This window comes from Lutra lutra, chromosome 3 (genome assembly GCF_902655055.1).
Source record: "Lutra lutra chromosome 3, mLutLut1.2, whole genome shotgun sequence".
Taxonomy (NCBI): Eukaryota; Metazoa; Chordata; class Mammalia; order Carnivora; family Mustelidae; genus Lutra; species Lutra lutra.
Window position 1 is genome coordinate 20,423,359 of NC_062280.1, and position 576,716 is coordinate 21,000,074.

Consider the following 576,716-nt stretch of genomic DNA (forward strand, 5'->3'; position numbering starts at 1 on the left):
AATTTCATTGTGATACCACATTGTCTTAATTACTCAATTTTCTTTTTCTTTCAAAATTGATCAACCATCTAAAGTCCTCTGAATTTCCATATAAATATGAATCATATTTTCATTGGGATCTGAAATGGTCCTTTTAAGATGTATTTATTTACTTTTTAGAGAGAGAGAGAGAGACAAGAGAGAGCACAAGCAGGGAAAGGAGCAGAAGAGGGAGAGGGGTGCCTGGGTGGCTCAGTGGGTTAAGCCTCTGCCTTAGGCTCAGGTCATGATCTCAGGGTCCTGGGATTGAGTCCTGCATCGGGCTCTCTGCTCAGCTGGGAGCCTGCTTCCCCCCTCTCTCTACCTGCCTTTCACCCTACTTGTGATCTCTCTCTCTCTGTCAAATAAAGAAGGAAAGAAAGAAAGAAAGAAAGAAAGAAAGAAAGAAAGAAAGAAAGAAAGAAAGAAAGAAAGAAGAAGATGGAGAGAGAGACCCTCAAGCAGACTCTGCACTGAGTGCAGAGCCCGATCCCAAGACCCTGAGATCATGACTTGAGCTGAAAGCAAGAGTTGGGCGCTTAACCGACTGAGCCACCCAGGCACCCCATGGGAACTTACTTTTGAATGTCTGGCTTTAGGAAACCATTTCCACTTCTTTGTGAACAGGAAATCAAACAGTAATGTGGGTGCTTCTACCTAACTCTATCAGCATCACCTATGGAAAGCCTGAAACTGCATTTCCTGCATAGAAACCCAAGAGCAGTGTGCTTCTGGTTAGAATACACAGTCCAGGGTACCTGGGTGGCTCAGTCAGGTAAGCACCTACCTTTGGCTCATGTCTTGGGTTAGATCCCAGCATGGGCTCCCTTTTCAGCAGTTAGTCTGCTTCCCCCTCTCCCTCTGCCACTGCCTCCCCCAATCATGCTCTCTCTAATACATGCGCTCTCTCTCAATAACAAATGTTAAAAAAAAAGAAATAAAATTTCCCCTATAAAAAAATAAAATGAAATGTATAGCCCATCACACTGAGTCGTTCCTCCCAGTAATTGAAGTCCATTCTATTGTCTCACAGTCCCCAGCTACTCACAGTCACTACTGTGACTCAGTGTACTCATAGTCCCCAACTACTTCATTACTAGTAAAAGTCCTTCCTTTTTCCTTCTCACTTTCCACTACACTCCTCAAACCCTAACCACACTCCCAGAAACACCATCACCACTGGATGTGTTTCATGTGTTCCCAAGAGAAACTAAGGAGGTAAAATAATTCATTTTGATGAAGGAATAAAATTAAATACATTAAAATGGCTTAATAAATGTCTGTAATGAGGACAGAATAGAACAAAAGAACTTCTCAAGAATTTGTTATGACTTTAAGATAAACTATTTTAGATTAATATTTTTATTTATCTATATTGATTTTTATTCACTTCAGGCAAAATATATGAGTCTAAAACTATCAACATATAGAAAAGTTTTTCAAAATGGCTCCCTGTAATTGATCATGTAAAAAATATGTTTTTTATCTTTTAAGGGGCAATTAGGTGAGAAAATTGATTAGCAGAATCTATGAGTGGGAAGAAAGTAGATATGGCTCCTGGAACATGTCCTTTTAAATATGAATGATCTAATGGGTCCTTATAAATCTATATGCCAATACTAAAGATTTTCTACTAATTAGAAATTGAATAAAGTTAACCCAATAAAATGTATAAAACTTGGAAATAACTTTTCAGAATTGCTGTGAAAATGTAAATTAGTAGAGGAATTGTGTGGGAAGACATGTCAAAGAAATGACTGTTTTATTGTCTTATAAAAAAGACTGCAAAATTATCTTGACTCTTTGGAGATAGTCCAGATAACTTAGTAAAGATAGGAGTTCTTGGGGTGCCTGGGTGGCTCAGTGGGTTAAAGCCTCTGCCTTCAGCTCAGGTCATGATCCCAGGGTCCTGGGATCGAGCCCCACATCCCGCTCTCTGCTCAGCAGGGAGCCTGCTTCCCACTCTCTCTCTGCCTGCCTCTCTGCCTACTTGTGATCTCTGTCTGTCAAATAAATAAAATCTTTTTAAAAAAAAGATAAGAGTTCTTATTGGGAGAGAAGTCTCCCAATAAGACTATATTTGTGGAATATAAACTCCACAAAAGCAGATTGGAGGTTCGTAATAATGGGATAGCACATGTGGGTGGAAGAGTGGCAAGGGAGTCCTCATCAAATTAGTACAATTTCAAAAATTATCTTTTCCATTTGGTGTCAGCCTTCAATGTGTCTCCATTATCAAAACAAAAGCCAAAAAAACTTGTAGGGCTTGCACACTGACACACAGGCAGAATTTAATTTGGTTTATTTTCCTGTTCAAACAATCCAGTCATCACATCTTTGACACAGATGGGGATAAACAAGCTCCAGGCTTTCCTACAATCTTTCTACTGTGGTTAAAAAAGACTTAGTGACTTTGAAGTTTTATTTTTTTTTTCTCCCCATCTCAACTGGAATGGAAGGATAATAAATTGACCTCAGTCAAAATACTCCACCCTATCAAGTTTTTAGATTAAGGTTAAGTTTATAAAAGGCAACAGAATGACAACCTTGGAAGAGCAAGGTTTTGGCTCAGGAAATAAATGTGGGCAATCGTGTTTTCATTACTTGGTAGTTTAGGTTTCTATTTTTCTTTTTTTTTTAAGATTTTTATTTTATTTATTTGACAGACAGAAATCACAAGTAGGCAGAGAGGCAGGCAGGGGGGTGGGGAAGCAGGCTCCCCGCTGAGCAGGCTCCCCGCTGAGCAGAGAACCCCATACGGGGTCCATCCCAGGACCCTGGATCAGGACCTGAGCCGAAGGCAGAGGCTTTAACCCATGAGCCACCCAGGCGCCCCTAGGTTTCTATTTTTCTTATTTAGCATGTCTTTTGAAGCTATCACCTCATTGGAAAGCCCAGGAAATTGCGCTAATAGGAACACTGCTTTAGTCATATAAATTGTCCTTGGCTCCTAGCAAGTGACTTGAGTTCATTTACTGCTATCCATCCTTTGACCACAGGGTCAATATTGACCTTAAAATTCCAGGTTCACATTCACAGAATTTGATGAACAAAATGGTCATTCAGAACAGTCTCTGAATACCTCATTCAAATTATTCTGATCCTCAGTTTGGTTTAAATGGTAATGCCCAGCATTTTTTTTTTAAAGGAAGAAGAAAACAACGAAGACCTGGACAAGGGTTCTATAGACAAGGAAATCATACAAGTGGCGCTAGGGGCCATTCTCCCCTGTTTTCACCCCCCGAAGAAAGCACTGGCTTGGCTCTGGCATCTCTTTCAGGGTGAATATGGCTGCTATGTTTGTGATATTTCTGACCCCTCCTGGATTATGGCATGGCTGCTTCAGATGGATATAGGGTCCTTGCTAAGCTTCACATTCTAATCTTCATAAGCAGCCCCCGCTCCTCAGTAATGGTTTCATCCTCACTCTGCTCTCTTGGGCTTCCCATTGCGATCCAGCCCACTAGAAACAGGCCTTTGAACCCCTCTGCTCTCCCTGGTTGCTACATCACAAGTGGGAGTTTGCCTTTTAAACCTTTTTTTCTCTTACTGGTACTCAGAAGAGGACTAATGACTTGTCACTTTACATCATGTGGGAAATCACATTCCTTTATGTTGGTCTCCTTATTGAAAACATAACACAGTCAGGGGCACCTGGGTGGCCTTCTTCTGCTCAGGTCATGATCCCAGGTTCCCAGGATGGAGGCCAGGTTTGGACTCCCTGCTCAACGGGAGTCTGCTTCTCCCATTCTCTCTGCACCTGCCCCCAACCCCCACCACTGCCTGCTCTCTCTCAAATATACATTAAAAAAAAAAAAAGACTCCACCCCCAAATTACTAGAATTCATACAGCAATTCAGCAATGTGGCAGGATACAAAAATCAATGCACAGAAATCAGTTACTTTCCTATACATTAACAATGTAATTGTAGAAAGAAAAATTAGGAAATTGATTCCATTTACAATAGCACCAAAAACCATAAGATACCTCCAAATAAACCTAACTTAGAGGGAAAGGATCTATACTCTAGAAACTACAGAACACTCAAGAAAGAAACTGAAGAAGACAAAAAGATGGAAAAACATTCCATGTTCATGGATCAATAGAATAAACATTGTTAAAATATCTATGCTGCCCAAAGCAATCTGTACTTCCAACGCCTTCCCAATCAAAATACCAATGGCATTTTTCAAAGTGCTGGAACAAACAATATTAAAATTTGTATGGAACCAGAAAAGACCCTGAATCACCAAGGAAATGTTGAAAAAGAGAAACAAAGCTGGGGGCATCATGTTGTCTGATTTCAAGCTATATTACAAAGCTGTGATCACTAAGACAGCATGCTACTGGGATAAAAACAGACACCTAGATCTATGGAACAGTATAGAGAGCCCAGATATGGACCCTCAACTCTATGGTCAGCTAATCTTCAACAAAGCAGGACAAAATATCCAACAGAAAAAAGACAGTCTCTTCAATATATGGTGTTGGGAAAATTGGACAGCTATATACAGAAGAATGAAACTCAATCACTCTCATACACCATTTTAAGGAGTGCACGTATTGCATGGAGCACTCGGTGTTATACACAAACAATGAATCATGGCACATTACATCAAAAACTAATGATGGACTGTATAGTGACTAATGTAATATAATAAAAAAATCTTTTTTTTCTTTTTTAAGATTTTGTTTATTTATTTGACAGCTAGAGATCACAAGTAGGCAAAGAGGCAGGCAGAAAGAGAGGAGGAGGAAGCAGGCTCCCCACTGAGGAGAGAGCCTGACATGGGGCTCAATCCCAGGACCCTGGGATCAGGACCCGAGCTGAAGGCAGAGGCTTTAATCCACTGAGCCACCCAGGTGCCCCCTTAAAAAAAAAATAATCTTTAACAACAACAACAACAAAACCCACAGAACATATTCAGTATCTAACTTTGAACATATTCAGTACTGGCCTTTAACTTCTTTTCCAAAGTTATATAATCATAGAAATGTTCTGCAGAGAACACTGCATCTTTAGGCTACCACGGTTTCCCTTTTCTTCCTTCTACCAAAGAAGGTCATCAAAGGCAGCACTTTAGTAGATGCTGTGTGAAATACAACTTCACAACTAATGAATTTGGATACACTTCAGACTCAGGATTAAATAGATTTCCTACAGTCTGCAAAATATTCTCTGAAAATTCCCATCAGTCTCTTTTTATGAGAAGGAAAAGAATTAATTTTGTGAGTTTTTTTAAATTAAATAATTTTTTAAAATGGTGAATAGCTAATAGACACCATAAAGTATACAGATAATTCTTGGACATTTCCTCTGTGAACACTGAGTTCTCATCTCTAAAGCCAGCACTTCCCTTTTAATTATTAATTTAAATTAAACTAAGGTCACTTTTAAAACTTTAGCTCGAGTGAAAATAAGAAACCTGTTTACCACTCTAGCAGAGTTGGCTAACCTCAGCATCTGTTGGTCACAACAGGAAATAAATTGCCTTCTTTACCTAAATGGGGTCACTCTTTCTACAGCATGTCCATGAGGTAGACATCATTATACTGTCACCTTCCATGGAGGAGAAAAATTTTATGTTAATTAAGCTGTCCTCATTCTCTAAGAACTGAGCCAGGATTCAAATAAAATCTTTCTGACTCCGAAATGATGCTTAAGAGATATACTTACTATGACTGTTCTAATGGGGATTTCTCAGAGTGTCAAGGCTGATCTTACAGAGCAGCCACCTGGGTAGAATGTCCCAAGACCCCTATCCAAAAGTATGTCCATCAAGGGTCTGTAATCTAAAATTCTGAAATCTAAAATTCATCTTTCAAATAGTATTATTTGGTTTAAAAGATTAGCCCTTATTTTAGATACCTTTTGAGGACAATATATTAAATCTTAACTGCTAATCTGCTCTTCATACTCATACACATCTCTTCCTTTCCCTTGTCTCAAGAAAAATATCTTTTCTCCTTGCCAAGGACTATTGCATTTCTTTTCTTCTTCCACCAGGACCATGGATCTTGAATAATGTCTCATGGCTGAACTCTGGCTTCTAAGTCTCTCTTCACCCAAAGAAACTTGGTCTTCACCTACTTCTTATATTGTGTCTATTACAGTTACAATTCTCAAGGCTAAAAAATTCTATAAAAACACTTCTCTCTTGTATCTCACGTCTCCTTCTTTTTACTACCTCCCTCCTACACACTTGGTGATCTACCTTGCTCTAAAATTGGGGTGGTAAACAAAATCACTGAACATTTTTACTTTTTGCCTGAAACTATGAGTAATTTAATCTGTTTATTTTATTTTAAATTTTTTATTTTTTCAGCATAACAGTATTCATTATTTTTGCACCACACCCAGTGCTCCATGCAATCTGTGCCCTCCACAATACCCACCACCTGGTGCCCCAACCTCCCACCCCCCACCCCTTCAAAATTCCCAGATCGTTTTTCAGAGTCCATAGTCTCTCATGGTTCACCTCCCCTTCCAATTTCCCTCAACTCCCCTCTCCATCTCCCCTTGTCCTCCATGCTATTTGTTATGCTCCACAAATAAGTGAAACCATATGATAATTGACTCTCTCTGCTTGACTTATTTCACTCAGCATAATCTCTTCCAGTCCCGTCCATGTTGTTACAAAACTTGGGTATTCATCCTTTCTTTCTTTCTCTTTTTTTTTTTTTTTTTTACAGCTTTATAAACATATATTTTTATCCCCAGGGGTACAGGTATGCGAATCGCCAGGTTTACACACTTCACAACCATAGCACATACCCTCCCCAATATCCATAACCCCACGCCCTCTCCCAACCCCCTCCCCCCATCAACCCTCAGTTTGTTTTGTGAGATTAAGAGTCACTTATGGTTTCTCTCCCTCCCAATCCCATCTTGTTTCATTTACTCTTCTCCTACCCCCTCAACCCCCCATGTTGCATCTCCTCTCCCTCATATCAGGGAGATCATATGATAGTTGTCTTTCTCCGATTGACTTATTTCGCTAAGCATGATACCCTCTAGTTCCATCCACGTCGTCGCAAATGGCAAGATTTCATTTCTTTTGATGGCTGCATAGTATTCCATTGTGTATATATACCACATCTTCTTTATCCATTCGTCTGTAGATGGACATCTAGGTTCTTTCCATAGTTTGGCTATTGTAGACATTGCTGCTATAAACATTCGGGTGCATGTGCCCCTTCGGATCACTATGTTTGTATCTTTAGGGTAAATACCCAGCAGTGCAATTGCAGGGTCATAGGGTAGTTCTATTTTCAACATTTTGAGGAACCTCCATGCTGTTTTCCAGAGTGGTTGCACCAGCTTGCATTCCCACCAACAGTGTAGGAGGGTTCCCCTTTCTCCGCATCCTCGCCAGCATCTGTCATTTCCTGACTTGTTCATTTTAGCCATTCTGACTGGTGTGAGGTGATATCTCATGGTGGTTTTGATTTGTATTTCCCTGATGCCGAGTGATATGGAGCACTTTTTCATGTGTCTGTTGGCCATCTGGATGTCTTCTTTGCAGAAATGTCTGTTCATGTCCTCTGCCCATTTCTTGATTGGATTATTTGTTCTTTGGGTGTTGAGTTTGCTAAGTTCTTTATAGATTTTGGACACTAGCCCTTTATCTGATATGTCATTTGCAAATATCTTCTCCCATTCTGTCAGTTGTCTTTTGGTTTTTTTAACTGTTTCCTTTGCTGTGCAAAAGCTTTTGATCTTGATAAAATCCCAAAAGTTCATTTTTGCCCTTGCTTCCCTTGCCTTTGGTGATGTTCCTAGGAAGATGTTGCTGCGGCTGACGTCGAAGAGGTTGCTGCCTGTGTTCTCCTCGAGGATTTTGATGGATTCCTTTCTCACATTGAGATCCTTCATCCATTTTGAGTCTATTTTCGTGTGTGGTGTAAGGAAATGATCCAATTTCATTTTTCTGCATGTGGCTGTCCAATTTTCCCAACACCATTTATTGAAGAGGCTGTCTTTGTTCCATTGGACATTCTTTCCTGCTTTGTCGAAGATGAGTTGACCATAGAGTTGAGGGTCCATTTCTGGGCTCTCTATTCTGTTCCATTGATCTATGTGTCTGTTTTTGTGCCAGTACCATGCTGTCTTGATGATGACAGCTTTGTAATAGAGCTTGAAGTCCGGAATTGTGATGCCACCAACTTTGGCTTTCTTTTTCAATATTCCTTTGGCTATTCGAGGTCTTTTCTGGTTCCATATAAATTTTAGGATTATTTGTTCCATTTCTTTGAAAAAAATGGATGTTACTTTGATAGGAATTGCATTAAATGTGTAGATTGCTTTAGGTAGCATAGACATTTTCACAATATTTATTCTTCCAATCCAGGAGCATGGAACATTTTTCCATTTCTTTGTGTCTTCCTCAATTTCTTTCATGAGTACTTTATAGTTTTCTGAGTATAGATTCTTAGTCTCTTTGGTTAGGTTTATTCCTAGGTATCTTATAGTTTTGGGTGCAATTGTAAATGGGATGGACTCCTTAATTTCTCTTTCTTCTGTCTTGTTGTTGGTGTAGAGAAATGCAACTGATTTCTGTGCATTGATTTTATATCCTGACACTTTACTGAATTCCTGTACAAGTTCTAGCAGTTTTGGAGTGGAGTCTTTTGGGTTTTCCACATAGAGTATCATATCATCTGCGAAGAGTGATAGTTTGACTTCTTCTTTGCCGATTTGGATGCCTTTAATTTCCTTTTGTTGTCTGATTGCTGAGGCTAGGACTTCTAGTACTATGTTGAATAGCAGTGGTGATAACGGACATCCCTGCCGTGTTCCTGACCTTAGCGGAAAAGCTTTCAGTTTTTCTCCATTGAGAATGATATTTGCGGTGGGTTTTTCATAGATGGCTTTGATAATATTGAGGTATGTGCCGTCTATCCCTACACTTTGAAGAGTTTTGATCAGGAAGGGATGCTGTACTTTGTCAAATGCTTTTTCAGCATCTATGGAGAGTATCATATGGTTCTTGTTCTTTCTTTTATTAATGTGTTGTATCACATTGATTGATTTGCGGATGTTGAACCAACCTTGCAGCCCTGGAATAAATCCCACTTGGTCGTGGTGAATAATCCTTTTAATGTACTGTTGAATCCTATTGGCTAGTATTTTGGCGAGAATTTTTGCATCTGTGTTCATCAAGGATATTGGTCTGTAGTTCTCTTTTTTGTTGGGATCCTTGTCTGGTTTTGGGATCAAGGTGATGCTGGCCTCATAAAATGAGTTTGGAAGTTTTCCTTCTATTTCTATTTTGTGGAACAGTTTCAGGAGAATAGGAATTAGTTCTTCTTTAAATGTTTGGTAGAATTCCCCCGGGAAGCCGTCTGGCCCTGGGCTTTTGTTTGTTTGGAGATTTTTGATGACTGTTTCAATCTCCTTACTGCTTATGGGTCTGTTCAGGCTTTCTATTTCTTCCTGGTTCAGTTGTGGTAGTTTATATGTCTCTAGGAATGCATCCATTTCTTCCAGATTGTCAAATTTGTTGGCGTAGAGTTGCTCATAGTATGTTCTTATTATCGTCTGTATTTCTTTGGTGTTCGTTGTGATCTCTCCTCTTTCATTCATGATTTTATTTATTTGGGTCCTTTCTCTTTTCTTTTTGATAAGTCTGGCCAGGGGTTTATCAATCTTATTAATTCTTTCAAAGAACCAGCTCCTCGTTTCGTTGATTTGTTCTATTGTTTTTTTGGTTTCTATTTCATTGATTTCTGCTCTGATCTTTATGATTTCTCTTCTCCTGCTGGGTTTAGGGTTTCTTTCTTGTTCTTTCTCCAACTCCTTTAGGTGTAGGGTTAGGTTGTGTACCTGAGATCTTTCTTGTTTCTTGAGAAAGGCTTGTACCGCTATATATTTTCCTCTCAGGACTGCCTTTGTTGTGTCCCACAGATTTTGAACCGTTGTGTTTTCATTATCATTTGTTTCCATAAATTTTTTCAATTCTTCTTTAATTTCCTGGTTGACCCATTCATTCTTTAGAAGGATGCTGTTTAGTCTCCATGTATTTGGGTTCTTTCCAAATTTCCTCTTGTGATTGAGTTCTAGCTTTAGAGCATTGTGGTCTGAAAATATGCAGGGAATGATCCCAATCTTTTGATACCGGTTGAGACTTGATTTAGGACCAAGAATGTGATCTATTCTGGAGAATGTTCCATGTGCACTAGAGAAGAATGTGTATTCTGTTGCTTTGGGATGAAATGTTCTGAATATATCTGTGATGTCCATCTGGTCCAGTGTGTCATTTAAGGCCTTGATTTCCTTGTTGATCTTTTGCTTGGATGATCTGTCCATTTCAGTGAGGGGAGTGTTAAAATCCCCTACTATTATTGTATTCTTGTCGATGTGTTTCTTTGATTTTGTTATTAATTGGTTTATATAGTTGGCTGCTCCCACGTTAGGGGCATAGATATTTAAAATTGTTAGATCTTCTTGTTGGACAGTTCCTTTGAGTATGATATAGTGTCCTTCCTCATCTCTTATTATAGTCTTTGGCTTAAAATCTAATTGATCTGCTATAAGGATTGCCACTCCTGCTTTCTTCTGATGTCCATTAGCATGGTAAATTCTTTTCCACCCCCTCACTTTAAACCTGGAGGTGTCTTCGGGTTTAAGATGAGTTTCTTGTAGGCAACATATAGATGGTTTTTGTTTTTTTATCCATTCTGATACCCTGTGTCTTTTGATTGGGGCATTTAGCCCATTAACATTCAGGGTAAGTATTGAGAGATATGAATTTAGTGCCATTGTATTGCCTGTAAGGTGACTGTTATTGTATATTGTCTCTGTTTCTTTCTGATCTACTACTTTGAGGGTCTCTCTTTGCTTAGAGGACCCCTTTCAATATTTCCTGTAGAGCTGGTTTGGTATTCGCAAATTCTTTCAGTTTTTGTTTGTCCTGGAAGCTTTTAATCTCTCCTTCTATTTTCAATGATAGCCTAGCTGGATATAGTATTCTTGGCTGCATGTTTTTCTCATTTAGTACTCTGAATATATCATGCCAGCTCTTTCTGGCCTGCCAGGTCTCTGTAGATAAGTCTGCTGCCAATCTAATATTTTTACCATTGTACGTTACAGACTTCTTTTCCCGGGCTGCTTTCAGGATCTTTTCTTTGTCACTAAGACTTGTCAATTTTACTATTAGGTGACGGGGTGTGGACCTATTCGTATTGATTTTGAGGGGGGTTCTCTGAACCTCCTGAATTTGGATGCTTGTTCCCTTTGCCATATTGGGGAAATTCTCTCTAATAATTCTCTCCAATATACCTTCTGCTCCCCTCTCTGTTTCCTCTTCTTCTGGAATCCCAATTATTCTAATGTTGTTTCGTCTTATGGTGTCACTTATCTCTCGAATTCTCCCCTCGTGGTCCAGTAGCTGTTTGTCCCTCTTTTGCTCAGCTTCTTTATTCTCTGTCATTTGGTCTTCTATATCGCTAATTCTTTCTTCTGCCTCATTTATCCTAGCAGTGAGAGCCTCCATTTTTGATTGCACCTCATTAATAGCTTTTTTGATTTCAACTTGGTTAGATTTTAGTTCTTTTATTTCTCCAGAAAGGGCTTTTATATCTCCTGAGAGGGTTGCTTTAATATCTTCCATGCCTTTTTCAAGCCCGGCTAGAACCTTGAGAATCGTCATTCTGAACTCTATATCTGACATATTACCAATGTCTGTATTGATTAGGTCCCTAGCCTTTGGTACTGCCTCTTGTTCTTTTTTTTGTTGTGAATTTTTCCGCCTTGTCATTTTGTCCAGATAAGAGTTTATGAAGGAGCAAGTAAAATACTAAAAGGGTGGCAACAACCCCAGGAAAATATGCTTTAGCGAAATCAGAAGAGATCCCGAATTGTGAGGGGGGAGAAAGGGGAAAAAAGGGGTTCAGAAAGAAAGAAAGAAAAAAAAAACTATTAAAAAAAAGAAAGCCGATAAAGAAAAAATATAAAAAGAGGAAAAAAATATATATATTAGATAAATTATTTAAAAAACGTTAAAAAAAGAAAACGGTAAAAGTTAAAAAAAATTCAGCAGAAGAAGAGAAAAAGAAAAAAAAATTGAAAAAGAAAAAAAAATTAAATTAACTGCAAGGCTAAAAAATCATGGGGAGAAAGCCATGAGTTCCGTGCTTTGCTTTCTTCTCCTCTGGAATTCCGCCGCTCTCCTTGGTAGGTGAACTTGGTCCTGGCTGGGTTTCCCGTTGATCTTCTGGGGGAGGGGCCCGTTGTAGTGATTCTCAAGCGTCTTTGCCCCAGGCGGAGTTTCACCGCCCTTACCCGGGGCCGTGCTGAGTAATCCGCTGGGGTTCGCTTTCGGGAGCTTTTGTTCCCTGAGCGCTTTCTGTAGAGTCCGGTGGACGGGAATAAAGATGGCGGCCTCCCGGTCTCCGGCCCGGAGGAGCCGAGAGCCCGGGGCCCCACTCCTCAGTGCGCCCTCAGAGAACAGCGCCCAAAGACTCCCGCCACCCTGGCCTCCGGCCACGCTCCGAGCTGACCGAGCCTGAGACCGGTTCAAGGCAACCCCGAGCTGAGAGTCACTCCTCGGCTCTGTCTCTGCAGCCGGCTTCCCCGTTCTAATACCGGTAAGCTCTGCGACACTCAGACACCCCCGATCCTTCTGCGACCCTGCGGGACCTGAGGCCGCGCTGACCCTGCCTGGGCTTCCAGTTAAGCCTCTGGAGCGATGTCCCTCAGTGGAACAGACTTTTAAAAGTCCTGATTTTGCTCCGTTGCTCTGCCGCTCGCCGGGAGCCGGCCCCTCCCCCCGCGGTCTATCTTCCCGTCGCTTTGGATTCACTTCTCCGCCAGTCCTACCTTGCAGAAAGTGGTTGATTTTCTGTTTCTGGAATTGCTGTTCTTCTTCTCTTCAATTTCCCGTTGGATTTGTAGGTGTTTACAATCTTTAGATAAGCTATTTAGCTGATCTCCCGCTACCCGAAGTAGTCTCAGCCTGCTACTTCTCCGCCATCTTGACTCCTCCTCCTTAATCTGTTTATTTTAATTTAACTTGTGATCATTGCCAAAACAAAGTACTACAGACCAAGTTTGTAGATGGTTTATGGGTGGCTGTATGTTTAACCATGCACTATATTTGAAGGTAGGATTTTTAAAGACATAATTTAGTTAAAATGAGATCATTGGATAATGATCTAATCCAATATAACTGGAGTCCTTGTAAGAAGAGGAAATTTGGACACAAACATACACCTAGTGGGGACATATGAAGATAGAGAAGATGGCCAACTTCTAACTAAGAAGAGAGGCTTCAGAAGAAATTCAAATCCAGAAAAAAAGATAGCTAGTCTCTTGTTGGTCTTTAGCAACTTTCCTGGGAGGATAAATGACAGCTGGCTGGTGATGATGCCTCCAAGACTACAACAGCCTTCTAAATGTTCATATGATGACAAGAAAAAGCTAGGAAGCTGGGATTAACTAGGTAGGTGTGCAAAGAGTAATATCCAAAGATATCATCCTCCAGAAGCCAACTTCATGTACTTCATAAACACAGGACAATGACAGAAAAATTAAAATATAAATTCTATATAAATTTCCAGCTTCTATCTGCAAAATTTAAAGACAAAAAGAGAAGAATAATTGAAAGATAATGGGAGATATAATTTTGTTAGAGAAATGTCTCATTGTTGCTGAGTCGTAATTCAGCTTCATAAGTATGATAATGATGGATGGCCAATACCTCCAAATTTATAAAGAAATAAGTGAGTGGGTATATGATAGTGCTTATTGTGGTTTGTGAAATTATTTTAAAGACAAGATAATTTTAGTGTATTCAAAGATAGTATTTTGATCCAATTCTATAACTCAGTAAATGGAAAAAAAAAAAAAAAAAAACCAAAAAAAAAAAACAAAAACCATACAGAAAGTCCTCAGGTAGTTCTGAAATTGTTAAGTATACGTGAGATACTCATGTGCCCAAACCAAAAAGTCAAATTTTTATTTCATGTCAACTTAATAGCAAATAAACTAGAAGTAAGAATATTTAATTCTTACAACAATCATCTATGTGATTGAAAAAAAAAAGATTTTCAATTAAGATGTGTGGCTCATTTTACCAATATTAAAAGAAGGGGAAAACTCAATCCCTATTCTTAGTTCTGTGTCTCAGATTTTTCCTTTAATTCTAAGATACATTTTGGGTATCAAGGAGATTCCTAACATTATATTAGCATGAATCAGACTCTCTGCTCTCATAGAGTTTACCATCTAATGGAAAGCAAAACTAGAGGTAGTTAACAAACAGTAGAGTAGCTAACAGTAAGCGGAACAGAGTGGCAAAATATTTATGTCTAGGTGGGTCACTTAGAGAAGGTTTCAGAAAAATAGTTATGTTCCTTCTCATGCAGGCAGAGCCATCTCATGCAGGCATGGTGGTGTGGCTCAAGGTCTGCTCCCACAGAGAAGCACCTATGCCTACGTGTTAATTGTGGGAAAATGAAGTATTCATGAGCCTTCTCAGTGTTTTCAGTTTAGAATGACCCAATTTAGAGTGGTTTTTATCTTTTTCTCTCATTCATTCCCACTTAGTGTTAGTTGCTGTCTTACCCCTAGAAGGGAACCATGGTTTGCTGTAAAACAACCAATGAATTACCAAAGTCAGACTGATCTGTAAAGACTGGAGAACATTGAGAGGCCCTAAAAATCTGAGATCATAATACGATATCATTACGATGAGCTTACAAATGGGAATGTGTTATATTTTGCAAAAGAGTTAAGTCTCAAATTTCGTGAGTCCAAAAATTACCTTGCAAACACAATTGCAGTGTCATGGTCTTGCTTGTATTATTATTTAGAATTTGATTATTTCTGTGTGTGTGTGTGTGTGTGTGTGTGTGTGTGTGTTGAAACCACCCCGTGAAAGCAAGTTTGATATGTGCTCATGATTCTTGAAGTTATTAGGATACTATTTATCAGCAGATAATGCACTGAAGTGTTCATTTTCGGGTTACATACTTAAGGTACAAGAGTGTGGACCATGCATTTCAGACAGTTATATTATCATTAAAGTAAATTCTAAGAATATAACTGCTTGGAGAATTCTAATTAGTGATTATTATGGAACTGGAAATAATTTATTTTTAAAAACATTTTGGAAAATAATCAGTTACAATAAGAAATTGCCCCATGAGTCATTCAAAAAGAGAAAATACCTTTCCCTTGAATTCTAAATATATTATTTGTTAGATTTAAGGGCAGTACTTTGAAAATTACTTGGCAGAGTTTTTCTAAGAAAAACATGATATGGATAAAGCCAACTCAACAGAAAAGGAAAGAGAAAAAAAAAGAAATAAAGACAACTTAACCAATTCAGAACCCATAAGAACTGATTTGGAATTTACTCAGAATTCAAATTAGCCCTACATTTTAGTCCGGGACTTGTGAATAGTAATAAAGAATGAAGAAAAAGTTATTTTGTTTTCAGTTATTTTTAAACAAATTACTAACAAATTATTTATAAACTTGTGTATCAGTAAGTTCTTTCCACAAAAATGTGTGTATCAAACAACCCCAAACTCATTGTTGCACTAAGTCACCTGAGTTAAGATCTGCTGGAGCTCAGGGACACCTGGGTGGTTAGATCCGTGAAGCATCTGACTCTTGATTTCAGCTCAGGTCATGATCTCAGAGTCGTGAGATAGAGCACCATGTCTGGCTCAGTGCTGGGTGTGAGGGCTGCTTAAGATTCTCTCTCTCTCTCTTTCCATTTGCCCCTTCCCCCTCCCACCCACACCCACTTGGGTTCACTCTCGAAAGAAAGAAAGAAAGAAAGAAAGAAAGAAAGAAAGAAAGAAAGAAAGAAAGGAAGGAAGGAAGGAAGGAAGGAAGGAAGGAAGGAAGGAAGGAAGGAAGAAAAGATCTGCTGGAGCTCAGCTGATTTTAGACAAAACCAAGAGGGCTTGTATTCAGACTTGAAGATAGTTTGGGTGTTTCATGTGCCTCTCATTCTTATGAGACTAACAGGCTATCCAAAACATGTTCTTCTCCTGGCATTGACAGGAGAGTAAGAGACCAAACCAAACCACAAAGCACTTTTCACTCTTCTGCTGGGTTGTCCCCACTAATATCCCATTGGCCAAGACAAGTCATGTGGCTAAATTCTACATTGATGGGATGGAAAAATTCAACAAAAGTCAAGATTAAAAAAAAGAAAAAGACAACCAAAACAGAGCCACATATATAATATATGATATATGATATTATATATAATTAATCTTCTTGAGCCCACTCTTCTTGGTTTGACATACATCTCCATAGTGTATGTTTATGCATTTATATATGTGTCTAAATAATTATATTTATATATAGTTATAAATTTTTACTATATAAGTTTTATTAATATAAAATTTTAATTGTAAGATAAGCAAATACTCTAATTTATTGTGTCTATCTTGAGTTTTTCATACAAAGACTATGTCATCTAAACCAAACATTTATTATTCTCAGAAATAATCAAGAGACAGTGTATATGCACATGTGTGGGGGGCAGTTTGTATCTGAAATCTAGACGCACTGACTCCATCTCTAAGACAATATTGAACATGAAGAATGACACTTTCTGCAATTCTATGGCCCAACTGTCTCTGTAGTATTAATTTGTGTTATTTTAGGACATTAGAAGCCACACTCTCATAGAAAATGCATTCTGGATAGTTGTAACAGTTTTAGAGCTGATAGAAGGTTAATTTGAGGGTAAACTCTCGCTGATTTATTGTAATACTCATTATTTTGCATAAATATCATTACTTGTGAGGTAAACTGAATCAATTGACTTATATATAATGCAAATTCTGAAACTGATTGTTTTTTGTTCATCTATATCCCTTGAAGCAATCCAGTTTAGTGATTCGACATGAATAGATGCTAATGCTTTTGAAAAAAATCTCTATATTCCAGTTATTCAATTTATGTGCGTTCATCTTTCACAGATACTGACAGTGATATATCAAATCACATTGCCTATGCAGACAATCCCACTAATCTTCACAACTAACTTCTGTCTATGATCAGAGAAAAATAGAAGATAGAAGAGGAAAAAATATATTTATATATATGCATATATATATACACACATGTACATATGCAACATATATAGTTGATTTTTGCTAGTTAATTTAGTCAATGAGAGACAAGGTGTCAGATGCTATTATTACCCACAATTTGATGAAAAAGTACCATTTCATCATCTGCCACTTTTCCCTTACATAGAAGCTTATTATAATGCTATTTTCTGAGGAAAAGAAAGTTTGTCAGTATAGAAAGCTTGGGTCATTGTTGCCACAATGTGAGAAAAGTCATTCCTTTGCAATGATCCATTATCATCCACTCTGTCACATGCAGCTGTAAAGAGCCTACCAGCTTCACAGAGTGGGGCATATATCTTACCTCTTAAATGTTTTTGTCTAGAATTTAACTTTTTCTAAAATATCGACCTTTTACTCTACAGTATCTACTTTAAGTTTGTGAAAGAAGAAAATGAGAACTAAAAGCAAAAAGCAAAAAACAAAACTCCCAAAATGAAAAATAAACTTTAAAATATATTCACAGAACACAGGTACAATATTCATAATAGCATTAGTTAGATGAATAAGTATTATCTTTAAATGGATGACATTGGCCTCAAACCCTGAATTCCTAGTATAAATCTTTCATATACCCTACAAAATCCAAATAAAACACATTTCTCATTGACTTCCTGTGAGTAATAGCAGCTTAGAGACGAAAATCAGAATACGAATGAAACCCATAAGCATGGAAGAGGCTCTTATCATAACGCATCAGAGTAATATTTGCTATAGAGATTACACCACTATTTTTTACTTATAACCTTGAAAGAATTATGGTTACTCAAATACGGATAAAGATATATGATGGAGTTTTGAAAACCCTAAGGAACCAGTGTAGACACTTTTAAAGACAAAGAATTTTCTTTGAAATTCTTCAAGAAAAAAGCATCTACATTGTTTTTGCTGGATAGGACATTACAATACAAACTAGAAAACATTCTCAAATTATGATGCCAAAAATGTGAGAAAATTTTTTGCAACAGTTCAATATTTCCCCTCCCTTAATTTAACATTGTTTTGTTTTGTTTTTCCCAGTGATGGCTCCTAAAAATGAAAACCTCTCAGCCAATAAGCATCTAATAAGCAATAAGCCAATCTAATAAGCCAATAAGCATGTCCTCGATGCATCTCTTCTTGGTCATCTTCACTTCAGTTTACCCAATAATAAATTCAAAGTGAAGTGGGAAAGATCTATCTTCTCACTTCTCCATTACAGCAATTTCATGGAAGCCACTTAGGAGATACTCTTTTCAACAAAGCTCTGTGTGTGTGTGTATGTGTGTGTGTGTGTGTAAGAGAGAAAGAGAGAGATGCAGAGAGAAACAGAGAGAGAAATAGACACTCAGAAAGAGATGCAGAAAAGGGAAAGGACAAAGGCAGAATGAAGAAATTGGTTTGTGAATAATTCAAATGCAGTGCAGGTGAGAGGATCCATTCTGTTCTTACTCTCTGTGTGGAGGGCTGGGGTTAGTCTCCATTACATTAAACAGCAGCTGTGGCCTCAGAGCGCCATGAAATACTCTCATATCTTACAGAAAACATTAGGGTAGAGATATGATAGTGTGGGGATATGTGAAAAAGAAGAGAACCAGTGCATCAAGTGGGGAGAAGAGTCAATCTGATAGCTTTTCTCTTCCCCTAACTCAGTCAATAGTAAATTCATGAATGGCCAGTCTTCCCTCAATTACTTGACTCCCCTTTGCCTATTTCCTTTTTTGGGAAGTTCTTGTATTTGCTGGTTTTATATGACACTGTGCTCTAAATCCTTCTGCTCTCTTATTTTGCTATTTCCAGTCACTCTATGCCCAGTTTGTTCAACAAGCATTAGTACTCTTGAAATTCTATTAAAAATCAAACTCATGTGACAGACTAGGTTCCACTCAGCATCAATTTTATTTACCTTTAGAAATGGTTACTGAATGGACATCAACGCCTACATGATAACAGCACAGCAGAAGGTTCATGACTCCAACACATGGCCTTCAGATCCCAGAAAATGATGCTCTGCACTTTGTGTGGTCATGCAAGATGAGGCCAGATGGGTGTTGCTGGTCTCAGGGAAGTATATCTGCATTGGGATCCCTTCAGTTCTCACACCTTCTCTTGTTTTCTACTTTCCTTACACTCAGTATTTTGATTAAGGAACAAGATCCCTCACCTTAGGATTTATCTGGTCATCTACATTCCCATTACTTTCGCTTTGATATTTTACTAACATTCTTTCTTTCCTTCCTTCCTTCCCTTTTTCTTTTGTGTTTGTTGTTTTTGTTTTTCTTTTTTCTCCAGGTCACAGGATGTAAACTCAAAGACCTTCAGACACATAGCAACCATGTAAAGATGTCAGGTGGACAGCATTCAAATTCTTTGAGAACATATCACCAAAGCAAAACAATAGAAGCCAGATTTGGGTTATGAACTACCGATTTTCGACCTTTTTTTTTTTTTTTTTGCCATGAGTCTTTCCTGTTCTTTATAATCCAGTTTTTGAAATTCCTATCTTCTCTGGTTTTGTTCTTTTGTCTTGTAACATCTTTAAAACAATGCAAAAGCCACAGTCAAACCAAATGAATTTCAGAGGTAGAGATGTAAATAAATATTTAAATATAAATATAATACATACAAATAAATATAGTTCAATATAGACGCATATGCAAAACTATGGTATGTTAGTTTCCTATTGCTGCATAACAAACAGAAGTTTAAAACAACACACATTATTTATTTCACAGTTTTGTGGGTCAGGAGTCCAGACGCAGCCTAAATGAGTCCTCTGCAAGACTGTGATTAAAGTGACAGCCAAAACCAGGTTCTCATCTAGAGGTTCATTTGGGAAACGGTCCAATTTCAAGTTCACTCAAGTTGTTGGCAGAATACATTACCTTATGGCTATAGGACTGAGGGCTCCAGTTTCTTAGTGACTGACTGATGGAGGTGACTGACCATCAGCTTCTTTCTACGTGGACTCCTCCAACATAGCCACTCATTTATCACATCAGCAAGGACAGTCTCCAAGAGCAAGTCTGCTAGCAAGATGGAATCTTATATAACAAACCATAATTACAAGCATGACATCCCAACACCTTTGTATCATTCTGTAGGTTAACAGGAAATCTCAGGTCCTGCCCACACTCAAGGGGAACAAATCACAGAAAGGCACGAATCATACCAGGAGGCAAGGATCATGGAGGAGCAGGTCATGGAGGAGCCACCCTGACGTCTGCTTCTCTTACAGAAGTACTAAAATTGGTGCAGTAAGCATGTTCACTAATAAATTGTTGTGGGAAGTCATCAAGAGGCCATGACCTCTGATGGACTAACACCTGAATCCGGTCATTAGAAGATCCTCACTCTCTCTCCTGTCTTTGAAATGCATATTTCACCTACCATTTCCATAGTGGGAACTGCCGAGGATAGAGCCTTGAGTGGTGTTCTTTAGCTGTCTGGACTGAATATGTGACACAGCTCAGTTAAGGCCTCTATATAAGCTATATAAGCTTTTAAGATTCTGGCAGACGTGTGCAGAGATCTACTCATCTTGTAGCTACCCAAGCAAGCCTCATAGGTAAGTTCCAGTGCTTATAAAAGCTTGCAACCTGCCGATCTGGAGTGGTCTTCCTCCTCCTTCTGTCTTTGGTTGCCCTCTGCGCATGGAGACCAGTTTGCAAACTGATGTGTAAATCGTGGCTCAATTTCATCTGTGATGTATATCCGGGATCAACAAACTACAGCCCATGAGCCTGCCATCTGTTTTTGCAAAAAAAAATCTTACTGGCACACAGCCGCATTCATAAATTGTCTTTGGGTGTTTTTCTGACACAGTGACATTTGAAGTAGCAGTGACAGAGACTACAATATGGCCCACAAATTCTAATGTATTTACTGTCTGGTCCTTTAAGGAAATTTGCCAACCTCTGACTTATCGTAAGTTAATTCCTTTGTTAGTTACAATGATTAACTCTATTTTTTCTCCAACAGTTTTTGAAAAAAAAATAGATGCAAACTAACAGATAGGGATAATCAATGCCCACCTTTATGAATCTGTGAGGATCTGAACATTTTCTTGTAGTAACATAGCACCATCTCATGGAGTATTACAGAAACTGTCGGTAAAGTTTGTTAAGTACTGCTATATTACTGAGAATTTGGAATGCTCTGGCATAGCTTCTAAATTGGACTGAAAATAATGAACTTAAAAAGTGCTGCTTTTTTAATTTAAAAATTTTATAAAATGTAGAGGACGTCTAATCCTAATATATCATTTCTTTGACGTGAAAACTGGTCTAACTGAAATCAAATGACTTACTAAACTTGCATATTAAGTTTAATAGTGCAATTTTAGGATTTTTTTCTTTAAAAAATGAAAGTATTCATGTATACGAATGTGTGACTCTTTAATATGTTGAATTAAATATTTCAATAGTAGTATTTTTATTTAAAATCAATTCAGCAACTTTTTGGAGCTCCTGGGTGGCTTAGTTGGTTAAGTGTCTGCCTTCAACTCAGGTCATGATCTCAGGGTCCTGGGATTAAGCCCCATGTGGGACTCCCGGTTCAGCGGGGAGTTGCTTCTCTCTCTCCTTCTGCTCCTCCCTCTTGCCCTATCTCTCTCCTGATGAGTTTTCTGTCATAAGATATATCCAATCAGAAGCTTGAACTCTCCTTGCGAGTTTGATAGAGCGGGAATGCTGGTCAATAGTTGGATGAGAGATGAAAGGTGGTCCTAAAATGCTTATTGGATATTTAAATTTTTATATCTGAGGTGTAGAAATGTGGGTGGAATGTAGGTTATTCCCAAACCATGAACAGCTAACGGTGCTCATTGAAAGGTTAGGTTAAGTGCATCCAGATGTATGACATTAGGTAGACAAATGCCAATTGTGCCTACTCACAAGATGCGAAAACAGGGGGAAGCCTGAGGGATGTTCCAGAACTTTTAAACATGCTCAGACCTGATGAGGAAGTCTTAGACTCTACTTGTGGAAAATGCTGGTCAGGGTTTCTCTAAGAAACCAAGGAGACCGGGCTAGCTATTCCAAGAACATCCCTTGCTTTCTTTTTGTTTGTTTGTTTGTTTTCTTTAGATTTTATTTACTTATCTAAGAGTGAAGGAGAGAGGGAGAGAGATTGAAGCAGACCCCCTGCTGAGCAGAGAGCCCAATGTGGGACTCTATCCCAGGACCTAGAGATCATGACTGAGCTGAAGGCAGACGCTTAACTGACTGAGCCACCCAGGTGCCCCATCCCTTGCTTTCTCACTGACACCTCCTGATTTAAGAAAACTATAAAATGTGAAAGTCATAAAATCCAATGACTGAAAACAGTTATTAATATTACAACTAGGATGACTTTGTGTCATAACCATAAAGAACAAGCATTTCCTCCTAGGATGCAGATTTTTTTTTTTTTTTTTAGTATAGTCAGTCTATAGTTTTAAATCAAATTGTGCTAAGACCCACTTGGATGTCCACTGTCCCTCAGAGAGCTGCCTCAGCGGCTCAGAAATATGTTTCTCAGGCTGTGACTCAGCACATCCTGCCATCTCTTAGCACCCTGTGTATGTTGTCCTTACCTGCTCTGGCTCTGGTGCTCAAGGTCATGGTAACCCACTGCAGGGATGCCATTCACCACAGTACACTGGCTCAGACACTCCAACTGTATGGGCCCCCTCAGCCTACTCAGATTTCCATGCTTGTGCCTATTCCCCACCACATGTGTCCCCTCCTTTCCCTGCATGGTTTCTGACTCATCTCAGATCTGCTGCCTGAAAGAATGCCTTCCTCTCCCCACTGCTCAGACACTACATGCCTGCCCCATGAGCTTCCTTCTCTTCTCACTCAGGCTCTGCACCAGGCAACCTTTCAGGTTCCTCTCTCTCCCTCTCTCTGTCTCTCTCTCTCATTCTCTCTCTCTCCCTTTTCCTTCTTCCCCTCTCCCTCCATATATTTTTCTGTTCTTCTCCTTAGGACTTTAGGACAAAATTGTTCTGGAGAGATGTTTAGGAATGAAAAGAAAGAGAAGGAAAGGGAAGAAGAAGAAAAAAGAAGAGAAAGCACGAAATTGAAAAGGGTTTGGTTCTTTTGTTTCTGAAAACAAACATACTTTGCTCTCTCACTGAAAAATGTTAATGTTAAAATTAGGATATATTTTTAAATATATTGCATAACCTTAAACATCTGACCTCTAGTTTTATTCTGTTTCTCTCATTTAAAAATCTGAAAGCTCAGATTTTGAAGTTGACAGTGACAAATCTGACAAATCTTTTAAAAGATTTTATTTTATTTTATTTTAAGTAATCTCTATACCAAACATGGGATTCAAACTCAACCCCAAGTCAAGAGTCTCATGGTCTACCAACTAAGACAGCCAGGGGCCCCCATACTGTACTAATTATCAAAGTACCTGACAGCACAGGGATTCCTGGATGGCTTACTCAGTAGAACATGCCAACTTCTAATCTCAGGGTTGTGAGTTTGAACCCCATGTTGGAGGTAGAGTTTACTTAAAAATTTTGTTTTTTAAAGTCCATGATAGTACAATAATTTTTAGGTCTGTCAGAAGTACATGTCAGGCTTTCTGAAAAGTGTGTTTCTTTGTCTACTATTCTATCATTTTGTTAATTTTATATTAATTGACATTAGAAAAATTATAGAAACTTGAAATGAATTTAGTATTCCCCAACATTGTTATAACAAAACAACAATAGGATGAGAGCATACAGCAGAAAATAAAGGAAGACATGAACTAGTCCAGAGATATGAGAAGATGAAGTGATCCTTTTGGGGAACAACAAATGAATTTCATTTTTTAAAAAGCCTTCAAAACTTAAAAGAGAACTTATAAAAGTAATTAAGGTTTTAAAAATCAACATTGTGTTATAAGGAAGCCACTTAGTAAGTCATTTTCTTTAAATAATGATGGCTTGATATTTGGGATGTAGAACATATACACATATATGCCTATGACTCTCAATATTTAAATTAGTTATCACTCAAAAACATTAATTTGTAAGTCACCTGTTTAGAATTCAGAAATTTCCTTATACTAACCCTATTGTAAATGGTTATTGGTTTCCACTCATTGCATTTTTTTTTAAAATACATGAAGACCAAAAAAAAAAAAAAAAGAGAGGGGGAGATTGTGTATATCTGTATGTAAACATGGCAAATGTGATTAAGATTTAATGTGATTGTGTTATTATATTATTTTTTAGGGTTCCCCCCTTGCTTTTTGGTAGAGAATGGGCCATACAGAAAAATACATGGTTCTATGGATTCAGAAAAGAGGGGGAACGTGTTATAGAATACAGTGACCATTCAAAGGCCTTGTTTTGGGGGCAAATTCCCACTTTCTACACTTAGGAGTCATTTTTTAGTGTCCCACATAATTCTGTTGATGCAGGTCACACCAAGAAAAACAGCCACAGAGACTTGAGTGGAAGTGAAGTGTTGTAGAGGTACATGTTTCTATGTAAAGGCTATTTACATACAAATTGTGCATTTGTAACCTGGAGGAAAAACAACAAAATATATTCCACTGACAATCTTCCCAAAATAACGGTGACAAAATCTTCAGAAAGAGTACTGCACAGAATTGTTCTGAAGTCACTAGGTTTATGCAAAACCTTATAAGTCGAATCTTGAACTCTGCTTTTAGGATATCAATGGTATATACTCCCCAAAGCAAAGTGATCTGTATTTTTTGCGTGAAATGGAAAAATTGTATTCAATATTTATCATTGACATTTTCATGGAAGTAAGATCAAAATATAACATTAGTTTCAGGTGTACATGATAATAATTGAATATTTGCATACAGTACAAAGTGATCAAAATAAGTCTAGTTATCACCTGTCACACCATACAAAGGGCTCCCTGCCCCCCTAAACTTACCCCCAACACCCATTCCCTCTGCTAACCACCACTCTACTGTACCGATGAGTTTTGCTTTGTTCATTTGTTTTGTTTTTTTAGGTTCCTCATATAAGTGAAATCATATGGCTGAAGTTTTTTAAGCTGGTAAAATTTGAATATGACTTACTCTTCTATCCTTTCTTATTTCCATGTGATCATAAAACATTCCCATCTCTGGTGTGTGTCCAGCTCTCATTCCTAGCACAATCCATTAACTACTTACCTCTTGTCAAAACTCTAGGGAACACTGTCTTTGATTTCTACAATCTGATTGCATTGATGGTGTTAAAACTAACATTTTTTGATCAGGTAAATAAATTGGGGAAAGCTGTCTTCGATATTCTACTCCACCGTGCCATCCACTTCCAATTTGGAAAAATGAATGCTTATACCTCAAGTCACTAATAAATCAATCCAACAAAGGTATAGGAGTGACTTTAGTATTTTCCATCAATTTTAGTTTATTTTTAATACAAACTGAGGTACTTACAATTAAGAACTAACTTACCAGACAGTTGTCAGAATGTGTACTGCTCCGAAAACTTCACTGTTTGCATTTTTTCCTGTTTGTATTTTTTAGTGTTCAGTGAATGTGCCCAGTTGCCAAATATGATTTAAATTTTAAGTACTTTAAGTACTTTTATAAATTACTTAAATATAAGTTGCATTCTATACCTTTTTAAAGGTAGGTAGCAGTTATATAAAGGGGAATCAAAACATTGTTAGGCTCTCTGGAAAAAATTAAAATATAAGGCATATAGCACCATTTATTGATAAATCCATTTATTTCTGACAACTTAATTTTATTGTATTACTAATTAAAGATGAAAATTACAGGAAATGTCATGATTCTACTTATTTTGTGGCTATTCCAAAGATTTAATTTCTAGTCTCATTGTTGGTGATGATTGTCATTGATAAAAGACAATACAGAAGATATATTTTCATAAAGGTTAGCAAGAATTGTGTAAATAATACTATCTAAGATGTACCAGTTACATCATTTTATTGCCTCTCAGCTCCAAATCCACTCTTCATTGTCTTATTTGTGATAATGGAGCGGCATCCTATGAACATTTCTCCCTTTCTGGCTGGCAAGATGGTAAGCTTTGCCAGTAGAGGGAGCCTGAAGGATGCAGCAGGAGGAGGAAGGGGCTTCCCTTAATCAGAGGTGCTTTTTTTCCTTTCTGGCTCCTACAGTGTTCCACCAGCAAGTGGGATGCCCAACTGAGCTTGCTTTCAGCTAAGTTTCCGTGGGACACCCACGGACAGCTTTCCAGAAAGTTCTGCAGGCAGCATTAGCAGCTTCCCAGCAAATTCAGGAACATTCTCAGTGGGTGACTTCCAACAAATAAAAAAAGAAAAGAAAGGAAATGTGTTCTTTTGAAGTTTACAAAAAGCTCTTATTAAAAGAGATGATTTTCTGTATCATAAATAAAGTCTCAATGTACTGGAAAGAAACAAAATCATGCAAAGAATATTCTCCAACCACAATGGAATTAAATCACAAATCAACAAGGAAAAAAATATCTACAAAATCCCCCAAATGTTTAGAAATTAAACATTTCTAAGTAACCAGGTATCAAAGAGTTTATAAGAAAAAATTTAAAAATATGTTGAGCTGAATGAAAATGGAACCACAAAGTATCAAAGATTGGTTAGCTATCACCAAGGTTACCAGTAGTTAGTTGGGGACCCATTTGAGGAAGTCATTTAAACTCTCAATGGCTCTACTTACTTGATTATCAAGTTAGTTGGTTGAATTTGATTGTCTTCCTGCTCTTAGTGTTTATGAATTTATAAAGGAAGAGCATTAACCCTGAAAATAAAATCTCAACAAGACTTTAAGTTTAGGTAACACTTTTGGAGAAAAATTATGATGGAAATGGAATTAAAATGGAATTTCAATTTTCTTATGAAATATCAGTTAAGAGAAGTGTTGGTCTAGATGTGTGTGTGTGTGTGTGTGTGTGTGTGTGTGTGTGTGTGTGTGTGTGTTAAGATTTATTTATTTATTTGACAGAGAGAGACCCGGCGAGAGAGGGAACACAAGCAGGGAGGAGTTGGGAGAGAGAGCAGCAGGCTTCTTGCGGAGCAGGGAGCCCTACACACCACACCGCTCGATTCCAGGACCCTGGGATCATGACCTGAGCTGAAGGCAGATGCTTAATGACTGAGTCACCCAGGTGCCCCTAGGTTTGTAGTTTTTACTTCACTCTTCAAAATCTAAACTCCATAGTGTTGGCAGGAATAACAAAATACTTGTGTCCTATAGCCTCAGGGGCATTAGGGAAACAATCTATTGTCCTTTGCAATTCTACAGCTGGCAAACAGGGTCCAAACACACAAAAATGTTAAACTGTGCTCCTTGTCACTTATTGGCATCAATAAAAAATTATAATTTAAAACACTAAGATTATTTTATGTTCACTGGGGTAAATCGGCTTGACTTACATTTTAAGCTTTGGAAAATAAACATGATAACTAGAGTCATCATTATCTCTGGTTAAAATTTAACTGTAATATGATTACATAAAATATTGCAAAATAAACCATTCATTGAAAGGGAGTTTAAAAAATACCTTTTTTCTTCCCCCAAGGAAACTTTGAAGAGAAACTACATTAGCTGAAGGCTTGCTCTGCTGTTTTGAGATTTGCTTAGTAAAAAGCCTCTAGCTTCTCCTTGCTCTGTGAGGAGTTCACAAAGGATAGGCCAAGAGTTAGGCCAACTAAAAATAAAATACCTTATTAAGTCGTTATTGATTTATCTAAAGGTGCCAGGTGCACCAAGTTCTAATTCTTTAAGCCCAAATAGTCATTAGGTACCCTTAAAAGCAGCAAAGAAGTGATCAGGTAAGAAGTAAAGAATTCCCTCAGATAAAATCACTATTCATTCTAGACTGATACTAACTAGTTGTGTAATTTTAGAAAATTAACTAACTCGGCCTTGTTTCCCTGATTTGTAAAATAAAGGAGAGACTTCTAGCCCTAAGTTCCCTGGTCCTGTGGTGATAGACAATACTCTTTTTTTAAAAAATTTCTCTTAACATCATCTCTTGCTTAAGCATTACATGACTTATACAACTATTTAATAATAAAATTTTATTTGTTTATCCCTCTTCCCATCTGAGATTCCATTAGAAAGAGGGTTCATTTTTAAAGGTCTAAATTAACATAAAAATGACAACATACCGAGAACATCAGCAGAACACCCATCAACCCCATTAAAAAATCATGAAGATAGGATCAAACAATTGTTTTAGCATAAAACAGTACCTAATGCACTTAATGCTAAGGAGGTTTCTACCTAGTGGCACAGATTTGTGACATCGCGCCGACTCTAGAAAAGGGAATGTAACCATGGGGCACTACTTGGCTTTGAAATGAACAATATTTTTCTGGTCATAGTTATGTAAATACAGGCACTGTTACTCAGGGAAAAACCTATAGGTACATCATGCAGTACTTCACTATTGTCATAAAACAGAATATAAATGTTCTCAGCTTCCACAAAACCAACAAACCACCCTGCCATGGGTGGTTTAATGGGGACATTAAAATGCTCTTATATCAAATGGAAATTGAAGAATTGGAGGTTTCGTGCATGGTTAAACCTCGTAGAGCTGATGAATCAAGGAATTGAGAATGGTGATAAACTGGACAGAAAAGATAGGGAGGCTGAAATTAAGAAAAATTTAAAGTTGATACATTGGAGGTACCTGGGTGGCTCAATTGGTTAAGGATCAACTCTTGGTGTGGGCTCAGGTCATGATCTTTGGGTCCAGATCAAGCTCTGCCTTGATTCCACACTCAGCAGGAGTCTCCTGGAGAATCTCTCTCCCTCTGTCTCTGCCTCTCTCCTGCTCATGCTTGCTCGCTCTCTCTCTCTCAAATAAGTAAATCTTTTCAAAAAAATGTTGACATATTGTTATAGGCTCACTGTTTAGTGCTATCAGAAGAATAAAAGTAGTTTTCATTTTGTTGGTTTTATTTTATTTTTTTAAGTTATGAGTCTAGGTGGGAAAAGGTTAGGGAGGATACAGTTGCTTTCATATATATAGTTAATGCTACACAGTGAATGTTTGGGTCGACTCCGTTCCCTATCCCCTTCCTCTCTCCCCAAAATCATATGCTGAAATTGAATACCCTATGTGATGGTATTAGGAGGTGGGGACTTTGGGAAGTGATTAGGTCATAAGAGTGGAGCCCTCACCAAGAGATTAGTGCCATTATGAAAGAGATCCCAGAGAACTCTCTGTCCCCTTCCTCCATGTAAGGACACAGTGTGTGTTGAGGGGTTGCGGAGGATGGGGGGAAGTTGGGCCACCTATGAGCCAGGAAGTGGGCCAGTACTGCTGGCATCTTGATCTTAGACTTCCCAGTGTCTAGAACAATGAACAGCAAGTTTCTGTTGTTTATAATGGTATTTTGTGATAGCAGCCCAAAAAGACTAGGATGATTAAGTTATTTTTAACACTTTCAAATACTTACACAGATCATGTTTGTTTGTTTCTTAAGACTGTATCTTACATGGTAGCTTAATCATAGTTTAACTTCAAGAAATCACTTTAGTTGAATCTCATCTCCTGACCTAAATGTCATACTTCAAGTTACCACTCTTACTAGGAGGTGCATTAGTGGCATAAAATTGCAGAAAAACCTAAGCAATCAAAGAAAATCCAATCATTTAAGTGAAGAGAAACATCAGGTCCTGGTCTAGTTTCACAGTATCTAGAACTCTAAGAAGAATCCTTAATTTTGATCATCCTAAATGGTTCCCATGCTGGTCACTTTAACTTCGTTACCCAAGTGTGAAAAGTAAGACCTGATTAATGTTAATCCTAATAGCAATGTCTTAAATAGCATATTTAAAAAATTCTTCAAACTTTAATATACAGTTAAACATATAGACACTGAAGCATGCCCGGGTGACTCAGTTGATTAAGTGTCTGTCTTCAGCTTGGGTCAAGATCTCTGGTTCCTAAGATCCAACCTCGCACTGGGCTCCCTGCTCAGTGGGGAGTCTGCCTCTCCCTCCCTCTGCTCTTGCACTCACTCATCTGCACTATCTCTCTCCCCCTCTCAAATAAATAAATAAAATCTTTAAAAAGAAAAAAAAAAACAAAACCATAGACTCTAAAACCAGATTGCCCAAGATGGATTTGGGTCCAACACTTATAAACAATGTCATCTTTGACAATTTAAAATTCTATGTCAGTTTCACTCTTTTGAAAAATAATAGCACGTAGGTTGAAGGATTGGTATGAGAGTCAAATAAATTAGTATATGTAAGGAATGTAGAACCAGGCCCAGGATAATAAATGTTAGGCATTTTATATGAATTTCTTATTTAGCCTAAAAACCAAAACCAAAAACCCTAGTGAAGTTATATAATGGATGAAAAAAAAACAAAACAAAACTAGAGCCTGTCTCTTTACCGAAAGGAGGACTTGCAAACTAGTCTTTGTTAGACTTTGTTAGGAAATCATCAAAAAGCTTAACCAATATTAAAGTATGACTCTGAACTGAGACCACAGGTTTAGGTTTCTAGTTTAGAAAAAAATGAACATCGACCTGAAATGGCTTTCCTTTTATTATGCTTGAAACATGTGTTTACATTTTGTGTTCTTTTTTCTTTTTTTTTTTTTTAATACACAATGTATTTACTGAGATATGTTTTACATGAAGACTACATACAGGCTTCTTCTGTGTGGCCTGCTTTCTTCTGTGACCAGCAACCCTTCCATCATTACTCTAGCTTGCTCTGTTCTCACATAAAATTTAAAAACTCAATTAATCAAGAGATAATAATTGCTTTCAGAGGTCCTGTTACCATGTGCTTTACATGGTTCATTTTATCTAACTCTTATAATAAGCCAGTAAAGAAGATATTAACTTCATTTCACAGGTAAGACCACTGAGACTCACAAAGGTTCATCCACATGTTCAAAGTCCTCAGCTAGTGAATGAGAAAGCCAGATGTAAGCATTGTGTTATCATTTCAGAGAATATTCTTTGCAATATGCCACACAGTCTCTCAAATTCTTTAATTTCCATTTTAAAGGAAAATTTACTTCTGTCATCTCCAGCTGTGGGTCTCAGTCTCCTTTCCCCCCTCCCAAAGAATCACTGAGTTATTTAAACACCTTAAAAAGTTGCAATATGAATGTTGCACTATAGTTACATAACACCTATATAAAAAAAATTTTCTAAAAATGCAGTTGAGGAGTAAAGGGAAAGCATACTCTGAAATTTTCAATTCTCCCTGTGACCACTATCATGTTAACATCCAGACTACCCTCCTGAAAGAGGAGAGACATATCATCACGATTACCCCAGCTAATACCTAGTTAACTGCCAGGCATAGGAGTGACACTGTAAGAGGCAATTTAACTCTATGTTTCCATTACGGAGACCTTTTTCACAGTAGAAACCTAGGACTGTAAAGCACGCATCTGACCTGCAGAGGGCACCAGAGGCCCGGACAGTGGAATTCAGTGTCTCAGGCTGAGCGCGGACAGGAAAACTCCTGGCCCTGCGCACCCGCCCGGGATTTTGGGAGCCCACAAAAGCCGGCGCTACCACTTCTTCCCCTGGAGATGTGACTATGTCTTCTAAGGCTTTAGTCGTTGACCTTCAGACTGAGCTTCAAAATATATGCTAGCATAATGTCATTATGGTGAAAACTTTGCAAATTGGTCAGATCATTTTTTTTTTAGATTTTATTTATTTATTTGATAGAGATCACAAGTAGGCAGAGGCAGGCAGAGAGGGAAGTGGGGGAAGCAGACTCCCTGCTGAGCAGAGAGCCTGATGTGGGACTCCATCCAGGACCCTGAGATCATGACCTGAGCTGAAGGCAGAGGCTTAACCCACTGAGCCACCCAGGAGCCCCCAGATCATTGTATTTTATCCTTAAAGTAGATAAATGTGTTTTAAAGACCCAGAAACAATTCAGGTTCTGAAATCATTCATTCAATGTTAATGTCATAATACAAAAGTAGTAATAGTGAAACCTTATTAATTCACCCCAGCTAAAAGACCTGTCTACCTGACCTTGCAAAAAAAAAAAAAAAAAATCAACTCTTAACGCTTACAGTTATGTTGTTTTCTGTAAATATAGTTCCTCCTTACGAAGCTAACAGCTCTTTATTCACTCAAGTTGTTTCACTCAAATTGTTTCCTAGAAAGGGTATATTAAATGTAGGAGCAAAGCTGCTAAAGTGCATGGCCTTCGGCATCAAACTGATGAGAGTCGCTTCTCTGGACTTCATTCTCTTATCTGTAAATAAAAAGTAAACATTTGCTCCACATAGCATTATGAGAATTAACTTAGATAATTGTGTAACAGTGCTTAGTACAATGTAAATACATGAATAAGGGCTTACCAAACAGTGAACAAATATTATTGATTTGTAACTAGCATATGAATAGTGTTTCTGTGGTGCTTGTCATAAGGTGGACAAAAATCTCTGGTATGTGTCACAATTCTGATATTTGAATTATCTTAGATGGTTTCAAGCAAAGTGTTTGGCCACATTTATTTCTGTCTTTAAGATTTATTTTCAGTCAAAGGAAAAACATTCTTGGAGCAAGGGAAGAGTGTAGCTGTTTAAACATCTATTTGCAAATATAACCTTTAAGATATTAGAAAGAAATTTATCCTTGAAATTTTGGAAGATTAATCTATACAATTTTATGAATATTTAAGTAGTCTGTAAATACATATGTCTTTAAATATGAATTTAGCTTAGCTTTTTTTCTGAATTATGGAAAACTATATATTACCAAATTTCCACCAAGTTTGGAGAAATCTGTTATTAAAATAAGAATGTAGGGGTGCCTGGGTGGCTCAGTGGGTTAAAGCCTCTGCCTTCGGCTCAGGTCATGATCACAGGGTCCTGGGATGGAGCCCCACATCGGGCTCTCTGCTTGGCGGGGAGCCTGCTTCCCCCTCTTTCTCTGCCTACTGCTCTGCCTACTTGTGATCTCTCTCTGTCTGTCAAATAAATAAATAAATAAATAAATAAAATCTTTAAAATAAGAATGTAGGGTTATGAACATTGGGGAGAGTATGTGCTATGGTGAATGCTGTGAAATGTGTAAGCCTGATGATTCTCTGGAAACAGAGCAGGCTGGCGTGCTTATGACAGACATGTCATCACCATCACCTTAGTTCATGTCTTACCAGCCCTGCAAAAGAATGAAGCTCTCCTTGGCAATTCAGCCCAGCCATGCTGCCAGCTGCTCACAGAACAATCATAGAGCTGGCCCATGAAAATAATAAACATGCGCTGAACTTTTGGTTGGTTTTTTACACCACAAAGTCTAACTTATAGGTTAGAACCAAAACAGGCTCACGCTTGTTTTCTTCTGACATGGCCCCTATCAGACATGGGAGAGCCATACAGCACTCCCTTGAACTTGAGAGTGTAGGATGATTCTCAAGCAACAGCAACCTCTTTCCGAGCACCACCAGAAAGCCAGCCCAGGACTTGTGTTTTGAGTGTCTCAGGCATGAGTCAGACATGATGGTAGAGAAGGGCATCAAGTAAGCTCTCCAAGCTGTTTTAAAAAAAAAAAAAAAAAAAAAAAAAAAACTCTTGCTCTTGTGTAAAAGGAAGGGAAAGCACCTCGCCTTCTGTGGTTAGGAAGAATCACAGAACACCAACACTCAGCCCAAAAATTCTCTTTGAATTTCCAATCATCTTTTTTCTTAGCCTCTTCAAGATTCATTAGAGGTAAGCGGAGCCTCTTCAAGATTCATTAGAGGTAAGCGGTTGCCCAAGGATGGAAATCAGTATTCTACAACCTTGATTTCAGTATCACATCTTGTTGTGGATTGTGCATCTATCAATGTAGCGCCTTTGACAAAATCGAGTCTGGCATCATCTATTTATAGACTCTTTGCATAAGAAAGCCCTTTTGCAGTTTGATTTGAAATGCAGTTGCTTTAAAGAGAAATAACGACATGTTATTTCTTTTTCCCACTTTAATTGGGCTGTTGTCCCTAGTGCTTCTGTTTTCAAGGTCCCAGTAACCTCCATATTGCTAAATCCACGGGTCCACTTTCAGGCCTCATGGTACTCAACCTCTCAGGAACATTGGACACAGAAGAAACATTTTCCACACTTGGCTTCCAGGACACAATATGGCCCTGGTTCTTCTCCTACTCTTCAGCTGATTTTGCTCATCTTTCTTTGCTGAACTTAACCTCTTCTTCCTGATTTCTAAAAGATGGGAGTTCCCCAGGTGTTTCTCATCTCCTTACTATCATTAAACCCTAAGTAATCTCTTCTAGCCACATTACTTTATATACCATCCATACAAATATGATTCTCACATTTATATTCTCCCCTTAATTTCCATATTCAATTGCCTACTTAACATCTCTACTTGGCTATCTCATACTCATTTCAGATACAATAGGTCAAACTCAGCTTGATCTCTACCCATAAATTTATTCCTTTTTATTACTATTATTACTGAAGTATGGTTGACCCACAATGTTCCATTAGTTTCAGGTGTACAGCACAGTAATTCAACTTCTTTATATGTTATGCTCTGCTCATTACAGGTGTAGCTCCCATCTGTCATCATACAACACTATTACAATACCATTGACTATATTCCCTACACTGTGCCTTTCATACCCATGACTTATTCATTACATAACTGGAAGTCTGTACCGTCAACTCCTCCTCACTTATAAATTTATTCTTCACTTTTCTTTTCTTTTTTTTTTTAACTATGCCCTACTAAATAATAATGCCATTATCCAATTGGTCAAGGCAAAACTTTTGATATCACCTCTGAGTTTTCCTTCCTTTCTACCCCATTTTCTTGGTAAATTATAACAAATTTCTACTTTCAACATAACCAAATATAACTATTTTTTACTAATTTCCTACATACTACCCTAGTCTAGGTCACTGAATCTCACACTCACATGATTGCAGTAGCTTCCCATCTGGTCTTCCTACTACTGCTATTAAGACCAGCCCATGTCAATTCCCTGTTAAAATCTTCTAGTAACTTCCCTTAATGTACAGAACACACACACACACACACACATACACACACATCTTTCTACAGTCTTTATGAATATACACAATCTAATCAATGGTTACCTGTTCAATTTCACTTGCTGCTTCTTCTCCCTTTGCTCACTGTGTTCAAACCACCGTAGCCCTTTCTGGTTCCAGAACATGCCAAACCTGTGTCTGACTCAGGAACTTTGAATTTGCTACTCTTACTGCCTAGGACTCTATTAACATAGGCATTTCCACATATCCATGGCACATTGTCTCACTTGGTTGTGATCTTCATTCAAATATCACCATTTTATTTTGTTTTATTTTTTATTAAAGATTTTATTTATTTATTTGAGAAATAGAGAGAGAGCACAAGAAGGGGGAGCAGCAGGCAGAGGGAAAGGGAAAGGCAGGTTCTCTGCTGAGCAGGGAGCCCAATGCAGGGCTCCATCCCAGGACCCTGGGATCATGACCTGAGCTGAAGACAGACGCTTACCAACTGAGCCACCCAGGCAACCCTCAAATATCACCATTTTAGAGCAGCTTCCACATCTCTTCTCTTACATCTTTACCCTACTTTGTCCTTAAAGTACTTGGCATTTTCTAGATACTTAGCTGACATGATATAGTATGTCTATTTGTGAATTTCCCATCTACTTCACAAGAATATGTGTTTTATAAGGTCAGCAATGTTTTATATAAATATGCTAAACATACATGTCTTAAATGAAATAATACATTTGCCCATAGGCAAAAAATTCAAATGTCATCAACAAAGTCAATGGATAATAAATAAGCTATGAACACATGTTTGCAAAAACCTGACGGACATAAGACTAATCAATGATATAAAAGTGTAGGTCAATAAGAAAAATAAAGAGAAAAATGAAATCAGGACATAAATGGACAATTTATAGCAAAAGAAGTACAAATGTCCAATAATCACTTGAAGAAGCGGAAGGCTTAATTGAATTTCATAGCAGTATTTCACCCAGTCCTCACAATAATTCAGTGTGGCATGTTTCATTACTATTGTCATTATACAGGTAAAAAACAAATCTAAGGCAAAGAAAAATTAAGTAACTTGCCCCATAGCAGAATACTGGGTAGGATGTATATGTTACAATATTTTAAAAAATCAAATTTTATCTCTTTGTGGGAAAAGCAGAGTTTTGCAGACTCCATTCATGAAAATGAGCACATATATACAAACAAAAACAAAGCTATTTTGCCAATAGATGCACAAATGTACTTAAATGTACAGGAAAAGTGTCTGAAGGGGAAAGGTAAAACTTACTACCATGGTTTCCTCTGGGGATAGAATCTGTGGGGGCTGGAAAGGTCACCAAGTTGTAACTTAACTTTATGTATCACTGATTTTTTTAAACAATGAAAATGTATTTATGTATTGGTTTTACAATTCAACAATGCCTAGTTAGCGCCTGGGTGGCTCAGTAGGTTAAGCCGCTGCCTTCAGATCAGGTCATGATCTCAGGGTCCTGGGATCGAGTTCTGCATCGGGCTGTCTGCTCAGCAGGGAGTCTGCTTCCCTCTCTTTCTCTCTGCCTGCCTCTCTTCCTACTTGTGATCTCTGTTAAATAAATTTTTAAAAAATCTTTAAAAATTTTAAAATAAAAAAAATAAAAATTAGTTTTGAGAGAGAGTATAGGATTATTTGCCTTCTTTAAAAATTAATGTTTAGTTCTCTATTCTATGTAGGCTTCAAAGATAAAGGCTAAAGGGCTATGCATGAGCGACTTTCCATGTTTCCTCATTGTATTCATTTGTGTCTTTCCATCTGGTTTAGAAAAAAAAGAATTTGGCCAATGAACAGAGTACAATCAATCAAGTCTTAATAAATGATACCACAGAATACACAGTGAAAACAGTGATGTGGAATGAACAGGTAAGTGTCATATCTCAGGAAATGAATACTGGACACGCTCATTCATAGAACCCATTCTCATTCATTGCCATCAAAGTTAAATGGGAAGCTAATATTCAGGATTCATTCTTTAGAAAATTCAAAACATGCTCACACAACTACATCCTTATAGCTAATAATGGTTATCTGTGGGAATGGGGGTGGGGACCAGGCCAATTATAACAGAAATGTGAGACTGTTTTGAGTCACATAACTATACCCATTCAAAAATATTTTAAAAACAGGGCGCCTGGGTGGCTCAGTGGGTTCAGCTGCTGCCTTCGGCTCAGGTCATGATCTCAGGGTCCTGGGATCGAGTCCCACATCGGGCTCTCTGCTCAGCGGGGAGCCTGCTTCCCTCTCTCTCTCTGCCTGCCTCTCTGTCTACTTGTGATCTCTGTCTGTCAAATAAATAAATAAAATCTTAAAAAATATATTTTAAAAACAAACAATTAATTGGGAAAACTAAATTGGGTCCAGTGAAAGTCAGTAAAAGCTTCAGAGGTCAACAAGAAAGCAGATTTGGAAATCATTGTGTCTCTGGTAAAGTTTAGGTGAGAAACCATATGACTGCTAGGTCAGTTCCAAGAGATCATGTTTTTATGAGAATTTGTCTGCAGTTTACAGATTTAACTGTTTTTCTTAGGTGTAATCTAGGATCAGCCTCTGCTTTAAAACACTCCATTAATTATGTAAAGTTCTTAATGTTCTAAGAGAAAGTCTCTCTCACTGCAGAATTGCTGATGTATATCCGTTTCTCCCAATTATCTCTTTGCTTCTTGGTCATATTTCTCCTGGCATGAATTTTAAAAAGAACCTATCCCATCTTCAGAATTTTATTTATTTATTTTTTTAATTACAAATGAAGGCCACCTGGGTGACTCAGATGGTTGGGTGTCTGCCTTCGGCTCAGGTCATGGTCCCGGGATCGTGGGATGGAGCCCTGCTTTGGGCTCCCCTGCAGGGAGCCTGTTTCTCCCTCTCCCTTTACTGCTCCCCCTGCTTGTGCTCTCTCACTCTCTCTGTCAATAAATAAAATCTTTTTTAAAAAATTACAAATGAGTTTGCAATATTCTTTAAAATTCCTTAGAATTTCTAAACATGCTTTCTTTTTGACATTGGGGGGGCGGGGCTAGGTTCCTCCACTCTGCAAAACAGATAGAGCTGAGGTAGAGCTAAACTTCATTGTCTTGTTCCAGCTCTAAGATTGGAGGCTCATGAGTCTTGCTGGTGTCCACCAATTATTGTGCTAGGTTGGGCTCAGTAGTTTAACATACAGAGAGGATCTGTGTACAAGTAATTTTTTTAGGAGGTGTTTCCCAGGAGTATGAGTCATACTAGAGACCAAGGTGTGGTCTCTGGCAAAAAGATAGCTCCAGTTTGATCTCTCAATGGAACTCCAGAGCATGACGTGCATTGCAGGGTTGTCTTCAGCAGACGAGAGGGAACCGAAATTTAGTACTCCCATGTGGGGAATGGAGGGCCAATTAAAGTAGGCCTAGGGCAGTTGGCTGAAAGAGCCCCAGATTTAGCCACTGAAGGCACACTGAAAGCCAAGGAGTGGAGGGAATTTGGGGGAAAGGAGCAGGGGAAAAAGCTATGGAAATGTACAGGGATTAGGGGCTGGGGGTGGAATGCCAGTGTGATGTGATGCAATTGTACATCAGATCTTAACCACAGACTCGGAATGCATTTATGTTCAATGTGTGTTTAGACCTGAGGCTGTTATGTTTTTTTCTAATTGTTGCTGTACCTAACATTATGGCCAGAATTCAGTGAGTAATTTGACAGATCAAATTCCAATTCTAAATAGCATAAAAGAAGCTGTCTTAGCACTTCTGTTTTTCATATAGCTAAATAACTTGGTAAATGCATTAAATTAATAAGTTCCATAGAATAGAAAGATAAACATTCTTCTCTCTGGTGATGTCCTTATTTAGTAGTCACAAATTAGGAAGACTTAAGAAACATAATTTGTTGATTAAATGTTTCTAAAAATGTTCAACTTGGATAAACTATTATAAAGTTAAAATTTCTCTGTCTAGGGGTCATTTTTCAATGCTTATGTAGAATATTTCAACACTGAATTTATGGAACAAATATTGTGCCAGGCATGTTCTGGGCATTGAAAGTAAAGTGGAGATCCAAACTCACAAAGTCCTTTCTCATGGAGCTTATGTTCCAGACGGGGAAGAGAGACCAAAAATAAAGAAAGGAATGTGTGACATTATTTCTGATGTTGACATGTCCTATAAATAAAAATAAAATAAAATAGTTGACAGAAATTGATAAGTTTAAAAACATACATGAAAATAAAATTAAAATGCTAACAGAAGAAAACATAGACTCTTATCTGTGGAACTTTGAGCTAAAGAATAATGTCTTATGACCAAAAAGCACAAATCATGAGATAAAATTAACTGGATTTTAACACATTTCTATAAAGAATGCCTGATCAGTGAATTTAATCTTAGACAAAATTAACTAACATACAAAATCAACTAATATACAAAATCAACTAATATACAAAAAAAAAAAAAAAAGACCAAAATATGAGACATGAAACCATAAAATCTCTAAAAGAAAACAGAGGCAGTAATGTCTTGGACATCAACCTTAGCAACATATTTAGAGATATGTCTACTCAGGCAAGAGAAACAAAAGCAACAATAAACTATTGGGGCCACACCAAAATGAAAAGCTTTTGCACAGCAAAGGAAACCCATCAACAAAACAAAAAGGCAGCTACTGAATAGGAGAAGACATTTGCAAATGATATATCTGATAAGGATTTAATACCCAAAATATAAAAAGATATTATATAAATTCAATACCAAAAAAAAAATCTGATTTAAAAGTGGGTAGAGGACCTAAATATACATTTTTCCAAAGAAGATACACAGATGGCCAACAGACATGTGAAAAGATGCTCAATATCACTAATCATCAGGGAAATGCAAATCAAAATTACAATGAGATATCCTCTCACACCAGTCAGAATGGCTAGTATCAAAAAGCCAAGAAATAACAAGTGTTAACAAGGATGTGGAGAAAAAAGGAATCCTCATGCACTGTTGGTAGAAACGTACACTGGTGCAACCACTGTGGAAAACAGTATAGATTTTCCTCAAAAAATAAAAAATAGAAATAGCACACGATCCAGTAATTCCACTATTGTGTATTTTCCCAAAATGAAAACACTAATTCAAAAGATATATGTATCCCTATGTTTATTGCAGCATTTTTATTTATAACAGCCAAGATACGGAAGCAACCCCAGTGCCCAACCTTAGATGAATGGATAAAAGATGTGATACACACACACACACACAAACACACACACACACACGCACAGGAATATTATTCAGCTTTAAAAAAGATAATAATATCTTGCCATTTGTGAAAATGTGAATGGACCTAGAGAATACTATGCTCAGTGAAAGAAGTCAAACAAAAAAAGACAATTAACATGATTTAACTTAGCTGTGAAATCTAAAAAACAATACAAATGAACCAACAAAACCAACAAAAAATGCAAACAGACTTTAAATACAGAGAAACAAACTGGTGGTGTCAGAGGGGACGTGAGTGAAGGGAAGAATGAAAGGTGAAGGGGATTAAGAGGAATAAACTTTCAGTTATGAGATAAATAAGTCACAGAGATGAAAAGTATAGCTTTTGTGGTGACAGTAGTGACAGTAGTCACTACTACTTGTATTGTGGTAAGCGTTAAACAGAGATTAGAATTGTCGAATCACTATGTTGCATACCTGAAAATAATTTATTAATTAGTTAATCAATTAATTAATTATATGCCAGCCACACTTGCATAATAAATAAAAATAAGTAACATATTTAAAAATATCTGATAATGGACAGACTGGGAAAAGATATTTATAATATCTAAAACTGATGGAGGATTTATACTATACATGAAATTTCTAAAAACCAGAAAGAAATGAATTGCTAGAAAAAATGATCAAAGGATTTAACAAATAGAATAGGAAATTTGTTTGCTAACAAGTAAGTGAAGTAATACTCAGTTTCATCAGCAATTAGAGAAATGTATATTATAACAAGACAATACTCTTAACACATCAAATGAGCAGAAGTTTAAAATCAGAACATTATCAAATGTTGGGAAGTATGTAGAGAAGTGGAAACCATCTTGCCCAGCAGGAAAAATGTAATATTTACTAATGGGTTATTTGACATACTGATGATGCCAAACCCAGATAGGCTATGATTTACCAATCTAGCTTTGTGAATATACCCCAGAGAAAAAAAACATTCAGGTCAACACAGGTTTGTTTGTTTTTTTTTTTTTAAAGATTTTATTTATTTATTTGACAGAGAGAGATCACAAGCAGGCAGAGAGGCAGGCAGAGAGAGAGAGAGGAGGAAGCAGGCTCCCCGCAGAGCAGAGAGCCCGATGCCCAGGAGCCTGAGATCATGACCTGAGCCGAAGGCAGCGGCTTAACCCACTGAGCCACCCAGGCGCCCCCAGGTTTGTTTTTTTGTTTTTGTTTTTGTTTTTGTTTTTAACAGAAAAGCTTTTGTCTTCCATTAGCCACAGTAGTCAACAATCCCGGAACTTCGGTGGTTCAACATAACAAGTGTATGTCCCACAACACAGGTTTGTTTTTGAGGGTATGGAGGGTCAGAGGCAATTGTGGTCTCCGTTAAGGACATGTATAAGTAACATATGATGATTAAGAATTGTGAAATACCCTCCAATTAAAAATTAACATACATACAGCCATGTGCCTATTGTCAAGTGAACAAAACTGAGGATAATAAGGTCCATAGCAACATACTGTTTATATATTGACAATATACAAATGCAAAATAACACTGCGTATTTTATAAGGGTATGTATACATCCAAGGTAAATCAACAGATACCATGACAGGGCTGGGGAAGGGAACAAAGTTGAAAACAAAGTTAAACAAAGAATAGCCTTGTACAGAAAATTTTCTATAACTTTGCTCCAGCTTTGTATTTAGAATCTCTTGCAAAACTTGAACTACATTCTTATTTTGTTTCATATCTACAATGACACAGGGATCCATGCGAAGAACTGGTTCATTTTTAGACTCTTGCAGGGGTCTAGTAAGAATCGGGCTTTGTGCCAGGGGTTAGGGTTACAAAGGTAAATGCCGCGGGAGTACACAGTCTCCTGGATGCATGTTTAGTATTGTTTTCTGTCAAAAAGTGAATCTGGACCCTTTACTTTTTTCACATGATGAATGTGATAACCATTTCATTCAATGTGAACACTTTCTGCTCTTCGATTCTGGGACTCAGACTTAAATTCTGAATTCAGTAAGACTACCTAACTAATCCTAAATTTCTGATTCAGCATTTATTTTCTCTTGGCATGGATCTTGGTCTGAATTTTAAAATTTGTATTCCAAATGTTTATTTTGGATGTGTATCAATACCATTAGTTACCCTGAATCCTTTAGGAAACAGATGAATGATGAAACACAAAATTAGATCTAAACACTTAGAAAACCATATTTAAATGCTTCCATTTCATGCTTTTTAGCTTGCATTTCCCATTGTTATCGAATATTAGATGTTGGATAGCAACTCTGCAAAGTAACTCTAAACGATACATATATTCAAAATATTCCTAGGAAATATGAAAAGTCAGAATACAAGAGCAGCTTTAAGGAAATCTAAGTGTGAAGGTTTGTGTAGGAGCAGTAGACTCCACCAGGATCCGACTCAGTAAAGTGAAAACAAAACTGGAGTAAGCAGCTGCTGGAGAAAATAAACGTTTCAGCTGTTTTCTATGCAATACGTCCCAGAAATGTAGCAAATGGCATTTTACTGTGCCCTAGGGCTCCTTTCAACTAACAGCTCATTTCCTCTGAGCCATGGACGATCTGCAACTTAACCCAACTTGGCAGTCCTCAGGTAGAAAGCCTGAGTCAGCAACCAACCAGCTACAGCTTCCTTCAGCCTCTTTCTGAAACCTTTCTGGGGAACCAGTCACTCTCCAAATTTGAGTGTGCTCTAGCCTCATCATAGCGACTCTCAGAGACATTTGGCTAGAACAACATAAAACACGGTGGAAGAAAAAATAATACCTCAACTGCCTTACTATGAACTGTGAATGTATTACTGATAGAAATATCTCTAGTTTCAGACTTGTCTTTTTTGCTTGACATTCGCATTTAATTAACTGAGCATCTTCTAAGCGTCTGAACGTATTTAATTCTTGAAGTGACCCCGGATGACAAATATAATTTTCTCCATTTTATATTAATAGATAATTGAAGCTGTGTCATATTAATGGCTTGTGCAAGACGACGTAGATTTAAAATGAAGCTACTTGTGAAGAGTGTGTATTAGACCTATTGTTTAGGTTACCCAGAGACTCCAGAAAGACAAATCCCGTTTGTCTGTAATGATGAATATTTACTGCAAGAATGAAGGTGCATGAGGTCAGAACAGAAACCAGCTTCTGCACAACACATCAACTCCGGCTCAATGATCCAAATTCCATAATGTAGAAGAGTCTTCATACATATACAGAAAATTTGCCTGACAGGTTTTAAGACAGAAATTCTGGCCACAGGGACCACCCATTTCCCGAAGAGAAGAGTTTGCTTGGGGCAGCTTGGTGTGCGAGAGTTTGTAGCGAGCAGTTTTAGCCAATTGTCTCTGTGCAAGCAGCTGAAGATATCTTTTTGCCCAAAAACCCACGCTAGAGGAGCTTCTATATCACGCCCTCCATGAAGTCTCCTCTTATCAGGCACGTGCAAAGTTCTAAGAAGTGGATGAAAGAGCACAAAGATTTTTTTGTCACTTGGCACAGATGACCCATAACCTGCACATGCTCTCTTTTGAGGAACACTCTTCAAGCTCCGGAGAATAGCTTCCCCTCATCTTTTGCTCTACACCCTCAAAAGCAAAGCACATGAGGATGAACGTCCTGAAGGTCTAAGGGCTTCCCATGCTGCCCACGTGACAAAAATTGGCTGCTTCAGAGAGTGGGGGAAAGCTGAGTAGTTAAAACCTTCAAGTAACTGAAAAGACTAAGTAACTTGTTGTAACCTTCTTCTCAGATAATGTGTTTCTGATTCTTGCATAATTAAGTATTGTTTCCCAGGGACAAAGACAGTTCATTTCATTGCTTCCCTTTATATCTCAATTTGTAGAAACTCATGAACTAGTGGGGTATTTGTAACAGTTGCAAAAGGTTACTGTGATATTAAATAAACATATATGTAAGTATATATATATGTATATATATACACAGATTAACTTTTAGAGAAGAGAAACATGGACATGAAGTGTAATACTAATTTTCTTCATGGACAACTAAGGGATTTTGAATACTAGAATTGTAGATAATTATATTATTTCTGTATTATATTATTTATAAAAGTAATTTAATAATGTAATTAAATTTGAAAAATTAACCTAAAAATTCCCAACTTAAAAAAAAATCCCGACTTCTTTAAATAATGCTGACTTTCACAGGGATAAAAGGCACAGCACAGGGAATATAGTCAACAGTACTATAATACTGTGGTATGGTGACAGATGGGAGCTACATTTGTCGTGAACAGAGCATAATGTACAGACTTGTTGAATCACTATGCTGTACACCTGAAGCTAATGTAACATTGTGTGTCAACTGTACATCCAAAAAAATGGATAAATAATAAAATTTTTAAACAGAGGACTAAATAAATATATAACAAATGAATAATGCTGCCTTCAAGTTTCAATTTATAACTTTAAATGATTTAGAGATAGGGTACGTGGTGGGCATTTGTTTCTTGATGCAAGATGCCAAATGTTAGGAACTTGCCTGCTTTGGGGTCAGGCAACAGTCCAGGTAAAATTTGCTATGACCTGGGCAGTGGCTGAGTACCTCTCCCTGACAGAGTAAATTGTACCAGCGCTGGCTGCCAAGATGTGGAGGGAGAGAGACACTGTGGGGTCAATTTCTTCCCAAATGGCTGTGTATATGCGTGCACTAAGGATGTTCGGACTCCTTTTTTAGCTCACCCAGCATAGAATAGTATCTAATGGTTGATATTTTTCAAAACTTAAATCGGAGGCCAGTCATCCTTTTGAGATGAGAAACTTCTTACTTTCTTATGACTATTAAAGGAAGTGGGTCTAGGGCCTGCCATAGTGACAAGCATTTGATGTTAGGAGCAAATCATCACTGTTCTCTGGAATTGTAGTGTGGATGGCAGGGCCCAATGGATCTTATCCTCATCCAGTCATAGTCCAGAGACACTGACAAGATGGGTGAGCTCACAGCCATTTTGACTATGTCCTTCCAGGAACAATACCCTCTTAGAATCTACACTTACCCCTTAACCAACAGAAATTAAGGAGGGAAATTCAAGGTTGTAAAAATGATAGGAATAGTAGCAATAATTACAGCTACCAGTTATTAAGCCTCGATGAGTCAGAGGCTTGACCTACATTAACACAGAAACCATGCAAGAACCCATTAACATGCAATACCGAAGATCAGAAAACTGTGGTTAAGTAAAGTGAAGTCAGTTACCGAGAGTAAGGAAGTAACTAACTGCTAGAGCCAGGATTCCAACCCAAATTTGTCTGTCTCCCAAACTCAGGAAAAAAATGACCTTACTCCTGAGCCTGTTGCCTCTCTTGCAGAAAGGAGAACTTGTAGAGAAGGAGGAGAGCCTCAAAAAAAAGTACAACTTTGAGTAACAGAGAGACCATCTAGACCAGTGCTTTCCAAGCTTGAGGTACATAGGAATCATCCATAAGTCTTGTTAACTACTAATTCTGCTTCAGGAGGTCGGGTTGGGACCCAATGTTCTGTATTTTTAAAACTTTCAGTAACAAGCATATGGTCCAACCCCATTATCTGCAGATGAGTAAAATGAGGTCCAGAAAAGTGAAGTGATTGGCTCAAGGCCAAGCAATTTGTTCAATGTGCACAGATTGATATGGTACTCTTTCCGGTTTACTACACAACTTTGCGGTTTACGACACAGATTGGAATGCAAGAACCAGATGACACCAATGTGCTTGAAAAGAACATTCCCAAACTGCTAGGGTTATTGTGATCTGACACAAAGATGTTGAAAATGGGTCAGTCCCATTGCTAGAGCATTTCAGTCTATCCACATATCTAGTCAGGATAAATTCTGCTCCCACATCTCTGCAACCTCATGCTATTTAATACATGGATAAAGATTCCCATGTTCTCTCTTAGTATCTGTTACCATGTTAAGAGATTGCTTTACTTAATGCAATAGACAGATACCTGGAAAAGTAGGGGGAAATTGACTTTTTAGATACTCTGGAAGATCTTGTTCTTTTTCTTTTCCTTTATTTCTTTCTCTCTCTCTCTCTCTTTTTTTTTTTGTTTTTTTTTTCATTTTGTTTTATTTTTTGTTTTTTTTTGTTTTGTTTTGTTTTGTTTTTTGGTAGAGGGTAGTAAGTTCTATTAAATATGCAGACTTTTGGAAAGTCTTTAAAGTTGAGATCTTGTTTATCATAATCTCTTATATTGGAGAAATACTAGGTAATTAATGGAGCTTACAAAAAACATAACATCCCAGACTTCCAGTATGGTGACATAGCACAGATCCATAATTATTAATACATGAGATTATGTTATCTCTACTCAGAGATATTTATTATTTTACACAAAGGAGAGCAATTCAAATTTATTTGACATTATTTCTCAGAGTTTATCATTTCAATTTGGAGAAACATTTCTACTGATCAAAGTATATTAAGTGGATTTCTCTAGAACCTACTGCAATGTAGCTTGTTTGGGCAAACAGAAAGGTAATTCATTTTCTATTTCAGAAATCCTATTAAAAATAGTGCCAAAAATAAATAAAAAATGAGAGCGATGTTTTAAAAACTGAAGTTCTTACTAGAGATGGACATCTCATGGAATAAACACATATGATGATGGAATAAATTCCTCAGGCAAACTGATTTTCATTTCTCTAAGAGTTATTTTAATTAAAATCAAAGTACTAGCCTTGAAAATAATATTACATATTATCACAATCAGATATGGCATTTATATCTACTATTCTTAGGCAAATCCCGTATTATAGTTGCTTGAGTACATTAAGTAATTTCTTGGGAGCTTTTTGAGCTGACTGTGTTTTAAAATCATGTCTATCTCCTTTTTGCCTTCCTTTGTGTGGCTGCCAATTCCTAAGTAGCTTTTTAATGCCAAGCTTAATCCAATAGAAGGATCACAATAACCCCAGCAGTTGGGGAATGTTCTTTTCAAGCACATTGGTGCCATCTGGTTTGTTCATTCCATTCTGCTTGTCTCTCTTTTCCTACTTCCCTATTGCTGGAGGATTTTAATTTCTTGTCCTTTCAGTAAAGAATTAACCTGAGACTATAAGATTGAATGTTAGAGCTTACTACCATCAATGGAAAATAATGTCAACTCTGTTCCCCTCTCTTTTTTATCGCTGCCCCCAAATTATTTACTAAAAATTTTTAGACTGCAAACAATTCACTTAGAGAATTGTCACATCATCACAGTGTGGTTAACCTGGATCAGTTGTTTCCTAACATACAAATTGAACGTCTCGCTATCTGAACTTAGATCCATGCTGTCCACACTAATGAGAATGGGTTCAATCCACTTAGATGTCTGTGAAAATGCTACTCCTCCTTCAAGGCCCAGCCAAATGCCACCTCCTTGCATCTATTTCTCCTTTGTAACTGGTCCACTTGGATTTATTCCCCTAAAACACTTAAGCTCCTTGAGGTCAGTGCCAATGTCTGTTTATCTTGTCTCTCCACAGGGACTGTATTAGTGTGTTGTTAGCATTGGAATTCACTACTAGATTGATGGAGGCATGGGATAGCCAATGCCAATGATCCCGTAAAGAATCAGTACTACAGAAACACACAACTCCCTTGGAGTGCCATCATGAATGGTAACCAGCCAGTCTCCTGGTCATCCATTTTATTGCAGGTTTTGAAAGAATACTTGGATGAATTGACTTATGCATGTTGCCTATCACTTTATAATAGTGTTCCTCAAAAGATGGCATGCAGATCTCTGACAATGGGAGCAACAGGTGTTCTGGTTTAAAATGGAGGTTGCTGGAACCCACCTAAGATCTTCTGAGTCAGAATCTTCAGAGATAACATCTAGAAATAGAATTTTTTTTCACAACCACCTTATAAGGACCTTAAGCATATAAATCTTTGAAAACTGCTAATAGAGAGTAATGAAATTTCACCTTTTTTATAGCCAAGGACATTTCAAGCCTTGAAGAAAAAAAGTGGCTAGTAAAGATAGAGAGAAATATACAAAGCATGACTTTAAACTCTTCTGAATTGGCCTGTTCTAAGGTGGAATTTCTCAAAGAGAGAAGTATAAAATGGAATTTAATATCCTTTCCAGCTAGATGGTCCCCTAATTTTTGTCATAGCAGAAGGAGAGTCACAGTTTTCATTTACAAGGCTGATAACCATTTAATTTTAAAAAAAACTGATTTCCATGTCTACAGAAAAGATGGACAAGTAGTTTAGGCAAAATTGTTCAAAATTAATCTCTTGCTGTTCTGTTTTAAATAATATTCTTCCATTTCCCACACATTTTTCTCTTTCCCAACATATTTTCCTTATTTTTTTTAACTTAAGTAGACTGTGATCTTTGAAGAGTCTGTCGAAATGATGTGTAGGAGGTTTATCTTTTCTTCCAAGGGGAAGCTCTCAAAAGGGCAAAAATTGTTTGGCTATATGCTGTGTGGGGTCATAAACCCCATTATGTGATGAATGCTTATATAATAAATGTTTCCCTTTCTTAGGGAGTTATTAATATCATCTCATCTAGTGAGTAAATGAAGGCAGACATATTGGACAAGAGGAATTTTTAATACTTTCTGGGTTAGCAGTTGATATTTTTGCCTGACATTGGTTAGTTTGGGGATCGTATAACTTTTTTTCCCCCTGTGGAGACATTTATGCATTGATAAATTAAAACTTCCAGTGAACTGCTTTCGGGTTCCTTGTCCAGGTCGTAGGCATGACTGCTTGTGCGTGCATGTGCAAACACTTCTGTACAGGAGAACTGTGCCACCTGTCCTCCTGAAGTCAGGTATAGCTGTTGACTGACTTTTGCAAATAGAGTGTGTGTGAAAGCAATTCGTCTTTTCTGGGAGGCAGCATTTAGTTGCTAGTGGCTGATGCTCTGGGCAACCATGGGAGCACCTGTCAGTGTAGACATAAATGTACTTCTCCTGAGAGATACAAGCTGAGAACTGATTTTAAGGTTGAGGGCTTCATATTCAGTGTTTTTTATTAGTTGCTGGTTTCTCCTCAGACAGTTGTTCTTAATGATCAGTTCTGATTCCCCTAGAAAACTGAGGAAGATATTCCAAATAGCTTCTTCCTGCTTCACAGAAATCTCCAGGATGAAACTCTATCTGATGTTATCTCATGCCATTCATCTGTTCTTGGAGTTCAGCCTCTGGGATGTTTCAAGGGGCCGTGTGTCTAATCTCTGAGGAATTTCTCAGGGTCAAGGTACCTTATTAGCATGGTGTAATTGGCCACAAGTAGCATTTTTCACCAACAAAATAGTTTCTCTTCCTAAAATTACAGAAACATGGGAAATGGCAGCAAACTTGGTTTCTTGGGCCAGTACTGGCTCCTTCTCTCAAGCCTATTGCTTTGTTATGTCTGAGCTCCAGTGAACTGTAGTTCCTAAACATATTCCAAATAATGCATTTCAAAAATTAAAACCAATCTCAGAATCAGACTAAATAGCTCAAGAGTTTAAAGTTATTATTTTAGATTTAAATATTGATGATATACAAAATTAGATATAAATATTGAGATTATATAATTATATACAAAATACGATTTTATGTAAGGCATAAAGAATAATGAGACAAAAACCTCTGTATGACTACCATCAAGTTTAAGTAGTAAATTATTAAGACTGTTTTTGAAGTCCTCTGAGTATGCCTCTCCAATTCTACCTGTTTGCCTCCTTTCAGAGATAACAGTAGCCTGAATTCGTGGGATATCATCCTCCTACTTTCATTTACAGTCTTACCACCTATATTTGTAATGTTATATGTTTTTATTTTGTTTGAATTTGTGTGCTTTTGGACATTATATAAATGGAATGATACTATGGCTAGTCACATATGATTCGTTTTCCATGTTATGATCATGAGATTTTTGTGGTTTGCTGCATATAGCTCTCAATCATTGACTCTTTATTGCTATCTTGTATCCCACTGCATATTCCAATGAAAAACATATATTCATTCCATTATTGATTGGCATTTGATTTTACTCCAAGATTTTTTTTTTTTTTTGCAATTTTAGATGATGGATATCTGAATAGTCCTCTGCATATACTTTCAAATGAGAAATGACTGAAATGAGCCCTACAAGCTGGTACTATTGAACTTAGTTTGAAAAATCTAGTTTGGTTATGGTAAGTCATTGCAGGAGCAGTTCAGTGCAGCATATTTTAGGGAACCACACTGCATCTAAGAGCTTTGACTGTCTCCATAAATTATCATAGTAAATGGAGATAATTTGGGATGAGAAAGAGAAGAAGCATTCCCCACAGAACAACACAGAATCGTCTCTTTAGGACTGGAAGCAATTGGGGAACTAAAGTTCATCCAAGTATGACTCAGCCCAGATGCAGATGCCCTTCCTGAACGAGGTAGACTAGAGTTTGGTGTGCTTAATGGGAACCTTCAAGAAGTTGAGAGCTACTTCCTATGTTAGACAGAAAGTACCGACAAGAAAATTCCAAGTACAAGAAAAGGCAGTGAGCCCTGAATCAGACAAGTATTAAGAATTACAAATATTTGTTTTGTCTTTCAAGGGAGGAAGGCATAACATGACTGATAATACTAATTGATTCCTATAACAATAGCTTCTTTCCAAAATCATTGCTGTTTTCTACAGAGGCACCTTGAAATGTTAATGACCGAAAATTGGCAGGAAGAGCTAAATAACTAAGGCAAATAGAAATTGAAAATTGGGGAGGGAGGGAGAAAGAGAACCCAAGAAGTTTTGGAGCTATGTGCAAGGAGAGAGGGGAGAGGAAATGCATCTTTGCAAATCGGAACGATAAATAAGTATTTTAGATTGTGTAGTATTGAATCCTCCCTCACTTTCCATGTAAGATCTTCATAGAAGTCTGCATTGTCCCCATAGCTTTCATATGAATGGATCTGTAAAGAGACCCAAGGGTTGTCAAGCTACATGTCTTAACCCATCTACTATAACACAGAGCATCTAAAGATAGATGGAAAAGCACAAAAGACCATGAAGAGTAAATTCTTGAAATCTGGAGACTAGCAATTCTGCAGGCCAAAGAGCTAGAGTTTTATGGCAATGCTAGATTTCATTAAGCAGGAAGGACCCAGCTGATATCTTTATTATATTACTCTATATCCTTATAGAAATGTTAATTAACATCTTACCTACATAAGGATTCCGTGCATCCTTCTTTGTTGTTTAAAAAAAAAAATCCTAAAAGAAACTAAATAAATAAAAAATGCAAGTCTTTCTTTAAACTTTCTCCTTCTTTCCCTCATCTCAATATCATCCCCAGAAGTATTCACTGCTACTTACTTGATAATTTCCTTCTGTAGCATTTTCTTTTTATTTGCATACATACATGCTGTAGACTTTTTCACATCTATGAAAAGCTCTTTTTTCTGATGCTATCCTTTCACTAAGAAATTACAAATGTGAAATTCTGTACTTTTTTTTTTTGTATTTATGTGTTAGGAGGTCTTCTTCGTCAAAGAAGGCAGCCCTCTTTAGAATAATGATCCTAGGGGTGCCTAGCTGTCTCAGTCAGTAGATCATGTTGGAGGTACAGTTTATTTAAAATGGGATAATTATAAATTAAAAATTCTAAGTGAAAGAATTACACCAGAGTTTAATGGTTGGCATTTTCTTTTCATTAGTGGTACATAAAATAATCATATATTCTATAATTGATAGCATCTTTGATTCAATAAAATCTGGTATTTCTAGCCTCTGCTATAGCCAAGGACAGGCATGTGAATTAGCTTCCTGTAATATAATGCAGTTATGTGAAACTTAGAGTCAGCCCAACCCATGTGGATCAACAGGACTCCATTTTTTATGGCATGAGTAGTGGTTGTTGATGCGTCATTGCCCTGCGGTTGTGTGTGCTTGTTGTCTGGGCTAGTGAGGCACAATGGTTCCTGGAAGTTTAATTCTAATCTCTTTTTCTAGCAACTTGATGACCCTGTGAGCTATATAACATCCTGAAATAAATTCCTTTTATTCAGAGATTAGGCCAAGTAGATTTTGCCATTTGCATCTGAGAACTTTAACCAACACATGCATTACATTTGAGAATACAGTTCCTCATAAAATTGCTAGGAAAAGGATAAGCAATGCATTAATGTTTGAGTTCCACTTCACACTATACATGAAATAAATTCCAGGTGATGAAATATCTAAATGTACTAAATAAAATGAGAATAAATATAATGATAATAACTGGCATATGTGAAATGTAGAAAATAGACACTGGTATGGATGTCAAAAAGCACAATCTTGGACACTAGCCCTTTATCTGATATGTCATTTGCAAATATCTTCTCCCATTCTGTCACTTGTCTTTTGGTTTTGTTAACTGTTTCCTTTGCTGTGCAAAAGCTTTTGATCTTGATAAAATCCCAAAAGTTCATTTTTGCCCTTGCTTCCCTTGCCTTTGGTGATGTTCCTAGGAAGATGTTGCTGCGGCTGACGTCGAAGAGGTTGCTGCCTGTGTTCTCCTCGAGGATTTTGATGGATTCCTTTCTCACATTGAGATCCTTCATCCATTTTGAGTCTATTTTCGTGTGTGGTGTAAGGAAATGATCCAATTTCATTTTTCTGCATGTGGCTGTCCAATTTTCCCAACACCATTTATTGAAGAGGCTGTCTTTGTTCCAGTGGACATTCTTTCCTGCTTTGTCGAAGATGAGTTGACCATAGAGTTGAGGGTCCATTTCTGGGCTCTCTATTCTGTTCCATTGATCTATGTGTCTGTTTTTGTGCCAGTACCATGCTGTCTTGATGATGACAGCTTTGTAATAGAGCTTGAAGTCCGGAATTGTGATGCCACCAACTTTGGCTTTCTTTTTCAATGTTGCTTTGGCTATTCGAGGTCTTTTCTGGTTCCATATACATTTTAGGATTATTTGTTCCATTTCTTTGAAAAAAATGGATGGTACTCTGATAGGAATTGCATTAAATGTGTAGATTGCTTTAGGTAGCAGAGACATTTTCAAAATATTTATTCTTCCAATCCAGGAGCATGGAACATTTTTCCATTTCTTTGTGTCTTCCTCAATTTCTTTCATGAGTACTTTATAGTTTTCTGTGTATAGATTCTTAGTCTCTTTGGTTAGGTTTATTCCTAGGTATCTTATAGTTTTGGGTGCAGTTGTAAATGGGATGGACTCCTTAATTTCTCTTTCTTCTGTCTTGTTGTTGGTGTAGAGAAATGCAACTGATTTCTGTGCATTGATTTTATATCCTGACACTTTACTGAATTCCTGTACAAGTTCTAGCAGTTTTTGAGTGGAGTCTTTTGGGTTTTCCACATATAGTATCATATCATCTGCAAAGAGTGATAGTTTGACTTCTTCTTTGCCGATTTGGATGCCTTTAATTTTAATCTCACAAAACAAACTGAGGGTTGATGGGGGGAGGGGGTTGGGAGAGGGGGGTGGGGTTATGGATATTGGGGAGGGTATGTGCTATGGTGAGTGCTGTGAAGTGTGTAAACCTGGCGATTCGCAGACCTGTACCCCTGGGGATAAAAATATATGTTTATAAAGCTGTAAAAAAAAAAGAAAAAGAAAAAAGAAAGGATGAATACCCAAGTTTTGTAGCAACATGGACGGGACTGGAAGAGATTATGCTGAGTGAAATAAGTCAAGCAGAGAGAGTCAATTATCATATGGTTTCACTTATTTGTGGAGCATAACAAATAGCATGGAGGACAAGGGGAGATGGAGAGGAGAAGGGAGTTGAGGGAAATTGGAAGGGGAGGTGAACCATGAGAGACTATGGACTCTGAAAAACGATCTGAGAATTTTGAAGGGGTGGGGGGTGGGAGGTTGGGGGCACCAGGTGGTGGGTATTGTAGAGGGCATGGATTGCATGGAGCACTGGGTGTGGTGCAAAAATAATGAATACTGTTATGCTGAAAAAATAAAAAATTAATTAAAAAAAAAGCACAATCTTGTTCTTATAAACAATTTGGTACTATCAATTCAAATATTAAATACACAAGTCTTTGTGACAATAACTTTACTTCCAAGAATCCTATAAGAATATGGTAAATATTTGCAAAGATTTCTATACGGAAGTATTTATAACAGCATGTTTATTACAGAAAAATAGGAAATGAGTCAACCTATACAACCTATAATAGGAAATTATTGAGGAAAGAATAGCATGTCCACATAATAAAATATTCTGCAGCAGTTTTGAAGAATGTGGTAGATAGGGATGCCTGGGTGGTGAAGCATCTGCCTTTGACTTGGGTCATAATCCCAAGGTCCTGGGATCGAGTCCAGCATTAGGCTCCTTGCTCAGCAGGGAGCCTGCTTCTCCCTCTGCCTGCTGCTCCTCCTGCTTGCTTGCTCTCTCTCTCTCTTTCTCTCTCTGACAAATAAATATATATATGTATATATATTTTTTTTAAAATATTTATTTATTTATTTATTTTTAAAGATTTTATTTATTTATTTGACAGAGAGATCACAAGCAGGCAGAGAGGCAGGCAGAGAGAGAGGAGGAAGCAGGCTCCCTGCTGAGCAGAGAGGCGGATGTGGGGCTCGATCCCAGGACTCTGAGATCACGACCCGAGCCGAAGGCAGCGGCTTAACCCACTGAGCCACCCAGGCGCCCCTATTTATTTATTTTTTAAAGATTTTATTTATTTATTTGACAGTGAGAGAGACAGAAAGAGAGGGAATACAAGCAGGGGGAGTGGGAGAGGGAGAAGCAGGCTTCCCACTAAGCAGGAAGCCCAATGTGGGGCTCGATCCCAGGACTCTGGGATGGTGACCTGAGCCAAAGGCAGACGACTAACTACTGAGCCACCCAGGGGCCCCTAAAATCTCCTTTTTAAAAAAAGATTGTAATAGATCTCTATGAGATAAGCTTAATGATTATATAGGATGTAGTTCCGTTCAATGTATATGGAAATGTTCACACAGTGAGAATGGATACACTAAAATCTCAAAATACACCCAACAATAATCATCCTTGGGGAGGGAGACAGTATGGGGAAAGGCTTGAAGTTTTATAATATTTTATTCTGTATATTTGGGATTTATTACAATGAACACTATTGCGTTCATAATTCAAAAAAACAATAAAGTTTGAAAAATAGAAACAGACACTTGCAAAGCAACCTGAATATTTTTTTCTGCTTCTAGTAAAGCAGAACAATTCTTTCTCCTGAGGCTCTTAGCTATAGAGTCACTGAAAGTGATTTAGATTCTATGGGACTTTTTTCTGGGAGAATGACCACACCATCCAGGGCAGGTAGCTGTTGTTCAGAGCACTACTGTCAAATCTGCTCAAATAATTGAGGGTTCCCATCTGGACTCACACATCCATTTGGCTGAAACAATAAATTAACCTGTGTTTGTGTAAGACAAGCCACATTCCTTAAAAATATGTGTGCATGTAATGAACTTTGTACAAACAGTGGGAAGCAATACGTTTTTCTCCTTCTTGTTTTATTTTTCTGATATCCATTAACCACATCTAGCATCTTTGAAACAAAAGAACTTTGTATAAGCAGGATAGATGGACCTAGACCTATGAAGTACATACTATAAATGAAGAATTACAGCATTTAGTTACCTTCTTGTAAAGCAATGGCCTTTTGCACCACAGAACCAACCCAAAAAGAATAAACCTACGAGTAAACAAGATTGAATTTTATTTTGACATTGGGAAATCTAAAGCCGTTAAAACTGACAACTATCCCAGAACAGATCAGAGGATTTTGAAACAAGGAGGCTGATTTGACCGATCATTTTAAGTCATTCAAATGTATCTGTCAAAAGCTTCTGGCTCACTCTCAAGGAAAGTTGTTTAACTTCCAGCAATGCTGAAGTCAGTTAAAAGAAAAACAAATCTATGTATTCAGCTAAATGAAAAATGCAAACAATACCGCAGTGTTCTTTGCTGTGCTTTGAAATTCTATTAACAACCTGAATGGTGCCAAATGATTAACATCGTGTTATGAAAAAGCACTATGTATTTGCAATGTCAGATACACATATTCACCAAGACCCAAAAGCGCCTTAAAAGAATCTTTATACTAAGAACACTTTAAGTGTGAAGGAAACTTAAACTCTGCGATGCTAAACAATGAAACAATATATGATTTGTTTATTTTTAAGATTTTTGTTTACTCATTAGAGAGAGAGAGAGAGAGTGCATGAGCAGGGGGTGGTGGGGAGAGGGACAGAGGGACAAGCAGAGCCCCCAGTGAGCATGATCTGAGCCTAAGTCAGATGCTTACTGACTGAGGCACCCAGGCACCCCAGGAAACAGTATATGATTTAAAAAATAATGTAATTAGTTAGAAAATAAAATGTTTATGTGTGTTTACCATCATATTTTCTAGCTGTCTCCCCCCTAAAATATGCTAATATTAAAATGATTATGATTTGATGCCACAAAGTCATTGTAGATAAAGGGCAAGTCCTTTTCTAAGCAGGTCATGAAGCTTTTCTTTGTGGTTTATTTCATTGTAACCTAACATAATTTTAATATTACCTTTCATTTGCATAATTCTAAATATATTAATCAGGCCCCTTTTCAATTCCAAACTTGTATTGTAATTCTGTGTGTACAGAAACAGGATTTTTTTTAATCTTTGTATTTCCCAAATGTATAGTCCAGTGCATTGACCGATTGCCTAATCAATAAATGGTTTATGAGTAAAAATTGATAAGTAGTGTGTACCTTCACTGCAGATATTTTATTATCTTAACTACAACACAATAACAGTTTTTATTTTTCAATATATAGCAATTGAGTTTTCCTGCTTCCGTAGAAACCAAAGCTTATGGTTAGTGTGCCATGATGGTGAAAATATAAAGAATGTGTCTCTTTCTCTAAGGCAGTAAATTTTGTCTCAATTCAGAGAAATAATGCCCAGTACCTGGTAAAAATTTGTAATATTTGACAGTTTACTAAGTTGTACTAATGCATATGAATCTGACCTATGAGGTGTTTTTGAAAATTTGAGGAAATCAGTTTATTATTTAATAATCTTGTCTTCTTTCCTGACATTACATTATGAAAATTCTCCAGAAACCAGAAATTACATTAATCATTTTGGTTAAATAGTATTTTTTTAAGCAAAGTAAATTCCTTTTTTTGTTAGCTATTTAAACATTGTCAAATGTTATTGCTAAAGTACAAATGTTAACAGTTCTAAAAGTATTGTACTTACTTTATATTAATTTTGTTCTATAATTCCAAATTATTATATTCAGGGTAATACAGATTACTTCCTGACTCCCTAGAACATGATTTCTCTACATTCCTTGGAGGTTTAATAAAATAATATGAAACTTATGTAGCTGTCATTTTATTCATATACATATATCTCTAGGGTAAAGTAGCTCCTAATTATAGGTTCAAAAAATAAAGACAGATAAAAATATCTCATACCTCTCTAATGTTTTAACATGCAAAATACTCACAGAAATTAAAGGGCCCACAACAACCAGATTATTGCAATAAGAATAAAATCTGTTATTATGAAAGATGTTCTCTCTTCCCCTAAAAGGAAATCATAATTTAATATTTTCATCTTAATCCTTGCTAAATAGTTGTCCTTGATGCAGAGTAATTGCAATCTCGGTATTCTTACCTTCCCATCTCCTGATTTCCTCCTCCTTTTGTGCCATCTTGGCCAAGACTTTTTTTTTTTTTGAGATAGAAAGATAAAAGAGATTTGATTAGCTCTTATGACACATCATGTTGGATTTTGCCTTCAAAGGAGTTTGAAAAAAACTGTTAATCCGAAGGGAGAGATCAAATAGATGGAGTTTTAGACATCATTCTGTAAGTTTCTAGAAGAAAGATATATGCTTATGTGAATATGTACTTTCTCAAGATGAATTATACCAAAACATAAACTTATGACTAGGAAAAATTAACATTAGACCATTATCATTTATTAGTACATTAATATACATTTACTGTTTTATATTGTTTGGCTTTGTTAATATTTAGCATGTACCTACTACTCAATGACATCAGCAAATATCTTTTGAGAACTTACCATGCAAGACACTTGCGTAGAGAAAAAAATAAAGACTTAATACCTACTCTAAAAAGTTCACAACCTAAAGAGGACGAAAATGAAAATGAATTACAATGCAAAATTATATGTGTAATAATTGCAAGTCAATTTACTGTCTTGTTAATGATTAAAGGGTGACAGTAGCAGCAAGCATTTATCTAGTGTTTATTATGTACCAGATATCTACTATTTAAAATCGAGAAGGTCTTTATTATTATACCCTCCATCTGATGGATCATAAAACTAAAGCAAAGAGGGCAGGTAATTTTTCCAGTGCCACAGAGCTGATTAGCAGTAGAGCTGTGATTACTGGTCATGTTGGGGGAAGAAATAGTGTTTTGACTTGGTACTCTAAGGATAAAGACAAAAAAAAAAAAAAGAAAGAAATGTATAAAGCACTATAACACTAGGAAGTCTGCTTCTTACAGGGGTACATGCTAGCAATTCTGAGACTATTTAATAGGTGTATTAGCATTGATCAAATAAGTAAATATATTGTAAGTGATGAGAGCCAGGTTTTCTCACTGTGAGAACACAACTCAGTAATGTAAAGTTACAGATATGCAAAAGAGACATGGAAGGAATTCTCCGGTAGTAAATTGGAAATAAGAATACAAGTAGAATGTATTTTATTATATGTATATTTTAATAATAAATATATTTAACATATATGAATAGATAAATAGATACATAAATAACATAGAGAACAGAAAGGGGAAAACAGTGACTTTATTGGCACCATTGTAACCAAATGACCAAGAGTCACATCACTAGTTATAGGACATATAGATATCACTATGTTACAATTTATTATACACTAAAAAAAAAAAAATCCCTGTGACGTTCTCCTCAAAATTCATATTCTCAGCCTAATCATTAGAAAACATCAAATGAACTCAACTGAGGGATATTCTACAAAGTACCTGACCACTGCTCTCCAGAAGTGCCAAGGTCATAGAGGAAAGGAAAGGCTGAGATACCGCCATAGGTTGGAGGAGACCAAGGAGAAATGATAACTAAACGTAAAGTGGTGTCCTGGACTGAGTCCCAGAATACAGGGGACAGTAGTGGAAAACAGGGGAGCTTCAGACAAAGTCTATAGTGTAGCTAGCAGGGTTGCACCAATATTACATTCTTAATTTTGAGCTTAACCCTAGTTATGCAAGATGCTAACATTAAAGGGACTACGGTGAAGAGTAAGTGGGAACTCTGTACTATTGCAATGTTTCTTTAAGCCTAAAATTATTTTTAAGTTAAAGTGAAGTCTAAAAGCAAGTACAAAATATGCTCATGCAAAAGTACTTAAATCTCAATACAAATTCTGAAAAGGGCTTATAAGTAAATATCTATAGCAGCATTGCTCTAAATACTTTTTTAAGCTAGAAACCAGCATAATGTCCATTAACAGTTGAATGAATAAATACATTGTGGCATTTATACAATGGAATGCTACTTCCTGATTTAAAAAAACTACAGCAAGGATCATTGTCATAAACTTTATGCTGGATGAATGAGACAGATATCAAAAAGCAGTAATTGCACAATTCTGTTAATATGAAATTTCAGAATAAATAAAAGTAATCTATAATGATAAAAAGCACAGAAGTGGTTGGTTGCCTGGGGCTTGTAGCGATGGTGGGGGTGAGATACTGAATGCCAAGAGGGACAAAGTAACTTGTTGGGATGATGGAAATTGTTATAACTTGATCGGGGATGAGTTCCATGGATGATCGTTTGTTAAAATTTATTAACTGTAAACTTAAAATGCATTCATTTCATTATACTTAAATGATCTCTCACTAAAGTTGATTTAACACTAAGAAAATGACCATCAAGGATTAATTTACATGTTTACCAATTTATTATGATGACATAACTCGGCCATGATTTCTGGTGTAAAAATGGACTCTGGTACCCATTTTGTTATATTTGACATGGTCCCAGAAGTATTTTCAGAGGGAAAAAATCCTCTGCTACTCCTGGATTGAGGTGGAGTGGCCGTCTCTCCAGACAATTGTTCTGATTGACTTCTCTAGTTTCACTGAAAATTCTATCCCTCTGCTCAACCTGGCACGTGATCAAAGCCTGTGGATCTTTCCTTGGTTAGAAACACAAAATAAGGTGTGCCTGGGTGGCTCAGTGGGTTAAACCTCTGCCTTTAGCTCAGGTCATGATCCCAGGGTCCTGGGATTGAGACCCGCATTGGGCTCTCTGCTCAGCAGGGACCCTGCTTCCCCCTCGCTCTCTCTGTGCTGCTCTGCCTACTTGTGATCTCTCTCTCTGTGTCAAAGAAATAAAATCTTTAAAAAAAAAAAAAGAAATACAAAATAACTTCAAGCCTCACCAAAAATTAAAGACTGAGCATGCTGTTGTTAATTCTTATTAAAATTTTGACTATGATAATTTTATTTGGAGCATTGCCAGCATAAGCAGTTATTCTGTTCATCCAGAAATATACATTATAGACTCTTCCTAGCTTTTCTCTTAATAAATTGCACTTTGGTATTAGACCATCAACTTGGGTTAAAGAAACGAATAGAGAGAACATAAAAACTCAATACTATTATCTATTCATTTATTCAGCTTTTTAAAAATTTGATTTATGATGTGTTAACTTTGAAGTATCTGTGAGAAATCCATGTAGCTATGTAACATCTAAGTCCCAAGAGGTATACTGTTTTAATTCGGAGATGATAATGTATTTAATGACCAGTGAAGCATGGGCACTGACCCATCAGGAGGACTACTTCCAGGGTGTTGGAGCAGATCTGGAGGCACCCTCCTCCTGTGCTAGATTTCATCCCTGGCTCATGGATATTGAGAATAAGCAGAGAATTATGAAGGAAGGTCCACAGCAGAAAGAGTAGAAAAAGACATTCAGGATGGCTATACCAATACATACCCGCTAAATACCAATCCTGATGGTATTGTTGGAAAGATTTATTAGTATATAAACCAATAGCTTATTTATAAAGACCCTTGGGAAAAATTTCATTCTGAATGATGGAAAGTCAAATAGTTCTTAAGCACCTAGTCTTTAAAAAAATGTATTGCAAGGATATTCTGAATTTCAAAGTATCTTTCTCTATCTGGCTATCAAGAGCTTAGAACCATATTTGCAGCCAACTTTAGCTCCTGTATCAAAATTTAAAAAAAAAATATCTTGTATTCCTGTATTTGGCTAGATTTTATTTTTATTCTAATTTTTATGTGTCTTTTTTTTAATTAAATTTAATTTTTTTTCAGTGTTCCAAAATTCATTGTTTATATGTGTCCTTTAATATGTTTTTCCCATTGGTTTATTTGTATCATGTTGTATACATTTCTTAAAGAAATCTCAAAAGTTTTAAAAATGTAATATATTTTCAATTAAATACACACACACACACACACACACACACACACATATATGCCAACATGTACACACACAAAGGATAGGTTGTGTTTTTCTGAGTTGGAGCCACAGGCTTATATCTGAAGTGGGCAGTTGAAAGAAAAAAGTGTTTACTTGGTAGACATGGGGAAAAGGACATTTCAGAAGGAAGTCACAGCATGTTCAAAGGCATAAATTTGTGAAAAGAGAATTGTTTGTTGCTGATCTACAAGTAGTTCATTTTATATTAGAAAAGGACAGGGAAGGGAAAGGTCTGAAGAGAAAAACACAGGCCAGCTTACAAAACCAAAACAATGAACTTGGACTATTTCCTGTACCCAACAGAAATTTAATGAATAATTCTAAGCGTGAGAGCAATGAGAATTGAATTATAATTTAGAAAAAGTATGTTAGGGGCGCCTGGGTGGCTCAGTTGGTTAAGCGACTGCCTTCAGCTCAGGTCATGATCCTGGAGTCCCGGGATCGAGTCCCGCATCGGGGAGTCTGCTTCTCCCTCTGACCTTCTCTTCGCTCATGCTCTCTCTCACTGTCTCTCTCTTCTCTCAAATAAATAAATAAATAAAATGTAAAAAAAAAAAAAAAAGAAAAGAAAAAGTATGTTAAAAGCAATATAGAAAATCACCTCAAGGGTGGGAGAGTTTAGAATCTGGGATACAAATTAAAATCATAAAGAAGAAAAGTATGTACCAGCCACAGTGCTAAGAGCTTTTCCATATATTCCTCTGTTTAGCAGTCTGTTCTAAACACACTGCTCTTCGTAGACCCATGAAAAGATTCCTACAGTTACCCCAGTGTCTCTCACCTCTCCTGGAACAGTTGACCTGACTTTCTGATTACCTTTTTGGTCACTTTCCCACTCTCTGCTACTGAACTCAAGTGCCCCCCTGCCCATCTACAGGAATCCCTCCCCAACTCTTTCAGCCATTATGAGTTGTTTTCTTAATTTCGAGATTATACCAAATTTACAAAAACACTATTAAACCTGTCAATATTGCTTCATGTGTTTATCTACACAGCAAGAACATATACTCTTCGAGTAGCTGACTCATGCATAATACTCCTTTTGAGTTCTCCCCACCACCATCTTCAAGGTGGTTAGCATGAAGAGTATACTGAAAAAAATCTGTTTCTATTGAGTTACAATTTCTAAAAATGGACTGAATTCTTAATCAATTCCCAATGTCAACTGATGGTAAGAGACTAGCCATAAGTAGGTATAATAATGTAGAGATTCATTTTTCTGCCTTCAGAAAGACATTGTCAAAGTAAAGCAACTCTGGTGGGAGTGGCAGCTCTATTTATTTTCTATTATTTTCTATTTATTTTCAAGGACATCAGTCACTCAATGCAATGAGCACTGGGTGTTACATGCAACTGATGAATCATGAAATTCTATCTCTGAAACTAATAATACAGTATAGATTATTTAAATTGAATTTACATTAAAAAGAAAAGAGAACCTCAGTCCGTTTCTGGTTTCCCAGCCTCTGCCGATGGCTTACAAACTCAAGACTTCTTTGTAGGGCAAAGTATCAACTGGCCTTCCAGCCATCATAGCCAGGAAGGAAGAGAAAAAGCAGGTTGTGATGGGCAAAAGAGACATGTGCCAGCTGTCTACCCTCTCCTCCAAGAGGTGTTCCAGGACTTACCACCTAACAATTTCTGCTCTTGTTTCTTTTTGGCTAGGAAATGGAGTCTTTTAACCAGGCACTGTAAAATCCCCAAATGAATTTAGCAGTCACACTAAGGAAGAAAAGTTGAGTGACTATTAGGTAGGCATTTCATAGCATCTACCACAAGGGATTATAGTACTCTCAACATTTTAATGTTTTCTTTCATTTAACCCAAAGAGCATCGTGCTGAGAGTCACGGCTCTAGAGTAAGGCTGGCTGAATCCATGTCCCAGGTCTAGCTACAACTAGCTGTGTGAACTCAGGCAAGTGACTTACCCACTCTATGTCTCAGTTTCCCTATCTGTAAAATAGAGATAATGGTTGTCCCTACATTATGGGTGGTTTTAAGGATTAAACGAGTTAGCACATAAAATCACTTGGAGCAGTATTTGAGTAGCTAAGGGTTTACTAATTTGGTAACATAAGTTCTGTGAGGGTAGGCTTCATTGTTATTTTAAGTGGCAAGATGCAAACTTGACTCCTAACTCCAAGCTCAGTGATCATTCCATACCACCACCAATTTACTAGGCACCAAGAGAGGGGTGCAAGGGAAGGACTGGTTAAAGAAGAGGTGGTAAAGCCCAACATGGGCTTCATTCCTCATAACTTTGCTGAGGTCTGATGTTTTCCATGCTCATGTTGGTCTATGGCTTTAAATAATTAACAGAGCTTCATGCAGACTCTGAATCTTGCACACTTACAAGAAAAGACTAGCTTAATCTCTCACAGAAAACCTCATTTGTCAAGATGCGACCTGCTATGTTTTTGAAACTGCAATGCAAGAATTTAGTAATAAAATGTTTGTTCTTCTTGATGCCTAGAGTAAACTGCAAAGCTTCCAGTGATTTTACAGGTTAGTCATCATAAAGTGCTTTTAATTCTTGACAACAGCAACATCCTCTGTCCCCTCTCAGGATGACCGGGTATCACTGACTCATTAGATTTCTCCTCATCTGAGTGGAGCTTTGTCAGGAATTTTCACCTCTGACACCTGCCTGCTAAGACAAGGCCACCTTAGCTCATCGATCCATGGTGCTGGAATGAAACCAACAGTGACACCAAAAATAGAAGTCTTGCCGACAGCAATGGCATCATAGACTTGTAATCCAGAACTATGGCTTCATGTTGATCACCAGTGGAGGCTAGAACATTTTCCTTACATTTAAATTCTGAGACATTTCTGTCTTGAATCAGAGCAATGAGCCATATTTAAAACACGTATTTCTACAATATCTCTAGTTCACCTATAAGTATAGCACTATTTAAAAACACAATAGCTGAGTATTTCAGAAAACTTGTTGCAACCACTATATAGACTGTGGGTGGTTTTTTTTTTTTAAGATTTTATTTATTTATTTGTAAGAACAAGAGTGAGCATGAGGAGGGTAGGGGCAGAGGGTGAGAGAGAATTCGCAAGCAGACTATCTGCTGAGCGGGGAGCCCAAAACAGGACTCAATCCCAGGACCCTGAGATCATGACCTGAGCCAAAGTCAGACACTCAGCTAACAGAGCCACCCAGGTGCCTCAAATGTGTGTGCTTGTGTGTGTTTTGTTTTGTTTTAAGTGAAATATCAGTTATCTTAGTCTGCTGTGAGATGAAGCTACTAAAGAGTAAAACAAAATCTCTGGACCATCCAACTTTTGCCCTTAAGAAGGAAAGGTGTCAGGGCCCCTGGGTGGCTCAGTCATTAAGCATCTGCCTTCAGCTCAGGACATGATCCCAGGGTCCTGGGATCGAGCCCCATATCTGGCTCCCTGCTCAGAGGGAAGCCTGCTTCCCCCTCACCCACTCCAGCTGCTTCTGTTCCCTTTCTCAATGTGTCTCTGTTCAATAAATAAATAAAATCTTAAAAATAAAAAAAAAAAGAAAGAAAGGTGTCACACTGCAAAGAAATACAAGCATTTGACTGCTGACTCTTCCTTTGTCTCAAGCATAGTCATCTCACAAGCACAGTCATGAACAATCTGACGAATCCAACAACATCCTTTTTCTTTGTTTGTTCATTTGTTTGAAAGTCTAAAAGACACATCCCTACTTTGTATTGCTTTTTCCTTTACTACATCACAATGGTGATTTGAAATGAATTAATTTTTAATTGATCTCACTGGCAATAACACACTATGTAATAATGACAAAAGCAATATGAATTATGGACAAAAAGCAGTCATCTGCCAGATTGTATTGCTATAGGACAGTTTATGGTCCTTTACAGATTTTTTAGAGTAGCGTTAGCCAAGCTGGGAGGTGCCTAAGGGTGGAATGGGTGCTGACTCCTTTCAGCAAGAAGTGAGAGCCAAGTATGTCCAGGCAGTAGGTCAGCAGTCAAAGTATTTTCACAGGTGTTCATTCATTTGGACCTCTGTGTCCCATTTTGCACACGTATGAACTAGCATTGTTACATTTCGTAGCTACATATTCAATGCTCCTCAGCTGACGTTGTTTCATCTGCTCCATTGCATGCTTGTTAGATCATAAATCCATAAACCACAAAATGGGAGACTCTTGTTCTCCATGCCCTAGGTCCTGACAGCCATGGGAACACCAATACTGAATTAATTTTTATGGCAAATATCACATGCAAAATGAGAAGCACATATTGTTACAGAAACATAAAGAGTGCATAGTGTCTGGAACCAGTAAGGATTTAAAAAATGTATGTATTCAGTGAATGAAAAGTTTCAGAAAAGACTTCATGGAATATGGACTTAGATGCCCATGGTTTCGGTAACAACATATTTAAATCAATCATTAGCTATATTAATGAACGTATGCATGTTAAAAAGAGAACCATTTCTATGAAAATTAGGTTGAATGTTTTGGAAAGACTATAAATATAAAACTACCAAAATTCTATATCAATTCAGGTGTATCCAGAAAACTAAAAAATTGAGAGGAAAATCATAAAATAAATCAGAGAAATTTATACTCTACTGGCTTCTCAAATCTCTTTAAATGCTTGTTCCTCTTTAAGGAAACTAAATCTCAAAATTGTATTGGGTGAATTTTAGATGTGGATTGAGCAAGAAGATGAAAATTCAAAGCAGGGAATCCAGAATAAAGGGAAAGATCTTGGCACGATATCAAAATATTGACAACTTGTTGTGATTTTTATAAACCACTTAAAGTCAGACATGTGTTATTTGTAAGCTTCCTCAATAAAATCATTTTTGTTTTAAAACTAACAAACCAACTATTGGACCTGATAATGTCAGAAAACCGCTTTACCTCAAATATATTCAAAGAATTTTATGGCTCTTTAAGCCTTATAAAAATTTAAGTTATGTGGACCCATGTCTGTTTTACCAATAACTCACAAAGTTGGTAAATGAAGAATTCACTGAGAACCAGTAAAAGAACTGATATGAAGTTGGTTCTAAAACCAACTGTGGTTTGAAAGGAGATATCACAAAATTTCAGTGCTCATAAGTTGGAAGTGTGACTCAGATAGCCTTCCTTAACCTTAGTGTTTTACCAGGAGTAACTAGTTAACTAATTTATGTGAGTGAGTGAGTGTGTGTGTGTGTGTAGAAAATAAATAGATATATGATTTTGTACAGGTTTATCATATATACTTATCTACACAGGATACATATTCTTTATATAACATATACATGCCTATAAATACACAGTGACATGTCTGTCTACAGAACACTGAACACTCCACTTCCCCCTTAATCCTATTCTTATAAACTCAATTTCCAGCCAACAACATGAAGTTTCAGAAACAAAATTACCTAAAAGGAAACTTCACACTTAGCTTGCACCTTCTTATAGATTTTCTGTGGCAGCAGGTTCTCAAACTTTACTCCTGACATTTAGAAAGACTTACTGCTGAACTTAGGTAATAGAACTTAATACCTAAACTATATGTCCTACATTTTCTGAACACTCTGAGGGTACTAATTAATCTACATATCCTTGTGAAGTGAATAATTATAATTTTCACAGGTTTTTTTTTTTTCAGACAACACAACTGAGATGCAGTTAAATAAAGTATCTAATAACACAGGGCACTAATAAAAATTATTTTAACACTATTATTTACAGAGAGAGAACAGAAAAGATGAAATGACAGTTCAACAAACAGCTATTGGGCCCTTATTATGTGCTTTGCAAGCAAAGAAGAAAAAGAATTCATCTGTCCTTAATGTGATTACAGTACAATGTGATATGTGTGAAGAGAGATGTGTTTCAGGTACAAAAGAAGCACAGAGGAAGGAACAACGAACTTGTTTGCGGGGGGAGTGGTGGGAAATGTGTTCCTAAAATGACTTTGATGGAGCCTCTTGAACAGTAAGATTTCCTTTAACAGACAAAAAGGAGAAGGACATTCTAATGAGAGCATCATGACATATCAAGGTACAGGATGCCTTTTTCAGCCAAATAAAATCATAGCAGTACAGCTGGTCTAAATGAACCCTGAGCTTTCAGTGGGAAATTGCAGAATAAATAAAAGCCACATGATGAATGCTCTATATTCCACCTATGGAGATTGAAATATATTTAGGGCTCCCTGGAACTATAGAAGATTACATAGGGGAGTGAAGGACACCACCCATTGCATTTTGGAAGATTCTTCTACGAATAAGTAGTGGTTCCATTTATTAATTTGGACAAGAAGGAGACTAAATTAAAGTAAGGCAAGTCTGGGATTAAGCAGGTGCACTGACAGTGAAGAGATTGTGGCAGTTTGGGTTCTTATTTTAGAAGTAGAATAACACTCAGTGCCTTTAAATAGAACTGATGACTTTCCTTCACTTGTTGCTTCCCTCATTGCTTCCTTCACTCATCATGATTTTCCTCCTCAGGTCATTCCTAGATTTATTTTGGGGACAAGATCATCTAGGGTGGTATATAATTCAGCTGACTGGGTTGCCGTATGACGACTTGGACTAGATGTAGATTCAGAAATCATGCAAGTCAATATTTTATCTGAAGATATTCTTATCTAAAGTGACAATAGTATCTACCTCTTCACTTGGAATCTAGGGTTAGGTCAGATTTACACAATCAATGTCTCCCTTTCTCCCAAATGAAATCCAGACCAGGAGAGTTTGACCAGCGGATTGGCAGAGGGAACTAGTCAGGTGCAGCACGCCGGTTCTCATTTCTGCTTTACTTCAGAGAGAGAAGTGTGCCAAGAATCATGAAAGGCATTTAATTGCTCCTAACTTTGTGTCTCCATAAAAGCAACTAGAAGGGCCAGTTTCCATTTTTATTTGAAATATGCAAGTCTTGCTTTTGGGGCAAAACTTTGGGGAAGACTCATAATTTTGACTTTATTTCTTCATATAAAATGCCAGGAGGTCAAAAATAAGTTACAAAGTAATAAAATAGGATGTTTTAAAGAAATTATATCCCTTATAATTAAGAAAATATTCAAGTATGTGCACACACAAAATGGCAATTCCCTAAATTTTATCAATAAACGTTAGCCTAAAAATTAGGCTTGGCCAAAGTGATATCCATTGTTATTAATGGGTTCATGCCCCAACCTTAAGTATTATATGGGAAGCTATTAAATTGGTATTTAAAAGCCAAATAATTTTGAAATATTCTATTTTTAATACTATTTGTATTAAAATCCATATGGTTTAAGGTTTGATATAAAAATGTTTAACAGTAACTTTCTTCTCCTTAGTTCTAGATTAGAATCCAAAGTAGAAACCTTGGGAAGGAACAATATCTGCTAAGTCATTAGGCACAATGATGATAACAGGGAGAGGGGTGGTTGACTAGCATTATGTGAACTTTCAATACATTTCACCTGTCTTATAGGACAACTTCCTTTTTCCCCAAGAGTTCTCGATGGGCAAAACTCATGCTCATTTGGTAGTTTGACTCCTCGGAAAATTTCTCTCCTTATATGATTCCACTCAAGGTCTTCATTATAGGAATCAAACTGAAATTTTTTAGCCATCCAGGAGACTCCTGTGTGTAATGCTATAAGCAAGGTGGCAGACAGACTGCTCACTGATGTCAGGCGTAGAGAATCTATTTTGTAACTCAAGTCTTGGTGCATTTTTTTATATTATTTTGCATGAATTTAAGCATATGACTTAACCCAGATGTGTCTTGGTCTCTCCTGTGTAAAAAGTGTGAGAATTATAATTACTTACCTCTTAGGGATGTTATGACACTAATTAATGCCTCAGAACTCTGTGAATAAGAATTATTCTGCACAGATGTTAATTACTATTATTCGAAGAACAGCCATAAGCCAGATGCAGAAGAAGGTGATGGGCAGGTTTTCAATCTCCTTAATGAAGGCTAGATAGAAGTTAGTAGGAAGAATCATGGAGAAAAATAAAACCATTAACAAAGGACTTAAAATGAAGGCATTCTATTAACAGAGCTTAAGCAACTGAGCATCTACTGAAAATGAATGTGGAGTGCATATCCCATAACTGAAAATCAACAGAAAATTTAATAGCCTATGGCAATATTTCATGAAGAGGAAATGCTTTAAACAGTACTTGAATCCTAGTGATATGAGAAAATTTTAGGGTAATAGCTATACTCTGTATACTCAAAATAAGACTAATTCACTTAAAAGACATCCTGTGAATCCACCTGACACTGTCCTTTCATTACGTTTAATAGCCTAAGGTGTGAAAACTAATAAATTCTTAGGGATTGCAAAAGAAATAATTGTCAAATCGAGAATTCCAGAATCTCCCTCACCTCCTTTTTTATAATTGAGGAGGATAAGGTGTTGTGTCTTAATGAGGCTTCAAAGGTTTTATTTTCCTATAATTTCTACACTTGCATCCTCCTGGCTTCTGCCCATGGTTCACTCTCTGGCTACACCTGAGGAAGCATGAGGAAAACAGGTCCTCTGTTTCCCTGCCCATTCTTGCATATTCTGACCTGGTAAATCTCATGGAGTGATTTCTGAAAGTTTTCTGGATCAAGAAAAGATAGTCTCAGCTCAAGTTTAGGGGATTCTAGAGTCTTTTCACCCTAAGATTATGGAATTCTTAGCACCACTATATTTCAGATTATTTACTCACAATTTGCCCTTTCTCCTAAGGCTTCTGCAAGATGACCTACACATTCTTACTGTTACGAGCTGCCACAATGGTCTAAGGGCAGGCGTACTGATAGTGCGCTGGAGTGGTGGGCGTGTGGGCGGTGAGCTAAACAATAAGGGTCCAGCTGGGAGGATGGAGAACTTGCTCCTGTGGTCAGATTTGGAAAGAACCACTTGTTATCTGATGCATCTAAACCATATCTGACAACTGCTTATTTTTGTGGAGATCAGGTTCAACGTAAATTGAATTTGCACTCTATGTCAGGCATAGCCATGGCTGCTTTCCCATTTCAGATTAAAAAACAAAACAAAACAAAACAAAACAAAAAACAAGGATAACAGGCATTTTATTTCATTTCTTTGCGAGGAAGAAACTAAAGTTTAGAGAAATTAAAGACCATTATAAGGCAATTCAGCAACATAGAATGTCGCTGACATATGGTCTACTGATCTTCCATCTATACCCCATGGCTCCCACAGATGTCCTAATTATTTAAGTATCTAAAGAGGCTCTATGAAGCATGAAAGTGCTAGCTCCTGGTGGACCTTACTGTAGATCACAAGAATACACCCCGAAACCAGTCAATCCCACTTGGAGAGAAGTAAGAGTAGTAGCCAACCCAAACGGTACTAAAGCCGCAATAGCAGAAAGATAGGAAAGAAGTTAAAATATTAACTGTCACCAAATTACCATGGTTATGAAAACCATGGGCTCATTCATTTTTACAACCACAATTTATGGAGAATCTATGATGTATAATCCTTACTAACTATAGGGATGATATGACAGTCAAAAGACACTAGATCTTTTCCCTCAAGACTTTAACCATCTATGGGGGAGATAGGAGGAAACAAATAAATTCCTAAGCAAGCATTTAATTACAATACGAGTAGTGCTAAAGTGAATTTAAACAGTTACCATAATATTCAGTATGATAAAATAAGCCGTTAATTTTTTTCAGGGTAGTTGTATTATTTTTGATGCAAAAAAAATCCAACTTCAATTCATATTCTATAACCCCACACCCAGCTGGGATTGCCTGTTGCCTTTGCCCTGGGTTTTCACAGTTCCCAGGGCTTCCAATGCATTTTAAGACTCTGCATTGAGGGGCACCTGCGTGGCTCAGTGGGTTAAAGCCTCTGACTTCGGCTCGGGTCATGGTCCCAGGGTCCTGGGATCAAGCCCTGCGTGGGCTCTCTGCTCAGCGGGAAGCCTGCTTCTCTTCCTCTCTCTCTCCGCTTGCCTCTCTGGCTACTTGTGATCTCTGTCTGTCAAATAAATAAATAAAATCTTAAAAAAAAAAAAAAAGACTCTGCATTGAAGGAAGAGAGAGTCGAGAGTATAGTTACCAAGAGGGAATAGTGAACCAGATGCCAGGAAAGTAGCCTGAGAAGTTGAGTCAGAATAAGAAGGCTATGGACACTACTGTGTGGCCTGCTGAATCCCCCAGGGACTTAGAGATCAGGTGCCAGGTCCTTGACAACCCTGACTAAAAACGAAGGGACCTCTCTCCGGAGCTTATGGGTGAAATAAAACCCCCAGGTTCATTCTGTGATGACTGTTCGTCAAATGCTCACTGTAACCATGAGAGCCTCCCTACCTACCACTTTCTCAGCGCTTGCACTTGAATACTGGGAGTGCGCCTTAGCATCTGGAGAGAGCGAGTTTCAGCATGAGGCATACTCATTTGTTTGCATGCGTGCCTCGACTTCTCGACTCTTCTTCTTGTGTGTTGTTGAAGGTCTCTGAATTATGCTCCGGTTTCTTGCACCGCAGAGCAGCATTATAACCCTAGGCCAGTTCAGATAATGGGGCAGAACAGCAACATCATGGGATATGACAGCAATCCCTAACCCATTCCACACTTGACTAACCCCAGTAATGAGTCAATAAGGCCGTAGCTCTGTGATGGGAGCTTAGGCAGGGGAACATTGAGTCAGGACGCGGCGAAGGAAAACCCGGGAGCTGGTACTGGAGCAGTGACTGTGGTTCCTAATATATATCATAGGCCAATTCAGCCTATAATCTGATCTCTGTGTGATACCCAGAGCCTTCCTTTCTTCTTTTTCTGAATCCCCACTCCTTTTCAAGTTCCTTATATCAAAGTAATTGAGACCTTCTTACTAAAATGAGACATACAGGATTTACAACTTTGCGTTTTCAAACGGATGAAGTAGAATGAATGAAAATAAGGCTCATTGTATACAGTTTAGTCTCCTACGTTCTCATTCTAAACTCAGATTTCGGGGTACCTGGGTGGCTCAGTTGGTTAAGTGACTGCCTTCACCTCAGGTCATGATCTCAGAGTCCTGGTTTCAAGCCCCATGTCAGGCTGCCTGCTCAGTGTGGAGTCTGCTTCTCCTTCCCCCATGTTGCTTCCCTTCCTTGTGCTTTCTCTCTCAAATGAATAAATAAAATCTTTTTTTAAAAATACATAAACTCAGATTTCTATGAAATGTACCTAGTAGGGGGAGAATAGTCAGGATTATTTGTTAGTCAGGATTATCGTATTCTCCCTTTAGGTCTATGGATACTTTCAATTATTTTAATTCTTCAAGAGTTTCTGATACTATTAAGCTCTTTTAACCCTGATAAACACATGAGAAATCTTAAAGTTAGAGGCTTTGAACTCCTGCCCCATGACCCTAAATTTACTTAAAAGTTGAGCATGAGGGGGGCCTGGGTGGCTCAGTGGGTTAAGCCTCTGCCTTCAGCTCAGGTCATGATCCCAGGGTCCTGGGATTGAGCCCCACATCGGGCTCCCTGCTCAGCAGTGAGCCTGCTTCCCCCTCTCACTCTCTGGCTGCCTCTCTGCCTACTTGTGATCTCTGTCTGTCAAATAAATAAATAAAATCTTAAAAAAAAAAAAAGTTCAGCATGAGCCTCTTAAGACCTAAATGGTATTGCAATTAAATAGAGAGTAGTATGGCTGTGAACTGGGTTATGTATTTGTCCTGCCCAAATTCATATGTTGAAGCCCATACTACCAATGTGAATATGTCTGGAGGTAATTAAGGTTAAATGAGGTCATAAGGGTGAAGACCTAATTTGATAGGACTGGTGGCTTTATGAAAAGAGGAAGAGAGATACCTTTCTTGCAGCACAAACATACCAAGGAAAGGCCACGTGAGCTGTGGGTGGTCATCTGCAAACCAGGAAGGGGTTCTCACTGAACCTTGACCATACTGGACCTGATTTAGGACTTAGTCTCCAGAACTGTGAAAAATACATGTATGTTGTTTAAGCCACCTGGTCTATCATATTTTGTCCAAGCTGACTAATATAAGTGCATTCAATGATGTACTGAACACTGTTTTCTATAATGATCCTACATGGTATTCTAGCAGAAAAGATGGATGGATTGTGTTACTCTCACTAGCAGGTTGGGCATGGAGAGAAGTCTCATAGATATTGACAATATGATTACTAAAAAGTAGGAAGCCCCTGTGCCTCGACTGTGCTTCCAAAGAAATCTATTAACTCAGGAGCTAGCAAGATATAGACACAATTGACCATCCCTTCTATGACTCAGATCTTTAGCAAAGTTTCTAAATTCCTGACTTTTTCTTTTTTTACCACTGACTTAAAGTAAAACTGAGAGCAGAAAGGCAACTGAACTAGAAGAAAAAACATGAACATGTAAACAGGAATTTGCAAAAAGTGTGGAGAGGACTTTGAATGGCCTCAGGCCATGGAAATGGTGTTAGGCAAAGTTCCATCAGTTCTCCAGAAGGCAAGGAGTTTCACTTAAAATTAGAGCAACAGGAAAAAAATAGTATGAGAATTACATCATAGTTGGACTATACTAGTAGGAACTAGGCATTTTTTCCCACTGGCCAATGTAAGAGAAAAAGCACTTCTGCACTTCCTTAGGGAGTGAATAGAGGAAAGAAAGAATCCTTAAGATGTAGAGGACGTAGAAGGTAGAGACACATTACTGGGAACTCTACTTACAACTTAATGAGTTTTTTCCCTCAGAAATATCAAATGTACACATCATTATCCTTCGGTATTAATAAGGATAATTAATTTCACTTAATTTGCTCCCCAACACTTTCTCCAAAGATTTGTTACTGTGTATTCTTTTAAATAACACATTACAAATTTAGTTATATAGAACAAGGAAACAAAATAAGGCAAAGAGCAGTTAAAAGGCAGATAAAGATAAAGGAGAGAAAGACCAGGAAAGAAATATGAAAAAGAAAAAGGCAAACAACCTGATTAACAAATGGGTCCAACATACAAATGGCTAATAGACACATGAAAAAATGCTCATCATCATTAGCCATCAGGGAGATTCAAATCAAAACCACATTGAGATACCACCTTACACCAATTAGAATGGCCAAAATCAACAAGACAGGAAACAAGTGTTGGAAAGGATGTGGAGAAAGGGAAACCTTCTTATACTGTTGGTGGGAATGCAAGTTGGTGCAGCCACTTTGGAAAATAGTGTGGAGATTCCTTAAGAAATTAAAAATAGAGCAACCCTATGACCCTGCAATTGCACTACTGGGCATTTACCCCAAAGATACTGATGTAGTGAAAAGAAGGGCCATCTGTACCCCAATGTTCATAGCAGCAAAAGCCACAGTCACCAAACTGTGGAAAGAACCAAGATGCCCTTCAACGGACGAATGGATAAGGAAGATGTGGTCCATATACACTATGGAGTATTATGCCTCCATCAGAAAGGATGAATACCCAACTTTTGTAGCAACATGGATGGGACTGGAAGAGATTATGCTGAGTGAAATAAGTCAAGCAGAGAGAGTCAATTATCATATGGTTTCACTTACTTGTGAAGCATAAGGAATAACTGGAGGACATTGGGAGATGGAGAGAAGTGAGTTGAGAGAAATCGGAGGGGATAGTAAACCATGAGAGACTGTGGGCTCTGAGAAACAAACTGAGGGTTTTGGATGGAAGGGGGGTGAGGGGTTGGGTGAGCCTGGTGGTGGGTATTATGGAGGGCATATATTGCATGGAGCACTTAGTGTGGTACATAAACAATGAATTTTGGAACACTGAAAAAAATTAAATTAAATTTTTAAAAAATGGGTCCAAGACCTTATTAGACATGTACCATAAAAGAAAAATGGCAAATAAGCATATAAAAAGCATATAAAAAGATGCTCCCCATCTTACATCATTATGGAAATGCAAATTAGAACAATGAGATACCACTATACATGGATTAGAATGGTCCAAATCTGGAACACCTGAAAATACCAAATGCTGGCAAGGATGTGGAGCAACAGGAAATCTCCTTCACTGCTGGTGGGAATACAAAATACTACAGCCACTTTGGAAGACAGTCTGGAAGTTTCTTACAAAGCTAAACATACTCTGAAACATATGATCCAGCCATTGTGCCCTTTAGTATTTACCCAAAGGAGTTGAAACTTATTTCCACACAAAACTCGCACATGGATGTTTACAGCAGCTTTAGTTATAACTGCCAAAACGTGGTAGCAACCAAGATGTCCTTCAGTAGGTGAGAGAATGAATAGACTGGGGTACATCCAGGCACTGGATACTATTATTCAGTGCTAAAATGACATGAGCTATCAAGCCATAAAAAAAATGGAGGAATCTTCAACGCATATTACTAAGTGAAAGAAGCCAATCTGAAAAGGCTACATTCTGTGTGAGTCCAACTACATGATATTCTGGAAAAAGCAAATCTATGGATACACTTTAAAAAGTCAGGAACTTGGTAGAGCATACAGCCCTTGATCTCAGGGTAGTGAGTTTGAGCCCCACATTCTGTGTAGAGATTACTTCAAAATAAAATCTTTTAAAAAGTCAGTTATTGAAGAGGTTGGAGAGGGATGAATGGGTGGAGAACAAAGAATTTTTAGGGCAGTGACACTACCTTGTATCATACTATAATGATGGAAACGTGTCATTATACATTTATATGAACCCATAGAATTTACAACACCAAGTTGAACCATAATGTGAACTATGGTCTTTGGGTGATAATAACATGTCAATGTAGGTTCATAGATTATAAAAAATATGCCACTCTGGTGGGGAGTGTTGACAAAGGGAGAGGCTATGCATGACAGGGGACAGAAAATATATGGAAATCTCTGTACCTTCTTTCAGTTGTTATGAACCTAAAATTGCTCTTGAAAATAAAATCTTAATATTAAAAACAACAATAAATGAGAATGAGAAAGTATAGATGCAAAAGAATAATGAGCAATTTTAAGATAGAGAAGAAAAAAACAGTGTAGCTTAGACTTTGGAAACTCACAAAATATCCATTTCCCAGAATCCCTTAGGTTTCAGCTACATGACTAATTCTGGGCAATGAAACAGGAAAGAAAATGACATGTGTCATTTATAGGCCAGGCAGTCAAGAGCAGGTGGCCACATGTTCCTAGATCGGTGCTGTGTAATAAATATGATGCAACCTGTACATGAACCATGAAATTTTCTAGCAGCTCCATTAAAATAAATATATGAAATTAATTCAATAATATATTTTATTTATCCATTACATCCACGATATTATCCTTTTAACATGTAAGCAATATACAAATAATTATTGAGATATTTTGCATTGTTTTCTTACTAAGGCTAAATCCAGTACATATGTTATACTTAGAAAATCTTTTTTTTTTTTCAGATTAGCCTACAGCAAGTTTTACTTTTTTGTTGTGCAGTTCTATGCATCTAAACAAATTTTTAATTAGTTTCAAAGATAGAATTTAGTGACTCATCAGTTGCATACAACAACAAGTGCTCATTATTTCAAGTGCCCTCCCTAATGCCTATCACCCAGGGACTCCATTTGCCCCACCCCCCACCTCCATTAAAGTTTTTTCCTAGAGTTGAGAGTTTTTTATGGTTTGCTTACAGAATCTTTTAATTCAGACTAGACACATCTCAAGTGTTTGATAACTTCATGTGGCTAGTAGCTACTCTATCAAATAGCAGAGTTGTAGAAGGCCTTGCTACTTGATGTGGAAGACAATCCCATCTCTATCATACTGAGCAATAAATAATCTTTCGTTGCATTAAGCCAGCAACTAAGATTTTAGGGCTTATATGTTACCATAGTATTGTATACTGTCACCATATTATAAAAATAGTTATAAATTCAGGATCAACCAACAGAGTTCCCCTCTACCTCTTCTTCTTAATTTTAGAGAAATTAGACAAAATCCTTGCCCAGGAAATTAGGTAAAAGGTTGATGTGCTAGAGTTCTTCACTGGTGGGAGCAAACTTACTGAAGAATTGGAAACTGATGTCTCACCGCTAGAAGTAACACTGATTGTCTAACCAGTCATTCTTAGCTGTGTGCATAAAACTGAGTTCTATTCACAAATTTAAAAAAAACATATATATATATATATATATATATATAGCAGTCTCCTTCCTTGCTTTATTGTTAAAAACCTAAATTTTGGCGGAGGAAATCCTTCAGCCAAACACAAAATTCATCATTTAGTACATCTTTCCAAGCTTTCTTTTTTCTCATTGATTGGCTATTCTCCTTTCTTTAGGTCTGACTATTAATCGGTTCGGGTTGTGAGGACTGGGCTGGCTTCTCTCAGCCCTGCCTGCCTCTCAGCCAGGTGTTCTGGATGATGAGTTGTTGACAGCTGCAAAGACCCAGGAGAGTTTGAAGTTCTTATTTGTGGACCACTTACAATCATTTATGTCGCAAACTGTTGAAAGGACATTCCTACGTTATTGAGCAATGTCTTGGAAAACTGGTAATCTGTCTTGTGATTCAAATTAATTTCTCTGGCCTGCCCTCAGCCTCTGTGAGAAACTGAGAAAAGACTGGCACTCCCAAACAGGGCACAGGGCTGGAGGAACCTCTTCCCTCTCTCCCTTAGAAATGCCATTCCAGCCACTTCAGCTCTCTCCTCTCTAGGTCTCCAAATTCTGCTGCTCTACAAACTCCAGTTAAAAAGTAGTCACCCGGGCACCTGGGTGGCTCAGTCGGTTAAGCCTCTGCCTTCGGCTCAGGTCATGATCTTAGGGTCCTGGGATCAAGGCCTGCATTGGGCTCTCTGCTCGGCGGGGAGCCTGCTTTCCCCTCTCTCTCTGCCTGCCTCTCTGCCTACTTGTGATCTCTGTCTGTCAAATAAATAAATAAGATCTAAAAAAAAAGAAGAAGAAGAAGAAAAAAGTAGTCACCCATCCCCTAATTAAAGACTCACCCCAAATTTCATGGGCATATCCCATAGGGACACCTAACCTCACAGGAAGATGAGTCAAGTATCACCAACCCACACTGGGAAGAGGGTGGACTGAAGAGGGGCAACACACCTCTCATACACCTTCTCCAAATCTCTTCCCCTGATGCTTCTCTCCATCCCACACCCTCTTGCTTCACTCAGCAGTGGAGACAAACCAGTTCTTCTAGTCCTTATAATCTCTTCCCCAAAGGCTTTATTCTGACACCTAGCCAGGTCTCCACTGAAATAGCAATCTTCTATCTTTCCTCCCTTCCTACTTTGCTGCCGTGTGTGTGTCTGTCTGTCTGTCTGTGTCTGTGTAAGAGTATGCACACACACATGTGCATGTTTTGTGATTTTTCTTTGTATGTTCCTGTGTTGAGAGTGGGAGAATGAGAAAGGAAATAAAACTCCTTGTTCCCTTTTTCATTTTATTGAGGCAAGTAAACATTTCATAGCTCACCATGTAATTTCTGTAGCCTCACCGCAGATAAAGGGCCTTCCATAGATACCTAAGACAGGTGCACAACTGAGTTCCTGATGAAACTCTTTCTGCTTGGCTTTGCAAATAGATTTGACAACAGCTTCCAGGAAATTACATCTGATGTTTCAAGGCTAGACCTGGCTGTCAAGCATGCTGAGTCATAGCCATTGAGTCAGAGAGTGCTAGGCTATAAGGGAATTTTTCTAACATTAGACAACCTTCCTGCTATGGGATAAGGAAAGCAGCAGAGTTCCCTGGCTAATGATCCTGAAGAGGTAGGAAAACGCCCCCTTTTAAGGGATTGTACTGTTTGTTTGTTCTTCAAGGTTTTGTCACTATTGTCCCAAGTTTCAAACACAACTCTGAGCTCACCTACCTAGAAACTAAAAGCTTATAACTCATGTTATTCTTTTTCTAATAAATATAATTATAAAACAAAGTGAAAGATGGGTCATGAATAGTTTAAGCTCCTATAGGCTCAAAATAAATATATAGTTAAATGCCATGTGAATAAAATTGGAGACCTCAATATTGCAAAAGTAAAATATCCACAATGGAGCCATAGTCTTCTTCACCTTTAATGCTTGGATATTCACAAATGACGAAGGGTTTATTGATTTGTGACCTAAGTATGACGAATTAAAACATTATTAGAACCCATAAGCTCCAAATTAATTGGAATCTACAAAAGAAGATGAGCTGGCTTTCATCTTTGAAAGAGGACATCTATTAAGAGTTGAGTATAATACTTCCATGAAGTTTACAGTTCACAATCAGAATAAGAATACATACTAAACAGAAACATTAGTTACACTTTTTTTTAAAGATTTATTTATTTATTTTAGAGAGAGACAGAGCGTGGTGGGGGGTGGGGCATTGGCAAAGGAAAAGAAAAGCAGACTCCATGCCTAGGGCAGAGCCCAATGTGGGGCTTGATTTAACGATCCTGAAATCACAAACTGAGCCAAATTCAAGAGTTGTTGCTTAACCGACTGTGCCATCCAAGCCCCTAGTTATCCTTTCTTAACCGGCAAATATCCCAAGCTAAAGTCACTAGACTAATGCCCACATTTTAGAAACTCAGGGATCTCCTAAAAGTCTGTGAGCTCTGTAACCTGATCTCATTGGGAAAAGGACCAAATAAATTCTAGGTATGTTTAAAACCATAATGGTCACTACAAATCAAATAATCAAAACACCTAGGCCCACACTCACAATGCATTCATACATTTCTCTATATGTGATTCCAAGGTAAGGTTTTTAAATCTAATCTTTTTTTTTTTTTTTTTTTGCTTTTCTATTAATTGTTAAACAGAAATAAATAAAATTCACTCTACATTTCAATAATGTGACATTACTCTAAGGAAACAATCTACAGATCTGTCATTTCTTCTCCAATAATATAAAAACTTTTCCTAACAAAAGCATGACTGAAAGGGGGATGAATGTAGGGTAAAATTATTTCCACTATCTTTACCTTCAATTCTTTCCTCAAAATTCCATAATTAAACCACTTTTCAATTCTATAAACAGTATGGTATTCATATAAAAGATACTAAAATGTTTTATGAGTAGTATAAGATGATTTTTTTATATTTATTCTGGTTTCTAAAGGAAGCATAAAACATTTTCTTTGCCCAAATAAGATGATTTGGGGGCAGAAACTAAAAATAGACTACATTTTTTAAAAATATGCATTATTTATTCCTTTTCCCCCAGTTCCTTTCTACCCATTTGAATAAAAATGGATGTATAGAAGGGTAGAAAATTCTTTACTACTAAGGAGTAAATGACATTCATAATTAGTGATAAAATAACAGTTGTTCTGAGAGACAGGTAAAGGAATATTGGCGGTTCAGCTCAACTATCCTTAAAGCATGTCCCTGGGGCTTGAGGAATTTAAGGATTCAATTCAAGACAAGGCCATTGGATCTTCTCAAGTTTTCCCCATCACCTCTCCAAGTCTATTAAAATCCATTATCCTGGGTCTTGAGATATTTTGATGATTTAAGTCATCTAAAAAAATGCAGATAGCTGAGCAAGAAGACATATTTTGGTAGTTGTGAGGGGAGATAAAAAAGGTGCAGACAGAGAGAGGTTGGAGAAAAGACAGAGTAAGAGAGGAAGCTCTTTAATGGGGGAAGAAGCCCATAAAGGGAAAGTAAAGGAGCAACAAAGCCATACATTGACCTCAAGAAGCCCTCCTGTGTATGCCATGCATTGACTATGATGTCTTGAATTATTCGTCCTGATTTTTCACCTCTCCTAATATCCACCATCTTTGCCAATTGCCTTTGAAGTTCTTTCCACTGAAGTCAGCATGTTCTTTTCTACCATTGACTTTGGGCTTGGTTATATGACTATCCCAAAGAATGCTAGCCAACATAACACAGGTAGCAGTTTAAAATGTTTTTGTACATTCTATTGTCTTTCTGCAATAGCTGTGAGTAGGGCATAACTGAGCACAGGTCCAGGGAAGATGTGAGAGACATGTAGAGCAGAGGTGGATTTAATCTTCATCTTGGAACCAAGTGCAGATTACCCAAATCCCTGCAGACCTGCAAATGCACAAGGAAGAATAAATGATGGTTACTTTAAGCCACTAAGCTTTGTGATCCTTTGTTTTGTAATCTTATTGTGGCAATTGCAAAAAGATAGATTGATTGTGGTGCTGGGGATAAGGCAGTCAACAAAACACAACTCTTGCTTTCAAGGGATTTGCAACTTAGTAGATGATACAATCAGTAGCCAGAAGGATGTCAAGGATGCTACAAGACATCTCACCTAATGTTGAGGATTCAGGTTCCCTAGATCAAGTGGCATCTAAGCTCAGACCTGAAAGATGAGGATGAATGAACAAACTAAAAGAGCTGGAAGGGAGTTGTGATTTGAGAGAGCACTGTCCACTGAGCAAATGTGCAAAGATAGGCAAAGACCAGGACACATGAGACAGCATGAGATTTTCAAGAAGTTATGAGCAACGGGAGTGTGGTGTTCAAGATGAGCGATGCTGAGAGAGTAGATGGGGAAGAGTAACAGCCAAATGATTCTAACCTAAGAGTGTACCATGTAAGGAGGATACAAGGCATAAGCAAAATTAAGTGAGAGCTTCTGGGCTAGTCCAGGAGAAAGATTATCAGGTTATTGAGTTGCCAGTCTAGAGTTTCAGTTTGTCATCTTGTATGTCTATTTCCTTGTATATATCACATCTGAGCCTCTTTTATTTGGTTGCCAATTTAGAAATAATCAAATCCATCTTGAAGTGTTGTGAACATTCTTCACTAATTATAGAATTTTATGCAAATGTTATTATTATGTTTGATAATAACAATATCCATCTATATAATGTTCTTTGCTGAAAAAGATGAAAAACAATGAGGGCAGATGAATTTCTATTTTTTAACTTTTTATTATTTAACATTGATTTTAAGATTGCCTATAAAGATATGCATAGTTTATAATTTCTTTAAAAATTAAAAGAACATTATAGTACCCATGTTATTCTCCCATCCAAAATCGTTCTTTCTCTTCTCCAAACATAAACACAACACTGAATTTTATGTTGATGATTCTTTTATTCTTTTATAACTATCATTTGGATATGTTTCCTATTTAATGAGATGTTTAGTTTTGAATAATTTACTTTCTTACTGCATTTATTGTATTTATGGCTTGCTTCTTCATTCAACATTAGGTTGTGAGATCATCTATGCTGATGTGTGTAAAGTCTCTAGCATTTTTTCTATTAAACTCAGAGAGGCCAGGAACATTCTTGACCATGTGTTTGTTCTCTTGCACATATGTAAGGATGTCTTGAGACTGTTTCAAGGAGTGTAGTTGCTGGGTCATAGATTATGTGCATTTTCAAATCCACTGGGAATATTAAATTGTTTTCCAAAAATGTGACCACCAGCAGTGCTTAAGAATTCACACTGGTTCCTTCCTTTCTCACATTTGATACTGTGCATTTCAATTTTGCAAGTCATCCTGGACCCATCTCTCCTGTCTCTCCTCCCTTCTTTCCCTTTCTCTTTTCCTTTTACCTCTTGTGTACTTTCTTCTTAACACTCCCATCACTGACATGGAAGCAGAGATATCCACGGCTAAATTTTCTAGGGTAGAGAGTTGGGGTGGGGGGGGGGTGGGAGTGGTGCGGCAGGGAGAATTAGAAATGCTTTGCAGACTTTTTAACACAGGCATCGCTACTTCAAGCTCTATGGTGAGACTATTGCCAGCTTGGCAATCTTTACTGCATTTTTTTTTTCCAGGCTGCTATAGCATCATTGATTGCAGACATTTAAAAGGTGACCTCTTGAATCAGAGTCCATGGTCAATGTCAAATGCTTTATGGGCAAAGCTGCTGTTTTGAGAATCTGCACCAGCCATGTTTTGGAAGGTACACAAATAGATGAAATCTTTTACTAACTGACTGCAACCGCTGACTCCACGGTTTCCATGGCAACCCATCCCGGACAAGGTATTCCAAAGACTCTTTATTTAAGAAATATCAAATAGCCCCAGGGAGTCACTAGTCATGTCAGACCGCCATATCCACAATAGCAAAGATTATCCCCTGCCTGTCACAAGGGGATAATCCTTCCCCAGATTTCACGACTTTCTGACACCCCTTGAGAGGAATAAAATTCCATCCTAAACCCTTTCTCTTCATGTTGCTTTCTTGGAGCTAATAGAGTATGCAGAGTACAAAACAGGGAAAAATGGGGGTTGCGGGATGGATCCATTCTGCCTCCAGTGGTTCTATTTATGTAAGCTATCTGGAAATATTCAACACAAAGATTCAGAAGGCCCAGGTTTTAATCTCTCCTGCTTACTGCTTGATATTAATACTTGAGTCTTGGGGTCTTCCTCTTTAAAATGAAAGGGTAGAACCAGATTACCTCAAAGGATCTTCAAGTTACCAACTGAGAAATATAATGCCATGTGCTATCTGTCATTTAAGACCTCCATGTAAACAGACTTTCTTCTTCAGAAAAAATGGCCAATAATAAGAGCAAATTTGAAGTCCCAAAAATGTGGTCAGCACTGCACCACTTTTTTTTTTTTTTTTTTTGCATTGCATAATATTTTCATTTTGAAACACTGGAAAGGAGGATATGTTTTTATCCTGAACTGACCACTCTGTCGGGATTTTGGAGGTTTGGCTCTTGTAATTCATCATGTGACAAAATGTAGCTCTTTCCAGTACTAATCACTGCATGTTCATAACCTTCTTTGGCAGATGAAAGAAAGTGAGAGTTGTCCTAGCGCATCTTCTGACTTTGCATAGCAGGAACGACCTTGTATCTAAACTTCTCTGCTCATTTGCTTCCCATCACATCACTGACTATTTGAGAAGGCGTCACCCAGTGGGTAAGAGGAAGGACCTACTGGGTTTCTGTTCCCAGATCTGTCCCTTCCAGGCTCTTGGACTTCAGGAGACTTCCACACCCTCTCTGAGCTCAGTTTCCACATATGTAAAATAGGAACGATGGTACTTCCATTATGGAGTTGTGAGAAATAAATAAGCCATTACTTGTAAAGCACTCAACAGTGCTTTGCATATCATAAGCACTCAATAAAATATTAGCTATTATTATGTTATCACTTCAAAAGCAGTCCTTGGGGTACCATTGAGTGCACTAAAGTGCTCATTTACTTGATAATAGTCGTTGCCCAAATGTTTATTTGCCTCCAAAGTAAGCAGTTCATTGCTTACTTAATTGCCTAATGCACTCTGGCATATTTTAATCTGCTTGAATAATAACAAAAGTCTATTATGAAGCATTATTCTTATCATTTTAGAAATTATTAGAAGACATTAATGCATATAATGAAGTTTATTAAATTTAATTCTTTGAAAATATTGGCAAACTACTGTTAACAGTTATGTTGCTCAATATTTAAAAAGCAGTTAAAAAAATAAAAAGCTTTATGCTTTCTTTAAACAAACCTGGTTTTTAGCCTATCCAGAGTCAGTTTCTCTGTTATGTCTCAGTATAATTCAGGCCCAGGATTTTCCCACTTTTCAGTTTGCAAGTGAATTTCAATTTTCTAAGACCTTCTGGTCCTCTCCTTCTCTCCCTTCTTCCTCTCCCTCAGGCCTTCCTTGAGGTTCCCCCTTTTACCTTCTCTAGTTAATGAGGTTAATTAAAAATGTTCAAAAGTGACTTCAGCAATCTAGACCTTTGATAACTACGAGTGTTAGGAACTCAAAGGAAAACTGTCTTCCAGAAAACCACTAGCCACAACAATATTTGTATTTTTACTTAATCATTTAGATTATCTGTTTAATTTTGATACTGATTATTTTATAAATAGATCAAAGACAGTATTTTACTCAACAATGCATTTTCTATATCAATTTTTTTAAGTTTTGCAAATTGAATCACCATCAGCAGCATTTTTTTTTAACACATATAATAGATTTCTTTTAAGTGAGTCTCATCTGTATTTTTCCATCTCCAAGAAGGGCACAGTCAGGCCAACTGCAGCAGGAATGCAGTGAGATATCTGGAAGGGTTTCTACGTTGTTGTGGCTGGCAAACCCTGGGGTGCTTTACTAAGGCAGAAAGCTCTTTCTCTGAAGTTTTTAGGAACAGGATGAGTAACTTGTCTGGGAACAATGCCATCCTGACTGAAGGACAGACTGGAGTTTCCAGACCATTTAATACAGCTCCATTTTATCACATGCTTATCAAACTTTCAACGCATTCATTGATGGACAATGTCCTACAAAATACTGTTGTAATCAAAATGTGCCTTCCTTGCCTTTTTCTATAGTGTGGTGTTAGTCACAATGTTACCTGAATCCTGACTGGTGGTCTCACCTGCCAAAGCCCATGAACCATCCACAGTGAGAAAAAGTGAGTGAATATAGTATTGCCCTATGCAGCATTCTCTCCTACATAAATATTTACATGATTACACTTATTTTCACAGAACAACTCTTTGAGAAAGATGTTCTCATTTTGCAATAGGAGAACCAGAGAGCTGAGTAATTTGTTCAAGGCAAACCAGTTTTAACCGGTTTTAAATGTGACATTTTTTCCCCAACAAACTGTGTTTTTCTATGGTGCCCAACAATTCCTGTAAATTAACCACAGAGGGTGGTTAATTGGAATTCTTCAGAGACCGTGACAAAGCAGGTAAAGAAATTGTTTCAGAGCTGAGGGATAAGGATGGACTTTTCCCAGAATTCCTCACTGTGGTAAATGACCAGGTTCATAGAATGACTGCCTGAGTCCAGAATTTCAGATTTCCCTGAAATAATGGCATTTGTACTTCATTGCATGGCAGTCTGAATCTTGTAGAAAACAGCAGCTGTTTTCACCTGAGTCACTTGCTCCCTAAGGTCCTTAGTTCATCGCCAAAGAGACTATCCCTTCAGTCTTACCACTCATTCCCTCCACAAAGATTAAGAAACATCAGGAGAGGAAGAGTGATGCTCTTCTACTTAGACTTAATAATTATTTTGAAATCTTTGCTTCAGCGTCTTTGTTAGCACTTGCAAAGAAATGGAAACACTTTAAATTAATGATACAAAAATAAATGAGTGGAGGAAATTTTCATCAATTGTTTAGTCATACCTTTATATATTAGCTTGACAATTCAAAAACTTCATTATTCTGGAATGACTCAAAAAACATTCGGGCAGGGGCACCTGTGTGCCTCCATGGGTTAAGCCTCCGACCTTCATGTGGCCTGAGGTCATTCATGATCTCAGGGTTATAAGATCAAGCTCCATGAGCAACCCCTTGGGCTCTGTGCTGGGCATGGAGGCTGCTTGATTCTCCCTCTCCCTCGGCCCCTCCCCCGTCCTCTTTCTCTCTAAAATAAATCAGACAAAAAAACTCCACAAACATTTGGACAAATTTAATGGTAAAAATTTAGCATATGTTAAAGTAAACATTTTTGCCTAGAATTTAAACTACCTATTTAAAATAGTTCAAATTATCAATCAATGTTTATTAAATGGTGTGTTATTTATTTATTAGATATCATTATTAAGTGATGTAATGTACGAGAAGTGCTTTGCCTAGGATCCCACATAGTAATCGTGAAATAAATGTTATCATTATTTTTGCAAATCTAAAGAGTATGATTCTGTGTCCTTTTTTAGTCTGTTAAATTTTGTATCTCCCTTCACGATAAATTCATTAGTATTTTTGACAAAGACACTTTGTAATAGTGAAACAACTGAAGTTAAAATATATAAATAAATATCAAGTATATGGCAGTATTGTTTAAGACATGCTTATCCAGTATGACTATCACTCTTGGATCTTATGAATATGTATTGTAATTCCTTTGTAGAATTTTCATATTAACCTTGATTTCCTTTAGCATTAAAAAATAAAAAGGATTTGTTCATCTCTTCACAGGAACACAGGAATTAATGGATTGGGTAAACCCCTTTGTTATATAGTCCAATATGCACACAATGAAAATGATATTATAAAACGATTCTGATTATAATTGTTTGTATCTATGTAACTCCATAATTAGATTATGTGTTACCCAAGGGCAAAGATCTGATGTTAGTAATTTTTACATTTATTACCAATTTATTTATCAAGGAATTATTTATTGCAAATTTACGTGCTACCCCCCAGCCACACCAAAATGTATGCATTTATCTCCTTTTTTCACCACTACCACAAGAGTTGCATTCACCAATATCTCCTGCATGGGCCTTCCCAACAGCCTCCTAAGTGTTCTTCCTACCAACAAGAAAGTTTTGGATTAGTTAATGACTGTCTTTAGCAGGAGATATGCTAATAGGATGTTGATTCATTAACTTCTCATCTTCCTTACTGGATATCATTTGTTTATTTCCTTGGAACACAGTCGTGGTGATACACATAAATCTACTGGAATACATGTATGGATACAGACGTGGAGAAAGTGAGGTATTAAGTGGCCAAAATGAAGGAAAGGGAAGAATACTGAAGTTGACTGAAAAAAAGTATTTAACAATATTGAAGGAAGAAAGATAATAAAGTTCTAGGTTATTTCTATTCAGTTTTATAAAAAAGGTCTCAATTAAACAAATACATACAGGAATCTTTTGTAAAAATTTCACCAGCTTTTAAAAATTGGTTAGAGTGAATCTATAAAATGTACCTGAAGTATAATTACAGGGAATTTTCAAAAGAAAGAGTGGTCATCAAGTCCAGTTATGGTCAAGAGAAAATAACACTGGATGAAGCATTTTACTTTGTTTGCTTTAAAGTAAAAAGTGTACTTGATGTACGTCCAAAGAGGTGTCTAATTGGTTATTATAAAATGGTTGACATAGTCAATAAGAATGATAAATATTTTACAGCATTGACAGAATGGAGTGGAAAACTACATTCATGGCCCCGAACCATAGACCAAATTACAAAGAATATCTATTTCAAAAATAATTTTAAAATACCATGACTATAAAGAAAAATAGGGAAGTACATTATATTTATATGTAAATTTGTTTTAAACAATATCTTTTTTATGCTTTTATTTCAGCATGTATTATTTTATTATACAATAATTTATATAATATGTGGGGCATAAAAACAGAATTAAAATCAAATAAGTGAAAGACCCATTGTATTGCTTTTTATTGCATGTAATAAATCTTATAAATAATATCATGAATATTATTTCCTCTATTATAAATTCAAGCCAGACTACTGGTTGAGACTTTAGGCTCTGAAGTTAGAAATTCAAGGATTAGGGCGCCTGGGTGGCTCAGTGGGTTAAGCCGCTGCCTTCGGCTCAGGTCATGATCTCGGAGTCCTGGGATCGCGTCCCGCATCGGGCTCTCTGCTCAGCAAGGAGCCTGGTTCCTCCTGTCTCTCTGCCTGCCTCTCTGCCTGCTTGTGATCTCTCTCTGTCAAATAAATAAATAAAATCTTTAAAAAAAAAAAAAAATTCAAGGATTAAATTTTGATAACAACTTGTGTGCTTTTGCTTACTAAACTTCTGTAAGATTTAATTGGCTTATCAATATGATAGGAATAACAAAAGTACCCACCTCATAGCACTGATACACAAGCTAAATGGAATTATGCATAAAGTAGCATAGTACCTAGCACACATTAAGTGCCCATTAAATCACTTTCATCTTTCTAATGTCTGCATTGTATCTCATTATAATGTCATCCTTAAATTTATTTAACCGACCATCATCAAGTTCGTTTAGGTTGCTTCCAAATTTTGTTATTATTACTAAAGCTATAATGAACATTCCTATCACAAAATCTTTATCCTTTTCCTTTTTTTAATGTACTCCCAGGTATAGATGGAATTGCTGGTCAAAGGCATGTCTATTGGTAGATTTTTAGTCACTTGTATTTGTCTCAGTAAAGAAAAGGTAAGATTTTTTAAAAAGTTGACTCAATGGCAGAAAAATATATGCCTGATAAAGGCTTAACTTCACACTGAGGATAGAAGTTAGGAAAAGCGGTGAAAGTCATGACATTATGCCCTTACTTGATGCACTTTCAATTAAAACGAACAAGGTAAATTGCATACAGGTGATTGGAATAAGACTTATAAAAGCCATGTAAAATAGGTCAAAGACTAAGCATTCCAGAACATTCCAGCTGTAGGATAGCAGCCAGAAATAATTAACCCTGGCACCAGCTCTTTCAAGAGAACACTGGCAGACATTATCCAATGAAGAAAGAAGAAAGTAAAAATTTGAAAGATGTCAATATCAAAGGAGATGGGTATGCTGAAATCCTCTTAAATCTACACATAGAGCACAATGTTATCTATTCACGTGCAACTAGCAGAAAAAAATAACACAGATCCTGGCATATTCTTTAAAAGGACTGATACTTCAAAAGCAGTGGGTCAATTAGTTTTTGAAGAACTGTACATAAATCCAACATAAATTAAATCTAATAGTGTGCAAGCTGTATTTGACTCAGCAAGGGAGGAGGTAAACTGGAGGCTTAGTTGAAGAAGTGTGGGCAGCCAGCAGCCAGACAAGAGTCAGGGGACTGGGGATATATCCTCTCAATGTACACACACTCCTCCATGTTATGATGTGTTTACCCTATAACTGTAAAGTAATGTTGCCATGGAAAGTTTCAAGACTCAGAGAAGGAAAGAATTACAGCTAGAGCAAACTCATTACTGCAGAAAGCATAGTAGTGCATGAATTATCTGTTCAGAGCTTACCACATAAATGCACGATTCTTGTTCTACATTTGTGTGAAAATTACAACATTTTCAACACAAGAGGAACCGAAAACAAAGATAAGCTAATGAGAAGCCACTACAATGAAAGGTGTATTTCTACATCCTTACTCTCAGGTATTGTATACAGTTTTTTTTCTCTCTCTCTCTTTAGGTATAAGTACTGAAATATTAAGTACTTAGTAAAGCTAGTTTCTAGAGCTACAAAAAAAAAGAGTAATGAAAAACATATACATTTTAGGGTTTATTAAACCAATGAAGGCGGAAAGAATATAGACCAAAGTATTCCCTTGGTTTTTTGTTTTGTTTTGTTTTTAAAGATTTTATTTATTTATTCAACAGAGAGAGATCATAAGTAAGCAGAGAGGCAGGCAGAGAGAGAGAGGAGGAAGCAGGCTCCCACCAAGGAGGGAGCCCGATGTAGGGCTCAATGCAGGGCTCGATCCCAGGACCCTGGGATCATGACCTGAGCCGAAGGCAGAGACTTTAACCCTCTGAGCCACCCAGGCGCCCCATTCCCTTGGTTTTCTTATAAGGTGCTCTAAGATGGAATTAGGCAATCGATTCCAAGTGGATGCGGGCTAAATTTACTCAAAATAGAGGTCTCAAATTAAAAGCTACTATCAACTAAGCTTCTATCTATTTATTATGTATTACATTATTTCAACTGATCCTTCCAACTACTAAATAAGGAGAATACTATTTACCTACTTTAGGTAAGAGTTTTTGTATGTTGTCCAACATCATCTAGCTAGTAAGAGGCAGAACTGGGACTCAAAACTTAGGAATTCTATACAATTTCAATAATAATATATAATTTCTATATAATTCAATTCCAGCAGCTCAATTATAAAATAGGGCATGCTCATAAAACCTGGTTGCTTATCTAAATTTCAGGTTTGTATCTGGGATCAAAATAGGTTATATAACCTTGATGCAGGACCATCAGGCATCACCCTCACTTACCAGACTTCTAGTTCAATTGAAAATTGTACAGCCTAATAACACAGCAAGAGGAATTGCAAAAGAGATTTACCTATCTTAAATAGATCTGATCCCTGACCTATAAAAAAGTCAATTAATGCCATTTAAAGACTGGAGTGTAGAATATGTATGAGAATGTGAACAACTATCATGGAGGATACAAAAACAAGGACAAGGAATAGGTGAAGCTATTTCAAGGATTAATGATTACAAAGAAGTGAAATATGATGAGTGGGAGTAAGAAAGGATACTGAGAAATGGTAAGACCACGTGGTTGCCAAGGAGACACCAAATCATGCTGCGGATGACCTAGCTAGGAGAAATATTCATAACAGAAAAAATGGTTTTGTGAGAGTTATAAGGGCAATCACATTCTATGGCAGCATGTGGGGAAAGAAAACATACTAGAACATTTGGTTTTCGAGTGCCTGGTAACAAAGAAATGTTGGGGGAAAGTAGCAATAGATTTAAGAATGCCAACGCAAAAGAACTGTCTGTATAAAGGAAGAAGCACTGAAGGACAATAAATGCATTTGCACTAAAGGGCACTGGAGGATAATTATCTAGCAGAGAATACAAAGTGACTTTGCTGGTGTCACTGAGCATCGGTGGCCATAAAAACAACTTTTGTGCTAACTTGCTCACAACAAAGTTATTTTTAAGCCCCAAGTAATTTATTTTCTGATTTGCAAGACCAGATATGCAGAATCAATTTATTTCTACCTATCACTGAATACATTCTGCATTGCCAGTCACCAGGTAACTGCTAATGTTGCATTTCTAGAGCTGGACCCAATCACTAGGGTTAGTATCACTATAGTTAAGGAAAGGTATGAGCAAAAGCACACAGTATAAAGAAATGCACTGTTCTCTAAAAACCAACTCTTCATTCGGTTTATCTTTGCATATTAGATGGCACCCAGACAATGGCTTGTCTATAATTCTTGCTTTGTGGATTCCATTGAACAAAGCATTAACACTTACTATTCATTAATTGTTTTGAATGGTGAAGGGGGGATACTTTTAGAGCAAGATTTAAAGAAATAAGAATTGTGAGGAACAACTGGGTTTTTTCTTTTTATATATGATTCATGAGTCATTGTTTATATTTTCTCCATTTTGTAATATTTAATTAGATGATAAAACTCAATCTTTATTGGAGCAAATTTTAAAATTTCTCTTTTTTTATTCAAATAACAGGAAGCTGTAACCTCTATACAGCTCCCTAATTCCTTGAAAAAAGGATGAAACTTTACTTAGTAAAATTTAACTGAGATATTTTATGACATCACCTTCTACAGACAATTAATACCTCACCAACTTGTGTCAGAATAAGAAAGGATTGCTTTTTGTTCAATTTGACTGTATTACTTGTAAATGTTAGAACTCATATAGGCTCATATTCACAAGAAAGTGAACCCTCCAATGGAGCAGGCTGTGCTTCTCACAAAGAATCATAAAGAAAAAAAAAAAAAGACTGAATGAATGATGAATAAATACATAAATAAAAAATGAGAAAAATTTTTAAAAAATAGAACCATAAGAAAGGAACCAACTTTTAAGGGAATAAGTGGATATTCAATTGATCAAAAAAAAAAAAGAGAGAGAGAGAGAGAGAATTGTATTAACATATCAATATGTTTCAAGAGAAAAATTTATTGAGAATGATATCCAATTCACATTTTTACAAGCGCAAACTTCACATTTCTTCCCCAAATACCATTATATTCTCACACTGAAAGTAGTACTATAGCTTGTTTATTTCCATCTTTAGGAACTGCCATGGTATTCTTCGTTAAACTTAGTACTTAAAATGCCTCGTGAAAAGTTCAAGTGCTTCTCTCTTTAAGATCTTCACAAACAGGAACATTCCTTGCAGAAATAGCCACATATAATTCATCATAAAAATAATTATGTTCTGGGGCACCTGGGTGGCACAGTCGGTTAAGTGGCCGACTCTTGGCTTTGGCTCAGGTTGTGATCTCAGGGTCATGAGATCCAGCAATGTCTTGGGCTCGAGCTCAGCACAGAGTGTGCTTGAGCTTCTCTCTCCCTCTCTGCCCCTTCTCCCCTCAAATAAGTAAGTACATCTGTAAAAAGAAAGAATAATGATGTTCCCTTTTTTCCTTCAACATTTATCCCTAAATAGCAGACACAATATTCACTTCATTGCTTAGTATGACAAATTTGAATTAAATTACATGTTAGTCAAGATAGACTTTAGTAACTGATTTTCATCGGATCAACCTATTAACAGAAGAAGTTGCTGTTGGATATAATGGAGATTAATTTTGGAGATTAATTTTCAAACTCTTCCTCACTCATGGACTCAACCAGCTTCATCTTTTAAAAAGCGTATTTCCATGAAACTGGTCATTAAAAGATATCATCCACCTATTTCATTAACTCCGTTTGGAACAGCATCAGGAATATTATTTTAACTTTCTGTGAATACCTCTCTTTAAGAATAAAGTTTGAAGAACTGTGTAATAAATAATGGCATAAGGCATATCATATAAAAATTTAAGGCAGGTTGGTCCAGGTTTCATATGTTAGCATGTGCTTTAGTTTAATCTAAATAATAAAAATACCCCACGGTAAAAAAAAAAAAAAAATTAGTACATTCAATTATTTTTATTTTTTATTTTTTTTTAAAGATTTTATTTATTTATTTATTTATTTGTCAGAGAGAGAGAGAGGGAGAGAGAGCAAGCACAGGCAGACAGAATGGCAGGCAGAGGCAGAGGGAGAAGCAGGCTCCCTGATGAGCAAGGAGCCCGATGTGGGACTCGATCCCAGGATGCTGGGATCATGACCTGAGCCGAAGGCAGCTGCTTAACCAACTGAGCCACCCAGGCGTCCCAGTACATTCAATTATTTTTAAAATAAAAACAGACGCCTTGAACTTTCAAGCTGGTAGATTTTATGAATTCTTCACGTGAAAAGAACTAAGTTAAAAACAAATGATATGTACGTATTTTGACTCACCATTCAGGGGACTCATGTGTTATATCTTACCGCTTTGAGGAGTAATATATCTTTAAATGTACAATACACTTTAGGACATAGCATAGTTACCCATTTGTCTTTTCTCTTCCTCCAGGAATTTCACAAGAAGATGGCAACGAGCTGGTGGGGTAGCATGTGTGACTGGGAGGCTTCTGGTATTCTTCACAGTCAGGCTACAGTTATCTCTGTCTTTCTCAATCTTGTTAGTTAAAACACAGAGACTTATTCAGAGTGTTACAATTACTGAAGAATTATTGGCCTCTAGATATTTGAAGACCTTGTCTTCTGACCTTGTCAAGTATTACAAATTTTGAAAAATGACACTCAAACTGGAAATGCTTTTCTTAATTATATTGGCTCCTTTGAGCATGAGGTCATCATTTAACTGTGCTCTGGTATTGTGAGTGGGGAGGGTGTGTGTATAGATAGGTGGGCTTGAAAGACATGAGAGTCCCAGAAGTTAGGAAGCGAGTAAAAATGATCTGTAATGTGTTAGATAAAACCTATTTGTCATTTCTTTTACTTTCAAGTATTACTGATGTTACTTTTGTGCAGGGAACAATGCATAGGCAGCTGTTACAGTGCTTGAGTCTTTTTTCTGCAGAATTGGAGGTGGGTTGAAACTTCACAAACATTGTCCAAAGTGTGAGCATGCTCAGTAGGAAGCCCCATAACTCTGGACTAGTGAAATGCAGTACAAAAGTACTGTTGTTGGTTGATGGGAAAATACAAAACCTCTGAATTATCCCTATTGGCCTTGAGGCAAACTGGCTTCTGTGTCAGGAGCCGTTTAACCCTGTGGCTTTTCCAGCACAATTGTGCACAGGATTCTGACTCCTTTTCCATGGCAAGAGCAGTAACATGGTGCTGCTGATTGTTGTTATTACAGTTGGCTTCTAAGCACCTGGCAAGACATGAGAAACCCTGTGTCTCTTAGCAGCTAGAGTTTATGGTATCCTGTGCTATAATATTCATCCTACACATTTTCATTGCATTGTCACTCCACAAGAATAACTGCTCTCATTTTGTGTTGACTAGCACGTTGCCCTGCAAAGTTGAAGATGCAGCCAAAATATCTTGATACATGAGAGAGTAGCATTCAGATAGAAAAAGGGAAAAGTGCTATTTTGTGCGAGGGAAGGTTTATTAACTCTATAGCAATGTCTCATGATTAAATGGCTTCTCTTGGAACACTGAGTTGTACAGAGTGTTGAAAGAACTAAATCATAATGACTCATATTTGGAGAACGACTTGCTTACACATTGCAATTTAATCAATTAGGATATAATAAATTGGCACACAGCATTTATTCCAACCTCATCGTTCCATTGTACATTGCAAAGGCAGGAAAACCAAAACATACACATATCCCATGCTCTTGCAGATAGGGTTCTGGAAATTATGTTCACTACTTCCTGCCATTTAGAAAGAAGTAAGGAGAGTGATTCAGCAGCTGCTGCTAAATAATGTAGTCAAGGAGACACTGTATTTTTCTTCATTTTTCACCAGCTGCATGACTGTCGAGAGGTAGTTGTGATGTGAGCAGGACTGATTTCCAGATAGTTAGATCTCATTTAGGACATCATTCTTAAAATCATTACTTATGATAGCAGCTTCAAGATTTACAGCTTCATGATCTGCAGCTCTCTGGTTGTGGGAGAAGTAAGAGCTCTTCTGACTGACCAATCTGAAGGGGATTTTCTTATTCTCATTTGAAGGCCAGGCCTCAGCCCCATATTCCATCTGTTCTAACACATCTTATAAATGTGTTAGCATTTTATTTACTGCATTGAATCCTTTTCTGCCTAAAGTATTTTGAGTGGTTTTTGTTTAGTGCAAGGTAATCCAGAGAGAAGTGCTCATTTCCCATAGGAAAGCTGCAGATTAGATAATGAAAAGAGGATGTTAGAGATTTCAGATACAAAAATTGTAGAATAGTTTATTGTAGACTGGTTCTCCCTCCAAGAAGAATGTGAAGATCTGGACAAAATATAAACATATATCTGTGTGAAAGTTGCTCCAAATGAATATTGATGATATAAATCAACAACAATAATAAGGTTTTTTGGCATTTAAGATATCCAAAGAAATAAAATATATGAAAATTGCCCGTGAGTCAGGAAGGGATAGAAGCAGAATTAAAGTGCTCTAAGTTTCTTTCATTTCCAGGAAGTGGTTAAGAGGATACATGCTGGTTGTAATCACTAACATAACCACAAAAAGGTCAGTAAAAGAATGTACAGGCAACAATCTAATAGAGGTGATATGAAATAAAAACAGCTGATTAATCCTGGTAAAAGGAAGAAAGAAAACAAAAAAGAACATAAAACAGTGTGCACAAATATAAAACAAATGGTAAGATGGTAGATTTAAGCCTTAAAGTAAATGAATTACAGTACATGAAAAAAAGACCAAACAGACCAAAATTGTCAGACTGGAAAAAGAACAAAACTCAACTCAATGTTATATACAAATTATTCATGACTTAACATAAAAGACTAAGATGAAAGAGAATGGAAAAAGATATTCCATGTGAACGGTAGCCAAAAGAAAGTTGATGGAAATGTATGAGTATGAAACAAAGTAGGCTCTAAGACAATACTACAAAAAAAAAAAACAAAAAAAAAAAACAGGAATATTCCATACTATAAAACAACCAATGAACTAAGAATATATAATCATTTTGAATGTCTTTGGCATAGCTTTCAATATGTCAAGCAAAAATTGGTAGAATTAAAAGAAGAATAGATCATCACAGTGGGAAATTTCAACATACAGCCCTCAGGAACTAATAGAATAAGCCAACAAAAAATCAGTATGAAACACGAGATTTAAAAACACAAATTAAAAATTGATCTAGTAGATACATAGGTAAAATAGTAATTTGAACAACTGCAGATTACATGTTATTTTTAAGTGCAAATGGGTTATTTAACAAAAATAACCAGGTACTAGGTCATAAAAGAATGTGGTTTCTGACCACAGCAGAGAAATTTTTTTTAAGCTACAAATAAATAACAAAAAGCCAGTGTAAAAAATTCTAAAGTGTTTGGAAATGAAACAATATTCTACAAAATAACTATGAGTTAAGAAGGAAATCACAGTGGAAAATAGAAAATAATTTGACTGAATGATAATTAAAATATGACATATCATACTTAGGAGATGCAGCTAAAATCATGTTTAGAGAGAAAGTTATTGCTTAAATGCACATGTTAGAAAAGAATTTCACCTTCTATATGAAGAAAACAGAAAAAGAACACCATATGAATCTCAAAGAATGTAGCACAAAATAAAGAAGAAAGATAGTAAAAAAAAAAACTGATCTGATAGAAAACAATTATTTTCTATTTCAACAAAGACAAAAGTTGCCTTCTCAAAATGATATAAGAAATTAGAAATTCTTGGCAAAGCTGATGGAAAAGAAATATAAAAGGTACAAATTGCCAATATTATGAATAAAATTATGAATGTAAATTAATAAGGATATCATAAACAACTTCATACCAATAAATTTGGAAATTTAAAAGAGCAAGATGATAAACTGGAAAAACATAACATATTAAAACACACCTAAATAGAAATAAAAATCTAAATATACTTATAAAATAAATTTAACTTTTTTAAAAAATAAATTTAACTTTTAATTGAACAACTTCCCCCAAAGAAAGCACCAGGTCTGGGTGGCATTATTGACAAATTGTTCCAGTCATTTATGAAAGAAAGAATATCAAACCTATGCCAATTCATCCAGATATAGAAAAAAAGGAAAATTTCTAAATAGATCTCACAGGGCCAAATAAACTTAATACTAACAGTTGGTAAGAATATTGCAATAAAGAAAAGTTCTAGATCAATTCCTTTTTAAACATAGATTTAGAACAAAGAACAGGAAACATGAACATAAAGTATTTGCAAATCATGTCCAGCAAGAAAGGTGTTACATGTCATAAGACAGTTTGAACTTATTCCAGGAATTCAAGACTGGTATCACATTCAAAAGTCAAATCTCCTTACCATGTTAACATAGTAAAGAAAACATCTCATTAGATGTTATGGCATGGAAAATAACATTTTCTTCCCATAAGAAGATCCACATCTAGTCTCCAAAACGTGTGAATATGTTATCTTACATGATAAAATCGCTTTTCAGATGTGATTAAGGTTGTGGACCTTGAAATGGAGAGATTAATCTGGAATACCCAAATGGAGCCATTCTAATAAGAGGAGTCCTTAAAAGTGAGGAACCTCTCCTGCAGTGATCAGAGACATGCAATGTGAGAAAGATTGATAAAACCATACTGGCTTTAAAGATTGAGGAAGGAGGCCAAAACATGCAGGAGCATCTAGAAGCTGCAAAGAGACCTCACTTTACAACTATCAAGAAAATGGGGATCTTAGTTCTATAACCACAAGGAACTGAAATGAGCAAGAATACAGATTCTCCCCTACAACCTTCAGTAATGAAGGCAGGCCTACTGACACTTTGATTTTAACCCTGTCAAACTCATGCCAGACTTTAACCTACAAAATTGTAAGATAATAAATCTGTTGTTTTAAGCTATTAAATTTGTGGCAATTTGTTATGGCATCATTAAAAAACTAATACAAATACGTAAAAAGCATTTGATGAATTTCAATACCCATTGTATGCCATAATATTAAAAAATGGAAAATACTAATACAAGGGGTCATCTTTAATCTGATGAAGGGCGAGTACAGACAAAAAATATATATGCATCATACTTAATGGCAAAATATTGAAAGCATTCTATCTGGGATAAGGAATGAGGCAAAGGTATGCAATATCAAGATTCATATTCAACAGCTTTCCATAGTTAGTAGCCAGTAAAAAAGCCAGGCAAAAGAAGTAAAATTTTAAGTGTTGGGAAGAAAAAAAATAGACAAAATGATAGTGAATGTAAAATTCTAAAAAAAATTGTTAGAATTAATACTTGCAGTTTTGTATATTATCCATTTCACTGGATGCAAGATCAGTATAAAAATTAATTATATTTTTATATACAACAATAAATAATTAGGAAAATGTTTTTTAAATGATACCATTTATGAGAGGAAAACATCCATACCTACGAGTTTTCTCATGCAAAATATACAATACTGGTTCACATGAAAATGATAAAAAGTTATTGAAATGTATTAAATAACATCTAATTGAAGTATCAATTTTTCCTAAAATAACTATTATTTTTTATTTTTTTTAAAGATTTTATTTATTTATTTGACAGAAAGAGACACAGCGAGAGAGGGAAGATAACCAGGGGGAATGGAAGAGGGAGAAGCAGGCTTTCCACCGAGCAGGGAGCCCAGTGTGAGGTTTGATCCCAGGACCCTGGGATCATGACTGAGCTGAAGGCAGATGTTTAATGACTGAGCCACCCAGTCGTCCCTAAAACAACCTTTAGATTCAATGTAATGTATAATTTAGTATACTAATTCCAAGTTTTAGGTGAATATGTGTACGTTTCAAAGTAGAAAAATATAATCCTAAAGAAGAAACCCAACTGTTTTGAGTATGTACGCTTAACAGTTATCACAACTTACAACAAAGCTATAGTAATTAAGAAAGAGTGCTATTGTCACAAGAATAGACAAATAGACCAAGAGCACAAAATAGAAATTACAGATACAGAATCACACATATTAGATACTTGAATTATGATGAAAGTGACAGATCATTGGAAAGGAGAGTGTTTTCAATGATGGTGCTGGGTGAATAGGAAATTTATGGTTAAAAAAAAGAAATGAGAAGCCTAAGTGGCCCAGTTGGCTGAGTGTCCAGCTCTTGGTTTTGGCTCAGATCAGGAGCTTGGGGTTGTGAGTTTGAACCCCCTGTCCAGCTCAGGGCTGGAGTCTGCTTGAGACTCTCTTTCCTTCTCTCCTCCACTCCCTCACCACTCCATCTCTTTCTCTCCCTAAAAATAAATAAATACATCTTTTTAAAAAAACAACTTTTTTATCATACCATTAAACATTAATTTCAGGTATATTGTACATCTAAATGTAAAATCCTAATCAAAAAGCTTTTGGAGGGGAACCAGCCTGGCTCAGTTGGGAGAGCATGTGAATCTTGATCTTGGGGTTATGAGTTTGGGCCCCACCTTCAGTGTCAAGATTAGTTAAAAACAAATAAAAACTTAAGAAAAAAAAAGTTTCTGAAAATTAACATGGAAGAATGCCTTATGACCTTATGCAGAAGATGACCAGTCTAAAGCATGTTATTCAGAGTATGTTGTCTGGCCACATTGGAAATAAATTAGAAGTCAATAAAAACAAGATATCTAGGATATTAAATAACATAATATTTTGAATTTCTATATTATTACAATCATAGGAGAAATTAGAAATATTTTAAATTTAAAGATAATAAAAATGCAACATAAGGGACACCTGGGTGGCTAAGTTGATTAAGCACCTGACTCTTGGTTTGGGCTCAGGTCATGATCTCGGGGTCCTGAGATCAAACTCCCCATCGGTCTCCTCACTTGGCATGGAGTCTGCTTGGGGTTCTCTCTCTCCTTCTCTCTCAGCCCCTCCCCTTCTCACTCTCTCTCTCTCTCTTTCTCTCTAAAAATGAATAAATAGAATCTTTCTAAAAATACAACATAAAATTGGTAGAGTGCAACTAAAGCAATATTTAAAGAGGATTTCAATTTAACTCCTTATATTGGACATAAATGTCCAGTGTCCAGCTGAAATTTACTAGATAAGCTAGAGAGCAAGAAAATATGAAGTTAACCAAGAGAAATATCACTCAAAAGTACAAAAAGCAGAAATAACACAGATGGCAGAAACAAGAATGAAAGGATTTTACAAAGGTACAAATAAATGTTAATGCTGATGTATTTAAAGAAAAACAGTAGCACAGGGAAGAGAAAAACAGAAGAGTCAAAAACAATGAAACTTCTAGATATATCTAGATATATCTGAGATGCACTGTAGATTAAATGACATAGAGACAAAATTAATGAATCTAGGGCGCCTGGGTGGCTCAGTGGGTTAAAGCCTCTGCCTTCGGCTCAGGTCATAATCCCAGGGTCCTGGGATCGAGGCCCGCATCGGGCTCTCTGCTCAGCAGGGAGCCTGCTTCCTCCTCTCTCTCTGCCTGCCTCTCTGCCTACTTGTGATCTCTCTCTGTGTCAAATAAAAAAAAAATTAATGAATCTAAAGATACAGAAGTAGATTATTTCTAGACAGAAACACAGAGAAAATTAACAGTCTCAGTGACATATGAAACAAGATTAAGCACTTAAATATCCATGTATATTAAAATTTATGTATCATGTAAACACTAATAAAATACTAAAGAAATACTGGCTAAGAATTTTTGAGATTTAATGAAAATTATAAACCCAAGGATCTAGGAAGCTCATTACCCACTAAGAAGGATAAATATCACACAACACACAAACACACAAATGAATTGCTAAGGAACAGAACAATTAAACAAATGATAGAGAAAATTTATAAAAGCAACCATAAAAATTACACATTACATATAGGGTGAAAAATGACTTCGATCTTCTCATCAAAAAATATGCAAGCCAGAGGACAATGGAAATATATCACTAAAGTGATGAAGTAATGAAAATTATCAACTAAAAATTGCATTACCTGTGAATATACTGTTTAAAAATAAAAGCAAATTAAAACATTTCAAGACAATAAAAATCTGAGAAAATTTGTAACCTATTAGTCCTATAATACAGTAAATTAGTAATACAGAACTAAACTACAAGAATATTAGAACACAACTTTTCTGTCCTCTTTTTTTATTTAAAAGAACTTCAAAAGCAATACTTATAAATCTATGTTGATGAGCACACAATGTATAAAGGTATAATTTTAATTATTATACCTTTAGTTGTCAATTACAATTAGTTGTATGGCACTAATAGGACTAACAACAGCGGAGGAAATGGTGCTATGTAGAAACACAGTTTTTATTTACTTATTTTTAAGGATTTTATTTATTTATTCATCAGAGAGAGAGAGAGAGAGAGAGAGATAAGCAGAAGGAGCAGCAGGCAGAGGGAGAAGCAAACTTCTCGCTGAACAAGGCACCCAATGCCAGACTCAATCCCAGGGCTCTAGGATCATGACCTGAGCCAAACACAGACAATTAACTGACTGAACCATCCTAGAAACACAGTTTTCATACTGTTGAAATTAATTTGGAATTAATCTGAACTATATATCTATAAGGTAAGATGCTGATTATAATCCCTTGAGCAAATAGTAGAAAATAACAGAAAAAGATAATAAAAGAAATGAGAGTGAAAAATGTACAATATAAAACCTAATTACCAAAGTCAGTAATGGAACAATAGTGGAATAAAAAAGACTTAAGATATATACAAACAAATGACATCATGGCAGATGTAAATCCTACCTTACCCATAATTATATTAAATGTAAATGGATTAGAAAAAATGCAGATATTGACAAAATGGACTTTAAAGATAGTTTCAAATATATAATATATACACAATCCATAAGAGAGACACTTTATATTCAAAGACACAAAAAGGCTTTAAATATAAATATACAAATAAAATCCTCAACAAACTAATAATTCAAATCCAATAACATATAAGAAGGATTATACACCATGATCAAGTGCGATTAATCTCCTGAATGCAAGACTGGTTCAACATGTAATCACTATGATAAATTATTTTAATAAAATAAAAGACAAAAACAATATAAACATCCCAACTGATACAGAGAAAGCATTTGATAAAATTCAACATCCTTTTATGGTAAAAGCACTCAACAAACTAATAGACTGGAATTTCCTCAACCTGATAAAGAATATCCATGAAAAGCCCACGGCTAACATCATATTTACTAAAGAAAGATTGAAATATTTACTCTTAAAATCAAGAACAAGAAGACGTACACTCTTACTGCTTCTATTCAAAATTGTCCTGAGGATTCTAACCAGGGAAACTGGGCTAATATAATATTAACAACAACAACAACAACACCCAGATTAAAAAGGAAGATGTAAATATATACCTATTTGCAGATGACTTTTTTTGAAATAGGAAATCCTAAGGAGTCAAAAAAAGAGAGAATAAAATTATTAGAGCTAATAAATGAGCTCAGGAAGTTGCAGAAAACAAGATCAATTATATTTCTATAAACTACCAACAAACCACCCAAAAGTATAATTAAGAAAATTGTTCTAGGGTACCTGGGTGGCTCAGTTGGTTAAGCGTCTGCCTTCAGCTCAGGTCATGATCTCAGGGTCCTGGAATCGAGCCCCAGGTATGGTTCCCTGGGAACCTGGTTCTCCTTCTCCCCCGCCAATTCCTGTACTTGATCTCTCTCTTTTTCTCTCTCTCAAGCAAATAAATAAAATATTTTTTTAAAAAAGAAAATAGCTCTGGGTTGCCTGGGTGGCTCAGTGGGTTAAGCCTCTGCCTTCGGCTCAGGTCATGATCTCAGGGTCCTGGGATTGAGCCCCACATCGGGCTCTCTGCTCAGTGGGGAGCCTGCTTCCCTCTCTCTGCCTCTCTGCCTGCCTCTCTGCCTACTTGTGATCTCTCTCTGTCAAATAAATAAATAAAATCTTAAAAAAGAAAAAGAAGGGGCACCTGGGTGGCTCAGTGGGTTAAGCCGCTGCCTTTGGCTCAGGTCGTGATCTCAGGGTCCTGGGATCAGGCCCCGCATGGGGCTCTCTGCTCAGTGGGGAGCCTACTTCTTCCTCTCTCTCTCTCTGCCTGCCTCTCTGCCTACTTGTGATCTCTCTCTGTCAAATAAATAAATAAAATCTTAAAAAAAAGAAAAAGAAAAAGAAAAAGAAAACAGCTCTATTCATAATAACATCAGGAAGTATAAAATACTTAGACATAAATTTAATGAAAGAAGTGCAAGGCTTGTACACTAAAAATAACATTGAAAGAAATTAATAAAAAATTAAATTAATTAAAAATTAATTAATTAATTAATTAATTAAAAATTAAATTAATAAAAAATTAAATATCATGTATCATGTGTTCAAGGATTAGAAGACTTAATATTATTACAATAGTGATACTCCCAAACTGATCTACAGATTCAATGCAAGTTGTATTGCTATGGTGCATATTTCCCAATTTCAAAAGTCACTACAAAGCTACAGTAATCAGGACAGTGTAGCATTAGCATAGGATGGATAGACAGATTAACAGGATAGAGATTAGATTCCAGAAATAAACCCTCACATTTTTGGTGAATTCAATTTTAAAGAATACGATAAGACAATTTGATGAGGAAAGAATGGTTTTTAGAACTGGTTCTGGGACAACTGGTTGTCAATATGCAAAAGAATAAAGTTGGGCCTGTACCTCACACCATATAAAAAATTAACTTAAAATGAATCAACTAAATGTAGACATGCTAATGTGCATCAGCTGTGTCTATCAGTGTATGAACAAAATGTGGCGTAACCTACAATGGAATATTATTAAGCCACAAAAAGGAAAGAAGAACTAATATATGATACTACATGGATTAAGCTAAGAGAAAGAAGTTAGGCACAAAAAGCTACATAGTATACGGTTGCATTTATATTAGATTATATTATTATATATGTTATATATGTTTATATATATTATATTATATATATGTTATATTATATATATATTATATATGTTTAAAGTAGGCAAATCCATAGGTACAGAAAGTAAGTTAAATGGTTCCGAGGGTTACAGAAGGTGAGAGTGGGAAGTACACTGCTATAAGTACGGTGGTTTCTTTTTATGGTGATGACAATGTTCTGAAATTAGTTAGTGATGATGGTTGCACAACTTTGTGAAATGCTAAAACCCACAGAATTGTGCTTTTCAGAAGGGTGAATTTTCCTTAGGACCTGAATTATATCTCAATTTTAAAATACAGCCAAGAAAAGATAAGCTATGTAAATCTTAATCAGAAGAAGTCTGGCATGGTTATATTAATTTCAGACAAATTGGGTGTTGCAAAAACAATATTACCAGGAAAGGAGGAACATTAATTATGATACATGGAATAATTCATCAAGAAAACCTAATAATCCCTGTATGTGCATGTACACTATTTGAAAGCTTCAAAATAAGGATGGAAACTGAAAGGAGGAATAGACAAATTTACGATTATAACTGGATATTCCAATACTCTTGTCTCCACTTAGAGATCAAATAAAAAGAAAATCTGCAGGGATATTGATACAAACAGCAATATTGGGCAAATTGGCATAAATGACACTTATAAAACACTCCACAACAGCACTGTGCACATTTTTTTCCTAACAGATTTATGGAGATATAATTTACATACTATAAAATTCATTCATTTTAAGTGTACAGTGTGATGAATTTTAGTAGCTTTACACAGTTGTGCACCCATAACAATCCAGTTTGGGAACACTAAGAACACCACAAACAATTCCCTCCTGCTGGTTTGTAGTCAATTGTTGTTCCCATTGTTCACCCCCAGGCAACCAGCCATCTACTTTCTGTTTCTATTGTTCTGACTTTTCTAAAATTTCACACGAATGAAATCATACAATAAGTAGTTTTTTGTGTCTGACTTCTTTAATTTAGAAAAACGTCTTTGAGGTTTATCTTGCCTGTTCCACATGTCAGTATTTGGTTCCATTATTGTGTGTCGGTATAATATCTGCTCACAAGTTCATGGACATATGGGTGGCTTCCGGGTTTCAGCTCTAATGAATTATGATGCCCTGAACATGAAGATAAACATCTTTGTGTGGACATATGCTTCATTTTTCTTGGGCAGAGGACAGAGAGTGGAAAACCTAGGTATTTGTAAGTGCACCTTTCAATTTTTAAGAAACTGACAAACTGCTCCAAAGTGAATATAGAGCTTTATATTATGACCATGCGTGTATGAGAATTCCAATGTCTTCACATCCACACTGACACTCGGTATTGCCAGTCTTTGTAATTATATTTTTTCCTAGGGTATATGGAGCATCTTTCCATGTCCTTAGTAGCCATTACTGTATGTTCTGTGGTAAAGGTAACTTTTCACATATTTAGTCTTTTGATGGAGGGCTGAGATGGGTTGTTTATCTTCATATTATTGAATTCTTTATAATTGCTGCATACAAAGCCATTATAGAAAATAGGATTGCTGGTTCACTTGGGAAGTTTGGGCGCTCCCTGGGGAGGGAACCTGAAAATAGCTCCCTGTACACAGAGGGCAAGTAGAGACTGAAGAAAGAAGTGAACTCTTCAGATTGGTAAGTGGCAGGATTAATAAGCAAGGGAACTTATATTTGAGGCTTGTTGTGGGTGGCCCCAGGATGAATAGATCTCTGTGCTTGCCCGCCAAGAAAAACCTAAGAAGCCTTACTGGGTTCAGACGTTCTCAGCAACATATTGCTCTCTCACAATCTTGTATCCTTGAAAACCACTCCCACTTTGGAAATGGTGGGGAGAACATACTTTCGAAGGACAGGGGAGGGGGTGGGATGCCTCTGACAGCCCCAATCCAGCTCACGGGTCAACCGATGGTCACATCTTCTTGACGACCTCTTCCAACATCTCTGGTGACCAGCTCTTGCAATCTTAAATGCCCCCTTGTCTGTAGTAGGCCCTGAGCCGTAAGCAAGGGGTTTCACTAGCAAGGGTGTGACTCATTTGGCGCTATCTGGCATTGGAAGCAGATGCCACAGGGATGGTATAGGCACAGGCAGGAAAAACAAAACAAACAAACCAACCAAAAAACCACACAGATTAAGATAATGACCTTTAAATTAATAACAATTTTTTTTTCTACTGAAAGCCCAAACCATTCATTTATTAAGTCCCTTAGGCTGGGGGGAGGATCACTCAGAGTGTTTACTTGTCCTCATGTAATTTCATAAAGATGATACATTAGTAGACTCAATCAGGTATGAATGTACAACATTGTTTGGATAATGGCACAGGTGTCCTCTTGCAAAGCAGTAATCATGTCCAAGGCCATTCTATTTTGGAGGACAGCTTTTCTTATCAGAGTCACTTAGGTGTTCAGTAAAGATAACATTTTCAGGCTGTCATTTAAGGTTGTTGGCTGAATATAATAGGGACTTTTTCTCTGTGTGGTATAACATCCTCCAGGCCAGAGGAGGGGAAGAAAGTGGCCAAATGATCATACCAGTAGAAGATGGAATGGGTCCACCTAGCCTTGAGGAGAGGGAAGTTGGCAAGTTTTGTTATCATGGGGCATGCTCTCCCCTATGTGCATGGAAAACTCGGGATACAGCAGCCCAGCCACACAGGTGGCAGCCACAGACAAAGATTTATGTCTCACAGCCATGGGGATTCTTTCGGGATTCCCCAGTACACACCTGGGTGGCATGACTAGTCAGTGCCAAACTAATTGCTATCCTTAATATGACAGAATGGCTACACAGTTCCAGTAATATCCATCCCGTATTCCTGGTATAACTGGGTTGGTTCCGTTTGGCATCTTTCTGTCCCCAACTTGGAATAAGAGTGCCTTTGTATTCAACTCTGCATAATCTGAATTGAGCCACAGGAACTCACACCAAATCTGAGCATTATGACTCATGGCCTTGATGGTGATATTTTTATGACACTTCCAGTCAGCAGTTCAAGGGGTTGCCTCTGTAATTTGACAGAAAAGGAACCCCCTCGCCCAGGGTTATTGATAATATGTGTCACAGGCCAGGTTTCTGGGTCAGCATTGAGCAGGTGAATTGAGAATACTCGTCATAGTTTGTTCTTCATTAATGTACTGCTTTAGTGCCTTCCAATGCCCTCCCTGGAGTAGTGATGCCCACCATGACAATCATGACAAGCTAGAGAGGGGCGTGCCCACATATCCAATAGTTGGGTTGATTTCTTAGATTTCCTATGAGTGGGCCCATTGTAGAAAGGTATTTCCATCAGGTGCCCATCCCATGACTGGACACCACAGGAAGAGCAGAAGTCTAAGGTTGAAAAGCTGGATATTTAGTAGGAACTTGTATGGGAGGGTCTTCTCCTACAAAATTACACCTGTGGCCTGATCCTTACATGTTAATGTGCTGAAGCTTTAGGAATTTGACCTGGAAGTATATACAGTACCTCCTGGCCGGGGAAAGCAGCCCTATCTGGTGTAAGGAGGTGTACTGGAGATGGTATAAGCCAGACACGGACCCCACCTTCTTCCCTCTTTCAATGGTGCATTTTCCTTTCCAGGGATAGTGTGTTTCAGCAGGTCTGACTACCAGCAGGACAATGGGATCCCAGTGGAGATTGAGTAGTTTCCCCTCACCCAGTGGAGCAAAGTAACTCCCAATCCAGGTGAGATGTCCCATTGCAAATTCCAGTCGATGATGCCTTTCCCAGGTGTGATGGGGCATGGTATTCTCAGCAGTATTACCCCAGTGAGAATCGGAATAATGGTTATTTCCCAAAACTTCCATACCTTTCACAGTATTGGGCATTTTGACAGGTACCCCAGTCTGGCATACAGAGCAGCAAGGCTTACTGGTTGATCATTCAAATGTATCAAATTCTGAGAATGTACTCCCTGGCCAAGGTGGTTTTACCTGTTAGTAATTCAGTCTGCTGCTTTAACATTCCATTCTTCCTTTTGATCAACACTGCTGCTCACATGTTATAGGGAAGATGGAACCTCCATTCAAAGTTTTGTTCTTTTACCCAATCTTGCACATCATAACCTTTGAAATGTGACCTCTAATCACTGTCTGTTCATTGAGGGTTATCTGTACATAGTACTTAGCTCCGCTAATCCTCTAATGGTGGCACCCTGGTTTGTATAGCAACAGGGGAAACTTGGGCTAGGCCAGACCAAGTTTTTCCACACAAACCAAGGGATACTTTCAATCCTCTCTCAGAGGAGAGGGGACAGTATAATTAATTTGCCAATTCCTTACTGGTTTGGAACTCCAGTAGATGGTTCCAGATTCCTTTGGCAGTCGCCTTGGTGATGTCTAGAACACATAGAACATGCTGTTCCTGTATTAACCAAGTCAGTGTATTTCAATCCTGCATTCTTGGCAATGCAGCACCTCTCCTGGGTGCTATGGTGGTTGCTCTTTTTAGCACCCCATCTGCTGCATCTACTGAAGAGTGGGTTGTAGGGCTTGTACCCAAGCTAAGGCATCAGTTTCCTGATGGAGAAGGGGTGTCAGCACCTTTATGTGTTGTGACATGGAAGACAGTGAGGACTGCCTCAAGGCTCTTGCAAGGGAACCTAAATGTCTTTCCACATATCCTGACCTCAGAAGGGCTTATTCATGATCAGCCACCCCTTGGATTCCCATTGGTCAAGCCAAGAGCCCAGCTGTCAGGGCAAAGGGCTAATGGCCAGGGCTCATGAATGAATACCAGCCAAACAAACTGCTGAGTTCAGCCCAATAGCTGCCCTGGTTTGTTCCTGTTTCCACCCAGATGGTGTCAGTATTGGGCTGCAGTCTATGTGGATGACTTGCACTGGCTAGACCCATCTCTTTACCATACATCAGAGGAAATATCCTCCACTGCCTCTCTAGGCCAAAGAGGCCACCGAGGGATTGCGGCAGAGGCTTTTAGAAATCCTACGTACTCTACAGGGTCTAACAGTACTGTATTCCTACAGACAGTGGACTGCTGGATAGGGTGCTCCTGTCCTGCAAATAGGCCTTGGTTAAAGTAGGAGTTTGAGCCACAGCAGAAGTGGGTAGATGGAACACATTACTAACCTACCCCCTGAAGAGAAGGGAAGTTCCTACCCTAGCATGCTGTTCCTTCATGAGAGGGTCTACCTGGAGGACTTGCTGTGTCCATTGCTGGGAGTGGTTGCTCTATGGACGAATATCGGGTTTCTGTTCCTTTCCACAGTTGGGACCAAAACCCTAGGGATATTTCCTTCTTCTGTGGTCCCTGCCACAGTGCCCAGCCTATACCTTCCGGAGCCACAGACACATCTAACTCAGATAGAAGTCCAGAGTTTCAATCGGCTCCACCAGTATTTTTGCTTTCTCAAAGGCAGCTTGCTACACTGAGAATCATTCTCACATGCGTCCATTCTTTGTCAGGTGGTATAAGAGATGGAGGCACTGTGATAGTGCCTTCAAAATGAGAAAAGTCGTCCCAAATCCTCAAATCCTCATAAACTCCTGTATCTATCTCATGTCCTTAGGGGTTAGATAGGCTTGCACTTTATCAGTCATGGTGTCTGGGACAACATGTGTCTCTGCCCAACCAAAGTACTCCCCAGATCTTTATGGCAGTGCCTGGGTCTTAAAATTCTGTGGGTTCACTGTCCATCCTCTCTGCCACAAATGTTCCAGAAATGTCTACAGAGTGTCCTTCAGGAGAGGCAAATTTTACATGAAAACATTGTATCGTCAATGTAATAGACCCATTTTAGTGATGTGCAAAGGAGAACAGGGTCAGATCTTTGGCTAGCCTCTCATGAGATATGGTAGGGCAGCACAGGTAGCCTTATGGAAACACTTGGAAGGCTCATTGTTGCCCCTCTCTCATGAAGGCAAAATGTATCTTCTGACTTAGCAGCCAAGATTTTACTGAAAAAATCATTTGCTAAGTCCAGCACAGTATGATACACTTCTAGGACTTTGACCGAGGTATCCAAGATGATGGCAATATAGGGAACAGTTGCATAGCTGGTGGGGTAGGGAAACTCCCCTTATTATTGAACACTTGATAGTCCATGGTCATCCACCATGAACCATGTGGCTTTTTTACTGGTCATACCAGGCTATTAGAAGCACTATGGGCAGGGCATACAATATCTACTTGATGTAGTTCTTAGCTAGTTTCTCCTCTTTCTTTATGCCCCCCACCTCAGGCAATTTATCTTATTTGACAGTTACCACTCTTTGTGGGGGTGGTAGATTTAGTCGTTTCCAGTTGCTGTTTTCCCTCAGAAAAAAACCTCAGAGTTTACAGTTTGATTACTCTAACTAGGAGGCAGGGTTCACTGATAGAGGGAATTGCAAATGAACGTAGCAATAAGGGAGAACACCTATCAGAAAGTCTAAAATCTAAAATACTGTCAACACCAATGGGGTGCCTGGGTGGCTCTGTGGGTTAAAATACTGCCAACACCAAATACTGTCGAGGATGTGGAGAAAGGAATTTTTATTTATTATTGATGGAAAAGTACAACCACTTTGGAAGACAGTTTGGCAGTCTCTTACAAAGCTAAACAGTCTACTATACAATCCGGCAATTGTGCTCCTAGGTATTTACTTAAATGAGTTGAAAACATATGTCAGCACAAAAACCTGAACTTGAATGTTTATAGCAGCTTTATTCATAATTGTCACAGAATCAAAGCAATCAAGATGCCTTCAATAGGTGAAAAGATAAACTGGTACATTCATACAATGAAATATTACTGTGATAAAAAGAAATGAACTATTGAGCCATAAAAAAAATCTTAAATGCTTACTGCTAAATGAAAGAAGCCAGTCTGAAAGGACAATGTATTGTATAATTCCAACTATATGACATCTGAGTAGAGAGGAGAAAGAGAAAGGGGCATATGTAGAGGACAGGGGATTTTTTTAGGGCAGTGAACTACTCTGTATCATACTGTAAATGGTAGATAAAAGACAGTATACATTTAGCAAAACCTGTAAAACTACAATGCCAAGAGCAGACTTTAATGTAAACTATGGTTTTTATTAATAAGAATGTTTCAACCTTGATTCATCAATTGTAACAAAGGTAACATATCCATGCAAGATGTTACTAATTGGAGAAAGTCTGGGCAGAAGGAAAGGGAGTACATTAGGAAGTCTCTATACTTTCTGTTCAATTTTTCTGTAAATGTAAAACCACTCTGGGAAATGAAGCTTATTAATAATATATTAAAAAAAAACAATAAGCCTAATGAAGACCTAAACAAATAGAGACCTATACCATGTTCATGGATTGGAAGACTCAATATTGTTTAGGTGTCAATTCTTAAAAAATTGACCTATAAATTGAACACAATTTCAACTAAAAACAGCATTATTTTTATAGAAATTGACAAACTGGCTGAAAATTTATACAGAAATGCAAAAAAGTAGATGATTCAAAATAATTCTGAAGGAGAATAATAACACTGGAAGAATTGTAATACTTGATTTCAAGACCAATTGCAAAGCTAGAACAATATTTTGTTTGCAGATGATTAGGATGGGCAGGATTGTGTTCCAGGCCTGAAGTTGTATCTGTCTACTTTAAGCTCAGAGTTGATGCAGACTCAGGGGAATTCTGCCTGAAGTGAAGGAAAGCAGAAGGAGCACCTTCTTTTTGGAATGTGGTTCTTATATCAAATAGCATGTAATTAACAGGAACGCAGAAACTCTCAAAAATTGGACTATGTAGTTCTGGAGGTACTCTCAGTGTAGGATCATGAGTGTCAGCTGCTAATACCCTGGCAGGATTCTTAATCTTCCTTCCATCCCTCATATCCTTTCATAAGTCTCCTAAGATTTTCTTCTCAAGTAGGCCCTGTTCTGAGGAAGAGACCTAACTCCTCCAACTTCCCTGCTACTGGGGTGTGCCCCATTACTTCCAACTTCACTAGAAGTGTCACAGAGACATGGAGTAAAGCTGGGTGGAGGGAAGAAATACATAAGGCACAGGGTGTGACTTCAGAGGCCAAGGTTTCAGCTTTTGCTCTGTTATGGTTTTTAATCTTCACAGCCTCTCATCATTAGATTTCTTTTTTTTTTTTTTCCATCTGGAGATTGAGGGAATTGGACCAGATGACTAGGAAATCAACTCTAATGTTCTAGGGTTCTATGATTCTATGGATAATTGAAGTGACAAAGCCAAATTATAAGTGCAGTTTCATCAGCACTGTTGAAATTGTACAAGCCACACCTCACTATCTTGGCTGACCTTAAAAACACCTTGTTACAACTTGATAGAGATGCTTGAAGCAATTCTGAGCTGCATCTTACCTCTTACTGACTATAAAGTGCTATTCTCTGATTATGAAGTTTCCGTGGTAAAGAATCATCAGTTTTCTCTGTGGTCATATCACTTTCAGAAGTATCTAAGGTGACATTTTTAATGGCCACATTTCAAGGTCAACATTTTCTGTGCTTTCTAATTCATTATTTTTATATCATTCTTTATATTCTTCACAGACTTTTCTTATTCATGATCTAATTATATCCTCATATTAAAAATGGCAGAGAGGTAGGGCTAATATTTTTAATCCGCACTCTTACACTGAAATTTAGATTAAGTGAAGGGACTTTGGGCCTTACATCTAGCTATCTAGCACGTAAATAACGTCCATGAAGGCAGTAATTTGGGGTACAGGGAGGAAGGCAGGGGGGGCTGGTTTTACTCACTGATGTTTCTACGGTGCCTAGAACAGTGCCTGACAGAGTAGGTTTTAATAAACATTTATTGAATGAATAAATGAATGGATGAATCTGATTAGTGACAGAGCTGGGTCTAGAATTCTCTGAACCCTCAGCCATTGCTCCCTTACAACTGACAAGAGTTCTTCTCTGTCCTCATGCCCCTCCCTCCCACCTCATTTTCCTGTCTTTTCTGAATGCAACTGTTGTCAGGTTTGTGGAAGCAAGGCCAGTGAGCCTTCCCCACGAAGGGGTAACGGGAGCCCTTTCCTCACAGTGACAGAGGAAGGAAAGGAGGGCATTTATGGGGACACCCTCCAATTCCCCCAGGAGCCAGAGAAGAGGGTCCGCTGGATGCCCATGTCCAGTGGGCTCTGGGCTCACTCTGACGGCGGCGGAGGGGGAATTCCCTGGAGCCCCGTGTGGCCAGGGCTTGGCAGGCTCCGCCAGCGGCCACCCTCGCTGTCCCCGCGGGACGACGGACTGGTTGCGGCAGGAGGCTGGGCGGCCGCGTTCTCCCTTTGCGGACACTGCAGCTGGGGGCACAGCCGAGCGGCCGGCTGGCGGCCGCCCCGGGAGGTGGGGCGGGGGTGGGTCGGCGGGCGCGGGGAGGCGGGGCCGGCGCGGGGAGGCGGGGCCGGGCCCGGGGCGGGGCGGTGGCTTGGAGAGCCCAGGCCAGGGCGGCGCTCAGACTGGGCCGGGCGCTCGGGCTGCGCGGGCTCTCGGCGGCCGCGGGGCAGCATCCTCCTCCTTCTCCTCCTCCTCGCTTCCTTTTCTTTTCTTCCGCTTCTTTCTGTTATCCTTCTCCTTTTCCTCCTTCCCCTGCCCCGTCTCCCTTTCTTCTCCGGAGGGCACCGTCCTCAGGTCCGTGAGCGCAGGCAGCCGCCACCGTGGGTGCATCCAGACCAGGTAAGAGAGCCGTCCCCGCCCCTGGTTCTGTATAGGACGCCTTTCCTTTCTCCGCTTAGCTCTCTGCTTGGAGGGAGCCTCAGCCAGGAAAGGGGTGGGAATGGGGAGGGCGCGGTCTCGTTCTCTCTGCCTTGGAAGCAGGCACAGGTTGGCCGGCTATCCCGCCTCCCACCTGGCGGCAGCTGCAGGCCCGGCCTCTCCAGGTGTCACCACGGAGCAGGGGAATTGGTGCTGCTGCTACCTAGGCTCTAGATTTGTAGAAGGGTGTATGACCTTGTTAGGTATCCCGGGAACTTAGGATATCCATATTGAGAGCTAATAGTACCTGAGCTGTAGAAAGACGAGGAGTGGGTTATACAAAGATAATGGGGGGAAACAGAATTCGAGGTGGAGGGTTTTCTGTGTGTGTGTGTGTCCATCTAGCTGCAGAGAACTACACACTGACGAATGAGTGAGTTAAGAAAGCCTTGTCAATTTGAAAGCATTTTCCTTGTAATTCTTTCAGAAACAGCTGGAAGAAGAAGATTGATAAATATAATTTTAGGAAAATGAAAAGTCAGTGTCTGCTCGTGTTGGAGGGTGGGACACGAAAAAATGTCTGGATGAGCTTGAAGCTCCACACGGTCTTTTCAAGCGATGGGGGTGAGAAACCTGCACCTACACAGACCATCTATTCTTTTTCTTTTTAAAGGCTTTTGGGGGCCTTCATTGCCGAGTTTCATCCTTCCCCAACCTAGTCTTTTGTTTAAGGATGGAAATTTCAAGGAGGTGGGTATGAAAGGAGCCAGGAGTGGGGTGGTGTTGTGTTTGTGTATGTATAGGGGGGGGGGAGGGGGTAGTAAAGCAGATGGGGTCAGAATAAAAAGCATCTTTGAAAACTGGAATTGATGTTACACTGCCTGGTGTCAGGGCTTCAGGATTTTTGTCAGGAAATAAAAAGCTTTCATTAGTAACAAGCCCGTTTATAACAATCGCTGTGTGCCATCTGCTGTAAGCCCTTAGCATAATGCTTCCAGGGTATAGACATTTAAAACTGACACAATGCATGCACATACAAACTCACGCACATGGGTGCACTTGGGCACATCGCACACACGCATGCACATATATAATAAACTATATATGTAATATTACAAAAGGGAGTAACTACTTAAAAGACAAATTCTTTTAAATTTATCCTTAAAGGTTTGGGGATTACGGTGTGAATAAAATCTGTAGTGCAAAACAAGAAAAATATATTGTTGGGTGATACATAATTTTGAATGTGAGATTGAAGGATTAATGGATGTTGGCAAGGCACTAACTCAAATGTTAAAGGTATAATTTATTTAAAAATGGTTGATCCAGGAGAGGAAATGACTGCAAACTGAAATTGAGGCTTGCAGCCGCAGTGAGGCGATGGAGAACAAAGCCTTTTATGTGAGCCACATTATGCAAAATGTCCCATGCTTGAGCTTCAGGTACCAGCCCAGTATAAAGCATAGCTCTGTCACCCTGTCATTTTACTGTGGGTGATTATATTTTTTTTGGCAATGAAAATAGATTAAATAAATAAAAGCCCTTTAGATTGTCCAAGAGGAAGATTACAGCCTTTCACTTGAATGTGACACAAAACACCCATTTAACTGGGCAATAGGTGTATTTTGGTAGAAATCTTTATGGATTTGTAAATCCCGGGTGTTTCAATCAGTCCTCTCCCCTTTATGCACAAAAATCATCCTCCCTCCAAGAAAAGGTAAAGGGCATTTTTTTTTTCTTTCAATAAAGAATATTAATTTGTGTGAATATTTGAACATTGACTTTCTGGTAATGTTATTACCAGAAATGATAACCTATGTATTCATAGGTTTACATCTGTATCATGATTTGCTTGTTATCAGAGCTATTGTGCCTTTAAGATCATCGGTACATGCTGCTTATCTCTTCATGATTTATTTAACTTTAATTTGTAACATTTCACAGTTTTCTGCAATACTATTTAATTTTCAAAAGTTTTTAAAAATTTTACATGTAAGTAGAAAATTGTCTAAAATATGTACATCTAGAGATCTAAGCAATTTAAAAACTGAGCTTCCTTTAAAAAATTTTCTGATTACTTTAGTTTTCATTTTCTTTGTTTCTCTCCTCTCTTATTCCCTCACACCCCTTGTCAAATAATCTGTTTCTTTCTGGCTGTCTGTGCTGCTTTAAGCTTCTAGTTGTGTCTAGACTCCCAACAGCAGAGATAGTTGTCTCAGGAATTTTGAATGTAGGACTTGTTCATTCTCTGCAGCAGCTCTCTCTCAGGATGACTTGTTTACAGCACCTTCTCAGGGAGGAGAAAGAGAAAGAATGTGCTGAGAGAGCATGACCCAGTGAAACTGGCACAGCCATTACCTCATCATAGTAGCTACTTCAGATTCATTGAGAGAGCAGACATCCTCTCAGTGGAAACCAAACACCGGGAGCACACCCATCTCTAGGCAGAAGCCCTTTTCTTCCCATAGCAGGCTCTACTAATTTTGCTTTGCTGAGGTTAAAGGGATATTTTCTCTTTTAAGTATTTCTTTTCAGGGATCTTGAACTTGGACAAAAATATGCAGCCAGAAATGAAACTTGGCACAGAATCTAAGCCTGAAGGAACTATTTCATTCCTTTACCACTTTTGGCTTAAGTTGATTTGCAAATTTTCTAAACATCAGAAGGGAGAAGGAAGAAAAATATTTGTTACTGTATTTTTGCATGTTTTCTTATGACACACATATTTTGTGTTGAATTTTATTAGCAACTGGATAATAGGCTGGACTGCTGTGCTTTTGAGAACTATAGTTGTACTGTTGGGTTTGAGGATTAAATAGTTATTATGTTTGTTTAGATGTATACATAAGAGTGCATGCATCCCTAAATTATTCACCAACATCCTTAGGAGACAGACCATATGAAACCAATGTGGGGATTTTAGTATTCAGGTTGATTATTCTGATTAATGAAGTCTTTTCAATTCTTAATTTCCTTATGACAGATTAAGATAAAGAATCTGAAATAACAGTTAAAGTAGATGAGAACACTACCCTTAGGTCAGTACTGTACTCCTTAATGCTAACAGTAGTCATTAGGTAAGTCATTACTAGATGCGTGAACCAGAAGATAACATTCTGAAACTGTCATAAGCTCTTTTGTCTCTGATTCATGAGTTAAAGATGCTATTAAGCTCTTTGAATCCTGTCTGATATATCTTTTAGATATATCAGTTCTTTTTGTTACTTTAATTCTCTCTATGCCTTTATTGTCATTGTCTTAATCTACTCATTCTACATCTCTTATATGGGCAGTATTTTGAACATTTCACCAATATTCCCCTCCCTTTACACCATGTATCTCACATTTGAGTGTTAGATTTCTCTATTACTATTACTAGTATTCTTTAATAGTATTACTCTCAGTACAAATGAGCTTTTAGGAGAACATTTATTCCTACTTATTACTCACATATATGTCACCTATTCGAAATATCATACTGGAGGCTATGTAATGAGATACCAAAAAAATAGAAGACATGGTCTTTGGCTTTAAGAAATTTACAAATAAAGTTAGAAGGATTTATTTCCTCTGTAAGAGGTGACATTCAATTGAGTATTAGTTGTATTACAGATATGACACATAGAGCAAGGGACTGTATTTGGACAGAGGCAATGTCCCAACATCTTAAAGACAAGCTGTTATGCATCAGTTATATAAATGCTCTAATGTATACCTACCATCTTTATTCCATATATATTTATATATTTTTAATTAGGGAATGATAAGATATAATTCTTCGTGTGTGTGTGTGTGTGTATATACACATACATAATGCAAATACTAACAGCCCTCAATACTTCCATCAGTCAGCTGTAGAAAGTCATGTCTTTAAATGCTCTACAGCACATGAAAATTCAAATTCATAGTTTTCTGAGAAGCAAGTTTGGGTATTTTCAAGGAATTATCAGACTCAGGAATTTATTCCAGGCCTCGAAAGCAGTTAAAGAACTATGCAGTCCGAGGTGGTAGACAAAGAAGCAAAATCAAGGGGAAGGGTCTGTGGGAAGGTTTAGATGTGTGGATTGCAGTAGAAGAGTTGAAGGAACAAAGGCAAGTTCTCAGTTGTTAATAGTTGTGGATTCAGGATGGAGAGGAGCCTGCGTCTACACGGCTGGAGAAGTAAGAAATCTGTTTTGTTTTTCTACCTCCTCATAATTTGTTCATATCCCTCCCTGTCATTACTTTGAACGAAGTCCATAGGTGTTTCCTTGTAAAATTTGTAAAGGATGCTTATTGGAAGCAATTCTGGAATGAATCAAAAATTTTAAAACAATGTGAACACAACTAATTGACTTTTTATGGAAAACACTTTGAATCTAATCTTTGAACTTAATGTTTCCTGTTCAAGAGAAATAAGCTTTCCTTTGAGTGATAGTATTTTAACTGTGATACTTTTTACTTACATATTTTAATGAAATTCTGTGAGAATTTAGACAAAGAAGTCAGGATTTCCTTTTTCACTTGGTTAATTTATATTGTGGCCTTTGGGAAGAGTTTTAAACAGTTTGTTTTCCATTAAAACACAAGAGGTGGAAACGTCTTTCTTTTTTTTTTTTTTGGTTTTGTTATGTTAATAAGTCTATTAGAGAAAATAATTTTACTTATAGATTCACACAGCTTGACTTCTCCTTTATTTTATTTCATTGTATTTATTTATTTGACAGAGAGAGATCACAAGTAGGCAGAGAGGCAGCCAGAGAGAGAGGGGGAAGCAGGCTCCCTGCTGAGCAGAGAGCCCGATGCGATGCAGGGCTATGCAGGGCTCCGGCTAGATCCCAGGACCCTGGGATCATGATCTGAGCCAAAGGCAGAGGATTAACCCACGGAGCACCCAGGTGCCCCATTGACTTCCCCTTTTTTCTTTTCCTTTTTCCTTCCTTCTTCCCCCTAATGCTTTCCCCTTTCTTTTGTTCTTTCCTTTCTTTGCTCCCTCTTTTCAATTTGTGTTGGCAAAAATCATTGATCATTAGAAAATGCAAATACTATATATATATATCTTGCTGTTTTTATTGAAATTTATTTCCCATTACATCTATATTTCTCATTTAACATGCGGTAGTCTTATGCTACCTTCTCACCCTCCTCAGCACTCCATCCCTATCTTGGCTCTTTCTTTGATCTTGCCTTTTATATCCTTGAGCCTTGAATAATCTTTTCTTTGTATACCAGTCTTTGGTCATGTTTCCTTCCTTTAGGAGGCCTTTCTGAATCAGGAAGAAAAGTTACTACCTTGTTTCTTCCCATGATTTGAACCAAGTTTACTCAGGTTCCCTTATCTTAAACGTACATGCTCATCCCAACTGTGTCCTCACCAGCCTTCTTTAAATTGATTTCTTTAAAAATCTGCAGGTAAAAATGGTACATCTATATGATTAACTATTTCCAAAATGAAAAATTTAGTTAACCAATTGCTTCTTTCTTTTTAAGATTTTATTTATTTGACAGACAGAGATCACAAGTAGACAGAGAGGCAGGCAGAGAGAGAGGGGAGGAAGCAGGCTCCCTGCGGAGCAGAGAGCCCAATGTGTGGCTCCATCCCGGGACCCTGAGATCATGACCCGAGCCGAAGGCAGAGGCTTTAACCCACTGAGCCACCCAGGTGCCCCTAACCAACTGCTTTTTTGTCAGTTTTCTCACCTGACACCAAGTGAAATGGTTCAGCTTTTTTTATAAATTAAATTGACTAGTAAAGTCATTATGTGTCAGTCAATCCATTGTCTTCATTTTATGCTAGTTAACTAACTCTGCAGATGTACACCTAATATTTTGAGTACCAACGAGTCAATGACCAATCAGAAAATATTGAACTAAATTGTTTCATATAAAATATTTCTAATTACATTGCTCTGAACAACATCATTATTAGCCATCTTGAATCCATTTCAAAATGATTTTAAAATACAGTACTTGAATATCCATGAACACATTTCATCATTTTACTGTCTAGGTTTATTATATTTAAAGCAAACTCATAAGTAAATACACAAATCCTATTAATTTGAAGTCAACCAATCATGCCAGTATCAACCTTTTACATTATTTTATCTAAGTGTTTATGGCTTTATAGTTGGCTGCATTTTACTGTTGTAACAGTTTTAACAGTACTGTGTTGTATTGTTAATGGACAACAGTGTAATTCTATAATGAATTGATATGAAAAAAAGTTCTCAATTTTATGGTCTAGAAAGAATGATGCAGCATCACTTTCACTGACATTAAGGCAAATAATGCTCAGCTTTGAGGTTTTATTATTTTATTTGAGCATCATGCCTCTCAAAATTGTAATTTAGTCTTTCCATAAGTGATGCATGTTTTTGGTAGAACAATATTTTAAACAATATGCTGCTTACTTTTTGTTGGTGTTTATATGAGATACCATATTCCTTTGGCTCATTTTAAAAACAAGCAAGAAAGTTTAAGGATTCATTTATGCATTCTTTTATGTTAATGTTATTGAATATAGCTAAGACAGGATCTCATTCATTAATTTATTGCATATACTTATTTGTTTGAAAAAGTTTGCACTCTGAAGCATACAATTTCTTTCTTCTGTGGACAGTAAGTAATGTGGAGTCCTAGTACATGTAGCAACTTATGATCACACGGAATTTGTTTGCCTTGTGTTTCACGAAGTTAGCTTGGGGGTATTTGTGTGTGTGTGTGTGTGTGTATGATAATCTTCTAAGATAGCCTTTTATAAGTACACCTTTTTCAAAGTTGAAGTAAATTATTTTACAATCATTTGACTTAGAGAAAATTTAAAACTATCCTATGATGTTCCACATAAGAACATTTGGTATTAAATACAATTTTATAAGAAAAAAAAATTGTTATGGGGGCACCTGGGTGGCTCAGTCAGTTAAGTGTCTGCCTTCAGCTCCCGTCATGATCTCAGGATCCTGGGATGGAGCCCTGCATCCAGGCTCCCTGATCAGTGGGGACCCTGCTTCTCCCTCTCCTGCCTTTCAGCTACCCTGCCCCCCTAACCTGCCTCTCTACCCCTCTCTCTCAAATAAATAAATAAAATCTAAAAAAAAAAAAAGAAAGAAATAAAAACAATGTTATGGGTGTTCATTAATAAAATCAGATTGCAGCCTGTTTGTATACTTTTCTGTTGAGAGATATAGTCCAGATTCCATTGTCCATTACTGAAATCAAGTAGTAAAACTAAATATTGGGCTCAAAATAAAAACTTCTGTTTTGATCAAAATGTCCTAAATTGAAATATTGGGTACTTATATTTATCTTTTAAAAGGGAGGGTGGCACTACTTCTGCATGCAGGATGCTGTTTATCTTCATTGAAACAGCAGAAGCTAGAGTTGATAGAACTTCAGAAATTTTACTGCCAAGAAAGTATTAAGAAAGCACTAAGCATCCTACTGAAAGCCCAATCTCTTCTAAAACAATAAAGTCAGTGTGGTCTAGGGTTTATTTAAATGGGCTTTGGCCATTGTGTCTCCAACTAAAGCTTGCCTCATTCATAGATTACGTGATGGAAGTTATTATAGACTACTGAGTGGCCTTTGGTGAAATTGAGGTTTTGTGGTGCTTTTTGTTTTTTGTTTTGTTTTCTTTTTCAAAGTTCTTTCCTATTTCAGATTCAGTCACCAGTTCTGTGATTTTCCTTCCTTTGGTTTTGAATAGGACCTGAGGGTGGTCACTATCAAAATTAGAATTTAAGAAAGCTGCGCAGTCCTGGACAGTCTCACTGCATTATTTCAGCCCCTTCTTAAAGACTATGGGAGGGTATGTGATAAGAATCCAACGTTTCCCATTAAAGCGCTGATATTGTAAATGAGTGAACAGATTTTTGATTTTTAATAAAATCTTTCCTTGTGTTTCTAATATATTTATAGTCTATATAAACAGAGTAGCTCTTTGTAACCCTGTTAGTGCCATAGAAGGATTATGTGCTTGCATAGCTGGAAACATGAAATGTCATTAATTGTATTCTTTACTTTGGTGCCTCTGCCCCATTGCAGAAGGGACATTTGTTACTGCTAATTATCTATGAATTAGATGATGTTTGAAGGGGAAGAGGGACTGTCAAGAGCAAATGGTGTGAACCTTTGATGCCCGTATAAATAAACCAGTATGGGGAGCTGTTAAGTGGCTTACCCAGGGTCCTGAGAAGGGGAGCCAGGCCAAGACTCTGTCGTTCTGAGCTCCAGCTCCTTGCTTGTTGAGGCTGCCAGTGGTGTATTGTTCCACCTGACTCTCCATTTCCAGTTCTGATCATATTATCATGTTCTGAGCTGAGGGGTTAGGTGACGTGGCAACCTTGTGACTCCACTGTGACTTTTCCATGGACACGAAAGAGGGAGGGACCTGGAATTCTAAGGCCGTTCCAACCAGCTACATGCCAGCTACACTTCTGAAAATGGTGAGACTAAACGGATCCAGGAAAATGCTGACAGGGCTCCTGCCCAGGGCCATTCCTGCGGTTTGGATCTCTTAAAACAGAAGTTTAAATTCTCTGGGGATGTGTGCTCAGACTCAAGGTACTTGGAAAGCCAAGGAGATTTTCTCAGAGCTTGAACTCTCCATGCTGATGTCTCCAGATTGCTGGAGATTGTATTTAAACTTGGCTCTATATATGAGGGGAATCCAACAAAAATAGCCCGATTGAAACTTTTTTCTGACCTCTTGCAACATGAAATTTTCTCAAAAATAGCTTTCCCTTTGTGTTTCCCCAGCTTTAATATTTTTAGCTGAGAGGAAGTGAGCTAGAAAGGCTGTGGGCCTCTTATTTCTTTCTTGTATGTCTTCCTGTTTCTCTGTCTCCAGTGCTCCTTCCCTCTTATTTTTTTACTTCTTCCAAGGAGACAGCAAATTACATGAGAATTAGGTGTTGCTATGGTTACCGTGTTCAGTAGAGCTTCACCTGCACCCACGCTGCTTAGGCATTCTAGAGTCTTAAGTTGACAAATATTTGAAAGGCATGAAAAGCATCTTGGAGGAAAGAAATTAAGCAGAAACCATGCTTAAATATTTAAAGAGAAACATATTCCTAGTCGCTGAAAACTGAAACGATATCACTACCTAGGGAGTGAAGGAATTCTAATGTTACCCTCCTGTTAGAGAATGTTAGTATGCCCTATTTCTCTCGTGAACATGTTCAACCACTCGTCAGAATCGAAGCAACTGTTTTACCACTGAGTGGATGTAAGAGGATTCCTTAAAATATTTTCCATGCACATTTGCAAAAGATTGGGTTGTGCATATTGTCTTCCTCTAAAGTATTTTTATTTTGAGCCATAAATACAGAAAAAGTCATCTTAACTGCACACCAGGAATCTATACTTTATGAAGGCAAATTTTTAAAAATAAGATAGTCTATGTTCTTCTTAGTTGTGGTTTATTGAATATGATAATCTGAAATTATACAAGCCCTCTAAGAAATTAAAATAATACCTTTTCTTCCTTGGGAAAGATTCACTCTCTTTCTTCCACTTAAATATCAGGCTGGTGAGCCGTAGGTATTTCTAGTATCATGGCCCATAAATCATTCATTTATTTATTTAACAGATGGTTATTGGATCTCTAATATTGCAGCAAGAATTTTTCTGAATGTGTAGGACATTAGACCTGCCATACAAATTCCCACCCTCATGGAGTCTAATAACAGGAGACAGAAACTAACACGTGAATAAATGAATGAACGCTTGAAACATGAAGAATTGCTATAAGGAAGAAGAAACAAAAAGATACAGTAGAGGTTATTTGGGATGAGGTAGGCTGCCTTTGGAGACTCAAGTAATGAGAAATAGTGAGCCATGGAAATATGGGGGAGAGGAGATGCAGCAAGAATTTTCAAAACATGGAAAGAGCACTAAAAAAGCTTTGAAGCAGGAAGAAGCCTGGCATATTGGAGAAACAATTATAAGGCCAGTCGCACTGGAGTCTAATGACCATGATAAAGGGTTGTAGGAGAGGGACAGCAGCAGACAGCTAGTACAAGGCCACCCAGATCCTCTTGACCAGGATTAGGGGTTTTTGACTTTTATTGGACGTGCAGTGCATTTTAATTTTAAAGGTGGTAGGAGCAGGCTTTTTCAAGAATCTCATAAAAGCTTTCGAAGAGTAATTATATTTTCTAAATCCCTATAGGCATATCTGTATCTTATTCACTAATGTGTTAAATCACAAGAGAAAAATGATTTAGAAAGTCAGAAATCAATGGTGGGGATAAAATTAGACTTATGTTAATCTGATCTCATATAATACTCTAAACAGAGGTACCCCAAACTGGGTCATTATCTTTATATACTGGGAAATTACATGTATAAGTAATTTTAACCTCCTGTAGCATTTTTTGTACCCAAAAGTAACCTTTTTTTTTTTTTTAAAGATTTTATTTATTTATTTGACAGAGATCACAAGTAGACGGAGAGGCAGGCAGAGAGAGAGAGAGAGAGGGAAGCAGGCTCCCTGCTGAGCAGAGAGCCCGATGCGGGACTCGATCCCAGGACCCTGAGATCATGACCTGAGCCGAAGGCAGCGGCTTAACCCACTGAGCCACCCAGGCGCCCCCAAAAGTAACCTTTAAAAAGCAAACCTGGACAAAAAAGTACAGATACGTCTTTGAGAAAAGCAGTCACAAAAATCATTCCAGTTTTAATATGGTTGTGTTCTTTGGCTATTTCCCCAAAGCAGCTTTACTGGTAAATAAGCAATGACCAACAGGGTACCGAAATTTATAAATAAATTAAATAGCAGAGTGACACATATTTTGCTTCATGGAGACAGTGGTTTGAATCTCCTGAGAATTTAGTAAGTGAGATGATCAAATTTCACAACGATCTTGGATCCCCTGTGAGATTAATGATCCTGCCATATTATTTATACTAAAATACTTAATGTCCTTGTCAGGTGTTTGTAGACCCAGTGCAATGATCTATTGAATTTAGCATTAAACACAGTTTGCCAGACATTTGATTGATTTTATTTCTGGCATGCTTTAAGGCTGCTTACTTTTTCCTAGGTATTCCTCAGTAGAAAACAGAACTATTAATTTTTTTTAATTTCTTCCTGTAATGTCATTTATAGTTCAATATGTCGCACAATGTAGGAGAAATTAGTACTTTTTTTTATAGTAAAGAATTGAATTAATGCTGTTTTTTGTTCTTTCCTTGACTCCCTTTTGTTTTGTTTTTAGGATTAATTAAATCATGATGTAAATTACTTTAATCTGGAACCCTATGATAGCGTGGTATACCTATTTCCCGGACTTGCAGGGACTCAGGTTAAATATTACAAGTATGAATAACAGACTGAGACATAATTCCGGTATATATGAAACTAAATAGTGGTCTTGGAATTTTATTCAAATGTGGACTTTTTAATATTGAGATACCACTAACAAATAAAAAGGAAAATGTTATTTTAAAGGGTTGATGATCAGACTTTAAAAAGAAACAGTAATTTTCTTCTAAATGTACAACCATGAATATGCTACCAAGTATAAAATATATAGCATATTGCTCTCCTCTAACTGACATTGACTAGAGATACAAGACATAAAACTAAAAAAGAATATAATGCACAATAAGATAAATGGTAAAGAATAGTATGGCCTATAAATGCTATGCAAATTCAGAAGGGGGAGATAGAGCACCATATGTGGAAGCTAAAGATTTCATGTGGGAAGCAGAATGTGCAGTGGGGCTGCATATGTGGCTGGGTTTGGAAGAGTGCCCAGGTAGGATGGTAGTAAAAGCAAAGGCACTGGGATGACAGTAAGCCAGATTGCTTGCAATGAAGGACTCCTTTTGGAGAAGAGTGGGATTAGAAGGTAGTCTTGGATTTGTAGAGGTCCTTAAACACTGGATTTAGTAGGAGTTTTGGTTTTATCGTAAGACTATTGGAGGAAGGGTGAGGGATTTTGACCTGGGGAGTGGTAGGTGGAATGTGATATCCCAAGATTAACGAGACAGATTTGAGTGAGTACAGTGGCAGGTTTAGAATTTCTACATATGGCATAGCATAGGGATACTGACCTATTTAGAATGCGAGACTAAGGGATTTGTTTGGGAGCTATGGTTTCAGACATTTTCATGAACCATTGAGAAAATATCAATACCAATGGATGGAAGTAGACGACCCTGATAGGGATGGAGTGAGGAATTCTAGCCCTATGACATCTTCCAGAAGACAGATTTGAGGAAGCCAAAAGAGTTTAGAAGCTGTGTAGAACTGTAGTTAGTAATATGAGCTTCTCTTGGGATTATGTCATGTGCATGCAGAATATATATTTTTGAAAGGACAATGGTTTTGGAAAACCGAAGAAATAAGGACAAATTCCAATACAGTTCTTCTGATTTCTAGGCTATATTGGACATGGACTGCATGACTTCACAAATTAACATAGTAAACCATTATTAAAAATCAAGGAAATGTGTATTGAAAATCAAGGAAATATCTAAATAAACACAGATTTTTTCCGAACAGTTTTAAACATCCAGAAACATTTTTTGTTATTTATTTCTGATTTTAAATATTTGCATTCTAAAAATGTTTAATATCTTTACAACTATTATCATATGGTAAGGGTTAGCAAGCTATTCCATAAAACACCAGATAGAAAACGTTTAGGTTTTGTAGGTCACTTATACTCTCCGTTGCAATTACTCAGCTCTGTTGTGGTAGCAAGAAAAGGCGCATTGACAATATGTGACCAAATGGGTATTAAAGTGTTCTAATTAAACTTTATTTGCAAGTAAAGGTGATAGCCCCGTTTGACCTGTGGACTATAGGTTACCAACTCCTAGCATATATTGTCCTGTTTGAACATGAATCTAGAAAATGTCTTTGAAATTAGGCAATCATACTTGTAAGAGGTCACAAATACATGAAAACTATCTAAGGACAATAGTTGCATATTTCCCTTTATGAAGACCCGTGGAAAGAGTTTTTAGTTTTCTCTTAAGTCAGAACTTTCTCTCAAGTAGAACCTGTAGTCCTAAACCACTGGATTAGTTTCACCATAGGGCCACGGGTTGTGCTTACATTGTTTTTGTTGTTGTTGTTGTTGTTGTTTTTTGGCCTCTAGTAAACTCAGAATAAAATTGTGTGCCCTTCCGATAACTCTTAGGAACTAATACATTTCACATACTAACTCTTCTGTGATTTATTTTCTTACTAATAATTTCTTTTTGTCTTTATCTTTTGAATCCTTTTTTAGAACATGATCAGGTGTAAATAAGGCTACTCTTTATATTTTCATGAGAGAGCCACCTTTTTTTTTTTTAAAGATTTTATTTATTTATTTGACAGAGAGAGAGAGATCACAAGTAGGCAGAGAGGCTGGCAGAGAGAGAGGGGGGAAGCAGGTTACCTGCTGAGCAGAGAGCCCGATGTGGGGCTCAATCTTAGGACCCTGAGACAACGACCTGAGCCGAAGGCAGAGGTTCAACCCACTGAGCCACTCAGGTGCCCCCCCCCCCTTTTAAGATTTTATTTATTCATTAGAGAGAGAGAGAGAGAGCACTAGCAGGGGGAAAAGTAGAGGGGGAGAAAGAAACATACATTCCCCTGTTGAGCAAGGAGCCTGACGTGGGACTCGATCCCAGGACTCTGGGATCATGACCTGAGCCAAAGGGCGATGCTCAACCATCTGAGCCACCCAGATGCCCCAAGACAGCCACTTTTAATTAAATATGTGTCCATACTTAGTTTCCAGAAGTGAAGGTTAGTTGCTATTAAATTAAGACAGATGGCATTGCTCTTGTTATTCAGTTTCCATAACTGAAATCATTTTCTCACACGTAAACTAACTTTTGTGTGAATATGATATCAGAGGACATTTATTAAATCGATTACCCTCACAATTAAATTTTAAAAAGTGGGATGGTTTGTTGTTTCTGAATCTTTCACTGTGTCTTTGGTCACAAATGCCTTTCAAAGGATTTTTCAACCCTTAGGACTCAAGTGATCCTGGCAGGCAGCTGCTAAAACCCAAATATTTTCCCTCTTTTATGAGTGCATGACCATGGAAATACTCTGGGGATTAGAATTCAGATATTTAAATATTATTCTCTTTCTCTCCAGAATGTTACATGAGGTTTTCCACTCCAAAGTGTAATCTGGGACTCACTGTATAAGAAACTGCAAGTTTTAGGTTTTTTGTTTTGCATGCTCTTTATGTGAAACGATACCGATGTCTTCTGATTTTAATAATAGATCTTGTTAACACACTGGAATTAAGTAGTTGGACAAATTTTGACTGCCCCATTAAAAGAGATGTTTTTATTTGACTCTTCTAGAAGTGGTAAAATGGATAAGAGAGCTATTCATGTGACCATTTGCCTGAAAAAAAAAGTGTTATCAATTACATGCAACTTGGTAATGATTCTTAGATCTACCAAGGAGAGTGTCATAGGAAATGCCAGTGTGTACATGTACCCACACACAAGATGTATTTAACACTGAAACAGTGTTTCAAATTTGGGATAACTATGTTATGTAATTAGTTATAATATAATCTAATAATAGAGCAAAAACTGACCCCTTGTTGGAAAAATTTATTCCAAATTTAATGAAAAATTCACTTTATGCTTAAAATGCAATTTACTGAGTTTTATTCTATCACTACTTAAATTAATAAAATTTAAAAGTTAAACACTTGAATTATACATGAATATGTACATGTATCATTATGTACATTGACTCATCATAAAAGTTTTTCTCTGTGTCTGAAGAGAGTTTTTCTCCATGTCTGAAGTGAAAGAGTTTTTCTCCGTGACTGAAGCAAGAGAGGATAAAATGAGAACAGAAAGTAGAATCATATGGCAATCACTCCAGTTTTACTTTACATTGTTATTTCTGTGAGCTGCTGTTTCATTTGTTACTGGTAGGACTACATACCTGATTACTTATCCTCAACTCCATGTGATTGCCAAGGTCCACATTTATCAATACCTGTACTCCTTTGAGCAAGATGCCTAATATGTGTGTGTGTGTGTGTGTGTTTAGGATTTACAAAGAGCAATTTGTCTTAGCATAGACTCATAAAGGAAGTGCCCTCCAAAAAAATCTACAAACCCCTTGGCCCTTGTCTCAGTGTATTTAAAATGAGGATGGCTGCCAAAGATCTTTCAAAGTTTTTGTTTGGTTTTGTTTTTACATCTAAGAATCTGGAAGTCAAATTAGAGTGGACTTTAGGACAACGATTTCTTATTTCTCAGGAACTAAAACATGGTGAACAAAATGCCCTACATGCCACAATTACAGTTCCAAAGAAAAAGGCAATGACAGAATTACCGTATATTAGACATGTCTGTCATCCACTGGTTATATAAGCCATTCTTGAACAGTTGGAAATGAAGGAACTATAGCCCTTTTGGACATAAGTCTAAGCAGTTTACATTTAAAGTCAATATTAAGTCATGCCATGAGTTGATACTGGCATATACAACATGAAGAGACATGGGCACTGACTGTACTGAATTTATTTGGAGAAGCATGTAAATGAAAATAATGTTTTACAGGACCCTTACTTATTTTATTGTTTGGTATAGTTGACCCAGTAATCTTTTCACGAAGAATCAAAAACTTTCTATTATGTTGCACTTTGATTTATCTCTCTAGATCATTGTATGTAGGCTGTAAACATTTTCATAGAGTAGTTCACTTTTTAAATATCTTTGAAAAATTCAGTAATCTCATTTTTAAAATATAGAGTGTGGTATTTTAGTCACTACATAATTTTTATTTGCTTTTTTATACCATACCTACAAGGTATCCCTTGTGGATGAAGGGAGTGGTCAACATGTTTGAATGTATGAATTGTTTTAGAGAAAGCAGTTGAGAATCCCAAAAAGCTTAACACAACTAATTTAGTACTATACCAAAAAGGAAATAATGGCTGTCTTTGGGGGAAGTAATATTTTAAGGAATCGACGCTATCCCCATCTCTTAAAAAGAAAAAAAAAAATCCATTTGTCTAAAATCGCAGTCTTTGCCTTTTTTTTTAAGATGCAGAAAGCATTATCACTCTGCACTCCTGTTGAGACCTTGGGAAAGTTATTGAGTTTCTGGGCCTCAGTTTTCTAATCACAAAATGAGGGGATGGATATAATTGCCTCCAAGACCACTTCACATTCTATGGTGAATTGAAAGGACATTGCATTCATTCCCACTTTTCACAAATAGTTTGCCATGTTAGCTAGCTATTTGCCCAGCAAAGATTTCCGTGATTGAAGTGCTGTACAGATAAGTTCTTTTTTTGGGGGGGGGGGGGGGAAGCACAATGTCACTAAGGAAGGTTGGCATTATGAGGTACCTTTCAAACTATCCATTGTGGACACTTTACTTTATATTCAGCAAATGCTTCTTATTAAGAACCAGTTATGAGCCCCCTACTGGGATGAGTCATGTTAGCAGTATGAAGAAGAAAACAAGACTGCATCCTTACTCTCCAGGAACATATAGAGTAGGGGAAGACACAAAGTCCTATCTTTTGGATAACTAAACAAGCTTTAAATGAACACTTATCACATCATTAATTTACCATTTAAAAGTACTTGGAGGAGGAAACATGTATGTGTTAGCTTTAATAGGAACCACGTCATAGTATGGTAATATGTTAAAATGAATGGTACAAGTAATGTGAGCTGTTGGAAATAGGAGACCAAAACAAGGATTTAGGGAAAGATGGATGTAACTCTATGCATTTGGCAGGTATTTGCCCTCCTATAGCTGGTGTGCATTAAACATTGTTTTTAAAAAAGTTATTTTACAGGAGAAAGACAATAGACATGTTTATTCCCATATATATGGTACATGTTTTATTTCTTTGTGTAATAAGTCTTAATCCATCAAACTTATTATGAAAGGAATATTTCTAATAACTCCTTTAAATTTCTTGTTAATTCTAGATCTATAAATATCCATTTAAGTTCTCTGAGAATGGCTTCTGCTTCAGGATAAGCCCTTTGGAAGACAAGATGCTTGGGAAAGGATGGGAAGGAGGAGGAGGTGTGCCCAAAGGATTTATTGTACCATTTTTCAAAGCAGAGGCCAGCTGTTGTGGAATAGAATTAAAATGTAAATTATCAAAGGGAGATAATGAGAGCCATTCCTTTCAGACAATGTCCAGTGCAATCAGAGTAAGAAAAGGGTTTGGGGAAATTTTCTACTAAGCACAAGTCACGGATGATGAACTGAAAGGCTGGGAGGGAAGTGATTTACAAGAAACTAACTGGATACTACCCATGGATTGTCTAGTACTCGGGCAGTTGAATTCATTGAGGAACAGACCTTCAGTTCTGCTGGGACTGAATCCAAATCACAAGATAACTGCACAGAATTGAGGAAGTCACTACATCAGTACCATAGGACTATAAATTGAACTACAGTGCTGACATAAGTTGCATTTCAATTTATGTGGTTTTATGAATCAAAACAGAAGTCTTTGCATACAATGCAACAAGTCAGTGCCACAAGAGAACAAAATAGATTAAGCATGAGCTTGGTCAGGATTTTCTTTGTAAGCCAGAGGCCAAAACCCATGATAGTTTTCAAATCCAAGGATTTTCACTAATAAATTTGTTTTTATTTTATTTTTTGTTCAAATGTAAGTCCTTTAGAAAAGGCTGCTCATAAATCATACAAGTATATGTCCATTCGAACTGACCTTCTAATATTTAATGTCACTGTTACTCAGACATGATTCTGTAATGAAGAAATCAAATGTCAGAGGAAAAAATGGGAAATATATTGGATTATATTTGGGTTTTATACAAACTGTGAAAGTGAGGGAGTAAAAGAAATTTAAACTCTAAGATTTGGGAGTATGGGGGCTTTATACATATTTTTTTATGAAATAGTGATCAATGATTTTGTCTTTTATATGACCATAAAGTTTATATGGGCTAGTGAACAATTTCTATAGTGCCCAAACAGCTAAAGATCAGATCAAAGTTAATACCTGAAATAATAAGGTGTTTGATTAACAGATTAATTACCAGCTTAAATTTTAGCACCTACCCCAACCCCTGCCCCAGTGTTTTGTGTGGATCCATGGCTCTTTTTCTATATGCACTCTTGCTGGTTGATCTGTTTCATTTTCAGAGCTTTAACAACCTCCTGTATTCTCACAGCTCTCTGCTCTGTGTCTCCAGCTTGGGTTTCTTCTCTTGAGAGCCAGATTCATATACCCAACTTAGTGCTCCCTTTGGGTTCTATGGGCACCTGAAACTCAATATGTTCATAATGAAACAAATTTAACATCCATCCTACATTCTTCTTAGACTTCCTGTTATAGATAATGGGATTGTTCCAAGTCAGAAACCATAGGTCATCCTAGACTTCTAAAACTATTTCCGAAACGTCTATTTCTTTCGATTTTTTCTCCTTTTCAACTCTACTCTCACTGAATTGGTTTTCCACCTTTCATCTATAATACAGCAATTAATGTCCCTGCCTTCAATCTTTTCCTATTAAATTCAGTCTTTATATGAAGTAGAATGATCTTTCTAAACTGTGTATCTAACTAGATGTCTCTTTAAAATACTGAATCCACTGTCTTTTCAACATTGCCTCTAAAGCCATGCAAATCTCTAAATTCCATGTCTCTTCAATCTTAGTGTCAGCCTCTCCTTGCCTATATTTTTGGCCATCCTTAGAACTGCCAAACTGTGGTAGTTCTCTGCATATAACTTGCTATGTTCTTTCCATTATAATTTTTTTTTTCCTCCATGACTAACTGCTTTCATCTTTCAAAGCCAGATCAGTTTTTCTATTTCTCTCCCACTGGATATCTATGCTTCTTGAGGGAAGGAATGATCATACTCACCTTTGTAAACCCAGAAACTAGAAGAGTGCGCCACATACTACACACTTAGTAATTATTTGTTGAACTAAACCATGCTGGTTTATGGTGTATTTAGCTTTTGCTACTGATTGCTTAGATTCAGTGGGTGCTTGTCTACTACATTGAGTTTCCATCCAGGGAGCTAACTTCAGTCACTTTGGTTTCCAAAGTCATTTTATTATGCTTCTTGATCTGTGCTTCTAATCTCTTTACCATGTACCCCCAAAGAGCACTTGTTTCATTTTTCCACCCAATCCTGGGTAAACTAAAGGCTCTGAACCTCAGTTTCTTCACCCTAGATAGTTCCTTTTCCAGAAGGTTCTTCTGAGATAGCCTTTGTGAAAATGGCGGCATGGTGTCAAGCACAGCATTGGAGCTCAATAAATATTTAGTGGTTTTATTCAGAAAAAATGAAGGCTCAATGCTTTCTGAATGTTAAACATTGCTATTGGAAAATAAAAATGTTTAAATGCTAATAGGAGAGAGGTGAGCTAAAATTCTCAGCTATTGAAGGAGCATGCTTGGGGTCTGACTGCACATTTGGCATGACTTTGAATTCTTTATGCTCAACAGACCTCCAAGCAAATTGCTTTAAGAATAAACCACTGAGGGGGCACCTCGGGGGCTCAGTCATTAAATGTCAGCCTTGGGCTCCAGTCCTAATCTCAGGGTCCTGGGATCGAGCCCTGTATTGGGGTCCCTGTAGTTAAAAGTCTTGGTTACATCTCTATAGGGCTTTCAGGTCAGATATGAACATACATTCCAATTAAATCCAGCTAGTCAGTATTATGTATGGTGTCAAATCTATTGGTCTAAACTTAGAAGTTGAACAGTATTGATACTTTGAATCAAGATCTTAAGTAAGTTTTTTAAGTTTTTTGTTGCAGCTTCACAAAATTACTTTAAAATTGTTAGGGGAACGTAAAAATTAAAGTATAATTCAAATCTCATTTAGTAATTTCAAGAGGGGTATGTCAGTTATTTATTTAACTTGGAATTTAATTATAATAACTGTTTTTCAAACTGAGTCCTCATTGAGACTTAGCTTACTACTGAAATATCCTTTGAAGAAATGTGAAAAAAAAAACAACACTTGGTTTGTGTATTAATTTTTTTTTAATTGGGAGCAATTTTTTAAAATAGTGTTTATTTAAATTTTAAAACATTTTGTAAAATTCCACACTTTCCAAAAAATGTGTGTTTGTTACATTTAAAAAAGCATAAGTCAGTATTCTATGGTGATGGATAGATATCCAGCTTTACTTTGAAGACATGGTTCATTATTTTAGTTTGAGTATAACATTGTTTTTGCCTGATTCTGTAGTTAGTAAATCTCCTAGGAACTATTTAGTTTCAAAGTCTTTGCATTTAGAAAATAGTGGTTCTGGATCATTCAGATTTGGGTTTGTAATCTAAGAATATTTAGATTATGATACCTAGTCATGTAATATTTAGTTAGCTTACTTAAAAATGGCTCCCATATTTAAGAAATTTTAGAAATTACCAATAAAGCACAGTCCTATTTTAGTACATCTGCTGAGCAATAGGGATACTAACATCATTATTGTCTTTATGCTCTCAGAACTCATATTTATGACCACATTAAAAAAGTGACTATGAGATGCACAATGTAAGTCTGCTTAGGCAATGATGATAGCAAATATCACATGAAAATAAAGACTGTGTCATAGTCATTGTTCAGAATAGATTGACAGAGTGGTTTCACTGTTTGGGTTTCCTTAAAACCCTAAGACTATGTGGCACAGATTTTTCAGCAGAGAAATTGCAACACATTTAAAACATGTAGCCAAAAATGTGGGTGGGGCTAAGACAAAAGCTGGTCTTCGGATTTCTTAAGCCAAAGCAAAAAATCACTCAGAACACAAGATCCTGGTAGGTACATCATCTGCATTAAGAGAGTAAGATGTCATTTTTTATGTAACAACTGTGATGGCTTATTAAATATGATGTAGAAAATCGTGTTCTACTAGTGGGAGTAAACTTGGGAATAATAATCAGAAGCATTGGCAAACCATTCAACCACCCACATTTTCCAAGAAAATTACTCATAATTGCAATTTTGCATTGAGGTATTATTAAGCAGCATGTTTTAATAACATGTGGGTTTGAACTCAACAAGGAAACATAGCAGGCTTTTTTTTTTTTTTGTCTTCCGACCATAAAACATACTGTGAACTAAATGAAATAAAAGCCACATGTTTTTGAAAATCAAAACCTAAGTACCTGTGCTTCCTGCCTATTATAGAAAGCCATAAAAAAAAAAATTAGTGTTCCATAACAAGACTCATCTGCAAGATCCCAAACAACCAAATATTGGAAAATATTTGGATTTGGAGGATAACTTTAAAATCGTTCAGGGGTGCCTGGGTGGCCCAACCAACTGAGCATCCAACTCTTGATTTCGGCTGAGGTCACAATCTCAAGGTCATAAGATGAAGCCTGTGCTCAGCATGGAGTCTGCTTGTGATTCTCTCCCTCTCCCCTTACCGCTCCCCCACCCTACTTGCACAGCGCATGTGCTCTTTCTCTCAAATAAATACATTTTAAAAGTTAAAAAAATAAATTGTTCAATTTAATATCCTAGCATAGTTATAAGCTTGATGTGTTTTTAGAAAAAGTAAAATTATTTAAGAAAAATGTAACTTTTCATATAGTTTCTCACTTTTTATTAACCATAGTTCTTTCCATTGACTAACAAATGTCAAATATGGAAGTAAAGGAAACATTGGTAGGTTGGCGAATGTGGTCCTGGCATTGGATAACTGGTTTCTTTAGACTTACGTAGACCTGTAGTTAACAGTTTGACTGTAGTTGTGTCCAGGGATCTGCCTTGGATTTTTTCTTCCTTTGATTTAGCTTTAATGTTGTATTAGATATATAAATAGCTATATCTATATATGTATGTGTGTGTGTGTGTGTGTGTGTGTGTGTGTATAGTCTTTTCTTGTTGAAAAAGAAAGGCCTTAAGGATAGCTTGGACATATTTACCCTTCTTGGAACCAGCACCCATCTTGGTGCTGCTACATTAAATTATTTTGGAAATGTTGGATATGTAATGAATAGAAATTAAACACATTTTAATTTTACAGTGGTAGAAAGTTCTTGATGTAGAACTACCTAAACATGAATGAACTAAGGGAAACAATTTTATAGTCACAACAAAAGCATCTAAAATCACTTTATGAAAGTGGGTGGTTCCAGCTGTTTTCTCTCTCCACCCCAGTTTGAATAAAGACTTGGTGTTCTCAGATCATGGGAATTGTTTTTTACTCCGTGGAACCAATAATGGAGAGAGCCAAACAGTCTGCCACCTCATACCTTCCTGCTACTCTCTTTGTAAATTATGCAGATATGGAAGCCTGTGGCCTTCTATTGAGATTTAATTAGCCCACATCAAGTTCAAATACAAAGGGCTGAATTCATTTTCCAAGACTTCAAAGGTTTAACAGTGTCACTTGGACAGCTGGTATTTACCCAGATCCTACCTATAGAGATACTCTAGGTATTTTAATATTACTTAGGTCCTCTAAGGCCAGCAGTTCTTTTCTGTGTCAAAATTCCAGCTCACCACTGCTGACATCTGGCTTTCCCTTTGTGGAATGAACGTTTAGGTAAACACCTGGAGGAATGCAGTGGGGCACCAGGGTAGCTGCATGGTTTCTACATGGACCTCAGACTCTGACCTTTCTCAATGCCTAGAAGATGATACCCCTTGTATCCAGCTCCAAGTGATATTAAAATGTGGCGCCTGGGTGGCTCAGTGGGTTAAGCCGCTGCCTTCTGCTCAGGTCATGATCTCGGAGTCCTGGGATCGAGTCCCGCATCGGGCTCTCTGCTCAGTGGGGAGCCTGCTTCCTCCTGTCTCTCTGCCTGCCTCTCTGCCTGCTTGTGATCTCTCTCTGTCAAATAAATAAATAAAATCTTTAAAAAAAAATAAAATGTGGCTTTTGAGTAGCTCACAAGCTTTCAATTTTGATGATAAAGCAAGTGGCCACGTCCGTGGTACTACAAAGTACTAGCCCATCAATATAACTTGAACCACTGATGCTTTGGTAGCTATGTCCCCTTAAACTGTGTCGTGTAGGTCTCTTTGAGCTCAGCATTCCAAATTTTCAGCTTTACCATGGTTGAAATATAGCATGGTACATAGCCTCAAGCTCTAGAAGTCTCCTTTGTAAGCATCTTAGTAACTCTTTTATTTGTATGAAGAAATTCTTGCTAAAAATTCAAGTGGTTAACAAAAGAAGCAATTCCATTTAGTCTAGAGAGTCTCAAGGGACAGTCTCACTTGCTTTTGGAGAGGACAGCCACGTAATTCTTGATACTATCCTTAGTGATTTTGTTAACCCGCAACCATCACTTAATAACCCTTAAGAGAGTTGTTATTGATCCTCTTACGTTTGAGAGACTTGTACTGTCAGTGCTTCCAAATAAGAAACAGAGTACCAGCTATGTCTTGGTCACTCAGAGTATAGTGGACGATATTCCGTACCCTAGCTCAGAGAGTGCAAACCATTCTCATGCATGCCTTCCAAACAAGAATTCTTAATGCTTACTTTCCCTATTTCCCAAGAATTAATAGAACAACATCTCTGGATCATATACTCCAGAATCTTAACTGGCTGTATTAATTTATTGTGGTTGCTGTAACAAATTACTGTAGACTTGGTGCAATAGAAATTTATTTTCTCACCATTCTGTAGTCTAGAATTCTGAAATCAAAGTCTGTAAGCTCTAAGGGAGATTCTGTTTGGTGCCTCTTTCAGCTTCTGTTGGCTGTTGGTGTTCTCTCGAATCTCCCGGGTGTCTCTTAGGATATGGTCTTTGGATGTAGGGTCCATCTGTATCATACATGATGATATCTTTATTTCAAGATCTCTAACTTACATCTTCAGAAATCCTTTTTTTAAAAATGTGGTAACACTTGGTTCCAGGGATTAGGAGTGGATGTATCTTTTGGGGCCACCATTCAGTCCATTACACTGGTCTTTCTGAAAAATGTGGTAGCCACTACATACCATTGGAGCTGATGTCTGTGTTTTTTCAACTACAGAAATGTGGCAGCACCAAAGCCTACTTTCCTGATGTCGTTATTCGAGTCTCACAACTAACCAGGATAAGTCTTAAACGTACTTCCATTAGGTCTATTTTGATTTAGTGTCTGATTTTGTTCTGGGGATTAGATACAAAATTACCCAAGTTCAGCACCTTGGCTTAATTAAAGAGACAACTGGAGCCCCAACCATAGGACTGTAAATTCCATGAGTCTTATTCACTACTGTATCACCTAGTATATTGGCTGGATCATAGTAGGTGCTTAGCATGTAGTTTTGTTTTTTGTTTTTTAATGAAAAAAAAAAAAAAGAAACAGTAGGGTCAGAAAATTATTTCAGACCCAACAAGTACAAACATTTAGGAAGGAACAAATGGTCATGCTCTTAATTCTAGAAGTACAGAAATATTTTTGAGGAGTACTGATAAAGAAAACCAGATGTTCAGAAAATGTCTTTCCCTCTTCTCTCTCTATAACCAACTCCTATGTTTTCATTCCAAGTCCCACCTCTTCTACCAAGCCTTCCCATCTTCACAGTCTGTACCAGTGATCTCAGAATCCTTTGATAGAATGCCCTATTACTAAAACAGTATTGGACCTACTGCCTAATACATATTAATTTGCTTACTATATCTTAAAAAGTTTTATAGGTTAGAACTATGTCATATAATTATAAAAAATTTAAAAAAATATAGAAAATAAAGAGGGTGAGTTAAGCATGGAATAAAATATCATTTTCCCTTGCAAATCAAATGGCTCTATTAAAATCTCAAGGAAATATAATTTAAGTGAGTTTCATCATTAATGATATCAGATATAAATCTGTCTTGTAAATAATCTTTTTTTAAAAGATTTTATTTATTTATTTGACAGAGAGAGAGAGATCACAAGTAGGCAGAGAGGCAGGCAGAGAGAGAGAGAGAGGGAAGCAGGCTCCCCGCTGAGCAGAGAGCCCGATGCTGGACTCGATTCCAGGACTTCGAGATCATGACCTGAGCCAAAGGCAGCAGCTTAACTCACTGAGCCACCCAGGCACCCTGTCTTGTAAATAATCTTGATTTCCAATTTATTTGGCTGTCTTCTTGTTAGATGTGTGTAGACTTCCATTGTCTTTATCTGAAAAGATACATTGCTATACATTGCCATAAGCCAAAAACAATGAACAAGTGGTACCTTCTCTTACTCCCTTTATTAGGGAACATGCAGCCATCTGCTGGACATCTCATTTAGTTGTGGTAACATGTGACATTTGACATAGACAAAGTGAAAGCTCTAGCATCAATTTACATGTTAAACATTCATTAAACATTTTTTTTTAAAGATTTTATTTACTTATTTGAGAGAGAGACAGTGAGAGAGAGCATGAGCGAGGAGAAGGTCAGAGGGAGAAGCAGACTCCCCATGGAGCTGGGAGCCCGATGCGAGACTCGATCCCGGGACCCCGGGATCATGACCTGAGCCGAAGGCAGTCGTCCAACCAACTGAGCCACCCAGGCGTCCCTCATTAAACATTTAATTTCATTTTCCCCCTTGGAAAAAAAAGATTATAAATCGAATTTATAACATTTACTTCCTATGCTACAGTAAAGATTACATATTTTTACTATATCGTTTAGTACTTGAACATCTAAAATTTTTTATTATCTGCCTTTGTTCATGCATATTCATATATTCCTCAGAACATCTGTAATGAAGATGATCATGTCTTACACTGCAGTATCCTACATATCACCCAAAAGCATCTTGTAAATAATGAATGCCCTATTTAATTAAGGGCTACAGCTAATTAGAAAGTCCTATCGGTCTATGATTTTTTGATTCATTAAAATAACTTTATTTTTATTTATTTTTACCTTTATTCTTTTTTAAAATTAAAAAAATTTTATTAGCATATAAGGTATTATTTTCTTCAAGGTTACAGGTCTGTTAATCACCAGTCTTACACAATTCACAGCACTCACCATAGCACATGACCTCCTCAGTGTCCAGAACCCAGTCACCCTATCCCTCCTTCCACACCCACCAGCAGCCCTCAGTTTGTTTCCTGAGATAAAGAGTCCCTTATGGTTTGTCTCCCTCCCGATCCCATTTTGTTTTATTTTTCTCTCCCTCCCCCCATCACCCCTGTCTTGCTTCTCAAATTCCTCATATCAGAAAGATCATATAATTGCCTTTCTCTGATTGACTTATTTCATTTAGCATAATACCCTCTAGTACCATCCGCATCATTGCAAATGGCAAGATTTCATTTTTTTGATGGCTGTAACATTCCATTGTATATATGTACCACATCTTCTTTATCCATTTATCTGTTGATGGACATCTAGTTTCTTTCCATAGTTTGGCTATTGTGGACATTGCTGCTATAAACATTCGGGCGCACGTGCCCCTTCGGATCACTACATTTGTATCTTTAGGGTAAATATCCAGTAGTGCGATTGCTAGGTCGTAGGGTAGCTCTATTTTCAACTTTCTGAGGAACCTCCATTCTGTTTTCCAGGGTGGCTGCACCAGCTTGCATTCCCACCAACAGTGTAGGAGGGTTCCCCTTTCTCTGCATCCTCTCCAACATCTGTCGTTTCCTGACTTGTTAATTTTAGCCATTCTGACTTGTGTGAGGTGGTATTTCACGGTGATTTTGATTTGTATTTCTCTGATGCTGAGTGATGTTAAGTGACTTTAACATTCAGAATCTAATACAGATCACCTCAATGTAGCTTACTGAAGTGGACAGCGTAGTAGAGCATATAGAAATTTTTTTGAATTGTACTGCAAACTATAGGCTATTGTATAATAGCTATAATCATTAGGATTTCAAAGTTCTTTTGTGAAAGTTTTCTTTTTTTCAAAACTATTAGCAAGTTTGAGTTTTACCTTTTATTTCTCCTGCTGAATATGTAATACAGTATCCTTTGGACAGGTAACCTGAGAGATTTAATCCAAATCCACGTAATTTGAATCTAAACAATTGAGTTACTTGTTCATGGATACTGCCGTAATATACCCCTTGAGACTGAAGCTTTTTTAAAATGAAGTTCACCATCTCACAGGCAAAACACCGTTTATAAAAGATTCTACATTTACTCTTCATTTTCACTCTGCCCATCTCAGCCTTGGTGAGGGGAGTTAAGTGTGAATCTCAGGAGCTGCCCCACCCATGTTTTTGTATCTCTGGCTTCCTGTCCGATGCAGCCAATGGGAAGCAAGATAGGCAATCAGCCTGTAGGAGAAGCCTGGGGCTCTCTCCCCCTTCCCAACTGCCACTGCAGTTCCCAAGAGACTTATCTCTCTGGTAGATAGGGCAGGCCCCCTTTGGCGGCTCTTGCTTTTGTGGAGTGTGGTTATGCTCTTCCCTCTGCTCACTCCTCAGAGCCCCACTTTTCTAATCGAACCATGACGGGTACATATGCTAAGCAAGGTTGGAGTGTTTAACACAGATCTTCAGCAAACTTGCTGTCGGGTGTATGTAGGCACAGCTGTAGGAGGCTAAGAATAGCTCTGCCTGCAGCATCTTTTTTTTCCTGAGGATCTTTTGCAATTCTAACTCCATTTCTGGGGGCTCAGTAAGGACTTTATCTTTTGGTACCAGCTTTTTTTCTTGCCATCAAATCCTCTCTCTACTCTCAAAAAGAACCTGATATTAGTCAGCAGTTACTCTTGTTAGTTGACCACCCACTATTTTAAAATAGAATTTAAGAGAAGTGTACCTTTTCAATCTTCAACCTAGCATCTGTCTTTTCAATCTTCTCCCTCTCATTTTATACAGAAAAAACATGTTGATTGTTAATGGAATGCAGCTCTGCGTTCATGTGGAAGTATTTGAGGACCCAAAAGAACATTTTGAAATCAAAATAGGTCTCTAGCCGTGACAGTAAACTTGATCGTTTCTTTGAGCTTAGGGATAGGAAAGAGTATGAAGTGACAGTCTAGGTATCTCTCCCCTCTAGAGGTGGACCTGTGATCTCTGGAAGTGGAATATGGGGAGGGTTGACCTATATGCAAATACTAAAGATCTATTTCTAGGAGGTATTTGGTTTCCCCAGCTTCTTCAAGGAGATAAAACCCACTTTCATCTAATCTCACAGCATATCGTTCTTTTAAGAAAAAAGTGTTCTATCAGGAACTCTCGTCTCCTTTCTTGAGAAAAGAGCAGTTTCCTTCCTTTACTCTGAGGACTTCCTTACATATTTTGAAATTTCTCACATACCTAGAAATATAATCATAGTACTTTAGTAACCCTTTATGATATCCTGAGGCATAATCTTAGCCACCCATTTTCTTTCTGCCTCTGATAAGGACATTTCTGATAAAGTACATCTTTGCAATGAAACTTTGTCAGTTGGATTAGAATAAAACCATATTAAAGAATCGGCCAAATTTTAGTGTTCTTGATAACAATTTGTTTGGTGCCTGTAGTACACAGTCTCCTTTGTTATGACGTTCCTCCTTCCCTTCAGGTAGCCTGCAGACGCGATCTTGGTACCATCTATGAATTTTCATGTAAGTTGAAACGTAGAGGGAGTCAGAAGGGACTATTTTTTTTTCCTATTTTTTCTTTTCTTTCTTTCTTTTCTTTTCTTTTTTTTTAAACATATAATTCATTATTAGCCCCAGGCATACACGTCTGCAAATCACCAGGCCTACACATCTCGTAGCACTCACCAGAGCGCATACCCTCCCCAATGTCCATGACCTAACCACCCTCTCCCTAACCCCCCTGCTCCTGGCAACCCTCGGTTTGTTTCAGAAGGGAATACTTTTAACATCCCACCTAAACCCTTTGCTGCAGCCTTAAACTTTCTTTTGTTTTGTAATCAAAGGGGATACACTTGGTTGGTTACCATCCTCTTCACAAATACTATTGATCTTTTTTCATGTATACAAATAATGATTTACGTCTATCCATTTTTCCCTTTGTCCTAGAAAAGATTTTGGGAATATTTCACCCTAATCTTTATTTTTCCCCTCATATTCTTATTCCCTTTTTCCTTATAATTTTGTTGTTTTCTTTGTTCCTTTCTGTGTTTTCTCCTGCTCATATGTATTTTGAATGTAGAAGAACCAAAAAATGAATTCTGTAGCTTATGTAAAAACATGTTTCAGACAGTGGAAGTGTGCCTTATGGTCTTTGTGTTTTATACTCTGTTATTATGTCTAAGAATGGCAATATAATTATAGAGATGTTGTTGTTTCTTTAGTGAATTATCTGAACCCCCGCAAATTTCTCTGCTTTAATGATGCATAATCAGCCATTATCCATCTTGTATTTATGCTTTTGTTTAAGAAATTAATGACAAGCTGGCCATGATAGTAATAATTCGGCACTTTACTTGGCACATTCAATCCTATATTAGTCAGATTTCATATATTAAAAAACAAACTCTACCCCCCAAAGAAATAAAATATCAGACTGTGATCACTCAATATAAAATATTTTAAGATCAGAATGTACAGTTTTAATAAACAACAATACAATATAATGATTTAAGATGGGCTAGAAGGCGGTTAGAATGACATATAAATACCTCTGACTGTTACTGATTATATTTGTTTTCCAAAAGACTAAACCAAATCATTCCAAACATTTATGTGCCCACCTTACATTGAAAGTTTTCCAGATAAAGATTCCATACATTCTCTTAGTAAACCAAATTTCTTATTTAGATTTCTTTTTCATATCAATAATTTTGTTTTCCAACCAAAGACTCCCTTGTTCTCCCTTGTTCATATTATGGAAAACAGTGTTGTTTATGAGTAATTATCTTGTGGGCTCTAGTAGCAATACACAGACCTATAGACTACATAGAATCACCCTTCTCCTGCCATCAAAAAAAGGAGGGTAAGTTTAATGCCACTAGTTCAGCCAGTAGTGAGTAAAAAAGGTCAATCCTAATTTCAGAAGATAGGAATTCTATATTCATTCTCCTTTATGGTGTGAGGCAGTATTGTATTTATCAAAAAGTAGTATGTTAGAAAATCATTAATATCTTCAATGAGAGCTGAATATCTTAACAATTTCCATTTGTAGTAAAATAAAAGTCCATTTTAAAATATGCAAGATGTAATATATAGTGGCATATAATATATAAATATGTGATCAAAGGTAATATTTATGTATTATACTGAGGGTTAAGTGTGTGCCCTGTACTCTTCCCGGGGGGTGTGTGTGTGTGTGCGTGTGTGTGCGCGCGCGCGCGTGTGTGCAGCAGAACCTTATTAATAGGTACTATTATTAATCTTGTCTTGCAAATGAGGAAACTGAGGTGAAGGAGATATTAAATAATTTGTCAAGGTCACACAGGTAATTAGTAGTAAAGTTACAATTTTAATTCATGATCTTAACAATTACAACCAATTTTCTCCTGTAAAATTATGTCTGTTTTCTTTCATGTGGTTTTGAGTTCAGGATATTTCTGTGTTCATCCTTGATTTCTTGATACAATTTCCTTAATAGCTTTCTATATTTTTGTGATTCAAAGGAATGTTTAGATTAGTTATTTAGGTAATATTTTTACTTTTATGAAATGATTCTACATTATCTCTGGCACTGTGCCCTTACCAACTGTTACATTTTATTTTTATTTTTTTAAAGATTTTATTTATTTATTTGACAGAGAGATCACAAGCAGGCAGAGAGGCAGGCAGAGAGAGAGGAGGAAGCAGGCTCCCTGCTGAGCAGAGAGCCCGATGCGGGGCTCGATCCCAGGACTCCGAGATCATGACCTGAGCCGAAAGCAGCGGCTTAACCCACTGAGCCACCCAGGTGCCCCCAAACTGTTACATTTTAAAGGTACATTAAAATATAATAGATTAACAAGTGGTCTTTGAAAATGACCTGCTATCAATGCAGGTCTGTTCTAATGGTAACCAAAGGAAGGGCAAATTTATTTACTGTTATTCCATATTGACTGTGCCTTATCATGATCCCCAAATGATTGAAATATAGATGCATCTTTAGGAAGATTTTCTGACATAGTACAAAAATTATCAGTGCTTTATACTCTAAGATATAGAGCAAAACAAAAATTGTGGCTTCATATCCCTAATATACTTAGGGATGGAGGACCCTGACATAGAAATAGTTTAAAGAAAACTTCTAGGAGTGTTTAGAAGATCTACTTAGAAATCCAGAGCCTGAAGAATGAATGGCTCAGTTGTGGTGATTTGGAATAACTGGATTATTAGTCTTACTGGTTAATCACTCACTTGGCTCTGAACTTGGCCGATCTACATGATCCTTGTAAGTACTACCAGTCCAGTGCTACTGCCACTACTCCAACTGCTACTACTATTACACCAGTCCTGTGAATAGTTCCTTAGGTTTCCTGAATGCCAGCCATATCATTTAGCACTAAACCTACACCAATTCACTTAATTCTCATGATGATCTAATTAGGTTAGTTTATCCTAGTTTGTTGTCAGCTTCTTAGCATCAAGGTTAAAACTGGTGCATCTTTAATCTAAGGCACCGTCACTCAAGCTCCCAGATATTGGGTCAGTCTCATACCTCTGAGTATTCTTCAGCTGCCCTCTTCTACGTGGTAGGGCTCATCTGAGATGCTCAGTGGTGAATTTTCCCACTTTCACCGAGGGAGTTGAGAGTGTATAAGACCTTCCAGTGTAGCCTAGGAATTATAATCTCATGCTCAAAAAAATTGAAGAATGGGGCGCCTGGGTGGCTCAGTGGGTTAAGCCTCTACCTTCGGCTCAGGTCATGATCCCAGGGTCCTGGGATCGATCCCCACATCTGGGCTCTCTGCTCAGCAGGGAGCCTGCTTCCCCCTCTCTCTCTGTCTGTTGCTCTGCCTACTTGTGGTCTCTCTCTGTCAAATGAATAAATAAAATTAAAAAAAAATTGAAGAACGGCAGGATTGGGAGGGACTTTATTTTACTAAAGGAAATTAGTGTTTGGAATGGAAAAAATGGCCACATTGTAGAAATTTTAGAAGAAAATTGGTAGCCCCATATACACACATTCACACACACCCCACCTGGATCAAAGAAGAAAGCAGATGGATCATTTTAAAAAGAATCCTATCTCTATCAGTAGATGACCATCTTAATCACAATATTTGTTGAGCACTTTGTTGTTTGAAAGTGTGTTTCACACACATTACTTCATTAAGTCATGACAACCTGTTTTGAAGTGGTGGTTATTACTCTATTGGTTTTACAGATGAAGACACTGAGTTTCAAAAAGAGAGTGAATCTAGAAGAGGATGAGTGGTTTATGGCAGCTGGCCAGATTGGCTCTCACGTGGGCACTGCCACATCTATTTTGCACGTCACTGGGTCTTGTGAGATCTTCTGAAATTATCCCCCCCACCGGCCCCCACTAGTGTCAGGAGGCACCTGTTAGCTTGAGTATCTTGGCTAGCAAGCTGTGAAACTATGCAGGTAGGAAATGACTGCATACGTGCACCAGAGAGCCCTATGTCATCACCCAGTTTTGGAAGCAAAAATGATGTAATACAACAAACTAATGAGGCCTTACAAAATTTTTTTCAATTTAGATTTTTTGCATCAGTGGGCTACTAGGGTTTAGTAAAGAGAGTGCTGAATTCAGGGATATGAATGTTTCAACTCCAACTTTCCTACTTATGAATTCTGTGACTCAAGCATTTAACTTATTCTCTCCAAGCATTCAATTTCTCATCCATTAAAAAGGACAGGAGGGGCGCCTGGGTGGCTCAGTGGGTTAAGCCGCTGCCTTCGGCTCAGGTCATGATCTCAGGGTCCTGGGATCGAGCCCCGCATCGGGCTCTCTGCTCAGCAGGGAGCCTGCTTCCTCCTCTCTCTCTGCCTGCTTGTGATCTCTCTCTGTCAAATAAGTAAATAAAATCTTTAAAAAAAAAAAAAAAGGACAGGAATATCTACTCAGTGTACTTTATAGGATTGTTGAGAAGACCAAGCTCAATGCAGCATATGAAAATTCTTTGAAAATGATAAGATGCCTGAGAAGTGTTCTGAGGGTGAAGAACGGATGTAGGGGTAGAGGTTAGACCAGATGTGTCCTATAGAGACCAGAGTTTCGTTACCACCTTTGCCCTTCCTCCTTGAGTTAGGATGGTCCAAAGTAAGGTATGAACTGTATTCCACAGTATGCCAGTGTCCATCTCAACCATTCACATGAATTGCAGCTACAAAAGAAGTCATCTTCCTGGCATGCTTTTTCTTGATTTTGTTGGGACTGGCAAATGTGTCTTGTTGTTAAATTTAAAAAGGTCACACTGTGTAACCACTATTGGTTATCAGTATGTCCTAAGCATTAAGATAATAATACAAATAAACAGGTACAATTTTTCTCTCCGACAGAAGTCCCTGCTGTTAAAATGCCAGCAATCCCATTTAATAAAGTAGAATCATTATAAAGGGCTTGGCTTGACTCCCAGAACAGGAGGTTCCCCAGTGAGAAACCACCTGTTAACAAAGTCTTCATCTCTTTGTTTGGAGTCACGGAAGAATATAAATTATCCAGGGAAAGTAACACAAAGGTTCCAGCAGAAAATTAGGTCCCCCAAACAGCTCAAAGAAATGTATAGTTATACCTCCATAACTTGAAAGGATGCATTCCAACTATAACCTCTGTTGATTGAAACATTTTTTAAGAGGGGGAAAGAGAGAGGTAGGGGAAGGGGAAGAAGGAGAGGAAGAGCGAGAATCTTAAGCAGGCTCCACACCCAGCATGGAGCTTGACACGGGGCTAGATCTCATGACCCTGAGACCATGACCTGAGCTGAAATCAAGAGTCAGTTGCTGAACCAACTAACTGAGCCACCCAGGCCCTCTTGATTGAAAAATTTTAAAAAGAGGTAGAAATCATATTGAAGCAAAGGAAACAGGGAAATAGAGATAAAGAGTAATGTCAACCAAAATATAGTCCTTGTAAAATCATTCGGTAACTAGAACTCATTCACACTCAGGGATCACACTGCCCATTGAGAGAAAAGGTTGAGATTGGCTAAATGGATGGTGACTGAAGGTGACTGAATTTGAATAATGAAGCAAGTGGGAGTTTGGGAATACGGAAAGATATTTTGAATCACGAATTTCCTCCAAGTTCTACCTTGTTTACTTCCAATCAGAATAATAGTCATATGGGTAGAGCTCCAAGGCTCACATGCTATACCTGCATATCAAAAGTCCCATAAAGGCATGTGATGCATTCATTGCTCCCTCCACCTATCTAAAGAGCAGTAGAAGGTACTGGCTAAGAGTATAGCATCTAGAGTAGCTTTGAGTAAGTTATTGAAGCTCTCTATATCTTAGTTTCCTCGCATGTCAAGGAGGGATAATGCTTATACCTATGGCATAGGGCTGTTGGGAAGATTACACGATTTTATATATGTGAAGTTCTTAGAATAGCTAAGGGTAATGTTATCTGACAAATAATTATTGAACAAAGTGGAATGACAAACAAATTTAAATCAAGCTGTTGCTATTTGTGAAATTCATTTTACCTCCATAAGACATTTTTATTTTCTAATATTCTATGTAGTGATTCAGAGAATGAAGAAGTCAAACTGCTTGTGTTTAAATTATGGTTTCATTCTATTAGCTGTAATCTTAGGTAAATTACTTACATCTTACGCTTCTGTCTCCTCGTATGTAAAATGAGGACAATAACAGTGATAGAGGTACTGGGGGTAAGTAATGAGTAAATGAGGTAAGACATGGAAAGCCCTAGATCAGTGTCTGGCACATGCTAAATATTCATCCAATGCAAGCTATCATTATCATCAATTCCTCTGCAATGTCTTCTCTTTATAATTCTCTGAGACTACCAGATACTCCCCTAGTATCTCTCCCTTCCCAAATATTTAAAGCCAAACCTGGTCTAAATTGGAAGACGGAGGAGCGTCTTGAAGTCATCACTCTATGTCATAATATTGCATCATCTTGTCCTCCAGGCAGAGCCTGATCTTGTTGTCTGGCTTATATAACTGGCTTTCTATTCTGATTCTTGTGACTTGGTTTCTACTCTAGTACTCTAATGATACTCGCTGGACTCTCTTGCCTCTGAGATCCCTTATTTCTGCCCTGCAGGACAGTCACATAACTGAAATTCGTTGCCAGATTTCTCTCATGTTCACTGCCTGGGCCTTCTGGACCCTATTCCTCCTGTCTACAAGATTGCACTGGATGTTCTGTAAATCTTGGATTATTACATTTAACCATTCAGTGGAACCTCTGGTTAGTACCTGAAACCCTCCTATCATATCCAGGTCTTAGACCCTCCTTATCTGCTTTACCCAGTAACCATAGCCTCAATGAGCAAATAATACCTATTTCTAGATTGATATCTATGATTTCAACTACACTGATTAAAAAAAAAAAAAAACAACAATAACAAATACTTGTATATATACACAAGTAGACCAGACTTTCTCAACTCAGTATCTAATCCTCCTTTTTGGAAATTATCTCAGGGTTTGTAAAGTGGCCTGTTTTTACTTGTGAGTACAAGTGTGATATTTTAGTGTGTGTGTTTAGTTTGTGCCTAATTTCCTCAATAAATTCTGGAATTATACTTTTAATGAAGTTAGAGATACATAAAATAGATGAGAGAAATTGGCTATCATAATATATGGAAACCACTAATACTTGACTAATGTTCTCAGTGACAGTTTACATCAGGCTATACCTATCCAGAAGAAGACAATGTGGGTGGTTTGAAAAAGAACAAACTGGTTCTTTTGGGTGTGGATACCGGTTTCATAAAGGGAATGTTGTTTTGCCCTAGAAAATCATTGCAGTGCAATAAATTAAGTGACTAAGGTGTCTTAAATTGGGGGAGAAAAAGTTCCCTTAGTAGCTGAGATCTGGGTAAATTGTGAAGGAATAACTTCTTTTTGCCCTTTCTATTTACTGTTTTTCTTTTTTCACTTTTTAACTAATTAATAGCAAATTTCCTTTTACCTGCTTGTGGTAAGTAGAATTGCTTAAATGGGTGATTAAAAAGTAGAAACCTTAAAGATACTAGTTCTACCAGAACAGGAAAAAATTTTAAAAATTCATTTTAATACTCCAGAAAATTTGTTTATTAAATGCATTTAATTATTGTTGCTAGAAAACCATTCATAGTCATTCAAAGTAAAAATAAACCATTTGCCTAAAAATGTACACTGTCCAAAATTAACTTCAAGTGGCTATTAAATTTGAATGTAAATACCATGAGTTAAAATTAAATAAAATTTAAAATTTAACTCCTCAATTGCATTATTTCAGGTGTTCCATAGACACATATGCCCAGTGGTTTACCATATTCGACAGTTTGGAAAGCTCTCTTGGCCATACCGGTGCACGTACTTTCAATACTAGATCTAGCCGGAAGTTCAGCTGTACATCACTGATTTAAATAATTCCCCTCCTTATGATTTTTAGCTTCATAGACTCTTAGTTTAATGTTTTTGTGTTTTATTCTTTGGTGTCTGATCCTCAGGTCTTCCAGCCTCTTTTGCCACTTTGTAGCTAGCTGTATTGAACCTCCTTATGCGATCATTGGTCTTTTTTATTCTGTATCTCAGTCCCCGTACATGTTATTCCCCAGGATTGCCCCTTTTCCTCTGGTTGCTTTCCATCTTAGAATTTAGTCCAGATACCACCCCAGAAACCTCACTTATTTTTCTCTCTCTGGTTAGTGGCCCTTAAAGTCTCAGAGTCTCAAAAGCACTTTGGGTTTATTTTTATTTTATGAGTCATCATGCTTGTCAAAACTGTTGTGTGGTTCCTCTCCCATCTTGAGTTGCGTTATAGAAAATCCTGGTAACATATGAATTTTACTTCTGTTTAATTTTGAGCAAAAATTAAACTTTTTTTTTTTTAAGATTTTGTTTATTTGACAGAGACAGTGAGAGAGGAAACACAAGCAGGGGAGGAGGGAAGGGGAGAAGCAAACTCACCACAAAGCAGGGAGCCCAATGTGGGGCTTGATCCCAGGACCCTGAGATCATGACCTGAGCCGAAGGTAGACGCTTAACGACTGAGCCACCCAGGCGCCCCAACCATTAAACTTTTGATTCTAATTTTCTTTTTAAGAATAAATTAAAAAAAAGAGAAAACTGGTGTTTGGATATAGAAAAGAAAAGTAAAGTCAATGGCAGATGGTTAGATTTTTCAAAAGGACATATTGGACTAGACCAAGAGAAATATAGGAAGGAAAAGCAGGCTTCAAAATTGCACTCTAGTAGTATCCTTGAAGAAAAGGTATAAAACACAGGAACGTTACAATGAACTCAACATGGGAAGAGATAATGCCATGGAATCGAAATAGTGGGCCAGAGGTTTGGAAAAAAAACTTTGTTATTCCTATTAGGTTTTATACAGGTAACCAAAAACCTTTGCAAGCACACATGCTATTTTGTATCTCTAAGAGCTCAATAGACCATAGGATCTGGGATCCAGTAGACCAAAGAAGTTAATTCCTGGCCAAGAAACCAGAGAAGTGAGGCATCTGGGTAGCTCTGCTGATAAAGCGCCCAACTCTTGATTTTGGCTTAGGTCATGGTCTCAGGGTCCTGAGATTGAGCCCACCTTGGGCTCCGTGTTGGTCCTAGAACATGTTTAAGATTCTCTCTCTTTTCCTCTTCCTCTGCAACTCCCCCCTCCCCCACCCCATACACAGGCTCTCACTCTCTCTCTCTCAAAAACAAAAAACCAAAAAGCCAGAGAAGCATTAACCAATTGGAAGACCACACCATACCTCTTACTTTGGATGTTCTCTTCTACAAATATTTTGCCAATTATTGCTAATTATAAATTACTATTAATATGAAATGAAGTCACTGATCTAGTATTTTGCTATGTTTTGTCCTTAGTGCATGGTTTAATAAACATAAATGTATTTTAAATAGATGACTTAGGGGCACCTGGGTGGCTCAGTGGGTTAAAGCCTCTGCCTTCGGCTCAGGTCATGATCCCAGGGTCCTGGGATCAAGCCCCGTATCGGGCTCTCTGCTCAGCTGGGAGCCTGCTTCCTCCTCTCTGCCTACTTGTGATCTCCGTCTGTCAAATAAATAAATAAAATCTTTAAAAAAAAAATAGATGATTTAAATTTTCTGGCACTGTTTTTCTCAACTTAGTTTTAAGACCTTCAGCTGTAAATCACCCTTGCACAGTGGCTCTTGAGAACCCAACTTCTTTCAACTTATGTGTAATTATCTGCTTGCTTGCCTGCTCTTCCATCAACCCCCCCAGACAGACTCACATGTCTGTACACATACACTCGTAAGCAATTTGAAAGCAACAATGTCTTTTATCTCTATATTCTCAACATCCATCTCATAATGGTTATTTGATACATGATAGAAGGAGAAAAAGTAGGGAGAGATGGATGAAAGGATGGAGAAAGTGGTTTTTATACTAAGTCCTTATATAGCTATTCTATAACATAAATGCACTCTTCACTTAGTAATATATTTTAAAATTTGTTCTGATAAGTTGTCCTAGGACCTTATGTTTTATTTCATAGAATATAATGAAAATCAATCTCCTACCACTTCTTAACTTTTATTGTCTCACAAAAGGCATCCTTTTAACAAAGAATCCCTTTAGTGCTTTATTATGCACTTGTAAGTTAAGGTCTGACTTCCCCAGCCACTAGATACCCTGAGAATGTTTTTTCTTTTTCTGGTCTCTCTCTGAGGAGAAAAGAGCTTTAACCTATTCTTTCTTTTTGGATTTTTATGAGATGCATTTATAATACATTTAAAGTGGAAATCTTAAATATGTATGTACCAAAATGCCAATGCCTATGGTTCTTATGGGAAAACTGGCATCCAGAAAGATAATTCAGTTGCACAGAATCAGAGAGTAAAAACAGGAGTATTTCAAAAACACTATAAGTAAAACCAGGATTAGATTTAGACCATCCAGTTACCTCACAGGGCATCATCTACTACAAGACCATTTTTAAAAAACTGTTATTAAAAGAAAGAATTGAGATAATCTGTAATAGTTTAGTCCCTCTTCCTGCTTTATCTTTACATGTGCCTTTTTATTGAAGGTTTGAATGTTTGTAAAATATTATTATTAGTCTGAGTCAAGTTAGAGACTAGATTCAGTGAAATAAATAAAATTATTGATGTAGGAATTGGTTGCTGTTAAATTATTTCTTGGTCCCTAGATTTAGATTTTGATGTTTACAAATATCTCCCTCATTGAGACATCCGGTTCTTGACATGATCAGTGTTACAGGTGCTCAAATCATGCTTTGCCCTATTCATGTCATGTCATAAAATTTCTAATCCAGGCTGAATGCATTTTATCCTAAGAATTGACTATGACCATTCTCCTGCTGTTGGGCACTTCAGTTATTTCCAAAGGTCATGGGCTAATGAAATCATAGAGCTAGAAGGGGGTTAGAGACGATTTAATCCAGTTCCTTTCCTTTAATAATTAGATTTCATAGTTAGAACTAAGGTCTAGGGAGGTTAATTGACTTACGAATTATTTTATTTTCTTTAGAAAAAATTTGAGTTATGTAATTCCAAAAATATTTTTTTCTTTAAAAAAAAAGTAGTGAAAGAAAAATAAATCAGTCAAGGCACTTTCAAAATAGAATAAAAAATGTGGATGAGTAATCTATTATTGGGGTGACTAATATATCACTTGCTATAAACATTTTCTTCACATTTTAAAAGGCAAAATATATTCATATAACATAACTTTTGTAGGCACTATCACTGTAAGAAAGGGACACACAAAACATGGCTCTGAGTAAAAATCAGAAAATGAGCTTCTGCTCTGCTTTCTCCAGACTCAGCTAATTGCGTGACTATAAAGAGAACACATGTTGAAAAATAAACTTGGTTTTAAAAATTCTTTCCATTCTAATAATCTGAGTTATTGCAAGGAACAATAATACTTTTTCTACTCTAGGACATAACTATTTGGCCTTTAGCTTATATTTCATTTCCTTATATAGTGTTATATAGTGTTCACAACACTATAATTTATGGTTTTCATGTCAGTCTAAATGGTAGTTTATTTGGTAGATGCTCTTAGGTCTTAGATATATGTCAGTTCTTGAGAGTTTTGCCTTTTCCTACTCTAATGGTGTCTAGAGTTGTGATTTTATAAGAATAGGTATAGCTGTGGGCTATGCTGCATTTTCTAAGAGCAGTGTGATGGTGAAGCTGAGCCTCTTCAAAGCTCGAGGTCTAGGTCTTTCTCATGTCTAGACCTGGTTAAGACTACTGGACAAGGGATGAAAAAGAATCAGAAATGCTGACACTTAATTTAGGCTATGAAGAACATTTCCTTGCCAAATTACCTAAAGTTAAGATTGAATGTGTGAATTTAACTATCACCAAACTTTAAACAGGCTGATTCCTATAAAAGTCTCATAATACTTCCCAAGAAATGCTATTTAGTCCAAGGACTACTACTACAGATTTTGTCTGAGTTTTTTATATAGTAATATTTGATAATAAAATGAGATTTTATCAACTATCAGTGCCTGCCTTTGCCATCTAATAAAATGGGATTTCCGGTATTAGCTCCTGATTCAGAGATCATCTGCAAATCACTTTCTATGTCCTTCACATTTCTTTTTTTCAAAGTAACTCGAATGCATCTTGACCACTTATTCTAGACTGACATTTCTCCCCCAAAATAATATTTTAGGAAATGTGACGCTGTACTAGTTACTTAACCTATGACTTGGTTTCCTTATCTGTGAAAAGAGACTCAATAAATAATTCCTTTACTATAGGATTGTTGTGAAGATTGCCTAAGAGTTCCTGGCCCATAATAAATGTTCAGTATATAGGTCCATTTTTCAGGGGCCTACTCTGTGCCAGACACTTTATAGATACCATTAGAGTGTATCTCATGGCATTAATACCCATTTTACAGATGAAGAAATATGGACTTCGAAATGGTAATTTAATGAAGGGGTAATGAAGCAAGAGTTCCAATCAGAATCATCTGACTGATTCCATTATCTTAGTGCTACATATTTTTTCCTCCATGAAAACCTTAAAGAAGGGAATTATAGTTGTAGCAGGGTTGAAAAGAACTCATTTCACCCATGACATGACAATAAGCTAAGAAAGCAGTATATCAAATTCCTGCTGTCTTCAAAATGAAAGACTCACCTGGTATGTTGCTAGGTGAGAGGGACTGAAGCCCTGAATAGTATGTGTGTGAGATCCAAGAGAGTGTTGGCCCATGGAGTTAGACCTCCTCTCCCTGCCCCAACCTCCCAAATTCCAGCTACCAGTTGACATGTTTCCATGTTCCGCCGGTACTTCAAGCTCAGTATGTCCCCATGAGAACTCACCACCTCCTCCAAACTCTCCTACTTGTCTTGTTTCTCCCAGTTTTATTGAGGACACTGAACATCCACCCTGTCATCCAGACTGATGGAGCAGAACCTTTCCCCTCACCTCCGTATTTATTTATTCAAGTTGTGTCGTTTCTACTTTTGCTATCTCTTACTTTCCACTTTTATTTCTACCCCACTTGTTCTTCAGGCCTTCTGTCCCTCTTATAAAACTATCACAACTTCTCAGGCCCCTGTGCGGTCATTCGGGTGAGTGTCAGACCCTTGATTTCAGCTCAGGTCTCATTGGTCATGGGATCCAGCCTTGCCTTGGGCTCCACAATCAGTGGGGAGTCTGCTTGAGATTCCCTCCCCTTGCTCCTCCCCCCCATCAAATAAATAAATAACTCTTTAAAAAAAAATGTATCACAACTTCTTTACCGATGTGTGTCTATTTAATTTCTACCACCAGCAATTTGTCTTACGTACTCCTGCCAGAGAAGATTTTCTAAATTCCTTCCTCGACACTGTCCCTCTCCTGTGTCTGTCAGTTCTTAAAAAATAAATTCTAACTTCCAACAACATACCAGTGAAGACCACTTATAATTTTGCAAACGTAAAATTATTTTTAGTTTATCTCTCACTCTTTCTTTTCATGGATCCTCATCTCCAGCCTATCTAGACTTTTCACCCTTCCTTTTCCTTTACATTCTTCTCATCAGACCTTTTCTATTCTTCTCTCTCTCTCTCTCACTATTTTACTCCCCTTCTCCCAGCCAAAATCTCATATGGGTCTTATTACTAAAGCACTTGATGTATTTCCTGCATTTCTTTTGGGGGTAAGAGTCATTCACTCTCCCTTCTCAGGACAGAAGAGGTGGGATAACATGGCTTCTAGAAGCTGATTGCCAGTGCTCATTCTCTGCCCTTTCAGTTACAAGCCACAAGACCTGTGTAATTTCTTTTTTTTTTTTAAGATTTTATTTATTTATTTGATAGACAGAAATCACAAGTAGGCAGAGAGGCAGGTAGAGAGAGAGGAAGGGAAGTAGGCTCCCCGCTGAGCAGAGAGCCCAATGTGGGGCTCAATTCCAGGACCCTGGGATCATGACCTGAGCCGAAGACAGAGGCTTTAATCCACTGAGCAACCCAAGCTCCCCGACCTGTGTAATTTCTTAACACTGGTGTGCCTCAATTATCATGTTTGTAAAATGGGGACAGTAATAGTACCTATCTCCTAGATTGTTTTGAGGATCATATGAAATGAAAAGCACTTAGAATGGTGTCTGGCTCACAGGAAGCACCATAAAATTTGTTAAATGAAAGAATTAAGAATTGACTGCAGCAAATGGCTTATACTTCCTTTATGACATTGATGACATATTATTGGCATGCATGATGCATGTCTTACCTCAGTCTACCCCACCCCCAATTTGAGAATGGGATTTTTGCTTTTATCATTGTATTACTACATAATGGCGTTTGTCTTTGGTCCTTGAAAGAGTGAACTTTTATCTTCATTCTCCTTAGAATTGTTTTAAGATTTGGGCCAGCCCTATCTGGTTATTAGTTGTCATCTCTCTCTGAGCAAGCTAATTGAGTTTTTAAGAAAAGTGAAAAGTTAAAATCCTCCCTGGGACTCTTCAGTTTAGCATTTTTTAAGCACACAAAACCTTAGATTCAGTTAATTGAGAGTTTATCCCTTCAGTCCTCAACCTCACAGGTTTTATGGTTCTTGTGTTTTTACAAACGGCACCAACAGATAATGATATGGTACCTTAGCGAAAGGGTTTTACAGATTGCATCTAATTAAGCCATGGGATGTCTTTGATCTGAGTATGTATTACCCTTACTTAGTAGGTGAGGAAACAGGAAGCAGAGGCATAGGGCAGCCAAGCAATGTGGATGGGACTTAGAGCCATCTGACTCCTCCAGTGCCCGGGGCTGCCAACATGTGGGAACATTTCTCTGCTGCTCTGAACTTCCAGGATATGTTATTTCCGAATGTTCCAGGGTAATATCCAAGAAGATATTCTCAGGACCACACTGTGAGCCACAGGATGCATCAGATCATAGAATTTTTTAAATAAGAATCAGAGAGTTGGAAGAGATCTTGGATATCATCTTGTTCAATTCCTAATGTATGAATCCCCTTTTAAACAAATTCATTACCTGAGCTCATTCAGCCCTTATTCAAATATCTCCAATGTTAAGGAACTCATTATCTCTTAAGACAGCTTATCACATTTTTCTAGAAAGAGCTTCTTAGTATCCAGTCATGGCTCGTCTTGCAGTTTGCTCATTTTGCAAGTTCTTTCCCTTCTGGCCTTAAACTATTCATGATTTGTCTGATACTCTTCCGTAGGAAGGCGTTCCAGGATGAGAAGACAGGTCCTGTGTCCCATCTCTGGGTCTTCTTCTCTAAGCTGAATATCCTTAGTTCTTTCATAGGTTTCTGATGTGACCCAGTTTTTCATATTTTACCTAAAAGCAGAAACCTCCTTTTTTTTTTTGACCATTCTCAAGTAAGTGTATGTACAGTATACTTTTCTTAGTTGGTGATTAATGGGTTCTCCCTTCTTTTCCTCTCCAACTTCTTAGGAAGAGGAAAAGCAGTGATAGGCTCATTCCACTCTTCATCCTTTCTCTGTTCTCCTCTGCACCTGCTGCTTCCTCCCTTCACACTCAACCTCTTTGTCTCTTTCTTTTTGTCTCTATTTCCTTCTCTTACACACACACACACACACACACACACACACAGCCACACACACTTCAGTACCTTGGTTCCTACCCAGGCTAAAAATGCCTAAGCAAATTACCTCATGCTTGCGGACTAGTGTTGTAGAGGTAATTTGCCTTTCTGCTGCACACATTAAGATTTGAATTCCAGCATTGCCACTTATTAGCTATGTTACTGTAACTCACTGCATTTCCATTTCTTCACCTGCAAAACGGAAAATTAAATCCTTCTCTTACTGGCAAGTAGTGTCTTTTAAATGAAATAGTATATGGCTTAGAATAAGTTTTTAAGAACCATGAGTTTCCGTTCCAGTGTGGGACTACAGTCTCAAGAGCCCACCTACCAATTTTATGATTTGCTGCATCAAGCACATATGTTTGCTCTCAGACGTGAGTCATCCATATTTTTTTAATATACCAAATCTTCAGTGTTCAGAATTAGTATGGCATGTTTGAATTTAAACACTTGTAATTGAAAGAAGTGAAAATCCAAACAATGCTTTGGGCAAGGCAAATGATGTGCAGGAGAAGATGATCATTGGAAACAGCTTGTCATGTAGATGAGCAATGCCCCCTTGGCACTGTTTTAAAAGCGAAAAAAAAAAAATTACATATGGCAAAGTGCTCTTGTGTATTTATCCAGTCGGGCATATTATTAAAGTGTCTTCTTTAGCATTTTGAGTTTATGCTATGTTGTAATTATAGATACTTTCCCCCCTTTGTAGACTTCTCTTCTGCCCTATTTATTTATTTTATTTTAATTTTTTTAAAGATTCTATTTATTTATTTGAAAGAGAGAGCACAAGCCAAGGGGAGAGACAGAAGGAGAAGCAGACACCTCACCAAGCAGGGAGCCCGATGTGGGCCTCGATCCCAGGACCCTGGGTTCATGACCTGAGCCGAAGGCAGACACTTAACTGACTGAGACACCCAGGCGCCTTCTTCTGCCCTATTTAGAGAAGAAAGTTGAAACATTTTTTTCTTCAATAATTCCCCTTCCCCTCCAAATGTGTGTATGCACACGCATGTGCGTTTACCCCTTTAAAGCAGATAATGTCATAGAACCACAGCGGGTAATAGAGAAACCTAATCCGGATGAGACCCTGACTTTCTCATCAGCAGCTTCTCAACTTCAGTACATCAACACCCTTGGTTGTTCTGTCTCCATCATGACTCCCACACATGGTATGCTTTCAGCTCCAGGGTTGGCTCGGGGCACCTCATCCTCAGTCTGGTCCATCTTCTTCTGAGATCAGATACCTGGATTCCAAAAGGGAATACGGAAAGGGAACCCCTTCCTAAAAGCCAGAACCACCCACGCAGAGCTTTGGAAGCTCTGGATTTAAAAAGTCCAAAAAGATTTTCTGGCTTTACAAAGTCCAACAGAAGCTCATGCAAATTAGATATTGCGCATTTTCCTTGCTATGTTAAAAAGATGAGGAGCCCAAATGTTATGGTTAGAAGATGTTTCAAAGTCACCTGTGTTCCTGTCCCCCCGCCCCCCGCCCCATCCTCACAATTTTCCATTAGGTTAATATACTAGATATGTTATGAAAAACAGTCAGATACATACTATGTGAACTTAGGTTTTTAATATTCACTTGGAGTCCTTCTGGAATATCATTCCTGATGCCTCAGAGCAAGTGTGTGTCTGGGTCCCAGGGATTTAAATCAGCAACTGGGTGTATTAAGGAGAAAATGGGTACTTTAGGATTGTTGCAGGTATATTAACACCATGCTGAAAAGTACAGTCAAGTTTCTTGACTTCAGTGAGATCAGAGTGCCATGCCAATAGATGGAACCAGTTCTGAGTTACATTGGACTTGAGAAGTAACCCTCCTTAGGCTTAGGGCTACGTGAACCTCAGGAAAAACCAAAGCTTGTAGTCCATGCTTTTTGTTCCCAAAGGATTAAAAGACCTAAGTTACCAAATTACTCACAAAGGCATCAACAATTAAGTGGCTCTTCCTGGTGAAAGAAAAAGAAGTTAAATCTTAATTGCTAATGATTTTTTGCCACTAAAGGCTTGAGGGAGGAAGGGAAAGAAAAAAAGCAGAGGTTTATGTAACAGAGTTATGAATGGTTCAGATGACTCAATTGAAAGTTATTGCTGAGTTATTGCTTTGTCATTGTTTTACCTCTAAGAAAGGAGACTGAATTTGCATAAAATAGTGATACTACTTAATAGAGTCCTCACACTGAATTCGAAGGAAGTTTAGAGATCTTAAAGTCCAGTGTTGTTTCCACAGATAACAAAAATTGATGGATTGGCCACTGTCAAGTAAATGTGTTGCAGGTTATTTTTATGTATATATGTATTTTTATATTCATGGATTCTCCTATCATCAGATGAAGACATTTGCTGGCTAGTGTTGTAATCTGAGCTCCAGAAGCAGGGTGTTTCTCTCTGGCCCAGCTCAAGTCAGACCCTTCTTCAGGTGTCACAGAATATGGTCCCTACCTCTGCTTCCACCTAGGACTGTGATGTGTTTGGTCTGGTCTGTCTCCACCACCCAGTATCATCACTGGGACCATACTTCATTCATCTGTGAACTCCACATGTTTTATAAGTGATTCACAAGCTGTTGGTGTTCAATAATTAGTTTTTGCTGAGAAACAGAAATCTACTTAGCTACATACAGAAGATTTATTTACAAGTAGAAATTTTTTTTCCTTCGTTCCTCTGAGTATTTTAATGTAGATTAATTAATTAATGAAAATCCTTTTGTTACAGAGTTAGGGACTTGAGGAAAGAGGCTACAGCAGGACTTGGGAGGTAAAAGGAGCTATAGTAACATATATTCGAGGATTCTGCATTAATCAAGCAAATTTCATCAAGGGACCTGCATGACTTTATTATGATCTATCACTCCCAAATGTTTGGATCCTAATTTTAAATTTTGTACGTGAGGCTAGAGATAAAACTATAGATACAATAGAGTAGTTGCCTACTTTTATAAGATAGTTTTGGTCTATAAGGAAAAAGGTACAAGAATTCTTAATAGAGCCCTCTGAAGTATGTGATGCTAGTTTATAATGTATTTTTTTTAAGATTTTATTTATTTATTTGACAGCTAGAGATCACAAGTAGGCAGAGAGGCAGGCAGAGAGAGAGAGGAGGAAGCAGGCACCCTGCTGAGCATAGAGCCCAATGTGGGGCTCCATCCCAGGACCCTGGGATCAAGACCCGAGCCAAAGGCAGAGGCTTTAACTCACTGAGCCACCCAGGCGCCCTTAGTTTATAATGTATTTAATAAAGAGTTGAGATGCGAAGCAACTATGATAAATTAGAACATATCAGAGAACAAAACCAAAATTGTGAATTACTCTCTTAAAACTACCTTGTCAAATAACGATTAAATACACATATATATATATATATAGCACAATATTTTACAGCATGTATTTTTTTTAAATAGTAATGCATATTTCCTTTTAAGATTTCACTGGGAGAAAATATTAGTATTTCCAGCTTAGTGCATTTTCTTCCCATACATCACAATTCTCAACACAAGTGCCCTCCTTAATCCCCATCATCTATCTCACCCATCCCCCTGCTGCACTCCCTTTAGTAACTATCAGTTTGTTCTCTATAGTTCAGAGTTTGTTTCTTGGTGTATCTCTCTCTCTCTTTTTTCCCTTTGTTTGTCTTGTTTCTTAAATTTCACATGTGAATGAAATAATATGGTATTTGTCTTTATCTGACTGACTTACTTCACTTAGCATAATACTCTCTAGTTTGTAAATGGCAAGATTTCAATCTTTTTATTGTTGAATAATATTCCTGTGTGTGTGTGTGTGTGTGTGTGTGTGTGTGTACGCGCGCGTGTGTGCGTATGTGTATACCACATCTTCTTGATCCGTTCATCTATCAGTGGACACTTGGGCTGCTTCCATAATTTGGCTATTGTAAATAATGTTAGTGTAAACATAGGGGAACATGTATCTCTTTCAATTAGGTTTTTATTTTGTTTTGTTTGTATTTTGGGGGTAAATTACTCAGTAGTGTTATTGGATCCTAGAGTTTTTCTATTTTTGATGTTTTGAGGAACCTCCATATTCTTTTCCACAGTGGCTGCACCAGTTTGCATTCCCACCAACAGTGCAAGAGGGTTCTTTTAGCTCCACATTTATGCCAATACTTGATGTTTCTTGTGTTTTTGATTTTAGCCATTCTTTTTTTTTTTTTTAAGATTTTATTTATTTGGGAGAGAGAGTGTGCACAAACGGGGGAGGGGCACAGGCAGAGGGAGAAGCAGACTCCCTGCTGAGCAGGAAGCCCAATGCTGGTCTTGATCTCAGGACCCTGGAATTATGACCTGAGCTGAAGGCAGATGCTTAACTGACTGACCCACCCAGGTGCATGATTTTAGCCATTCTGACAGGTGTGAGATGGTATCTCATTGTAGTTTTGATTTGCATTTCCCTGATGAGTGATGTTGAGCATCTTTTCATGTGTCTATTGGCCATCTGGATGTCTTTCTTGGAGAAATATCTGTTCATGTCTTCTGCTCATTTTTAATTGGATTTTTTTGGGGGGTGTTGAGTTTTATAAGTTTTTTATATAGTTTGGATACTAAATCTTTGTCAGATATGTCATTTGCAGATATCTTCTCCCATTCCATAAATTGCCTTTAGTTTTGTTTATTGTTTCCTTTGCTGTGCAGAAGTGTTTTTATTTTGATGTGGTCCTAATAGTTTATTTTTGCTCGTTTCCCTTGCCTCAGGAGATATATGTAGAAAATGTTGCTATGGCTGATGTCAGAGACATTACTGCCTGAGCTCTCTTCTAGAATTTTTATGGTTTTAGGTCTCATATTTAGGTCTTTGATCCATTTTGAGTTTATTTTTGTGTGTAGTGTAAAGAAGTGGTCCAGTTTCATTCTTTTGTGTGTTGCTGTCCAGTTTTCCCAACATCGTTTATTAAAGAGACTATCTTTTTCCTATTGCATATTCTTTCCTGCTTTGTTGAAGATTGACCACATAATTGTGGGTTTATTTCTGAGTTTTCTATTCTGTTCCATTGATCTATTTGTCTATTTTTATACCAATACCGTACTGTATTGATTACTACAGCTTTATAATATAACTTGAAGTCTGGAATTGTGCTATCTCCAGTTTTGCTTTGGTTTTTCAAAATTGCTTTGGCTATTTGTGGTCTTTTGTGGTTCCATATAAATTTTAAGATTGTTTGTTCTAGCTTTGTGAAAAATGTTATTGGTATTATGATAGCGATTGCATTAAATGTGTAGATTGCTTTGGGTAGTATAGACATTTTAATAATATTTGTTCTTCCAATCCATGAACATGGAATGTCTTTCCATTTCCTTGTGTTATCTTCAGTTTCTTTCATCAGTATTTAATAGTTTTCAGAGTTCAGACCTTTCATCTCTTTGGTTAGGTTTATTCTTAGATATCTTATTGGTTTTGGTGCAATTGTAAATGGGATTTTTCTTAATTTTTCTTTCTGCTGCTTCATTTTATTAGTGCATAGAAACTCAATAGATTTCTGCACATTGATTTTGTATCTTGTGACTTTACTGAATTCATTGATCAGTTCTAGCAGTTTTTCCAGCTTACTGAATTTATTCATCCCATGCAATCTTTGCCCTACTATTCTTCTGCAGCTACACCACCCCCTACCTTACTCACATTTCACAAACCTGATTCTTAGTGTTTTATGACATTGAACCAATCTAGGGAGGCAAATTTAGAAATGAGTACTCATTACCTTAGATGCACTCTATAGTGGTTAACCCAAGGGGAGCTTGAGATATTGGCATTCTACCAGGAGACGAACCAAAGCAATTATGGTTGCAACTGTCTTGTATTTTGATCTTTGCAGATGTACTTAACTGTGATCTAGGTTTTAGGAAGTCACTGCAATTCAGTGGAGCCAGTTGTGGTAAGTGCCTGAAGACAATACATTATGTATATGTTTTGTCAGCTGGCTTTTTTTTTTTTTTTCTTGGTCAGAAAGGGAAATTATGAGTCCCTCACATAATTCATATGATACAGGATGGTAGAAAGGCAATCACACAGATTTTAAAATAATTATTATTCGATTATTCCAGTAACCTAGGAAAAAAGCATAATCTCTAGGAAAAGGATTCTCAATATCCGTTTCTGAGAAATGGTTTCCCATTATTTTCAGCATGTTATATTCAGTATTCCTCAATTTGGAGATCAGTATTGTTATGAGAAAGAGAGGGAAGCTGTGTATTTTATATAATCACAAAAGTATTACACATTTTATATGTTACACATATATTACAAATTATGTTATTACAAAAATATACATATATATTGCAAGAATTAAACATCCATATATATAACAATGGCAACTTCAGTAAATCACAAAATACTAGGAAAAATAACAGTGTTTCTTAGAGGCTGAAATGAGTGATTTTCAGACAAAATATTAAGTAATTTTTACTTCACAGGGAGTAAAATGCATGGAAATTTTTATTCCAGCCTTATATAGATACATATAGTTTATTTTTTAAAGGATTTTATTTATTTAGGGGAGGAGCAGAGGGAGAGGGACAAGCAAAGCAGCCTCTGTGCCCAGCACAGAGCCTGACATGGGGCTTGATCCCACAACCATGAGTTCATTACCTGAGTGTAAATCAAGAGTTAGACACTCAACTGATTGATCCACCCAGGTACCCAGATATATATATAGATAGATTAAACCTATAAACAGACATGACGAGAACATAGATCATTTTCTCAATTCAACCAATAGCACTTCTAAGTCCAAGTTGGTCATGATTTATCCTCTTCTTCCTAACAGGGATAATTTCAAATATAATTTCAAATAAACACTTTTTGCAAGTGATAGCATTTTACTGTATTATCCATTTAGTAGAAAGTACGTTTCTCCCTACCTAATAATTTTCCATATGTATAAAGAGGAGTGAGTTTAGCTCTGTTCCTTATCTTGGTCCTGTAGACTGGAAAGTTGATTTATAGTTATATATATCCTTTTTTAAAAAAATATTTTATTTATTTACTTGACAGAAAGAGAGAGAGAGAGAGACAGTGAGAAAGGGAATACAAGCAGGGGAAACAGGTGCTTACAATATATGCACATGTCATAGACAAATCACAAGTCAGGGAGTGTAAAATGACCTTCTAATCAATTCTTAAAAATACATATTTGTAAGATTTTGTGTTTTTTAATGTAAAAAGTATAAATTTTAGAAGGAATTTTATTATCTATTTAATTTAAGCCACTGTATACAACTCAACTATAATTTTTCCCTCTTATTCCCAGTCCAGTGTAGTTGTCTTGAGGGCACAATATTTTATAACACTTGGGAAAAAATATTTATTTAGCAATAAATGCTTATTTTAAAAAATTTTTTAAATTTACTTATGAGAGAGAGCATGGATGGGAGGCAGTGAGGGACAGAGGGAGAGGAAGAAGCAGATTCCCCCACTGAGCAGGGAGCCTGATGCAGGGCTTGATCCCAGAACTCCAGGATCTTGACTCGTGTGGAATACAGATGCTTAGCTGACTGAGGCACTCACGCACACCAGCAAAAATGTTTAATAAGTATATTCTTATTTAAACCAAGGGTATATTTGAAAGGAGAGGGCTCACAAAACTTGTAACCAGAAATTATGGTGAATAGTGAAGTACAACTTAGGGGTGAAATCAATATTGTTATGTTGTAACAGAAATAGCCATCCTTCTCATTTTGTATATATCCATAAAAACAACAAAAACAACAACAACCACACTTTTTTTGAACTACAGTTTTTATCTTCTATTTGTGTATCAATTCTGAATAAGTATCGACCTTTGTACGTATGCATTCCCCTTTTAACACATTTTTTACATTAATGCTATGTAATTATCTCAAAGTACACGGACTGTAAATATTATCTAAGTACAAGAAACATAAAAAGGGTGGATCACAATGTAGCAGTATTCTAGATCCTTCCATGAAGACTATCTGAGAAAATTATAAGCAAGAATTAACATGCAATCAGTCATAACATGCTGGGCTCTTATTAGACAAAACTTTCTCTTCAAAATAGAAGATGTTTTCAATGGTAAAATGATTTTATCCTTTTAGACCGAATATATTTTATTACAGTTAGAACTTTGCATGTCAAGGAACAAATTTTCTTATCTTCCAAGATAAAGGAAAAAGCCTGTGGAAGAAACAAACATTTAGAAAATACTGTTACGAATTTTAATCTGAAGCCTTCTCCAAGAACATAATTGTAGATCCTAATTTTGGGAATAAGTGTCCCGTCCATCTCAAAGTGATAACAGTCAGTTAAGAATAAGATCCATTGGGGTACCCTGGGTAGCTCAGCGGGTTAAAGCCTCTGCCTTCGGCTCGGGTCATGGTCTCAGGGTCCTGGGATCGAGCCCCGCATTGGGCTCTCTGCTCCCAGGGAGCCTGCTTCCCTCTCTCTCTCTCTCTCTCTCTGTCTGCCTCTCTGCCTACTTGTGATTTCTCTCTCTGTCAAATAAATAAAATCGTTAAAAAAAAAAAAAAGGATAAGGTCCATTGACCTCTGACTTAAGACTGTCTCTCTTACTTTGGAATTAAGCATCTCAGTAAACAGATTCTAAAGAAAGAGGCTCATTTACAGAAGAAAGTAAAATAACCAAACTGCAGTAATCTTTCCACAATGGGTTTTTTTTTTTTCTCCATTCTCTTATAATTCAGGCCATAATTTAGGAACTATATTGCTGCTTACCACTAGCTATCTTGAAAGTGAAACATACTATCCTGGTCAGAGCCCCGTTTCCCTAATGGTGATTAGAACTGGGCCGAGAGCCCAGTGTAATAAAAACAGTCTCAGAGCTTTTTCACTAACCTTAGTCTGGGAAAAGCAACATTGGAGGTTTTATTTCTTGAAAAATACACAACGTCCATATGATTAAATGCTCTTCAGTTTCTTTTCTTCCGCAAGCTGCACCCTCAGGCCTTAATGGTGCCAGCTGTTCTCTTAACCCATCACCTCAGTATTGCTCTTGAATGTAATCTGTCTTGATACCAAGCCTTTTAAGTTTTCTGTATTACAATTCATCTTTCTTATACTAAACGAAGTGTCTTCTCTCATTTGAGAAAAGTGAGCTCGTTGGAGGAAAAAAGTAAAAACAAAGATTTTTCATTCTGCATGTATCGGGGCAAATCTTTTTTCCTGTCTTAATTGAATTCAGTTAAGTGTTCAAAAACTTTGCCGCAAAGATCGGCTGGGCTATTTTTCTTTTTAAATGAGGCCAAGTCTTGTTGGCACCCATGACGAAGACCGTACTGTGCAAGGGCAGATTGCCAGCAGGTTTAACATTCAAGTGCAGCCTTTGATGGTGTCTGCTCCAGGCTACTTCAAGACTCGTGCAGGGAAGCCACCTTGCAGGCCAGGGGTGTGCATCCTGCACACGTATTCTTCTCCCTGCTCTTCAGATGGTTGCGTTGGAAATAAAGTGATCACTTGCTTTCTCTCATACAAAAAATTTTTTAAAAAATGAAGGATGGAATCAGGGACAGCTGGGTGAAAGGTACACAATAACCTGTGCCACTTTTACAACTTATGAGGCTTAAACTATTTAAAAATTAAAAAAAAAAAATTCTATTCTACAAGGGACAACCAGAAAAAGTACATATGAAAGAACTGAACTGTTATAAATATAAGTATGGCTCAATCTTAAGAAAATCAGTTTAAAAAGGAGGGAATATGAAGTAAAACACAGGTTTGTTTTTCTTTCTTTCTTTCTGTGGCTTTAGGTATGTGTGTGTGAGGCTTACTCTTCCTAAAACCCTGTACTACTAGTGCACTTAGTGGAAGAGGTAGTAGAAGAGTATTAGGTTATTAGGTTATTCTTTAACCCAAGCAAAGTAGTTTTTTTAATAATAAATGGATATTTAATTCTGCCCCTGTTTCTATGTAGGTTTCCTTCCCTTCTCGGACCTCTCTTTCCTTCCTTCCTCTACTCTGACAGTTCTGACATTAAAAATATTGCTGAATTACTCTAATTCTATTGCATTAGAGAAGTACCAGTCAGGCTAAGGTTTTACAGGGCCTGGTTTGGATCAGTTAGGGTTGGGGAGAAAAAAATTAAAAAAAAATCACAGTAAATGGATCCTTATTACTGCAAACATCAGTTATTGTTGGATTAGGAGCCTGGTTTCGGAAATCAAGTGGCACAGATTCAAAACCAGATCATGCTCCTTATATGTGACCCACATGAACTTTAGTGCCTGATATCCTTACCTTTAAAAGGGGGTAGCCACGATATTATCTACATGTTAAGTGTAGTAAGAGGACTGTGTGAGTTAGTATGTGCATGCGTGTGTATGTGTGTGTGTTTAACATAGAATATCGGTGAGTATTAGCTTATTTATCTAACTACAGGCTAATATTTAGTACTGCCAAGTCTTCAAAAATGTTTCTGGATATTTGAAGTATAATTTATGACACCTCATCTGAGCAGAAAATAAAATACGAACAGTAAAAGACTGTTGTGTTGTGGACAGTTAGCACATCCCAGCTACTTAGACTCTCCTACTGAACAATCCACTTTCCAAATGTATGTTAGGTAGGCTCATGTAAATAATTTAGTTTCTGCTGGTGTTTTTCATACATTATTAAAATACCAACGTGCAGTGGCTGCTACCTTCCTTTATAAAGTTCTGCATTGTTACTTTGCTCATATGTTTCCCATTTCTCCTCCAGGTATAATATGTAAATGTAGATTTTTAAAATTGATATTCTGGAATATGTCTTCAATTTAAAGGAGCTGCCCCTATTTCAACTGGACAGCCTTACTGTAGCTAAATGGGATGAAATTCGAGAGGCTGTGTACACTCCTCACAACTTGAGACAACTTTGTAAAGAAGTGTCTAGCATTTACCCAGTCACACAGTTTTATTGACATATCTTCACTTAAGCAGTTTTATTTGAGAGGCAATTAATAAAGCATTCTGTATAATGAATACAACGAATATTAATATCTAATGTTTAGCATATTTTGGTTCATTTTCAAGTTACAAAATTCTGTGGGGGTTTTTTTCCTTGAAATAGTTTAGAAAATTTGCCATAGAGTAGGGAGGCTTTCAACCAATTAAGGTGTCCTGAAAAAGAAGTCCATAAATTGAGCCGTAATGTCCTATGACTAAGGCTGGGGTGGGGTTGGGGTTGGACTGCGTGTAGGCAATCCCATATAAAGCATATAAAAATTGGTTGGTCCCCATAAAGGTGAATTTAGCTCCAGAAGAAGAGGTATTTTACCAACAAACATATACATGGAAATCCCTGCTATAGGTGCCTTAACTATGAAGCCAGATTGTCTTTCAGTTTTGAAAATAAAGGAAAGTATAATGGCAGATTTTTTTTCAGAACATAGAACTTGAATATGTTTTTGTTCTATCCTTTCTGTTATTATTAAGCATGTATTGGCTCACCATATAATATAAAGGGCAGCTGGTCTGCATGAGTTTCTTATTCTTAGGGAGTTCATGAGATTACAGTTTTCTCTGAGTTAAAGTATACAAGAATCTGATTCTTTTCCTTTTTTTCAAAATAAGGTCTTCTTATGCATATGAATAAACTCATTTAACTTTGGAACTTGTAAAAAAAAAATAGGGCATCCTACAAGGAAACACATAGAAAAGGCCGAGGTAAAGTAATTTGTCTCAAAGACAATAGTGGAATCGGTCTTGACATCTTGTCTATTTGTACTTAAAAACTACTAACTGGAGGGCCATTATAAGGTTGGTCTTAGGTCTTAGCTCTCTTATTCAATTGTAACTCTCAAAGTGGAGTGCCATGCTTGCCTTGTATTGCTTAGATCACGCAGCACGCAGCCCTGCCCTGTGTAGACACGTAGAAGTATTTGCATAAGTGAATGTGTCAGTACGTTAATGGTGCTGATTTAAAGAAGCCACAATAATCATGGGTAGTTAAGGTTTATATTAAGTAAAATAATGTCACCATCAGAAACCTAACATCAGCCTCACTGACTTCAGTGTTAGCTAGTACCTATCAGCCTATAGGAGTCAGCCTTATTTTTTTTTTAAGATTTTATTTATTTATTTGACAGACAGAGATCACAGGCAGACAGAGAGAGAGAAAGGAAGGGAAGCAGGCTCCCCACTGAGCAGAGAGCCCAATGCAGGGGCTCAATCCCAGGATCCTGCGATCATAACCTGAGCCAAAGGCAGAGGCTTTAACCCACTGAGCCACCCAGGCACCCCCAGGAGTCAGCCTTATGAAAACCTAGGTGAACCCTTTCCCGTTTGACGCATGTGTTCAGGTTAATATATTATTGGGAAAAATAATTATCAGTCTCAAAATGTAAGCTGTTTGCATAAGTGTGTTGTAGATTGAAAAAAAAATCACTTTTTGGGTCCCTATTATATGCCAAATTTTTTGATATGTTCTGAACACATATTATCTCATATAATCCTCAAAGAATGTGGGAAATTGGCATTCTTATCCCCATTCTAAAGATGAAAAAACTGAGGCTCATACATTTTTAAACACTAATTGGTAGAAAAAATGGTAGGACTCAAATCAAACACATTCTCTAGGTTCTTTCCTTTGTGCCAGCTACCTTAAATTTTTCTTTCTATAAGATTAAAAATTGTTTGTAGTAATGCAATTTGAATACTAATGTAACACATGATAGTTGTATGATTAAAATGAGCTATCTACTTTTTACAGAAGCATAGCCCGATTTTACGGAAATAGTGCCACCTTAAACAGGTGATAACTACCTTGTTACTGCTATAACTGCCTACCAATTAAGTAGGATTGGATTTTAATACTCTCATTTTAGTATTTAGAAAAAAAGTACAGGTTTAAATGTTAAGTTCACAAAGCAGTGTGTTTAGAAATAAAGTCATGAAGGTGTCCTTAGGGCTTTGTAAAATCTAAATTATTGATAACACATTAATTACTGTAAACATGATTTGAAATTCTGTTTTTAGAATATTTTTCTTAATGCGAAATTTTGTTCTGTCACCACAGAAAAAATATTTTCTAAAAGTTATTTTGCTTATATTTTTATTACTGGATATAATGCATGTTCATTAAAGAAAACTTAATAATACCTAAAAGTGAGATAAATCTAGAAGAAGAGAAAAATCCCAGCCTTGAAGTAAATACCTTGGTTGAATGTTAACTTTATCACTAGTATTCGTACCAAGATTCAATGGCACATTTACCCCTTGTTGAAAAAATCGTTCTTGAAATTACTTGTTATATTTTGTTGATACAGTCTACTTATTATGGTTCCTGTTTATATACAAGAAGAAATGCATTTTGAAATTTGAGCCAAACTGTCATAATTCACTGGTCAATTTACCTTTTGGCAATGTCAGAGTTTGTAGTAATCTTTTGAAAAATTTCCAAGTCACATCAGCATGTTTTGCCCTAGGAGAGCACACATCATTTACTTCTGCCCATCCTTTCATTCTGGAGGAGGTTAAATAGAATGTGTGGAGCCTGGAAAGGTGGGTGACAGCTGGGAGAGATTTTTGTAGAGGCCTCAGAGTCTTCCAGAAGATTGATTATGTAGCATTTTCTGCCAGCTTCACCCCAGTTATCATCCCATCAGGAAATTTGGTGCTGGACCTCATTGTGTTTCTGATAATTCAGATGACTTCAGGACATTCCTTTAATCTCCTGAAGTTTAGTTCTATTTTTCAAATATATGGGTAAGGACCCTGATACCCTCCAATTCTCCTAAGGATGATAGAAAGAAAAATTCATTTGCATTTTAAAAAAATGTAATTTTTAAAAAAATGTAATTTTAACTCTTATGGGAAGCATTTGTGTTGGGTGTTTGGAACAGCCAAATGACGTCCCCTGAGTTCAGGTGGAAACTCGGGCTGTCTTCTCACCTCAGTGAACGTTTCCTGATGGGCAGTCGGGAGTTTATAGAACAGCATGAGGACATCGAGACAGTTTCTTGGAGGCATCATTATACTGAATCTTATCTTTCTCAACCAGTTCACTTGGGAATGAATTATTGCAAGGCAGGAAATACTAATTTTTGCTTTTACTCTGCCTTTCTAGCACCTGGGCCTTCTTGATTTGGGATCGGTTAGAAAATAATGCCTGTTCGATTATTTAAATACTGCTGGTTAGCTATAAGCTATAATAATAGAAAATTTGTGTGAAAGAACTTAAATCTTCTAGCTCTGTTTGGAAAAGGAAAAGCACGCTGAAACTGGCAGATGGAAACACAGTAACAGTCGTGTAGCACGACTGCAGCCTTGACACGCACACAGCAGAAGTTGGTGATTGGATTCCCTATTACAGATAGGGAGAGAGGCCTGTTGACTTTCTATACCCCTAAAGAGTATGTATCATTAGCTGTGCTGTGGCACTGAGTCCATCAAGCACTGAGTGCTCCAAGAAGTGACAGGGCGACCAGCTGTCCGGGCTACTGCTGGCTGTCTTCATATGAGTCACATGGGGCAGCGTGTTAGTGTTGCCTGACTGCTGTCAAAGTTTATTTCCCTCTCTGCTAACTGATTGAAGATGTTTGTACCCATGGGAATTTTGAGCCATGTATTGTAGGTACTTTGTGCCTGGCCCTAGCATAAAGAGTTAATTTATTATGAATAGATGATAAAACCTACCTTCTGTAATTTTTTTTTATGTCAAAAGCTTAGAAATGAAACACATGTTATTATTTGGAAATATTTCAGGGCATGAGCTTATCAAAAATTGGGTCATTTGTTTTCCTTTGTCTCTCAATTATTTTCTTTCTTGCGTGACAGTTGACATTTTGGCAAGCTAACAATTGAGGATAACCCATTACTAGAGATTGCCTTTCATTGAGAAGCAGGTAAAATGCCTGGAAATGAGTCAGAGCCAACTAAATCTAGGTCAACAGAGATATCTTAGTTTACAGGATTAAGCAACACTATATATGTGGAAGAACTCTTAACGTCTACAGATGTAAGATGTTAATTTAAATGTTGGCACCAACACTACTACTAAAACCCCACACTAGTTCACAAACTGCATTTTTGGTGCATTTTGAGAATGCACATGAATGCGTTACATTTGCACTTTCTAACTTAGGGACAGTTGAAAGCCAGAGATCTGCTGGTAGAAATGTTCCCCTCCAAAGGGCAGCAGGTAAGGGTCTAGGTTTCTTGCTGCAATATATGCCATTTCAGCTTCTACTTCTTGCTACTGAAATTGGGTGGTAGAGAAGGATCCCAACTACAATTCATTCACTCATCTCTTACCTTGCTTTCTTTTCTTCATAGAAATCACCACTGCCTTACATATTTGTGTTCTCGAGGTGGAAAGCCCCCAGAGGGCAGGAACCTTCTTGATAAATTATTGGTCACCATGATATACCAGTGCTTAGAGATGTGGCTTCCATGAAGCAGGTATTCAGAAATCATTACTTAGAAGAGTGAATAACTAATTCCCAAGTGTCTGCCATTTGCTTGGGAAAATATTCTTACAGTAATACAACAATGAAGCTGTGTCTTGGGTCATTGTCAGGCTTTACACATTCTATTTAGCTATGCAATGCTACCTCGATTATACTAAGGATTAAATAGACCATTTTAAGAATTTAACCATCCGTTGTAATATTTTCTTTATAGTTTTAAATAAATGGTTAAGGAAATTTTAAGTATAGGGTAACTACATGTGAAATATAGGTAAAATACGTATAGCTAATTCAAGTTATTTTCATTCCACTATAATGCTCTTCTGTTCAATACTACTTTGGGGGAAAATTAAAGGTTTAGCCCCTGATTAGTTCAGCTGAGGGTTGGCAGGAGTCTGACAAAGTATTTAATATTTAACATTGGTCACAGCAGATCTGTTTCCTCTGTTAGTGCTTTTAGACTTATAGGAAACCCTAACTTTTGCCGCAGCTACATTTGTTCCAGCTATAGGATTTCGCATTGTTATGTATAAATTCTAACCCTCTTTGGTCATTTGTATTTAACATAATGAAATACAATAAGAACATTAAAATGGATGAAAATGTTCTTTGTAATAATAGTTCTGAACTTAGTCCTTTTATACCTCTTTTGGGTATTTGCAATTCTTTATTAAGTTAATTAAGTTATGCTGGAACTGAGTTATAATAACAACATATATAGGAGGTAAGTGTCCCTGGATTCACCCAGGAGAAGACCAGTGACTCAGAGAAGGAGGTTCAGAAAAGTGTGGAATGCGTCAGTTTGGCTTGTTAGTGCCTTACTAGAGTTTTCAGGAAATCAGAGCTTTGGGTAACAGATTTACTTTATTGTTTAAGGGTTGCCTATAACCACACATTCTTTTGAAATTCTAGTTTCAACGAGATGACAAAATGACTTATTGGTTGGCCTAGGAGAATGTGTGCTTTCTGAATAGGAGAAAATCAAGGTTGTGTCTTTAAAACTAAAGAATATCGGGATGCTAGGAGCACCTGGGTGACTCAGTTCATGGAGCCTCTGACTCTTGGTTTCTGCTCAGGTCATGATCTAGTGGTTGTGGGATCGAGCCCCGCCTTGGGCTCCACATCCAGGATGGAGTCTGCTTCAGATTCTCTCTCTCCCTGTCCCTCTGCCCCACCCTCCATTTGTGCACTTGTGCTCTCGCTCTCTCTCAAATAAAGAAAATCTTAAAAAAGAGATGTTAGACACACCATTTCTCTTTCTTGACGAGTGTCTCAGGTGTTTCCCACATCTTTCCAAACCTCAGCTGTAAATCTAAGTATTAATGACAAGATTCTCCACTAAAGATTTTGAACAAATAATTAACAATGCATTCACTTTACTGTAAAACCGTTTCAAAGGAGACATTGGATTTTAAAGACTAATGGTTTGAGTGAACTGATAGATTATCATCCTGAAAAAAAGTAAGCTTACTGGCTTTTGCAGATTCTATTGTCACTCAAGTGTACTACCTCACTAAAAATAAAGACAACATTATTCAGATACATTTTAGCTCTCAAATAACTCATGCTTCTTACTGCTGTGTTTCATCAAAAGCCTTGAATAGGTTAATTTCTTAAACTACATATATGCTTAACATTAATAAAATAAAATTTATAAAGAAAGAAAAAAAACTCAAAAGACTCTTGGATGAGAATTTGTAAGGCCTTTTTGCTATAGATCTTTGAGGTATTGTCAGCAAAAAGTTTCTTAAAAAATTAATAATGCCATCTCCCCTATTTTTGTCCCAATGAAAATACTTAGAGAAAGAACTACAGGAGAGTAGGCTCTTTCTATTTCAAAAATTTGTCATTTTTTAAATTAACATATAATATATTATTTGTTTCAGGGGTACAGGTCTGTGAATCATCAGTCTTACACAATTCACAGCACTCATCATAGCACATACCCTCCCCAATGTCCATCACCCAGCCACCCTACCCTTCTCCCCACCGCCCTGCCTCCAGCAGCCCTCAGTTTGTTTCCTATGATTAAGAGTCTTTTATGGTTTGTCTCCTTCCCTGGTGCCATCTTGTTTCATTTTTCCCTCCTTAACCCCCATGAACCCCTGCCCTGCCTCTCAGATTCCTCATATCAGTGAGATCATATGATAATTATCTTTCTCTGATTAACTTATTTTGCTTAGCATAATACTCTCTGGTTCCATCCACATGATTGCAAATGGTAAGATTTTATTTATTTTATTTATTTTATTTATTTTAAAAGATTTTATTTATTTATTTAACAGAGAGAGATCACAAGTAGACAGAGAGGCAGGCAGAGAGAGAGAGAGAGGGAAGCAGGCTCCCTGCTGAGCAGAGAGCCCGATGCGGGACTCGATCCCAGGACCCTGAGATCATGACATGAGCCGAAGGCAGCGGCTTAACCCACTGAGCCACCCAGGTGCCCCAAGGGTTTTTTTTTAGATGGCTGCATAGTATTCCACTGTATTTTTTTAAATAGTTTTTCTTTTTTAAAGCATGTTTATCCTCACTATTTCTGCCTGAATTTTTTTTTTAAATCTACCTTGTTATTATTTTTTTAAGATTTTATTTATTTATTTTACAGAGACACAGTGAGAGAGAAAACACAGGGGGAGTGGGAGAGGGAGAAGCAGGCTTCCTGCCATGCAGTGAGCCCGATCCCAGGACCCTGGGATCATGACCTGAGCCAAAGGCAGACGCTTAACAACTGAGCCACCCAGGTACCCCTCTGCCTGAATTTAAATATGCTAGAATTCTGTAAGGAATCACACAGGAAGAACCATTTGTATCCTAATTTAAAACAAGAAATAAAGCATATGCGTATGTATAAATATACACAGGCCCTATAACCAAATATATGTATGTATTTCACTTTGTCTCTGACTTGTTATTATTTCTTTGCCTTAATAAATGATGTTTGTGGGCGTCTGGTTGGCTCAGTGGGTTAAAACCTCTGCCTTCGGCTCAGGTCATGATCCCTGGGTCCTGGGATCGAGTCCCACATAGGGCTCTCTGCTCAGTGGGGAGCCTGCTTCCCCCTCTCTCTCTGCTTGCCTCTCTGCCTACTTGTGATCTCTGTCAAATAAATAAATAAAATCTTTAAAAAAATAAATGATGTTTGTGTAATGTCAATCAATAGGAATCTTTGTCCATAGATACTGGATATTTAATCTTTATAAACTTAGTTTTCTCCTGGGAGTAATAATAGTATCTGCTGTATTTGATCTTTTTTTTTTTTAAAGATTTTATTTATTTATTTGACAGAGAGAGATCACAAGTAGACGGAGAGGAAGGCAGAGAGAGAGAGAGAGAGAGGGAAGCAGGCTTCTTGCTGAGCAGAGAGCCCGATGTGGGACTCGATCCCAGGACCCTGAGATCATGACCTGAGCCGAAGGCAGCGGCTTAACCCACTGAGCCACCTAGGCGCCCCTGTATTTGATCTTTTGAGGATTAAATGGATAATAGATGTGGCACATTTTGTACAATGCCTGAGTTATACAAACTCTTAATGATCCTTTCCTATGATTGCTGCTGTTTTGTATCAGAAATAGTACAATAGTTTCCAGAAAACAAATTCTGTGACTGAGGTGTTTGGAAGTTATTCACTTTAAATGAGTTGTTATTATCCAGTTTCTGTGTCACCCAGTCATTTTTTTGTTCTGTGTTGTGACAGTAGATGGGTGAATTAGACACATGTGACCAGCCCTCTTTAGTTGTAACCGCTATTTGCAATCATTATTATAGCAGCTATAGCAAACATGTCCAAGTACAGAACATTCCATTAAGAGCCATACAGATTGCCTAGCTTCCTACGATGTTTTTGTATGAATAATACAAAGTCTAGAGGTGAAATTAGTTGGAGTGTCCATGACTCAGCCTCTTTTTCCGGAGAGTGACTCATTACACAATTATAGATGGATTCCTGACTTTATGCTATATACCACGCTAAGTGCTTGAGATACAAACATGGATTTGCTGGGTCACTGACCTGGAGCAGCCCACAGACTCTGCAGGATACAGCATTCACTAACAACAATACAGGTTTACATGTGGCCAGTACTCTATTAATGTCATCTCTACCTATCAAGGAAACGATTAAATGTGCAAAAATGTGAGCTGGCTAGACAATGTAACTCCATGATTTGGGACACACACACACACTTCTGATTTTATATTGATAGGTGTTAGCGTAATTACATCACTACTATTTTCATTCCTTTTTGTGCTGTTTTAGTGTTAAGTAAGACTTCATTCTTGTTCCATGTCGCATAGATCATACTCTCCACGAATAGGTTAGTTGTCTGATAAATACCTTTCCTTGATTGTCCTGCTGGAAACTCAAACTTAATGTGTCTAAAAAAGCCCCATCACCCTCTGTTCTTGCTCAGCAGCCTCCTCTTCCTTCAGCCTTACCCCCGTTTCCAAGAGCAACACCATCTTTCTGGGAGTTGGTCTCAGAATTCTTTTGGCTCCTTTTCTCTGCCCCGTGCCTTTCACGTTCGACCAATCCCCAGGTCCTATAGCTTATAGACGACATTATGGACTGAATTGCATCCCCTCAAAACTCATATATTGAAGCCCTAACCCCAGAGTGGTTGTATTTAAGACATACGGCTATTAGGAGGTAGATAGTGTTAAATAAAGTCATCAAAGTGGGGCCCTCATTTGACAGTGGCCATATAAGGGCACAGTGAGAAGGTGGCTATATACATATACATATATATATATATACATATATATATATATATATACACACATACATACAGTCCAGGAGGAGGGCTCTTACCAGAATCAGACCAAGCCAGCACCCTGATCTCAGACTTCCAGCCCCCAGAACTTGAGAAGATGCATTCCTATTAAGTCACCCCATCAATGGCATCTCATTAGGCAGCCCGAGCTAAGATGCTTGTCTATGCAGAAGCTGAGTATCCTTCCCCCTCTGCATCGACACTGTCTACCTGAGTTGAGTCTTCATTAGCATTCACTTGGACTTCTGTAGGAGACACCTAAACGGTTGATTCTTCTTTAATCTCTTCTCATCTTTGATCCAATCTGCATGGTGTTGCCAGATCCCATTACCTAATTATGCCATTCTTGAATTTAAAACCTTCAGTAGTTCACTTTAGCATACAAAATTAAATATATTTAATTATGTAGCCTCCTCAGCTTATCATTCAAGGTTATTACCCTAATACAGACCCAACCTAGCCTTTCACCCAATTATCATTTTTCTTGTGTGTTATATTCCAGTCAGGTAGGACTGCAGGTGTTTGTACAGACAGCCCCTGGGGTTAGCTTCTTCCATCGCTTTGTTTCCATCGAGTCCATTGTCTGTGTTGGTATCCTCCCCATTCCATCTCCACTTACCAAAATCCTTTACCTCTTCAAGGCTCAAGTCAAACCCATATCTTCTGTGAGTCTTTATCTACATAATAGGATTTCTTAGTGTTTATTTTTTCCCCTTCTTTGATCTCCTCTAGCTCTTTACTGGTATTTCTCTGTGACAGCAGGCATATTCTGCTTTGTATCATAGCCTTTGTCTTTTGGCTTTTCATAACCACCCCATCCCAACACATTCTAACTAAGCTCTTTGATGGCAAAGAACTTTGGATCCCTGCAATACTAAACAAGGCTACTAAAAAGAGAGAGAGAGAGGGAACACACAGAACTGCTCTATATTTAAAAAAAAAAAAGATTATAAATAATTAAAAAGCATTTCAGTATTTTTTAATAGAATTGATTTTTTTTAAAGATTTTATTTATTTATTTGACAGAGAGATCACAAGTAGGCAGAGAGGCAGGCAGAGAGAGGAGGAAGCAGGCTCCCCGCCGAGCAGAGAGCCTGATGCGGCACTCGATTCCAGGACCCTGAGATCATGACCTGATCCGAAGGCAGTGGCTTAATCCACTGAGCCACCCGGGCGCCCCTAGAATTGATTTTTTTTTTTTTAAAGATTTTATTTATTTATTTGTGAGAGAGAGAGAGAGAGAGAATGAGCACAGGCAGACAGAGTGGTAGGCAGAGGCAGAGGGAGAAGCAGGCTCCCCGCCGAGCAAGGAGCCTGATGTGGGACTCGATCCCAGGACGCTGGGATCATGACCTGAGCCGAAGGCAGCTGCCCAACCAACTGAGCCACCCAGGCGTCCCTCTAGAATTGATTTTTAATTGGCCTCGCAACTGCAACATTCCCTACATTTGTATCTGTAAATTGAAACTCAAGCAGTAACTTTTCTATTGCTCAAACAGCAACAGTTTCTGTAAATTGAGGTTCATGGGTAACTTTAAGAAGGGAAAAGCGCAGCAAGGGTGAAAGGTGTTTTTTCAATTGACAATGATGTTGATATTCTAATAGCTAAAATATGCTATTTTCAACTTTTATTTCACGTGAGGTGGAAACAAGCATACTTCAACTTGACATAGAGTTTATAATCTGATCTCATTATCACAATATGATTTATAATATGGAAGCATGAGACCATTTCTTATTGGAAAAAGGGGGAAGCTTTAGCAGTTAACTCTCAGATTATTTTCTGACGTTTCCCCTACCTTTTTGTTACGGATGGAGAAGTGATGCTTTTATATGCTGATAAATTAAACTGTCTGGAAGCAGATGCTGAATCCTATTGAACAGAACTTCATTTGAGTTATGCTTAGGGCATTGTTTAGCGGAATACTACACAAAGAGTCTTGACCTGTGTGTTTGAAATGGCAGATGTTCGCAGCGAAGACTGAGCCTTAGGGCAACATAAATCTTCACTATTCTGTGCCTATTTGCTCAATAACTGGGTTGAATGGGGGGGGGGGGGAGGAGATAGTTATTTACAAAGCAGCTGCTCCTGCTGCAAATGGACACATTCCCCTTAAGATAAGAAATGTAAGCAAACCAAAAAAAAAAAAAAAAAATTCCTAAGAGCCCAAGCAAGTGTAAGTCCACCAGGTCAAAAAGGATCACCTCTTGTTCCTCAGAACTTTGTTTCCATGAAATATTTTTGGTGCAAGTCAGGTGGGACAAGGATAGGATTTTTTTTTTTTTTTAATTTCTGCCAAAAGGGGGATTTTCAGCCATTCCTTTAAAGTTGGCAAAGCATCAGAAAAGCACAATACTAAGCATCTTCATTCATTTGATAAATATTTATATTCTTCTGTGTGCTCAACCCCTTGCTAAGTGTACGGGTTCAACTACAAGTTTCACATAGCTAAGATAGCACTGATATTTTATTTTTTTTTAATTTTTATTTATTTATTTATTTGTAGCATTGATATTTTAAATAAAGTTTGTATTTGGCTCATGCTATATTGAAAAGAAAATAAACTAGAATTTTTGGGAGGCAGGGCTGGCTTGTTGGGGGGAGGACAGTGGTTGGCAGCAAGTCAGAAATTCTCTCCACATATGGAACAAACGCATAAAGCAGCCTAGTTTCTGTATCACAAAGCCCGACTTTTCAAATGCTCGGTATCATTTTGCTTTTACTATGAAAGTATGTATATATTTGAAAGTGCATGTAGAAAAGATAAAGATAAAATCCAACCTATTTAAAAGATTATAAAAGATACCAGGATATTGATCGTCCTGTTAAAGAGGCATTAGCAAGAAGTAGCTCAGTGGCCAAATGGTAAATTGAGGCTTTGAGCCGCACACAAACAATTGTGCAGGTGTAGGGAGTCTTTGCTGGGTTCCAGGTAACTAGGGAACCACATTTTCTTAGGGAAGGGTGACTGGTAATCAACATGGTTAAAATGTACATATACACTCTGCTCTCTACTTGTTCTTTGTCTTTCATTTCTAGTGTTCATATGTACTATTTTAGCCTCCTCTTGCACACACAGGAGGACACTCACACACGCACACATGCATATACGGCACACACAGCCGCACTTCCAGTCACTCAGTGTGGTGAAACTGTTGTTCCTGCTCTCCCGTATTTTTCTTCCTAATTTTGGAAAATATTTCTTCCTATCCTTTCCCTCCTCTCTCCTTTACTAGTCTTTTTTCTTTGTTTAATCTCTCCCACTTTCTTTTTTCTTTACATTTGTGGAGCAAAGGTGAAACAAAACAAAACAAAAAAACTATACTTAAAAGTGAGTGTCCCAAATTTTCTCAAGTCTATGGCATTCTAAATATCCTGGTAATTTTTTTTATGGTGCTCTGTAGACCAAAAGAAATGCTTCGCAGCTCCATTTAATTAGTAAAACAAGTATGTATGCACTAACAACTTAGTGGCCTTTTAAAAATAAATACATGAAAATTGAAGAAAAATCTTTTTCCTTCATACCCAGAAACCCACAATTACTTACTAATGGTATGTGTGTGTTTCCTTCCTGGGTAAACCCAGCCCTCAAACCTGGGAGTTGGACTGGATGTTGTCATCCTCATTTTTTACTCCACATTGGTTTTCATGCAGTATTTGCTTTTATATTACAAACATGATAAAAAAAATCCAGCTTTGCCAAGTTATCACATCATTGAAACGAATGTAGCATAATCTGATACTAGACTCTGGTACCGAAACCGTGGATTACTTCAAGTGAATAGTTTGTGTTGTGCCTGATGGATGTTGCTATGTTTTTTCTTGTATTTAAAGTATTTTATCATTCTGTGAATTTCCACTGGTGTCCTGGGGTGCCATGCATGGCACACAGTCTAGGAGCTGGTGGCTTTATAGAAAAAGAATAATATTTGTATCACAGTAAAATAAAGTCAGGTGCTTTAAGTGGAAGTAGACATATTAAAATCATTAACCTCAAAAATCCATCAATATGTTCCCATATTCTTTTTTTTTCATCTTCACAAATGTATCCACCTATCATTTCATTCTTGTATAATAAAGTTACTTTTTTAAACACCTACCCTTAAGATTAAAAAGCAGGAATTTCACTTCCAATCCAATTTTTTGATTTACTGGTTTACTAGTATTTTCTTTTTATTTTCTTTTAATAAAAACTCTATATATTTAAGGTGGGTAACATGATGCTCAGATATATAGAGTGAATATGATTATGATAAGCAAGCTAATTAACATAACTCAATGGAGTATATGAGTATTATTTTAGACTATTCATTAAATACTTACCATTTACACTCAATTTAGTTTTTGAATTTAACCTAGAAGTCTAATAATGAACCATTTTTAACAGTGTCACGTGGAACATATTCTAACTTCTAACCAGTTAACTCATAAACTCTCTTTTGAAAACTAACTTTTTATTTTTTTTATTTTTATTTATTTTTTTTTTTAAGATTTTATTTATTTATTTGACAGAGAGAGATCACAAGTAGACGGAGAGGCAGGCAGAGAGAGAGAGAGGGAAGCAGGCTTCTTACTGAGCAGAGAGCCCGATGTGGGACTCGATCCCAGGACCCTGAGATCATGACCTGAGCCGAAGGCAGCGGCTTAACCCACTGAGCCACCCAGGCGCCCGAAAACTAACTTTTTAAATTTTTATTGGAGATTTAGCCATAGACACTCCCTGCAGCAAGTCAAGAATTTTGCTCTATGTCATTTCAGTTATTTTGTTTACTAACTGTCCGAAAGACAGGCTAACTTTTGGCACAGAAGTTTTGGATTTGCTTTTGTCCTTGGTGGACCTTCTTTGTACTTCCATTGGACAGTGTGCTTCTCGGTATAATTTAGTGGCAAGGCTTAAGTGTAAGAAAGCAGTGGGAAGATGGATAGGTTGTCACTGGAATTGTCTTATTTGACTTTTGTTGCCTTTAAACAGATTGTTGATCCTGGACTAAAAATCTACAGCCTGGTAGACCAGATTAATGATCCAAATGCAGTGGTTGTTACTATTTTCAATTAAACATCTTTCAGGAGAAATGGTAGTACACTGAGTACAGAAATTTGTTTAAAAAAATGTTTTCTGTTGATGTTTTAAAAGACAAGAACAAGCATTGTTCTGTTTTGTATAAAAACTGAAGATAAAAATAGGACCTAATCTGGGCATTTAAAAGGTCTTGTTAGATGAGAGCTAGAAAATAATTTAAAGTTTTATAACTATGTAAACTCCCATTGTTGTAAATGTCTGTGGTGTCAACCAGCACATTTTTTTTCTTTAATAAAATAAAAGATTGAATCATTCAATTGATTTAATTTACAAGATGTTTTTCTGTTTATCTTTCAGACTTTATTGATCTGATCGAAGGTATCTTGGGACTGCTGACTGGAATTAAGGTTGGTGATGTGTTTATATTGATGATGAATAGCTGTGAAATAAAATAGAAGCATCTTGGACCTTTGGACAGCTGGGTCAAATAACTCCTTCAGAGTATGGTATAGAAAGCTGAAATTTAGTGAGAAGTGGATACGTTTCAGACTTGGGGCACTTAACACACACGTTTTCCTGAGCATTTGCTTTCCTAGTTCCTATAATTTCTTTAATTGTCAACTATTGTTTAATTTCTTTTACCTGTCTTACTAGTGGAATTTTGATCAAATTTTGATCCAGTTCTAACATATTCAGTTAATAAATACACATATCAAAAGAATGACTTCTTTGTAAGGCTGGCTAACATTTTAAAGAATGGTCAGCTTCCTGGGGCCCCTGGGTAGTGCGGTTGATTAGATGTCCAGCTTCTGGTTTCAGCTCAGGTCTTGATCTCGGGGTCTCGAGGTCAAGCCCTGAGTCAGGTTCCGTGCTCAGCAGGGAGTCTACTTGAGATTCTCTCTCTCCCTGTCCCTCTACCTCTCCCACCCTCTCTAAAATAATAAACAAATCTTAAAAAAAGAAGAAGAAGAAGAAGAAGAAGAAGAGGAGGAGGAGGAAGAGGAAGAATGGTGAGCTTCCTTAATTTGAAGGGAAACTCTTGAAGCCCATGATTTGGTAGCCATGTTTCCTAGAGATGCTGGAGCTGAAACATTGCTTACCAGTTATAAATTTCCAATTAACTGGTGAAAATGCTAAGATGTCATCCCTTTTGTTCTACTTTCTTGTTAGTGGGTTTCATGGGAGACTCAAAACCAGCTTAACTGAGTTTAGAGTAGTAATAGAGCATTAGAGGACACTCACATCAGTGGGCTTGAGATTTCATTTATCCCCTCTGTGTTCTTGTCTACAATATGTATTCAGATTTTAAGACAAAAGAAAAAGTTAATTCATGAATGAAATGAGGGCTTTCATTGCTCATGTAAAAACAAAATGCCGGGTGTTGCTAAATTTTTTGTATAGGGCTTTGATTAATAATTAACATAAAGAAGAACATTGGCTTTTCATTTATGCTTACATTAATCAGGAGTTTAGCCTTCAAAGCCCAAATATACCCTCCAAATTGCAGTGTCTAGCACACAACAGGCACACAGTAAATATGCACATTTTCTGGCTTCAAATTCTGACCTTGCTCTCCCATCCCCAATGCACACGTGTTCACCTCTGTTTTTTTCTCTTTTTCATTTTGCCTGGCTTTTTTCATATCTACTACTCAGTGCATTCTGTGTAAACTTACACATATTTAAACATGGAATTTCTTGTAAGACTTTGAACTTTTTGCTACTCCTCTTTCCCTACTAGTGCCTGTCTCTCTGCCAAGCAGTAATGACAAGTAGATTTTTGGCAAAGTATAAATCTTTGAATCAGGAATATTTTCATGCACAAGATTAACTTTGAACTGTTACTTTTTCCCTTTACTTAAAAGTAAATCATTTTGTCCCTCTTCCTTTATGGATTTTATTTTATGGTTGGTATGGTCAACATGGCAACTTGAAATCTTATCTCATTTTGGCCACTTTTCAGAAGGAAAAAAAAATAAAAAGAAACACGTAAAAAGAAAATAAATAAAAGATTTTGTTAAATTTAAAAAAAAGCTATTAAGAGGAACAGACAAAAACTTTTCTTGATCTGATCTACTAACCAACATCCATGTGGAGAGTTACTTTCATAGGACAATGAACATAATTTAAGTGTGTTCAGTTTGGTTGTGATGTCAGAATGACTTATATATTCTAAAATAAATGTATGAATATATAAAATGTATGTGGGAATGGAAATGTATTTAAACTTCTCCTATTTCTAGTCTCCCATGTGTATATGTGTTGTTCAGCATAATTGGTATTGTTTTCCTTTTCAACTGAGAATAAATTAAATTTGATATAGTTTTCTAAATCATATTTTGAGAAAGTAGCTCGATATAGCAAAGCTTTTAAAAAAATGTATGAATTCAAGAGAAACAGCCAGAATCTCAACATAGAATAAAATATATAATGAAAATTACCATTCTTTTCTAAACTAGAGCTAAGTTCTTTTGCTTCAGGAAAAAAAAAAAAAAAGATTTCCCTCGTAGAAAAGCTGCTTCTTAATGTCAGCTGAGCAAAAGAACTAGTGTTGCTAGATAAAAGCAAGCTTTAGAGAGGGATATATAAAATGGGATGTCAGACATGTCCTTGCACTTCTGTAGAGCAAAGGAAACCCACAAAATGAAAAGGCAACCTACTTGAATGGGAAAAAATATTTACAAATAATATATTTGATAAGGAATCCAAACTATGTAAATAACTCAGACAACTCAATAGCAAAAGCACAATCTGATTAAAAAATGGATAGAAGGGGGTACCTGGATGGCTCAGTGGGTTAAAGCCTCTGCCTTTGGCTTAGGTCATAATCCCAGGGTCCTGGGATCGAGCCCCGCATCGGGCTCTCTGCTCAGCAGGGAGCCTGTTTCCTTTCCTCTCTCTCTGCCTGCCTCTCTGCCTACTTGTGATCTCTGTCTGTCAAATAAATAAATAAAATCTTTAAAAAAAATGGATAGAAGACTAAAGAAGTTTTTTCAAGAAGACATACCTATGGCCTATAGACACATGAAAAGATGTTCAGCATCACTAATCATCAGAAAAATGCAAATCAAAACCGCAGTAAGATACCACCTCATGTCTGTTAGAATGGCTAGTATCTAAAAGGTAAATAAATAAATAAATAACAAGTGTTGGCAAGGCTGTGTAGGAAAGGAAACCCTTGTGCACTGTTGGTGAGAATGTAAATTGGTACAGCCACTATGGAAAACAGTTAAACAGAACAGTTAACAACAGTTCTTCAAGAAGTTAAAAATGAAACTACCATATAATCCAGCAATTGCACTTTTGGGTATTTATCTGAGGAAAATGAAAACACTAACTTAAAAAGATATATGAACTCTCATGTTCATTGAGGCATTATTTAAAAATGCCAAGATATGGAAGCAATCTCAGTGTTCATTGATGGATGAATAGATGAAGATATGGTGTGTGTGTGTGTGTGTGTGTGTGTGTGTGTGTGTGTACAAAACAGAATATTATTTAGCCATAGAAAAGAATGAAATCTTGCCTCTTGTGACAATATGGATGAAACTTGAGGACATTATGCTAAGTGAAAATAACTCAGAGAAAGACAATTATTATCTGATCTACTTATATATGAAATCTAAAAAAAGAAAAGAAAAAGAAAAAAGAAACAACCAAAGTTTGTAGATACAGAGATCAGGTTGGTGTCCACCAAGGCAGAGGCATGGGGGGGGGTTGTGAGTGAAATGGGTGAGGGGAGGCAAAAGGTACAAACTTTCAGTACTTAAATAAATAAGTCATGAGGAGGAAATATACAACATAGTAATAACTGTAGTTAATAATACCATATGGCATATTTGAAAGTTGCAGAGGCAGTAGATCTTATAAGTTCTCATCAGAAGAAAAGAAATTTTATAACTATGTAGGGTGACAGATTTAACTAGACTTTCAGTGGTGATCATTTTGTAATCTCTACAAATATTGAATCACGTCACATATCTGAAAGTAATGTAATACTGTATGTCAATTATACCTCAATAAAAATTTTTTAAAAAGAAATGTCTTTGCAATATTTTATCAAGTTCTGAGATGTTTTCTCTCATTAAACCATGTAAAATAAAAAAAAATGCTATAGTTAATTTGGCAGATATTTTCTTCCTGTCAAATGAAATATGTCTTACAATGAATTGTAGCTTAGGTTCTATGAAATACAGTATTACTGAATTTAGATAAGGGAAAAAAAATAAATTTCTTGAAGGTATTATATTACAAAAGAGAATCAGAGTGAAGTTCAGAAATAGAAAGTCAGATTTGATACTGATGTTTAAAAACATCTTGCACCACACTTTTTACCCACAAAAAAGAATGTATTGATTTCTCCAATTTATTTTTTTCTCTTCATTATTAATACCACTACCAGTATTTTGGTATATTTCCCTCCACTTTTTGTCTTACTCTGTTTTCACAAAATTGAAATTAAACTTTATATTCTATGTCTACTGGTTACTTGAAAATGTGATTTTAATGACTATGTGATATTTTATCCTGTAGATATGCTATAATTTTTTTCACTGTCTTAACTATTTTTGGACATTCAGACTGTTTCCAGTATCTCATTGTTTTAATCTGGACCTGGACCTTCCTCCTAATTCTAGTCTATGACCTCTGCCTCGAATTCTGATGTTTTCTATATGTTTCCATACTGCTGAGCTGTTAGCCATTAAATTCTTTGTTGTCAGTATCTTATCTATAAAGTGGGAACCACAATAACCTATACATCATTTAAAGATTAAATGAGGTAATGCATAGTTATGAATCTCAAATAGAGAGAATTCCAAATCACTTTTAAAACCTTTGTCAAAAGCCTTTTTTTCCCTCTGGGTTTTACATGAGTAGTAAATTCTGGTGCTTCTCTTAAGACAGAGAATAAAACTAATGAAGATTTTAAAATTATTATCATAAAACAAAATATATAAATGAAGGAAACCAGAAGTTTTATACATATATGTATATATAAACTTCCATTTATATATATTTTAAGCTGACCAGAAAGTAATTTCTCTATGCTCTACTGAATGATAGTATATTTTTTGTTCAAGATACTATTAACAAACTAAGCGACATATTGCACCATCGAGCAGACTTTCACTTCAGACAAATAGTGTAGAAAAATGTGAATAATATAATTGGAGTGGGGAGAGAGGGTACTCTTATGTCTTCTGAGTAAGCTTTGTGCTTTGAGCTTTGCATAGTCAAGACCAACTGGTCTTTGAGCAGCTACATCGTCAACCTTCAGTACCACCTCAGGGAGAAACCATATTTCCCCTCTCACTTGGCTTCACTTTGTTTCACACATTCCTCATAGCATTTGCTCAGACTTCTTTATGTTATGATTAGTTCTGGACATTTCTTATCTCTCCTGTTAAGTCATAGTAACTGGGGTCTTTGCCATTTTGTCTCATACCCTAGTCAGGCCTTGTTGGTGTGGACATCCAGGAAACGCTTTATTTATTAATTATAAAGATTAGAAGCCACAATGAACAATTTTTTTACATATCTATAAACTAAATATACAGCTAAATATATATATGTTGTGTATATGTGTATGTGTATATATATGTTCTAATAATTATTAATCACTGTATTTTCTTCCCTGGTGATAGAACAATTTGAGCAAAAAAAGCAAGAACTTTGAACAAATCACCCAAAAGACAGTTGAAACAGTAATAATCATTAGGTTTAATTTGAGGAATTTTAAAAAGTAAATGTATGAAAGAGGTCATTATTTTGTCATTCTGCTTTATTCTTCCTTATTAGCATAATATAAAAATAGAATAAATACAGTTATGGATGAAGACTTATGCAGAATTCTAATTATTGGAATGACATGTGACACAGTGACTTTGAGATTCTAGAAAGTTTGTAAAATGCCTAATTATTTGCTTACCACTTTAAGGAGAGATACAAAACTGCTAGAATCACATTTCAAACTGGAAAAACCAGTTGGTTCTAGGGAGAATTTGCTCTCTCCAATGCAGCTTTCCAAACTCTGAAGCATCATAAATACTTATTTCTTCCTTTTTATAAAAAAAGTAATCCTTCCCTGTTACAAACGTTGAAATCATAAAACATGTCACTAAGCTTGTGACATGATTTGGAATGGGAGAAGGGGGGCTGGCTGAAAGGGTGACAGGAGTAGGGGAGGGAAAATTTGACCTTCTTTTCTTCTAGGTTCTTTGGCTAGCCTAATAATTAAATTGACATAAGACAGACTAACAAGAGAAAAACAAATTCAGTTTTGTACGGGAGCTCCTAAAAATATGAGACTCAGAGAAGTTACCAAAGCAGGCAGCTTTTATGCCTTTTAGACAAAGAAACAATAAATTTGTGAAAAATTGACAAGATAAAGAAGTTTGAGCTTAGGGGTAGTAAATTAAGTGAGGAAGTAACAAGGTTTGTTTATATAGTCTTGTGGGCTCTGAATTCCCTCTCTCTGGTGATAAGGATGTCTCTTTACCTCCTGGTACAAGGAGAGTACCTTTCATAAAGGAGATTTATTTCCTGCTTTCAGGAGGGCAAAGGAGGATCAGAGCGAATTTCTTGCACTTGCTGTTCCTTAAGTTACATACATTTAAAATAATCAATATACCAAAGTGACATATTTTAGGGTAGCCTGCCCAGAACCTAATCAGAGGTGTACTTGTTATCACTTCTCAATCTCCTCATACCATCTAGTGAAATACCTTAGGAAAATGTTTCCAGAATTGCTCCTTTATTTTGACAGCATCTTGACATACTGTGGAAATAGGCTTGTTGATGCCACAGAAGACAAACACAAAACACAACTTGCTGGAACTCTATCAAGTAACTGCTAACAAGTCTATTTTTTCCATGTTTAAAAAAAAAAGAAAAAATCTAGCTGAGCCTTTTTTTTTCTTAACTAAATGCTTATAGTATCAAATGGCTACAAAAGACACTCCCTTGGCTGTGTTTTCATCTAAACCCCTTGTTTCTGAAATCAATCTTGTGGATTTAATTCACCAATCTGCTAATTTTTATTCTTTTCCTGAATTCGTGGGGAAGAAAGAATGCTGTTCCCAAGAATAGCACAGCTGATGTTTTTGCAGATTATTTATATCATTAAAGAGTACCATGACTTTAATTTAGGCCTATATCTTATTAGGAAAGCTTGGAGGGTTTAAAAACATATGAAGTACATTTTCTTCTTATGCAAGCAGACCATTCATTTAGAAATCCTTTATTTCTTTTATAGGCTATTAACTTTGTATTATTGAAAGGGGGTATACTTTCTTCTTTCTTAGCTTCTAACTCCGTAGTTATTTACTTTCATTAGTTATTCATCTAAGAGTAGAAAATCGTCAGTTACTTTGCAGAAAAAGGATTGTAACATGTATACAAGTTAGGTATCTACATAGATAGGTATACTAGTGTTGGATAGTTTTGCTAATGAGCAATAGAAGGGCTTTGCTTTTGGTCATACTTAATGGGCCATTCCTGTTAAAAAAGGTAGAATTATCTGTCTTTCCTGAACCAATTTTCTACAGTTATTTAGCAATATAAAAATGTTAGTTTTTTGGGGCTCCTGGGTAGCTCAGTGGGTAAAGCCTCTGCCTTCGGCCCAGGTCCTGGGATCAAGCCCCGCATCGGGCTCTCTGCTCAGCAGGGAGCCCTCTCTCTGCCTGCCTTTCTGTCTACTTGTGATCTCTCTCTGTCAAATAAATAAATAAAATCTTTAAAAAAAAAATTGTTAGTTTTTTATAGACTTGGTTTCATTCCAATATTATTCAATGTCTTGTGACCATGAACTTATGTTGTTTCAGAGTCTTTGCTTTGTTTACTTTTCTTTCCATGATTTTAATCTAATTAGTAAAGAGCTGAATAAAAACAAAACAGTTATACACATACTTCTATGTCTATATTTCTGTACCCATCCATGTCTCTCTCTTTCTCTCTTCCCCCCACTTCTATGTTATAGTAAGAGTTGTACGTCTGTCACATAAAGTTTATAGTTCTAAAGTGGATCAAGCACATTAGCTAGTTTTCAGAATATAAATAGATATTTAAAACTTTACATACTATCATCTTCATTTTATGCGTAGAGAAACTTCGTCACGAACTTGACACAATCATTATAAAAGATTATTTCTGTGTAAAATTATTTCTGTATTAAAAATATAGAGAAGACTTTTTGGGGATAAAAATAAATATTTGCCCAAAAGTACTTACTTGCTTATAATAAATAAGTATATACCATTTAGCGATGGCTTCATTTATAAGATATTAATCTTCAGAACGATAAGTAAGAGTGAACTTGGTATCTGTTGCCTTAAGATTTAATTATAGAGTGTAATACCTTTTCAGTCTCATCCTTAAATCTATTGCTATGTTCAGACTAGGCTATTACATATAGGTGTTTAAGTATAGTGTGATCACCATTTCTTATATTTCATACAAGTATGACATAACATAAGAAATATATGTTACATGTTAATAATTATAGAAAGTACCTTAAAATATCTTATAGTACTTCAATAACTGCATCAACTATAAACATAAATTCCCCCAGAGAAGTTACCTAAATAGTTTTTATTTCCCTTATCAAATATCGTTCTGTCTCCTCCACCATACTTGGAATTACTGGGGGTTTTTGTGTTTGTTTGTTTATTAGTTTGTTTTTCACATTGCAGCGACTGAATAAATATTTGTTATTTTTTTATTTTCCTGTTTCTAGTTTCACTTTGGATTAAACATAGTATCTTCTCTACTTCTATGTCATGGTTTGCTCATCCATATTTTGACCACATCATTATTTATCTCACAAGACCACACAGATTCTGTTCTTGATACTCATTTATTTCATCATTTTTTTCTGCCATGTATGGTGTCCTACACAGCTAATCAAACAATGTCCCCTTTTCTTGGATGCAGGAGTCATCAGCTAAGGTACTCCACATGGAAGTACTTCATAGGGCAGGATGATGATGAAGGATGGGGGAAGCAAGAAATGTATCCAAGGAAGAGAATAGTCCGTGTGTGTGTGTGTGTGTGTGTGTGTGTGTGTGTGTTGTGGGGGGGAATCCCAGCAACATGTAAATGCCTGATAGCCACATAGAAATTTTTAAAAAGGAAAGGCCTGGGCAGTGGGGGGAGTAAAATAGCCCAGGTGATAACTCTTATTGCCTGGTTTAGACATATTTCTAAATCGTGAGTTGTTATTTGTATTAAAGTCTTTACATATATGAAGTAAGCCTACACGAGATGATACAGTTCAGTGGAACAGATTAGCTATTAATAAGTCAAATACTGGGGCACCTGGGTGGCTCAGTGGGTTAAAGCCTCTGCTTTCAGCTCAGGTCATGGTCTCAGGTTCCTGGGATCGAGCCCAGCATCAGTTCTCCGCTTAGCAGGGAGCCTGCTTCCTCTTCTCTCCCTGCCTGCTTCTGTGACTACTTTTAATCTCTGTCTATCAAATAAACAAATAAATAATCTTTAAAAAAAATAAGTCAAATATTGAGAATACACTTGCAGTTCAGTTGAGTGCTAGGCTCTGAGGATGCTTTAGAAGTATTAAAAATGGTTCCTTTGTTCTCTGGTAGCTTGCAGTCAAATTAAGCTAAGGGAAAGCTAAATAGTAACTAACACATGGTAATACAATCAAATAGTAAGTACAGACATAAATTTCTAGAGAGATCTAGAGAAGATATAATTCACTGTGATTACAGAGATCTCATTTTAAAAAAGGAATTTCAGTTGGATTTAAAGGTGAATAGGATTTAAATAGGCAAAATAGAGAGTGAGATGTAGAAAAAGAAAGGCATTTCTTCAAGAGTTCTATAGAAGCCAAGGCACAGAGAAGTTACCAAAGATTGAGAAGTTAGGAACCCTGAAACTGAAGGTGTAGGACAGGTTTACTTTGGACGTGAGTTTTACCTCTTCCCTCTCTTCTATCCCAGCCTTCCCCCCCACACACACACCTTTTTTTTTCCTGTCCACAAATATTTGTTGAACTATGTCAAATTACAGAAATAATACAATTTAGTACCAAGTTTTATATTCTCTGTTCAAGGGGAAACAATCCATGAATTGGGGGAATACAGTGCCTCACCAGCAGTAGAACAATGTTCCTGAAGGAGTTTGGTTAACAGTGAATTTTATAGCGCATTAGATGAGGCAATGCAGAAATGTTATGATAGGCTAGGATTTCTTTATAAGCAGGTTCTATCATCTAGGGTAAGGTATGCTAGCTAAAGCGGGGTTGGACGATTGAGACTGGTAGATGTTAGGATTCCTTGACTATTATTTCCCAAAAGTGCACGCTGACTTAAGTTTAGATTTGTGACCTGGGCTGGGCATAGCCTTTATCTACTTTTATATGTATCTATTTTTTTTCAAAACTTTGAGCTTAAATTCAGTCCATCATTAGACCTTTCATGCTCTTTTTGTGAGCAAAGAATAGTTATATACAGAAATATTAATGTGAATGTCTGTTCCAAGAGCTTCCATAAAGAAAGTTTCATTTGTGTGTTAGATTTTGTGAAAAAAAATAAATAAATAAATAAATATGAATATCTCAACACATGGGAAGTATGGGAACTAATGTTCCAACTGACATTCATGCTATCTGGATTTATTTTGATATTAATGTTACCAAGCTTGTTTATAATTAAAATGAAGTAGTAAAATTAGGTACTATATCTCTTTATTAAATTTCACATGAGAAATTTGGAACTTCACCATTTAAATTATTTGTTAAATTTCCTAAAAGGGCTCCACAACAGGGAAAAGGGTTAATTGGAATTGAAATTTTTAGGGAAATATAATTAAAAACAAACTTCTCCCAACATAGAAATCCTCTCCACAAAGGTAGTAGGGAGAGAAAAAAATAAAACAAAACAAACCATCTATTACTGAATAAGCATTAAACTAGATTGTGATGCATATTTAGGCAATCCAGAGATTGCAAAAACCAAAAGAAATTTCACCCTTTTTTAGAGTCAAACAGATAAAACCCATTACTACATGCTTTTAAGAGAAATGATAACTAATCCTTCAGTAAGAGCACTAAATTTACCTGGTAATTGGGGTAACCATCTGTGTTAGCTAATTGGCTTTCTCCAGGGGAGAGGAAAACTTCTCATAACCTTTACAACCGCTAGTTTTACAGTTTGGAGCAAGAAGTCCACAGAAGTTAGACTTCATTTCCTACAGGAATTGGCAGAAAGAGAAGCTCCCTCCCTCCATGTTTGCATTTTAAAAAGATGGCGCCAAGGCCCTTGAAAAAACATTCTGGAATGTGAGAAAGGCCTGAGGCTTAATTAGCCATTATTAAGATTTACAGACATTTGAAAAGGGGAGTGAAAGAAATTTCTAAAGATAAAGGAGAGGGATGAAGTCTAGCCTTATTTTCAACCGGCAGAATTAAGCCCCTTATTTTTCGTTTGTATTTGTCCTTACAATGAGTTAAATCATTATTTCTTTAAAAAAGTAGTCAATGGATGGTTTGGGTCCTCCAAATATACTGCTAGTATATCTAAAACAAAGGAAAAAAATAGGCTTTAAAGTGGAAAGATTAAGTAAATTCACTTCTTCCTCATAGTCATTGTTATCTGTTGCCAGGTGAATTAGCGGGGCCCTACTGCTGAGCTTTGGCCTTTGTAAGGGAAAGCTCAGAATGGAACAATATAAAAATAAACTACTCCTTTAAGTGTGTTTAAGATTGGACATTCAAAGCTTTCTGGTGCATTTAATCTAAACTTTCGCAACTGGTAGACCTCTGGTGCTTGTTCAAATGCTAATGTTTGGCCTTCTGCTTTTTTAAAGCAATGCAAGCTGGAGGTCATGTGACCCAATTACTGCAATTATGAGCTTTCTGGGAGTAATCACTCTGGTTGAACCCAGAGTGAGCATCTGCTGATGATAAATAGATCCGGAGATAGTATGCTAAGACCAGCCTTCCACTTATTCACTTCTTAATATGTGCATATACAGAGCTAAAACCCATATGCTCTAAAAAGAGCATTCTTTTTCCATACAGTTTTTTTTTCCTTAAATTATTTCTTTAAATTTAGTTGGAACAGTTGAAAATGCATATTTTTGTGTTTGAATATATTAGCATTCTACAGAAGGACATGGAGAAAACTCTGCTAATGACTAATAATGACTAATAATGAAGGAGCATCCTTCACCTACATATATTTTAGTTGTCTGTGCAGGGAGAAGAATGTCGCAAGGGCTTAATCTTTCCAGCAGAAGTATTATTTCATATCATTTTATTCAGTTTTGTTTTATTAATTTGGGAGGCAAAAAGCTAACTTCTATTCATAAGGGTGTGTATTTAAGGGGACGTTCTCCAGGCAGCATAAGCCTGCTGAGAGTCATTTGTTAACAAGGGAAATTATTTTCCCATGTGAGTAAGGCCATTTCCTTCTCAAGAGGTTATAGTTCCAAAGGATAGTTTTTTTTAGCAGTATTTACCTTGTTCCCTGTTACTTATGCTTTTCAGACTATAGTGGACTCAGTTTTAAATTTCATCACATATTATTGGATTATTTTTACCCTGGCCCATACCAAATGGTAACCTTTGAGCAAAACTCTGTTCATGCTGAATTGCTATCTTATTGAGGTAATGTTATTTACCACAGCGAGATTAAAGATAATGCATGGCATCCTCATTTAAAAATCCCTCATACTGCCAACTTGCCTCCAAAGTCAGATTTAGAACTTATAATTTCTATTTTAGAAATTATAAGTTCTAAATAATTAATAATTATTAATAATAATTTGAGGCTAATAAAGCTTATTTCCAGTCCGTGTAGAATGACACAGAGTAAATTACTGATCCATGAAACAGATGCCTTTTGTGAGTACCATAACATGGCAAGAAGTACAGTAGGTATAGGGGAGGAAAACTAAATTTCCTTTTATCTTTCTAGGTTCTCAGCTGAGACTCCTGTAATAAGAGAGAGATTAACAGGAGAAAAATTTAATTTCGTACATCAGGGCCCCAAGGAAGGAGATTCAGAGAAGTGATCAAAGCAGGCAACTTTTATACCTTTTAGACAAAGACGCAATAAATTCATGAAGAGTTGACAAGACAAAGACGTTTAGGCTTGGGTAGCAAATTAATGAAGTAGCAAGATTTGTTTTTATACGCTTCTTGGCCCTGAAATCCCTATCCATGGCCATAAGGATGTCTTCTATCCTCCAAGAGAGGGAGGGCACCCTTCACAGGCGGGGTGTTTACTTCCTGCTTTCATGGGGACAAGGAAGGATCAACTTGTCCTTCTTACATCAGCTGTTTCTTAAATAACTTTAATTTCAAAATAATCGATATGCCAGAGTGGTACTTTTTGGGGTGGCCTACCCTGAACCCCATCAAAGGGAACACGACAGGTACAGTCTTGCTTTCTCATATTCAGGAGTTAACTCGAGCAGCCTTTGAAGTTCATACCTGTACTCTAGCATATTTGTGTGGTATATCCACGTGCAATATGGAGTTTACTAAATAATTTGTCTTCATCTATTAACAAGTTAAGAATGCATCTATTGATGGCTTCTAAAAGCTTTTTTGTGTGTGTGACAGCACCTGTCAAGTTTCCCTCCCACCGCTTTTTTGTCATAACTAGGAAACGACACAATTTATTCTCACGGAAGAAAGGATGTCTGATTGGATCATAACCTTTTCCTCCTACCTTTATGTCTGTCTTTGAGCTCCCACCTTGCTTCGTGTAAACTCTTTAATCTTATTTTTTTTTTAAGATTTTATTTATTTATTTGACAGAGAGAGACAGCGAGAGAGGGAACACAAACAAGGAGAGTGGGAGAGGGAGAAGCAGGCTTCCCACCAAGTAGGGAGCCCGATGCCGGGCTCCATCCCAAGACCCTGGGACCACGACCTGAGCCGAAGGCAGATGCTTAACAACTGAGTCACCCAGGCGCCCCTAATCTTCTTCTTCTTCTTTTTTAATCTACTTCAGCTGTAAGGATTAAAATCTTTCTTTTCTAACTTCTCAGAGAAAGAACAGTAAAGAGACATGACCACATTAGAACTCTGTCACCTGGGACTCTGTGACCTTCAAAGATAACATTAGAAGCACATTCATGTTCCATCTGAACCAATAAAGCAGGAAATTGGGATCTTGAGATCAAAAGTTTAAGCTTTATATATAAAATCCCGTAGCATATTTTAGAGAAACTTCATATGCTAAATTGCTAATTGAATAAATACTGTTTCATAAGTATCAGAGCCCCCTTGATATTTTTTCAATAAAGTGATAGATAAAATCTTTGATAATATAGTTCAGTTATAAGACTTCCTGTGGGTAAAATCATAAATCACACAAAATTTTTTTGACAGATAATATATTTAGAGATTTGGTTCAGGTATGTTGTCTTCATAAATAAAATTCAAATGAGGAGCGTTTGCTCACTTTAAAAAAAATTTTTTTTTATTTTTGAAGACTTTACTTATTTGAGAGAGAAAAGAGTGAGAGAGAGTGAGAAAGCGCTTTGCGCGCACAAGCCTTAAGCAGTGGGAGGGGCAGGGGAAGAGGGAGTAACAGGCTCCCCACTAAGCAGGGAGCCCCATGCAGGGCTCCATCCCAGGACCCCCAGGGATCATAACCTGAGCCAAAGGCTGACACTTAACCTACTGCTTGAGCCACCGAGGCACCCCAGTCTGCTTACTTTAGAGAAGTAGCTAAACATGTGGTGAGCATCTCCTCATACTAGATTCAGAACTAGATAGCTCATTTCAGCATCTTGTCTACCAGTGCTCTGGTGCCAATGGTGGTGTTCCTTTCATTTCAACATTTAGATATCATGCATGGTATGAGAGGAGATATCTAAAGAAGGGAGTAATGTAGACATCAAGAGCTAATCAGAGCAGGAAGGCATGGCAATGCATGCACGAGGCAGAAGTCAAGAGCTCTGTCAACCTGGCCAGAGCAAAAATGATGTCATTTGCCACAAAATAGCATTTTGAACTCCAGAGGCAGAGGAAGAAGAGTGAACTGGCAGAAGTCTCACAGATTTAGATGAATGATAGTAAATCATGTCACTGAAGTTGGTTGACAAATCTTAAATCTTAGATTGAGGAAAATATTGTCTTAGAGGATGTTTCAAGAAATGTTTGTGACAAGTACTTCTCAAAATAACTTGAAAGTACTGTGAATGTATTTTATGTTTTGGAGTCACTGATTGAGGTTTTTTTTGTTGTTGTTGTTTTTAAGATTTTTATATTTATTTGAGAGAGAGAGAGAGAGGGGGAGAGCACAGAGAGGGAGAGGGAGAAGCAGACTCCCTGCTGAGCAGAGACCCCATTGTGGGGCTTTATCCCAGGACCTTGAGATCATGACCTGAGACAAAGTCAAACACTTAACTGAGTCACCCATGTACCACACTGGTTGAGGGTTTAAATCAATATATAAAATAAGTTTCAAAATTGTTAATATGTATAAGAGGCTTACAGTTGTGGGGCATCTTGTTGGCTCAGACTTTAAGTGTCTGCCTTCAGCCCCAGAGTCCTGGGGTCAAGCCCAGTGTCAGGCTCCCTGCTTGGTGGGGAGCCTGCTTCTCTCTCTCCCACACCCCCTGCTTGTCTTCCTTCTCTCACTGTTTCTCTGTCAAATAAATAAAATCTTCAAAAAAAAAAAAAAAGAGAGAGAGAGAGAGACTTACAGTTGTAGGTTTCTCCCAATGAGAGGGGTGTGGCCCGAGCTCCCAATGCAGGAAATTGTTATTAGCAGAGTCATTGATTAGGGTCTTTCTAAAAGCTCTTACTTGGACGTTTGTTTTTGCCTATTCACCTTTGGTCAGATCTTAAATCTTCCTCATTCAGGGAAAGTAAAATTTGTTGCTATACCCTCAGAAATAGAAGTGTTCCCCTCAGACATATTACAGTTCATGGTCAGGAAACACAAACCCATAAATCAGAGAGATCAGCTCTGTGCAGCCCACAATTATAGGTGATGTAATAAGAGTAGTCATGACTCTAATGACTTTATAGTTGTTGTTTCCTGTTTATCTATGGATGTGTGAATCTGGTTTTTGGATATGATATATTACGTGCTTATGCAAAGGCTGGTAAGACACAAATTAAATTCTGATATTTGTATTCACCTGCAATTCGTTCCAGTAGATGTTTGCTACCTCCACTCCCTTTAGTCTCCATATTTCTGTCGAGATTCTGTGCTTACATATCAGTGTCTCAGGGAAGCCTTCCCTCCATGGGGCCAGATGTCTCAGCTATACCTTCTAGAACACCCTGACTTTCATCTATCATGGCCCTTCACTTTATTTGCATTGCTTAGTCAACCTTCATTTTTCTTATTCACTAGATTTTAAGTTCTTTGGAGACAGAGACCATATATGCCTTGTCATTACCTTCTTGCTATAACCTGGCACCCTGCCCGATAGAGGTTTTGTACCTATTAGGTACACTTAGGCTCACTGCCCCTTGTTGGGTTGCCGGTTACTATCATCCCCAGTGCCTCGGGTGCTCCTCTCAACTACTAGATCCCTTCGGGCTGCTGTGTTCCTGGGCCTCCTGCATGTTGAGGCTGGGTTTACCTGCCAGATGCCCCTTCCTGCTCCTCCTGACCTTCTGGAGTCCCTCCTTCTTCCCCTCTGGAGGCCCATGTCCTACTCAGCGGTCAATCAAACTGCAGCATAGTAGCCATTACGGAGCTTGGTGGAATAAAACAAAATCTCAGAGGATAGGAATCCGCAGACCCGTTCAGCTCCATTTGGCTTTTTATTCATTGATTTATTTTTTTGCCAGGTGGTCTGAATCAAGGATGGAAGTGCCCTACATTTCCAGATCTGTTTCCTACAGATTCAGTGTTAAGCACTTATAGCGTGGTTTATATTTTAAGAGTAACTTTATAAAACTCTATTTTGAAAAGCGATGACTAACTATGGAAATACATAAAAAGAAAGTTAGCGGAAATGAAAAATCCCCTTTAAATCTGTTTGTCAAGGCTTCTCTCATTTAGAAAACACAAAACTATGTAGCTTTCCTCCCTGATGATTTGTGTCAGTGTTATTTCTCCCATTTGCTAAAGATGCAAAATTTAGTTGGACTTATTAAAACAGTTGAATGTATCAAAGGCCTACATAACATGGTGTGAGTAAATGTTGTTTCACAGCTTATTTTAGTACCTAGAATGGTTGGCATGGCAACCTCAAGAAGGCATTTTACATGCTCAATACATAAGGATTTTCATTTTGAAAGTCCTGGTTCCCTTATTTATTACTATTTAGAATAAATTTTAATGCTTACTTCTAATTTTAGAAATATTTTCCATAAACAGAAGCAACTTCTTTAGTGAAATTTTTTTTTTAAGATTTTATTTATTTATTTATTTAACAGAGATCACAAGTAGGCAGAGAGGCAGGCGGGGGGTGGGGGAGGCAGGGTCCCTGTTACGCAGAAAACCTGATGTGGGGCTCGATCCCAGGACCCTGGGATCAGGACCTAAGCCAAAGTCAGAGGCTTAACCCACTGAGCCATCCAGGTGCCCCTTTAGTGAAATTTTTAAAAAGAAATATATATTTTATTAGAGAATAAGGGTGTAGGCAGGGTCAGGGGGTAATCTTCAAGAATTAAGGGATTTAATTAATTGGATACACATATAGACAGTGGAATCATATAGAAATGATTCAGATGCAGCTTCTAACACTTACTAGTTATTCAACAATTGCTATATTAATAGTCTCAAAAAATCGAGATTAAAAATTGATATGATAGGAATCAAAGGAAATAAGAGAGGTGACATATGTAATATATGCAGGAGAGTGTCTTGCATGAGGTACAAGTTCATCAACTTTCAGTCTTATATCTGTGAAATACAAGGAAAGCAGGTAAGAAAAAAATTCCACAAAATACTTTGATTCAGAAACCTTTTCATTAGCCATTCTTTTTTTTTTCCATCCTTTTGCCTGACTGTTGTGAAATGTTGGTTATAAAATGTCTCCAGACCTTCATTAATTTATATGTGCATAAACTTCTGGGGATTAAAACAAGGTGTTAAAACAGTTCCATATCAATGATTTTTTTCAATTCATTACCCGTTGTGTTGTTCTGTTACGGACTGGAGTTCTCTTACAACATGATAGTGGCCGTCAGTGTCCCTGGGGATCCAGAAACCCAGGTTTGATTCTTGCCTCATCTGCTAAGCAGCTGTATGACCTTGAATAGCAAACTTTGACTCAGCACCTGGGTTTTCTTATATCTAAGTTAACTGTAGATAAGCCATATGGTTTCTAATGTCTATGTATTCCAGCTTTTTAATACTGTGACTGTTACCAACCTAGGTGTCAGGACAAGGTCTGAATTTCTGGACACCATTTTTTTTTGGACAACACACACTAATCTCATGTATGATATTGGACATTATATAATAAAGATTATTTTTCATCCTTCACAGCCCTGAATTTGATGTTCCTGCTATGCCCAAAGGTTGTCAATTCTTTTTTTAGAATTTTTTATAAGATTTTATTTGTTTATTTGAGAGAGAGATAGATAGAGAGAGAGAGAATGAGAAGGGGTGGATCAGAGGGAGAAGCAGACTCCATGTGGGACTCCATGTGGAACTCGATGTGGGACTCAATGAGGGACTCGATCTAGGACTCCAGGATCATGATCTGAGCCTAAGGCAGTTGCTTAACCAACTGAGCCACACAGGCGCCCCACTGTCAAACTTTTAAAAAACAACTTTAAATAAATAGGCAACTAATTTTTTAAGCTTAGAACCATATTTGGCAAGTTTGAAGATACCAGTTTTCCAAAAATCCCTTGCAAATAAAAGACAATTATTTCTAAATCTATTTTTAAAAACACAGATACCAATTTTTCATATCCATATTTAGATTTTCCATATCCATATTTAGAATTGGTATTTCTTAGGCATAAAACAGTTAATAAACAATTGGTTCATTTTATACCAAAATAACCAAGTAATATGAGGAAATTACATCCCAAAGGAGACTCTTTCTCAGATTATAAAATTTGCCTGCGTGCGGACAACTATTAGCTCATGGAAGGCTAATCTGTAGGCAGTGACTATTGGTGAGATGAGGAAGGTTCTAGCTAAGCATGTTCATTCCTGAATGAACTGACCCTTGGAGTGACTTAAGTTAGGAACCAAGATAATTATACTCTTGGAAAGGGTATCTGGTGTAATCATATAGACCCTATTCTTCAACAACTTCAGCTTTTCTATCTAAAGCTTGACTAGGCTGTCAGAGCAATCTCAAGAAGATTAACTTTGGAAATTCAAACATTCATATGGAATTCTGTGTACTTCAAGACTACATATGTAACTTTGTCCAAATTTAGTTTATATATTAATTTACAATTTTTTTTTCCTTCCCAAAGAAAGTCTGGGGGGAAAAAAAAATCTTCATTATCGTAACTGATTAGTTCCATTTCCTGTAAGATTTCTTTTCTTGTGGTTCCTGGCTTCTAGCCAATTCTATTTTTGGATTTATTTTCTCCATTACATTTTTTTCTCAGTAGAAGAATTTTTGTGTTGTTCATTTCGTCAAAATGGAATTCTTCCCAGGTCATGTCATGATTTTGATATTTTCAAAGCGTAAAAAGCGATGCAGAGGAGGTGTCCGCATAATTAAACATACCATGGACTCTGAAAAGCAGTCTGATAAGTCAGGACATATTCTCAACCTTCAGTGGACGGGGAGTGCCTGATCAGTTTTTTTCTGTGTCCTATGCTCTTGAGTGTAGCAGTCGGCTTGATGCAGCTGTGGTCTAAGAGAGGAAACTACAAGTCTGGGGAGTGACCTCATGAGAATGCAGAAAACTAAGAGATACAATAATAATACACAAAGACAAACAGCTTATTTCACTGAGTGCCTGAGAATTCTCAAAGAGGAGGGAAAAGCAATTCAAAAAAATAAGCAGATAAATGTCTACATATGAGTGCCTGGAGAAAGGCGCTGGAGTGAGATTTTTCCTGGTCTTTCGTTTTTTTGGTTTGTTTTTTTCTGGTTTTTTGGGTTTTTTGTTTTTTTTTGTTGTTTTGTTTTGTTTTGTTTTGTTTGGAGGGTGAGCCAGAGTAGGGGCGGTATGTGTTTAGAGCACTCTAGATTTATTTGTGTAAGCTACATGAGCACTTGCAATTCAGGATGTAAGCATTTATAAATTTAAAAAGCCTAGGACTCTGCTTGGCCGCAAATCTTTCTGTCCTTCTCTGTCTATACTATATGCTGAAAAATAACCAAGAAGTTGCTATAGAATTTACCTCCTAATTGAACTATCTGTGCTAGGTCCTTTCAGAAGCATCGGCTGACCTCAGTCCTGACTATTTTCTGTCATTCTGAAAGTGAAAGAAGGAAGTGTTGCTGTAATGAAAGCTATAACTAAATCAAACAGTATTCCTGATTTCTGATCTTGGTCTCTGCGTGTTGGACAATTTTCATTTCAGACCTGGAATATAAAATAAAGGGTACGAACCTCTTTCCTAAGCCTGCTCATCCACAACAGATATGTGGATGGGGTATAATTCAGAATCTGTAAAGCTGAAGGACCACACAACCAACTAATCCTTTCTCTTCTCCCCCAGACCTGCTTAAACCAGATCTTTGGATATAGGAGTACAAAGACCCCTAGGCTGGAGGGCTCCCATGAATTCTACACCCTCACTATCTAATCTGGGGGATAAGTCATTGCTAAAGTTACAGGTTAGAATTGTCTCAGTTTCTGGCCACAGCTCTTATGTCTGATATCTGGTAGGAATCCTTCCCACATCACCCTGAGTGAAAAAAGAACACTTAACTCCAACCTACACTGCCCTGTAATTTTTTCTTCACTGTACTTATATACTGTAGAAATTTGGTATTTTTAAACATATTTTTTGGTATTTTTAACATTTTTTAACATTTTTATGTAATTATTCATTTCCTCTAACTAGAATGTGTGTCATGAGAGCAGGAGCATTTTCTCTTTTGATCCCTGATGGATCCCTAATTCCTGGGGGGGGGGGGGTGTTGAGTTTTTATTACATAGTGGATGCTCACTAAATATTTGTTGAATAAAGACATCTAGTTGTTTTTGCCATGTACCCATTGATGCCCACTGACCTTTGTTCTGGCCCTGCATACGCATGCGTTCTCCCTCTCTGCCCTTTCTCTCCACTTTCCAAAATTCCCATCCTCAGTACTAGCTTGCTTCACTACAATGAGGTTATACACTAGATTTTTTCTTTCTTTCTTTCTTTCTTTTTTTTATTAGAGTATAGTTGACATACAATGTTCCATTAGTTTCAGGTGTACAACTTAGTGATTTGACAAGTTCATATATTATGTTCACTGCAAGTGTAGCTACCATCTGTCCCATTAAATCACTGTTACAACATCATTGACTGTATTCCTTATGCTGTGCCTTTTATTCCAATGACTTCTTCATTCCATAACTGGCGGTTACATACCTGATTAGGGAACCATCTCCTAAATTTTTCTCAGGTACTTAGTGTGCCATTATATGTGGCTGTGTTCTCCTAGAAGTGAAGATTGAGCTCCTTCTTTGTCTTCCTTAATATTCTTCCTTTAGGTATGACTGGTTCTCAAAGTATATTCCCTAGACCAGCAGCATCAGCATCACCTGGGAACTTATTGGAAATGCATATTTCTTTTTTGGGCCTCACCCAGGACTTAGTGGGTCAGAAATGCCTGGATGCAGACCAACAACCTGTTTTATCAAGCCCTCCGTATGATTCTAATGCTAACAACCGAGAGTCAATGGTAGGACACAGGTTGCATCCCTGACATTATGTTTAACTTCCTAAAAAACCCTGTAATTTCTCTGGTTTCACCTCTTTAGGGGATCGAACAAGGGCTCATTATACTCACTTCTCTATCTAGGTTAATATAGGTGCTTTAAATTTATTTATTAGATTGTGGGCATGCTAGACAGAATCCCTTAAATTATGTGCCTTTGTAGAATTTTACTTTGCAGTGTAGAAGCTAGCTGTTTGTTTGTTTGTTTGTTTGTTTTAGAAAATAGTCACAATCAAGGTTCTAGAAGGCTTGACTATAATTCCCAATACTTTGTTATATGTCTACTTCCTCCATTCTCCAGCCATCCCTGAAAGGATTATGTAACTTCAACCCCAGAACCTGCTAGAGATGGGTTATTGTTCTTCAGGGAAAATATTCAAAATAACTGATTGGGTATAAGACTAAAAAATAAAATATTTTAGGGACGCCTGGGTGGCTTAGTCAATTAAATATCTGCCTTCAGCTCTAGTCATGATCCCAGGGTCCTAGGATCAAGTCCCACGTGGGGCTCCCTGCTCAGTGGGGACTCTGCCTTTCCCTCTTCCTGTCTCCTGCTTGTGCTCTTTCTCTTTTAAATAAATAAATAAAATCTTAAAAGAATTAAATATTTCTTTTAGAACAGGAAATATTACTGGATAGTATACATGTTTCCCTTAGAAATCCTATGTTTGTGTTTTAGAGAAAGATAAAAAAGCTCATTTTTCAGTGTTTATGTGCAAAATCTGCTTAGTTTATAAAATAATATTGCACATATTTTTTGGCTAAAACTGCTTCTACCATCTATGGGAAGATATTTCAGATGCCACATTTCACTCTTAATTTGATTATAGTTTGATTAATGTACTGAGAGTTCAGTCTTGCAAGTTTGTTTCCAGTCCCCAGACCTTTTCACTGTGGCTAAAAGAGCGCCAGGATTTAGGGCTATCTCTCAAAAAAGGAACTGGAAGGGTAGCTGAACTCATGTCATCTTCCACTGGCAGAAATATATATCTATATTTCTCCTTGATCATTTTTTTTTTTTGCACATTTAAAAGCAGAATCACATCTCTAGCCTCTCTTTATGAGGAAGACTTTTTTGAAAAAGATTTTATTTATTTTTATTTGAGATAGAGAGAGAGCATGAGAGGGGAGAAGGTAAGAGGGAGAAACAGACTCCCATGGAGCTAAGAGCCCAATGGGGACTTGATCCTGGGACTCCCGGATCATGACCCAAGCCAAAGGCAGTCACCTAACCTACTGAGCCACCCAGGTGCCCCGAGGAAGCCATTTTAATTATCGTTTCCTAATAATCTTTGTGTCTGAACTAAGAATAAGGAGGTGCTATTTGTCCTTCAAAATGCAGTTTTCCTGGTCTAGATGAGAACTAAGGAAGGCTGTAGTTAGGAAAGTGGGGATATGGATGAAGCAGCAGCAGGTGTCAAAGGTGCAGTATTAGAGCAACTAGGGCATTGCATTTTGAAGGTAATTAAGCAAGTTTTGGAAAACTGGAATTGTGTTTTTGTCCTGATTATATCTAATTAGCAAAACATTCAGTTCAAGCCAACTTGTAGTCAATGCATTATAAGTGAAATTCTCAGCAAATGTGCTGTGATGAAGAGGTATAGTTTGAAGGTATGGAATGAGGGGCATTGCCTGGTGTGAGGGGAAAGTACACTTCTCTGCAAATTGTAGACATTATCATTAAGTCCATTAAAATAGATCCTCAAGAAAAACATAAAGCTCAATAACCAGGAATGTTATTTATTCATGTATTCAGTCTTATAATGAAAAAGAGTCCCCTAACATCCCTTTTTTAATTGCTCTAAAAGTAGAATTCCATTTGAAATAAGTAGGAGGCAAGCAGATTCATCAACCCCTAAAGGGTATCAGCAAGATGAAAAATGCCCTAGGGAGAAGCAATAAATACTTTGAGCAAATATGTATATGTTACTAAGTACCTAAAAACTATTTATTTCTCATTTTAACCATAAACTTTAATTGTACTCTTGTCTATCCTTGACCAGTTACTCACTTTAGGACTGTTGAAGTAATTTGTTAGGATTACATATGGCTTAAGTTTTCTTCTATTTTTCTTTTTAATTAGTGACTGTGCAAGGAAATGAATCCAATAATTCTATGAGTGTTAAGAGCAGCATTTTTCTTAGGTATTTTAAATTTTGACTAGATCCAGGGGAGAATTAAAAACAAACAAACAGGGGCGCCTGGGTGGCTCAGTGGGTTAAAGCCTCTGCCTTCGGCTCAGGTCATGATCTCAGGGTTCTGGGATCGAGCCCCGCATCGGGCTCTCTGCTCGGCGGGGAGCCTGCTTCCTCCTCTCTCTCTGCCTGCCTCTCTGCTTACTTGTAATCTCTCTCTCTGTCAAATAAATAAATAAAATCTTTAAACAAACAAACAAACAAAAAAACCCTAGAAAAATGTTTATCAGATGGTTTTAAATTGTTCTTATAATCTGCTATCTTAACCAAAGTCTCAAATTTGAAATAACAGTAACTTAAGCCAATCTAAGTTTGGCATAGGGCGCCGTCCTCATCAAGGACTCAGACGTCCTCTCTGTTTTTGCCCTGCCATCCTCCATTTTGCAACTTCCATTTTGTGTCCAAGATGGCTATTTCCTTGCCCACTGTCTGACAGGTAGGGATCTCAGAGAGGAGGAAGAGGAAAGAACAGGACAAGGTCATGTCCTCCTTGTATCCATATTTCCTATTAGTCAAACACACCTTTTGTTCTAAGTTCCCATTGACCAGGACTTAGTTATTGGTCATACATTGTTATTGAGATGAAATGTTTGTTCAGAATAAATATGTGCTCAACTAACATTTGAGGATTCTTTTTCTAAAGAGGAAGGAGAGACTGGATAATGGAGGACAGTTTGTAGCCTCTGCCACACCGGAATTAGCTCTACTTATTTTGTTAATCAGAGGGGGAAGTGCAGATTATTAGGATTGCTGCGAATGTTTGCTGATCAGTTACATGATTATAGGACAAATAACAAGAGGAAATTAAATATCTTCTGCAAATTGTGTAATTTGCCACCTTAATGTTGCCTGCTATTTATGAGACTAAGCATTTTTCTCAGCTTGAGTTAAACCATAAATCCTAGTATTTGTGTTGATAAGAGAACAAACATTTACCAAGCTTCAGGTAGCATGCTGGGTTCCCAATGTATGTTACCATTTTTTTTCTTTATAATCATCCATAATATTTTCTTAAAACCGTTCAGTAATTCACTTTCTTTTGTAGTTGAAGGATCTGGGGATTAGGAAGAATTATCTTGCTCAAGGTCACAAAGATAATAAAAAAAATGGAGTTGGATTTTTACCCATATCCATGTGATCAAAAATATATGTTTCCTTGTCCCAGGAGCCCCTCAGTGTCACTGGAATGGTATTCAATTTGCTTCATCTATCTTTAGATCCTCCTTATTAAGGGTAATAACCTGTAATAACTGAATGAAATACTAAAACCACTATTTTTGCTGATGCCACAAAATATTTCTATCATTTACAGACTGTTCAAAGCTAGCTAGTGCCTTTGTTATGTTTAATTTCTGACCAGACCTAAGTAATGGCTAAAATTTTATTGAGAAAATTAGGTGGCGTGATAAGTGGGAAATTCAAAATACTCCTTTTCTTCATAAGAAAAACAAAGAAGAGAAAGAAACAGATTAACAGGCAAGAAAAGACAATGTCCTTCTCTTTGTTTCTATGTTCATATTGCATCTGAGTCTTTTCATGTTGTGTGTTAATTTTGTCCATATTCTGTATCCCAAAACATCTGAGCTTTCTCTCCTGAAGTTTAGGGTTTTGTTTTGTTTTTTTTTTTCCATCATTTAATAGCATGACTTTTTTATTTTTTTAAAGATTTTATTTATTTATTTGACAGAGAGAAATCACAAGCAGGCAGAGAGGCAGGCAGAGAGAGAGGAGGAAGCAGGCTCCCCGCTGAGCAGAGAGCCCGATGCGGGGCTCGATCCCAGGACCCTGAGATCATGACCTGAGCGGAAGGCAGCGGCTTAACCCACTGAGCCACCCAGGCGCCCCATAGCATGACTTTTAAAGCCATTTAATTTAGGAAGGCATGTCTAGTGCCATTTAGAGGTTATTATATTTGAGTGCTACAGAAGAGAAAATGCAAACAGCCCTTTTATGAGCCTGAAACAGACTTTTGTGAAATAAGTTATGAATTAATTACATGTGTCTTTGCTACGTTTATGCATATTAGCCTTATGAATATTGAGACGAATTGAATAAAATTTTGCTCCAGTACTCTTGACATGTTTATTGGTTGACTAATGTGACTAATTTGTCAGTATGGTTTCAAGTGGTTTTTAAAATTTAAGTATCTCAACTAATTTGAATAAAAAAATTTTGTATTTTAAGAAAATTTGAGTAAGTTTGAATAATAAAATTTACAGTGTATGGATCATTAGTTTGAACTAATTTTGCAGTCAGTTCCTTTTTCTGTTCTTAATGCTAAATTTCTTTTTTTTTTTAAGATTTTATTTATTTATTTGACAGACAGAGATCACAAGTAGGCAGAGAGGGAGGCAGAGAGAGGGGGGGAAGCAGGCTCCCTGCTGAGCAGAGAGCCCGATGCGGGGCTCCATCCCAGGACCGTGGAACCATGACCTGAGCCGAAGGCAGAGGCTTTAACCCACTGAGCCACCCAGGCACCCCATTAATGCTAAATTTCTAAGTGAGTTTAATTATCCAGGTATAAACAGTTTCTGTTATTAACTAAATTAGGATATTCTTAGACAACCAACCTTAGGAACCTAAGGGAAAGAAAGATCTTACTGAGAAAAAGTATCTTTAAACAATGTCATTCTTTTCTAAAATATCTATGTTGATTATTTCCTTCCTTTGCTCATTGGAAAATAGAATCCCTAGGTATGACCTCAACTCTCACATGATCTAGGGTTTACTTATTTTATACAAGCTCTTCATTAACATAACCATTTTCTGTATCATCACGACTAATTTTTACAGAGTATTAAATTCTTGCCATGTATTGTTTCATTGAATCCTAATAACAGTTCCAAGAAGTAGGTACCATTATTATCCCCATTTTAAAGATGACCCAACAGACATTTAGTAAAGGTAAACAATTAACCCATGGTCTTGCACATTATAACTGAATGGGCCTGGATCCTTGTAGAGACAACCCAGGGCCTACCATCTAGACCATGCTGTGAGGCCCCCAAACACCAACTCACACATTCTTAAATCTGGAACGGGCCATGTTTAGATGGCACACCTTCAGTGCTTTCTCACTAAATCTTCTACCTTCGTTTTAGCTGGTGCCCTGGAATTCTTGGTTACAAGTGGATGTGGACTAGACCAACAGTCTGTTTGCATTTGCCGTTTGACTCAGTGGGTTGGTTGTTTGAGCTGATCAAGAAGCTTGAAGACTTTTTCACCAGTAAATGTACCTTACAAATGAGGCTTAACCTGCTCTGTGGTGAACTCATGAAGTAGCTGAGGTCCACCCACCTCTCACCTTTCCCTATACACACCATTTTTCTTTTCAGACCTTTTTTATTTTTTTCCTTTCAAGAGTTCCACCCTGCTTTCTGTGCTCAATGCCCCATTTTTACCATTTCAAAAGCAAATCTTGTGAAATAAGTACGACTTTCCTTTCACACTGTTCTTCCCTATGGTCTCCATCTCCCTAGTCAAGATATATTTTTAAATATTTTTTTCTGGTTTTCTAATTGTCCTATTCTCACTGTGGACATTTTAGTAAAGCACAGAACAGTATAAAGAAAGAGAAAGAAACAGAGAGCCATGACTGTACCACCCAGATGCTGCTACAGTATGCATTTTGGCAAATTTCCTTCTAGTCTTCTTTTGTTGTATGAAAAATTTCTAAGGCATGAGGAATTATTTTGTTAATAGGATATTGCCCTGTAAAACAAAGGATTCATTGTCAGGGCTTGCTTCCAGTTCAGATTAGACAAAAGTTTCTGGTCATTTTAGGGGGTCACTAAGGACCCAAATTGGTTTGTGCTGGAAAAATTGATGTAACGCCACCCTCTGGGGAGGACCAGAGAGTTGCTCACAGGTCAAGACTAGTCCTTAGAGAAGAGGGGTGAGGCAGGGTAAGGATAGCTGGTCCAGGTAGCAAAAGTCTTTCTAGGAATTGTAAGCAGTGACCTGGTCCAGCTAGAGGGAATAGGAGCTGAGTGTTGGCAGAAGGACCAGGGGATCCCAAGAGCCCTGGGTCCCAAAAGGCCAGTCAGCAGCCTGGCTGCCCCAAGGGGCATACCAAGATGACCTGCCAAAATTCGTGGAACCTCCTCCACCTTAAGGCATAGGGTGATTGGGTTATTTCTGAGCCCAGCAAGTAACTGATGTGAGACCTTTTGTTAGTTTGCCATTAATAACAGCTAACATTTCTTGAGTATGTGTCCAGCCCTGGCTAATCTATTTCCTGTCCTGGTGTTATCTCATTGAGCCCTGACAAGTTAGTCACTGTTAGGATCTCCATGTTACAGATAAGGAGTCAGAGGCCTTGAGAAGTTGATGGCTTTGCCTAAGGCCACTTGGATAAATAGAGGAATAGAAATTACAGCCCAGGGATTGTCTGACTCCAGAGTTCTTACTCTTAGCGACCACATGGTCTATGATTTAGCCATTTGTCTGGGGTTTATGGTGGGATTCTAATCTACTAGAAGAAATTGTCACATGTGTGTAGAAGGAGGCAGTATTTTCTAGGGGTCCTCAAAAGAATGTACAAAGATAACATTGCTTGGCCCTTCCAAGTTACATTATATAACCCGATCTATAAATATGTCAGATATTCAAACTATCTCCGGACTTTCAAGTATCCTGGCTTTTTTATTCTTTCTGGTTTCTTGATTCTATCAGGCTTTTTTTTTTTTTTTTTAAGCTGTACCTCAATTTTATTTAGATAGAAGATAGAATTATATAACAAGAATCTCTTTCTCAATTGCTGCAAATTCTGTAAGACTCATAATTCAATATTTAAGTAGTGTTCTGAAATAACACTGTGTTATAATAGTAGTGTTAAAACTCTGAAATAACAATAGTGTTAAAGCTACCCTGCAGTGACATGTAGAAATGTCCATGAGATCATAAGGTCATGAACCCTGCCTTGTATTTTATTGACTGGATTACTAATTTATTCTCTTACATGGAATACTAGAATTTTATTTTTTAAATAGCTTTTTGGGGGGATATAATTCACATACCATCCATTTCATTCATTTAAAGTATACAATAAAATGGTTTTTAGTTTATTGGCAACCAGTTTATGTGCAACCATCACCTCAGTCAACTTTAGAAGATTTTCATGACGTCATGAAGAAATCCTGAACCCTTTAGCTATCACCTTCCAACCTGCCCTCCACAATGCCCTAAACAGCCATTAATCTACTTTCTGTCTCTATGTATGTCCCTATTCTGGATTTTCATATATGGAGTCATATAATATGTAGAGTTTTGTAACTTACTTCTTCCATTTAGGACATCTTCCAAGTTCATCCAAGTTGTAACAAATACCCAGCTGTTCTTTGTATTATATTTTTCTCTAAGGATTTTCACCCTCGATGCCACCAAAATGTGACTCTTGATTTTCTCTTGACAACATCCCTGGATATCCATATAATTTCCAAGGAACATTTAGTATCCTTAATTTGGCAATCAAGACAGTTCTTGGTTCCTACAAAGAAAGCTTCAGGAACACTCTTTACTACTTCAGAGATGTCCATGACCTTCTCAATACTTCTTCATCCATCATAAATGTATTTTACAGCCATGTGTGCTTGGTTCAAGGCATTCTTCCCCTACAGTCTTGTAAATTATCTTTAATCATGGAGGAAGACTAATCCATGACTTTGAATTGGAGCAAAGAGAATGCTGTGAAGCAAATAATGACAATGCACTTTAATCGGTACATTTTGGGGAGGATTGTAGTTTAGCCTCCATTAATAAAATTGCAAAGCAGGTAAAACTGGTGATAAATAATATATTTTTTCATATAACTTTTTAAAAAGTTTTCTTAGTTATACAACATTGTATATTGTATGTTGAATTATATGTATTATTATATTGTATGCATTGTTTTTAAAGTATTTTCACTTATACCAAATTAAATATAATTGTTTGATAAAAATAATATAGAAGCTAGTATAATTTAAGACTTTTTAATCTGTTCCTCATTGTCTTTTCCTATGAGCTGACCTATTATATAATAGTAACTGCACTCAGATTACGATTTATAACTCTTTGTTCCAGTCATTGTACATTTGTAAATTTAGAATGAATTTTATCAAAAACCTCTAAAAAATTAGCTTTTTAAAAACTTTCTTAGAATGAGACAGTTTATAGGTAAAAATAAATTCGCATAAATTGGCATTTCAATTATTTTGCTTTTTATTTCAGCACTGTCTCAGGTTGAGCTAGCTGAGATTTTTGTTTGTGTTTTTGTTTGTTTTTAATATTGTGTTTTGTGGGGTTTTTTTAAAGATTTTATTTATTTATTTGACAGAGAGAGAGATCACAAGTAGGCAGAGAGTCAGACAGAGAGAGAGGGGGAAGCAGGCTCCCCGCTGAGCAGAGAGCCTGATGCGGGGCTTGATCCCAGGACCCTGAGATCATGACCTGAGCCGAAGGCAGAGGCTTAACCCACTGAGCCACCCAGGTGCCCCCCCCCGCCTTTTGTTTTTTAATTTGAGAGAGAGAGACAGAGCACAAGCAGGGGGAGCCAGAGAGGGAGAGGGAGATGTAGGCTACCCACTGAGCAGGGAGCCCAATGCAGAGCTCAATCTCAGGATCCTGGGATCATGACCTGAGATGAAGGCAAACACTTAGCCAACTGAGCCACCCAGGCACCCCTGAGACAGCTGAATTTTGAAATCATTCTCCTAAATATTTCTTAATCACCTGGTCCTTGCCATAAAATGGACTAAGTATTTTTAGATATATCTCTATTATTTATGACATCTGCAAATGTAAAATACACAGGCAAAATGATGTCACATTTTCATAGTATGATTGCTCCAGCTCTCTGTATTTTCTGCCAATGACTTTAATGGATTTGTCAATAGGATGCATTTTTAGTTTGAGCTAACATCAGGAAAGCCAGGTGATTTGATGTGCAGTTCTAGGGCCAGTCATGGATTCGGATACCCTACAAATCATACTATATACCTGTAAGAAAAAACAAACGAACAAACAATTAAATATTGATGATATAAGCTTGTATTGGGAAAATATTAGATCTGTCAGTCAACTCCCAACTCATTTAATGTTTTTGCTCTAGCTACAAATGATCTCTTCAGACTGATTATTTAGAATGTATTCGGAGTTTCTAGAATAGACACCATACAGTTGAAATCTTTGGCTGAGCTGCAGGGTGGTTTTGATTCTAATATATTTTGGTTCATAATAATAACTCTGGGAATTATTTCATGTCTTCAAAATTGTTGACCTCCTCTTTTTTAATAGCTCTGGAATCATATTTTGATATCTGTTCAAGGAATATGAAGCAATATTAAGACTGATGGGTGCCTGGGTGGCTCAGTCGGTAAGCGTCTGCCTTCAGCTCAGGTCGTGGTCCCAGGGTCCTGGGATCAAGTACCGCATTGGGCTCCCTGCTCATTGGGAAGTCTGCTTCTCCCTCTCCTACTCTCCCTGCTTATATTTCCTCTCTCACTTTCTCTCTCTGTGTCAAATAAATAAATAAAATCTAAATAATAATAATAATAAAAGACTGAATATTATTGACATATTAACTTAAAAATTGCATTCTTCAGGCACATTTTCATAAGGACAATACTTAACTTTTAGAATATGAAGATACTTCAGAGTATAAATTTAGTTTCTTATTAATCTAGAGAAATTATGGGCGCCTGGGTGGCTCAGTGGGTTAAAGCCTCTGCCTTCGGCTCGGGTCATGATCTCGGGGTCCTGGGATCGAGCCCCGCATCGGGCTCTCTGCTCAGTGGGGAGCCTGCTTCCTCCTCTCTCTCTCTCTCTGCCTGCCTCTCTGCCTACTTGTGATCTCTCTCTGTCAAATAAATAAATAAAATCTTTAAAAAAAAAATAATAATCTAGAGAAATTTTAAAATATGACATGTATTTTTTAATAAACTCATGAGAAGTCCATGAAGTGAACTGGGCAAAAGAAACATGTATTCATGCCTATCCAGGATGGAGGTTTTTGTCTTTGCCTTTTGTTTCCATTTCCATTCTGTTGGGATGCACCAAAGCAGGGTTTGCTTTGAATATGTTTAGTAATATGTGTGCACATACTCTGAAGGCAGCTCACAACAGGGCTTGTATTTTGTAGGGTTTTTTCCTAAATGATCAAACAACAGTGACCCAGAGAAAATAGTAAATATAGTAGCCTGATGACATTAAGAGCAAATATATTTTGAAAATTTTTAAGTGTCCTAATGAGAATTAAACAGTGCACCTGTGATGAGCACCAGGTAATGTATGGAAGTGCCAAATTACTCTATTTTATACCTGAAACTAATAGTAACTAATATTACACTGTATGTTAACTGACTGGACTATAAATAAATATAAATAAAAACTTTATTTAAAAAGGACTCCTGGGGGCACCTGGGTGGCTCAGTGGGTTAAGCCGCTGCCTTCGGCTCAGGTCATGATCTCAGGGTCCTGGGATCGAGTCCCACGTCGGGCTCTCTGCTCAGCAGGGAGCCTGCTTCCCTTCCTCTCTCTCTGCCTGCCTCTCTGCCTACTTGTGATCTCTCTCTGTCAAATAAATAAATAAAATCTTAAAAAAAAAAAAAAAAAAAAAGGACTCCTGGGTGGCTCACTCAGTTAAGCATCTGACTCTTGATTTCAGCAAAGTCATGATCTCCGGGTCATAATCTCAAGGTCATGATCTCAGGGTTGAGAGATTGAGCCCTTCATTGGGCTCCTTGGTCAGCACAGAGTCTGCTTAACATTCTCTGTCTCTGCCCCTCTCCCCACTCACACTTTCTCTCTCTCTCTCTCAAATAAATAAATAATTAAAAAAAAAACTTTAAAAAATCTTAATTTATTAATCACAAAAAAAGAAAATTTTTGATGTGTCCCTAAAATTTATTAGATGTTTCACTTTATTTAGGACTATTACTTGATAGCCCTAGACATCAGTTTTATCAATGACATGAACATGAAAATGCAGTTCACTGGCATGTCATGAGAATGAGAAGGGCTTAAGTAAATGTTGACCTTGTAAAGTGTCTAGCTTCCCATTATATGGAGACATACCCAGGAATGCATTACATAAAATACAAATCCTCAAAATTTAGCCTTTTTACTTTCCTTAAAATTTTCTCTAACTTTTCCTCAAGCTAACAGGCACAGAAAGTGGTTACTGCATATTTCTTATGCTCTCTGAGCTCAATCTCAGTGACAGATTCTGGGCCAAATCCACTATTCTAAATTAATGTGGCATTCGTGTGTCTTGGGCAAGTAAACAAATATGTCTTCCTTGAGTTTGTCAATAACAAATTTACACTATTCCTCATTACAGACACAGGAAGGTAGATTGTTAAATCTTTAAGTTTAAAATTTTTGACATTTATTATTAAATGTAAGCATAATTAGATTATGATATGCAATGACTTAAATGATATTAGTAGTAAGTGATTTCTTTTCAGAACAAGTTGACAACAATGATGAGGATCAGAAAACCTTAGAATAAGACAACCAATGAAGTCTTTGGTTCTAAAATTAAGGACAGATTTTTTGGATATTGTTTATAGAAAAGAGTCCTTTAGAAACAATAAGATCACAAAATTCCTTCTATATTTAATATTCAAATGAACATCTCAGCATAAAGGCCTATATTGTTTTCCTTAGATACTCAGAGTGGAGAATATTAATTTTTTTCTGTAGAAGATCCTAGCTACTTTAAATGACTAGTCCAGATATTCTGATTCATGTCTTAAATTAGATCACATGAGTGGCTGAATCATGAAGGAATGAATATGAATATAGAATTAATTAAGCCCAGTAATTTATTACAAACCAAGTATGTTCACATCTATTACAGAAACATTGTTCAGTTAATTCCAAATAAGATATTTACTCTCATCCTTATACTCAGCACTTTTTAAGAAAAGAAATAATTCATAATTTGTGGTAACCCCCAAAGTATTAATAATCCTGGACAACTGTAGGATCAGCAGGTCAAATAAACATGAGGTTGAACTAAAATTTAAGAATATCATTATTTACCAGAATGATATTGCTCTCTGCTTTAACCATCAGGATTCCACAAAAAAATGTGTCATTTTGATAATTTGTTGAAAAACCAATTTGGGGATGCCTGGGGCTCAGTTGGTTAAGCAGCTGCCTTCAGCTCAGGTCATGATCCCGGAGTCCTGGGATCAAGTCCTGCATTGGGCTCCCAGCTCTGTGAGGAGTCTGCTTCTCCTTCTGACCTCTCATTCTGTCACTCTCTCTCTCAAATAAATAAATAAAATCTTTAAAAAAAAAAAAAAGAAAAACCAGTTTCACAGATCTAGTCTTGAGTTAAAAATTAATTAAGCTTTTAAAATATACCTGATTCTTAAATAAGGAAACATCTCATTATTTTTCCATAACTAACTTAATAACAATGATATTCTTTGTTATATACTCTAACACGTACCTATTTAAGAGTTGGTTAACTTCCTTCTCACTGAGCAGGCATTAGGGTATTCAACAATAGATTTGATTAAACCAATGTGACCTGTTCTAGGAAAGAAATAACTTGCTTTTTCAGCATTTCAGTTTTATAATTTTTTTTAATTAACTACAGAGGCAGAAGGGGATAATATGGAAATTTACTATGTATTTTAATACAGAGTATGCTGGACACTTGCATTCATCTTTTCCAGTGTGTACCATATTTCTCCCAAACCAATTTATCACCAGTTCCATTTATACCCAAAGCCACATACACAGAAGAGAGGTCTGACACACTGATTTATCTATACTTTTTGAATTGAATTGTATTTTATTTCAATTGGAAAAAAAGTAGCAAACATTAAGGATACTTCTTTATTATTATTTTGCCAAAAGATTTGAAGAACTTGTTGGCATGTGAATCAATGATTTAAAATAGCAAAAATAGGGGCGCCTGGGTGGCTCAGTGGGTTAAAGCCGCTGCCTTCGGCTCAGGTCATGATCCCAGGGTCTTGGGATCGAGCCCCGCGTCGGGCTGTCTGCTCAGCAGGGAGCCTCCTTCCCTTCCTCTCTCTCTGCCTGCCTCTCTGCCTACTTGTGATCTCTGTCTGTCAAATAAATAAATAAATCTTTAAAAAAAAAAAAATAAAATAAAATAGCAAAAATATCATTTGTGGTTGGAAATCCACTAACAATTCTTTCAACCCAATATCGGTCACCACGAAAGTCATGAATCCAAAATAGCAAATACTCCACTGTTGTTTTCCTTCTCTCCTCTAAGCATTATTTTCAAGTGCAGCTCATTTATCTCATCTTTTCATGAATTGAATTAGCCACTTATAAAGTATCCAATGGAGACAATATTTGTAGGCACAAATCCAAAATACCAAAGTGCCCTTGAAACAAAAATTGGCCAGCAGGTTTGTGTGTAAGACGTGACCAGAAATGATTTGTGTTCAAAATATTATGTAATGATGCTCACATGAGGTGAAACAACTTGAATCTGCCTGACTGTGACCTTGGGCAAGGTACTTAACCTTGCTGAACCAGATATAGTATGGTATCTACTATTGTAGTATTACCTGAAGATTAGAGATAAAATCACATGCAGAGTATTGGCAGAGATGCCAAACATCAAATGTGGTTGATGTTGTTATCATTTCAATGCTTCTTAATACCTCTGGGAGCAGTGGAAAGGAAAGGAAATTAAACTCATATTAGTCAGTAATGCATTTTCCTCATAAAATGCATTGAAGGCTTAATCTGAAGCAGGGTGGGGGAAATAAGTAAAATATTCAAGAATATCAGTGAGAATCTTCACTGTGAGTCCAGGGTCTACTAGCATCACTCCAAGGTTATTTCAGACCTTTGTAAGGACTCGGCTTAATCACAAACTAATCAACAGATACTAATCGAATGACTGCTAGTTTCTCAATATTGTGCTCAGGAATGATGGGGGTATAGTGCAGGCAGATAAACAATGCCATTATCCTCAAAGCCGTTGAAATACAAGGAGACAAAACTAATATACCTATATAAATAGTACACAAAATACACCCACCTGTAATTAGTTTCTGAAATGCATTATCCCAGAAATCATACAATTTGTTTTTTATGAAGTTCCATGAGAGTTTTGGTTCATTTAACCATTTTATCTAAATATAGTCTTAGTACAGAAACAACTAGAATTATTTTTTTCATTATGCTTCTGTTGCCCTATTAGTTTATACATGAGCTTCCCCAGGTATAAATTAATTCAAATTATATTGAAAAACATGTCATTTCTTCTAATGACTCATTATTTAATTGAACCTGGATATGCATTAGTTTTCAGTCCTAAAATTTGGCATAGAGGATGCTAGTTTATCTTGGAAAAAAGTAAACTTCACTTGTTTTAATTTGACTCAGAATGCATGAGGGGATTTTTGAAAAAAAGATTTTCTATAATTTAAGAAATTTAATTAGGGTAGAGAGTATAGTAAGCAGAAATCTGTACTTTATAAAGTTATAAAGTCTTAATTATTCATCATAACTACCATTTATTGATTGATATCTCTGGGCAGAGACTCTATACTTTTTAATATCTGCACTCAATTCTTCTCTACAGTTCTGCAAGGTAGGTGATATAATTACCCCACAAGGCAGTGGAGGGCCAGGGAGATTAAATTACTGGCCTAAGAACACACAGTTAATAAGTCATGAAACTCTCCAAGTTTGTGTGGTTCCAGTGCCAGGTATATTTCACTTTACTTTTTGTAATATACTGTACTTTTTCCCCCAAAGATTTTATTTATTTATTTGAGAGAGAGATAGAGAGAGAGAGAGAGAGCATAAGCAGGGAGGAGGAGCAAAGGAGAGGGAGAAGTAGATTCCATGCTGAACAGGGAGCCTGATGAGGGACTCAATCCCAGACCCTGGGATCATGACCTGAGCTGAAGACAGATGCTTAACCAACTGAGCACTATATTGCACTTTACTAACCCTTTCTTCTTAAAAGCAAACCTGAATTTTGGAACATAGGGCAGATTGGTTTCAATGGATTATTTTGGAAGAGAATAGGTTGATATTTGAGCCATATATTTTGGAATAAAGTCTCAAAATCTATAAATAAAAATGTATCTAGTAAAAATAAAGATATAATGCAACACATGTATCAATATTTAATGAAATAAAATTTCAAGAGACAGTCCTATTTTGTGTCAGATATGAATAAACTTTACATATAAATTATGTTATAGAGGACAGTATTTACAGATGTGCTTCGAAAATACAACTGTTTTTTGTACTTAGTGCTACTGTAATCTAACATGGTGGGTAAAATAACATTTGGAAAACATTTAAGGCTATTTTGCATCTGTTTTGATATTTGAGGATTATTTCAGTTTTCTTTAGATTTTTCAGATTTTTTTAAGATTTAAGGGCGGTTTAGAATGATATACTTTTTCTCTCAATATATTTCTCTGTGGAGAACAGAGCATTGCAATCTTGGCTTTAAAACTGCATGAATATGTGGTATCAAGTTTTATTTTGTAGTTGTTTAAAAATAATAATTGTGTCATAAATATATGAGACTTCTCTTCCTAAAAGCTTTCATTCTATTTGTATCCTTTTTTATCCTTCTTTTTCCTTTCTCTCTTTTTTTCCCTCTGCCTCAACAATATCAAAATAATCTTGAAAATAACAAGAATAACAATATGGCATTGGAAAGAATCTTTATGGCTGTGGGGAAAAAAGAGTAACAGATTTTTTTCCTTGACTGTAGAAGGGAGGATTATATGTGGGTTTTATTTACAGGAGCATAAGGGCTTGAAAATAATTAAGTTATTATTTTACATCTATCATTTGGAACTAGTTTGTTCTGGCTTCTATTGACGTGTCAAATCTTCACGAATCACTGTTCAGGACAGCAGCGCAGAATAGAACCTTGAGCAAGTCATTCACCTCTGAAGCCACACTTCCTCTTATATAAAATGAGGACACTTCATCATAGGCTTTTTTTTTTTCTTTTTTAGAATTAAAAGAGATAATCTATGTAAAGTATTGGCACTCAGTAAATTCTAAAAATATTAGTTATTATTTTCTGAGAAACCCTTACCTTGCTGGGTAGAAACAGAAGTGCGAAATCACACTCATGGACTGCTCACTCTGAGATTCCTGATCCACTAAAAAAAAAACAAAATAAAAAAACAAAAAAAACCCTAATCTAATAAATGTGATTAAATTCTATATGTAGTCAGCATTGCAAACCATCAATATTTTCATGTGTGCATTAAAATACAATTATGGTGGGGCACCTCGGTGTCTCAGTCAGTTGGGCATCTGCCTTTGACTCAGATCATCATCTCAGGTTCAGGGGTGGAGCCCCATGTTGGGCTCCCCACTCAGTGGGGAGTCTGCTTCTCCCTTTCCCTCTGCCACTCTCTCCTGCTTGTGTTCTCTCTCTCTCTCAAGTAAATTAATAAAATCTTTTAAAAAATAAAATAAAATATAATTGTGGCGAGTATTTGATTTTTCAGGGCTTTGGTTGGTAGGGTCTAAATTGCATCAGCCTTTGTTAAAATGGAATATTCTTCTTCTGGCCATTTCACTGCTCATTAAAATATCTATCAGAACATGAGCAGTGGAAACGGTAGCAGATAAAATAGAATCCAAACTATTTTTGCCACTTTTTAAGGAAGAACACTGCTGTTAATTTTTTTAAGATTTCAGCTATGGGATAATGATAAGAGTTTTCTTTTTTGGGTGGGTGGGGTGATCTGGCAGTGATTGGATTTTTTACACATTTAAATTAGGTTATTTATACTCTTACCAATTACTGAAAGTAGTGAGTTTCCTGCAATGTGCTGAACCTTAATTTACACTTTACCATCTGTCTTTGCCTTAAGGATTTAATAGATTCTTCCCTATAGTATCCTCTTGTAAATCTACCTTTGTAAAGGGATCCACTTTTGTAAAGTTACCTAACCTGCACTATTAGGTCACTAAATCAAAGAAAACAAGTCCTAGTAAAATTCAAGAGGCAGGGAATTAATATTTTTTTAATGCTGATTTTTAAAAAATTTTCACAGTGTAGAGCTTGGAATAAAAATCAGTTGACCTGGTAACAACAATATTATGGAAACAATGCAGCTGACAGGACTGTCACATTATTAGTCAAGTCACATGATTAGTAAATATCCTATTAACCAGAGAGTTTGTTTTCTGTTTAAATTGATCATGGCTTTCTTTTATAAAAAATGATTTTTAAAAAATCAAATTAAAATCTTCCTTATTATTTATTTATAGCACACAAACTGCCGCAATTGTATTTGTGTTTTCTTATAATTTAAACCCTTAATTAAAAAGAAAAGAAGGTAGGGGAAGTTCAGAAACTTTTTGTGAAAATAAATCTGAATAGTTATGTTTTCAGTTGAATGTGAGGAATTGAATAGTACTGAGTTAAGTCTACATGTAACAGTAGATGGTATTTAACAAACTTAATTTAGGATATGCAATTTTTTGGTAATTTATAGTCCTGTTCATTTCACATGTGTATGGGTGTTTGTATATATACCCATGCGTGTGTGTGTGTGTGTGTGTGTATCTTTATAAGCATGCACATAGGTATATACTGTGTATATAGATATATACACATTGGTATACATATATATTCAATTACACAACTGGATATATATGAATCTATTTGTGTGGGAGAGTATCTTTAATACTATGTCTAAAAAGTCAAATGATTATGTAGTTCTGTTTTATCAGTGTTGTCTTAGAGACAAAAGCCTGGTCTGTGGAATCAGATAAAGCTGAATTTCAATTGTGTCTGCCCCTCACTGCTTATATTACTTTTCATCTTTTTGAGCCTCAGTTGCCTCACCTGTAAGTTAATGTATGTCAAAAAGAGATACTGTGAAAAGTAAATAAGGCGGTATGAAATGTGTCAGGCACATATAAGTTAGTTGACCTGCCCCTAGGAGTGGAAAGACAAAATTTGTTTGAGTCTCAAAAGGACACACGTTGTTTAAAATGAAATAAAGAATACGATATGCTTGGCTTCCAAAACCATGTGGTTAGCCCAAATTAGAAGGCATTTTTGTAACATTGTTATGTAATGATTCTCCATATAATCCAGATTTTACAAGAATTTAAGTAACTAAAACTCTTTCCTCTTTATTTTTCACTGGTTTTGTCTTTGAGTAGAACAGGAAGATTGACTGAAATATGAAATCATGAATTCATGTAGTTCAGTTGCTAGAAAAATGCTTCAAAGATGGAACACACATTTTGACTTTTTAGCAAGTCAATAAATACAAGAATCAAAGGAAAGTTTGATACATATTTGGAAAGAAAGTGTTTAAAATGCTCACTTTATCTGTCCAACTGGGAAAAATCAACCAATTATACATATCCTAAGTTGTGGTTTTGTTTTAGACACTATAAATTGGTATAACTGCATCTTCTCTTTCTAAGTACTCATGTTGGCTGCTGCCCGGGTTGTGTGAAGAGATGCTCCCAGAAGCAGGACCCTTGAGCAAAGGTGCATTTGGAGCAATATCTTTGGAGGTTCTAGTACTCTATTCCCCAACCAATCTGCATGCAAAGCCACTTTCTGCAAAAAAGAAAACCAGTACAACATTCATTTGAAAAAAACACAGTATGTTTGCTCCACCAATGTAAAAGTTCCCAGTCCCCTCCTACTCAGTTTTTAAATTCCTTACACGTTGTAATTTCATAGTCATCACCACTTTCAAGGTAAATGAGCTTCAAATAATGACATTTAATTTATAGCAATGCTTAAAATGCCAGCAGATTTTAAAGCTTGGAAGTTCTAAAGAAGAAAAAAAAAAGATGTTGGTAATAAAAATAGCTATATTTCATATGAATATGAGGGTTGTGGAGTCACATCACCTGCGTTCAAATTCCTGCTGTTACAACTTATTTGCTGTGTGTCTTTGGACACATTACTTAACTTCTCTGTGCTTGAGTTCCCTCTGTCAGATGAGGACTATAAAACCATTGACCTCATAGTGGTTCTACGAATTTGTAAGGATTAGATGAGAAATCCATGTAAAACACTTAGTACAGTGAAGTTAAAATAAGGATCAATTGTTGCTCTAATTTCCATTATTATTATTAATAAATGTGATTTCATATTGCATGGAAACAAACTTATAAATGTGCTTGAAGGCGAGAATTCTTTCACATTTTCAATACTAGAATATAGTCAGTCTTTTTACCAAAAATGATATTCATTGTGTAACAGTCTTTAAATGGAAGAAAGGAAAGAAACAAGAACACAAGGCTTCTCCTTTTCCATTTGCTTACTCAAACAAGGGAGCTTTATATAGCAATTTTTCTCAATAAAACACCAGAAATAAATTGACTGTTGTTTGTTATCTGGACACAAAATATCCTGACTGCTTCAGTTCATCTATGCATGTAAGTTGTTCGACATCCCACAGTAAATCAGACTTCAGGATCCAAGCATCAGTAGGAAAATATTTCCTGAGTGAGTAATTTAAATGTACATTAGTGTAATAAAAATCTGTAAGGCAGCTCTACAAGGAGAAAAATGATTCAACTTTGGTAGGGAAAGTGAAGTATTCCACAAATCTTGTATTTGTATCTCAGTACAATTAACCAGTGCTTAGAGGGACAATCAAGATGACAATCTGTCCAGGAAGGCTTTGTACTTTTTTAATTTGTCCTCTTTCTGTTACTCACCAGAACTTCTATCTCCTTTCATAAATATCTATCTATCTATCTATCTATTTATCTAAACAATTAGCAGAGTTTATGCTCTTGGCTGAATCCACACATAACTTTATGTATCATTTCAGCAAATATGGGAAGAGAAGCTTTTTAAATATCATAGAAATGATACAAGTACAGAAATTTATCTGTCAAAAATGCAATCAATTATTCATTGATGCCATGAGATAGCAAGTATCCTTATATCTTTTTACATTCTTTCTGCGTCTTGATAATGTTGACTTCTTTTCAATCATATTTTTTTGCCTCATGCTCACAAAATGGCTGCCATATCTTCAGGTCTTATATTGGTATTCCAGGCAAGAAAAAAGAATGGTAAAGGCTTTTTCCTCCTGAGGATTTGTATTTTGATTTAGAACAAAAGGCTCTCTTCAGGCTATCTTCCCTTTTTATTTGTTTTTTCCCCACTCCAAACTAATCACTGACTAAGGAAAATTGCTGTTGAATAGATAAAGGATGGTGTCTGCACCTGATTTGACCAATGAGAAAATCAGTCTTTTCTCCAGAGCAGACTGGCAGAAGTCTCACCGGTGACTGCAGAGAAAATTTCGTTGACTGGTGACTTCATCCTTCCATGCCATAACCCTCCATAAATCAATAAAGTGCTCACTGAAATCCTCTCTAGAACTGTGTTCTTATTTCTGAAATTCAATTTTAATTACCTTTCAGGGAAAACTAGAAACATATTGTTTATTGGTAAATAAATCACCATACTAAATGTCTGGAAAAAACACTTTTTAGAGAGATATTTCTTAGATCTTTAGAGAAATGGATGTAGATTAAAATCTGCCTGAAAACTTGAAGCATATTGTTTTCTTCTCTGTATCTACTGTATATTCTACTGCCTGCTATTTTCATGGTAACAATCACAAGTTGGATGCTCTTTTTAGCTATGATAGGATGATGCTGAATAGACCAGCTGATAGCTATTTTACAAGAAAATTTAGCAATTGGTTTGTGGTAATGGATATTGGTTTGTGGCACATCCGTTCCAGTTTCTGCCTTGTTAAACACTTTAAAAGCAGCTCCAGTTTACTTAGCTTCTCTTTCTGATCCTCTGGGAACTAGAGGTTTTATGCATCTTACAGTTGATGGTGAGCAAAGCCAAGCCATTCTTTCTTTCTTTTTTTTTTTTTTAAAGATTTTATTTATTTATTTGACAGACAGAGACCACAAGTAGGCAGAGAGGCAGGCAGAGAGAGAGAGAGAGGAGGAAGCAGGCTCCCTGCTGAGCAGAGAGCCCAATGTGGGGCTCGATCCCAGGACCCTGGGATCATGACCCGAGCTGAAGGCAGAGGCCTTAACCCACTGAGCCACCCAGGTGCCCCAGCCAAGCCATTCTTAATTGCATATTTTACCCATTGACATTATATGGAGAAGGTTACCTGGATACTTTTTAATAACTTTTTATTTTATTGTGCTTCAAATGATTGAAAAATGCTGATTCATTATAACACAAAGTTCCAACATAATCTGTTTGTAGATTGTCCCCCAATTTTTTTAAAGGGATTTTGAGTGGTTTTGGGAAAGAAAGCAAATATTTGGTTCATTCCATTATTGTCAATTTTCATGGAAGGTATAGTGGTGCATTAGTCAACTCTGTATTTTACATTAGAAATTTAAAGTGTGGCTGTTGTTGGAATAAGATACTTATTTAACAAAGCGCCATATTTAAAAATAGCATTCTTAGTCTCCCTCTCCTCTGAGACTATCAAACCATCTTCAAAACAATGAAGCAGTTCACAACAACTATTTGTTGGAAAAATGAATGGGCAGGGATTCCATATGCTTGTGATTATAGCAAACAAATAGATCATGCTTTTTAAGGTAATGTATACCCTAAGTTTCCACAGGAGACTGTCATGAGTGCTAGGTTAAAAATGTATTATTAGGTCCACTTAGAAAAGTTCATTAGAAGATTCAAAGAAATTGGAAATTTGTTGAATTTTCTTTCACAAAAATATTTGACTTCTCTGATTTTAATTCCTACATAGTATTTCCTAATTTCCAAGCCAGAGTTAACCGGATATAGCTAGAATCTTTAGGAAGTGTTGCAAGAGACAATTTTTAGATGATTAATAAGTAATCAAGATTAGTTATTGCAGTTAACTAAAGGGTGTAACATTTGCAATGTTCAGAAGATCCAAGAATAGAGCTGGTTTTGTCATGGATAAAATATTTCTGGAAACACTTCCTACCAGTCACAGTTCTCATAATGTACTCTTGTTTGATCAAATATAATTAAGTAATGAAACTTCTCAGAGTTTAGTCATCTCAGGTCCCCCCATATGAGGGTTAAATTGCGTATACATATGTTGCATGAGGGATTTTAATGTAGCTAAGGTCTCCTACTCACATTGAGGACGTCACTCTGATCCTTCTCCTGTCCCTTCTGATAACATATTTTATTTCAGTTTTGTTCAAAGCGAAACACAATCAGGAGAAGATGTATGATGATGGTGCTGTTTAATCTCCAACCATCAAGGACATCCTATAAAGGAGTCCAAGTTATGTACCACTAACTGTTGTTCTAGGAAAGATTTGATTGGGTGCAAAGATAAAGCACTAGGTGGAAAAAAATATAATCCATCCTTTTTTTATTAGTGGAAAAATGGAGAGCTGCAACAAAGGAGCTTAGCCAGTATTAGATAGAAGTAGATTTTCTGTTTGTATTTGTTAGAAGGTGTCATCTGAGTAAGAAAAGGTGCTGTCCTGGGGCGCCTGTTGGCTCAGTTGTTAAGCCTCTGCCTTTGGCTCAGGTCATGCTCCCATGACCTGCATCAGACTCTCCGCTCAGTGGGAAGCCTGCTTCTCCCTCTCCCACTCCCCCTGCTTGTGTTTTCTCTTTCTCTTGCTGTGTCTCTCTCTGTCAAATAAATAAAATATTGAAAAGAAAAAAGAAAGAAAGAAAGAAAAGGTGCTGTCCTAATAGTGTGCCCCTTCTTTGGTGTTGATTTTTGACCAGTTAGTGTTCCTCATTTCATCTGTCAATTTTTATTTTATTCCTTTGAAAAGTGGCCTACATAAAAATGTCTTTCAGAATCCTTCTTCTATATTGCATTATTCATCCTGGAAAGCCACTGTGTTCCCATGATAAGGTAAACTTTGTGATTATTTAGATGTGGTTTTGTTTGGAATGTGCTCATACTGGTCTTGTCTGGAGCCTGAAGAGCTCTGGTGTACTTGTTGTCTTAGAACACATTTTGAGGGGCACCTGGATGGCTCAGTGGGTTAAGCCTCTGCCTTCAGCTCAAGTCATGATCTCAAGGTCCTGAGATTGAGCCCCGCATCGGACTCTCTGCTTGGCGGGGAGCCTGCTTCCCCCTCTCTCTCTGCCTCCCTCTCTGCCTACTTGTGATCTCTCTCTGTCAAATAAATAAATAAAATCTTAAAAAAAAAAAAAAGAACACATTTTGATAAGTTTGCTATGTGGAGAGTTAATGTGAGTGAGATGCTTGAAGCTATTTATTTCTAAGATTTTTTTCCTGATTTAGATGAGGATTTCAGTCTTAAAGATTGGCAGTCTGGTAGAAAAAACTTCTGTGGCTTGAGCAACTGTACATGCACTAAAAGGCTCTCTCTGTGGAAGCCGTAAATGATTTCCTTTCTAGTGAAACCAGAGCCTGGTGTGGCCCTATTAAGAGAGAAAGGGGACTAACTTTATTGGGAGGATAGGGTGTACTATTACTTCAGGCACATCAAATTATGTATTTTGCATGATGATTTTACAAAGTAGCAATTTATTGAGTCTAGGCCACTTAATTTCCCCCAGGCTTTACTGAGAGCAAATAGCAGAACTCAATTTTAAACTCAAGACTCATCCCAAAGCCATGCCCTGCTCAGTGTCCCGTGCCACCAGCAAAATTAAATGGCTCTAAGTGACTAAGTACCCTTTTGGATCTAATGAATTATTTCTGTTATGGAGTCATGGCCCAGGACGTTTCTGCCGAGACGAAAAGGTGCCATACATGTTTATTAAGAGCATATATTCTAATTTTGTCACCATTGTGAACTTAACAGATAGGAACCTCTTATAAATAAAAATATTTAGGATAAAATAAGATTCAATATGTCAGACATAGCCCTTTTTGCCGTTTCCAATTTTCTATAAAGTTGTCGAACCCTAACCTGTTGGGAACAAAAATGTCTCCACAGCCATTTGGAATAGCTTTGCTTATAACCACTTTCTGTACCCATTCCACCGACTTCCATTTTTAAGGCTAGAGGTAGACTTAGCACGGTGCCAAGCACATAATAAATAATGTTGAATTTATGCTCTTAATAACATTAGAATTTAGAGTAAAGGAGGCAGGCCAGCGGTTCTAACCTTCCTCTCAAGTGTGTGTCATCAGGCCTTTTTCTATACGGTCTCTTCTTTTAAAAATCTTATGTGTAGGACCAAAGCTTGCTTTTATAGTACTTTTAAAATTAACTCAAATGAAAATTAATTAAGCTTGGGGGATTTTTGAAAAAATCTAACAAATAGTATTTGAGAGCATGGAGTCATCATCACAGAACAGAGTTAAAACATGAAACAAGAACAACACACATTTATTTCTCGGACACAGTGTGGCACAGGGAGAAGCATCCTGGACTGGAAATCATGCAACACAGGTCCCAGAAGCTTTCTCCAAAAACCAGGAGTTTGAGTCTATGAATGCGTGTGGAGGAGGACAGTTCCCAGGCTCATCACCTTTACAAGATTCTCCCAAAGAATATATGAAATAACATACAGGAAAAGCCTTGATAAACGGTATGATGATGTCTAGGTATAAGTGACCACTCATTATCATCGTTGCCATTGATACACCATCTGATAGTCGCGGTGCCAGTAACTGGAACTGCTCCTTTGAAGTTCAAATCATTTCAAGTAATTTTCCCTGTTTTATACCCCTATTATTCTTAGTTTTTTTAACTGTCCTTACCACTTTAATTAATCTGTCCTCATCCATAAGTGAGGCATTTGGGAATGTTACCACTTCCTAAAGAAGTATAAGAATTTGTCCATAGAAGGAAGACTCTTAAACTTTTGAGTGTCAATAGTGAGCTTGCAAGTTGGCTCTAAAGGGGAAGGCGGGTGCGGCAGGAAATCAAGCCCTAGTTTGTAGAATTAATGGGTTTCTGTGTGTTAAGCCTTTTTCTGTGGCTGATTCCAAGCTGCCATCAGGATGTCATGGACCACAGAGTTGGGAAGAGAAGCCCATCACTGGCTCTTGCAGGCAAGTCGGAGCTGGGTCCAGCATACAACAAGGGCCTGGGATCACATGGGTATGTTCAGGGTGACAGGCTCGAGACACCTGTTTTCCTGTGGAACATACTGAGAGCAAAGGCATGGACAGGAATGCACAGTTTGACTTCAGTTCATGATCTTTTGGGTCTTTGACTCTCATCACAACATCCATTTCTGGTGTCTAATGAAGCATTTAAAGTTCAGTCTCTTGTGTATTTATATCTAAACTCTCGCCCCTGGACAGGCTTACCTCAGCCTTGGAGCTCATGGTAGCCAGGTTGTCTCCAGGAGGAGTCCTCTGCTCTTATTCTGTCCTTCCACATTAACCCCACCGCTCTGGCTGCAAGTGTTCTACATTCTAGCGATGTTCCCGCCCCCTTCCCCTCTCCCTCTCCTTGCACGTACATGATTCAGACACATAGAACCATGGTACCATTTCAAGTTCATGTATATGCCGGCACACCAGGCTACCGGGGAGCAGAGTGAAGAAGAATGAAAGTCTAAAAGCATACACTGGGATGACAATTTTCAGTTTATTTTAATAACAGGTAAACTGAGACCACAGGTTTTCGATAAGCCGTAACTGTTTGATTTTATATATACATATGTAATCCCAGAAATGTATTTAATATTTGCTTGATAAGTTTTATGTGGGAATATTGGGACTGTTTGCTTTGGGTGCTCCTGGTAAATCTCATGGAGGCACTGAACAGTGAAGGTGTATCCATCTGTACACACATATACACACATTTTTTTTTTAATTTATTTACTTATTTTCAGCCTTCTTTCAGAAAGAGCTTGAAGTGTTAGAACTTAAGGTCAGTCATTGAATGGGCAAAAACAATTATACAGTCTTGGTTCACAGGGCTCTTAACTGAAATGGTAGAAAATAGCATGGGATCTGTACAAGAAGACAGCAAAAGGGTGTTCACTGTAATCATGTTTACACCATGATCATATCATGTAATCAGGATTACACCAATGTATTATACCAATAACCATGATTATTCCTAATTTTAGGCTATTATGTCTGTTTTTTCCAAGTTTTATTTATTTACATAACCTCCACACCAAACTTAGGGCTTGAAGTTATGGCCCCAAGATCAAGAGTCACATGTTCCTCTGAGCCAGCCTTGTGCCCTATTATGTCTTTTTTTTTTGTTTGCATCTATGTTATTGCCTTGAATTCAACCATGGCTGTTTATTTGATAGAAAACATCTGATAAACAAAGATTTCCCTTTTTAAAAAAGTGCCTATAGGGGTGCCTGGCTGGCTCGGTCTGAAGCGTGTGACTCTTGATTACAGGATTGTGAGTTTGAGCCCCACATTGGGTGTAGAGGTTACTAAAAATAAATAAACTTTTAAAAAATGTGTATATTCTGAGAAAGCTAAGATGCCAGTAAACATCCACTCAGTTCAGCTGTTGATTTATTTTTAATAATCCAGGTAGAATTTGCTGTGGCAGAGAGTTTTAATGGAGTGTAACAGCTAGGCAGTTTTGTTTAATAGAAATTCAGGGAGGCTGGAAAGACCTGAGGGGTTTTTTTTGAGATTTGAACTTCTGGTTGGGCTAGAGAGAAAGTAAATTAGACATTGAGAGCATAGACAACCACGGGAAAAGTTCTATTTTTTTTTTTTAATAATGAAGATGCTTATCTATTAGTTTTCAATACACAAAGTCAAAACAGAAACTCAGGTTTATTCCTTTATTTACAACTCAAGTTTCTTTCTTTGAATCATCCATTCAGCATTTGTGAATCCATTAAAGGGTTCCAACCTACTGCTCCCCCAAAGCACTTTCATCTCAAGTCGGTCCTATGATTCAACCACATTATGAGTAAAATAGATTTCTGTGGGCGAGCTGGGAAACCCAAGTAATAGCTAATATTCTTCATAAACTGGGTAGTGCCAATATTCCACTCCCATCCTTTACTCAAGAATAAATTTAAGAGGATGCCTGGGTGGCTCAGTTGGTTAAGCCGCTGCCTTCAGCTCCAGTCATGATCCCAGGGTGCTGGGGTCGAGCCCCGCACCACAGGAAGCCTGCTTCTCCCCTGCCTGCTGTTCCTCCTGCTTATGTTTGCCCTCTGTCTCTCTCCATTGCTCTCTCTGTGTCAAATAAATAAATAAAATCTTTTTTTAAAAAAAGAAATTTAAGAATCTCATCACACTGTCAACTTCCGCCCTTTGTAACACATATGTCAATTGTAAGCAGGCAGGGTTTAGCAGGTATGTTCTAATTATCTTATTAATGGTGTTAATTCTGGGGAAGCTAGACCTCATAACTGAGAAGAAATTGAAAATATGGAATTACTTTAAAACATTCTTTCTTTTATAATTTGTGGTTTTACTATTCAATGTTGGAGGGGAGGGGCAAGTTACTTAATTTTCTGGGCTTCTGTTTCAATATCTATGAAATGGAGATAATTATAGCACCTGCCTCCTAAATGTGTAAACAAGTTATCCTCTGCTGTTTGAAAGTTCATGTTACACCACTTTGCTTTTATGGAAAGACCGACATCAGTGCCTGTTTTTGCTAACCGAAAGAAATCTAAAGAGGATTTTTGTGCCAAATTCTTCCCCCGGGAATTTCACTGAGCATCACGGCATCAGGTCACCATAGCTTTGACTGTGTCTTGATTCATTTATGTATCCATTGGTGAGATGTGTCCTGAGGTATCAGAAAAGCCTAAGAGAGGTTATTTTAGGGATCTGGGAACACTCAAACCATTTTTTCCATATAAATTAATAGTAATGGCTTCTTTGCTTTATGACATTTTGGTTGACAAAAGGTTTCATGGAAATGCTCTACTTGTAAATAGTGTGGGAAACTTGTATTTCCTGAATGTTAAGTGCAGAGCACAGTCTGGCATATAGTAAGTACAACAATTGTGCCCTCTGCTGCTTAAGAGAAAAACATAGGCACTAAAACATGGTGCCAAATCTCAGCCTGATACACCTCTCGACCCCTCTTTCTCTGTCTCTGTTTCTCTCCCTCACCCCCCCCCACATAAACAGCAACATAATCTGGCTTATTAAAAAAAGAGAACTACGCAGTGGAAGAAGTAATCAAAATGGAAAGGAGTACTTCAGCAAAAGAAAACCAGCATATAAGCATTGCAGCCTGTGTTGGCATATTAAATCCATAATTGTTCTAACCTGCCTGCTAAAAATTCTAAAAAGCAAGTGTTATAAGCCATATGTAAAAACATATGCCTCTAGTGTTCATTTTTAAAAATTATTAAGCGATGCAACAGAAAACAAAATAAGAATATAAGTATATGTACTTATATAAGTTTATTTTCCTAGAGGAAATACAGTTAGTTTTTCTATGTGTAGATTAGAACCATTGATTATTCAGATCAAGAAAGAAGAAGCTGTTGGGCACTATAGATGAGGTCCTCTAGGTGAGAAAATGAATATCATTTGAATAATCTAGTTTAACAGGAGACATTTTTTCTTTTGAACTATTAAAAATAATTTGACATTTTCAAACTGATAAAGAATATCTACAAAAAGCGTGTGCTTAAGATTGTAGTTAATGGTGATAAACTTGAAGCTTTTCAACTAAGATCAGGTATAAGGCAAGATTGCCCTCTCCCATCACTCCCCATCAGCATAGTACTGGAAGTCCTTGATAATGCAGTAAGATCAAACAAGAAAATTAAGGTGCAGATTGAGAAAGAAGAAATAAAACTGTCTTTACTCAGATGATATGATCATCCATGTAGAAAATCCAAAGGAATTGACAAAAATCTCCTATACTAATAAGTGATTATAGCAGGCTTACAAGATATAAGGTTAATTTGTATAAGTCAGTTGGTTTCCTATATTATATACCAGCAATGAACGAGTACAGTTTGAAACTAAAAACACAATACTATGTGCCAATTTACCAATATGTTACATTAACACACACAACAAGAAATACTGGGGCACCTGGGTGGCTCAGTCGGTTAAGCATCTACTTTTGGCTTAGGTCATGATCCTAGGGTCCTGGGATTGAGCTCTGTGTTGGCTTCCTACTCAGCAGGAGCTTGATTCTCCCTCTTCTCTCTGTGTGTGCTTTCTCTTACTATCTCCGTCACTATCTGTTTCGCTCTCTCAAATAAATAAATAAAATCTAAAAAAAGAAAAAGAAAAAAAAAGAAATACTTAGGTACTTAGGTTTAAATTTAACAAAATATGTATGAGAATCATATGCGGAAAACTGTAAATTCTGATCAAAGATATCAAAGGAGAACTAAATAGAGAGTTCCTGGATGGGAAGATTTAAAATTGTTAAGACGTCAGTTCTTCCCAAGCTACAGATTCAGTGCAATTCCAGTCAAAATCACAGCAAGTTATTCTGTGGATATTGACAGAATGATTCTGAGGTTTATATGGAGAACCAAAAGATCCAGAATAGTAAACACAATATTGAAGGAGACCAATGTTAGAAGAGTAAAACTACCCAATTTTAAGACTTACTATAAAGCTACAGTAATCAAAATAGTGTGTTTTGGCAAGAGAATAGACAAACAGTTCAATGGAACAGAATGGAAAGCCTAGTAATAGACTCATATAAACATAGTCACTGATCTTTGACAAAGAAGCAAAGGCAATACCATGGAGAAAGAATAGTCTTTTTGACTAATGGTGCTGGAATAACTGGGCATGCAAAAAAAAAGAAAAATCTAGATATAGACTTCACACTTCACAAAAGTTAACTAAAAAATTATCGCAGACCTAAATATAAAATGCAAAACCATAAAACTTCTAGAAGATAACAGAGGAGAAAACTTTGATGAACTTGGATGTTGGTGATGCCTTTTTAGATGCAACTCCAAAGTCATGATCCATGAAAGAAATAGTTGATAAGTTAGACTTCATTTAAATTAAAATTAAAATTAAAAAACTTCTGTTCTACAAAGGATAATGTCAAGAGAATGAGAAGACAAGCCACAGAGTTGGAGAAAATATTTACAAAACACACATTTGATAAAAGACTGTTATCCAAAATACAAAAAGAACTATGAAAACTCAAAAATAATAAGAAAAAAAAAAAAAGAGTGCCTAGGTGGCTCAGTTGGTGAAGCATCTGCCTTTGGCTCCGGTCAGGATCCCTGGGTCCTGGGATCTAGCCCCATATCAGGCTCCTTGCACAGAGGGAAGCCTGCTCCTCCCTTTCCCTCCGCCTGCCTCTCTCTCTCTGTCTGTCTGTCAAATAAGTAAATTTAAAAAATCTTTAAAAAAAAAAAAGAACAATTAAAAAGTGGGGCAAAGACCTTAACAGGTACTTTACCAAAAAATATATGCAGATGGTAAATAAGCTTTTGAAAAGATGTTCCATATCATATATTATCAGAGAAATACAAATTAAAACAATGAGATTCCACTACACACCTCTTAGAATGGCCGAAATCCGGAACCTTGACAACACCAAATACTGGCGAGCATGTGGAGAAACAGGAACCCTCATTCACTGCTTATAGAAGTACGAAGTGGTATAGCCACTTTGGAGGGCAATTTGGAGGTTTCTTACAAAATTAAACATACTCTTACTAAACAATACAGCAATCATACTCCTTGGCATTTCCCCAAAGAAGTGGAAAACTTATGTCTACACAAAACCCTGCATGTGGATGTTTATAGAAGCTTTATTTATAATTACCGAAACTTGGACGCCACCAAGATGCCCTTCCAGAAATGAAAGGATAAATGAACTGTGGTGCACCCAGTGAATGGAATATTAATCAGTGCTAAAAAGAAATGGTCTGTCAAGCCATGGAAAGACATGGAGAAAACTTCAACTTAAATGCTTATTACTAAGTAAATGGAGCCAAACTTAAAAGGCTGTAGGTGTACAGTAGGATTTCAGCTATCTGACATCTGGAGAAGGCAAAACTATAGAGGCAGTAAAAAGATTAGTGATAGGGCGCCTGGGAGGCTCAGTGGGTTGAGCCTCTGCCTTCAGCTAGGGTCATGGTCTCAGGGTCCTGGGATCAAGACCCACATCGGGCTCTCTACTCAGCGGGGAGCCTGCTTCCCCACCTCTCTCTGCCTGCTCCTCTGCCTGCTTGTGATCTCTCTCTGTCAAATAAATAAATAAAATCTTTAAAAAAAAAAAAAAGATCAGTGATAACAAGAGTTGGAGGCTGGAGGGGATGACTAGGTGGAGCACAGAGGATTTTTAGGGCAGTGAAAATCCTCTGTATGATACCAAAATGATAGATGCATGTCTTTATATATTTGTCCAAACCCATAGACTGTACAACATGAAGAGATGAACCATAATATAAACTATGGACTTTGAATCATTGCGATATGTCAGTAAAGTTGCATTAATTCTAACATATATACCACCCTAGTAGGGGATGTGGATAATGGGGAAGGCTATGCATGTGTGGGGGCAGGGAATATATAGGAAATCTCAATTCCTTCCCCTCAATTTTGCTGTGAACCTAAAAATGCTCTAAAAAACTAAAGTCTTAATTTAAAAAAATAACATAGTTCAGGAGTAAATAACCCCTAGTAGACTTTGAAAAATCTATGATTTTACATTTACCATCAATTCAAAATACATTCAATAAAATACTGTTGAGGCTCACATGAATCCTTGAATCCTATGATTGCTAATTGGGATCTAACAAAAGTCTTACAGAATTTTCTTACTCATAGAGCGTGTCTAAGCTCGCCATATTAAAAGTGCTAAAACTTCAGTATGTCACTCTGATGGCAAAATAATGTCTGTGTTACCTGTGTCATAAGAAGAGAAGACTGTTGTCCAATTCTTCACAGATAATATAAAGGTAGATAGCCGGAAAATAATTATTTTCTTTGTATTTAATCTACCGTGTTCGAACCCAGTCATGGAGGATAATCATGCCCAAGAGTGAATTTTGTGTGAAAGCTTTTGTCCAGTACAGTTACTATCGAACTCCAGGCTCAAACATTGCTGGAAGGCTCACCGGGTTTTCTTGCAAGTGGGTTCATAAACACCAGAAGTAGTCTGTAAAAATGAGTTCCTTGTCCTGGCATTTTGAGACCATCAGGATCTAAAAGGGCCTGGGGACTGAGCATAAGCCAGGTGGTTTTCAGTTTAAATTAATTCTCCTTTTACTGGTCAGGTAAAGATAAGGAGTTGAAGTGACATGGAGATGAAAAGTCCAGGAGCAGTGTGGGAGAACGGGAGAAGCTTAGAACATGGCCTCAGGAGACTGAAGTTAGGGTCCAGCTCACCTCTTCTGTGCTCTCATGACTCCATGGGAGAAACTCTTTAGAGCTTGCAACATTGAGCTCTAAACAATTTTTATATACCCTTCACTGTGTTATTGTGAGCTCTTTGGAACATAAGCCGTATCTTTACTCCTCAGTCTTTAATTTTGAATAATTCACAGCTACAGAAAAATTGAAAGAATGGTATAATAAATGTGTGTATATATATTTTAGTAGATTCACTAATTAACATGGTGCCATATTATGACAAGACATTCTCATAACCACAGTAACATTATCAAAGCCCAGAAGTTTAACATTTATTCAATAACATTATCTGCTATACCATCCATACTCAAATTTCCTCCTCAGTTGTCTCCAAAATGTCCTTTATTGCTTTTTTTTAAAAGACTCTATTTATTTATTTGACAGGGAGATCACAAGTAGGCAGAAAGGCAGGCAGAGAGAGAGACAGAGGAGGAAGCAGGCTCCCTGCTGAGCAGAGAGCCCGATGTGGGACTCGATCCCAGGACCCTGAGATCATGACCTGAGCTGAAGGCAGAGGCTTAACCCACTGAGCCACCCAGGCGCCCTGCCTTTTTTTTTTTTTTTTTTTTTTAATCCAAGAAACAAGTTTGCCATATCTCTTTAGTTTTGTTTAATATAGAGCCCCCCCCCCTTTTTTTTCTTTCATGACATTAATGTTTCTGGAATTCCAGGTCAGGCGACTTGTGGAATATCACAGGATGAATTTTTTTGTTTGCTTCCTCACGATTGGGTTTAGAGTATGTATTTCAGGAGGGAAATAGGTGATATTGAGACTTCCTAGCAGTTAATTATAAAAATACCTTTATCAGGGCGCCTGGGTGGCTCAGTCACTAAGTGTCCACCTTTGGCTCAGATCATGATCCCAGAGTTGTGGGACTGAGCCCCACATCAGGCTCCCTGCTCAGTGCAAATACTGCTTTTCCCTCTCCCTCTGCTGCTCCCCCTGCTTGTGCTCTCTCTGTCAAATAGATAAGTAAATAAAATCATTAAAAAAATAAAAATAAATAAAAATACCTTTCTCCCTTTACATGAAGAAGGAAACTCTGGGTAATACTTGGATGCCATGGGAGTATCCTATTTCCTGACAACATTCTACCCAGTAGTTTAGTATGCATTCATGCTTCTTGCCTTTGTCCCTATATATTGGGAATGTGATGGTGATTTGAAAAAAAATCATTCTTTTTGCTCTTTATAACTAGTGTTCTTTTCTTTAAAAAAAAAAAAAAAGATTTTTTTCACCACTCCTCTCAAGGTTCTCTCCCTCTCTGGCCTCTCTTTTTCTCTTTTTCCCTTCCTCCATCTGTTCCCCCCTCCCTTTTTAGAGGATCGCTATAGACCCATGGATTTTCTTTGATTCAATGTCTATAATCTTAGTGCCATCATTATTGTATTTGATGCCTGAATTAACTCATATCTGGCCACTGGGAGCCCCTCTGAGACGGCAGGGGTGTCCTTTAGACAAGCTCCATTAGTCCTTCAGCAGTTCTCTGCTTTCTGACACAATGAGATGTCCAAGGACTCTTTGGACTTTCCCTGCTGCAGACCTGGGGTTAGCCACTGTATTGCAAGATATTCTGGTGCCTTTTAGTAAAAAATGGTATTTAGAAAATAAGACTAGGATGTCATCGCTTTTAGGACAAAATGGAGTAATTGATGTGAGAGTGCTCTGTAAAATACAAAGCTCTATACTATCATGACTATTCTTAGTGTCATTGACAAGCATTCAGCTTATTGGGAGCAATGCTAAATAGCAGAACCCTGAGTCTCTCTGTGTTCAGAGAATAATTAGGAAATACAGGATACATATGAGGGGAGAGGAGAAAAATAAACCAGCTTTGTCAGATACAATGTGAATCCTTATCTCACAGCTCTAAGAAGGAAGAAACAGAAGAAAATATATAAAGCAGAAGAAGAGACTGTGGACTGTAGTATACCTTTTCCCCAAGTTGCTTTGTTATTTTTATATTTCAGAGAGAAAAGCAGAAAACATATTATTTTGTGGACCAATTGTAATCTTTTTAAAAAATGAAAGTCATTTGAAAAGTGATGAAATATAAATGCATGATTTCTGCTTTTACCATTCTTAATTTATTTAGTAGTTTCTAAAACAACAGTGTAATTTAAAAGATTCTGAATTTTTCAAATTGCAAATATCTAACTTCTTTTATTTTCCCCAGTGGATGGTATCACCCATGTCACATTTAAAGAGCTAGTGTTGTGGCATCTTTGAGTTTCTTTGCGGGCAAATTGATCGTTGACGGTTTTGCTTCCTGTGACTTTATTCTAAATAAAAAGCATACCCAATTGTCTATATAATTTCACTGCTAGGATTCACACTAGGAATATCATTTGATTTAATTTCCAGGCTTTTCTGCTTGTACTGCATCTCTCAAATTAAAACTTTTTTTTATGGCATTCCCCGATGAGACCATAGATTATGATAAATTGGACAGAGAACAGAGATTGGTAAACAGGTGATGCTTAGCATCTCATTAATTCCCTGGAAGGAAAGCAGAACAGCCCAGATGTCCAGGAAACAGCAGTTCTTTTCTTTTTAACTGCCAGGACTATGGTGGCAAAGGGAGGGATGAGGATGGAGTAAGGAAGACACACTACAGAGACCCAATGGTTTCACAAGTCCTTTTTTCATAGAAAGCCAGGCTAACAATGGAGGGGAACAGAAGACATGTGATTGTATGGTTTACATTAGAATGACCTTTATTTTACTATTTGTGGTTTTGTATAAAGCTCAAAGAAGAGATGTTGAATGCCTATGTGTTTGTTTGGGCAGGCTGCTCTAAGCAAGGAGGATGGCTGGGTTTGATAGTGCTCTATTTCAGCTGTTTCAAGAATTCATCATTTTCTAATACTGAACAAAAAGGGGTATTGCTATAAAGAATTCAAAACATAAGCCGAAAGATTTTAGGCCCTTGGAGAATCTCATACCAGATTGTCTAGTTCATGAAAGTTCTTCAGTTTACTAGCAGTTTGTCCTTGGATAAGTTATTTAACCTCTCTGCCTCAACTTGCTTATCTATAAAATGGAAGTAATAAAAGGACCTTCCTTACAGGGTCCTATTTTATGTGCAAAGCGCTTAATATAATGTAGGCAAATACTCAGCACCCAACCAGCATTAGCTCTTATTGTTATTACTTACATATGTCAAAATAGACATATTATGAAAATAATATCGCTTCTTATCAATATTTGAAAATTTTAAAATAATCCAGTCAAGAAGTAGATCAAACACTCAATCTTCAAATCAATTTCCTGACTTTATTTTGTTATTGATCTATTTAACCTTTTCTTAGAGTTATAATATTTTTGGACCTTTAATGCCTCTCATTACCTAGGTCCACCAGTTTCATACAAGACGTACTGATGAAGTGCCCACTGTGGTTGGCACTCTACTAGATGCCAGGGATACAAAAATATAATGTGATACTTACCCTGAAATGGCTAACTCTGGTGGGGCCAAACATTATATAAATTAAGGAATGTTATTTGGCTTGGTTACTACTATTACAAGATACAATGTAGATATAAATTCAGGAAAAGTAAGGAATTTTTTTTACTTTAGAGTCATGATGGATGACCAGATGTTCCCCAAAATTAACAAAGCTGAAATGAACTTTCCAAAATGAAAATATAAAATAATTTCGCTCACTGACCAAAAGTGTTTTTTAAGAAAGTATGCTTTGACTTTAAAAGCAATCTACAAATGTGATTCTGGAGATTATATTTTGGAATTTATCATAATGTCCAAGGCTCTAAGTACTAGTAATTTATTTCCTCTGGGCATCTTATACTTTAAAAGAATAAAATATCCTTTTTCACTTACAGCTGGAGAACATGAGTCACAAAGGTACCCAAATGCACTGGGGTGTTTCCAGCTTCCAGTACCAAAACACAGAGATCTTTACTCCTAGTCTTTTCAACTAACTTCAAATATAAGGCAGCTTTTAAAAATTGAACAGGCATCATTTGAAAAATGGAATCTTTAATGGATATTCATACATCTTAGAAAATTAAAAGATTTAGAAATAAGTTCCAAAATTGTTTTTGGATTTCCATTGCTCCCTGGATATCAGATAATCCATATTATTATGCATATTATTGATGCGGACTCATTGTCAGAATTTCCAGCTGGAGGATGGGGATGCCAAACATTAGCCTTTGCGAGTTCTTTGACCATCCCCCTGCTAGGAACAGTTTAGATTATATACAGAATGGATGAGAATACACAGAAATAGGATGGAGGGCATTTTGCTGTTTGTTTGTTTGGTTTGGTTTGTTTTAGAATGTAGTTTTTTTTTTTAAGGTTTTATTTATTTATTTGACAGAAACAGAGATCACAAATAGGCAGAGAGGCAGGCTGAGAGAGAGGGGGAAGCAGGTTCCCCACTGAGCAGAGAGCCCCATGTGGGGCTCGATCCCAGGACACCGGGATCATGACCTGAACCGAAGGCAGAGGCTTTAACCCACTGAGCCACCCAGGTGCCCCTAGAATGTAGTTTTAAAAGCATACCTGCAGCCAGATATGAATGGAGTTTATATCCAATAGTTTAATCTATCTGAATTTTGGTTTTCTAGTTTATAACATGGGCTTGACAATAACTGTCTCAGAGCTGCTATGAAGATTAAATAAGTGAATATAAATAGATGCTCCAAAACGTGATTAGTCCTTAGCAAGAGCAAGCCCCTGAGAAAAGTCTCTCATTATTATCTATAGAGATCCACGAGAACAAGACCTTTCAGAGGCCATCAGAACCCAGTTTGGGACTAAGGACATCTGCTCCCTGTCCTCCCTATCCCATCCTAGAGTGGTTTTCTAGATCACAGTAGAATCCTTTGGCTTTTCTCAAGCTTAATTTTGGTGGGCCTAGAACGCACAAGTTCTGAAATCAGTCAGAAGCTTTGCAGACCATGTTCATGTTAACATACTTACAGGCCTACTCCCTTATGGGTGCTGGCTGTGCTGTCCCCAAATTCTCAGTAGAGGTTTCCTAATCAAGCAAAATCCTGTGAAAGCTAAAGTCATACTGTGCTTTCATCTGACATACACATGTCTAACTTTATGGTTACTATGAAGTTGAAAGAATAAGCTTTGTGGGGCTCCAAATTCACAAGCATCAAGTACAAAACCTGCATTAGTTTATAGAAATATGACAAGAATGGTGAAGGCAACGTTATAATTTTATGAGCAATATTTGTAGATTTTATTTAAAGTGTATGTCATAAATACAATCTTGGAATCCTCCTTCTGTCTTCATTTGGCCCTTAACAGTCAATGTGAAACAAGAGAGTTCATCTTAAAATGTCCTTGATTAGAGCAATATGTCTTTCTGGGTATACCTGATTGTAGTTAATGAAGAAGGAATACTAAGAACCCCTTTTGGTTTCATTGACACAAGCGACAAATACTTTTGCATTTGGCGAGCAAACTTTTCCTTCCCTCCCTCCCTCCCTCCCTTCCTTTCTTCCTTCCTCTTTTTTCTTTCATTCATTCATTCTTTCTTTCTTTCTCCCACCCTTCGTTTCTTTCTTGTCCTCTGTGGTAGTGTGTTTTCAAAATGTATTCCATGAACCAGTGGCACCAGAATCACCTGGGGTGTTACACAAATACGCAGTAGACTCTTGGGCCACCTCTAGACTTGTGAATCAACACATAATGGTGAAACCCCACATTTTAGCACAGATCTGTGGAGCCCAGAAAAAATGGTGGGAGCCATGGTCATGTTCTCCACTCTCACAGCCTCTGCCCAGTAGATGGTACTGGGAGGAGTGATGGCAGGATCTCATTTCATAATCTTGTAGGGTCTCAAGGTTTCACAACCTATTGTTGGTGGTGGTGATGGTGGTGATGGTGTTTTAAACCACAGGTGCAAAGAATTAAGCTCATGCTCTTCATTTTTGGGGACACGTGATCATCAGAACAGGAAATTTTCTTTATTCACATTATTTAAGATTTTTCTTTTTATCTCTGATCTCCACTTCCATTTGCCTCCCCCAAATACCCTCACTGCAACACGCCTGATGTATATCTGTCTTGATAGAGATGCTGTTCTGTTTATGCCTTTTTCATTCGATACTGTTGTACGTTCGTTTATGCCAAAGCTTCTTACAGCTGTTCAGGACTCCAGGACTCCTCCTATCTCCTTTGACTGCCCATGCCCCTCACTGTGAGCACCTCTGTTGTCTTCAACTCTTGTGACCTCATGAACAATGAGTTCAGCCACCTCACACAGGTTCACTACTTGACCAGTTCACTTGAAGTCAGGCCTCAAGAATATTCGCACCATTTCCCTTTATCTATTATTAAATTTGACTTTAAAATTTATTCTTCGTTGATGGTGTTCTAATAAGCCAACATGTGTTGGAAGGAATTGCACATTCAATGGAAATTGTCTTTAAATTGCATTGTAGAATGAGTTACATCTGAATTTCCTTTAATCATCTATTTCCAGCTGTGATTTATAAGTTCTTAAAGTCGTATCATAACAACAAAGCTGTTTTTTTGTTCTTACATTTTTCATACAATCTTGTGATCTTTCACTCTGGGGACTTTAGCTCTTTGTTTACTAACTCTAAGTTACCTAGAATGTATAAAAGAAAGCCACAAGTCCCTTCTCACTCATATAAAACTCGTCCTATGATAGAGGTCATCATTTCTCAATGAAATATGCAACATTAACACAAAGGTCACAGTTTAAGATTGTTTTCACTCATTATTTGCTTATGTGGGGTATCTGGGACTCTTGATTAAAATGCTATCTTTGATTCTCTTCTCAGGCTGCACAGAGATTAAAAATAAAGTTTTTCTGAGCAAAGATATTTTATGTAAGTAATCAAGCATTTAACCTAAAGAATGCAGTCAGCCAGTCAATAGTGATGAAATACTCTTTGTTTTTCACTCTCCCTCCCTCACTCAGAGACTGCTGACTGTTCACCTCTAGGCCGTAGGCATATTGAGGGTGACATTCTCTCTTTCCAAGATAATCCTCATGATAGGATACAGTTAATTTATGCTATTGATGGGACAGCTTCTGAACTGAACTGATTTGCATATCATCAATACGTGTAAGTCCTGAGTAGAGGGCTAGCCATCCAAATTAAAATATTCCCTGTCAAGGACTTGCTGTGCCCAGCAAATTCTGGAGTAATGTTGATTGCAGGTGTTTGGTGAATATTGATGCTGTTCAAGATTTATAAGGCTGCATTAGAGGGCACACGAAACTTAAGATTTCTTTGGAACAATGTCCCTGTTTAAAACTACTCTTGTTCGGACCCAGCTGGGCATTCAGTAATGCCAGCCACTGAATAAGATCTTTCAAGGGCCTCAGCCCGCCTCACCTGTCAGACAGGCTCACTGATTTATAAATGAAGCCCTGTTTGCTTCCAAAGCTCTTGATCTTCAAACTCTTCTCTACCCTTCTTCCCTATTCTTACTTTTCCTTCTGATTTGAGTGTCTCAGCCCTCCTAGCACATGTCACCAGTTTTTATTAACTTTTTTTCTTCAGATGATGCACAAATAGCACTGGGTCAATCTTAGCATTTCTATGTCATTTTATAACCTTCGCTACCCTTCATCCCCCTTTCCAGAGTTTTTCCCTGTTGTAAAATAAGTTTCTCTTGTTGCACTTGGCTTATAATGAAATGTCCTGACTGCCAATTTTTCAAAGGTTTCCCTTTTTGCATTCTTTATGCACTTAACACAGGTTCTACTTTCCCTTCTCTCATCAACCACTCAATCAATCCTACATTTTACTGATCACTCCCAAATTAAAATACAAATTCTGAGTTATAATCAGCCATTGCCACCTAGAAAAACCTGTCATTGAGGTACTACCGGCTCTTTTCTAATGTGGCATTCATGTGCTCACAGGTGTCTCAGCAGAAGGTATCTGTAAGCTGGGCGTTCTATTCTCTTGTCTTTTTTTCCTTAGTTCTACTAAATTTGAAATAAATAGATACCATGCTGAAGTATTATTACAATGACCACAATAGCTAAATGTTTTTCTCCCCATTTCCGATTCCATTTTTTCTTCCTGAGTCAACAGCCGAGAAATAAATTATTTATTCTGCACCAATATAAAAAAGAATCTACCAGATATCATAGAAAGAAAATGCTGTAAAAAACATTAGGTCTGCCTTCAACTAAAATGAAACCAAAGACTTAGGTAGAGAAAAGATTGTCTAAATATGATTACTTAAATATTTTCCTGTTTTCTTGACCGTCAATGTTCCCCATGAGTTTGAGCTCAAAGGGGAAGAAAGAGTTGGAAAGGGCTAGCCAAAGCATGGAGAATGGGAGAGGAAGGAAAAAACACACAAGAGTGTTCCAGTTTAAGAAAAAAATTAGTGTTCTTAGGGATATGGAAATTTCTCTCCCAGGCAGATTCATTGGCTCAGACACTTAGAATGGCTACTTCTGCAAAGAGCATGCTCTTGCAATTCATTTGAAAAATAAGTCAGGGTAGATGGATTACATCTAGAAAAAATTTGAGTTTTTTCCCAAAATATTAAATAAAACACTCTTATTTCTTTAAGTATACTTTAACTATTAGAAACAAAAGGGGGAAAGCTTCAGAACTATGGAAAAATGATAGTATAAATGTAATGCAATTTCAAACATTGCCATCTAGAATTCTTCCCACATGAACTCTTTCTAGCCAATTTGATGGTACTGTTGAGAGGGAATGTCCATACATAGACATGGGTCATGTCTAATATATTCTTTTAATGTAAAAACCAGTATATCTTTTATTTAGAGTCTTTTGTAGCCTAGAAATCTGATGGTGAGATGGAACATAAAAGTATTCCCACTCTCCATTCCAGTTCCCCTTTCTTTTTACAAGGGATTTTGTATTCATAATCTATATTCTCTAATTCTAATCAACAGGAGCATTTAGGACTTTAGTGCAAATTTTGGAATGGCATTGGATTTATTCTAAATATTCAAAGTTTGTGTTGTCTTGCCAGATTGTTTTATTTCAATTATATTCAAATAGCTACTTGCATCACTAGTTAATTCCCTCTTCTTGTCTCTTAAGTACCCTTGGTAAAGGACTAGAGAAAGAGGAATGGTAGGGACTAAGAAACTGTATGTGTATTTCCTGTTGGCTGTAATTCTCCCCTAAACTGCAGAGAGAATACGTTTGGATTTCATAAATTTTTAGGAATGTGGATTTGGGCTATTCACAAAATACATTTTTATATATATAGACACTTTCAGAAATCACCCCACATAGGACATTGCATTTATTAAACCATCATAGTAGACGTTTTATGATTTGATCTGGAAATATTTAACACTGAAAGAAAATGCTATAAGAGCTTGTAGAATATAAACATTTTCAGAATAATCTGGTACTAATGTTAAGGTTAAAGACTCCCTAATTCAAATGGATTGGTCTCTCAAGAATTGCTAACACTCCAATTCTACAAAGTTGCCAAATATTGAAGGAATGAAAAAGGTTTAGGGTATAGAGATAATAATCTTGAAAGCTTGGAAAGCAATGAATAACATAATTCCTTTTAGCATTTTTCAAAAAGAAATCAGGATTTTAGAACTAATGTCATGCAATGCAGCACTTGATATTTTGGTATTTGCCTTTGTGCCTTTATTTATTCTTCAATTAAATCATAATGGCCCCATTTTGTAGAGACATTCAATAAAATGAAGGTTCATTTCCTGCTTCCAGGAAGATCGGCCAAGATATTCATAACTCCTGAAGATGATTCTGCTTGACAGTGTGTTAAATGAAAATTTCATTGAGTGAGAATTCCTCAACACTGTAAATCTCATCATTTTCCTCCATGGTTTTCCATTTCTCCTGTAACTATGGATTCCTTGTAAGATGGTTGTATATGGTGAAAGAAAGCAGTTTGTATCAACTTTTAGATGATTGGAAAGTTAAATGTAAACATGCAAGTTATAACTAAAGATTCACAAGCATGTAAAAAAATGCTAGAAGAATTTTTGTCAAAATAAATAATAAACAGACACATAGATAACTATGAACATTGAAAAAGAGAGATATACCTAAAATGGCTATGAATGTGTCATAGATGAAAAGCCTAAAACTTGTATATTTAAATAGTTAACCAAGACACAAAAATAAATAATTACACCATGTGTTTGGTCAAGTGATTTCTGAAACTAGGGATTTCTACAGATTTTGTCAACTGTTTCAGTTTAGACTTCAGATTTACTAGGAGATAATTCATGCTTTTTATATGACCTTCATTGTTTTAACTTTAATCATTCACTCATGCATGCATGAGTTCAATAAATATTCGCTGTGTGCCAATTATGTACCAAACCCAGTTCTAAGTACCGGGGGATATTAGTGAACAAATGAGAAGGCAAACAGTGTTGCCTTCCTGGAGCTTACAAATGAATGAGGAGAGACAGAAAATAAAGAATAAACACAATAAATAAGTTATATATAGTATATTAGAAAACTATAAGTATCCAAATAAAATAAAGGATATTGGGAATGGGCATTGCACATTGCAAGGGTCAAGTTAAACCTCACTGAGAAGATAATATTTGAAGAAAGACTTAGTGGAGGAAATGAGTTATTTGAAAGAAAATTGTCCCACACCTAGAATTTAACTGTAAATTAATTCAAGTTAATTTAAACAAGACAGATATTTGCATATGATATTGATACAATGTTTTCTGATGTAACCTTTAAGATCAACCATGGTATTCAATTATTCCTACCTTGATATAATAAAATGGGGGTAGTAATTGACTATGTAAGGCAGGTATTTTACTGTTATAATCTATACTTGTAAGACATATGTTAATTTCCACAAGAGGTTTTAAACTCCTGCAGAAAAAACTCAAACTCAAAACTCAATACTCAAAACACAATAAACTCAAGTTGCCAAACAATGAAGTTCTGAAGTTCTTCCAAAACGCATGAGCATAAATCCCATGCATGTCGCTCTTCCAAGATTAGACCAGATAGATAGTTAATGGAATTACAAGGTCTTCCTTAACTATAGGAAGGCTCATGTTCATATAAACAGATTGTTTACATATGAAGTGATGGAAACTGAAGTAATTGTGAAAGTAAAAATGTTTATTTCTAATACTATCTCTTTTATGCACACTTAGACTAATTGAATCTGTCTTTAAAGAGTCTGTCTGTGTGCCCTAGGAAAATGGAAAATTGTTAATTCTTTAATTTTCTCCTCTCTTCTGATGACAACTTAGATTTGTTAGGTTGAATTACAAGCTAATTAACTCAGAAGTCCAGGGATTGAATTTCTGCTTCACCACTTACCAGCTGTGTGCTTGGCATGTAGCTAAACTTAATTGGGCCTATTTCCTCAACTGTAAAATGGAAGTTCATAACTCTCAGAATTGTTGAATAAAACAATGTGTTGAAAGAAGTTGGCATGTTATAAGTACTTAATCATTTGTGTCTTATGCTTTTTAATTGGTCAATATTAGAATAAATAAATGGATATAAATGCCCTAAGACCAGCCCAAGGCCATATATTATATCAGTCATTATAGTATCATGGTGATTCTGAGAAGCAAAGTGCTTCATGGCACTGTGTGATTGGGTTGTTCTGGAAGCCTTCATAAAAGAAGGCAAAACATGAAGTGGACCAATAAGGAAGTATAAGATTTGGATAGGAAGCAAAGAAGTAGACGATTTTGAAGTAAACTGGTGATTATGATGGACATCAGGGGGCAAGCGATTTGTGTGAATGGTACAGAATAGAAAGCACCTTAACTGTCCATGTTTTTGTCATCATAGTGTAGTTCAGACTGTATTGCTATAGATAAGTTTTTCACATGTTACTGAATTTCTAAGATATACATTTTACTATAGATTTTTTTTTTTACTTCACTGTTTCCTTTTTATTTGTTAAAAACCCCTGTAAATGTTCTATCCCGGGCACCTGGGTGGCTCAGTCAGTTAAGCATCTGACTCATAATTTCAGCTCTGGTCACAATCTCAGGGTCATAAGATGGAGCCCTGAGTCATGCTCTGTGCTCAGTATGGAGTCTGCTTGAGATTCATTCTCCCTCTCCCTCTGCCCCTCCCCACATTCTCGTTTTCTCTTTGTGTCTTTTTCTCTCTCTCTCTCTCTCTCAAATAAGTAAATAAATCTTTTTAAAAAAATTCTTTCTCCCTTCTAAGGAATAGATCCCCTCACAGCTTGTTTGTTTAACAAACACATAGGGGTGCCTGGGTGGCTCAGTGGGTTAAGCCTCTGCCTTCAGCTCAGGTCATGATCTCGGGGTCCTGGGATCGAGCCCTGCATTGGGCTCTCTGCTCAGCAGGGATCCTGCTTCCCTCTCCCCCTCTGCCTTCCTCTCTGCCTGCTTGTGATCTCTCTCTCTATTTGTTAAATAAATGAATAATTAAAAATCTTTAAAAAAAACAAACAAATGAACAAGCACATAATTGTCATAGGGCCTTAATGCAGCCTTGGTTACACACCTGCATATGTGCGCTCTGACTGGAACCCTTTTTCAGAATATTCATTCTAGATCCTAAAATGCGCTGCTATAAACAAAGTTTCTAAACCAATGGCATCATAGTATTTTATTGTTATTTTTGTTTGTTGTGTGTGTGTGTTTTTTTTTTAAGATTTTATTTACTTATTTGACTGAGAGGACACAACGAGAGAGGGAACACAAGCAAGGGGAGAGGGAGAGGGAGAAGTAGGCTTCCTGCCAAGCAGGGGGCCTGATGCAGGGCTCAATCCTAGGACCCTGGGATCATGACCTGAGCCGAAGGCAGATACTTAATGACTGAGCCACCCAGGCGCCCCTATTTTATTGTTATTTTTTTATTATGGAGGTATACTATACCTTAATACAGCACATACATCTCAATTGTACACCCCCCGACATTCACTGCCACCACGTCAAGAAGGCATTGTACTTCCTCTTAGTCAATACTGCCCTTTGTCTTAATCCCCATAGACATAAACACTATTCTGACTTCTATTTCTGAACATTATTTTTGTCTGTTCCTGAATTTCGTATGAATGGAGTAATATAGTATGTATTCTTTGTGTCTGTTTATCATTATGCCTATGAGATTCATCTATGGAGTTGAATCCAACAGTAATTCTTTTTCATTCTATTTTTTTCAGTGTACTAATCCATTTTGTGAGTATATGATAATACTTTCTACTATTGATGAGAATTTGAATGGTTTCCAATTTCATGTTATTATGGATAAAGCTAAGAATGGTTTTTGTTTTTTTTTTTAATGTGCTTAAGTAAACATATGTACTCAGTTGTCCTGGGTATAAACCTAGAAGTGGAATTACTGGTTGATAAGGTTTTTTATCTCACTAGAAATTTTATCTTACTAGAAATTGCCAAAGAGTTTTCAGAAGTGTTCACACTCATTTGTACTCCCACCAGCCGTGTGTGAGAGTTTCAGTTGTTCTGCCATTATAGCTTTCTTTTCAACATCTGGAGAGGGTTTTATTCCCAACTTAGTTCTTCGAGTGTAATGAGATTATGACTTGATGAATCGAACCTGCAACTATTTTTCAGCACTGCAGTTCACATCACACTGTTTTTAAAAAAGAAGTTCAGTTCTGTTTACTTTGGTGAAAGTATGTGAGCAGAATAGAACTTCAGGCACTGTCATTTCCTAAGTGTAATGGCATATACAACCTAAATATGGCCTGGGGGCTAGCTATTTCACTAAATTGCAAACTGTAGTTTGAGTGCTGACAATGAGAAAAACTTCTCTCTCTCTCTCTCTCTCCTTCTCTATTTACATCATCTTTTTGGCTTCACCTTGATGAGTGAAATAAGAGCATTAATGGAATAAAGGAAAACAAAAGTGGGGTACCTGGGTGGCTTGGTCGGTTGGGCAGCTGCCTTTCAGCTCAGGTCTTGATCTCAGGGTCTTGGGACTGAGACCCACTTTGGGCTCCCGGGTCAGTGGGGAGTCTGCTTCTCTTTCTCCCTCTGCCTTTCTCTCTCAAATAAATAAAATCTTCAAAAAAAAAAAAAAGAAAAGAAAAGAAAAACAAAACTATGTTATTTTTTAAACTACCTGTGAAAAATTTCCCGAGAAATATGAATACTTCTGAGGTTAAAAATGGTGCATAACCCAAAAATAATTTGAAATGTATTTTGTACTTATGTTTGGATAAGAATATAACTGAATTTTAGAAAAAAAAAATCACCACACAAAGATTTAAAATAAAACCATGAAGCCACACTCTGATCAGGATGACTCAGAGGAGGACTGAAGCATGAGATGAGAACAATTGGGAAGTCGTCTGTTATCTTGCATTACTCCTCATTCTCCTTGCTTAGAATACATTCATTCTTCCCACTGATTAGACACATCTAATCAGAAGCACACTGAAGATGGCAAAGATGACAATGGGTGACCTCTATGTCAGTAGGCTCTTTGCTTCTTTACAAACATACCTCATTTCTGAGTCATTCTTTATCTTAATTCAGTGGAAATACTGAATATCTTGGTTTAAAGTTTTTTTCCACTGTGTTATATGTATAAGAGATAATTTAAATATTATTAGACATAGGCAAATGATTAGAGGATCTGAGGCCTGGATAATAACAATCTATTTTCAATTTTAAGTAAGTAAAAATACAGCTCAGTAGCATGGAATACCTAGAGAAAGTTAATGAAAGATAAAGTACGTAACAAGCTAATGAATATAGTTCATCCTCTTTAATCAAAGCAAGAAGAATTTGGGGTAGGAGCCAAGTGATTTAAAGATTTTATTGGGGGAGGGGATTCTTGTCCATCTATATTTGTCCATTACCTGCTCTCAAAATCCTATGTAGGAGTTTCTCAAGATATTGGTTACTTATTTTTTATAAAGGATAATTTAGCCTTATTTATGTTAATAATTTTTGTAGTTTGTCTCACACACACACACACACACACACACACACACACAGAAAACCATGTGAGTAATTGATATAAATTTATCCTTTTGGTGCTTAGTGATTGTCTTTTAACTCCTAACAGTTGTTATTCATCCCATAAGTCAGTAATCCCATAGAGTGTATGTCTTTTATCAATGATATTACATTGAATCTATTTGCCCATGCATTTTAGAATGTAAGATCTAGAGACTTACTATTGAATTTGTCTCAGAATTCAAGAAACATTTCTAAAAGATTTTCAGATCCTCGATGAATCATAGAACCTCATGGCTTTAAAAGATATCAATAGTTTTGGGTCTATGCTTCTCATAATTTGTAATATTTTGGAAGGTGCCACAGATTGGATTTGAAATTTGTCATATTTTAATTAGTGGCTACTGAAGACTTGCCTTTGCCTGGAGACTGGGACATTTTGGAGTTCACTCAATAGAGTTCACTCTACTCCATTCTGCTTCCTTTTATAACTTCTCCAGGTATCAGGTTGAACCACAAGAAAATGCCATTTTATATATAAAAAAGTAATGGAATTTCAACATTTCGTATAATGCAGACTGATATGCTAGTTGTGACATTTTTCTTTCTTCTTTTTGGTCTGTTTAACCACAGTATACTTTTTTTTTTTTGCATTAACAAATGTTTATTGAGTCTTTATGTTAGGAACTGGGACCTTACCAGTGATATATCTTCTTCTCTTAAGCACCTTTACAGTCCTTTTGAAGGGATAAGCAACTAAAACATCAATTAACCCTACCTACCAAGGCTTTGTGAGCAGTTTGATTACCTTTGATTAGCATGAGCTCAGTCTGCTGACAGCACACCCAAGTTTTCTAGACTTCCTCTGGAGGAGTGTACCTCCTGGAAGTGGTATTTCCCCAGGTTTTCCAGGTATTCAGGTCACCTTGAGCATATGGATTTCAGACCCATCCCATGGAAATTTCTGACTCCGTAGGTTTTATAATGGAGAGGGTGCTAGGCCATGGAGTCTGACCACCATATGCTCTTAAGGGAACAAAATTTGTTGGAAGAAAATATGTTATCTGTGGTAAATAAGGCAAAATAGTGTGCAGTGAATTTGGATGGCATAATAATTTATAAAATAGATAACTGCTTATATTTAAAATGACAAATTTAAGAATATAAGGTAAAACTATAATTATTATTTCTATTGTATTTAATTATTGTTTCTATTATTAATTTTTTAATTGCAAAGTATAGTAATTATAGTCAATTTATAAAAAGCCACTTCAGGGATACCTTGGCTGGCTTAGTTGGTAGAGCATGTGAATCTCGATCTTGGGGTTGTGGGTTCAAGACCCGTGGTGGGTGTAGAGTTCACTTAAAAATAAAATCTTAAACTTTTTAAAATTAAATAAAAAGCTACTTCTAAGCAGTTTGACCACAAGGCAATGTTGATTTATTAACTATTCTCATTTTATTTAAGTAATCTTAAGATTAAATGTTAACATATTTAATGCCAATACAAGTATTATTTATCAAATAACCTCTTTCTCAGCATTTAAGAGCTGATAGTCCCGTGCTGGGTACTTTGCAGACTTCGAAGAAAGCAGGAGACAAGTTCCTATTTTAAATAAATATATATCCCTTAATGGAAAAACAAAAAAAAAAAATTGATTCCATGGGAAAATGTGATTTATAATACATATAAAATGCAATATTTATAAGGAAGACTGAATATATAGAGCAAGGAAATCAATATGAAACACAAAGACTGGTCTTGTGCTTAAATGCTTTAATTCATCCACTAATGTGATTTGCTCATTTAAAAAAATATTTTGAATGCTATTATGTTCCCGACCACTGTTTTGGGTGCTTTGGATACACCAGCATCCCAAACATGTAAAGATGATTTCCCTCACAGACCTAGCAGAGGGAGGCAGGTAATAAATAGTAAACATAATAAATATAAGTCTGTGGTTTGATGGAAAGTGGTCAGTGCTGTGGAAAGGGAAAGAAGGAGCAGGGATGAAGGTGGTGGGAGGGACACGGTTGCCGTTTTCATTACGGGAGTCAGGAAGGTCTTAGCTAGGAAGATGATTCTGTGATCAAAGGCTTCAAGGAGGTAAGGAAGAAATGATACCTCCATTATTCCTTCCTAAAGAACTTCAAGAGTGACACACAAATACACAGGCCAGGATATTTAGGGAGTAAAACTAAGGGTCTTCCAGAAGAGCCATGGGGCTAAACTAATTGACGTTGGGAATATAGTTAAATTAGATTCTTAAAGGTCAGACTCCAAGATGCAGCTGATTATAACACAGGGACAGAGACATAGTGTGTCATCAAGTAAGAGAAAGAAGTGTCAGCTTAGATCCCTGCTTACTTCTATGGCCCTTCCACTATAATTAAAGGTCCTGTAGAAGGAAATGCTTTGCTTTGTTTTGTTTTGTTTTGTTTTCCCACACCTAAAACGTATCAAGTGTTTGAAATATATGTATGTGTGTCATCAAAATAGGTTAGATGAGGGGCGCCTGGGTGGCTCAGTGGGTTAGGCCGCTGCCTTCAGCTCAGGTCATGATCCCAGGTCCTGGGTTCGAGCCCCACATCCGGCTTTCTGCTCAGCAGGGAGCCTGCTTCCTCCTCTCTCTCTGCCTGCCTCTCTGCCTACTTGTGATTTCTCTCAGTCAAATAAATAAATAAAATCTTTAAAAAAAAAAAAAAGAACCCTATAGGGAACAACCAGTAATTACTGATATAATTTATAGTGGCTCAGTCGGTTAAGCCTCTGCCTTCCGCTCAGGTCATGATCCCAGGGTCCTGGGATCGAGTCCTGCATTGGGCTCTCTGCTCAGCAAGGAGTCTGCTTCCTCTTCTCTCTCTGCCTGCCTTACTGCCTGCTTGTGATCTCTCTCTGTCAAATAAATAAATAAAAATCTTTAATAAAAAAAAATAGGTTAGATGAACTGACCAATGGGACTTAGCCAAGGTCTAGAATATCGTGAAAGAGAGAAAGGATAAGGAAAGAAGTACAATTTAGGCTCATAAGCATAAATATAAAAAATATAAAAAATCATGAAGGGCTCTCAATTATCTGCCATTTTATATTCTTAGAATGTAATTAAAGGGAAGAATTATATAGTACTTATTATACAATGGACATGTTAAAGTAATAGTTCCTTCCACCTACAAATGAAAAGAGAAAAAGAAAAAGAATTTACCAACTCATTCTCAGTGACAAAGCAGGTATTCTCAAATAAGGACTCCTGAAAAGTACTAAATATTTTTGAACCTGTGCTATTTTTTAGACTAAGACCATTATGTGTGCTTTAGGGGATTCTGACAAAATATGATTTATGTTTCAAGAAATGACATCACTTGTGCATCATTTTTTTGTGTTCAAAAATGAACACGTTATCAGTGTTTTGTTTTAAAAAAATAACTTTAGTGTCCAAATTATTGAAGAAAAATAGACATTTAACAGAGAGACCATATTTAAAGAATGCTTTTTGGAAGAGAAGAATCCTAACCAATATGTAAGATTACCTGAAATCTGAAATCTCTTACAATTTTACTAGGGTAATCATATTTTTAAATGTGATTTTTTTTTTAAGATTTTATTTGTTTATTTGATAGAGATCACAAGTAGGCAGAGAGGCAGTAGGGGGAAGGAAGCAGGGGTGGGGAAGTGGGCTCTTTGCTGAGCAGAGAGCCCGATTCCAGGACCCTGGGATCATGACTGGAGCCTAAGGCAGAGGCTTTAACCCACTGAGCCACTCAGGCACCCCTAATGTGATTTCTTTATTTGATAGTTCACATACTGGGAGCAGAGAACAGTAGTGGTGGCAGCAACTGTATTTTAGATATCAGAAAATTCAATCTGATCCTACCTATGGATGAGTTAACCTAAAAGCAATGAGTCATAACTACTGAATATTGAAAGAACACTTAATGAAGGAAATAAACACAGTGCATCAAGGTCAAAATCCTAATCACAATTTTTGCTGACTCAGAAAGATTTTAACAAATATTACGCCCCCCAGTGGTTGTTTTTGAGGTTTTTGTTTTTGGTTTTGTTTTGTTTTGTTTTTTTTGTTTTTTAACCCGGGCTCCCAGTTTTCCAGGTTCATTATTTTGGGTAACCTCATGAAACTTCACGCCGCCTATTAACTAGGAGGAAACTGGAGAGGACAGCTCAGTTTGACTGCCCGATTTCCTGCTTCCAGAAAGAACGGTGCCAGGGATGATAGAGTACCTAGTATATGATGATTAAGTTCAGGGTCAACAAGATAGGATCACAAAAGGGTCATCATGCTCAATTCGTCTGATTGCCTAGCTGGGAATGAAAGAAGAGCAGTGACATAATTACCCCAGATTCTTCCGGCTTCTGATGCAGTGCAGCAGAGATACTAAGCAAAGCTAGTCTCAGAATTATTGGAACATATTTTAAAGATGAAGGCCCCTGCTTTAACAAATAAAGGAAGGCTCACAAAAATCAAAGACAAAGGAAAGTTTTGCTTGCACACAGAGCAGGAGGAGCACAGAAAGAAAATCGCTTGGTGGAAGAAGAAAAGCAGAGCACCTAAGTGAGGAAACAGGGCGGTGTGCCTGCCGGATCTCCAGCCCACTTTGTGACCTTGGCCGGATTCCCCGGGCCTCAGCTTTCTCACCTTTGGCCCAAAGGGTGTGGACTCGGCTGAGTGGTGTCCCTGAATCCGGGATATGGACAGAGGCAAGGAGAATTAGGAAACATCTCATACAAAAGAACCATAATTTGAATATTTATAAAGGCAAAATTAGCTCGTGATCAAAAAGTGGAGAAGAAAGGCGGCTAATGGAGAATGTAAATTCATCCTAATACGTTCAAAATAGAGTGTAAAACTGATAGACACAGTTCTTTCCAGAAGGCAAAAAAGGAAGCATGTCACTGTACATTTCCTCCACTGGAGTCTCCTTCCCTTTTCTCTATCATCACCTTATTTTTCTCAGTACTTTCTGTTTCCGGTAACCATGGTGATGCTCCTTCCCAGCAACCTTCTTCACACCAGGCCCTTGTGGTATACATACATTGAATTTTGCTCCATTCACTGATGCAGGAAGCTAACAGTGCTGTAAAAATTAATTTATTTATTAACATTTTCCCTAGCCCTTCTGTCTGGGCAATAAATTCAGGGAATTATTCCACATTTAACCTCCCTACAGAAGGGGCACTGTGAAACAGGGATATTCAACTGTTAATTTCAGTTGCTAACATAAAGGGGGTACTGATTATGCTAGATTCAATTCCCTGCTGTGGCCCTCAGGGACTGTAAGGTCTCCCAGTACCCAAACTCATTGCTACCTCCTTTTGCTTCTGTCTGTAAACAGAATAAAATAGATTGTCCTCAGAAATCACACGTCAGCCCTGATTTCCTAATCCTCTTTGTTTTTTGCTGCATTCTCCCTTGTAAGGGAAACATTGCCAAGTGTGTAATTATCACAGTTACAAGGGGATTGAATTTTCCCTAAGAAAATCCAAATAAATATATGCATTTTTCTATTGGGCACAGTTATTTTGGAATATAAGTAAATAATAAGTAAACGAACAATCTTGGATATTCAGTCTTTAAAATATCATCATGAGCAGCCAGTGACAGAACATCAGACGATCTGTGATGTCATTAATGTAGATAATAAATATTCTCATAAACTACCGTTTATCATGTCCAGTTTGTGCAGCCAGATTTATTTGTAATCCTATGTTATGCAGGGAAACTCTCTATTTAAGCACTGTGTGCGTGTGTGTGTGTGTGTGTGTGTGTGTGTGTCTGGCATTAACACAAAGGAGACCAGATGATGACATTCATAGGCTTATAGACTCGACTCCTGGGGACACACTTGGATGGAGGCAATTAAAATGCCTGTCAGGCGTTTGGTACCAGAAGCCCCTATGGTAAACCGCTAAATCATAAGCCAGGGCTGCATCTTATTGTCAGTGAATGATGGCGGAACTGGGTGGCTTGTCATCATTCTCGAAAATTCTGAGGCTAGTGAGCTCTCTCTCCCTCTCCCACTCGCCTTATTTTCCTTTTCACCACTGCGGGGACTTTTTCTAATTTGCAGCTTCCCTTTCCCCGACACACACAGAGAGGAGCTGGTGGCTTGCAGACTGCGTCTGTCTGGAGCTAGAGAGCTAGACCCAGCCCGTGGAGATAATGCTCGGGGAGAAGGATTCTGCAGCAATCCTCAGAGGCTAGACTTGGGTGGTATCGCTGCATAGGCACTGGTAATGTTTTGGCGTTTTTAAAATTTTATATCATTTTATTTTTAATCCATTTTTCAGAGGATTTGCTTTATGTGATCTCAAAGTAAAATGCTTTAGAATTCATTACCGAGCTTCCTGAAAATTCAAGTGCTGTGTTATTTGTACTACAGATCTCAAGGCATAGATTTATTATTGGAACTATAAAGAATGCATTTGCTTACTGGTGAGTTACGATTTCCAATATTTTGTTAATAAATCTGTATATGTATTTTTTTTTTCTTTTGTTTTGTTTCGGTAGATTCTTCACCTTGTTGTCTCTCACCGAAGAAACATTGATTGGGAACTACTCATTCAGAAAATTAAAAGGTACCACATGTTTTGTTTGGAGGTTTAAATGAGGGGAAATCAGGGAGGATTTGGAATGTTTTTATTTAAATTAATCTCTCTATGGTTGGTCTTTGATCCTTAAGCCTACGTTTGGTCATTGTCTATAGCATGTATGATTTCCCATGCAGAGAATGCCATTATCCAAAGCTGTTTCAATTATAAGATGTCTAAGGAATTATATCTTTTGCCTGGGTTGCAAGTTGTGAAGAAACATTGCTATGTCTTGCTTATTTTCGGATTTTTATTATTGTAGCAACTAAAAAAAAAAATGTCCAAAATTCTCTATCTTAATGAAAATTCAGTCATTTAAATTTAACAGAAATATACTAAAGTCGTGATTTTATCTGAGGGAATCTTTCTAATAAGAGATGTTTTTAAGTGGGTAAATGAAACGGCTTGCCCTTCCCAGGTAGAAGGAGCACTAGAGATGAGAGCCTAGGAATGACTCAGTATTGTTGGGTTTTGTGAATAAAATATTGTAACTTCTTCACTGATGCTTTAGTCTTTAGCACCATATTTAAAGGCTGAGGTTATTAGTTATTAAAAAACTGATTTTATATATGCTTTATTGGCATAAGAAAGTAATCCTTCTTCTTGCCGTGGGAGCAGTTGAATCCATTGATCCTGGGCCTTCTGCCTTACATGAAAAATACTAATTTTCAAATTCATTATCAGGATGTGTATTGATTAGAGATGGCAGTTATGGGTATTACCTTTTGTTTAATTCTTTAAGATTATCTTTGTTTTCAACATATACTCATGTCAATAAAAGCTGTATTTGTAATTTGCCTTAAAAAAATGGAAGACATTTTCTGCCTCGCTGAGGAGATCAATAGCATCTTCTAAATCTTTCTTTGGCATTCACATAGCATTTCCTTTCAAGCTTACTAGCCCAAAATATTTTATGCAGTGAGGTTAATTTTTTTTTAATGTACTTTGGAAATAGTTAATGTTCAACAACTGATCCTGAAATACCAGAAGTCTGTGAGTGTGCACCTGTGAGTGTGAATATATGTAGCAGTTGAAGGAGACGAATGCTTTGTCCTTGTTTAATTCTCTTTGCAGTGTGTAATTATGAGAACCTTAATTTATTCATTCCACAGGCACTTCCTAAGAGCCTTGCTGCTGTTGGTAGTTATTGTGGGAGAGAGGGAAGGGGCAGATGCCACTGTCACCACCCTTCCAGAGTGTAGGCAGTACCACATAATATTTTTGCACAAGAGAAGGAATTCATTAAAATAAATCAGTATGCTCTAAAAAGGGAAACTGCTTTTATTTCAGATATTGAACAAAATTGAATAGACTAGTCTCAGAGAAACTTGAAATATATTGCATTATTTTCCCTTAGAAATTACTCAGTGGAATCAGGTCTAAAATCCCCAGACAGGACTTACTATTCCTCCCGGATACTGTAAAACACTTGGGACTATCCCCTCCTTTAGTTTCCACTCAGAGTAAATGAATACATTTCATATTTGGTGAAAAAAAATCTATTTGGTATTTTCCCTTCTAACAGAATCCACACAGTATATATTTTATGTGAGAAGCTGTTTTCTAATCCTCAGGCTCATTTAGCAACTCATTATATTAATTTAGAATATTGGGATATTTATATGAATTGGAAAATGATGATGTTATTATCTAACCACTAAAAAAATGTATTCAATGTTTTGTTAATAGGAACTAATCAGCTCTGTTAGGATTCATCTGGGTACTGGAGAAGTGGCATATTACCTCACCAAAAGTCTCTTGGTACCTAAATTTTCTAGGCTCATTTTAAATTTATCTAGGGATGTGTTGACAGATTTTGTGTAATAAAACATAATTTATTGAAATAGACTATTATGGCATCAAATCAGAATTGAATTTGACTTTTGGACTGTGAGTGAGTCAGGGATCTTATCACAGTTTTTGCTAATCAAACTCATTTTGACATTCGTTAATTATTTCACTGATTTTTCACCCATATCTTCAGCACATAAAGTAGTGTCTAGACACAGTAGGAGTTCAACAAATATTTGCTTAATTATTTGATGGGTAAATGATTCATCATCATTTCCCCCCATTACTTTTTTGTTCTTGTTTTTCATGAGATTGCACACTGTAAAACAGACATTTGGTACCTTTTTTCTCTAGCTACCCCAAATATTCATTATATGTCTTTAATTAATAATAATTAATTAGATAATTAATACCAGGTAGAAAATCAGGCGAACCATGTGTGAAAATTTCTCCAAGCTATACAGAAAAGGTTTTTTTCAGTTTTAAGTTAAGATGGAAAGAATTTTTGAAGTGTCCCTTCTCATTTTCATCAGCAAGGGAAAGAAGCCAAAGTGCAGCATGAGTTCTGCTTTATGGATGCTTCCGAAATACTACTCCCAGGCTTGACATTGTTTATTGCTTTTCATATCTTCAGCCAAGATTTTGCTGCAGCAGAGGGGAGGAGGCCTTCTCTCTCTCTCCGTCTTTCTCTCTCTCTCTCCCTCCTCTCTCTCTTTCTGTAATACTAGAAATGATGTCATAGTCTTCTTAAATGCTTTGTTGCTCATTATGGCTAGTATGACATCATTTAATAATGTATAAGGAAACTGCTAGAGTCATAATAGTTTTAGAGAATGCTTTTTTTCTTGTTGCCATTTATTTTTATTAATACAACTATAATTTTTTTTTTTATTATTCACTATGTGCTAGATAATATCCTAAGCCCTTAACATATGTTATCTCATTTTAACTCTCTCTACAATCCGGGGAGGTGGGTATGGTCTCCATTTCATAGATGAATGAATGGAGATTCCAACTGGGCAATCAACACAAGTCTGGTCCAAAGTCCTTCAATATTAGCCACAACATATTACATTCTTTTCCTAGTAGATTTTCTTTTGGCTCATAGCCATTGCTTTAATATTTTATTTATGCACATGGTGTATACTGAAATAAGGCGAAAACAGTATGCCTACAGACACTTGTTTTTATACACTTTTAAATTAGGAGTAAATATATCCTCAAATGTGTTACATAATATTCAAACTCTGATATATTTTATATTTTTAATATGTATTTTATATTTTATATTTAAGCTGAAGAATTTTATTTTTTTTAAGAACTTTATTCTTTAAGGAGGAATGTCAGAGACGAATTAGGAAGTTTTAAAATAAATTAATTCATAAAGTGTTCCTGTGTCATTATGATGAAGATGTATTATGAAATTGCATGATCTATATAAGAAATTTAGCCAGAGAATTCATTACTAAATAGCAGAAATCTATGCCGTATTTTGCAACTTTTTTTTCTAAATTGAAATAATAGCAGAAGTTTCAAATGACCAAAAAGAAAGAAACTAGCAGGGAACAGTATGCCATGTGCATACTGTGGAGTGTGCAGATACCACATTCAAACTTAAATACAACTAACTGAGCCACAAACATAACTGAGGGCACTAACAATGACACAAATGGGTATTAAGATGCTCTACTTGCAAAGGCGTATATAGAACAGAACACTTTGGGAGCTCAGTTGGGTGTAGCAGAACAAAACAAAGAAGTAGCCTTAAGGCACATTGGTATCATAAGAGACACACGAATAATTTCTTAAGGGATTTCATTGTAGACCAGGATTACTAACAATTGAGAAGAGACTCAACAGGCACTATTTCATGGAGGATGCGTCTTTTGAGGAGGAGGTTAGAGATGAAAAGAAGTATTTAAGGGAGAGATAATGCGCAGACGAGCTCCAGGAAGAACCAACATTAGCAAAGAGGCTAAAGAAAGTGAACATTCATGGAAAGTGTAGACTGACCTCATTTATATTCTAGAGTGCAGGCCAGAAGAAGGGGGCGTTCTTGGAAGGTAAGGATGGAAATAGTATTCAGTCATATCCTATGAAATGGCTAGTATTCTACACTTTTTGAACTACAAAATAAGAATTCATTCAGTTCAACCCAATACATGAGAAAGGGGACCTTAAATGCTAACTTGAAATTGTTCAGCATTTGATGAGAAACTACGGGGTATATTTTGAATAGTGGACCCCTCTGACCTAAACTGTATTTTCAGGTGACTTACTTTATAGCGCTGTGTGAGATGGAATTATGGGTGAGAGTATGTTGAAGCAGACATCACTTTGGAAGCTCTAATAGGATATTCCAGGAAACAATAAAAGCTCAAAGAGGGTGTTGGCAGTGGGCATAAAAGAAGGGATTATGAAAATGAAAGCTGTTTCTGAGCTCAAAATCATAAGCAGAATATAGCAACTGATTGGTTGGAGGAATGAAAAATAGGACTCAGTACTGACTCTAATGTTTCAATTTGATAACTGGAACAATGAGGGGAGAAAGGTGGCTAAAAGCTGCTTGAAGAAAGAGGCTCTCTTTAATTTGTCTTCACCCTAGTCTCTTGCAGACTGCCTAGTACATAGTGGACAGCCAATAAGTGCTGACCGAATGAGGAAGGGAATAAAAAGTCAAGAGGCAGGTTTAGGCTACAATAGGCTGGCTCTGGAGGCAGACTGGTCTGGTAGCTGGCAGACCACCTTGGGCTAACACTAAGAAGAGAATCTAGGGAGAGAGGATGTGGATGACATTTTCACAAGAGAAGAGAAGAGGGCCAAGAGAGAACACTCTTGACAGGACCCACATTTAAGATGTAGAATAAGGGACAGGAATTGACAAAGTTAAAGGAAGAACTATTTTTTTTTTTTTTTAAGCAAAGAACAAAGAGGATAGGTGAAGTAATAGAAAATAAGGCTACAATTCAAATTCTGCAGAGAAATTGAAGAATGAGAATACAAGACTGCTCAAAATATTATTGACTTCAGTGGTGTTTTCTGTTATAAAAACAATAAATCCACATTTTGTAAAATCTGTCAAATTTAGAAGAGTGCAAAGGAAAGAAATAATAGCCATCCATAATTAAACAAGCTAGAGACTATGGTTAACACTCTCCCTGTTTAGCTTCCTTCCTTCCATCTATTGCATTTAAATTTACATACTGGGAACAAAACAATACAATTTGAATTCTGCCTTTTTTTTTTCCACTCAGAGTATCTTGAACATCTCAAAATATTTTTCCACCTGTGTAATATTATTTTATGAAGACGTTGGGTGTGTTTCTTTCCTCTTGCTTCCCAAATTTTTAATATCATCTTCATGCTGTAATGGGATGGAGTATTTTACTCTCACATGACATTTCACATTATTTCCAAGGGCTCTTTCCTAACAAGAGAACCACTGTATTTTATATTGCCAAAAAAATTTGATGGTTTCTTTTTAAAAAATGTTTTTAAAGATTTTATTTATTTATTTATTTGATTTTTTTATTTATTTTGATTTTATTTATTTATTTGACAGAGAGAGAGTGCACGCAGAACTGTAGGCAGAGAGAGAGGGAGAAGCAGGCTCTCCGCTGAGCAGGGAGCCTGATGCGGGGCTCGATCCCAGGTCCCTGAGATCTTGACTTGAGGTGAAGGTGCTGCTTAACTGACTGAGCCACCCAGGCACCCCAATTTGATGGTTTCAAAATTAGCCTCACCTTTCCTCCAGCTAAGGGAATCTAGGATGACGTTAGCATCTGCTGTGTGCCAGCCTCTGTGACAGGGATTTTAATTATCATGATGACTCTGTATGTTCTGTTATTTCCACTTTAACGGAGGGACAGAGACTGAGACAATTCCCCAAGTTTCAGAGCTAGTTTTGTATCAGGTCTGACTCAAGACCAGTTCAACTGTGGCGACAGAAGCAATTTCTTAAGAAGTGAATGAGTCAATACAAAAGCAATAGGAAAACACATTTCAGAGGTCTAGGATTCGGTGCCACACAGTAGGACTTTACTGTTAGTAACCTGGGAAGTCCTAACCTGAAGGGAGGACTCATATAGAGATGGGGTGTTAGGTATGTAAACAGAAGAAGAACAATATTATAGAAAAGTTCCTGAATGGAAGGAGACAATGCAGACACGGATTTAGGCTTAGCCAACAAAATACATCTTCCCTATAGACAAAAGTAAGAGAAAAGAGAGTGAGAGTTTTCTAGGTGTAAAGAAAAGATATGGGCAGGTGGCGGGTAGGGGGGCTACTTATCATCTGGACTTCATCTCAGACTAGAGAAAATCCACTTATTCATTCAGTGACCATTTATTGAACACCAATTCCATACCCTTTTCCTGCCCTAATGGAACTTCATTTCTGTGGGTGAACAAATAAAATTAAGAGATTACTCAGGTAGCTGTGCAGAGAATGGATAATAAGGTGGTAAAAGTAGACCCTGAGAGATCAGCTCCTCAGACTTTAAGGCAGAGATGAATCAACTGGGGATCCCATTAAAATGCAGATTCAGAATCATTCGGTGTGAGGAAGGGGCCTGAGAGCGTCCATTTTAACAAGCTCCTAGGTAATGTTAATACTGCTAGACTGTGTGCTGTGCCTTCATCAGCAAGACGTTAGGAGGCAAGAAAAATCACAAAGGATGAGATTGGGCGTGTTCAGGGTCAGGGCACCTGGGTGGCTCAGTGGGTTAAGCCTCTGCCTTCCGCTCAGGTCATGATCTCGGGGTCCTGGGATCAAGCCCCGCATGGGGCTTTCTGCTCAGCGGGGAGCCTGCTTCCCCCCCCTCCTCTGCCTGCCTCTCTGCCTACTTGTCATCTTACTTTCTGTCAAGTAAATAAAATCTTAAAAAAAAATTATAAAAAAAAAATCAGAAAGGATTGGAGCAGTCATTATGAACAAGTCAAATGGAAATCCTTCTTTCCATGCGGCGACACTGCATGATTTCGCGCCTCTTTGATGCTGAGAGAGAATTGTCTCTTTCTTTCTGACCTTTCTCAATTCCACCCAGTTGTTTTATGAAAGATCCATTAAACAAGCCCTAATGAGCTACTGGCATTTCAATCTTTCTGCCTATGCTCCATGTTTCTTATGCCGTAGAGTGAATTCCCGTGGCTCAGATTTGGGGGTGTGTTTCCATATAACACTCTGCCAATTTCTTAACCGCAGCTCTGTTTCCCTGCTTCGTGATTTCTTTGAACTTCTAACCTCCTCTCTGCCTGGGTGTTCAGCAGTGCCAGCCTGCTACATTCTTTGCCCCCCCTCCCCCAACACTTGACATCCCTTCTGTCCCGCTGTGCTTAGTGACAAAGCTTCTGGGTGTCTACATCTCATCCTGCCACCCACCTTCTCATACAAGCCTACTTCAAGGGGACTTTACTTCAAGCCACAGGGGACTCCTGAGTATTGATGATAGTCTCTGATTTAAGGAATACATTTTTTTCCAACAAAGTCATTTCTCTTTGGTGGAATGTTTTGGTTGGTGGCAGCAACCTGCATTCCTCTGACGAAAGAATGTGTGTGTTTGCAGATGATTGGAGCATTCAAAGGGGCTCAGGGTTCACAAAAAGCTTTGACAGACTGGAGGGATGTTATTTTTCTGCCTCCATCACGAGGCTCTTAGTCCTCTGTAGATGCAAGAACTTACAAGTATCTACCTGTTTGAGTCCTCCCACATCACACCTTACAACTATAGAATATCTAAGAAAATAAGCAATCAAATAAACATGGCATACACATCCATCAGGGAAACACCTTAACTGCACATCAAACATTTGTGATGTTCTCACACTTATTAGCATGTCTCCTTTGTTTAAAGGGCTGCTTCTATCTAGATAGAAGCCATGCCCATGACCAGATCTGTGGTCTTTGTACTGTAATTTTGTCATTTGGTGTTTACTTAAACAGCCAAGTAAATGTGAGCAGTGTCATGACAAACTTTGAATTTAAAATTCCAGTGAAATACTAGTTTTCATATGAGCAGAAGTCAACTTAAATTGATAACGATATTTCCTCAAGGAGAACACTCAGGAAGGCACTTGAGGGAAGAAGTCAGGTCACGGGCGTCTTTGCATTCACTATGCTGTCTGCTTAGAAATGCCCTTGATGCATGTGCCACACTGAAGCTAAGAAAATGAGTGTTGTACAAGGGGGTGTGTATGTGTGTGCGACTGTAGCCTTTCTTAGGTGGACAGCACTGGTCTTTGCCTAGTCAAACTGGAATTGGTAAAATAGCCAGAACTCAAATACCATGCCTATGCTTTTTTTGACATTTATCCAATAGTTTAGAGTCTCAGAGTAGCACAGGATAACCTATGGTCTTCCTAAAAAATTCTCCTTTTCTCTCTCTCTCAAAAAAAAAAAAAGGTTTGAATCAATTCCCTTTTTTTTGTGGATTCCATTTGGGTCTGCCTCAGATGGTTCCAATTAACTTTCCATCAGATTCTCTCCTAGTGTTAATGACTTTGGATTATGACTATTTAAAGCTGCCGGATGTTCATTGATCCACATCTGGCAATTGTTAAAACAAAGTTACTCTATTTAACACTTACAACCAAAATATATTTCTTTACAATGAATAGGAACTTAAGGGATGATGTTTCTTTTCAGGGAAATCTTATGTTTTATTTCCAATGTGAACAATGTTTCTATTTTGTGTCCTTTAAAAGTATCTTCTTGCTCATTGTAGGATTTTTCTCCTGGTGAAATTTACCGGTAGGATATACAGAATAAGATACAACACGTAGGCATTAAGGATTCTCTCAGTGCCTAAGAGTAGCTAATTAGCATGATTTTGAGCATAACTTCAGGTGAATCTGTGATTTTTGTCAAATCTTAAAAACAAATAACTACACTGAAATACTACAGAAATCCCTAAAGTGATTGACTTTTAAGATTATATTGGTAGTGGAGGAAATATGACATCCAACAATGAAAAAATTTTAAAACGATACAAGAACTCATCATCCTGAGTGAGCCAAATAATTGGTCAGACTGCTATACATTTCCTCTAAAAGATGGTGGATACTTCCATAGGTCAAAGGAAAGTAATAAATGTAATATCTAGTTTATTGTGTGCATGCATTTTTAGTTGTTTCTTATGTTATGCTCACAAAAAGTCTAAGATATCAACTTTGGTTTATAAAATTACTGAAATAATCCAACCAATGAAGAAGTAGCATTTAGACTTTAAGAAAAAAATAATTTCTGTTCCACTTTTTAAGTCATATAAAGCATATGACCTCCCAAAGCTCACAGCAATCTCTGGAATGGGAATGGCAGATCTTGTTGTTATATTTATTACAGATGAGAAAACTGAAGTTTGAAGAATGCAAATGACCTACCCAAGTCCCTCTACTAGGAAACGGTAAATCTTTGGCTCATATCCTTGTTCTGACTCTAAAGCTTTTACTTTCTACTAATATGCAGCCAAAGCAGGTAAATGAGTGTATTGTCCCAAATATGGAATATTTTAATAATGCACTGAGTTGGTTGCTGAAATAAAGAACACATTCCAGGGTAACCCTGGCCTGTGCTATTGCTCTGCTCTCCCAAAAGACTCTTGCCTTTAGAGTCCTGAATCAGTGTGGCATGGAGCTCAGAAAATACTAATAAAAATAGCAGTTGTTCTTAAAATGGCTTTATACTTTTCACAGAAAATATATCACAGAAAATGTAACCTTAATGATTTAAAAAGCAGTTGACAGAGAGATAGATTAAGAAGAATCCATTGTTTTAAGTTTCACAGAATATTAAGCAAGTGATAGATAACACAGCAAGAATCCAGGATCACAAAGAAAATGATTACAGCTTCAGAAAAGCATATCTATGGAGCATCTTTGATTTGCCTATTTTTAGGATAATTATAAGAGCTTATAAAGAAAAAGCTGGAAGCTATAGATCCCAGTTCTGATCTCAGCTATACAAAAGGAAGGGTAACATATGTAAAGAAGGGGCGCCTGGGTGGCTCAGTGGGTTAAGCCTCTGCCTTTGGCTCAGGCCATGATCTCAGGGTCCTGGGATCGAGCCCCACATCGGGCTCTTTGCTCAGCATGGAGCCTGCTTACTCCTCTCTCTGCCTGCCTCTCTGCCTTCTTGTGATCTCTGTCTTTCAAATAAATAAATAAAATATTTTTAAAAATATATGTAAAGAAAATTATAACTTCGGAAACCAATGAGTAGAGTTAGGGCTGAGATTAGGTGTCTCCTGGCAGACAGCAATTGGCATAGGTCCACTGAGGACATTGTCATTGCAGTGACCTACCTCCTCCCCAAACTCTCCATTCCATCATCTTCATCTAGGCTCTCATTATAGCTGCCAGGGTTGCTGAAATGCTTTTATCTTGTCTTCCTACCCCAAACGCCATCACCGCATTAATCTCCTAGACAAACAGTTAATACAAACTCTTCTTTGGCTCTTGTTTGCTCTTTCGAGTTGTGCTGGCCAATAAATATGGAGGCAGCCAGTCACATGCAGCTATTTAAATCTAAATTAATTATAATGAAAATAATTGTAATTATACCTCCTTAGGCATACTAACCAAACTTTAGGTGCTCCATAGCCACATTATTTTTATAGAAACATTACCTATTACAGTCTACGTCCATTATGATATGATTTTCATTGGAGAGGGCTGATCTAGAGCATAAGCACACCCCTCACCCAAGCACCCAAGGCCTGCACTGACCTCTCCTTATCCCTGACTACCCTTGGCATACACTCTCCACTCCATATATTTTTCTCCTCTTCTTCCTCATCACCATTACTACCTTTGTAATTAAAATATTAATAACCCTTATTTATTTAGTCCATATCATGTGCTAAGTACATACATTTTCAGAAGAAGAAGGGGAGGAAGAAGAAAAAGAATTCTATAGAGTGGGTTTTTTTTTTTTTTAATCTCCACTTCACAGAAGAGGTTTAATGAAGCTAAGTATATTTCCCAAAGATAAAGAGGTTATTATTAGTGGAGCTCAGAGAAAAGCCCAGGCTATCTGGTCCCATAGCTATAGTGTTTTACCCTGTACCAATGATTCTTAACCAGGGACAATCTGCCCCTTCTGCTAGGAGTCATTTGGAAGTGACCATTTGAAATTATATCTTTTTAACTCGGAGAAACTTTCCTCTGCTTTCTTTTTCTTGTTATCCCTGCCTCTGTTCTATATTTAGGAGATTCCTATTGATAAATGTTGGACTTACTGGACTGGTCTGTTTTAGCTCCTTTTTGACATATTTTTAAAATCCCTTTTTCACTTTTTCTACATTCAGGTTTTTTCCTCTTATCAGCTGAATTATTATTTGCCTCTAGCCCTGCCAATTCTATTTTTAATTAATTCATGAACTACTTATTTGAAAAATCATATATTAATTTTCAGGAATGTTTTCTTATCCTCTAATCAATACTTTTCTAAAATTCATTTTTGGAAGGTAGTTCATTTTAAAGTATGCGATATTCTTTAAAATCTCTCTGAGAAGGAGAATTGTAAATTGCCTTGTCCCTTGAATCATCTCTATTTCCTCAGGCGCCATTTTTCTTTTTAAAGATTTTATTTATTTATTTGACAGAGATCACAAGTAGGCAGAGAGGCAGGCGGTGGGGGGGTGGGAGGTGGGGAGCAGGCTCCCTGCTGAGCAGAGACCCTATGTGGGGCTCGATCCCAGGACCCTGGGATCATGACCTGAGTAGAAGGCAGAGGTTTTAACCCACTGAGCCACCCAGGCGCCCCCTCAGGAGTCATTTTTTAAAGAATATATTTTTCTTGTTCATGTTGCTGGTTTTTCTCAGATGTCTTGATTTGAGGGTTTGGGGGGTTATTTTTATGTATGAAGAACTAGGCTGAGGATGATAGGTAGCTGCTGTACGTTTCCTCTGCAATCAGGCAGATCTGCACCCACGAACTGTGAGCTGCCTGCAGGTTCTGGGTAAGTGGGCAGAGTGTGTCAGGAAGCAGGTGCCCCAAGAGGAGCACAGAGATGCAACCGGCAAGGGAGCAGGTTAGGACCCCTATGGTTGTTTCAGTTCTGCATAGATTTATCTATACTGGACCTGGTTCCCAAACTAAACACTTTCTTTCATTAAAGCCTAGATTTTATTTTCACCGTTGGGGGCAAAAGCTTCTCCTGTCACTAAAAATGTAGCAAGGGAGAAGAAGAATAGAAAGGGTCCCAATTGTTCTGAATATGTTTCTTTTTATTTTTTTAAGACTTTAAAAATATATTTATTTTAGAGAGAATGTGTGTGAGCAGGAGGAAAGGACAGAGGGAGAGGGAGAGAGAGAATCTCAAGCAGATTGCTATGAGCTCGGAGCAGATGTGAGCTGGATCCCAGGACCCGGAGATAATGACCTGAGCTGAAATCAAGAGTCAGATGCTTAACTGACTGAGCCACCCAGGTACCCCGTGAATACATTTCTTCATGAATTACTATGATAGTCTCACAGCCTCCTTGGACCCTGTATTTGAAAACTCTAAGCTTGGGGTCTCTCCAGGATTCCTTGCAATGGACCTCCTTTGACTTGGGGCCTCCTTGCAGCAGTTTCTTATTTCTTTCTCCCTCTATATTCTGACTTCTAGGATAGCTTCAAAATTTTTTGTTAGAGTTACATTATGTTTCAACATTTTTATTACTTTAATAATAATCAGGAGAAAGGAGAAGTGTGTGTGGTAACTCTTCCATTACCAGTCATATGTGATATTCCTTATTATGAATTTTTATAGCATCACTCTAAGTTTATACTCTTTTACATTTATTATTCCAGTGTACTATCTTTCCTATTTACTAGCTTGTTGGAAAAATTGCTTCCCTTTCCTGGACCTTTTGTTTTCTGTAAAATAAAGATCATATATGATTTTAGGATTGAGATGGAACATAGGAATGCATGTTGAAAGCTGTACCATAGAATATGAATGTAAGCTCTCTCTCTCTCTCTCTTTTTTTAAGATTTTATTTATTTACTTGACACACAGAGATGACAAGTAGGCAGAGAGGCAAGCAGAGGTGGGGGTGGGGTGGGGGGGGAGAAGCAGGTTCCCCGCTGAGCAGAGAGCCCGATGCGGGGCTCAATCCCATGACCCTGGGATCATGACCTGAGCCAAAGACAGGGGCTTTAACCCACTGAGCCACCCAGGCGCCCCAATGTAAGCTCTCTTTATATGTAAAAGACTTCATCATAGGTGCAGTATAACCAATAATGTCAATGCAGAGAATAGCCATTGTTACGAGAAAACCCTTTCCCTGTGCATTAGGAAATGCAAGTGATACCAACTTGAGACTAGAATAAAACTCATTGTGCAATGGAAAAGAACCAGAAATTATGTGTTAATAGCAATAATAAAATAAGCAGTTGTTCATGGATATATTTTACCCCTAATGGAAAACCAAGGACAAAAGCAGACCAAGGATGTGGTTGACCTACTATAGCTCAATTAAAACAAATTTGAATTTTAAATTTGGAAAAGAACATATGATTTAATGTTGTGTGATCGATCCCTTTTGCTTGGAAAAATTATAAATGTGAATATTTATGATACTAATGAGTATAATTTAGTGTTGCTAATGAGCTGCTCCTGAAATATCACTGATTTAAGATGGGTTCAGTTACTTAAATGTTTTTTGCTCTGTCAGTCAAGACACGAAGCACCAGTAAAAGGAAAATAAAGAAAATGAGAATTACAGTAAAGGGGCTTAATTGTAAAAATTGAAGAAATGATAACAGAAAATTAAATGTAGAAAGAAGGTTAAGAGTCCCAGCAGCCTTTGATTTTAACCTACTGGGAACCATTTGTGGAAAATTGATGAAAGGTGTATTTTCCCTAAATTATTATTAAACTCAGCATCTTACTGATAGCCTTTATTCTTAGAAACAAACAGAACACATGAAACAGACAAAACAAAATAAATCAATGTGAATGTATGCTGAGTGATGCAGTCATGATTCACCCTCTGACTGTTATTAATTCTCATTTTCTGCATGCAGCTATTACATTCTGAAGTTGAGTGTCTATAGAGGATAAGGCACCAGCCATAGTTAAATGTTAATGGATCCAGTGACATAATTTAAATTCAAGGCTTCATCCAAAGGAATGTGAATAAAATGCATTTGTTTGGCTTTTTATGGCCACTATTAAAAGTAAAGGAAATGAAACCATAAACAACTACGTTCAAATATTGGCATAGCTGAGGCTGCTTTGTAGCAGTAGAAAGCCGTATTTATTGTTGGGGGAGCTCTGTTTAATAACTTACCCAGTCTATCTCGATTACCACTGAGGTTAAAAAATGTACTTGGCGACTTAGACAAAATGTGGAATGCTAATTCAAAGTGAGTTCATTCCACTGTATTTTAATTTTCTGTTGCTGTAAAGGGCTAGTACAATTCCTAAGTGTTCTTTTTTTCCTACTTCATCTTTAAGGCCTTAGCCCATGGTTAGTTGTACTAATTATTTTTGTCCTCAATGTTGATTATCACTTCCTTCCTCAATAATGGTAAGACCCCTGCTATTTGGAGGTTTCGTGGACACATGGACACTCAGAATAAGATCCAGAATTCCATCCTCCCTGCCAACTAGGTAGAACTTACTTGGCTAATTTTCAGTCAATAAGATATGAACTAAAGTTGTGTGTGAAACTGACATTAACTGCCTAAAAGGAAGGAGTGCCCTCTTCATCACTCTTTTTTTCTTTCTGCTAGAATGAAGGAATTCAGGCTTGAATTTCTGCAATCATGTTGAATATGATATAACCTTGTAAAGAATTTCTGTTTTGTTGAAGCCACTGTTAATTTGGAGTTCTTCCATGATTTACAGCCTACCCTAGTCATCCTTTGTATAGCAACTTTGCAACTTATAGTTACTTTCAAAGGCTCTGGAATGTCATTTTAGCAAGTGTCATTGTTCTTTATATGAATAACATTTATATTGAAATTGTTACTTAAAGGGGTGCCTAGCTGGCTCTGTTACTAGAGCCTGCCACTCTTGATCTCAAGTTTGTGAGTTTAAGCCCCACTTTGGGTATAGAGCTTATTTAAAAAAAAAAAAAAAGTTACCTAAAATATACTAGTCCAATCAGTTACCAAGTCCTCTCAGTTCTACTTCCTAGACATTTTTGTAAACCATCCAGTTCATCTATATCCCCAAGGACCATGTTAGTTTCCCATCCCCTCCGATCTTGGCCACAGTCATAGCTGCCTGCGCCAACTCTTGATCCACCCAAGCCATTATACACATAGTCACTGGATCCATCTTTTAAAAATACAATCTAATCATGGTATTTCTGTGTTTAAAGCCATAGAATTCATAATTAAGTAAGGAATCTGGCCCTCTGGCTGAATTGCACCCCCCCCCCCCATCCTGGCTTTGTTACCTGCGGGCTCTTACACATATTTTTATTCTCTTTGCCTGAAACACTCTTTCTACACCTCTCCCCTCCTGCTTTACTCCCACGTATTTAAGTCCTATTCATTGGTTAGGTCTGAGATTTCCCAGGCAAGCCTTCTCTCTGCCTCTGGCCTCACAGGTCTGCTCATTACACACTTCCAAAGTGCTCTGTATTTCTTACATTTGTACGTATCAGTCTTATGCATGTTTCCTCCACAAGACCGGCAACTCCATGACTGGGTGCCTCATTCTTAACCCAAATCCCAGAACCTGGTGAGGGGACTGGGACAGTAGGTGCTCAAATAATGATGTTGACTAACAGATGGATCCTTTATTCTGTTCTCTTTCCCTAAAAAGCATATCTGATATCTCTTCCCAAGTTCCACTTAGCAAAATCCCATCCATCCTGTGGATCATCAAAACCATGTATGTGTGCTCTCCTTTCGATTAGATATTTACTTTATTCCCACCCCTTTATTTTTTTCTTTAGAACAGTTTTAAGTTTACAACAAAATTGAAAGTACAGAGATTTCTCATCTACCCGCTTCCCCCACACATGCATAGCCTCTCCCAGGATCAGCATCAGTCATCAGAATGGCACATTTCCCACCAAAGATGAATGCTTACCATCGCAATTCACCCAAAGTCCATAGCTTACCTTAGGATGCACTCTTGGTGTTGTCCTTTCAGTGGGTTTGGCGAGGGTATGATGACATGTATCTAAGATTGTAGTACCATGTTGCCATTGCCTTTAAAATCCTCAGTGCTCCACTCCTCCATCCTCCCCCTTTCTATCACTACTTCCTTTTCTTGTAATCATATGCTAGACTTTAACTACTGTTATTTGTTAACAGAATTCTAAATTTTGGAGGAAACACATTCTAGAAAATATAAAGTCTTATAGAATTTTTTTTTTTTTTTAAGTAATAGCAGTCTCGATTTAAAAAGCTATTTCTTATAATGCCTTCATCCCAACCCAGTAGGCATTTCTGGAGGCTAGGGCTATTATGCCTTTAGTAAGCAGAATGTCTGGCACACTAAAGGCATGTAACAAACGCTGTTACAATATAGTGAAATAAGTACAGACTTTGAAGTTAGATACCCTTGGGTTCAAAGCCAGGCCGTGCCCCTCATCAGCTGTGAGAAACTGGGAATTTATCAAGCCTCAGTTGTATAAAACAGGAGCGACAATACCAATCTGATTATGCTTTGCAGGAGTTAACGAAGGTAATTTACAGAGTGGAAGCCCTGTAATTGGTAGCAATTATTATGACTTTCGAAGTTTTCATTTCTCCATCCTCTTCGCACCAGACAAGGCAGATGCTTGGCTCTTTCTTTATGTTGTTTGGAAGCTGAGGGATATAAGTTTGATAAAGACAAGACTTAACATTAACAAAAGATAAGACCTGTAGGAGAAGTGTTGAAGGTACTATACAGTTTTGCTTCTCCTGCCACTTTTCTCCTTCCTGCCCACTCTACTGCCATAGATAAGTAAATAAACAAATAGGTGAAAAGTAGCAAGGCAAAAGATGAAATTATGTTAACTCATCCAAGGTCTGCAGAAAGGCCTGGAAATTATACACGTTCTCAATTACACCACCTGAGGCCACTCTGATCTCTGGAGAGAAGCTGGCTTGGGGAGATGTTAAGAGTTCAGCCGTCTCCCCTGAGGTTTATCTGCAATGCAGATTTTTCTGAGCCTTTCCATCTATTTCAGCCTCCAGACTGACCAGCTGCTCTCAGCCCGCCCAGCTGGCTTAATAGGATTTGTCTTCTCTACAGCCTGCTTCCAGGGATGTCTGCCACCAGAACATATCCTGGATAAACATTTTCCCTCCCAACTTACCATCAAAATCCCTACGAATCCCCAAAGCTACAAGGGTCCATTACTGCCTGACTCCAAGAAAGGTAAATTTAGTGAGGCATTATTTTCTGCACTGCCTCTTGCTTCACACTCGTTCTGTTTTGCAGAAGTTGTCAGTCCCTATTGCAGAATAAAGAGCAGCATACCTCCTTGCAGGGCTGGTGGAGCTGGGACCCTGGGGGTGAGCTTGGAGGCAGCAGCTAGGAATTTGCAGGCTGGGCGCCTCCCCCACCCCCCAGTTGTTAGTGCTGTTCAGCTATCTGATTTCATACGCTCTGCTCTTCCCTCCCGGCAGGATTCAACAAATTAGTTGAGCCAGGATTATGACCATAGCACCTTTCCTGAAGGTTAAGGTGATGCTTTCTTCATGTGCACAGATTCGTGCTCAGGTTTTTATGACTGAGCAAGCATATTGTTGAGAGGCTGATAGCTTTGATCAGCTCAGGCTGAGGTTTCTCTCACTGACAGTTGTGTATTCTGCCCAGTAACTCTGTAGGGAGAGGCTTCTCACCAGTAAAAGTCAATAATCCTGACTTCAAAATGTCAGGATTTTTGAGAAACAAATGTCACATGGATTATGAAATATTTAGCAAGATTGTCAAGTATCAAGTACTTAATACATCTTCATTTTTAAAGACTTACATTTTGTATCTACAAATAAAAATTAGATGGTAAAACAGACTCTACTTAATGACTTTCTAGTACAATTGGGTACTTGGAGGTGGTGAATAATAGTGGCTGGTATTCCAGTTATTTTTAATTATAGTTAGTGATAAATACTACTTATAGATAGTCAATTAATCTTTTCCAGTTTTTCTTTGTTTTTCTCTTTAGTCGTAATAATGGAGGGGATTATTTTCAGAACATTTCATGAACAAGTGTGTCATTCATTCTACATCTCACATGAAAAAAATAATATCCTTTTAGACTTAACTTTAACCATCTTTCATATTTCTGGGGAAAAAAATTTTGTATCGAAAGAAAATTTACTTATCTTATAAAATATTTAATAATCTTTGCTATTTAAAAAAAAGGTAAATAGCTACTCCTTATTTAGAAAGAGAATGAACTCTTATGAATTATGTTCGAAATGCAGTAGACTTGGGAGTCAATATGCTATAAAGTTGTGCTCCTGGGAGTTTTTATTTCTTCAATGTTTGTTCCCCATGTGTTGCTCATGACTTACCAAGTGAGTAAATGAGAAGACTGCTGATTGATTCTGGTTTCATCAATAATGATCCTTGAGTCTACTACAAAACAGTTCTAGGAAGGTCAAATTCCATTTAGCTGGCGATGTATTTTTCTACCAAAGAAGACCTGTAGATAAGAAAGGATAAAGGATATTCAGCATCTTAGTCTCCTTAAAGGAGTACTAATATTTTTTAAATAAATCTTAAAGAGTTATACTTTATATCTATAAATTAAAATTAAATTGTAAAACAAGCTACTTGACAACATTTGAGGAAAGAGGTGGTTTACTTGTGTGACATGCATCAAGTCTCCTAAACTTTAAGGTTCAGCTTCATGAATTCCTTTTGTCACAGACATGTGGTGTGAAAAAAATCTCTCAGACTAATTTATACAACATCTGACTCAAGCATAGAATGTGGTTGTTGTTTTTCTAAATTAGTTGTTTGGCATTTGAATTTTATCTAGTTTAAAAAGGAAATGGACCAAAATGCCTTACCTTCAGGTCAGCTCATGCGAGGCCCAACTATTTGCTTTTTATATTCCCTCAGCATGAAGCAAATCCACTCTCAGTTAACATGAAAAAAGTTGGCAGATGTCACTTACCATTGGGGGTAAAAATATAATTTTTTTTTAAAGATTTTATTTATTTGAGAGAGAGAGAGAGAGAGAGAGAAAGCACCAATGGCACAGAGGGGCAGAAGGAGAGGGAGAAGCAGATTCCCTGCTGAGCAAGAAGCTCAGCCTGGGGCTCCTCCCAGGACTCTGAGATCATGATGGGAGCCAAAGGCAGATGCCCAACTGACTGAGCCACCAGTTGCCCCATAATTGACTTTTAAAACAAATATAAAAGCTATTAGGTTTTTTTTTTTTTTCCTGCTCAAATACATTGAGAGAGAATTAGCAAAAGATGCCAAGGGGCAGTGGGCTACTTGTTCAGTCATGAACTAAGTGTGGCTGATCATTCTTTGCATGTTCTGCTTCAGCCAGACCAAGAGCCATTGTGGTTTCCCTTTGCCATCAGAAGAATTGAGCTTTCTGTCAGCTCACTGGTTCAGGATCCCAGCACTTTGAAGAGCTAGCGTAAATAGGAGGATGAAAACAAAAATAGACCCTAAATTTCTATTACTAGTATTGACAATTAATACTACTACCAATAAAAGTACACATTTGCACTGGGAATCTCTTTTCATCAGCTCATTGAACAGGAAGCAGCTCTCCTCACAACTGAAAGAGACCAAGAAGACTCAGGTTCTTATAAAAACCTTAGTGGATTTTGAGCACACCAAGACTAGACCAGATTTCCAATAGGATTTTTGGAAATGTGAAGTGCTTCCTACGGGGCTTGGTGTTACTTCTCTAAAATCAATATTCCGCATTGGAAATTCTCTACCAAATTTTAAAATGGCTTCATAACTTGCCCTGTTTTCTGGATTAGGAAGCAGCCTGGCAAGACACACTCTGGTGACCAGACTCCTCTGGCAGCCCTAAGAGGGAGGCTGAAGACTCAGGCAGACATCTCATGTTCAAAAATCAATGACTTGAACAGAGTCCATGTACAACAGAAACTGTATCATCTTAAATATCCTGGGGCACCAGGGTGGCTCAGATGGTTGGGCTTCTGCCTTCCGCTCAAGTCATGATCTCCAGGTCCTGGGATCAAGACCCATGTCAGGCTCCTGGCTCAGAGGGTAGTCTGTTTCTCCCTCTGCCTTACCCCTGTTCATGCTCTGTCTCAAATGAATAAATAAAATCTTAAAAAAAAATTCTTAAGGTTTTTAAGATAAGATGAAATATTCTTAAGTAAGTAGATCATGGGCTGTGCACAGCCATTTTTCATCTAACTCCAGCCAGGAGTCAAACTGACTTCAAGCATGAGCACAATGGTAGTTGGTTCAACAGGATTGCCTTTCCAAACAGACCTGAGGCCAAGACATGTCTGGGAAAAACAAACCTTTTAATTTATTGAAGGCTAAAGTACAATGTGGAAACTACATCATGGCATGGCTATTATGTTTTTTTCTACCTAGTATGTACCTTGTGACTGATGCCTAAGAAGACCATGACACTAATCAATAATTAGTAGAGAGAGCTTTATTGCCTCTAGTGTACCTTCATCGTTATTGTCTCATTTGATATACAAACTTGAAAGTGGAGCTTAGCACAGTCAACAGCATGTACATGAACGATATCCTCTCTAATGATGTTCCGTTGACTTTTCGTATCTAGAAGAGAAAAACAGGCACAGAGAAAACATTTAAGGGTGTGCTTTCAAAGCTTTTCTATTTGATGGTGGGCAGTTCCTTTTGCTCAATGTTAATAGCTAAGTGGGGAGAGGGGTCACCCTCCCTCTTTCATCCCTGTTTAGCCTTTGCTCTCTCTTTGTATCCCTGTTTGTAGCCAAATACCCCAATGGCTGCAGTTTTGCACATTTTTGGCAGAATCTCAATTTTTGAAATAAACGTAATGCTATATAAGAGGGCCCTTCTTTTTAGCAACCGTTCTGTTCTTTTCACCAACGGAACAACCCTCAAGTGTTGTTACTGGTTTCAGAGTTGATGTAACCATCTAAAGGATGTGTGTGCTCAGGTGGCAAAAAGATTTGGGGAATTTTGCATAACGCCAAGGTAAAGCCACAGATGTCCTGCTTTTGCTGGACAGAGGAATGAGCAATTGCCTAGGGGAACGTGTTACACATTCCAGCAAGCTGAGGGTTCTGCCTTGCTGAGCCCTGGCAGGTCCCATCCTCTGCTAGAGGATTTTGTTTTGCATATTGTGTGCATTCACTAGTTTGCATTAATTTGCCTCTGAGATTCACTGGCTCTCTTCAGCGTTAATGAGAGGTACTAAAAAGAAGGCTATAGATTAAGGTGGGGACCAAGAAAGATGAGCAGATTTTACTCTGAAAATGATTGTGTTTGTTTAATCATAGCTTCAAGTGAATATTCCCAGTAGATGCCAGGGTGTTCATTAAATCTGTGGCCAGTGCCCTTGAAACAAGAATGCGGTACAAATCCCTGTCTTAATCTTCCCTAATCCAGATGAGCTAATTTGGTAGTTTGGCCCTTGCATTAACTACAGTGACTGTCACACAAGGGAGTTCAGTGCCCTATCTACATAATCATAAATTGTAGCAAAAAGGATTTTACTCTGGGTCTCAAGAATTTTACCAATATTCATTTTAGTCATTCATTTGTTCTCAGGTATGAACATCATAGATAAAATAGAATTATAACTTAAAAAAAGGGAGATCTTCTTCATGTGACTATCTCTCTTTCTCTTGGAAGCTCCTTGTAAAGGATTTCCGTAAAATTGTGGTTGGTATTTTGCTGGAGTAACTTACAATGAAAGTCTGTTTTATGGAGAGCAGTTGGGATTTTTCCATATTATGCAGACACACAGGCCAATAACCCTGTGCATGTGAGTCTCGTTTGTGGGGAGAACACTGTTAGGTTCTTTTATTGCTTAAGTAAAGTAACAAATAATTATCCTTATGTAAAAGAATATACTGATAATTATAATTTGCCAGGCATGTTGTATATGGAGACAGGAAAGACAAAGTGTTAGTGTCGGCAAATCCCAAAAACAATGCGCCGCAGACTGAAATGAACTCCCACATCTAATGGCCTCCCCACAGAAATCCTAAAAACTTCAGGGGCTGAACAAGACTATATAGTTATGATATATTAGGCATAATCAGAGAGATGAAGATTTTAAACATAGTCCAGAATTTCCCACTTTATTTTAGCTAGTGTAGAGGAAATATACTGAGAGAGAGAGAGAGAAAGAGATTGAAAGAGAAAATGCACCAGTGAATAAATACTCTCTGAAAAGAAGATATTTAGGTAGAAGTCACTAAGTCTTAAAAGAAACAATTTTTAAAATTCAAGATGCTAACTCTATTTGTTAGTAGTTTCTACTCAACTATTTTGGTGAGACTCAAGTCAGTAACCTAGGATGTTCTGTATGACTTGAAGATAGCAGCTATGAAAACGGAATTATTCAAAATGAGCTCTTTTGCATTCGACATGTACAAAATAGCTTCATTCTCTGACAATAATTGATATAGAAAAAGGACATTTAATATGAAACCTCCGTAAACATGGATCAAATTTCATTAAAAACAGTGGAAAAAAAAAACGTGAGACAATCATTAGTTTGAAAAAAATACAGTTAGACATTAGGAAATAAGTTTATTATAACCCTGCATAGAAATGTTTACATTCTGATTCCTCCTGTAGGCTGATTCTAAGAAAAAGCTATTGTTAACCAAGGGATAGAAGGATGTTTCAGTGGATGCTCATTTTATAAATGGTCAGTTCGATCTATGTTCATGTTATGATGAGGCGACCCAATAGAAAAGAAATTTTCCAAATTTGTAAAATGGTCTCCCTCACTTAAAATCATATATCAAGGCTTTTCTTAAAGAAATCACCCATTTACTTGACACCACCATGGAAGACCATTAGCAGTAAGTTTTTCAGTCTTTCTGATTTCTGGCTTTTTCAGAAAATTGCTTAAAGACTGTTTCTAAATATATGTCCATGGGTAAAAAATACCCACGCAGAGTGGCTGGTTATGACTACACATATTTTGTTTTCAGATTCAGTAAAGGGACAAGTTGTTCCTCTTGATATTAACATGAGAAAAAAGAAATAAGCAAATTGGTGTTAAAGTTCTAGCAGATTCACTTTGTGGACCCAATTTAATCAGAAGCCAGTTAATTAGCATCTATCTCTGATTAAGTTGGGCATATAGAGAAGCTTTTGAAAAGTCTGTACAAATTCTTTCCTTTATTTTGATGATATCATTTTGAAAGCAATAAGTAATTATGACATTTGATAGTTGAGATCATGTCTATGAGTCATTTGTTTTTGCATCTATCAATGAGGCTGTCTTTCCTTTTGGGAACTAACTGCATAATTAAATTGTTATTTAAAGAAACAAAAACAGCAGAATGTTAAATGCTAACTGTAGTGATACATGATAAAGATTTCATATTTGTGTTTTAAGAGGACTTCACTAAACTTATAGTATTAGTGATACTAATTATATGATATCATATAATTGATTAATGATACTAAATTAATGATTACTAATTAATGATACTAAATATATCATTTGCTATTGTGTTCTTGTTAAATCCCAGCAGAAATATTTATTAACCTTAATGTATTTTTAAGTTGTTTTACTTTTAATGAGCAGAAAAACTAACACATCTGCCTCTTAGTATATAAACTAATGGCAAGCCCATTCAGTCACCAATACTTCTTATATTACACTGGGCATATTTAAGGTACATTTCCAAGTAGGAGGTATTCTACTTTCAAAAAGAGCTGGGGATTGTATAAACATGGGTTACAACTTATCATTAAAACATTTTCAAAAGTTGAGGGATGTTCTGAGTATTTAATTTTTTCCCTTCTACTAAATTAAGAGATAATACTTAAATACAACTCTTCTATCGACTAAGATGAATTAGTGAAGAGAGTATATAACATTTGATCCCAGGGTCAGTCTATACCAAACACATTTTGAAATCAAATACATTATTCTGCCACCCCTTTCAGTGGTCTTCAATGTAATAACATCCTGTGGCTGCCTTACCCCTGTGAGTGTGCTCCATCACTAGATCCTGACCAGCCTGGTTCCTTTGACTCCAGAATCCTCCTTGTGAAAGTCCCAAGCTAAAAGCTTATTGCTTAAACCTGTTTGTATATCTAGGTCCTATCTCCTTATTCCCCGTGCTATCCAAACTCCTTGAACATGTCCATCCCACTTACTGCCTCTTTTCTTATTTGTCCTGTTGTCTTCATAGCATTTTGCTAGATTTTTTTCTTTCACCCTTCTAGTCACCGAAAACATTTTTGAGAGATCTCCTGTGCCATCTTATATATTTTTTTTTAAAGATTCTATTTATTTATTTGACAGAGAGAAATCACAAGTAGGCAGAGAGGCAGGCAGAGAGAGAGAGGAGGAAGCAGGCTTCCTGCTGAGCAGAAAGCCCGATGTGGGGCTCGAACCCAGGACCTGGGATCATGACCTGAGCCTAAGGCAGCGGCTTAACCCACTGAGCCACCCAGGCGCCCCTGTGCCATCTTATTTAAAAAATCAAGTGATTGCCTCCCAGCCTTTAGACTGAATGACCTCTCTTTGCTATAGCAACAGTACTGTGGAAAGAAAACTGAAAACCTGATTTTGGTCTTGACTCTCTCCCACCACTAACTGTGAGACTTCAGATAAGTTGTAAACTACGAAAAGATTGTCAGAGATTAAATACTGTGCACATGCATAAAAGATATTAGCGGCCACCCGTTTCTCCTTGAAACCACTTTTTCATCTGAATCTGCAATACTGACTTGTCTTTTTTCTCATTATTGTCTTTGCTAGCTTTTCCTCATCCTGCCCACCCTCCTGTTGGTCTATCACAAGACTATTGGTCTATCCCAAGATCCTTGTTCCACATATTTTTGATCAGTTCCTCCATTTCAATTCGAGATTAATCTTCCTAAAACTCCACTGATTTATTAAACCTAAACTACCTAAAACCTCCAAGAAACCCCTGTTACTGAAGAATAAATATACGTTCTCCCATAAAATTCCAAGCTCTCTGTCATGCCCCAACCTAAATTTCCATTTCCCCCAAATTCCCTATGTTCCAACCACTGTTAGTTCTCATGGCCCACATCTTCTCCTGCTTCTATTCTTTTGTTTCTACTGTTGTCTCAGTTTCTTCTATTCCTCATCCTTGCTTGCCCAACTCATATATAACTATAAAGTTCATCCGAAATACTGTGCTGTCTTGAATAATTGACATTCAACATAATCTCTCATTTGATTCAGAACAGTCCCTGATTTGTACTTTTCATCTATACTCTTACCCTATGCTTTGTGTTACAGTTAATTACCATCCCAGATAAAATGAAATTGGGGGGGGCGGTGGTGTTTCATGCATTCTTCTTTTTTTTTTTTTTTTTTTTTTTTTTTAGTGGGGTCTAAGAAGACAAGGTATTACTTAGTGTTTAATGTATAATAACCAATGAAGAAATACTCAGAATGAGTGTGCCTGGGTGGCTGTCTGTCTGAGCCGTCTGCCTTCAGCTCAGGTCATGATCCCAGGGTCCTGAGATCCAATCCCAAATTGGGCTCCCTGCTCAGCCAGGATTCTGCTTCTCCCTCTGCCTCTGCCCCTCCTCCCACTTCGTGGGCGTGTGAGTGGGCTTGTGCATGCTTGCACACTCTGTCTCTCTCAAATAAATAAATAAATAAATAATCTTTTTTAAAAAAAGAAATACTCAGAAATACTTAAACCTCTTGGAAAACTTAAACTTCTCAAAACAGATAATGTTGACTGAATTATTTTGATTTTAATATTGAAACCACGAATTAATATAGCCACTGAGTCATTGATATTTTTTAGTATCAGCTATACTGAGCTTACCTCACATACAAAAATTCAGCCTTCCAAATTATACAATTCAGTGATTTTTAGTGTATTTGGAGATATGCAACCGTCTCCACTACCTAACTTTAGTATATTTTCATCATATTCTCCAAAAGACACTCTATACCTATTGGCAGTCACTCCCCATTTCCACCTCATTTAGACTCTAGGCTGTTAGTCTAGTTTCTGTCTCTGATTTGCCTTTTCTTCTGGGCTTTTCATATAAATGAAGTAATACAACATGTGGTCTTTTGAGAGAAGCTTCTTTTACTCTGCATAATATTTCAAGGGTTCATTCATGCTGTAGCAAGAATCAGCACGTCATTGTTTTTTATGACCAAATAATATTTCACCATTGAGTACACTACATTTCTTAATCCATTCATTAGTTGATGGACATTTGGGTTGTTGAGTCACTGTTTTTTAAAACTGAAAACAAACCCAGTGATTATTTACTCAAATGCCCTCCTTTTGTACATGTGAAACTAAAGCCGAAAGAGGTATTCCTGGACATTTAGCTAGAAAGCTGTTGGGTTTCTGATTCTTTTAGATGTTAGGTAAATAACAATATGATATAAACTTTTTAAATTTGTTCTTATATATGGTTAATAAATAGCTATAGAGCATCAAGTCCTTATGGTCTGGGTAGCAAAAACAGTTATGGTCTTTGTCCTTAGGAAACGTAGAGTCTAATGGGGGAATAACCATAAAACAAATAATTATATAAATAAGTACAAAATGAGAACAATAATAAGAACTATTATAACTGTAATATGAAGGAGAGATTCATGAACTGATCTGGTCAAGGAGGGTAATTTAGCTATGATCTATGAATAAGTAATACTTAACTAGACAAAGAGGATGGAAAAGAGAATTTCAAGCAGAGCAAAAGCACATGCAAAGGCCCTGTAGCTACAGGAGCATGCTATATAAGGGGGAATGCCAGAAGGCTAGTAAAGCAGAAGACAAAGATAAGGGGGGCATAGTACAGAATGAGGCTAGAGAGAGAAATAAGTCCTGGTGACAGTATTCCAGGACATAGTAATGATTTTAGTCTTTTTCTGAAGAGCATTTCCTAAGAGCATTGGACCATTGAAGTATTTTCATCCCAGAACAATGTGAGCAAAAAAGGAAATGGGCATTGCCTTATATTCCTCCCAGGGCTGAGATGCATTTAAAAAGATAAAATTTGCTGGGTAATAAGTATCTCTTTTACCAAAACTTGTGGTAGAATCTGTGGCATTTAAAGTTTGTTTTTACTGAATTCCTTGTTATCCAAAGTAGAAATTTATGTTATTTTAACAGAATAAACAGCCTCCTTATTAGAATTCTCCAATTCAATTTTGTAAAGAGCTATTCTTTCCAAACCTCCTACAGAATAAGCAATCAAAGCTACTTGAGAATAAATAGATATATAAAGGTCACATTTTTTTCCATTGCACAATAACCATGTTTTAGACCTGTAAGATCTCAAGGATACAGAAATAGTTCTCTAAACTGCAAATGGTTAATATCTAATTCTTTAGGCCAATTGCTTTTAACTTGAGGTCTCTTGGCTCCCAGGCAGTATTTGAATGGGACACAGGAAGCTTTTGTATAAATAAAGGTCATGCCTACATCGGTGTAGATCCAAAGCTTTCATTAAATCTTATAAAGAGTCTATCACACACAAAAAGCTAAAAACCAGATTTTTTTTTTGAGAAGAGAAACAACCCATAAATCACCAGGAAAAATATCTGGGATTCCTTTATATCACTAATAGAAGTTTAAGCCTATATAATTAAAAATAACAAAACTAACAACATTTAAACTAACAGCTATTACTAAGCTAGTATCTTGAGAACTACATCCTCCTTTAAAAAAAATGATACCTAGTTACAGTAAAAAAAATTATGCTAATAAGATTAGTTATATATTATATAGCAGTTATTTCTCAAATTGGGATCTTCAGATCACCCTTTTGGAGATCATATTGAATGCTTGTGAGGGATGTAGCTTCTCTTGCAGCCCCTCCAAACGTCTGGGAACGGAATCCCTGGTGTGGAACCCCAGACTCTGAATTTTTAAGCAGGATCTCAGGTGATTGTGATGTCCAACCATGTGAAAGTAGATATTACTATTACAATTTATAGCTGAAGAAATTATGCCTGATGAAATTAAATAACTTGCTACATAGAGGTCTGGCTGGCTCTTAAAACCTTTCTCTCCACTCTGTTAAGCAGCCCCTTGCTGTAACCATTAAACCAGTGTGACCCACTGCAAGAAGTATCCAGAAAAAAGAAAGTGAATAGAGTCATGTGTGGGTCTAACAGCCCCGGTCATCATCCCCTGAAATCCATCATCATCAACTAAACTGCAGATATATAATGAACAAAGTCTAACACATGAGCCTCTCTTGCTAAACGCAACTGTCTGACACATTTCTAAAAGAAGCTTCCAGATGTAGCACTTTACAGGCAGGACTAGTGTGAATATGAGGAAATTGTTTCCAGTTGTTACAATTTAATAAGCAGAAAATACAAAGGAAATCCAAATATTCCATCACATTTTTTGGTGACTCTAAAATCTACTAATATGTAGCACTACCAAGGAAGGAAGGGAAAAAAGTTCTGTGTAACTGGATAAAGGAGCTGGAAGATAGTTTGTTGGGCTTCTGTAAAATATGAGCTTTTTAAAAAAGATTTTTTTAATTTATTTATTTGAAAAAGAGAGAAAAGTGTGTGTGTGTCTGTGCGCATGCATGCGCGCGCGCGCACACACACCACACACGTGAGGGGAGAGGGGCTGAGGGAAAAGCAGACCAGCTGAGCAGGGAGCCAGATGCAGGACTGGATCCCAGGACCCTGAGATCATGACCTGAGCCAAAGGCAGAGGCTTAACCCACTGAGCCACCCAGGAGCCTCTAAAATAAGAGCTTTTACAAGATTTTTGCTTGTGAGAGTTGGCTCTGTGATACGTGTGTGCTATATGACTGAATTATGCTTCATCTCAGTCAACACCTTTGTTAGGCACTGATAATGAAATTATTCAATGTTTAAAAACCAACAATCATGTCTATTTTATAGGCATTTACTTAAAAAGAGTTCAAACCTCGTTGCCAAAATCATGAATATGACATAATCAATTCTCATAATTTTGAGAGTGACTAAAAACAATTTAGTTAATCATTTAAAAATGTATTTGCACTTCAGTTATGAAGTCATTAGATTAAGAAATTTAATTTGACTTTTATGGTAATAATTATTTCTTTTTAAATTTTTCTTTTTAAATAATTATTTCTTTTTAATTATTTCTTTTTAAATAATCTTCACAGATTATTTCTTTTTGAGGAAAAGGATTTTAGTTGTTGAATTCTTTAAAAGAAATGGCTGTTGGTTTGTATAACACTCAAAACCAAGTGTCTGGGAAACTGAAAACCAGAAACTGCCCCTGGATCCATTGTGACAGGTCACCTGTCATATAATGGCATAAATGCTATCCATGTGGTCCCTGCTGGAAACTGACTTTGCTATTCAGGTCAGCAGCTATAGCAAGTAATTTCTTAGATGATTGAGAGAATACTAAATAGACCTTTCTATTTACACTGAAACTTCAGAGGCTGTTATAGGTGATACCAACTAATAATATGTATGATAGGCAAGAACATAGTGAGAAATGAATGGTAGATGTCTTTTATGATAGTGCATGTGATATAGGAAAATGTTAGGGTCGAAGCCAATGGCCAAGAAAGAATTCTTGAGATGTCTTGGTGCAAAAAAGTGGTTTTATTAAAGCATAGGGACAGGACCTGCCAGCAGAAAGAGCTGCGCTGGGGTCAGGAGGAGTGGCCCATTATATTCTTTCAAGATGGGAGAGGGTTAGGGATAGCGTTAAGTCTCTAAGGAATTTTGGAAGCAAGGTTTCCAGGACCTTGAGGGGGCTAGCTATTGTTAGGAAAAGGTCATTTACTACTGTCTAATAAAACCTGAGCTATGAGGTTTATATATATTGGTGGGTCATAAAATTAAGGGATGATTGTCACCATGTGTTTTGGGGGGAAGAGATAAAGAAAGTTTCCAAAGAAACTTTATATATCAAGGAAACTTTCAGGATCCTGGGGGTCAGGCTAAGATTGCCTTTTGCCCTTAGCAAAGTATTAACATCAAGGCAGCTGAGCTCATAGAAGAATGTCATTCTTCCTGTTTCAAGGACTTGTCAATGGGCTTTAGGTAGTAAGGAAATTCAATATTTTTTTCTTCTGCCTTTGTTTTCTACATCACATGGATCCCTTTAACGCACAAAATCTTCATCTTAGAACAGATTTCAAAGGGAACCTTATTTAAAGACAGGGAAGTTTATAATGTTCTTCTGACACATAAAGATCCTTATCTTTTGGTCAAGTTGTGGTATTAGAGTATGTGTTTTCTTCCGAACAATTTAATGGAAATCCGAGTTCCAGATTTCAGTGTTATTTTAAAGTTATATCAGGATCTAATATGTCCTCACCCTTTCATGTCTATGCTCTACTATAATGGGTTTCAATGACTTTCTGGAAGGGACTGATAAGATTACCTTCTATTAAACCAGGGTTTAATTTCCCTGTGGTCACCAGATCTCCAAAGAACCAGAGAGGGCTACTGAGGAGGTTGAATCTGACATTCTGCACTTAGAGAAAATGCGTTCAGTCCACAGTAACTAGATAGAGCTACCCAAATCATGAGGCAGAGAGGAAGTCACAAATGTCTTCCCGCCTCTTTTTAAGCTGTTTCCCCCCCTTTTCTTTAGCTAAATGACTTTCGGTTTGGTATGACATTAAAAAATAGAATGGATGTGAGATGGAAAAAGTGAAATTATAACTAAATGAAACAAAACAAAACCTGTTTGCCATGGGGCCCATATTCCTTCACGGAGAAACTACTTCTGAAACCCTTGAAGTAGATGCCTTTGTGTAAGGTGAAGTAAGGCAGGTGGCCAGGGGCAGAAGACACCCCCAAGGTGCCTTCCTAGTGTGCGGAAGATCCTGCAGAGGTGGGGGTGGTCAGTGGGAGTCAGGCAGGGTGCTGCAGGTGGAGTTAGACCACTCTAAGACTTCTCTGATGTAATTGGTGGGAACCACAATTTTAAAAGATAACCCATTTTTAAACTCTCAGTAACTTTTCTAAAAGACTATTGACTCCTCTTTGGCTCTTCAGGAGCTCTAAGATCCATCCTCAGTGAAAGGGTGAAACACGACCTCTGAAGCAAACTTTGGTACCTGCAAATACCCAAAGTGGCTGATGGAGTCCCAGGAGAGCCCAGGAGAACCCCAGCGAGGCGGCAGCAGCCCTCACATTTCCTTTGCAACAACAGTAATTAGAGCAGCTGGAATATTTGCAACCGCATTGGTTCCCATGCTGTTTTTTTTTTTTTTTTAAGCTTAGACTTTAATCTTATTTTCATATGTTTTTATATAAATCAGACCCATGTGGCTTGATTGTAGACGTTAAGTGGCCACTAGGAGCTTTCGATAAAAGCCTTGCAGGAGCAGTCAGTGCTTAGGGTTCTCTGGAATCTGGCTCTATAGCTCGCAGTCCCTGTCTCTCTGTGCCCCTCCTCCTGTGTTGATTTCTGTCTGCCTCCTTCCTCCATTCCAACTGCCCTTCATCTCAGTGGTGTCTATTTACTTAAATCAAAGCCAGTTAAATAAAGCATAATAATAGAACACCCTTCTGAAAAGAGCACAAAGGAGAGGAATTGCATGGCCATTGACAGAATAATAGAGGAGGGGAAAAACATTTTAAAGAGCTCCCAGCAGATGATTTGCCTCCTCCTTTGGCTCCTATTTATAGTGAAGCAAACCTTTTTGTTACCAGCATCTCTATACAAAGCCCTCCCCTTTTGTTTGGTGAAATCTTAATGATATATCCTTGTGTGTTTTAATATTTCTAAGATTACTGGTGGGAGAATTATTGTATCATGCATGCATGAATATTGTTACAGAATTTCCAGAGCGCCTGGGAGTGCTAACACAGTGGATTCAGGTATATGTTGAGGGGACCTGTTATTTTGATGTGTTTTTTCACCCAGTAAGTAATATTCTGACTCAATTAAGAAATCTCCCCTTTTTAAAATGGGCCATTACTGGAAATTTCCTTAGTAATAAAATGTTGGCCACCACTGTTAAGAAAATAACTTAGGGAGGAAAGAAGTGATTTCAAATTAGCATGAGAGAACAGGGAGGAATGGGTGCCATCTTAGTACCCACTATGCTAATTAAGTTATCACACATTGCCTCTTGAACAATATGCAGCAAAAGATGAAGGACCTGAATCAGCTGGAGATCACACTTAATTGTAAATGCTTCCCCAAGACTTCAGTGGGTTGGTGAAATCCCTCTGCTTCTAGAGCTCTTAGGATTTGGGCTATAAGTAGATTTGCCAGAATTTCATCTTTCCTGTCAGATAACTCCAGCACAGCATGGATTTTCCTCTCTCTGGTGGAGACCCCTTTCCTAAATGCATGCTTTTTCAAGTTCTCAGAGAGCGCTGAAGCTCAGGCAAAGAACACCATCACTCAGCTGAATTCTGACTTTTTTAGACCACAGCTGGAATCTGTGTGCTCACAATAGCCTCAGAAATAGCCCGGTGCTCTGGCCCCCAGGTTCAAGCAAATGCCTCTTCTTCTCTGGTGAAATCTCTCTGTGCTCCTGCAGGTTGACAGATGGCTCCCAGCAGGTGACCATGGGGCTATTAGTAAATGAGATGCTTTCTTTCTGTGGCACAAGCCTTCTCAAAGACGCTCTCTGTCCTAAGAACTTACAAAAGCCATTTGGCCACTAAGCAAAACTAAAGAGAAGAGTTGAAGCTAAGAAACTACATATTGACAAATGAATATATTGTCTCTTCACGAAATACCACCTGAAGACTGATACTGAGACCTCACAGTTTTCCACCATTGTCAAAGCACTTTCTACAAATGATTTTAATTCTTGCAGCAACTCGATAAGGGAAATCTCATTAATAATTTCCATTGTATTGATGCTAAAACTAAGGATCCCAAAACTTAGAAGTTATGCCCAGTGTTTCACAGCTGTTATGCCCAGTGTTTCACAGCTGGTAGGAGATAGGCCAGTGTTCCGACATAGTATCCGTATCCACAGTTCGTGTTATTTTTTTTATTTTAAAAATCTAGCTTAACTGGAGTGCCTGGGTGGTTCAGTATGTTAAAACCTCTGCCCTTGGGTCCAGTCATGGGGTCGAGCCCCACATAGGGCTCTCTGCTCAGCAGGGAGTCTACTCCCCCCCCACCCCCGCCTGACTCTCTGCCTACTTGTGATCTCTGTCTGTCAAATAAATAATATTTAAAAAACATCTAACTTAACTAAATTCTAGTCAGAATGCTTAGGGACATAAACTGTTGTCATCCTTATATTTATTCACTCATCTACTTTCAAATCAGGGAAACAGGAAGCCAGGTAGAGAAGGAGATTTCATTGTTTGGAACAAAGGAGTTCCTATACACAAAATCAAAGGATCAACACACTTTTCTATTTTTTTTTTTTTTTTCAGTACAGACCTCCATTTTTCATCCATCTGATGTTCTTGAGCAAGTACTTGCCAGACAAGGAAAGTGATAGCAAATATAAAAGAAAATGGCCCCTGCCCTTCTAGGGGTTACAGATTCCTTGGAGTGGGATGGAGTGAGCAGACATTAAATACAGTGCTGCTGATGGCATAGGGAAATAGACAGCCATAGGAGTGCAAATTGCTAACACCTCTTGAGACAATTTGATGATATTTGATGAGTCTGATTTGATGAGATGATATGGTAACCTCGTTTGAAGTGTAGTGTATACTCTTATATGGTTTAATATTTTTTGTTCTTCCTTTGTATTCCTTTTGAATTCAGAATACTATGAAAAAAAAGAACTCATATTTGATAGAAATCAATGACTTCTAGGATTGAAATAAAGCAGAAAAAGGATGGGAGTCGGGATTTGTTTCCATTACAGTAAAGTTTGTTAACAACACAAGGTCATTCATATGAATGCCAAATAGGTAGTAAAAACAGCAGCCAAACACCTGCAAGTGGTTGAGGAGACTTCTAGAGAAGGATGCTCCGGTTCAAGGTAGAGCTGACAAACCTAGAGTTGGGAGGGGAGGGAGGGGGCGTGGGAGAGAGGAAAAGAAGAAAAAGAGAAAGAAGAGTACTTTGTGGAAGGAGAGAAGGAAAATATAAACTGGAAGGAAAAGGGCAATTCACAGGTCTACAAAGGAACTGGAGGCTTCACGGTGGTAGAAAGTTGGGGATAAAGTTGAACTAGTTGCACATAGTCACAGTGTAGAAGCCCTAGAGGCCAGACCTGGAAATTTGGGGGGATTTTTTGTTTTGTTTTGTTTTTTTCATGTTGGCAGAAGACGTTTGAACACTTGAACATGACAGTGACATCACAAGGAGGCCTCCTAGCCAGGTCAGTTTTGTGGCCACCTGTTGTTTCCTTAGTGCCCTTCCCTAGTTCTTTTTCCTTGTACCACATGAACCTGCAGATCTGCACTGGCTTATTCTGCCATTTTAAAAATGGTTAGTGTTTGTATGAAAATTAGAAACAAATGAACAGATGGCTTTCTGTCAAGCAAAGAAGTGTTAGTTCTTCAGATATATTCTGATCCTGAGCAGAAAGCAGAAGTGTAAGATAGAAATAAGTGAAAACAGGGACGCATGTGTCCTGTTGCTGCCCAAGGTTCTCTATACTGCAGAGCCTCTTGTATTTTATTTATAAAATAAAGTATTTATTTATATTCCATCAGAGTCAGCATATGTTAACAATTTAGCAAATAAGTTTTTCACTGATATCACTGAGCATTTCTTTTCAACCCTTTTCAACCAAGAAGGAACTGAAATTTGACCCGGAGCTACTGGACATTTCGTCATGCTTCTTTCAAAGTAATGTCTGTGCCCAGTGGGTCTCAAACTCACAGCCCCAAGATCAAGAGATCCATGCTCTTCTAACTGAGCCAGCCAGGGGCCCCACTAGGGCTCCACTTATCCTCCGTTTTTCTCAACCTCTTAATGAGGCAGAGCCATGGTAGTTAGTTCAGTCCAGTGAGTGGTGAGAGGAGGTAATGTGTGTCACTTCTGTGTTAGAGCACTTAAAAGCTGGTGTGCAGCCTGCTCATGCCTTCCTTTCTGCTACCGTAATCTTGGAGGCCATGAGTTGAGCCACAAAAGGAATGTACTCAGATCATGGGAGAGAGCAAGCCTGGAGCATTATTCCACTCACATCAGGATTTGTATGAGCAGGATAGAAACCTTTATTGTGCAAAGTCTCTGAGATTTAAGCTTGACTTTTCTGACTAATCCAGTCCTTTATCCTTCACCGGTTTGTATCCTATTTTTATGGCCTTGAATCAGATTGAGGTGCTTTGGACAAGACCAGCTAATTTCTACTAAGCCAGCTTAACCCAGTCTGCTAGTCCTCAGCAATAGCTTGGAGTATCAGGTTTGGGAATCAAAGGGGAAAATTCTTACTATCTATCTTACCTAGATTCTCTGGTCAACTGGAAATAATATCTTTTGACTCGCGCTCTTGTTAACTCCTTAATTCATATTATTTTGAAGTATTTTTCCTTTGCAAGAAATATAATGTTCTCCAAAAAGGAATTTGGCAAAAGCCCCAAGAAAGGAAGATCTTTCTCTGAATAAGTATCAGTGACTTTGGTTCACTGTAACTTTTGGCCACTTACTAATAAGTAGTAATAATGAACTGCTTCTAAATGTATTAGGGAATAGAAGTGGTTTGGTTCCTGTTAGACTAAAAGATTTTATGTTGGCAGCGGCTCTCCTGTTTAAAGACTACTTGGTTAGTGGATCTTTTCACAACAGTACTGGCAATTCTGAATGTCCCCAGTAGTTGGAATCTTGTTATCCTGCACAAGTGCACTGGATTAAACAAACTGTTCAAAATCACATAGAGCAGATTGGTAGAGGAGATGGAGAACAATGTCACTATTGTTTATTTGAGAGCTGATTAGGCTAATGATAGCCAGTGAAGTCAAGGTTAGGATTCAGAAATGTTTTTCAGAATCCCAGCAACTTCAAGCATCTCAATGTTTAACTTGTCAGACAAAGTCTATGAAAAGAGGAAAAATAACCAAGTGATACTTACACTAGAATATGTTTCAAAGGTTAATGAGTAGTATATCCTGGTCTAACAATCCAGGGAAGATTTTATCTCGACTTAGTTGCTTAATTTAACACGGGTTCTTACATCACTTGAAAAAATCACACCTTGCCAATATTTTCTTCCTGAGATTCTAAGTCTACATGAACTTATCATTCTTAACCTCAGTGTAGGGGGTGTCATGTAACTTGCACATAAATACCCCAACTGTTGGACACGTATTATATGCAGACTGAGTGCACTGTATCTATTTATCTGAGTCATCAGCTGATAAAAGCTAATTTTGTCGATAGCCAAACAAGAGTCTGTCTTGGGTTCCTCATTAAATGATGTACTCAACTTATTTTGTGATGCCAGCATATACCCTCTTCTCTATTATGAGTAGGCTAGCCCTTAAATATAGTTGTTAACCACATTACCTTTGTCAAGTGTTGCCAGCCATGATTCTCAACATTTCACACCCAACTCTAAGAGGTTCTGGAATGTGGCATAAGCAAACCTGGTGGGAATAATGGAGCAGAGAACAGAGACGGAACTGTAGTTGAGGACATCCTCCAATTGGTCAAAAAGCTGAATATACTGAATAAAATAGGGACTTAGTAGGTATTTCTAGTGAACTGAAAGTTGCCACTAGTGAAATATCACTTCTCACTGAGTCCCAATGCCTTTCTCTTTGAAATTGTCTTTAGCCAGAATTGAAGACCTAACACCAATTCTCAGAGTCTATAAAAAGTTGGTATAGTGGTATCTGAGAGGTTAAGTTGCTTAAGCGTCTTATTCTTGATTTCTGCTCAGGTCATGACCTCGGGGTTGTGAGATTAAATCCTATGTTGGGCTATAGGTTCCGGTTAGAGTTTGTTTGTGCCTGTCCCACCCCCACTGTCCCTCCAAACCCCACCCGCCCTGCTCTTAAGCACAGGTGCTTGAACTTGCTCTCTCTCTCTCTCAAATTAATTAATTAAATCTTTAAAAAAAAGAGTTGGTATATGGTTGAGAGGATTATCCACTTTCTAGCTATGTGATGTTGGATAGGGCACTTAAAGTCTGTTGGTCTCAGCTTTCTTTAAGTGGGGATTTTAATAGTCACCTATCTCACAGGTGGGATGGTGAGGAATAAGTGAGTGACATGTGTGAAGACTTGAAACACTGGTGCATAATAAATGCTGCATCATGTTAGCAAATACAGTGTAGGGATGTCGCAGCCACGCTAGATAAGGTATCATACTAAGACTGTGTCCAAATAATATTCATAACAAAATCTGTGTTAAGGTAATTTAATCTTTTTGATCTAGAATGAAATGATCACTTCTAAACTGCAGTGGTGTTTCATTTAAAATGACTATCCAGCGGGCACCTGGGTGGCTGAGTGGGTTAAGCCTCTGCCTTCGGCTCAGGTCATGATCTCAGGGTCCTGGGATCGGCCCCGCATCTGCCTGCTTCCCCCTCTCTTTCTCTGACTACTTGTGATCTCTGTCTGTCAAATAAATAAATAAAATCTTAAAAATAAAATAAAATAAAATGACTATCCAATTTTATGTGCCTCATGGAATAGGCCCTACGTTGCTTTTAAAAAAATAAATCCCAGGTGGCATTTATCTCTTTCTCATAAAATAAAGTCTAGAAAAAAAGCATAGCCATTTTAATTTTATAACAAACAAACAAACAAAAAAAAAAGTCAAGGTGATGGGTAAGTGGGGCATTATTTTGATGACTAAAATTTTTACGACTCAGTTTTTTACGCCGTTTTCTCATAATCATCTCATTCTTTGGCCAATAATTTCCCAATTCTGTTCGAATGAAATTAGCTTTTAAGTGTTCAGGGCTGGAATTTCACTTTCACTGACATTTAACTATTGAGTTAATATTTGGAAAGACTATAAAAGACAGGATATTAATTTTTTAATATTGCTTTTATTACTACTCAGATGAATGTGTTCTTTGATAACAGGTGTGAACAAATTTTTTTTTGTAAAGGGCCAAATAGTAAACATTTGAGTCATATATGAATACATGAAAGGCCTTACAGTGTCTGCCGCAGCTCCTCAACTGTGACATTGAAACACGGAAGCAAGCAAGGACAACAAAGAAATGAATGAATGTGGCCATGTGCCAACAACACCATATTGAGAAAAATAGGCAGCAGGCCTGATCTGGTCTATGGACCACAGTTTGCTGACACTTGTTCTATGCAATTCTTTTTTGTTTGTTTGTTTGTTTTTTAAACATGAATGCATGCATACATGTATAATGTGTATTTGCACACTTAGATACATACACGGACATGTATTTCAAAATTATGAAGTGTAAAACATGCTTTTTAAGGAATTTAAGGAAAATAGGGAATTTAAAGAAGAAACAAAGTTTGATATTCTGTTTAGCATTCAGTGATTAAATACCCAAGGCTTTCAATTTGAACAAGGTGCACAGCTGCTCTACCATTCTATTTTTGCTCTAAAATCAACCTATAATGTTTAATATGCTTTTAATCAAAGCTACCCTTAAAAATGCTTTCAGTAGTCTAAAGTTATTGTGTAGGACTCTATAATAATGTTATATATATATCCCAAATTTGAGAACCACTGAGCCTAACTAAAGTAGAAAAAAAAGAAAAAAAGAAAAGCTGTGTTCAGATCAGATGTGTGGGCAGTGCAAACTTTTTTTTCCTAAAATAACTATCAAATTTTATGAGGGATTGGAGAATTCTATTGTGTTTCTTCCTGCCTGCGAATTTTCTGTTCTTCTTTATTTTTTTAATGTTAAGCCTTTCTAACTTTAATATGCATTAAAAGATTTGTTTGCTGCTACATATTCTGTGTGAATGTTCACAGATTAAGTGAACTATTACATGTAAAAGCACTTAATAAAGGACCTGGCTCAGTCAATGTTTGTCACGCTCGAATCAAACCCTGTCTGTCATATCCTTATACACATTTTTTCTTTGAAGGGTGATGGAGAAGAAATGACCCAACTGCTGCTTCTTGTCGTTCCACATTTACATTTCCATGTTGGGTCTTGAAGAAGAGTAGTAGGTATCAAATTTGAGTCCTGAGGCCTTTGCTTGAGAGGAACCTCTTCCTTGAGGATATTGATCGTCCATCCACTCTCCAGGTGTGAAATCACACAGCCCTGGTGCTAACTCATAGAGATGCATAGATTTAGATACCTGTTGTAAGAGAGCAAGATTTCAAATTGGGCCTCAGCTCTGCCCTTGCTTGTAAGGACAAATCACTTATGTGTTGAGGATGATAACCTGAATGGCTGAAGAGATATACAGCAAACCTAGTGCCTTCTATAATTGGGGCTTTTCCAGAAACCACTTCAGTAAGGAAGTACCCTCTATTGTTCTAGTGAAATTTGTAAGCAGAACTACCAATCCAGAATGACTTTTAGGATTCCGAATGTCAAAGTAAGTGTAGTACGCTGTAGGGAAAATTTAATTAGTTGTTAAAAAATTCCTTTCGATCCTGTGCTGGAGGAAATCAATGCGACTGGGCTAGAGGCCCAGTCCTTTAGAGATATAATTAACAATTTACCAGGAATGAATATATTCTCCTGTGAGAGAATACAATTGCCTTCTATTTATTAGCTGAACCAGTTTAAACAATCTAAAATTTTAATTTTTCCTTGGATATAATACTGTGAAGCTTCACTAGAGCGAAGCTAAAAAGTGAGAAAAATTATGCAGCTATTAGCATTTTCATTTCTCAAATCCAAACACCTGAAAGAGCCCTTCGCTGGTTTATAAATGCTCAGTGTTTTGACTATAGAGAACACATCACAAAATTCATCTCATGGCCTCATAAGTACCCAGTAGAAAAAGAGACAGCCGCAAGTTGAATTTGGTATTGATCTACATGATGTAACAGATTTATATGGATCACAGATTAAATGATTAATGTCCTAAATTCTCTCTCTCTCTTTTTTGTTTTTTGCAGAAAGAAGCCAGAACATATTATTAACCCTTTAAGAATACAACATAACAAATTTTACCATTTTACTGCTTCCTTGAGTAGGTAAGAAAAACCCTATCTTCTCTGAGTTATCCATAGTTCTGAAAAATAACTCTCTTTTGACCACATTTTTAAAAAATCTTCATGAAATGAATATCAGGTTTGATAAGGGAGAAATATATGTGAATTCTACAGCTAATAGATTTTTGGATTATTAAGTAACACTTCATAATATTTTGAATGATATGATAGTGAAAGAGTGAAAAGATCTTTCTCATTGTTTTAATGAGAACTGAAAACTATGAAATGAGAACTGAGCTCAGCCTGTTTCTCCTGCTGTGGGTAAAAACACCAGCAGTATTTTCTCAGCACTTACTTACTATGTGCCAGATGTGACTTGCATGACTTACTTTACATAAGTAACCCCTGTATTCCTTACAAGAACTCTGGGAGTAGATACAGGGATCATCCCCATTATACAGATTAGGGATTTGAGGCAGAGAGAGAAGAGGCAAGTAGATATACCCAAGGTCTTATACATAGGTCTGAGGGCGGCAGGCACTGGGAGAATACCAGCCCCAGCTATTAATTACTTTGAGAATAACTTCATGTTGTCGTAGAAATGCCTAGCCGTCAGATTCCCCTATGTCCTTAATTGGTTCTATCCAAATTTCTGAAAGAAGTAAATAAATAAATAAATAAATAAATAAATAAATAAAGCATTTACCAAGAGTCATAGCAGGCAGCTTTTATTTTGTGTTTGTACTCGTTACTTTACAATTGTTCCATGAATAAATAAAAGACTATATATATGTTAGCACAGTTTACAAACAGAGCTTTTTCTTTTATTTTGCATCCTTCTTTACACTCAAAATTCCTATGTTAAAGCAGAATAATGGGACAGAAAGAATATAAATGAATGACTTTTTATTCTACGAAATGAAGAATGTATTTTAATTTAATCCTTTCTACTAGAAGAACTGAACATGCGATCTTAAACTGGGCACAGCAATATCTGCTTTACTGTCTTCATTATTTCTTTATCACCTTATTTTTAAGTTAGAAACTTCACAAAATTTTCAAAGAAAAATATAGAAAATATAGAAACATCAGCCAGATAGGTTAAACAAATGCTAATATTAAACTTTGTACAGATCTTTTCTGATGAAATAAGTCATCCTCGAGAAAACGAAAGTTCTCTTGCTTCTTTTCGTTTCTTTCTGAAAGGTTTTACAATCCTGAAGATGATATAACCTTTCTATGTGTGTTCTAATATTTTAATGGTGTATGTGAAACAATAGGCCGTATAGTAATTTACATTTTGAAAGTTTACCTAACCAGTACCATACTGAGACTTTCTTTTGCCTTCACCCAACATTATATTGAGAGATTCAGCCAATTGATACAGGAAGATCTGGTTGACTCATTTTGTCATAAGTTATTCATTCTAATGTTTTAGGTCTTTTGGTACTTGGTATTATTAATTGCTGCTTCCAAATAACTTTAGCATTTGAAGATTTAATGCCAAAGTGGGTTTAACCGTGGCTTTCAATGCATCTTTGTCATTTGTGTATAAGAAATCTGAAGTTCTTAATATGTGTTACTATGCCAGTTTCTGTTTATGTTTTAGGGTTTTTTTTCTATTTAGAAAATGTATCTTTTAGTGCTAGAAGGATCTTGCTAACTAATTGGGTTCCTGGTTTTTTTAAACTGTTTTTGCCATATACAATATTGAAATCTGTTTTATTTACCCATGGATGAATACTGACTATTCCCAATGCAGTGTGAATACTGCCTTGGAAAGTTAAAAGGTACTTAAAAACACTCTCATTTGGTCCATGTTAATTGCTCATATTTCCTTCAAAAATCATGAGGGAAACTTAAGAACAACGATTTCCCTAATTTTTCTCTAACAATATAGTTAATTCTAGCATTTGTTTTAAGGTAAAATTATGAAATATCAATATGCATTAGTAAGATCTATAGATACAGAATCTTTCATAACTTATTTTCTTAAGGGAGTAGACGATTACTCTGGCTCAGTTGGTGAAGAAAGTAGAGATAACTAGCCTTTGGTGGTATATCTGAGTAAATGCAAGACTGTGTAAGCCTCCCCAGGCCAGAAGTGCAGAAAATTTGCAGATGGGGAAATCAAGGCCCATAGACATCAAGCAGCTTTAATCAAGATCATATAGTGATGGCAGAGCTAGATTCAAACTCATTTTCTCTTGGATTCCAAACTACTTGCTAGAGAAAAAGAATTGAGAAAAACTACCTAACTATTTGACACAGAAATAGCAATTTCATTGATTCACTAATATTTACTGGGATCCTTTTATGTGACTTGAAGGAATGATTTTAGAAAAGCAAGATGAGAGGCACCTAGGTGGCTCGTCAGTTTAAGCGCCTGACTCTTGATTCAGCTCAGGTCAGGAGCTTATTGTTATGAGATCAAGTCCTGCTTTGGGTTCCGGGATCAGCGGGTAGTCGCTTGAGATTCCCTCTCTCTCTGCCCCTTCCCCCTCCTCGTCCTCTCTCTTCTCTCTCAAATAAAAAATAAAGAAATCTTTAAAAGAAGGGTGCCTTCTTCGGCTCAGGTCATGATCTCCGGGTCCTAGGATTGGACCTGCATTGGGAATCCCTGCACAGCGGGGAGACTGCTTCTCCCTCTCCCTCTGCCCCCCCACCCCTACTCATGCTTGTTCTTTCTCTCAAGTAAATGAAAGAGAGAGAGAGAGAGAAAGAAAGAAAGAAAGAAAGAAAGAAAGAAAGAAAGAAATAAAGAAAGAGTGAGCAGGCAGGGAATACATAATATCTATCCAGAGAGGGAAAACAGGCTATTTAGAAATGGCAAAGACTCCTTCAGTAATATCACGAAAGTGACTATTATTTTTGCTATGCTAAACAATTTAACATTGTTTACCAAATAATTACCCTGTCTGGTCCCCTGAACCATGCCAATTAGATTAATTGAATGGGATAAGAAGAGTAAAAATGCTTTGTAACATACATAATCTTTGTAATCATTTGCTGTTATTGCTAATTATTCTATAAATTTATAATTTAATATTTCAAACCTAATACATGTAATTCTAAATGGAGAGCTTGGTATAGTATCTGAAGTTTAAGAGTCTTACTACTTCATGTAATACGTCTCTTTGACACAAAAGTTCCATGTAACATAACAGTGAGATGAACTAACCCTGACAGGTTGGTTGATTTTCAGCCTCTACTACCTACTAGAGGTATATTTTTTTTATCCCTTGAGCCTCATAGCAGATAATAATGGTACCAAGCTGGTTCCTGTACAGAATGTGATCGTTTCTCATTATCTCTATTTGTAAGGCCACTTTCATCTCGACCACTGCAATAGCCTCCTACGCCCAAGCTTGCTCTGCTATGGTCTGTTGGGCACAGAATGCGGTCTTTTATAAATCTTAATCAATTGATATAATTCTTTTGCTCAGAATCCACCCAGGGCTGCCCATAATATTCAGTGTAAAACCCACCCTCCTACTATGGTCAACAAGGTGCAATACAAGCTGACTTCCTGTCCTTCCCCGATGTCATCTCAACATCCTTCCCCCCAACTGAGGACTGAGACTGTGTGACATTCTCAGCTGTGTCTAGAACAGTGTCTTCATCTTGGTGGACCCTCACTTGCTAAAGGACTGACTAGGTATGCAAAGGTTACTGTGGAATAGACACTATGTCTTCAGTGAACATCAGCGATGGTTGTTGCATTTTTAAGGATTCTTTCAGTTTGTCTTAATAGAGTCAGTTGCTTCTGGAATGCTGAGGAACTTTCATGCACGATTTTGACACATGATTTTATAGCATTATGATAAAACTTTATTCTGGGGCACTTGGTGGCTCAGTGGGTTAAGCCTCTGCCTTTGGCTCAGGTCATGATCTCAGAGTCCTGGGATCAAGCCCGGCATTGGGCTCTATGCTCAGCAGGGAGCCTGCTTCCCCCTCTCCCTGCCTGCCTACTTGTGCCTACTCTCTCTCTGTGTGTGTCAAATAAATAAATGAAACCTTTTAAAAAAATAAAATAAAACTTTATCCTACTGATATATAATCTTGAATCTTAATTTATAGTATCAAAACCACAGAGACAAATTAAGCACAAATCAGCTGGGTAGAAATGAGAAATCCATCTCAGGAGCAGAAAATACTTATTATAATTTATAATTACCAGCCATCCTCTATCTAAAGAACAATATCAAGACTTGCTGCAATGTGGGTAACCTGGGTTGCTCTGTCGGTTACGCGCCCTACTCTTGATTTCAGGTCAAGTCCTGATCTCGGGGTTGTGAGATCTAGCCCCTCTTCAGGCTCCGTGTTCCCCTGGGAGCCTGCTGGAGGATTCTCTTTCTTTTTCTATGCCCCTCCCTCCTTTCACAATAAATAAATAAATAAATAAATAAATAAATAAATAAATAAAACCTTAAAAAAAACTTGCTACAACCTGCTATTACTTAGATTTTGCTTTATCTTCAGAATAGATGTTTATCTTTTCACTCATTGATGGGTGAATTTTAACACAATTTTCTGTAAAATAGGCTGACTTTTTTTTTCTTTTATTTTCACGATGCTCCTTAGGAGCAGCACTTGACGAGTGTTTACATTGTTGAGAACACTTGGCAAGAGAAAGACAAACAGTCAGACCACAATAACCTCAACAGTAGGGAAAAGAGAAGGAAAACTTGGTATTTTCTCCATCGTCTCTGAAAATAAGTATCTTGGCTTATGCTGATTACTATATCATCAGCACTGGGCTCTGGCCCGTGGCCCTCTGTGTGAATAATTTTAAAGGCAGATTAAGCATTCCAAAAATAAACTGTATTGGTAAATTAGGATATCCGATGTTTCCTTAATGAAAGCCTCTGCTCATCTGTACTATCAGCTGGCGGTTATACCCAGACCCCAAATTGTTCTGGCTCTTACTGAACAAGAACCTATTCCAGGGGTGAGGTTTTCAAGAAAGACATTTCATGGTTAACCAGAGACAGAGAAAGGGAGAATTGCCCACATACTCTGGCAGGAGTTAAAATAACAATAACAGTCCTCCTACTTAACGGGCTGAGTCATAAGCACATTCTACTGATTCCTCGGCAATTCCGAGCAGACTGTTTGGGCTGCAGTTCCGTAGGCAGAGGTGGGCACCACCTGCCACAGAAGGCTGTAGTTCTTGTCAGGATGGTGCTGTTAGTAAGCCTTGCCTTTTAACAGTTTGGCCAAATGGAGATAGGAAAAGACAACAATTGGGTGCTGATGGCACTCTTTCTAATGCTTGGACTCTGAAAGAATGGTCAGTATGCATTTAGTTATTCTGTTGCCCATGAGTGTAAGTCACTTAAAGAAAGAGGCTTCCTGTGGAATGTCTTAAGAGTCAAATCTTGTTGGATATTCACCTATCAGAACATCTTGACCACTGGCAGTAACCTTGTCTCCATCAATTTGGAAAAGGAGCTGAAGCCAATGGAAAATATACTTTTCTGCTTAAGCAGATGAAGGAAAATGTTGTGGTTACTGAAATACCTCATAATCCAAGGGCTGGACACCCTGGTACCTCCGCCTGGCCTCCAGTACCTTTCCTGAGCTGTTCAGTGCCCTTTGATGAGTTGCCTTTTCCTGATACTTTTACAACCCAGCCTCTCCACATGACCTTTTTTCATATACATCAATCATTTATTTTTCCTACTTAAAATTTTCCTATAATATAAAGTAGCCAACTCAGTAAAGACCCTTCAGAACTGGGCTCCAAGCAGCCATTTCTGGACAATCTCCAATCCCTCTGTCCTACTCAGTTGCCTGTCCATTCTAACCATGGCAGGAAACTTGTTTCTTCTTTAACTTACTTATTTCTCTTGGTAAGCCATGTTTCTTTCACATTGCTCTTGTCTTGTTATTCTGTAACTCTTGCCTAATACCTATTGTCCCTTGTCTGAAGAAGAAAAGGTATGTGTTTTCAATCCACATGTCATTCCTTCTCCAGCTCCCCCCCAAAAAATGATATTAAGTGTGCCTTTGAGGAAGAAGGGGCTTCCATAGCCCTTTAAGTGTATCTAACTACAGAAAAGGGGACGCCTGGGTGACTCAGTCGGTAAGTGTCTGCCTTACCTCAGGACATGATCTCAGGGGTCCTAGGATCAGCAGTCTGCTTCTCCCTCTTCTTCTCTCTCTGTGCAGTCTCTCTCTCATGTTCTCTCTTTAATAAATAAAATTGAGTGGGGGGGAGACCTACAAAAAAATCATCTTGGTGTGTAATTTTGTCCATCTCTGACTTCCTCCCCAATTCTGAGAGTCCTCCAAGGCAAAAGTGGTTGTCCTTTGCCTTATTTGTGCTTCCAGGACCATGTAATCAGATTTGAAACAAATAATATTTAATAAATTGCTGTTAATAGTTAATAACAATAATGAGTAAATACTGACTAAATAATGATTGAAAGAGGATGTGGCCATAAATGAAGATAAAGGAGGGGGAAAAAAAAACAGGCTGTAGCCCTAGGTAGCAGATTTACAAATGGTTTTAAGGTGGTAGTGGTGGTTTTACTGTCATTCTTTTGTGTGTGATCACTAACAACAGTAGGTTTATAGTCAGAAAGAAAAGAGCAGAGAAAGCGAACACCATGAGTCCTCAAGGAGACAGTTTAGGAAACAAAACGTTGGAGGAAACAAGAAAAGCTATGTTAAAGACAAACAGATAATATTAACAAAATATGGGGGCCAGCTACCCCTCTAAGGAAAGGATGAAGCCAAGTGAGGGAGGATGAAAAGACTGGGAGACCAAAGTAGAGGTTGTGTCAACGCTTCTATCTTCTACCATCTTCAGGAAAAAACAGAGTTTCCACTTTGTCCTTTGGCAAACATGAGACTGTCCTGAGATTATCTGTAAGTGGTTGCAAATTCTGTCTCCACATTGGCTGGAAGACAGATGCTACAGGAGGACCAAGGGAAAGGTTGGACCTTGGACCCTCTTGGCTCCATTCACACAAGAGAGTGAGGGGCATGAAGAAGGTGATTGCGGAAGAGCAGGAAATGCTCCTTGCTCAAGTTTGCCCCCCTGCTTCCTCCATTTCAACACCTGCAAACTATCCCAGTTGCTACCAGGATTTGCAGTGCAGGCCATAAATGGAGTTTCATTTAACTATATTACTTCTATTAGTCTCATCCGTTTTTTTTTCTTTCTTCCTAATCTTACCATACATTGCTTTAAACCAAGTATGTTAGTTAGGATGGCTAATTACTAAAACAAATAGATGCAAAACACATTATCACTTCATTTCTTGCTCAGTTAACAGTCCTGCCTGGGTGTTTGGGTCATAGTCAACCAGGGATAAAGATTTTTGGGATTCCTTTCAGACAAAGGGATCGTTCCATTTATGGTTTTACTTTGTCATTGTCGCCATCCATCTGGTAGGGGGGCAAAGACCAAGGAGGAGCACATGGGAGTGTAGAAGAGCCAAACTTCCATTGGTTAGAGCTGAATCGTATGACCACACCTAACTGTAAGGATAGATAGGAAATATACTCCTGCTATGTGCTCAGGAAGAAGAAGAAAGAGATTCTGATGAACTGCTAGCAGTCTCTGTGAAACCAAAGGAAAATCTGTCTCCAGTATAAATGCGTTTGAACATTTGGGTCAGTAACTCAAACCCTGGTGAGAATAGATGCTATCAATGAATCAAAATCAATAATCAATAGAAACAAAACTGTGAATCATAATCTCAGTACCATGTTTAAATAGTAAATGTATTTGAGATATCACTTCATCAAAGTTCAATTTTACAGCACTACACAAATAAGGTAGTTTTTAAAACTTTCCTTATAGAACTAAGCATTGTATCCAGAGGATAATTGTGAAAAAAAAGCATAGTGCCCAATACTGCTCCTATTTTTTTTCAATAATTTCTTAAAAAAAAAAAGAGTTTTATTATTTATTTTAGGGAGACAAGAGTGAGAGAGCATAGAGAGGAGGGAGGGTCAGAGAGAAAAGCAGACTTGCCACTGAGGAGAGAGCCCGATGTGGGACTCATCCTGAGACCCTGGGATCATGATCTGAGCTAAAGGCAGACGCTTAACCAACTGAGCCCCCAGACATCCGTTTCATAACTTCTTTCAAAATGAATCAACTGATTAATTAATAGATGAAGAAGCTTCATTGGGGATAAAATAAATGCTGGTACTTTAATGAATTTCTAAAATTCATTATAAAAAGACATGACTGGGGCATCTGGGTAGCTCAGTGGCTTAAGCCTCTGCCTTCAGTTTAGGTCATGGTCTCAGGGTCCTGAATCGAGTCCGCATCAGGCTCTCTGCTTAGCAGGGAGCTTGCTTCCCCCTCTCTCTTTCTGTCTGCCTCTCTGCCAACTTGTAATCTCTCTCTCTGTCAAATAAATAAATAACATCTTTTTAAAAAAAAAAAAAGAAAAAAGACATGACTGGGACAGTCAAAACTCATTTGAAGCAAAGGAAGGATATTCCCTTTTAAAGAAAAATAACAAGTAAAGGTAAAATACTGAGGGAAAGACCACCCACAGTTTGTATTTTTGCAAACATTTAAAGAATTATTGGTCTGATGAACTCACAAATATCATACATAAGCCTCACAGTACATTTTGTATTTGTTTCATGTATTATTTGGAGTAAATATTGCTATTTATATGTAGGGTAGCAGTGCATCTATTTTTTTATGAATGGAATATCATGCCACAGTGTTGTGTAAAAGCCATTCTATCAGCTAGATATTCTATAAAGTCAACTTATCTGCTAAATAATTCTGTCATGGAATTTCAGTTTCCTGTGCCTGTGGAATGCTTGGATATGTTAAAATACTGCCTTGCAGTAAAGGTATGGTCACTGTTTTTTCCTGGAAGGTTAAAACTCCTTTTTCCCTTTGAGGAATAGGTAGCAATTTAATCAAGTTTCATGGCATCAGAGAGCATGTTAAATGAAGAAACCCTAATAAACTGGCCTTTTCTATAAGCATAGAAAGAAAGGAAATCTGAGGTTTCAGCCAGTGTGGAAAGAATGGGAAATGATGAACAAAAAATCCAGCATGCTGAACCCAGAGGCTGATTCCTTCCATGTTTCTGTTAGATATTTTTTCCTGAGGAGTAGAATGATTTACTTAAACCTCCTAATTTCTTGTGATTTTTTTTTTTTTTTACTTTTTCTCTTCTCACCCAATCCCTGCATTTTTTTTTTTTTTTAATGAGTGTCAAGGACTCCAGTTGTACCATGTGCTTGGTAATTACTACAGAAGGCAATCTGAGTGAGACAGTTGCAGTTTCTGTAAGAGAAATTTAGAATTCACCAAGGCAAATACTTTAGTGAGGGGGTGCCAAAGCTTGAGTCATTTGAAACCATTGTGAACAGAGCTCTAGGAAAAATCCAGTTGTAATCAATCCTAAATAAAGAGCAAAGGACCAAAACAATCAAAAAGACCTTTTTCCAGAAACAGACTGCTGTGATACTAGAAAGTTCTTGCCACTGGGAAACAGTGTATATACATTCTTGTTTTTAGTACTTATTTCCTTTCAGCATTAACTAATTTGCACTGCAAATACTGGTAGCAACTAGTTTACAGTTAACTAATTTCGGTTTACAATCAAAGTTGGTCTTGTTTTTGGAACCTAAGAATTCCTTTTTTTTTTTTTTAATTAACATAAATGTATTATTTGTTTCAGGGGTACAGGTCCATGATTCATCAGCCTTACACAGTTCACAGCACTCACCATAGCACATACCCACCCCCAGTGTCCATCACCCAGCCACCCTATCCCTCCCCCAACCCAAACCCTGAGTTTGTTTTGTGAGATTAAGAGTCTCTTATGGTTTGTCTCCCTTTCTGGTTTCATCTTGTTTCATTTTTCCCTTCCTTCCCATATGATCCTCTGTCTTGTTTCTCAAGTTCCTCATATCAGTGAGGTCATATGATAATTATCTTTCTCTGATTGACTTATTTTGCTCAGCATTATAGCCTCTAGTTCCATCTATGTCTTTGCAAATGGCAAGATTTCATTTTTGATGGCTGCATAGTATTCCATTGTATATATGTACCACATCTTCTTTACCCATTCATCTGTGGATGGACATCTAGATTCTTTGCAGAGTTTAGCTATTATGGACATTGCTGCTATTAACATTGGGGTGTACATGCCCCTTCGGGTCACTACTTTTGTATCTTTGGTGTAAATTCCCAGTAGCGTAATTGCTGGGTTGTAAGATAGCTCTATTTTCAACTTTTTGAGAAAACTCCATACTGTTTTCCAGAGTGGCTGCACCAGCTTGCATTCCCACCAACAGTGTAGGAGGTTCCCCTTTCTCTGCATCCTCATGGAACCTAAGAATTCTAAAGGAAACTTTGTTTTAAAAAGCACCCTGAATAGCATTTGCATTTTCTTGGAGCTTACCTCCTTGGAGATGCTTCTCTGACCATCCTATTCAAAATAGTGCTTTCCTCTTGCCTTGCTATCTTCTTCTCATGTTCAATTTTATATTAAATACACTAAAGGTTAAATTTAGTAATTTAACACAAAAATAACATTAATATTCTTATATGAAATATTACATTTTACATTTTAATTAGGGTTTAGGTTACTGTATGATCACCTCATTAAAATGTAACTATCAAGAGGATAGGAATTTTGTGTGACCTGTGGCATTTTGAGAGACCTTCCTGTGTGTCAATATAAATATCTTATATCTCCCCCCATTTCCAATCCCACTGCTCCCTTCATTCAAACTCTTAATTGCTCACTCATTAATTATTGCATTATTGGCCATCTATCTACTTTTCCTGTTTTTGATCATAACCGTCTGCCACCCTTTCTCTGGCTTGTCTTATCAGTATCGTTCAAAGCTTCTCAGTGGTATGCCATTAATAATGATACAAGTTACACTGCACAGCCTGCCAATGGATAGCTCATCGTCTAGATGCTTACCTCTCTTGGTAGCATCTTCCACTCCCCCTATTCTGGCATTCCGAAACTTCCTTGATGGTTTCCAGCACGTTTCCAGCTCCCTCACTGTATCTTTGCATCATTGTTTTCATGTGTAGAATTGTGCCCTTTCCACCGTGAATACCCCTCAACACTGAAAGCAAGTTTGCCATTCTGAAGTCTCCCATGAATTTCTGATTTCTTGGGAACTTCCCTTAACTCCTTTTACACCTCTATTAAAGCATTTGTCATATTGTTACGTGTCACATGGGATGTGTTAGTTTCCCTCAGTAGCTCCTGAAGGCCAAAAGTGAGTCCTTTTTTTTAAAATATTTTATTTATTTAACAGAGAGAGAGATTTCTTCTTTCTCTCTCTCTCTATCAAATAATGAATCTTTAAATAAATAAATAAATAAAAATAAATAAATAAATAAATAAATAAAAACTGGCCCTTAGTGTAGATGAGTGGTCTGCTACTACTTGGTTTGGCCAAATGAGATCTGTGAGCCATTCTCTGAAAGTGTTTATACCCACATCCTCTAATCTGATGCTATATCCTAACATTTCTCTTGGTAATCGTACACTGTATTCTTTATAAGCATTTCTCTTTGGTAATCGTACACTGTATTCTTTATAGGCTTTCAAAAAATCATAAGAAAAACATTTTCATTTTACTTATCAATGCTTAAGCATTTTGAGAACCTTAAGTAGATTTTGTGATTTTCTTTCCTTGTTTTGAACCAAAGGCTCTATATACAACCTTTAAAAGACCATGTAGAATAGTCCATATGCTTTCCCATTGTTGAGAAGCCATTTCTTAGCCTATATATTACTTCTGGTACCCAAGCTCTTCAGCAGAAAATTGAAAAGAATTTCAAAAATAGTTTAGAGATTAACACTGACAGAGACAGGAAGATTCTCCAGATTTTCCTATTCATTACTTCTATAAAAATATTCAGGTGACTTCTTAGACTTACATATCAAAAATCTAAAAATTACAAAGTGCCAAAGGAAAGCTCAGACAGAACCTACATAAATGAGCAGATTTACTGCTGTCATGCTCTTCTTGCCTCAGTTCATCTGGAAACTCAGGAAGGTGAGAAGTCCATAGTGACCTTTTCTTTACAGAGACGTTATCACCATAACACCTCTAACCTGTCCAGAGATTTCTCAGCAACCCTATTTGTCCCCATGTCTCGCCTCCTACTGCCACTAAAAAACATAAAGTTCCCAACCTTATCATGTTAAAAATGTATTAGATTTAAATTAAAAGTAAGCACAATGAGTATATTTAAAAATTAATATACTTCAAGAATTTTCTTTCCCAGAAATGTGGTTTTTTTTTAATTAATTTAACATTTTTTACATTCCTAATCATGTTTTTATTTACTCTTGGCCAATGTTAAGTTTGCTGTATGCCCGATTTGCTATGATAAGTCAATTTTTATATCCAAATGTTTTATGTACGGGCCCACCATATAATATTGCCACATCTGTGGCTACATTAAGACCTTCACCTATAAGACTGGAATATATTGTCTTTTTAGAAAGATTTATCATTGTGGATATTTGTTGACTTGAATATTTTTTCCATCTCCATTTTTTACCTTCTCATAAACATAGACAAATTACATACATTTCAGTCCTAGAGGATTTAACAAATTTATGTCACATCATATCACTCCAGAAGTTTGACAGAATACAAATAACAAGCCATAAAAATTGAGCTGATTTCTTGAGTTCACTCCAGGGTACACAAAGATAGGTCTGCTCAGAGAAAGAAGAAGTCAAACACTATATGAAGACAATTGGATCAGACTTGAGTTATGAGGGAATTCTAAATGATGCCCAATTCAAATGATGGTGAACAAGCTATTTTCAACTTATAGTTCCCCTGAGTCACCATCACAGGCAGTGGTGGTATAGCACGACATAGCACACAGGCTGCCTGAAATCCAAGAGAAAGAAAAAAAAAAAAAAAAAGAAAGGAGAAATTTATCTGCTGTTTATGACTCATACTTTAGTCTTATGTGACTCATAGTTTACTTTTCTCTAGACGAAAATTAATATTAACTAGATGTGGGGCTCTCCATGAATATAGATGGTCAACATATTTTTAAATGCATGTAATGCAAATATTTTGCCTTCTTCCATTTTTTTTTCTTTTAAATACATATGACTCAGAAAGTTTATATTCATGTAGCACCTGCTATGTCCTCTCTCACTGCATTTACTGTGTTATCTTGTAACCTACATTTTTCACCCATATCTGCCTTCCTGATTATAGTGTGAACTGTTTGTGGTCAGAATCCATATCTTAATCACCATTGTATTCCAAATGCCTAACAGGATTCTAGTATAAAGCTGGTATTCAATAAATGTTGATTGAATAAGATACCAGAAGCATAGTAAAACAGTTGATGATTGATAACTATCTGAAAATTAGATGAAAGCTCAATACATACTCATTAAAGTAGTTTATTATAAACAGTGCCTCTCAAGGAAAAACTTAGTTCTTCAGTCATGTGGGCTCTGACTTTTTCTCAATATTGTTCTTTTTTTTGTTTGAATATCTGATCAGATGAATGCAGACCTGACCAGACTTGTGTGTCTTTGTAACCTGCTGTAATATCTCAAAAAAAAGCAATAATAATAGTAATTCTGTCTTATATTACACATCAAAAATCAAGTAAAACATCCTCTAACACTATATAATTCAATGAAAAAGAGCTCTACAGAGGTATTAGCTGAATGGACAATAAACTGAAATCAAGAAAATAAGGTAGGGGAGCCTGGGTGGCACAGTCAGCATCTGCCTTTGGCTCAGGTCATGATCTCAGTGTCCTGGGATTGAACCCCACATCAGGCTCCCTGCTCAGTTGGGAGCCTGCTTCTCCGTCTCCATCTGCCATTCTCCCTGCTTATGCTCTCTCACTTTCTTTCGCTGTCAAATAAATAAATAAAATCTTTTGAAAGAAAGAAAGGAGAGCGCCTGGGTGGCTCAGTAGGTTAAAGCCTCTGCCTTCAGCTCAGGTCATGATCCCAGGGTCCTGGATCGAGCCCTGCATCGGGCTCTCTGCTCCTTGGAGAGCCTGCTTCCTCCTCTCTCTCTGCCTGCCTCTCTGCCTACTTGTAATCTCTGTCTGTCAAATAAATAAATAAAATCTTTAAAAAAAAAAAAAAGAAAGAAAGAAAGGAAATAAGGTAAATTTCTTTCAAAATGGTATAAAACCTAATATTTTTATCATTCCCCATCTTACAACAAATGGATGTAAGTAGGCAGATGATACAGAAAATAGAGACACTCTATAAGCCATTTTGTTAAAAGAAAAGGTTATGTTTTCTTTTAATTATTAATTTTAATTAATTTTTAATTTAATTATTTAAATATAGAATCCAGCCTCTCATTTGAATCCCAGTCACACCAGCATAGTCGAGGCCTACAGGCTCCTTTCCTAAAGGGACCGTTTCTAAGAGACGCTCATGCCTCCTTCCAGTTCATGTCTTATACCACTGTTGGATTAATCATTCTACAAAATATGCTTGGTTATGTCATTCCTTTGTCTCACATCTTTCATGGGTGTTTTATGGCCTTTCAAAAAGAGGCTAAGCATGTCTCCTTTGACAGTTCTGCCATTGCCTTCCTGTCAGGCTCTTTTCCCAGTGTCCCACATCACTCTGGAACATAGTGAACAATTGTGGGCTTTACACATGTTCCTCATTCATTTGTTTAGTAAACATTGTTTTGTTGCTGAGCCTACTTTGTGCCACGCACTGTACTAGGTGCCGGAGGTGCAGAAATGAATTAAACACAACCCTCTCTCCAGGAGCTCACAGCCTCCTGAAGAAGACAGACAAAATAGGGAGGAGCATTCAACACAAAGTGCAAACTAGAGTTTCAGAATGTCAAGATGATGCCTACGCCAAGTCTTAAAAAATTATGAGACGTGATCCTCCATGCTCATTCTTCCTATAAAGATTTCCCTCCTTTCTTTGACTAGCTCCTGCTTGTCCTTCAAACTCAGCTCAGGTGTTATTTCCTCCTGGAAGGAGCTGTTTATGTCCCTCTACGGCTTCCTTTTTTTTCGGGGATGGTCTTTGTGAAACGTTTTACTGGGGGAGATTCACACATTCTGACCCTATCTTAGGCCAGAGCATGATAAGAGGGCAACAGGAGCTCTGGGACCCAGAGGTGGCTTAAATGGAAACTGTAAGAACCATGTCCAAAGGCCAGCTCCTTGGTACTTCAGTTTTCCCTTTATGAAATGGGACAGTGATGTTCCCTTCCAGGTCAGAATCACTGTTGGATAAAAGTGGGGCAAAAGCCACAAGAAAGAGGTTCTCCACCCTCAGAACCTGCCTCAAAGCCCCAACCACATATCATGGAGCCAGAAAAAGGGAACATAGAGCCTTTCCATTAATGTTTTCGAGTAGGTTTTCAGTTACTTGTTTGATGAATTAAGATCTGTCATCTTAGAATTGAAAGGCATTTTAGCAGCTGTATATGCCATTGTTCCATCAGTCAAAACCACAATTGATTCTATAATAGTCATAATAGGATGGATGTTTGGCTTTTGCTTAAGTACATCTACTGTTAAGGAGTGCATTAGGTTCAAAGAAATATAGATAAATGCTATGACGTTCTATGGTAAGCCCATATACTTACTGTATTTGGAATAAGACTTCAGTCTAAACATATTAGAAGAAATCTCACATGGCTTGCATTTGTGGAAGGAGAATTGTTCATCAAAATATGAAGGAATTGAATAGATGAGATAAAGTAGTGGGAAGCAGCATCAATGATATCTTGTTTATAATTCCCCAGGTTTTCATCCTTCCTTCTGTCTTAAATAGCTAAAAGCAGATTCCTGTCATGGAAAACCATAAAGTCATTAATTTTTGCCTATATCCTTCTCTACCTCCTTCACTTCCAATTCTCCATCCTTCATTTATTTTCTTTTCATGTTGACATTTTCTTCTCCAGCTTTTTGGCTTTTGTTTGGTGGTTTTTTGTTTTCAATTCTAGTATTTTGTGATATATAACACAGCCTTCAAGTTTATCTAAGTTATAGCTCTGTTCCTCTCCTATAAAGAAATCTCTGAAGCATCTTTTCCTCGAGGACTGGTCATTGTTTTTAGATCATAGCCACTTGAGTACCCAGTCAGGGCCTTTTTAGATGTCCAGAACTGAAGGATCTTTACTCCATAGTAGTGCAAGTAAATACTTAGACCTAATTTTTCCTTGGGAATGTCTGTAATTCCATAGACACATGGAATTGGTAACCAAAAGAGATTTGTCTGACATGTCTAAAATCCAAATTACAATTTCTCTGATGCTTCAATTCATACTTATTTAAAGAAAACTTCAGTGCAATTCTTATGATTGAATTTCTCCTTGTATAGATAAGGATTGATGTATTGGTCAATATTGTTCAATATTGATGTAAGGGTCAAAATGTATTTGTTCAATGCTTTGTAGTTTGTTTCATGCATCTGAAACTAACATTTGGGTTTAGTGCCCTAAGTTTACAAAGCTAATAAGTGGGAGAGTCAGGATTCAATGCTAATTTTCTGGTTGGAAATCTATTATTTCCTCCACTGTATCTTGGTACCTAAGTGCTACTCCTTAGCTGAATAACATCAGTAAAAGCTAGAGCTTTGGGGCATTTTAATTAGTATTTATTTCTATTATGTATATAAGGTATGCATTAGCCCTTTTATATACTGTGAAAGATGGGTCAGAAATAATGTAGAGCTATGAAATAGAGGTTGTACCCCATGGTCACAGAAAGTATCTTACCAGTTCAGTATGGTAGATTGTTATCAGTGGAACTAGATTGTTATCCAGTGTTATCTGGATGGACTTTCTAGGTCCAGTCCATTCCACTAGCCTCACCTCTTGGTGAAGAAGCAAACAATGATATGGATATTAGTGGATTTGGCTTTCATTCCAGATTTCCCTAGCAGGGTTTAACTTGGTGAAATAATTTACTCTCTCTCATCTCAGTTTTTCAATATGGGACAAACCACACACTGGATCCAGTTGCTAAAAATGTTCACATAAAAGGCATAAATAATAAATAATGAATGAGTAGAGTTCATTGAGCACTTCCAACTTATGTGGGATTATGCTTTATTTCTGTTTTGTAATTCCACCAATAACCTAATGCTGGGTTTTGTACGGTGTTCAATATCATGAGAAATAATGCAGCTATCAACTTTCTTCCTACAAATTGTTTATTAGTCATGGTGTGTGATGAAGAATGAATCCTCTTTACAGGTATTTTATAGTCAAGTCTGAAAAGAACAGAGAAGACATGAAACAAGTATCTGGATTCTCAACTTAGACCTTTTTCGTGCCACCAAGACCTTTTCCCTCAGTTTTGCATGGAAGACAAAGAGAAGGGATGAGGGTTATAGTCAGTTCATCGACAACTATTTAAGCTTTGAACTCAGCATTTGTAAGCAAAGATGTGGATTCTACATAAATTTCTAAAACCGTTAGGGGTCAAAACAAAAGTTTCTGTTTTGCTATACTGATATGAATAGTATAGTATAAAGCATAATAAGCCTACATGGAAAAGGGAAACAGTATTTATTAATTGTATTATATAACTAGTTGTTTTACTCTTTCGTTCGTTCTTGGATATGTAGCAGTACAAAATTACAATGCCAGTGTTTTTATTGAATTGGTACATTACATGATGACAGGGCAGAACATATCATAGAAAACATTCTAGAACTATCCGTGCCAAGAGCATTATAAAAATGGAGACATGCCTATCTGGCACAGAGTGTATTTTTCCTTTAGATTTTCCAAGTTTTCATTGTTTCTCCTTTTGCCAATTTTTGAGAGTATTTAATGCTGCCTAGTAATAACTATAATCAGTGACTATTTCTGTGCTTTGTGATCTTTTTAATATCGTAATCCAAAGAAAAACAGTGTGGTTTGTGGTCATATGGGAATCCTGAGAGAAAAAGTCCTACTCTGCTAAATGACATTTTCAGCATGCATCTAAATTATCTAGATATTAAAACATTCAATTACTTCCTTGAGAACTTGCTACTTCAGAAAATCACATGTTCACAACATGTTTATTAACCTACATCCATTTCTAAAATGATTTAATGGATAAAAAAATTTATAACCGGATTTGAGATATTTTAAGCAAATGTGCTTTTGCCCTAAACCGTTATTGAATGCCAAGGAGTATCTAAAATAAATATTCTAAAGACAGTTTAAAGATGTAGATTGACTGAGGACAAGTTACTGCTTTCAAAATACAAAGTGAATTTTACCACAAACAATGGGTAATTTTAACCATTCTTCTGAGATATTTCTGCCTCCCTCAAGTAGGATTAGACACAACAACAAACTGGCATATTACCAGGAAGCTGACTAAAAGCAGTCAGTCCTGTGATTGGACCCGATTGCCTCCTCATAAATGTACTAGACTGAGGAAGTGAAAGCTTTAACCTCTATTTATGAGAATGACCTTGTGACCTATCAAGATAATTGTCTCAGAGACATCTGGGTTGCTTAACTGGTTAAGTGGCTACCTTCAGCGCAGGTCATGATCTCAGGACACTGGATGGAGTTCTGCATCTGTGTCCCTGCTCAGCGGAGAGCCCCCTTCTCCCTCTGCCTGTGTTCCCCTGCTTGTGCTTATGCGCGCTCTCTCTCTCTCTCTGACAAATAAATAAATAAGTAAAATCTAAAAAAAAAAAAAAAAGGATTATTGTCTCAACCTTCTACTTAAGTTATTCTACAGGGTGATTGTATATGTAATACTATCACGCCCTGTTCTTTTCTGAAACCCTGTGAAGCAGGCTTTCCTGGAAGCATGAGTCTCCAAACTTTAGTATATCAGAATCACCTGTTGAACTTCTTAATCCAATTTCCAATCCCCATTCCCAGAAATTCTAATTTATTAGATCAATAGCAGAGGTAATTGGCTGAAAACACTTTAAGGTACATTGGAGTAGATGATTGCCGAATACTCTGTCAGTTTCATGATTTAAGTACTTTTTCTGAAATGAGACAAAATAGTTTATCTTAAAGATATTTCTAAACCTACATGTCACATGGTCTCTCTTATGTACACTAGGTCTTGCTCAGGTCTAGTTATTCTTTGAACTTGGTATCATTTTTTACACGCCCTTCAATGGAGTTAGAACTTGAGTCCAAAGCTACCATGCCTGAAAATTAGATTCAAAACCATTGTCTTCTCACCCAGTGAGCTAGTGTTGGCCAAACATCCATAACTGTCAGAACGTCTTTCCATGTTTTTATCTCGAAGTAGGGGATTGATGATTAATTCATTCAACATTCAACAAATATTTGAAACCCGTCTGAAGATTAAGTGGCATTTAGGCTGGTTTATATATTACTATCTGTGTTAGTTCTGTGCATCTAACTTTTGCATGACCCTTTTCAGACTTTGAAAGAGACTTTGAAAGAGAAATATGAAAACTTCCAATTAAGTAGGTAGAAAATCAGAAAATGGTGTCTTTTTTTAGTACAACGTGTCTCTGCTTTGCATCTTTAGCCCTGAGAAACGAAATTCATCCGTAGCTTAGGAAGACATTAGAACTGTCAGGGACATTTTCTTCTAGGTGGTTCTACTTACTTTTTATTTCTTCCCTTAAAATAGTGGAGAAAATATGACAGTTGTACCTTCTTTTCTTCTATCTGCAAGCCCTCAGGGCATATGCACTCAGGAACTTTTGTTTGATATGCTTGAATAAGTATATCTATGTGCTACTTGCTCTAAAGAACAGAAAGTATAAGAACTTTCAGAGTTTAATCCAACTATTTTTTTTTGCACGTACAATATTCCAGTAGTCCAATGATAAGTGGAAGTCCAGATGAAAATGACTCTTTTTAAACCAGTCTTTAAATGCTTTGGTTTTAATGTGCACATATTAAACCATTGGGCAGAACCAACAAAAGTGTGGTTTTCACCACTTCCAATATAATACGTCACTTGTCATTTGAAAGTTACAATTCACTCATTAGCAACATTTGCTTGAATGGTAATTAAAAGAGTATTCTAAGGAAGATAGATAAAAGAGAAATACTATTTTTATGGGGCACCTGGGTGGCTCAGTCGGTTAAGTCTCTGCCTTCCCCTCAGGTCATGATGCCAGGGTCCTGGGATCAGGCCCCACGTGGGGCTCCTTGATCAGTAGGGAGTCTGTTTCTCCCTATTTCTCTGCCCTTGTGCCCACTTGTGCAGTCTCTCTCTCTCTCTCCCCCGAATAAATAAATAAAATATTTTTTAAAAAGGAGAGAGAGAAAGAAATATAATTTTTAAAAAATCAGTAATGTTAGTTTTTCTAAGAAATCATATTTCTCATGAGAATTTATTGACCTAGTAGTTATCTGAAAGATCTAGAATATTAAGTAAGATCTTATACATGTTTTGTGTAAAGAAAATTTAAGTTTATTTTGTATTTTATTCATTTTACATACATGAGGGATAACATGAGAGCTACTGTGTACTAAATTATAATACATAATTTCTTTAAAAAGTGATACCTTAAAGTAAATTTTCAGAAGGTAATAGGTCCAGTTATTGTTTATTTATAACATGTATTCTGCCTGATTTCAGAAAAGATTTGATAAGTTTTACAATTAAATTATATATAAAATAAGAAATAGAACATAGTACCAAAGTCTTAGAATGGGGTAAATACTGTAGCTAAGCATTAAAGTTCCTAGTAATTAAAAGAAGATGTGGAAAGTGATAGATTACTTGATTGTCTAAGAAATATCAAAAATTGGCAAAATACATATCTTAATTCTAAATTACAATATAAATTAATTTATTGTGTATATCCTTGTGCTAGATACAATCATATCACAAAAGGGTATGTTTTCAAGAGTGGTTTTACAGAATTAGAAGCAGACTTTTGGTTTGCCTGTGGGCAAGTCCAAATTATTTTTCACAGGAAAAGAAAAATAACTATTTAGATATATGTGAATTCATGTAAGTACCTGGATAGAGACTCAAGTAAAATCCCAGAGTTTTGAAACAGAGCATTACAGTCTTAGGCCTGGACAGTTTGAAAAGCAGATACACTTAAATACAATAGAATCTCAGTATAGAAGAGATCTAATTATTGATACTGCAATTAATATTCTAGAAATCTGATAAATGATAGTGGGGCTGCCTGATACACCCATCGAAAAGCTACAAAATGTATCTGTACAAATCTATATTAATTATCATATGAGATGTAAATTTTTCTATTTATTAAGTAATTAAAAATTGGAATATATCTACCCTAAACCATGAACTGTTCTGCCATACAGACATGTTTTATATGAAGTTAGTTATTTAATTTTTTTCTGTTCCTTTTTGTTGTTGTTGTTTTGTTGTTCCTTCCATTGTTTCACTTATATATCTCTTCTCTTTCTTGGGATTTCTTAGCTATAATTATCCAAGAGATTTGACTACTTATAAGGCTCCTGATTCAAGGTAATAAAACCTTCTACTCAGTATGAGGAAAAATAGTTATTTTACTCAGCAGCCTTAAACATCTATGCATAACATCTACCTCAAAACAAAATTGAATAATTTTACGTAAATAGATAAGGAATTAATCCATATACCATTTCAACTGGGAGCTTAATCTGAGAAAGACTGTTTTCATTCTGGTTTTAATATGAGGTGATATACATTGAGTCTTCAATAGGTTAGAAATCTAATCAATACCAAATCATATCATTTGGCTCCTATCCTTAGAATCAAAAGTCAACGACAGATTGCCAAATACTCATGAATCTTACATTTTTTAAAAATAATTAGTCATTAAAGAAATGAATTGGAGTGTAGCCATGGTCAGTGGTTCAACAGCTGGGTTGAAAACATGTGTGCTTTTGCCAAAGAGCATTAGATTGAGAGAATAAACCTAAGGTTTATTGAGGGGAAAAAGCTAGAATTTTAAGAACTAGAATTTTAAAAGGTGGAATTTTGATGAAAGAAGAAATAAATCTGTTCTTAGAGAACTTTCAAATATCAAGAGGAAATGGTTGTATTAAAAAGGGTAGGGGACATCTGGGTGGCTCTGTCAGTTAAACTCCTCGTTTCAGCTAGGGTGGTGATTTATGGGTTCGGGGATCAAGTTTCACATGCTCTCTGTGCTCTGCACTGAGTCTGCTTGAGATTCTCTCTTCTCCCTCTCTGCTCCTCCCCCTGCCCACACTCTCTCTCTGTCAAATAAAATGAATAAATAAAATCTTTAAAAAGAAGGGTAGCAAAGATTGAAGCTTACCATTCAAGTCCATGACTGACATTTTTGGTGGCACAACATTTTCTCCCAGCTTTCTTTCCAACTGTGTATCTTCTTAATTGAGATGAATACTGGGGCTTTGCAATATGCCGTATAAGAGCAATGATATGATCAAGTCATGCTAGTATCTCATACTGATATAATGAGAAATTTGAACCTCTTGGATCTCTTTGTTAAAAATGCATATTACAGGTAGCTGTATCCCCATTAATACTAGCATTTGCGTTTAGCTCTACCAGGTAAGATTCCCATTGGAAATCAATGTCTCGGACTTAGTACGTTTCTATTCAACTTAATAATTCCCTTGCCCACATTCTCAAACTACATTTTTGGAAGGGAGGTAGGGGGAAGGATTCAGGCAGCTTTTCAGTTTAATAATCAAACCAGGTGATTGTGTGGTAGATTCCCGCTCCCCTCACCCAGCTGTTCAGCTGTTAGGAGCAGTTAGGATCTGTGATCTTTATATGGAAAGAGAAGAGTCTTTCTCATTATATGAGAGGAATGGAATATCACAATTCCTGGTACCTCACAACTTTCCTTTTATAGATTTGGAGGGGATTGGAGTTTATCTCAGCTTTCTTATCTTCTTTAATACTACATTCACAGTTTTGGGGGAGCGTCAGATAAAAGTAATACATCAGGAGGAAGAAATTAAAAGACGCTGTGATCTCCTGTAACTATATTATAATACCATTGTGAAGAGTGGAGATAATATATGATCCCAAAACATGGATTAGGGATTTAAGTGAAATTTACTATGAGTGGGTAGTATTTTAATAATAGCACATTGCGAATGTAAGAGTGTGTGGCCGAAGAGTGTCTCCTTTGATTCCAGCAGCTTTTCAGTACAGCAGATGAAGATCTTTCCAAATCACATTTTCTGTCAAAGTCGTTTTGTCAGAGCAATGCTGATTATAGTTTAAAATCTCCTCAAATATTGTCACTTAGTAGATGGTTATACTTTGTACATGTCTAATACCCAACAAATAAGAAAGTGATGTCTGATTAATCTGCAAGCATTTTACCATGTATTATCTGAATAGTCTTATCAGGAAGTCAGATGATGCATTTTAGATAATTAATTCACTGTATTTGTGCCACTGACATTAATTAAGCAGCATGGCCACCCAGCTCTTTCTTTTTCCAAAATGAGCTCTTTTTTTTTTCTTGGAAATATCACCTTTCATTGATTAATTGAAAAGAAAGAATACAAAAGCATTTACCATTAAGGAGTTTACAATTTAAATGCCTGGTGTCTTGAAAGCAAAGTATCTTAACATTTTAACATTTAACATTTAATATTAACATTTAACATTTAAGTGGGTGATAACCAAGTAATACTCTTCCTCAGTCAGGCATTGTTTTTTTAGGTCCAAGGTGAGGAATTTTTGTCACTGACAGATTTTTTCCAGAGAGCCCTGGGGGAAAAACTGCCAATTTAAACTGGGAGTTTGGGTGTTTATATTATTTTATTTACTTTGAAGATCTGTGGCTAGGATACTCTCAGCATTAAACAAAGGCTAAAATCCAAACCTAAGCATTTCCCAAATCCTTTTGAACATGTTAATAAACATGGCATCAGAAAAAGTTTTCTATGGCTAATTGGTTGGAATGCTTTGGACATCACTGGCCCTCCCTGAGATTCCAAAATTCCAGTAGCATATCAAAAGCTCTCTGAAAGATCAAGTTATACACACCCCTATGACTCAGCGTTTCTCAAGCTTATTTGCACATGTAAGCACTGACAATCTTCCCCCCAAAACACATCCCAAAATTAATCATGAAATTACATCAGATGCATTTCAATAGAGGAATTATTCTATCTATACATGACCAGTATTTTTCAAAGTCATCAAAAACAAACAAAGTCTGAGAAATTCTCACAGCCAAGGGAAAACTAAAGAGACATGAAAAGAAAAGAAATGTTAATGCTTGCAGGATGGGATTCTAAAGCAACAGAAAAAGGAAATTGCAAAAATTAAGGTAATCCCAGTAAACTAGGGACTTCAGTTAATAATAATGTATTAATATTTTATAATTATAACTAAAATACCATACAGAGGTAAGATTTTAGTAACAGGAAATTGTATACAGGGGTGCATAGAAACTCTTTGTACTGTATCTGCTTAGTATTTCTGTAGATCTTGAAGTGTTCTAAAATGAGAACCCATTAAATTTTTTAAAGTGGTATTAATGAGGCATATACTTCTTTTGGGGAAACTTCCTATTTACAAGTATTCATTCAGCATGCAAAATAGACTGGACAGTGTAAGAATATGGAAATTTTAATTGAGCTATTTTGGGAAAGGAAACCAAAGCATGTAAAGATAAGGATGCCGAGCCAGCGTCTTGAATACGAAGGTCACAATTGGAATCCAGGTATTTATTCAATCCATTAGACTTATGAAGGTGCCACAACAGTTCAGAAAAAAATACAATCCTCACACTTCTGGATGAGGTCCTTTGATATTTGACCGGAAGACAATGGCAGACCGCAGTCTAGAATATTGCAGAATCATCCTTATAAGGATGGAGTAGAGTTTTCAGATATATACATGGAGTGCTGAATTCTGAGGGTATACTCCTGCCATTGGGCTTCTGCATCTTAGACATTTGCCATGTCTGCCTTGGAACATTCTTTCAGTTCTAAATAATATCTGTAGACATTTGCAAGTAACTCTTGTTGTACTCATCATGTTTTCAGCCTCTGGTTCTTATAGTAATAATTCTAGAAAACTACTTAAAATATTTTATGTATAATGATTTCTGGTATGATTGGTAGTATCATTCTAATAACAATAACAAAGATTACAACTACTATTTATTGAGCATGACTGGGACTGTGCGGAGCCCTTTATATTTTTCTGTTCACCTTTTATAACAAACAATAAACTGGACATTGTTGTCCTCACTTTACAGATGAGGAAACCCTTCTGTGGATCCAGTTCATTGCACATTGTTAGTGATGTAAGAATGCTCCTTGGCTTATTCACAAGTCCTTCAATCAATGTTTCAAAAGCTAAGCTTCTGGGGCATCTGGAGGGCTTAGTGCATTAAGTGCCTGCCTAGGCTCAGGTCATGATCGAGCATCTTTGGATAAGTCAGGCTCTCTACTCAATGGGAAGTCTGCTTTTCTCTCTGTACCTCCCCATGCTCGTGCTTTTTCTCCCTCACTTTGTACTCTCTCTGTCTCTCTCTTGCTCTCAAATAAATAAATGAAATCATATAAATTAATTAAGTAAGTAAAATAAATAAATAAGTACTAAACTTCTTCTATCCTTTTAAAAATATGTTCTTAGGAACAATAAAGAGAACCCTTATGGGAAGGAATTTGGGGGGAGGTTTAGTATTGTAGTCAAATTAGTTTAAATGAGTTAACTCATCCAGCTCTCCTGGAATGAATAGAAAACTAGAATTAGAACCTGAAGAAAGCATTGAAATTAAGTTTAAAAAAAAAAAAAAAGACAAATACTTGTTAGGAATCTGGTAGGAAAACTTACTTTCTATGTAGCTTAATTTATTTGTGATGTCTCTAAACAGAGCTTAGTAACAGAAAGTAGGTTTATCTTAATACAATCTTGTTTGCTTCTTTGTGGAGTTTTTTACTTGTTACTGTTTTTGAAAACAGGAAAGTGTTCTTAGTTTCCCTCAGAGACAGTCATTGCCTATGTCATTATCGGCAGTGTGGAGACAATAGGCCATCCATGAGTCTACATTGCCAGCAACAGCTTTCTAGAACTGAGTGATGAAACACCTTTTCTTGACTATATCTCTAAACCTAGTGGCATCAGCGTGGAAATGAAGGCTATGCAATATCTACCACTCACTTAACATGTGGAGAACACCCATTCCATGACTTATTCAAACTTTACTATAATTTATAGCTACCTGATATATGTCAGTGATTCAACTTCTCCAGATCTGATTTGACTTGCCTGTGAAATAACATTATAAGGTAGGATGTGGGCCTAATACTGTATTTTTTATTCTTTCTCTATATAAGATTTATACTAAGAGAAAATCTTAGTACATCTATATACACTCTTAATCTGTAGATAAGGTTTAGGAAAATTTGCTAAAAAATTAAGTCAAAACTCTCTTTTAATATACAGTATCCAGGAAAACATATCTACCTCTGGTTTGAATTGAACACCTTTGAAATGGAAAGGACTACTACGTTAGACAACGCCTTTTCTAGGGTTCGGGGAGAGTTGTGTTTTTAAGAGTACTTGGAGTGATCTTCCCTAATTCATCATTTCCCTTTAGCTATTTGTTTTCTTACCTTTTTCTACCCAATGTCTTCATACTGCTGTTTCCCCTATCCTGAAGGATTCTTCAACTCTACTGTACAGTCAATAACGTATGTCAATGAAAGTTATATATCTCCTTAAATGCTAAACACTAGTTTAAAGTAAATTAAAGTGATGGTGGTCACATAGTAAAGGAATAGATAAGCCAGAAAAGATCTGTTAAAAAAAAAACAAGGTATTAACAATAAGTATTTGCTTAATATTAACAGTGGATTATTAAGCATGTTTTTTTGGCCATAGCTAACCATTGAGTTTGCTGTAAGTTTTCCCTGTCTTAGGAATTAGTCATATCAGATCAGATTTTCCCAAAGTGATGGCGACTGTTTTTCTGATTCCAATCTCAGGAGAGGTCACAGGGCGTGGAAGAATGGCAGATGATCGGAAAGATGAAGCAAAGGCGCCTCACTGGACCTCCGCTCAACTAACAGAGGCATCGGCACACCCACATCCACCTGAGATTAAGGACCAAGGCGGGGCAGGGGAAGGACTTGTCAGAAGCGCCAATGGATTCCCATACAGGGAGGATGAAGAGGGCGCCTTTGGAGAACATGGGTCACAGAGCACCTATTCAGATACCAAAGAGAATGGAATCAACGGAGAGCTGACCTCAGCTGACAGAGAAACAGCAGGTAACTAAGGGCTCCTCTGTGCCCAGGGCTGGCTTCGTGCTTTGAAGTCTGTTTCATCTGAAAGTGAATTAATTTACTGCAATGATCCTCTGTCACTAGTGATAGGACTGAAATTCCAGTCAGTCAGGGGAAATAGACACCAAAAGAAGAGAATAATCTTGGGAACTAGCCCGACATTCCCCCAAATTAGTTGTATTCTTCATCCCCTCTCCCTTTTTAGTTTTTACCACATTAGTTTTAATAGACACATGGCTCAGTATATGTGTGTTTTGCTAGTAACTGTCAGCTTCTTAACTCACTGAAAGAAAATTTCACAAATAGTTACTTATTGATTCTCTTGAATAATATTGGACCTAAATTTGACTGACTGAATAGAATCATATTTACTTTTGGGGGCAATTTGGAGTCTATCTCCCAGCCTTTAAAAAAAAGAGAGAGAGAGAGATTGAAGTACCTAGCTGGCTCAGTTGGTGGAGCATACAGACTTTTGGTCTTGGAGTTGTGAGTTCAAGCCTCATGTTGGGTGTAGAGATTACTTTAAAAAAAAGAAATCTTTAAGAAAGAGAGAAAAAGAGTGAAAGAAAGGAAACAAACACACACACATGCATAGGAACCATTCCATACTTCCTCAGAGAGTTTTGTAAGAACTAATATTACAGATGCTTAAAAGAGAACATAATTTGAGTTACTCTTAAGTACTTCCTTTCAAAGTATAATTTCTACCAATAGTCCTCTTTCTTCTGTCATTGATAATATCATTATTGATGGTATGGTCATTATAGCACGTTAACAGCATCAGGAAACACTTGCCTGCACTGTATTCGTCACCATTATTTTCCTTTTTTCTGTAATCAGAATGTAATGTGTTTGAACACAATAACTCGCAGATATGCCACTCCAAAAAGAGTAGGTAAACTACAAGTAATAGGAAAGGCTGTGCCCCCTTCACAGTCATCTCTTGCTTATTCAAACCCTGGTTTCCTGCACGCTATCAATTAGACAGCAACACTACTGTATACTTTGTTCAAAAAATGTATTTAAATTTCAATGGGGTATGATTAAGGGCATCTCAGATAACTGAAGAGCAATTACTTAAGGACATAGTGTAATTTTTTTAATCCCCTCATTAGATAAACTACTGTTGAGCCTTTTCTATATGTAAGATGTGCCAGCTTCTGTGCCAGGGCTCGTGCAAGGTATGTCTTCAAACTTCACAGAGCAGATGACCCAGGAGCAGACATAAGACCTGTGCACACAATTCATATGTGAAACACAATGTGTTCCATGCCAAACCAGCAGGATAGAAAGGCAACGTTGACAAGGGATTGTTTCTACATAGGACCAAATTTCCCCAAGTGTGCACAGAGGCATCTTGAAAAGTCCCAGCAAACTCACAGGGCGATGGCAGAGTATTTTAATTGCTCAAAGGGAAACACAGTGATACTCAGCATCTGTTAAACACCGCCGGACCTCAAGATAGTTCACAGTTTCAACATTCGATCACACCACATTCCTTTTTAAGACTTATCTATGTGAAGTCAGGTTTTTGGCAGTTGCCGTGATAAGAAGCAAGGATCCTGCAGAAACTCATGTGGAACAGGAGAGGAGAGTGAGTGTACAATCTAATTCAAGCATTTGCGAACCTATGCAGCGCTCAACGGGCACATATGGCCTGGTAGTATGAAACTGTGGATACAACTGAAATAAAAATGTTATTTTTGCCTTTCACGGTCACAATGAGGATTAAATGAGATGGTAAAAGTGTACAAAGTCGGGACGCCTGGGTGGCTCAGTTGGTTAAGCAGCTGCCTTCGGCTCAGGTCATGATCCCAGCGTCGTGGGATCGAGTCCCGCATCAGGCTCCTTGCTCATCAGGGAGCCTGCTTCTCCCTCTGCCTCTGCCTCTGCCTGCCATTCTGTCTGCCTGTGCTTGCTCTCTCTCCCTCTCTCTGACAAATAAATAAATAAAATCTTTAAAAAAAAAAGTGTACAAAGTCAACGGATCAGAGAATAGCATCTATTAATTACCCTTATTGTTATTGCTGGTGGTGGTCCTGTCAATATGGACAACGGGGTACTCTTGATCAAGGTATCTCTTTATACTGCTGAGGGCAATATAGCTTGAACAAGGTGGGACTTGGGTGTCAGGAGAACTAAGTAGGAAGGTTTTGAAGAAATTGAGGCATGAGGAGATGAGGACATGCTGGAACAAAATGACTGTGGGGAAGACAAGATAATGTGATAGGCCAAGATTTTTCTCATCATCCTATCCAACAACACCCGGTGTTGCACTTCGAATGCTCGATTAATGTATGTTGAATGAATGCATGAAGGAATGCCAAAGAAAAAAAGAAAGTCCTTTTCAGATTAATGGTGACACTACTGAAAAGTCTTATCTTACCAGTTGAATCTTACAGCTAATGATAGCAGCTTGTAATACACTAAAGAAAAAAGTCGCTCTGTGTGCTCGGTCAAGCGGTGAAGAGCCAACATCACTCCCTATTTCTTTTCAGTAGTCTTAATTATTTAAGAACATCGGAAAAATCACTTTGCCGGGTCAGTGTGTCTTCACCTGCTTCTTTGAGAAAATAGTATAAATTAAAAAGAGCCTAACAGATGTTTCTTTTAATTTATGAGTTCAGGATCATTCAGAGTTCATTTTGAACTGAATTCATCATATTTCACTTGAATCTTATCTTACTCTTGAGACTCTAACTCTGGAAGTTCTATATGTATGTTCATAGTGACAAAAGTTGCAAACAGCCAACTGTGGGTTACCAAAGTAAGATGTACAATCCAAACTAGGGTATGATTTTACATTAGCCTCCCTCCAGATATAACAAGACATGTAGTAAGTCCGTATAATGTGGAAAGCCGTGGGGAGGAAAAATGTACAATATTGTCTCATACCTACAGAGGATGTGCCAGTGATAAGTTAATGTGCAATTAGATTTCTCCCCAAACTTTAGCTTAAAATAATAGTACCTTTTATTATTGATGGTTTATACATAACAAAAATCATTCCCAGTAAGAAGTGTTCTTAAATCTGAAATACGGTCTTTAAAAATCCTATCCTTTGATGGTAGGGTTCATTAACATGAACTGACACTGTTTTATTTTGAGGTTGTTATTTTAAAGAGGACCAGAGGATCAATACATTAGCCTCCTCTTTTACCATTCACATGTAATCTGTCAGTATTTTGCATTTTTCCCTTAGAAAAGATACTTCTCAGGGCACTGTTAATATGGCACACTTTCCAGTAACATCAGGTCTTCAGCTATATGCTGTGGTGTCCAGGCCACTACTAGTTGAATCCAAAGATCTTTCTTCTCTCCTACTTTGCTATAGTCCTCTCTTCATCGTTAGAAACAAATTTATCCACAAGATTGTTTATTTTTACTCATCTCTAAAAGAAAAATCACATAATAAGTGCAACGCAAGTACTGCATCTCCCTCCCATCTTCCTTCATCAGGCGGACTTACTTCAACCAAAGATCAGACCCCGTCCTCTCTCATCTACACTTTTCAATGTTCACCTTCATTCCTGGGCCATAGTAATTTTTAATTTTTGCAAATGCAAGCCCATAGGCCGCTCATCTTTGATCCTATATGCTGAGACTGGGGGAAGGGGATAGAAGGGAACTCTACAAGGCGATAATATTTTAAATTCTATTTCTTTATGGATTCCTCTTCTAGATTTCATCTCTTTCCTCACAATTTAAAGCTAATCCATAGAAAAGTAGATAGAATTATTTGCTCACCCATTGTAGCATAACTTTTGCTACTTCAAGATTTTTTTTTAATATGTATTCACTAAGGTAACCTTTTTGGAAGCCATGCCACAAAAGCCCCCAGAAAGAAATGAGAAGCCATTAAGAATCTAGTCACTTAGGAAATCGATAATTATGAGACTAAAAACATCATTTTTTTAATTTATTTTTTTACAGAAGTAGAGCTGACACACAACGCTACTTTAGTTTCAGGTGTACAACATAGTGATTCAACTTCTCTGTACGTTGTTATTATGCTCTGCTCCTCACAAGTGCAGCTTCCATCTGTCACCGTGCAATGCCATTACAGTGCCACTGACAGGGTTCCCTAGACTATATCTTTTATTCCCATGACCTACTAATTCCATAACTAGAAGCCTAAACATCCCCCTCCCCTTCCCCCACTTTGCCCCTTCCCCCTACCCCATTCCCCCGGTTAGATCAGTTCTCTATATTTATGAGTCTCTTCCTGCTTTTTGTTTGTTTTAAAACTGTCATTTTTAAATTGTCTTCCAAAGCGTGAATCATAATACGCTTGTAATAAACCTTTCCTCTCTTCTCTACTTTATCATTATGGAAAAAAAGCAAGAGGACCACATTTGGTACCCTCAGAGTTCCAAGTCTGAGTGAAAATTAGGAGCCCAATCTTTAAGTTTCTTATCTGAGGGTGCCGCCCAAACTCAAATTAGATTCCTATCAAAATAACTAGAAGAAGGCATATGGGTGGCTCAGTCAGTTAAGTGGCTGCCTTTGGCTCAGGTCACAGTCCCAGGGTCCTGGAATCAAGCCCAGTGTCGAGCCCTGTGTTGGACTCCCTCCTCTGCTTCTCTCTCTCCCTCTGCTGCTCCCACTGCTTGTGTGCCTTCTCTCTCTCTCTCTCTCTCTCTCACTGTCAAATAAGTAAATAAAATCTAAAAAAAAAAAAAAAGATAACTGGAGGAAACCAGTGAGACCACCTTTCACAGGTGTAGTCACCCATCCGCGATCACGTGACTACAGTCAGACTGCAGGTCCGCCGCTGCATAGACCAGTGCGCCGTCCACTACCCTACGCTGCCAGATCCAGAATGCGACAGCCAGCTGCCACGGCTCTGTGACAGCCCCCTTCTATTGTAGAACACCTCATCCATGGACCTTTAAACACAACAGAAAACCATAACTTTAGTCTTGGTTTTCAGTTATGAGTGGAGCAGGAAAAGAGGCGGTTCTTGGAAGTGTGTAGATGCCACAACCCTGAAGTATTGAAAATCATGCTTCCGTGATTTTGACTATCCCGAGGTACAATGCTTTCAACATGAGTAGAAAACACCAGAGTATAAAGTGCCTTTGTGGTCAGCAAAAGCCAATATCAGCTATCTCTTGGAGTAAATTTAAAGATTAAAGGACATTTCCTCAGTTTCCGCCCCTGGTTCCCCAAGGCCGCTTTGTTTTCCCAGCATTCCAGGAATCCTCTTCTGGTCTGCTCCCTCCTGAAGCAGTGAGATCTGGAAAAGCTCTTCCCCACTATCGGTTTTCCAGAGCTTACCAATGGAGCTGTGCCTTTGGAAGCCTTGACTTGCCCTTTCACATCCCCATAACTCAGGCAGCCAAGGGATAAGTCCTTGCTGGAATTGTAAGTTTCGGCTTAAAAATATGTGACGGCGGGAAAGTTTGTCATCATTTGCGTGCAGAAAGCTGAATATACCTTTAAGCTTCTCTCTGTTTCCCTTTCCAGTCTTGGAAAATTCGAACCTGCCTTTTCTTACCTCTCTCGTCCTTCCCGCTTCCATTCCCAGATTTGAGATTTACGAGGAGCAGCCATCATCCCTTTTAAAATATGGCATATTGTATATGATATTATATTAATGTGCGCAATGCCAGAAAAGTGCAGAACCATTTCTCCTTGAAACGACTAAAACCATCTGCACCACCCTGCAAGGCAAACACAGCGACCTAACAATACAAGAGGTTGCAGATTTTCCTTTCCTTGTTGCCATGGCAACCACTCATCGCTCCCGCTGCCATTTCCCTGAGCTCTGCGGAGAGAGGGGCGTGCAGAGCGGAGTTCTTTAGCATTCAAGGGTGGATCTGCAGAAAAGCACACGGCCTCACCGCGAAGCCTCTGGGCCTGGCGGCGCCGATGGATGAGTACAGAAAATGGGGATCTTGTCAGTGTCTTCCTTGCACTGTTAGGCATCTGGGGCTAGAAAGAGTAAGGAGGACAAGGATTGATAAAAAGGGCAATTCTGTCAGGTTTGCGTTTGTCATGTTTGCTTTGTCCTGTGTGGTCTCTATACCATTTGAAGCAGATTTGGGGTATGAGCTTTATTATAATATGTGACTTCTCTTGTTGGTAAAGAGATGGGTCGGTACCTAACTGAGCATTAACTTACATGGGCATTATAGTAAAGAACAGCATTTCTTCCTCTTGGTCAGATAGGAGCTTATATATAGTAGGTATTGCTAGTTAGAGCTTAAAGTGTTTTTACAAAGTGGAGGAAGACAGGCACCAGATAATGTTGTTTACTTCAATGTGCAGTTATATATAAGGTAGCTCTTCCTATAAAAATCCACTTCACGTCTATCTTTGCTCTACAGCACAAGCCTTAAAGTAGGATGAGATTTGTCTTAAGCCAATAATTCTGAATCAAAATATAAGAAAAACTTGGTTCCTCTAGACTTCTTTTAATTAAACCCAATGACTCAACAAATTAAAACATGTTTTTGAACCTTGGAATTTTAATTGCCTAAAAACACTTCCAGTTCTGAAGAGCAAGGCTGTATCTAACACAATGTAATATGATATTTAAAAATTAAGGTTAATTTGCATACACATTTACTCCCATGTATATTCTTCCAGAAAATTCCTCCTATGCTCTTGCTGGAAATCAGTCTCGTTTCTTTACCATTTTGTTTTACACTAAATGTCAGAATCACAATCACAAACACTAAAAAAAAAGGTGTTTTATCATTCTCTTTGGGCCACTGATACTTTGAAAAATATTTTATTGAGTTTGAATCTTAGCACAACAGATTTGAGCAAGAACAATTCAGATCTACTGGTAAAATTCTGTCTGGCTTGTTTTTAAATGTAAATATGATTTAATTATCATTGTATTTTCTTACTTGACCCTCCCTCCTGATCCTGTATTTTACAAGACTTTATCAAATTTTCTCCTCTCTAATTTGCTGTCACATTCTGTCATTTTTTTTTTCTTTTAAAGTATTCCCATTTTTTGAGGTTTTAACATCTCCACTTGGGGAAAAATTCTAAATGTTTCATAAAACCTTTTTTATTTGCTGTGTGAGCAGATTTCGAAAATGATCAGTCATGAAAGGGAATCTTCCTGGATTCATTTTTGGAAAACCTAAGCCTTTGTTTTGATAAGGATTATGTATTCCCTTTATCTGTCTCTTGTTATATTTCTAAGAATTCTCTCCGGAAAAAAAAAAAAAAGAGAACTTTTTTTTAAAAGATATTATTTATTTATTGACAGAGAAGGACACAGTGAGAGAGGGAACACAAGCAGGGGGAATGGGAGAGGGACAAGCAAGCTTCCTGCCAAGCAGGGAGCCCAATGCGGGGCTTGATCCCAGGACCCTGGGATCATGACCCTGGGATCATGATCAAAGGCAGACACTTAACAACTAAGCCACCCAGGTACCCCAGAGAACAACTTTAACAGTAATTTGCAACAAATAAATTGCTCTAATATCTTGAGAATATATTAATCACTGATCAATAATGTATTTTTTGAAAGGAATAACATATATATACACATTGATTCTATTGCTTGTATGCACCTGAGAAAAGTATCTGCCACGGTATACCAAATACCACCTCAAGGTCTGACTCTGGTTTTGTTGTTACTGCTGCTAGGCGGTTAGGAGACTGAGGAGTAGCTCACAGTCATCACTCCTCTCTCTTTCCTCCCCAAGCTACTGGGATGAACCGACTCTCTCTGCTTCAGTTTTCCTCTTGCCCTCATTCCCTCACACTTCACTGCTCCTTAGCACATTACATAAAGCACGTGCTTTGCCTGTCAGGGGAGTCTGGAAATTCATCTCTGGAGCAGATGAACAGAACAACTGGTGCCGCCTTGCAGATCTGGGCGTGAAAGCATGATCTGACTTGGCATCATGAGTCCTGAGGGGAAAAGGACACTGAGCTGCTTGCTGCCTGCTCACGGAGAGGCTCATCTCCCAGCATGAGTCATTGTTCAACAACACACATAGGAAACACAACTCAAAACCCAGTCAAACTGTTGAACGAAGAAGGAGGAACATATATGTCCCAGGCTCTCGTTGCAATCTTTAACAGATATGCAAATGCTAAGTGGTTATTAGAATGCGGAAATGGGAATAAAATGTCTGTTTTTACAACTTATTTTAGTAATCCTCAAAACTTAAGACAATAGTAGGCAAATGAGTAATGACAGAGGAATCAAGATTCAGAGGAAAATCGTCTTTAATAGTGACGACTCAGCTTTAACAGCCTATAAATTGGACTCCGGATTTTCAGTCCAAATTTTCTATTTGGAAAGACAGATTGAGACAGTGCTGGGTGATGAGCACCTCTAGTTTGTCCGCAAAGGACTCCAGCATGAATGGTCAACCCTTCCGAGTCAACTAACAATCTTCCCTTTGGCAAAACAGGTTACATTTGCCCAACGATTCTGTGGTTTCATTCATGTGCTGCACTGAAACAGGGATGAGAAAACATTTTGAAAGGGTGCATACCCCACAGGAAAGGTTCTTGGAGTACACAGGCAAAGATCCAGAGCTGACACTGATTTTGTTCTCTCCAGGGAATGTCCTCCTCTCCTGAACACCCCCATGTGGCGTATTCATATCTTGTTAATAGCACTAATCCTATGGACCATTCTACTGAGCTTGCCTGTTACTTGTTTCAATCTGCAGCACTAGGTTTTAAGTCTTTTAGGGCAGAAGCTGTGCATCGTTTGTCTTCATGTCCCTTTTGGTGTATAATGCCGTGGTTGTTTTCTATAGTAAGTGCTAATACATTTTTTGGAATGGATATAAAGAAGAGAAAGAGTTCATGTCCATCTTAGGTTTTGAGATTGGAAATCTCAGGAGCAAAATGGGGCTACACAAATTATACCACAGCACAAGCAATGCCCTTGTGGGAATGATGGTGTTGGGGGCAATAACGGACATAAAGAAGCAAAAGAAGAACCTGAGAGAGAGAAGGCTAGAATCAGTGAGGACTGTAGAACCGGTGGCTTGAACAGAAAGGAATTCAGTAGCAACTCTGAAATACTATAGTGAAAAGAGGGTAATGAAAGGTTATAGCAGAAGATCACATTGTCTGAAAATGGGGGTGAAGGTTTGGAGAAAAGAAAATATACCTCTGACTTAAGATAGCAGTATGACATTGGATTAGAGATATTTTCTTGATGATGAAAATTAATGAACTGGAAAGAATATGGAAACAGAGTAAATGACTTTTCTAAGAGAGATCTGTAATCTAAGAGCTAAGAAACACATGGTTAGTGAGTAACTTCTTATGCTCATTCCTGCAAAATTGAGCCCAGTGTCACAGTTGGCTGCAGTTGAAATGGCACTAAAATATCCAGCAAACAGAACTTTAAAATTCGTGTCCACGTTGATCCTCTGGGCGTAAGGTAAGGACTGCCTCACTGTTTAAGTCAGGAACTCACATTAAATTTCAGTTCTGGCAAATGGACCATCAGAATCTTAAAGCAAATGGATGTTCTAAGGCATAGTTTTGTTTTGTGTTGTTTTTGTTTTTTTAAGGATTTTATTTATTTATTTGAGAGAGCAAAAGAGAGCACGAGAGGAGGGGTGTCAGAGGGGGAAGCAGACTCCCCGCCGTGCAGGGAGCCCCATGTGGGACTCAATGTGGGACTCTATCTGGAAACTCCAGGATCATGACCTAAGCCAAAGGCAGTTGCTTAACCAACTGAGCCACCCAGGTTCCTCATAAGTCATAGGTTTAATTATCCTTCTTCTTTAAAGGAATATACCAGTATTGTGTCGGAAAAATGTACACTATTTTTGAAGGTCAATCTACATAAAATATCACCAATGCTCTTTTTTTCTCTACTTCATCTTAGAGTCTATAGCATGATTTGCAAATGATAAGTTCTTAGATAACAAACAGCATTTCTCTACTGAATAATAGGGATATTTACTTGTTAACTTCTCTATTGTCATTTTTTTAAATAAGAAAAGCATTTTGTAACCCATTTTTTTTCTTTTTGATAGATTAAAATGAAAGATGCTCCCATATACATATTCTGATTCTAATCATGAAGTATTTCAGTATTTAAAGGATTTTTTTCTTCTCTGTAAGGGAAAAATCATCATCATCATTTACTATTACTATTATAAGCAATTTTTAAAATGAAATTTTTAGATACTTTTTCTTCTTGCTACTTTTGCATACTGCTGTCCTTTATCTCAAAGCCCATGTATATTTTTAAAATTTTTTTCCATTTTTATTGAAGTCTAATTTATATACAGTGAAATGACTTTCAGGAATTGCATTTGATGTACGTCAACCAAATCCTACAACAATACAGAATTCTGCCTGACCCTCAGAACATCCCATAAGCTTCATCCCAATCCTTGCCTGCCCCCACCTCTGCAGACAGCTACTGCTCTGATTCCTTTTGCCTGTACATTTTCTTTTTCTTGAAAAACTGTCTACTGGTTGTTTTTTTTTTTTTTTTCTCATCAGCTTAAAAAAAAAATAGAGATTTATGACTAAAACATTGCAAAGACTGGAATAAACCTGTTCTTCTCAGAGCTGTATCAGTACAGAAATGCTAATATAGGGAAAATAGCTTTTTCTCCCCCCAAAATCCACTAATTTGACCTAGGTGCCAAAGCGTGTAAGATACTCCTCCAGGTCAGTTCCCACCCAACTCTTACAAGTCTCAGTTTCACTCAGAAAGGAAACAAAGAACTGAGTTTGAAGCAAGTGCAGATGCTACTTTCAAAAGTCACATTTTTAGGAGGGGAAGTATCTTGATCCTTATTTTTTATTTTATTTTCACTATGGCATTTTAGTTTTCAGAATTTCACAATGTAATTAATTCTATCATATCTTTTCATATCATCATATCATATCTTCATTGGAATATGGTTCTCTGGTTTTAAATATTATATCATGTCATATATATTTTATATATATATATGTACAATTTGAAAATGATAAAGATTTACCATCTACACTTATTAGTGACTTAAGAGTATTCCAAGTGGTTTTAGAGCTGGTGTAAAGAGAATATTTGTGGATGATATTTTATATAGCTACAATGATAAAAATAAAATGGGCAGTTATAGAAGATGGAGAATCACTTACTTAAACCATTTATAGTTCATGAGAGACTTGTTAGGAAGAAAGCACATAAGGTTGATATTGTATGCTGCTACTTGCACATTCATTCTTAGAAACATGGTAGGACTGGAGGTTGAAGAAAACTATAATTACATAAAAGTCATGTTGGTCTCTCTATGTGTTGGGAACAAAGTGGTTTTCCCATCATATAGTTCCTAAATTCCATATGCTTCTAGGTCCCAAGGCCTCCAAAGATTTTATATAAGTTATACTACGATGGGGATGAGAAGGACAGAGTGAACAAAAGGTGACTTTTACCACATCATTGTAACAAACAGTTTCTCTTAAAAGAAATAACTAGCTTTATAGAGGTAACTAGTAAAACTATTCCTGGTACATAGAGAATTATATTTTGAAAGTTTACTCTAATGACATTTTTTGGATCCCAGAAAATTTTTCCATTTTTCCATCATATCCTCCAGCTCAGGCATTCCTAGGTTTTGAAATTACAGAAACATTAATTCGCCCAAATCCTAGCCTTGCTTCAGGTAATCAAAGTCTTTGAGGTTCTCAAATACAGGTAAAACTTTAAAAACGTGGAGAGACTTTCCTAGCATGAAAGCTGGTACATGCATACACACACACACACACACACACACACACTGTACTGCATTTCTACACACACCTTTGTATTTTGTTTATCCCACAGTTACTCTGTGCATTTATTTAAGGTCTCTAGTTTTATTGCTATTTCATCTTTCTGTTAATGTTATTAATAATGCCTCATGCCACATTCTTTTGACAATATGATGTGTTCAAGACTTAATGCAAAAGATGATTCAATTCTCACAGGTTCACAGGAGTAGTACAATAGCAATGACTTTGATAAGATGCACAACTGAGCATTGAAAAGCTCTAAAAACATTATCAATTACCTGAGTGCCTTATTGATTATATTCACTGTATGTATATTAAAGCAATCTGAAAATTTGAAAGGGGAATATTCTGCAAGAAATTTCTCTTTCTCAAATTAATTTAAAAATCAATGAAATATTATAATCTATCTTAATAAATGTTTAATAAATGGGCTAAAAATAGCATTATAAATAGGGGTACATTACCACATTGGAAATCCCCAACACCACCAACAGCAAAAACTTTTAACTAGAATAGTTAAGTATAAAGCTAAACTATATTTGCTTATTGTATTTCTTCTGCTTAAGTGTGTTTTTTCCTATTTCCAAGTGAACCCTTAAAATTAGGAGCAAAATTTTCTAGTAGGTAATATTTCTGATCTCTGCTTTTCTTTTCTAATTGCTTTGACTCCATATTACAGTATGTTTAACCTGTGGTATCCTTCCACTGATAACCTAATTAAACCCTTGACTAAATTTAAATGCTGGGCAGATTCTCTTCAAGTTTTAAAAACTTTATTTGAGTAGGTTAGATTATCAATCTAAACAAATTGTGGATTAGAGCCCATCAGTTGCAATGGGGGAAAAAAGAGGCAGAGGAAAAATTGTCCTACAATCATAACTGTTCCCAATCAGAGCCTAGCCAGGTTCTAAGCGCATTTTAGAACAGGGCCTTCTGAGTGACTGTGGTTGGGTCAGCCAAAATCTGTGGCCATTTTTCATTGAAAAATCTTTGAAAACAGAAACAAAATTTCTCCTTTAATGAGATAGCCCCATTTCAAGCACAATTTACATGTAGGAATATCCTGTCTTATCTTTATATTCTTCATCATGGCTAAGAATAGTTCCATTGTCTATAAGGGGTACACAATAAATTTTCTTTTTTTTTTTTTAAAGATTTTATTTATTTATTTGACAGATCACAAGGAGGCAGAGAGGCAGGCGGAGAGAGGGAGGAAGCAGGCTCCCTGCCGAGCAGAGAGCCCAATGCAGGGCTCGATCCCAGAACCTGAGACCATGACCTGAGCTGAAGGCAGAGGCTTTAACCCACTGAGCCACCCAGGCGCCCCACAATAAATTTTCTTAAATTTAAGCATCCATCGGAACTGAATTTTTGCAGTCGTGAGTCCTTATCTTAAAATGTGTTTATCCCCATAAACTAATTTTACTCAAGTGCATTTATTCCCATAAACTAAATTTACCCTTGTTTTAACCAGTAAATCTTTAGAAGAAATCTTTGGAAGAAAAAGCTGGTAGGGCAAAGATCTACAGCTGCAACACTGGCAAGGGTGACCTTTGAGATCAAATCAGAGTCTAAGGAAGGAGATGCCAATGTTGGCCTCTGTAATTAATGCTAAGGTGCCAAGGAAATAAACAAACGGAAAAACCAACAATCTGCTCTTTTAATTTCCTTCTTCACCGGTTGATTACAGGAAATAGTTTCAGAGGAATCATTTGCTCTCCAAATTAAGCAAGAAACTTTTCATCTTTCCCTGTTTTTATGAATTTATCAAGGGTATTTGTTTAGCAGAGTGCTTCCAACTACACAGTGCTTTCCTTGTTGACTCGCTTCCATCAGCAGCAGCAATTAGCTCCGGTTTCCTAGGCAACCATTCTGTACCCTACTGAGAAAAACCTTTTCTTGACAGGAGCGTTCTGTCTAAAATTGTTTTGTTTTCCTTCTTTCACAAGTCTACCGTAGGCTTACTTGTCATTTCTTTTAACACAGCATTATTATGTCCATTTTTCTTAAAAGCAGAAACATTTACTGGCTTTTATATTCCATATGGTTGAATTTATTGTCGGTGTCTCTTACTTCTCTCTTAACAACCTGAAAGAAATCAACAAAAATATGTTCTCAAGCATATGCCAACTTATTTTGGATTTTTTTTGTTCACCGCCTAATTGGTGAGCCTTTGCATGTTCAAGTAATCACAGCTGGTCCTGACGAAAACTCAAAGGGTATACACATTCAAAATCAAACTCCTGTGTCTACCAACAAAGTCATGTGTTGCTCCAAAGTGAGTTGAAATTTCCAGGGCCACTGAGAAAGCTTTAACTCCATTGTTTTTATTATAAATCAACCAGGCAATATCAATAGATTAATATAACAAAATAACTAAACTAGAAATATGTGCTAAGGCCTGAGCCTGTGTTAAGAAATTTGAATCATGACAAAATACCAGAAGAGCATAGCAGTGGTATAGCATGAATCAGCACATGGAATAAACCAGAAGGCGACAACCCCTATAAATGCTGAATGGTATGGCACAACGGTAAAGTAAAATTTAATTCATCATTTTAGCTTAAATAGGAAAGGGCAGGAGCCTTATGTATTGTCTGTGAGGCTGTGGTTCTGCATTCAGGCAGGGAAATACTCATTGGTAAAAATGACAGAATTACCTCAGTGAATGACAGACAGTTTCAAGTCTTTAAATTTTGTTGATCAAATGATGGTTATAGACTTAGATGACTAAGACTTAGAAGACTTAGAAGACATCAAGAGTGATTAAAACAGTGATACAGGATGAATTTATTTATTTACTTATTTATTTTGGTGTGGGGCAGAGGGAGAGAGAGAATCCCAAGCAGGCTCCACACCCAGCACAGACCCCGACATGGGGCTCCATTCCACGATCCCAAGATCATTGCCTGAGCCCAAATCAAGAGTCAGGCACTTAATTGACTGAGCCCACCCATACGCCCTGGTGATAGAGAAGTTAAATAAGCAATTTGATATACATTATTTCATTTAATTGCCACAGCATACGAAAGGATGAACTGAGTTTTATTCCCACTTTGTGGATGAGAGAATCTAAAGGTTAGAGAGATTGTCACTTACTTACAGCTAGTAAGAAGTAAAGGCAGAATTTGATTTCAGGTTTTCTGACACAGGGATCTACTATGATAAAATATTTGTACTACACTAATGTAAGTCAAAGTGATGTCTACCTGGGACAGTAGGTGGCCTTTTATCCATCATTTTGCCAGTTTTTCCATCTAGAATGTGTGTTGTTGTGTGGATTCAATATATTGATGGGAAATAAAAGTGCCTGGGGTAGCAACTTGTCTAATAAATTTGTGTCACAATATGATGTTTATCCATCACTTAGGTGAAATATAAGTAGCTTAGCATGATATCTTTTGGATAAGATCAGGCAGATTTCTGTAGATGGGAGCATGTCCCAGTTTGTCTCATACCTATTTACCTCCTATATGTATTTCTACCAAATTACTTCCCCAATACCAATAAAACAATGTTTCTTTCCAGAATTCACTTTATCTATCAAGGACCCCTTTGATACTACTTGCAGAATACTGACCCCATCTCCATTGCCCAGAATAAGTTTTCAAGACACACTTCACTTATACTTTTAGGTGTTTATCTAGTGATGATCTGTTACCACCTATATTTCTGTTACCTGGGTTGTATCTGAATCCCTTATTTTATATCAGCCTATAGTCAACAATACTTTTTATTAGATGAATTTTTTTTAAATAATTCACTTTTAATGTTTTCCTGCAAACTGATTTATAGGCAGTTTACTTACCATATTAGTTCCCATTGTCATTTGTTTTATTTAGACATGATATGACTTTAGAACCATATCACGAGATATTTTTGTATTACTTAATAGAAACTGTCTCATTACCATCATGACACTACTAAAAAATAACAATACAAATACTGGTTCACATTGCAATGCAAAAACTACTGTTAGTTAAGTACATTGAGAATCTGACAGTAACAAGAAAGAGAATAACATACATATTACAAACACTCCTTAACTAAGACAATTTTTAATATAAACTAAAAATGCCCACTACCAGAACACTTTAGATGTTCAAAAGGAAGACAACTGAGCCTTTCATAATTTCAGTTTACACTAAGAAGTGTAATGTTTCTAACTGTGAAGATCCATGTTACCTTTCAGTTATGCATAATGAATAATTTCCCAGTAATAATCCCAGTGCAATCTAGATTCATCTTTAATGTTCTGAACATCTAAATCCTATTCATAATTTTATACATATAATGTCTCAAAGAAAAATAACAGAAGATAGAGTAGAAAAGGGAATAAGTCAAAAAATAAGCAATGAAAAATTAAAATGTACATTAATCTCTTACCTCAAGAAGATATTTTCATGTTGCTAATTGTCCTCAAGGGTTATCATGCCTTCTGTCATACTGTCCAGAATATGGTCCTGAATTGGAACTTGCTAGCAGATATCTAGAGCCGATCATAGCTTAGAATCTACAGAGCCAGGAAAATGAGTATGAAACCAGAAAACAAATAACAAGGAAAGTTTTTACTTCCCACTAGTTTTGTCCAGGAAAACAAAAAACAAAACATTGTCCCTAGCATCAACATAGATGACTATGAATTAACTATATTATCTGATGTTCATAAGAGTAATAATAGCTTAGATGAGTTGGACCTTTAGTTACTCTTAATTTTTTTTTAAGATTTTATTTATTTGGGAGAGAAAGAGAGAGACTTGGGGGGGAAGCGGAAGGAAAGGGACAAGCAGATTCTGTGCTGGGCATGGAGCCCAGTGTGGGGACTGGACGCAAGGCTCGATCTCAGGACCCTGAGATCCTGACCTGAGCTGAAACCAAGAGCCGGAAGCTAACCGACCAAGCCACCCAGGTGCCCCTAGTTGCTCTTTCTATAAAGCAGAAATACTAAGGCAGAAGACCTAAAAGAATGCATAACTGGGGAAAGTAAAGACATCTTGGTGAAGAAATATTTGCAAGTCTTGAGTTTTTGATATGCCAGTCCTGTTATGTAATTACTCAATTGAGTCTGCACAGCAACCTGTGAGACGGGGTTATTATTATTTCCATTTCATGGAAAAGGCATTGAAACCCAATGAGTGTGAGCATGAAATAACTAGAATGTAGCAATGCTAGAGTTTGTACCCACATTTCTCTGAATTAAAGTCCATGTGACTTCCTTTAATGTACAATATAAAAGATAGTGATCTCCTATATAGAAAGGGGATGGATAGATAGATGGTTGGATGGATAGCAGGTAGAATGGATAATGGGTAGAATAAGGAATATATATATAGAGAGAGAGAGAGATAAGATATATAGAGATCTAGATCTCATACACATATCATAAGTCTTATATTTTCATTTTCATAGGTTTGATTTTTTTACTCTCTTTTTCTTCTGTGTTTGTTTGGCATGTTTATCATTAATCTTCTCTGAACTTTACCCAAACCCTGTGTGAATTTGCTCGTGTCCCAGCAGCCAAGCTATAAAGGTAAAGCTTACCCCAGGAGATCTGCTGATTAGGTTTCCATTGGGAAAACGCCATCTCTCCTTGGGGAAAGCTGGCACCTCTGCCTTGATGGCAGGCTTTGCTTAGAGGAAGATTTTAAAGTGGCTGGACCATTTGAAACCCCAGAACAATCCTATGCTCATTTTTTTTCACACTGTGAGATTAATATTAAATAATTCAACATTGCCTGTTTGAAGTTTAAGCAATATTATTTCCTCCAAAAAATTGAAGATAATCTGTCATTGACGTGGCTCCCACACACCTTGTTTGGTTATTCTAAAGTAGCACTTCTTAAAGTCTGTTAAATTCTCTTAAGGAAAAATAGTTAATATTCCCAAGATTGAGTTAAATTATTTTCTTACAAGATTTTGCTTAAACATATACAAAAGTAAAATTGCCTTCTTCATAAACTCTAGTATATACATTGCATATAACCTAAAACCGTGATACTGTGAGTTAAATTGCATAGGATAAAACAACCTTTTAAGAATAAGTCGTATCCTTATTACTTTGAAATCATAATTATTATTTACATTTTTTGCAATATTAAAAAAGATTCTTCCTAGTCTAAACTAAATTGGAAGTGCAAACTGTGTTGTGTGAAAAAAAGTTTTGTGAAAAGGACTTGGTATATAAATATCTGAAAGAAATTAGCTGGAGAAATTAAAACTTTTTCAGAAATGATTTTAAGTAGCCTGTCAGTCCTTGCTCTTTAGAGACTTAAAGTTTGAATGAGGTCTTCAACTTCATAAAATTATACTTCAAACATAATAGAAATATTAAATCACATTTAATTTAGTTTTACTATCTAAGGCATTTTACAAGATCCTAATTGAAAGTTGGTTTTCTAAGTATGATATTTATGATAAGAAATATCTGACTCTCTGGCCTAACCCTATTAGTTCGCTGTTTTCTCATCTGCAAAATGAACGTAATAACAGTAAATCATTCATTGAAATAATGAGGGCAAATAACAGAGCGTTAGGCACATGGTGAGCACCATAATATTTTTAAAATATTGCTTCTATTTCTATGACTGCTACTCACTCTAGATAAGGGTGTTTACAATGTATCTCTTAAGACCACACATATTAAAAAGAAAAAGACTGTACATAGGTTATAGTGTCATGTGGCTATTAAAAAAATCAGAAGTTAAACATATAAAGGCAAATATACTCAATCAAGTAATCTAGCTTTTAAAATTCAGATAAATCCGATTCAAGTGGATTGCTCATCCCAAAAGCTAGTTCTTAAGCACTATTCTCTCTGTCATCCTGGGTGGGGTGAGGAAGGTTTCCCCAAGAGGCAGAATCTAAATGAGCCAGGTAAAAACAGGATTCCACGACCCCCGCACCCCCCACCCAACTCCTGCCAACCTGCTTATAAATGTGTAAATTCTGATCATAAGGAAGTTCAATGAAGTATTCTCAAATCTTGGCTAAAATTATGAGAACCAATCCCATTACCCCTTTCCTCCTTGTCTAGTACAACTTGTTTCTATAAGGATTATTAAGTGGAATGATTTGCTAGTATGATAGATGTTTGTAAATAAAGATAATGAAAAGTTAAATTCTGGAGAATTTATTTTTTTTCAAGATTTTATTTATTTACTTGACAGACAGAGATCACAAGTAGGCAGAGAGGCAGGCAGAGAGGGAGGGGGAAGCAGGCTCCCCACCAAGCAGAGAGCCTGATGTAGGGCTCAATCCCAGGGATCATGACCTAAGCAGAAGTCAGAGGCTTTAACCCAGGCGCCCCTGGAGAATTTATTTCTAATCTAGAATGTATTTTTAATCTCAAAAGTCTCTCTTTTTTTTTTTTTTCCTTTTTTTACAGACAGGGTGAGGGTAAGAGCAGAGGGAGAGAGAGAATCTTAAATAGGTTCCATGCCTAGCACTGAGATGGATGTGGGCCTCAATCTCACAACCCTGAAATCATGACATGAGCCAAAATCAAGAGTTGGACACTTAACCAACTGAGCCACCCAAGCACCCTTCAAAAAGTCTTCTTTCATTTTTTGTTGATGATATATGGAACATTATTTCTTGAATATTTTTTGACTTGGTTATATAAAATTAGCATTGGGATATGCTCTAGTAGGTGCCATTTTAGGCCAAAAATTAATTATCTGGCATTTCACAGACTGGTCATTTTAATGATGAACCTCCCCCTACTTTTTAATGAAATGATTACGCTGACTAGGTAAGTATATATTATATGGCCTCAAAGATCTTTAAAATGTCTGCTATCTAGAAAAGTAGTAGGCCTTTAAAAAGAGGCCATCTGATATATCATTTCCATGTATTTCATTCAAATTTTCTCTTTCCAGGTCTTTCTTAATCACTCTTGTTCACACTGATCCTGGATAATGCTGTTTGATCACAAATTCACATTTTGAGACATCTTCTTTAGGTTTTAAATTATGGTATTTCTACAAATCGGCATAGAAACATATTGTAAGGAAACTTTCTAGAAAACTACAAAACATTTTATATTAAATCCAAAATGAATCCTTTTTTTTTTCTGAATTTATTTTACCTGGTGTAAAAATTTTAATTGTTTTTGCTTCTATAAACAGCTTTTTAAAAATAAACTGCCATACAAATTGTTTTTCTTTCATGGTATGTTCATTTTGCCTAGCTCCCAGAATGCCAATCCCTTTACTTTCCTCTCACTCTTTTTTTTTTTCTTTTTTTCTGTTTCAGGTTACAATCAATGTATTTGTATTTTAGTGCAATGTAATAAATTCTATTGTATTTTTGGAGGGGAAGACAGAAAAAAATTCTAATCAACTATATTGTTTCATTACTTTGACTCTTTGCTACCCATTTTGTCTCACTCTTTGCTACCCATTTTGTCTCACTCTTTTATTTTCTTTTGTTACTATTTATTACAGAGGAGGTGTCTGCAAGGATAGTTCAAGTAGTCACAGCAGAAGCTGTCGCGGTCCTGAAAGGTGAACAAGAGAGAGAAGCTCAGCAGAAAGACCAGCCTGCGGCTCTGCCTTTAGGTAAATGAGAAAGACCTCAGTTCAAGAGCTGTTTCTGCTGCAGTGATCACAGGACCAAGTCTTCATGGTCAAAGAAAGGCCCTATCTCATACTTGATCCTTACGCAAAATATTCATCAAACACCTCTGTTAGGAGGCCCTGGCACCCAGTGTCACCTTTCTTGACAGACTCATTTGTAAGATTTGGACAGTCTTTAGGGTGATAGGCTTATAGTTAGACTTTGCCCCTAAATTTCTCTTAAATTTTCATTTCCGGACCACTAGAGAAATTTATTATAAAAATAAAGCCAAAGCATATGGATGTCATGGCACCCATTTGTAAAGAAAACCTGTTAATACTCTAATTAGAAATGAGTATTTCCCTTTATGGGTTTTGGGGAATGCTTGTCTCAAGACGTCTTGTTTAGGTCTCCCTGAACCAGCTACAGAAAACCTATAGTCAGGGCTTTGTTCGAATCATGGGTGACTTTGTATCCCATTTAATGTACCGGTCTTCACTTGGTTTATTTAAGGACACTGAGATAACATTTCTCTCTCCCTTGGTCACAAGTCAGATGCCCTCAGGGCCAAACAGGTAATATAATGATGCCCGCTGAAGAAAAGACTCCTAGCCAAAGGTTTGCCGCCCCTCCTTTAAATTGATGATAGATAGAAAGAAGATAGATGTGGGTGTATATACATGCAGAGACAAGAAAGGAAACTCTCTTAGGTTCAATGTAAGTCTATTTTATAAGTACATTTAACTAATCCATAGAAATATATGGTTTTTGAAGTCTAAAAAAAAGTACATATCCAATTTTGTCTCAAACAGCCTAATGTATCCTTAATATTTGATTTTCTGGTCAGTACTCCTTTAAGCAATTTAAATGACTAAGAAATATTAAGCAATAAAAATTCTGTTCTCCCAGGATAATAAATACTCATTATTTGCAGTAAAATTTTCTTTGATTATAAAAGTTTAATTTTCTCTTTAAACAGGGGGTAAATTATCTTATTCAAAACATTAACCTTCAGTTTGTGGTTCACTTCTATACCTTAAAGAAAAGACACCCCTTTTCTTAAATTTAAAGTCTTACTATGTGTTCTATAGAAACCCACAGGGTCAAGGAATTAAGACATCACCTGTCATCCCAAAGCTGCTTTTTGAGAGTGAAAATCTCATGCTCTGTAGAATAGATTTTCCTGCTGGCCTTGATGACAAATATTTCCTTTTTGCAATCCCTTACCTTCATATGAGCAGTCAAGAAAAAAGAGTTAACCATTAACTTTTAGAACCCTTCTCTTTGGTTCTTCATGTATAATGCCAAGGCCAGAAGATTACTCAGCTCCCACTAGTACATGTTGTCTGTTTGAAGGTTGCCTTAGGCTATGACAGCTTCATTTTTCTTTTCTGAGGATACATAGAGATGATGCATTTTGACATTAGACTCAGTGGACAAAATGTTGTTTAAAAAATACATCACCTGGGGCGCCTGGGTGGCTGAGTCGGTTAAGCATCTGCCTTCAGCTTGGGTCATGATCTCAGGGTCCTGGGATTGAGTCCTGCATCGGGCTCCCTGCTCAGCAGGTGTCTGCTTCTTCCTCTGCCCCTTACCCTGATCCTGCTTTCTCACTCTTTCGCTCTCAGATAAATAAATAAAATCTTAAAAAAAAAAAATACATCACCTGTAATACTGTGAATGATGAAGTTTACATTTGTTTCCAGATTAAAAAGTTGAATAATATAGAGTTCTGATATTCTTTTAGTCAGTCAAGCTAAATCTGAACTACAGTACTTGCCTGTGTGTTTGACTATAATAGATTAGGGCTAGAATAACATATTTTATTAATTGAACAAGCAGACACAATTAATGGGATTAATGATAGAACTTTAGCAGGCATCTTTAATCTGTTTTTATAGGGAAAGCAAAACGGTCTTTTCTTAAATAGTGAATGCTTTTCTTTCCTTCTGGGTTTTTTTAAGCTATATGAATCAGGTAATCGGACAGAAAATAAGTCAGATGCAACATACTAGTGAATCTTGTCCTAAATTTCATAGAGAGGCCTTTCTACAGATGGCAGAGCTGTTCTACATCTAATGACCTAACAGGATTAATCGTATCTCATTTTTCCACTGTTCAATCTTTAGCAGCTGAAGAGACAGCTAATCTGCCTCCTTCTCCACCTCCATCACCAGCCTCAGAACAGACCATCACAGTGGAAGAAGGTAAGACCCAGTGGACTTTGTGAGGTTTGTCTTCTGATAAAGGGTAAATTAGCATCAGTCCATAAGCACTGGACTTCGGTGTGGGTTAGTATGTGACCCAGCTTGAGAGCTGTCTGTTTCAAACAGCCCGGAAGAAGCAAAGACTTTACATAAATGTGAAATCATTTATCTATACAAAATCAGAAGTAGGAGGAATATAGTAAATTAAAAACAGTCGGCTCGATCAAGAAGATTACTTTGTGTTTAAAATGGCTAGATAGCTACAGACAACCAGTTCACTTCATTCACATAACATGCTTGGACACGGAAGATACAATCCTATCTTATAAGTGACTGAACAAAAATAAACTTATTGATGAAATCATAAGGAAATGTTGTCAGGAATTGTCTCTGTCCTGCTCACTCTTGTGCTGCCAAGGGCTTCCCTAGAGCCCGGCCTACAGCAAACCCTCAATAAATATTAATGAATAAATGAAGAAGTCAGTGAATGACTCTGATATTGAAAGCAGTGAACTGGAAGCTGAAATCATGGCTTCTTCCCTGCTGGGACCTATTATGGTCCATGAATGTATTTATGCATTTAGTCCACATAGAATGCTATGTCAGCTTTTCAGTTCTTGTTAATAAAACAGAGGGATGCCTTTGAAGAATATTCATTCAGAATCTGAGCTGAAAGGCACTCTTTAAAAAGCGACTATTATTGGTTTTCTGACTTAAGTCAGTTAACTTTTGTGTATTGTTTGAGTTGCAGAAGGCAGACAAGAGCTATCGCTGAAATGTTGTTTCAATATAATTTAGTTTTCATCTACTAAAATCAAAATTTTAATACTATGCCGTTTTATTCATTTATTTTTTTCCATTTCTTGTCCCTTTTAGCAATTATTTTAGTATTGAAAATGGAAAAATATTGAACAAGTTCTCACTGTTTTTTATAATTTGTAATTACTTTAACTTAAAATATTCTTTGACTTTCTAAATACAGATTTTCCTAAATTACAGAACTACGAACTATCAATAAACATAATTTACTTTTGTCACGGATTTATAAACCTAAACTTCTTTTAGTGAGCTTTTTCTTTCTTAAATTGAGGCTTTTTTCTGATTTACTGCCTGAAATAATGTTAACCAAACTAAATTACTCTAAAGCATAAAAGAAAAGTTGGGGACTATAATCAGTGGCAGTTATGATTATTAGTTAATCTCCTACAAACGTGATCTGATCTTTTAGTTTATAGATTTGAAAGATTTTTTTGCCCTCATCCATTCATTGGCATGTATTTATGGAGCATCTACAGTGTACTCCTCGAATTCTAGCTACACACTTGTGAACAACACAGATACGTGATCCTGCCTATAAGGAACACGCAGTCTTCTGTAGAGAACAGAAAGCCAATAAAGAAGTTTACAAATAATTTCACGTTGCATTAGCCCTAGGAAGGAAAAGAACAGAGAGCTTTAAGATAGAACAAGGGAAATCTTAATATTTTAGGTAGTGAGGAGACAGTTAAGTAGCTGAGCTCAAAAGCATGAGGTAGAGTTGGCCAAGCAAAAATGGAGGGAAAGGGCATTTGAAACAGGAAGACCAGGAAATGCAAGGGAAAATGCAGGAAATGCCTCAGGTTGGCAAAAGCGTGAGGTTTTTCTAGGAAATGAAGATGTGCCATGGCTCACTAGGTGGTAAGAAAGGGCTAAAACAGTGAAGGGGTCTGAGAATCAGCAGTATCTGCCTTGGTTCCAGAGTCTTGATTTCACCTGGAAAACAGTGGAAAGCCTTCTATGACAGCTGTACTTCCCTCAAGTCATTGAAAATGTTTCTACGCCCCCACTTCAAGCCTTTCAGAGAATCTTCTTTACCCAAGATGTTCACTGGGTACTTGTGACTTGGCGGTCACTCCAAAGTCAGATAGAGGTCAAGTAATCTAACCTTCTTGCTCTCATATGGGAGTTGGAGCAGAAGGAGCAGTAGGGTCTGCCCATCCAGTTGGGAATTCAACCAGTCTGCTTGCTGGCAGGTGACATCATGGATATAATGAAAATATAAAAGAACCATAGAATCATTTTCATTTTCACATTTTGGTATACTTTCCAGTGTAACTGTTTCCTTATTTGGGGGGGATTGCTTTCCCCATGTTGTTTGAGTGTATTTGGGGAAAATTTCAACTTATTTCCCATTGAAAACGAGTGAATATATTTTTTTCTTAACATTTTTCAAACCAAACTTGCATTTTTATTGAATTGCTCTTTTTCATATTTTCAGAAGAAAGTATTAAACTATATGAGACTTTTTTTTACCTACTTAACACATCCTCAAAGAAACTTTAAAGGCATCTGACTGCCAATCCATTTATATGAATATAAAAGAGCTCGTGGATTAAATTGAGTAATTCAATGATTTTGAAGATACGGTTACTTTTTACTAATTATCAAACATTTTTAAAAGCTGTTCTTTCCCAAAGGGGAAGCATGAATGCTTCCACCAAAGATAATTTGAGATGTTAATTACTGTAAGTTGTGAATATTCACTTGTTATAATTGATGTAGTATTAATAATTTGCAGGTTGTGTGCTTATTCTGGGAAACAAAGAGATTTTGTTGGAAAAAATAAACAAGTAGCACACTTAAAAGGAAACTCAGGTACAATGCATCAATCCCGCACTAGATGTGATGTTTGCAAATTAATCTCCTATGTCTTTTTGGCCTAACCATAATAATTATCATTTGGACTGAACTGTTAGGAGTTGGGAGCCTTTGCAAGAACAATGGGTACATCTGAAAATAGAACCAGGAAAAATCCTAGGGTGGATGTTTTTCTGGGTCAATGATGTCAACAATCTAAAAGGATTTTCCTCTCCATATCCTTATGGGCAGCAAACACAGCAAACTAAGTCCTCAGTGAAGAGCCTGCAGCATGGTAAGGGCTTAGAGAGAGTGGAGAACAATGTAAGAAGAGCCAGTTGCCCCAGACGGTGGGGCAGAAGCTGTGATTCTAGAGCAGGCAAAATCACTGAGTCACCGATACCCCCCAGAGACTCTGTCTCTCATAAGAATGACTTCTCATTTGTACCAAAGGGGGCTGACAGATGAAGCCTGGGTTTTTATGTGGCAGACTTTACTTTAACTCGAAATAAATTTTCAAATGCTTTTTTTTTTTATTATATGAAAGTAACTTAGGGAAAATGTATTCCTCCACTGAAATCAGGTAAGCTTCATTTTTATAGATTATCATTATGCAAAGAACTACGTAAAAGTCCGAGGTTCATAGGCAATGTTATCCTTTGAAATATCACATTATTAAATGAAATAGAATATTTCGTGGAAAGAGCATAGTCCCCAAACATGTGTGCTTATAGGAAAAGGATGACATTCAATCCTGACCTTAAAGAACAAAACTAACATATGAAATGAATTCACTTTTTATAGATCTCTCAAGTCTAGATCCTATGCATCCAATGAAGGGAAAGCAGAGGTACATGACAATTCGTCTGAGTATATTGAAGACAAAGATGAGAACACGCATTGAGTCCAACATTGTGCTTGGCACTTTCATAGGTCTCGCCTCATTTAATCCTCCCAACAACCCACAGATAGATAATATTCACTTCTAATTCTTGCCCCTGGATGTCATGGCCAGTAATCCAGAATTCCAATCCAAGTCTCAGTCCCTGCAATCAAAGCCCCACTGTGTCCCTAAAGCCATCTCTTATCTAGGTTCTCAATGTGGGGACAAGAAAGGGAAGTGATCTTCCGATGAGAGGTTTTTTGTTTTTGGTTTTTTTTTTTCAAAGTACTAAACCAATTTCTCTTTTTTTTTTAAGGCATACCCAAATAAAGAAGTCATTACTTATAATTAGTATGTATCCCACCTGTATTGGGATGCCATACATGATTCTATAGCAAATGGGATCTATTTCTTCTGTCATTATTGTTGGGATCAAACACACTGTTTGATCTTAGCTAGCTATGGACCTCTTAGTAGACCTTCCCCTAGCACATCTCTGGAACTTGTAGATGAACTTCAGGTTCGTAGGTCCCAAGCAGAGATGTGGAGCACACACACAGCTCACAGTACCAAGACTGGACTTCGCCGGGCCGTCTTTTTGAAGCTGCTGGCTCAGTGCCATACAAATACTACAAAGAAGCTTCTTTCCACTACAGTCCTTAAAGTTGTTTTTTTTTTTTTCTCTTTTTGTCATTCTCTATTTAGAGCAAAAGTTTTCAGAATAGAAAACACTGTTTCTTTGAAATGTTAGAGATCTGAAGCAAGACTCTGTGATGTTTTCACATGTTGGCCCTTTCAGAAATGAGCAATGGCAATAAGAAAGAGAAAGTCAAAATCTTCACAAGGTTCAAACATCCAAGGAGTATTGCCTTTAAACTCCCAGCTCTCAGTTTCAGATTCTTTAGTTTTATATTGCAGTCTGCTCTATTCCCCAGAAGACATTGCCCAGCAGAGAGACAACTGTGCCATTTTCATGGATGGATTGTCTATGCAATTTTTTGAGCCTATTGGAAGTGTTAGAAGTAACTTGCATATGTGCAGTGTGGAGAGCCTCCGGGAGTCCTGGAGGAAATATGAATGGCTAGGACATGTGACAAGCCCAGGGCTTATGATTCAGCCAGTGTTGTAGGCCAGATCTCAGCCAATTATCTGCTCGGCTGAGAAATCGTGCCGAGTTGGAACTAAGAATATCAAATGTAATTTTAGGCTTCTGCTATCCCATGATATAATAAGCAGCATGGCTGAAAAAGTTCTGAGCACCCATCCAGAAAAAAACAACATGGAACAATCAGTAAACAATGTGCTCAAAAGATTTAAAAGTATTCCCTCTACGGAGTGTTATTTTAGTATCTTTATGATTTCAACCTTATTTTCGGTTGTCAGCACTTGGTTGCTCAAAATAAGATACTGCCCTAACCATACAGTGCATTTTCAAATAAATTGCTATAATCTGGCTGCTTAAATGTTGATAGAAATAAAAATTAGATACACAGACTTTCAATAAATTTTAATAATTCTTATTCTTGAAAGTTATGAAATCTAAAAATTATTTCCTGTGTAAGTAAATAAACAGTGATTAGCAAACTCAGTAATCTGTCATGAAGGCCTGAGATGTAGGGTCTGTACCACATCGGAAGCCAAATATTGTTTGCTGCCACCATCCTTAAAGCTCATTGAAATACGCCAGAATGCAAGTGCTAAGCAGACTGACCTATATATTGAAGTAAGGCAGAGTTCTAAGCCAAGACACTGGAAAGGACACAAGTAAGAGTAGTTACTTTAGCATTGCAATGAGAAATATGCAATGAGGGTTTGAAATATAAAAACAGCCAAGAGTCAGAGGTGAAACCACATAGAATAATGAAACCACATAGAATAAAGTCTTAGTGAATCTGAATCCAGCTCTGTAGAAATCATTGTCAGTTAATGGTATCTCTTTAAAGCTTTCAGAAGAAAAAGAAAAGAAAGTGAGTTTATATTGTTAGGAACTTTCTTAAAACCATGAGAACCAGTGTTTGAAAGGATGCCCCTAAGAGTTAGCCCCAGAGAAGGAGCTACACCACTGTGCTCTCCTGAGCGGGGCAGGGAAGAGGAATAATGCACCTTAGATTTTTCTTAACAGGTCTGGAATTAAAAATGGCTTTCTGGTAAAAGTCATTAACAAAAAATTAAAATAACCCAAATGCTAACTATACGGGCATCCTATATAATTAAGGTTGTGCTTCAAACAGGATTCTTTTCCCCTGTTATTGTTGTAATGCATCGGGTCCTAACACCTTTCTTCTTTTTTAACTTATAAACATATTGACAGAAGCATGCAAAGAATGTACTTGAAAGAATTTCTTCCGATTCGCACATTTGTATTGTCAGGTTTCTATTGCAGTGTTTTTGTGGGGATTCTGAGTCGTTTGAGGGGAATGTATAGTTAATCTCTATCATGCAGTAAAGGGAGTGACTAGTGTAAATTCAGTGGCTACGGAAGCATGAAACACTCACTGCGTCCCATCCTCCATCAGCTTGGTCTTGCTAATTCCCCTCCATCCCGCTGTGCTACTTCTGTGGCCCATTGTGTCCTTGTGCAGGTGTTTGTCTCGTTCGTCTGATCTTGTGTCTGTCTTGTCCAGTTCTCCCTGCAGTTTCTTCCTGTGTGTCTGTAGATGAAGGAGCTGAGGACCAAGTGGGTCCTCTACACAGTGTCCCCAGCCACGAACCTGCCACCAGCGGGGAGAGGCGTAGACTCCTAGCCCCCTCCATCTCTGTATCTGTGCCTGATGATGACCCTTCCCATTCTGATGAGGAGTACTATGAGCATCCTTTGTTCCGCTCACAATGGACTACCTCTAGTGCGCTCCCCAGTGTCCCAGCGCAGAGTGCAGAGGCCCACTTAGGCCAGGAGAAAGGTGAACCGAGCATGGTCCCCTTTTGCTCCCCCCACACCCCAGCCTGCAGCTTTGACCACATGCTTCATTCTCAGTGTACCTTCGGAGTGGGGTGGGAGGGAAAGGAGCCTGTTTTTTCCATATGAAAGTGAAGTCCCTATATAGTTTATATGTCTAGCCAAATACCTCATCTACAATAAGCCTGATTTGAGGCATAGGAATATTTTCTTGTTCTGAATCATTGTTTCTGAAAACAAAGCCCAAAAAGGGGTGGGGGTGGGGGAGGGAGGAAAAAGAGTTCAGTTGAAGTATGACTCCTTTCTGCTCCCTGTAAATAAATCATTGGGGGACGAATAAATCCTCTTACTCAAACTAAGGGAGAGGATCCTGTATATAATTTTTTTCCTCCTTGAATACAGAATATTACTAGGATCAGACTTAAATAGCATTAGCCTTCTTTTTAGTGCCATGTCAATACGTAAGCTCCTTAAAAGAGAAAATTCATGAATCTGCGTAGGCCAGAATGCATGTTACAGAATGAATGTATTTCTCCTAGTCACTTAATCATCTACAGAAACTACAGAGGCTCCCCCAAGTGACTAAATATTGGCTCACATGAGCAGACCTGGGCTGAAGTGAAGGAAATGATCCAAAGCCTTTGTCATTCCACCCTCAGAAAGCTAGCAGACCTTTGGGCCATGATGAGGGTGGTGGGCTGAAATTTATTTCATTCTAACTAGGTAGTTTTGTAAAGGAAAACAAAATTAAAGCTAAAACATGTTTTGTGTAGGTTAAGAGCTTATTCTCAAAGAGGGAAAAATGACTTGTATGCACAAAGAGTTTATTTCCATACAGGAGAGTATTTAATGAAAGAGCAGATAGTTCCAAGGCAGTGGGAATAAACTCAGAGACGACCAACGACATTCATGATAATAAACTTCGAGGATCCATGGGAAAACAAAGAGCACCGATGGCTCAGACACTCTAATAGAGAAGTATAACCCACATGGAGTAAAAGTAAATTCTTCTAAGAGTGTGAACTTAAAATGATTAAGAAAAATACGTGAAATTTTGAGTGAGAAACAGGTGGAAATAGGCATGATTTATACAAAATGAGGAAATGGAAAGCCAGAAGGTTATGTGGATTTGGAAAATATGTTGATTAAATTGATTAGACTTTACCCAAGAAGGTGCCATGAGTAAAGCAGCTACAGTGAAAGTCTCTCACCTGTCGTCGAACTCTCTAATTCTGTGGCATTATAAAAATGGCCTTAATAATAATTTGGAATCTGAATTTTTAAAATGTTATTTACATAATTAAATGACAAACATGAAAGTCCCTGAGTGCTAAGTGGGAGGAAATAGATGTAGTACTTCTCCCCTCCCCACCCCCTGCCCAGGGGTCTTAATAGTTCTCAAAAAAGAAAATTCTTTTCCTTTCCAGCTGTAGTCTTTCTCACTGGGCCATTTAAACAATGTTTCATATGAATTTCATCCAAATCTTTCATTTGTAGAACTGTAAAACAGCTTATATACTCCCCTTGAATTTCTTAAGCAATAAAATAGGATTTATTTTACTGACATTTGAAAGTGCAAGTGAGAAGCAACTGAACATGATAATTCATGGCCTAAGTGTGCTTTTTACATTTTAATTATTAATATTTTTCCACATGATACACCTATTTGGGGAAGATATTTTGGCAGTTTGGTTGCCATTCAGTTATCTTGGTGGTTTGGTTTTGAACTGCAGAAACAAGACTTTCCAGGTAATGTGCACATTGTCGTACTCAGAATCAAGGGCAACTACACACAGTATATCACGGGTATAAGCAGTATGGTAACAGTTTTGTCCCCGAGGTAGACTTTTCTAAATGCTAAGATTCCATTTTACCTGGACCTTGCTTTTCAAAATAATTTGCTTACTCCTTGCAATTTTTTACATTCTCCCATATCATCTAATGCAATGAAGGGAAAATAAATTGAGTTAGGAACTCTTTGGCCTTAAAAATATTGCATACGTTATATTAAAATACTATTTAATACTTTAAATACTCGAGACTTTGGCCCTTAAATACCAGATAAGATAGTGTTGATGGATTCCATGATAAAGCTGTTAGGGTAGTTAATGATTATTGTTGCTGAGGCCGGGTATTTTTTATTCTCCAAGATTCTTTACTGAAGTTTGCATGTTTTAAATAAAGTAATCAGAAATTCATATGTAGGGGCTTACTGCATTGGAGAAAACAGCCCATGTCTAGCAGACGTAAAGGTTTTTTTCAGTCCGTCAATGCATCTGTCTTTTCATAACCATCTGTTACCCAGCAGCACCATCTCTTATTTCCAGCAAGCTTCCTACATGTGTGTGTAACTGACTGCCATCTCCACTAAGGGGAATAGAGCAATAAAACCCTTTCAGCTCTCAACTTTTGAAATAAATAGCCTTTTAATGAGACTTTAAAAGGCATCATTATTAGCAGATTATATATATATATATATATATATATATATATATATATATATATATAAAACCATTTCCCAAGCAATACATAATGCACGTTGCATTTGAATCTTAACCTGCTCATCCAAATGGTAAAGAAGGTTCTGGCGAGGTCCATGTAATGGAGCTGAAAGTGTTCCTTGAGTAGTATTTCTGCCATTGTGTGTATTGTTCTGTGGTCATGATGTCAACATCTTTTTCATCCCTAAGAAGAAGAAACGCTAGAGGGAACAATGGCTGAGGAAGAGACACCTGCCACTCTTCCTGGGAAAGAGTGTGGGGCTGCCAAGGCCTCAGACCAACCCCAGGCCCTCAGGGAGGGCCACGTGGAGTCTAGTGCGGAGGCTCACATAGCTCCTGAAGAGAGTGCCCCAGCAGGGGCCCCACAGGAGAAAAGTGTAAAAGAGGTCACGGAGGTGTCTCCAGAAGTAACAATTCCTTCCTCTGCCAGGGAAGGTGTGTCTTTCCTAGGATTTGCATGTGTTTTGTTGCAAATGATCTCTTCAGCAGCTTACCGACCTGACGCCTTTCCAATGCTATTCCATGGCTTGGTCTCCTCATGATCCGGACCGATATTGTAGGGTTAATGAGCAGAGTGTGGCTTGCACAGGTGCTGTGTGGCAGCTAGGTTTTCCAATGCTGCAGCTGAGTCTTGGTTTTACTTTGCCATGATACAGTACGCTTTGCAGCCAGGCTGACGATGCTGTGTGAGCTTTTTGTCCGCCCCCCCCACCCCGCCCCCGCCTCATCTCCAAGTGTTTGCCAGCCACATTGCTAATACATGTATATTTTTATTTTTATTTTTGGGACAGCGATTCATATGCTTTTCTTTCAAACTGTGGAGTTGGATTTTGGCACCTAGAAGCTTAAATGGTAGAATTGTTTTTGTTTGCAACCGCAATGTGCTATATTTTTTATGCTCCGATGAATACTGGTTTGGTTTCCTTAAAAGCTCCTGCTGATGCTTCTCATATCATTTCCTCTCCATGGCAGCCAACATCTTTGACCATCACCATATCTCTTGAGTTTTCATTCATCTAACCTCTATTAGAAGTTCATAAAGTATTTCTTTCCTACTGTTCCAACAGGACACACAAGTGTATAAGGTAACGATGATCTGTACACTTGCTCTGGGAGCAATGACTGAATTTTATTATTTGTCCCCAAATCTTTTCCAGATAGTTATATTTAGCCCTAATGACCACAGTGAGCCACCTGTGACCTTCAAGCACAGTGAGATACCTGTGACCTTAAAATACAAGTGAGATTTCTGGTTGGTGAACAAATGAAAATAAAGAGCCTTTTAATTTCTGGGAAGCATCTTTAAAGCCACTACTTAGTGCCTCACTGTCGGTCATGTTCCAGGGAATGAGGTCATGACCAGGAAGAGAAAGATATTATAATTGGCTCTTTTTAAAACTTTTATTCACATGACATCCCAGTATTTTTTTAAAGATTTTTATTTATTTATCTATTTATTTATTTATTTTTTCTTACCCAGTATTAACAATATAATTCAGATTTTCTTATATCTGTCGTAAGGTTAACTAATGATTAGGAATTTAAAATGTTGAATTTTAAAAAAATGTTGAATTTGTGGTAGAAATCACCTTGTCAATTTTTAGGTCCTATCAGTTAAAGTTAATAGCAGATATTTACTTATATTCCTGAAATTTAATCTCAGATGACTCCTAAAAAAATTATGCCAGTAAATTTTCCATGGTCAAAAACTTGGTCCTGGCATTTGTAAATCAACTAACTTGATTTTAACATAATACTTACTAGGAATGAATTGGCCTTCTGCCCACGGCCTGCCGGTTCATTTTTAAATAAGAACACAAATGAAAAAGTTCAGTAGACATTCATCCATTTTTCATATTTAGTCCTTAATGTATTTTTGTACCTAATATTACTGACTTATTCAGTATTCTTTAATGTATCATTTTTGTCGCAGGAGGCACGTGACATTTTTTTGCTACTGCAATACACAGTACATAGTGTTTAGGAGAGCCCAAACAAAGGAGAAAAAAGTATTCAAAATACACAATTCCTGTATGCGTTAATTTGCAACAGGAGTCCATTTCAGCAGTAGGACAAATATATCTCAGTCCTGACATTTCCATATTGATTTTTAAATGGGTAGCATGCTCGCATGTTCCATAGTTTTGTTTTGTTTTCTTACCCTACCATTCACTTGTCATTTCAAAATATAATTTGAAGCTTACTGCCTGAAAGCACTTGCCTATTATGTGTTTAAAAATCAACCCAATTACTTCAGGTTTACTTCCAGCCTCGAAGATGGAGTTCCATGATCAACAGGAGTTGACTCCCTCTCCAGCTGAGCCATTAGACAAGAAGGACAAGGAGTCAGAGAAACAAAGTAAGCCTGGTGAAGACCTTAAACATGCTGCCTTAGTTTCTCAGCCTGAGACAACTAAAATTTCTCCTGACAAAAAGGACATGCAAGGCCCAGAAGAAGAAAAAACACCTCTCACTCTGTTTGGGCATACTTTTGGTGCCGGGCTCGAAGACACGAAACAGAAGACAGAACCAAGCCTCGTGGTGCCTGGAATTGGCCTCTCTGCAGAGCCCCCAGCTCCAAAAGAGCAAAAGGACTGGTTCATCGAAATGCCAATGGAAGCCAAAAAGGACGAGTGGGGTTTAGCTGCTCCCATCTCGCCTGGCCCCCTCACCCCCATGAAGGGAAAAGATGTCCTCGAGGATATCCCCAGATGGGAAGGGAAACAGTTTGATTCTCCCATGCCCAGTCCCTTTCAGGCTGGCAGCTTCACTCTTCCTTTAGATGTCATGAAGAATGAAATCGTTGCAGAAGCATCGCCCTTTGCCCCTGCCCTATTACAACCCGATGACAAAAAATCTCTGGAAGAAACCAGTGGCCCAGCAACTGCCAAAGATAGTTCTAAAGCTCAAGAGCCCCACAAGGACAAACCTGACAAAATGGCAGAAGCACCAGCCCCAGAGGCAATCACCTTACCCAAAGACACCCACATTCCAACCATGGAAGAATTTGTCCCAGGGACAGTTTTAGGAGAGGAGAAAGGGGCGATGAAGCTCGAGAGTGCACAGAAAAAAGAGGAGGATGCAGGGCTCCCTGAAAAGGAATCTGTGCTGAAGCTTGAAGAAAAAATAACCATTTCTGACAAAGAAGCCATGCCGAAGGAGAGTGAGCCCCCGAAACTGACAGATGGAGAAACGAGCATTATTCAGCCCTGCATGGAGCACACCCTCTCAAAAGAAGAAGAGAAAGGCCACGAGCCTACCACAGAGCCATTAAAACAGGACTCATTCCCTGTCAGTTTGGAGCAAGCAGCAACAGACTCAGCTGTGACCTCTAAGACACCAGAGAAAGTCACGACCGCACCGGCTGCAGTACATGAAAAGAGTGCAGCCCAGGACCTTTTTGAAGAAAAAGTTGCAGACAAAGATATTAAGCTGGAAGGGGTTGGGGCTGCAGCCACAGCCGAGCTCGACATGCCGTTTTATGAAGATAAGTCGGGAATGTCTAAGTATTTTGAAACATCTGCCTTAAAAGATGAAGTGACAAAAAGCATCCAGCCAGGCAGTGATTACTATGAACTAAGTGACACCAGAGAAAGCGTCCCAGAGTCTTTCGAGACCGTATCTCCCGTGTGTAAAAACGGAGACAAGGGACTGCAGGCGGGTAAAGAACCCCAGCCCAGTCCCCCAGCACAAGAGACAGGGTACAGCACTCTTGCACAGAGTTATCCGTCTGATTTGCCTGAAGAACCCAGTTCTCCTCAAGAAAGAATGTTTACTATCGATCCAAAAGTGTATGGGGAGAAGCGGGACCTCCACAGTAAGAATAAGGACGACCTGACGCTGAGCAGGAGTTTAGGACTCGGTGGCAGGTCTGCAATAGAACAACGGAGCATGTCCATCAATTTGCCCATGTCTTGCCTGGATTCCATAGCTCTTGGATTTAACTTTGGTCGGGGACATGATCTCTCTCCTCTGGCTTCGGATATTCTAACCAACACCAGTGGAAGCATGGACGAAGGGGATGATTACCTTCCAGCCACAACACCTGCCCTGGAGAAAGCCCCCTGTTTCCCTGTGGAAAGCAAAGAGGAAGAACAGTCAGAGGGGGAAAAAGCTGCTGGGCAGCAAACTACTCAAGTTGAGACCTGTGAGTCACCTTTCTCAGCCAAAGATTATTACAAAAATGGTACTGTCATGGCGCCTGACCTGCCTGAAATGCTAGACCTGGCAGGCACAAGGTCAAGATTAGCTTCCGTGAGCACAGATGCTGAGGTGGCCAGGAGGAAGTCAGTCCCGTCGGAGACTGTGGTTGAGGCAAGTGTTACTGGCTTGCCCCCTGTCACCGATGAAAACCATGTCATCGTAAAAACAGATAGTCAGCTTGAAGACCTGGGTTACTGTGTGTTCAATAAATACACAGTCCCACTCCCCTCACCCGTTCAAGACAGTGAGAATTTGTCAGGGGAGAGTGGCTCCTTTTATGAAGGCACTGATGATAAAATGCGAAGAGATCTAGCCACAGACCTTTCCTTGATTGAGGTAAAACTGGCAGCTGCCGGAAGAGTCAAAGATGAGTTCGGTGCTGAGAAAGAAGTGTCCCCGCATATCTCTGGTGACAAATCGGGACTGGGTACGGAGTTCGATCAAGAGGGGAAAGCTAATGATAAGCTGGATACTGTATTCGAAAAGAGCAAAGAACATGCTGATGCGAAAGAACACGCCAAGGCGACAGAAGAGGCCAGTGATCAAGTTGAAACATTTGGATTAGGGGTGACCTACGAGCACGCTTCGACCAAAGAACCGGCCGTATCAAAAGACGCGTCCCCTCCCGCGGCAGAGAAAGCCGAGAAAGGTCTTAGTTCAGTGCCAGAAGTAGCTGAGGTTGAACCGTCCAAAAAAGCTGAACCAGAACTGGATTCTGTTGCAAAGAAAGCTGACCAGGGTCCATTAGATGTGAAAATCAGTGACTTTGGACAGATGGCGGCAGGGCTGACTGTCGATGCCGGAAAGGCAACAGAGCTTAAGCTCGAGGCTGCACAAGATCTCATCCCCTTATCTCCAGCACCTCAGGAGGCAGATGCATTTATGAGTGTTGAGTCTGGCCACATAAAAGAAGGCGTTAAGGTCAGTGAGACGGAAATCAAGGAGAAGGTGGCCAAGCCTGACCTGGTGCACCAGGAGGCTGTAGACAAGGAAGAGTCCTACGAGTCCAGCGGTGAGCATGAGAGCCTCACCATGGAGTCCTTGAAAGCCGATGAGGGCAAAAAGGAAACCTCCCCAGAGTCCTCTCTCATTCAAGATGAGATTGCCATCAAATTGTCGGTAGAGATTCCCTGCGCACCCGCTGTTTCGGAGGCTGATTTAGTCCCAGATGAGAGAGCTGATGTCCAAATGGAATTCATTCAGCAGCCGGAAGAAGAAAGCAAAGAGACCCCAGATATCTCGGTCACGCCGTCCGGCGTCGCAGAGCCCTTACCAGAAGCCACCGGGGCTGCACCCGCGGAGGCCCAGAGCGAGGAAGAAGAGATAGAAGCCCGGGGAGAATATGATAAACTGCTCTTCCGCTCAGACACCCTTCAGATTACCGACCTGGGCGTCCCAGGTGTCAGGGAGGAATTCGTGGAGACCTGTCCCGGTGAGCACAAAGGCGTGATTGAGTCCGTTGTGACCATCGAGGATGACTTTATCACTGTGGTGCAAACCACGACGGATGAAGGGGAGTCGGGTTCGCACAGCGTGCGTTTTGCAGCCCTGGAGCAGCCTGAGGTGGAGAGGAGACCATCCCCCCGTGCCGAAGAAGAGCTCGAAGTAGAAGAGGCAGCCGAAGCCCAGGCGGAACCCAAGGAGGGCTCCCCGGAGGCTCCAGCTTCCCCTGAGAGAGAAGAGGTTGCCCTCTCGGAGTATAAGACGGAAACCTATGACGATTACAAAGACGAGACCACCATTGATGACTCCATCATGGATGCTGACAGCCTCTGGGTGGACACTCAAGGTGTGCATTTTTTAAAATTTTCTACTTCCAAATAAAATCCAATAACCTAATGGATTTCTTTCTTGTTTTAAACATATTTAAATGTCTCTTTTATCTCTATTTTGCATTTTGTTAAATATATGAAGGATTTGGTACATTTGTTACTAATGTTTTCGCTGTTGTTGTTGTTGTTGTTGTTGTTGTTGTCATGGTTTGCTTTGATCCGCAGATGATGATAGGAGCATCATGACAGAACAGTTAGAAACTATTCCTAAAGAGGAGAAAGCTGAAAAGGAAGCTCGGAGACCATCTCTCGAGAAACATAGAAAAGAAAAGCCTTTTAAAACCGGGAGAGGCAGAATTTCCACTCCTGAAAGAAAAATAGCTAAAAAGGAACCTAGCACAGTCTCCAGAGATGAAGTGAGAAGGAAAAAAGGTTCATTTCACCATAACTTCTTTAAAAATGTTTTTGAATTCATTATTACTCTTTTGTAGAAGAAACTTCCTAACAGCGGTAACTAATTATTTATGAAATTCCGTTCGGTTTGGCTCCAAGTATTTATTTTCTCCTGATGGTATGCTTTTTTGTGTTTTCTTTATTCGTAGCAGTTTATAAGAAGGCTGAACTTGCTAAAAAAACAGAAGTTCAGGCCCACTCTCCCTCCAGGAAATTCATTTTAAAACCTGCTATCAAATATACTAGACCAACTCATCTCTCCTGTGTTAAGCGGAAAACCACAGGTGACTCTTCAGTTCTGCAATGTGGCTGGCAAACATAGACATGTTTTTTTTTTTTTTATCTCATTCCTGTAGCAGCTTCTTCATCTTGTTTTCCTTCCAAGAATCTTAGCAGTCATGAACAATTTTGCTATTAAATGTCTTGTATCATTATTCTTTTTTTTTTTTTTCCCTCCCTGCAGAAGAGGTCATGACCATCTGTTTCTTTGTCATGCTCAGACTTAGCAGTGATTTTATCTTGGCATTGTGCTCTAGTGTCACATTCTGGGGATTCCTCTTTTCATTCTGTGTGTTTGGTTAGACGATGACGATGAATATAACCGTGGTATGCATTCTCATTATTTTGCTTATTTATCTCTCTCATGCTTAAACCCATACTATATTTGTCCTTTTTTCTACATGGTTACTGCCAAATCTGTTACTGATGTTGATGAATTTGCCAAGAATGGGTAGTGATTTCAAGATTGAAAGTGAAAAGCAAATCTGGGGTAAAATTGTGATTGCAAAATTACTTTGCTTCAGATGAAAGGAAAAAAAAAAGATGAAATTGCCTGCTCATCCCGTTAGATTTTATTCCTCATATCCAAAATTAGCAAGGCTTTCAATTCACTGTACTACGTCTCCTCACTGACAATTTGTCATTGGGATTTTCTTAAATGTGTTGGATTCAAACTGCTAATTTTTCTATATAATTTAATATTCAGAATTCCCAGATAAATCTCCTTCCCCCGGAATTTCTTAGAACTTAGGTGTATTTCTTTGTTGCCATCTTCTTATTTTTCTGTCTTCTTCAAATATACTTGTTTTTAATTTCTTAAAAAAGTGGTGAAATGAAGGAGTGAAACTTATTACAAATCACAATAAAAGCTCATACAAATATCTATAATGCAAACTCTATTCCTAAATTTCAGTGCAAAGTATTCATTTTAATGTATAATTATCCCAGGATAATCTTAATTTGCAATGCATTTTATTGTAGCATTTATTAAGTAGCACAATTGCAAGCTACAAAATTAGATATCAAATTGCTAAATCAGAAAGGAATATTTACCTTTACATTGTATATTAGAAGTGCCTTTATATAAGGGTAAAAAAAAAAGAGTACCTTTATATAAACCTTCTGATGGCTTTAATGATTAAGAGCAGCATTAACCTTTGTAAGAAAAGGAAAATCAAGGTAAACTATGGTTTTATGATAGTCAATGAAATTTCAAGTATTCTGTGTTGTTCATATGGGAATCATCTCATGAGCTTTCCTCCAAGAACTAATCTTTAAGGCAATATTTGAAAGTGGGTGGCTCATAAATTATACAGAAACCTTGATGATAAAAGTTCAGGATGAAAAGTGTTTCTCAGAAATTGATATGACATCTCCAATTCTTCTATTCTAATTTATTTGCTTTTAATTTGGAATTTTACTTCTAATTAGACAAATGCTTGAACAGGCAGACTCTCTTGGTTGGGCATAAAAATCCTACATCCTGTATAAGAGGATGAAAGAATGTATCAGTATTATGGAGTCTTGGAGGAAACATCAAATGTTTTGGTGAAGAGTTTGACATGTTATTGCTATTCAATTTACCACACTGAGAATGAATTGCCTTTTTAACTCATTCATTAAAGGAAATTTAAGATCTTTGGACTAATTAGGATCTTCCCTTAGTCTGTTCAAATATTAAAATACTCAAGCAGATAGCATCTACCGAACATGGATGTTATTGGCTTGAAGCAAACGATATGTCACAGAAATTTAAGAAATATTACAGAACTATTAGTAAAGCATTATTTGCACTACTTCTTAAAAAAAAAAATCATTCCAGAGTCTGTGAATAATCTTACTAGCTAGTCCTAAATAGCATATAGCATCTTGTAGACAGTTATATTGGTGTTAGAGTTGCACGTGATGTAAGAATCCTTTTTGAAATTCATTTGGAGTCCTTATAAGCATAAGCTCCCCCCCTCCCCGGGATTTTCTCTTTTCTGAAAGAAAATAGGAAGAGGTAACTATACAAGCTTGTGCCTTACATTCTCTAAGAACAATTTTTAAATAGGGATAGTTTTTCCAAAACTCAAAGGATTGTTTTCAATCATGAGAAATATTCGAGTCAAGTCAGGTAAGTCATCAACAGAAAATGTGCTGGAGATAGTTGAGTTTAAAACTGAAACCAGAGGTATAAAACAGCACCAAGAGAAACAACAGTAACAGATGTGGTAATAATTTCATACAGGAAGTGCATGTGTAGAACATGTTCTATATTACTGAACTCAAAATTCCTCTCGTGTTTTCTTTCCTTGACAAGCTATTTTTCTTCTCATGTGGTACGTTTCACGTCAAACAAGTGTGTCATTTATATTGTGAAATGAAGGGGTACAGAGGGAAAGGGGTTGGCTGAGTTTGGAATAAGAAATGTAGGAATATCTGTGGGTTTTTGTGCCTTTGGCTACAAAAAGAGGGCTTGGGAATCTCCATGAACACTCTTTAATATCGTGCCAACCCTAGAAACCAATCACTCCCCCTTTTATTAAATTCTACAGCATTGGATTGTTGTTCTGTGACTTTCGTTCTAAAGGATCTATGCTCATGTAGTAACAGTATTTAGGGGTACCGTGGTAACCAATAGGAAATTATTTGGTGTGCTTACCTGTGCCTTGGTACACCTGGGTTATATTAATTAGCACACACTAAAGCGGGAGCCACATGCTAGAATGTTCTTATTCAGGTTTCTTCAGTTACTCAATTCGAATCTCAAAATAAGCAAAATTTTGCTTTGCATTATTCGGTTGACACAATTGAGTATCCAAAAGATACTGAAAAATTCGTTTGTGTGATTGTTAAGCCACTAAGTTTGGGGTTGTTTTTATCTTCTTTTTTTTGACAGCAACAGGTGGTGAATCAACTCAGGCTTCCAGTGTATTTAAACAGGCAAAGGACAAAGTCTCTGTGAGTAAAATAATTTTTTTTTTCTTGCTTTTTGCTTGAAGTTCCCTTTGGTATTGGTGGCAACATCTCAATAACTTTAGATATAAAGTAGACTTAAGATGTTTACTCTTAAATATAATTTTAAATCATTCACTCACCCACAATGATTCTTGGTGACATTGGGGCATGTCTCAATGTCTTCTGGAATGACATGTGATAGCAGTTGGTGAGGGAAGAGCTGGGATGTAGGCTGCCTCTTTTTCAGTAAAATGGAAACAAATGATAATCTGGCAAAAATAAGGGAACTCAATTTATTTACTTTTCACAGAATTGAGGTAAATCATTACGATCAACACTAAACTGTATTTGATGTACATTTTCATTATTGTTACTACAAAATAAGAATATGAGAAAATTAAACAACATGGATGAGCAACTATAAGTAAAAATGTATCATAATCCTTTTACCTAAAGAAAACTACAGTAACCATTTTGATTTAAAATCTTTATTTTTCTCTACTCATTTTTAGTTATATTAACATAAATGGAAACACTGCATCAGTTTTTTAACTAAACAATAAACAGAATTCCCTGTCTTTAAACATTCTCGTGTATCACTTTAATGACTACATTGCATTGTGTTTTAATTATTTATAGTGATATACTTATTCAATTCCTTATTGTTTGACTTTTAAACTATTTTTATTACCATTTTAACAATATTACTGTAGAAATCTTTTTGGCTTAATCTGTGATTGCATCCATATGCTTTTCCTTAGGATAATTTCCTAGTAGTGAAATTACTGTTTTAAGAAGAAAGCCTACATTTAAAGTTTTGCTACACATTGTCAAGTTGTCCTCCAGAAAGGTTCTACTGACTTATACGTCCTCTAGCTGTATATGAGAGTGCCCACGTTCATTATTATTACTAGATATTCCTATGCTTTTTCTATATTTGCCAAGTTATGGAGCTAAAATGTTTTAATTAGGTTGCATTGATGATACTTAACTTCTTCATGTTTATAATCTTTCGTATTTGTTTTTTTTTTTAATTTTATTTTTTATTTGATTGACCATTACTTTTTAAACTTCCAAAAGACCAAAGCCAACATGAAGTATTTTACTCTTTTCTGACTGAAGGGAAAAAAAAAATTAAAAGACTACTAAGAGGGGCATCTGGCTGGCTCAGTTGGTGGATCAATTCGTGATCTTGGGGTCATGAGTTCAAGTCCCACATTGGAAATAGAGATTACTTCAAAATAAAATCTTTAAAAAAAAACACTACTAAAGAATTCCTAAAATTGCAACAAATGGTTTGAACAATGTTAACTAGTAGTACATCACAATGTTCTGGTGTTTAGACATCATATAATACATAAATCACAAGTCTTTGTTTTGCATTCTAACGACTAGTAAGATTTTGATGCAAGCAGTACAGCCACTCTGGGAAACAGTGTGGAGTTTCCTCAAAAAGTCAAAAATAGAGCTACCCTACAACTCAACAATTGCACTACTGCGTATCTACGCCAAAGATACAAATGTAGTGATCCGAAGGGGCATCTGCATCCCAAAGTTTATAGCAACAGTGTCCACAATAGCCAAGCTATGAAAAGAGCCCAGATGTCCATCGACAAATGAATGCATAAAGAAGATGTGATGTGGGGCGCCTGGGTGGCTCAGTGGGTTAAGCCGCTGCCTTCGGCTCAGGTCATGATCTCGGAGTCCTGGGATCGAGCCCCGAATCGGGCTCTCTGCTCTCTCGGGGAGCCTGCTTCCTCCTCTCTCTCTGCCTGCCTCTCTGCCTGCTTGTGATCTCTCTGTCAAATAAAAAAAAAAAAAAAAAGATGTGATGTATATACAATGGAATATTACTCAGCCATCAAAAAGTGAAATCTTGCTATTTGCAACAACATGGATGGAACTACAGGGTATTATACTAAGTGAAGTAAGTGAATCAGAGAAAATCATTTATATGATCTCACTCATATGTCGAACTGAAGAAACAAAAAAAGAGGAGTATAGGGGAAGGGAGGGAAAAATAAAACAAGACGAAATTAGAGGGGGAGACAAACCATAAGAGACTCTTAATCATAGGAAACAAACTGAGGGTTGCTGGAGGGGGAAGGGTGGTGGGTGCGATAACTGGATGATAAACATTAAGGAGGACATGTGATACAATGAGCACTGTGTATTATATAAGACTGAATCACTGAGTTCCACCTCTGAAACTAATAATACACTATATGTTAATTGAATTTAAATTAAAAAAATAAAAGGGTTAAGGAAAATAAAAACTGTTTAGATTTTAGATTTCCATTTTTTTACTGTGAAAAACAGAAATTCCTTTCCAATGACAGCCAAACTTTTTATATCATTTTGAACCTAAGGGACTTCATGTTAATTTAAAAAATTGATTTTTATATAATGTTTTCAGACATATTCCTGAACATACAGCAAGCAATAGAATTCATATATTGCTTTGGTAAATATTGGGCTTGAGAATACTGTAACTTCAAGATTTCTTTCTCTTTACCTCTTGTTTCTGATGGGGAACAAATGAGTTGTGTTGGTTGAGAGCAGAGTTATGAAGCAGATCAGGTCCAGGTCTTGAACATTTATTAGCTATATGATCGTTTTCTCCATATGTCTTAATTTTCCAAAAATAAAAGGGGGAATAAAAATTCCCATATCCTAAGTTAGTTATGAAAATTAAATATGGTTAATTATAAAACAGTATACTGTATAGTGCCTAGAGCATAGTATTTATTCAATAAACAGTGATAGTTATTGTTGTTGCTGTTATTTGAAAGGTCAAAGTCTTTAGGAGCGGATATAGAAAGTAAGTCAGGTTTCTCCCATTTAAAAAACATTTTTAATTGGACATTGTTCAGAAAAGGTTTTTTTTTGAACTTTTAATTATTTTTTGACTTTTAATTCCAGTTAGTTAACATATGGTGTAATCTTAGGTTTGGCTGTACAATATAGTGATTCAACACTTCCATCCACCACCTGGTGCTCATCACACACAACAAGGGCACTTCTTAATCACCATCACCTATTTATTAACCCATTCCCCCACCCACCTCCCCTCTGGAAACCCATCAGTTTGTTCTCTATAGTTAAGAGTCAGTTTCTTGGTCTCTCTCTCTCTCTTTCTGCCTCTTTTGCTCATTTGTTTTGTTTGCTTGAAAAATATTTAGGAAATTTTCAAGTCCCTTTTTCATCAAGTAACCTAATGAGAATTTGTGTTTGATGCTTACACTTAGGAAAAAAATCATGTACATCTTCTGACACAAAGCTAATGTTTTTTTTTTTTTTTCCTTATAAATGCCCATCTCACCTTTCTGAAGAAGAGAGATTAGGCCACGATTCCTTCTAACTTTTTCTCATTTAACATTTTTTTTTCTTTCCTCATAACTTTACCCTCTTCTTAAAAATTTCCTAAAACCACTATCATATGATCTCCCTGATATGAGGGAGAGGAGATGCAACATGGGGCGTTAAGGGGGTAGGAGAAGAGTAAATGAAACAAGATGGGATTGGGAGGGAGACAAACCATAAGTGACTTAATCTCACAAAACAAACTGAGGGTTGATGCGGGGAGGGGTGTTGGGAGGGAGGGTGGGGTTATGGACATTGGGGAGGGTATGTGCTATGGTGAGTGCTGTGAAGTGTGTAAACCTGTCGATTCACAGACCTGCACCCCTGGGGATAAAAATACATTATATGTTTATAAAAAATAAAATTAAATAAAAATACAAAAAAAAATTTCCTAAAACCCCAAGACCAACTCTTATTTATCTGTGATTTCAGTACATCCATCAGAACAATCCTTTGTGATTTTTCAATTGATCTTTATCGGGAACCTGACCTATAATTCTTCATTTCATTTGTTGTGTTTTGTTTTTGTTCTGAGCAAGTTGTCTCTCTTAATTTGAGTTAATGCAATTATTCCATTTTTTTCTTTCCTGTATCACTTTTGAAATTTGCTGTTCTGTGGCTAGCATTAATTAAAGAAAGACCTGGGTCAACCCAGGCCCACCAGCCACACAAGACACTGGGTCTATAAAATAAGAAGTGATGCGTGCAGTCTGTTAATGGGTCTGCCCCCATTAAAGTGCCTGTGGAACTTAAAACTTGAGATAAAGCCATCAATCTCAACTGATGTTTTTGTAACAGCTATATCACATTAATTATTGAAGACAAGATATTCTTGGGTTCATCATCCCTTTCTGTATTTTTAACAAAGTCCCCCCATGAGACATGTAGCATGTGAGCATTAGTGTCCTTCCAAAGCCATTCATCCAACCCACTGATTTTCACTTGCTGACTATCTCTCAGGGGACTATTGACACCTGGAAATAGTGGTTTTCATGGGCAATATCTTTAATGCTAACTTTCATTTTTAGAATTTCTAACACATTATACAAACTGTGGTCTATGCATAAAAATGTTACTAATTCTATAGGATAACTTGGCCCCCAGTAGGCATTTTACTCATAAAATGAACTAATTTTACATAAAATCTGTGATTTTCTGATGAAGTCAATATAGATATCTGAAAATGTATTTTCTCAACTTTAAGAAAGTATTTTCCCTTATGAAGTCTTAAATATACCTTGTTCTAAAGTTCTTGAAATGTGATCAAGACATTGATTATAAATATACCTCCAAGGTTATATTTATTAAAGGAACAATTCCAACCAACTCTCAAGATGCTTTCCAAATACAGTATCATTGGGAGACTTATGGATTAACCAGAACTTATATGTAGAATTCATGAAGAATATTTTGGTCTATATTCTCATATATGAATATTCTTAAGTTAGTTCCAGTTAAAAATGAGTTACTTGGTGAAAATCTCTTGTTCTAACATAAATATATATTTCTAGCATTGATTATAATCATTTATCATGTGCTCTTATTAAAAGTAGGCATTTAATTTCTTATATGTTTATACATTTTTTTTAATTTTCCGTTTACTTCATAGTTTGGTTTATTTTGTGATTTTGTTTGTTTTCTTTCATGGCTAGAATTCTACCTTGTCAAAGATTCCTGCCTTACAGGGTAGCTCAAAGTCCCCAAGATCCAGTTCTGCTTGCCTTAGTACGTCTCAAAGGGCTTCACTTTCTGACAGTTTTTCAATACAGTCCACCTCAGCAGGCTCCACAGACCGTTTGCCATACTCAGAATCAGGGAACAAGGTAAGGCAGCAGGTCAACTGAAGGTTCAGAAAAGAAAATAATTTTGGAGGTTATAAGACACAATTCAGTAAATATATAAAAAACAAAGACTAAACTTTAAAATATTTGACATATAAACCATAAACCCTCTTAAACACGAATGAAAGCCTCAATAGTTATCAATAATCAATCAGTAAAAAAAAAAGTCTCTTTCTAGGTAGACGGTTCATTATTTATTTATTTATTTATTTGGTGTTTTGTAGAATTTCAAACACAAACCAATAAAATAAAATGTATTCTATATAATACTACACATATTATATGTAATAAATATATGTTACTCATAGTATATAATATATAATATTGTATCATCTAATAATGGCAAATTATATATAATATAATATACCATTTGGACTCAGTCAGACACATCAGGATTTAATACTCCCTCTGCTACTTATCAACTCGGTGATCTTGGAAAAATTACATAAACGAATTCAGCCTGTTTCCTTGGCTATAAAATGCACATAGTATTTTGTGGCAAAAATTAAATCATAAATGGATGTAAAGTACTTAGAATTCCAATCACATAATGGACATAAGTGGTCATTGTTAATTGGTATGCATGCAGTGCCCCTTGACAGCCCTTTCTGATTAATAAGTTATTATGCTAATGAAGTTTTTTTAGTAAAATTATTAATTCCTGGAGATTACTTGAGTAAATTCATTTTACCCATTTATTATTTAGAATTTGAATTTCATGATCAATTATTAGAACTAACTCCAAAATAATATATTTTATAAAACTTCTAGGCAACTTTCTAAGTTTCAAAGTAGAAATGCTTATAAATATATGAAATTCAGTAGTGTATATTAAAAGAAATTTATCTATCAGCACAAGAGGAAAAATAGAGCAATGTAATCACTTGGTGTAATTGAAGATTGACAAGAATCCAATTTTTTTTTCCCCCAATCAGGATGGAGTAACCAAGAGCCCAGAAAAGCGCTCTTCTCTGCCCAGACCCTCCTCCATTCTCCCTCCTCGTCGTGGTGTGTCAGGAGACAGAGATGAGAATTCATTCTCTCTCAACAGTTCCATCTCCTCTTCAGCACGGCGGACTACCAGTAGGTTTATTTTCATTTGGCTTCATTTTAATCCTTTAAGTGGCATAGAGCTTATTATGTGTTTATATTTTACATCTTCCAAGGAAAACACACACTGAGAACAGATTATATTTCCTCCAAGAATCAGAAAATCAAACTTATTGATGGATCCAAAACACCTGTGTGAGTTAAAATGATTCTTGTGGAAAATGAGACCTACAAAGAAGTAATTAATAGAGAAAAACAATAGTCAGGAATTTTTAAAAATATATATCTATGAGCTTAACCCTTCTTAGGAATCCAAGTCCTAAAATCTTACTGGAGACCCAATAATCAAAACCTCAGATTCTGCTCAATTTGTTAAGAATTTGCATTCCAATGAGGGTTTACACATAACATGTTCAGAGCAATAATTTGTTTCTTTTGATTGATGGCCCGTAATGAACTGGTTGGCAGTTATCACAGTTTAAATAAAAAATGCAAAATGTTCCAATCATTACCCACTCAAGAGTTGTGTTACTACCAAGATTATCTAGTTAAAGCATGGATTCAAATTATTTTCATAAACATGTTTCTATTACAACAAGGATAGTTACCATTTATTGAGCACATATAGATGCTAAAACCTGAAGACACATTTTTCATTCAATTTAAATAACAGTGCTGATGGTTAGGTATTAATAACCTCATTAAATCTACTGATAAGAAAAAAGAGAGTACCTTGTCCAATGCTACTAAGATAGAAAGTGGTTGAATTTGGTTTACAGCCCACTAATAACTTCACGACCTGACCTCTTAATATCTTCTTTATATTTATTTGGAAGAAATAGTACTAGAAAACTGCTATGTAGAATTGCTTGGAGAATATAATCTCTGTCATTTAAAATCCATTAAAAATGGTAGAAATTGCAACTACTATCTTATTATAGTTGATTTTACCACTTAATTCTTAAAACATTTAATAATAATTGGCCCATTTCAAATGTGACTATTTTGTATGGCACTTAAAGCATGTTTTTTGCCTAAAGTGAAAGTGTTTAGTGTATTTAGAGCAGTTGTGACCTACACACCACTTAGTTTCATGAAAAATTAACACTCTTTGAAATACGTGCCAGGAATACTTTAAAATCACTAAACTCTTTCGTAATAAAAATATTCAAACAAACTAGCAAAGAAGGCATTTAAGAGAGTAATCTCTTGAGAAAAGACCTTAACTCCAAATATATGGAGTTGGAATTGAGCATCAGTAATATAGAAGCTGTTCAGATAACTAACTTTGAATTATGCTTCTATTTGTGGTTATGGAAGCAAAATGGCATTTTATCCATAAATCCACATCTTCAAACCACTGTGCTCTGCCTTTTAAAGTGCATCTGCATACAAATTGTTTTTATTTCTGAACCAATTCTATTTTGACTTTCTAACTCATGTTCACAAGCATAATGTATTTTATTATGCAGTAATGAACATAATTCATACTCTGATAATCTCAGGGCATAGGTTTATTTTCTCTCTATCTACCAATAACTAAAAAGCATAAGGACAACTAGAAGAGCAAGCAATATGCCTCCTCCCGTTTGCCCATCATCTCTGTAACTGCACATAGACATGTCATGGCATTTTGTGCAGCTATTGAAAAGCGCTGAGAGAAACAAAGCTAGGCAGTTAGCCCAAGTGGAGAGAAAGGCATTGTCATTGAGGAGTTGACAAGATTAGTAAGAACCAAGATTAATAAGCTTAACAAAGTAATTCGTGAATATGTATTTTTCATAAATATTTTTTAAATTGTTTTATTAATTCAGATTTAACTCGGTTTCAGAACAAATAGAAAATGCTCAACTTTGTCGTTTTGAAGACAAGAATACAATTTATTACACTAAAAATTGATTGTATCTGTTGAACAGTGGTGTTAGGGCTTAATGCTTTTGGTTTTTCTTCATTCTTCAGATGTAACACAAAAAAAACCTTCATTCCTTAGTTTTCTGAAGTTTAACGCCATTTTCTATGAGTATAGAGATGACACTTACTTTAAAAAATTTTATTTCTTTTAAGGAAACTTGTTATGTACATGCAGAATATTGCTTCAGCTTAGTCTCCATGAAGTAAAGAACACCTCAACACACTGATAAATTCTGAATCCAATTTGTACTATTAAAAAAGAAAATATGTTGAATTTCTACTGTGTTTAGGTCCCATGAAAGGCATCAGTGTTAGGTACAGTGACAAATAACAGAGAGAATATCCTGTTCCCCAAAAGACCTGAGCTTATAATATTAATAAGAATATTAATATTATTATTAATATTAATATGACTTCATCACCTTCATCATCATGACACCAATGTCATGATGAAAACATTTAAGGAAGAAGTGAAGTTTCTGAAGAGATTTTTCTTTTTTTTTTTAATGATGTTATTTATTTATTTGACAGAGAGAGATCACAAGTAGGCAGAGAGGCAGGCAGAGAGAGAGGGGGAAGCAGGCTCCCCGCTGAGCAGAGAGCCCGATGTGAGGCTCAATCCCAGGACCCTGGGATCATGACCTGAGCCGAAGGCAGAGGTTTTAACCCACTGAGCCACCCAGGCGCCCCTGAAGAGATTTTTCTGAAGGACATAGTGACTGACTCGAACATCAAAAACTCAGTCCAAAAACAAACTATATACAAAGGAAGTTGGATGTGGCTGTATCATCCTGGTCTCAAAATATCCTTTTTGTGGAAAATGATAAAAATCATAGAATACACACTAATTTATTGCATAGTCTTCTTATATCCAATTTCATATTGTTGGTTGAGGAGTCTACCTATCATTTGCCCTTACGTTAAAAAAAAAAAGACACAGGGTAACTTTCACTTCATACATAAAAACTGTTCACTGAAAGAAGTGAAATAATTCTGTTTCTTCAGGAGACTGAACCCAGACCAATGGGTAAATAAATATTGCCTGTAGATTATAATTATCTATGAAGCTCTCTTGAGCTCACTTTTTGTAATTATTTCAGCAAAGATTAATTATCCCCTTTCTCAGGAAGAACTTCCCACACCAATGACTCAAAGATCCCTTCCACTTCATTGATTTAAAAGTTAATGAGTTATACCTTTATCCTCTACAAAACTTCTAAAAGATTTATTGATCCTACAAAGTATACATACTTAGTAATAAAAAGTAAAATTCATGCCCTTCCTGTAAAATACCCCAAAAAGTGAAGGAATTTAAATAATAAGTGTAATAATGTAAATAAGTGCCCTATTATTAAAAACAATGTGTTATTTTAAGCAAAAGATTTTTAAGGCTAAGAAACTAAATATCGTAATGTGGCTTAGAATTTAGTATCATCTGGGTAAATGAGACTCAATGTCCTCATTCTTAAATTAGGAACGATAAGAGCTGTCTCTAACTACTGTGTTTGTTGGTCATCAAATGTTTGGTATTCACAAAAGGGCTTTGAAATCTGTAAGGTGGTGTAGTCTCATCTATAGTGTTACACTTTCAAAAAAGTATTTGAAATGGCATTCAAACACACAGTTACAAAGTTAATACTAAAGAAATATAGGAAAATAGGAGGAAGAAGTTAAATAATAAAATGACCCTAAAGTCAAGTTGAGGCAAAGAAATGCATCTCACAATAGCCTGTATAAGTGACAGTGGTGGGGGGCGGGGATATTAATTTGACTCCAAACTGCAAACTAGTAATGAAAATATAAGAGAAAACAATCAGGCACAAGATTCACTGTGATTATGTTATTAAAACATCCCATTTTTCTGGGGCACCTGGGTGGCTCAGTGGGTTAAGCCTCTGCCATCGGCTCGGGTCATGATCTTAGGGTCCTGGGATCAAGCCCCGCATTGGGCTCTTTGCTCGGTGGGGAGCCTGCTTCCCCCTCTCTCTGCCTGCCTCTCTGCCTACTTGTGATCTCTCTCTGTCAAATAAATAAAATCTTTTTTAAAAAGTCCCATTTTTCTAAGAAGAGAAATAGATATTTTTTGTATTAAGAGCTGAGCCAAATTTCCATAAAAAGGAAATACATGATACTATAGAACAATGTCTGATGTAATTGCGTGGATTTTAGTAAACACATTTGTAACTCACAGCGTTCTTCAATAGAAGCTGAAATGGTAATGTTGAAATACATTTTAATAAATGACTTTGTACACAGGTCAAAATCATTGCTAGCAGTACACAGTTGTATGTCTACCTGAATCTTGGGATGAACTTATTGCACAAAAGAGCAAGTGATCCACACATCATTCAAGGAAATCTTTAGTAAATACTAACCCACATAGAATGTGAAGGGCAGACTCTTCTGCCAACTTACAGCAGATCTACATGCCTTAATGATCCCACAAGGATAAAAAATTCTGATGCCTTCGTAATGAGAAGTTAGAAGAATAAATCAAGAAAACTCAAGTTCTTTCTTTGCATTGATAGCAATGCATGTTCAAAAATGTCACCAGGGGGGCGCCTGGGTGGCTCAGTGGGTTAAGCCGCTGCCTTCTGCTCGGGTCGTGATCTCGGGGTCCTGGGATCGAGCCCCGCATCGGGCTCTCTGCTCGGCGGGGAGCCTGCTTCCTCCTCTCTCTCTGCCTGCCTCTCTGCCTGCTTGTGATCTCTCTCTGTCAAATAAATAAATAAAAAAAATCAAAAAAAAAAAAAATGTCACCAGGTTATAAGCCTAAAGAAAGGAACTTTCACCTTTTGGGGCATTGTTGTAATCCGCAAATCTTCTAAACTCTTTAAAAAGTTCATGTATTGTGAGTTCTAACAACCTGAGGGAAGAGGATGTCTCAAGAATTTTCTGATGCTGTGGTGTTAGTTTGGTTTGGTTTTGTTTGTTTATATAGGGTCAGAGCCAATTCGCAGAGCAGGAAAGAGTGGAACTTCCACACCCACTACCCCTGGATCAACTGCCATCACTCCTGGCACCCCACCAAGCTATTCTTCACGCACGCCAGGCACTCCTGGAACCCCAAGCTACCCCAGGACCCCTCACACACCAGGAACCCCTAAATCTGCCATCTTGGTGCCCAGTGAGAAGAAAGTTGCCATCATACGTACTCCTCCAAAATCTCCCGCTACTCCGAAGCAGCTTCGGCTTATTAACCAACCACTGCCAGACCTGAAGAATGTCAAATCCAAAATCGGATCGACAGACAACATCAAATACCAGCCTAAAGGGGGGCAGGTAAGAATCACATGAACAACATACTTGCTGTCAGAAGTAAAATCCCACTAAAATCCCCTTCCTCACATTATAAACGAACAGTCCTTACCGTGAAAGGGGGTTGGAGGTGTTAAAATGTTACTGGTTATGATTCATTGCCAAGAATTTGGATCTCGTCTGAGAAAGCTGGCTTATAAAATATAATGAAAATCACATGACATATCCATTCCGTCTGGTTATCGGGTAAATTTGATTTCCCCATATAGGAGAATCTTTCCATTGATTGCCTAGCCGATCTTTTCTGAATGTGTCTATTGCACTGTGGACTTTAGCATAAGAGATTAAACTTACATTTCTGATACGAATTTGACTGTTGTAGTTTAGATCCTGACTGTGATTTCATTTGAAGATCTTTTAGTGATTTTGCTTTTATCTCCTTCCTTTCTTCATTGATTTCCTATGATATCTTCTCCCATTTCCCCATGTTCACTCCCAGATCAACATGGTTCACCAGATTTCTTCTCTGGCAACTCATGTTTAAAAATTGTAAAGGGTGGACATTCATGTTGATAATAGATAGTTCTGAATAGTTCTGATGAATCAAATTATAGGGATTAGAACTTCTCCTTAAGATTAATTGTATTGAAGAGGGTTATTAGTAAAGCTCTACCTATTAATTCTTAACTTCAGCTCCAGTACAAACATTCACATTTTTTTGCCAACCAGGAGCCTTTGAATTTTGCCTTGACCTCAACCTTGCTTCTACACTGTGTGTTTAGATGAAGCAACTAGCTTGGAAGGAGATAATACAAATACCATTTTGTATTTCCTTTGTGATATTGATCTGCCTTTGGGATCATTTGCCTTTTCTTATCACTAAAGAGATAAAACACCCATCTTGAGAGAAAGAAGAAAGAAAGTAATAATTTCCTTTGTATATCAACAAACTTGTGATAACCTCTCAACATTCCCGAAAGACTTTCTTTTAACTACAGTGTTCTTTTCTGCCACTCTTTGTTGTCTATCTTATATTTTTTGTCACTGTTTTTTGGTGTCCCTCTTTCATGCCAAAGAAAATGTATTTTCAGGAAGGTTTAGAAGAAAGATCTTGCCAAAATATGAAGCTATCAAAGACTCCTCACTGCTGAAACAAAAATTCAGCATTGCTTCTTCCTTTAGCAACAAACTTCTTTGCTGTCTGTGATTCTGTTCAAGAAAGCCCAAGGAGTTACGAAAAACTCACCAAAGGAATTGGGGGAAGCAGAGGGTGGTGGTGGTGGTCCATATGCCCTTTGTGGAATGACTAATGTTCTGTAATAATAAAGTCACAGACAAATGCTTTTTCATAAAAATGTTACTAAAATATGAGCTACAAGAAATCTTTTTAAGCAAAACAAAACAAAAAACTAATTCTGCCAAATTTGATCCTGTGATTTCATAAATCTCATATTGCTCTTGCATTCCTCAGAGTTTTGCACATCCAAGAGAATGAAATATTGGTGCCCTTTTGGAAATATCCAAATATAAAATATTTTTATATAAATAAAACATTGTTTTATTTATATAAAAATGACAGACTAAGTTGGATAAAATCAATTTAGTGCCAACTTGAAAGTTTATCATTTTAATTTTTGATGAGATACCTCTTAAAAGGGTGTACTATTATTTACATTTAAAATCCATTCTCTTTCTATAAATGTCCTTGTATATAGTATTTTCCTTATTTAAATGTGGGGTTTACTGGCTTATAGTCCAGAAAATACTGATACTGAAAATAATATGTTTCTTCATAGAATCACAAGGGAACATAATTTATCTCAAACATTTTCTGAAACCAAAAAGAAAATTCAACTAAAACAGAATAATTATTGATATAATTTGACATGAAAATTCTATACTATTTGGTCCTACTCAAATGACTCCTCAACGTAGAGAGGCATGAAGAATGGTTTTAGCCTGAGCTTTGCCAGAATCACTAAGGTTAAACCAATCCAAAAAAATAGGAATACTTCTTTTTCTTTCCGGTTCTTTACCATATCTATAAATATTTTTATGTCTAATTTCACTTGACTTCTGCTATACTCAGTAATTCATAAAACTGACATAAAGATGCCTTATTCTTTTGAACTCAACTAAAACTGCCTTAGAGATTGTGGTAATTAAGAACTAATAAAGACAAATGACACAAAAATTACAGAACAGAAACAACCTTAAACTCACAGTGTCATTTGAAGAACATCTCTTCTTTCATAAGGTGAGTATTAAACCTGCTGAAAAATTATCCTATCTCAACTGCAAATGACTTGGGAAAAAATCTACAGCAGAGGAGTTATGAAGTGACTTTTGTTGGAGAACCAGGAGGTATTTCCACACTAAGATAGGAAACAGAAGGAAGGAAGATATTTGCCTCTATTTTGTGATAGATGGCATAATATGTTTAAATTAGAGGGGGAAATGAATTGGGAGATTGAGGTGCACTGCAGTTGAACTGTCTTTGTAGGAAAAATATATCACTTACCACTTTAACATTTTCCTGTTAAAAGCCTCAAACACAAGAAGGAAGGCAAGATTCTTTTTCTGTACATGTTAAACTGCAGGTTTTGACTGGATTGTTAGAGTTTCCACTTCAAAGAATGACTAGGAAAAATTTTTATGTTAAAGCTTCTTAGAAATTGTCAAGATGATATGCTCAAGACCCTTGTTCTCTGATTAAGGATGCCTAACCACAGTCTGTTGGCAAAATTGAAGCTGCTGGCACGTCGTTCCCAACTATAAACTGGATAATCCTAGGATGTTGGAATGACAGTGGTCAACTCAGAATCAATGGACAGGACAATAGCAGTACTTATTGTAGGAGGCAAGTTTTGTAATAGAGATAGGCAGTCTGTAGATATTGAGAAAAATAGTCACACAATTCTTATTGATACATAAGGGAGCAAATTTATAGATGTAACCTTAATTCTTCTACACAGGCTCTGTTGTTATAAAATCCAGAGTGTTTAGATTGTGTTTGAATAATTTAATTTTAAAAGCTATATTATTGCTGTTTGTGCAATCACTAAGAATTGGGAGGGGAAATATATAATAAAAACTATATATGTCTTGGAAGTTCAACAGCTTTCCAAGTTGGGAAACCTTATTATTTGCTTCAATTGGGGCATTTACTGCTCTTCCATATGTGTGTGTTGTATGCTCACAGTGATCATCACCTCTATTAAAGGTCTGATTTTGTGTTAGAAGAGAGACTTAACTTTGTGGCTCAGTTCAGTGAGGCAAATCAATGCCTAATGGAAGAGATAAAAGAGATGACAACATGAGGAGCTTTACAGAAAGCAATAAAGTTAATCTTTTCTGCTAAAGCACAAATTCATTCTACTGGGAAGAACATATGCAATCTTAGATTCACTGTAGATAGTGACCGTGGTTAATTTAACTCAAGGCTCGGGTAAGGCTGTCTGAGTAAGTGTATTAATTTAAAACTATTTCAATATAGTTAGCTCCCTATTTTATGTCAAATCTCAATCTAAATTTTAGAATAAGTAGTGTTAGCTTTTTAAGAACACACCTGATTGATATAAACAAAAGTAGGAAAAAAATTTCTCTAAATGCATAGCATTAAAAAATTAGGCAGAACTCAGTGAATAATACTTCTTACCTTTTCTGTCAATGCATGGGCTTTTTTATAGGTGCTTTGATTTATGTAGATTACTTTTATGTGCTTTAATAAATCTCCTTTTTTTCTCCATCAGTCTTATGAAGATCAATATACAAACCACAATTTTTGTATACTCTTGTCATAGTTGAAAGTTACTGGTTTCACAAAGGCTGTTTCCATTTATAGTTGTTGGATAGGATGGTTATTACATAGGTCATGATCTCTGCAAGTCAGTGCCTATGGATTTGATTGCTTGCCCTGTAAGTTATATACTTCTTTATTCATGGAGCAGTCAGTCATTTTAGATCAGGTGAACTAAAAGATGGTGGCTTCTTCAAGCAAGTCACTCCTGTTCAAGAAGAGAACAGTACTTCTCTTTTATATAAAGAATCTTACAGAATTTGTCAATCTATTATCTTCCCAGTCAGTGTTGCCATAGCATCTTTCTGCCTAGCAGAAAATGGATTTAGATAAATCCATTAGACTAGGACCTTTGAAGTATATCCTCACATTCTAGAAATAAAATAATCTATCTTCTATCCCTCACTTCTATATCAATCCATTGAATTAAGGAACATTGGATATCAGAGATATTCAGATTCTCATAGTCTAAATTTCACATTTTCACAAAGAAACAGAAATCCTTTTAGTACCCACATCTTGCATATACAGCTTCTAGTAACATCCTTTAAAGTCAGAGCTATAAATTCAAGTTCTATAATTTTGTATTTAATGAAGAATCACTTTTCTACAAAGTATGCAATTTAATGTACCTTAGTTATTGTTTGTTTGCTTTAACTTTGGTTGCAAAACATGAGGATGGAACACTTTATTTAATATTCCCTCCCACACCTCCCACACTGAGGTTTTATCACATCAGGATTGAAATGTAAGGGTTTTGATCCTTTATAATATTTATGTGAAATAATTTAATGCAAATAATGTGTTAAAGTAATACCCTACTGAAAAGTAGAGACTATTAAATTTGGAACGTTTTGTTGTGTTCTTATCATTATCTTATTGTCCTACAACTGGCAGATTATTTTTTAAAATAATTCTAAAAATCAATCTTTTTTTTTTTTAAAGATTTTATTTATGTGACAGAGAGAGAGATCACAAGTAGGCGGAGAGGCAGGCAGAGAGAAAGAGAGAGGAGGAATCAGGCTCCCCACTGAGCAGAGAGCCCGATACGGGGCTCGATCCCAGGACCCTGGGATCATGACCTGAGCTAAAGGCAGAGGCTTTAACCCACTGAGCCACCCAGGTGCCCCTAAAAATCAATCTTTTAAATAGAGTATAGACACCAACTTCCAAATTCCCGTAGATAATATCAAGGACATACAATGAAATAGTAATTTTAAAATCTACCTTGGCATCTTTAAAATAAATGGTGTTTTCTTGTATTTCCTCAATAATTCCAGAAAGTCAAAGTTGTATGTTCATTTTACTCATTATTTATTCAACAGGTATTTATTGAGTACCCACTATGTTCCATACTGTGTTCTGGAAACTGAGAATATAACAACGAACAAGACAGACAAAAATTTTTGAAATTCCTACCTTTGTAGAATTTACATTGTAGGAAGAAAAACAAGTCATAAAATATTACATAGGAAAAAATATGTCACAAAGTGAGAAAGGCAACAACAAATCAAGGAAGAGATTTAAAATATGTGGAGAAGAGATGGCATGTCTTGATAGAATGACTAGAAAAGTATCAAGAAGGTGATAATTGGAATATTTTAAGGAACTGCTAAGCCACATAGATAACTGGGGGAGAGAATTTCAGGCAGGGAAAATTGCACGTGCAGAAGCCCTGGGTTGGAAGCAGACCTGGCATGTTTTAGGAACACCAGAAGCATCAATGTGGCTGATGCCATGTAGATATTTGAGAGTGGAAAGTTCAAGTTAAATGATTCTTTTTAAATATCTTTATACCTATTCAAATAATGGGACTTTGCCAAGTCAAAAACCTAAGAGTCATCTTTTCATCTCCCTGTCCTCATCCCATATCCTGGCCATCATGAAGTACTAATGGTTCTGTGTCCAGAACAGCTCTTAAATCCACCCATTTCTCTTAGTCTGCTCTGCAACACTCTAGCACAGGATCCATTTTCTCTTGTCTGTGTCCCTGCAGTAGTTGTTAAGTTTTTTAACTGATCTCCCTGCATCTGTTCTTTTCTCAATCTGAAATACTTTGCATGGTGTAGATAGTGCTTCTCACCACACTTGTAATTTAGTATCCAATTATATAATTAGTTATTTAATGTCTATCTTGTCTCACCTACTACACTATAAACTTCATGAAATTAAGGATGAGGTCAATCCTTTCCTCAGGGTCCAATACATAGTAGGTGCTCAATAAATATTTGTTGACTGAAAGTTAAATGAATGTGGTGGAACACCATATGCATGGACTTAATGAGTGGGAATGCTTGGTGCCATTAGAGTTATGACCCAAAGAAACTTCCCATGTTTGGACTATAGTGAATTTTGGCTAAAAGAATATTAGACAAGGGTATAAGGGCTGAGTTCCAAGCCCAGGTTTTTCATTATGTGACCTTAGATACCGACATCTCTGGTCCTTAGTTTTCATACTTGTATAAGAATAAGAACAACAAAGGATGAATCCCCAAGTTTTGTAGCAACATGGACGGGACTGGAAGAGATTATGCTGAGTGAAATAAGTCAAGCAGAGAGAGTCAATTATCATATGGTTTCACTTATTTGTGGAGCATAACAAATAGCATGGAGGACAAGGGGAGATGGAGAGGAGAAGGGAGTTGAGGGAAATTGGACGGGGAGGTGAACCATGAGAGACTATGGACTCTGAAAAACGATCTGAGAATTTTGAAGGGGTGGGGGCTGGGAGGTTGGGGGCACCAGGTGGTGGGTATTGTAGAGGGCACGGATTGCATGGAGCACTGGGTGTGGTGCAAAAATAATGAATACTGATATGCTGAAAAAAATAAAAAAATTAAAAAAAAATATGTTATAAATAAAAATACGTTATATATATAAAAAAAAAAAAAAAAAAAAAAAGAATAAGAACAACAAGGGGCACCTGGGTGGCTCAGTGGGTTAAGTCTCTGCCTTCGGCTCAGGTCATGATCTCAAGGTCCTAGCATTGAGTCCTGCATCAGGCTCTCTGCTCAGTGGGGAGCTTGCTTTCCCCTTTCTCTCTGCTTGCCTCTCTGTCTACTTGTGATCTCTCTCTCTCTCTCTGTCAAATAAATAAATAATATCTTTTAAAAAAAAAAGAATAGGAACAACAAAATACACTTCTGTAGTACCATCTCATTTAATGTATTGGCACCATCATAATATAGCAATGTCTCATTTAAGCAAACCGTGAGGTCACTTTAAGCTCTCAAATTCATGGTTCTACTTAGAGTATGATAGTATTTTTACATTAGAGCTCATTGAAAATATTCATTTAGTTAGTCTGATAAATTCCTTAATTATTTGTACCACAGAGGGCAAGCTGAACTTGAGTAAAAACTCAGTGCTTCTGAAGTAAGAGGAATGTAATTGGGAAAGAGGGAGCATTAAGAGAGGAATGAGGGAATGAAATGAGTGAAATGTAGAGAATTTCTTTATATTTTCTTATAAAGTTTTAGGCATTATCTTGAGACTTTTTTAGACCTTTCTCATCTAATTTGAATAAGTTGCTTTGAGTTTTATATTCAAGGAGAAAATGGAGTTAATGCTGGAGGCAAGTAATAAATTATACTGAAACTTTTTTTCTCATTATATAAAATTATGATGGCCACCACAATGAAGGATCTACTGAGTGCTAGAAACGTAGAAGTAAATTTAAAAAATTATAAACTGAAAGAGAACTGAAACATATTTAGATTTATTTCTCATTCACATGGATATCATTTTGTCAAATATTTACTAAGCTCCTGTTGTATACTATGTGACAAAAGGGGAACAAGACAAGACATGGTCTCTACCATCTATGCAGGAAAGAAATGACTTTTTTTTTTTTCATTTTTCACCTTCCCCTAGTGCCTTGCCCTTGTGTAATTTTTAAGTTCTTTCCAAGCCATTTCTTTCTATCTCATTGGGCTAAAATAAGTGCTAAATAAGAAAAGTAATAAAATATCCCGTGAACTTTAAAATATTGTCAATCCAGCATGAAGGAAAGCTGTTCACTGAAATGCATTATATTGTATTGACAAGGTTGTATGTGTGTGTGTGTGTGTGAGAGAGAGAGAGAGAGAGAGAGAGAAAGTTAATATTGTCTCAAAAGAAAAGCTCTTTGATATCATGGGCCCTGTCTTTATGTAAGACATAAAGACATAGCCTGTCAAACTATAATTCAAGTATCGAACTATAATTCAAGTATCATTTGTAGGGTAATGAAAAGTTTTGGAGCTAAGCTTTATAAACATTATTTTTTAAAAAACTATGAAAATAATTACTATTTTAGATTTACAAAGTTGAGACCTATAGAGTCCTCTTTTTTTTTTTTTAAGATTTTATTTATTTATTTATTTATTTGACAGAGAGAGAGAGAGAGACAGCAAGAGAGGGAACACAAACAGTGAGAGTGGGAGAGGGAGAACAGGCCTCCCGTTGAGCAGGGAGCTTGATCCCCCAACCTGAGCTTAAGGCAGACGCTTAATGATTGAGCCACCCAGGCACTCCTGGAGACCTTTTTTTTCTTAGCTGTTCATTTAACAAGCCAAGCAAGAACTTGGGAACAACCTTGAATCTCAGGTTGTTTTCAAACAACTGAACAAACTCTTTAAAAGTCATTGCCTTTATGCTTGGTCCTCTATTCCTTAAAATTTCTTAAAAAATTTAAACTAAAGAAAAAAATGTAATGCCAATGTTTAACAATGAGGCCAATGCCTAAACTCAATGTCTATTCCACCAAACAATTCTTTACAAACTTTTCAGCACGATTTATTCACCTCGAGGTTTTTAATGTGGTTCCCTTTTCTGTGCTGTGTGGCATAGCCTGCATAGAAAAATTTGTCTGACCCCTTAATGGGTCCTCCAATTTATCCTTTTCCTTTACAGCTCTGTGGAATTGTATGTTTTGACATGAAGTGTTATTTCCATTTAAATGTGTACTCTAATGTATTTATTGCTTGTATTTGATCCACTGAGTTTTGAAGAAGTTATTGATCAGTATAGGCAGGGTTATTTAAAATTTGAAATAGACTATAAAGTTTTTATGCATTTTAATCTGGGCACAGGGTTGTTAACAGATTAATCTTTGAAAAACATCATCTATTCCAGAGAACTTTCATTCTTCAAAAATATCTGATGTGGTCGTATTTTTTTGTTTGTTTGTTTTAGTATATGATATTTCAGGACTCTATATAGGATGGATAAATAGTTTTCATTAAAACTGAATGCTATGAAATGGGAAATATTTGGGGGAAAGAGAGAGAAGTGTTTTTATAATGCAAGGATGAAGAAGGGCTTCATTTAAGCACTCCTGGAAAATGATGTAAAGCCAAAGGAAAAACTTAATCTTCGATAAAGTTGAAGGGTTACAGGCCACTACTACCCTTTCAAAAGAAAAAAAAAAAAAGACATTCTTTCTAAACAACACTGGATAAAGAAGAAAGAAATTTACAGCAACTGAGGTTCATACCTAGAGCATGCCTGTAGAGCCTAGCACTATCTCGTAGGAGAACCAAGACCAGAATCCAAACTTCTGGACCCGTTACTCTCCATATCTTGCTATCTTCAGCTGACATGTGGGTCTTTTGATAAAGAAAGCAGCATCAGAGAGTGTCAAATCAAAAACAAAACAAAACAAAATCAAAATCCCATTGCTTAAGAAATATAAGTTGACCTTATAATTAATGCCTCTGGTTTATAAATTGTTTTACTAAACGTTATAAATTAAGATTGCATTTTCTTTCATTTTACATTTCCCATTTCCAACTAATGGTTTATAAATTGTTTTACTAAAAGTTATAAATTAGGATTGCATTTTCTTTCATTTTACATTTCACATTTCCAATTAATCTTTAGTTGATGATGTATGTAAAGTCTGGCCAAAATGTAAAGTTTTGAGAAGAGCGCTCAAAAAATCAAAATTTCTGAGAACCCTGGTTGCCTACCTAAGAAGTTTTGATGCATTTAATAGGAAATAGAGACTTTGGGAGAATTTTGAACAAGGCAGAGCTTTAGAAAGATGAATCATTTCATTGAAATAATACATTTTTCCCTTCCACTCTGAATACAGAAGGAAAGATTGTCACACACTTTCAAATCACCCCATTTTGCATTAATAGTGCAATGAAAACTTTTGGTTGAAATTGACAAGAATCAAATGTGGTTTAGAGTTATCCTTGGATAATGATTATTCAAATATTTTCCCTCCATATCATGAATATAGAAAATTAGTTCATCAAATAAAGGTTTGTTGTATTTTTTTTTTCTAGACCATCTCTGAGATGTTAAAATGATTTTCTATTGACATATAGGAAGACAAAGCTCAATGGAAATTTCTTCCCCCAAAAAGTCATTTTTATTTAGACTCATCCATTGAGCACAGAGAGTTAAAAACTTGACTCTCTGACTTAAAAAAAATAATAGTAATCTGGAATAAAATTTTGTCCTTCATAGCAACCGTCTATTTTTCTGTCTTATGAATAGTTTCTGAGGATGGCTGGCATTTGTAGAATTAACTCTTTAAGGTGTTAATTATTGGTAAATAACCCCAGAGATCTTTGGCATGAAGTGTTTTATAATTTTGCTAAAGCATAAATGTGCATCACACAGATTAGGTAAGTGCTTAGGTGCAAGTTGTCAGGCTAGAGCATAAATCTTACTGAGCATCAAGCATTCAGTGCCCAAAGTGATTTCATTTCTGCCTATTCAATCATCAAGCAAAATGCTAAATGTCATGCTCTACCTTATTTGAAACAAAGGCAATATACTCTGAAGCTATTGCAAATATGGAAATATATAAAGAATATGCCATTAACCCATGTCAAAGGTCTGTTTCAAATTATGATTAAACAGATGTAGGTTGGGAAAGTCCCATCGAAAAAGGCCAGCTAATTGTTTTGCTAGAAAATCTATGATTCTCTAGAAAATCTTGGGAAAATCAACACAAGGCAGCCTTTAAGTTTTAGGATTTTAAATTTTAAATTGTCTCTAAGTAATGCTGGCAGTGTGCCCCCTTGGAGTTTGAATCATTTGTTTTAGAAATCATAAAAATTGCTAGTTGATTAAATGTTAGAGTCAAACAGATTCATGCAACTGAATTTGGAATTTCCATTTTTGCAACAAGTGAATCAGATTTAACATTTAGCTTTTGATCACTGGGTAATGAGTCACTTGATTGGTACTCTAATGATCTCTAAAATAAAATTTGCAAATGAAATATGAGGCCCTATATATCCCCAAGGATTAGGAAAAATGCCTTAGATGAATTCTATTTCATTGCCAAAATAGACACTCAAGGAAGATAATTAAAAGTATTATTATTTGAAATAATGAAATTATTGGCTTTCTAAAAATTATTTATCTAGAGGCTTTAAATGTAATGACCTCATTAACTTAAAGTTACTGGCATCTACATTTTATGGGAAACTCTTAGCATGTCACTATATTTATTGTTAGATATAGACTCTGTGATAGTCCCCCATTTCTTTTTAAATTGGGATTTTTATCATGCCCAAAAGAATGACCCAATCATCATATTTTCTGACTTCAGATTTTGACAAGAGGCCTTTCCCTTGGGCTGCCAATGAGAGCTGTCAATGATATTTCCCTGTAAGCGACAAGCTCACTTGTCAGTGGCAGGCAGGCACAGCAATTTAAGCTTTTGGTTAAAAATAGTCAGGATTCAATGTCATCTTGAATTTTTTATTCTTTTTTGCAAACACCAAGAGATGGGATACCATTCTCGGAGATGGCTGTATATCTAGATATATTTATTTAGTTAGTTTTTTGTTTTTTTTTTAAAGAGGACAAACATTTTTTAAAAGAGGACAAAGCATTGAAAACATAATTTCTCTTTAGCTATTGAGGGAATATAGGGAGAAAAGTTGAAGTAGCCAAAATAAAATAAAGCAAACAAACAACAAAAGTAAACCTTCCTTTCCATGCTACATCCTCATTTGCCCTCCAAAACATGCAGACTTTAAGACACATGGGAAAATGCAACAAGAACTATTACTTTGCACATTACATTACACCAGAATAATATCTATCTAGATTTAGATTTGCTATTGTCTTCAAGATGAATACTGAACTTCCTGGAAACAGAAATAAAACACCTAACCTCAAATCTCTTGGACCTAGCTAAGGCCTGGACTACCTCTACATGACCTACTGTAAGTCAGTTAACTAGCAGTCCTTGATTTGCTCCCCTCGGAAATAATGGAAAGAATGCTTTGGCACCAACCATCCAAGTATTATGGCTGTGTATGAGCAGCTGTCAGAGAAAAGACTTTCAGGAGGCCCTGAGCCTCTTTGTTGACCCTCTTGGGAAAGCAAGTATTCTGCTGGATGAATGAGAAGCCCATCTATGGCATTCAGCCCAACCAGTCATGAACCTCACCTATATTATGCGGACCAATAATACAATCAAGCGTACCAGGTGATTTATAACTGTGATGGTTGACACTGTAGGATTGAACAGGGGTAGGACAAGAACTACACTGAACTACACTATTAGACCTTCCATAGAGTGGAAACTGAGTCCCAATGTTGCCCACAATATCAGAAGCCTCCCAGTCACAGATGATACAACTTTTATTTTTCTTTTCTTGTTTCCAGGTTACACCTGCCTATAACTTAGATATCTCAAGTTCTTGAGCATTTGGTCCTTGGGGGCTTAGGGGACTAGGGGCTCATATTAAATGATAGATCTGTTCTTCAATTCCAGTATTAGTTTTTTTTCCTCTTAAATGATTATGTAGGTGGAAGGAATTTTGGAGCCTCCTTGGCACCAACCCTTTCTGGCTCCCTATGCCAAGCATATTAAAAGAAAAATGCACAGTAAAGTTACCTCCAATTCCTTTTAGGTTAGGATTTTAAGCAAGAAGATTGATTTTAGCAAGGTTCAGTCCCGATGTGGTTCCAAGGATAACATCAAACATTCTGCTGGGGGCGGAAATGTAAGTAGAAGTTTCTATGAGAAAGCTGTCTTGATTGTGTGGAGCCATCTACACAGCCAGCCCCCTGTCTACTTTTCCTGCCTCTCTCACAATACACACCTCCTACTTTTTGCTGCTCCACAAGTCCCCTGGTCTGGGAGCTTGTCACCCTTGCATTTTTGCTGGTGGGCTTCCCATCCTTCCCTGAAAGATTATCAGCAAATTTCTTGCTTTCAGTTGAGGAATAAAATCTTACGGGGCCGCATCATGTCTTTCAGGAGGATGGCAAACACACCTCACTTGCCAATTTTGTTTGCTGGCCTTTGACTTCAAGGTTCTTCCTCATGTTATCTCTACTCCCCTGCAAACATCAGCTGGGCACACACTTTTATAGCTCCATTTCAGTTACTCTTGAGGCAAAGACTGACATACATGAAAGTACCCAAAGGGTGTAATGTCAATCTTTTGTACATCACTATTCATGAGAGTTAGGATAACATTTGAAATAATTCAAAACTAGTGAAGCACAGTTCATCTGTCATTCAAAGTGAAAAGACTCAAGTCGCAGTATAAACTTTGTCTTGATGGGATTTTTTTTTTCCTGTGTCTTGAATTGAATGGAAATAATATCTTTTGAGAGGAAGGGAAAGAAGAATCCATGTTTCTCAAACCTAGTTGAGGCAGAGCTGAAACAGGCAAACTCAAGGTAAAGGAAGCATGATTCATTACACAATACGAATATTAAAGGTGACTCAGGCTGACTCTATTCTACAGATCCTTGTCACCTAAAATTCAGATTCTGGGCATCTGTGACTCAAGAGTGTCAAGTCCAGAATTCTTGCCTGTTTAATAACTCTTGTCTCCTTGCTCCTCAGCTAGGCAGAGATACAGTCAAGCAATGAAAGAGATGACAAGCCAGTGCTTTCTACCAGGACCTGTCACCTGTTGCTCGAAGTAGTTCCACTGAGCCTGAAAATGTCACTGTCATCGAAAGTCCATAGCAAATGTTGCTAGGCTCCTTAAGGATGCTGAGCTTAGCCTCAGGATCAGTATTTACATTGACATGGTGGCCCTCCTCCTTGTGTCCTGACTATAAGTGCAAACTGTGTGGTAGTCTCGCAGAAGCAGTCTCAGTCCTAGGAAATACCTGGAGGGTGTCAGAGGACAGCCCCTATCCTCTCCTGCAGGCCCTACTGGCCAAAACAGCTAGGTGGCAAAGGATAAATTGAGATAACAATCTTAAAGTAGGTAGGGGGTCTTCCAACCTCCAAAACAGTTGTCAGACTTTCCTCTAGAGAAGAATCACTTATTCAAATATGCAGATTCCATGGCCCCATTTCCAATTCAGTAATACTCTTGTACTTCTGACACATTGGAAAATGGACCACAATCAGAAAAGCACTGTTTCTAACACAAGAAAAAAAAATGTTATTTTACAATTTGGTAGATAAGAAAAATTCCATTTAGGCAAGACATGACCATTTTAGAAAAGCTTTGAGCTTTCTTCTTCTTATATCTAAAAGCAATGCTGTTCTTCTTGTATCTATGAGCAATGTTGGTCACTTTTATGTAAAAATCATTTTTTAAAGAGTAATTCATTTCTTCACTTGGCTTTTTGCTTATGGAAATGTTTAACATGGTGTGGCTTCATTCTTTGAGTGGAAGCTTGCCTTATTAATCCAGGTGTTTCTATCCTCTTGTGGCATGATCTCTTTTCTACTAAAAAAAAAATCTTCTGTTCTAGGATTTTCTTTCATTTTGGTCCTTCTTTCCAACCAAATGTGGGAGGACACTGGGAGGTTATGTTTTCCTGTGTGTGTGTGTGTGTGTGTGTGTGTGTGTGTGTGTGTGTGTACTTCAGTTTGGGTTTCTGTGTTGTTGTATGTTGTGAGTATGGGTATGTTTCTGGATTTTATGTATGAGCTTGGGGACTTGTCCATGTCTCAACCATGTTAAGCATATTTTTTGTGGTTCATACAGGTGCAGATTGTTACCAAGAAGATAGACCTAAGCCATGTGACATCTAAATGTGGCTCTCTGAAGAACATCCGCCACAGGCCAGGTAAATAAATACTTCTTGGTAGTTGGGGAAATATTAAATTGCTCAAGAAATCAACAAGCAAATTTTTTTGTTTTAAAATACCTAACTGGGGGACGCCTGGGTGGCTCAGTGGGTTAAGCCGCTGCCTTCGGCTCAGGTCATGATCCCAGCATCCTGGGATCGAGTCCCACGTCGGGCTCCTTGTTCTGTAGGGAACCTGCTTCTCCCTCTGCCTCTGCCTGCCACTCTGTCTGCCTGTGCTCGCTCTCTCTCTCTGACAAATAAATAAATAAAATCTTTAAATAAATAAATTAATTAATTAAATAAAATAAAATACCTAACTGGAAAAAGTCTCAAAATCCTGAAAATTCATGCTTTTACTAATGGAAACTTAAGGGAGAAACTTTAAGGCATCTTCATTTGGACAAATAAATTCAATTATCACAAGGAGGCCACATATCATAGGACAGGTTCAAAATTAAAGGTATATAAATGCATTTATCCCTACGTACTCAACATGCTTATTGGAACTCTTTTGAAATATATGGTTTATAAAATACCTTGGGCCATGTATTTATACATAATTACATGGATTGAAAGCAGTATTTCCAAAGATTTTTCATGAAATATTTTGTCTACATATGTGAAGGAAGGATTGTGTTTAAGCAAAGCTGATGAAAATATTTATCTGCTAAATTTCTCAGATCCTACAGTAGATCAATAAGCATTATAAATCCTCAGCAGAACGCAGTGCTTAAATGACCCATCACTTGGCACAGTGCTTGTACCAGCTTATTTAACTATTGGCCTCTTGTTTTTCTAGAATATCGCATAGGATTAGTGCTCTAGAGTACAATTTACATTCATACTTGTTGGGGATTTTTTCCTCTTTAAAGTGTAAATCTAACATATTATGAGTCATTTTTCTGAGTACCATTATTATATATTTTTGCTAAATTCTACCTTCATGTGTATTTAAATAATGGACAACTGTCAAATTTGTTATTTTCTTGAGATTATTTTGACACAATAGATACCATTGAGTTATAGAAGGAGGAGGCCTTTGCTATGCATGATGTCTTAATTAAACCAGGTAATAGGTTATTCCCATTAATTACTGCCTCAAATGTTATCAGAAACAAAGTATAAGAACAATCGAGCCAAAAAGATTTCTAACCAAGAAAAAGATCATTAAGAAGAATTTATTAGTTGAAAAATAAAGGGAGATAGGCTAAGTTTCAAAATGAATAAATGCATTGGAAACATGTTTAGAAGTCAGGTTTCACTTTGACAAAGGGTGTTGATAAAACAAGTCAAGGAGTTAGAAAAGACATATATGGAATCTCTATTGGTTCACAACCCTCTTGAGAGGGTATAATCTGAAACTGGCCCTACTCAGAAGATGGGGGGAAACCAAAGAAAGAGGCAGGCCATTCCGGGTTAGTAGGTGGCAGTTTTAATAAGTAAAAGGGAACTTTACATATTAGATTTCTCTTGGGTAGCAGTAAGATGGATCCTCACACCCACCCACCAAATCTTAAAAGTCTATTGAAGAGGCCTTAACTGGGTTTAGTCATGCATCCTGTGTAGGTGTTCTCAACACCACATCATTATCTCAAGGCTCTGTCCTTGGAACAGCTTGTTGAAGCAGAAAAGGCAAGCAGGGGAGAAAATGAAAAACATCCAAGTACCCAGGTCCAGTTTTCAGGTCAATTAGTGTCATGTCTTTTTGTAGATGTTCCTCAATAATCTCCAATATTAATTTCAGAACCATTACCCTGGAATTAGCTTCTCTGCCATTCCTGAGGTGGCCCGGACATGGTCTCATACTGCATATCTTCACAGTTCTGCTCTCTATAACTCAAGCTTACAAACTTAGTTGACTCTGTACTGCTGTGTCAACAGTATGACTGAAATATTTGGCCATACTGCCTATTTTCCTCCAAAATGCAAATGAAAATATAAGATTCTTTAATTTAGACAGTCAGTATTCCATTAGCCAAATTCAACTGGACTCTTGTGCAGGAAAATGTGACATAGTTAAAGAAGTAGTCTATGTAAGATATATTGGTCATAAAAGACTATTGTCATGGACTCCCACCTATTTCTAAATCTAGATCTTTTTATAAGAACTGAATCAGATGACTAAACTCTTAAGGAAGTGTTAACACAATGATCCTTGACAATGGCAAGTTTTCACAAAGTTACTTTGGAATGTGGAGTATCTAAGGAGAAAATAAAGGATGCAGTTCAACATGTGGAAGCCCAACTTTAGGAATTTTGGAGCTTGATAAAGATTATAGTCCTTCATAATTAGTGCTCCTGGTGGATGCCAGAATTCTTCAGAGCCAAAGACATAGATCTGTGAATACAAATGGGTTTCTCTCACAGTTACATAAAAATTTCTAGTAGGATTTCCATAAAAACGGATTTCTCAAGCTTCCTTTTCTGAATACATTTTGGGTCAATATTATGTTTTTTTTTCCTCTCCCTCAAAATAGAATTCAATAAAAATTTTAACAGGATTATAACTCTGTCCAACATATAATCATAAAAGAAAGCTTGCAAAGGCCATTTCTATTAGTGGTAACAAAAGAGTAAAAAGATTGCAAGAAATTTGATCTCTTCAAGTTAAAACTCAACATCCTCCAGCCTCTAACCAAGATAAATATGTTTTATGAATCACCCTAATCCCATCACAACCAACACATAAGACCCATGTGGCTAGGAGAAATGTTGGAAGAATAACACTTCCTACAATAATGCATATTTTGGCGGGAGGACAAGTACATGTCTCCTATAAACACAAGTTAAATAACTCTGTGCACATCCTAAAGCTTCAGGAGAAGATTGAATGGATATATTTTTAAAATGTAACCTAATAATACCACATAATTTCAAGGGGCCCCTGGCCAGGTAGTTGGGTATCAATATAAATGTCTGGGTATCATATGAGAAAAATACCACAAGGTCTAAGTCTATGAAGACTTAACAGGCCTTCTTTTTGATCTCCAGAAATACAAAAGCATCAAGAGTCCAAAATTGAAAAATCATCCCCATGTTTCTCCCAAGTCAAAATCCTAAAAAAGAAGCAGTTATAATAGTAGATGGTCATGTCATTTACCACTGGGCTTCCAAAGAAATGCACACACCCAAAACCAGATTGAAAATGAAAGTGAAGGGGCACCTGGGTTGCTCAGTGGGTTAAAGCCTCTGCCTTCGGCTCAGGTCATGATCCCAGAGTCCTGGGATCGAGCCCCACATCGGGCTCTCTGCTCCGTGGGGAGCCAGCTTCCCCCCCCCCATCTCTCTGCCTGCCTCGCTGCCTACTTGTGATCTCTGTCTGTCAAATAAATAAAATCTTTAAAAAAAAAGAAAGAAAGAAAGAAAGAAAGAAAGAAAGAAAGAAAGAAAGAAAAAGAAAATGAAAGTGAAAGCAAATCTCAGTTGGAGAGGTACAGGGGTCTAATTTAGCTTCTTTTCAAGTCAAAGACATCAGCAGGCCCTCAGAGGTGCTCAAGGACAGGCTAAAGGACAGTGGGTACCTACCAGGATTGAACTCCCTGCAATTACAAGCTGGGAAAGACATGCAGAGATAGGGGCACCACTGTGCATTCTCAATGACCAGCAGATCCTCAAGCTTCAGGCTAATTAGCATTTAAGGAAATGATGTGGTCAAAACTGTCGCCACATTATCAGATCAAAGTCAGTGTCAGATTGGTCCTATGCCATCTGTACAAGAGTGGGATTTCCTAAGGCCCTCTTCCTATCCATCTGCTAATGCTAATGGGAATCTCTCAACGCTCACTGGTAATAAACAACTTAGCTTCCAACTTCAATTTCATCAGTCAAGCTATCAATGTTGAAAACATACAAATGAATATATTATCCATATGTGTACCATTTCTCACCTAATAGTTTAGTTTTTTAGGCTTTTTTTTTTTTTTTTGGAAAAGTGACCTATTACCATGAAAAAGAATAAAAATCTTCATTTCAATTTAATTTACTCCGATAAGAGTAAGAGATTAAACGTTCCAAGTTTTAGAAAGGACGAAATAGGATCTTTTCACTGTGTTCTTTTTAGAATTTTTATTATACAGATAAGAAAAGCCCCTCTGATATTTTATGTTAGACATGGTAGATTATGAAGAAGAATTTATTAGTTGAAAAGCAAGGGTAGACATGATAAGTTTCAAAATAGATAAGTGCATTGGAAATTTGTCTAGAAATCAGATAATTTAGCTTCAATTCAGCTTAGAAGAAAAAGATATTAATACATAGGTCAAGCCATATAATAGTACAAAAAGAATGTCATTACCTTGGGTGATATGGGACAAATGGTATGGACTAGAAATTCTAAAAAATTCCTTTCACATCCATGATCTAAAAACTAGTAAATTAAGTCTGTGTTTTGTAATGATCTCTCTACTGTAATCATTTTGGGGAAATAAGCATCACAAGTAGGAAGATGTTATTGTAGCAAAGCACTTAAAAGCCTTTCTTCTCTCACAGGTGGTGGGCGTGTGAAAATTGAGAGTGTAAAACTGGATTTCAAAGAAAAGGCCCAAGCTAAAGTCGGCTCACTGGACAACGCTCACCATGTCCCTGGAGGTGGCAACGTCAAGGTAAGAACCAAGGTTCTGAGCTGATCCTGTCTTCTGTTTTTTCATTATTCTGAAATGCTCCTCATCAGAATGGGTCACAGATAAAAGACTAGAGAGGTAGGAAGTAGGAATGGCAGAGCTCTGAGACACGGTGAAAAGTCTAGAGGCCAGTGAAGACACTTGAGGTAACAAGGACTGGTGCCTGTCTTGAACAGATCGACAGCCAGAAGTTGAACTTCAGAGAGCATGCGAAGGCCCGTGTGGACCACGGAGCTGAGATCATTACGCAGTCCCCAGGCAGATCCAGCGTGGCATCCCCCCGACGACTCAGCAATGTCTCCTCTTCTGGAAGCATCAACCTGCTTGAATCCCCTCAGCTTGCCACTTTGGCCGAGGATGTCACTGCTGCACTCGCTAAGCAGGGTTTGTGAATATTTCTCGTTTAGCATCGAAGTAATAATATTTAGGCATGAGCTCTTGGCAGGAGTGGGCTCTGAGCAGGTGTTATATTCATTCTTTACAAACCATAAAATAAATAATCTCATTCCCAAACTGTAGTAATTGTTACAATTTTATAAAAAACAATGAATAGTATATGCAGAAATTGACTTGATTTCCATTTGCAACAGGAAGACACTGGCTTTACATGAGTACAATTGGACAATTATTTTTGCTCTGCTCTGTTTTGCATGGAGTATTATTATTTTAAAAATTGCATTTTTACCTTTCATGTGCCTGAAGGCTATCCATACATTCTGAAAGGCCTTGTTGAAATCCAAGCTGCTCATTCTACTATTCTGTTGCTGGGTGAAAAGATAAAAGCTGCCCATTTTAACTTATTACAGGTTACATTAAATCAAGGAGTCTGATTGCAGGAAGGAAAGAGCATGTAAGAAATAAATTTTTTGGTTTTTTTTTTTTTTTTAAGCGTTATTTTGTATAAATGGGAAGGAAGATTCAGTTAAGTTATTAACATTTGGGACCTGGATAATTATATCAGAGTATAAGTCAATCCAATAAATTATTTAACTAATTAAAAATAGTTACGAAGCATTTGAGCTGTGGTTGAGGAAGCAGTTTAAAAGTGCATCTCTTAGGAATGAGGCACTTTCATTAGGATGGACTCGTGTCTGATTAGAATGTCAGTTGATCAGCTAGATTTGTGTCCACACTACCAGTTTCACACTCCCTTTCCATCTGTTTGATACAGTATTATAGATATAAATATATATATATTTCTCTGTGGCCATTTGTGATACTTCCTCATATACTTGAATATTATACTTCCTTATTCACAGTATCTGTGTCTCCTGCACCCTTTGGTGTTGCAGTTTTAGGTATGTGAAAGTAGATGTTAGCAGGGTTCTTTCCCTATTTAAAAAAAAAATACATTAAAAAAGAACAAAAAGTTTTAGCATGAAGTTGCTTCCTGTAACAACTCAGAGCTGTAACCCTGTTCTAGTGCCAGATACAAGTCTCTCCCGTGATGCTAGGAAAATTTATTTTTCTTTGCTTTCACCAACATGGAGTTTGTGGGGATGGGTCCAGTTATACATTAAAAGGGTTTACAGATTGTTGGTTTAAGATTTTGGATTTATCTCATTTTGAATTATGGAATACTTTGGGTTTTATTCCTGTAATCATTCATGAAACAGACTTCTTAAGATTTTTTTTTTTTTCCATTTGCTAAAGTTGAAACTAACAGAGGGAGTTTGGGACATGTTGTCCCACTCTTCCAAACAGTGCCTGCTAATTAAATTATCTGAGAGAAAATATTTGGCTTCCTTACCCAAAGTAAAGATCCCTTGATCAGAAAGGACAAGTACAGTAATTTGAGAAGCCAGAACTACCAAACACTTGAGATACACATATCTAAAATCAGTTTTCTTAGGATTCCAACATTGCCCTCTGTACAGGAACCCTGTATGACTTAGTATTACTTATCAATAGATGATACTGGTCTGACTTAATCTACAGTCTGGGAAATCACCAATTAATTAATTCCTCTCACAAATCATTCATCTTGGACTTGTGAATAAGCAACAAAATAGTCAATGGCCTGAATAAGCAATCAGTTACCAGTCTGGGTGGATATTTTTCAGTATTTTATCTATTCTTTTTCTTGCTTGGGGCTGGTAGATTGGATCTGAACAGTTAAAGGCAAAGAGTCTGATAGGTGTTTGATCCCGTGAGCCAAATTAATTCCTGACTATATAAGAGGAAATGATGGGCATGGATGAGGCAACGAGGAAGTACAGTAGTATCTAGGAAAGCAGCCAAGGGATGCAAAGACAGACAGACATGGGTACCATTTTGTGACCCACTGGATATTGCAACCGATGTGACTTCCACCAAAAAAAACCTCTAGAATCAAAAAGATAGTATTCATTCTCAACTAAGAGGTTTTACATCGGCAAATAGGTTGACGAATCAATGTTGACAAATGAAAATGTTGACAAATCAATTCTTTTATACAACAGCCAAAAATTAGAAACAACTGAGTATGACTATGGATGTGTCTATTTTCTGCGTAATAATTGCTATGATGTGGATTTGACCTATCTGAGCATTTTATTCATCAGCTTCCCTTGAAATGCTCCAGAAAATCGGAGAAGAAAGAGTAGTTGTGTGGAGACCTATGGTATTTTCTTACATGTTTGACAGTGTTAGATAGTGACTAAAGTTCTCTAGAAAGAGGGAGTTAACAGCTGGTTAGAACAGTTTTAACCTATAAAATAAGCATTTTTTACCAACTTGGTTTAATTGTTTATAAAAGTTAAGAATAAGTAATTATGCTTTATATGTGAAAATTCTGTTTCTTACAAATACATGCCCAAAGTACAGATTATATAAAGCCCTAAGATACTAGATTTGGCATTAAAACAAATGTTTATTTCAAATTATAGTAAAATTATAATGAGTAAATGCCCTTCCTTTGTATGGAAATATTATTCTTTATAGTGTTCACCAAAAAAACCCTGATAATTTGTACCAATCCAAGAGAGAAAAACACAGGCTAAAGGTCTTCTTATGGGGTTAGGGAGTGGAACCTATCTTGCCTTCACTCTCAAGATTAACGACGCAAATTAAGCTTTTTGAACACCACTCTTGTGGGGATACCCATACGCTGATCTAGAAATTAAAGCTTTATAGTTCCAATTCTAGATCTATTACTGCCAGTTTCTCTCTGGCTTTAGCCTTTGAGAACCTGTTTAAGGATACATAAGTAATCCAGAGCTGTGAAGAGTTGAAAGGCCGGCTTCTTCAATGAACTCACTCTCTCTGGGTCACCTGCAACCAATAATTGGGTACTTTATAATGACGCAGGAAAGATCCGAGTTGATGATGAGTTTCAAAGGCCCTGTTCATTTGGGAACCAACTCTCTCTGGATTCTCCTGCTGAGTTCCAGCAGGGTGATAGGTTGAAATCCCACCCACAAGCAAGACACCTGTGTAACACCAACTGAGTATGGCTGAAGAAGGCTGATGAGAGAACTTCACTAAATGGAAGAATCTGCTGATGGTAACTGGCCTTCTCCACACCTTCATATAGAAATACAGCAGGAAATAGGATCATCAGCCAAAATAGAACATCATGTCAATATTGTTAAAGAAATAATGCAGTTGATTCTGACCTTGTTACAATTACACTTTTTGTCCGATTTTTCATGCCACAAAAATGAGAAAAACAAACGATCGTGGTCTAAGTAGCCAAGAAGAAAAAAAACAGATTCATGGCTTGGAAAGGCAAATTCTAGGCATTCCTTCCAAAACTGATGTGCTAAAATCAGCACTGATGTTTGTTTTTTTACACCTAGGATTTTTAGCCTGGGTGTGTAGGTTGAGGCCAAGTCCCTCTGCAGGAAAGAGCTTATTTTTAAACTCAGAAAATGTCAATCATGAAAATCTACTTCAACTTTAGCAAAAAGAAAAAAAAATCAACAAAAAGTATACTCTGTATGCTGGGATTCCAAGGTTCCAACATGCCGCTACAAATCTCTGGGGGGTTTCTTTCTTCTGATAATTCTAGAGCCTGTTACCATAGAAAGGCATTTCTTCAATGGCTGGTTGTAGTTAGTTCATGTTTTTCAATCAAAATTTGCAAATGTATTTGTTGCTGTATAGTGATTGTTTTGCAAAATAAAATTGCTTGTCACCTAATCCACAGTTTCAGATTGTTTCTTCTCTGGGAAAAAAAAAATATTACACACACACACACACACCCACACATGGCTCAGTCCAACCAAGGAAAATTTATGATGACAAGGCTCTTATTATCTCCCCAACGTGTGTCAGGATTTAACCACTCCTGTATTTAGCGGGATGCTATCTGTTGCAAGTGACAGAAATTGAAATCAAATTGACTTAAGCATAAGGGCAAATTTATTGGCTCAAGTGACCAACAATGCAGACCTCAGGCATGAATGGATCCAGGCATCCAAAAGATGTTGAGACTCTTTTTCCGACCCTGGATCCAGGCTTTCACAAGATGTCATCGGGAATCTTTCTTTTCCCAAATCTCAGCCCTGCTTCTTCTGTGTTGGTTTTATTCTCAAGCAGACACGCCTTCCATGACAGTCTCTGGGAGCTCCAGTTTCACAACCCACCAAAAAAAAAGCCCCTTCCCACTAGCACAACCAAGATCTCAGGTCTGAAAATCATTGAACTTTAGATCACCTGCTCACTTCGGCTGATTATCCATGGTTAGGTCACATTCTTTTCTCTATTCCAGGTGGTTGGGGTAGGAGGAAAGTAAAGGGAGAAGGGGCTTCTGCTGAACTACATAACCTAATCATGAAGAGGAAATATTCCCTTCTAAGTAAATAAATGTTCCCTCCTAAGTAAAGTCAGTCTGCTACTGTGAGAAGAGAGAGGAATTGATTCTGGGCAGATCATAAGGCATTCTATAGGCCCATGCACCTTATCCCTGTATTTATTTAATCTTTTAGCTCCTTGCTATTCAAATTGTGTTCAGGCTTCACCTGGGACCTTGTTAGACATATAAAGTCATAGGTTCCACTGCCAGCCAACTTACAGCATTCCCCTAGATGAATCATCTGCTCATTAAAGTCTGAGAAGCATTCAGCTCATCTAGTCCAAGGAGAAAAAGCTCCACAACAGCCCACTGACAGGTAAGAATCATTTCTACGACTACAGGCGGTAATATCACCAAGTCTGATGTCAGAGTCTGAGTATCAAGTGGTAGAAACTTGAGACTGGTGGAAGAAAAGTCTGCGTCGGAGATTTGCCAGACCCACTGTTCTAACTTGGCTGAAACTTAGTTCTACCAATGGAGTCATCATCTTGCATTCAGTTTTCTTTTGCTAATAATGCAGATTTGGTACTATGTAACCAACATCATTAGACTTCCAAGAGTTTCTTATTTTAGGGGTTCCTGGGTGGCTCAGTTAAGTGTCCGACTTCAGCTCAGGTCATTATCCAGGGTCCTGGGATCGAGGCCCACATTGGGCTCCCCGCTAGGAGGGGAGTCTGCTTTCTCCCTCTCCCACTCTCCCTGCTTGTTCTCCTGCTCTCGCTATCTCTCTTTCTGTCAAATAAATAAATAAAATCTTTTTTTTTTAATTTTTTTTTTAAATTAGTATCCATATTATCCTTCAGGGAAGTCTCTACACCGGATTTAGACACTTACTTGTCTGGTAGCATGAATCACGAGAAAGTCTTAGTTTTCTTTCTTATTAACAAGGCAAAGAAGATTTTGCTGGGCTTGACAAGAGACAAGTAACTCAGATATAATGTAGGATTACAAAATAACCCTGTATGTAGCTTATATAGAGGGGAAAACATGCTCTTCTTTTATGATATGGCACTTGTAGAACTTTGACCCAAATAATTCAGGGATAGAAGGTGGTCTCTGTTAAAAATATACAGTCCAGCAACCCAAAATTGTTTCAAAACACTATCCTTTACTAGGTTTTCTTGAGTATGTTGAAGAAACATCACAGTCACACTCTAAAAAGCCCACTTTTTTTTTTTTATTCTCTCCTGCTTTTTATCACAAATATAGTACAGCTGTTCCCATTTCTAATCCTTCACATTCCGTTAAAATCTCCTGCCTCAGGCCTGGTTGAGAAAATAGGTCTGTGGCTTCCAGATGTGCTTTGTTTGGAGGGCACCGTGTTTTCAAACTCAATAAAGTTCACACATTCACACACTCAAACACTCTTTCAGATTTGGATCTTTCAAAAGTTGAAGGTTTATAACCTCAGGTTTAGACCCACTCCTTTTTCTCTCCCTCCCAAGTTTTTCCTCATTCTCTGAAACAAAAACCCAAAAGAACAAACCCCCAGTTCTAAAGTGGGGGAGGGGAGGGTCCGGTTGGATAGGTCAGATCAGAATCCTCAGGGAGACTGGGAGCCTGAAGAACAAATATTTAATAGACTTTGCCCTATCTTGAGAAAGATGAAAGAAATCTTTAATATGTTTATTTGACAGTGATCGCTGGTAATTTCCATGTCCATGATAAACATACTTAAGATTCTTTTCCCACCTATATTTTTCATTAAAGCAAAGGAAAAAAGAAAAAAAAAAAGTGGCATTTGTTTCCTTGTTTCTCCACATAAGATTTTTTTAAAATCTCATAGCCAAGTGAGAAATAAAAAAAGCTATCCTCTTGGTAGGCCTGAACTTGTAAGGTCCTTGCTTATAACTTTTGGAAGTAGAAAAAAGACCTAGTGGAAAGAGGTTGTAAAATAGTCAAGCAAAAAATGTGTTCTTGAGCCCAGGGCTGATCTTCAGCCAACACACCCCTATTCAGCTGAATAAGTTGTTAGAATGTTGAAAGACTTGCTGCCCAAGCCCATCTTTGGCCTCCACAGATCCCATCCAGTTCTAACACCTGTAAGGCCAATCCCTTGTATGGCAGAGAACCTCCAAGATCTGTCCCAGTACCCCTCAAAGCCCTACCATTTAAGTACCACCAGTAGCTTTGGTCTCAGGGGCATTACCAGCTGTTCCAGGAAGCCCAGATCTAGCAGCCTGCCAGCCAGCCACAGCTGTCACTTGCCCACCCCTATTCCTGCATTGCCCGTCTCCTCCAAGTCAGAAGATGGGAATCCCACAGAGGAGATGGGACCTTTTCTGGCATACTGGTAGGCAAATAGCGGTACTCAGTAACCATACCTTGGCTATGGTCCCCTGTTACCAGTCTTCATTCCACCCAGAACTTCCCTGATATGTTTGTTTATGGGAACTGCAGTGGCCATAGGACTTTAACTCTTAACGGAATATAGAGATGAGCAAAAGGCACTGAGGAGGTAATGGGGTTCCTGAAGCCAACAACAAAAGAAGGTTATGAGCAATAGATAGGCCCCCTGGGGTAATGTGTGGTTAGCCATGCCTAAGATAAACCCTTTTTAAATGTCTCTGTTGAAATTCACCTTCACCTATAGCCCACCAGAAGTGCAACTAAAGTGGGCATAAACCTTAATTTTATAATTAGTGATTGTCTCTTCCAGGCATCCTTACAAACATACGTTAACTCCTATGAATACTTTTTTTTTTAAGATTTTATTTATTTTTTTGACAGACAGAGATCACAAGCAGGTAGAGAGAGAGGAGAAAGCAGACTCCCCGCGGAGCAGAGAGCCCGATGTGGGGCTCTATCCCAGGACCCTAGGATCATGACTTGAGCTGAAGGCAGAGGCTTTAATCCACTGAGCCACCCAGGCGCCCCCTCCTATGAGTACTTTTATTATCATCCCCATTTTATAGATGAGATAACTGAGCATGGAAAAGTTATTTAAAACTTAATGGGCGGGGGGGGCGTTGCTCAGTGACCAATAAACTGCCTTGACTGCTCCCGACTCCCCAAAAAACTTAATAGGCAGAGGTTGAATTTGAACCCAAGCCGCGCAGATGTCTCATCTCATCTAATGATTAGGTTTGATCTCTTTAAATATTCCAATAAGCAATTTTCCTGACAGTCAATAATGAAGATATCAAATATCTGTCATATAAAAATCTGAGCATTAAATGGGCTAGAAAAATGTTCATGTGTTTGCCTTTAATTCGGCAAATAATGAAAGAGGATTATGTCTCAAACAATATCATTTCTGTAAAGAGCAATTCTTTTTTAAAAAACTGAAGTATAGTTGATATACAATGTTACACTAGTTTGAGATGTACAACATACTGATTAGATACTTCTATACATTGTGCTCTACCTACCACAGGTGTAGCTATCATTTGTCACTATACAACACCATTACACTATCATTGGTTATATTCTCTATGCTATACCTTTTAACCCCATGACTTATTCCATAACTGGAAGCCTGTGTCTCTCACTCCCCTTCATCCATTTTACCCATCCTCACACTTCCGGAAATCATCAGTTTGTTCTCTGTATTTATGGGTCTACTCCTGCTTTTTGTTTATTCATTTGTTTTGTCTTACAGACTCCAGATATACGTGAAATCAAATGGGATTTATCTCTATCTGACTTCTTCCAATTAGCATAATACCATCTAGGTCTACCCATGTTGCTACAAATGAAAAATCTCATACCTTTTTTTTACAGCCATTAATTAGCCAGTGTATAGTACACCATTAGTTTTTAATGTAGTATTCAATGATTCATCAGTTAGACATAACACCCAGTGTTCATCTCATACTTTTTTATGCCTGAGTAATATTCTATCATGGGTGTATATATACCACATCTTCTTTATCCATTCATCTATCAATGGACAATGGACACTTGAGTTGCTTCCATATCTTAGCTATTATAAATAATACTACAATAAGCAGAGAGGTGCATGTATCTTTTTTAATTAGAATTTTTGTTTTGGGGGTAATTTTTGTGTTTGGGGGTAAATACCCAGTAGTGGAATTACTGGATCATATGGTATTTCTATTTTTAATTTTCTGAAAAATCTCCATATTGTTTTTCACAGTGACTGCACCAAAATACATTCCCACCTACAGTGTGTAAGGTACCTTTTCTCCACATCCTCATCAACACTTGTTAATTCTTGTCTTTTTGATTCTAGTGATTCTGACAGGTGTAAAGCAATATCTCATTGTGGTTGTTTTTTTTTTAAGATTTTATTTATTTATTTGAAAGAAATTGAGTGAGAGAGAGAGTGTGTGTGGGAGCATGTGGTAGGGGGAGGGAGAAGAAGAAGCAGACAGAGCAGGGAGCCTGAACTGGGACTCTGTTCCAGAACCCTGGATTCCTGACCTGAGCTGAAGGCAGATACCTAACCAACTGTGCCACACAGACATCCTCACTATGTTTTTAATTTGCATTTCCCGAACGATGATCAATGGGGAGCATCTTTTCGTGTATCTCGTGGCCATCTGTTTATCTTCTTTGGAAAAGTGTATATTCAGGTCTTCTGCCCATTTTTAATTATTATTTGTTTTTTTGGTATTGAGCTGTGTAACTTCTTTATATATTTTGGGTATTAATCCTTTATTGGATATATAATTTGCAAATATCTTCTTCCATTTGGTAGGTTACCTTTTGGTTTCATTTTTGGTTTCCTTCTCTGTGCAAAAACCTTTCATTTTGGGTAGTCCCAATAGCTGAATTTTGCTTTTGTTTCTCTTACCTTAGGAGAGATATCCAGAAAAATATTATGATGGCCAATGTCAAAGAAATTATTGCCTGTGTTTTGTTCTAGGAATTTTATGATTTCGGTTCTCACATTTAGGTCCTTAATCCATTTGGAGTTTAGTAGGTATGAGAAAGTGGTTCTGTTTCATTCTTTTGCATGTAACTGTCCAGTTTTCCCAGCACCATTTGTTAGAGATGTCTTTTCCCCATTATATATTCTTGCCTCTTTGTCATATATTAATTGACCATGTAAGCATGGGTTTATTTTTGAGCTCTCTACTCTGTTCCGTCGATCTATGTCTCTCTACTTTTGTGCCAGTACCATACTGTTTTGATTACTACAACTCTAAATTATTTATTGAATTTTGGATTGTGTTACTTCCAGTTTTTATCTTTTGTCTCAAGATTGCTTTAGCTAGGGGCACCTGGGTGACTCAGTTAAGCATCCAACTCTTAATTTCGCCTCAGGTCATGATGGAGGGTTCATGGTTGTGGGCTCGAGCCCCACACAGGGCTCTCTGCTTGGCATGGAGTCTGCTGGAGATTTTCTCTCTCCCTCTCCTCTACCCCACATCCCACTCGTTCTCACTCACTTACAGGAGCTCTCAATCTTTCAAAAAAAAAAAAAAAAAAGATTGTTCTAGCTGTTTAGGTTTTTTGTGGTTCCATACAAATTTCAGGATTATTTTAGTTCTGTGAAAAATGTTGTTGGTATTTTAATAGGGATTGTGTTGAATCTATAGATTGCTTCAGGTAGTTTGGACATTTCAACACTATTAATTCTTATCCATGATCATGGAATATCTTTCCATTTGTTTGTGTCATCTTCAATTTCTTTCATCAGTTTTATAGTTTTCAGAGTACAAGTCTTTCACTTCCATGGTTAGGATATTCATAGGTGTTTTACTCTTTTTGACACAATTATAAATGAAATTATTTTCTTAATTTCTCTTTCTGTTATTTCATTATTAGTGTATAGATATGCAACTGATTTCTGTGTATCAATTATGTATCCTGCAACTTTACTGAATTCACTTATTATTCTATTAGCTTTTTGATGGAATTAAGGTTTTCTACGTATAGTATCATGTTATCTGCAAATAGCAACAGTTTAACTTCCTCCTTCCCAATTTAGATGACATTTTTGTCTACTGAGGCTAGGACTTTTCAGTACTATGTTAAAAAAAAAGTGGTGAGAATGGACATCCTTGTCTTCTTGCTGATCTTAGAGGGAAAGCTTTGTTTTCGCCATGGACTATGATGTTAGCTGTGGGATTTTTGTATAGGACTTTTGTGATTTTGAGCTGTAGCTACGTTCCCTCTAAACCCACTTTGTTGAGAATTTTTTATCATGTAGGAATTGTGAATACTGTTAAAAGCTTGCTCTGTATCTATTGAGTGATCATGATTTTTATTTGTCTTGTTGATATGGTGTATCACATTAATTTATTTGCAAATATTTAACCATCTCTGTATCCCCAGAATAAACTCCACTTGATCATGGTGGATGACCCTTTTACTGTATTGTTGAATGCAGTTGGCTAATATTTTGTTGAGGATTTTTGCATCTATATTCATCTAATATCTATGTTGGCCTATAGTCGTTCCTTTTTGTGGTGTCTTTTATCTGATTTTGGTATTAAGGTAATGCTGGCCTCATAGGATGTATTTGGAAGCTTTCGCTCCTCTTCTATTTTTTAAATAGTTTGCAAAAATGCATATTAATTCTTTTTTAAATGTTTGGTAGAATTCAGCTGTGAATCTATGGTCCTGAACTTTTGTTTGTCCGAGTTTTTGATTGCCAGTTCAATTTGGTTACTATTGATTGCTCTGTTTAGATTTTCTACTTCTTGGTTCTTGTTTTGAAGATTATATGTTGCTAGAAATTTATCCATTTCTTCTAGGGTGTCTAATTTGCTGACATAGATTTCTTTGTGACATTCTGTTATAGTTCTTTGTATTTCTGTAATGTCAGTTGTTCCTTCTCCTCTTTCTGATTTTGTGTCTTTTTTTTTCTTGATGAGACTTGATAAAGACTTGCTTTATTAATTTTGTTTTCAAAGAATCCATTCTTGGCTTTATTGATCTTTTCTATTGTTCCTTTAGTTTCTATTTTATTTCTGTTTTGATATTTTCTTCCTTCTACTAACTTTGGGCTTTGTTCTTCTTGTCCTAGTTTCTTTAGATATAAAGTTAGATTTTTTTTTAAAGATTTTATTTATTTATTTGACAGACAGAGATCACAAGTAGGCAGAGAGGCAGGCAGAGAGAGAGGGGGAAGCAGGCTCCCTGCAGAGCAGAGAGCCTGATGTGGGGCTCGATCCCAGGGCCCTGGGATCATGACCTGAGCTGAAGGCAGAGGCTTTAACCCACTGAGCCACCCAGGCGCCCCAGATTTTTTTTTTTATTTGAGGTTGTTCATGTTTCTTGAGGTAAGCTTGTATTGCTATAAACTTCCATCTTAGAACTACTTTTGCTACATCCCAAACCTTTGAGACCCTTGTGTTTTCATTTTAATTTGTCTCCATTATTTATTTCCTCTTTGATTTCTTAATTGACCCTTTGGCTATTTAGTAACATGTTGTTTAGCCTCCACATGTTTGTGAGGCTTTTTTCCTAGTTTTTGTGATTGATTTCTAGGTTCATACCATTGTGGCTGGAAAAGATACATGATATTCTGTCTTCTTAAATGTATTGAGACTTATTTTGTGGCCTAAGATGATCTATTCTGGAAGATGTTCCATGTGGACTTGAAAAGAATTTGTATTTTGTTGTTTTTGGATGGAATGTTTTATAAATGTGTTAAGTACAACCTGTGTAATGTGTCATTGAAAGACACTGTTTCATTATTGATTTAATACCTGGATGATCTATCCATTAGTGTAAGTGGGGTATTAAAGTCCCCTACAATGGCAGCATCTGGGTGGCTCAGTTGGTTAAGTGTCTGCCTTCTGCTCGGGTCATGATGTCAGGATCCTGGAATGAGGCCCTACATCAGGCTCCCTGCTCAATGGGGAGCCTGGTTCTACTCCCTCTGGCCCTCCCCCTGCTACTGTGCTCTGTCTCTCATAAATAAACATCTTTTTTAAATAAATAATAAAACCCCCTACTATTATTGTATTACTATAAATTCTTCCCTGCATGTCTGTTAATATTTGCATTTAAGTACTCCATTTTGGGGTGTATAGATATTTACAACTGTTACATTCTCCTTTTAGATTGATCCCTTTATCATTATGTAATGCCCTTTTGGTTTCTTGTTATAGTTTTATATTTTGTATTGCCACCTTGGCTTTTTCTTTTCTTTTTTGCTTCTATTTGCACAGTGTATCTTTTTCCATCCCTACACTTTCAGTCTACGTGTGTCTTTAGGTCTAAAGTTAGTCTCTTATAGGCAGCAGATAGATGGGTCTTGCTTTTATCCATTCTGCCACCCAATGTCTTTTGACTAGAGCATTTAAAACCTATGCATTTAAAGTAATTAGGTATGTACTTATTGCCATTTTATTAATTGTTTTCTGATTTTTGTAGTTCTTGCTCTCTTTATTTTCTTTTTTATAAATACAAGTTACCCAATAACAATCAACTAAATGGGAAATCATCAGAACAGTTTTATGCCATTTTCCATGTCAAGTCACGACTCATGTAAAGGCATGTTAGCAAGTGATATTTACATCAAACAAAGATCAACCAATAGTTTCTAAAAATCAATAATGTATTTGGAAATTATTAGGTCAATTGGATGAGCTATTTGTACTACAACACACATCACTTGACAAACCATCTTGTAATTTACACTTTTTAGAGAATAAAATCAGTTTTTCTAATGTATTAACTTACCAGATGGTAAATATTTTAACATCACCCTTGCTTCCAGAATTGTATAGCTCTCTTAAAGGCTGTTTTTCTTTTTCTTTTATGACCTACTAATTGAATTAAATTTCTTGGTTTTATTACAAGCATGTTATGTTACTTAAATTTTCCCTAGGAAACAAGAATCTACAATTCATAGCATAAACTATGAGAAATCTGATTAAGCCTTGGAAGTAGAATGTACACTTCAGATATTCTTACTTGATTTTTGATACTAGTAAACAAAGATCTTATTTTTTTTTCATTAACATCAGAAAACTAAGACCCAAATAGATACCAAGAGGACTTCTCAGCCATTTTTCTGCTTCAATGGTAGAAAAATCAGAAACCACTCATCATATGGGCACTAAAGTACCAATATTTTGTCTTTTCCTGTGTAACCATTGTGTTGAATAAGCATGACTCATATGAACTGTGATCAAAACATGAATTTATTTTTGTCTCTTACAATTTTAACATTATGCAGTGGAAGAAATCTTCTTTGCCTCAAGCTGAAGACTTGGGCAGACTCGTGACTTGTTAGTCACTTTCAGATAATAAAATTCTTCTGGCTATAAAAAGAATCTCAATTATAAGAAAAGAGTCTCAATTCAGAAATTAAAATGTCCAGCTCATGGAACTGTCAAAACTCTGAAGTTGATGGTATAAGATCTATATTTTTTCCCAGTATGGATTTACCTCAGGCTACAAGCCTACTTTGGGAGTAGGGTATAGTCCTTCTACACATATGCTGTTTCTGCTCCTTCTTGGTATAAACCAGAGTAAGACAAGTAACGGAAGGTGCTTTAAGTAGTTTTTCTCTCTTTCAGAGGATATCCTGTAGTATACTTCCAGTTTCTTTCTGCTGAGGCTGGTCTCCTATCCAGGCAACCTTACTGGATGGAGCACAAGATGATTTTCTCCAGCTCCCCCCAACCCTTGCATAGCCATCCTCTGGCCACTTTATATTACTTCCTTTGCTAACTCTAGGAGAGGAGACAGTTTCCAACTCAACAGCACTTCTTGGGCCACATAACCAGAGCCATCTGCTCTCCATTAGCGACTAGATTTCCCCAGTCTGTAGAAATCTAGTGTCTTCCAACATCAGAGAACAAATTTCAATCTCTCCAAGTGTTTGAATACTCTTTTTATTAAAGCCTCAGGTTAGAAGGCATCACCTCCCCATAGCTCCCCCAAAAGGAAAGTATGACTCACAGATAGCATGACACCTTTGTCCAAAGACCTGGTCTCATCAATCTCCTCTCACCAAATAGCTCCCTATGTCCCCTTTTTGTTTTCTTAATCTGACAGAAACAAAGTACTGGAGATCATTTCTCTTATAAATCTATACATGGGAAGGGGAAATTTTTATTCACTTTTGAGTCCTGATATCAATCAGGCTATCCCTTCAGTAGATTCTCAGGCCAAAATGATCTAATTCTAACATTCTGTCTTCTTTTCTATACTTTTTGCTAGAGTGATCTCATAATGTCTGTACCATTTAAAATAGAAATATAAATGAAATAGAAAGTAAATGGCACAAACAGTGTGAGTCTTCATTTGGTCAAGTGCACTCAAGATATCAGACAGTCAAGTGAGAGGGACAGATCACAAACAATAAACCACAGGCCATGATAAACAGTGATAAGTGGTGGAAACTCAAGTTCACATAAAATCTAAGGGAGAAAAGAGAGTTTAGGAAGGATAGAGATTGGAAGCAGATTTCTAAAGCAAACAAATAAAGGCGTGAGCGAAGGATACATTCTAAGACTATGAAATCACTTGTTATATCTGGATTATAGTTGGGCCGGTGGGGGGGACTTGGAGACATATTTGGGATCTTCTATTCAGAAGTTTGGATTCAATTGTGTAACTTAGAGAAATCATTACAGGCTTTCAAAAGGATGAGAAGTGACATGATCAAATCTGAATTTTAGAAGAGCAATTTTGACACCAATGTGGAGATTGGACTGAAGAGAAGAGATTAGAGCTGGAGGAAACCAGGGAGAAGTGATGTCTGAGCCAGGAGAGTGGTAGTAAAGACCAGGAGGAGGAAGATGCTTAAGGAACTTTTGAAACAAAAGGCATAGGAGAGAGTCCAAGATGTCAGAGAAGTGGGTGACCTTCCTGTTGTGTGGTCCCAGGAATTCAGCTGGATATCTATCAAATCATTCTGAATACCAGCACAAACTCAACTGGAGATCTAAGAAAAGAGTTGCTGCAATTCTGCAAATAGAAAAGTGATCACTTTCTGCAAGAATGACAAGATGGAAAAATTCACCTCAAAAAGGAGAACAAGAGACAGTATTGACTGCCAGGGACCTAATCAGTATGGATATAAGTAAGATGTCAGAACTAGAGTTCAGAATAACAATTATAAAGATACTAGCTGGACTTGAAAAAAGCATAGAAGGCACTAGAGAATTCCTCTCAGGAAAAATAAGAGAACTAAAATCTAATCAAGTTCAAATTAAAAAGGCTATTAATAAGATACATTAAAGGTGGAGGCTCTAACTACAAGAATAAATGAGGCAGAAGAGAGAATTAGTGATGCAGAAGACAAAACGATGGAGAATAAGGAAGCTGAGAAAAAAGAGAGATAAACATCTATTGGGTCACCAGGGGAGAATTCTAGAGATAAGTGATACCATAAAACAAAACAATGTTGGGATAATTGGGATCCCAGAAGAAGTGAGGGCAGAAAGTATATTGGAGCAAATTATAGCCCCCTAATCTGGGGAAGGAAATAGGCATTCAAGTCCAAGCACAGAGAACCCCCCTCAAAATAAAAATAGGTCAACACCCTGACATATAGTAGTGAAACTTGCAAATCTCAAAGACAAAAAGAAAATCCTGAAAGTGGCTTAGGGATAAGTGGTCCATAACCTACAAGGGTATAAACGTTAGACTGGCAGAAACCTATCCACAGAGATCTGGCAGACCGGAAAGGACTGGCATGATCTGTTCAGGGTGCTAAGTGAGAAAAATATGCAGCCAAGAAAACTTTATCCTGCTAGGATGTCATTCAAAATAGGAGTGATAAAAAGCTACCAGGACAAATAGAAACTGAAAGAATTTGTGATCACTAAACCAGCCCTGAAAGAAATATTAAAGGGGATCCTTTAAGCCAAGAGAGAGCCCAAAAATAACATAGACCAGAAAAGGATCAGAAACAATATACAGAAACAGTGACTTTACAGGTAATACAATGGCACTAAGTTCATACCTTTCAGTAGTTACTCTGAATGTAAGTGTTCTAAATGTCCTAATCAAAAGACACAGGGTATCAGATTGGATTTTAAAAAAGCAAGACACATCAATATGCTGTCTACAAGAGACTCATTTTGGACCCCAAAACACCACCAGATTGAAAGTGAGGGGGTGGATAACAATTTATCATGCTAATGGGCATAAAAGAATGGTGGGGTGGCAATCCTTGTATCAGACTAATTATATTTTAAATCAAAGATTATAATACGAGATGAAGAGGGACACTATATCATAATTAAAGGATCTATACAACAAGATCTAACAATTATAAATTTTTATGCCCCTAACATGGGAGCAGCCAATTATATAAGACAATTAATAACAATATTTAAAAAATAGTAGGGGACAGCCCACTCACTACAATGGACAGATCATCTAAGCAGAATATCAACAAAGAAATAAGGACTTTGAATGACATAATGGACCAGATGGACTTCACAGATATATTCAGAGCATTCCATCCTAAAGCAACAGAATACACATTCTTCTTAAGTGCACATGGAACATTCTCCAGAATAGATCACATGCTGGGTCATACATCAGGTCTCAACTGGTACCAAAAGATTGGGATCATTCTCTGCATATTTTCTGACTGCAGTGATTTGAAACTGGAACTCAATCACAAGAGGAAATCTGGAAAGAACTAAAAACATGGAGGTTAAAGAGCATCCCACTAAAGATTGAGTGGGTCAACCAGGAAATTAAGGAAGAATGAAAAATTCATGGAAACAAACAAAAATGAAAACACAACTGTTCAAAACTTTTGGGATACAGCAAATGTCCTAAGAGGGAAGTATGTAGCATTACAAGCCCTTCTTAAGAAATAAAGTTCCCAACTATACAACCTAACCTTATACCTAAGGGAGCTGGAGAAAGAAGAGCAAATAAAGCCTAAACCCAGTAGAAGAGACTTAATAAAGATTAAAGCAGAAATCAATGAAATAAAACCAAAAGAACAGTAGAACAGATCAGTGAAACTAGGAAACTAAGAGCTGATTCTTTGAAAGAATTAATAAGATTGATAAACCCCTGGCCAGACTTATCAAAAAGAAAAGAGAAATGACCTAAATAAAATCATGAATGGAAGAAGAGATATCACAACCAAAGAAATACAACTATAAGAACATATTATGAGCACCTATATGCCAATTAGGCAACCTGGAAGAATCTGATGCATTCCTAGAGATGTATAAACTACCAAAATTGAAACAGGAAGAAACAGAAAACCTGAACAGACCCATAACCAGCAAGGAAATTGAAACAGTAATCAAAAATCTCCCAAAAAACAGGAGTCCAGGGCCAGATGGCTTCCCAGGGAATTCTACCAAACATTTAAAGAAGAATTAATACCTATTCTTCTAAAGCTGCTTCCAAAAAAATAGAAATGGAAGGATAACTTCTAAATTCTTCCTATTGGGCCAGAATTATCTTGATCCCAAAACCAAAAACTCCACCAAAAAAAAAAAAAAAGAGAATTACAGACCCCTATCCCTGAGGAACATGGATGCAAAAATTCTCACCAAGATACTAAGCAATAGTATCCAACCAGTACATTGAAAGAATTATTCACCACGACCAAGTGGGATTTATTCTGGCCTGTGAGGGTGGTTCAACATCCACAAATCAATGAAGTGATACACTACATTAATAAAAGGACAAGAACCTTATGATTTTCTCAATAGATGCAGAAAAAATATTTGACATAGTATAGCATTATTTCTTGATTAAAACTCTTCACAGTATAGGAATAGAGGGAATATACTTAAATATCATAAAAGCCTCATAAAAAAGCTCACAACAAATATCATTCTCAATGGTGAAAAACTGAGAGCTTTTCTCCTAAAAACACACAGGCATGTCCACCATCACCACTGTTGTTCAGCATAGTACTAGAAGTCCTAGCCTCACCAATCAGACAATGAAAAGAAACAAAAGGCATCTGAATCAGCCAAGAAGTCAAACTCTCACTCTTTGCAGATGACATGATACTCTATATGGAAAACCCAAAAGACACCACACTGATATTTTAGAACTCATGAAGGAATTCAACAAAGTGGCAGAATATAAAATCAATGCACAGAAATCAGTTGCATTTCTACACAATGAAACAGAAAAAAGAGAAATAAAGTAGTTGATCTCATTTACAACTGCACCAAAAAACCATAAGGTACCTAGGAATAAACCTAAATGGAGGTAAAAGAGCTGTACTCAGAAAACTATAGAACACTGATGAAAAAAACTGAGGAAGACACAAAGAAATGGAAAAACATTCCATGCTCATGGATTGGAAGAACCAATATTGTGGAAATGTCTATACTGCCTAGAGCAATCTATATATTCAATATAATCCTTATCAAAATATCATCAACTTTTTCCATAGAGCTGGAGCAAATAATACTAAAATTTATATGGAACCAGAAGAGACCCTAAATAGCCAAAGGAATGTTGAAAAAGAAAACCAAAGTTGATGGCATCACAATTCTGGAATTCAAGGTCTATTACAGAGATATAATCATCATGAAAATATGATACTGGCACAAAAAAAGACACACAGATCAATGTAACAGAATACAGAGCCCAGAAATGGACCCTCAACTCTATGATCAATTAATCTTCAACAAAGAAGGAAAGAATATTTAATGGAAAAACATCTCTTCAACAAATGGTGTTGGGAAAATTGGAGAGCCACATGCAGAAGAATGAAACTGGACCTACACCATACACAACAATAGACTCAAAATCAATGAAAGACCTAAATGTGAGACAAGAATACATCAACATTCTAAAGGAGAACACAGGCAGCAACCTCTGACCTTGGCCACAGCAACTTCTTGCTAGACATGTCTCCAAAGCAAGGGAAGCAAGGGCAAAAATGAACTATTGGACCTTCATCAAGATCAAAAGCTTTTGCACAGCAAAGGAAACAGTCAACAAAACCAAAAAACAACTGACAGAATGGGAGAAGATATTTGCATATGTCTTATCAGATAAAGGGGTAGTATCCAAAATCTATAAGGAACTTGTCAAACTCAACACTGAAGAACAAATAATCTAATCAATAAATGGACAGAAGACATGAACAGACTTTTCTCCAAGAAGACCTACAAATGGCCAACAGACACATGAAAAGATGCTCCACATCACTTGGCATCAGGGAAATACAAATCAAAACTCCAATGAGATACCACCTCACACCAGTCAGTATGGCTAAGGATGTAGAGAAAGAGGAGCTCTCTTACACTGTTGGTGGGAATTCAAGCTAGTGCAGTCACTCTGGAAAATAGTATGGGGGTTCCTCAAAAAATTGAAAACAGAGCTATCTATGACCCAGCAATCACACTACTAGGTATTTACCACAGAGATAAAAATATAGGGGTGCCTGGGTGGCTCAGTGGGTTAAAGGCTCTGCCTTCAGCTCAGGTCATGATCCCAGCATCCTGGGATCGAGCCCCACATCAGGCTCTTTGCTCAGCAGGGAGCCTGCTTCCTCCTCTCTCTCTGCCTGCCTCTCTGCCTACTTGTGATCTCTATCTGTCAAATAAATAAATAAATAAATAAATAAATAAATAAATAAATAAATAAAAATATATAGTGATCTGAATGGGCACCTGCACTGCATGTTCATAGCAACAATGTTGACAATAGTCAAACTATGGAAAGAGGCCAAATGTCCATTGACAGATAAATGGAGAAAGAAAATGTGTGTGTGTGTGTACACACACACACACACACACACACACACACACTTATATATATAATGGAATACTACTCAGCCATCAAAAAATGAAATTTTGTCATTTGCAATGACATGGATGAAACTAGAGGGTATTACGCTAAGTGAAATAAGTCAATCAGAGAAAGACAATTATCTTATGATCTCCCTCATATGTAGAATTTCAGAAACAAAATAGAGGAGCATGGGGGAAGGGAGGGAAAAACAAGACAATACAAAATCAGAGAGGGAGACAAACCATAAGAGACAATACAAAATCAGAGAGGGAGACTCTTAATCATAGGAAACAAAACTGAGGGTTGCTAGAGGGAAGGGGGGGTAGGCGATGGGGTAACTGGGTAATGGACATTGAGGAGAGCATGTGATATAATGAGCACTGGGTATTATATAAGACTGATGAATCACAGACCTCTACCTCTGAAACTGATAGTACACTACACGTTAATTAATTGAATTTAAATTTTAAAAAAGAGAGAGAGGCAAACCAAGAAACAAACTCTTCCATATATAGAGAACAAACTGGTGGTTATCAGAAGGGAGGGGAGGGAAGATGGGTGACATAGGTGATGGGCACCAGGTGTTGTATGAAAGTGCTGAATCATTCTGTTATACACTTGAAACAAATATCAAACAGTATGGTAACTAGCTGGAATTTAAATAAACACTTAAAAATAGAAATAAAAGGCACAGAACTTAGAGCCCATGAGATATGTGTTAGTTAATAGAGAAGGAGAAATACATTTGAAGTTTATAGCTTAGGTAACCAAGTAGATAAGATAATACAATTAAAGAAGTGAAGTATGCTGGTAGAGAAAATGAGTTGTCAGTGGAATATCCATGAGGCAGTCTCAGAAAATTGTTAATTCACATCTGGATCTTAGTAGAATCATGACAAAGGATGATATGCCTATCATCTCAGATTCTAGATGATCCCAAGCCTGGGAGTATGATGGGGAGATAAATAAAAAAGAGGAGGGTGGCTTGCTCCAGTCATCTTTTACCCAATCATGTAAATCAATAATGAACAATGCTTCTGCTATTCATCCCAGGGCATGGGTCATTCTGATTTTAGGCCTTGCCCCTTAGAGTTGATCTAGGCAGCAGTGCCTATGATGTTAGTAACCACTCAGGCCCATGACTGGCCTGTTCCAGATCCCTGCAGATATTGTGTGTTTTAGGGACGGTTAGAAGAGCTGAATTTCTAAACTTCATCTGAGTCTAGTAGAATGTAGGCCATGGCAGTCATGCCTTACACTGATGCAGCTGTCTTATAATCAACTCTTCCTATCAGTGCTGATTCTTAAATGCTTTATTGCCCCTATGACATTTCATCTTAAGTGGGGAAAGGGTCCTTTTTTTCTAATTTTTGTGTTCTTGACATGTATCTATTAGACATTTTGGCTCCATTTATTTTGTTTAGGGACAAAACATCAAATCATCTAGGAAAAACATTCTTAAAGTCAAGTCAGGAAGGGCCAGAACAAAGTTATTACTTTTGCCATGTTATAATAATACTTGACCTTTTTTTCTCTTCTCATTTGCCAAGGCTTGTGATCTGAAACAGAGCTTTGAAAATTTCCTAACGTGGAAATGAAGACACTAGTCTTAGAGAATGGATGAACTCCTGCAGACTCAGCTCACAAAAGGGAGAAAAGAGTTTAAAATGTCCAAAATTACACTTGTGTAATTCCTATATATAAGGGGCAAGCAGAGAAAACAAGTGATCATTAAAAACTACAGACCAGCCATTTGAGGGATGGTACTAAGAGAAAATGTCACAGAAGCCACAGGAGTGGATGTTGCATAGTGTTAAAATTTGCAGAGTCTGCCAAGTGTGAGAAATGAGAAGCCGTTGAATTTTAAAATAGATCATTTGGTGACTTTGCAGAACAATGGTGGATGCTGAAGATAGAACAGGTCTCTTGGGCTATACTTCATTTCAATTCTATATGACCTGGGGCAAATTACATAACTGAGCCATTGGTAAAAATAAACCAAAACCAAACCAAACCAAAACAAAACAAAATCAAACCTTCTCCAGCCCCAAAAGGACAATCTGAAGTGAATTTCCCCACTCAGAGCTTGCAGAAATTCAGAGCAATGTTTTCCTCTTGAAATGCCTTTCATCCAGGGCACACAGGGTTTGTCAACATTGTCAATGGGGGAAAGGCATTTCTCTACACTGAATCAATGGCTATTTTGAAAGCCACATACTATTTCCGTTATTTCACAAGCACCTGCATTTATTTGCTATTTTGCTGGCACATTAGCTGCTAAATCTGACACTGGCTTCTAACCAAGGGAGCTAGATTTACTTGCTCATATAATAAAAAGCATGAATAAAAATTTCAAAAGAGTAAGCTGGCTTTGGTAAAGTGTTTGAAGCAACTCAAAAAATATCAGGGGTTAAAAGAAAGTAATTAATACCTGTTTCGTTCCTGATTCATTTGTTAATCTTTGATTAAACCTTTTTTTTTTTCTAAAGATTTTATTTATTTATTTCACAGAGAGAGAGAGATCACAAGCAGGCAGAGAGGCAGGCAGAGAGAGAGATAGAGGAGGAAGCAGGTTCTCCGCTGAGCAGAGAGCCCGATGCGGGACTCGATCCCAGGACCCTGAGATCATGACCTGAGCCGAAGGCAGAGGCTTAACCCACTGAGCCACCCAGGTGCCCCTTGATTAAACCTTTTAACCACGAGAATGAAGATCATAGTTTCTACTTACGTCCTGTGTTTTAGCCTATTAGATTTGCAGAGTAATTTGTGATTCGTAGATGAAAATTATTGAGTTTTCTCATTTACACATTATGAGAGTAGCGGATGATGAGTGAGGAGTTTAAAACCTTCTGCCTTCAGGGCCTGCCTGGAAAACCACAGTAGATTAATTTCGGTTTCCTAACTCATTGTGATTTCTTCTCTAGATAGACTTGAATGCTTTATACAATCATGCAATCACTCATACATATTTGCCTTTGAATTCTATTTTGATCTGATTCCAGTTTTTACACACACATGCATGTGAACACATTTAATATTCTATGTATTATGATGTGCCTATTCTAAAATTAAGTTAGTTTTCAATTTTTGGTTTCTTGGTAAATGAGACGTGTTTCTGATGACTCCAGAAGGAAAGGAGAACTGAGTCTGCAGGTTCACTCTGAGAGCAGGCCTGTAGCTCTTCCTAGCTAGATGGCCTGCACTTTTGTTCCTGAGGCCAGAGGAACAATGGTGGTTGATGAGAGAAGTATATTCACAGCAACACAGCTAATTGCAAAGCAAGAAAAATCCCCTAGAGGAAATGGGGCATTTACCTATGCTTTATAAGATCATTTTCACCAATAAAAAAATGATATCATATTAAATATTAAATACTAAGGCATAAGTAGGGGACTTCATGATTTCTTTTGAGACCATGGATTAAATATAGGAGAGTAAGTAGAATACTTCTTTCTGAACCTAAAATCCACATCTAATGTCATTTCATTTTTATAGCAAATTTCTCACCAATCTTCTCTAGAGACATTCAGGTTTCATAGCATCAATTTCATACGTTTGAGAGAAAGATCTTAGCTGTGACATCCGTGAAAGATGTAAACACCAAAAGAAGCCTGGCATGTTTCAGGAAAAAAACATGCTAGGAAAATAGAGATTAAAATTAGCAAGTGTGGCACAGCACAATTCATGAGACAAGATGAAACACCTTTGTTGTCTCAAAAGTGTTTCAATCTGTACAAGACACTCGACCGTCTGTTTTCTTGTGTGTGAACCAATGGCTGGTTCAGTTATTTCTGGTACCCCAGCCATGGTACTTACAGAGGAACCCATAGCAACCATTCCTCTATTGGTGGATTTTTTTTTTTTTTAACCCACTAGGCTGTAGTCCTAACACTATTGGAAAGAAAATTTCCCATATCATTCTTTTTGAAGAATTGCATGTTTTTCTTGCCCACTAATATATTTTATTCAGCAGACCAATATCATTAGGCAAGTTAGGTCAAACCTCTGGGTGTGAAGTGTGCCTGTTTGTAAACACAGGGACTATCCCCATTTTAGAGCAAGGGCTCAGAACATGGCTACTTTGTGTGTCAGAAGTCAGCCTTTTTCTTTAGTGATGTTTCCTTTAAAAAGACAAACTAGTCATCTCTGTTACAAATTAGTAGTTACCAACTATTGACAACCAGTCTTAAGAAGCAGAACTAAGGGGCGCCTGGGTGGCTCAGTGGGTTAAGCCGCTGCCTTCGGCTCAGGTCATGATCCCAGGTCCTGGGTTCGAGCCCCACATCGGGCTTTCTGCTCGGCAAGGAGCCTGCTTCCTCCTCTCTCTCTGCCTGCCTCTCTGTTTACTTGTGATTTCTCTCTGTCAAATAAATAAATAAAATCTTTAAAAAAGAAAAGCAGAACTAAGGGGCGACTGGGTGGCTTAGTCATTAAGTGTCTGCCTTTGGCTCAGGTCATGATCTCAGCATCCTGAGATAGAGTCCCGCATGGGTCTCCCTGCTCAGCGGGAAGCCTGTTTCTCCCTCTTCCATTCCCCCTGCTTGTGTTCCCTCTCTCGCTGTGTCTTATCAAATAAATAAATAAAATTTTTTTTAAAAAAGCAGAACTAAATTACATAGTCACTGCTTAGTATTTTCTGCTGTCCGTATGCAGAACCAGTTGTGGTTCTTATTTCTTACTATATGTTTAAGGGAATCAAAGTTGGTTGCTTTTCCAGTATGTCTGATGTGCTTTGATACATCGCTTCTTTTAATCTTTATAATAACTCTTAGATAAATGTAATTGTGTCTATTTTATTTTAAGGAAATAGGGACTCATAAGGCTAAATAACTTGTCTCACACAGTCAGTAAATGGTTAAGCAGTGGATTACTTCAATCTCTCTGATTGGAAAATCCATAATTTTCCCACTACAGTATGCTATATCCCAGGTAGGGCGTCAGTTATTTATATTAAAAGAATGTACTAAAGTGTAGTTTGATTTTTATTAAAATAAAACCTTCAATCTAATGCTAAAAGGAAATTGTGTCATGTAATTTAAAGAACATGAGCTTTCTAATCCAGGCCTTAGGGCTTCCCAAAGCACTATGTAACTTTGGGCAATTTACTTAATTTTCCTCTGCCTCAGTTTCCATACTTGTAAAATAGAGATATTTGTAGGTACATTTAAAATGTGATTAAATTAAAAATTAGTGAATAGCTCTAGGGTTGTTGGGAATTTTAAATGAAATAATATGTAGGGTTGTCTGTGAGAGTACTTGATACTTAGCAAATGCTAAATTTTCTGTTCCATTTTTCATCTTTAAAAATTATGTTTAATGAAATATCACAGGATAATTTTACCAAAAGGACATACTATACATGTTCTTTCCCCCTAAACACGTAGTATGAACATCTTTCAATTCAATAAATACAGGTGTGCATTATCTTTTTAAATGACTTTATTATATTCCATTTGGTGGATATACTATACCTTACCAAAGTAACACTTAGTCTGTTTGCAGATTTTCACTCTTATATATGATTCTGCTTGTCCAAATCTTTGCACACATCTCTAATTATTTCTGTAGCAAAATTTTTATCAGTGGAGTTGAGTCAAAAGGTGTATCCAACTTCAGAGGGGTTTTTTACACATGTAGCTACATTGCCTCCCGTAACTGTGTCCTATTTTTTATTCCCACAACAGAGGAATATTTTACTTCAAATTTTAAATATTTGCCAATGTGGTATACATATACTTGGTTTAATTTAAATACTTTGATAATAAGAAAATAGTGTCTGATCAATTAATTTCAAGTAAACACATTAAAAGCAATCAGTAATTTGATGAGGGGTTTGTGAAGTTGTTCTCTAACAATTTCAAAGTAGGTTTAGTGTAACTAGTTTAAGTTTTACAAGCCATACCTTCCATCTTCTCAACTCTACTTAGAATATGAAAGCAAACACCAACAACAAGTAAGCAAATGCCTGTGGCTGTGTTCCAATAAAACTTTATTCGTGGACACTGAAATTTGAATTTCATATAATGAAATTCTCATATTTTTATTTGTCTCATATTCTTATTCTTTTTATTTTCATACTTAAAAATATAAACACTAGGGGTGCCTGAGTGGCTCTGTGTGTTAAAGCCTCTGCCTTTGGCTCAGGTCATAATCCCAGGGTCCTGGGATTGAGCCCCACATCGGGCTCTCTGCTCAGTGGGAAGCCTGCTTCTCCCTCTCTCTCTGCTTGCCTCTCTGCCTATTTGTGATCTCTGTCTGTCAAATAAATAAATAAAATCTTTAAAAAAAAATAGGGGCACCTGGGTGGCTCAGTGGGTTAAGCCTCTGCCTTCAGCTCAGATCATGATCTCAGGGTCCTGGGATCGAGTCCCGCATCGGGCTCTCTGCTCAGTGGGGAGCCTGCTTCCCTCCTGTCTCTGCCTGCCTTTCTGCCTACTTGTGATCTGTCAAATAAATAAATTAAAATATATATATAAACTATTATTACCCTACACAGCCAAAGGAGCTGATTTGGCCTAGGCTGTAGTTTGCCCACTCCAATTTGGATAGATGTGTTTTTATGTGGTTTATGCTTCCTAATTCTCATCTAACAAAGGCATGGGAGGAGACAGCATAACTAGCAGGATCAATCATTGAAGAGACTGGTGCCCTTTAGCCTGGAGTAAAAAGTTGTATTCTTTCACGTCACAAGACGACTTCAAATCTTGCTGTAGAATTTACTACTAGTGTGGACTTAACTGATTTATCCTCCCTGAATCTCAGCTTTCCCTAACTTATAGTAAATTTGGAATCCTCCATATGGTGCCCTTCCGTCATGTGAGAGCAGTTAAGTAATGGTCAACATTATTCAGTTGTTCTGGAAAGCTCACACATGATGTGTTGTATTAATATATTGGAGACATGAGTTAAAATGGACCGCCAAGCTGATATTTATTCATAAGCAGTTACCTTGCACTGTCTTCCTTACAATAATTAACCTGACATTCTGGTACACTGAAATAAAAATTCCTTTGCACTTGTCTGGTGCTTTTAGATTTACTGAGCATTTTCAACCTTTTATTTAATCCTTAAAATAATCGTGTGGGGTATATATGCTTGCTACATTTTATAGGAAGAAAACTGATATGAAGTAGTTTTCCAAGATTATACAGAATATAGCGAGTTAATGAAAGAACTATAAATTGAACACAAGCAAGGCTTCTAACTGTGAGGCCAGGCTTCCCCTCCTCTCCTGGAATCCAGATGGATCCTCTTTTATTTGAAGAAACTAGGGAGTTGACTTTTCTGCTGCTCTTTTCCTGGAGTTGTCCCTCACTGCTTCACTCTCAGATTCAAAGTGAGACTGGGCCCCACCCCCGAGGACCGAGTCCCTGTGGTCATCATCATGGTTAGAATGTGTCTTTTCTCCTCCTGACTTTATCACTGATTATTGAACCTCTAATAACACTGTGACTCCAAGATAGCCAACCCCTGGCCAGGTGATGGAGAGTGGCAGGCCTGTAGAGCTTAGCCAGGACACTAACTCATTGGCTGCAGTGGATCCTCTTCACACCCTTCCCACTCTACTTCCAGTTCAGCGAGACTTAATCACAACTTATGTGTTCATGAGATTTCCTTCCTTATATTATCCTCCTTTACTTAAGCTGGTCTGAGTCAGTCTGTTTCTTTCAACCAAATAAGCCCAGAATAAGGAATACTGATTGATTCATGAAGCATTTTTTTTATTTCCCTCCTACAATAGGTAAAGACTTATGTAGATCTATGGGATTTGGAGGAGATCTGTAAAAATAATCATGCATATGATTGTAAAAATAATAAAGGGACCTAGCATGTAAGGGTCATATAAGCTACATATTGATATAATATTGGGCATATTTTCAAAATATGATTAAAGTAGGCAAACTGTGTTTTGAGTTCTTTCTCATGGGAGGTAAAGAACATTAATTACTACTAACCATGAAATTTATTTTGGATGAGGATATTCCATGATCAAATACTGATCAAAGGCTTGAATATAGCCAATAGTAGATTGTGTTTCCTTTTACGACTTTTGTTTCTTTTCTTAGTGATAAAAGGACTTTCTTGATTAATCCTATTTATATGGCAGTGGGAGTTGTTTACTTCTTGCTTTTCAGTCTTTTGTGTCATCTTTTCCATACTCAAATAACAAAAGTTAAATTATTGTCATTATGTGCCTGTAATGTATTCAGCTATCCTCAATGGTCTGAGCTACTTACCTGCTTTTTCTACTGTACACATATTTTGACTTTAGGTGGATTAGAGCATAGGGGTTCTTAATCAAGTCTGTACAGTAGAGTCACCTGCAAAGTTTTACAAAAATATTCAGAAGCTTCCATTTCCCCCAAAGATTCTGATTTAATTGATCAGAGATGGAAGCTAGATATTAATATATTTTAGATTTCTCTTGGTAAGATTCTAATCACTAGGATTGAGAACATCCATTTCAGGAAACCTACTAACCTCTTTTAGAATCCAATTAGTCATCACTAGGGTTGATAAATGTGTGGTTTATTTCTTAATCAGATAAAGGGCTATGGATCAGGAAACAGAAGAGATAATTCTTGATATGTCTGTGACTCAGAAGAACAGTGTGATATGGACTTCGGAAGCCTTGCATGAGCTTGTATCCCTTGATAGGAATGACTCTTCTATCAATCGTTAGTGCTTGACTTTTTCAAAGAGAAAATTGTGAGCTGTCAGAATTTGCTAGTGTTGTTTTTTGTTTTTGTTTTTTTTTTTTTTTTTTTTTTTTTTTAAGATTTGCTGATAATCTGGGGCACCTGGGTGGCTCAGTGGGTTAAAGCCTCTGCCTTCAGCTCAGGTCATGATCCCAGGGTCCTGAGATCGAACCCCACATCAGGCTCTCTGCTCATCAGGGAGCCTGCTTCTTCCTCTCTCTCTGCCTGCTTCTCTGCCTACTTGTGATCTCTGTCTGTCAAATAAATAAATAAAATCTTAAAAAACAAAAGAGTTTGCTGATATTTTAAATCAAGTTGCAAATGTTTCTGCAGATCAAATCCCCTCCTCCTCTGGAGAGGAAGTGCAGCCCATGGTTACTCCACTGTGTCCTCTGGAAGCAGACTCTTAGATGCAGTTTGGAGTGCAAGCAATAATCATTATATTCACTGTGGAACAGAGAAAGCTCTCTCTGCTGAAGACCCCAGGGTCTGGGGTGTGTGTTGCTGTCACATGACTGAGTCACACACACAGCTAGAAGCTGCCACCCTGGGAGAGGACACACACATGAAGGAGCAGAGGAGTGAGGGACGGGGCAGCACAGCGGCAGGGGACGGAGTGCTACAGCCAGACTTTCTAACTGGCTATTTCCTAAGGAGCAGGCAAGCCCTGTCTCTTCTCACACCAGTGCTCATCACCACCTACTGCAGGGCACACTCATTAAGGTATTTCTGAAATTTCAGCCTGGCACACACAAACAAACCTTTTATTAGTAAGAAAGTGTCAACAGAATACTTAAGTACAGATCTTGCATGTCTACATTTTAAAAAGATATACTTTCTGAAATCAATCCTTTTAGTTTTTCAGAATTGACCCTGTGCAGAAATGATTTAGACTCCTGGAAAACATGGATCTCCTCATTCCTTTAGCATGTGATAATAGTATAAAAGAAGGTTTTTTTTAAATAAAATTTTTTTAAAGATTTTATTTATTTATTTGACACAGAGAGAGAGATCACAAGTAGCAGAGCAGCAGGCAGAGACAGAGGAGAAGCAGGCTCCCTGCTGAGCAGAGAGCCCGATGCGGGGCTCGATCCCAGGACCCTGAGATCATGACCTAAGCCGAAGGCAGAGGTTTTAACCGACTGAGCCACCCAGGTGCCCCAATAAAGATTTTTTTATACATCAGAGAGAAAATTAAATTGAAGGCTAGTTTTCTAAGGGGCTGTTCAGCATCTCCACCTTCATAAAATAAAGCTTCCTTCCTTATAGTATAATATAAAGTGGAGACTTAACACGTCTTCGTCATCAACATCATCATGACAAAGAGTGTGCATAATAATAAAGCCTGAGAATTAAAAATATATCAAGCCGTACCAATGTTAAATGAAAATGAACACTCAGTGACTCAGCAAACATGGCTTCTAATACCGTGAAGCTTTCATACTCTTTAAACAGAAAACATGATTGTTCGTAAAAATAGACACAAACAAAAATAGGCTTTAAGATATTGACACCTACTAGATGACAATAGGCATCTTCTTTTCGTTTTAAATCCATAGCAGAAAAAAGGTTTGTACTCCTGAAACAGAGCTCTCAGACCATTGACGGGAAGCAGAGGGCTGTGCTGTGCCTTCCATTGGTGAAGCCACTGATACTGAAGTCAAAACAGAGATCTGACCTATTCAGGAGTGACCCTTCATGTCTTAAGATTTCAACTAATGAATCCTCAAGCCATGTCCAGAGTTAGTGTCCACCCCCATTGTCTATATTGTGAGTCTTCCATATCCCTTTACTCTGTGCTTCTGGGATGTGTTGACAAACAAGCCCTAACAAGATGCCAAGTGGAAAAGAAAAATGTAAATGTAAATGCTACAGCCATCTTCTCCACATAAATTCAATATTTTTAGGACATCGACTGAGAATTCCCAGAACAGTGGTTTGTCCATCTCTATCAGGGTCACTCTGTGAAGGAACACCATGGATTTGCACCATAAGACAGAATGGAAAAGAAAACTAAGCTACACAAGAGTTTGTTCAAAAGGCAAAGAGGCTATGTTGTGTCAAAAGAATAAGACTTGTGATAGAGTAGAACAGGCACTGTGACAAGAGCTTACCCATATTGTGGCTATTCTAAAATGTGTCCACAAGTTCTTTGACACTCCTCCCATTAAGAGGTGGGATCTATGTCACTCCTTTCAGTGCTCAAGGAAACCTTGTGACTCTTTAAATCAATAAACCACAGCAGCGGGGTGCATGGGTGGCTCAGTGGGTTAAAGCCTCTGCCTTCGGCTCAGGTCATGATCTCAGGGTCCTGGGATCGAGCCCCGCTCTCTACTCAGCGGGGAGCCTGCTTCCTCCTTTCTCTCTGCCTGCTCTCTGCCTACTTGTGATCTCTGTCTGTCAAATGGGTGAATAAAATCTTTAAAAAATAAATAAATAAATAAAACCACAGCAGCAGTATTGCTACATGAAGCGAGACCAGAAAAGGCTATGAAGCTTCCACCTGGTCCCCTTGGTGAACTGAGCTGTCAAAAGTCCAACCATCCTGAGTCTGTCACTCAGGAGAGGCCAGTGGATAGAACGTGGGCTGAGCAACCAGTTGCCAACGAGCTTCAGCTGTCAACCATGTGCACAAGCCCTCCTGGGCATACTGACTGTTCAAGTGTCCATGTAACTACAGTCGGAACCCACAACTAACCGTAACTGCTTGAGAGACTCTAAATGAGAACTAACCTGCTGAGACCTCCTACGTTCCTGACTCACATATCATGAGCACAATAATCCGTTGTCTTATGCCACTAAGATTTGGACTAATCGTTTGTTATGTAACAGTTGTAACCAGAAACTATATTGACTCATTAAATCCTCACAACAACCTTGCAAAATAGCTCCTCTTATTATTCTCTTTTTTTTTTTCCAAATGGAGATACTGACTCCCAGAGATGGTAAGTGGCATTTCCTTTCTTTTTCTTTCTTTTTTTTTTTTAAGATCTATTGATTTATTGGGAGGGGGAGGGGCAGAGGAAGAGAGAGAGAGACAAAATCTCAGGCAGATTCCCTGCTGAGCACAGAGCCCGAGGTGGGATTCCAACTCAGGACCCTGAGATCATGACCTGAGCCATACTCAGGACTCTGAGACTTAACTGACTGAGCCACCAGGTGCCCCTGAGATGTTAAGTAGCCTTTTCAAGGTTACATGGCTTGTGAGCAGCAATGCTGGTATCTGAACCCAAGTAGTCAGGTTCCAGAGCCCTTGCTCTTAAGGATCTTGAAATGGGGTGTTAATATATCTGAAATTTGTATGTGCCATTTCACATCCTCTTAGCCTCATCTGTTTCTGGAGCCAGTGAACACTGGCTCCAGCTTCAGCAACTTCTGCAGAGAGACCTATACTGTGTGAACTCTTGCCAAGTTCACCTTGCCTGATACTCTTGCTACATGTACTACTAATGTGCCAGGAATCCCTGTTGGTACTGAGGTACAAGATGCTGTAGGATCCTCTCTGACCGCACATGTGTATGTCCAGGGAGTGTGGAGGGACTAACACCCCACAGAGCAAACCCAACCTCCATATAAATTCTTCTGCCTTCTTTCTACAGACACACTTCTGAGAAGCAGTTATTTTGAGAATCAGGTTCTCAGACGACCACTTGCAAATCAAGTAATCTCTTGCATTTGATACAAATTAGTAGTCAGTTTTGCAATATACCATCTTTTTAGCTTTGTCTCCTCCACCTTATCTATGTTTAGTTCACTTCTACTTCCCTAAGAAAAAGAAACACACAAGCATGGTTTCAAGCCCAGCTTTCTGTGGAGCTCAGGTCAAGATAATAGCTAAAAATATTTTCACTAAATAATTATGCCTGTGTATGCATAAAATATATAGCACTGTTTTGCATATTTTAAGCTTTTAAAATAAATGGTATTATATCATGAGCTCATTCTGGAAGTTATTTTGTTCACTCAACACTACATGAATCTATAAGTCATACATATGAAGTGCTATGTATTATTTTATTATATGAATGTGTCTTAGGTCATTACTTCATTTTCCTGTATACAGATGTGCATAATATGTTTAGAATTCACTGCTAAAATGTTAGTGTGATGAGTGATGTTTTTATCCTTTTATGCACATCTGTGATAAGTCCTCCAGGGTCTACTTAGGGAATTGTTGGATTGAAAGGTGCACATATTTCAATTTTACTAGATATTGCCAAAGTAGTCTTCAAAATCATGGAAGTTCTACATATTCTTGAAAACACTTGATATTATCAGACTTTTTTTAAACATTGCTTTTTAGAACAGTTTTAGCTTTACATAAAATTTGAGAGGAAGTTACAGAGATCTCTCCCATATCTCTCACCCCCACACAATGTCCTCACACTGCCCCATAATTAATATCTCCATCAGAGTGCTACATTTTTTACAACTGATGAACCTACATTGAGCTATCATAATCACCTAAAATCTATATTTTACCTATGGTTCACTTAATACCAAGTTCTTGGTTCTCCTTAATGGTTCTTGGTTCTCCTTGGTTCTCTATGGTTCTCTATGGTTCTCCTTAATACCAAGCAGCCACTGATCTTTTTATTGTCTCCATAGTTTGCTTTACTCAGAACATCAAATAGTTGGAATCATATAGAATATAGCCTTTTCAGACTTGCTTCTTCTACTCTGTAATATGCATGAAAGTTTCTTCCATGTCTTTTCATGGCTTCATAACTTGTTTCTTTTTAGTGCTGAATAATAATCCTTTGTCCTTTGTAGCACAGCTTGATTATCCATTCAGTTATTGAAAAATATTTTCATTGCTTCCAGGCTTAGGAAGTTATGAACAAGGCTGCTATTAATAGGCATGTGCAGACTTTTGTGCAGACATAAATTTGGAAATTTAGGTATGTGTTCACTTGGGTATGTGTCAACACAAAAAACTACTGAATCATATGGTAAGAGTATGTTAGTTTTGTAAGAAACTGCCAGATTATCTTCCAAAGTAGTTGGACCATTTTGTATTCCCACCAGCAGAAAATGAGAGTTCCTCTAGTTCCACACCCTCATCAGCATTTGGTGTTGACAGTGTTCCAAATTTTGGCCATTCTAAGAGATTTATGGTGATAATTCACTATTGTTTTGAGCTTCCGTGATAACATATAAAGTAAGCATCTTTATTAAGTTTTTTAAAATTTTTAATTCAGCATAGTTAACATACAGTGTGATACTAGGTTCAAATGTACAATATAGTGATTCAGTAATTCTACACAATACTCAGTGCTCATCAGTTAAGTGTACTCTTTAATCCCCATCATCTTTTTCACCCATCCTCCCTCCCCCACTCACCTTCCTTCTGGTAGCCATCTGTTTGTTCTCTATAGTTAAAAATCTATTTCTTGGTTTGTGTCTCTCTCTCTTTTTGTTCATTTGCTTTGTTTCTTAAATTCTACAGATGAGTGAAATCATATGGTATTTGTCTTTCTGACTGATTTCACTTAACATTATACACTGTAGCTCCATCCATGTTGTTCTAAATGTCAAGATTTCATTCTTTTTTGTGGCTAAATATATTCTATTGTACATATACACCACATCTTTATCTCTTCATCAATTGATGGACCCTTGGGCTATTTCCATGATTTGGTTATTGTAAATGCTGCAATAAATGTAGGGGTGCATGTATCCCTTTGAATTAGTATTTTTGTATTTTGGGGATAAATACCAGTAGTGTAATTACTAGATTATAGAGTAGTTCTAACTTTTTGAGGAAACACTATGTGGGTTTTTTTTTTTTTGGATTTATTATTTTTTTTTTATTTTTTCAGCATAACAGTATTCATTATTTTTGCACCACACCCAGTGCTCCATGCAATCCGTACCCTCTACAATACCCACCACCTGGTGCCTCCAACCTCCCACCCCCCACCCCTTCAAAATTCTCAGATCGTTTTTCAGAGTCCATAGTCTCTCATGGTTCACCTCCCCTTCCAATTTCCCTCAACTCCCTTCTCCTCTCCATCTCCCCTTGTCCTCCATGCTATTTGTTATGCTCCACAAATAAGTGAAACCATATGATAATTGACTCTCTCTGCTTGACTTATTTCACTCAGCATAATCTCTTCCAGTCCCGTCCATGTTGCTACAAAACTTGGGTATTCATCCTTTCTTTCTTTCTTTTTTTTTTTTTACAGCTTTATAAACATATATTTTTATCCCCAGGGGTACAGGTCTGTGAATCGCCAGGTTTACACACTTCACAGCACTCACCATAGCACATACCCTCCCCAATATCCATAACCCCACCCCCCTCTCCCAACCCCCTCCCCCCATCAACGCTCAGTTTGTTTTGTGAGATTAAGAGTCACTTATGGTTTGTCTCCCTCCCAATCCCATCTTGTTTCATTTACTCTTCTCCTACCCCCTCAACCCCCCATGTTGCATCTCCTCTCCCTCATATCAGGGAGATCATATGATAGTTGTCTTTCTCCGATTGACTTATTTCGCTAAGCATGATACCCTCTAGTTCCATCCACGTCGTCGCAAATGGCAAGATTTCATTTCTTTTGATGGCTGCATAGTATTCCATTGTGTATATATACCACATCTTCTTTATCCATTCGTCTGTAGATGGACATCTAGGTTCTTTCCATAGTTTGGCTATTGTAGACATTGCTGCTATAAACATTCGGGTGCACGTGCCCCTTCGGATCACTACGTTTGCATCACCTTGATCCCAAAACCAGACAAGGATCCCAACAAAAAAGAGAACTACAGACCAATATCCTTGATGAACACAGATGCAAAAATTCTCGCCAAAATACTAGCCAATAGGATTCAACAGTACATTAAAAGGATTATTCACCACGACCAAGTGGGATTTATTCCAGGGCTGCAAGGTTGGTTCAACATCCGCAAATCAATGAAAGTGATACAACACATTAATAAAAGAAAGAACAAGAACCATATGATACTCTCCATAGATGCTGAAAAAGCATTTCACAAAGTACAGCATCCCTTCCTGATCAAAACTCTTCAAAGTGTAGGGATAGACGGCACATACCTCAATATTATCAAAGCCATCTATGAAAAACCCACCGCAAATATCATTCTCAATGGAGAAAAACTGAAAGCTTTTCCGCTAAGGTCAGGAACACGGCAGGGATGTCCGTCATCACCACTGCTATTCAACATAGTACTAGAAGTCCTAGCCTCAGCCATCAGACAACAAAAGGAAATTAAAGGCATCCAAATCGGCAAAGAAGAAGTCAAACTATCACTCTTTGCAGATGATATGATACTATATGTGGAAAACCCAAAAGACTCCACTCCAAAACTGCTAGAACTTGTACAGGAATTCAGTAAAGTGTCAGGATATAAAATCAATGCACAGAAATCAGTTGCATTTCTCTACACCAACAACAAGACAGAAGAAAGAGAAATTAAGGAGTCCATCCCATTTACAACTGCACCCAAAACTATAAGATACCTAGGAATAAACCTAACCAAAGAGACTAAGAATCTATACTCAGAAAACTATAAAGTACTCATGAAAGAAATTGAGGAAGACACAAAGAAATGGAAAAATGTTCCATGCTCCTGGATTGGAAGAATAAATATTGTGAAAATGTCTCTGCTACCTAAAGCAATCTACACATTTAATGCAATTCCTATCAAAGTACCATCCATTTTTTTCAAAGAAATGGAACAAATAATCCTAAAATGTATATGGAACCAGAAAAGACCTCGAATAGCCAAAGCAACATTGAAAAAGAAAGCCAAAGTTGGTGGCATCACAATTCCGGACTTCAAGCTCTATTACAAAGCTGTCATCATCAAGACAGCATGGTACTGGCACAAAAACAGACACATAGATCAATGGAACAGAATAGAGAGCCCAGAAATGGACCCTCAACTCTATGGTCAACTCATCTTCGACAAAGCAGGAAAGAATGTCCACTGGAACAAAGACAGCCTCTTCAATAAATGGTGTTGGGAAAATTGGACAGCCACATGCAGAAAAATGAAATTGGATCATTTCCTTACACCACACACGAAAATAGACTCAAAATGGATGAAGGATCTCAATGTGAGAAAGGAATCCATCAAAATCCTCGAGGAGAACACAGGCAGCAACCTCTTCGACGTCAGCCGCAGCAACATCTTCCTAGGAACATCACCAAAGGCAAGGGAAGCAAGGGCAAAAATGAACTTTTGGGATTTTATCAAGATCAAAAGCTTTTGCACAGCCAAGGAAACAGTGAACAAAACCAAAAGACAACTGACAGAATGGGAGAAGATATTTGCAAATGACATATCAGATAAAGGGCTAGTGTCCAAAATCTATAAAGAACTTAGCAAACTCAACACCCAAAGAACAAATAATCCAATCAAGAAATGGGCAGAAGACATGAACAGACATTTCTGCAAAGAAGACATCCAGATGGCCAACAGACACATGAAAAAGTGCTCCATATCACTCGGCATCAGGGAAATACAAATCAAAACCACCATGAGATATCACCTCACACCAGTCAGAATGGCTAAAATTAACAAGTCAGGAAATGACAGATGCTGGCGAGGATGCGGAGAAAGGGGAACCCTCCTACACTGTTGGTGGGAATGCAAGCTGGTGCAACCACTCTGGAAAACAGCATGGAGGTTCCTCAAAATGTTGAAAATAGAACTACCCTATGACCCTGCAATTGCACTGCTGGGTATTTACCCTAAAGAAACACTATGTGGTTTTTAAAGTGGAGCATCTTTTAATATGCTTATTTTCCATCTGTCTATCTTCTTCGGTGAGGTGTCTCTTAAGGTCCTTGGCCAATTTATTATTATTATTATTAATTGGGTTGTTTGTTTTCTTATTTCTGAGTTTCAAGAGTTCTTTTTATGTTTTGGACAGTCCTCAATTAGATATCCCTTTTGCAAATATATTTTCTCAGTCTGTGGCTCATATTTTCATTGTCCTGACATTGTCATTTACAAAGCAGTTTTTAATTTTAATGAAGTACAGTTTATCCATTGTTTTCTTTCATGGATTGTGCCTCTGGTGTTGTATCTAAAAAGTTATTGTCATACCCTATGGTCATCTAGGTTTTCCCTACTATCTTCTAGGATTTTTATACTTTTGCATTTTACATTCAGGTCTATGATCCACTTTGGGTTAATTTTTATGAAAGGTATAAGGTCGCTGTCTAGATCTTTTTTTTTTTTTTTTTTTTTGCATGTGCATGTCTAGTTGCCCTAGCACCATTTGCTAAAACGATTATCTTTGATCCATTTTATTGCCTTTGCTCTTTTGTCAAAGATCAGTGACTATATTTATGTGGGTCTATCTCTAGACTCTCTATTCTTTTCCATTAAACTATTTGTCTATTTTTTCACCAATACCACATTGTCCTGGTTACTGTCCTAGTAAGTTTTGAAATTGGGTAGTGTCAATCCTCTAACTTTGTTCTTCTCCAATATTTTATTGGCTATTCTGGGAATTTTGCCTTTCTATATAAACTTTAGAATCAGTCTGGTAATATCCAAAAAATAACTTGCTGAGATTTTGATTGGGATGGCATTGACTTCATAGATCAAGTTAGGAAGAACTGTCATCTTGATAATATGGAATCTTCCTGCTCATGAACATGTAGTATCTCCCTATTTATTTAGTTCTTTGATTTCATTCATCAAAGTTCTGTAGTTTTCCTCATACAGATGTTGTACATAAATATTTTTTAGATTCATACCTAAACATTTCACTTTAGGGGATGCTAATATAATTTGTGTTGTGTTTTTAATTTCCAGTTCCACTTGTTGACTGCTGGTATATAGGAAAGCAGTTGACTTTTGTTATATTAACTGTGAATCCTGAAACTTGCTATAATCACATATTAGCTTCAGGAAGATTTTTCTGTCCATACGTTTGGATTTTCTCCATAGATGATCCTGTCATTTGTGAACCAAGCTTTATTTCCTCAGTCTGTATAGCTTTCATTTCCCTTTTATTGTCTTATTGCATTAGCTAAATTTATCAGATTTTAAAGCTATTTTTTTCTTTAATATTATGGATTTGGAGAGGAATTAAGTTTTTTATTTGCACTTTCCCAAATTATTGATGAGATTGAGCATATTGATGTGATTATTGATGAAATTTAAGCATATTCTCATTTTTTCAAATTTTTGTCTTGACTTAATGATTTTTATTTTTAGTAAACTTAATCTAATCTGGATTCTAATCTTTTGTTTACTGAATGCATTGCAAGTATCTTTTCTTATCCTAGGATGTATATTTTTATTTTTTGAGTCTCTCACTGCAAAAAATATTTAATATATTTGAGTTTTCTGTTTCCTTATATATTTTAACTTTTTGAGTCTTTCTCAAGCAAGATTCAAAGTGTTTATTAAAAAAAGAGGATATCAGAACTATTTGTTTTTTTTTTTAGCTTAAATTTGCTTTTCACATTTAGGTCTTTAACTCATCTTGAATAATTTATTTTTTGGTAGGTTCAGGAAAGAATCTGAATTTACTTTTTTTCTGAGTAGAAACAACACATTCTACTGTATCACATATGATTTCTTCATATTTCATCTTTTGAACTTTTTATTCTATTTTACTGGTTAATTTTTCTATCCCCATATTGTTATCAATCACATTGCCTCAATTACTATATAGTCTTATAATTCCTCAACCTTTTCCTTCTTTTTCAGATCTGTCTTGGCTATTCTTGACTCATTGTTCTTCTATATGGATTTTAGGAACAGCTTTTTTTAAGGTTTTATGAAAAATCCTGAAAAAACACTGGATTTAAAGAATAGCAATATATCTTTATGAAAATGAGTCCTCTTGCCTAGGAACATGGTATTTTTGTAAGTCTTTACACCTTTAAACAATTTAAAGTATTTTGTCTACAAAGGTATTAAATGTTTCTGTTATATTTACCCCTGGATATCTTATAGATTCTTTTGCTATTCTCTAGACTGAGCAGACAAACATTAAAACAAGGATGTATGACATTCAGAAAATAATGGGTTTTATGAAGTAAAAAACAGAGGACTATAGTAGAACATTTCTGAAAGAGGATAAGGAGGATTATTTTAGGCAGGTTAATAAACAGTCTTATAAGAGGAGGTTATATTTGAGCTGAGACCTGAAGAGTGAAAAAGTGCCAGCCTCCTATAGATATGGAAGAAAACCAAAAAATCAAGGTACTTGAAGGGCCAGTGTATCTAGAGCGAAGTGAAGCAGGAGGAGCTGTATGAAATGCAGTCAGATCTTGAGGACCCTTGCAAACCAGATTAAGGAGCTTAAATGAGCATGGACTGTGGGATTTGGAGCTTTGTTCTACCCACTGAGAGACCACTAGGAAGTGCCATCCTTAAAGAGGTGAGCTATTTTGACTATGGATGTCCAAGACACACTGGGTATATCCATTCTTGCATAATGGGAGTGACCTTAAAGTGCGGCCTTTCTTCTAAAACTCCAAAATTACAGCATCAGTGTATTCAGCATATACTCCTTAGTGACAAATATAAGATAACAGCAATCATGTTTCACATTTAATTCTGAAAGGTTGCCATAGATGAATGGTGGGCTCTTGTCAAAAACTGTTTTTATTAATTACTATGAATGTTTTTATTTCTACTGGTTCTCATGTACTTACACAGCATTCTGGATTCTGCTTACCGAAGCAATCTTTTCCAAGACCCAGTTAGAGTTCTTCTCTCTTCAGCCTATCTGCCAGGAATGTTTATTTGTATATTCACCTGACAACTCAACGTCTGGTCACTATCAAAATTCACTCCTTCATTTAAAAGAGGACAACCTTTAAAGCTGACATATATTTAGCTGAATCTGTCTAGATCTTTTTGCAATTCTCTTTCCCATGCTTTCTAAGGCCCAGTAGCCACTTTCTCTACTGCCCAAGGCCACTCCATCACTAGGCACCGTCTTTGGGAAAGCTCCACATCCAATTCAGTCTTGTATGGTGAGATAATAACATGCAGTGATTACAATGGAGTTGGTTTATTAGCTGTGATGGTGTCATTCACCAGATTAACCCAGTTCTTAGCTTTCCTCCAATAGTGTTTATCTGAATTGAAAGAGAAATACATGACAGAAGGCAGTGTAGATGAAAGCATTTAAGGAGGGCAGGGTTCTTCCCCAAAGCCCGCCCCCCCCAAAAAAAAAAGGTTGGAGGCTTTCAACGGTTGTAAGAAGTAAGTTGTCATGGCAATCTTGATTCTCCACTAAAATATGATTCTGAATACTGATCTTAACAAGTGCTTATCATAGATTTCTTCTGCTTCTAGATGACTCAATGCTTTAAGGGCATTTGGGGTTGAAAAGGACCATTAGCTCTTCTTCATCTTCTATCATCAACAGGGTAATTCTTTCATATGTCCTTGAGCAGTTCTTATTTACATGACTCATAACCCTTTTTCCAAACCCTCATAACTGCACAACAGTCAGTATTATATTAAAAACTTGGGGCATAAGTTTGAAGCTGACTTCACCATTTCTTTCATTACTTCCTGTATAACTTTAGGCAAGTTATATAAACTTCATGTGTCTCAGTTTTCTCTTCTTAAAATGTTGATTGCAGAGTTTTTTGGATCAATTGACTAATATATTTAAAACAGAACTTGACATATAACAAGTATTCAATTATGTTATCTATTATTATTTTTCTGACAAATGCCCTATTCCTCCCCCATCAAACGGAACTTTTTTAAAAATGACCTTACTAGGGGCGCCTGGGTGGCTCAGTGGGTTAAAGCCTCTGCCTTCGGCTCAGGTCATGATCCCAGGGTCCTGGGATCGAGCCCCGCATCGGGCTCTCTGCTCAGTGGGGAGCCTGCTTCCTTCTCTCTCTCTCTCTGCCTGCCTCTCTGCTTACTTGTAATCTCTGTCTGTCAAATAAATAAATAAAATCTTTAAAAAAAAATGACCTTACTAATTACTTCACAGTTTACCTATGCCTGAACTGTATCATATGGTTATCCTTCCTTTTCTGCTGATTTAACCTCTACTGTTCTCCCTTTTTGTCTCCCATCTTAGAAATTATTCCTTCACCAAAGAGTGATTAATCCCTCTGTGTGCCAGATATAGTATCCTCCAGAAACTTTTAATTTATTATCCCCTCTCTCAAATATCCTCAACATTTTCTTCTTCTGGGACTCTTTAATTCTGGAGCATAAATATGTTCACATCTCTCTCTCTCTCTCTCTCTCTTTTTTTAATTCTGTGGTACAACCATTTTGGAAGATAATTTGACAGACCTTACAAAGCCAATCATAGTCTTATGCAATCCAGCAATTGTGATCCTGGGTATTTATACAAAAGAATTAAAAACTTATATCCACACCAAAACCTGCACATGAAGTGTTTAAAGCATCTTTATTCATAATTGCCAAAAATTGAAAGCAACTGAGATGGTCAGATAAATAAACTATGGTGCATCTATATAATGAAACATTGATCAGCAATAAGAAATGAGCTATCAAGCCACAAAAAGACATAAAGTAAAATTAAAGACATTTTACTAAGTGAAAGATACCAATCTAGAAAGTCTATATACTATATGATTTCAACTATATGACATTCTGGAAAAGGTAAAACTAGAGAGACTGTAAAAAGATTAGTGTTTGCCAGGCATCAGGGAGGGAAGATAGGTAGAACATAGAGGATTTTTTTAGGGCATGAAACTATTCTGTATGATTCATAATGATGAATGTGTGACATTATTTGGCAAAATATTGTACAATATTTGTATAACAGTATAATAGACAAAATGAACTTTATGGATTTAGTTAATATATCAATATTGGCTCACCAGTAATAACAAATGTACCACACAAATGTAAGTTTGTTAATAATACAAAAAACTAGGGGCACCTGGGTGGATCAGTTGGTTAAGTGTCTGACTCTTGATTTCGGCATAGGTCATGAACTCAGAGTTATGAGATCAAGCCCTTCACTGGGCTTCACACTCAGCAAGGAGTCTGCTTAACATTCTCTCTCTCTCTCTAGGCCCCTCCCTCAACCCCCTTCTCTTTTTCTCTCTCTAAAATAAATAAATAAAACTTTAAAAAATAATAATAGAAGGAACTGGACTGGAAGAGAGAGAATAGATAACTATCTGTATTTTTGGTTTAATTTTTCTGTAAACCTAAAACTGCTTTAAGAAATAAAGCTTATTAATAAATTTTAAAACCTGAAGCTTTATATACATCTTTTCACAGCAGCTCCTGGATAAGTATTTGATTAGTTGCTAGAAGGTATATATATAAGCCAGGGGTGGGAATCTGGGGCACCATCTTAGAACTCTGCCTATCCTAGTATCCTATTCTGTGCTATCAACTCTCAACAACATTCTTTGTGGCAATAGACAGAACTTGATGTTCCCTAGATTTGTAAATATATTTCTTTCCATATATTTGCCTGGATTACTTTAACTACTTCCATAGTTTCAATTACTTTTTTTTACAGTGTTAACCACAGAAATTGATCTATCCTACCAGCTAACTCTTCTGAAACTCATACCCATATTCCTAGCTGTCTCTTCGTGATACCCACTAACATTTCCAATAAAGATTTAAGGAAAACCCATTAATGCTCCTATAGACAGACCTAAAATAAGAACATAATTCTCCCTATCAACTTTTCTGTCTTCGAATGAGATCATCAGTTACTCAGTTGCTCAAATCAGAAAACCTAGAGCTTTGCTTGTTTTTTTATTGAAGTCTTAGTATAGATTAGGGACTCTCTTAAATATTTTTTTACAAGTATTAACATTTAATCTTCACACAACTCCATGGGAAAGGTATGATTATTTGGAGACCTTGTCCAAGAACCTTTCCTGGGGTATTATATCTAGGACAAGGTAGTTCTAGGGACAAAACTGTCTAGCTCAAGATCTAAGCTCTTAACCACTATATATTTTTCTTTCCCTATACCCACTTGGTTATCGAATCTTACTTAATTACACCTCTGCAATATCAGTCAAATTTATCTCTTTATTTCTAGTTCTGCTGTCATGGCCTTGGTTCAGCATCTCATGAAATATTTCTCTAAAGTTCAGACTGAGGTTCCCATCTACAATGCTTGTTTATTTAAAATGACCTCCCAGTCATATCAATTGCCCTTAAATGGAAACAAAGGTTTTTACTGCCTTACTTAAAGTCTTCTTATCCAAACTCTGTAGCTTGCCATACAAAACCTTTTTTTCCATCCAATTCCAGCCCATGTTTTCTGCCTTGTCCCTTTGTTTATAAGTGAATCGGTGTCATGTTTTCCATGGTACCCTTTTCTGTACATGTCTATATTCCTTTCAGTGCTGTGAGTTCCCTAAGAACAGCCATCTATACAGCATGGTTCTTGGCATATAAAATGGACTCAATAAATATGTATTGAATAAATTGTATTTAGAAGATGTCTTTCCTTGTTTCAAACTTCCTATTAAAATATTACTTCGGGGCGCCTGGGTGGCTCAGTGGATTAAGCCGTAGCCTTTGGCTCGGGTCATGATCTCAGGGTCCTGGGATCGAGTCCCGCATCGGGCTCTCTGCTCAGCGGGGAGCCTGCTTCCCTCTCTCTCTCTCTCTTTGCCTGCCTCTCTGTCTACTCGTGATCTCTCTCTATCAAATAAATAAATTTAAAAAAATATATTACTTCAAGAAATTAAATGGATATTTTAACTTTGTGACTGAAAATACCAATATATACCACATAATTCTCTCTATATGGAGTAAAAGAGTAAATAGTTAATTATACAAGAGATATTTCTATGTCGTGAAATCTGGCCCTAGGGTCTCATTCTTTATTCCATGTGTTATTACATCAATATCTTTGTTCAAACAGGTGTGTGACTGTATTTGTTTGTTTTCAGGTAGTTGGGTTCACAGCAATGGGTTTCTATTTCAACTGCTTCATCCCCATCCCTACTTGTTTTGATGCTAGGTGAAACACCTAAGAGCCTAACAGTAACCCATCGATAAATTATACAGACATTTGACGATGACAACTGAAGGAAAATGGCAGATATGGATGGGATGAACAGGATCGTCCAAGTACATTCATGGACTATAATAAACAGCGTTTCCTAAAAGCATGATTCAAATGTTCTTTCTCAAGTTATAATTAACTGATACCCACAATTGGTTAGTTTGTGGATATTCCTGCTTTAGCAAAATAAAGTAAAATTCTTGTGGTTACCATTTTAAAATAAATTCTCACATTAGAAAACTTTCAAGCTTTCTCTGTCTTGCCAAGCTTGCTCTCTTCCTTGTTTACATTTCTAATAATTTTCATGTGCTCCTTCTGCTAAAACCCAAGGGTGGACTCCTGACCTCCTTGCTAGACGTGCGAATGATGCCAGGGTTAGTGACTGTTCTGCAGTTTCCCAAAGCTCCTCCTCCCCAGACCGTGACAATACTTCGGATGCTGAGGTTGGGAAGCAGGACAGGGGACACTCCTGGGGTGCAGCTCGCAGGGAAGGAAGCCGAATCCTAGGGGGTGGAAGAGGCGGGAGGGGATCAGCGTGCAATGCGGAGTGTGGACCTTTTTGACCATCCCGCTGCAGCTCACCCTGTCCCCAGCTCTGCTCTGCCGCCCGGCCCGCCGGCGCGGGCTGCTGTCCACAGTGGGAGGTACTGAAAGCAAGGAGCGGGCGCGGGGGCGGCGAGGCGGACAGCTCCTCCGAGCGCCCCCCTCCTCGCTCCGCGGCTCCTCCAGCCCTCCCCTCCTCCCGCAGCCATGTTCCACGGGCGGGGAGGGGCGGGGGAAGGGGAGAGGGACGGGGGATCAGGGCGGAGAGAGCCGGCTCAGCCTCGGGGAAGGAGGGGATGAGAGTTGGGGAGAGCAGCGGGAGGAGGAGGAGGAGGCGGCGGCGGCTAGCGAGGAGCCAGAGCTGGGTCCTGCAGTAGGACTCCCAGGAGCCACCATCATGGTGAAGAGGAAGAGCTCCGAGGGCCAGGAGCAAGACAGCGGCCGCGGCATCCCCCTGCCCATCCAGACCTTCCTGTGGCGGCAAACCAGGTGAGGGGCGCAGAGGGCACGCCGCGGGCCACCCTGGGCTGGGGACGCTCCTGGGGCCGCCTGGGTCACCGCCGCTGCCGCTGCCGCCACTGCTGCTGAGGCCGCGCCACAGCCTGCAGCTCCCTCTCTGGGGCTGGAAAGCAAGCCCTCTGCACCTGCTTAAAAACACGCATTTAAAAAAATATTTCCGTGAAGTTTGTCGACAAGCAGATTGGCAGTTGAATAAATATATACATTATTTAGGGGGTGGGAGGGCAGAAAACCTAGGAAGAGGGGGCGGGGAACTAGGGAAGATAATTATGACTGGTTGTGCTCTTGCGTCCAATTTCCGCTCCATCTCCTGCTGTAATTCCAGGCCGGTGACCTGTTGTTTTTCCAGCTCCTGTTTGGCGAATATCGGCTATGCCCACTTGTTAATCATTTTTGCTCGGATTCAGCCAATATAGTCTTCCTGGTTCAAGAACTTGAGGAAGATGATTTTTGATAAGCATTTTTTTTTCCTGGAAGAATCTCTGAAACCTATTCTAATAAACAAGAAACAAGATTTCCATTATTATTATTATTGTTATTATTATTTTGTAAATTTATAAGATAAAAAATTAGGTTCTGGAAATCACAACCCACAAGCTATTCATTTTTAGTTTTTTATATAATTATACACATGAGCAATACACCACTCCTGACCATTGGCAATTTGGAATCTGATTAGGAAAAAGTCTTCAGAATAAGAGTGGATACAGAAAATGTGGAGATCCACATCTCTTTCATACATGTAATTACACATGTAAAAGCAAATGTCGTCAGCTGTTCAACACCTGCTCATTAACAAGCTATAGGGAGGCATGAAATTTGAGTTATGTAGCACTGTATCTTATCCGTTGAAAAAATATTTCATAAAGATGCTAATAATTTTACTTATAACCGCTATCTCTATTAATTTTTCAGTGCATTTTTGAGGCCTAAACTGGGAAAGCAATATGAAGCCTCATGTGTGGTATGTGATATTCAACATTTAATGATTGTTTCCATATTCTGTGTGGTCATTTCAACCCAAAGAAAGGCATTAAATTAAACTGACTGTTTAGATTAATTCATTTAGCAAGTATTATCGAGCACCTTCTATGTGTTAGGCAGGGTTCTAAATGATGGGATGGGACAATAATCAAAATACAGAGTTTGCATTCTAGTGGGAGGAAGCCAAGCTACTCACAAATAAGTAAAATACATAATAAGCCAGATAGTGATAAGCACTATGGAGAAAATGAAGAAAGAAAGGAGACTGGGGGCACTGGCAGCTCGGGATTGGGGGAGGGAGTGGATTCCATGTTAAGAGCAGTGGATAGGTAAGGCTTACCTGCTAATGTGTCTGTTAGAGAAAACTGTGAAAATAGGGAGGGAGGAATAGTTAAGGGAAGAGTAAAGGGGAATAGCAAGTCTAAAGCACCTTATCCCCGAGTGGATAGGAATAGAGCAGTAGAAGAAAGGATGGAGAGATTACAAAGAACCTGTTATGGTGGAAGTTAATGAGATGAGGGCCTATGAATGACTCAAAGTCATATACAGTTCTGAACTTGATGTCTTGCATGTTTTGTGCAAGCCTGAAAATAGATGATATAAAATAATTATGAGAATAATGCTATTAATATAGAGTGCACTTGTCCTGAGAGTCTAAGGGAATCATATATCCTTAAAGAGGTCCCAATCACAAATCAAAAACAAAAAACATGAAATCATGAAGCAAAAATAGGATGAACTTTTCATAAATTTCATTAGAATTTGGAGCTCAAATAAGGATCTTCACATTTCATATATCATAACCTAAAAGTGGAAACCTACCCATTTAGGCATTGCCATGAAAATTTGCAAATGACTACACAGATGATTATATAGTGAGGAGTTCTGAAATGTGTTATGACCCTTAAAAATGATGAGAGCCAACTAGAGAGTTTTAAACGTGCATGCAGGTACACACATTCAAATAGGAATTTGTTTTGTTGTATCTCTTGCCCTTCAAAGTTGCCACAGAGATATTTTTAAAATATAATCTTTTAATAAGGACCTTTTAATAGAATTTCTTGTTGTACTTAGCTCAAATTAGAATAATTTGACACTTAAGAAATCACTGAGCCTTCCATAAATCATGCTTACAATTATACTAACTTAAAATAATCCTGAATTTTCCCTGTCCTTGGCAAAGATTTGGCATTTTTAATGTAGTCATACAATATCAAACAACTAAGTCACAGAGAAATAAAAATGTAGAAAGCAGTTTTCAGGGTTTAAAAAATAATAAGAGCTGTATTAGTGACATTTAAGAAGGAAATGACATTAAGTACCCAGAGCACCCAATTATAAAATATACAACTCATCCTCTAAAATGTATTCAACAAGACTGTAAATTCTTTATAATCTTTTAATGCCCAACATACTCACCATTTACTTAATGAATGCTTAGATACCTGAGGGCTGAAGAATTTAAAATCATTTGGATATGTCTTTATTCAGTTTAGAAAAAAAAAAACACACAAAAATCCATTATCTTTTTACACTCCTTACTGAAACATCACCATGCTTTTCATTATGAAGATGGATTTCTTATTTTCCTTTTTTTAGTCAAAAAGTAACTCATTTTCTTTAGAGAATATCTGTATTAAGCCATGTCTTTTTCTCTGGTATCCTAATAGTACCAATAATACAGCTTGAATACTTGGAGCCTGTATTATGATCACTCTATAGCATATTTCCACAGTTTTCTTGATTACATGAGGCATCAAGTAGCAATCAGGTTCAATTCATGTAAGTCAAATATTTATTAAATTTATTTTAATATTTGGAAGCTATACTTTCCCTAACCCCTTAAAGCGATATCCGCCGCCCCCCCCATTCAAATAACAACAACAACAAAAACTGGGAGTAGGTCAAATTTGTTCTGTGATGTTTCACTTTCGGCAAGTATCCCTGGTCAGGAAAGAGTGAATAAACCAGCAAAACTATGGCTTATTTCCCATCATTCTCCTTGCCCTTCCTTCCATCTTTTATTCAAAGGTATATCAAGTATCTTTATGGTTACAGGCATTAGGCAAGGAAATGTCTTGGGCCAGATTATTGCTTAGGACATGAAATAATTCAGAGGCCCCCAAATCAGATTTCTTGAAAGAGTTGTATCTTATTTAACACTTGTTGAACCACATCAAAACAAATTCTGTCCTCAAGACCCTTTCACAAAAGACATTTCATTGTGTTCTGCAAATGTGACAGCCCCTTTGGATGCCACAGCAGCATTTTATAACATACTACATGAGTTAAATGTGGTGTTGCACTCTTTTTTTAGATGACGCTAATTTTGGTGAAAATAAAGATCACTTAATAATTCAAGTCCTATATTTTAAATCAAATACCTAAAAATGGTTAAAAAGAAATGATCATGACCCATTGTACATCAACATGAAATGCAATGTGAGTGCACTTCAAAAAACTTGATGCCGTGATTTGCATCTTTGTGTAGTACTTTGATCTCCAGTTTCTCATCAGACAGAATCACCAATTCCTTATTTTACACATTTTTTTTTCTTCTTTTTCGGCATCCACAGTCCTTTGAACGTGTGTTGGTAGAGAACAAGCTGCATGGCCTTTCTCCAGCCCTCTCAGAAGCCATCCAGAGCATTTCCAGATGGGAGCTAGTGCAAGCTGCTTTGCCTCACGTCCTGCACTGCACTGCAACCCTGCTTTCAAACAGGAACAAGTTAGGTTGGTTCTTCTTCCTCATTCCTTCTCCACGGCATGTAATTGTCAACACTCATGCTGATGACATTTACTGGGTACTTAACTCTTTTTCCAGGAATTGAACACATGATCTCATTCAGTTCTCATAAATGCCCCCTCACGTGGGTACACTATGATCTCCATCTTACCAATGAAGGAACTGGCATTCTTATTCTTAAATCTTGAATTTTACAAGTAATACGTGAATATATTTTCCTTTTAAACATTAAAACATTACAGGGAAGCTGAAGCCTATCACCTCTCTGAGATGAGTTCCAATCCGATTTCTCTTTGGGCCTCTAAAATCCTAAAGCGACCTCTTGCACTTTGTAGTACTCTATGTATGTGTATGCATGTGCATAGACACTCTTCCTTTTTTTTAAGATTCTCTTGAAATTGCTTTTCTCACGTGGTAACACGTCCTAACATCCACCCCATGTTCGCGCATGTGCTGTTTTCCATCCAGTTCTTTGCCCTTTTTTGGGTCTCTGCACAATAGTTACCTTTAGAGAGGGGTTTCTTGGTCACCCTGTCTAAAGTAAAGTTGTTGCTATCCTCAGAGTCTGGATTCTTAACCACCACACTGCCTATTTGGAGATATATATGGGTATCTGCCTGAAGAGAGGGGATGTATGCGGTTTCTCCTCCTATGACACTATGCTATTCTGCAGAGATTGTAACCAGTTAGGAAGCCCTAAAACAAGAATGAGCCCTGAGCCCTTCCAGGGGCTCCTGGGTGACTCAGTCAGTTAAGCGTTTGTCTTTGGCTCAGGTCATGATCCCAGGGTCCTAGGATTGAGCTTTGCATCTGGCTCCTTGCTCAGTGGAGAGTCTGCTTCTCCCTCTCCCTCTGTGAGCTCTTGCTTTTATTCTCTCTCAAATAAACAAACAAATAAATAAACAAATCTTAAAAAAAAAAAGAAAAAGAAAAAGAATGTGCCCTTCCAGCTGTGGATATAAGAAGTATAGAGAAATGCTAGCGTGTCCCAGGAAATCAAGCTGCAGAGCAAAGCAAGGATGTTCTTTCTATACCCAAAGTTGATATCCATTGTTCTGGTAGCAGAGTTTGTCTTAACCTGGCTATGTGATTGTCCCCATGCAGGCCACCAAGATAAACTGGGTGTTGCTGAGACAAAGCTCCTTCACACCCTTCACTGGATGCTCCTAGAGGCCCCCCAGGACTGCAACAGTGAACGGTTTGGGGGCACAGACCGTGGCTCCAGCTGGGGTGGCAGCAGCAGTGCATTCATCCACCAGGTAGAAAACCAGGGTTCACCAGGGCAGCCTTGTCAAAGCAGCTCCAATGATGAAGAAGAGAACAACCGAAGGAAGATCTTCCAGAACTCCATGGCCACTGTAGAGCTCTTTGTGTTTCTCTTTGCTCCTCTGGTACACAGGATCAAGGTAAGGAGAGGGCTAGTGTTAGGCTGAGTGGGGATAGAGGTGAGGTGGGCTTCAAATGTTGTTTCCATATTTCCATATTTGATTGTCCATGTCTTATAAGATTTTGTGGCAAGCCAAGACATGGAGAGATTTATTTCTATTATCAAACCACTGATTATGATTTCAAAACACAATTCCTTGCATATCATTATCTACTTAAAAATCTTCAAAGGTTCTCCTTCTGCCCCAAGATCATGTCCAGCATATTAAACATGGCACATAAGGTCAAGGAACTTTTAATGTATCATTTGCCAGTCCCTACTGGCATCTTCATGATCCAGCTCTGGGAGCCATTCCCTGAATATACCCTTGCCATTCGCTCTGTCCTCTTTCTTTCTTCTGTTCGTCTGATGACTCCTCAAACCTCAACTTCAATGTCATCATTTCCATGAAGCTGTTCCTCTGAAACTCCCCATGTAGACTAAGTCATTATCTCCTTTGTATTTCTACAGTACCTTGTAAGCTGTCTGTTATAATGCAGGTCTAGAGCAGAAGTTCTAAATGTCTTCTATGCCGTGGACTTCTAGACAGTGTGGTACAAGCTGAGAATTGCTTTCCAAAATATTTCTTAAAGCATAAATACAAAACATAGGATGATATGGAAATCAATTGTACTAAAATGTAACTATAGACAAGTACCCTTTGGGTCTGAAGGAGACAGTATGATTTGAAATTATGTGAAATTATGTGAAAACACACCACTTTCTAGCTGTGTGATCATGGTGATACTACTTAACTTCTTGGATCCTCCATTGCATACAACTGCGGATACCTCTAACACAGGGTGAATATATGTGAGGACACAATATAGTTCCCACACATGGAGAGAAATCAAGATGTATTTGTTATTTCTAAATGAAAATTATGATATACCCTCTGACTGCTAAGTTAAGAGAAAAGAAGAAATTGTTGTACTCAAGTGTTCTTTAATAGAATAATAAGATCCTAATAAATGATTCGAGTTATATGTATTTATGTATGTATGTGAGTGTGTGTACATATGTATATGTAGGTGGTTGTAAGACCATTAATAATCACTATTAGGAGAATGAAGTGAATCTTTTCACTCCTTTTAGTTTTAGTTAAAGTTCACTTTTGCTTGACACTGTCCCATTGCTGCCAGGAATAGAATTGAAATTACCTGTAAATTTCCAAAATGCTTTGCATGCACTGGTAATATTGCTCATGAAACATACTAAAAATTTCAAATGTTGTGAAATCAAATTAAATAGCTGCTTTAAAATATTTGACTTTCCATTTTAAAAAGTCTTTTATGATGGTTACGCTTCCTCAAAAGCATTAATTTAGACCATTCCCTGGTTTATGGGACTAGCGGGTCCAGGCTCCTGCCCATCTTCTTGGCCCCATCTCCTGCCATGCCAATATCTTTTCTCTCTTTCACTAACCTCCAGGTTCAGTGGGGCTCACCCGCAAATTCATTCTTGCTTTCAAGTATTGCACTTGTTTTCCTTTCTGTTTGAAACGATGACTTTGGAGCACCTGGGTGGCTCAGTGGGTTAAGCCTCTGCCTTCAGCTCAGGTCATGATCCCAGGGTCCTGGGATCGAGCCCCGCATCGGGCTCTCTGCTCCGCAGGGAGCCTGCTTCCCCCTCTCTCTCTGCCTGCCTCTCTGCCTACTTGTGATCTCTGTCTGTCAAATAAATAAATAAAATCTTTAAAAGAAAAAAAGAAAGAAACAACGACCTCTGCCTCCTCCCCTAAATTTTCATATGGCCATATCTGTCTCATCAGTTTACTCACAACTCAAATGTTACCACCTCAGAAAGAATTTTCCTGATGACTTTTGTGTCACTAATACATGACTATCCTTTTTCTTTTTTCCCTCTTTGCATTTACAAGTATCCAAAATTATTTTCTGTGGTTGTTTGCATATCTATTGCCCTTTTTTCCCCTAGAACAGAGTTGTTGAGCAGAAGGACATTGCCTGTCAAGGTCACACTGTATTTCCAGTGTCTAGTGTCTGCCAAAAATGGGGTACTTAATAAATATTTAATAGGTGACACATTGAATAAACCAGGTGCTACGAGTAGTGATTATATGTAGGTACATTGTCCTTAAAATGGAGAGGACAGGAAAGAAGGTTTCTTTAAATAATGAGCCTGTAAAGATTTCTACCTGTGGACAGATATCCTCTGGATTAAAAAATGTGGAAGTGCAGAAATGACTGGAATGGCTGTAATTTTATTTGAAGACATGACTGAGAGTCTAAGTTTTGGAAACAGGCTTGCATTTGAATAACACGTTTGCTGCTTCCTACTATGTGACTATGAGGCTTAGAAACTGAAGCCTCAGTTTCCCTCGTGTATTAGTTGGATGTACGAATAGTTTTATGAGGTATTGTGATGAAACATGATAATGCTCAACATTATACATACAAGAGCCTTAACAAATGTGAGTTGCTTTTAGTGATGCCATTTTTTTGTTATTAGTATTTTGTATTATTAGTAGAAAGGGAGCCAGATTCTCTTCCAGGAGAGACTAAACAGACAGTTTCTGGCTCAAGACCCTCAAGTTTTACTTATAACCTGGAAGATTTATGAGGGAGTAATTAGAGAATTTATAAGGGAAGAAGACAATGCATATAAGACATGGTACAGTGATTAAATCCTAATAAACTTATTATTAGCTGTTATTACTAGCATATTATTATTTCATCATTTTATTATCTCTGTGAAGGAAATATTGTTCCAGATGCTATAGGGAATAAAAAATATTAATGAATCAATAAATTTCTCCAAAAGGCTTTTTCCTTCTGAGCAAGATGTTTGCTTTCTTAAATGTAGATAGGGAATATACAACCCCTAGACCAGGGTTTCTCAGCCTTGGCACTGTTGGTATTTTGGGCCATATGATTCTTTCTTGTGAGACATTGCCTTGTGCCTTGTAGGATATCAGTAGCTTTTCTGGCCCCTACTCACCAGATACCAGGAACACCTCCTCCCTCTGAGCTGTGATGGCCCAAATGACTCCAGACATTGCTAGGTGTCCCCAGTGGGTGGGAAGGGGGTGAGAATTGCCCCTGATTGAGAATCACTGCCTTCAGTCTTTCATTGGCCTGCTGCTTATCAGACCCTGTCTGTTTCCACTTTTCTACCCATACCATACACATGTGAACTGCTCCTCACCAGCACCATTAATGTCCTTTCCCCCTATCTATCCTTCCTTTGCATTTGCCCTTCAAAATGTTAACCCCAAGTCATGACCAAAATCCATTTTTTCCACCCCTGCCCCAGATACCTGCTTGCTCCTGGGGGAAAACCATATAACCATTCAGACTGGTCTTTCTACAAAATTGTCATCTCCAACCCCTGTGTGCTGTACCACTTGGCATTCCTTTTCTTGACACCACTCCCTCAAGTTGCCTATCAGCACCTACGCAGAAAATGTTATTGGCTTAATATTTGTTGAATGAATTAACTCATTAATTAGCAAATTAATAAAATGACTCATCTTTCTGTAAGACAGTGTATAGTTCAATGCATGTTTTTCTCTTTTAATTAAGTTCTTATTTTAATTTCAGTATGGTTAACATACAGTGTTATATTGATTTCAGGTGTGCAGTAGAGGGATTCAACAATTCCATACATCACCTAGTACTCACCACAGCAAGTGCACCCCTTCGTCCCTATCACCTATTTCACTATCCCCTAAGCCCCACCCCCACCCCTCTGGTAATCATCCATTTGTTCTCTATAGTTAAGAGTGTTTCTTAGTTTGTCTCACCCTCTCTCTTTTTCTTTGTTCATTTTTTTTTCTTAAATTCCACATGAGCGAAATCATATATTTGTCTTTCTCTGACTTATTTCACTTAGCACCGTATTCTCCAGCTCCAACCACGTCCTTGCAAACAGCAAGATTCCACTCTTTTTTGTGGCTGATAATAGTCCATCATGTCTCTATACCACATCTTCTTTATCCTCTCATCCATTGATGGATACTTGGGCTACTTCCATAATCTGGCTATAGTAAATAATACTGCAAAAAATATAGAGACACGGGCACCTGGGTAGCTCAGACGGTTAAGCGTCTGTCTTCGGCTCGGGTCATGATCTCAGGGTCCTGGGATCAAGTCCCGTATCCGGCTTCCTGCTCAGCAGGGAGTCTGCTTCTCTCTCTCCCTCTGCCTCCTGCTCCCCCTGCTTGTGCGCTCTCTCTCTGTGTCAAATAAATAAACAAAATCCTTAATTTAAAAAAAAAAAAGATTTAAAAATATAGAGACACATATATCCCTTTGAACTATTGATTGATTGATTGATTGATTGGCTGATTGGGTAAGTACCCAGTAGTGTGACTACTGGATCATAGAATAGTTCTAGTTTTAATGTTTTGAGGAACTTTCGTACTGTTTTTCACAGTGGCCGCACAAGTTTACATTCCTACCAACACTGTGAGAGGGTTCCTTTTTCTTCACATCCTCACCAACACTTGTTTTTTTCTTGTGTTTTTGATTTTAGCCATTCTGACAGGTGTGAGGTGATATCTCATTGCGGTTTTGATTTACATTTCCCTGGTGGTGTGTGAGGTTGAGCGTCTTTTCACATATTTATTGGCCATCTGTATGTCATCTTTGGAGAAATGTCTATTCATGTCTTCTGCCTGTCTTTTGATTGGATTTCTTATTTTTGGGGTGTTGAGTTTTATAAGTTCTTTATATGTTTTGGATACTAATCCTTTATCCAATATATCATTTGCGAATATCTTCTCCCATTCAGTAGGTTGTCTTTTAATTTTGTTGGTTGTTTCCTTCACTGTGTAGAAACTTTTTATTTTGATGTAGTCCTGAAAGTTTAATTTTGCTTTTATTTCCCTTGCCTCAGGAGACACATCTAGAAAAATGTTGTTATGGCTGATGCCAGAGACATTACTGCCTGTGTTCTCTTTTAGGATTTTTGTGGTTTTAGATCCTTAATTCATTTTGGTCCTTAATCCATTTTGAGTTTATTTTAGTGTAAGAAAGTGATCCACTATCATTCTTCAGCATGTTGTTGTCCAGTTTTCCCAGTAGCATTTGTTGAAGAGACTATCTTTTTCCCATTGCGTAGTCTTTCCTCCTTTGTTGAAGATTAATTGACCATGTAATTGTGGGTTTAATTCTGGGTTTTCCATGCTATTCCATTTATCTATGTGTCTTTGTGCCAGTACCATACTGTTTCGATTACAATAGCTTTGTAGTATAACTTGAAATCTGGGATTGTGATACCTCCAGTTTTGTTTTTCTTCTTCCTGATTGCTTTGGCTCCTCAGGGTCATCTGTGGTCCATACAGACTTTAGGATTGTTTGTTCCAGTTCTGTGAAAAATGTTGTTGGTATTATCATAGGTATTGTATTAAGTCTGTAGATAACTTTGGATAGTAAAGGCATTTTAACAATCCATGAGCATGGAATATCTTTCCATTTCTTTGTGTCCTCTTCAATTTCTTTCATCAGTGTTTTAGAGTTTTCAGAGTGCTGTTTTTTTTTTGCTTCTTTGGTAAAGTTCATTCCTTGGCACTTGATTATTTTGGGTGCGATTATAAATGGAATTGTTTTCTTTTTTTTTTTAAGATTTTATTATTTATTTGACAGAGAGAGAGATCACAAGTAGGCAGAGAGGCAGGCAGAGAGAGAGGGGGGGAAGCAGACTCCCCACCAAGCGGAGAGCCGGATGTGGGGCTCGATCCCAGGACCCTGGGATCATGACCCGAGCCAAAGGCAGAGGATTTAACCCACTGAGCCACCCAGGCGCCCCTGGGATTGTTTTCTTAATTTCTGTTCCTGATGCTTCATTATCTGTGTATAGAAATACAACAGGTTTCTGTACATTGATTCTCTGATTTTAATTTATAACTGCCTCAAATATGTCACATGAAATAAATCTAAAAATTCTGTCAAATAGATTATTTTCAACTAAATTTAATTTGGTGAAAAATTCTGGGTATTTATTATAACTAAGGAATTTAGTGCACTTATTTGCATATGTACTTATTCCTTTAATAAATATTTATTGAGTGCCTGGTCTATGAGAGGCACTACTCAGAGTGCTAGCAAAATAGCAAGGAATAAAAATCCAAGCCTCAATGAGGTTTTTATAAAATGTTTTTAAAAATGTTTGACGTAAACAACTTTAAAATTTAAAATAATATTAATTTTTAAACTTGATTTGTCTAAACTACTCGTGGACATATTTAGAATTTCATGCCATCAAGAAAACAGGCTTTTGGTGAAAGCAAGAAATGCAACTGAGATGTGGAGCTATTGATTCTACTAGTGTCTGTGTCTTCTGGTTTTTCTAAGGACCTTACTAGACCACCTGCCCCACAGCTGCTTGAATGATAGTGTCTCTTCCAGCTATCAACTTTTTGGCCATGACTGCATACATAACATTATATGATCCATGAAAGAGGACTCCAGAAGAGAAATTAGGGTCCCAGAGCTATGTATTCAACCAACTTAAAAGGACTTACAAAGGAACATAGCCACATAAGGAAAGGCCATGCATTCTGCAAGTGTTCAAGTCTAAAGAATAATTTGATTTAGTTTGTGTTACTTGTGAAATGTAAACTATCTTCAGTTAATCAAGAAGTTTGTATTGATGCTCAAGAAGAAATGCACAGAAGATCTCAATTTGTCTCCAATAAATATACAATCTATTTGGAAATACATCAAAGAAAGCAAAATAACTCTCAGTGAGTGCTAACATCGGTAGGGCCAGTGTTAAAGGCCCGGGTTTCAGTATAAAAGAGCTTACCTTTGGATGCAATGTCTACTGGATTTTATTTTGTCCCAAGATTATTTATGAGGACCATGGAAAAGGACTGAGCTCAGAAGCTATGAAACTATCAAAACCAGGTCAATTGAAGTTTGGCTTCCTGAAATTCTGGAAACAAACCTGATACACTTTGCTTTCTGTTAATCCCCTGCTTGCTGGATCTAACACCATACATAATATTATGTTCCCTTATCTTTAAATCTGTCTGTCAAGCTGTTTACTCAGTATCTTTTGTTGAATGTCTAACAGGCATCTCAAACTTAACATGTCTGTAACTAGACTCCTGATATCCCCACAGCTGCTCCTCCTTCATCTTGCCTATCTTTGTCAAAGCCAAAAACCTTTGACACCTCTTTCTCACACCTTCCACTTCCAGGCTGTAGACTGTGTGTTCAAAATGTATCCAGAATCTACCACTGTTCATTTCGCCCTCTACAAACTCTCTCCTGTAATTATCTTCCACCTTAATGATAATAATAGCTTCCTAAACTGTCTCTCTTTCCACTTTTGCCCTTTCTCGAACTATTCTTAATAGCCTCAGTAATCCTATCAAGCATACATCCAGTAATGTCATGCCACTACTCAGAACCCTCGTGGTTCTCTGTCTTATTCAGTAATTGCTGAAGCCCTTACTATGACCTATCAGGCGCTATATTATTTGGAACTCAATAACTTCTCTGACCTTACTTTTTCCTTCTACTCTTCTGCTATTTACTTGACTCCAGATACACAGTCTCCTGGCTTATTCTTGATAGACCAGGCAAATTTAGGACCTTCGCACTTGCTGATCCCGTCTCATGGAAAGTTTTTTCTGAAAATATCTACATGGCAGCTCCTTCATTTCATTTAGATCTTTTTACTCAAAAGCCACTTTCACAACAAGGTATTCCCCTGGCCATCCTATCTAAAATTTCAACACCTTACAGATACAACCCATTGCCTGCTTTACTTCTTCTTTTGCACCTAGAAAAACAGGGACTTTTATATGCTTTGTTCACTATTCTAACCCAGAGTAGAGTAGTACCAGGTATGCAGTAGGGGGTGTATAAATATTTGTAGAATGAATGTTGACAGAATTTGAGCAAGTGCTTTATGTACTTTCCTGATACCTTCACAGGGAGTCCTAGATGCTTTCCCATCATGGGCCCTGTTGTAGTCCCAGCATCCCAGTCCATAGCTTATAAATGAAGCTTCTCTGTATCAATGTGTGGATTTCACCAGCCTTTCCAGCTGAAGTTTCCTTGACACTGAGCCACGATGATTCACCATTTGCTGGATCACTTTTCGTTTTTCCCAATTTATTCCTATTTCTTATTCTTCTAGATCGTGGCTTTCTTTCTTTCTTTCTCTTTCTTTCCTTTTTTTTTTTAAGATTTTGTTTATTTGACAGAGATCACAAGTAGGCAGAGAGGCAGGCAGGGGTGGGGGTGGGGAGTAGGCTCCCACCCAGCAGAGAACCCGATGTTGGGCTTGATTCCAGAACCCTGGGATCATGACCTGAGCTGAAAGCAGAGGCTTTAACCCACTCAGCCACCCAAGCGCCCCATAGATCAGTGGTTTTCAACCATGGCTACATGTGAAAGTCAGCAGAGAACTTCAGAGCGATTCTAATTTAATTGTTTTGGGCAAGGGAAGGAGTTGAGACCTGGACTTCCTAGGTTTTAACAGCTTCTTAGGTGATTATAATATGTAAGCTAGGGTTGCAAATCCCTGCCCCAAGTGAATTCCTGGGTCTCCGTTGTGTTTATTAATCTGTAATCACATTCTCTGCTTCCATCTCTTTCTTTTTGAGGGGCTGAGTTGTTTAACTTCTTTATTTTATTTCTTTTTTCTTTTTAATTTTAATTCCAGTTCGTGGCTGAGTTGTTTTAATCTCAGAGTGTCATATATTTGTACTTAAAAAATATGAGATTGCATTTTAAACATCTCAACCTCTCAAAATGATGTCATGATGAAGCTGAGAATGTTTTCCCTGGAAGAGACTTTAAATTGTAGATAAACTGAATGAGTATGGATTGTAAGGTCAGTGTAATTCAGCAAGTGCTTGTTGAGCTCCTATTGTGTACCCAATTTCTAATGCTGTGTTAAGTGTTGTGATGATGCCAGGTGCTGTGGAAGGGGGAGAATGCCTGATAGACCCTCAAGGAATTAAAGATTTTTGAGAAGGTAACATTACAAAACAATATACCAGGAAGGTCTAAATATACGTTCCTGATTCCATGAAGCAAAGACAAAAGATGGCCAGGAGAACAGAAAGTCAAAATAGCCGTATCTGAGGATATTGATTTAAGAGGGAGAAAGAAGGACAATTAAATAATTAAGAGGAATAATAATGATAACCACAAGAGGTCTGCCAAGACTCTTGAAATAAACAGGCCTTGATCACTGCTAACAGAAAACAATAATTTGTGTTTTATGCTTTGTCCAAAGCTCCATTTTAATTATTAATTTTGCCAAAAGCAGACCACCGTGGTTTCCATAGTAATTGTGATGATAACTCAGGGCTACTGGTTTACCCTAGAAACACTCATCTGAGTGATGAAAGAGGGTCTAGAAGATCAACCTACTTTGACAATAATCTTATGAATGATACTAATCACTGCAATGACTGGGCCTTTCAACCAGTTACAAGCCAGGTATTAGATATAAATCTTCTCTTCCCTCAGGAATCTGATCTAACCTTCCGACTGGCCAGTGGGCTTGTTATATGGCAGCCCATGTGGGAGCACAGACAGCCCGAAGTCTCTGGCTTCACAGCACTGGTGAAGCCCATCAGGAACATCATTACAGGTTCGTAACATGGACGTCCAGTGGAACAGGGGTAGCAGACTCCCTCGCATGCAGGAGTAAAGGTGATGCAATGATTTGCCCTTAAGAAACCAAGAGGAAGAAAATTCCTCCAGGGAGAATGTTAGTGCCCCAGGCCCAGGGTTCACTCACATGATGAGAAACTAAACCAGGGGCACATGCCATTGAGTTGTGTGGCTTTGGAGAAGTCATTTTAACTTCTTGCACTTCAGTTTCCTCATATGTAAAACAGGAGTTAAAATATCATATTGCTAGTACTTATGGGTTATTATGAAGAATAAGTGAATTAATTTATGTAAAATTGTTTAGAAGAATGCTAGGTACATAGTAAGTGAATAAGCTGTAGTTATAATTTTATCATCATAATCATCATTATAGTAGACAAAGTAATAGCTCCTTAATAATCTTGTCTTGATGTTTATTTGCTATCAAAGTGTTTCACTACAGGAAATGTCTAATAAAATAATCTTATTGGTGAGTTGTAGAAAGACTAACACATGATAGCTTGAAAAGTACCTGGAAGGCAGATGTTTCATTCCAGATCTGTCTCTTACTAGATACCTAACCTGAGGTATTACCTAACCTGAGTATTCCTATTTCTTTAAAATGGAGAAAATAAATACCACCTTATATGGCCTCATAGTGTGGAATAAGTAAGAATCCACCTAAGGTACCCATTTTATAGCTTAATAACTTCCATCTCTCTATTTCCAACCAAACTTTTAGCATTGATAATAACATCTAGAAAGAGATAAATTATGTGGTACATCTATAAAGGCATGAGATAAATATACCTCTATCATTTGCTTAGTTCCCAAGATTTTTCTATAGACAGTAAAAGATTATACATGTAAAGATGGAAAGGAAACCATCAAAAAGTTCTTATGTATTTTCCCCCTATAATTTAACATAACTTCGCAAGGTACATAATATGCTAAAGTGTTTTCTATAAAAAAGAGTGCCATATTATTTATATATGTGATAAGATGCTTGTAGTGACAAATCATGCTTACTATTGTAATTCAAACAAAAGATGAAGTTTTTCGTATGTAAAAGTAGATTAATTCCAGATTTAATGTGTACAATACAATTAACTAGTGAAATAAGTTATAGATTCAAGAGTAACAGTCTGTCGTAAGGTTCGAATAGCAAGGGGCTAACTGTATAAAAATGTCATAGCCAAAAGATTCCATGGAGGGAATGAGGTTAATTTCATCAAATTAAAACCATCTGAAAGTGAAGATGGATGTACAAGGTTAAAAACACTGAAAACAATAGAAATACGAAGAAAATAAAATATGTTACAGTAAAACAAAACTATTACTGTAAAAGACATCTTTATGTTGACTAAGAATTTTTTTTCATATTTTTAAGTCATCACTTTCCTTTTGAATAAAGAGGTCACTTCGCATTTAGGTCTCTCTCTTCATCTCTCTTTCTCATGAATACATAAACTATCATTTAACAGATGCATTAAAATTATTAAGAAATCGTGTCCCTCATGAATCACTGTGGCTGTTCACGTTACCTCCCTTGCTTCTGGATGATATTCACAGTGGGTTCTTTCCCATCTACCTGATACCTGTGGAGGTGAAACAGTGCCCAGCTTCTGAAGTGAAATTAAACTCAGCTCAGACACTGCTCAGAAAGCAGTGGCATGTAGGTGGCATTCGCTGGGTCTATTGTTTTGTGACCTCAGTAAATCCCTTTCTCAGCATCAGTTTGCTCACAGTTCTCATGTGGCACGGCCAGCTTCACTCCCCACTGTTCCCAGTCCTCAGGAAAAGACATAATTGATTTGAATCTTGCCGTAGGGGAAGCTTGATGTGAGCTTAATGTGCTCATAAATGCACAGACCCTGAAGCCAGAAAGCCTGGGCTTGAACCTTCAAGTGAGAGTCAAATGATCTTGGGCAAGTTAAACTCCCTGTGCCTTAGTATCTTTATCTGTAAAAGGGGTCTAATAGTAGTCCATATGTTATGATAGATTATTGTAAGGGTTAAATGATTTGAGACAGTAGTCCTTCCCCCCCATCTGTGGTTTCACTTTCTGCAACATCAATTCCCCATGGTCCAAACTCAGATGATTTAATTCTCCTTCTGACAAATCATCAGAAGGTCAGTATTAATACTACGTCACAACGCCTATGTCCTTGACCTCACTTCATCTCTTCACATAGGCATTTTATCATCTCACATCATCACAAGAAGGGTGAATGCAGTACAATAAAGTATTTTGAAAAAGAAAGAAAGAGACCACATTCACATAACTTCTATTACGGTATATTGTTGTAATCCTTCAATTTCATTATTAGTGATTGTTGTTAATCTCTTACTATGTGTGATTTATAAGTTAAACTTTATTATAGGTAAGTATGTGTAGGAAAAAAACAGTATAGGTAGGGTTCAGTAGTAGCCACAGTTTGAGGCATCCATTTGGAAGAGATCCCCACAGATAAGAGAGGAGTACTGTATACAAGAAATGTTTTTAAAAGGATGTGACAGATACTTAGTTCTATATAGATGTTAATTATTATTATTTTTAGTATTGTCAACTTTTTAGCACCATAGCCCATTGAGTCAGCCTGAATAGATGAACAAATCTATATTTTTATGATAACCTAGAAATGTGAAGGATTTTTAATTAGTTATTTGATTCTTCTTGCAAAAGAGTATATTAAATGTTTTCTTTCAAGCTGATAATGATATGTTAAAATGATTTTTTTTAAAGAAATGCACTGGTGAAATAAAATGAGCTTATTTATCATAATCTTTTAAAATTTGTAATGGTATTTCCCCCATCATGGCAGCTAAGAGAAGCTCTCCTATCAACAGTCAAAGTCAAACCTGTGAATCACCAAATCAAGATGCAAGACATCGAGAGGTGAGTTTATTGTGATTGTGGGAAGAAAGGAGGTGTCATTTCCTGGCTGTAGTGTAGTATGAAGGATAAGATGTGTTCTAGAATGACACTACTTACTTTCAAAACAAGTTCCTGTTTGTGAATATAAAACTTTAAGTAGTCTCTGGTTTTCTGTCAAATATGGAAAATAACTTTAGGCACTTATCCAGGGTGGGAGTGCTGAGACAAGAGCATGTATAACTGTGTTTTATCTTTGTGGCAAGTGGGTAATCAGTGGCGTTTTCTCAATGACTCGTGTGTGATCAGTAGCGATCTATCCCAACGGTTAGTGTGTAATAAATAGTGCTTTACTTCAATGGCTAGTGTGTAACATTCAATAAGTGTTAGTTATCATTATTCCTCCTACATTAATTAAAGTGTCATCTTGTTCTCAATTATTAAATCTCCTTAATATCTGGGATGCTTGGGTCACTCAGTCGGTTAAGTATCTGCCCTTGGCTTGGGTCATGATCCCAGGGTCCTGGGATTGAGTTCTGCATTGGGCTCCTTGCTCAGCTGCTTCCCCTTCTGCTTGCCTTTCCCTGTGCTGGTGTTCTCTCTCTGTCTCCCTCTGACAAATAAATAAATAAAGTCTTAAAATCTTAAAAAGAAAGAAAAAAATCTCCTTAATATTCTTTAGGCAAGCGTAATATAGCTAAGATAATGCTGGAGCAGGTGGGAGGAAGGAGTAGAAAGAAGGCATAAGGTGTAGATAGTCTTATCCTTTAAGAAATCTAAAGTTTAGGGGCACCTGGGTGGCTCATTGGGTTAAAGCCTCTGCCTTTGGCTCAGGTCATGATCCCAGGGTCCTGGGATTGAGCCCTGCATTGGGCTCTTGGCTCGGCGGGGAGCCTGCTTCCCCCTCTCTCTCTGCCTGCTTCTCTGCATACTTGTGATCTCTGTCTGTCAAATAAACAAATAAAATCTTAAAAAAAATCTAAAGTTTAATGAAACATCAAGATGAATCCACATAAAAGAGAATATGCATAATAAAAAAAGAATATAATTCTGTGAAAATTTTATTCATGCATTCTTTGGTTTGGAAAAGAAAGAAATGAGGACTAGGGTAGTTCAAAGCCACATGGTTATGTATACTGTCATTAATTTAGTGTATTTCTAGATGAGCTACTTTCACTTCCAGTTCAACTTGTGCAAAATAATTTTCTGCTTTCTGGCAACATTACATCCTCTTTCTAACTGATATATTACTCTCACTAGTGCCATCATCCTTTCTCCCCTCAAAACAACAAATTTTGGAGTCCTATTATATCTACTGTTTCCTGAACATTTACTAAGTACAGACACTGATTTATCTGCTTTATCTATTCTAAGATAAATTTTTTTTCACTTTTAATATTTGAAATCACATGTTTGATGATCTTTGGTTTCTTAAAACCTCCCTGCCTGGTAGCAGTATTAATAAGTTGTCATTTTCATAAGGTTGCATAGCATGAATTTATCATTTCCAGCATCTAACTTTGCAGAATCGGGATCAGTGACTTAGAAGAATATATCAGAGGGACTAGCAGAGCACTCTTTGAAGAAATAACATTTAAGACACAGAGAAAGTTACTCTGTGGAAAAACATGTGTCAAAAACTCTAATTTTAAATTTAGAAATTTCAAGAATACCTCTACCAATTTATTTCACTTGTATCTTCCTTTTAACATATACACAGGATGAATATATAATCAAAAACTATGCCTAAATAAGTCTAAGATAGTGCTTTTAATAAATATATTAGAAAAAGTCCTCACTGGTAAGGGGTCCTAGTTTAATTAACAGAGTTTTTTCTTAATTGAATATAAAATAATGGTGTCTTATAACTGATGACCTCTTAGAGACAACAAATATGTCTCCTATTTCATTCTCCTTCCTCCTCTCAATTTGATTTCTTGCTGAGTCATATTGTTTTATCTTGTTATGTTGCTCAGGTGTGTTCTTTATTCTCTACACCCGAAACTACCTTCTAAATCCAGGTCCTCATAACTAGATTGCAGCTGGAACCACCTAATTGGATGTTTCTACCTCTAGCCTCTCCTGCCTCACATAAATATCACTTAATAATGCCTGACTATCCCAGGGGAATTCTACCAAACATTTAAAGAAGAATTAATACCTATTCTCCTGAAACTGTTCCAAAAAATAGAAATGGAAGGAAAACTCCCAAACTCATTTTATGAGGCCAGCATTACCTTGGTCCCAAAACCAGACAAAGACCCTGCCAAAAAGGAGAATTAGAGACCAATGCCCTTGATGAACACAGATGTGAAAATTCTTACCAAAATACTAGCCAATAGGATCCAACAGTACATTAAGAAGGTTATTCACCACGACCAAGTGGGATTTATTCCTGGGCTACAAGTTTGGTTCAACATCTGTACATGAATCAATGTGATACAATACATTAATAAAAGAAAAAACAAGAACGATATGATACTCTCCATAGATGCTGAAAAAGCATTTGACAAAGTACAGCATCCTTTCTTGATCAAAACTCTTCAAAGTGTAGGGATAGAGGGTATATACCTCAATATCTTCAAAGCCATCTATGAAAAACCCACAGTGAATTAATTCTCAATGGGCAAAAACTGCGAGCTTTCCCCTAAGGTCAGGAACATGGCAGCAATGTCAGTTACCACCACTGCTATTCAACATAGTACTAGAAGTCCTAACCTCAGCAATCAGACAACAAAAAGAAATAAAAAGCTTCTGAATCAAGAAAGAAGAAGTCAAACTCTCAGTCTTTGCAGATGATATGATACTTTATGTAGAAAACCCAAAAGACTCCACTCCAAAACTGCTAGAACTCATACAGCAATTCAGTAAAGTGACAGGATATAAAAATCAATGCTCAGAAATCAGTTGCATTTCTATATACCCACAGCAAAACAGAAGAAAGAGAAAATAAGGAGTCGATCCCATTTATAATTGCACCCAAAACCATAAGATACCTAGTGGTAAACCTAACCAAAGAGTCAAAGAATCTGTACTCAGGAAACTATAAAGTACTCATGCAAGAAATTGAGGAAGACACCTAGAAATGAAAGAACGCTCCATGCTCATGGATTGGAAGGACAAATATTATGAAAATGTCTATGCTACCTAAAGCCATCTACACATTTAATGCAATCCCAATCAAAATATCATCCATTTTTCCCCAAAGAAATGGAACAAATAATCCTAAAATTTATATGGAACTAGAAAAGGCCCCAAATAGCCAGAGGAATGTTGAAGAAGAAAGCCAAAGTTGGTGGCGTCACAATTCCAGACTTCAAGCTCTATTACAAAGCTGTTGATATTACATATCATCAAGACAGCATGGTACTGGCACAAAAACAGACACAGAGATCAGTGGAACAGAATAGAGAGCCCAGAAATGGACCCTCAACTCTATGGTCAACTCATCTTCGACAAAGCAGGAAAGAATGTCCAATGGAAAAAAGACACTCTCTTCAACAAATGGTGTTGGGATAATTGGACAGCCACATGCAGAAGAATGAAACTGGACCATTTCCTTACACCACACACAAAAAATAGACTCAAAATGGAGGAAGGACCTCAATGTGAGACAGGAATCCTTTGAAATCCTTGAGGAGAACACAGGTAGCAACCTCTTCGACCTCACCTGCAGCTACTTCTCAGTAGACACATCGCCAAAGGCAAGGGAAGCAAGGGCAAAAATGAACTATTGGGACTTCATCAAGATCAAAAGCTTTTGCACAGCAAAGGAAACAGTCAACAAAACCAAAAGACAGTTGACAGAATGGGAGAAGATATTGGCAAATGGCATATCAGATAAAGGGCTAGTGTCCAAAATCTATAAAGAACTTAGCAGACTCAACACCCAAAGAACAAATAATCCAATCAAGAAATGGGCAGAGGACATGAACAGACATTTCTGCAAAGAAGACATCCAGATGGCCAACAGACATGAAAAAGTGCTCCACATGACTCGGCATCAGGGAAATACAAATCAAAACCAGAATGAGATACCACCTCGCGCCAGTCAGAACGGCTAAAATTAACAAGTCGGGAAACGACAGATATTGGAGAGGATGCGGAGAAAGGGGAACCCTCCTACACTGTTGGTGGGAATGCAAGCTGGTGCAGGCACTCTGGAAAATGGCACGGAGGTTCCTCAGAAAGTTGGAAATAGAGCTTCCCTATGACCCAGCAATCACACGACTGGGTTTTTATCCTAAAGATACAAAAGTAGTGATCTGAAGGGGCACATGCACCTGAATGTTTATAGCAGCAACGTCCACAATAGCCAAACTATGGAAAGGACTTAGATGTCCATCAACAGATGAATGGATAAAGAGGATGTGGTATATATAATGGAATACTGTGCAGCCATCAAAAAATGAAATCTTGCCCTTTGCAACAACGTGGATGATACTAGAGGGTATTATGCTGAGCTAAAAAAATCAATCAGACAAAAACAACTATCATATGATGTCTCTGATATGAGGTATTTGAGAGGGAGAGTGGGGGGTTTGGGTAGTAGGGAAGGAAAAAATGAAACAAGATGGGATCGGGAGGGAGACAAACCATAAGAGACTGTTAATCTCACAAAACAAACTGAGGGTTGCTGGGGAAGGGATATGGAGAGAGTGGTTGTGTTATGGACATTGGGGAGGGTATGTGCTATGGAGAGTGCTGTGAAATGTGTAAGCCTGAGGATTCACAGACCTATACCCGTGGGGCAAATAATACATTATATGTTTATAAAAATAATTTAAAAAAATTTTTTAAATGCCTGACTAATCTTCCTAATGCCTCATTTATTTATTAACTCATCATTCCACAAAGGCTTATTATAGGCAAGGTTGCCATCTTTTCCCTATATCCCTTTCTCCCTAGGAACCTATAGTGGATTTCTTATACTGTCACCTCCAGACCAATCTCTTCTCCCTGTTTCTCTGTACCTTCTACCATCTGGCATCATTTTTCTTAAGTGATCTTGTTTACCCTTTCAGTTAGTTAATCACTGCTTCTAATACATTGAGCATGTACTTTAGCCTCTGGGTTTTGCTCAGACTGTCTCCTTTATGTGGATTGCTATCTTTCCTCCTTGGTGCCTGTCTAAATTTTATCTTTCTTCTAAACGCCAATTAATATCTCAACTCCCCCATGAACTCCTGTCTAATTACTCTAAATCTGCACTACCCAATATGGTAGCCACGAGGCCCATTGTAGTCATTGAACACTTGAAACAAGGCTAGTTTGAATTGAGATGTGTTGTAAGTATCAAATACATACCATATTTTGACTACTTAATATGAAAAAAGAATGTATATCTTAATGATAATGCTTATATTGATTATATGTTTAGATGATAATTTGGGGTTAAACAGAATATAATGTAAAATTTCACAGATTTCTACTATTTTTAAAACTAGATATGTGTCTCATGTTTGTGGCTTGTATTATATTTCTATTGAGAGTGCTATTCTAATCTATATTCATCTTAAAACTTAACTGTAGGTTCTTGATTTCAAGGTTCAGATTCATCTATTATTTATCGCCCAAATTACCTAACATGAAGCACACATAGTATGCTCATACTAGGGGATTCTCTGATCTAGTTCAGAGGACTTATTTATGAACTTTCTAGCTGTATTTGTCTCTCTATGCATCATGGTTGGACAGTGCTTTCTTATTTTACATAAGAAAATAGAAATTATGAGGACTTAAATTCTATGATAATTTTTTGAGGGTCTTTGTACATAATGAAGAATTTTATCTGTAATACCCATCGAAAGACAATGCCCTCTTACCTGAGCAGAGTTATATATATTAGCTAAATGTCATTAAAATAAGCTACTCTTTAAGAGAATGGCTGCATTTGTGCTTAACAAATCAGAATAAAGGTCATCGTCTTCAACTGAAAAAATGTATCCCATTCTCCTTTAATGAGTGACAGAAAAACCTGAACCTTGTGCTTCGATTCTCATTTTCTGGCTTTAGTTCGATCAGCTCTTACTAACCTGGTTTCCAGCTCAGGCCTTACTCAGCTCATCTCAGTATTGGCATATCTTTGATGAGTTGGTAGTTTGTAACTTTTCTATAGATCCTGGGTATCTGGAGATGAAAAAGAAAAGAATCAGGGGCAAAATGAAATATAATTTATGAAAGTACTCAGCTGAATGCTTAAAATAACATACATGGCTCTCTAGAAGTCTTTTTCCATTTGCTCTTAGATGAACACAAAATCATTTGGTCTCTGACCTTGTGGTTAGCTATGCTATAAAGAAAAATGTTCAATTTTAAAAAACAATGTATGTAATATGGTAGTTAATTATAGAAGATATACCTGAAGGAAAAAAAAAGAAAGAAAGAAGAACTAATTTGTTATCTCCACCTCCAAAAGGGACTCCAGGTGGTCTGTGAAACTTTCCAGTCAGATCCCATGTCACCCAAGGCCACCATTTCAGGCTGCCACCGAGGAAACTCCTTCGATGGAAGTCTGTCCTCCCAGACTTCCCAGGAAAGAGGCCCATCTCATTCCAGGTACATAATTGCAATGTTAGGGACAAAAATGTTTTTCCTTATTTACCAAAAGTTAAATATGTGTTTTTAGTTACTTACATAGCCTCTGTTCCTTAGAATGTGTCAGTGCATGATTTGTGTGTACATATCCTTGGTCATGGTTTAATTTGATTAATAATTCCAGAAATGTGCTATGAATGGCTCTCATTTAAACAAACTTGGGTGGAAGTGGAAAGACCTATCTGATAATAATGTGTCTGAATTAGATGGTATTTTAAAAATTTAAATGCAGAAGTCAAATTATGCTATCAAATATCACACTGCAGGGATGTGAAAAGATCTGCTCATCTGTTGTGTAAGGATACTTTATATCAGTGATCCTCATGTTAAAATGGGTGGTTTTAAAGTACCCATGGGAATTGAAAATGTTGTTCTTTGCAAACATTACAACACTGCCCTCGTTAACTTATGTATGTGGTAAACTTGCTTCCAAATACTTTCCCTTGGGACAAACATCAATTGTCTTCTTCCTGTTCCCCACCAAAATGATGGAAGCCTGAATTCATGAGATTTGCTTTTGAACCCAACTAGATCCTACACTTCGTGGGCAGGAGTCCCTGAGACCATTTGTGTATCCCTACTTTCAAATAAGGTTAATATCTAGTAGATAGTATTTTAGAAGGAGGCATTTCTTAAAAATGGTTTTATTAAGGTATAATTTACATACCATAAAATTTACCTATTTAAAGTTAACAATTCAGTGACTCTTAGCAAATTTATAGACTCATGCAACCATCACCAAAGTCCAATTTCAGAACATTCCTGTCATGCAAAAATATCCCTTGTGCCCATTTCAGTCTCGCCCATTCCCACACCCTGCTCCAGATGATCACTTAATATATTTTCTGTCTATATATTTGAATTTATGGGATTTTCAAAGAAACGGCCATGTACCATATATGGTCTTCCATCTGGCTTCTCTCACTTAGCATAATGCTGTAGAGGTCCATCCACATGACAGCATGTGTAAGTACTTCCTTCCTTTTTATTGCTAAAGAGTATTCTGTTGTGTGGGTATATCACATTGGAGTTCTGCATTTATTGGTAGATGAATACTTGGGTTGTTTTGATTTTTCATCTATCATGAATAATGCTGTTATGAGCATTTTCATACAGGTTTTTGGGCAGGCCTATGTTTCCAGTTCTTGTATCCTAAGTAGATCTGTAGCAGCAAAATTGCTGGGTTGTATGGTAAATCTATGCTTAATTTTTTAAGAAACTGCCAAACTATTTTTCCAAAATGGCTGTACCACTTCACATTCCCATCAGAAATGCACAACGGCTCATTGTTTCTCTCTCTCCTTGTCAGCAATTGTTCCTGTCGTTTTTACTGTAGCCATCCTTGTAGGTGTAAAGTGAGAGCTGATTGTGGTTTTAGTTCATCTTTTCCCTAGTGACTAATGATGTTAAGTACATTTTCAGGTGCTTATTAGCTATTTTAATAGCTTCTGTGGAGAAATGTCTATTCAAATATTTTGCCCAAGTGTTAACTGGGTTGTTCGTGTCCTTATGATTGAGTTGTAGAAATTTCTTTTTAATATATTCTGGATACAAGTCCTTTATCCAGAGATAGATCCACAGATATTTTCTCTCAGTGTTATCTTACATTTTCATTTGGTAATTTTTAAAATTATCTACCTCCTTCTGGCACCAGAACCAGGCTATGTGGGTATAGTGGTTTTTTTTTTTTTAATCATTTCTTAGAATTGTTGAAAGCATGAAGTTTTATGAATATAATTGCTTTTTAACCCAAATACTACTATGTTGCGCTTTAAAAAAAAATAATATGCAAAGAGTTTTTTTCTTTGTATCTTTATTTTGGACTTTAAAAGCAAATGGCCCAGTTAAATGATCTTCTGCTGACTGAGAATACGAATGTTGACAGCAACGTTAGTTGTGTAAGCAGACATTGTTTGTATTTATCTATAGGACTTACTGTCCTAGGTCATTGGTGATACTGAGTACTTAAAACCATGTCATTTTTAATGTAGAAAGAGCCCTGTGAAGATCACCAATTCAATCTGATACACTACAACATTTGCACCACTTAAACCCTTCCAGCAATGAAGAATTTAGTATTCTTGGATGAAGTTCATTTCATTTTTAGACAGCTCTATTTAAGATCATGTCTTCCTTAAATATTTTTTAATTTAAATTTAATTAGTCAACACATAGTACATCATTAGTTTCAGATGTAGTGTTCAACAATTTATCAGTTGTGTGTCCTTATATTTGGCCAAATTTTGCTTTTCCATATTTTCTGTCTATGGTTTTTATATTAGTTTTCTACTGATGTGTAACAAATTACAATGTATAGGCTTAAAACAACACACATTTATTATTTCACTCTTTCTGTGTGTCAGAAGTATAAGCACAATTTAGCTGGGCTCTCTGCCTTAAGATATGACCAGGTTAAAATCCAGATGTCAGGATGGGATGCAGTCTCATCACAGGCTTGACTGGGGACATATAAGCACCCTCGGGTTGTTGGCAGAAGACTGAGGTTTTTGTTTTCTTGTTGAGTCTTATCTGAGAGCTGCTCACAAATTCTAGGTGCTGCCTACAATTCATTGCCATGCCGCTCTCTCTATAGTTACCTTTACAGCACAGCAGAGAAATTCTAATTCCAGTCTACTAATACAGAGACTTTACAATATAATATGATCATGGGAATGACATCTAATCACCTTTACGGTATTTGTTGGTTATAAGAAAGACACAGGTCCTGGGGCAACTGGGTGGCTCAGTTGGTTAAGCATCTGCCTCCAGCTCAGGTCATGATCTTGGGGTCCTGGGATTGAGCCCTGCATCAGGCTTCCTGCTTGCAGGGAGCCTGCTTCTCCCTCTCCTCCCTGTTCATGCTCTCTTTTGCTATCTTTCTCTTTCAAATAAATAAGTAAAAATCTAAAGAAAAGAAAAAGAAGGAAGGAAGGAAAGAAAGACAGACACAGGTCTTGCCTGTACTCAGGAGAAGAGGATTATTGGGCATGTGACTACTATCAAATGGGAATCAAGGATGGTTCCTTTAAGTCTGTTTACCACTGTCCTTTAGAATTCGTACAGACTCTTCCCATATTAACCTTCTATTTATTCAAAAGTAGTATGGTAAAGGATCCCCCCACACACATACACACACCAAGGCTTCCATTTTACTTGATGACAATAGTAACTCACTAACAAATTCATCAAGGGCATAATTAAATCAGATTCGGGGAAAAGGTATTTTCTTTGGATACAGACTAAACAATTGGAACTACCTTTCTTTGGATATCTTTTATATGCTAAAACAAAACTAGTGTCTTTACATTTATAATGTTGTCTAAATGTCTGTGCATTTATTTTTGTCTTTGAATTTTTTTTTTTTTTACTGGGGCACCTGTGTGGCTCACTCGGTTAAGCATCTTCTTCCAGCTCAGGTCATGATCTTGGGGTCCTGGAATCAAGCCCCGTGTTGGGCTCCCTGCTCAACAGGGAGTCTGCTTCTTCTTCCTCCTCTGCCCCTCCCCCCTGCTTATGTTATCTCTCTCTCTCATTCATTCTCTCAAATAAATGAAAATCTTTAAAAAATTTTTATTGAAGTATAATTAACATATAGTGTTTTATTAGTTTTATTAGTTTTAGGTATATAATGATTCAACAATTCTATATATATTTCTTACTGTCCAAGATAAATGTATTCTTACTCTCCTTCACCTATTTAGTCCATCTCCCCACCCACCTCCCCCGAGGCAACTACCAGTTATCGCTATTTAAGAGTCTGGGTTTTTTTGTCTCTTTTTTCTTTGTTCATTTGTTTTGTTTCTTAAACTCCAAATATGAGTGAAAACATCTATGGTATTTGTCTTTCTCCAATGGACTTCCTTCACTTAACATTATACCTTATACCCTCTAGCTCCGCACATATTGTTGCAAATACCAGATTTCATTATTCTTCATGGCTGAGTAATATTCCACTGTGTGGAATGAATGTGTGTGTGTGTGTGTTTGTGTACACACACACACATATATGTATGTATATATGTGTGTATATATATATATATATATATATATATATATATATATGCCATGTCTTCTTTATCCATTCATCATTCTATGGATGGATGGTTGGGTCACTTCTATATCTTGGCTATTATAAATAATTCTGCAATAACATAAGGGTGCATATATCTTTTCTAATTAGTGTTTTCATTTTTTGTGTGTAAATACCTGACATGAAATTATGGTAATTCTATTTTTAATTTTTTCAGGAGTCTTTGTACTGTTTTCCCCAGTGGCTATACCAATTTACATTCCTTCCTACCAACAGAGCATGAGGGTTCTTTTCTCCTCCCCATCCTTATCAACACTTGTTATTTCTTTTTTATTTTAGCCATTCAGACAACTATAAAGTGATATCTCATTGTGGTTTTAATTTGCACTTCCCAGATGGTGAGTGATGTTGGGTATCTTTTCATGTGCTTGCTGGCCATCTGTATGTTGCTTTTGGAAAAATGTCTATGCAGATCCTCTGCCCATTTTTAATTGGATTAGGGTTTTTTTGTTATTGAGTGCTATAACTTCTTGATATGTTTTAGATATTAACCCCTTGTTGACTATATCAGTTGCAAATATCTTCTCCCATTCAGCAGGTTGACTTTTAGTTGTTGATGGTTTCCTTCTCTGTACAAAAGCCTTTTATTTTGGTATAGTCCCAAACATTTAATTTTGCTTTTGTTTCCCTTGCTTTAGGAGACATATCTAGAAAAATGTTCTGATGGCCAGTGTCAAAGAAATTACTGCCTGTGTTTTGTCCTAGGAGTTTTATTGTTTTAGGCCTCACATTTAGGTTCTTAAGCCATTTTGAGTTTATTTTTTTGTATGGTGCGATAAAGTGGCCCACTTCCATTCTTTTGCATGTAGCTCTACAGTTTTCCCAGCATCATTTGTTAAAGACACTGTCTTTTCCCCATTGTATATTTGTGACTCTTTTGTCATAGATTAACTGACCATGTAAGCATGGGTTTATTTCTGAGCTATTTTGTTCCATTGATCTATTAGCCTATTTTTGTGCAAGTGCCATACTGCTTTGTTTACTGTAACTTTGAAGAATATCTTGAAATCTGGGACTGTGATACCTCCAGGTTTGTTCTTTTTCATGAAAGTTTTGGCTATTTGGGTCTTTTGTGGTTCCACGCAAATTTTAGGATTATTTCACTAGTTCTGTGAAAAAGAGTGTTGTTATTTTGATAGAGGTTGCATTAAATTTGTAGATTGTTTTGGGTAGCATGGATATTTTAATAATATTTGTTCTTCTGATTCATGTCATTTAAGCACATGTTAGACATAGGTTGTAGCAGTGTCAAAGTTTTTGTCCTTAAAGAGCTCATTTCCTCAAAAGGTAGTTAGATAACAGTAAGTTAGTAAAACTATTTGTAAACTACTCTAAGACTATGAAACAAAAGCAAAGGAAAAGGATGGGAGGGAGGTTCTTTCTCTTTGAGACATGAATGATATGCAGGAGACAGCCTTAGGAAGATCTGGGAAGAACAATTAGGCAGAGGGAACAAGTCTAAAGGCTCTGAAATAGGAATAAACTCAGCATGTTTCAGTAAGGAGGCTGGTGTGACTAGGGAGTGGTGCTGAGCAAGGGAGTGTGATGTAGGGAAAGAGGTCAAAGATGTTGTAAGGGTCCAATTGCACAATCGGCCTTCTGGCTGTTAAGAAGTTTGGATTCTATCCCAGGTGTGATGAAAAACCACTGGAGTTCTTGGAACAATGGAATGACATTAACCAAATTGTATGTTTTACAGGTCATTCCGGATGGTTTATAGAAAATAGACTTGGGAGGCAAAAAGGGACACAGACTAGTTAGGAGACTATCACAATGGCCTGGGTGAGAGAGTATATGGCTTGGTCAGAGTGAGAATAATACTGGTGGAAAGGCTAAGATGAGACCGAAATTGGGGTTAATTTACAGGATAGAGCTGATCTGACCATATTTAGGGAGTGAGAAAAAGAAAGAAATCAAGCATAACTCTGAGATTTTTGGCTTGAGCAACTGCATGAATGGTGATTGAATTTATGAGATAAGGAAAGCTGAGAAAAGCATATATAAAAATACTTGACTTACTTTCATGTATCTCTTTACCATCATTCAAGCCACTCATCTCTCTGTATCTGGAGTACTGCAGTAGCCTACTTATTAATCTCTTCTTATTAAATCTTGTCACCATCCAATACAGAACATATAGAGTAAAAATAAAAGACAAATCACAACACTCTTACTCCTGAACACTTTTAATGCTATCCAGTGCTATCAAGATAAAATTCAAAATCCTTGATGTACCCCTCAAAGATCCACATCATTTGGCTGCTGTCCAGTTCTCTAGTCTAATATTATGTTTCTACCCACACCTCAGTGACTAAACTTCAACCCTTTTTTAGACTTTCAAACTTCCCTTAGATCTGAAATTTGGAGTATGTTATTCCATCTGTCTGTATCGTTCTTCCATCCATTTCCATTTAACCAATTCCTGTTCTTTTATGACTCAATTTAAATATCATTCCTTTACTCCCTGGAGAGGCTCTGGCAGATGTTTAACACTTCCACATAATTCCATGATTTCTCTTATAGCAGGAGTAGCAAACATGATATAAATAGTTGTGTGACTATTTGTCTAATAGTTATGTCCTCCACTAGATGGTAAAATCCACACACAGGGGAGGAGCCCAAGTCTCTGTTACTCCCTGCTCTTGTTAGTGCCTGGCACATGACCTTCACGGAAGGGTACTGAATAAGTGAATGAGTTTAATTTTTACAACAGCCATGCAAAGACTTTATTCCTCTTTTAAAGATGATGAACTGAAGCAATAAGAGATTAAATAGTTCCCCAGGGACACACACAGGAAGAAGAGCTAGATTTGAGCCCAGTCTAGCCAGTCACACGGTCCACAGTCTTCTCTACTCCCTCATGAAGAGGTAGGTCTAAACCTTTCTAGATATTTTCTTTGGCTTCTCTTCCATGGCCTTCCTCTAATTTGTCCTTTTTTCTGCTAAATGAGAAATTATTCAATGTAAGATAGAGATGTGATTTTTATATACTTATGCATTTCTGATAGACTTACCAAGAATTCTAGTTGAACTTATACCAGGGTATCAGTTATCCATTGCTGCATAAAATATTATTCTGAAATTGAGTGACTTAAAACAACAAATATGTTATCTCACAGTTTTGCAGGGTTATATATACAGAACCAGCTGGGTTGCAGTCTTTCTTGGCTCAGGGTCTCCTGGAGGTTACAGTTAAGATGTTGGCTGAGACCATCACCATCTGACGGCATGATTGAACTGGAGGATCTACTTCCAAGATCACTCAGGTGGCTTGTGCCTGGATGCCTCAGATTCTGAGGCCTCTCTATGGGGCTACTCACAATATGGTGTATGCGGTGACATGAAATGAACAGGGTGTGTGTGTATGCATGTGTGTTTGGTGTGTGTGTGTGTGTGTGTGTGTGTGAGAGAGAGAGAGAGAGAGAGAGAGAGGGAGTCTTTTATAATAACTTCAGAAGTAACATAGCACGACTTCTGCCATATTCTGTTGGTCACACGGACCAACATAATTTGTTTTAGGAAGAAACTGTACAAAGGCATGAGTATACCAAGGTGAGGATCATTGGAGAGGTCTTAGAATCTGGCTACCATTGTTTGTCCTCTGGTCCCAATGATTCCTATCTCTTTCACATGTAAAATACACTTACTCTCACCAAGGTTGCCCAGAATCTCATCCAATCATAGGATCAAATCAAAGTCCGGATCTCATCATCAAAATCAGATCTAGGGGCAAATGAGATACTTCGTGTGTATGATTACTTCCCTTTAAGCCCTTACCAGCAGCCTTCTTAAAGTTCAGGATTTCTATTAGTAATTTGTGCAAGACACTTTTTTAAAAAACTATTTTTATTTTAGAGACAGAGCACGCATGGAGTGGGGGGGAAGAGGGGCAGAGGGAGATGGAGAGAGAAACTGAAGCAGACTCCACAGAGCACAGAGCCTGACGCAGGCTTAATCTCAGGACCCTGAGATCATGACCTGAGCCAGAACTAGGGTGCCCCTGTTTTCATTTTTTAACACTCTTCAGAGTCTTTACAGCCTCTGCCTACTGCCTGATTCCAAAAATATTCCCCAAATTTAGGCTGTTTTCTTGGTATGAAAATCTGATTAGCTATCAATTGCTATATAACAAATTATCCAAATTGCTCAATAACTTAAAACAAAAGACATTTATCATCTGACATAGTTCCTGAGGGTCATGAATCCAGAAGGAGCATAGCTAAGTGGTTGCAGTTCGGGGTCTGTCAAGATGTTGGCCAGGGGTGCTGTCATCTGGAAGTTTGGGTATCAGACTCTGCTTTCAAGATCAGTCAGATGGCTATTGACTAGAAGCTTCAGTTCTTCACCATCTGGGCCTCTCCATAGGGCTGCTCATGACATGACAGCTGGTTTCCTCCAAAACAAAGTATCCCATAAAGAGAAGGAGCAACCAAGATCAATGCTTCAATGTCTTTAAACCTAATCCCTAAAGTTGACATGCCATCACTTCTGCTATATGCTATGAATCATACCAATGCTGGTATAGAGAAGGCACCCCATGAAGGTGTGAATACCAAGAAACAGGGATCATTGGAGTCTATTTTGGAGGCTATCTTAAACAAACAGTAATGGTGATGATGTCACTATCATTTTGGATATAATTACGACTGTATCTATACATTTTCTTCAACCAGTTGTTGACCATTCTCATATTCCTCCTTCACTAATTATATTCTATACTAACTCTAAAAAGTTTAAATGTAAGTAATTTCCACCTAAAATACTATATTTGGCCTGACTTTCAAAAACTATTAAAAGCAATATCACAGTGAAATGTTGAGGTTGTAAAATATCCAGAAACTTATATTTCTTACATAATTTTTCTCAGCCAGAGTATGCATTGGAAATTTGCAAATAAAAATTGCATATGATATTTCTTTGACAAACTACAAGGTTCAAGGTTTGCTGTTTGTGGGTGGATGTTGTTTTTTCCATTCTCTGAGATTACCACACTCAAACATCTATATACATATGCATTTCTTGACATATACATACACACAGTCACCCACGGCACACCCACGCCTACATATGTGAATTAGACATGAATCAGTGTCACTTTAGAAGAATGAATTAGGGCTTATCTTTGCTTAGCTGCAGTAGCTGGTTACCATGGAAATGATGCACAAGGTAGACCTTTCAGAAAATGCTAATTTTAATGTGTCTTTGTTGGAAGAGTTCATGTATTAATCAGAAATGAAGAGAACTTCAGGAACAAAGCAATGCAAATATCTTAGAAACAAAAGCTGTCTGTTTTTATCAAGCAAATACGATTCATCATCTCTTTTGCCCTGACCTTGACTGAACAGAACATCACTCTTCCCTGAACTCTGCAATCAGTGAGCAGGTAGCTAGTTTTTAAAATTAATGTGAGATTTCATCTTCAATTACCATATGCACAGACTTAATTTCTGCTTTGTTAAATACTGTGTAGGGTCAAAATTGATTTCCACATTTCTCTATCTCCACAGATTGTTATTTCCAGAGTATTTTTCTGCCTTGGATGTTCTCTACTAACATCCCCCAGCCCTAACTTGGTTTCCTGAAGCCATAGTTGCATGGAAAATATATTTTAAAATTCTTAGCTTTTTTGACAGTCAAAAAATTTGTCATAATGTGTTATTTATTTTATGCATATAAAAGAAGTATATGCTAATTATAGAAAAATTTAAAGGCATAAAATATTTTTTAAAAGTAAAAATCATCAATGAACTCATCAGGAAGATTTAAACATCATTCTTTTTTAGTATGTATACTTCCTTTCAAGTTGTTTTCATACTTTTCATTTTTTCTACAAAATGACTTACAGAATAATAGAATATTAGAGTTAGAACATTTCTATCAGATCACACAATGATAGCCCCCATACCATTTTTTTCTAGTTACATAAATTTTTGACTCACATATTTATTAGATTGTTAATTAAGATTAGTTTTACTGGATTAATGACAAGCTGATTGTCTGATAATACTTTCTTAAATGAAATTAAACATTTATTGATGATTCTTGCTTTTTATTGACTACTCACCCCAGGATACCTCACACTTTAAGACAAATAAACTTGTCCTTGAATAACACCTAAAATGAAGGTATTTTGAGTTATAAATATTTGCTATGAATGCTCCTCAACTTCACTGTTGTTTCAAATGGAGAATCTTTAAAAATTAAGCAGTTTTAATGTGAATTTACTTAAGAAATTTTTATCAACTTAAAGAGTCCTTTTTAGTATTCGATCACAGCCTTATGTTGGTGGAGTCTTATTGTTGTGCAGTCCATCTTCTGACTGACATGATTTGTCAGGAAGTAGTTAATGACCACAGGACTCAACTGTGCAGTTAATAATTACTTTCATCAATGGGGCACCTGGGTGGCTCAGTGGGTTAAGCCTCTGCCTTCAGCTCGGGTCATGATCTCAGGGTCCTGGGATCGAGCCCCACGTCGGGCTCTCTGCTCAGCGGGGATCCTGCTTCCCCCCTTCTCTGCCTGCCTCTCTGCCTACCTGTGATCTCTCTGTCAAATAAATAAAAAAAATTAAAAAAAATTACTTTCATCAAATACATTTTCTATGTAGTGAAAAACATAAACTTAGTTCTCTGGCACCCTTGGGGACAAAACTGTCAATATATCATTCAGTTAGTGTTTCCATATAGAAATTGTTTTGGATGTTGGCCTAAAAAGTGCAAAAGTCATACATTACATGTTTCTCCAGGGCAATTGCCCTCCAATCTTATTAAGAGTGTTTAAGAATTGTCTCTATCTCCAGCAATTCTGGTTTAGTGAGTCTGGGGTAAGACCTGGAAATGTGCTTTATTAATAAACTCTCTTCTCTATCCGCTTGGGATTCTCAAAGAAGTTGTCCACTGGTATCTCATTATATGGAACACTGCTCTGGGATTTGAAATAATTTATGGGACTCCCTAATCTAATTTACAAACTGGAACATTTGGGGACACTGAGGTATGGGGTAGGAAGTAAAGGGTGAAGATGGCTAGTCCAATGGAGGAAAAAGAATTCTGTTGAACTACTAATATCTCCCATAATCACAGCAGCCTAGCCAAGAAAACAATAGCTTTCACAGGCTCTTATAATAAGTCCAATGACTGTCACAAATACTTGAGGACCTAAAATTACCCAGCTGGTTGCCACATAACCCTTGTACTTTGTCTTTTTTTTAGAAATCCAAGACGGTAGCATTGAGGGGGAAATCCTGTTTTTCTGGTATAAAGACAGGCTGAAAGATGTGGGGTAGTCCATGCTTTTTTAAGAAAGAGAAATGGAGGTGAGAGGTGGCAGGAAGAGTGGCAAAAGTCTCTTAAGAAAATGGTAGAAATGAGAATCAACGTTATTTCTTTCCCTCAAACTGAGCTTGGGGATATAATTAATCAGTTTCCTCCTATAATCTCAGGAGGAAACAAGTGGTATACTGGTCAGTCTGAGACAAGATTAAAAAGGAGTTAATAACAAAGCTTTGGATGGGATATAGGGAAACCACAGGTACTCCAGTGCCTGTACTCCAGGAAGACTACCATCTCTGGGGCCTGGAGGGTCAAAGGGAGGAAGCAGTTGTGGAGTACTCTGTGGAGAGAATGACTAAAAGAGCTGTGACTACTGATGACCTAGGCCAGTCCCCGGTTACAGGGCCAGCCTTAGGCAAACCTCTGAAAACAAGGAGGCTTGAGTAAGACACCACTGTCCTCCTGCTGTCAGTCTCCTGTGAGAGCTTCCTTTTGCCAAATCCAGTTAGGAGCCAGAGGCAGGGGAACAGTTGGTAGAGTCTATATAGATCAGACTTTGGTGTAGGGAGGTAAAGAAAGATGGAGAAGGAATGAGGTCTGGAAGTAGGGGACTGAAGGCAAATCAAAGTAAAAGATTTCCTGCCTGGGATGGGCACCTGAAATTTGAATCTAGCCCACATGCTTCTGATGAAAACTTGGCAACTCATAAAATTCTGAGACTCAGCTTTTTTATTAAAATGGTTATACAATGAAAACATAGAGGACAAAATACTTTGAAAGAACAGACATAACACGTCATCTTGAGGACAGTGAGACTAATCTGGGCAAAACACACACACACACACACACATATTTAACATATATACAAGTATTAAAATCATGTATTATGTATTTGTTACATATAAAATGTATGTTACATATAAGTGTATCTGTATATGATATATAGAATATAGAATACATTATATATGGTATATATACTATATATATAGATGTACTTTATATAGATCTACTTATGTATATGTGAATAGTGGATTTTTAGTCCATATTAATAAAATTCAATGTCTTAGCTAATATTCTTTAAAGAAACACAGGAAAGGGGCACCTGAGTGGCTCAGTGGGTTAAAGCTTCTGCCTTCAGCTCAGGTCATGATCCCAGGGACCTGGGATCGAGCCCTGCATCGGGCTCTCTGCTCCGCAGGGAGCCTGCTTCCCCCTCTCTCTCTGCCTGCCTCTCTGCCTATTTGTGATCTCTGTCTGTCAAATAAATAAATAAAATCTTAAAAAAAAAAAAAGAAACGCAGAAAAGTATACAACACGTAAGTGTTCAGTTTTATATCTTTTCACAAGTTAATACAACAATCACATTGGTAAACAGAACATAAGCACCCTAGCCTGTCACATCATATAATACATAAATAATATTTGGCAAATATGTGCAAACATTTATTTGTCACTTCTCCTTTGGCTGACTTTCAGGATGTTCTCTAGTTTTTTACTCTAACAAAATCAATGCCATGAACACCCTTGTATATGTCCTCTTGTGTACATGGGCTGGAGTTTCCCTAAGATACTTTCCCTCAGTAATGGAATTTCTGGATCATATGATGAGGACAGTTGAAAATTTACTACTTATCACCTAATTGTACTCTGACTTTACCAGCAGTGATGAGGCTTAACCCACCGAGCCACCCAGGCGCCGCTCTTTTTTTTTTATTTTATTTTCCTCTGGTTAGTCACACCCTCATGAATACTTCCTATCTTCAGGCATTTATAGTCTCACAAATCTGATGATTGCGATTGTGACTTAAGCCCACATTTCCCCGACTATTACGAGAGTTGAGTATCTCTCTCTATTCTGTCTCTCTTTAGGTTTTCTTCTCAGTGAAATTTCTTTCCATACCCTTGTACATTTGAGCTGTTTGTCTTTTCTTTCCTGATTTATGATCATTCTTTATCAGCAAAAATAATAAATCTTTTTTAAAAAGTATTTTTATTAACATATAATGTATTATTTGCCCCATGGGTACAGGTCTGTGAATCCTCAGGCTTACACATTTCACAGCACTCACCATAGCACATACCCTCCCCAATGCCCATAACACAACCACTCTATCTTTAAGCCCCTGCTCCCCAGCAACCCTCAGTTTGTTTTGTGAGATTAACAGTCTCTTATGATTTGTCTCCCTCCCGATCCCATCTTGTTTCATTTTTTCCTTCCCTACTACCCAAACCCCCCACTCTCCCTCTCAAATACCTCATATCAGAGACATCATATGATAGTTGTTTTTGTCTGATTGATTTTTTTAGCTCAGCATAATACCCTCTAGTATCATCCACATTGTTGCAAAGGGCAAGATTTCATTTTTTGATGGCTGCACAGTATTCTATTATATATACCACATCCTCTTTATCCATTCATCTGTTGATGGACATCTAAGTCCTTTCCATAGTTTGGCTATTGTGGACGTTGCTGCTATAAACATTTAGGTGCATGTGCCCCTTCAGATCACTACTTTTGTATCTTTAGGATAAAAACCCAGTCGTGTGATTGCTGGGTCATAGGGAAGCTCTATTTCCAACTTTCTGAGGAACCTCCGTGCCATTTTCCAGAGTGCCTGCACCAGCTTGCATTCCCACCAACAGTGTAGGAGGGTTCCCCTTTCTCCGCATCCTCTCCAACATCTGTCGTTTCCCGACTTGTTAATTTTAGCCGTTCTGACTGGCGCGAGGTGGTATCTCATTCTGGTTTTGATTTGTATTTCCCTGATGCCGAGTCATGTGGAGCACTTTTTCATGTCTGTTGGCCATCTGGATGTCTTCTTTGCAGAAATGTCTGTTCATGTCCTCTGCCCATTTCTTGATTGGATTATTTGTTCTTTGGGTGTTGAGTCTGCTAAGTTCTTTATAGATTTTGGACACTAGCCCTTTATCTGATATGTCATTTGCCAATATCTTCTCCCATTCTGTCAACTGTCTTTTGGTTTTGTTGACTGTTTCCTTTGCTGTGCAAAAGCTTTTGATCTTGATGAAGTCCCAATAGTTCATTTTTGCCCTTGCTTCCCTTGCCTTTGGCGATGTGTCTACTGAGAAGTAGCTGCAGGTGAGGTCGAAGAGGTTGCTACCTGTGTTCTCCTCAAGGATTTCAAAGGATTCCTGTCTCACATTGAGGTCCTTCCTCCATTTTGAGTCTATTTTTTGTGTGTGGTGTAAGGAAATGGTCCAGTTTCATTCTTCTGCATGTGGCTGTCCAATTATCCCAACACCATTTGTTGAAGAGAGTGTCTTTTTTCCATTGGACATTCTTTCCTGCTTTGTCGAAGATGAGTTGACCATAGAGTTGAGGGTCCATTTCTGGGCTCTCTATTCTGTTCCACTGATCTCTGTGTCTGTTTTTGTGCCAGTACCATGCTGTCTTGATGATATGTAATATCAACAGCTTTGTAATAGAGCTTGAAGTCTGGAATTGTGACGCCACCAACTTTGGCTTTCTTCTTCAACATTCCTCTGGCTATTTGGGGCCTTTTCTAGTTCCATATAAATTTTAGGATTATTTGTTCCATTTCTTTGGGGAAAAATGGATGATATTTTGATTGGGATTGCATTAAATGTGTAGATGGCTTTAGGTAGCATAGACATTTTCATAATATTTGTCCTTCCAATCCATGAGCATGGAGCGTTCTTTCATTTCTAGGTGTCTTCCTCAATTTCTTGCATGAGTACTTTATAGTTTCCTGAGTACAGATTCTTTGACTCTTTGGTTAGGTTTACCACTAGGTATCTTATGGGTTTGGGTGCAATTATAAATGGGATCGACTCCTTATTTTCTCTTTCTTCTGTTTTGCTGTGGGTATATAGAAATGCAACTGATTTCTGAGCATTGATTTTTATATCCTGTCACTTTACTGAATTGCTGTATGAGTTCTAGCAGTTTTGGAGTGGAGTCTTTTGGGTTTTCTACATAAAGTATCATATCATCTGCAAAGACTGAGAGTTTGACTTCTTCTTTCTTGATTCAGAAGCTTTTTATTTCTTTTTGTTGTCTGATTGCTGAGGTTAGGACTTCTAGTACTATGTTGAATAGCAGTGGTAACTGACATTGCTGCCATGTTCCTGACCTTAGGGGAAAGCTCGCAGTTTTTGCCCATTGAGAATTAATTCACTGTGGGTTTTTCATAGATGGCTTTGAAGATATTGAGGTATATACCCTCTATCCCTACACTTTGAAGAGTTTTGATCAAGAAAGGATGCTGTACTTTGTCAAATGCTTTTTCAGCATCTATGGAGAGTATCATATCGTTCTTGTTTTTTCTTTTATTAATGTATTGTATCACATTGATTCATGTACGGATGTTGAACCAACATTGTAGCCCAGGAATAAATCCCACTTGGTCATGGTGAATAATCCTTTTAGTGTGCTATTGGATCCTATTGGCTAGTATTTGATGAGAATTTTCACATCTGTGTTCATCAAAGGCATTGGTCTGTAATCCTCCTTTTTGATGGGGTCTTTATCTGGTTTTGGGATCAAAGTAATGTTGGCCTCATAAAATAAATTTAGAAGTTTTCCTTCCGTTTCTATTTTTTCGGAAATTGTTTCAGGAGAATAGGTATTAATTCTTCTTTAAATGTTTGGTAGAATTCCCCTGGGAAGCCGTCTGGCCCTGGGGTCTTGTTTGTTGGGAGATTTTGATGACTGCTTCAATCTCCTTACTGGTTATGGGTCTGTTCAGGTTTTCTATTTCTACCTGGTTCAGTTTTGGTAGTTTCTGTGTCTCTAGGAATGCATCCATATCTTCCAGATTGTCAAATTTGCTGGCATATAGTTGCTCATAATATATTCTTATCATTGTTTATATTTCTTTGTTGTTGGTTGTGATCTCTCCTCTTTCATTCATGATTTTATTAATTTGGGTCCTTTCTCTTTTCTTTTTGGTAAGTCTGGTCAGGGGTTTATCAATCGTATTAATTCTTTCAAAGAACCAGCTCCTAGTTTCATTGATTTGTTCTACTGTTCTTTTGGTTTCTATTTCATTGATTTCTACTCCAATCTTTATGATTTTTCTTCTGCTGGGTTTAGGCTTTATTTGCTATTCTTTCTCCAGCTCCTTTAGGTGTAGGGTTAGCTTGTATACTTGAGACCTTTTTTGTTCCTTGAGAGAGGCTTGTATTGCTATATACTTTCCTCTCAGAACCACCTTTGCTGTGTCCCAAAGATTTTGAAAGTTATGTTTTCATTTTCATTTGTGTCCATGAATTTTTTATATTCTTCTTTAATTTCCCTGTTGATCCATTCATTCTTTTTTCTTTAAATTAATTTTTTTTCAGTGTTCCAAAATTCATTGTTTATGCACCACACCCAATGCTCCATTCAATACATGCCATTCATTCATTAGTAGGATGCTCTTTAGCCTCCATGTATTTGAGTTCTTACCAACTTTCCTCTTGTGAGAGAGTTCTAACTTCAGAAGGTTGTGGTCTGAAAATATGCAGGGAATGATCCCAATCTTTTGGCAACAGTGGAGACCTGACTTGTGACCCAGGACATGATCTATTCTGTACAATATTCCATGCGAATTAGGGAAGAATGTGTATTCTGTTGCTTTGGGATGGAATGTTCTGAATATATCCGTGATGTCCATCTGGTCCAGTGTGTCATTTAAAGCCTTTATTTCCTTGTTGATCTCTTGCTTAGATGATCTGTCCATTTGAGTGAGGAGGTGTTAAAGTCCACTACTATTATTGTATTATTGTCGATGTGTTTCTTTGATTTTGTTATTAATTGGTTTATATAATTGGCTGATCCAATGTTAGGGGCATAAATATGTAAAATTGTTAGATCATCTTTGTGGACAGACCCTTTAAGGTATAGTGTCCTTCCTCATCTCTTATTATAATCTTTGGCTTAAAGGCTAATTTATCTGATATAAAGATTGCCTCCCCAACATTCTTTCGATGCCCATTAGCATGGTAAATTTTTTTCCACCCCCTCACTTTAAATCTGGTGGTGTCTATGGTTCTAAAATGAGTTTCTTGTAGACAGTATATTGATGGGTATTTTTTTTTTATCCATTCTGATACCCTGTGTCTTTCGATTGGGGCATATAGCCCATTTATATGCAGGGTAACTATTGAAAGATATGAATTTATTGGCATTGTATTGCCTGGAAGGTGACTGTTACTGTATATTGTCTCTGTTCCTTTCTGGTCTATTACTTTTAGGTTCTCTCTTTGCTTAGAGGACCCCTTTCCATATTTCCTGTACGGCTGGTTTGGTGTTTGCAAATTCTTTTAATTTTTGTTTGTCCTGGAAGCTTTTTATTTCTCCTATTTTCAGTGACAGCCTAACTGGGTATAGTATTCTTGACTGCATATTTTTATTGTTTAGTGCTCTGCATATATCATGCCAGTCCTTTCTAGCCTGCAGGTCTCTTTGGATAGGTCTGCTTCCAATCTAATATTTCTACCATAGTATGTTACAGACCTCTTGTCCCAAGCTGCTTTCAGAATTTTCTCTTTGTCACTGAGACTTGTAAGTTTTACTATTAGATGATGGGGTGTGGACCTATTTTTATTGATTTTGAGGGGGGGTACTCTGCCTCCTGGATTTTGATGCTTGTTCCCTTCACCAGATTAGGGAAATTATCTGCTATAATTTGCTCCAATGTATCTTCTGCCCCCCTTCTTCTTCTGGGATTCCAATTACTGTAATATTGTTTTGCTTTATGGTATCACTTTTCTCATGAATTCTACCCCCATGAGCCAGTAGTTGTTTATCTCTCTTTTTCTCAGCTTCTTTATTGTCCATCATTTGGTCTTCTATATCACTAATTCTCTCTTCTGCTTCATTTATCCTAGCAGTAAAAGCCTCCGTTTTTGATAATACCTTATTAATAGCTTTTCAATTTCAACTTGGTTAGATTTCAGTTTTTTCATTTCTCCAGAAAGGAATTTTATTCCTCCAGAAAGGGATTCTCTAGTATCTTCCATGCTTTTTTCAAGTCCAGCTAGCACTTTGATAATCATCATTCTGAATTCTAGTTCTGACATATTACCAATGTCTGTATCAATTAGGTCCCTAGCTGTCAGTACTGCTTCTTGTTCTTTTTCTTGATGTTTTTATGCCTTGTCATTTTTAAACAGATAAGAATAGATGAATGAGAGAGCAAAATACTAAAAGGGTAGCAATGACCCCAGAAAAATATACACTAATCAAATCAGCAGAGACCCAGAATGGGGGGGGGAGAGGAAAGGAGGGGGGAAAAATATATATATATATATATATAGAGAGAGAGAGAGAGAGAATAGAACAGGGCCACACACTTGATTTTGGATGTCTTTTGTTCTGTTAGAAGAAACTACCTCCCAAAATTTTAAAGAAAGAAAAAATTATATATATATATATATATATATATATATATATATACACACATACACACACATATACAAAAATAAGGGTAAACACAATGAAGGGATTCACAGAATGCAGTATTTATTACACTCAGGAGAGGATAGTTCACTCGGTCCAGCGGTGGCCACATTGTGGGGCCGTGCACACATAGTATAAGCGCATGGCGTCCTCAGCCCCAGCACTATGTGACTAGAAGAACACCGCCTCCTGGTGGCCACACTTTTGGCACTGGTGGTCCTCGGTCCACGGCAACGTGGGGTCCTAGGATACGCGAGCGATGATCTGGGTCAGTTCATCCACTTCGTGCGTGATCTTGTTGATGTAGATGCAGCTGTTGTCGGCTTCCTGCTGGTAATCACAATTCCGGCACACATAGAGCAGAATGCGGTTCTCCTTGTCCTCCTTGGGATATGACTATAAAGATGAAAGTTGAAAAAAATTCTAAAAAAGGAATTAAGATAAGAAGTTGGTGCTGCTGGGTACTAGGCACTATGGGAGCTGAGCAAAGGGAAAACTGAGTGGAAGCCTGGTCCTAGGAAAAAATGCCCATGCTGCAGAAGCCATGTGTACTGCAGGAGTTAAGCACTAGACAACTCACAAATACTACAGGAGCCTGGTACTGGAGTAGTTGTACACACATTGCAGGAATGTGTTGAGAAAATACAACAGGGCAAGAACATGAAATTCTTTCTTCCTACAATACATTTTTCCATTTCATCTACTGACAAAGTTAACATCATGTCAGCAATCAATGGAAAATATTTAAAGGTCTCAGATCCATCTCCACAGAGCAAGAAAAAAAAGATACACTTGGAGCTAAGAAGCTGTGAATAAATATTTGGTAAACCAAAGCAAACATGGTAATGAGGTTGGATTGGTATGCACAGGCAGATTATGCAGGTCATGTTGACCACTATGAGAAGTTTGTATTTTATTTTAAGAATGATTTATCTATCTGGGGCACCTGGTGTCTCAGTGGGTTAAGGCCTCTGCCTTCGGCTCAGGTCATGATCCCAGGGTCCTGGGATCAAGCCTCACATTGGGCTCTCTGCTCAGCAGGGAGCCTTCTTCCTCACCCCACTCTCTCTCTGCCTGCCTCTCTGCCTACTTGTGATCTCTGTCTGTCAAATAAATGAATAATGCCTTTAAAAAAAAAAAGAATGGTTTATCAACTATTGAAAGAGTTGGAGGAGAGGAAAGGAGGAACCAGAGAAGAAACAATGAGACTAGTAGGAAGTAATTACAATAAGCCTAATACAAGATGTTGGTGTCTGTGGAGTTGATAAGAAGTGGTAGGAAGGAGAATCTATGGGACTTTCTTATGGATTGAAAGTTGACATGCAGTTGATATTCAAAGAGTATTCGATCTCCCTGGAAACAGGATAAATTCTAGCATAACATATATGGGAACTTAGATGATTGTAGACAGATTCTCCTTATATGAGTGCCAACTCAGTTAAATAATTGTATTTAGGGTTTAGTACTGTAGTACCCTATGTGGCTGAGTTTTAACTTCTATATAGTTTCCTAATTATCAATCAAAATACTCAAGATTAGACTACAAAACAACATTGACTGTCAAACCACCGTGTACATAAGCAATTGCCCCTCAACACACCAGACAATACTACTAATGAGAGTGGAAAGAGCCAAGAGCAACATGTGCTTTAGGAGAGCACAAAAACTGTGAAAATGATCTCCAGAGTGCCAGACATGATCTGGGTTTGCATGTTTGAACTTTTTACTGCAGCCCATGGTAAGAGATCTATTTTACATCATGACTAATTACAATTATAGTGAAACAGGTCTTTCCAAACATACAAATCCTTATTCCATTTGTTGCATTCTGATGGTTTTTATTCTAGTTAACATTTCAATAGTAGTCATATACTTCTTTTTTTTAATATTAAATTTTATTTTTTATAAACATATAATATATTTTTATCTCCAGGGGTACAGGTCGGTAAATTGCCAGGTTTACACACTTCACAGCACTCACCATAGTACATACCCTCCCCAATGTCCATAACTCCACTCCCCATCTCCCAACCCCCTCCCCCCATCAACCCTCAGTTTGTTTTGTGAGATTAAGAGTCACTTATGGTTTGTCTCCGTCCCAATCCTATCTTGTTTCATTTACTCTTCTCCTACCCCCTAAACCCCCCATATTGCATCTCCTCTCCCTCATATCAGGGAGATCATATGATAGTTGTCTTTCTCCGATTGACTTATTTTGCTAAGCATGATACCCTCTAGTTCCATCCATGTCGTCGCAAATGGCAAGATTTCATTTCTTTTGATGGCTGCATAGTATTCCATTGTGTATATATACCACATCTTCTTTATCCATTCATCTGTTGATGGACATCTAGGTTCTTTCCATAGTTTGGCTATTGTAGACATTGCTGCTATAAACATTCAGGTGCACGTGCCCCTTCGGATCACTACGTTTGTATTTTTAGGGTAAAGACCCAGTAGTGCAATTGCTGGGTCATAGGGTAGTTCTATTTTCAACATTTTGAGGAACCTCCATGCTGTTTTCCAGAGTGGTTGCACCAGCTTGCATTCCCACCAACAGTGTAGGAGGGTTCCCCTTTCTCCACATCCTCACCAGCATCTGTCATTTCCTGACTTGTTAATTTTAGCCATTCTGACTGGTGTGAGGTGATATCTCATTGTGGTTTTTTTTTTTTTAAGATTTTATTTATTTATTTGACAGAGAGAGATCATAAGCAGGCAGAGAGGCAGGTAGAGAGAGAGAAGGAAGCAGGCTCCCTGCTAAGCAGAGAGCCCGATGCGGGGCTTGATCCCAGGACCCTGAGATCATGACCTGAGCCGGAGGCAGCGGCTTAACCCGCTGAGCCACCCAGGCGCCCCACTCATTGTGGTTTTGATTTGTATTTCCCTGATGCCGAGTGATATGGAGCACATTTTCATGTGTCTGTTGGCCATCTGGATGTCTTCTTTGCAGAAATGTCTGTTCATGTCTTCTGCCCATTTCTTGATTGGATTATTTGTTCTTTGGGTGTTGAGTTTGCTAAGTTCTTTATAGATTTTGGACACTAGCCCTTTATCTGATATGTCATTTGCAAATATCTTCTCCCATTCTGTCAGTTGTCTTTTGGTTTTGTTAACTGTTTCCTTTGCTATGAAAAAGCTTTTGATCTTGAAGAAGTCCCAATAGTTCATTTTTGCCCTTGCTTCCCTTGCTTTGGCAATGTTCCTAGGAAGATGTTGCTGCGGCTGAGGTCGAAGAGGTTGCTGCCTGTGTTCTCCTCAAGGATTTTGATGGATTCCTTTCTCACATTGAGATCCTTCATCCATTTTGAGTCTATTTTCGTGTGTGGTGTAAGGAAATGATCCAATTTCATTTTTCTGCATGTGGCTGTCCAATTTTCCCAACACCATTTATTGAAGAGGCTGTCTTTTTTCCATTGGACATTCTTTCCTGCTTTGTCGAAGACTAGTTGACCATAGAGTTGAGGGTCTATTTCTGGGCTCTCTATTCTGTTCCATTGATCTCTGTGTCTGTTTTTGTGCCAGTACCATGCTGTCTTGATGATGACAGCTTTGTAATAGAGCTTGAAGTCCGGAATTGTGATGCCACCAACTTTGGCTTTCTTTTTCAATATTCCTTTGGCTATTTGAGGTCTTTTTTGGTTCCATATAAATTTTAGGATTATTTGTTCCATTTCTTTGAAAAAAATGGATGGTACTTTGATAGGAATTGCATTAAATGTCTAGATTGCTTTAGGTAACATAGACATATTCACAATATTTATTCTTCCAATCCAGGAGCATGAAACATTTTTCCATTTCTTTGTGTCTTCCTCAATTTCTTTCATAAATACTTTATAGTTTTCTGTGTATAGATTCTTAGTCTCTTTGGCTAGGTTTATTCCTAGGTATCTTATAGTTTTGGGTGCAATTGTAAATGGGATTGACTCCTTAATTTCTCTTTCTTCTGTCTTATTGTTGGTGTGGAGAAATGCAACTGATTTCTGTGCATTGATTTTATATCCTGACACTTTACTGAATTCCTGTACAAGTTCTAGCAGTTTTGGAGTGGAGTCTTTTGGGTTTTCCACATATAGTATCATATCATCTGCAAAGAGTGATAGTTTGACTTCTTCTTTGCCGATTTGGATGCCTTTAATTTCCTTTTGTTGTCTGATTGCTGAGGCTAGGACTTCTAGTACTATGTTGAATAGCAGTGGTGATAGCGGACATCCCTGCCGTGTTACTGACCTTAGCGGTAAAGCTTTCAGTTTTTCTCCATTGAGAATGATATTTGCAGTGGGTTTTTCATAGATGGCTTTGATAATATTGAGGTATGTGCCCTCTATCCCTACACTTTGAAGAGTTTTGATCAGGAAGGGATGCTGTACTTTGTCAAATGCTTTTTCAGCATCTATGGAGAGTATCATATGGTTCTTGTTCTTTCTTTTATTAATGTGTTGTATCACATTGATTGATTTGCGGATGTTGAACCAACCTTGCAGCCCTGGAATAAATCCCACTTGGTCATGGTGAATAATCCTTTTAATGTATTGTTGAATCCTATTGGCTAGTATTTTGGTGAGAATTTTTGCATCTGTGTTCATCAAGGATATTGGTCTGTAGTTCTCTTTTTCGATGGGATCCTTGTCTGGTTTTGGGATCAAGGTGATGCTGGCCTCATAAAGTGAATTTGGAAGTTTTCCTTCCATTTCTATTTTTTGGAACAGTTTCAGGAGAATAGGAATTAGTTCTTCTTTAAATGTTTGGTAGAATTCCCCTGGGAAGCTGTCTGGCCCTGGGCTTTTGTTTGTTTGGAGATTTTTGATGACTGTTTCAATCTGCTTACTGGTTATGTGTCCGTTCAGGCTTTCTATTTCTTCCTGGTTCAGTTGTGGTAGTTTATATGTCTAGGAATGCATCCATTTCTTCCAGATTGTCAAACTTGTTGGCGTAGAGTTGCTCATAGTATGTTCTTATAGTTGTCTGTATTTCTTTGGTGTTAGTTGTGATCTCTCCTCTTTCATTCATGATTTTATTTATTTGGGTCCTTTCTCTTTTCTTTTTGATAAGACTGGCCAGGGGTTTATCAATCTTATTAATTCTTTCAAAGAACCAGCTCCTAGTTTCGTTGATTTGTTCTATTGTTTTTTTTGGTTTCTATTTCATTGATTTCTGCTCTGATCTTTATGATTTCTCTTCTCCTGCTGGGTTTAGGCTTTCTTTCTTGTTCTTTCTCCAGCTCCTTTAGGTGTAGGTTTAGGTTGTGTACCTGAGACCTTTCTTGTTTCTTGAGAAAGGATTGTACCACTATATATTTTCCTCTCAGGACTGCCTTTGTTGTGTCCCACAGATTTTGAACTGTTGTGTTTTCGTTATCATTTGTTTCCATGAATTTTTTCAATTCTTCTTTAATTTCCTGGTTGACCCATTCATTCTTTAGAAGGATGCTGTTTAGTCTCCATGTATTTGGGTTCTTTCCAAATTTCCTCTTGTGATTGAGTTCTAGCTTCAGAGCATTGTGGTCTGAAAATATGCAGGGAATGATGCCAATCTTTTGATACCAGTTGAAACCTGATTTAGGACCGGGGATGTGATCTATTCTGGAGAATGTTCCATGTGCACTAGAGAAGAATGTGTTATTCTGTTGCTTTGGGATGAAAAGTTCTGAATATATCTGTGATGTCCATCTGGTCCAGTGTGTCATTTAAGGCCTTGATTTCCTTGTTGATCTTTTGCTTGGATGATCTGTCCATTTCAGTGAGGGGAGTGTTAAAGTCCCCAACTATTATTGTATTATTGTTGATGTGTTTCTTTGATTTTGTTATTAATTGGTTTATATAGTTGGCTGCTCCCACGTTAGGGGCATAGATATTTAAAATTGTTAGATCTTCTTGTTGGACAGATCCTTTGAGTATGATATAGTGTCCTTCCTCATCTCTTATTATAGTCTTTGGCTTAAAATCTAATTGATCTGATATAAGGATTGCCACTCCTGCTTTCTTCTGATGTCCATTAGCATGGTAAATTCTTTTCCACCCCCTCACTTTAAACCTGGAGGTGTCTTCGGGTTTAAAATGAGTTTCTTGTAGGCAACATATAGATGGGTTTTGTTTTTTTATCCATTCTGATACCCTGTGTCTTTTGATTGGGGCATTTAGCCCATTAACATTCGGGGTAACTATTGAGAGATATGAATTTAGTGCCATTGTATTGCCTGTAAGGTGACTGTTATTGTATATTGTCTCTGTTTCTTTCTGATCTACTACTTTTAGGGTCTCTCTTTGCTTAGAGGACCCCTTTCAATATTTCCTGTAGAGCTGGTTTGGTGTTTGCAAATTCTTTCAGTTTTTGTTTGTCCTGGAAGCTTTTAATCTCTCCTTCTATTTTCAATGATAGCCTAGCTGGATATAGTATTCTTGGCTGCATGTTTTTCTTGTTTAGTGCTCTGAATATATCATGCCAGCTCTTTCTGGCCTGCCAGGTCTCTGTGGATAAGTCTGCTGCCAATCTAATATTTTTACCATTGTATGTTACAGACTTCTTTTCCCAGGCTGCTTTCAGGATTTTCTCTTTGTCACTAAGACTTGTAAATTTTACTATTAGGTGATGGGATGTGGACCTATTCTTATTGATTTTGAGGGGGGTTCTCTGAACCTCCTGGATTTTGATGCTTGTTCCCTTTGCCATATTGGGGAAATTCTCTCCAATAATTCTCTCCAATATACCTTCTGCTCCCCTCTCCGTTTCCTCTTCTTCTGGAATCCCAATTATTCTAATGTTGTTTCGTCTTATGGTGTCACTTATCTCTCGAATTCTCCCCTCATGGTCCAGTAGCTGTTTGTCCCTCTTTTGCTCAGCTTCTTTATTCTCTGTCATTTGGTCTTCTATATTGCTAATTCTTTCTTCTGCCTCATTTATCCTAGCAGTGAGAGCCTCCATTTTTGATTGCACCTCATTAATAGCTTTTTTGATTTCAACTTGGTTAGATTTTAGTTCTTTTATTTCTCCAGAAAGGGCTTTTATATCTCCCGAGAGTGTTTCTCTAATATCTTCCATGCCTTTTTCAAGCCCGGCTAGAACCTTGAGAATCGTCATTCTGAACTCTAGATCTGACATATTACCAATATCTGTATTGATCAGGTCCCTAGCCTTTGGTACTGCCCCTTGTTCTTTTTTTTGTGGTGAATTTTTCTGCCTTGTCATTTTGTCCAGATAAGAGTATATGAAGGAGCAAGTAAAATACTAAAAGGGTGGCAACAACTCCAGGAAAATATGCTTTAACCAAATCAGAAGAGATCCCAAATCGTGAGGGGGGAGAAAGGGGATAAAAAGAGGTTCAGAAAGAAAAAAAAAAGAAACAATTAAAAAAATAAAACGAATAAAGAAAAAATATAAAAAGGAAAATATATATATATATTAAACTAGTAAAAAACGTTAAAAAAGAAAAGGTTAAAAGTTTAAAAAATTGAAAAAGAAAAAAAATTAAATTAACTGCAAGGCTAAAGAATCATGGTGAGAAAGCCATGAGTTCCATGCTTTGCTTTCTCCTCCTCTGGAATTCCGCTGCTCTCCTTGGTATTGAAACTGCACTCCTTGGTAGGTGAACTTGGTCCTGGCTGGGTTTCTTGTTGATCTTCTGGGGTAGGGGCTTGTTGTAGTGATTCTCAAGTGTCTTTGCCCCAGGCAGAGTTGCACCACCCTTACCAGGGGCCGGGCTGAGTAATCCGCTCGGGTTTACTTTCGGGGCTTTTGTTCCCTGAGCGTTTTCCGTTGAGTTCCGGAGGGCGGGAATGAAGATGGCGGCCTCCCAGTCTCTGGCCCGGAGGAGCCGAGAGCCTAGGGCCCCACTCCTCAGTGCGCCCTCAGAGAACAGTGCCCAATTACTCCCGTCACCCTGGCCTCCGGCCGCGCTCCGAGTGACCGAGCCTGCGACCGGTTCAAGGTAACCCCGAGCTGAGAGCTCACTCCTCGACTCTGTCTCTGTAGCCGGCTTCCCCATTCTAATACCTGTAAGCTCTGGGACACTCAGACATCCCCGATCCTTCTGTGACCGTGCGATACCTGAGGCCACACTGACCCTGCGTGGGCTTCACCCCTTTTAAGCCTCTGGAGCAATGTCCCTCAGCGGAACAGACTTTTAAAAGTCCTGATTTTGGGGATGCCTGGGTGGCTCAGTTGGTTAAGCAGTGCCTTCGGCTCAGGTCATGATCCCAGCGTCCTGGGATCGAGTCCCACATCGGGCTCCTTGCTTGGCAGCGAGCCTGCTTCTCCCTCTGCCTCTGCCTGCCACTCTGTCTGCCTGTGCTCACTTTCGCTTCTCTCTCTATGACAAATAAATAAATAAAATCTTAAAAAAAAAAAAAAAGTCCTGATTTTGTGCTCCACTGCTCCGCCGGGAGCCGGGAGCCGGCTCCTCCCCCCGCGGTCTATCTTTCTGTCGCTTTGGATTCACTTCTCCGCCAGTCCTACCTTTCAGAAAGTGGTTGATTTTCTGTTTCTAGAGTTGCTGTTCTTCTTCTCTTCGATCTCCCGTTGGATTTGTAGGTGTTTGCAATCTTTAGATAAGCTATCTAGCTGATCTCCCGCTATCTGAAGTAGTTTCAGCCTGCTACTTCTCCGCCATCTTGACTCCTCCCCTCAATAGTAGTCATATACTTCTGAATTAATTTCTTGAACCAATCAAGAGCCATAACCTTCAGTTCAAAAAATATGGTCTGGAAAATTCAGGAAATCTTCTCACTTCTTAATGGTTGCATTTTTTTTTTTTCAAGTTCTTCATGTGTGGGCTGTGCCATTTGCTAGTTGATAGCAGGGTACAAAAATTTCCCTTTTGCATACCCTAACTCGGGAAGAAACTGGGTTTGGGAGTTAAGTTTAGATTTTAGATTTAAGGTTTCATTTTGGATCTTAGTAGCTCTCAGTTTATAATTTGTTATTTATTGGCTGGCTATCATTCCCTCGACCATATGTTACTCAAGATGAAGAAGTTAAACTTATATATCTTCACATCCCCTAAGGTACCTAGGATGATGTAGTATATTTAGTAATTGTTTAAATCTATTTTATAGTGTAATTAAGTTAAACACTAAATAGTAACTATATCATGTGTTTAAATTGAGTAATAAAATTTCAGAACCTTGAGATTTTTTCAAATTAGTTTTGCTATTTTATATGAATATATAGAGTTTTCAAAATGATTTCAAATTTTTGAAAATTTTCTTCATAAGATAACTTCTGCTTATTTAGTACTTTGCAGGTTCTCTGGTTATTTTACATGGTATTAACACCAATAATTGATTAAGATAGCCAATAAGGTACACAGATATTCCCATTTCTTTCAAGGTTAAAGAAAAAAACCAAACTGATAACATTGTATAAAAGGAACATCACGATCTGAAACTCATTTATTTCTATAGACTCTCCTCAACACCCACCACCCAAATTACTCACCAACTAATACCAGTTGCTTACTCTCCCCCACCTACTCAAAACTCATGACTTCTTCTAACTCCACATTTGTAGGCATGGTTTCCTCTGACCAAAATGCTGATCTAACCTTCTGCCCCACCCTCAACTTAGCCTAGCTGATTCCTAGTTATCCTTCAAAACTCTTTCTAACCTCTCTACTTCTGGGAAGTATCTAGCAAAAGTGAAATGAGTGGGACCAGTTGTGGGTATAGTAGAGTAAACTACACAAAAGATAAGTGGATGAATAAGTAAACAAATGAGAAAATTAAAGCTATAAACCATGTTGTGTCACCCCTTGGGATATTTGCCAATATAATCATCTTTCTGTCATTGGAAACAGAGCCTCTCTTGTGATACCTCCATGCCAAAGGTCCCGCTATGCCACCTACTTTGACGTTGCTGTTCTTCGCTGCCTACTCCAGCCCCACTGGTCTGAGGAAGGCACTCAGTGGTCTCTGATGTACTATCTACAAAGGCTGCGGCACATGTTGGAAGAGAAGCCTGAAAAGCCTCCAGAGCCAGATATTCCTCTCTTGCCCAGACCCAGGAGCAGCTCGATGGTGGCAGCAGCTCCCTCACTAGTGAACACCCACAAAACCCAAGTAAGAGAAACTCAGTGCTTTGTCTTTTGAATCAACAACTTTGGCCATAACAGATTCTTTTTTTCTCCTATTCATCCATCTCTTTATTCCAGTGCTGACTACTTATTAGTGGGTTACTCTGATATTATTATCATTTCCCTTTTATCTTTTATTGCTAGATAATTTTGGTTCTTTCTTAGCATTTAATTTACCATTCAAAGAAGGGTATCTAAATACCTCTAACTCACACTAATCTAGAGTTGAGGCTCTGTTGATCCAGAATAATGGAAAATTTCCCAACTGAAGTGCTAGTCAATAGATAGTTCTCTCATACAACTGTTGATTACTGATGTCATGAAATGTGTGACACTAGCATTTTACTGAACATGGTTTACCTTCTTTTGCATAGCTCAAAATTTTTAGCACCTCAATATCATAATTAGAAATATTTCCTTTGGACATATAGTCTTCCTATTTATTATAGATGTTTGGAAAAATAAACTGACTATATCCTGATTTGATGACATCCCCCTGAAAATCACTTTTTGATAAATGAATGTGCTAATACCGGCTTGAACACTTTTTCTTTCCCTCTTTCTCATTGATACCATGTGTGTTGGATATGTAGAGAAAAATGGTGATTTGCAGTGTGCCCCGTTGTTTGGTTTAGTTAATTATGAATTGGCTATATCTGAAAATGTCTATATATTCTGAAAGTAAACATGAGCAATATTAGAGTGAAAAAGAGAGATATTCTGTTTTAGTAGTAGATGATTCTGCCCAAAATAAAAATCTCTTTTGGTGAACCATTAAACAGAAAAACTTTTTTTTTAATGGAAAGAGAAAACAAGATACCTTTCTTGGCTTTCCCAAATATGGAGCTTCATGTTCTCACTGTTAAAAACTCCAAACAGGGGTTACAGTTAATATATAACATATCTCCTCCAAAGCAGGATATGGATTCTAAAAGTCTAAAACTACAAGTTAAACAGTTCATAGATATCAAAACATTAGGCACACCCCTATTAAAAATATGACATCTCAATAAGAAAAGTCTTTGGATATAAAGCCCTAAGTCCTTGATTGTGAAGTTGCCTTTATTGTCTATTAAGGACCTCACCATGAAGTGTAATGAAGAGGAAAAATCTCTTAGCCCTGAGGCCTTTTCTAAGGTTTCGTTGACCAATTTACGTAGGTCTGCAGTCCCAGATCTTTCTTCAGACCTTGGCATGAACATTTTTAAGAAGGTGAGTAGAACCATTTAAGCTCTATAATATTTTGGTGCTTGGAAAAAAAAATCAGTAGGATATGAGGTCATGCTACAGAATGGGTTAGGCTGGGAAAGGAACATTGAGGAGAGAAGTCAGCCCCCACTTATAGCACTGGTTTGCAGCATGACCTTGTGTGAGTCCCTCTGTATGCATGAATGTTTCCCATTCTTAATGTTACCAAGCTCAATTCTGATGAAGTGTGTAGAGTGCTTTCAGTGGTAGTGGAGATAGTTGTGGTAGCCATGATAGCGACTTATATTTGTACGGTTCCTCTCATTTTATCAAGGATTTTATATAAATGGTTCTCATTTAATCCAATGAGATTCTAAATTTCTACATTTTGCACCTAAGAAAATGAGCCTTACTGAAGTCTTATTCAGAGTGATGGGATCATCATGGAACATTGATTCTTGAGGTCATCTCTAGTTTAAAGACAACAAAACAAACAAAACTCTGTAAATAAAGTAGTAAATCCTTACAACAAATCACTTAAATTTTCTACCCTCACAACTTTTTATAGGCCATCTCATAGGTTTCCATTCAATAAACATTTACTATGCATCATTAGACCTCTAAAAATGAGAAATTAAAAGCAGAGTCAAGTGTACACTTGGGAGTCACCTAACCAGTGTTCAAATTCTTGCTCTGCCACCTTCAACCTCTGTGATCCTGGTCAAACGATACTAAGTATCAGTTCCTTTATTTGTAAATTGGATACATAACATACTTACTTCAAAAGGTTATGAGGATTGAGATAATACCTGTAAATTCCTCCCTGTGCCTGGCATTTAGTTAGTACTCAATGAATGTTAATTATTCTCAAAAAAGAAAGGAGCTAAGCCTTAGAAATTTTAGCAGTTTGTGAAAGGTTGAGTCCAAACTCAAAACCAGGTCTTGTTCAAGCTAGGTCATGCCTTTATGAATCTACCATTCCATCTCTCTTTTTGTAAATATATGGAACCAATCAGCTAGGATATAATGTGTAGAATAATGTATGTGTAGTAGCTTCATTTTCTTTTTTTCAAAATGATTAGTTCAGCTGTGTTCATGAAAGACACAGAACATATTGTTAACTTACATATGAGCTCAGAGTGTTGCTATACAAACAGTCATGTCTACCTTCATTGATAATGTAATGATAGACAATGGTTGCAGTTTTTCTAAAAATGTCAATAATCCAGGGGAATAAGTTTTCAGTACTGACTACACATGAGAATCTCTGGGGAGACATAAAAAAATTGCTGTGCCCAGACCCGCACCCAAACCAATTAGGTCAGAATTGCTGCAGGTTAGACCCAGACATTGGTATATTTTAAAAGCTTCTCAAGAAATTCTTAACTCTTATTTCTACTGGATTTTGAACTTGTTTGACAGGAGTAATAGGTTTGTACCAATTCATGCTTTGTATCTTCTGACTTTATGGACAGTGGCACACACTTGAAGTTGTCTGGCTGGAAAAATTGATTTCAATCTGGAAAAATGAAACAGATAATAACTGGCTGGTTCAAGTGGTGAATCTAGAATCCTATACTCTAACCTATGGTTCTCAAATTTTAGCATTTATCAGAATTACCTACAGGGCTTATTAAAACACAACTGCTGATGGGGCACCTGGGTGGCTCAGTCGTTAAGCGTCTGCCTTCTGCTCAGGTCATGATCCCAGGGTCCTGGGTTCGAGCCCCACATGAGGCTCCCTGCTAGGTGGGAAGCCTTCTTCTCCTTCTCCCATTCCCTCTGTTTGTGTTTCCTCTCTGTGTTTCTCTCTGTCAAATAAATAAAAATCTTTAAAAAAAAAAAAAAAACCACAACTGCTGGACCTTACCTTCAAGGTTTCTAATCTAGTTTATTTGGAGTTGAACCTGACAATTTGTATTTCTAACAGTTTCCCAGTTGATGCTGATCCCACTGGTCCAGTGACAACACAAGCTAGCAGAAAGACCCAGGGAATATGTTACATTTTGTTTTGTGTCTTTCACTCTTTTAACGCATTATGGAAATTTCACCCATCTCTATTGGATGACACTCATTGACTTTCTGGTCTCTTCTTCCTGGAACATTCCTGTATTTTACTGCAGATTATTATTATTTGTGCTGTGCCTAATCCTTTACCTCTCATCCTCATAGTTCAAGAGTCGCAAAGAAGACCGAGAGAGGAAAGGCTCGATCCCATTCCACCACACAGGGAAGAGGAGGCCCCGAAGAATGGGGGTGCCATTCCTGCTTCATGAGGACCACCTGGATGTATCCCCCACCCGAAGCACATTCTCCTTCGGAAGTTTCTCTGGGCTTGGTGAAGACAGGCGAGGCATTGAAAAAGGAGGCTGGCAAACCACCATTTTAGGTGACCACAAGGAGTTTTCAAAGTAGGGCAGAGCTTGAGTGACCTGTTTAGAAATCTGGATCTAGGGCTCCGGGGCAAATCTGCATCTTTCTTGAACAGTTTAGTCAAGAAATATGGGCCCAGATGCTAGCTTCTAGTACCAAAGGAATGCAGATAATTTAATTAAAATGGAAGAACTGTGTATAATTAGGCAGGTAATGGCCCTATTTCTTAGGGACTTTAGATGTGGAAACATGGCCTTAAAGGGTCTTGTGCATTAGGATTCATCATGATTCCAAAAACGACTTTAATTTGGATATTAGAAAAGGAAAATATAAAGAAAAGTAAAAGAAGCTTCTCCCCCCTTCCTGGATGGCATATTTAGAAAGCCAGCTTAAATTCAGAAACTGAGAGCTTTCTGGGACTCCATATATGGTTTCTAACATTTGGCTTAGATTGGGGCTGATCTTACGACAGACAACTTCATCCATCATCTTGACCCTGACTATTCCTAGAACAAGTCCAATGTCTGCTACTTGGCTGTGCCTCAGACACTTCCAAATGTCCCTTTATCCTCCCTGCTGTCCTTTGGAAAGACAACATCTCAGCAGAGAATCTTTCATTTTTAAATTCTCTCGTGGTGCTCTTGTCCATCTCAGGGAAATTTACCCGGCGGGGCAGTTCAGATGCAGCCACGGAGATGGAGAGCCTGAGTGCCAGGCACTCCCACTCCCACCACACCCTGGTGAGTGACCTGCCAGATCACTCCAACAGCCACGGAGAAAACACTGTCAAGGAAGGTGGGTCGGAGGCGGCACCTGCAGGCGGGAGTTCAGGTTCCTTTTCCTGTTTCCTGTTTTTACTCCATATTCCATTTTCATTGCAATCTGGCTCCTTCTACTTTTTAAAAACTTGCATTCATGTATTACATTTAATGTATTACATTTACTTGTGAGCCATTCTTGGGATTTCCTTTGTAGCAAAAGCTATTTGATGGCACACTGCAAACACCATGCCTCTCAGAGAGGAAGGAAGCCATTCATCTTTGTTTTCAAAAGGTCATAGACCCATGGGGCTAGAAGAGACTTAGAAGACAGTTATATTCAGTACCACGGTCCCCTGTATGATGTCCCTCGAAAGGTCTTATCTACCTTCAATGAGAGGAAAGTCACTGCCTTCCAGGGCTATGGATTCCTTTTTCAGACAGCTGCTATTTCAAATAAGTGCCTTATATGCTTCATGTGGAGAAAACATGTGTGTCTGGGTGGAAGCCAAATTGGTCTCTTATTCTTTACTCTTAACCTACAAGCAGAAATTGAAGCCCTCTTTTCCCTGGAGTATGTGTCAAGTATTTGATGATACCAGTTACTTCCACCACAAATTTATGTTCCATTACTCTTGAACAAAGGAGAAAAAAACCTTCCTTATTTGCTGTTGCTTAAATATGCTAGATAAAACCAAATATTTTACCAGCCACAAACTTGTGGGGAAATACTTCAACTAAACCAGTTGCTAAAAGCATTAGTAAATCCTGAATATGTATAGATGCTACTGTATCAGTAGGATCTGCCATTTAAGAATGGGTAAAATCCACCCGTTAAACAAAAGTTAAACTCTAGCCCGGGGTCTTAAGGAAGCCAGATGGAATTCACATTTTCTATAACTTTCATTTTTGCCAGATATCACATGGCCTTGACCCAAGGCAATTTTGTGGGAATTGAGAATAGCTTTGAGACTGCACGTCAAACATCTACAAGAGCCTCAGCTCTGATTGTGACCATGAGAGTGTAACTGCCTGTTACGAGCTAATATGGGGAAAATTAAGACATTGCTTTCTTTTTATTAGTGCGATCCCAGATTTCCACAATCACAGTTGCAACCTTCAACACCACCTTGGCATCGTTCAACGTAGGCTATGCAGACTTTTTCAGTGAGCATATGAGGAAGCTCTGCAACCAGGTGCCTATCCCGGAGATGCCACATGAACCCTTGGCATGTGCGAATCTGCCCCGAAGCCTCACAGACTCCTGCATAAACTACAGCTACTTAGAGGACACGGAACATATCGATGGGACGAATAACTTTGTCCATAAGAATGGCATGCTTGATCTTTCAGTAAGAAGCAAGAATTTCTCTTACCAAAGCTTGAAAGATAATGACTCTTTGATCCAGTTTTTATAATGCTATAAAATAGATTCTTAGCAATGTTGAACCTTAAAATGAAAAGGCTACCCATATAAAAAATTTCACAAATGTGTCAACCATCACCTAGGCAACTTTCCCTTTTTATTTTTTTTCAAGCATTACATTCAATGTGATCTGACCTCAGAATATTTTTATAATCCAAAAACATTAGCAAATCCTGAATATGCTTATGTAAAATACACATAAATGAGTATGGGCTAAGTCTCGTTTCTCTAGAATAAGAGTAAAAAGTTCTCAGTTTATTTTCTTTTATTATACAAGCAACATGACTGCAAACCTCCTGGGTAGCAAGGGAAAATGAATAGAACCCCATTAAAAGATTTAAACTTGCATTCTCAAGAATGCCTGTCTTGATTATAGTTATTAGCAAATGAAAGGATTGTTATAGTTTACAATTATATTTCACAAAATTTGTTATTTCATATTAGAAAATGGGCTCAGCAAATAATTTAATATATTAAAATCAATGAAAAGATATAATTTAAACATGCAAATATTTTGCATTTAAAATTGAGGTGTAAATAATGATACAATTGTGAATGCCTAAATGTTTCTCGATTATGTGGATGTGGGAATCATTGTTTTTTATCTATTATGAGAGAAAGTGAAAGGCAGAGGATTAAAACCCTTTGATTTAAAAAATCAGTTGAACCTGTTTCCATTTAGGTGAAAAATTATGGTCCCATTAATTCACTGTTCTTCAGTATCCCTATTAACAGTATTATGATAAGTTTTGGAATACTTCAGTGAGATAATACACAATATTTTCTTTTTATACATACGTTTCATGTCTTTGGGTGACTTATACTTAAGTTAAGCACATACACAAGGTCCCAGTGCAATTTAAATAGGCACATTTGAAAATTACCTCAATTATTTATGCTTAAGTACATAGAAGAGCCTAAAAGAAATGTATTAAACAGAATAACAAAATCTATGTAGGGAGAGATAGTTCAGGCAAACTAATCACCTTCTGTTCATCTTTTTCTTTCCCTTCAGGTGGTTCTGAAGGCTGTTTATCTTGTCCTGAATCACGACATCAGTTCTCGCATCTGTGATGTAGCACTAAACATTGTAGAATGCTTGCTTCAACTTGGTGTGGTGCCTTGTGTAGAAAAGAACAGAAAAAAGAGTGAAAACAAGGAACATGAAACTACAGAAAAAAGAGCCAGTGAGGGAACCTTCCAGTTCAAAGGTGTATCTGGAAGTTCACCCTGTGGATTCGGGGGCCCTTCAGTTAGTGGAGCTGGAGATGGTGGAGGAGAAGAAGGAGGTGGAGATGGAGGCAGTGGAGGAGGTGATGGAGGAGGAGGAGGTGGCGGAGGTGGACCTTATGAGAAGAATGATAAGAACCAAGAGAAGGTATGAGTAAACCACCTTCTGTGTTCTCATGAAATGTTGCCCCTAATTTCTTTCCAGTGCTTGCTTGCCAAGAATTTGATTACAACTAGTCCCTAAAGAAAGTCGTGAGCCTAGAAATCTCTTCAGTGGGTTCTCACCAGGCATTAGTAGAAATGGTTAGATGAAATGGTATTCTCAATTCAAAAACCATTGACATTCAAGCAGTGTTAGAGCTAATTTCCTGGTCATGTTATTTCTTTAGGGTAGTATCTCAGTTATACTATATGACCATCACTCACAGTCTGTCACGAATAGCCTCTTTCTCAAGTTTTTCAGGGTCTGACCAAATCAAGGACTCTTTTCTTCTCAGAATGCCATAACAAAATACCATAGATTGGGTGGATTAAACAACATAAATTCTCTTCTCACATTTCTGGAGGCTGGGAAGATCAAGATGAAGGTGCCAGCAAGGCTTCTGAAGCTTCTTCTCTTGGGTTATAGGTGGCTGCCATCTTGCTGTATACTCACATGGCCTCTTTTTTTCTCTACACACACACACACACAGAGAGTATATGTGCTGCCGAAGCGAGCACTACAGAGAGAGAGAGAGAGAGAGAAGGAGAGAGAGAGAGTCCTCTGGTGTCCATTCTTATAAGGATACTGATCTCATCAAACTAGAGCCCCACTCTCATGAAATCATCTAATCCTAATTACCTCCCAAAAGCCACATCTTCAAACACCATCACATTGAAGGTTAATGCTTCAACATGTGAATTTGGGAAAAATATATTCAGTCCATAACAAGCTGTATAATTTTTCTTCAAGATGATTTTTTTTCTCTTGATCTAAGGAACACGTTTTTTGGGCAGCCAATTTCAATCACTGTTGAAGAAAGTGAAGAATTTTGTTCAGCTAATTGGTAGCTTTCAAAGACTAGTCTTGGTGCTCTCATGTCTCAGTGTTTCACAACTTATGTTTTTAGCTTTCTTATTATTTATAATTCCTGAATTTAATTCCCTTTGCCTTGGCAATACCTCATTTATGATTTATGCACTTAATGCCAAAAATTAGTTTTTTCCTTTACTTTGGGTTCTAAATAAATACCATAGCTTGGGGCTCTCAGGGGGCTCAGTCAGCTGAGTGTCCTATTCTTGATTTCATCAGGTCTTGATCTCAGCGTTGTGATTTCAAGCCCCACATTGGGCTCCTCAGTGCCATGGTGGGCATGGAGCCTACTTTAAAAAAAAAAAAAAGAGAGAGAGAGAGAGAGAAAGAAAGAAAAAAGAATTACCATAGTTTGAATTCACATAACTTACACTGATTTCAGTTCAGGGTTTTTGTTGGAAAATACTGTTAACAAATTGAAATCAACAGAAGATTTGAATATCTGATGTCAGGATGTACATATCAGGTCAAGTGTTTACAGGTGTAAGATGACGTGTGCAGAGTTCTACTATCTACATAATTATCTAAACTATGAATTGTCCATCTGAATAAGTGTGTGGTGCCCCTTCCTCTTATAATTTCTTCTCTATCTTTTTCTAATCCTACTTGATCCATTTTTAATGTGCATCAATCATCTGTGTTTCTTCATCTCATTTTCTACTATCTTCCTAATATTTTAGGTCTCTCATCCAAATATTCTTTTTCCTGAACCCTTTCTTTAGGATTTTCTTCCTCTGACTTAATCATAAATGTGTATTTTCCAATTCTTTTTTTTAAGATTTTATTTATTTATTTGTCAGAGAGAGAGCACAAGCAGGGGGAGCAGTGGGCAAAGGGAGAAGCAGGCTCTTCACTGGTCAGACCCTGAAAATCTTGAGAAATGGTATTCGTGACAGACTGTGAGTGATGGTCATATAGTATAACTGAGATACTACCCTAAAGAAATAACATGACCAGGAAATTAGCTCTAACACTGCTTGAATGTCAAGCAGGAGCCTGATGGGGACTTGATCCCAGGACTCTGGGATCATGATCTGAGCCAAATGAAGACTCTTAACTGACTGAGCTACCCAAGCATCCTGAGTGTATTTTCCAATTCTGACAGTATCTTCCAGTGCTTAAGGTTGCCAACTTCTTACCTCTTCATACATTGCTGAGGATAATCCAAAAATCCTCAGATCTCACTCTTACTAAATGTCCATGTTTTATCTTTCAATATAAGCTGGCTACTCAAAGAGATAATAGATGGTATTTTATCCAATCTAATATTCAAGGGAAAATAGAAAGAAAAAAATAAGAGTTATGAAATTTTGATAGGTTTTTATTATTAAAGCTTAGATAGTTCAACTAAATTAAAGAGGGCTTTGTTATGTATCTTAAGAATTTCTGAGGTCATTATTAGTATTATATTTTTACTTTTAGTTCTAAAATTTTACCCAATTGGTATCTGCATATGATTTCTTTTTGAAGACTTGCAAGTTTCTTGCCAATTTAAAATCCAGTTAGTATCCTAGGTACTTGATAATGTAAACAGTATTTGAACAGAAGTTATCACTCTTGGTTAGATGGAATTTTTTGAAGTCAGATATGTAGTCTTCAAAACAACCACCAAGTAATCAATGTTTCATAGTTAGTTCTGGAAAAAAGTACTCTTTGTAAAACAAATAATTTATAAAATAAAACCTAACCGTAGGTTAAGTACATGTATTTCTGATTCACACAGGTCTCTTCTGCCCTAAATCTCTGTATTTTCTGTAGAATCTGAGAGTTTATCTAATTTTACAGTGTAGTAATACCAGAAGCATGGGGAATTTATTAATTCAGAAAGGAAGATCTAATTCTAGTTCTATATATGTCACTAACTAATACTGAGAGCTTGAAATGTTATTTAATATCTGTCCTGATTTCTGTCTGTAGCTTGGTACATTTTTCTGAATGTCTCCTGTAAGAGGAACCTAAATCCTAAGGACATCTGAAGGTGTAAAGAAAGCCAAACCTGAATAGATATTTACTAAGAGCTTTTGGAGCTAGGGATTTTTTTTTTTTTAAAGGAACATACAGTAATCTAAAAATGGGTGTAAACCTATCTTCCAAATTAGGCCCTACCCAGAGTGAACTTTTCTGAGGCACTACTTACTGCCTTTAGCTGTACAGTCGGTACACCACACAAGGGCTCGTGGCTAAGGCTGAGTCAAGAAGGACTGAGATCCAGCCTATACTCTGCTCACTGAGCTGTTCAACCAAGAGATGCATCTACTAAAAGGGCTCATCTTTTTCTAACTCATCTACCCACAGGAATGCCTTTTCTAATTTGCACAAAGTAGTCTCAAAAGAGAGCAGTGTCCCACACCTAGAAATATATATATATATATATATATATATATATATATATATAATAAATATAAAATATGTATATATTATTATGATTCCCATTTTGTAGGGCACACAGTGGTTAAGTGGCTGGCCCAAGGTTATGGAGCTAAGATGTGAATCCAAACATTTCTGAATTGCTGTATATATAATAATTAAGTTAGTAAGTTTCTATTGATAATTTCTGAGTCTTCCATTTGCAACAGTCTGATTGATATACAGAGTACCCAGGAAATGGACTGAGATGTGGAGATGTGTGTGCATGAAGTTTCCTGAGGTGGCCTCTCAGGATCAACAACTGTGAGGTTGTAAAAGAAGCAAGATGAAGTAGAGAGAGAAGTTGAACTACAATGTAGTTGTAACAAACTTCAGCTCATCACATGGAGAGCTCTAAAGCAAGGATGACTCCTCAAAAGTAATCTCCAGGTGGAGAAAAGGAGCCCACATTTATACCCCTAAACCTGCATTATGCCTTTGACCAGCCATTGGAAGCAGAGTGCTACCAGGAAGAGCATTAACCTTAGGTGAAGCAACTCTCCTTTAGCTAAGAGCAATGGCCAGTTAGGATCTCAGTAGAGAGCTGTCAGCCAGCAACACTTCCAGGCTTAGAGAATGCTCAGTTTTGCAGGGGGCATCTCAGCACTGCATCCACTACATGAGGCTGTAGATTAGAAAAGGAGGACCAATGGCGTAACTTTTTAGGGGAGGGGAGTCTACCTTTCCGTATCATGGATGACGTCTTGGTAACACCATCTCTTTCACTCCCTACCCACACTGGAGTACTTTCAGTGTGTGATATCATTTGCTTAGCCACCTGTTCCACATGACAATGGAAAACCACTTCACCATTTACAGAACAATGCTTATCCATTATTTCCTTTGTTCTGCACAGTAAACCGATATAGAAAGGGAAATTATTAGGATCCTTCTGCCTCTTTGGAGATAATTCACAGAAGTTCATTTTTCTGGAAGCTGTGTCCTTCACTAAGAGCAAGGATTAAATGGGGCAAAAAAAGAGGATGATAACCATTCTATTAGTCTGATTATTCATCTCAGGAAAGCTTCCTATTTACCTGCAAAGGAAGAAACAAGCTGAATGTTGACAAATTTCTTTATATTCTCACTTTGCTGGTGCGTGAGTATTACAATACAGTGAAAATATAAAATTAGAAAGTCCCTTAAAAATGTCAGAAGTTGCCATGTGATTTCAAAGTTCCAGACTTTTATCAGTTCCAGAAATTTAGCAATAATCATTGCCTGGGTACTATCAGAAACCTGATGATGAGGGTAGCTTCTGGGAAAATCTATTTGCCTTCATCACTGATAGTCCCCATTGTCTCTCTAGGTGGTTCTAATAGTCTGCAAAGGATACAGTAAGCATGTTTTCTAATCAAGAGGTCTACATTTATATCCTTTAGCACTAGAGGATGATCAAAATGCACATTTTTCTTTCTTTTAAAAGGCAATCTGGATTTTAGAAAGGTTAACTTACTTGTTGAACCCTTGACAATTCTGTTTTTCAAGTTGTACGTGCTCACCATAAAACATATAAAACTCGGTTTAATCACAAAATGGAATGGCAGTACCAAAAGGGCTTTGTGACTTTTCTAGGATGAAAGTACACCTGTAAGCAACCATAGGCTTGCTCTGACCATGCTCATTAAAATAGTGAAGTCTTTGGGATGTGCCTATGGTTGTGGAGAAGGACATCGAGGGCTCTCTGGAGATCGTCTGAGACACCAGGTATTCCGAGAGAATGTAAGAGAATTACAGTAGATTCCATTTCCTCTCCTTCCCTGCCTCCAATTTAAAAATGAGTCCTTTGACAATGAGGGTCAGTGTTCCCTGAAAAATATTGCATTTCATAGGCATGATTAATGATGATTCAGAGTGGGAAGATTCCCACAACGTATCTCAAGACCTCAAAAACCCAGGCCTAGGAAAGCTTAATTGGGAAAACACTTCTGCCTTCTGCCTAGAGCAGGCCAACTCCCAGTTGGTGAAAGGGTGTATAATTGGAATGTGTGAACTAAAGTTTGCAAGACATTGGCAAAGATTAATGTATTTAAGGAGCCTCTGAGGGGCTGTGACAAATGACTTTTTGATCATTTGCCTGGGTACAATAGAAACATATTTTATGTTAAAGAATGGGGTCAAAGTTTAGGACTCAGTTTGTCATTCTTACATAGGTATGGAAAATGGCCCTTATTGGGACAAAACAGGACTATAAAAGTAGCCCATCATGTTCTGTCTGCTTTGTTTGAGAATGAACCTTGACTCCTTCGTATTTGAGATCATGTCCCTTTGAACTGTGTGAAACTTGAAACTCTGCGCTTGGGCTTGCAAAGCATAATTCTGTCATGGAATATGATCTTACTCCTGCTCATTTTCACTTGCCTCAGCTGATTGCTACTTTTCCCTTCACTCTTGAGCAATAACCCACCTACATAGCAAGTCCAAGCTGGGACAGTTGCCTCATACATACATTTGAATTGAAATTGTAAGAAAATATCCTCCTGAAAATAAGGGTTTTATGCAAATTTGAGTCCAGGAAACCCTTTGGCATATGACGGCAGAGTTTTAGGATCATATCAACATCTAATGCCAACCTATTTTTTCTTGGTATTAGTTTTTGTCATGAAATGTTCACACAGTACTAGCATGCTGGATTTCTTTCTTACTCTGTCATCTACCCATCATCTATCCATCTATCCATTTTTGTCTCTGTCTTTTATATGCTTTATGTTGTATTATATTCATTGATTGTTTATATATGGGGGGTTATAGTCACAGTAATTAACTTCTAAATTCTGAACCATGACAACTTTGACCAAGATCTAGATTTTGAGGCTCAAAATGTAAAAATCAAAATAATAATAATAATAATAATAATAATAAGGCAATAGAAAGCTGAAATCAGCCCATCTTTGAGCATCTGTATGTGATTTTTATTGTTTGATTTTTAATTCTATCACAGTATGAATAAATGCCTTCATGGTTATTATCACTCCTCATACAGAAGACCAATTCCATGAAATGGCACATTAAATATAATAAGTGCCATGCTTTGCTTGGAGGTATAAACTGGCTCTGACACCAGAACCTGTCTTTCTAGACTTGGAGAAAATAGGACAGGTGATCAGAAGCCACTTGAGAGATTACTTGCTGCTTAGTAGTCCACTATGCTTTCCTCATGAGACTACTGAACATTTCCCATCAGGCTGTCCAGACAGTTTTTTACCTGCCTTCTCAGTTTTCGACTTAAAGGGCAACTCTTCCATTCTCTTGTAGCCCAGCTTAATATTCATTATAGGGACTATATTTGCATCTCCTTGCTCAGCAAACACATTGTCCAAGAGATACAAACTTGAGACATTATCCCTGGAAAAGTTTATTTCAAGAAGCTGGTTCTTTACAAATTTCTAAAACATTGCATTTTCAGAAGTTACTTAACTTTTAAGATGTTAGGAGTGTTTCTTCTACCAGATCAGGGCCTCTATATTTCTTTAAGGAAGAAAGAAAGAAAGAGAGAAAAAACACGGAGGGAGGGAGAGAGGGAGGAAGAAAGAAAGGAAGAAATAGAAGATTACTTTAATGATATACATCAAAATGCTTAATAATTCCGGCATGTGTTTTTTTTAGCTTAATCATTTGCAGGTAGTCCCAAACTATTGAAAGGAAATTCACTCTGACAGCTTTATATCTCTTGGAGAAGTTTAGAATATTCATTGAGAATCAAAATGCTTAAGGTTTGATAGTCTGATTTGATTCTTGCTTAAACTTCCCATGGAACTCACTCAGACATTCTAATAGCCTCTAACGAATGGATTTGAAACTATTCTGCCTTTGGTATATTTTGTAGAGAAGATCACATAATTTGTGCTTCAAGACTTTACAACTCAGAAGTTTAAATTGTTTCGTAAGTGTAACAATGAAGATCTTTGCAAATTCTTTATGGGATAATAATTAAATACTACTTCATGCAGGAAATATTTTAAGTAAATGCTTTGAAAACATAATTTTATAGCAAGCAACATTTATTTTGTAAGGGAAAAAAGGAACTTGACTAAGATCCAGCAACCAATAACCTCTCTGGAATAAAAACACTTATTTTCTCATTATTCTAAGACCTAGTAAAGGGAGAATGAAAACAATTATCAATTCACCTGACTTTGGGATGCAGATGGGGGAATTACAGCAAGGTCATACCAAGAAATTTATTGCTAATCCCAAGTTTTGGCCTTTAAAAATCTTTCTATTTCTTTTCAGATTTTTCTAGAATCTTTCTTTGGGCCTTGATTTGTTAAAGTAATGATATAACTTAATTTTTCTTCTGGGAAACCATTAAGGGCCTACCTTGTACATTTGAATTCTTAGGGATTGCTTTCTCCAATCTGACTTTCGAGATTGTGCCTGGTTGTCCGAAGTTTTCCATCCTCGGTTAAGGTGGTCCTCACCCAACCACCTCCCTTTCCTTAGCCTGTTCCTTCAACCTAGAGTCTTCTGTTACTTCCCCATTTCATTCCTTTGTCATAGATTTCCTTATATCTCTTACACAGAATGTTTCTTCAAGAGAGCAACTAATCTCTATTCATTCATCCATCATCATAAGTTCTTTTGGAAAGTGGGTGGTACCTAAATAATGTTTGCCCCAATCATTATCTGGACTCTTCATAGGACTACTGTATCATAAGAGAAGTAACCTCAGTAAAGGGCAAGACTCTGACTCCTAATTTTGACTCTGCTGTGAACTGTGTCAACTTGGACAAAATCCTTGACTTCTGTGAGCCCCAGCTTCCTCAACTATAGTATTGGATGCTCATCAAATCACGAGGTGTGAAAGTCAAATGTTATGTACTTAACAGCAAAGCACTGTACACATATGATTTTTCTCTTCATAGTAGGAGAAGGCTGGGAGGCTTTGACTGACACCAGATAGTATCCGCATATTCCATCCGTGGCCTTCTGCAGCCAATGACCGTGCCTTCATTTGTTCTGATTATTATGGGATTGTTGTGGAATTATTCCCTTTCCCTTTGCCAGATGGCAGAATTATTTGCTGGATCATATGCAATATAATTGTGAGTATTAGGGTCTAGCCAATGGTTGCTTGGTTTTCACATCTATAAGGCTAATTTCTATTTAAATATCAAACTCTCACATTCAAATACAGACGCATAAATAAACAAACTAGACCTGCCTGTGTCTTATGCCTCCTCCCTGCTTCAAGGATCTTCCCCTCCTAGCCAGATGAGAGGACACTGGGTACCCACTTCCTATATCCCTCTCACTGCCCCCTCAATTAAATCTACTTAAGTTCAAAGTAGCTGAACATAGGAGTGGCACAGTACTTTCCATTACACAAAGCCTTTGAGGTTTTTCGAACCTGGCTGACCAATTCTGTAACCTGCCTAATTTTTGACACTGAGCTTTTCTTCATTGAGATCTTAAAATCTTGATCTTGGTGAAAAGACTGAGGGTTTTTTTGTTTTGGTTTGGTTTGGTTTTTTTTTTTTTTTTTTTTTGGCACCAGCATTGGACATTAGCCTTGGGTTTTACTTGGAGCAGCCCTTCTCAAAGTAAAGTCCTTCATACTGCTCAGCTTATCTCTACCCTCTCTTGCTCAGACAAGAGGGACTAGCAGGGTTGGCCTGCACCAGCCAGCAGGGATGGATGGAAGCCTTTGCCTTCTGCAGGCTTCTGTCTCAGACTAATGGTATCCCTAGCTTAAGCTGGTACCTGTGACTTTTTCCACTTTTCTTCCTTCATTGCAGGCCCAGAACTGCCTCACTAAGCTATACAAGCTAGATAAGATGCAATTCCGACAAACCATGAGGGACTATGTGAACAAGGACTCTCTCAATAATGTAGTGGACTTCTTGCATGCTTTGCTAGGATTTTGTATGGAGCCAGTCACTGACAGTAAGTAAAGCTGTGCTATGTTCCAGGAGAGATCGCTATGAGGTGACGCAGGTAGAGTTTCAGAAGTACCCTGAGTATGTGGGGATAGAATTTAGAGGGAAAGATTTTGTGTGTGTGTGTGTGTGTGTGTGTGTGTGTGTGTGTGTGTGTGTGTGTGTATAATAAAGTATCAATAAGAGAAGCTTGCACATCGCCTTTGATGACACATTTTTGGAAGCTTTGTGATGACATCTTTCCTCAGCAAAAGGGATTTGGTAAAGTTGTGGCATCCTCACAGCTAGCCCTTCAAGCCATCACTCATGGCACTCCTCTCTCTTTCACACGACTTTCTGTTATATGACAATTGAGGCAGAAATCAAGGAACAAGGGAGTATATTCATTAGTTCAACAAATATGAGTACTTACTGTATGCCATACACAGTACTTGGAGATTTTTTTCACAAAATAAAATAGGAAAGAAAAGATATATATAAATGTAATAGTAGTGTAATTTTGATATACTCATCTATACCTACATATATACTGAATTTTTTAAAAAACAGGCAAATGGATATATAGATAGCCCCACACACCATTTTATACTTCATGGCTTTAAGAAAACCACATCAAAGAGACCTGTGGTGTAAGGAGCCAGTGAACACCAATTGCATTAATAATAATCCAAACACCTTCAATACCACTCAAATGCAAATAGAGTAATGAAATGAAATGCTGTATGAAGCCTGAGTTGAGTAACATATACATTTTAATTAGAGCTTGAGAAGAAATAATGTCTTAGTATAGCCTTTTTTGGTTTATATGATACATGTATGGGAGTTGATTAATTTTAATGAAGGTCTATTTGATGAATTTGGAGCCAATTTCCCTAATTGTATCCCAGGCTTTATTGTTTGGTGATCTCATTAAAAAAATATTGTCCCTTTATAGAGCCCCTAAAATAATGTATATCCTCAAAGAAGTTTTAAGCTGAGCACATTACAAATTTTAAAAAATAATAAAGTGGGAATTATAGTTGAGATACTGTAAGAGAAATTCCTATTTTCTCTTTTTTTAAGCTAGCTGAGATAGAAACTGCAAGCATAGACCAAAAGATTTCTTTCTACGATGTAAAATCTAGGGATAATCCCCTGCTAGCTGACACAGACAGTGAAAGGTTGGTGATAAAGTGTATTACTTCAAGGTGACAAATCCCCCCTGGGACTCTTGAGAAGTGGCTCACGGTGTATCAGCCAACCAAACACACAGGTCCTTATCTGATTCATTTTGGAGATGTATACACCCTGACCCTACAGTCCATTGGTGGCTCACAGTCATTAGAAATCTTCTGGCAAGGCTCCAGAATATCTCATGTGTCCCCTACAAAATGTCTGTGGATATGTGAAAAACTGGCAAAAAATGCTACCAGAGAATGATGGCCTCAGTTCATTGGCATTTTACATTTCAATGAGTCATAAGGAAGTGGCTCTAAGAAAGGTTGTAGGTTTTCATTCTCCATATACCTAAAGAGTCTGGGAGCAAGAAGCTGATGGAAGTTCTATGCAGCTCTTGGCAGGACTTAGTCTCCTTTTTATTGCCAGTGCCCATGTGAATCCCCCCACACACACCAAGTTCCCCTCACTGCCTCTGCCTCCTCCTGCCCTGTTCACCTGGTTGACCCCACCCCTACTTCTAAATGACTGAAGGATTTCCACTGAGAAGCCAGCATTCCTCACCCCCAGAAAGGCTGAATCAGATAAATTCTCTCTCCAATGAAGGATTAATAACTTTGCTTAGATTATCAATAGAAACATTCCACAACATGATGGACTATATCCTAGTAAAGACTCTGAGGGAGACTATGAGTTGTTTATCTCCAAGTCTGCATAAAGATGATTAAACCTAGGGGTATCTTTAACCTTTTATTTCTGTATTTCATGTAGCCCTTCACTAGTTCCTGGGTGCTATGTACTTCATTACTTCTTTAACCTGTGTAGCTTAATGGAAACATAGCCTTGAATTGGTGCCTTTGCATTCCAGACAAGGCTGGGTTTGGAAATAACTTCACCACGGTGGACAACAAATCCACAGCTCAAAACGTGGAAGGCATCATCGTCAGCGCCATGTTTAAGTCCCTTATCACACGCTGCGCTTCAACCACGCATGAATTGCACAGCCCTGAGAATCTGGTGAGAAGTTCACCTCTTCTTCCCACAGGAGTTCTTGGTCTCCACTCTAAGAAAATTCTCAGTCGTGGCCCTGAGAAAGACAAATTGAAGTCGAAAAGTCTGCACCTTAAAGTTAAAATCTCTGTTTTCCCAAAGTGACCGGTAACTCATGGTAGAGCCCCAGTAACACATTTCTCCTTGTTACTCATTAAATTACTTGAAAATTGACATATCTTCCTCTTCCACTTCATAAGTTCCATGGCGGTTGCTGAGATAGTTGAAAGGTACTTCAAGTTCTTGAAGAGAAAGCGGTGCTCAACACAGCCTATTAACTCATGAAATATTAAAGAATATTAAACCAACCATTTTTGAAACTATACTTTAAAAAATTAATGGGAATATGCTGCTGAAATTAGTTTTGTTTTCTTTTATAGAACATTGCAATTTTTTAGTTACTCCCTCATAAATGACTGCGTTAATTAAACCACGAAAGCCATAAGAAGTGTGAGAGAAGAACGGGGCTATAGCATGTTAGTGCTTAGCTGCTGTCAAGGACACTGTGGTTTGGGATACAAAAAGTAGACCCGAGAAAGGCTAATGAATCCACACAAATAGATGAATTCAGTTCTCTCTGGGGAGTAAAGGACTTATATTTCACTATCTTACCAATTGTTACGTGTTGGGACATTTTATGTAGAAATCAGCACATCTATCCATATTGACACTATCTGCTAATCTACCTAAATCAGGGAATTATTTTAAGCTTTTTAGCCATTGAGACTATTCACATAACTTGAGATAAACTTAAACCCTACACCAAAGGGAATTGAATTTTGCTAGCTGTCAAAGCCCCCTCGGCGAAGTTCTTAGAGTCTGAGAAAAACGTGGACACCATCCATGCAGTTCATTTTTCATGGCAAGAAGTACTTTGAAAAGCTTATTATAATACATGTGAGCACTTTTTATACATTTTAGTCTGCAAAATCATGTATAGAAGAAATAATTGTATTTCTTAATTTTCTTTAAATCATCTTGGTTTTGACTTGGAACTCCCATTCCACCAGAATGGCTGAAAGTTGAATCCCAACATTTTGGGGTTTCTTTACGTCACAGAGTGGTGCAAGGATCCCAAGTCTTTGGTAGGACCTAGGACCCGAGAACTCCATGGATCTCAACCATCAGTCCATACCTATTATTTCACATACTGCTCTCTGCTGGGTGCTTAGGGTTGGGCACCCTGGTGAATTTGGAGCCCTTGTTTTTTGGTGTCTTGTCCCTTCTACGGGGAAGCTATCAAAGAATACAATGACAACACAAGATCTTTCTGCCCAGAGGACCGAAAAAACTCTCTTTCCATGTTTTCCTCAGTTACTGTTCCTTCTGATTTTTTAAGGCTCATTAGCATGATTGTTCCAGTGGTCTTAGGTTTTGAAAACCAAAGCTATCGAGGTAAGTGTTTCTTAGGCTTCTGTGTCTTGCTTTGCCATGAACCTTTCCCAAGGCAAAGAATGCAGTAACCACCTTCTTGAAGAGAGAGGAGGAAATGCTGAGTGAAAAGGTTATTATCTCAAGAAAAAAGAGTCCTATACATGTGCTCGCTTCGGCAGCACATATACTAAAAAAAAAAAAAAAGAAAAAAAGGTCCTATACATATTTTTAACTGTGGATTCATCAATATATTGCTTTTAATAGCCCTGCATCATCTTTACTTCATAGTCAAGTTCATGTTCAAATGGGCTTCGACATACACATTTGTTAAATATGTCCAGCAAAATACACTATCCTTGAATGATCAGGCTCTGTTAGAAGTGTCTAGAGGACTTAGCATATTTTATCACAGTGATACAGAAAATTTGGAGAAGCTAAAGAGGGACTGAAATCTCTAGTCTAAACAAACTTCTGATTGCCTTTTTTTTGCAGGCATCTCTTCAGAAGTCATAATAGAGAAAATTAAAGCTTGGGAATCCAGTGGTTTAAAGTGTAAATTGATGTCTATCTAATGATACAGCCAACTTTCTGAATATGGAACATGGTAACCATCCTTTTTGATACTAAAGATGACAGGCAAGGTTCTTGGTAATGTTGCCATAGGAACAATGGAGAGAGACTGGGTACCATCTGTTTCACTATAGTAAAATGTCTTCCTTTTATGATTCGAATGCTGATCTAAGCCTAGGGAATTACTTTCTCCCTCTCTTCCTATGAAAACTGTTTAATCACACAACTTTCCCTGTACTTTCCTTCTTGCATCCAAACAGGGGCTGTATTGTGACATTCGTCAGCTGGTCCAGTTTATCAAAGAGGCTCATGGAAATGTCTTCAGAAGAGTGGCCCTCAGTGCTTTGCTTGACAGTGCTGAGAAGTTGGCACCAGGGAAAAAGATGGAGGAGAATGAATCAGAATCTAAGACTGCAGGCAGTAAAAGGTTAGAAACTTAAGCTATAAATCTTCATGTTGGCCTTATGTCCGTAGAATGTAATTGGTTGTACTGTCCATGTGGCTCCCAGGATGGTGTGTGACTCTAGTGCAGGGCTGGTGGAACTATCTTGTATAAATAGTATCACTGGTGACAGCACAGCTGCAGCTTAGAAAAAGGATGTGTTTACTATCAAACATATCTTGCCTCTCTATAAATCAGAGCTCAGTTGATCTCGGGCTTGCATATACTTGACCTTTACTTCATAGATCTCAACAATATGGTGATATGTTATCTGTGTGTTAGTCTTCTCCATAGATAATTTACATTTTTGTCCAGAGAGGAAAAGCAATTATTGATACCATGTCCTGTTGTTCAGTAATATTTTAAACATGGAAAAATACAAATTGCTGAGCAGTGCCCTGTTGTTTTTCATTCTAGTAAATATAAATTTATGGTATGCCCATTCCATAAAACATGCCACTTACTGAGATTAAAAGAAACTCCTAAATTTAAAATTCTGCTTGTAGTTAATGACTCTGCATTGATGGTGGTATTCTTAGACAGTAAAGCAGCTAGATCGTGAATCAAATGGTAGGAAATAAATTTCATACGGTATAGACTCATGATGACATAGGGTTTGCAAGGAATATATGTTGTCGATAACGGAGTGTTTTGTTTTATGAAGTATATGAAGTATTGAGGAGTGGTGTCCTGCTCTGTTTGATTGGTGAACTGCACCATTTGCATAGGTCAGAGGCGGGAAGCATTGTGGATAAAGGCCAGGGGTCCTCTGCACCTGAGGAGTGTCGTAGCTTCATGTCTGGTCGCCCCTCACAGACTCCAGAGCAGTAAGTAGCACTGATTTTCTCTCCAATGCTGTGGGCTGAGCACTTCTCACTGTAAGAAATTCAGTTTTCCCAACTGCTGTTTGTTTGCTTGTCATTTTCTTTGAAATTTGCCTTGCTTCTGCCCTTTACTTTTCATTCCCAAAGCCACTAAACTCTACAGACCCAAATCATAAATAACCAACCTCAGGCTTATGGGAAGCTTCCTTAACAGCATTTCCCATTTCCAGTCTTTACCCCACTTCTGCTTCTCGTGCATACTCCTGCAGGTAAATCATGAAAAATAGCATGTGTACCAGGTGGGGAGGAGGTGTCATCTACTTTCTTTCTTAAAATCACTTATAACTTTTGTTATTTAAATCTATTAATGGCTGTCAATGTGCTTGATGAAGGTTTTCCAAAAAAAAGTAAGATAAACTCTTGTGCTCAGATTTAGCTAAAACATAAACTCTATTCCATTTCACCTTGGTCTTCTCCTGAGATCCATTCCAGTGTTCCAAAAAGTGTTTATCTCCACTTTTTATAATGCCAAAGTCAAAAGCATCTTAAAATTAGTGCCTCCAGAAAATGAGAGAATTACCGTAGACACTAAACATATAGCCTAGTTCTATGCAAGGCTCATTTGTCTTCATTCTTCTTTTTTGAGAACTATTTACTCACAAATGGTGTGATCAATATTTAAAATATGAACATCATTTAAGATACACAATTTTACTTCCCTAAACCTTGGTTACTATGAAATGATTACAGAATGATTATCAGAAATATTCTGCAGGGTATTCTATGTTTAAGGTATACCCTCTCTATAGTTAAGGAAATCACCATCATCAAATAGAAACTTGGTAATTCACATCAAGTAAGGAAAACCTTGAAAGAACAAAAGCCTGCATAGATCTTGTAGCCCTTCAAAATCTTAGAGACTGTCTCTAAGTGCCTGGAAAAAAGTAAAGAGAAGATAAATCAACTCTATGAGTCTAGGACCATGTGAGTTTTTGCTTACCATTATAACCCCAATGCTTATGACTTGGCCCCCACTGTAAACACTTAATGTCTATTTCATAAATGAATGAATGAATTAATGGCAGACAATCAATGAAAGGATAGAATTGTGAAATTACCATTAAGATTTTTTTTTGTTTCCTTTAACTTCCTTTCTTAAATGTGATGTTCCAAGAAGTCTTTAAGGACATAGTAAAAAGTCAAACATAAGCTCTAAATGAAAAGACTTATTGTAAAAGGCAAAGTTCTATAGCTGAATAGCCACAAGACTAATTAAAAATCTTTACATACGGAGTATGAGCAGAAAAAGGAGAGAGGGCTTCCTCCACCCCAAAATAGCACTAGCAACAATCAAGCTAATATGTCCAATGAGAATGATCTAATAAGTAAACTGGATTTTAAAAATAAAACCCTCTACATAGGTGATCTCATTTTCCAGATTGTAAAATATTCTCTTTCTTCAGTGTTCTGTGAACACTGCCTGATATCGCAGCACTTAGCATGGGTCCTTAGCGTGGGTCTGTTCTTTACCCTTGAATGAAGATACATGTTTTAATATACTTCTACATAAAAATTTCCATTTGGAGGGATGTCATGGAATGTTAAATATAGAGCTTTTCCCTGACTGGAGTGGGCCTAGGAGATGAGCATGCCAGTACCCTGTTTAGGACTGAAGAAAGGTAGGTGGATGATCCTGGTTCTTCCTTTATCCTCTCTGCCTCCTGCCCTTCCCTCCCTTTCAGACCCTTCTCTTCTCCTTCTTCCTCCTTAAATAAAAGTCACACTAACTAAATTTAAAATCAGTTTTATATGTTCATTCTCTAAAACTCATTATCGATACACGCCCACTGGACAAAGTTAATGTAACATCTTATTGAAATGTTGTACCACATAGATCATGTGGTCATATGCTCATCATTTGTCCCACATTCCCCAAAGGCAAGAAATGTTTCATACACTGTGATCGTTTGATAAAAAAATAAAACAACTGAGAAGTCAAATCCTGAAACACTGATTTAAACTCACAAATTCATACCATATATGATAAACAGAATGTTCTGGTTTGAAATAAGAATAAAATGAATTTAGTACTCTAATGAGATTCTGAGAGGTAAAATTTGAAACTCCATATAAATATCTCCAGAAAATGATTGCTTTACACAGTACTGTTGAATTTTGAGCAGAGTCTGGATTCAATCCCAAAGCCTATAGACAAATCATTACCTAAAATTTCATGAACAAATTTCATCACATATTACTAAGTATCTTCTGTGACCTTATTTCTAAAGTAATATATGTTGCTGAAGTACCAAAACAGAAAAACAAAGAAAAATCATTTTTAAATCGAAATACTATCAATTGGAGATAACCACCATAAATTTCTGGTGTGCTGGGTACAATTTTGAGTATGTGTACAAGCAAACTCACAGACACATGCTTATGTGTGTACTTTGTTTATTTAACATGAAATTATCCTATTTCACCCATTGATTAACTGCTTTCTAACTTTGCTATATACCTTTGACATTTTCCATATCAGTTGTCTTCTAAAATAGGATTTTAATGAGTATGGAATATGCCATCAGATAGAAGTTCTATAATTTATCTGTTTGTCTGGAGTTTAAAATTAGATTGCTTCCAGTTTTCAGTGTTAACCCATAATACCTCAGCAAGCATTTGATCATCTTGTATTTATCTACATGTTAGTGTATTTTTCTATCATTTTCTTGGCATGACTTCCTAGGAATTCGATTTCTCTATCATAGCTGTAGATATTGGTTTTGGATACCATATTACTAAATTACCCTCCAGAGAGGTTGAATCTATCTCATCACTAGTAGGATGACAGTCACCAATTGCTTTCTCTCTCCCCCCCCCTTAATCTTTACCAATTTAATGAGTGAAAATAGGAATCCCATTTCAATTGACCTTCCCCATCCCCCAATTCCTAGTGAGATTAACCTCAGCATATTATTGGCCACTTGTCTTTTCCCTCTTGTGAAATGTCTTGGTCAAAAATCCCTTTGGATGTGTCCCCATTTGGCATATTGAGTTGGATTAATTTTTTTTACTTTTAAACCTTATTTAAGCTTCTTTGCCCTGAGAAAGCTAAATAATTAGGCACAATGAAAATAATTTAGTAAACAGCTGTAGAATGATGCAACCCCTGAGTGTGGTTACATTTCACTTATTCATTTATTCAAATATCTTTTGTGAGTTTATTTAGTGCCGAGAATTATACTATGCTGGGGTGGGGTTGGAAAGTGATATACAGTACTGCACAAGCCTCTGGGAACTTCAAAAAAAAAAGTGAAATATTTAGACATCATAAGTGCCTCTACTATTATGACTCACACCCACAGATGAATACCTGTGATAATATTTGGTCTTTTTATTAAAGCTGGGAAAAAATGATTTACCTCTATTTGACAGCTGAGACATGACTGTTTCCAGGAAGACCTCAGAGTCAACCTTGGTCTCACTCCTTCCACTCCCCCTCTGACTCATCTTAAATCCCAGCCCATCAGAGATCATCCTGCATGAATTGCATAAATATCGCTGGCTTTAGGAAGTTGAAAGAAATTTAAGAGAATTTCACATGTGTTGTCAGACATTTAACTCTACCCTTTGCTTGCTTTCAGTGATGAACAATTGCAAGGGGGCAACCTAGGGCGGAAGGATTTCTGGCGCAAGATGTTCAAATCCCAGAGCGCAGCAAGTGACACCAGCAGCCAGTCTGAACAGGATACTTCAGAATGCACCACTGCCCATTCAGGGACCACCTCTGACCGTCGCACCCGCTCACGGTCCCGCAGAATTTCCCTCCGGAAGAAACTTAAACTGCCCATAGGTAAAAGTATGTCTGTATTTATTTATGGATTCTCTTATTCCCTGCCATGTCCTCAAATCAACTCATAATCAAAGCAACGCATGGTAGGGTAGAGAAAAGGAAAGCCTTCAAGTCACAAGGCTTAAGCTGGCTCATTCATTCATTCATCTTTTTTCTGCAGGTGTTTCTCAAACCCCTACTATGTGCACTTATTGTGTCCAAACACTATGATGTTAGGCATCAGGAATTAAAAGATAAGCAAAATTACACAGTGCCCAACTTTGCTGAACTTAAAATCTATTGGGGGTGACGGTCAGTAAAACAGATAATCCTACAACTAAGTGTGGTTGAAAACTGTAAATTTTATGAAGGAAATATATGTTGTGCCGTGAATGTATGCAATAAGGTCTGACCTAAATGGGGAGGAGGAGGCAGAGATCAGAGAAGGCTTCCTGGAGGAAGTGATACTAAGATCTTCAGGGTACTTAGGGGAATGAAGAAGGAAAGTGTACTAAGTGGTAGCAATAAAATCTATAAAAGTATTAGGAGGGAGGGAAGTAGAAACGAGACAAGGAGAAGAGCGTCTGCAGGATTATGACAGAGCAAGGGGACTAGAGCATGTGGACCTTGCAGGTAAGGTTGGCTTTTTGTCTTACAGCCCTACATAGCCCAGCTGGGATATTGAGCAAGGGAATAATGCAAGCAGGTTAGCTTTTTCTAAAAGATCACTGCATGGGCAACATACTGGAGGGAGCATAGTGGTTGAGGGAGACCAGTTACAAAGCTGTTTAGTAGTCCAAGCATAAGTAATGGAAACTTGGACTGGGTGATTGACCATGTACAGCAAAGTGGACGGATTCGATAAATGCTTAGGAGGTAAAATCAACAGGACTTACTGGAAGATGTGAAAAGTGTCAAGGAGAACTGGATGGATTGTGGTTTTATTCACCAAAGAGGCCCAAATTCATTTTGTTCTAGTCTTACTCAGTCTTGTCATTTTATAATTCAATATTCAAAGCATATACATTTTGAAAACCATTTGTTTTCACTTCAGTGTACAGTAAGCCATGTAATTTTCATTGCTTTTTGAGCACATGCTGACATTTCTGTTTAATTCATTTGGGAGAAAAATGCTATACTGGTCTAAATTTTCAAAAATTATTAAATAGGAAACTGGCTGAAGCGGTCCTCCCTCTCGGGCCTAGCAGATGGTGTGGAGGACCTTCTGGACATCAGCTCTGTGGACCGCCTCTCTTTCATCAGGCAAAGTTCCAAGGTAAACAGGACATCACTTATATAAGACAATGTTGGATTCGCTGATAGAAAAATGTCAGGACCAAGAAATGTTGAACACATGGAAGGGCCAAATAAGAAAGAGTTGAAGAAACTGTCTTCAAATTGAACAAAGTTTAGAAACTTAAATGAACAATGAAAACTAAGATATCTAAGTAGTAAGCTATTATGGAAAGGAAGAAAAGAGTAACAAAAAATTTACATAAAATTATAATGCAGATCTAGATATGTACATAGGTATTAATTCCCAGCTATTTTAATGTTTTAGCTTTATTTTTATTATTATTATTTTTAATTTCAGTATAATTAATGTACAGTGTTATATTGGTATCAGGTATACAATATAGTCATTCAACAATTTGGTACAGTACCCAGTGCTCATCATGAAAAGTGTACTCTTAATCCCCATTACCTGTTTCACCCTTCCCACTTCCGATTGTCCCTCTAGTAACCACCATTTTGTTATCTATAGTTAAGAGTCTGTTATTTGGTCTCCTTTTTTTATTATTTGTTTTGTTTTGTTTTTAAATTCCACAAGAGTGAAATCATTTGATATTTGTCTTTCTCTGACTCTTATTTCATGTAGCATTGTACCTTCTAGATCCATCCATGTTGTTACAAATGGGTTTCCACCCTCACCACTTTTATTTAACATAGTACTGGAAATCCTAGCCACAGCAATCAGACAAGAAAAAGAAATGAAAGGCATCCAAATTGGTATTTTCCAACTATTTTTAACTTTTAACATACATGTGAAATTCCTGACATTTCAAGCTCCTACCCAAGGATACAGAATTTTCTATTTTTTTTAAAGACTTTATTTATTTGACAGAGATCACAGTAGGCAAAGAGGCAGGCAGAGAGAGAGAGGAGGAAGCAGGCTCCCTGCCGAGGAGAGAGCCCGATGCGGGGCTCGATCCCAGAACCCTGAGATCATGACCTAGAGCCGAAGGCAGAGGCTTAACCCACTGAGCCACCCAGGTGCCCCAGGATACAGAATTTTCTAATGATTCTCTTTATGTATTAAAACACACACACACACACACACACACACACACACACACACACACACACGCACTTCATCCTCTTTCTATTACTTTTTGTGAGTACTTGAACAATTCTTCCTATTGAAAAGGATAAAGGATTTCTCCCATTAAGTGCTTCTTCATAATACTGTTAAGTATTGTAACAACATACTATTTGGAAAAGGTAATGATTCTCAGTGAAATCCAATTCCTACAAGAGCATTCCCTGTACATGGTCCAGGTCCTGGTCACTATAATTTCCAGCATATGGTAAGAGTTACATTTCTTTATATCTAAATCATTTGTTTATAATCTTTCTGCTTTGAATCTCACTAAAACCAGTTTTCCTCTATCTATTTTAATGGTAATATTTTGAAATTATATAAAGAATATATCAACCTCATAAGACATTTAGAAAATGCAATTCTTCCTTCACATCCTTTTGCTAAAATATTGGCCAAATATTAAGAGTTTGTGAGGCTTACTCACATAGCTTCCTTGCATGCTGAAAATTTTAAGTACTCTTGGCCTAAGGGCAAGATCAAGGGCACATTTAAATTCTTAGGAAAAAACCCAAAGCATGTTATTTCCCTTTAATTATAGGTACTTTATGAATTAATTTATACTGTTTTTTTTTTCCATAAAGATTTGAAACTTTCTATTTGCCTATCTTTCAGTTTGGTCTTATTCTCAACTGTGGTGCTGTTTGTAAAGGATGAATATGGCTTGCTGTTCATGAATTTGAGTTTGGATTTTATCGAAATTAAACTCTAAGAACATCTCATTTAGTTGCTGAATTATTTTCATGATGCCTGATTATTTACTTTCAATCTATGACTGGACTCTCTTTCAAATGAGTTATAAGTCTTGTTTTTTTTTTGGTACATAGGAATAAACCATACTGACTGACTAACCAGATGCAGAAGTCAGAAGAACTAAAGTAATCTTCATATTCTAAATAACTTATTTTTCAAAAGCAAGGTTTAGTATTTAAAAAAAATTGCCCTTTGTTCCTCAGGTAAAATTTACCAGTGCAGTTAAGCTTTCTGAAGGTGGACCAGGGAGTGGAATGGAAAATGGAAGAGATGAAGAGGAGAATTTCTTCAAACGTCTCGGTAAATATCATACTGTCTAAGAATTACATCCAATTTTCATCATACAGAACAAAAATTTGACTGGATAAAATGGTCCATTTTCTATTTCCATTGATTTCCTATTCATTTCTTTCTTGTGTGTGTGTTGTACTACTATATATAAAGCTTCTTTGTTTTTATCAATTTGGTTCAACAGACATTTATGGAAGCCCTATTGTCTTCCTCATTCCATAGTGAACATTAGGTTTACAAAGTTTGAGTTTACAAAGAACTTACTCTTTATCTCTTACTCTTTACAAAGAAGAGTAAGAGATAGCCTCTTCTTCAGCTCTCTGTCCTTTATTAAAATCTAAGAGCTTTAAAGAACCTTCAGATTTCCATCTATCTATCTACTTAAGAATTCTGCACATTATATTCCTGAGAGGTGCCCAGTCACCCTCTGAACACTTCCACCAAGGAGGAGTCTATTACTTCACAAAGCAAACTGTTCCAGAACTAGAGAGTTTTAATTGTTAGGTCTTCCCTTATATCTTGAAAATATATTCATCTATAAATTTAATTCACTAGTCCCAGTTATGATATCTGTGGACACACACACACACACACACACACACACACACAGCTAGTTTAGCCTTTTATCTATTTCACGTTCTCTCTTTTCACCTCATTTCTGCTGGTCGAACATTATTGACTCCTATTTTTTCTCCTTGAATGGAAAAGTTTCCAGAACCATCACCATCCTGATTCCATTTTACAGTGCATTCTAATTAGGTGATATACTTTACAAAATGTGGAGATTCAGATGGAATGCATGCATCATATATGACTTTAATCAGTGTGATAAATAGTGTAACAATTAAGCTCCAGGGATATAGCAAGTGTATGATCACAATTTAAGGTTGCATTATCAAGTTTTACATCCTATAGTTGGCTTGTACTGAATTTGGATTAACTTTTGCTACTCACCTCCACATGAATGAATATAATGTTATTTTTTGTATAGCCATTATTAATACTTCATCTCAAAATAAATTTATTGTTTCATTAACTTGGGAGGTGGTTAATTCACATGCCCAGGAAAAAATTAAGAGACAGAACCCAAAACAAATTGAATTTGGAATCTTTTCTTCTTTGCAATTGTGCTATAAGGATTCACTTCCCTGGTTTTCATCCAAACTGTTGATATTATTAATGACCAGGACAAATACAAAGATACAGTTCCTATGATACTTCTAGTTGACTTTTATTAATTAACAATTTGTGGGTATTATTTTTCAGCCAAACATACTTAATTTACTAGCAGTTAGCAAATGCTTTCTCATTTCATAAAAACATCAGATTTGGGGCACCTGGGTGGCTCAGTGGGTTAAGCCTCTGCCTTGGCTCAGGTTATGATCTCAGGGTCCTGGGATCGAGCCCCACATTGGGCTCTCTGCTCAGCAGGGAGCCTGCTTTTCTGTTCTCTCTCTCTGCCTACCTCTCTGCCTACTTGTGACCTCTCTCTCTCTCTCTCTGTTAAATAAATAAAATCTTAAAAAAAATAATTTCTTTAAAATCTAAAAAATTTTCAAAAATGAAAGCTGAACATTTAACAAAACTGAAATTGCATTTGTAATCAGCTATCTTTTTCTTCCATGTTTTTATATTTACTAAGAATATTTCATTTTAGAAATCATGTTATCCTTGAGGGAAGATATTTTATTAAACTGATTTTTTAATTGATCAATAAAATTTACTGAATATTTTCTATGTGCTCAGTTCTGCCATAAATTCCATGGGAAATGCTGCTTAAAGAAATACTATATTTTGAAATATACATTTTTAAATTTAACAGATTCTAAAAACTGTATTCTATATAAATTTATAAATGTACCTCAATAAATTTAATTTAAAAATAGTAAATAGAATATACTGAGACTAAAAAATTAATCCTTAAGTCCAAGGAAACAAAGAGGCATTCTTATATTCCAGTAAGTTAAATAAAAGATAGATAGGAGGTACACTTTATAGTCAAATTACTTTTCAACATTTCTTTTAGTAGTACATATTGTAAACTGCGAATTGGAATGCCAACTGGGAACAATTTTATAATCAGGTTGTAACATATACAATGTTGATTTATTTCTTACAGTAAGTTTTTCTGACCTAATCTCTACCTTCAGCAGTTTACAAAACTCTGACCTTCAACATAAACAATTGGGTATTCTGGGGATGCCGTGTGGCATACTGCTAAGAAGGCAGGCTAGGTCATCAGGTCTGGATTTTAATCCTGACTTCATAACTTTCTATTGCATGAACTTAAACTGAGCTAGTTAACCTGTCCCCTCTTTCTGTATCTCTCTGTCTGTGTTCTTACTGCTCTGTTTTCTCCCATTCACTTTTTTAAAAAATCATCTTTAAAGATTTATAAGGCTGTTACAAAAAACAAATTATAAAATATCCCGTTGCCCGATTTCAAGCTTTACTACAAAGCTGTGATCACCAAGACAGCATGGTACTGGCACAAAAACAGACACATAGACCAGTGGAACAGTATAGAGAGCCCAGATATGGACCCTCACCTCTATGGTCAACTAATCTTCAACAAAGCAGGAAAAATATACAGTGGAAAAAAGACAGTCTTTTCAATAAATGTGCAGGAAAATTGGACATCTATGTATAGAAGAATGAAATTCAACCATTCTCTTACACCATACACAAAGATAAACTTGAAACGGATAAAAGACCTCGATGTGAGGCAAAAATCTATAAAAATCCTAGAGGAGAGCATAGGCAGTAACCTCTTCGACATCAGCCATAGCAACTTCTTTCAAGATATGTCTCCAAAGGCAAAGGAAACCAAAGCGAAAATAAACTTTTGGAATTTCATCAAGATCAAAAGCAAAGGAAACAGTCAACAAAACAAAGAGGCAACCCACAGAATGGGAGAAGATATTTGCAAATGACAGTACAGACAAAGGGCTGATATCCAAGATCTATAAAGAACTCCTCAAACTCAACACACACAGATAATCACATCAAAAAGTGGGCAGAAGACATGAACAGACACTTCTCCAAAGAAGTCATACAAATGGCTAACAGACACATGAAAAAACATTTGATATAATACTTAACACATACTAAGTGCTCAAAAGTGGAAGCAAATACATGGTTATCCATTAATGTTATATAGATACAAGGGAAATTTTCCATTATAAATAGCTTTTACTTATAAGCATGATTCTTATGCCTGTAATCATAGGATTCTACTGATCTTCATACCTGTAATCAATATCCATTATTCTGTGAAGCAAAAAATATCGGTTCTTCCTCCCATCCAAGTACTAACCAGGCCTGACCCTGCTTAGCTTCCGAGATCAGACGAGATCGGGCGCGTTTAGGGTGGTATGGCCGTAGACAAAAAATATAGGTTCTTCCTGACAAAGATTGTTTTGATCACTTCTCTTTTCATTATTTTACTTAGATTCCTTAGCCATTTTGTTTCTGAAGTTCTTTTGATCAAAATGGCACTTCTGGTAATATTAAATAGGCTTCTTTTAGAATTCATTATCTTGTCAAATAAATAACTAAGAAAAAAGATGAAAAGCTTATTTTAATGTCTCCTTCAATAAAATGATGGCAGCTATCCTTAATAAATTGGTTAACTAAGAATAACTTTGTTGAGGCACCTGGGTGGCTCTATCAGTTAAGCCTCTGCCTTTAGCTTAGGTCATGATTTCAGGGTCCTGGAATCAAGCCCCACATCAGGTTCCCTGCTCAGTGGGAAGCCTGTTTCTCCCTCTGCCTCCTCCCCCTCCAAACATGCTTTCTCTGTCTCTCTTGCAAATAAATAAAACCTTTTAAAAAGGAATAAGTTTAGGGGTGCCTGGGTGGTTCAGTGGGTTAAAACCTCTGCCTTCAGCTCAGATCATGATACCAGGGTCCTAGGATTGAACACCGCATCGGGCTCTCTGCTCTGCAGGGAGCCTGCTCCCCCCTCTCTCTCTGCCTGCCTCTCTGTCTACTTGTGATCTCTGTCTGTGAAATAAATAAATAAAGTCTTTAAAAAAAAGAAGAAATTTAGGGGTGCCTGTGTGGCTCAGACTGTTAAGCATCTGCCTTGGGCTCAGGTCATGATCCCAGGGTGGTGGGATCAAGTCCCGCATTGGGCTCCCAGCTCAGCAGGAAGCCTGCTTCTCCCTCTCCCACTCCCGCGTGTTGCCTCTCTCACTGTGTCTCTCTCAGTCAAATAAATAAATAAAATATTTCAAAAAAGAATAAGTTTATTGATCATACACCTTGTCATACACATTAGTTCTATCATAGATTTGAGGCTGTTATCACCTAATGTATTATAAATCTTAATTATTATAACAAATAACCAAACAACTGTATTCATTAAAAAGAAAAATATTTGGAGTCTATCTTAAATTCAAAGTTTCAGGGACTGCTAAAGTTAATAATTTCTTTTAACAGATGAGATTTCCTCTGATATGTGTAACTTAAAGGGCTATATGTAAATGATTCATAAAGTGACATGTAGGTAGGAGAAATCACAGGAAATTACTGGCTCTGGTACTTTTGATATTGCCCAGTGAATAACAGAGTAGCATTTTGAAAGGCAGCTGTCTAGAAACAAGTCTGTCTAAGAAATGTTTATTTCTAATCTGTAGTTTTTAGCTGCACGCACTTTGTGTCATTTGAGATACTTTCAGATTTTTTCCAGCAGCAGATTCATTATGTGCTACTTCCTTTTGCAGTTAATACAAAATGTGCCACACTAATTGGAAAAAAAAAATGCTGAGGGTGTTGAATATGGAATTTTAAATATGGAATATTTGCATCTGAAAAGGAAATATACCCATAAGAAATGAAATATGGAAAATTTTAATATTTTAAGATTTTATTTATTTATTTGAGAGAGAATGAGCGAATAAGAGAGAGAAGGTGCAGGGGGTGGGTCCGAGGGAGAAGGAATAACAGACTTCCCTCTGAGTGCAGAGCCCAACATGGAGCTTGATCCCAGGACTCCAGAATCATAACCTGAGCTGAAGTCAGACACTTAACCAACTGAGCCACCCAGGTTCCCCAGTGATATTTTAATTATATTATGAGGCATTTTTTTTGTACTTGGGAAAATTTTCAAACAAACAAAAAGTAAAAAGAATGGTCTAATGGATCCCAAATATCCATCACCCATTTGCAATAATGATCAAAATTTCCATAATTGTTTCATCTATCTTTTATGCTTTTCAAATGTTTCTTAAAACAAATCCCAGACATATATACATGTGCCTTTGTGTTGAGGCAGCAGGTAGGAAAGTAGGGTAATGGGTGGAAGGGATCAGGGTATTCATAATGGAAAAGATGGGAAAGTCATTTCTGGAAATCAGATTTGTGACTTCTCAGTAAGAACCAAGAGTTGGCAACCACAAATGAATGGTTTGAGCAGAAATTAAAGCAAGCTCTAAGTCAGTGATTCTCATCCTACGGGTATATTCTTAGGTGTCAGAGGTACATTTCAGAATCATGAGAAGGGGCTTGGTTATGGCTTTAAAAACGATACTCAGGGGTGCCTGGGTAGCTCAGTGGGTTAAAGCCTCTGCCTTCGGCTCAGGTCATGATCCCAGGGTCCTGGGATCAAGCCCTGCATCAGGCTCTCTGCTCAGCAGGGAGCCTGCTTCCCTTCCTCTCTCTGCCTGCCTCTCTGCCTACTCGTGATCTCTGTCAAATAAATAAAATCTTAAAAAAAATAGAAACTATATTCAACATAATACCCTCAAATAAGAAAAAAACATTTTAAATATATATTAGAAGCTATAGAAAATTCAGGAGTTATTTAAGTTTTTAAAAATTTATCTAGGGAACCCTCCTACATTGTTGGTGGGAATACAAGCTGGTGCAGTCACTCTGGAAAACAGTATGGAGGCTCCTCAAAAAGTTGAAAATAGAGCTACCCTACAACCCAGCAATTGCACTACTGGGTATTTACTCCAAAGATACAAATGTAGTGATCCAAAGGGGCATGTACACCTGAATGTTTATAGTAGCAATGTTCACAATAGCCAAACTATGGAAAGAGCTAGATGTCCATCAACAGATGAAAGGATAAAGAAGATGTGGAATGTATACACAATGGAATACTATACAGCCATCAAAACCCCAAAATCTTGCCATTTGCAATGACATGTATGGAACTAGAGGGTATTATGCTAAACGAAATAAGTCAATCAGAGAAAGACAATTATGATATGATCTCACTGATATGAGGAATTTCAGAAACAAGACAGAGGATCATAGGGAAAGAGAGGGAAAAATGAAACAAGATGAAAACAGAGAGGGAGATAAACCATAAGAGACACTTAATCTCAGGAAACAAACTGAGGGTTGCTGGAGGGGAGGGAGGTGGGAGGGATGGGATGGCTGGGTGATGGACATTGGGGGGGGGGGTATGTGCTATGGTGAGCGCTGTGAATTGTGTAATACTGATGAATCACAGACTTATACCCCTGTAACACAATTACATTGTATGTTAATAAAAAAGAAAGAAAATGAAATGTACCTAGGGATAAAAATGATGAAAATCATATTCTGTATCATTTCTTCTTAATGTATGTTTCTGAAACGTTCTGCATTAATAAATCACAAGGAGTGTTTGTGAAAACAGACATGGAATCAAAGTCTCTAGGGATGAGACTTGATATTTTGTGTTTAATAAGCTCCAAAGTGATTCTTATTCATAGGCAGCTAAACTATGGAAAAGTAAGTGTGGGGAGGGATCAGTGGTTCCCAAATCTCTGACCCCAGTGTTGGGTCAGACTGGCTGCATCATTATCTTCTGGGAGGCTTACAAAGCACAAAATCCTATACTCCACTTCTAAAAATTCTGATTCTGAAAGTCTGGATGAAATTCAGGAACTTCCTAGGTAATTCTGATATATAGCTAGGTTTGGAAATCCTGGAATTAAATAACCAAACACTGAGATTCTTTACAACTCCAACAGTCAGTGATTCTTTGTATCGTAACTAAGATACCAAGTTATTGGCCTTGATATCAATTTATGTAAGTATATGGCCTTGATATGAAATTGTACAATAATTTCATCTTTGATAAAAATAGCATTTAGTTGTTGATTACGGGAAGAATCATTTTAAATATACTAAGAGCTCTTGTCAGTATTAAAGAGGAGACCATAAGTAAAACGATCAGATCCTATATTTAAATATTTTATGTAAAATTCTGCATTAGCTTACGCCATTTGTCACCAGATTCCCAAAAGTCATGGTGTGTCTCAGTCAGGCATTAGGATGGAAAAGAAGGATGTGAAGTCAGGGAGAAAGTTTTCAGGCCAACGCTACAGAAAACATGCTATAACTTTGAAGCTCTTTTTCAATCTGTGATCTGTTATACTCTGTGTTTTTTTTTTTCATTCTTCCACCATGGAAAAAAACCTACAGGTTGCCACAGTTTTGATGACCATCTGTCTTCCAATCAAGAGGGTGGAAAAAGCAAAAATGTGGTGAATCTTGGAGCGATACGACAAGGCATGAAGCGCTTTCAGTTTCTGTTAAACTGCTGTGAGCCAGGGACAATTCCTGATGCATCCATCCTGGCAGCTGCTTTGGATCTTGTAAGTTGTTGGGAAGAGTTTGTCTACTCTGTCTCCCATTACAATTGATACTGCTAATAGAGGAAAACATAAATCCCTAATCCTGACCGTATCTGTGGAGTTATTTTTTTTTCTTTTAATCCATGCTTTATAGTTTTCAGAGTACAAGTCTTTCACTTACTTGGTTAAATTTATTCCTAGCTATTTTATTATTTGTGGTGCAATTATAAATGGGATTTTTTTTTTTTTAGTTTCTCTTTCTGCTACTTCATTATTAGTGCATTTTCGATCTGCAACAGATTTCTGTATATTAAGTTTGTATCTTGTGACTTTACTGAATTCATTTATTAGTTCTAATAGATTTTTGGTTGAATCTTTAGGGTTTTCTATATATAGTATCAGGCCCTCTGCAAAATAATTTAAGTTTTACTTCTTTCTTACCAATTTATTACCAATTTCTTTTTCTTGTCTGATTGCTATGGCTAGGACTTCCAAAACTATGATGAATAAAAGTGATAACTGGACATCTTTGTCTTGTTCCTAATCTTAGAGAAAAAGCTCTCTGTTTTTCACCATTGAGTATGTTAGATGTGAGTTTTTCATATATGGCCTTTATTATGTTGAGGAATGTTCCTTCTAAATCTACTTTGTTGAGAGTTTTGTTTTTTTTTTAATTTTTTTAATCATGAATGGATGTTGTACTTTGTCAAATGCCTTTTCTGCGTTTATTGAGATGATATAGATTTTTGTAGGTTTGTGGGTTTTTTTTCCCCTCAGCATTAATGGTAAAAGCAGGAAGAAAATTGGTGAGGTGAAAGAAGAAAAGAGAAAAATTAATAAATATTCACTGGGAAGTAGACTGTATAGCATCATGATTAAAAGGATGTGAGGGCTCTGGAATCAGACTACCTGGGTTAAAATCACTCTGACATTTTCTAGTTGAACCTCTATAAAATGGAAGTAGAAATCATAATAATAAATTCTCCAGCTAAGTATAAGAACTAAATGACACATCAAATAGAAAGCCCTCATCAGATTGCCTGAAATGAGGTATCTGCTTCATAAAGTTGGCCATTATTATTGTTCTGTTATTATTAAGTTTATGTCTGTCATGTATCAGTACTTAAACATCTCTGAGTCTTGGTTTAATTAACAACTGGAGGAAAGATATAAAGGATCAGTTGAATTTAATTGTGCAGAAGTGCTTTGAATATCATATGCTATTATACACGTGTAAGGGATTAAAGAATATAAAATGGATCTAGTTTTTTTTTAAGATTTTATTTATTTATTTGAGAGAGAGAGAACACAACAGGGGAGCAGCGGGCAGACGGAGAAGGAGAAGCAGGCTCCTCACTGAGCAAGAAGCTTGATACAGAGCTCCCTGCCAGGACCCTGAGATCATGACCTGAGCCAAAAGCAGACACTTAACTAACAGAGCCACCCAGGCATCCCAAAGTGGATCTATTTTAGAAAGGGTTTCTGTCAGGTAAACGAGGCTCAGATGTGCATTTTGAACTCAGTGTCTTCATTTCCTTTATTTATCTCTGGTTTAATAAACTCTTCCTACACTGTATAAATACTGAGTACAAAATACCAGGTAAAACATCAAGAATAAAAGTCTTTTATTTTCTCTTTTAAAAAATAAAAACTAAAGTAAACTTTTTTTTACAACAAAAAACTTTAAGCCTGTGTACAAATGATCCCTTTTCCAGATTTTATAACAAATAAGTGAGCCTTGACCATATGTATTTTACCTTGGCAAATCAACCAAACCTGATAACGTAATTTATGACATTCTTCTGTGATAGTTACAGGTATTGCTCTCAGGATAGTGACCAGCAAGTTATGTGACTGCACTTAAACATGAAATAGAAATACCACTGTAATCACCCAAAATAATGACTTTTTGTATAAGATTTTTCAATTGGGGGCACCTGGGTGGTTCAGTCTCTTAAGGGTCTGCCTTCTGCCTTCAGCTCAGGTCATGATCCCAGTGTCCTGAGAGTGAGTCACCTCAGGCTCCCTGCTCAGTGGGGAGCCTGCTACTCCCTCTCCCTCTGCCCATTCCTCCAACACTGGCCACTCGTGCTCTCTCTGTGTCTGCTCTCTCAAATAAATAAATAAAATCTTTAATAATAATAAAAAAGATTTTTCAGTCAGTTTTCCATTCCCAGATATTGGCCTTTTTGAATGTTTGTAAATTCCAAAATGTTCAGTGTGTATTGATGTATGCTATGGTGACTGTAAAATGTGGGGAATCATGAGCTTCCAGGAGAGCTAAGGCTGGTGGCGCTTAATCAAAGAACAAGATGCCTGTCTAAAGCAAGAGAGTTTGACAAGGCAAGGAGCCAGTCCCTTGGTTTTTTAAGCGAGGGTATTATAACTAGCCTGTCCTTCCTTTGAGTTACACAGTGATTCTTTTTAATCACTGTTGACCTATCCAAGAAGGATCAGATTAAAATAAGTAAATAAATGCAACAAATTCATAGGAAAAGAGCAAACAATTGAACAGTTAAATAATGGGTGAGTACATGAACAAACAGTTCATCCAAAATACTCAGACCCAATAAAGTATGCCCCATCTTATTGGCACTTAAGAAATGCTCATTAACATGTCCATAGATTCCTGTATCATAATTATCAAATTTGTAATGATTAGAAAGTGTTGACAATGTGTGGAACGTGGTGGTGATTAATAGTGGGAGCATCAGGATTTGATTAGCGAATAGAAGGAAGTCAGAATAATAGGGTGATAGTGAGAGGGCAGTAATGGTGAGTAGTGCTCCTTGGCCTCTCCATGAGAATAAGTAATTTGGGACTGGATATAGTCACCGAGGAGGGGCAGTTCTCTACATATTAATTAAACCACATGGCTAGGTGATGATGGAATTTTAAAAACCCAGAGTCAGTGTAGCTTAAAATACTCATCATATACTAATTAATTAATTAACTAACTCAACTCATGTCTATTGAGAATTTCCCATATGCCATGCATGTTGCCAACTATTAATAGGTGCAACAAACTCAACTTGTTTGAACCTTTCCTTATGAAGATTAGATTTGCCTAGTGATCTATTGTACAGACTTCTTAGTACAGTATGCTAAGGGGAATAAACATATGATTAACATTTATTGGGTACCTCTTGTTTCCAATGGAAAAACCCCTGAAGCTCAGAAAGACTAACCAATAGGCCAGGGCTGCACTGCTAGCTGAGGATAGAGCCAGATTAGACCTCTGTCTGTCTTCAGAGACCCTATATTTAGTACTCCACCATACTGACTGTCTTATTAAAAAACTATGTGAAATCACTAAAACATGCAAAAGTAATAAATTCTGTGTTTTATACATGATCATTTAAATATAAGTAAGAAAGTGAAAATGACAGAAGTTAGTTGAACAATTATGAAATTCACAGTAAAATTATGCATTAGCACTTTATACATGGTTTAAACTGTAATGTTCCAGAGGTACTGTCACGTCCACTTTTGTCTCAAATACTCATAGCTCTTTTGGAAGATTTTAAGACAAAACAGGGTATCAAATTTCTCAAGCAGTTGCCTAACAAGATTAAGGAAAATGTTAATAACAAGTCATATTACTTCAACTAGTTGAAAAATTGATAGAAAGATATAGGCACAGCTGGCCATACACATTGGAGAATAATAGCATGATAACATTTGGATAACTATTAGTCAAATAAGCACCTGATGACAGAAATAACAGATTGACCTTGACATACTGGAAAAGTCTAGGTAGGCCCCACACTCTTTTCAGAGAAACTGATCTGAAATCTGCACATAAATATATATCATACAATGAACTTTATTGAGCAGTATTTAAACATTTCCACACGACAGAACAGAAGCCCCAAGAGCCAAGGTGATTTTGTTCCAGGTCATATATGCCAGTCAGTGCTAAAACTGGGTTCAAGGGGCACCTGGGTGGCTCACTGGGTTAAGCCTCTGCCTTTGGCTCAGGTCATGATCCCAGGGTCCGGGGATCGAACCCCGAATCGGGCTCTCTGCTCAGCAGGGAGCCTGTTTCCCCTCCTTCTCTCTCTGTCTGCCTCTCTGCCTACTTGTGATCTGTGTCTGTCAAATAAATAAATAAATAATAAACAAATCTTTTAAAAAAATAAAATAAAACTGGGTTCAAAGCAGAATCCGGATTCCGTTCAGGATTCTTATAGCAGTAGCATATGCTTTCTCTGTAAGAAAGAGACACATACATACATATGAAATATATATATATATATATTTCTATTTTATATTATATTTTTTATTTATTTTTAGTGAGAATGAGTATCCCTTGATACATTGAAAATACACTTAGATTAATATGATCTGCAGAATAAAGAAGACTATAAATTATTTTTAATGTCCAAAAACATTTGGATCTATTAAAAAGTTTCCTTAACACATGCATACATGATGAATTCATAACCAGAAAATATATGAGATTTTCGACTTTAAAGATTCACACCACATATTCACTCTCTAAACCAGTGATTTTTCACATTTTGGGGACATTGACTCTTTTGGAATTGAATGAAAGCTCTGGAAATTTTTCCAGGAGAAGTGAACATATAGACAAAAATTTAAGATATATCAGAAGGTTCATGGACTCCCCCAAAAATCCACCCATGAAACCAAAAACGTTAAGAACTCAATCTCAGTTAATGGCAAAAGGATTACCTTGCAAAATGAGACCCTTTAGTCAAGTAGTTGGAATGATTACTTTTATTAACTTTTATTAATGATATAAAAACAGACGTAGTAATTGTTTCCTATGTGGAATACTTAGGATTTATGTAATATGTGTATACATGGGAGGAATACTAGGTTTGTAACAGAGAAAGCAAATGAGGATTTGAAAAATAATCCCAACAAAACAAATTAGTACTTGTTTCTGAATGGAGATTATTTTAAGAGGAATATTGATGAATACTTTGATAATCAAATCTCTCGGGTGCTGAGATTTCATTCCCCCTCACCAAATGATTTTCATACCTATTTGATTTCCAATAGCTATAATGTTTATAGTTTTCAAGGAGATGAGATTACAGGGGTTTCCAGATATAAGCACATTCTGTTCTGACTATAGCTTGACTCTGACCACTAAGTTGGACTGCAACCCATTGAAAACTTAAAATATATTTTATTTCCCCAAAACGAGGGTATGGCCTGATAGTTACCAAATCACTAGAATCTCCTTTCTTCCTTTCTTTTGGAACCTACTTTAGCACTGCTGGACCTTCTCAAGCTTATAAATCTCATGGTAAGAAATAAAATAAAGGCGTTTGATGCCAAGAAACTGTGTCTTTTGAGTCTCAAAGTAAAGAAGCATTTTCTTATGATTGTAGACATCCAGTGAGGAGATAGCTCCATGGAGAAGTAATGAGCTCTTTGTCACTAGACTGCATTCAGTGGGGGGCATTGTACAGGGGCCTTAAAAAGTGGGTGGTTTGTGTGATTTCCTTCCATACCTGAGTCTTTGATTCTAGGTCGAGGCCAAGGAGTGTGCAAAGGTTAGAATTCCAGAGTTCAGAATTAGTAAAGGTTTAAAGGAGTGTGGTAGGGGAGCCTGGGTGGCTCAGTTAGTTAAGCATCTGACTCTTGGTTTCACCTCAGGTCATTAAGATCATGATCAGGTCAGGATCCCCTCATGGGTTGTGGGATCGAGCCCTGCATTGAGCTCCAGGCTCAATGGGGAGTCTGCTTGAGGATTCTCTCCTCCTGATTCTACCCGCACTTGCCCTTATTCTCTCTCACTTTCTAAAATGAATAAATAAGGAATGCCTGGGTGGTTCAGTTGGTTAAATGTCAGACTTTAGCTCATCTCATGATCCCAGAAACATGGGATCGAGTCCGGCATTGAGTTCCTTGCTTATCAGGGAGCCTGCTTCTCCCTCTGCCTGAGGCTCCCCCAGCTTGTGCTCTCTCTCTCTCTCTCTCTCTCTATCTCTCTCTCTCTGACAAATAATTAAATAAAATCTTTAAAAAATGAAAAAAAATTAATGTACAAATAAATCCCCCCCCCCAAAAAAAAGAGTGTAGTAGTCTCCATTATCAGGCAGATAATCCAGGTAGAACTTGGTTGAGGGGCACCTGGGTGGCTCAGTGGTTAAGCACCTGCCTTCGGCTCACGTCATGATACCAGGATCCTGAGATCAAGCCCCGCATTGGGCTCTCTGCTTGGCGGGGAGCCTGCTTCTCCCTCTGCCTTTGCTACTCCCTCTGCTTGTACTCTCTCTCTCTCTCTCATATAAATAAATAAAATCTTAAAAAAAAAAAAAAGAACAACAACTTGGTGAATAAAAAGAGGGATGGGTAATGACAGTGGTAGTTGTGGCAGTGCGGGCAGGGGTGGTAGAGGATCACAATAGTAATATTTTCATTGTACTTGATAGTTTATAAAACACCTTCACATTTTTACCTTATTTATATGAGGGGAAAGGAAGCAGCCCAGGGAGTAGCTCCCAACTAAGGGCACACTTAAGTCCATTTTCTCAAATATGGAAAAGGGAAGGAACTGAAGTCACTGATGAATTCTGACAAAGATACCGAGAGATCTGCATGTCCTGTGTGCTTGAATCAGTACATTCTGTATTTACTGTCCTTTGCACAGGTACAACCACCACAGTTCTTCATACTTGTTCATCTGGGTTGAGACTGTTTCCAGATTACTCTAACGGTCATAAATGTCTTCCATTGAATATATTTTTGGTTTTTGTTTCCTCTGTATTTGGCTTCGCTTAATTATCTGATTTCATCTGCTTCCTGGTTTTCAGAAATGTCTCACTGTTAAAAATATGTTTTATGTTTTACAATGCATTTGTGGTTTTTGGCATATATGTGTATGTGTAAATATAAGTAGAGCTATCTATATCTCTATCAAATAAAAATACGAATGCAGAAATGTAGAGAAAGGTAGGTATAAATACAAGTGATATGGATGGATAGATACACAGATGTGATCTAGATGCTGATGTAGGCATCCTTATAGATTCTGCCTTTCATCGGGTGGGATTTCGGAGAGGAGGGAAAAATAAATGTGCTCCTTCACTATCGCATTCCCTTACGCCTCTTTCTCCCGTCTCTCCTTTAATGTGTTCTTTTGTTGGGTGTTGCATTTATTTTTAAATGCAATTTCTGCATTATGACATAATTTTATTTCAGATCAGCTTTTATTGTCTTATTGCCTTAATCATAGAATATAAATGTGACTTTTTCAAGTTTGCGATTTTCTTCAGAATTAAAAAGTATTGTTAAATGGAAGAAGTACTAGAAATGTCAACGTTCAAAGTCCTGCCGGTCTGCAGGTTTTGTTTTAAACAATTTTCTTGTCACTGTTGCTATGACTACTTACCTTAGGGATAATTGGTTTAATTTTAAGTCCGGCGCAGCTCTTCCTCTCACTCTTTCTCTTTAGTACAATTTAATAGACACAAGTGCAAGGCATTTTGGAAAAGACATGTTTTAGAAAAAACTCATTTTGTCTCTAGGTTTATGTAATCTACAAACACAAAAATAGAAAAATTAAACAATTCAAGCAAAAGGCACTTCTGTCTGTTCTCTATGTATCTCGGGTGAAATATTCTATCCCCTTTTATTCGAATTAATATATAACGTGTGTAGATATAATGACTTCTAATTTATTTACATGAATAACACTAATAATAATGTCAGTTTGTGTTAAGAACAATTCCACGAAATCAAGAAAGTCAATGATACTGTAGAGTTCTCTCTAGTCTGTGGGTGGAAAAAAATCTAATTCATGGTAAGTTACATAGCCTCATAAATTGATAGCTTTAGGAAAGATTATATAATTTTTCTGCAAACTGGGACACTTTGGAGAGTGAAAAGGGATGCTATCAATAATTACACCAGTTAAACAGACATAAACTGAAAGTCTCCTGGTGAAAATGAAACATTGGTTACCATAGGTAGATTCATACTTTCAGGTTCACTGCATCAAATTTAATCCGTTATAGGGTCTTACTATCACAAGTCCACTTGGTTATCAATGCAGATTAGCTCTTTCAAGAAAATAGGAATATCTGCATAAGAGGAACTATCAAAGCAAAATCATATTGTGTTCTCTTTTGAATCATGAGAAAGGTTGATATAATTCAATAATAACCAAAACTAAATCATCAAATTATTCACTTGATGCTAGTGGTATTTCTATATTATTGATTTTTTTTTTTTAAAGATCCTAACTATAGGGATGTCTGGGTAGCTCAGTCGTTTGGGCATCTGCCTTTAAGCTCAGGTCACAATCCCAAAGTCCTGGGATCAAGTCCTGTGTTGGGTTCTTTTCTCAGCAGGGAGCCTACTTCTCCTTCTGCCTGCTGCTCCCCCTGCTTGTGCTCTCTCTCTCTGATAAATAAATAAAATCTTTAAAAAAAAAAAAAAAAAGGTCCTAACTATGAAATGTAGCAGGAAAGTAATGTATTTCATAAATACATCGAGTTTAAGGGGAAACAATTATCACATATCCACCACTACCATAGAGAATAGGACATTTCCACTTTCTTTAAAGTCCCCTGAATTCCCTTCCCTAACCACACATCCCCTACTCCCTACAAGACACCGCTCTCTTGAACTTTGTTTTAATCTTTCTTGTGCTTTATTTTACCACATGAGCTTTTGTCCCTATGAAATATATTGTTTCTTTTTGCTTTGTTTGCCTGGTTTTGAAATTCATTTACGTTAAATCATGCTATCCTATTTTTGGACCACATTAAGTTTGAGTTCATCTTTGTTGATACTTTTAGCATTAATGCATTGATTTTCACTAATGAATGATATTTGTTTTTGATTATGTCACGGTTTATATATCCATTCTGTTAGGTGGACGTTTTTATTTTCTCCAAATTTTGGCTATTTTGTACAATGCCTTCATGAGTATTACTGCATATGGGCCTTGATTCACAGTTTTCTAAATACACCTAGGGGTGGAATTAGTGAATCATAATATTATTCTATGATGCCACAGTGTGTTTCCTAATAGTTGCAACAATTATTGGCACCAACGCTGTAATAAAAACTCCTATTGCTCTGTGTTCTTATCAGTGTTTGTATTATCCAACATTTTAATTTTTAACAATCTGGTGAATTAAAGTAAAAACACTTTATATTTCAACCTCAAGTCTGAAATGTCTTCTCATGGGTCTATTTACCTTTCATGTTTCACTTTGGGAAAAGATCCCGTAATGCCTTTTGTTTATTTTTTTATTGGAGGATTATCTAACTTTGTATTGATAATTTTAAAAGAGAGTATAGATATTGTCAGTAAGAATCCATTTTCTGTTTTTATGTGGTATTATTTCCCACTTTCTGGCTTATTTTTATTTTATTCTTTATACTAAATCTTAGTGAAGAGAAAATTTTAGTTTGACTCATTAAGATTTTCTTTATGTCTAGCTTTTTTTTTTAACAACTTTTTAAAGAAATCCTTAGGTAATAAATATATTCTTATGTTTTCTTCTAAAAGTTTTAATTTACATTTCATACTGAAGTCTTTAACTAGAACTTAGTATGTGATTGCTGTAAGAAATTTTCTTTCGTTTTTTTCCCCACATAGAAAATAGTGATCTTAGCATAATATATTACTAGTTCATACTTTATTCTCTCATGTGTAGATAATTCATTTCATTCATTGTTTAGAATTCATTGTATTATCTTTTTTTTTTTTTTTTTAAAGATTTCACCCATTTACTTGACAGACAGAGATCACAAGTAGGCAGAGAGGCAGGCAGAGAGAGAGAGAGGAGGAAGCAGGCTCCCTGCTGAGCAGAGAGCCCGACGCGGGACTCGATCCCAGGACTCTGAGATCATGACCTGAGCCGAAGGTAGCGGCTTAACCCACTGAGCCACCCAGGCGCCCCTCATTGTATTATCTTAATCATGTGTCAGGTTTCCATACATGCATTAGTGTAATTCTGAGGGGTTTTTTTGTTTTGTTTTGTTTCCTGTTCCATTCCCCTTCTACACGGAGTTAAACTACTCTGTTTAATAGCTAGAACTTCTAGCATCACCCAAGCTATTCATGGCTCTTTGCTCTTCCAGGCAAATTTTATAATTAGGTTTTCAGGTTTCATGAAAATCTTTTAATTTTTTTCTTGGAATTATATTGAGTCCATTGATAAATTTAGAGATAATTGAAATTCAGTTCTGAATTGATTAGTCAAAAGTTCTAGTTTTTTAGTTAGCATAAGTAATTTTAATTTTTTTAATAATTTGTCAACTTCACCTACATTTTCATGTTTGTTGGCAAAAAATTTATCATAACATTTTCTTCTTAGTTCTTAATTTTGGCAGTATCTGTAGCTATTTTATCTGTTTTTATTCCTCGAATTGTGAGAGTTTTTTCTTTTTAGGCTTGCCAGAAATTTATCAATTTTATTAGTCTTTTTTCATGACCTTGTTGAGTCTATTTTATCTTCATTCTCAAATTCATTAATTTCTGTTCTTATTTTTATTTTCTTCTCTTACTTTGAATTCATTGGTTTATTCTTTAGCTTATTGGTTCATTGCTTATCTTGTAATTTTATATTTTCTTTTCAAAATTGGCATTTAGCTATTAATTTCCCTCTAAAAACTGCTTTAACTACATACTGTAAATTCTGATAAACTGTATTTTTTATTTTGTTAATTTATTTAAAAATAATTTTTAATTTCCTTAATGATTTCTTTTTGACCCATAGGTTAATTACTTGTATATGTGTGTGTTTCAATTTATAAATTCCAAGTTTTTGTTAGGCACCTATTTGTTACTGATTTGTTACTCTATTTTTACTGATTCTTTGGAATTAATTTAGACTTGTTTTATGAACTAGAACATTATCAATTTTCATAAATGTCCCCTTTGTGGTTAAAAAGAATGTGTAGTCTCCAATAATTGGGTACTGCATTTTGTATTTAAAATCTCCATTCTTATTTACTTCTTACTGCTTTATCTGTTGAATACTAAGTTGTGTTTAAATCTTCACTCTGATGGCAAATTTTATCACATTTATACTTGTAGTTCTGACCATTTTTATTTATTTAGCAGCAGTTTAGAAGTGTGACAGATATCTGGTGCTATGAACATTTTATTATTATCTGATGACCCAGATTATTTCTAGTAATGCTTTTTACTTTAAGATAGATTTTTCTCTGATACTAATATAGCTGAAACCACTTTATTAGGTTTAACATTTGCTTGGTATGTCTTTTTTTGCTAATCTTTTATTTTCAATTTTTCTACATCTTTGTGTTTTAGGTATATCTTTCATAAAAAACAGATATTTGAATTTTGTATACCACTTTAACAACTTTTTCCTCTGGGAAATTTAGTACATTTGCACAGATTGTGATTGCTGATATAGATTCACTTCCTTTTTTTTTTTTTTTTTGCTTATTTATCACTTTTTTTCATTATTTCATTGTGTGCCTATTCTTGTTTCTATTCCATGTCCTTTTTTAGATTGTGTTGGATTTAGTTTTATTTCTATTGATTTGGTTTAGCTTTGTTTTATTTATTTTTCTTCACTAGCTTACAAATCATTCTCTTTTAATATTTTTAAATTACGTACTTAAATTTAAATGAAGTCTAAAATTAATATATTTATCCTTATCTCAAACAATAAAATACTGTAGAAGATTTTAACCCCAACTATTGTTTGAGATTTAGTTCTATGTTGTTTTTGTTTTAACACTGACAAAGTAAACATTATTTTTGTTGAATTTGAGGAAAATTATTTTTAAATTTACCCAAAAGCTTAGCATATTCTCTGCTCACCATTTCTCCTTCCATCTCATACATTCCTCCTAAGATCCACCCTTTTGAAGGAGACCTTTTAGAAGTTTCTTTAGTGATGATCATTTGGAAGTAGTTCTCTCAGCTAAAATTTACTTGAAAATGTCTTTACTTTGGTTTCATTCTTGAAAGATACTTTTGGTGGAATTATAACTATAGGCTAAAATTTTCTTTCTGTACTTCAAAGGTATTATCCCATTCTCTTCTGGCTTAATTGACATTGTATTATGTATAGGAATATACATAATATAATCTGCCACCCCCCCAATTGCCTTTGATATCTTCTCTTTACTTTTGACATTTTGCAGTTTCACTGAGATTTTTCTAACATATTTTTCCTAGTTGAGGTTCATAAATTCCTTAATCACGTAATTGACATATTACGTCTATTCTGGAAATATTTTAACTATTATCTCTTCCAAGATTATGTCTTTCACATTTTATCTAATCCTTACTTCTATAAATTGAAAAGGTATGGGGCCCCTGGGTGGCTCAGTGGGTTAAAGCCTCTGCCTTCAGCTCAGGTCATGATCCCAGGCTCCTGGGATGGAGCCCTGCATCGGGCTCTCTGCTCAGCAGGGAGCCTGCTTCCCCCTCTCTCTCTCTGCCTGCCTCTCTGCCTACTTGTGATCTCTGTCTGTCAAATAAATAAATAAAATATTTTTTTAAATTGAAAAGGTATATGATAGGTATTATCAGTTTATCCTCTGTTTTTGATAACTTCTCTTTCATATTTTAATTTGTTTCTTTCAGTCTATATCCTGAGTTTCTGAGATATCTCTTCCATTTCACTTTGTCTAATCCCACAGTCCTTAACTATGAGTAATTTTGCTTACTGAGGGACATTTGACAATGTCTGGAGGAATTTTTCATTGTCACAGCCTGATGATTGCTACTAGAATCTCCTGAGTAGATATCAAAAATGCTAATAAACATCTCATAATACATAGTGCACCCTTCATAAAAAGGGAATTATCTTGGCTCAAATGTTCAATAGTGCTGAAGTTGAGGGGGAAAAAGGTGATTTAATCTGTGTTTTTTTTTTAATTTTATTTTATTTTTTCCAGTGTTCCAAAATTCAGTGCTTATGCACCATTATTCTGTGTTTTAATCTATACACTGTGTTTGAAATTTCAAGTACTACTTTTTACTTGTAGAATTTTATTTGATTCTTGTTTTAAAAGTGCCTGCTCAATTTTGATAACGTAATTCATCATACTTAGATTATTCATACAATATCCACATTAATCTTTTTTTCACATTAATCTTTAAATGTACTCGATAAACTAGAATTACAATAATTGCTCTTTTTGTGGGTTTGATTCTATACTTTTTGTTTCTTCTTTTACTCATGGTGAATTTTTTAAATGTATTTTTTATGTGAACTTAACTTCTCAGAACTTTATCAGTGGGAATTCCTTAAGATCTGTGTTAAAAGCAGTGTTATTTAGTGGACCAGCAATATCATCATCATCTGTGAGCATGTTTGAAATGCACATTTTCAGACCCTCAAAAGATCTACTGAATCAGAATCTCTGTAGTGAGAACAAAAAAAGAAATATTTTTTTCTATATTCAAAAGTGACTCTAATGCACATTCAAGTTTGGAGATTTGAGAAGTACTACTTTAAAGTATTCCTCCAGAGAGGATTTCCATTTCCCTTCTCAGGTATCTGGAAACCTAAGACCATTTCTTATACTTTTTTTGGTGATCAAGGAGCATGGAAATAGTGTCCAGTCTAGTCCAAACTTATACAAGAATGTGAGATTTTGACTAAGAGTTCTTATGAAAGAATTTTTTTTTTTAACTTCTGTTTTACCCAGAACCAAACCTAGTCAGGTAAGCCTACTTCTGTGGGTAGATCGTTTTCCTATTCATCCATTGAAGGTGACTCCCACCTGGGATCTGGACTTTATATAGGGGTGAATGAACTGAACTCCCCCTCTGCTTGGACCCAGACATTGAACTCATGGCCCATCAAAACATAGTTTGGCCTCTCCATAGTCAATAGAAACCCTCACGGTAATTATTCTCATGCTAGCTCACACCTGTCTCTCTTCTCCACCCAGAATTACACTTTCTTGTAGTTTCTTCTCTCCAGTAGTCTATTATCTCATGTTAGAAACAAAAGCAAAAACAAGATGAAGAAGTGAGGGGATATTTTATCCAGAATTTTTAGATGTCTAAACCAAAGGAAGTTTGGCTTTACACCTAATCCATCATATTGTCAGAAGCAGAGGACTTCATTTAGTTTTTATAATATTTACCCAAAATATTAATGTGATCTGTGTAACTGTTAAAACAGCAAGCCATCTAGACCATGTCCTAAAAAATAATGCCTGCCTATAGCCTGACAACTGAATGATTTCAGTTGCCTGCAGCTACTGTGGGAATGAGCAAGGGCAGAGGCAGCCCGTTAGTTACTTAACGATCTCAGTCAGGCAGAGAATTCAATACAGGCTAAGTAATAAATACTGACTCACAGGCACATGCCCTCTAGCAAATGAGCTTCCAGTGTATACTAGGATCCATAATAACTGCCTAGTCCCACTAGTTTTAAATAAGTAGGTATCCTGCACCAGTAAGAGCTTTAGATTTTATGGTAAGGCAATAAAAATATTATGTAATTCCCCAGGGGCTAACATAAAATATTCAGTCTTTTAAAATAGTTAGTTCCTGTCCAGTGTTTTTATATGAGTTTTCAGAATCAGGGCTTCTTCTCACATAATAAGTTTAGATATAGTCCTTCAGGGAAAGGAATATATTATAATTATAACCTTCAATTAACCATCGTATCTTGGTAACAATATTTTTCTAAGTCCCCAGGCAAAATAAAGCACAGCTGTTTGAATTAGTGTTCCAATTCTCTTCTTCACTTTCATAAAGGAAGCATTCAATATACATAATGATCTGATAAAATGCAGGAAAAAGTGACAAAGAAAGTCAAGGAAAAGTAGCCAGCACTTGAAGTTTTCTCGCTGTAGAATGTTAGAGAAAACCATGCTGTGTAATGACATTCTTAGGACATTTTGTAACTTTAACTGAACAGCTCTGTAGGCATTATAGAGAAGACCTTATGTAAGAGCAAACCATATGAAATTGTTAGTATTCAACTATTTTTGACCTTCAAGTTTCCAAATTCCATATGATTTAACCTCAAATTTTAGGTCAATCAAATCATCCCAGTTAAAATTGATTCTTGCTTGTCTAAAACTGTGAAGTTGTGTTATAACTGAATTGAAGCCTCACAGAGCATTATGGAACATAAAATGGTGATCTTACAGACATGCTAATAAGAAAAAAATTTAAATATGCCTACTTTTCCTTCAGGACCACTAGTAAAAATTCTCTATGGTATACCAATAGTATCAAATTTTATTTAGATGTTCGCTTTTGACTATGCTCTGATACTCTGTGGTTCTTTTCATCCATGCAGCGTTCTTCTGATTCATTTTTCTCCATTTGTGCTGTTTTTCTCTGTGATGTGAATCCATCCTTATCCATTCTGTCATGTCTCCATTTTTTGCTGCTTCTTCAGATTGTGCTGAGTTATAAGAGGTAAGCTCCATCAAAAGAGGAAAAATTGACTCTTCTTTATGTCCAGGAAGAATCTGTTGTCCAAGGTATTCAATAATACTGCCCGTAAGAATCAATACTTTCTAAACTATACTTTGAAAGGAATTTATAAAGGAAATAGTTCCCCATAGCCAAATCTACGCTAGAATGCCTCGAATGCTCTTCATACACAGTGTGATGTCTGTACTTACTGCTAAGTGTCTTCTACGAGGATGTACAGTAGAGTTCTTGGTTTTGTAGAGTCCTCAACAACTCCCTCCACTGTCTGTACAGTAAAATAAACTGTAATGCCCCCCAGAAAGTACTAGTATTCAGTGCCATCTTGACTATAGGGTTTCAAGCCTGTTTTCATCTACCAGGTTCATGAGGACTATGATTATAAGGCAATATTTGAGTTACTCTATGTCCCTTAATGCAAAGAGCGACATTTCCAAAAGTTACCTGGTTTTACAATTTACATGGATCAAATTCAGCAGATAATATTCACCCCTCCCTTTAAGATTGTGCTGCCTCAGTTAATGGGAATTATTTTCATATTGATCTCAATTCCATTTCCAAACTTTAGGATTTCCTAGGGTCAGTAACTGGTGTAATATCTGAGTTTTATTATAACTTGCCTTTAAGAACAGAAAATCAAAATTGCTTTTCATTCAAAATGCCCTGACCTTCCTAAGCAACTAAAACCATTTTTTTTAATTTTTTCTGAAGAAGACTAACCAATCTCCATAGGAAAACTCACAAAGCACAATTTGGATTTCTCATTCATCTATTGTTAGTTTTCTAGGTGTCATCTAAAGTTAATGGTAATAAAAAGATCCTCTGCCCCATACATTTGAGTGGGTTAAGTTTTGCCCTTGATAATCTTGTGGGAGCCAGAGTCTATGACATAATGCTACCTCAGCAGTAATTCTGTTGTCCTGACATTAAGCAATGAATCCCCTTGCTTTGTATTGGGAATGTGTCAAAATGTGATGGGCTAAGAATAAATTCCCATTGCTCACCTTGCCCTCCAGACTGCCATATGTTTTCAGAGACAGATGTTCAAACATTTTCCAGACACATATTAGCATATCTGAAATGTTTAATAAAATAAATATTTAATTCAGGAGAAGAGTGTAGACATTTAATCTGTATGTTAGGGTACCACAGTATTGATAGGTTTGATGCAGAAGTTATTTTACCCTCCGCAGTCCAAGTCTTTCTATTCCCGTGACCTGCTTCCAAATCTTAGCACCATGCAGTGGATGATAGATTCTCATCATTAGTGTCCATTTTTATGAAAGATAGGTTCTCACCATTAGCATTCATCTTGTATTCTGCCTTTTCACATAGGTTAACTTTGTATATAGTAGCAATACATTATATGTTTTGTGAAGTTAAGTTCCTACATAAATATATCTCATTGGAATTCTTGATGGCTTCCTTTAAGTTGTGGACAATGAGAAAATGCTTAAAGGGCTAACTTACTTGAATCACTCAGTGTGCTTGAGATACTGTGGTACTCAAAGTATGAAATAATCAACTCTGCCTGAGAGAAAAGAGATTAAAAAAGGCTTCTTAGAGGAGGTATCTTATTCCTAAAAGTGGAAGTTTGCCATATGGGAAAGGGGTTTAACATCTCCCACAAATGATGGAAAGAACATATGAAAAGTTGTAAGATGTCGTATTTGGGTGACTATAACCAGTTTGATGTAATTAGATCATAAGTACTTGATAGAGGGATAGAAAGGGAGATGAATCAGATAACAAAGGCTGAGTATCTTTATCCATGTTATTATTGATGTGGATGGACCCTATAATAAATTTTAAATAGGAAAATGATGTGATCATATAGTAACATTACATGACATTAATGCCCCATTTTTAAACAACAACTTTCTACATGCCTTCTAGAAATCCTCTTTTGCCAAGATTTAGATGTATATTAAGACAATACAGAAACTGAATAGGAACTAGCATAGATTTGGGCATTAGAGAGACCTGGTATTGAATCCTCCAGTCACCTCTTCCCCACTGTATGATGGTAGAAAAATTATATCTCATTTTTTAAAAACATAAAATGAGAATATTATTTCTAGACCAGAGATTTGTTATTATAATTAAGAATTACAACTCATAAAAACTAACTGGCATGTAATTGATATTCTCTATACATTAGCCCCTAGTTTAACATTGTAGATCAAGGCATTAAAAATATTGTTGTTTGAAATTATGGAAAGTGTTTCAATTTGAAAACCTGTGATTACTAATCAACATATGATTATTGTATAACTCTGAGGTGATGTCTAATGGTGTGATGTATTTTTTAAAACAGGCACAAGTTAAAATACACATTATTTATTGATGTGTGTATTTTTTTGTGACCTGTTGACCTTCCAGGGAAACTTCATGCTCCTTCCCTAATTTGTTTATCTATTTAGCTTGTAAACACTTCAGTAGGTAGCTGATACTTACCAGTTTCTGGGTATCAACTAAAAGTTGTTTCTTTTATTTTTTTTTTCAAATAAAAATCTTGACATGACATCATCTTGACATGACAAGATGGAAGCATATTTCTATTTTGCTGAAGAAATATTTTTAATTGATAAATGCATTTATCAATTAAATAATTTCCTCTTTGTCAAACATTTTCAATTGAAACCATGCCTATTTAAACAGAAATTGATCTGTTATTCACGACAAAGGAGAAAAAAGACTAACTCAACAAACTCTAATAAGTACTTCCTTTTCTTACTAGCCAAAATGTGCAGAAACAACAGAAACAGAAAGAGTACTTCTTTGGAACATGTGGATGGTCATAAATAACAGCTTATTCTTGGAACAAAAACACTATTGACTCCCTTGATTAACATAAGACTAATTCTAGAAATTGAATATTTGTTTGCTTCAGGTTAAAATTTTAGGTTTAAGAACAGTTTCATATTGAAAAATTCTTTGAAAATTATCTTGCTCTCACATTCAAATCCCAGCTGCCTCTTAACTATGCAAAGATAGAGTCATGAAATTACTTGAGATTCTTCAAAAGGGGGGAAACTAAACACAGAAATCTACTTAAAATATCTAATTCTTCAGTATCCTAATTTGCCTTTAAGGATTCATTTTCCAGAATTCCCACTACCATTAACCGTGATACTACTACCCTGGGAAATATTGCTAACCTAAATCAAGATATGGAGAATAAGAGAAACTAAGAGTACGTAGTAATTCCATGAAGGTCAGCCTATTTTTCATTAACCCCACATCATTCTTTCCTTAACAACCATCCTCAGGAAGCTCCGGTGGTAGCCAGAGCAGCTCTGTTCCTGGAATGTGCCCGGTTTGTTCACCGCTGTAACCGTGGCAACTGGCCAGAGTGGATGAAAGGGCATCATGTGAATATCACCAAGAAAGGCCTTTCCAGGGGCCGCTCTCCCATCGTGGGCAACAAACGGAACCAGAAGCTGCAGTGGAATGCTGCCAAGCTCTTCTACCAATGGGGAGACGTGAGCTTTTGATTTTCTTATCTAAACGTTGGGGTACTTGAGTCAAGTGAAAAAGTCCTGTGTTTATGTTGTTGGGGAGACAATTTATTAAGTGCCTGTTATGTACCAGGCACTGAACAAAATATCTTAAAGGAAAATAAACGTTAATTCATTTTATCTTCCCAGTAAATCTATGAAGTTAGACACATTATCTCCTCTCTTTCCTTGGTCCTCTGTCTCCTCGCGACCCCCCCCATAAATGTCGACATTCCCAGAATTTGTTATAATTTTTTTGTGCATAACCTCCTCCAGGACTACATTTATTCCTGTGTTTTCAACTGTAACATGTATTCCAGTGGCACAGACTTCTCTATCAATAGCACCATTCAGACCAACACTGCCAACTGCACTCCAGAGGTATTCACTTAATACCCTGAAACACGATCTGACCAAAGCAAAACTCTTCTTCCCATATAAATACACCCCCATCTGCAAGCCTTCCCGAACTTTCTATTCTTACAAATGGTACCAGCATTCTCAAAGATGATAGGCTTTGAACATATTCCAACCTTCCTTCCCTTACTGATTCCACCTCTTCTATGTTACGAAGGTCCTATTAGGTCATATTTTTATTCCTTCTCATCTGGATGACTAAGATATTTTCCTATTTAGTCTCCTTCCCACAGTCTGCCCTCATCTGACCCATCCTACACACTGTCAGTGAAATTATCTCCATATGGCAGAGCCCATCTAAAAGCAGAACGTTCATACTTATCTTCTGGCTTCCAGATTTGCCCCCTCTAATTCATTCTCCAAGCTGCGCTCACAGTGATTAGACTAAAATGCAAATCAGATGGTGTTTCTTACCCACTTATAATGCTTCAGTGGCTCTCCTTATCCCTTGGGATAAAACCCAAATTGCTTAGTCTGGCATCACTGCTCTCTCTTAGTATTCAAAACATACCAAGCTTATGGATGATGAAGTCAAATGAGCTAATATATCTAAAAGACCATTAATCTCAATCCTTTGTGTCTAAGAGGTATTCAATGATAATAAGTTATTACATTCATTTTTGAAAGGTTACATGGTTCGTGCATTTCTAGGCAGTTAACACGGAGTCTCTTGAATGAGTAAGTGTTCTCCCTCATGCACACATTACCTTTCATCCTTCTTTAGAATACGAAATGAAGTTCAGCTTCAAGAACTGTGAGATCTAGTCCCAGTCTACCTCGTCAGCCTTCGGGCACTTGATTTCCTGTCACAAAATTGTGCTTCCACCAAGTGGCATACTTGTCAGTCTCTGAACATGTCAGTGCACTTCCTTGATGGATCTTTTGGAACTCTCCATCTGGAGTGTTCACTTCTCCCCTTCTCCATTAGCCAAAGTTAGCCATTAGCTCCATTAGCCCTTAGCCAATTCTTCAAAATCTACTGCAAAGAGACACTCTCTGATTTCCTGAACTGAATCTAATCTGTCCATCTTCTGAACTATTAAGAGTGCTTTTCATCTCTTTTAATATTTAATGTGTTAATTTGATGTGTTGTTGCCTCCCCCAAGAGACTGTAAGCTCCTTGAGGGGAAGAACAAAACACAGACACGCTGCTTTCAAATCTCAGATCACAGTTTGCTGAGCCACCTTGAGCAAGACTTTCAACCTCTCTAACCTTCCCAGTTGCCAAACAGTGATCCTTCTAAATGAAGGTTTATAATCTACTAGGGCACAGGAAGCAAAAATATTGATGTACTGTAACAACTTATTCAACTCTGTTTTATTTAATACCTAACACATGACTTCACTTAATAAAGATTTGATGAATGAAGAAAGGAACAAACTTATCCTCAAGCCATTTTTTTTTTTTTTAGCCTTGGAAGAGACATAGAGCTCTAACTTATTATTCAGACATTTAGTATTATCCCAGACTAGTTCATTTTCTGAGCAACCCTTTAAGTTTTATGAACTGTGGATTTAACTTAAATTGCTTAGTGTCAATATCCTGGAATGATTGATGCAGATTTTTTTTCCCCTTTGAATCTCACTATTAAGTTTATTGGCTCCACTCCAGACTCCTAATTGCAGATCTCCTTCTTTAGAGAAGATCTCCAAAATAATAGCATCAGGACAAGGTTTTTTTGTTGAAGTAGTAGTTTTTGTTTTTATGTTTTGTTTCACTTGCTTAAAACTCCTCAGGTTAGTGGTTGAATTTTTGGGAAGTCATGGTATCTTTTTACACTGCTTTCTTTCTCTTTGATAGAGTTTTTATTACTTGCCACTTAATTCCAGAGTTTAAGGAGAACTTTTTGCTTCCAGAGAGCCAAGACATTCAAACAAATTGTGTTTTCATTTGAAGACATATCTTTGTCAGTTTACAGTAGAAAGTCTAATTTCATGCATGCCCAGTTCTAGCAACTTCTTTAAATATTTGAAAGAAGTAATACGGGAATGAAGATGAAAATTAGCTGGAACCTTGTTCTTACTAATGCACAGAGTAACCAAGCTCTCAAACCCCAAGTTCAGTGCTCATTTTAGCTTTTGACTCTCCTTCCTAAGCACTTGTCTCTTCCTGTCTTGCACACAGTATATAATTGGAAAATAAAAGAATCAGAAAGAGGTGGCATATTTTGTCTCTTTCTATAAAATTCCTTTTGGTAAATCAGACAATAGTGCATGACGATTCAGAAGAACAGATAGCAAGTATTGGTTCCATGTTGATGTTGGATACTTTATCAAAGGAATAGTCAGTGTTTCTTACTAGTACATAAAGTATCATAGAGTGAGGGAACAAAGTCTATTGGAAAAAAAAAAAACCATTAATTGTGTATCTAATGGCAGATGTAAATAAAACTGCTGTACTAGAATTCATGTCAACCTCCAACTCATTAGCATGGCAGTGACATCCTCATAAAACAGCATAATCATAAGCACTCTGAGGAACTGTGAGGTCTTGCTTGTTTGTTTTTAACTACAACAAAATCCTCTGTTAAAAACATCTGCATACTCCCTTATAGACCTATAAAACAAATGACCTTCAAGTTAGTGGAAATAGTTTCCAAAAAAAAATTTGTATGAGAACACAAAGGTGTTGTTCAGGTTCCTACAAGTCTTTAAATGACCATGGAGATGGCATCAATGCCATCCACCTCTGCGTTTCCACATAGGGAAACACGGTGGCAATACCACCACAGCACATAGAGGAGGCTTTTGCTGTATGTTTAAGTATCAGTTTCTTGGTTTCATGTGTTTATACATGCCCATTACAGTTGCTTATTACCTCTGTAATGTGGGAGCCTATTTTGCAGTCTGACATACTTGGTGCTGTTTTTTTTCTCCCCATGGCAGGCGATTGGTGTCCGGTTGAATGAGCTGTGCCACGGGGAAAGTGAGAGCCCTGCCAACCTGCTGGGTCTCATTTATGATGAGGAGACCAAGAGGAGACTGAGAAAGGAGGATGAGGAGGAAGACTTTTTAGATGACAGTAAGGCGACTCCCTTTACTACAAGAACCCCTGCTTGTAAGAATCTCTGCTTTAGGAGCACTTAATATTCCTCTTTCCTCTTTCACATTCTTACCACCTTCCCATGTCTCCCCACTGTACCTTTCCCCCTCTTCCCTGTGCATGGATGTAATGCATGTGCATAAAGCCACGTAAAGAGAGGATGAGAACCAGAATGAGAAGACGATACACAGAGACAAGGAGTTACAGGCGATACGGAGCTCCATTGCCTTATAGTCTGTGACTCATACTATTATACAAAAATTAGTTTTAGACCTCTCTGAGAAAATATGACAGTAAATTACTGACCCAGTAGAGGATTAATCAGGTTTTACATTTTTTCATTACTCTTGGGAATTAAAAAAAAAAATTACACCAAGTAGACTTGAACGTGAACTGCTTCTCAGATGATTAAAATAGTGGATTGCTTAGAATAATTACTGTATTTAACATGAACTTAAAATATTAAATAATTCGGGTGGTTAGACAGTGAGTATCTGCTGTACTGTACTTATTTGTTAAAATTAGAAGCTTGTCCCACCATAGAAGAGTAGAGACAAAGAGATTCCTGTGCATTCCTCTTCAACACCATTTTGTTCATACATGTGTTCTATACCATACAATCTTGTGTACGTGTACCACTGCCTTTTATGAACCATACAGTTCCTCCATGGTATTGGAATTAGTAATATTATCTGAGGAAGAGAGTGAGGCCTCTTTCTCTTGTCTTTCTGTAGTGATTTGAAATTCAAACTCCCTGATTATGTTAAAGACTGTTCTTAGTTAAGTGATGCCAAGCCTACTTCATCTTTCCAGCCAAAAAATGTAAAAGGATGCCTAGGGTGTAACAGTGTGCATAATTAAATAATAATAAAAGAAAACTTTTTGCCTTCTTTTCCACTTTTATACCAAGGATTTTTTTTTTTTTGGAGGGTTTTTTTTTTTTTTTTTCATCTTTTTCCCCTTTCTCAGCCTTTATCATATCGGAGCCAATTTTCTTGACTTAGCTGTTGACAGAACACCACATTCTGACATCAGTCTTTCAGCTACCAGTGAATGTTCACCCCCAAAGATTCCATCAAGTTCGTAAGTCTAGATTATCCTGGAATGCCTCTGAATTGTCGAATGGAGAATGGAATTGAGTCTGGTCCTTAGGACCACTTGAGGACTATCCAGCAAATTCAGAACCTAGTAAAGGCCTACTGAAGCCATCCCCAAACTGCCCTGGATGTCCTAGGGGTCTTTCGGAACAGAGAGGAGCTAAAGCAGTGTTAGATGGATACATTCTCACGGGCCAAAATGAACTTTAATTTCCATGAAACTACATAAGTATCCTTTACCAACACGTTATGCCTGGTACTTAAGTTTTTTGATGAGAGCATGTAGGACTCATCCTTGTTCATTTTAATAATATTTCAGATGATAGTTATGAAAATGCCTGGACTAAAACCAAGTTCATTGTTTATAGGAATGACCAGAAGAGTGGATGATAACCTCGGGACAAATCCAGAAGCTTATGCTGAATATTTAGTGTTAGATTATTGTTTTTTTTTTTTAAAGATTTTATTTATTTGACAGAGAGAGATCACAAGTGGGCAGAGAGGCAAGCAGAGAGAGAGAAAAAGAGAGAGAGGAGGAAGCAGGCTCCCTGCAGAGCAGAGAGCCCGATGTGGGACTCGATCCCAGGACCCTGAGATCATGACCTGAGCTGAAGGCAGAGGCTTAACCGCTGAGCCACCCAGGTGCCCCCTAGATTATTGTTTAAAAACTACTGGACATCCAGATAATTTCTAGAGTTATGCAGTCTCCATTGAATATAAGATTGGGATGTCTGGCTTAGTTCCACTTTCTTGTCAGTTCATAGCTCATCTTGCACTTAAAAAATAATTATGGCTCAAGTAAGTATCAGTCTAGAAATTCCAGAGGAGCTGGTCTCTTTGGTCCTTAGTAAGAGGCAAAGTCCCTATCCATGATTTATCCCTGGAGAAAAAAAATAATGGTTTTCATGAGGAAATGATAATCAAGTATCTTCAGAAAGAACATAATTTCCACTCATTCTCAGTATAAGCCATGAGATAGATATAGATGATAGATATAGATATAGATATAGATATAGGTATCCTATTCAATTAAGAAAGCCTAATACATAAGAAATATTTTAGAAATATGTTCTGGAATATTGATATGTAATGATATTGTGATTGCTTGATGCCTTGATTCAAAATAGATAAGTATATTCTTTCTCTTATGAGAGGCAGAACTCAATATTGCTTTGGTCTTCTTTTCTGAATGCTGATAAGCAATCAGTGTATTTCTGCAGGCTCAGTGACCACATGTATCTGAGAACTAATCCTAAGAATTTTAAAAGTCTCTGGTGTCACCTTGGCCATTATCTGCCTTTAGAGCAAAATCTGGGTCTATGATGGAGGCAATATTCTACTCACTCAAAGGCTGGTATTCTTCAGAGCAAAGCAGAGTATTTGCATACTTCTAGTGTAGCTATGCTTTAATATGATAGGCTAACTTGTATAAAGTGTATGATAGAGGTGATCAAGTATGCCTTATCTATGCTGCAGAAACACATCTGGGCATCACTGCCCTCAAGAAAAATATCTCTCATAGAATGAGCTGGTGAGATTTTTGTAGTGCCAAAGCTAGTTCACCACCCTGTACATAGTCTACATCTGATTAAATTAGCAATGTGAAAATCTTGCAAGACTGCTTTCCATTTCTGTTTCTGTTAAGAGGCTTTCTAGCTTGGTGAGCTGTGTTTTGTTACTCTATGAGCCTTAAGGAAAATATTTCGTTCTTACTGATTGATATTTCAATACCAGGGAACTCACTAAATTGAATCACAAAATGGAGGAAGAGGGAGATATAGGTAATGCACAGATTGCAGTAAATGGAATAGGTCAATTGAACATGAATAGGTAACATTCTCATACACAATTTCATTTTGGACATGTGTAGCTTTGTCCATCAAACTGTGCCTCTCTGTATTTTTTTATTGGTGTGTTTATTTATGAAGGAACTCTTTCATTCCATAGGTACTGTGAACCCCTCTAAATGTGGCTGTCCCTTTGCCTTGAAGATGGCAGCATGCCAGCTTCTCCTGGAGATCACTACCTTCCTGCGAGAAACCTTTTCTTGCTTGCCCAGACCACGCACTGAGCCGCTGGTGGTAAGTAAAGCATGGGTGTTAACAATCTGGCTACTCAGAGAGGCCAGACAAGTGGCGAGGGTTTGAGTATCCACAGTTCCCTCAAATGCCAAATGGCCACATGTATCATATAACTTAAAAAATTCAACCAAAGGATCTTCATATATAAAAATCTCTTTTCTTCTCTTACAAAAACAAACAAAGAAACAAACAAAAACAACTCTCACAAAGAAAAATAACAACTCTGAAGTTGACCTTAAAATTACTGAAGATAGCACCACTGGGTAAAACATTAGACTGATCACTGTCAGTCATGCTAGAAATGTCTAAGAACATTTGCACCAAGAAGAGATCTTAGAGCTAGCCATCTGGGAAACACAGAGTCCATGGAAATGAAGAGTGTGCTCCAAATTGGAATTGTGAGCAGGATTCTAAAGGTGAAAACCATAAGATTACATAACTTGTTTGAAAAGAATTATGATTGGTGCTGGCACAGTTTAAACTAACTAATACAGGATTGGCTATTTAGCTAACAGGTGTTACATGATCTCTATTTTAATCCAAAGTAGAAGGATGTGTTCCAGAAGGCAGTGGAGTTGCAGTCGATAAGTGGCAATTTACAAAAGTAAGAGCTTCATGGTGTTCTGAGACGTGAGACAGGAGACGTACATAGGCCCTACTTCCTCAATATCCTTTGGTCTCTATTTTGAGTGACTCTCTTAGCAATGCTTACTTCCTTGTGAATCTTCTCTCATATGCCTTTAGGTTCCTTTACTCTGCAAACTATGCGGAGTTTTACGGCCAGCATTTTTTAGAAATTACTGACAGGATTTTTTTGTCACAAAAATTTAACAGCTCATAAATCCATATAGAAATGTGCTTCCAGTGAATTTTCTCATTTAAGTTATGAGCAGAAAGACTTAAGTATTTAGCATGTATACATCTCTAAACGTATATTTTTATTCCTGCCATACTTCGTACAGGTACAAATAGGCAGAAGACCACGTACACACACGCACACATGCACACACCCATACTCCTGCACCCACCAAGGCCTGATTTGTTTAGCAGAGTATACCAACACTCTGCAAAGGCCAGGCGTCTTCACAGAGTGTGTGGGTCGGACACACCTCAGAGCCGATTTTCCTTGGCCCATAGTCCTCTAAGAGGCACCAACTTTCCAGTGGTTCTTCCTTTACAGACAACATCCAGCCAGAGCTGAGAAACCAGACAAATTCTTCATTTTCCCCTTACACAAGACTTAGACTGCTCTACCAGAAAAAGTGTTACACAGTCTGTGCACTCCTATTTTTGCTATTTTAATGGTCCACCAGCTTCCTGCTTTTTTTTTTTTTAAAGATTTTATTTATTTATTTGACAGAGAGAAATCACAAGTAGGCAGAGAGGCAGGCAGAGAGAGAGAGGAGGAAGCAGGCTTCCCGCTGAGCAGAAAGCCCGACTCGGGGCTCGAACCCAGGACCTGGGATCCGGCTTAACCCACTGAGCCACCCAGGCGCCCCAGCTTCCTGCTTTTTTAACCACAATAGGCATGAACAAAGCCGCACCTCAGTCCCTGGGGAGAGACAAAAGAATTGGTGCTATTATCCCCGAGCACTGCCTCTACCTCTACCAACATTTGGAAGACTTGTTCCCTCACACTCTAAAACATAAAATGGGTATTTTCAAGTTGGAAACATTTGTGGGTAAAATGTATGTTTTCAGGAGAAACATACTGCAATTTGGACTGTGAAACTACATTATTTGCTGTGAAAAAGGGAAGTTTCTCCTATTGTTCTTATTCCATTTTCCTATTAACCTGGGCTTTTAATTTTCTGAATGTTTCCTTTACTGTTATATTGAGACTACTCTATAAAATCAGCTCAAGGCCAACACGTGTTTAAAATCAAGTGGAATGAAATAACTGATCTGTAATAATATCTCTATTAGTGCTATTTTGTACATTCTAATTATACTGAAACCTTCATGAAAGCACTCATCTGCTTTTCATATTTCAGATTTTTATTTGATCACCATTCTGATCCATTGTGATTTAAAAAAAATAAGAGTCTTAAAGTTTGATTCAGTTATCTTTGTTCTCCATTTCAATTCCATAAAGCTAGACTTTAATGTCCCTTATTATTACAGTAAATTTCATTTAAAAAATCTATCAAAACTTTTAAAAATTACTAAAAATTACTGTAGAACCAACAGGCAGACTAGTGGAAAATGGCAAGAAATTAAGCTAAAACAGAGCCTTCAGTCATTCAGTCAAGGCGAGGGAACTGTTCACGGCTGCATCACCTTTAACAAGGCCTTAGAGATCCTTCATTCATTACATTGGGATTTTTATTGTCCAGGGTAGGTATGCATTATATTGTGATGTGATCTTTATAAAGTAAATAGGAAGCTTTTTCTCATGTTTAAGCTAACTTTAGTTGATGGGGAAAGAAAAACAACCCATACACATACACCTCGAGTTATATTCAAACCTACTATAAACAGTGAGTTTAATGAAACTGTTTTACCAACACAGAACCTGTAAATGCGGCAGTTGTTCTATAAGAAATTGTACTAAACAGTGAGTCTAACAATTTAAGCATAAAGACCATCAAAATGAACTATTATAAAGTTTTAACAAAACGCTTCCTGCAAGGGTAGCTACAGATCTTGAAAACAATTTTTTAGTTCAGTAACATTTTTAATAACAGTAAAAATAATAACTATCCTAATGTTCAAAATAATAAAAGTATAAGGTAACAAAATAATCACAGTAGAAGCTATAGATATTCTAGAATCTGTGGTTTGAGGATGGAAGAAAATCAGGGATGTAAACTTTCTATTAAGAGAAAAAGTCTTTCTGGCAGAAATTGCCATAACACCCTTTCCAAAACGAATGAGATTTTTCAGGTGAAATTTCTGTTTGAAAATGTCCTAGTTACAACCAAAATGTAGAAGAGAAAGCAAAAGAACCAAAAATACAATAATTTAAACAAAAGTTAATTAGTTTAACCACAGTTGTTTCTTGGATAGGGTCAGGAAATCTCAGGAGGCCACTCACTGGATTGGTTAGGGGATGGAGGTAAAAGAAAAGGCAAAATGATATTGAAAGATTTTAAAAGTTGATAAAAAAAATAATTTTACCAACCTAAAATTTTTTCCCCAGATCCCTAGATGTCACTTAAATAATGTGCTTTTTTTAAAGAGCTTCTGGTAATATATTTATTCAAGGTTTTCATAAACCATACTAATAAATAATGTATTTTAAAAAGGAAAAAGCATTTTACAGGATTTATAATCTAAAATAACATAATAATCAAATCTTTTTTTTTTTTAAAGATTTTTTATTTATTTATTTGACAGAGAGAGATCACAAGTAGACAGAGAGGCAGGCAGAGAGAGAGAGAGAGGGAAGCAGGCTCCCTGCTGAGCAGAGAGCCCGATGCGGGACTCGATCCCAGGACCCTGAGACCATGACCTGAGCCGAAGGCAGCGGCTTAACCCACTGAGCCACCCAGGCGCCCTCAAATCTTTTTTTTTTTAATATTAACTTCCAAATTTGAGAACAATAAAGAAATAACAGAGATAATTTTGTTCATAAAATTGCTGATCTATTCAAATGTTTACCAACTGAATTAGTAAAATCAATAACCAGTGGCCAAACAACTTGAATTAAAACAAGTGATTCCCATCCAATGGATAGATGAGTCTACAATAATAAACCTTGAGGAAGTCTGTTGTCTACATTCATTCATTAGAGAAAGCAACATATTGGATCCTTTGGTGAAAGACTGCGCTGGGACTATACCAAATATGCTGATGGACTTAAACAAATCAGGTTATAAAAAAATATATTGCTGGATTCCAAATGTTCCTAAAGTTAAATAATTAGAAGCACACAATTTACATATACCAAGACTAACTGATGAATATTTATTGGGAGGAAGACTATGAACAAAAGGTGGTATCATAGTTAGAGAAGAGGGGGTGATACAGAGATAGATATATTGAAACAGGAGAACCAACACCTAAAAAATTACTTCCTGGTGTGAAATATAAGAGTGGCCCTGAGAAGGAGGCAGAAGGGCCCTGGTTGACCAAAGAAGCTGCTGGAAAAAACTGAAGAATCTTTCTGTAAGAAGCCACATTTGGGGGCGCCTGGGTGGCTCAGTGGGTTAAGCCTCTGCCTTCACCTCAGGTCATGATCTCAGGAGCCTGGGATCGACAGGGAACCTGCTTCCCCTTCTCTCTCTGCCTGCCTCTCTGCCTACTTGTGATCTCTCTCTCTGTCAAATAAATGAATAAAATCTTTAAAAAAAAAAAAAAGAAGAAGCCACATTTGAATATAGCTTTGAAAGAGAGATGGGATTTTGACAAACAGATAAAAGAAGACATTAGAAGAATCGTAGTTGTTATGTTAGTTTTTATCCCAAGTAAGAAATTTATATAATTAAGTTTGGTTAACAAAATACAAAGTATTTTAGGTTTTCTACTTTTTTCTAAAAGGAATTAATTTCAGGGGAACAACTGTATTCCTAGAATATTTTTTGACAATGGTAAATGCATTCCATGTAGTTCCTTTATTTTCAAGATGTGATCTAATTTTCTGGTACCAAAGTATAATGTCTCTTCTTAATTAAAAGGAAAAGAAGAAATACTGTGTAAAGTCTAAAGTTTCATTTATTAGGGGCACCTGGGTGGCACCATTGGTTAAGTGTCGGATTCCTGGTTTGGGTTTAAGTCATGATCTTAGGGTTGTGAGATTGAGCCCCACATCAGGGTCTGCACTTAGCACAGAGTCTGCTTGGGATTCTGTCTCCCTCTCCATCTAACCCTCCTGCTTGTGTTCTTTCTCTCTCTCTCTGTCCAATAAATAAATCTTTTTTTTAAAAGTTTCATTTATTAATAATAATTAAAACCATAAAATTTCTATCTTGGTACAAAATGGGCTTTTAAAAAATGTTTTTGTTTTCCATATCTATATGAATCTGAGGACTTAGGTCATATTTAGGAAAAATGCTCTATAGAAATAAAATCAACATTTTATATATTTTCCCTTTATCAGGTCCTCCAAAATTGTTTTACAGATTTACAGATATGATCTTCTGATTGAATAAATCTGCATTCACAGAATAGGTCCGTTTTCAATTTGGGGCCTCATTGACCAAACTCCAACCAAACACATTCCCTCTCCAAGGCTTACATTAGGGTATGGGTTCATACTGTTCATAAGCAGATAGTCATGGGACTCCTCTTGTACTTCTGGAAGGAAGGAAGCAGTTCCTCCAATGCCTGGTCATATTTTGAGCCTCTGGACTTCACATATGAAACTTCTTTTTTTTTTTTAATTGTGTTATGTTAGTCACGCCATATACATATGAAACTTCTTAAGTCTGAACTGCCCATTTCCACTTGTTTGCTGAGCTACCTTTAAATACTCACAACAAAACTCCAATATCACTTCTTTACTCATTTTCTATTTATGCAGAAGTTTAGCTACTTAAAACAGCAAAAACATACTACCTTACAGTTCTAGAAATCAGAAGTCTGACAAGAGTTTCACTGAGCTAGGGTCAAGGTTATCAAGAAAACTGTACTCCTAGAGAAGACTCTGTTTCCTTGCCTTTTTTTCCATCTTGTTGGGCAACCCACATTCCTTGGCTCATGGTCCCTTTTTCTGTCTTCAAAGCCAGTAATTTGATATCTCTCTCATTCTTCTTCCATAGTTACATCTTCCTTTGATCACAGCCTGGAAAAGCTTTCTGCTTTAAGGATCTGTGTGATTAGGCTGGGCCCACTTGACTAATCCAGCAGAATTCCTATCTCAAGATCCTTAAGCTAAATCCACATGCACACAGTCCCTATTGCAATGTAAAAGTAACATATTTACCCATTCCTGGGGTGAGGGCATGGACCTCTTGGGAGCTGGGGGGCTTTATTCTGCCTCCAAGTCTGATATTTAAGCTCCTATTCTGTCTCTCAGTAATCAATGTATGATCATTTAATAAACAGATAAATGCCAAAAATGCAGTTTAAACTGTGAACAAAGTGTTAAAAGGTGAGGAAGCTAATTCTAAACAGATTTTTATTTTATTTTATTTATTTATTTGACAGAGAGATCACAAGTAGGCAGAGAGGCAGGCAGAGAGAGAGGGAGAAGCAGGCTCCCCGCTGAGCAGAGAGCCCAATTCGGAGCTTGATCCCAGGACCCTGAGAACATGACCTGAGCCAAAGGCAGAGGCTTAACCCACTGAGCCACCCAGGCACCCCGAGGAAGCTAATTCTAGATTTGAAACAAGGTGCGTGCTTTTCAAAGATAAAACATGAGGAAAAGGGAAAATCGATGAGTTAGGGAAGAATTTTTTTCTTTAATTCAAGAAACATCTTTCATGGCCACAATATGAAATTGGCATTATAGAAAGAGGTGTTTGGCTCTGTGCAAATTCGTCTGGGTACAATTCAAAATGGAAGGAGGTTTTCCACAAGACCAATGCAGTGCTAAGGAGATGCCAAAGTTCATGTACACCTTCCTCACTAACATTGCAGGACTTGGAGAGCTGTAGACTTCGTTTGGATCCTGAGTTGGACCGGCACAGATATGAGAGGAAGATCAGCTTTGCGGGGGTCCTGGATGAAAATGAAGACTCCAAAGATTCCCTCCACAGTAGTAGCCACACCCTCAAATCAGATGCAGGGGTTGAGGAGAAGAAAGGTATGGAAAAGCAAGAATTCTTTTCATGTTTCAGTGTCTCTCATAGGATATTTGGCCTGGGATCCACACTATAGATTTATATACCTAAAGAAGTCCAAAACTGTTGGCTACATACAGTACTGTGTCCACTTAATGAGGTAGGAAACCTTGTTAGTTAGGAGCTGGACACAACGGTCTGAAAAGTTTCCGGATCTAATTCCAGCTCACCAACTCTGCATATCCCACTGATGCCATTGGTTACTTGTCAGATGAACCATTATTTCACATGCCAATAAGAAAGAAAAAATACTTCCCATTCAGCTCATATGCAATAGCTTTTAATCATTTAGTCTGTGTTTCATTTTTACTGAAAGAGGACTTTCAGACTTAATTAGATGCAGATTTTAATTACCCATGCATATCATTCTTGTGCAGCCAAAAGAAGGGAATATATAAATAGAATAAACTGGTTAAAGTTTTTCTAAATGATCTTCAATTCCAGGTTCAAATTTATTAATCATTTTTCAACTCAGCATTGTCAGTGTCCATGTTTTCCTCTAGAATAACGCCCTTTGTGCTGTTAGACTGTCCGCACCACGTCATTTCTTAAATGAATCTGTAAAATAAAGATGGAAATACTTGTATGAAGCTAGCCTACCCTCACACTCACTCACTGCTTTGAGAACATTGCCAAACACATCTGACTTACCACCTCGCACACTCCCTCACCCTATTTCTACTTGACTCCTTGAAGCTAAGACACTGGCATCATTCTGCACATTTTGTTGCTGATGCTTTAGATGGTCACATGGACAGAAACAATAAAAAATGTGTCACAATTGCTCTCTGGCACTAGTGATCCTAAGATGGCATCAATTTTAAGACAAATCTCAATTTCCGATGTGTTATAAATGTGAAAAAACTACATCTTACAATGGTAAGCTATAGCAATGAGTTGTATGACCTTGTCCAAGTTACTTACCTTCTAAGCCACAGTTTTCTCCTCTTTCAAATTAGGTTAATGACACCTACAGCATTGTGATATTGAAAGCTTTCATTGAGATAATGTAAGCCAAGTATAAACATAGTACCTGGTACATAGTACCTCCTAAAAATTGGTATAAAATAAAGAATTGTTATTTGTTTATATCATGAGCCTATAGACTAGAACCCATGTGGAAAATTCTAAATATGAGTTAAAGATTAACAAGTTTTAAGTTGCTTTCAAGGACTCCTTAAAGTTAACTTCTCCATCGATATGGCTATTTCTTAAATCCCACCGCCCTTCAATGTTTTTCTAATGAATTTTGATTATAAGAACTTAAGTACATTTGTTAAGAGTCAAAGACAATTTAATGCATTTATGTATTTTCTGGTATCCTATAGGAAATGACTCAATTAATGTTGGATAACTGAAAGAATGAATGATTCCAGGAAGGAATAGCCCTAGATAGAGAAAATATAAAATCTTTAAGATCTTCTAAGGAATGGATGTACACTGGAAAAATTTTTTAATATTTTAAGGTCAGATTATTGTCATAATATTTTTAAAATGCAAATAATCATTCTATTGTATTGGATTCATGGTGAGACAAGAGTTTATTAGCCAAGTCTTAACAATTTCTGAGCATGAAGAATTGTCAAGTCACTATTTTTACAACTATTACTTTTTTAGATAACATTAACTGCATATGAAAAAGTTACATTTTTAAACATATCCCAAGGGGATTTTTTTGCCAATTCAAAGTTATTATGCTAATTATTGCTTAAAGTAGCTGAAATAAAAATTCCTAATACAGAGATGGTTAAACTTGAAGCAGAGTAAATCCTACACCATCTAGAAAAATAAAACGTCAAATCAATTTTTTTTGTCAAATCAATTTTTAAGAATACTTTAATTTCATGACTATTTATGCAAATTTCCTTTGATGTTCAAAAACACAAATGCTTAGTATATTTTCTCTTCATAAAACAGCTATGTTAATATATGAAAGTTGGTTAATAAATGAACAGAAAGGTGAAACTATAAATAAAATGAGAACATATTCATAAAATGTCCTTTATTGGTTGGCCAAAATCTTCTTGAAGATTCCTCAATATTCCTTAATCCTTTGATAAGTTGATACCAGCTGCTAAAGCCAGGGGGACTCTCCTAAATGAGATTATTAAAATTTCATTTAAAATTTTATACCATCTGTTTTTATAAAAGCTAAAAATGTTATCCTTGAAATAAACAACCTGAGGACAATTCAGATTCTGCCAGGGAAAACAAATGTGAAATAATCCTTAAACTAAAAATGTCTGCCTAAAATCCCCAAGCAAGGTCTGCCACATCATTTTACCCACATTTCAAAAAACAAACTAAGATGGGTATTCCAAAATACAGACACCAAGATGTGTCTGATTATTCAATGATCATCTGTTGAGCACCTGCTGTATGCCAGGTCAGGTTCCCAGAGTTCAGCAATGAACAGGAAGAAATATTTCCCACATATATTTTAGCTTTTATTAGCTAATAGTTCATGATGTGAGTAACATTAAAGACTAGGCTTTCAAATAAAGACAAATGATATGTAGCAAAACAAACGAAGGTCAGAGAATTGGTAGTGACCTGGAATGGGAGGGATGTAGTCAGAGAAGGACCCCAAAAGTGGCAGTGAGCAGAGACCTAGATGAAATGAAGGGACCAGGCATGCCGAGGGCTGGGGGAGGAGTCTTCCAAGCAGACACAACAGTGGGAACTGGACTCTGATGCAGGAGTGAGCATGGAGCATTCCAAGAAGGGCAAAGAGGCCAACACACTGGCAGCAGAATGACTTGGAAGACCAACAGGAAATGGGGTCAGATAGGTAGGCAAAGGGCAAATAGACAGGATCTGTAGCTATGGTTAGAAATTTAATTCTGTGTATGTCCGAGTGTCGTTGGTGGGTTTTGACTAGAAAGGTGAGATAATACGCGTATTTATGATTTATGTATTGAGAAGATGAGTCAAGCTGTGGGAGTAGGAGTTAGCAAGTGCTCTGAGGTAGTTACACGAGTCCAGGGAACAAGTAATGGGGCTTTCAGAATCCTAGGAAATTTCAAAGCGTAGAGCTAGCAGGACTTGCTAATGGAGACAATGTGAGGTGAAAGAAAAGAGAAAAAGATGTTTTATCCAACTTAGATGTATTCGTTTCATGTTCATACCGTATTCACTTTTTGTATTTCATGTTGTCATGGAGGTAAAAGCTGACACTCAATGCTGGTTTTCAGGTTTTTAGGTGCAAAATCAAATCTGATTTCTAACTGCTGTGTCTTTTGTAAATAATCAATGTCATAATTCTGAACACTGATTTTAGCCCAGCAGGATATGTCCAATTATCTTTGGTAGTAGACTAGGTTCTCAAAATTGAATTTCATTCAAGTCACGTTAATTTGGGGTTACTTTCCCAAATTTTTATGGTTAAAGGTATCATGAAATCAGGCAAAGAGTGCAAGAGAGTATCTGTTTAAAAAAAAAAAAAAAGGAAAAAGGAAGAAACCTCTCAAACTTTTTTTCTGTTTTCCAGTCTATCTAGACATGAGATTGCATTAGTAGTCATTAAAAGATGATACTATCCTATTTCAGATGTATATCAGGTAGGTCATTAAAGCCTCAATTAAGCCTAAAAATAATATTGAAAAATGCAGCAGCTGAATTTTGTGCTATCATTTAAATGGAGCATGATAGTCTATAGTCTTTGTGGAATTTATCTGGCCGGGCTGCCAGAATTTCTATCCAGCTGTAAAATTCTGTCCAGATGTGTTCAGGGAGCTCCCTGAGGCCTTCACCAGCTCCATGGTGATCATTTTAAGCTTTCCCAATCACGAGAGTAAATCAGAGATTAAGCATTGCACATTACTCAACAGGAATGCTTCTGGGCTCCTTTATATGGCATTGAAAGTATACCTTTAATTATCATCTTGTAGCACTGCACCATCTCTCTCAGTCAAATACTCACTCTCCTATGAGTGAGAAACCAAAGACTAAAATGCAATCTTCCTGATTGGAACTTTTAAAAATATTAATATCCATGCCTTAAATAATTCACAAGAAATCTTGTTCTGGTAAGAAGAGTATCTTACAAAAAATAATGGCCCCTTCTTTTTAATGACTAAGCTCTGAAAATTTTTTATATCCTGGCCCTACCAAATCAATGTGTGACAACACCAAGTCTCCAAAGGAGGAGGATGTAGGAGTGTAAATGACTATGGGAAATAAAGATACTTTTGGGAAAAAAAAAAAGTAGTTTCAAGTTTAAACATGTTTCTTTTACCCTTTTATTTTCCTCACTGATGACTGTTTTTTCCAGAACACTAAAGATGAATAATGCATGTTCTTCATGGTACATATAGACTGTAAGGTTGGCTCAGGGTGTTGCAACATTTGGACTCACATCCCACCCAGCCTTTTGCCTGAAAGAAGGATGCTATGACATCACTAGGTGCACTGAAAATGGAACTGTTTCACACTCATGTTCACCCAAAGCACACCAGTGAAAACAGATCCTTTAGTGCCATTGCTGAGGAGCTGAGCGGAACCCACTGCTGACTGTTGGAGAGAGAAGCGCCTCTTGTTTTTATTTCCTTAATGAGGTATTCCAAAATGAAGGGGTTTACATGAAGGGGTTTGCATAACTCCCATAATTCTGCAAGTCCCATTTCAAAAGAAAGACAAAAACAAATGGTTTGTGGTTCTGTTGAATCAAGTAATGTTGTTATAATAATGTACTAACAGTCCGAGATCATGCTGCTACAAGGGCACACTCATGCTTGTGAACCCTGGGCCGGAAAGAGAGCAGGTTGTTCCCAGCACTGATGAGCTATGTGTCCAAGAAAGAAGCTGTACCAGCCCTTCCTGGTGGACCCAGCATCCTGCCTGCCTAACAATCTGCCCGACACGGGGTTGGGGAGAAGCTCCTTGTCCAGACATGCGGCTCATCCTGGCCAACAGAGAGGAGGCTGTTAAGGGACAAGTTGGGGAGAGCCTGGATCTAACACTGGCTGGGGAAAACTAAGGGGGAAAAAGCCCTATTTTATTCTTTCAATACAGTTCCCAGCAGGAAGATCAGGATAGGAGGTTCCCGCCTGCTCCAGATTAAAGGAACCCGCAGTTTCCAGGTGAAGAAGGGGGGTTCCTTGTCCAGCATTCGCCGGGTCGGCAGCTTAAAGAGCAGCAAGTTACCACGGCAGGACTCAGAGTCCGAGGCTGAGGAGCTGCAGCTGTCCCAGAGCAGGGACACTGTCACTGACCTAGGTAACATAGAGGAGTGGGGTGCACAGGGACGTGGGGGGTAGGAAGACAGGGCCTGAGTCTCAAAAGGGCTGAAGCCCATTTTTTGACACCTCAGGAGCTGGAGAGCAGGGCCACAGGCTAGACCACACATTCAGTCTGCAAACCATACCATCCTTTAGAGCAGGGCTTAAAGGATGCTAGATGTTAGAGCTTAAACCTTAACACGCACACAGGTCATCCGCATTTTGTCAAGATGCACATTCTAATTGGGCAAGGTCTGGGGTGGGAGCCTCTGACAAGTTTACTGGTGAAGCTAAAGCTGCTGTTTCAAGGCCACAGTTTGAGGAGTGAGGAGAGAGAGTTTACATTAGGGAAAGAAAAGACTTAAACAGCAGGACAGTTTTTTGAAATCCAGATGTTTGTGCATCCATTCTTGTGATGAGGGCCTTGAGAGCAAAATGTAGAAATTCCCTTGGGGGCAGCTAGCTAAAGGTCCTCTGTGTTTTAAAATCTCTTTCACAGTAAAAAGAACAAAAGTCTCAGTCAGAGAGGAGAGATGGATGGCAAGACCGGACAGTGACCTTCGGGAAGTCAGTTAATGTTTCAGGGGTTTGTTTTCTCCAACTATTCAGTGGGAATAATTCTATTTCTTCCTCGCCTACCCTGAAAGGATGCTCTGAAGATGAATTAAGGGTTGATTATAAAGTATGTTAAGTACCTGAGCATGAGCTCTATATACTATCAAAGCATTGGAGGTGAAGGCTGTCCCTGTAGGATCCAAAGAGACTCTTGAATCTCTAAAAGTGTTAGTCCGATGAGTCTGATGCTCATCTTACTAGCAAGAAAAAGAGTATGCAAGTATGCCAACAGGACTCACCAGCTACCTAGGATTTAGCTACCAGGGAGAAGTTAAAGTTCATTTTCTTTGCCATTCTGTGCCTGTGTAAGGAGCAAAATAGAAAAGTCTCCCTTCTTGGCAAGTTGTTTCAGAAGTCAGTCAGTAAATGCAGATAAATTATCAATCAAGTCTACTGAAATAGAAGCTAAGTATATCTAATTAAAGAGAGTCTAAAATGGGAAGTATTTCTACACCTATCCACCCTCACCTTTGAAAATAACTAATTTATGCATTAGGTAAGGTTCAGGTTATTTTGGGAGAGAATAAAAAAAAAAAAACCGTGATTTCTTTTGTTGCAGGTCTGAAGTTGTAAGAATGTCAACAGTTAGTTTTGGGGGAAAATATTTCAATTAATTATTTGAATTGGTTAGTTCAGCTTGACCAGATGAATCAAAATAGGCAGCCCAGAGGCATGGTTTTATCACAGACATGACCAGGAAAGCTTTTAGATTTGAGGGCAAAGCTTTCTTGTATGGTAGATAATGTAGTAAATTCCTGAGAGAGATGTCTCCAGACTTTTCCACAGAGAAGAGTTTAGACAAAAGGATTGTCAAGGATTGTCCACAATTGACCACAGTTGCTTATAAATTCCCTTAGTTTTTTGTGTTTTTGTTTTTTTTTTTTTTTGAGGAACCATCTTTTTTTTAATCTAGCTCTGATGGCGAACTTAGGGGGTGTTGAGAGCATGACACTAGCCTTAGTCACAGCAGCAGAAGAGAGAGCAGTACAGTTACGGCCACTGCAGGTTGCTTGGTATCCCTACTTAACTACACCTGCAAGGTCTGGGCAGTCTGGAGTGGATTTGGGCACACATAATTGATAACTTGCTCATCTCAGCAATTCAAGGACTTGACTCTGTTTCTTCTTGGCTCCCATGTCTCAAAATGGAAGCCACCATAACAGAGATCATAAATGTCTTTGCAATTGCCTGTTCATCTGGTGGTGAAGGGAACAGCTCCTATTAACATTCCTCCACTAAAGTCTGTGCTATGCCCTGTTAACATACTGGGCCATGGTAGTCTGCCCTAGGATTCAAAAGCATGGGCAACTCTACCATACCAACATGCTCTCCAGGGAAACCAAACAATATAACCTTTCTTGGCATTTTTTTTTTTTTTGAAGAAGGGAGTCCTTGGAGTGCAAGTGAGCCCAGCATCGAGCCAGAGGGACTGAGTACTGCTGGCACAGAAGAAAATTACCACAGGAGCATGTCATGGCTTCATGTAAGTAGGAATCCCAGAAATACCTGAGATCAATTTCTTTTGGCACTGAGAAAATCGATGGAGTGAGGACAAAAGGGTATACGAAAACCATCAACCCAATTTAGCCCCTAAGAAAAACTGTAGGCGGGGCGCCTGGGTGGCTCAGTGGGCTGGGCCTCTGCCTTTGGCTTAGGTCATGATACTGGGGTCCTGGGATCAAATCCCACATCGGGCTCTCTGCTCAGTGGGGAGCCTGCTTCCCCCTCCCTCTCTGCCTGCCTCTCTGCCTACTTGTGATCTCTCTCTCTCTCTGTCAAATAAATAAATAAATAAATAATCGAAAGAAAGAAAGAAAGAAAGAAAGAAAGAAAGAAAGAAAGAAAGAAAGAGAAAGAAAGGAAGAAAGAAAGAAAGCCCGACCGTAGGCCTCTACTTCAGCTGAACCTCTGAATTCTCACAGGATTGGTATTCTGTTGGATCGTATTCAGTTTAAACTTAACTAAAACCAAAGTTTCTTTGTTATGGATGGCTTTTAGGTCAATGTAAGTCAGGGAAAACCCTGAGGGATCAGGTCAGGTTGTTGACCAAGACGGCCTAGGTACCACAGAAGAAGCATCACCATCAGGTTTCTACAGGTTACCACAAATGCTAAGAGCAAGGTCATGGCGTCAGCCTTGTATCTGTATAGATCTGATGGTAAACCAGAACATGGAGATCTTAAGACAACAAAGGCTACACCTCAAAGGGCTCTTCAGAGGTCATAGGCAGGAGGGGATTTCATGGAAACTTTAGGCATGGATTAGAGTTGAAGGTTTGAGCTGGGCAGGAGGAAAGAATGAGAAAGTTAAGGAAGCATAACATCAGATCCACACCTAGCAGAGTACTGCCTGCACTGTTACCCATCTTAGGTATGTTCCTTACCATCTCCTCTCATTTTCATCTGACTTCCTGGTAGGGTCAGGTAAGGGCTGGCTGGTACATGACCCTCCTCAGAGTTTACAGTGCTGTGTCTTCACAACTGGCTGACCCCTAGAACCTAATTTTGAGATTCTCTGAGGCTATTTTTAAAGTAAACTCTTTAGTGAAGTCCAACCTACATCTTGAAAAGCATAGAAAACCTATGTATACAGCTCAAAAATTTTTCACAAAGTGACGGCCTGTGTAACCACCAGCAGTTCAAGAACATTATCATACCTTAGAAGCCCTACACATGCCCTTTAGTAGTCACTACCTTCTCCTAACAGTAACAACCATCCTAACTTCTAACACCATGGATTAGTTTTGTCTGTTTTTGAAATGCATATAATTGATATCTTATGTTATAGAGTGTGTTGTGTTATGCTTTGGTTTGGTTCATGTAAGGGTAAATCCTCCAACTTTGTTCTTCCTCAAGGTGGCTTGGTCTTTGGCCATATTCACTTCCATTTAAAGTCACCTGTCAATTTTCTTTTCCTTTTTTTTTTTTTTTTAGAGAGAGAGAACACAAATGAGCAGGAGGTGGGGAGCAGAGGGATAGGGAGAGAGAGAGAGACTCTTTTTCTTTCTTTTTTTTTTTTTTTTGAGAGAGAGAATCTTAAGCAGGTTCCATACGTAGCATGGAGCCAAGTGTAGGGTTCGATCTCATAACCCTGAGATAATGATCTGAGCCAAAATCCAGAGTTGGATGCTTAACTGACTGAGCCACCCAGGTACCCTCACCTATCAGTTTCTATTAGAAAGCTTTTAAATCATATAATCATAATCATAATCATTTATAAAATCATATAAAGCCTCATATTGAATATAAGCATCATTTAATATTGAGGAATTGAGTTCTTTATTATATTGAATCTTCTAATGTATAAAGTGGTCTATCCCTCTATTAATTTATGTCCCACCATTTAGATTTCCTTCAGTAATGCTTTTTAGTTTTCCTTGAAGTATTTGTGTAAGCCAGTGTTGTTTCTTTAAGTAGAAATCTTAATCTAAATGTTTCTTTGAGGGATGATTTTTATTATAAATTCAACATATGTAAGATGATTCAGACCATTCAGATTTTCTATTTCTTCTGGGAGCAGTTTGAACAATATTTTTTTCCCCTAGGAATTTGTTAATTTAATCCAAATATTTATATTTATTAGCAAAAAGGTATTTATAATGTTCTCTTAAAATCCTTTTGAATTCTGTAGGATCTACAATGATGTACCTTTATTATTTCCAGTGTTCATGGGTTATATCTTTTCTTTCTTTCTTTTTTTAAATCAGTCTTGCCACAAGTACCTCAGTTTTATTAACCAGAAAATCAGCTTCTGGTTTGTCATTCGGGGGATATTTGATTTCTGTTTTGTTAATTTCTCCTATTACCTTTATTAATTCCTTCTACTTTCCTTGAGTTTAACATGTATTCTTTCCCTAATTTCTTGATATAGATACTATATCAAGATTTATATTATATATAAAACTATAGATGTTCCTTAGGAAATTTAGTTGTATCATGCACTTGATACATCCTATGTTCATTACCATTAAGTTACAATATTCTTTAATTTTCATTTTGATCATACATATTTAAAAATCCATGACTGCTAACTCTAATATATGAATCTATTATATTCTTTTAGTCTGTTCCTTAATATGCCTAGTGATTTCATTGACTATCAGGTATGGTGGGTGAAAAATTGTGGAAGCACAATGATGGATACATGCCATTATACATTTGTCAAAACTCATAGAATGTACAGCACCAAGAGCTAACTCCAATGTAAACTACACGCTTTGGATGATAGTGACATGTCGGTGTAGATTCACTGATTATAATAAACGTACCACTCTGATGGAAGATGTTGATAATGAAGGTCACTGTGCATGTGTGGAGGCAAGGGGTGTTTGGAAGCTCTCTGTACAGTCTGCTCAATTTTGCTATAAACCTAAAACTGCTCTAAAACAAAGACTATTAATTAACAAAAGAAAACATGGGATTATAGAGGTTCCCAATGATGCTATCTCCCTCCAGAGAGGATTCACCCTATACAGTAAAGATCACCACAGTCCTATCAAGGACGAAGTTGACTTGACTAGATGTATTGCTATCCACCCCCCCTCACAGCCACCTCCCACCCTCCCAACACACACCTCCCAGGTGAAGCATTCCAAGGTTCCCAGTGAGAGTTTGGGTGT

The 576,716-nt window shown here is 37.2% G+C and overlaps 2 protein-coding genes and 2 long non-coding RNA genes across 34 annotated transcripts in view; 2 read left to right on the forward strand and 2 right to left on the reverse strand.

The window, feature by feature from the left end:
- The first annotated feature begins 114,310 nt into the window (after nt 1-114,310).
- On the forward strand, nt 114,311-402,355 carry MAP2 (microtubule associated protein 2). 25 transcript variants are annotated; one of them, XM_047720913.1, is made up of 19 exons: nt 114,312-114,554; nt 184,047-184,096; nt 259,301-259,368; nt 268,510-268,570; nt 299,146-299,223; nt 326,062-326,346; nt 346,524-346,637; nt 348,765-348,842; nt 359,996-363,730; nt 363,939-364,145; nt 364,316-364,450; nt 367,327-367,388; nt 372,401-372,571; nt 373,525-373,672; nt 378,492-378,832; nt 391,478-391,570; nt 393,530-393,611; nt 398,103-398,215; nt 398,410-402,355. In XM_047720913.1, the coding sequence occupies exons 6-19, from the start codon at nt 326,085-326,087 to the stop codon at nt 398,623-398,625; spliced, it is 5,757 nt and encodes a 1,918-aa protein (XP_047576869.1). In that variant the 5' UTR covers nt 114,312-114,554; nt 184,047-184,096; nt 259,301-259,368; nt 268,510-268,570; nt 299,146-299,223; nt 326,062-326,084; the 3' UTR covers nt 398,626-402,355. The 25 variants fall into 25 exon arrangements, with proteins under 25 accessions (XP_047576894.1, XP_047576887.1, XP_047576889.1 ...); XM_047720922.1 differs by lacking the exon at nt 268,510-268,570 and adding an exon at nt 329,379-329,380 and having other exon boundaries at nt 346,529-346,637; XM_047720916.1 differs by lacking the exon at nt 299,146-299,223.
- Nucleotides 275,794-295,669, reverse strand: LOC125095054 (uncharacterized). The gene is made up of 4 exons (XR_007125774.1): nt 295,630-295,669; nt 279,741-279,853; nt 277,627-277,757; nt 275,794-275,928 (listed from the first exon to the last, which is right to left on the reverse strand). It is a non-coding gene; the product is annotated as an uncharacterized LOC125095054 (long non-coding RNA).
- LOC125095055 (uncharacterized) lies at nt 340,135-347,972 on the reverse strand. The gene is made up of 3 exons (XR_007125775.1): nt 347,863-347,972; nt 342,466-342,592; nt 340,135-340,167 (listed from the first exon to the last, which is right to left on the reverse strand). It is a non-coding gene; the product is annotated as an uncharacterized LOC125095055 (long non-coding RNA).
- A 41,413-nt stretch (nt 402,356-443,768) lies between the features above and the next one.
- Nucleotides 443,769-576,716, forward strand: part of UNC80 (unc-80 homolog, NALCN channel complex subunit) — a 239,001-nt gene continuing 106,053 nt past the window's right edge. For 3 of the 7 annotated variants that reach the window (XM_047721936.1, XM_047721937.1, XM_047721938.1), the window contains exons 1-28: nt 443,769-444,350; nt 445,296-445,344; nt 447,941-448,097; nt 449,215-449,516; nt 458,992-459,115; nt 461,943-462,016; nt 468,411-468,550; nt 497,167-497,428; nt 498,520-498,654; nt 500,803-501,019; nt 501,658-501,834; nt 502,845-503,113; nt 504,203-504,565; nt 509,471-509,617; nt 513,634-513,781; nt 515,798-515,946; nt 518,184-518,350; nt 519,094-519,192; nt 522,831-523,045; nt 524,188-524,294; nt 526,355-526,451; nt 533,868-534,040; nt 552,674-552,886; nt 556,205-556,376; nt 559,406-559,539; nt 566,062-566,227; nt 571,278-571,481; nt 573,481-573,581. In XM_047721936.1, the coding sequence (XP_047577892.1) occupies nt 444,259-444,350; nt 445,296-445,344; nt 447,941-448,097; nt 449,215-449,516; nt 458,992-459,115; nt 461,943-462,016; nt 468,411-468,550; nt 497,167-497,428; nt 498,520-498,654; nt 500,803-501,019; nt 501,658-501,834; nt 502,845-503,113; nt 504,203-504,565; nt 509,471-509,617; nt 513,634-513,781; nt 515,798-515,946; nt 518,184-518,350; nt 519,094-519,192; nt 522,831-523,045; nt 524,188-524,294; nt 526,355-526,451; nt 533,868-534,040; nt 552,674-552,886; nt 556,205-556,376; nt 559,406-559,539; nt 566,062-566,227; nt 571,278-571,481; nt 573,481-573,581 (4,653 nt within the window). In that variant the 5' untranslated portion in view covers nt 443,769-444,258. The remainder of the gene's footprint in view (nt 444,351-445,295; nt 445,345-447,940; nt 448,098-449,214; nt 449,517-458,991; nt 459,116-461,942; nt 462,017-468,410; nt 468,551-497,166; nt 497,429-498,519; nt 498,655-500,802; nt 501,020-501,657; nt 501,835-502,844; nt 503,114-504,202; nt 504,566-509,470; nt 509,618-513,633; nt 513,782-515,797; nt 515,947-518,183; nt 518,351-519,093; nt 519,193-522,830; nt 523,046-524,187; nt 524,295-526,354; nt 526,452-533,867; nt 534,041-552,673; nt 552,887-556,204; nt 556,377-559,405; nt 559,540-566,061; nt 566,228-571,277; nt 571,482-573,480; nt 573,582-576,716) is intronic. The other 4 variants (XM_047721939.1, XM_047721940.1, XM_047721941.1 and 1 more) reach the window with 3 other exon arrangements.

What these genes read in the sequence shown, in the direction of transcription:
- MAP2 (XM_047720913.1), top strand. Translation starts at nt 326,085, where the DNA reads ATGGCAGATGATCGGAAAGATGAAGCAAAGGCGCCTCACTGGACCTCC. An exon ending in CCTCTGGGTGGACACTCAAG is followed by an intron (nt 363,731 to 363,938) that starts GTGTGCATTTTT and finishes TTTGATCCGCAG; the next exon opens with ATGATGATAGGAGCATCATG. An exon ending in TGAAGTGAGAAGGAAAAAAG is followed by an intron (nt 364,146 to 364,315) that starts GTTCATTTCACC and finishes CTTTATTCGTAG; the next exon opens with CAGTTTATAAGAAGGCTGAA.